The 498,015-nt window shown below is 44.9% G+C and overlaps 1 protein-coding gene and 1 pseudogene across 2 annotated transcripts; both read right to left on the bottom strand.

Annotated features, from left to right (window-relative positions):
• Nucleotides 1-43,922: 43,922 nt before the first annotated feature.
• fhod1 (formin homology 2 domain containing 1) lies at nucleotides 43,923-491,180 on the bottom strand. 2 transcript variants are annotated; one of them, XM_070897917.1, is made up of 25 exons: nucleotides 490,799-491,179; nucleotides 455,583-455,689; nucleotides 443,802-443,866; nucleotides 302,982-303,049; nucleotides 242,941-243,046; nucleotides 231,060-231,154; nucleotides 226,658-226,769; nucleotides 220,147-220,241; nucleotides 188,465-188,608; nucleotides 156,901-157,259; nucleotides 123,944-124,048; nucleotides 122,964-123,071; nucleotides 119,817-119,864; nucleotides 118,784-118,890; nucleotides 105,724-105,864; nucleotides 104,048-104,949; nucleotides 85,203-85,358; nucleotides 82,864-83,046; nucleotides 82,067-82,186; nucleotides 81,812-81,973; nucleotides 76,650-76,840; nucleotides 72,325-72,517; nucleotides 55,184-55,337; nucleotides 53,905-54,081; nucleotides 43,923-45,419 (listed from the first exon to the last, which is right to left on the bottom strand). In XM_070897917.1, exons 1-25 carry the CDS (start codon nucleotides 490,961-490,963, stop codon nucleotides 45,337-45,339), a joined length of 4,146 nt encoding a protein of 1,381 aa, XP_070754018.1. In that variant the 5' UTR covers nucleotides 490,964-491,179; the 3' UTR covers nucleotides 43,923-45,336. The 2 variants fall into 2 exon arrangements, with proteins under 2 accessions (XP_070754018.1, XP_070754019.1); XM_070897918.1 differs by lacking the exon at nucleotides 119,817-119,864 and having other exon boundaries at nucleotides 490,799-491,180.
• On the bottom strand, nucleotides 372,009-421,037 carry LOC139279042 (zinc-binding protein A33-like; annotated as a pseudogene).
• Nucleotides 491,181-498,015: the final 6,835 nt, after the last annotated feature.

Raw genomic sequence — 498,015 nt, 5'->3', positions numbered from 1 at the left:
CTGAGATGAAGTAAAAGAGAGGAAAACTTGGGCACGTACTGAAGAGGCAAGGAAATATGTCGTAAGTTTTTTTGAGGAGAATTCTCATTTCACTTCTCACGAGCTTCTGCAAACTCATATCATCCACAACACTTTAATAAAGAAGAAAATGAATTCACTTAAACAAGCAGATATAAGATCGCTTTTTAAAAAATGAAGCTTAGTTTTAACACTTTTAACTCTTTTAACATAAAATAATTTCAAGACAATATGAATCCATTGTTATGTATTTTATTAACTTCACACTATGATAACACGAACTAAGTCTTCGTGGTTGGTTCTATCAACGTCAAATTTCAGCTCTGATACGTGCACTCGCCCTAGCGGTAAAATCGTTTACCCGGAATAGCCCGATCCCCGAAGGACCCGGATAATCGAGAGTTGCCTGTACTGATGTTCCATGGCTTGTGGTGTTCTACTCTATGAGGCTTCTACCTTCACCTACGTTCCTCAACTTAAAAAAGGAGGAAAGCAATGTTGATGGTGGTAAGAGGTTCCAAATTTTGAGAATGACATTTTTCCCTTTTTCCCCATTACTAGTAGTATAGACCCCACAGAATACTTGATCTTATACCTAACTCCGTAATTCCAGTCCTGTTCCCAACCAGATATTTTCCAGTTCATTTTTGAAATAATTAATTGACATAAAATTAATTACTTTTGTGAGAGTTTGTTAAACATTTCCAGTATTTTGAGGGAGAGGAGGAGCAGGGAGAATTCTTATAATCTTTAATCTGTCTTGCTAATTTTAAGAGTAGAAACCACTTCGTTAATATAATTGAAATATGCATCAAAATTGCACAATTTCCAGTAACAGAAACATAGAAAATAGGTGCAGGAGAAGGCCATTCGGCCCTTCGAGCCTGCACCACCATTCAATAAGATCATGGCTGATCAATCACCTCAGTACCCCTTTCTTGCTTTCTCTGCATACCCCTTGATCCCTTTAGCCGTAAGTGCCATATCTAACTCCCTCTTGAATATATCCAAAGAACTGGCATCAACAACTCTCTGCGATAGGGAATTCCACAGGTTAACAACTCTCTGAGTGAAGAAGTTTCTCCTCATCTCAGTCCTAAATGGCTTATCCCTTATCCTTAGACTGTGTCCCCTGGTTCTGGACTTCCTCAACATCGGAAACATTCTTCCTGCATCAAACCTGTCCAGACCCGTAAGAATTTTACATGTTTCTATGATATCCCCTCTCACCCTTTTAAACTCCAGTGAATACAGGCCCAGTCGATCCAGTCTCTCCTCATATGTCAGTCCTGCCATCCCGGGAATCAGTCTGGTGAACCTTCGCTGCACTCCCTCAATAGCAAGAACGTCCTTCCTCAGATTAGGAGACCAAAACTGAACACAATATTCCATGTGAGGCCTCACTAAGGCCCTGTACAACTGCAGTAAGACCTCCCTGCTCCTATACTCAAACCCTCTAGCTATGAAGGCCAACATACCATTTGCCTTCTTCACCGCCTGCAGAGTGGACAAGGGAGAACCAGTGGATGTGGTGTATTTGGACTTTCAAAAGGCTTTTGACAAAGTCCCGCTCAAGAGATTGGTGTGCAAAATCAAAGCGGATGGTATTGGGGGTAATGTACTGAAGTGGATAGAGAACTGGTTGGCAGACAGGAAGCAGAGTCGGGATAAACGGGTCCTTTTCAGAATGGCAGGCAGTGACTAGTGGAGTGCCGCAGGGCTCAGTGCTGGGACCTCAGCTCTTTACAATATACATTAACGATTTAGATGAAGCAATTGAGCGTAATATCTCCAAGTTTGCAGATGACACCAAACTAGGTGGCGGTGTGAGCTGTGAGGAGGACGCTAAGAGGCTGCAGGATGACTTGGACAGGTTAGGTGAGTGGGCAAATGCATGGCAGATGCAGTATAATATGGATAAATGTGAGGTTATCCATTTTGGGGGAAAAAACACGAAGGCAGAATATTATCTGGATTAGGAAAAGGGGAGGTGCAACGAGACCTGGGTGTCATGGTTCATCAGTCACTGAAAGTGGGCATGCAGGTACTGCAGGCGGTGAAGAAGACAAATGGTAATTTGGCTTTCATAGCTAGGAGATTTGAGTATAGGAGCAGGGAGGTCTTACTGCAGTTGTACAGGCCTTAGTGAGGCCTCACATGGAATATTGTGTTCAGTTTTGGTCTCCTAATCTGAGGAAGGACGTTCTTGCTATTGAGGGAGTGCAGCGAAGGTTCACCAGACTGATTCCAGGGATGGCTGGGCTGTTATATGAGGAGAGACTGGATCAACTGGGTCTTTATTCACTGGAGTTTAGAAGGATGAGAGGGGATCTCATAGAAACGTATAAGATTCTGATGGGACTGGACAGGTTAGATGCGGGAAGAATGTCCCCAACGTTGGGGAAGTCCAGAACCAGGGAACATAGTCTTAGGATTAAGGGGTAGGCCATTTAGGACTGAGATGAGGAGAAACTTCTTCACCCAGAGAGTTGTTAACCTCTGGAATTCCCTCCCGCAGAGAGTTGTTGATGCCAGTTCATTGGATATATTCAAGAGGGAGTTATGGCTAAGGGGATCAAGGGGTATGGAGAGAAAGCAGGAAAGGGGTACTGAAGGAATGATCAGCCATGATCTTATTGAATGACGGTGCAGGCTATGTTTCTTTGTACCTGCATGCCAACTTTCAATGACTGAATTATCATGACACCCAGATCTCGTTGCACTTCCCCTTTTCCTAATCTGCCACCATTCAGATAAAATTCTGCCTTCGTGTTTTTGCCCCCAAAGTGGATAACCTCACATTTATCCACATTATACTGCATCTGCTATGCATTTGCCCACTCACCTAACCTGTCCAAGTCACCCTGCAGCCTCTTAGCATCCTCCTCACAGCTCACACCGCCACCCAGCTTAGTGTCATCTGCAAACTTGGAGATATTACACTCAATTCCTTCATCTAAATCATTGATATATATTGTAAATAGCTGGGGTCCCAGCACTGAGCCCTGTGGCATCACACTAGTCACTGCCTGCCATTCTGAAAAGGACCCGTTTATCCCGACTCTATGCTTCCTGTCTGCCAACTAGTTTTCTATCCACGTCAGTACATTATCCCCAATACCATGTGCTTTAATTTTGCACAACCAATCTCTTGTGTGGGACCTTGTCAAAAGCCTTTTGAAAGTCCAAATACACCACATCCACTGGTTCTCCCTTGTCCACTCTACTAGTTACATCCTCAAAAAATTCCAGAAGATTTGTCAAGCATGATTTCCCTTTCATAAATCCATGCTGACTTGGTCTGCTTTCCAAATGCGCTGCTATGTCAACTTTAATAATTGATTTCAACAATTTTCTCGCTTCTGATGTCAGACTAATTACTTGTTTTCTCTCTCTCTCCTTTTTAAAATAGTGGTGTTAAATTAGCTAACCTCCAATCCATAGGAACTGATCCAGAGTCGAAAGACTGTTGGAAAATGATCACCAATGCATCCACTATTTCTAGGGCCACTTCCTTAAGTACTCTGGGATGCAGACTATCAGGCCCCGGGGATTTACCGGCCTTCAATCCCATCAATTTCCCGAACACAATTTCCCGCCTAATAAGGATATCCTTCAGTTCCTCCTCCTCACTAGATCCTCGGTCCCCTAGTACTTCCGGAAGGTTATTTGTGTCTTCCTTCCTTCACTAATCTTTTTCTCTTCACATATCTATAGAAGCATTTGCAGTCAGTTTTTATGTTCCCGGAAAGCTTCCTCTCATACTCTATTTTCCCCCTCCTAATTAAACCCTTTGTCCTCCTCTGCTGAATTATAAATTTCTCCCAGTCCTCAGGTTTGCTGCTTTTTTTTGGCCAATTTATATGCCTCTTCCTTGGATTTAACACTATCCTTAACTTCCCTTGTTAGCCACGGTTGAGCCACCTTCCCCGTTTTATTTTTACTCCAAACAGGGATGCACAATTGTTGAAGCTCATCCATGTGATCTTTAGATGTTTGCCATTGCCTATCCACCGTCAACCCTTTAAGTATCATTTGCCAGTCTATTCTAGCCAATTCACGTCTCATACTATCGAAGTTACCTTTCCTTAAGTTCAGGACCCTAATCTCTGAATTAACTGTGTCACTCTCCATCTTAATAAAGAATTCTACCATATTATGCTCACTCTTCCCCAAGGGGCCTCGCACAACAAGATTGCTAATTAGTCTTTTCTCATTACACATCACCCAGTCTAGGATGGCCAGCCCTCTAGTTGGTTCCTCGACATATTGGTCTCGAAAACCATCCCTAATACACTCCAGGAAATCCTCCTCCACAGTATTGCTACCAGTTTGGTTAGCCCAATCAATATGTAGATTGAAGTCGCCCATGATAACTGCTGTACCTTTATTGCATGCCTCCCTAATTTCTTGTTTGATGCTGTACCCACCCTCACTACTACTGTTTGGTGGTCTGTACACAACTCCCACCAGCATTTTCTGCCCCTAGAAACTACATTGGCGTACAAGTGGAAAATTGATGCATGAGTGAAGCCTGTTGATGAGGACTTATACTTCAAGTTTTGTCCTTCAATTTTTTCCCAGTGGTTTTCATAATCAGTCTCCGCCCTTTATGATCCATAAGCAGTACCTTTCTAACTCTGGCCTAATGGAAGTTGTTGAGCCCAGGCTTGCAATTCCCTGGTTGTAGTAATTACCCCAATTGCACTAATCTACATACTGGAATTTACTCCAATGTTTGCAACATTTCAATTACCACAGATTATCGTTCAAATATTTACTATTTAATTATATATTAAGGAACTGATTCAATCATCACATGTAACTAATTCTAGAAAATGCAATAATAAATCATTAAAAGTTTGTCCAAAAGGGATTTTTAAATCTTGTGATTTAGAGCAGTGAGTTTTGCTGCTCAAAGCCATGTTTTCTCTGTCACTCCAGTGCGATCTTTAAAGAACTCTCTCTAGTTACTTTTATCCAATATTTTCCATTTGATGTTAGAATTCCAGCCAAGTAGTGACTAGCTGAGCCTTCACCAGCACAATTAACAATGAGGTTGCATCATCAGCCATAAAGCTACAAACTTGTATACAAGCAATAATTAATAACTCTCAATATGATATGATCTTTAAAATATACCAACAGTTTCCTATTAACAAAACTCAAATACAATCTCCTACAAAAACAAATACATACTCTTGCTTGTGGGTTTGACAGAATTCCCATAATACATACCAAACACCCATTGTCAGGCTGAGAAAATTACATATAGTGAGTTGCACTGAAACAGTCATTAACACTGAAATAATTATCATTGGGAGCAAGAGGAAGCAGTTGGTATATTTTAAGTATCATATCATATCATTGAGCGTTATTAATTATTGCCTGGATACAAGTCTGCCTGCATCCATGTTTCTTCATAAATTTAAACTGATAACACATTATTTTAACATTCACTCGGCATGAGACAAACGCAAAGACTGCTTATTGGGATTAGTACTCGGTGTCTCTCAATATTTATAATTATACTCGTATACAAAATCACTGTATTCGCTCAGTCATACTCTCTTTCACACTAATATATTTTCTTAATTTAATTAGTTCATATTCTCGTTTTCTTATTAATAAACATTTGTGATAACAAATGTAAACATATGGTCTAGTTTTAGTGCAGTAGCAGTTCCTTTGATTCATTCACAATATATAAGTGGGTGGAAATTCAGTCGCGCCTCTCTTGTGGCGTTATCCCGAGCAGAGCGGTTAATTTTGCGCCGGGAAATGGTTTGTGTCTTCGGCTGCAAAGTGCACCAGCTGGGCCCCGAGTGTGGAAAGGAGCGCTAAGTGAGGCATTCCACACCGCTTTTAGAGCATCAATCAAGGTGAGCAAATGGAAATCCAGAGACAAACAGCCAGCCTCGGAGCCCTCAAAGAGAGGCTTCCGTGAAAAACAAATCTGAAAACAAAACATTCCCAATACTTTCCTGATGCCACATCCAAATGAATTGCAGAAACAAAAAAATAAAAAACAATCACACTTACCTCAGGTAGACATTCCTTCCCTTGCAGCGGCTGCTACAGATGGAACCGTCAGCTTTCACAAGCGGTCCCAGCAGGGCGCGCTGCCGGGCGCTATGGTTTGGGTGAGTTTCAACTTTCAAGTCGGCGCAACTAGGGGCGTTGCACATCGGCTCATCTCTCTCGGCAGTACCGCCCGAGAGAGACGAGCCGATGTGCAACCTGGCACCGAATGTCCCGGTGGGGCGCTAGAAGCTGGTCGCCCTCTTGGCCGGAAATGCATCCCGCCACCATTACCGCCATTCCGGGGCAATAACAGAGGCGGCAACAGACCAAAAACCCAGCCCAAGGAGTTTAAAAACCAGATGGATTCAAAATGATGTTCCCAGCCTAACTCAATACAAATGTTGTGAGATTGTTGTGATCCCACTACCGAACATCAATCCATCATTTCCCAGACCGTCACTAACCTCATCTCTTCTGGAGAACTTCCCTCCACAGCCACCAACCTCATAGTTACCCAACCCTGCACAGCCCGCTTCTACCTCCTTCCCAAGATCCACAAACAGGATTGCCCCGGTAGACCCATCGTTTCAGCCTGCTCTTGCCCCATAGAACAGGTTTCTTCCTATCTCGACTCTACCTGCATCTGCGACTCCTCCGACGCCCTCCGTCACTTTAACAGTTTCCAGTTTCCCGGCCCCAACCTTCTCCTTTTCATCATGGATGTCGAATCCCTTTACACTTCCATCACCCACCAGGATGGCCTGGGGGCGCTCTGCTTCTTCCTCGAGCAGAGGCCCAACCAGTCCCCATCCACTACCACCCTCTTCCGCCTGGTTGAACTTGTTCTCACATTGAACAACTTCTCCTTTGACCCCACTCGCTTCCTCCAACTTAAAGGTGTTGCTATGGGAAGCTGCATGGGTCCTAGCTATGCCTGCCTTTTCGTGGGATATGTGGAACATTCTTTGTTCCAGTCTTACTCAGGTCCCCTCCCTCACCTCTTTTTCCGGTACATTGATAACTGTATCGGTGCCATTACCTGCTCTCGCCATGAACTAGAACATTTCATTCATTTTGCTTCCAATTTCCATCCTTCCCTCACGTTCATATGGTCCATCATCGACTCTTCCCTTCCCTTCCTCGATTTCTGCGTCTACAATTCTGGGGATAGCCTATTGACAAACATTCACTATAAGCTGACTGACTCTCACAGCTACCTGGACTACACTTTCTCCCACCGCGAATCCTGGAAGGACTCCATTCCATTCTCCTAGTTTCTCCATCTCTGTCGCATCTGTTCTGACAAAACCATCTTCCATACTAGTGCTTCCGATATGTCTTCCTTTTTCCTCAACCGAGAATTCCCCTCCACTGTGATTGACAGGGCCCTCGAACGTACCCATTCTATTTCTCTCACTTTTGCTCTCACCCCTTCCCCTCCCTCCCAGAACCACAATAGGGTTCCCCTTGTCCTCACCTTTCACCCCACCAGCCTCCACGTTCAACGGATCACCCTCCGCCATTTCCGCCACCTCCAGCATGATCCCACCACCAATCACATCTTCCCCTCCCCTCCTGTTTCAGCATTCCGATAGGACTGCTCGCTGCACGACACCCTGGTCCACTCCTCAATCAACCACTGCACCCCATCCCCTTCCACCGCACCTTCTTGTCAAGCGCAGGAAATGCAACACCTGCCTTTTTACCTCCTCCCTTCCCACTCTCCAGGGTCCCAAACACTCCTTCCAGGTGAAACAGCTATTTACTTGTACTTCTTTCGATTTCTGTAACCAGTATTCTGTTCTGAGTAATGGTGAGGGCGATGGTTCCTCTGGAGAGTACAACCAGTGCCTATGACACCACAGGTGTCTCAGCTGTACAGAGAGAGGAGGAAGGCAGGGAAAGCAATAGTGGTGGGGAATTTGATAGTTAGGGGAGCAGACAGGTGTTTCCGCGGCCGCAGACGTGACTCCAGGATGGTATGTTGCCTCCCTGGTGCCAGGTTAAGAATGTCACTGAGCGGCTGCAGAACATTCTGAGGGGGGAGGGTAAACAGCCAGAGGTCATCGTCCATATTGGTACCAACAACATAGGTAGAAAGAGGGCTGAGATCTTGCAGGCAGATATTAGGGAGCTAGGAAAGAGATGAAAAAACAGAACCTCAAAGGTAGTAATCTCCAGATTTCTCCCGGTGCCACGAGCAAGTGAGTATAGAAATAGGAGGATAGAGCAGATGAATACGTGGCTGGAGAGATGGTGCAGGCGGGAGGGCTTTAGCTTCCTGAGGCATTGGGACCGCTTCTGGGGGAGGTGGGACTTGTACAGGCCAGACAAGTTGCACCTCAAAAGGGCCGGTACCAATATCCTTGCGGGGAGGTTTGTTAGTGCTATTGGGGAGGGTTTAAACTAAGTTGGCAGTGGGATGGGCACCAGGCAATCTAGAGTAAAAATACATAATTGGAGGAAGGCAAATTTCAGTGGGATGAGAACGAATCTGGCCCAGGTAAATTGGAATCAAAGATTGGCAGACAAAAGTGTAGTCATAACAATGGGCTGCCTTTAAAGAGGTACATTCCCACAAGGAATGACGAAAGAGGTGGAGAGAAAGATGAAGCAGAAAAAGAATGCGTATGACAGATGTAAGGTCGAGAATACATCTGAGAATCAGGCTGAATATAGAAAGTTCAGAGGGGAAGTGAAAAAGAAATTAAGAGGGGTAAAGAGAGGGTGAGAATAGAATGGCAGCTGACATAGTGTAATCCAAAAGTTTTCTATAAGTATATAAATAGTAAACGGGTAGAAAGAGAAGGGGTGGGGCTGATTAGGGGCCCAACAGGAGAACTACACATGGAGGCAGAGGGTATGGCTGAGGTACTAAATGAGTACTTTGCATCTGTCTTCACCAAGGAAGAAGATGCTATCATAGACATAGTAAAGGAGGAGGTAGAGGAGGTAATGGATGGGATAAGAATTGATCAAGACGAAGTATTAGAAAGACTGGCTGTACTTACAATTGATAAGTCACCAGGACCAGATGGGATGCATCCTCGGAAGTGAAGGAAGAAATCGCGGAGGTACTGGCCATAATCTTCCAATCCTCCTTCGAAAATGGGGGTGGTGCCAGTAAACTGGAGAATTGCAAAAGTTACACCCTTGTTCAAAAAAGGGCGTAAAGATAAACCCAGCAACTATAGGCTGGTCACTTTAACATCGGTAGTGGGGAAGCTTTTTGGAACAATAATCAGCGACAAAATTAACAGTCACTTGGGCAAGTGTGGATTAAATAAGTAAAGCCAGCACAGATTTGTTAAAGGCAAATCGTGTTTAACCAACTTGATCGATCTTTTTAATGAGGTAACAGAAATGGTTTGTTATGTATGTAAACCTGTAAATACCATGTCTAACCACCAGAGGGCTTATCCCCTGGAGTCCCAAGGGATTCCACAATCCCTTGGGAGCACCTGTATATAAGGAGGCCTCACAGGCTGGAGCGGCACGCTGAGATCTGTAATAAAGGACTACGGTCACACCTTATTTTGAGCTCGCAGTATCTAGTCTGACTCTTTATTCAAGACATAACAACTGGCGACGAGATACAAATGACGAACCCCACCGCAACAATGCTGAGAACTGTGGGCATCCTGGAGAAATTTTCGGAGGGAGATGATTGGGAAACCTTCGTGGAGCAACTCGACCAATACTTTGTGGCCAACTAGCTGGAAGGAGAAGCGAACACTGCCAAATGAAGGGCGATCCTCCTCACCGTTTGCGGGGCACCAATGTATGGCCTCATGAAAAATCTGCTCACTCCAGCAAAACCCACAGACAAGTCGTACGATGAGTTGTGCACACTGCTCCGGGAGCATCTAAACCCGAAGGAAAGCGTTCTGATGGTGAGGTATCGTTCTACACGTACAAGAGGTCTGAAAGCCAGGAAGTGGTGAGCTATGTCGCCGAGCTAAGGCGCCTTGCAGGACATTGCGAATTTGAAGGACACTTGGAGCACATGCTCAGGGACTTCTTTATACTTGGCATTGGCCATGAAGTAATACTTCGCAAACTTTTGACTATAGAGACATCAACCTTGAGTAAAGCCATAGCGATAGCCCAGGCATTTATCGCCACCAGTGACAATACCAAACAAATTTCTCAGCACATGAGTGAACAAAGTAATGTTGTTTTCAAATTGAACTGTACAGGGCAGGGCAGGACTTACATGCCTGCAGCTGCACGTCCGCAGATGACTCAGAATCCACCAACAAGGATGGTGAATAAAAGGCCATTTACACCTTGTTGGCAATGTGGGGGTGATTATCGCTTCCATTCATGCCGCTTCAAGGGATACGTTTGCAAGGGCAGTGGAGCAATGGGACACCTCCAACGTATGTGCAGTCGAGCTGCAAACCCTGCTAATCCTACAAACCATCATGTTGCAGAGCAGGACAGATCCATGGTGGATCATGATGAACCAGAGCCTCAGACTGAGGAGGCAGAGGTATATGGGGTGCACACATTTACTACAAAGTGTCCCCCGATAATGCTGAAGGTTGAATTAAATGGACTCCCAGTATCCATGGAGCTGGACATGGGCGTAAGCCAGTCCATAATGAGCAAAAAGACTTTCGACAAGTTGTGGTGCAGCAAGGCCTCAAGGCCAGTCCTGACTCCGAGTCGTACTAAACTGAGAACGTATACAAAGGAACTGATTTCCATAATCGGCAGTGCTACTGTAAAGATCTCCTACAATGGAACGGTGCATGAGTTACCACTCTGAGTGGTGCCGGGTGATGGCCCTACGCTGTTCGGCAGGAGCTGGCTGGGAAAGATACGCTGGAACTGGGATGACGTCCGAGCGTTTTCGTCCGTTGACGGCACCTCATGTGCCCAGGTCCTAAACAAGTTCCCCTCGCTGTTCAAACCAGGCATCGGAAAATTCCAAGGAGCAAAAGTGCAGATCCATTTGATTCCGGGGGCTCGACCCATCGCTCACAAGATGAGAGCGGTACCTTACATGATGAGGTAGAGGGTGGAAATCGAGCTGGACAGACTGCAACGAGAGGGCATCATTTCGCCAACTGAATTCAATAAGCGGGCCAGTCCGATTGTTCCAGTCCTCAAGGGAGACGACATCGTTAATTACTTTGTAATCACCACAGATTCTATCAATCGTTTCTCACTGCAGGATCAATACCCGCTACCAAAGGCAGACGACCTATTTACGATGCTGGCGGGAGGGAAAACGTTCATGAAGCTGGACTTGACCTCGGCCTATATGATGCAGGAGCTGAAGGAATCATCGAAAGGCCTCACCTGCATCAACACACACAAAGGTCTCTTCATTTACAACAGATGCCCGTTTAGGATTCGATTGGCCACAGCGATATTCCAGAGGAACATGCAAAGCTTGCTGAAGTCGGTCCCGCGCACCGTGGTCTTCCAGGACGACATCTTGGTTACAGGTCGGGACACCGTCGAGCACCTGCAGAACCTGGAGGAGGTTCTTAGTCGGCTTAATCGTGTGGGGCTCAGGCTAAAATGCTCGAAGTGCATTTTCCTGGCGCCTGAAGTGGAGTTCCTGAGGAGAAGAATCACGGCGGACGGCATCAGGCCCACCGATTCGAAGACGGAGGCAATCAAGAACGCACCGAGACCACAGAACGTGATGGAGCTGCAGTCGTTTCTAGGACTCCTGAACTATTTTGGTAACTTCTTATCGGGTCTTAGCACATTGTTAGAACCCCTGCACTCGTTACTGCGTAAAAGAGATGAATGGGTATGGGGTAAAAGCGAAGAAAATGCCTTTGAGAAAACTAGGAAACTGTTATGCTCAAACAAATTGCTTGTGTTGTACGATCCATGTAAACGTTTGGTACTAGCATGTGATGCATCGTCGTACAGGGTAGGGTGTGTAGTGCAACAAGCTAATGAATTTGGGAAATTGCAACCGGCTGCTTATGCATCCAGAAGTCTGTCTAAGGCCGAGAGAGCCTACCGTATGATCGAAAAAGAAGCATTAGCGTGTGTTTACAAGGTAAAGAAAATGTATCAATATCTATTTGGGCTCAAATTTGAATTGGAAACTGACCATAAGCCGCTTATATCCCTTATATGGAGATGGCACAGCCTGCAGATTTAGTTATGGTAATGGAAGCATTCGAGAGTGAGCAATCACCTGTTACGCCCGACAGATTAGAACCTGGGACGAGCCAGGACCCCTTACTGTCCTTAGTAAAAAACTGTGCTCCATGGGAGTTGGTCTAGTGTCCAGTTAGAGATGCAGGAAGAAATAAAGCCGTACCAGAGGTGCAAAGATGAAATGTCGATATAGGCAGACTGCCTCCTATGGGGTAAAAGGGCAGGGATACTTTCATTAGTGACCTCCACAGCATCCACCTAGACATCATAATGATGAAAGCGAAAGCCAGATCCCACATGCGGTGGCCCCGTATCGATGCAGACTTAGAGTCCTGCATGCACAAATGTAATACATGTTCACAGTTAAGCAATGCACCCAGGGAGGCGCCACTAAGTTTATGGTCCTGGCCCTCCAAACCGTGGTCCAGGGTCCATGTCGACTATGCAGGCCCATTCTTGGGAAAAATGTTCTCAGTGGTTGTAGATGCGTACTCCAAATGGATTGAATGTGTGATAATGTCGGCAAGCACGTCCGCTGCCACCATTGAAAGCCTACGGGCTATGTTTGCCACGCACGGCCTGCCTGATGTCCTTGAAAGTGACAATGGGCTGTGCTTTACCAGTGCCGAGTTCAAGCAATGGGATCAAACATGTCACATCTGCCCCGTTTAAATCAGTGCCCAACAGTCAGGCAGAACGAGCAGTTCAAACAATCAAGCAGAGCTTGAAAAGGGTAACTGAAGGATCATTGCAGACTCACTTATCCCGGGTCCTGCTCAATTACCGCACAAGACTCCACTTGCTCACTGGGGTCCCTCCCGCTGAACTGCTCAAGAAAAGGGCACTTAAGACAAGGCTCTCATTAGTCCACCCTGATCTACATGAACAGGTAGAGAGCAGGCGGCTTTAACAGAATACATATCATGATCGCGCAAATGTGTCACGCGAAATTGAGATAAGTTATCCTGTATTTGTGTTGAACTATGGACAAGGTCCCAAGTGGCTTCCTGGCACTGTTTTGACCAAAGAGGTGAGTAGGGTGTTTGTGGTCAAACTCTCAAATGGACTCACCTGCAGGAAACACTTGGACCAAACCAAACTCAGATTTACGGACTATCCAGAACAACCCACAATAGACGCCACCTTTTTCGACCCCCCAACACACACACAAGCGGCAACCGAACCAACGGTTGACCACGAAGTAGAACCCATCACCTGCAGCAGCCCAGCAGGACTCACCACACCCAGCAGCCCAGCAAGGCCAGCTGCGCAGCAGCCCAGCGAGGGCCCAACAAATGAATCACCAAAACCAGCATTTACACCGAGACGATCAACCAGGGAAAGGAAGGCCTCAGATCGACTCACATTGTAAATAGTTACACTATTGACTTTTGGGGGGGGGGGGGGCGGCGGGGAGTGTTGTTATATATGTAAACCTGTAAATACCATGTCTAACCACCAGAGGGCTTATCCCCTGGAGTCCCAAGGGATCCCACAATCCCTTGGGAGCACCTGTATATAAGGTAGCCTCACAGGCTGGAGAGGCACTCTGAGATCTGTAATAAAGGACTACGGTCACACCTTACTTTGAGCTCGCAGTATCTAGTCTGACTCTTTATTCAAGACATAACAGGGTTGATGAGGGCAATGCGATTAATGTGGTGTACATGGATTTCCAAAAGGTGTTTGACAAAGTGCCACATAATAGGCTTGCCAGCAGAGTTGAAACCCATGGAATAAAAAGGACAGTGGTACAATGGATACGAATGGAAAAGAGAAGTAGCGGCAGGGATTGTGGCTGCATTGGTTGTAATTTACCAACATTTCCTGGATTCTGGGCAGGTCCCAGTAGATTGGAAAACTGCAAATTTAAAAAAGAAGGCAGACAAAAAGCAGAAAACTATAGACCAGTTAGTCTAACATCTGTGGTTGGGAAAATGCTGCAGTCCATTATTTAAAAAGTAGTAGCAGGACATTTGGAAAAGCAAAATTTGGTCAGGCAGCGTCAGCATGGATTTATGAAGGAGAAGTCATGTTTGACAAATTTGCTGAAATTCTTTGAGGATGTAACAAACAGGGTGGATAAAGGGGAACCAGCGGATGTGGTGTATTTGGGCTTCCAGAAGGCATTTGTCAATGTGCCACATGAAAGGTTACTGCACAAAAGTTCACGGGGTTGGGGGTAATATATTAGCATGGATAGAGGATTGGCTAACTAACACAAAACAAAGTCAGGATAAATGGTTCATTCTCTGGTTGGCAACCAGTAACTAGTGGTGTGCCGCAGGGATCAGTGCTGGGACCCCAACTATTTACAATCTATGGAAGAAGGGACTGAGTATATTGTAGCCAAGTTTGCTGATGATACAAAGATGGGAGGAAAAGCAATATGTGAGGAGGACACAAAAAACCTGCAAAAGGACATAGACAGGCTAAGTGAATGGACAAAAATTTGGCAGATGGAGTACAATGTTGGAAAGTGCGAGGTCATGCACTTTGGCAGAAAAAAAATCAAAGAGCAAGTTATTATTTAAATGGAAAAAGATTGCAAAGTGCTGCAGTACAGCGGGACCTGGGGGTACTTGTGCATGAAACACAAAAGGATAGTATGCAGGTACAGCAAGTGATCAGGAAGGCCAATGGAATCTTGGCCTTGATTGCAAAGGGTATGGAGCATAAAAGCAGGGAAGTCTTGCTACAGCTATACAGGGTATTGTTGAGGCCACACCTGGAATACTGCGTGCAGTTTTGGTTTCCATAGTTATGAAAGGATATACTTGCTTTGGAGACAGATCAGAGAAGGTTCACTAGGTTGATTCCGGAGATGAGGGGGTTGACTTATGAGGAAAGGTTGAGTAGGTTGGGCCTCTACTCATTGGAATTCAGAACAATGAGAGGTGATCTTATTGAAACATATAAGATTATGAGGGGGCTTGATAAGGTGGATGCAAAGAGGATGTTTCCACTAATGGGGGAGACTAGAACTAGAGGGCATGATCTTAGAATAAGGGGCCGCCCATTTAAAACTGAGATGAGAAGAAATTTCTTCTCTGAGTGGGCTGTAAATCTGTGGAATTCGCTGCCTCAGAGAGCTGTGAAAGCTGGGATATTGAATAAATTTAAGACAGAAATAGACAGTTTCTTAAACGATAAAGGGATAAGGGGTTATGGGGAACGGGCAGGGAGGTGGAGCTGAGTCCATGATCAGATCAGCCATGATCTTATTAAATGGTGGAGCAGGCTTGAGGGGCCGTATGGCCTACTCCTGTTCCTATTTCTTATGTTCTTATGTTCTTATGAAATTGGCTAAGTGACAGGAAACAAAGAGTCGTGGTGAAGTTGTTTTTCGGACTGGAGGAAGGTATACAGTGGTGTTTCCCAGGGGTCGGTACTAGGACCATTGCTTTTCTTGAACTATATTAATGACTTGGATATGGGTGTACAGGGCACCATTTCAAGATTTACAGATGACACAAAACTTGGAAGTATAGTGAACAGTGAGGAGGATAGTGAAAGACTTCAAGAGGACAGGCTGGTGGAATGGGTGGACACATGAAGTTTAATGCAGAAAAGTGGGAATTGATACATTTTGGTAGAAAGAGTGAGGAGAGGAAATATAAATTGAACGGTACGAACAGAGAGGCCTGGGGTGTATGTGCACAAATCGTTGAAGGTGCCAGGACAGTTTGAGAAAGCTACATGAATAGAGGTATAGATTACAAAAGCATGGAAATTATGATGATCCTGTATAAAACACTGGTTCGGCCTCAACTGGAGCATTGTGTCCAATTCTGGGCACTTTGTGAAGGCCTTGGAGAGGATGCAGAAAAGATTTACAAGAATGATTCCAGGGATGAGGGACTTCAATTATGTGGATAGACTGGAGAAGCTGGAGTTGTTCTCCTTAGAGTGGAGAAGGTTGAGAGGAGATTTGATCGAGGTATTCATAATTATGAGGGGTCTGGACAGAGTAGATAGAGAGAAACTGTTCCCTTTGGCGGAAGTGTCGAGAACCAGAGGACACAGATTTAAGGTGATTTTGCAAAAGAATCAAAGGCGACATAAGAAAAAACGTTTTTACGCAGCGAGTGGTTAGGATCTGGAATGCACTGCCTAAAAGGATGGTGGAGGCAGACTCAATCACTGCTTTCAAAAGGGAGTTGGTTAAAAGAATGAAAGAAAATAATTTGCAGGGCTACAGGGAAATGGCAGGGGAGTGGGACTAGCTGAAGTGCTCTTGCAGAGAGCCGGCACGGGCTCGACGGGCTGAATGGCCTCCTTCCATGCTGTAACCGTTCTATGATTCTAAACTGTATTTGCTGCTCACGATGGTGAGAGCAAATGCAGATTGGGTGACTGCTTTGCAGAACACCTCCGTTCAGTCCGTAAGCGTGACCCCAAGCCTCTGGTCGCCTGTCACTTTAATTCTCCACTTCACTCCCACTTTGCTCTCTCCTTCCTCAGCCTCTTACATTATTTCCAATGAAGCTCAACATAAGCCCGATGACCAGCACCTTATCTTTCGTTTCGGCACTTTACAGCCTTCTGGACTCAACATTGAGTTCAATAATTTCAGATCGTAACCCCTGCCCTTATTTTTTTTTCTTTTTTCTTTTTCTTTTTTTCTGTTTTTTTCTTTTTCCCATGGGAGCTGTTGATGATTCTGCCATCTCCATTTACATCCTATCTAGAGTCATATTTTATTTCTTAACTTGTTCCATTACCATCTTCTTTTGCCTTGCACCATCATCCCTTTTGTCTCTAATCTCTCCTGTCTTCCACCCTATCACCGACCTTCTCTTTTGTTCTTTCCTCCCTCCCCCCTTTCCTTGCCCCTACACTTACTTAAAAATCCGTTAAATCTCTAACTTTTTCCAGTCCTGACGAAGGATCATTGACCTGAAACATTAACCCTGTTTCTCTCTCCACAAATGCTGCCTGGCCCGCTGAGTATTTCCAGCATTTTCTGTTTTTATTTCAGATATCCAGCATCTGCAGTATTTTGCTTTTGTGTTGTGAAGATTTGTTTGATTATCTCTGAGGCTACAATGAGGCCTGCCATATTGAAACAAACATATATTCTGTGATTTGCACAGTTAGGTGTATGATTGGCAGTAACTTTTGAATTCAGCTGACAGTTATTCAAATCCGTAACTGTTGTGGGAGTATTTGAGTGTGGATTGTTCAAAAAACTGAGTTGGTTTGGAACTTTCAAAGAGTGAGTTAGCTTCCACAATTGGTAAGACTATGCTATTAAAAATCTTACATCAGGCAAGCGCTGTCCATAAACCTGACTTTCTGTTTTCATTATTTTTGGTCATGCTGTCAACATTTACCAAAGCTGCTATCAGCTGTCATGATGTAGTTCCAGGTTCTGGCCACAAGGTGGCTGTGCAGAGAGCTTTTGAAATGTCTCCCAATTCTGTCACCATAGAATCTTACAGTACAGAATGGAGGCCATTCGGCCCGCATGCCTGTGTTGGCTCTTTGAAAAAGTTTTCCAATTAGTCCCATTCCCCTGCTCTTTCCCCATAGCCCTATATATAAATATATATATATTCATCAGCTAACCATGGGCAACCCCAGAGACAATTTAATAGTATGAAGAAAATATTAACTATATACAGGCAACTCTCGATTATCCGGGTCCCTCGGGGATTGGGCTATTCCAGGTAAAGGATTTTGACGCTAGGGCGAGTACACGTCTCAGAGCTGAAATTTGACGGTGATAGAACCAAATGCTTAGTTCGTGTTATCATAGCGTAACGTAATAAAATACATGACAATGGATTCACCTGCTTCAATTTATGTGTGCTTGCTAGTTGAAGTGATCGAGATTTTCACGTGTGTGACAGTTTTTAAAAACGCCATTACGCCGTTAGATCCGTGTACGGATAATCGAGAGTTGCCTGTATACAAAAGTCAACTCTAAAATTTGCATGCTCCACAATTTAGCCAGCATTGGTGAACAGGATTTGCCACTGGGGATTGCAGGATCACCTCAGGAGAGAGGGGAGGAGGAGGAGGAGGAGGAGGAGGAGATTGGCGAGGAATCCATGCACCACCACCACAGGGGAGGCCTCGTGACCTTACGTCAGCAGCTTATAATTCAACGCTTTGCTTGAAGAGTGAACGACACGTTTGACTGTTGCCTAGCCACTCTATCCCACCATGTTGACTATTCCCCCTCTTATTCTGCAAATGAGACACTACACAGGAATGGTTATGGTGAACAAAAGAATGTATTAAACATTGTAACTTGAATAACATTTATTAAACATTGTAAACATAATTTGGAAACTAGAATAACACGTATTAAACCTTATTGTGAACTTTTATAACTTAACAGAATTGGGAAACTTTAAAAACTTTTATAAAATAGCAACAACAACAAAACAGCAACAAAACAACAACCCCTGCACTGAACGTCTTTTACTTCCAGCCCCTCCTCTTCCCCTCACCCTAACCACCCTCCCTCGCATCATGACCCGATCCAAGGTGGCATCAAGATGTCGTGCAGCAAGGCAGCCAGAGTCCTGCTGTATTGGGGGAAGAGACAATGGAAACGCCATGTGTGGATCCCCTGGAGAAGCTCGGGGTATCGAAGGCTCGGCTTCTGAGTGGCAAGGCTCTTGCTTGGCCTCACCATTCAGAGGTGATGTGGGCCTGGGTGTGACACTGGGGACTGTAGGGTCAAAGATCGAGACCATTAATTTCGCATAGGCATTGACAGCCTCGGTGGTTTCGTGGCTTGCATCGACAATCTGTGACCTGATCTCCGACACGTTCGTGGATAGTGCCACAATGCTTGCGGGAATTCCACCCAATACCTCTAGGAGCTGTCGGCTGAGCTGGACGCTCTCCCTGGACAGTCCCACCATGTCCAGGTGTACGTCTGCCTGTCTGTCAGCAGACTGGCTTTGCCGACTCACCCTCCGAAGAGACGGCATACGGGATTCAACCCCAGTGGTGCTTTGTTACACGCCACTTGTACCTGGGGCCTCGGATGGCTCAAAGCCGAGAATGTTTGTGCCTTGGACGAGGTGCTGTCTGTAGAAAAAAGAGGTGTCGAGTGCACCAGCCTCCACAACTTCCACCCGGAATAGGCTGCTCGGTCTGCTCCTCTCCTTTAAGTTCCTCGCCCTCGTTCACCTCCTACTGACGGACTGAGGTGGAGGCTTCCATTGGAGGATGTGGCGCATGCGACTCCTCATCTGGAAATAGAAAACAACCGATGAGTGGTTAGCAGCAGGGGAGGGGGCAGGGTGACATGAGTAAGGTCACAGGCTCATTTGAGGGAACGTCGCTACTCCATTATATGTAATCCAGAGGCACTGCATCACATTGCCCCAATCCTAGTCCACAGACACTGCATCACATTTTCCCAACCCTAGTCCACAGACACTACATCACATTTCCCCAATCCTAGTCCACAGACACTGCATCACATTTCCCCAACCCTAGTCCACAGACACTACATCACATTTCCCCAACCCTAGTCCACAGACACTGCATCACATTGCCCCAATCCTAGTCCACAGACACTGCATCACATTTCCCCAACCCTAGTCCACAGACACTGCATCACATTTCCCCAACCCTAGTCCACAGACATTGCATCACATTTCCCCAACCCTAGTCCACAGACACTACATCACATTTCCCCAACCCTAGTCCACAGACACTACATCACATTTCCCCAACCCTAGTCCACAGACACTGCATCACATTTCCCCAACCCTAGTCCACAGACACTGCATCACATTTCCCCAACCCTAGTCCACAGACACTGCATCACATTGTCCCAACACAGCCCGGGGATTTTTCAGCCCATAATGTTTCATCATTACAAAGGAACTAGCCATTTGCCTCATTGCTGACTGGGGGATGTTTTTGGAGAAGAATAGTTGCCTCGTTGGCCTGCATTCCAGGGCTGGTTCATTGTGTGCAGCATTTTGATATATTTTTGGCATGGAAGTAATACTTCTTTATTTTATTTAAATTATTTTTCTTCATTTCTGCTCAGTAGTATTCCTTCAGATGAATGTATTTTCTATTTCTTTCTCTAGCCAGTAAATACTATCAGAACCAGAGGTCACAGTCTAAGGATAAGGGGTAAGCCATTTAGGACCGAGATGAGGAGAAACTTCTTCACCCAGAGAGTGGTGAACCTGTGGAATTCTCTACCACAGAAAGTTGTTGAGGCCAATTCACTAAATATATTCAAAAAGGAGTTAGATGTAGTCCTTACTACTAGGTGGATCAAGGGGTATGGCGAGAAAGCAGGAATGGGGTACTGAAGTTGCATGTTCAGCTATGAACTCATTGAATGGTGGTGCAGGCTCGAAGGGCCGAATGGCCTACTCCTGCACCTATTTTCTATGTTTCTATGTTTCTACTCCATCTCTTATTAATGGTTACAGAAAGTCTCACACTATTAAATATTCCATCTCAAAAGTAAATGATCTTTACTTCATGACTTGGTGTTCTCTCTGACCGATGAGTGTTCCTGTTCTCACTAATCATTTGCCTTTTACATATTAATACAATGCTCTCAATCTTTTTCAGCAACAGCAACTTGCATTTATACTGCACTTTTAAAGTGGAAAAATCATCTCAAAGCACTTCATCGAGCTGTGTTTCAGTAATAAACATGTTTTCATTAAAAAAGTTCTTCCTCACGCCGACTTTGGTTCTGTTGCCAATCACCTTAAATCTGTGTCCTCTGGTTCTCGACCCTTCTGCCAATGGGAACAGTTTCTCCCTATCTATTCTGACTAGACCCCTCATGATTTTGAATACATCTATCAAATCTCCTCTCAAACTTCTCTGCTCCAAGGAGAACAACTCCGGCTTCTCCAGTCTATCCACGTAACTGAAGTCCCTCATCCCTGGAACCATTCTCGTAAATCTTTTCTGCAACCTCTCTAAGGCCTTCACATCCTTCCTAAAGTGCGGTGCCCAGAATTAGACACAATATTCCAGTTGAGGCCGAACCAGTGTTTTAGAAAGGTTCATCATAACTTCCTTGCTTTTGTACTCTATGCCTCTATATATGAAGGCCAGAATCTCGTATGCTTTCTTAACCACTTTCTCAACCTGTCCACCATCTTCAACAATTTGTGCACATATACCCCCAGGTCTCTCTGTTCATGCACCACCTTTATGATTGTACCCTTTAGTTTATATTGTCTCTCCTCGTTCTTCCTACCAAAATGTATCACTTCGCACTTTTCTGCGTTAAATTTCATCTGCCACGTGTCCGCCCATTCCACCAGCATTTGTGGGAAAATAAAAACAAAATATACATGGTACTTCCATGATTCACCCACAGAATACTTGGCATTTAGAGTCTGTTTGATACTTCCTGCCCTATTAATTCCCTAATAATGCATAATATAAGTGCCTTCAAACCAAGGTGATCCAATGTATATTACAGGATGAATGTGCTTCACTACACAACACATAATGTAAGCTAGGCAGCATAGATTTCAATGCTTCAAGTACATAGATTTAAAATGGGTGCATCATTAAGAATGATTCTTTTTGGTAGGCACAAATTTATAATCACATCACATGTACATTAGCACAGCAACAAACAAGAGAGTTCTGCATGTTCAACATAAAAACAATGAATGAACCCATCACAATAGCAGCACACAACTAACCAAGACAAAACAGAGTAACAACATGAAATAATAGCTGCTTCCTCTGCACAGAGCTCTTAGAAGAACCATAAAACGCAGAGCACTCGGAGTAAGACCACTACACTTTATGGTGGCTATCCTTCCCCATCTGCTAAAAAAACAGTACAATTACCTGGCTTTCAAATTCATTGTGCTTAGGTTTCGTACACCCGGAAGATAGAGAAAGCTCGATCCTAGCAACCTGTGTGCATTCAAATCCAGGTGTCAGAATTGAAAAGACAGCACTCTATTCTACTCCATTACATCCGTCTGGCCTCCTGATAATGACATATCCAATGTACAGTGACAGTGCCTCAATAACTTTAATAGGCATCAAACAGATTCCCAGAGCTGGAGAGCTTTAGAGGACCTGATCTGTGGCAGGAACTGAGAATAAGCAAACACTGTGAGCAGCCTGAAATCCTGGAGGTAATGGAAGGAAGCAGCACTGCTGGGGACTTGGGAACTGCCTGAAGGTGTGAAGGATAAATGGTCATTCGGGGGATCTAAACCAATCTATTGGAAAGTGTTTTGATAAAGGTTGAACACTGTTGATTTTTATGTCTTTTATTGTTACTTGTAGTAATTCTCCCCTGTTTTGGTCGTATCGTTGGTTGATCCGTACCTGGTTTGGGTCTGACGGGGAACGAGATGTCTGGGCTGAAAGAATGGAGATGGCGTGTGATTGGTGGAGAGATGATTGTCGGGTGGCACATGGCACAGTCAGCAAATAGTCTTGGTTGTATTGTCATTGCATTATTCTTCGAAGCAAAGCTGTGGCAGGACAGGAATTCTTATTTAAATACAAACTGTGGTTTTATATTAATGAAGTCATTTGTCTTTTCTATATAGGACTGTCACAACTGAAAGTGATTTGTAAATGCAAGCTGACCAGTAATAACTGCTGAAACATCTGTGCAGTTCTACTGCTGTAATTCTGGGACATCTCGGGGATAAAGTCCTTGAAACCAGCACTGCTCCCGTGTGAACCAGCTTGGCCAAAGTAATCAGAAACCGTACGAGCAGAAAGTAAAAGCTTGAAACCTCATACATCTTTGATGTCTGATATGTATCTGTATTTTTACCTATTGTAATTAACTACATTTATTGATAAACATATAATCCTTCCTTAATTATTTATGTACCAAAGACACAAAAAGGTCCATCAGGTCCATACTTGTTCACTCACCTCACTTTTCGCTGGGCTCAGCTGCATGGATCTTTCCATCCTATGATCATTTGGAAGAGGCAAAAACACAGAGACTGGTAGTCAGTTCAGGAATCCTCATCAAAAATTCCTCTCTGACCCCGCAAAGATGATCAGGCAATCCCAGTAAGGCCCCAAACCTGTTGTTATTTCCAAGAATAATTTACCTTGCTGTTCTTCTGCCATGATCAATTCTCTTTTCAAAAATGCACCTGACACCTTCTTGAAGGATTGCATGCAGTCAGCCCTCACTGCCACTCTAGAATCCTGCCCCATAGGTTGACCACTCTCTGAGAAAGGAAAACTTCTGAGCTCACTTTCAGCTTTCTGAATTGAAATGGTTGCCCGCTACTTTAATTTGGCCCCATCACCTCAAACACTCTATTTACTCATGTGCCCTGAATAATTTTAAAGACCTGAAGCTAACGTCAGACTGTAGTGGGGAACGGGAGGATAGCAATGTTAAGTGGTCGGTGTGATCCTGGAAAGGACTCTGTTTTCTAATCTATATGAAAATCTTGGATACCTAACCCAACTGTAGGATGGACATGAGAAGAGTGGGAGTTGCAGATGGAGCAACAGATTTGCAAAGGGGTGTAGATTGCCCAATTAGGAAGACACAAGGCAAATAAATTAACATTGATCAATGAAAAGTATTACATTTAGACTGAAATAATGTGGGACAGTTGTATACAATGAATTGGATTAACAAAGGGACACTTAGTAAGGGGACAAGCAGTAATAGCAGACGTACTACTTTCAGTACCCAGACAATGTGCCAAAGCAAGCTGTAAAGTGAAACAGAATTCCAGACTATATATATATATAGAAAAATATAAGTAAAACATGGAGGTTATGCAAAGATGTTCTAGTGCACTGGACCACACAGATATTCAATTTTGGTCACCATGGCAGAACAAGCGGTTGCAAGGACACAGAAAAGAACAAGATCTCATGTAAAGCGGGTGAAAGATTAGGGGCTACAACCGCCACTTTTTTTATTTTTTTGCATGCTTAATGCCCACTTAATGGCCATTTTGCCACTGAAATGACATATAACGCCCATATATCGGCCATTTTGGCACAAAATGGAAACTGACAGGCATTTTTAGGAAACTTATCGCCGAGCGTTACTTTCCCCATGTGCTAACGGCAGGAAAACATTTTACTGCCCGCCCACTTTCTTGGGGCGGAATCATCAGAATGGGCAAAATCAACGGCCATATCGCCCAGCGTTACTTTCCGCACAGATTTAACACCGAGATTCAATATTAACGCCTGCCCACTTTTTTTTGTCGTAAAGAGCATATTTACCAAAACTAGCTGCCATGAGATCGGCCAGCATCAATTTCACCACCTCACACACATATCACCCACAATATCGCTCACCCAAAATACGCCCAGAAAAAGTGGAACTAACCAGAACTAATCACAGCGTAATGGACGCCATGTTTTAGATCACATGTCGCATCCTTCAAAAGGCTGCTGTGCTTCAACCTCGGTGGAGTTTGGATGTACTCTGCAGGTCATTGGAGTTGATGTGAACATCTCTAAAAACATCTTGACCATACAGTGACCGATTGGAATTAAATAGGTTTCTTCGTCGGGACATTCCTTGTTTGTGACCAATCGGTGGAAAACAGAGAGCTACTGCAATGGGGCCTGTCCTTTCTCACCCTCTCTTGCTGACCAATTATATGCAGCAGACTCGACATCGCCGAAGGAACACTCCACTGCATTATGTGCCCAATGTAAGACATGACAGACTGATGAGGAGGACCAGACGTTACACCCCCCACAAGTGCAAGGAGAAGCATTCTAACCTCGACTTGCCCGACACTACCTGCCTTCGGAGACTGCGCTTCCCCAAAGAGGTTATCACTGAGGTATGCCAGCTGATAAAGGCAGATCTGCAGCCTGCCAGCACCCTCAGTACTGCACTGTCTGTCGAGGTCAAAGTTACCGCGGCACTATTGTTCTACACCTCAGATTCTTTTCAGGCCACAGCTGGAGACATTTGTAGACTTTCTCAGCATGCCACACATTACTGCATTAGACAGGTCACTGAAGCCCTGTATGCACACAGGAGGGTCTTGATCAGCTTCACTATGACCAGGGAGGCACAGACGAAGAGGGCTCTAGGATTCTCCAGAATTGCAAACTTTCCCAAGGTGCAGGGAGCAATAGACTGTACGCACATCGCGATGTGGGCACCTTTTCAGGATACAGAGCTTTTCAGATTCCACTCCCTGAATGTCCAACTGGTAGTCGACCACCAGCAAATTATACTGGCAGTGAATGCTCAATTTCCGGTCAACATCCATGATGCTCACATCCTACGTGAGAGCACTGTATCTGACCTGTTTAACAATCAGCCACAAGGTCAATGCTGGATGCTTGGTGACTAAGGATATGGCCTCGCCACCAGACTGATGACCCCCCTGCGTGACACCCAAACCGAAGCCGAGAGGCGATACAATGAGAGCCACAGAGCAACTCGTAATATCATGGAGAAAACCATTGCAGTGCTGAAGCAGCGCTTTAGATGCCTGGACCATTCAGGAGGCGAGCTCCAATACCACCCTGAGCAGGTAGCTCAATTCATGGTGGTGTGCTCCATGCTGCACAACTTGGCTATCAGGAGGGGACAAGAATTGCCTGATGAATCTGACAGTCCACCTTACTAGAGAGAGGAAGAGGAGGATGAGGAGGCGGATGCTGACATCGGCCCAGACAATCAGACAATCAAGCCTGTAAACCAGCCTTTGAAAATTTAAAAGTTGTCTTCCATGTTATTTTTGAGTAGCAGTTCCCATTTGATTCCCCCATAACTCTTTGAATATCTTGCCCATCTGTATTGTACTTTCATGAGCAACTCTTAACACTTTCCAAATTAATTTATATATAATGGCCCTGAATTCGCCATTGGTATGACAGTGTACTCACACCGCCATTGAAATTGACCGCAAGTTCGAATGCGTTAAATCCCGAACTTGCGATCTGTCGAGTTCTGATTGCACAGAGGCTTTGCTGTGTCTTTCACCTCCTGATCAACGTGCTGCCGAAAAGTTGGGCTAATTGCCCACCGACTACGAGGTAATTATGCTGAAAATGTTTAAGTCTGGTGCAAACAGGCGCAGGAAATCTATTGCACAGCATAAAGGGATCGGATGAGAAAATTGAATTACAAAAAGATTTGTAATAAGGCAATGCTACAATGGGAGATTTGTTTCAAGAGGTTATTATAGTGATGCGTTTGTAAGCACACTGAATAAAGCATTAATGAGTGGTTTGTAACTTTTTTTAAATGAGAAATTAATAATCGGAGTATAAAGTAATGAGAGACTTATATTGCCAGGATGTGTTAGAAGAGGTTTGTAACAACTGATGTTTGTGAATTTTGAATAAACATACTTTGTTCTAATGAGAGATTTACAATGACAGATTGTTACCATGAGAAGATTGCAGTTACAGAATTTATTATAATGGCAGCCTTTTAGTGCTGGATCCACTTTGGAGTCACGTATATCTGTATAAAGGAGAGATAAAGAAAGGTCCCCAATATTCCCGTTTAGTTTACCCAGAATTTCACAAGGAATATTAAGTAAATCAGCTGTCTGTCCCACTCCCAGCACAAAGATAAATGCTTTGATTTACATGACTTTAAAGATTATCAGAATGTTAAAATAAATATTGCCCCATTATTTGTTGTTTTGAAGATTTCAGTTGCTGCCAAGCTTATGTAGTTCACTACAGCTGATACTGTAAATGTAAATGTGATGTTCAGCTCATAGTTTGTACCTCCACAAGCTTAAGTCTGTGCTTTTTAATGAATGTTTGATACTGCCTTTGTAAATCATACAAATCAGCAATCTCCGACAATAAGTGTGAGGAGCTCATGGACTTTTTAAGATTGAGACCATCCATTTTGCCACCTCTGCCTCTTCCCTTCCTTCCCCTAGCCCACTGGGCCAATCTTCCTCTAAGGATCCCCCCTGCCCTAGCCCTGACCTCACATCTTTCTCCAGCTTCTTTCCGATCTCCCCTTATGATCTTTCCAAGCTCATCCTGTCCATGAGACCCACTTCCTGCTCCCTTGACCCTATTCCCACCAAACTGCTGATGGCCCAATTTCCTTTTCTGGCTCCGATGTTAGCTGACATTGTGAATGGTTCTCTTCTCAGTTATTGTCCCCCTCGCCCTCAAATCTGACATCATCACCCCTCTCCTCAAAAAAAACAACCCTCGACCCCTCCGACCTTGCAAACTACCACCCCATCTCCAACCTCCCTTTCCTCTCCAAAGTCCTTGTACGTGCTGTCACCTCCCAAATCCATGCCCATCTTTCCCGCAATTCCCTGTCTGAATCCCTCCAATCCGGTTTCAGTGCCTGCCACAGTACCAAAACGGCTCTCATCAAAGCACAAAAGTAAACTATCCCTCCTCGTCCTTCTTGACTTGTCTGCAGCCTTTGACATGGTTGACCACGGCATCCTTCTGTTAGTTCTCTCCACTGTCATCCAGCTGGGTGGGACTGCACTCGCCTGGTTCTATTCTTATCTATCTAATCGTAGCCAGAGAATCACCTGCAATGGCTTCTCTTCCTGTCCCCGCATCATTACCTCTGATGTCCCCCAAGGATCTATCCTTGGCCCCCTATTTCTCATATACATGTCGCCCCTTGATGAAATCATCCAAAAACACAGCGTCAGTTTTCACATGTACGCTAATGATACCCAACTCTAGCTCACTACCACTTCTCTCGACCCCTCCACTGTCATGTATTCAACCAGCATTGTAACCCATGTATAATCTGACCTAAGTTGTACACTGTGAGAACAATGACCACTAGGTGGGAGACACTGCTAATCTGGACCTTCAGGTACAAAAGGGGAAGCTCCACCCACCTTCATCACTTGAGTGCTAAGGAATAAAGGACAGGTCACAGACTGACCTTCTCTCAAGCCTGGGCCTCGTGTGCATTTATACTGTATAATAAGGACCTATCAATGGCGACGAGAAACTGGGATTTAAACCACGCGAGCATGGCCACTAGCAGAACAGACGAGAGGTACTGTGTTAAGGAATGGTTGGGACAGAGATTCAACATTGTTAAAGCAGCACACAGTTCTCCAGGCAGACAAGGGCAATCGGGCATGCCCCAACATGTAGTCGAACCCAGAGGGGGAGTTCGACAGAGACAATGGCAAGTTGAATGGCGATTCACGCCATTGCAAGGGACAATGCAGCCAGTAATGGGGCCATCAACACCTGTTAATGGCACATTCAAGGACAGTCACAGGGGCAGTCAGGGACGATCGACTGGCAAGGGAACTTTTGTTTCCAACAACAGCTCATGTTGGAGGCGTGGAGGCACAAACTCAGCCGGAGTTTGCAGAGATGAGCAAAATATCTGCAGAAATTGCGGAAATGGACACTGGGGGAAATCGCTGGAAGCTGAAGTTCAGTGAGTTCATGTGGAGCACGTATACAGTTCATACACCAGGACGCCACCGATAATGATGAAAGTGCTCCTCAATGGCATCCCAGTATCAATGGAGCTAGACACGGGGGCCAGCCAGTCCCTGATGGGTATCAAACAGTTCGAAAAGTTGTGGGCGTCCAAGGCCAGGAGGCCAAAATTATCGCCGATTGACGCACAGCTACGGACTTACACAAAGCAGATAATTCCGGTGCTAGGCAACGCCACGGTAGTCGTGACCCACAATGATTCGGAGAACAGACTGCCACTCTGGATTGTCCCAGGGGACGGTCCCGCACTACTGGGGAGGAGTTGGTTTGCTGTCATGAACTGGAAATGGGGCGATGTCAATGTAATTTCCTCTGTGGAGCGAGTATCATGCTCACAGATCCTGGACAAATTTGACTCATTATTTCAACCCGGCATCGGCACTTTCATGGGGGCCAAGGTAGTGATTCACATAAACCCAGACGCCAGGCCAGTACACCACAAGGCCAGAGTGGTGCCGTACGTGATGCGGGAAAAGATAGAAGGCGAATTGGACCGCCTGCTGAGGGAAGGTATCATCTCGCCAGTCGAATTCAGTGACTGGGCGAGCCCGATTGTGCCGGTGCTCAAGGCGGATGGGTCGGTCAGGATATGTGGTGATTACAAGGCCACCATCAATCAGGTGTCACTTCAAGACCAGTACCCGCTACCGAGAGCAGAGGACCTCTTTGCGACGCTATCCGGTGGCAAACTTTTTTCAAAAATTGGACCTGACCTCAGCTTACATGACCCAGGAGCTGCCGAGTGAGTCGAAGAAGCTGACCACCATCACGACACACAAGAGGTTGTTTGAGTACAACAGATGTCTGTTCGGAATTCGCTTGGTCGCCACGATCTTCCAACGAAATATGGAAAGCCTCCTCAAGTCGATTCCAGGGATGGTAGTTTTTCAGGACGACATCCTCATCACAGGTTACGATACTGAAGAACACCTCCACAACTTGGAGGAGGTACTACGCAGACTGGACCGGGTAGGGCTGCAATTGAAAAAGGCGAATTGTGTCTTCCTAGCTCCAGAGGTAGAATTCCTGGGGATGAGGGTAGCAGCAGACGGGATCAGCCCTACTGCGTCCAAGACGGAAGCGATCCAGAGAGCACCCAGACCCCGTAACACGACGGAGCTGCGTTCGTTCCTGGAGCTCCTGAACTATTTTGGTAACTTTCTTCCCAAATTGAGCACGCTGCTAGAGCCGCTACACGTGCTCCTACGCAAAGGTCGCGAATGGGTCTGGGGGGACAGCCAGGAAAGGGCTTTTAATAGAGCACGCAATTTCCAACACTCTGTTAACACTATACGACCCATGTAAGAAACTTGTGTTAATGTGCGATGCGTCATCCTATGGTGTCGGGTGTGTGTTGCAACATGTCAATGTCAAGGGTCAGTTACAGCCGGTAGCTTATGCCTCCAGAAGTCTGTCCCAGGCAGAAAGGGGTTACAGGATGGTAGAAAAGGAGACGCTCGCATGTGTATATGCGGTAAAGAAAATGCACCAGTACCTGTTTGGCAGGAGATGTGAGCTGGAGACAGATCTCAAACCCCTAACGTTCCTTTTGGCCGACAATAAGGCCATAAATGCAAACGCATCGGCCCGCATACAGAGGTGGGCACTCACGTTAGCCGCCTATGACTATACAATTCGGCACAGACTGGGCACCGAAAACTGCGCCGATGCACTCAACAGGCTCCCACTAGCCACCACTGAAGGGGCTACCGAGCATGCTGCTGAGATGGTCATGGCTGTTGAAGCTTTCGGAAGCGAAGGCTCACCCGTCACAGCCCGTCAGATTAAAGTCTGGACAAATAGAGACCCGCTATTGTCTCTTGTCAAGAAATGTGGCTATCAAGGGAAATCAGGGATAGTATTAAAGCCAAGGAAGTGGCATACAAATTGGCCAGAAATAGTAGCGAACCCGGGGATTGGGAGAAATTTAGAACTCAGCAGAGGAGGACAAAGGGTTTGATTAGGGCAGGGAAAATGGAGTACGAGAAGAAGCTTGCAGGGAACATTAAGACGGATTGCAAAAGTTTCTATAGATATGTAAAGAGAAAAAGGTTAGTAAAGACAAACGTAGGTCCCCTGCAGTCAGAATTAGGGGAAGTCATAACGGGGAACAAAGAAATGGCGGACCAACTGAACAAGTACTTTGGTTCGGTATTCACTGAGGAGGACACAAACAACCTTCCGGATATAAAAGGGGTCGGAGGGTCTAGTAAGGAGGAGGAACTGAGGGAAATCCTTATTAGTCAGGAAATTGTGTTGGGGAAATTGATGGGATTGAAGGCCGATAAATCCCCAGGGCCTGATGGACTGCATCCCAGAGTACTTAAGGAGGTGGCCTTGGAAATAGTGGATGCATTGACAGTCATTTTCCAACATTCCATTGACTCTGGATCAGTTCCTATGGAGTGGAGGGTAACTAATGTAACCCCACTTTTAAAAAAAGGAGGGAGAGAGAAAACAGGGAATTATAGACTGGTCAGCCTGACATCGGCAGTGGGTAAAATGATGGAATCAATTATTAAGGATGTCATAGCAGTGCATTTGGAAAGAGGTGATATGATGGGTCCAAGTCAGCATGGATTTGTGAAAGGGAAATCATGCTTGACAAATCTTCTGGAATTTTTTGAGGATGTTTCCAGTAGAGTGGACAAGGGAGAACCAGTTGATATGGTATATTTGGACTTTCAGAAGGCTTTCGACAAGGTCCCACACAAGAGATTAATGTGCAAAGTTAAAGCACATGGGATTGGGGGTAGTGTGCTGACATGGATTGAGAACTGGTTGTCAGACAGGAAGCAAAGAGTAGGAGTAAATGGGAACTTTTCAGAATGGCAGGCAGTGACTAGTGGGGTACCGCAAGGTTCTGTGCTGGGGCCCCAGCTGTTTACACTGTACATTAATGATTTAGACGAGGGGATTAAATGTAGTATCTCCAAATTTGCGGATGACACTAAGTTGGGTGGCAGTGTGAGCTGCGAGGAGGATGCTATGAGGCTGCAGAGCGACTTGGATAGGTTAGGTGAGTGGGCAAATGCATGGCAGATGAAGTATAATGTGGATAAATGTGAGGTTATCCACTTTGGTGGTAAAAACAGAGAGACAGACTATTATCTGAATGGTGACAGATTAGGAAAAGGGGAGGTGCAAAGAGACCTGGGTGTCATGATACATCAGTCATTGAAGGTTGGCATGCAGGTACAGCAGGGGGTTAAGAAAGCAAATGGCATGTTGGCCTTCATAGCGAGGGGATTTGAGTACAGGGGCAGGGAGGTGTTGCTACAGTTGTACAGGGCCTTGGTGAGGCCACACCTGGAGTACTGTGTACAGTTTTAGTCTCCTAACCTGAGGAAGGACATTCTTGCTATTGAGGGCGTGCAGCGAAGGTTCACCAGACTGATTCCCGGGATGGCGGGACTGACCTATCAAGAAAGACTGGATCAACTGGGCTTGTATTCACTGGAGTTCAGAAGAATGAGAGGGGACCTCATAGAAACGTTTAAAATTCTGACGGGGTTAGACAGGTTAGATGCAGGAAGAATGTTCCCAATGTGGGGGAAGTCCAGAACCAGGGGTCACAGTCTAAGGATAAGGGGGAAGCCATTTAGGACCGAGATGAGGAGGAATTTCTTCACCCAGAGAGTGGTGAACCTGTGGAATTCTCTACCACAGAAAGTTGTTGAGGCCAATTCACTAAATATATTCAAAAAGGAGTTAGATGAAGTCCTTACTACTAGGGGAATCAAGGGGTATGGCGAGAAAGCAGGAATGGGGTACTGAAGTTGCATGTTCAGCCATGAACTCATTGAATGGCGGTGCAGGCTAGAAGGGCTGAATGGCCTACTCCTGCACCTATTTTCTATGTTTCTATGTTTCTATGAATGGGGACTGGGCAGCCACGTACAGGGCATGCCCTGAGGAATTTAAACCATTTCACAGGCGCAGGGATGAACTCTCGATTCAGGCCGATTGCCTATTGTGGGGAAACAGTGTAGTCACGCCCCAGATGGGCAGAGTGGTGTTCATCAGAAAACTCCACAATGAGCACCCGGGCATTGTCATGATGAAGGCAATTGCCAGGTCACACGTTTGGTGGCCAGGGATAGACGCAGATCTGGAACTTTGTGTTCGCAGGTGCAACACATGTGCCCAGCTGGGCAATGCGCCCAGGGAAGCCCCCCTTAGCCCCTGGCCATGGCCCGCCAAGCCTTGGTCACGCATCCATGTGGACTACGCAGGTCCTTTCATGGAAAAATGTTTTTGGTTGTAGTAGACGCCTATTCCAAATGGATCGAGTGTGACATTTTAAATTCAAGCACATCCTCTGCCACGGTAGAAAGTCTACGGGCAATGTTCGCCGACCGGACGTCTTGGTCAGTGACAATGGCCCGTGCTTCACAAGCACTGAATTCCAGGACTTCATGGCAGGTAATGGAATTAACCATGTCAGAATGGCACCTTTCAAGCTGGCCTCAAACGGCCAGGCAGAACGAGCAGTGCAGATAATCAAACAGGGATGCTCAGAATCCAAGGGGGTTCCCTACAAAGGCGCTTATCACGCCTCCTGTTGGCCTATAGATCCCAACCACACTCGCTCACAGGGGTTCCACCCACAGAGCTGCTAATGAAAAGGACGCTCAAAACCCGGCTATCCCTTATACACCCCACCATGAAAGAAACTGTCGAGAGCAGGCACCAGTCACAATATGACTACCATGACAGGAATGTGAGGGCGCGATGTATTGATGTAAATGATCCTGTTTTTGTCCTCAACTACGCTGCAGGGCCCAAATGGCTCGCAGGCAAAGTGATTGAAATAGGATTCTGGTAGTTAAACTTACCAATGGACAAATCTGCCGCAAACACGTGGATCAAACAAAAAGGAGGTTCAGCAACCCCATAGAAGAAGCAGAGGAAGAACACGATGTAGAGTTCAATCCACCACAGGTGACCGAACACCGGAACCAAAGGGAGGAGAGCCCAATCACTGTGGGCAGTCTGGATAGGCCTGAGGCACCGCAAACAGCAGACACTCAGGCCAGCGCCCAACAACCGGAGCCCCAACTCAGACGCTCTGCAAGAGAGCGTAAACCACCAGAGAGACTCAACCTGTGATCCCAATAAGACTTTGGGGGAGGGAGGTGATGTCATGTATTCAACCAGCATTGTAACCCATGTATAATCTGACCTAAGTTGTACACTGAGAACAATGACCACTAGGTGGGAGACACTCCTAACCTGGACCTTCAAGTACAAAAGGGGAAGCTCCACCCACCTTCATCACTTGAGTGCTAAGGAATAAAGGACAGACTGACCTTCTCTCAAGCATGGGCCTCATGTGCATTTATACTGTATAGTAAGGACCTATCATCCACGGTCTCTAAATTGTCAGACTGCTTGTCCGACATCTAGTTCTGGATGAGCAGAAATTTTCTCCAATTGAATATTGTGAAGACTGAAGCCATTGTTTTCAGTCCCCTCCACAAACTCTGTTCCCTAGCCACTGACTCCATCCCTCCTCCCAACTTCTGTCTGAGGATGAACCAGACTGTTCGCAACCATGGTGTTATATTTGACCCTGAAATTAACTTTCGACCACATATCCGCAACATAACTAAGACCGCCTATTTTCAACTCCGTAACATCGTCCGTCTCCACCCTTGCCTCAGCTCATCCACTGCTGAAGCCCTCATCCATGCCTTTGTTACCTCTAAACTTGATTATTCCAATGCGTTCCTGGCTGGCCTCCCACATTCTACCCTACGTAAACTCGAGGTGATCCAAAACTCGGCTGCCGTGTCCTAACTCGCACCAAGTCCCGCTCACCCATCACCCCTGTGCTCACTGACCTACATTGGCTTCCGGTTAAGCAATGCCTCGATTTCAAAATTCTCATCCTTATTTTCAAATCCCTCCATGGCCTCGCCCTTCCTTATCTCTGTAATCTCCTTCAGCCCACAACTCCCTGAGATGTCCGCGCTCTTCTAATACTGCCCTTTTGAGCATCCCTGATTATAATCGTTCAACCATTGGTGGCTGTGGTTTCTGTTGCCGAGGCCATAAGCTCTGGAACTCCCTGCCTAAACCTCTCCGCCTCTCTACCTCTCTTTCCTCCTTCAAGATGCTCCTTAAAACCTACCTCTTTGACTAAGCTTTTGGTCACCTGCGCTAACTTCTACTTATGCAGCTCAGTTTAAAATTTTTTATCTCATAATATTCCTGTGAAGTACCTTGGGATGTTTCACTATGTTAAAGACGCTATATAAATCCAAATTGTTGTTGTTCCCTGATTGGCTAAGAACAGGAAGTGAAAGCAACACCGCCCCACGTTCATACAACAGTGCGTTCCTGGGCTCCGAGGGGCACTACGCTGCGTTCAAGTCTGCAGCATTTGAAAGCAAGTTCTCGAAGGGGGTTTTGCATGAGGTAAGTGCAGATTTCATTTGGATGCTGGCGTCATACACCTTAACTACTCCACTGACCGACATTTCAGGGTCATTATTAAGAACACTTGGTTGTGGCTACTCCCATGGTCTCAATCTCAGACAAGGCCATCTCCAACCACTTCCGTGAATCCTGCTATGCCCTTCCAACCCCACTTCCTTCTGTTTCCACTCTTGGAAAAAAACTCTTTCCCCAAATCATTTACAATTGCATTTGGGCCTCACTCCCTTTTTCTGAAACCACTCACTGTCCAGGTTTTTCCTTTCAGAGTAAAGATAGCCCCAACATTATTTTCTCCACTGCTCACCATCTCCTTAAACCCCTCTCGCTTGTCACCTCCACTCTCACCTCCAAGTGTGAGGATCTCATGGACGACTTTATCACTTGATTGAGATCATCCCTTCAGCTGCTTCCCTCCTCCCCCAAACCCCTTGCTCACAAAGCCAAACCTCCCCAAAGGCTCCCCCCTGTTCCAACCCTGATCCTGCACCTTTCCCTAGTGTTTCTGCCATCTCCCCTGATGCTCTCTCCATGGGACACAACTCCTGCTCCTTGACCCCATTCCTATTAAACTGCTGAACACCTAACTTCCCATCCTGGCCCCTATGTTAGCTGACATTGTGAATGGTTCCCTCCACTCAGGTACTGTCCCCTATAGTTTCAAAACCTACCTTTCCTGTCTCAAATTCTTCAACGTGTTGTCACCTCCCAAATCTGTGCCCACCTTTCTCACAACTCCATGTTTGAATCTCTCCAATCAGGTCTCTGTCCAAACATACCACTGAAATGGGCCAAATCAAAATCACTCATGGCATCTTCTGTTACTGTGACCATGGTGCATTTTTCTTCCTCAACCTTTCTGCAGCCTCCTCAACCTCTCCCTCAAGAAAGGGAGAGAGAAAACAAGGAACTGCAGGCCAGTTAGCCTGACATCAATCGTCGGGAAAATGCTGGAATCCAATATTAAGAACATGATAACAGGCATTTGGAAAATCATAATATGGTTAGGTAGAGTTAACATGGTCTTATGAAAGGGAAATCATGTTTCACACATTTATTAGAGTTTTTTGAAGATGTAACTAACAGGGTAGATAAAGGGGAACCAGTGGATGCAGTATACTTATATTTCCAAGTGGTATTCGATAAGATGCCACATAAAAGGTTGTTATGCAAGATAAGGGTACATGGGGATGTGGGTAATGTGCATGGATAGAGGATTGGTTAACAGACAAAAACCAGAGAGTAGGGATAAACAGGTCATTTTCAGACTGGCAGTGCCATAAGGATCAGTCCTTGGGCCTCAACTTTTTACAATCTATATTCATGACTTAGATGCTTCCATGATTGGTGATGATACAAAGCTAAGTGGGAAAATAAGCTCAGTGGGACGCAAAGAGCCCGCAAAAGGATATAGACAGGTTAAGTGAATGGGCAATAAGGTGGCAGATGGGGTATAATGTGAGGACATATGAAGATATTCATGTTGGTAGGAGAAATAGAAAGAGAGTATTTTTTAAATGCTGAGAAACGATTAAATGTTGGTGTTCAGAGAGATTTATGTGTCTTAGTACATGAAACGGAGAGTTAGCATGCAGGTAAAGCAAGCAATTGGGAAGGCAAATGGCATGTTGGCCTTTAGTGCTGGAGGGTTGGAGTCACAAGAGGAAGAAAGTCTTGTTACAATACAGGGCTCTGGCGAGATCACACCTGGAGTACTGTGCACAGTTTTCGTCTCCTGATCGAAGGAAGGATATATTTGTCTTAGAGACGGTGCAACGAAGATTCACTAGATTGATTCCTGGGATGAGAGGTTTGTCCTATGAGGAGAGATTGAGTAGAATGGGCCTATATATGCTCTGGAGTTTAGAAGAATGCAAAGTGATCTCATTAAAACATATAAAATTCTGAGTGAGATTGACAGGTTAAACGCTGAGAGATTGTTTCCCCTGGTTGGAGAGTCGAAAACCAGAGGGCATAGTCTTAGGATAAGGGGTCAGCCATTTAAGACTGAGATGAGGAGAAATTTCTTCACTCAGAGGGTTGTGAATCTTTGGAATTCTCTGCCCCAATGGGCTGTGGAAGCTCAGTTATTGAGTATATTCGAGGACAGATAGATTTTAGGACTCGAGGGGAATCAAGGGATATTGTGATAGGGCAGAAAAGTGAAGTTGAGGTCGAAGATCAGCCATGATCTTATTGAATGGTGGAGCAGGCTCGAGGGCCCCTATGGCCTACTCCTGCTCCTAATTCTTATGTTCTTTGACATTTTTGACCAGACCATCCTGCTCCAACAACTTTCTTCCATTGTCCAGCTCAGTGGGACATGCCCTCAATTAGTTCCAGTCTTGCGTATCTAATCATAGCCTGAGCAATTTCAACAATGGCTTCTCTTCCTGCCCCCAAAACCGTTACCTCTGGAATCCCCCAAGGACTCATCCTTGACCCCCTCCTCTTCCTCAACTACATGATGCCACTTGGTGACATCAGCTGAAGACATGGTTAGCTTCCACATGTACACTGATGACATCCTCTCTACCCCCTTGCTTGATCCCTCCACTGCCTCTGTGCTGTCAGACGACATCTCTAACATCAAGTTTTAGAGGAGCCGCATATTCCTCCAGTTAAACATTGGGCAGGCCGGTGCCATTGGCTTCAGTTCCCACCACAAGCTTCATACCCTTGCCAACAATTCCCTCCTCCTCCCCAGCCAGGCTGGGTTGAAACAGACTATTTGCCCCCTCAGCAACCTGTTCAACACAAAGCTGAGTTTCTCACCCCGTATTTTTTCCATCACAAAGACCGCCTATTTCCCCTCCATAACATTGCCCACCTCTGCCCCTGCTTCAACCCATCTGCTGCTGAAACACATCCAAGCTTGGTCACTTCCAGACTCAAGTATTCTAATGCTCTCCCAGCTGGTCTCCCATGCTTCATGCTTTGTAAACTGCAGTCCATCCAAAATTCTGCTATTTGTATCCAGGCCTGCACAAATTGCCGACACCTGTCATGAGAACTTTTCTGGATTTGGGGATGCCGTAGTGAATTGGAAATAATCGAATGTGGTTCCTGTATTCAGAAAAAGTCCAGGATACTACAGAACCATTATTTTTATACCAGTGACATTAAAATAATTAACTCAATTATTCGGAGTAAACCTGATAAAATAGCAACTAAACTATGTCAAACTTTGTTGGTTATTTTTTGAGGAGCTAACAACCCAATTATTTGGACTTTCAGAAAACCTTTGATAAAGTTCCCTATGAAGGGCTGCTACACAAATTCAAACTTAAAAGTAAAACACTGAAATAAATAAGAAACTGACTGAAGAAATGAAAACAGAGGGTACTGGTGTGTTGTTTTGGGGGTGGCGGGGCGTGGGTCAGTGCTGAGTGCAGTACCTCAAGGTTTGGTGATGGGACCAATATGGATTCTAATTTACATCAATGACTTGAACTCAGGAAATGAAAGCAAGTTAGCAGGTTCGCTAAGCTGGGCGTGGGGGCAGTTAGAGTCAAAGGTTGCAGCCATGGATCAAGGAGGAGTTAAGTAAAATCTATAAATGGGAAAAATAGTGATGAATAAAATAAGAGGTACTGCACATCGTAAGAAAATATGGACAACATACATAATGAATGATGCAGAAATAGCTGCATATGAGAGAGAGTTGGGGATGTCAACAGACTTGGCATTGAACACCTGAACATAAGAACTCAAGAATTAGGAGCAGGAGTGGGCCATTCGGCCCCTCGAGCCAGCTCCGCCATTCAATAAGATCATGGCTGATCTTTTACCTCAACTCCACTTTCCTTCACTGTCCCCATATCCCGTGATTCCCTTAATATCCAAAAAATCTGTCTTGAATATACTCAAAGACTGAGCTTCCACAGCCCTCTGGGGTAGAAAATTCCAAAAATTCACCACCCTCTGAGTGAAGAAGTTTCTCCTCATCTCAGTCGTAAATGGCTGACCCCTTATTCTGAGACTGTGACCCCTGGTTCTAGACTCCTCAGCCAGAGGAAACATCCTCCCTGCATCTACCCTGTCTAGCCCTGGAAGAATTGTGTATGTTTCAATGAGATCACCTCTCATTCTTCTAAACTCTAGAGAATATAGGCCTAGTCTACTCAATCTCTCTTCATAGGACAATCCCCCTTACCAGGAATCAGTCAGGTGAACCTTCATTGCACTCCCTCTATGACAAGTATATCCTTCCTTAGGTAAGGAGATCAAAACTGTACACAATACTCCAGGTGCAGTCTCACCAGGGCCCTATATAATTGCAGTAAGTTGTATTTACCCTTACTCAAGTCCACTTGTAATAAAGGCAGATGTAATATCATATGCTTTCTTAATTGCTTGCTATACCTGCATGTTAACTTTCAGTGATTCGTGTACAAGGGCACCCAGGTCCCTCTGAACACCAACATTTTCCAATCTCTCACCATTTAAAAAATACTCTGCTTTTCTATTTTTCCGATCAAAGTGGATAACTTCAGATTTCTCCACATTATATTCCATTTGTCATGTTCTTGCCCATTCACTTAGCCTGTCTATATCCCCTTGAAGCCTCTTTGCATCCTCCTCACAACTACATTCCCACTGAGCGTTGTATCATCAGCAAACTTGGATATATGGGGGCCGAAATTCAGGCCCGCCAGAAAGCTGGCACACCTACCTTTTTCTAGACGTTTTTACCACCGGGTCCGATGAGCGTGGACTCTTGATTCATTTTTATTTCTTTGCCAATTTTTTTGGACAGGACCAGAAGTCGGTCGTAATGGGGGCGGAAGTGCGGCTGGTGAGGGATGGAAGTGGAGGTGGGATGGAATCTCTGTTACTCAGCGGCAGAGAGTAGCAGCGATTTTTTAGGTTCAGCCACTGGGCCACCAGGAAGGGTTTTGGACGGGGGTGCCAGGCTGCCTGTTGGCAGCCCGGCCGAACCTGGGGCCATAACTATCTGGCCGATCGGGAAGTCGGCCAGCAAAAAGAAAACATTGTGGTCACAGCAGTGCGCCCTCCCCTTGAAGGGCCGCCGCGATGCCGTGGCTCATACACAGAAAACAAGGTGCACCGACAGAAAAAGCTGGCGGGGGCACCTCGCGGCAGATCGTGGATTTCTTCAGGTAAATTCCACGCGGAGTGGGATGGAGGTGCGGGAGAGCGGCGGTGCATGCTTTGATGATGCATTTGGGGCGGTCGGCAGCAGTGGGGTGGAAGTGGGGACTGGCCGAAACATCCCCGAGGTGAATTTGGATCGTGGAGGCCAATCGACTGCAAAGCGGCGGCCCACGAAAGCGCCACATGGCCGCCGCAAAACGGCAGTAACGGGTCTTCCCCGACCCTGAATTTTGGCCCCATTACATTCCCCATCCCCTCATCCAAATCATTGATATAGATTGTGAATAGCTGGGGCCCAAGCACCGATCCTTGCGGCACCCCATTAGTTACAGCCTGACAACCTGAAAATAACCTGTTTATTCCTACTTTTTGCTTTCTGCCCGTTAACCAATCCTCAATCCATGCTAGTATATTACCCCCAACCCCATGAGCCCTAATTTTGTTTAATAACCTGTGTGGCATCTTTTCGAATATCTTCTGAAAAATCCAAATCCGCCACATCCACTGGTTCCCCATTATCTATTCTGCTCGTTACAACCTCAAAAAACTCTAATAGTCAAACATGATTTCCCTTTCATAAATTCATGTTGACTCTGCCCAATCCTATTATAAGTGCCCTGTTACCACGTCCTTAATAATAGATTCTAACATTTTCCCTGTTACTAATATCAGCCGAACTGATCTGTAATTCCCCGTTTTCTCTTTCCCTCCTTTCTTAAATAATGGAGTTACATTAGCTACCTTCCAATCTGTGGGAACCATTCTAGAATCTATGGAATTTTGGAAGATGACAACCAATGCATCCACTCTCTCCATAGCCACCTCTTTCAAAACCCAGCAGGTCCAGGGGATTTATCAGTTTTCAGTCCCATTAATTTCTCCAGTACTGTTTTTTTTACCAACATTAATTTCTTTCAATTCCTCATTCTCGCTAGACCCTTGGTTCTCCACTATTTCCGGGAGGTTTTTTGTAACTTCTTCCGTGAAGACAGACACAAAGTATTTGTTTAATTTCTCTACCATTTCCTTAATCCCCATTATAATTTCTCCTGTCGAAGCCTGTAAGGGACCTACATTTACTTTTGCTAATCTTTTCCTTTTTACATACCGTCTGTTTTTATGTCTCTCACTAGTTTACTCTCATTCTATTTTCCCTCTCTTTTTTCAATTTCTTGGTCCTCCTTTGCTGACTTCTAAATTCCTCCCAATCCTCAGACTTGCTGCTACTTTTTGGCAACATTATAAGCCTCTTCCTTTGATTTAATACTATCTTTAACTTTTCTTGTTAGCCACGGCTGGGTCACTTTTCCTTCGGGTTTTTGTGCCGTAAAAGAATATGTTTGTTGTAAATTATGTATTAATTCTTTAAATTGCTTATCTACCATCATACCTTTTAATGTAGTTTCCCAATCTACTTTAGGCAACTCACCCCTTATGCCTACATAATTTGCTTTGTTTAGATTTAAGACCCTAGTTTCAAGTCACTGTGCAGTTAAAAATCAACAAAGTTCAACATACTGAACTATACTGCCAAATAAATAAGAGTTGAGACAGAAAATGTTGTGTTCTGGTCAGACTGTACCTTAAGTATTGTTTCAGGTTTGGCCATTGGGACACAATTGAAACATTCCAGTCGTGGGGACAATGCAGAGAGCTACAAGACTGGCCCTGAATGACAGAGGACCAAACTCCGAGGGAAGACTTGAGCAACTGAGGCTCCTTAGGTTTGAAAGATGGTGACAAGGGGGAGCTTACAAAAGTATAAGCTATTAAATGGTACAGAAACAGTAAACCCAGAACACTACTTCAAGGTTAATCATAACAGTAGGTTAAGGGAGCACAGACTCAAAGCAGTGAAGGGTGAATTCAAGCAAAGAATATACTTGTGTTATTATAGGCCCAGAAATTACGGTCGGAGGCTTCCCGGAGGAGCATGGGATTCCGCTGGGGAGGCCTTCTCTTCCCGCGCTGCGAAGCGTGCTCCCATCCTCCAGATTCGGATGCAGAAGGTGCAGTCAGGTACAGTATTCCACAGCTTTCTCATTCATAGCAATGGGAACTCCATATCTTCGAGTTCTCATTGCTATTAATGAGGAAAAAACCCCACACTAAACAGTATAATAAAAAATAAAAAACACACCTCACATAATTAAACTGAATTGAAGTTAAAGTTAATAAATGCCTTAGGAAAAAATATATATTTTTCCAATTTTTAAAAAAAGTTTTATAATTAGGGTTAAAAATAAACTTACCTTAGTGGGTAGGTTTTAAAAATAAAATGTAATTTTTAAATTTTGTTTATGTTTTTGTATATTTTAAAACTCTTACACCCGTAAAAATAGGCAATGCCCTGCTTTTATCAGGTGTAAGAGTTTTGAGGACATTTGCTGGGTAAGATATGGGTAAATCCCATAATCTTGCCCTTGCAAATGTCCTCTCACCCGATATGCATGAGATCTGTCAAGCTCCAGATTGGAAAAGCCTGTTTTCAGTGCATGCGCATTGTGTGCTGAAAACCAGCTTTTGCGATGCCTTCCCGGGTCCGTACACACTCCGTACGGACTCCGTACAGACCCTGGGAGGCTACGATTTCCAGGCCCTTGTGTTTTTCACATCATCAGGATGTTGCAAGGTGCTTCACAGACTATTAATTACTTTTGAAATGCAATCACTGTTATTTTGTCGGCAGATGTATGGCTAATTTACACACAGCAAAGCACCATAAACACTAATAAGGTGAATACTCAGTTCATACAAACATACGGAAATAACGGGCAGGAAAAGACCAGCGGATCAAGCCTGTCCCACATTCATGATGACTGGAACATCACAACTAGACACTTCCTATTCAGCCACGTAATCTATTTTGGTCATTTGGTATTCCATGATGAATGCTGGGAAGGTCACTGGGGAAACTTTCTGATCTCCGAACAAGTGCCATGGCACCTTTTATGTCGTCCCATAAAGGCAGAGGAGTCCACAGTTTAATGACTCATCTGAAATGCAGCACTTTTGACAATGCAGCACCTCCAACAATTTAGGGCTGATGTTGGGCAGAGTGGTATGGACTTACAGAGGTGGGGCTGAAAACCTTTGAGTTATTTGAGAGCAAGTTGGATGATGTAATGGGAGGAGCCTTCAGTTTTTCTTTTTAATCAGATGTGTTAATGTGGGCTGAATGTCCTTCCTCATCTGAATTTATCTTGTGAATTCATTGTATAGCTTTTGAATGTTCATGCTAAAATGCCAGAGTTCCCTTTTGCAGAAATTGTGCTTTGTGTTTAATCAGCTGTACGGTAGAGTGATAGGTTTGTAGTTACGATTCTCCACACGATGGATCACAGCCTTAATCAAACTGTAAAAAAGCAGCTTGGAATGAATGTGTGGTACTCCCAGACCGGAAATGGAGGGAACTTTACTGGAAGAAGTAGCCAGGGTTGTTTTTGTGTATCTGCTAGTGTATGAGCAGATGGCCAGCAGCAAGCTACTTGCCTCATTCTCTGTGTGAGAATAGTGTGTGGAGCAGGGAGGACCTAATAGAGCAGAAAAAATGACAAAGAAATGAAATGTCTTTGTATTGGGCGATGGAAGAACTCTAATTCTCTCAGTCATTCCAAGCCCTCTGCTTCAAATACTTATATTCAAGGCAGATGGAGTTGGAAAAAATAAACCATCAGATCCACAAATTTTCATCTCTCCCAGAGCCTACAAAGAAAAAGCAAAGCAACACGAGAAAAATGTTAAACATTTAATTGTTGCAACAACCCTTATACAAACATTCAAAAAACAATATCTCATGGATAAAAATATAAAGTTTATGAAAATACAACACACAATCCTAAAGGACCTTTGATCTTATGTTTTTTTTAAGTAGAATGGTATGTATTTGTAACACTTTGTATAATCGTTTATTTCTGCATATCTGTTTAATTGAGCAACCTTGCAAACCATTTGAAGGAAGATGCTTTTGGAGCTTTATACATATTTGTTGGGACTGCCCTGCAACAAAGATATTGATTGAGCTGTCAATTAGTGGTTTTTAAAAAGTGTGATCTTAATACTGCCTCTACACGGTCATTTAAAAGATACATGTGACACCCAGTGCAAATTTGTATCCATAATATTGATCACACATAAGTATGCCGGTCTGTGCATATCTGCCAACAGGTTTTTAAAATGCTACATAAAGACAAATGAATATACTTCATCCTCTTTTACTGCAATGTAGTAATCATTATTATTCATATCAATTCTCCACCCTATCAGTTTAAGATATCTTTACAACATAGTCATGCTGGTTAAAAACCAGTCATTTTACAAAATTTAAACATTTATGGTTATAGACATGACCGTTCCAATAAGCCCATAGCTGGTTAATGTCCATAGTATTTAATGTAGTTTAGTGGCAACCCCTGCGGGCTCAGTGGGTAAATGCATCATGTGTGGGTGAGCCATATATACCAGGGAACGTCCATGTCCAATCCCTGGTGAGTTTGCTAACTACTGACAGAGCACCAGTGGGGTGGGGTCTTAGTGTCTCTGGGTTGGGGAAGGGAACAATTGGTCAGTATTTCCACACCTGATCACCATCCATTGAGTGCTCCTGGAAGTGCATATGAACACCTTGGATGGGGACAGGGTCGAGTTCAGCTGCGAAGCCCTTCATGCTCGAATAGCTTGATGCCACTCACTGCCCAGGTTCAGGAAAGGTACAGGAGGGTGAACAGCACCCGCAGAGGTGTACTTCAGCAAGAGGCGCTGCCTTCAAGAAAGGATTGAAGAACATTTGATGGGGAAGAAAATAGATATGAGTTTTCAGTTGAACACTAGTAGTTTTGCGAGAAAACACCATCATTTAGCCTAACTGGAGACGGGACATTTCTGATCATTTTGGCTGAACTCCTATTTGCCCTCTGAATCCATTATCTACAATGAATTGGGCTGTCAGATTTAGTGAGCCCTGCTCAAATGAATTATGTTCAATACATGATTCGTCCCAACAATATGCTAATACAAGACCCAGGGCCACTGTAACAATTAAAAGTACTTGTGAAGTTCTTGAACTTGTCATGAATCCAGAGGAATATAAAAATGCTTTCTTCATTTTCCTGTGCTGTTAGTGTAGATGTCTCAGATCGTTGATGGTGACTGAGCTTCACTTGTATTCAAGCCGTCTTATACTTCTACTTCTGGTGCTTTGGACAAACCCAAGGCTTGGACAACATCGGGGGTCAGGCCACTCTTCAGGGTTCTTCGCACTGCACAGAAAGAGCAATTGCCATTAGTACATGCAAACCAAACACTATCTGCTACATCGTCACCCTAGCAGAGGTGGAGCAGGATAACATCTCAACCCAGTTCCTAATGGGATGTAACCGCAGTGTGGAACTGTCCTTGTACAACACCATCTCATTCAGGGAGGCAGTAAATCTGGCTGTTGTAGGAGGTATTACAATTCACTCTCGTGCATTGGGAATGTTCTTCTCAGATGGAGCGAAAGGAGGAAACTAGAAAAAAATGTTCCAGTCCACAGTACTGACTGTTCACTTAGCGATGATAACAGATTTTGAAGAAATCATTTTTTAACTGGAACTGTTGACATAACTTTATAATGCCGTTTATCAACATGTTTAGCAACATGTACCACAATGACATGCATAGGACACACTAAAGGAAACAGAGGCAATACTCCTTTAATCCACTGCCTAAGGAAAAGCCAATTCACATACTGAAAGTTAAGAGAATGTGTAGAAATTGTAAGATCACAATCACAGAGAGGAAATGAAGAGCACTGCGAGAAGACTTGCATTTCCATTATTGCAGCAAGTCTGAAAACAATTTATCTGAAATTTCATTTGGACCCAACTAAATGAGTTCTGACAAAAGTCAAAGAAAAAGAAAACTAAAAATCACAAATGGCAGAGCTGTCCTGAACGATTATTTGGGAAATCAAATGACTATTGTATCATTATTGTACATTAGATTCATTAAACAATCATAAAATTGGTGCACCTCGCCACTGAACTGTAGGTGCTCAGTAATATATCAGTACAATACTAAACATATCCAACTTTGTTTTGCTTACACCAGCGGATCTCCTGTGGCAGTGCTCATGGGTAATCTGGTCATGATGTTTAGCTGATAATCTGCTCTGTCCTTTAAGGTTACTGTATTGGATCACAGAAATTCCTTCCAATTAAACATTGGGAAGATTGAAGCTATTGTCTTTGGTCCCCACCACAAACTCTGTTCCTAGTTACCGACTCTATCCCTCTCCCTGGCTACTGTCTGAGGCTGAACCAGACCTTTCACAACCTTGGCATCCTATTTGTTCTGAACCGAGCTTCTGACCCCATATCCTCTCCATCACCACGACTGCATACTTCCACCTCCGTAACATCGCCTGTCAACGACCCTGCCTCAGCTCATCTGCTACTGACACCCACATACATGCTGTCATTACCTCTAGACTCGACTATTCTGATGCTTTCCTGGTCAGCCTCCCACCTTGGACCCGCCGTAAACTTGAGCTCATCCAAAATTCTGCTGCCCGTGTCCTAACTCGTACCAAGTCCTGTTCACCCATCACCCCTAACTCTGATCTGGCAATCGGTTCAGCAATGCCTCAATATTAAAATTCTCATCCTTGTTTTCAAATCCCTCATGGTCTCGCCCGTCCCTATCTCTGTAATTTCCTCCAGCCTTACAATCCTCTGAGCTCTCTGCATTCCCCCAATTCTGGCCTCTTGTATATACATGAGTTTAATCACTCCACCACTGGTGGCCATGCTTTCAGCTGCCAAGGCCCCAACTTGTGTAATTTCCTCTGTCATGTATCTTACATTATTATATATAACTGTATCCCAACATGCTATACATGACTGTAATAAGATATGACGTAACCACCAGCATACCTTACTACCGGGGGTGCACTTGCAAGAGACAGGTATATAAGCACAGGTCCCAGGCAAGTGCAGCATTCCAGAGCTGTGAAATAAAAAGTGCAGGTCCAGAGTGACCTTGACTTCACTACATGCCTTGTGTGAATCTGTACTGAAGGGACAGGACTTTACATCCTCCATAAATCTCTGCCTCTCTACCCCTCTCCATAAAACCTACCTCTTTGATCACCTGTCCTAATATCTCCTTATGTGGCTCGGTGTCAAATTCTGTTTGATAATGCTCCTGTGAAGTGCAATGGTGCAGTTGCATTAAATACTTCAATTTCTGTTGGCAGTTTCAAACTGATAATTAATTGGCAAGGTCCAACAGTCAGTATTATGTCACTTATTTATAAAAAGGCTTCCTTCAAAGAAAATTGTATAAACTATTCCAATGCAAATGATTTTTTGCATGATTAAAAACCAGCATGTGTCACACTTGTAAAACTGAGGGGTGTTTGGCAAAAAGGTCCCTCGGATTAGTGAATGAATCACACTCTATCACACAAAGCTAGACAAAGGTGAGAGCTAGTCACTGTGTGCCATGATACTTTTCATAATCCTTTATGACAGTTTTATGTGCCCTGAGGAATGATAGTAATATGACTAATACAATGTGCACGTAGTTCAGGTACGTGGACAGTGTAACATCACAACCAGTGCGTCAGCAGTTCAAGTCCTAGAGCTGCCCATCGTGCCAATTTACCTGCCTCAGTGAAAGGAATTTTATCTGTTCATAATCAGAACAAGGAAAATAATGGATGTTGATGGGAGACATTCCACTTTATGGGAGGGAAGAGGAGAAAACATCCACCATATTCTGCTTGAAATGTGTTTCCTCCCAAATGATCACTATGTCAGTACACAGCAAGATATGCAACAGTGAAGAAGAAAGAAAGACTTACATTATATAATGCCTTTCACGACCACCGGATGCCAATGAAGTACTTTTGGAGTCTAGTCACTGTTGCAGTGTAGGGAACCTGGCAGCCAATTTGCGCACAAGCAAGCTCCCATAAACAGCAATGTGATAATAAACAGATAATCTGTTTTTTTGTTATGTTGATTGAGGGATAAATATTGGCCAGGACACAGGGATAAGTTCCCTGCTCTTCTTCAAAAAAATTGCCATGGGATCTTTTACGTCCACCTGAGAGAGCAGATGTCTCATCCAACAGCACCTCTGACAGTGCAGGCTCTGTCAGCACTGCACTCGAGTGTCAGCCTAGATTTTTTGTGCTCAAGTCCCTGGAAGGGGACTTGAACCCACAACCTTCTGACTCAGAGGCAAGTGTGCTACCTACTTAAAAAAATACTTATTGAACATTAACAACATTGTGATCATTCCATTGTATCATACAAATCCATCTCGCCCCTCTGCACAGCCATTCCTCCAACACATATTATCAAAACCTAGAAGTTTAATTTGCCTCCTGTAATATATAATAATCTATTGTACTTTACAAATTGATCATAAATCCTATCTTTAAATTATTTTCTGAATAAAACATCCACAGAGCCTTATAATGGTCTTTTAGTTTATATATAAAATACTCTTTTAGGTTTATTCTCCTCCCCTTAAAAAACTGAGCATTCCTTCTTTGCACAATCACAAACGGAACATTAAATTAATTGCCGTTCCGCTGGACTCGGGCAGACTCTCTTGCAATTTCCATCTCAAAATTGAGTCCCATGGGATTTCCACTCTTGCTCTTTGGTCCTCATCCAGCAAGAAAACCTCACACAACTGTCGAACATAGTAATTAAAATCCTTTAACTGCGGACATAACACCAGTAAATGGGACAGAGTCTCATCCCGCGTCCCACACACTGGGCACGTTGCCACCTCTACTCGCCCAACCTTACATAAGACTATCTGGTAAAAATCCAGTTATGAGCCAATTTGAAATCTAGTTCCATCCACTATGGACATTTAAAATTTGCCCACACTCCCTTCCAAATCCTGTTGAAGTCCAGCTGTGGGTATATATTCTGCCAAAACTCCTGACCAGCAGGTGTCTTAAATCTCCATTTTCTAAATACCCCATAGAAATCTCAAGTATTGCAGTTGTCAACTTGAACCAACTCCTCCCCTTACTCCAGCAGAAAGCTTAGAAAAGCGGGATGCATTATACTTGCTTTGGAGATTTGCATATTTATTTCTTCCATCAAATCCTGTGGCATTGCCCTCACAATCTTCTCATACATGATCTTAATTGCTTTTTCCTCTACCTCCTAATCCTCCTCCCAAACCATGTCCCTCACTACCGCTTCCAGCAACCAACCTGGAATTACTTCATATAAAACATCTTTCACATATATAATACCAGCTTTTATAAAAACTTGATTAAATAATACCTCTCCTTCAATGTTGATCCATCTGTTCAAAAATAAGGGCTGTTCTAAAAATTCCTCAGCACCTTTGGGCATAAACTGCACACTTTTAAAAAATTGGGCCCAAGTGTCTACAACTCCCCTTATAAAACCGAGGGAGAGGTTTAATTAATTTCAAAAACATATTGTTGTATTCCATATGAAATATTCCCTGTCTTCCTATCCAACTTAATTAAAATAAAATGCTGGAAACAACTCTTCCAAAAGGTTATTTTTTTCAAATCAGTATCTGGAAAATTGAATCCTCCCTGATTTCGCTGTCCAATGATAGTATTGTAAGCAACCAAGGCTGGTTTCCCTTCCCATAAAAACTTTACACAAGCCTCTCGGATAGACTTTTCCGCCCACCGATGAATATTCTCCACCATCAATAAGTACCATAGTTTAGATATTATCATCATAGACAGTCCCTCAAAACGAGGATGACTTGCTTCCACGCCGAAAACAGATGAGTTCACAGGTGTTTCAATTATATTCCAGATCCCGAACTACATCCTGAAGGGTGGAAGATGCCTGTGCGTGGATTTTTTAACGTGTGGTGGCCGTTGCACACCTGCCACCACACGGGCTTGATAGAGCTAGGTCTTGGTCCAGTGGCAAAGATTAACCAAGACGACTGGAGACCAGCTCTGCTGCACGGACCTAGTGTGCACACACATCGCAGTGTGGGCTGGCCTGTGCTGCCCCTGGGCACTCGCCTCTTCTGGGCCCCTTCTACTGCATTACACTTTTCTCAGCAGTGGGAGCTGACACCACCGTCGCTCTTCCTTGCATTTTCAACCACCTTCTTTCCCATCTTCCACAAATATTTTTAATTTTCATAACCTTTGGTTCCCAATTTAGTCGATCCACTTCATCCCTATCCTTCTTGCACCCCACATGCACCCCCGGAACTTCTAAAACCTCCACCACCTTAAAAGGGCTTTCCTCCAACCACTCCCCCCATCTCCTTCCCACAACCAGGCATTGGGACTTACTATCATTTACTCTGGCTCCTGAAGCTCGACAATACTCCGCCACTACTCCCACAGCTTTCTTCACTGACTCCCCATCTCTCAACGTTAAGGTCATGTCATCTGCATGTTGGTGTATCACCGACACCTGCCCGGAACTGGGAACTGAAATCCCGACTATGCCTTGTTCATTTCACATCATGTAACCTAATGGTTCTGCTACCAATGTGTGCAATAATGGGGACAGGGGACAACCCTGTCTCACTGATCTCTGTATTGGAAAAAAACGGCTTAAAAAGAAACATTACATTTAACACAGCTAAATGTGTTTGAATAAAAAATCCTTATCCACTCAACGAAATTTTTCCCAAAACCAAATGCTTCCAAAACCATCAATAAAAACTCATGATAGACTCTATCAAAGGCTTTCTCTTTATCCATCTTTAGCACATAAGCTTCCCTCCCACTCTCTTCCATGAGCTCTATCGCATCTCGGATTGAGACCACAGAGTCAGCCATGTCCCGGCCTATGACTCCATAGGACTGAGAGGGCGAAACTATCTGTGGCATCACCTCCTTCATATGATTTGCCATAACCCTCGCCAAGTTCTTACAATCCACATTTAATAATGTGATGGGCCTCCAATTCTTCAGATCCCTTTTATCCCCTTTATTTTTATAAGCTAAGCTTATGATACCTCTCCTCACAGATGGGGCCAGGCTTCCCTCAGTTTTAATCTCCTTAAAAACCACTAAGACCAATGGACTTAAAATCTCTAAAAATTCTTTATAAAATCCTCCGCCTGCTCTGCTCTTCTGGCCACTCCACTCATACCTCCTGCTCCTTCTCCCATCTCCTCATCGCTCAAGGAGCTTCCTTCTGCCTCACACTCACAGTGGGTGGGCATTTGCGACAAACCGCACAGCTCTCTGCCTTGCAGTTCCGAGCGATGTGTCCAGACTTGCCTCAGTTATAACAGTACAGGTCTGGACAGCTTCTTACTAAATGGTCGTGTCCAAGACAGTAACAGCAAACCTTCACTTGGTTATCATGCAGAACCCGGAAGTACTGCACTCTTCCATTGTCTTGAATTTCATGCTGTAGGGTAATGACTTCACCCTCTCTGGGAACTGCACTTTTACATAACGGGTTCCATCGACTACCTGCATTCCAGGATAGTATCTCCTTTTTATTACTGAGCAAAGTTTAATGTCCCATGACTCCAACTTTGTTATCAGCATATCGTCCTCAACATAAACCGACAGGTTTAAGAATGAAACTACCACCTTTTCAGAATACAGCAAAGATACATCCAAGTACTTCTCACCAACCTTCAGGCTCAGTAAAAGTCTTTCCATCTCCTCTCGGCCACTGGCTGTCACTTGAATCCAACATTTGGCTTTGGTCGGCAAGAATAGCAACTTCCCTCACCGCAATCTTCATATACTGCCTGGATGAAATCCCAAGCTCGCATCCCTTTGTCCTGGCAGTGAACCACCACTGTGTGTTCTTTTCCAAACTTCCTGGGGTCCCGGTCCAAATCTTTGGCCTTTTATTCTCCCTTCTCAAGACATTCTCTTCCCTGATTAAATTCACACTGGGAGCATTGTCCTCTGAGGGGCCCAGCACTCCAGCCCCCTCAGCAGCCATCTGGCTGATGTTTATGGGCCAAAAAGGCCCTAAAATTTGAAAATGAATAACCCAAAAACCCACCACCAACTTTTTACAAACTCACTCCAACTCCTGCAGTAATCAGCAGCACCTGCTCACTCCTAGCCCCTCCCACCGAGAGTGCTACCCACTGAGTCACAGCTGACACAGTGAGCTGCTTGCAAAGAGAAGAGAAAATAAACAACTTTGAAAGGGTAAAGATAAGGGGGGTATATTTAACAAACAGCAAAGTTCAGGTATGAACATTCAGCAGACTTATACCACATTCCTTTCAAGTTAACACTTGCTGAAAAATCACTCACTGAGGAGTTTAGTATGAGTGCACTGAGGATCTGCACCTGAACTTCACTGCTGAGAAAAGAAAGTGAGCGAGTGAGTAAGCGAGTGAGTGCAACAAAGAGGGCCAGAAACCCACAACAATCAAGAAGAGGTGCTGTCCTTTGCTGCGGATTGAGAAGCTTCTTTGTAATTAATAAAACTATAAACAAGTAACAAGAACACGGATGAATTTAATGCATGGTCAGCTTACAGTTATCAAACTACCAATTTTCCTGTGCCTTGAAACAGTTTAAATCAACGTTTTTTTTCACAAAATTCAGTCTGCGATAGCAGCCGAAAAACAGGCATTAAAAAGATTTCTGGGAACCACTTTGCACTGAGTGAAAGTAAATGAATGTATTTTTCCTTTGTTTTTTGAAGCTGGGTGGGGGAGATGCAGATAAGGTCCCACATTGTACCTTCACCCGCATTCTTCCTAGATTTTGGGCTGATGGTTGGAGCTGGGAGAGGCAGATACACATTTTTCTCCCAGTCACCAATGCCTCCTGCAGACCACTGTCAGAAGCACCAGAGGTGGTGGAGATATTGATCACCCTCCAATTTTCCAATTTCCCCATTTCTACAACATGCCAAAGCCTCCATAAAATCTTTATTTTTAATAATGTAAAGAAAGCCAAAGTCCTTTTTATTAAGAGTTTAAAAAGTACACAACTTTGTGTAGTGAGAAGAATACCTCACCCAAACTCTGATTTTACTTTTGAATAAAAACAGCAAAGCAAATGTTCTGAAAGGGATCCTTCACCTTCCTTCTGCTAAATCCATGACCAGGCTGAGCCAATGTCTATTTAGAGCTGCCAGAAACACGTTCAATTCATATCCATCACTCCTTGCTGCCTTTGTTGATCTGAGCTAGAATTCTGCTCACCATTTGACCAACACAAAGATTATCCCTAATGATTAGGACCAGACTTCATAGCAAGAGATGTGACATTTCACGATCCATCACTTTGATTTTAAGAAACAATATTTTGCCTCGAATGATTTCATTTTAACAACTTGCATTCATATAGCACCTTTAGTGTAGAAAAATGCCTCACCGAGGCATAATCAGACATAGATGGATACCAAGCCAAACAATATTAGCAGGGGCAGGAAGAGAAGCCATTGCTGGAGATGCTCTGGCCATGTTTGGTTAGGTCAGAGTGGAAAGAATTCTTATGGTTTAAAATAGCAGAAAAAACTCTGGCATGTAGAATTAAATGTTGCTATATGGGACATTTTAATAAAAACAATTGCATCATTTGTGAGTTCAAGAATTCTTAGGTGGAAGTATTACCATTATTACATGAAGCTGTTCTGCCAGATATAGTCAGAATTCTGATGAAAACAGTCTTATCCTGCTTGGAATCAATGGCACAAAAGTAGATTTGCTTCATTTTCACAGCCCTACAAAGTCCTGGGGAAACTCCTCTCTCCCCCGCCCCCAATCATTAGCGATACTTACATGATTTCCTGTTTGCTCTGGATCGCTTGCGTTCCTTGGGGGTAGACGGCCTCTGGTTGGGATTCTGTGTGACAGATTTTACCAGGCGATCCATGATTTCATCAGTAGCATCATCAGCTGGACTTGCCGCTTCATCTTTAGGGACAGAGGGATTTGGTGGGCTGATCCTTCCAATAGCTGCAAGAGTCAATAGGAAAAAAAGGACCATCAGTAACATGTAAAAACAACTACCCTACTGGACTTTTGTCCTGCATATTGTTTGTAGTAGTTGTGTGTTCTATTTGCAAGTACGTATAAACTGGTGCATCTGACGCATCCAATAAACACCCAAACTAGATTCTTATTCCTTTACAATCATCAGCAATAAAGATTACTGGTGTTAAGTCTTTGTGGATTTTTTTTTTAGCAATGCAGTATTCACCCAGAGCCTTTCTTTGCCTTGTACAATCAAAGAATGATTACCATTTATCCAGAACTTTTGTAGAATAATTGGCCTGATACCTTTCCTGAAAACCAATTGGCAAAGATCCTGCTCAAAAACTTCTACAGGGAGCTCCCACAATGGTTCAGTTGGGAAGTGCACTGCCCAATATTGAGCTGACTGAAAATAACTTGGTTTCATTTTTCAAGCTCGGTCTGCCTAGAATTCGCAAATCTGAGCCATGGTGGCAATAGGGAGCAAGTGTTGGCCTCAGGGACCCTGTGCTAGTGAAACTAAAAAAATAACCAGCCAAGGTTCCTGCCCTTGATCACTGTCCAGGGGTCCCTGTTAGGAAAGTACACATTTGTGAATGTCAGATGAGGGCAAGATCCGGTTTGGCTATGATGCCCACCACGGTCAAATTGCCTGCCAATACTCACCATCTTGACTCATAAATGAAAAAAATAGTAATTGGACACGATACTGGAAGGTGATATTTGGCTACGGATTAGGAATCTTTCTCTCCCAGATGAGGAAGGGAAAGATTCTATAATTACTTGTATAGTGTGTAACTAAATTCTACAGCTCTATGCCCTATAGGATTTTAAACTGTTTTATACAGAACCCAATAAGATCCAATAGGACAGTATTAAATCCTGGAATAAATTCTGATGAAGATGCTCGAAGGGCAGAAGGTTGGAGAGAACTTACATTCACATTGTAAGTTGGTAAGCCTACTTGTGTTGGATTTATACAGTCTAAGACATGCAGAATGCTGAAATGCTCTGGTTAGTCACACCAGAAAACAAACAGCATGGAGTGATTCACTCCAAATGAAAAGAAAGAAAAATAACTCACATCTGTTGCCTCTGCTCCTTCGAGTCTGTGGCTCTGGAATAGTCAAAATATTTTTCATGTTCTCGTGCTCCTCATCTGCTTGAAGCTGGTGATCTGGAGTTTCAGGAGCTCGGCTGCGCTCAGCACTTCCAGCTGCGGTGGAGAACTTTGCTGTCTGCAATTATTTGCAAAGAGAAACATGGTTCGGTGAGACTGTTAACTTGCTGACTTTCAACATAAAATGTGTGTGTTCGTGCTCATAGAGGCCAAAATGTTTTCGTCTCTTCCCGATACCCAAAATATAATCTGACCCAAAATTTTTTTACGAAACTACCTGCTGGTCCTGGAGGAATGAACACTTCCACTCCGAGGCCTAGATGTTGAGCCCAGCGCAGAGGCCCAAGCATCCCAGGAACGTATGCACATCCTGGGATCACGTGGGCCTGGACCACCAATGAACATGGAGTATTCTCATTGATAATAATGGTGAGTTCCGCTTGTATGAGCTCCCATTACTATGAGAATACCCCCCAAAACACAATAAATAAAAAAAAAAATCTCACATATTGAAAATTAATTGAAATTGAATTAAATTAAATATTTTAGGAAAAAATGTATTTTTTTGAAAATATTTTTAAAATGTTTTAATAGGGTTAAAAATAAACTTACCTTAATGGATGGGTTTATAATCTAAAAATTTGTGATAAAATTTAATTTTATTTATATTTTACAACTCTTATGCCGGTAAAGCAGGCGGTACGTCTGATTTTACCAGTTGTAAGAGTTTTAAGGACATTCGCTGGGCTGGAGTTGGGCAAATAGCCCAAATCTCTGCCTGCGAAGGCCCTTCACCCAGGGATGCGTTGGAACTGTCAAAAGACATTTGACACACCCAGAGAGGCCGCAATTTACGGCCCAATGAATTCATGGCAAAAAATTATAAATATTGTATATAAAAGTAGAAATATTTGAGGCTTTGAGACCCATGTTCTTATGTGGATATAATGTGAAAGGTTACTTGCTTCTTCATTGACTGGTGACACACAAAGCATTCGTTTTGAGTTTGGACAGCACATTATAAATATACCACCATACAACCAAACTTCTTTGTTGCTTGTTTTAGTAAGTTTTTACGTTGTTTTGTGAGGGAAACACTTGACACTCAATATGTTCAACCAATGCTAACCAGCAACTGACAGAACAAATAGAATGCTTAACTACACAGCTGAAACAGGAGAATACAAGTCGGAGGAGATCATGATCCAACCGCAATGCTTTGGCCAGCCTTCTGGTGTCCTGTTCTGGGAAACACTCGAGTCTGGGAGGCAGTGCAGAGAAGGCTGATCATGTGCCAGAGGTTTGAGGAAAGACCAAAAAAAACCTTGGGCTTTTCAGCCTTAAAAGGAGACATCTGAGCAGTGATCTTATTTGAGAGTTACTTTAAGATAGTTAATGGTATGGAAACGATAAACTGAAAAACTACTTTAAACTAAATTACAAGAGTTGGACAAGGGAACACAGGTTCAAACTAAGAAAAGGGAAATTTAAGATATCAGGATTTTCCTCATGCACAGACAGTAATTAATATATGGATGGAGTAGTGGAGGTAAAAACCTGAGAATTCTTCAAAAAATAATTGGATAATGAAAAGGGGATATGTTAGGGTCTTTCTGGGTGAATGGGCCAAATGGCCTCCCTCATCCAAAAGTACTTTGTGAACACTGAAAATTGAAATTTAATCTCCTTTGGGTTTTTCCCTCATCATACAGCCAACGTCCACACATCACTGTTTAATACGCTGGCCTGCTTTAATTCTTTAATAAAGCAACTTTTTTAAACAAAGATATCAGTGATGAGACTGCGTCACTCTGCACTTAACGTTGACAACTTCCAGTAAAATGACACCGTCACCGTTAGACTTGGACAAAGAAGCTCCTTTAATCTCACAGTCTGCACTTTTACTAATTGCACTGTGTTTATATTTGATGAAAGGAGAATGGAATAATCCATTAACTATAGGGGTGAATCGTGACCCCGGCAGAAATGGGCACCATTGGTCAGATAATCGGGGCGACAGTGTTATTGCCCTTTTTATGACTTGCGCTTCTTGAGGAGGCAGCTTCCACTGGAAGCGGGGATCTCATTTGGTCCCTTATATAGCCCCTCAGTTGGGAAGAATTGAACATATTTGCTGTAGTGAGACGGCTAATATTTTCCATGCATTTGCATTCCTGAGATGTGATTAATGAAAAACTGAGTGTGGCAAATGCATTTGAAATAACCAAAACAATTCAAAAGGTAAGAGTAATCCAAAAAATAACCTTGCATTGAATTGAACTCACCCATTTGTAAAACAAATAAACAAACATGCAAACAGAAACTTGCTTTAGGTCAGATTGACCTCACCAGAGTAACCCAGCCTAGAGCTAAATATTAAAACAGAGATAGACATTTCACTATTTAGTATCTAATTAAAAAAAAAAAATCAGACAAGGCATATTCTTCAGTTTTATAGCCAGAAATCTCTTTTATGCAGCAAGAAAAGTCAGATTGTGTGCCTGTCACCCTGACCCACACACTCACCAGAGACCCAGTCATTCTTGTTGAATTTTTCTGGTCCAAAATTAAAATTGTTTGAATGTCAAACTCAATACAAATTACACATTTGTGCTGAAAAATCATGATGATTTTTTTGTTTGAGTGCTGTTATGTAATAATGCAGAGAATGAGGTCCCTGCTGCTTTACTATACAACTGGGAGAGAAAGTAGATACCTGCTAATCAGTTGAGGGTTGAGTTTGGGGACAGTTGCTCAACCAGGCCATAAGATGAAAGCTCCAAGGAAGGTTTTAACTTTCTCTACATCAAGTGGGGAGGGAAAAACTCAAAGGGCCCAAAATTGGTGAAAGACCCCACCCACCCAAGTGCTGCCCAATGGACCACCGATTGCCGCCAAGGTACCTGATGGTACTTTGGGCGGGATATTCATCGTGAAGGTCCTTCAAAGGGCGGCGGGTGGCAAACGAGGGGCACACGCCGTCAATTTGGGCGGCAGCTGGTGAAAGCTCCCAATCTCAGCAGCAAAGGCACTTGCCGCCCAAGTGCCGCCGAGAATGGAGACGGGCCCACGGAGGGTCGAAGACCTACAAAGAAAAATCATCAGGAAAAAAAACATCGGAAGACCTTCAGGGGACCCCACTGAGGTAAGTCGCTGTGGGAAAAAAAATGTTTACTATCCTTTTTTTCACGATCTTCCTACTTACCATCGGGGACAGACCAGCCTCCAGCCAGGGGTCCACCCCCATTTTGGCGGCAACTCCCGCCTGCACCAATCTGGCATCTCAGCGGGCGGGAGGTCAGTTGCGTCACTCAGCCGTCCGCTGACCTCAGCGGGCGGTTCCCGGCGGTTCTCCCCTCCCGCCCGCTCAAGCCCACATCGAAAGTGACACTGGACGGATCTTCCAGAGTAATGTTGGCGGCAGTGGGCAGTGAGTTCATCAATTTCGGGCCCAAAGAATTACACAACCAAATTGCTGGTCTCTCTAACTGCTTGGCTCAGTTTGTAACCCACCCACCTCGGTATGTAGCCCATATTTTTTCTGGATTGTAATGTTGCTGCAAACAATGAATGAGACTTGTTAACAACCATGTACTTGTAATTAATGGGGTTTGCTAAACAGTGTTGTAACATTCCTCGAGATTTGTAAAGTGTTTGTGCACTTTTCTCCCACATAACAGCATTAGAATTAGACAGGGACCGATAGGCTAGAGAGAGAATTGGGTTTATGTCATCACACAAGTTACTTTAATAGCTTTATAATTTTTGTAAATGTAAACACATGGATAATGTTTACAAAAAAAGGAATGAGATACAAATGTTGCTTGAGGGAATATTGTTGAGTTAGTTTGATGCAGTACAGTATTGTGCACAAGCTTGTATGTGAGCAACTGCACCGTTCATCAAAAGATAAGTGAGTTTGAAGGAGAGAGGAAACAAGCAGGAAAAAAGGGTAAAAAAACAAATTTAAAGGCACTTTGTCTAAATTCACGAAGCATTTGTAACAAAATAGATGAGTTGATGGTTCAAATTGAGACAAATGGGTATGATCGGATAGCCATTACAGAGATGTGGTTGCAAGGTGACCAGGACTGGGAATGAAATATTATGGGGTATTTGACAATCCGGAAGGACAGATCGAAAGGAAAAGGAGGTGGGGTAGCTCTGTTGATAAAGGATGGAATCACTGCAATGGTGAGAAATTATATTTGCTCAAATGATCAGGATGTTGAAACAGTTTGGGTGGAATAAGGAATAATAAGGGGGAAAAGTCGCTGGTGGGCGTAGTCTATAGTCGTAGCAACTCTGTTGGTCAGAGCATAAACCAGGAAATATTGGGGGCTTGTAAAAAGGGAACAGCAATAATCAGTGGTGATTTTAACCTCCATATTGATTGGACAAATCAAATTGGTCAGGGTAACCTTGAGGAAGAGTTCATAGAGTGCATAAGGGACGGGTTCCTTGAGCAGTATGTAACGGAACCAACCAGGGGGCAGGCTATCTTAGATCTGGTGCTGTGTAATGAGACAGTGGACTGGGAAAATAGATTAAAGTGTAGGACGGTTGATGAACAGTGGCATACATATAAGGATATATTTCACAACTCTCAAGAAAAATATATCCCAGTGAGGAGGAAAGGGTGTAAGAGAAAAGATAGCCATCCGTGGCTAACTAAAGAAATAAAGGATGGTATCCAATTAAAACTAAGGGCATACAAAGTGGCCAAAACTAGTGGGAGGACAGACGATTGAGAAGCTTTTAAAAGCCAGCAAAGAATGACTAAAAAAAAATTAAGAAAAGGAATATAGACTATGAAAGTAAACTAGTGCAAAGTATAAAAACAGATAGCAAAAGTTTCTATAGGTATATAAAAAGGAAAAGAGTGGCTAAAGTAAATGTTGGTCCCTTAGAGGACGAGACCAGGGAATTAGTAATGAGGAACATGGAGATGGCAGAAACTCTGAACAAATATTTTGTATCAGTCTTTACGTTAGAGGACACTAACAAGATCCCAACAGTGGATAGTCAAGGGGCTATAGGGGGAGGGGGAGGAACTTAACACAATCACAATCACTAAGGAGGTGGTACTCAGTAAGATAATGGGATTAAAGACAGATAAATCCCCTGGACCTGATGGCTTACATCTTAGGGTCTTAACAGAAGTAGCAGCAGGGATAGTGGATGCATTGGTTGTAATTTACCAACATTCCCTGGATTCTGGGGAGGTCCCAGCAGATTGGAAAACTGCAAATATAATGCCCCTATTTAAAAAAGGAGGCAGACAAAAAGCAGGAAACTATAGACCAGTTAGCCTAACATCTGTGGTTGCGAAAATGTTAGAGTCTATTATTAAAGAAGCAGTAGCAGGACATTTAGAAAAGCATAATTCGGTCAGGCAGAGTCAGCATGGATTTATGAAGGGGAAGTCATGTTTGACAAATTTGCTGGAATTATTTGAGGATGTAACAAAGAGGGTGGATAAAGCGGATGTGGTGTATTTGGACTTCCAGAAGACATTTGACAAGGTGCCACATAAAAGGTTACTGCACAAGATAAAAGTTCACCAGATTGGGGGTAATATATTAGCATGGAAGAAGATTGGCTAACGAACAGAAAACAGAGAGTGGGGATAAATGGTTCATTCTCGGGTTGGCAATCAGTAACTAGTGGGGTGCCACAGGGATCAGTGCTGGGACCCCAACTATTTACAATCTATATTAACGACTTGGAAGAAGGGACCGAGCGTAACGTAGCCAAGTATGCTGACGATACAAAGATGGGAGGACACAAAAAACCTGCAAAAGGACACAGACAGGCTGAGTGAGTGGGCAAAAATTTGGCAGATGGAGTATAATGTTGGAAAGTGTGAGGTCATGCGCTTTGGCAGAAAAAAATCAATGAGGCAAGTTATTATTTAAATGGAGAAAGATTGCAAAGTGCTGCAGTATAGCAGGACCTGGAGGTACTTGTGCATGAAACACAAAAGGTTAGTATGCAGGTACAGCAAATGATCAGGAAAGCCAATGGAATCTTGGCCTTTATTGCAAAGGAGATGGAGTATAAAAGCAGGGAAGTCTTGCTACAGTTATACAGGGTATTGGTGAGGCCACACCTGGAATACTGTGTGCAGTTTTGGTTTCCATATTTACAAAAGGATATACTTGCTTTGGAAGCAGTTCAAAGAAGGTTCACTAGGTTGATTCCGAAGATGAGGAGGTTGACTTGAGGAAAGGTTGAGTAGGTTGGGCCTCTACTCATTGGAATTCAGAAGAATGAGAGGTGATCTTATCAAAATGTATAAGATTATGAGGGGGCTTGACATGGTGGATGCAGAGAGGATGTTTCCACTGATGGGGGAGACTAGAACTAGGGGGCATAATCTTAGAATAAGGGGCCGCCCATTTAAAACTGAGATGAGCAGAATTTCTTCTCTCAGAGGGTTATGGATCTGTGGAATTCACTGCCTCAGAGAGCTGTGGAAGCTGGGTCATTAAGAAACTGTCTATTTCTGTATTAAATTTATTCAAATGATAAGGGAATAAGGGGTTATGTGGAGCAGGCAGGGAAGTGGACCTGAGTCCATGATCGGATCAGCCAAGATCGTATTAAATGGCGGAGCAGGCTCGAGGGGCCGTATGGCCTACTCCTACTCCTATTTCTTATGTTCTTATTATAAAAGACACACCCAATCCTGGGATAAAACAAACGTTTGAAAGTCCTTTTGGTGCATGCTTTAGCAAAGTAGAAACCACACCTTCACCTTCAGTCTTTTTTCTCATAAATATAATAGGCTTTCTAACCTGAGAAGTTACTTATATAATCATAGAATTGTATTGGCAGATGGAAAGATCTTGCAAACTGAGAAACCTAAATGACCAACCAAAGCCCACGCTAATCGATTGTTAATATCACTGGTAACCCATTTAAAATGGTCGGTGTTTGGTGTGGATAACCCAGATAGTATCGGGCACCACCGAGATAGAAAAGAGTAGGAAAGAAAATGAGTTAAATCACAATGTAGACAAGCTTGGTTTCTTAAAGCCTGTCAATTATACAAGGAAGGGTAGGTTGAGGGAGGTGAGGAGATGAATAGTTACAGGTTCTGGGAAAGAATAACTTAATGTTCTTGACCAACAGTGAGGATGTAGGACAGCATGTGTGACTTGGATAGGTTAGGTGAGTGGGCAAATGCATGGCAGATGAAGTATAATGTGGATAAATGTGAGGTTATCCACTTTGGTGGTAAAAACAGAGAGACAGACTATTATCTGAATGGTGACAGATTAGGAAAAGGGGAGGTGCAACGAGACCTGGGTGTCATGGTACATCAGTCATTGAAGGTTGGCATGCAGGTACAGCAGGCGGTTAAGAAAGCAAATGGCATGTTGGCCTTCATATAGAGGGGATTTGAGTACAGGGGCAGGGAGGTGTTGCTACAGTTGTACAGGGCCTTGTGAGGCCACACCTGGAGTATTGTGTACAGTTTTGGTCTCCTAACTTGAGGAAGGACATTCTTGCTATTGAGGGAGTGCAGCGAAGGTTCACCAGACTGATTCCCGGGATAGTGGGACTGACCTATCAAGAAAGACTGGATCAACTGGGCTTGTATTCACTGGAGTTCAGAAGAATGAGAGGGGACCTCATAGAAACATTTAAAATTCTGACGGGTTAAGACAGGTTAGTTGCAGGAAGAATGTTCCCAATGTTGGGGAAGTCCAGAACCAGGGGTCACAGTCTAAGGATAAGGGGTAAGCCATTTAGGACCGAGATGAGGAGAAACTTCTTCACCCAGAGAGTGGTGAACCTGTGGAATTCTCTACCACAGAAAGTAGTTGAGGCCAATTCACTAAATATATTCAAAAGGGAGTTAGATGAAGTCCTTACTACTCGGGGGATGAAGGGGTATGGCGAGAAAGCAGGAATGGGGTACTGAAGTTGCATGTTCAGCCATGAACTCATTGAATGGCGGTGCAGGCTAGAAGGGCTGAATGGCCTATTCCTGCACCTATTTTCTATGTTTCTATGTTTCTATGAAGCTTGGGTGGAACAAGTGATGAAGGCTCAGAGAAGCAATGACCACGGTACTGCAATAGAGGGAGGGATAGATTATGAGCTGTTTAATGACCAGCTTTTTCTTGTACCCTATCTCGAAGTGTGAGAGAGGTGTGGGAAGAGCCTCCCTGGAAATGGGAAGAATAATCAACTGTTAGGTAAATGTGGAATTTACAAAAAATTCGGAGTTGTTACATGGGAAAAGAGGTTTTTGGTCTGAAAAAGAAAACTCCAGTATATTGGGCCTTCAGTAATGGAGATATGTGATGGTTCCATCTGAGGACAAAAGACTACCTTACGGCTACTCTCATGACTCAGGAATAACGATCATTTTCCAGCTTACATCATCATAGATAGTCCCTCGGAATCGAGGAGGACTTGCTTCCACTCCCAAAGTGAGTTCTTTGATGGCTGAACAATCCAATACGAGAGCCACAAACCCCGTTACAGATGGGACAGACATTCGTCGGGGGAAGGGGTCGGCAGGGCTGGTTTGCCGCGTGTTCCTTCTGCTGCCTGCGCCTGGCCTCTTCATGCTCCTTGCGTCGAGCCTCAAAGAGCTCAACGCCCTCCCAGATGGACTTTCTTCACCTCGGGCGGTCTGCGGCCAGGGTCTCCCAGGTGTCAGTGGTGATGTCGCACTTTACCAGAGAGGCTTTGAGGGTGTCCTTATAACATTTCCGTTGTCCTCCTTTGGCTCGTTTACCATGAAGGAGTTCTGCATAAAGCATTTGCTAAGGGAGTCTCGTATCTGGCATGCGTACTACGTGGCCTGCCCAGCGAAGCTGATCGAGTGTGGTCAGTGCTTCAATACTGGGGATGTTAGCCTGGTCGAGGGCACTGATGTTGGTGCGCCTGTCCTCCCAGGAGATTTGCAGGATCTTGTGGAGACATCATTGGTGATATATCTCCAGCGACTTGAGGTGCCTTCTGTACATCGTCCATGCCTCAGACCCATACAGGAGGGCGGGTATTACTACAGCCCTGTAGACCATGAGTTTGATGGTAAATTTGAGGGCCTGGTCTTCAAACACTCTTTTCCACAGGCAGCCGAAGGCTGTGCTGGTGCACTGGAGGCGATGTTGAATCTCCGCGTCAATGTTTGCCTTTGTTGATAAGAGGCTCCCGTGATATGGGAAATGGTCCATGTTGTCCAGGGCCGTGCCGTGGATCTTGATGATTGGAGGGCAGTGCTGTGCGGCGATGACAGGCTGGTGAAGGACCTTTGTCTTACGGATGTTAAGCGTAAGGCCTATGCTTTCATATGCCTCAGTGAATACATTGACTATATCCTGGAGTTCAACCTCTGAATGTGCACAGGCGCAGGCATCGTCCGCATACTGCAGCTCAATGACAGAGCTTGGGGTGATCTTGGACCTGGCCTGGAGGCAGCATAGGTTAACCAGCTTCCCACTGGTTCTGTAGTTTAATTCCACTCCAGCGGGGAGCTTGTTGATTGTGAGGTGGAGCATAGTGGAGAGGAAGATTGAGAAGAGGGTTGGAGCGGTAACGCAGCCCTGTTTGACCCCGGTCTGGACGTGGATTGGGTCTGTAATGGATCCGTTGGTAAGGATCACGGTCTGCATGTCATCGTGAAGGAGGCGAAGGATGTTGACAAACTTTTGAGGGCATCCGAAACGGAAGAGGACGCTCCATAGACTCTCACGGTTGACAGTCAAAGGCCTTTGTAAGATCGGAAAAGGCCATGTATAAGGGCTGGCGCTGCTCCCTGCGTTTTTCCTGCAACTGGCGCGCTGCAAAGATCATGTCTGTTGTGCCCCGTAGGGGACGAAATCCGCATTGTGATTCCAGGAGGAGCTCTTCGGCCACAGGGAGAAGACGACTGAGGAGGACTCAAGCGTCAACTTTCCCAGTGGCTGAAAGCAGGGAGATTCCCCTGTAGTTGCCGCAGTCGCCACTTTTAATTCCCATTTTTAAAAGTGGTCACAATCACTGCATCTCTGATCTCCCGGCATGCTCTCCTCCCTCCAGATGAGAGCGATGAGGTCATGTATCCGCGCCAACAGCACCTCTCCGACATATTTTAGCGCCTCAGCAGGGATTCCATCTGCACCCGTAGCCTTGTTATTCTTAAGCTGTTTTATGGCTGCCTACCTCGTGCAACGTTGGAGTTTCACTGAGTTGGTCGCGGGTGGCATGCTGTGGGATGGAATCGAGAACACTCGAGTCAAAGGCAGAGTCTTGATTGAGGAGATCTTCAAAGTGCTCCTTCCATCGGGCCCTGACAGCCTCAGTGTCCTTGGAGTGTTTCCCCGTTCTTGGCCAGGAGTGGGGTGGGGCCTTGGGAGTTTGGACCGTAGGCGGCCTTGACTGCAGTGAAGAATCCTCACATATCATGGCTGTCGGCCAGTTGTTGTATCTCCTGTGCTTTCTCCATCCACCACCTGTTCTTTAGGTCCAGAGTTTTTTGTTGGACTTGAGCCTTGAGCCATCTGTAATGTTGTTTTGCAGCTCCCGAGTTAGGCTGTTGCTTGAGGCTCAAAATTGCTTTGCGCTTGCGATCTATTAGTTCTTCGACCTCCTGATCATTTTCATCAAACCAGTCCTGATGTTTTCTGGTTGAGTGACCAAGTATCTCTTCACAGGCACTGGTTATAGAGGCCTGGAGGGCAGACTAAGCGCTATGGGGATTCAGCATCTCTGGGTCAGCAAGGCACGCCAGATTGGTTGTGAGGCGCTGGCTGTATAGGGCTCTCTTAGCTGGATCTCTAAGTGCCCCGGCATTAACCTTTTTGCGGAACTTCTTCTACTGTCCCCTCTGCTTTGGGGCAATGTTAATGTTGATGATGGATTGGATTAGACGGTGGTCCGTCCAGCAGTCATCAGCTCCTGTCATAGAGCGGGTGATGCGCACATCCTTGCGATCCCTGGCTCGGACGATGACATAGTCAAGCAGGTGCCAGTGTTTGGAGAGAGAGTGTTGCCACGATGCCTTGTATTTGTCCCTCTGGCGGAACAGAGTGTTGGTAATGAGGAGTTCATGTTCTTTTGTCAGGAGTAGCATACCGCTGGAACTGGCTTTCCCTACCCCCTCTCTGCCAATCACGTCTCCCCAGAGGGCTGTGTCTTTGCCAACTCTGGCATTAAAATCACCCAGGAGGATCAATTTGTCGCCCATGGGACACGGGACAAGGATGTCTCGAGGTTGGAATAAAAACCTCTTTAGCCTCATCCGTTGCATCCAGTGTGGGGACGTATGCACTGATGACTGTGGCACATTGGTTCCGAGATTGGGTGATACGGAGAGTCATGAGGCGTTTGTTGACCCCACAGGGGCGTCTTTGAGGCGGTTGACCAGCTCATTCTTGACGGCAAAGCCGACTCCATGAAGGCGGCGTTCTGCCTCTGGTTTCTCTTTCCAGAAGAAGGTGTAACCTCCACCATGTTCCTTCAACAGGCCTTCCCCTGCCCGCCGGGTCTCGCTTCGGGCGGCGATGTCAATGTCAAAATGTCTGAGTTCCCGGGCAACTATGGCGGTGCGGCTTTCCAGCCTGTTGCTGTTGGGATTGTCCATGAGGGTCCTGACATTCCAGGTCCCAAACGTCATACTGACGGAGTGGAAGATGCCTGTGCGTGAGTTCTTTAAACGTGGGCGCTGCACACCGGCAACCACACGGGCTTAGCTGAACAAGGTCTTGGTACAGTGGCAAGGGGGTCCTAGACAACTAGAGACCAGGCACAGCTCGATAAGTCTAATTGTCTACAGCGAAGTGTTGGCCGCAAGCTCTGCACTGGGTAGCGCCATTGATGGTAGATGACCCGAGGCTAGGTTGGGGGGCAGGCATCAGGAAGGTGACTTCCAAAGTTATTTTAAAAGATTAAAAGTTGATAAAGATTCCCAATTTATTTCAAAAGTTTCTAAGAGTTGTTAAAACATTTTAAGAAGTTTCTAAGAGCTGTTAAAAATCTAAGAATCTAAGACATAAATCAATAATAGATTATAAAAGTTTCCCCAGTTTAAAAAGTTTCTGAAAGTTGTTAAAAGTCAAAGATGTCGGTTAATAACAAATGTTTAAAAGTATTTCGGTTGAGATGGTTCCAGCTGAGGACAAAAGACTACCTTACGGCTACTCTCATGACTCAGGAATAACGATCATTTTCCAGCTTACAATACATGAAGTTGCTTGCACTACTCACCATAGCACACATGGACAGCTTTCAGCAGCAGCACTGCTTATATAACTTAACTTATAAATTATGTAGCAGTGGCTGCCGTGGTATTGCTATCATGTGCTGAAATTAAACATGATGAGAGCTTTTCAGTCCTTGATATTGGCAACTGTGTCAGCTCAATGTATTTTGGAAAGCGAAAAATAGTTTCACTGAAACATTGTTAGCTGAGGCAGGTTTTAAAAATATACATAATAATGACTATTTGCACGTCCAGTGTTTTACTTAGATGACCTTACAGATGCCCTCAATGCATTCAACTGGGATGTAATAGCAATGCAATTTACGTGACTTCCTTATCCTTAGTTTAAGCTACAAAATTAGTCTTAATTTCTGCAGAAGACTTGGCACTGAACACAGACACTTATCTGAAACTAATTTTCTCTGATCTTTTATATTTATGTTACATAATAATAGGTGGACCCAGGGCATGGTGCTTTGGTTTCCAGTTGTTTTGTCTCGGTTCCCATGGCTTCTCCTTGGTGCTTTTCCAAGGAGCTTCAGCAATGATACCATACCTAAACCAAAATTGGCACCTGGAGAGAGCAGAGGTTCAGTTTTTGACGCTGTACATATGTATTGGGTGGGGGGAGGGAGGGAAAAGAAAGCTTGAACTCCAGTCACGACGTTGCAGGCCATGTTCAAAATCACAGAATTTGTCATTATTGCGGGTTCCTATGGCATTAACTTGTCTTTCACTGAATTTTCAGTTACCAAAACATATTAACTGATAAGGTAGTCCTGGCCTTTTGAATATACATTCAAGCTCTCAAGAGAGGAAATACAAACCCATAATTCACCACTTAGAAGCTTGCTTTGATCTCCAGTGCCAAGCTACTAGGCAGACCTCCCCAGTGCACATCCAGAATGTCAATGGTACTTGGGGACTTTAAAAGATTACCTCATGCAGACCAGGACGCCAGAGCCCCTCGAAACGGAACATCTGCCTTGGTCAGCCTCCCGCATTGCACATTCACTCCCTTCAATTGCTGTTAGATTACAAAACTTCCACAAAACTTGTCAGCATTCCCACTATTGTGGTTCAATTAATTCCAGTCACTGGTAGCTAAATTAACTACTCCAAAATGGAAAAGATTCCTCAAGTGGTAATGTCAATGTTAAACCTTTCTATTTAAAGCACGGTAGATAGCAACAAATGCTGCAGTATCTCTTTAGTCTGAGTCTAGCTGGGCTACAATACAAACCAAATGATATCCATTTTAAAAAAACTTCAAATAAAAATATCATACACCTAGTTACAAAATAATTTCTACTAGTTTTACATTCTGAATCCCAGAGTGTGCGCATCTATATTATGTGCATTGGATCTCTTGGATTGCTGCCTTAATCCTGACTGCAATGCCTTGCAGAGATACTTCCAGTGGGTCTCAGTTCATTGCCTTAAGGTTTAGCCTTGAAACATCCAGGGCTAGCATCATTTCTACAAGGCTCTGAGACAGAAATACTGCAACAGAAACTTTCCAACTATAATACCCACACTCAGTCTTGATCATCACTCGTAAGAGGAAAGCAGATACCCGGGGTAGAGGCATTGTTGATGTTTACAGCCACTGAAAAAATATCCCATTCCTAGACAACCATAGGGCAAGAAACAAATCAAGTCAAGTAAAATAGATTTGTACCGGAAACTATTTTATTTATCCTGTTTAGTCTGAATAACTGTTAAATAAACTGATCTCTCACATGTATGGAATACAGAATTTATTCCAACCAGTTGAGGTTAGCAGGACATCAATTCTGCAAATGGTCCTCATGACTTGCATCTTTACACTCTGAAAGCCACTTTAAATGAATGACTTTAATGGTGCTTATATTTTAAATATAATGACCATAGATTCCTATTCCAATCCAATATATCTTTTTAAACTGACAGCAGTGATCATTTCATCAACCGCAGGTGATGAGTGCAGGAATCCTGTGGTAAACACCTCATATTTGGAAGCCCTGTAGCAAAAGTTACACTCATGGCCTGCCTCGGTGGACAAATTTCAATATTGTATATCATTTCTTTCTCTAGTCTCCTCATCACATCAAGTCAATGAATATAACCCTCGGTCCAGCTCCATCGCGCATGGCAACAAAGGATTCGAGTTCACATAAAAGCCCGACTTCGCACTTTTCAATGTCACCAACAGGATTTTCAAAATGGCTGACCCTTCTGGAAAAAAGTGATGTTCATCTCATGTGAACATGAAGAGTGTTACAGCTCCCTCTGAGCTTGTAGTGGTCCACGTAGAAGGCCAAATCCTCTCTCCACATAGAAACCCAAATCCTCTCTGTGCTACTCGTTATTTGCTGAAAGGGCATCTAGGTAACTGCCACTGTCGACACCAATCGGGAGACCCTACCTAGAAAGTGTAAAGGGAGTCTGGACTTAGCTGCCCCTTAATTTTCTCCTCTTGTTTATTTAGTGGAGCCAAGACGTAGCATGTAGCTGAGGAAGAGAAACACTCATAGCGAAATTGCACTTTACAAAGGGAACAATCAAACAAAACTGCTTATTTATCTTAAGTTCTGTTCTTCTTCCTCGTCTAGATGCTGCCCCTTGGTGGCATTATCTGTAGATATGGAGTTAGTTTCCACACATACCTTAGTAATATAGCTCTATCTCAACAGCCCCTCATTTAACCTTCTCACTAAATCTGTATTGTCAGACTGGTTCTCTGGCATCCAGACTTGGATGAGCCATAACTTCTCCAGCTAAACATTAGGGAGATCAAAGCCATGTTTTAGCTCTAATTCCACCCCCTCCCTGCATACTGTCTCAGGTTGAACCATACTGTTTTCAACCATACTCTCCTGTTCGACCCCCAAGCTGAGATTCCAACCTGTATCTTCTACTTCTGGAACATCACCCACCTCTATTCCTATCTCAGCCCATATGACGCAGAAACCCTCATTGATGCCTTTGTCATCTCCAGACTCAAGTACTGCAATGCTCTGTTGGCCGACTTCCCTTCCTCCATCTTCCATAATGATCAGCTCCTCCAAGACTCTGCTGTATGTATCCTATCACACACCAAATTTCACTCACCTATCACCACTCTTCTCACTGACCTAGTATGGATCCCAGTTCCCCAAAGGTTCAACATTTAAAATTCTTTTAAAAAAAAAATGTATTCTCAGGATATGGAAATCATTAATAAGGCCTGCATTTATAGAAACATAGAAACTAGGTGCAGGAGTAGGCCATTCGGCCCTTCGAGCCTGCACTGCCATTCAATGAGTTCATGGCTAAACATGCAACTTCAGTACCCCATTCCTGCTTTCTCGCTATACCCCTTGATCCCCCGAGTAGTAAGGACTACATCTAACTCCTTTTTGAATATATTTAGTGAATTGGCCTCAACAACTTTCTGTGGTAGAGAATTCCACAGGTTCACCACTCTCTGGGTGAAGAAGTTTCTCCTCATCTCGGTCCTAAATGGCTTACCCTTATCCTTAGACTGTGACCCCTGGTTCTGGACTTCCCCAACATTGGGAACATTCTTCCTGCATCTAACCTGTCTAAACCCATCAGAATTTTAAACATTTCTATGAGATCCCCTCTCATTCTTCTGAACTCCAGTGAATACAAGCCCAGTTGATCCAGTCTTTCTTGATATGTCAGTCCCGCCATCCCGGGAATCAGTCTGGTGAACCTTCGCTGCACTCCCTCAATAGCAAGAATGTCCTTCCTCAAGTTAGGAGACCAAAACTGTACACAATATTCCAGGTGTGGCCTCACCAAGGCCCTGTACAACTATAGTAACACCTCCCTGCCCCTGTACTCAAATCCCCTCGCTATGAAGGCCAACATGCCATTTGCTTTCTTAACCGCCTGCTGTACCTGCATGCCAACCTTCAATGACTGATGTACCATGACATCCCTAGTTGCCATTCAGAATGTGGTGGTGAGCCATCTCTTTGAACCGCTGCAGTCACTGTGGTGAAGGTGCTCCCACAATGCTGTTAGGTAGGGAGTTCCAGGATTTTGACACAGTGACGATGAAGGAACAGCAATATATTTCCAAGTCAGGATGGTATGTGACGTAGACTGGAACTTGGAGGTGATGGTGTTGCCATGCACCTGCTGCCCTTGTTCTTCTAGGTGGTGGAGGTCACAGGTTTTGGAGTTTTTTCAAAGAAACCTTGGCAAGTTGCTGCAATGCATCGTGTAGACAGTACACTCAAGCGATGTAGTGGTGGTGGTGGAGGAGTTGGATGTTTAAGCTGATGGATGAGATGCCAATAAAGTGGACTGCTTTGTCCTGTATGGTGTTGAGCTCCTTAAGTGTTGTTGGAGCTGCATTCATTCAGGCAAGTGGAGAGTATTCCATCACACTCGTGACTTGTGCCTTGTAGGTAGTGGAAAGGCTTTGGGGAGTTGGGAGGTGAGCCACTCACCACAGAATACCCAGCCTCTGATTTGCGCTCGTAGCCACAGCATTTATGTGGCTGGTCCAGTTGAGTTGCTGGTCAATGCTGAGCCCCCCAGGATGTTGATGGTGGGGGATTCATTGGTCTGATACAAATGAGGCCCGAAGCCCAATATCAGGTGGGCATTGGGCCTATCTGTTCCGGTGCAGAGAGTAGCTGCTTTTAGATTGAATTTGTTTTAATTCCGCATGCCAGCTTCTAGAATTTATACTACTAAATCCAGTTGTCTTAACCCAGTTGCAAACTGAGACCCATGAATAATTGGGAGAAGAAAAGCATGCCATAGGCTAGAATTTCTGTTCAATGGATGAAAACCCTAGCTCTACAAATATGCATTACGGGCAACACTGCTGAGTTTTATTAGTTTGCAGAAGCCATTGTAATACTGGAGATAGAAAATTAATCCTATTAAATAAACATACCTCTGTGATCATTTTGCCTCTGGTCTTGTTCCTCTCTCGGTAGGCAGCTCGCTTCTGTTTCTGCTGCAGTACCCGTTCCCTGGTGGTCCGATACTCTAGTGCAAACTCGCTAATTATTTTACAGAACCTGGTAATCTTCAGCTCCCGGGCAGAGTTAGAAGGATGACCGAGGTACAACAGAAAAGAATGGAACCTGTAAGAGAAGGTTACACTTATTATAAAGACATCACTGTCGCTTTCCGGCATAGTTATTGTAGCCATAGCATATGTGCTGTCAAATGGGGCCTTGGGGTCTCAGGCAGAGTGGTTTTGCTTTCAGTCATTAGAGATACAAGTAACAACGTTTACACACATCAGATTCCTCCACAAGAGTGCACCAAAGAACAAGAATGCATGCTGACATCCTGCGCTGTGCTTGTGTCCTCTTTCACTGGTTTGAGAGTACTGCTGACTAAGTAGGGGATGTGTGTCAGGGACAGGAGCTTCTTGTCAAATAAACTGCTGACTGATGCTGGCTCCGTAACACACGAGGGCCTAAGAGAGTTATATGTTGCTACTACACGAGCAGCTTTTTGGAAAGCACTGGCCCGTGTTCAGTTTGATTCTTAGACTGTTGACAGTTCCAAACAATTCTGTGGTCTCAGGGCTGTCCATATTTTTTGTTGTTGAATATTTTTAACTCATGCTGTGATTCTGCAAACTCCCCTAACTTTCTGGTCACTTTTTCTTTAGGTTGGGGTAAAGGGGAAACAGAGAGAATAACTATACTCACTAAGGTGAGGGATGTTAATGCTGGTAAATGGAACACTTTTGTTTGGCATTTCAGGCACTTTTCTTCAGCTTCAAACATCCTCCCGCTACAGACTAAAGTTATCAGTACACTGCCCCAACCTCAGAAAAATGTGATCTTTCCCATTACCCACACCAGCCATCTGTGGTGACTTTGGGTGAGATTGCGCATTTAGAAAAAGGAAAGACTTGCATTTATATAGTGCCTTTCATGACCACAGGACGTCCCAAAGTGCTTTATACTTTTGACGTGCTGTCCCTGTTGTAATGTAGAAAATGCTGCAGACATTTTGCCTCAGGAAGCTCCCACAAACAGCAATGTGATAATGACCAGATAATCTGTTTTAGTGATAACTCCCCTTGCTCTCCTTCAACATAGTGCCGTGGGATCTTTTCCGTCTCATCCGAGAGGACAGACGGGACCTCGGTTTAATGTCTCATCCGAAAGATAGCGCCTCCGATAGTGCAGCACTCCCTCAGCACTGCACTGGAGTGTCATCCCAGATTTATGTGCTGAAGTCTCTGACCTGGGACTTGAACCCACACACCTCTGACTCAGAAGGAAGAGTGCTACCCACTGAGCCATGGCTGACTCACATCCTGAATTTGGGACGGTTTGGGGCCGAGAAGCCTAGGAACTGGAGCAAGCCTATTCAGGCTTTTTTCACATAGGACCCTTATAAACTGCAGAGGGTGAAGTTTTTCATTTCATGAGACGGGGCTGGATTTTTGCCAGTGATATATGGAAACATGTAATACTAAAATACCCCAAAATTGTTTAAAACTTTTTTTATTTTGTGGAGGAATTTATTCCTCGGAAAATTCTCCCTCCTTTCTTGTAAATTCTGCTTCCTCTTCATCCACCCGGCCTGACAACTTCCAGCCGAGGGTGTGGGGACAGAACTATTGCAATTCGTCTCTGTAACTAGCCACTAGAGGGCACCAAGGAGCCTCTAGACATGACTGAGAGGTGCTGGAACCCCTTAGCCCTTCGATACTGCTCAGAGGAGAACGTGAGCAGACCAGGCTCATTTCTTCCTGTTCCCATTCCACGGCACTGATCGTTCATGCTGCAATGTTTAATGCAACTACATCATTCCCAAAAAGGTACTTTATTCCCCAAAATGCAACAAAGTCCATATCTGGCTCACTGCAGAAGATTCAATAATACCAAAGATCCTCTTTCAAAAAGAAATTGCAGGAGTCTTTAAAAGAAAGGTGATTTTAGACCAAGTTTTCTTTAGTGGCTGGAAAGTTCTGAATGGATTTGCTGCAAGCACACAGTCCTGAAAAGGGAGTTAGAAATGGCCCTTGCGGCTAAAGGGATCAAGTGGTATGGAGAGAAAGCGGGAAAGGGGTACTGAGGGAATGATCAGCCATGCTCTTATTGAATGGTGGTGCAGGCTCGAAGGGCCGGATAGCCTACTCCTGCACCTATTTTCTATGTTTCTATGAACACATCCTTCATTACTTGGAAAGTTGTTGTGCTCAGTATTTTCTTCTCCCCTCCCAGCCATATTCTCCCCTCTCTCCTGAAGACCTCGATTCTTTGCTGGGGCGCTGGTTGCCCTCCAGTGATTCACCCAAATGACGAGCGTCGACAGGGAGTATCAGCAAGCTGTTCAACCTTGGGAGCATCACAGCTGCAGTTCCAGTATGAATTGCTGGACAGTGATCGAGGGTGGGACCTCTGGCTAATATTCCTTTCCATAACCGAGGAATGCTTTCCTAATTGTAGTGTCTGTACCACCACTCCAACCAAGGTCAGCCAACTTTGCACATTACCAAAGACCTCGCTGGTCTGTATGGCTCAGCTGCTCATTGTGCCTTTGACATTTGTTGCTAAATGTTTGGTAGTGAACCTTTCATAGCCTGCAGCATGGTTTCTGTACCACATCCAAAACAATGCAAGACGGCAGCAAACTTTTCCTCTTGTTTTCTCTGACTGTGTTGTACAAAATCTGGTTCTCAGGAAACACCAGCAAGAAAGTCCCTTAATCATTGAATGCTCTCTCAGCAGGTCATAGGCATCAGAAACAAAACAATACTTGTGTTGGGGGAGTGGGGGTGGTGAGAAGATGGTTGGAATCAGCAGTACTCAAATATCACATTTTACGGAAATGCCACATGTACAGTTCCGTGCATTTCTAAATCTGAGAAACTTGTTCGCGACTCGAATGATCAATATTGACAGGGCCATAAAATAGCGAGTGGGTAGTGTGTTGAAGTTCCAATGTACTGTGGCACAGGATAATTTTGTGTTCAACTGAGCACCAAGGACAGCTGAGAGAGAGACACAGGGAGACTCTGGGTCCGAAATTGCCCGAAACGGGATGGAGCCTGTGTTTTTTTAAAGTCGATATTCAGCACTTGGAAGTTTTTTTTGGCTTGGTGCGGAAGTGGTGGTGGCTGAGGGGCGGAAGAGGCCTTGTAGTGGTTCCGCTGGCCCGACCAGTGGTCAGTCACAACGTCTCTCCCCTTCAGTTAAAGGGGAGGACCACTGCGAGCTCTGCATATTTTTAAGTTAGGTCTACTGGGCCACCAGGGAGGGTTTCAGCCGGGCCAGTGGCCTGGCATTCAAGAGTGGGTTCCAGGCTGCCTGTTGGCAGATCGGCCGAACCCGGGGCATAATTATTGAACTGACCCGGCAGTCGGCCGACAAAAATAAATAACATGGCGGCCGCGGCATTGTGCCCTTCCCTTTAAGGGTGGCCAGGCCGCCATGCTACAGAACGTGCACCTACACAAAAACATGTCGGGGGCACTGGCCGACGGTGGGCGGGGGCACTGGCCGACGGTGGGGCCGCTCCCGCTTGGCAATACCGGGAAAGGGGCCATTTCCCGAGGGATGAGTTCACGAGGGGTTTCCCACCGGTCGGTAAGAAGTTGGTGCGTGCACACCATGGTGGGAAAACAGGCGGAGCAGTCCCGGGCACCGCTCCAAAACTCCCGAAGGGCAATTTACAAAATGGCAACGCCTCCGCAGCGAGTCAGCGGCCATTCCACGCCGCCCTGTGGCCGCCAATTTTAAGGCGGCCAGAGGCCTTATTGGGAGGGGCAATTTTGGCCCCTCTGATCCCAGAATGAAATCAGGCCGCACTTTTTCGGACAAAGAGTAGTCGAAATCCGGAATGATCTGCCATCGAAGGCTGTGGATGCTGGGTCAATTAGGATTTTCAAGACTGAGATTGCTAGATTTTTTCCGGGAAGGATATCAATGGATGTGGAGCAATGGAGTTGAGGTGCAGATGAACCATGAACGAACTGAATTGCAGTGCAGTCCGAGGGGCTGAATGGCTGATGCCTGTTCCTAATGTTCCTTGGCTGCTCTGATACACATCACAGTCGGGGGAAAGAAAATGAACTGACCAAAACAGAAGCAGCATGCATATAAACCCGTAGGTGCTAGTTCACTGAGGGGTCACCAATTGTATTTCTCGAACATGTTTTCATTTTGAACAGGAGTCTCACCAATATACTTTTTTTTGATCTTATAAATCCCGGCCGAATGCAGAACCTTGAGAATGAAGTCTTACCTGTTTATAATTCTACGATGTACCACTTTGAGGATTATGATCCTTTCTGTGCTGTCCTTCAGAAATTCAGTCATTTTATTTTTCAAAAGGGGCTTTGTTTCGTGCTTAGCTATAACCTTCAGGTGATCCCACGAAGCTTTGCATTTTCTCTCCAGCTGAACGAGGCTTTCTGCCAGTTGATCAAAGTCAATCTGTGAACACAGACAAGAGGGCGTGTGAGGAGCAGCCCGAGAACAGCTTCCCGTCACAAATCAAACCCACATCGCTTAAAGCAGAATTGGAACATAAATCGGGAGTGCAAGTTACAAATTGCAGCAGCTACCATCAAATGTGGCCCATTAGTTAAAGGGCTTTCCATTAGATTTATTAAATGATATCAGTGTAAACGGAGCAAGATTTAATACTGTTCAAGCTATCCCTCTGCACTAAATGTAATGTCCTTACTCAATGGCACAAAACCCACACGAGGCACATTCTATGGACAAGGTCACTCTATGACCTGAACCTTTATTCACAGGACCAAGAAGTGATGACCCTGCGTGGGACCTCCCTTTATATACCTGGATGACCAGGTGAGGAGTGTCTCTCACAAGTTCACCCCCTGTGGTCAAGGTGTGTATTGCTTAAGTACATACAGTATTGCATATACTTAATTACATAGAGGTTACATACATGACATCACCTTCCCCCAAAGTCTTATTGGGATCATAGGTTAAGTCTTTCAGGTGGTCTATGCTCCCTCGTGGAGCGCCGCAGTTGGGGTTCTGGTTGTTGAGCCTTGGCGTGAGTGTCTGTCACCTGTGGTGATTCCGGCCTGTCCAGGCTGACCGCGGGGACTGTGCATGCTGCTGAATGTTCTTGTTGCTCGTTCACTGGCGGTGGTGTGAGCACCAGCTCATGATCTTCCTCGGGTTCCTCAGTGTGCATGCTGAACCTTTTTTTTACTTGGTCCAGATGCTTACAGCATATCTGCCCATTGTTAAGTTTAACCACGATGACCCTGTTCCCCTCTTTGTCTATTACAGTACCCGCAAGCCACTTGGGCCCCACGGCGTGATTAAGGACAAATACGGGGTCATTTATTTCTATACATCTCCCCCTTGAATTTTGGTCACGGTACTCGTTTTGGGACTGACGCTTGCCCTCAACTATGTCGGTCAGGACTGGGTGAATGAGGGACAACCGAGTTTTGAGTGTTCGTTTCATAAGTAGCTCAGCGGGCGGGACCCCCGTGAGCGAGTGCGGTCGGGACCTATAGGCCAGCAGCAGGCGCGATAGGCGGCATTGAAGGGAGGGTCCTTGAATCCTGAGCATGCCTTGTTTAATGATTTGGACCGCATGTTCTGCCTGGCCATTGGAGGCTGGCTTGAATGGTGCTGACATGAACTCCCGGAATTCGTAGCTCGTGAAACATGGGCCATTATCGCTAACAAGGATGTCCAGCAAGCCGTGGGTTGCAAAGACCGCACGTAGACTCTCCACGGTGGTGGATGTCATGCACAAATTCAAAATGGTGCACTCGATCCATTTTGAGTACACATCTACCACAATGAGAAACATTTTTCCCATGAACGGGCCCGCGTAGTCAACATGAATATGTCACCATGGCCTGGTGGGCCAGGGCCACAGGCTGAGCGGGGCCTCCCTGGGGGCATTACCCAGCTGGGCACACGTCATGCACCTGCGAACAGTGTTCCAGGTCTGAATCAATTCCCGGCCACCAAACATGTGACCTGGCAATGACCTTCATCAGCATGATGTCTGGATGCTCGCTGTGGCGTTCCTTGATGAATGCCTCCCTGCCCCTCTGGGGCATGACTACCCGGCTGCCCCATAGTAGGCAGTCAGCTTGGATGGAGAGCTCATCCATTCGTCTGTGAAACGGTCTGACCTCCTCAGGGCATGCTCCGTGTGCGGGCGCCCAATCCCCAGTCAGGACATTTCTTAATCAGAGATGGGAGGGGACCTCTGTTTATCCAGATTTTGATCTGGCGAACTGTGATGGGGGAGCCTGCGCTGTCAAAGGCATCAATGGCCATGACCATCTCAGCGCTTTGTTCCGCTGCCCCTCGGTGGTGGCCAGTGGAAGTCTGCTGAGCGCGCCAGCGCAATTTTCGGTGCCAGGCTGGTGCCGGATGGAGTAGTCATAAGCAGCCAGCGTGAGAGCCCATCGCTGTATGCAAGCTGACACATTGGCATTGACAGCCTTGCTGTCTGACATCAGGGATGTTAACGGCTTGTGGTCCATTTCTAATTCGAACCTCCTGCCAAAAAGGTCCTGATGCATTTTTTTTTTACACCATAGACACATGCTAGTGCCTTCTTCTCAACCATCCCATATCCCCGTTCTGCTTGAGAGCGCGACCTGGAAGCATAAGCCACAGGTTATAGTTGGCCCTCAGCATTACTCTGCTGCAACATGCACCCAATCCCATAGGACAATGCATCACATGTCAGAACCAATTTCTTACAGGGTCAATAACTTATTTGAATAAAGTAGGTTCCGTGCCCGATTGAAAGTCCGTTCTTGACAGTCCCCCCAAAACCAATCACAACCCTTACACAGGAGCACATGAAGCGGCTCCAACAATGTGCTTAGGTTTGGCAGAAAGTTCCCCAAATAGTTCAAGAGTCCCAGAAATGAACGCAACTCCGATGTGTTGCCGGGCCTGGGCGCTCGTCGAATCGCCTCTGTTTTGGATTCGGTGGGCCAAATCCCATCTGCAGCAAGCCTCCTGCCCAGGATCTCAACCTCAGGAGCCAAAAACACACATTTAGACTTCTTAAGTCGCAGGCCTACCCGGTCCAGTCGGCGTAGCACCTTCTCCAGGTTGTGGAGGTGTTCCTCGGTGTCACGACCCATGATGAGGATGTCGTCCTGAAATACGATTGTTCCAAGAATGGATTTGAGCAGGCTTTCCATCTTTCTTTGAAAAATCATGGCCGCTGATCGAATGCCAAACGAGCACCTGTTGTAAACGAACTGTCCCTTGTGCGTAGTGATGGTGGTCAGTAGTTTGGATTCGTTGGCCAGTTCTTGGGTCATGTAGGCTGAAGTGAGAATCAACTTGGTAAACAGCTTGCCACCTGCCAGCGTGGTGAAAAGATCCTCCACTCTCGGGAGCGGGTGTGGTCTTTTAGGGACACCCGATTGATAGTGGCCTTGTAGTCGGCACAGATCCTGACAGAACCATCCGCTTTTAGGATGGGAACGATGGGGCTCGCCCAGTCGCTGAATTCAGCGGGCGAGATGATGCCCTCTCTCAGCAAATGGTCCAATTCGCTCTCAATTTTCTCCCACATCACATACGGCACCGCTCTGGCTTTGTGGTGCACTGGTCTGGCGTCCGGGGTGATGTGTATCACTACTTTGGTACCTTTGAACATCCCGACGCCAGGTTGGAATAGTGACTCAAACTGTTGTAGGACTTGTGAGCACGAACTTCGCTCCACAGATGACATTGCCTGCACATCCCCCCATTTCCAGTTCATCTCAGCTAACCAGCTCCTCCCCAACAGTGCAGGACCATTGCCCAGAGCGGCAGCCGGTTCACTGATCCATTGTGTGTGACAGCCAACATTGCACTGCCTAGTACTGGAATGATTTCCTTGGTATACGTCCGTAGTTGTGACTCAATGCGTTCTAGTTTGGGTCTACTGGCTTTGAGTGGCCATAGCTTTTCGAATTATTGAACGCTCATGAGTGACTGGCTGGCCCCCGTGTCCAGCTCCATGCGTACAGGGATGTCGTTTAATAAAACCTTCATCATCATTGCTGGCGTTTTGGTATATGAGCTGTGAATATTTGCCACATGAACCCGCTGAACTTCAGCGTCCATTGATTTGCCTCTAGAGTCATCCTGCCTTACAGACCCCTCTTCTGGTCCATCTGCCGCGTAAATTAGCCTGGTTACAGGCTTCCTGCACATTCGAGCTAAATGGCCACTGAAGTTGCAATTTCTGCAGACAAATTGTTGAAACCTTGTCGCCAATGTAATGTCCTTACTCAATGGCACAAAACCCATACGAGGCACATTCTATGTCCTGAATCTTTATTCACAGGACCAAGAAGTGATGACCCTGCGTGAGACCTCCCTTTATATACCTAGATGACCAGGTAAGGAGTGTCTCCCACAAGTTCACCCCCTGTGGTCAAGGTGTGCATTGCTTAAGTATATACAATATTGCAGTGGGGTTACATAGAGGTTACATACATGGCACTAAAGACCTCAAATGTACAAGTTAGTCCAACTTATCGTCAATTCCAGTTTTTAAAAATCTGGAAAGATAAATTCTATTTTCTAATAGCATGTTATTCTTTGCTGTTTGTATCACTGCAACAACACAGACCTTTTTTACACTAGTTTTGCTGATCTGCTAAAATTCTAATATTTATTTACGAAATCTTTTACAACAAACATTTAGCTATTTTCAGAAAGCTGGAGTTTAGCCTCAGCTTGTCCATCTCAGGATCGTGGAGAGAATCCGCTGCATTCATGGTTTGAATTTGACCAGTTCTGCGTTAACGCTTCATTATTGTCTTGCCATGAGCGTAGGAATGGTAAGGGAGCATGGCTCTGTCACAAGACATACTGCAGTATGATCGAGCTGTGCTGAAAGTTGCAGCACTTGGACCTGCACCAGCTGCAGTGCAATGACAACAAGAAGCATTTATATATCGCCTTTAACGCAGTAAAACGTCCCAAGGCGCTTCACAGGAGCGTAATCAGACAAAAATTGACACCGAGCCAAAGGAGGAGACATTAGGACGGGTTACCATATGCTTGGTCAAAGAGGTAGGTTTTAAGCAGTTTCTTAAAGGAGAGAGATGCAGAGAGGCAAAAGGATTGGGAAGGGAATTCCAGCGCTGCTGGCTGAGATGGTTGACGGCACGGCCACCCATGGTACGACAAATAACATGGGGAATGCACAGGAGGCCATGACCACAAGGGTAGATGGGACTGTAAAGCAAAAACCATGCTGGTCCAGCAATGGATGGGCTTCTGAGGTGGATTAAACCATTGATGAAGCAGTGTAGCAGAAACCTAAACTATAGGAATCATATCCCTGGAATACTAATGCCACTGGGTGCATGAAGTAGAAAAAGGTGAATCTCTCAGCACTGTCATCCGACACCAAACCTCAACATGGTGTGTGCTTACCTTCGCAGATCTGGTGATTGCTGCAATTTCTGAATACACGTCTGTTGTGTCTGGGAAGTTCTCCACAACAAGGTTACATGTATGATACAGCAAAGATTGCCTCTGAATAGTATCTTTCACCTCAGACACTTTCTCCAGATAACTCAGTTCAAATCCTTTGGCCTAGGGGGAAACAAAACCCTTACATGTAAACTGCAATCATGTGAGGGTTTCAAACAGCAATCTCATCACGATGAAACGAGAATGGGTTCTTACACTAGAATTGTTCAGGAAATTTCCAATTGCAAGTAGAGTTGCCAAAAGCGATTTAAAGGTTTTATTCTTTGCAAGCTGCTCCATTCCAAGCTTCAAGTCAAACAGCGGTTCTGCTATTTCCTACAACAAAAAAGAGTTACAACTTAGATTTCAGAAGTTTATGTGCAAACCTTCTCTTTAGAGTCAATTTTGAAGAGAATCAGTCATTAAAGTATTAAGTATACAGTCTGAAACATTTGAAAGGATATACATTTAGCAAATGGATAGATTTACAATCTTTTTGAATTATACTTTCTTACTAAAAGCATAAGCCTGCCAGCCATGAACTTTAAAACTGCATATCCAATTAGCAGATCAAAGATCATTATGTTCGGTAATGTATTTTGTGGATCATTTGAGCATCACCAACGACCACATGCATGTCAATTCAAATATTTCAATGTTCCTCTTAAACTGCAAGTAAAGGTAAAAATATTCCCGTTTCAGCGTCTAGAATTACACAAATTGCCCACTATCTTCCTATCTTCCTAACATACCAACATTTGGATTTCCTTCACTGTTGCTAATTACGCAGTGGGGAGGTTGAATTGCATTTTATTTTACATGCTGTTAACTATGAATCTATATATATATTTATGTAGCGTCATCCCCAATGAAATGATTTCCAATTCTACACATTGTACAAAATCTGGTACATCTTGTAAAAAATCCAGTTGTTATATTTGAGATTATTTTTCTTTTTAAAAACTGTAACATTCCTTAGTGATGTATCACAAAGACTCTTTCACAATTCACACCTTTTCCATGAACTCGTAGTCTAGTTTAAAAGCCCAGAGCTGCAGCCTGGCTGTGATGCCATTGATGGAGGACAAGGTTAACAGGAACTGCTCAGCTGTCCCCAGGGGGACATCGGGAGTAGCGAGTTGAGCTTCTTGGATCTTCTGTTTCTCTTCTTCTGTGGGGACCATGGTCAGGATTTTCTGTTGGGAAACAGGAAGGACATGGGCGGTTATCCGTGGGAATTACAAACAGCACATTCGTTTGCTACATTGACTAAAAGTTAACTAATAAACTAGTTTGAAAGTGTCATCTATTGGATATAGTAGGCTTTGGTTTTTGAATATTGAAGTGTTGTATTGCAAACATGTGGTCATTTTTTAATCTCTGAAATTAACCCCTGCTAATTTGAAACAAAGTTTTTATTAAATAAACCTCAGAATAAAATACTTGTTGGATTTACAGTGGATCAAGTAGGACTTTCTCCCCAACTCAATACAATCTATGAATTGTATATTTATTATATAATATATAAATTATATAAACCAAGATCAATAGATTGTTAGATCAGGGTATATTGGGATATGGAACCAAGGCGGGTAAGTGGAGTTAAGATACAGATCAGCCATGATCTAACTGAATGGCGGAACATGTTTGAGGGGTTGAATAGCCTACTCCCATTCCTATGTTCCGAAATGATTGACAGAATCCTGGTTAAACACAATGATGCATTATGACCCTATTACATCACATTTGCAGCATACCTTGAGAATGAATTGATCATAGAAGTAACAGAAAGTGCCCAGTAGTAATCAGTTGGATCATCAGGGAAATTTAAAATCATTGCAAAAGTGAGCTGGTGTATCTGCATGTTGATAATGTAATCTTACAAGAGTCCTATTGATAGCTAACGTATCACACTTTTACTGTTGATGCCATACTCTATCGTAAATGACACAATCTATGGAGTCCCAGATTTTCATTGGCTGTGAGTGCTGCCATTGGGTTTCCGTTTAAAGCTAAACTCATGGAGCTGGATTCCCTTCCTTTTAGCCATGTATCTCGTGGATCTCCAGATTCCAACCAGCCTTCATTAGACGTAGTAGCACCAACTAAAATAAGCAGGGGAGAATGGCACCGAGAGGTGAGCACCATTCTCCTGGTGACGAGAATATAAAAATATCCATAGATTACCAAGGTACGAGACTCCTCACTGAATGCTTGGTCTCAGTCAGATTACAGTGGGCCAATAATGGAGGGACCTCCCTTCCCCTACAGGATAATGGAAATTGGCAGATAATTGAGTCTCCACATTTTGGCCGTACAAGTTTAATATCCTAAGCATAAGAATGAAGATAAACACAATGCATAATTGAATGCAATCTTTCTTGGGTGTAAGGTTGACTTATGCCCAACAGGAAGAGATTGGTGATGGCAGATTACATCTATGAGGCAAAGTCTAATGCAAGACAATTGGGCAGACAGATATATGGAACAAGGGTCATGGAGGCTCCACTGTAACTGGGTGTATTCCCAAAGGGCGGGGAGAGAGAAAGAAAAGGGAAACTACTGATAGATCCAATTAGTCCTTCCCACCTCTCAGTGAGGAATGGTAAGTAAAATGGGGGAAAGTTTGCAAGGGAGAATTTTTTTTTAGCATAAACCAAAGCAGCAGCACTAGGACTACATCCATTGTGTTTGCTCAGGGGAATATTACTTGGCTTGGCAGATTTTGATGTTTTTTTAAATATAAATCAGCAGTGAAATTAGTTTTAATTTTAAAAAATAAACCATTTCTGGCTGAATTTCTTGCCAGCACACCATGTTTAGTTACATTTCTCTGCATTAAAAAAATACGCATTTATTGTTTCCCACATGGTGCTGGCAGCTTGGTCACTGCTGCAGTCAATGTGCTGGAACTCCAAGGCAACAGTAGAGATTAGTTATAAAAACAAGTGAGCATCACACAGCAAAACTGGTGTAAATGTGCTTTTACTGGAGAACTCGAGTGGCGCTGTCGTATTTAAATTTTATTTAGTTTCTTTGCAGTTAACTTTGTTAGTTTGATATATGATTGAAACCTAGCATCATACATGGTGGGGGGTTAGAGTGGGGGGGGGGGGGGCTGATGCTCTGGCCATCATGGGTGTGGGGCAAGCTTGATGGACTAGATGATTTTTCCTGTTCATCAATTATGTCCATATAAAACGTGACTCGAAGTATTGACTGGTACATGACAACAGTGGGATGGGGGTTGGGGGGTGGACCATCACAATCTCATTATCTTGTTTGTGTCCTTTTTCTAAATCCACGCATGCACACCAACCTGAACCTGTAGTTTCAAGTTTGGATTCCTTACCTCAATGCCTTCTTTGTTGATTGCATATTCGTCGAAGTTGAGGATGGCATTCTTGATGATATGTACTGGTGGCAATACTGTAAGACCAATGTTAATCGCATTACTCCTCTTTGGGTCCAGCACGATTAATCCTTGCCTCTTGGTATCTCCTCCTTTCTAGAAGTTAAACAACAAGATCTTTTTGAAATTAAGTTGTACCATTTAAAAGTGTTGAATACATTTTGCATTTATCAGTTAACCATTGTGTATTCCATAAAAATCATAAAGGTAAAATAATGTTTTGAAGGTGAGCAGACATGCACTGAATTTATCTGATGTAGGAACAGTCTGAATGAAGGTCCAGAATGTCAGGGGTTCCAGATGGAAATTACTGCCTTTGATAACCTATGAGATGGATGGGTCACAGAACGGCGACTACTGAACTGAGATTGTCTTCCTTCCGGTGCCTGAACACTGCTGATCACAATACCAAACCTAGATCAGTAACAGACACTTGCTGTGCACAAACTGGCTGTTGTGTTCCCTACATTACAACAGTGACCACACTTCAAAGATACTTCATTGGCTTTAAAGCACTTTGGAACATCCTGAGGTGGTGAAAGGCGCTATATAAATGCAAGTCTTTCTTTCTCACAGTCAGGGGCTGCGACTCAGCCAACACTGATCTTTACATAAGCAATTCAGCACCAGTATTTGCATTCAGGAGAGGGAAGCTGCTGATCCCTGTGCAGGTTAATAACACTCAGCTAAATAGAGCCATCCAATCCACCTGCCAAGTAGGTGTTTTCGGGCCTGAAAACCTAACATTATGGGGATTTATTGGGAACTTCAAAGCCAAATGAATGGAGAATTTCTCCATTAACGGATAATATAAAATACTTTGATCTTCCTCTTTCACAAAGTAATGTTTTTCTTTTTTTATACAGAAAATTAAAGAATTCTGCATGAGATTATTTCAAATATAATTTGCACTCCACTGCTGGCTCGACAGGTTTATCCAGTGAGTAGTTGAATCATACCGATGAGGAAGATCCTCGGCTGAATCCCTGGTCTGTGCTGAAGTAACTAATCGCAGAGATTACAATTGGTCTCCCAGTCCATGGGCTAGGGAGAGGACAAGTAGTGGTGTCCTGCTGAAAGTGTGCCTGTGTAGATACTGGATGGGTACAGCATCAGGCTCTGCTGTGACACCTCTGTGCTCAAATAGCTTGCTGGCATGCACCTTCAAGACTCACATATGAAGAATGGCTACTGCCTAAGGGACCATATCCTGACAGTGGGGTCAGTGCCCTCAGGAGATGAAAAGAGAGGTGAGAATAAGAAAATAAATAGAAAGAAAAGAAAGAAAAGTAAATAAATATATAGCATTTATAAAGCGCCACTCACGACCTCCGGACGGCCAATGCGCTTTATAGCCAATGAAGTACTTTTTGAAGTGTAGACACTGTAGTAATGTAATTAGCGTAAATACCTAACCTGAACCAACGTGCACAGTAATCAAAAAATTCATACTCCCTTCGGTCTATGTTTTAGCTGATAATAGATCTCAACTAAAGCCAAACCACCAGTGACCAATCTTAAATAGGATGCTCAACCATCCTATATGACAAAAGGTCATCGACCTGAAACGGTAATTCTGTTTCTCGCTCCACAGATGCTGTTTGACCTGCTGAGTATTTCCACATTTTCTGTTTTTGTTATAGTCGATCCTAGAGCTTGCTGAACTGGTATTGAGCAGGAAGCCCAAATGAGTGCCATTATCTGATTCTCTTGCAATCTACAACCTGTGTAAGGACAGCAGTTCAGAGAGACTTCATTGCATTGACTTGAAGTTGAAGGTTAAGTACCTTCACTGATAGATACATACCCAGAGTCTACAATAACTTTGTAACAAATTACAGGCTGACATGGTATTCATTGTAACTTAAACAGATCACTCTTTCTTCTGTAAGATCCTCTCAACTGTTGTTGATAATTACTTAAATATATGTATTTATTATTTTGATACGGCTCTTTTAATTCTTTCAAGCTCTGTAAAAAATTCATCAGAGAAACATTTAAAACAATTACAAAATCTGGGAGTAATTATTATGACATTTTATTGCTTCCTTGAGCATACTTGGGGCCAGAAATCATAGAATTTTAATTTCCCCAAGGGCCTAAAACAACACAATCAGAAAGATCTCCATTGCAGGTTGTGGCTTTAAAACCTTTTCCTAATTTAAATATGAAATGATTCAAACAATGAGGAATGAATCGAAGTGCAGTAACTGAAGCGTGTGTATCAACCTGTAGCCCAGTTCTCTTTCATTTTATTGACAGGTTCATGAGGATATATTTAATATACCCCTGTATATATACCCCTGTACTTGCTAGTGATTCCAGTACAATCACACACCTCGGCAGAAAATGGACACTTATTTTAAAGTTACCCAACACTGCGCCTGGTTTTGTTTATTTATTTATAACCTCTCTTCCCTCCTCCCTGCTCAGGCACCAGGATTATGGGCAGCTAACCTGAGCCAAGGCCTCCGCAAAAGCCTCTCATTGTTGACCACTGCTACATGGTTCATCGGGAACTTCTAATCAGTGACTCTCTCTAATGAAGAAGTGCTTGACTCCCAGTTGGAAGCTTCCCACAGTGGGATGGCTGAAATCAGTAGCTCAGAGTGAGCAATTGCAGGCTCATTGAACCTACAACTCTGTGGCACAATACATTGGCATCTGGGCATGATTTGACACCATGCTACCACTGTACATTGTTTTGTGATTTAAGTATGATGACTCAAATGTTTACATACCATAAATACTGTCATTTCTTCGTAACCCGGTATATTAAGCACACAATCAGTAATGTTGTAATGAGGGAGAATTCAATGGAGCAATTACCATGTGTCAGCCTTGGCTCAGTGGTCACATTCGCCTGAGTCAGAAGGTCGTGGGTTCAAGTCCCTGTCTAGAGACTTAACCACATGATCCAGGCTCACACTTCAATGCAGTAATGAGGGAGAACTGCACTGTAGGAGGTTCCGTCTTTCAGATGAGACGTTAAATCGAGGCCTGTCTACCCTCTCAAGTCGACGTAAAAGATTCCATGACACTATTTGAAGAAGAGCAGTAGGGTTCTCCCTGATGTTCTGGCCAATACTTATCCCTCAACCTACGTCACTGAAACAGATTATCAGGTCATTATTTCATTGCTGTTGTGGGAGCTTGCTGTGTGCAAATTGGCTGCTGTGTTTCCTACATTACTACAGCAAATACACCTCAAAAGTACTTCATTGGTTGTAAAGCACTTGGGACATCGCCAGGTTGTGAAAGGTGCTATATAAATGCAAGTCTTTCTTTTTTTCAGTCCACTGAAGGTGGCATTAAAACAAGTGAGAACTGTGCAAATTAAAAGTACTTCATTCTTGTAATTTAAGACATTACATCATTGCATATGCGTAGCCCACAATGGTTAATCGCAACAGATCTGAAGTCCAATTTATTTTGGAGATGTAAGGGGCAAATCTATAGATTTGCTAATGGGATATCTCCTGATTCCAGAAACCTCTGGCAAAAAGCTGGGGGAGTGGGGGTGGGGGAACACTGGAATGGATATTTGGCACATTTGAATAGAAAGCAGTTCCTCTGTGGCTAGTCCCTAAGGATGCAATCATTGATAAAGAGCACATAAAGATACTCATGCTGCCGTTGATCTTGGAGGAAAGGAATGAGCCTACAGGGCAGGAAATCCCATAGCCCTTTAAGCAAATTAACTTAGTGTTAAACAGTACGAGGCTGAAACTCCCAGCATCCAATGGGCCAGATAGAAAACTACAACAGCAACAATTTTTATTTATATAGTGCCTTTAACGTAGTGAAATGTCCCAAGGCGCTTCACAGGAGTATTATGCGATAAAAATTTACAAATAAAAATACAGGTTTCAGGGAGGTGGGATGTCGGAGCATGGAAACTGATACACAAAGGAAGTCCAAACAATTGCTTGATTGAACAAGATGTTCCAGGTCAATGCAGAAGAATCCAATCATTAGTTGGGGCATAGGGAAAGGGAGGAACGGAGAAAAAAGATAGGAATGTACATAGGTAATGGAATTTTGCATGTATGATTATACATTTCGTATCCTGCTGTTAATAAAAATTAAGGGGTTACACTATTATGGAAATCACATTGGGCCATCATTTGCTGTGGCAGGACATCTACCGTTAGTTAGACTTGTCATAAACAGTAAGTGTTATACTCATAATAAATGGTCAGACCGAGTACCGTGTGTAATGAGCAAGTATGACCTTAGCTCCTTTATTGTAGTTCCAGAGTGCAGGTACCTCGTGGGTGGCTTGCTTATATACTGTGCTCCCAAGAGATCCTTTGAGACTCCAACAGATAGGCCCTCTGGTGGACAGGTGTGATGCAGGTTACAAAGGGTTAAAGACATAACAATAAGAACATAAGAAATAGAAGCAGGAGTAGGCCATTTGGTCCCTCGAGCCGGCTCCGCCATTCAATAAGATCATGGCTGATCTGATCATGGACTCAGCTCCATTTCCCTGCCCGCTCCCCACATCCTTTACGCCCTTATCGCTCAAAAATCTGTGCATCTCGGCCTTAAATATATTCAATGACCCAGCCTCCTCAGCTCTCTGGGGCTGAGAATTCCATAGATTTACAACCCTCTGAGAGAAGAAATTTCTCCTCATCTCAGTTTTAAATGGGCGGCTCCTTATTCTAAGACTATGTCCCCTAGTTTTAGTTTCCCCTATGAGTGGAAATATCCTCCCTGCATCCACCTTGTCGAGCCCCCTCATTATCTTATATTTCAATAAGATCACCTCTCATTCTTCTGAAGTCCAATGTGTATAGGCCCAACCTACTCAACCTATCCTCATAAGTCAACCCTCTCATCTCCGGAATCAACCTAGTGAACCTTCTCTGAACAGCCTGCAACGCAAGTATATCATTCCTTAAATACGGTGACCAAAACTGTACGCAGTACTCTCGGTGTGACCTCACCAATACCCTGTACAGTTGTAGAGTCAGACTGAACACTGTGAGCTCAAAGTAAAGTGTGACCATAGTCTTTTATTGCAGGTCTCCAGAGTGCCTCTCCAACCTGTGAAGCCTCCTTAAATACCTGTGCTTCCAAGGGATTATGGGATCCCTTGGGACTCCCAGGGATGAGCCCTCTGGTGGCTGTACAGAGTAAATACAAGTTTACATATATAACAGTTGTAGCAGGACTTCTCTGCTTTTATACTATATCTCCCTTGCAATAAAGGCCAACATTCCATTTGTTCTTGCACATTTAGGTTTAAAAAATGTTTACGTGACAAGTTGCTGAAAGTGCGAGCTGATAATGGGGCAACGAGTGAAACCGGGCATCTGGAACCTGAGTGAACACAGCAAGCAACTGTGTATCTCCTTTACCAATCAGATTAAAGAACTGTGAAATTAACAGTGCAAGGACTGAGATGCAAGTGTAAATTAGAGTGGGTGAATTTAATGACAAATCAGGTACAGAAGGCGAAATAAAGAGAGGAAATGAAATACTGGATCAAGAGACAGAAAGGTAAAGTAAAAGAAACATTTTTAATTTTATATTTTTTAAATCTCCAACAACAATTAATACCTGAAGGAATCAGGCTCTACACATGTAATAGTTACTTCTCAGTGCCAGAGAGGTTGACTGGCAGTAAGTAACACTTATGTCATTAAAAGAGTACGTAGATTGAAATAGACAAGACTTAAGTTTAGTTGTATCTACCGCACAAGTACAGCAACTTCATGCTGTTTGATGTATTTCAACGGTGAGGCAGTAAGCGAGATGCCGTTTCTGTGAAGCTAGCAGCGGAGCGGTGCATCTTGAACAGTGACCTTTGAACTTCTGCGTTTAATCACACATCTGCCCTTGCCTGAAGTTGATGATGCATTTGTGCATAAATAACAGCGAGCACCATTAGCTTCACTGTTAGTTTGACAGCAAATTATGGGCCTATTTATTTTTCTCATGTGGGATTTCATAAAAAGAAAGAACTTGCATTTATGTAGTTCCTGTCATGACCTCAAAACATCCCAAAGCGATTTACAGCCAATGAAGAACTTTTCAAAGTGCAGCCACAGTTGTAATGCGGCAGCCAATTTGCGTACAGCAAGGTCTCGCAGTGAGATAATGACCAGATAATCTGTTTTTTTTTAAAGTGTTGGTTGAGGTAGAAACATAGAAACATAGAAAATAGGTGCAGGAGTAGGCCATTCGGCCCTTCGAGCCTGCACCGCCATTCAATGAGTTCATGGCTGAACATGCAACTTCCGCACCCCATTCCTGCTTTCACGCCATACCCCTTGATCCCCCTAGTAGTAAGGTCTAAATATTGGCCAGAATGCCAGGAGATCTCCCCTGCTCTTCTTCAAATAATGCCATGGGATCTCTTACATACACCTGAGAGGACTGATGGGGCCATGGTTTAACGTCTCATCCAAAAGATGGCATCTCTGACAGTGGAGTACGCCCTCGGTACTGAAGTGTCAGCCGGATTATGTTCTCCAGTCTCCTGAGTGGAGATTGAATCCGCAACCTTCTGACACAAAGGCGAGAGTGCTACCACTGAGCCACATGAATACTCTTACTGCAATTCTCCACTATTATAGATTTTCTATTAAAAGAATGATACTTAAAAAAAAATTATGAAGGAAATAAAAGAATTGTTATTGTTTTGAAAAGGTGAGCTTTATAGTGCCTGTCCTGGTTACATGAAGGACAGACCTTTCTTACTCAAAATGCACTGATGAACTTTTAAACATTTGTGTTAAAGGACGATCACTGTCTTGTGATTCTAATTAACTACTGAAAAACTAATTACAGAATTCGACAGAATGTAATACATTTGTGACCTTGGTGTCAAGTTTCTAAATTTACATATAGGATATTAAAATAAGAATCAGAATGCCATTATACAGCAGAATGTACATGCATATTGCAAAAAGGAAAATTAAGCCATCAATCACGTGGATTTATACTGTGAATTTATTCAGATTTTGACTCCCAGTTCCTCTGGTGGTAAATCTAGGAGATAAACTACACTTCCCAATACCCTTGAGTCTGAAAAAAACCTGGAGAGATTTGTCGGTGGAACAGCAGACTGGGAAACGTGATCGAGATGAAGCAAGGAAAATTCAAACACAGCAATGACCTCAGAAAAGGTAGACAGCAAATTTAAGGGCAACATTCTGAATAGATACAACTCAAAAATTATGTACACCTTTTTGAATTGACCCATCAGCTGGGTTACTCAGAAATGTCAAATAACAGGTAGGAAATATTAAGTATACTTGCGAGAAAAATGCATTTTTTTTCCCAACCATCACAATAAATCTTTCTAGACACGTTATGAGAGAATGCAGCTTGAACATCACAAGTCAAGACTAAATAGTAATAAACCTGTCACTGGATTCGCCTCTAACGGAATAAGACTAGAAAAAGTCAGCAACTTTATCAGGATCAAGCACTTTACTGTCGTAGTCACCGTTGAATCTTCATCAGCTGGCACTGTGCTCCATTAGCGTGACCTTCTAAATATGATACATAGAAACATAGAAAATAGGTGCAGGAGTAAGCCATTTGGCCCTTCGAGCCTGCACCACCATTCAATAAGATCATGGCTGATCATTCCCTCAGTATCCCTTTCCTGCTTTCTCTCCATACCCCTTGATCCCCTTAGCCATAAGGGCCATCCATATCTAACTCCCTCTTGAATATATCCAATGAACTGGCATCAACAACTCTCTGCGGTAGCGAATTCCACAGCTTAACAACTCTCTGAGCGAAGAAGTTTCTCCTCATCTCAGTCCTAAATGGCCTACCCCTTATCCTAAAGCTGTGTCCCCTGGTTCTGGACTTCCCCAACATCGGGAACATTCTAACCGCATCTAACCTGTCCCGTCCCGTCAGAATCTTATATGTTTCTATGAGATCCCCTCTCATCCTTCTAAACTCCAATGTATAAAGGCCCAGTTGATCCAATCTCTCCTCATATGTCAGTCCTGCCATCTTGGGAATCAGTCTGGTGAAACTTCGCTGCACTCCCTCAATAGCAAGAACGGCCTTCCTCAGATTAGGAGACCAAAACTGAACACAATATTCCAGGTGAGGCTTCACCAAGGCCCTGTACAACTGCAGTAAGACCTCCCTGCTCCCATACTCAAATCCCCTAGCTATGAAGGCCAACATACCATTTGCCTTCTTCACCGCCTGCTGTACCTGTATGCCAACTTTCAGTGACTGATGAACCATGACACCCAGGTCTCGTTGCTCCTCCCCTTTTCCTAATCTGCCGCCATTCAGATAATATTCTGCCTTCGCGTTTTTGACCCCAAAGTGGATAACCTCACATTTATCCACATTATACTGCATCTGCCATTCATTTGCCCACTCACCTAACCTGTCCAAGTCACCCTGCAGCCTCCTAGCATCCCCTCACAGCTCACACCGCCACCCAGTTTAGTGTCATCTGCAAACTTGGAGATATTACACTCAATTCCTTCATCCAAATCATTGATGTATATTGTAAAGAGCTGGGGTCCCAGCACTGAACCCTGCGGCACTCCACTAGTCACTGCCTGCCATTCTGAAAAGGACCCGTTTATCCCGACTCTCTGCTTCCTGTCTGCCAACTAGTTCTCTATCCCCATCAGTATATTACCCCCAATACCATGTGCTTTGATTTTGCACACCAATCTCTTGGGTGGGACCTTGTCAAAAGCCTTTTGAAAGTTCAAATACACCACATCCACTGGTTCTCCCTTGTTACATCCTCAAAAAATTCCACAAGATTTGTCAAGCATGATTTCCCCTTCATAAATCCATGCTGACTTGGACCGATCCTGTCACTGCTTTCCAAATGCGCTGCTATTTCATCCTTAATAATTGATTCCAACATTTTCCCCACCATTGATGTCAGGCTAACCGGTCTATAATTACCCGCTTTCTCTCTCCCTCCCTTTTTAAAAAGTGGTGTTACATTAGCTACCCTCCAGTCCATAGGAACTGATCCAGAGTCGATAGACTGTTGGAAAATGATCACCAACGCATCCACTATTTCTAGGGCCACTTCCTTAAGTACTCTGGGATGCAGACCATCAGGCCCCGGGGATTTATCAGCCTTCAATCCCATCAATTTCCCTAACACAATTTCCTGCCTAATAAGGATATCCTTCAGTTCCTCCTTCTCACTAGACCCTCGGTCCCCTAGTACTTCCGGAAGGTTATTTGTGTCTTCCTTAGTGAAGACAGAACCAAAGTATTTGTTCAATTGGTCTGCCATTTCTTTGTTCCCCATTATAAATTCACCTGAATCCGACTGCAAGGGACCTACGTTTACCACCCAGTACCATCAATGAAAGTAACATGGTATTGCTTTGGGCAGAAGATAACCAGCTAGCCCACCTTTGCAAACTCTCTCTCATGTTCCTTAGCCGATTCTGGACGAATATTGCTGTATCCCCTTCACTGGCAGGAATGAATCCTATCCTTTCTTTAAACCCTGCCATGGTTTCTATTCCACCATCCCCACTGGTAATTTTTCCCACAATTCTAACAATATCCTACTAGAAAAACAAATTCCTTATTTTGCTTTGGCACCCGTAACTTTACACTGTGTGCCTCGACTTCGAATCTTGACTCTGAAAAATAGCTTTCCAAGATCTAATTTCTTCAGATCTATGAAAATCTTATATACGTGTATCAAGTGGCACCTAATCCTCCCTTTTTCGAGAGAGTAAAGAGCCAGGCTAGAAAATCTTTCCTCATAACTCATCCCTCTAAGTTCAGCCTCACGTCGCATTTTGGGATTTTCAGACAGTTAAAAAAAGATTTGGATATGATTTAAAATACAGGGCTCAATTTTCCCCAAAGCTGTTTTTTGGCGTACTTGAAGAGTTACGTCTGCTTTTTGGGGCCAAACTACGGCAAAAAAAATCATCCCAATTTCCCCGTTTGAATTGTTGATTTTAGCACCGCCTAGCCTGACTTTAGCTTTGGGGGTGGAGCCTAAGATCTGCGGCTAAAAGATTGGGTTGCCACGGTGACCAGGGACACACTGCGGGCTGAGACTGGAAAGTGACACATACAACAGCCAGTTCACAGCAGCCTGCACAAGCACCTTACACATTGCAGCAACTTACCACCATTAAATTATTAAAGTGTTTATGACAAATGTCTATCAATGCCGGTGTCAGTACCCGTTCCTAACCCTGGCCAAAAGGCTTCCCTCTCCTGCCGGTGCTAGTACCCACTCCTAACTCTGGCCGAAAGACCTCCCCCCCCCTCTCCGCCCCACCTCTCTCTCCCCCCCGCTCTCTCTCTCCACCCCCCGCTCTCTGCCCCCCCCCGACCCTATCTCCACCCCCACCCTCTCTCCACCCACCCTCTCTCTCCCGCACCCTCTCTCTCCCCCTGCTGTCCAGGCCATGGAACTGCAATCTGCTGTGCTGATTTCCTTACCTGCGCCGATTTTGTTAATTGCCCAGAAGGTTTTTCCACAGAGGTCACATACGCCGTCCTAAGAAAAACTGGAGTATATCGGAGCTGGCCAAACTTGCTTAAATGGCCAGAATTGGCGCGCGTGGCAGGTTACACTCTCAGTGAGGTAAAAAAAAATTAACCTAAAAAAATCATAACTAACTGAGTTACACTGGCGCACAATCTTTGGAGAAACTTATATTTTTAAATTTAGGCCAAAAAAACAGCACAAATAACTGGGGAAATTGAGCCCACAGTTTTTTTTTTAAATTAAAGAGTGTTTTACAAAAGTTTAGAATCCACCTCATGCTACCTGCTGGAACAGGTGGGACAATGAGAGAATTGGTATGTTAATTGGTGCAGGCGGGCGACGGCAGCGAAGAGGGACATCATCAAGGTCCAGGTCGGTGATTGGAGCTTGGGCAGATACAGCAGGAGCGGCGAGGCCAGGGTGAAAGAGCGGCGAGAGACTGTAGAGCGCTGTGATCTGGACCCGGGAGAGGCATGAGTTCAGGGCCAGAAGAGGCGAGGGCCCAGGAGCAGCACGGGTCAGCCCACACTGCGATATGTGAGTGCACTAGGCCCGTGCAGCAGAGTCCTGGGTAATCCTTGCCACTGGACCAAGACCTAGCTCTGTCAAGCCCAAGTGGTGGCTGGTGTGCAACGGCCATCACACGTTAAAAACATCCACACACAGGCATCTTCCACCCTTCAAGATGTAGTTCGGAATCTGGAATATTAGGTGTTTTAAACTCATCCCTTTTTGGCGTGGAAGCAAGTCATCCTTGTTTCGAGGGACTGCCTATGATGATGATGGTATGTTAATGAGCAGCCATTGAAACTTGCGCTCATGAGGACCGGACACAATGGGGAAGTTGTCATCTTGTATCGGATGCTCTCAGTAAACAATCACATCTTAGGTGGGCAGAATGTTCACCGCTATTGATCCTTGCCTGAAGATGGTTTCAAAGGATTGTGGCAAGTTAAATTGGCAGCTCTACTGCCCAATCCCTGGACAGGGGAATAAGGAAAAAGGGCACACATACTGAAGGTCAATTGGTGAGGTTCGCGGAGAGAGAGGCCCAAGCAGGTTACTTTAAGAATAGAACTGACCAGGATTAATGGACATCTTGGTCTGATTCAATGCTAAAACTGACCAAATCCAAGTGTATTTAATCCACTAGCTGGCAGAGAGCATCACATGGTTTGTTATTTATTCTATTTGCAAGGAGAGAGAGAGAGAGATTTCATTAAATCAAGTGAAATTTGCTGCAACTGTTGCTCTGTATATTCACATAGCAATTGTATAATAAAGCAACTTAACAATTCGTATCTGGCCTCATCTCACTTAAGTGTTAACTCGTCCACCTTGCAGAAGATTGGAGAAGTGCACAAGGCACATGTGAAGGATATGTTATCCAATTGGTATGACAGGGGAGATGCATTGTTCCCCCCTCCCCCGTCCCAGGATATGCTGTCATTGAAGAAGATATTGAGCAGTGCTGGTTAATTCTGTAGTGAGACAGGAGTGACCAGGGCCACTAAACCCGAGAGAATTTCTACAACGGACCTAAAACTTGTAATACCTCCCGCCAATAATCTTGCATCCTTTTTATAATAGTGACAAAATGACAAAAAATTATCAAAGTGCCCCAGATGTGGTCTCACCAAGGCTAGCTATAACTTGGACATCACACCCTAAGGCCCCAAGTTTCCACACGCGGCGAAAAGACGCACCTCAGAGCTGGGCGCCTGTTTTTCACGCCAAAAACAGCTTCCTGGAAAAAAAGTGCGGTATTCTCGAGCTCCTTGGAGCTCGATGTCTGCTTGGCGCAGCGCACAGGGGGCGGAGCCTACCACTCGCGCCGATTTTGTAAGTGGGAGGGGGCGTGTACAATTGAAATGATGCTTCTTGGTGCCGGCAACCCTGCGCGTGCACGTTGGAGCGTTCGCGCACGTGCAGTCTGAAGTAAACATTGGCACTCGGCCATTTTTAAAAGTGCTGCAGAAAAAGTGAAGATTTGTTTCTTGGACCCCTGCAAAGGCTTGTATTTTAATTTTCTTGATATTTCTGTGTGTGAGGGAGTGCTTTTAGCAGCACTGCTGAATAAATCACCTGCTGAAATCAGTGAGTTCAGCCTTTCACTGCTAAACTTGCAGAACCGGTGCCTGCAAATTAAGGACTGTGTGTTTTGAGAAATAAGAGTGCCAAATCAACTTTTCAATGGATCAACGTCCACCAAGAATAAAGAATTTCTTGCATGAGGAAGTGGAGATATTAGTCAACGTCATTGAGCAGAGATGGCAGGAGCTAGATACCAGCAACAGAGGTCGCATAAAAGTGCCACCAAAAGAAATGAAGAAACGCTGGAACCAAGTTGCAGAAGATTACTGCGCAGTGGTGCATACCAGGAGATCTGGAAGTCAGTGTAAAAAGAAATGGCACGACCTTGGTCAAGTAGTTAGTGTAAGTAATATTTCCCATTTTTAATTTAATCGTAATTGTAACCTGGCTATCTGTATGTCCCACCTTGCAGACTGACACACTCTGTAAAAAGTTATATTTTACTCTTTGCAGAAGAAATTGGCCCACAACAAAAGGGAGGCAACTCGGACAGGAGGAGGCGTGCCCAATCTGCATCCACTGACACCCTTGGAACAAAGGGTAGCTGCTATGATGAGTCAGACATGGAGAAAAGCAATCGGTACAGCACAAGCTGGGCCCGCACGCGAGGAAGAGGGTAAGTCCTGAAAATGCATCGTGGCCCTTTAAATCAACCTGCTGCCTGGCCTGCTATGTGTGAGAGTACTCATGCCACCTACCCGGCCCCCTCCCTTGCTGTTAAGCATTTGACTGTTCTGATGTATTTTGCAGAACATGATGATGATAATGATGATAATGATTATGATGACGATGCTGCTGCTGCCAACCCTGAGGAACCTGAGGATACAGAACAAGAACCAGTACAACCAGCTGCGGACAATCCAGACTGGATGATGGCAGCGATGACTGAAATGTCTGCAGGGGAGAGCTTCCAATTTAATGTTTATGAGCCCCCATCAAGGGGCATCAGAGTTTCAACCCCTAGCATAGGTCTTGGTTCCACCTTCCATGGTTTCGCTTCCGATGTTGTGGGTCCCAGTGGTGCTGCTGGTATAATGCAGCATTCTACAGTCAATGCACTACCGTCCGAGACTGCGCCTCCCTCTCGCATAGGTTCTGGTTCCACCTACTATGGTTTCGATTCCGACGCTTCGGGTCCCAGTGTTGCTGCTAATATCATCGAGCAGTTTACACCCATTCGTCCAACATCCCAGCCCACGGCTCGCACTCGAGTGCTGTCGTCTGCAACACAGAGCATCCCACCATTCCAGCCCGAGCCTCTCCCTCTAGTTCTGCCGTCTGCAACACAGAGCATCCCACCATTCCAGCCCGAGCCTCTCCCTCTAGTTCTGCCGTCTGCAACACAGAGCATCCCACCATTCCAGCCCGAGCCTCTCCCTCCAGTTCAGCCGTCTGGAACACAGAGCGTCCCACAGTCCCAGCCTGCGCCTCCCTGTGTAGTGGTGCCGCTTGCAACACCGAGCATCCCACCATCCGTGCCCGCGTCTCCCAGTGTAGTGGTGCCACGAGGCAGACCCAGGCAGAGGAGAAGGAGATTGGACACACGTTCTCCTGAGATGCAGCGTGCAACAGATGCGACTCAGGTTGTGGCATTGGGTATGGAGACCAATGAGCTTACCCGATCACTCATCGGTGGCGTCAATGCAGTAGGTGAAGAGTTGACGGTCTTGACGGGAGAAATAGCAGTAATGACACGGGAACTTAGGGAGGGAATGTCCGAGGGAGTGCAATCGACGGCACAGGCCGTCAGGGAGGGCATGCAAGTGTCGGCACAGGCCGTCAGGTAGCTGCTGCAATAAGGGCACACAGCCCAGCCAATCAAATGACACCCCCATGAGGAAGTGAACATTCACTGAGATATGGATGAGAGATGGTTGCAGCCTTTCTTTGCTGCTTTTGTTCTTGTTCTTGATGTAGCTGTAGTAGTGTTTTTCAAATTGAAATTGTTTTGTAAGTTTTGTAACTTTACAACTTATAAGGGATCTTACGGTTTTTAAGTGATCTTATAGTGTAAATGCTCTCACATTTTTTTGTATCTTATTTAATTTTGCACCTATAAAGTGATCCTGAAGTTTAAGTGTTCTTCAGAGTGTAAGATTTTTCACAATGAAACTGTTTTGTAAGTTTTGTAACTTTACAACATATAAGTGATCTCAGGTTTTCAAGTGATCTTATAGTGTAAATGCTCTCACATTCTGTAAATTATTTAATTTTGCATCTAAAAAGTGATCTTGAAGTGTAAGTGATCTTAGAGTGTAACATTTTTCACATAGAAAGTGTTTTGTAAATTTTGTAACTTTACAAGTTTATAAGTGATCTCAAAGTTTTTAAGTGATCTTCAAGAGTCATATTAAAAAGTATAGTTTGATACAACAAATATTTTATTAGAGTGACGTTAACTTTTCAATAAAATATTTTTTCATTAAAACTGTTTCATGTTCCATTAACACAACACAACGTAGGAACAACTGCAAAGAATAAACATGTCCATACGCAAAAGTGGTCACAGAGCCCTCAGGCATCAGTAGTTGAAGCGTTCACGGATGAGCTGCTGGCGCAAGTCTCGAGCAATCGTTAAAGGGGCAAGATGGACGGCCCTCCTCCGACCTCGTGCTTCGGCATCAGGCACTTGCATGCTTTCCTGATTGTCGTTATCATCCACATCCTGGTCTTCCGTAATACTATCATCATGCACTGGACCCTCACGTGGGTCTTCGGGTTCCACTACTAGCTCCTGCTGCCTCATGATGGCTAAGTTATGAAGCATGCAGCACAGAACAGTGAAGTGACCGACAATCTGAGGAGAGTATAGCAACTGTCCTCCGGAATGGTCCAGGCATCGGAAACGCTGTTTCAATATGCCAATGGTCCTCTCAATGATGCTGCGCGTCGCAATGTGCGTCATGTTGTATTGATGGTCACTTTCTGTCCGTGTCACACGTAGAGGTGTCATGAGCCAGGTGGTCAGGCCGTACCCTTTGTCTCCCAGTAGCCAGCTCTGCCCTTCTGGCTGCTGCTCAAACATGTCAGATAGAACGCTGTCATGTAGGATGAACGCATCGTGGGTGCTGCCAGGGTATCTCGCATCGACTGACATGATGCGTTGCTTGTCGTCACACACGAGCTGCACATTGATAGTGTGGAAACCTTTCCTATTTCGGTACTGCTCAGATTCCTCCACGGGTGCTGGCAAGGCTATGTGGGTACAATCAATGCAGCCCTGTACCTTTGGGAAGCCGGCAATCCTGAAGAAGCCCACAGCCCTCTCATGGATCGCTTGTGCGGTCATTGGGAAATTGATGAAGTCATTCCTTCGCGCATAAAGTGCAGCCGTGACCTGGTAAACGCAGGCATGTATTGCATGTTGAGAGATGGCACACACATCTCCAGTTGTAGCCTGAAACGATCCCGAGGCATAGAAAGAAAGTGCAGCTGTTACCTTCACTTCAACAGACAAGGCAGTTATCCTTCTGCTTCTGGGCTGCAAATCTGCTCTCACCATATCACAGATCTCAGTGACAACTTCTCTGCGAAAATGCAGCCTTTTCACACAATCAGCCTCGCTCATGTCCAGGTACGTGCGCCTGGTTCGATATTGTCGACGTGGGTAAGGTCTCCTGCCCATCAACCTACGGGCTACGACGTTCCTGGTGCGGTGAGCTCTAATCAATTCTCTCCTATGCAGTGAATTGATGGCGAACCATTGCATAATATGTGGTGTTGACAATGCAGCACCCATTCTGCAAATTTAAATCTAAAACTGTCTATGTGGCTGCCTCTCCCTGTCCAAATGGCCTCAGTCCCCCTCACAGCTCGAAGGCTGCTGCTGTATCTTTGGCTGCCGGCCAGCCACTGACGCCGCCCCTGAAGCGTGGCCGAATGGCCTCAAGAACCTTAATGAGCCTTAATGTGAGGTTATCCACTTTGGTGGTAAAAACAGAGAGACAGACTATTATCTGAATGGTGACAGATTAGGAAAAGGGCAGGTGCAAAGAGACCTGGGTGTCATGGTACATCAGTCATTGAAGGTTGGCATGCAGGTGCAGCAGGCGGTTAAGAAAGCAAATGGCATGTTGGCCTTCATAGCAAGGGGATTTGAGTACAGGGGCAGGGAGGTGTTGCTACAGTTGTACAGGGCATTGGTGAGGCCACACCTGGAGTATTGTGTACAGTTTTGGTCTCCTAACCTGAGGAAGGACATTCTTGCTATTGAGGGAGTGCAGCGAAGGTTCACCAGACTGATTCCCGGGATGGCGGGACTGACCTATCAAGAAAGACTGGATCAACTGGGCTTGTATTCACTGGAGTTCAGAAGAATGAGAGGGGATCTCATAGAAACATATAAAATTCTGACGGGGTTAGACAGGTTAGATGCAGGAAGAATGTTCCCAATGTTGGGGAAGTCCAGAACCAGGGGTCACAGTCTAAGGATAAGGGGTAAGCCATTTAGGACCGAGATGCGGAGGAACTTCTTCACCCAGAGAGTGGTGAACCTGTGGAATTCTCTACCACAGAAAGTTGTTGAGGCCAATTCACTAAATATATTCAAAAAGGAGTTAGATGAGGTCCTTACTGCTAGGGGGATCAAGGGGTATGGCGAGAAAGCAGGAATGGGGTACTGAAGTTGAATGTTCAGCCATGAACTCATTGAATGGCGGTGCAGGCTAGAAGGGCCGAATGGCCTACTCCTGCACCTATTTTCTATGTTTCTATGAGCTGCGTGTGTCCTGTGTTCATTCTTCGGCTCCCGGCCAGCCACTGATACCGCTGCAATCCCATGGCCAAATGGCCTCAAGTCCGTCCGGGTGCTGCATCTTCGCGGGGAATGAAGGCCTGCCTCAAGCACCGCAGCTCAGCTCGAAGGCTGCTTGCTGCCTGCCGCTGCCGTCGAGACGAGACACTGACGCCACACCCCTGCCTCAAGCACTGCAGCTCAGCTCGAAGGCTGCTTGCTGCCACTGCCGTCGAGACACTGACGCCACACCGCTGCCTGAAAGGCCTGCCTGAAGCACTTTCACACAGGTAGGAACATGGTTTATTTAATCTTTTCTTTGCTTATAAATTTTTATTCAGGTTGGATTTATTTGTATAATATTTGTATAAGTATAACTAAGGATTTATTATAGAATTTAATTACTTCCCTTCACCCCCCCCCCCGTTCCCTACGCCTAATTTGTAACCTGTGCCTGATTTTTTAAAGTGTAGACAAGGTTTTTTCAAGCGTACAAAAATCTTCACTTGCTCCATTCTAAGTTAGTTTGGAGTACGTTTTCACTGTGGAAACTTTCAAATCAGGCGTCAGTGGCCGGACACGCCCCCTTTTGAAAAAACAATTCTGTTCCAAAGTGAAACTATTCTACCTGACTAGAACTGCAGAAAACTAAATGTGGAGAATTCCGATTTCTAAGATACTCCGTTCTGCACCAGTTGCTCCTAAAAATCAGGAGCAAATCATGTGGAAACTTGGGGCCATAGACTTATACGTTACAACCTTAGATATTAATCTCAACACTTCATTTGTATTTTTGACCCCCATGTAAACCAAACGGTTTTAACAATTTCCAGGTCTCTTTCCTACTCTGTTACCTCAAGTATATTACCATATAACTTGTACTTCATATTCCCATCTAATCTCGCCACTTAACATTGATCAGTGTTGAATTCCAATTGCCTCCCCTCTGCCTAATGATGCAGGCTCTGGATTATTGCACATTGCTTATCATTGGGCACTGCATCCTACTTGCTGTCATCTGTAAATTTAAAACCGCTGGACAATATTCCACCCTCTAAATAATTTATTCGAACATTGATCCCCGTGGATTTCACTCTGCCATCTCCTCCTCACATCATCATCCATTGCTGTCTACCTTTCAGCCAAACACATGGTCATGGGACAGATGGCAATGCATCTTGTGAGTCAATCTATTGTGTGAGACAGTATCAAACGCCTTTCCGAAATCAAAACAGACACTTATTGCCTCCTCACCCATATCCACCAGATCTGTAATGTCCTCAAAGAAATCCAATAAATTGGTTAAACATAACCTGCCTCATCTGAAACCATATTTTTATTAAATTGGAACGGGTATTATAAATTAGTCATGCAATTTCCACAGAAAATAACTGATACTAAAATTAGAAATGTGAAAGGGGTTATTTCTTTTCTTAGTTTTTAATGATCAATAGGCAGACCAACCCTTACCTTCGTAGGTAGTTCCTTAGCTTTAGATTCAAACAGATGTTCCAATTTAGTGGTGTCCACAGTCACTTTATCGAGGGAAGCCCAGACAGTGCCCCGGCCAAATTTGCAGCTCCTGAAAGGGCCCTCTGGCTGCTTTAGTTCCTTCCAGAAGAGCTTGACAGTTTTTCTCTTCTTTGTTAATGCAGAGTTTGCTCCCTGGGAAGGTGATAAATTAGTAGGCGGAGGTGGAGGAGGTAGAGGAGGGCCAGAACGTTGTCCGAAAGGGGGTGGTGGTGGTGGTGGAGGGGGCGGAGGAGGACATCCAGGAGGTGGAGGGGGTTGTGGGATGGATGGAAGCATTGAACTTCCAGGTGACGAAGGAGGAGGAAGAGCATGTTTAACAGCCATGAAAGAGTCTCCACTTAATACATCTATGTCCTCCTCCTCACGGAGATCGGTGAAGTCTAAATCTTTGATCTTCAGCACTCTTGGACTTGCTTCTAGTTGATCCCACATGTGTTCAGAGTCTTTTTTCAATGGCGAAATAAGGGCAGTTTTCTCTACATTCTTCTCATTCAGTTCAGCCTCAATGCTAAACTGTTCCTTCAAAGTCTTGATCTGAGGTTCAGCAAATTTCTCCACAGTGGCTTTTACAGTCCCGGGGATGCTTTCAAGTTCAGGCTTCCTTTGGCTCTCTTCATTCTGATGGTTGGCCGGCCTGGAAAATCGTTTGATCAGACTCTCCGTAGATTCCACCAAAGCCTCTTCTGTGAGTTTCTTCTCACTCTCAGTCGGGCCCGCTTCCTTGGTTACCTGGAAGTTGCTGACCTTGGTCTTTGCATACAGCATGTCCAGCATGAACTTTTTGTCGCTGGAGATGGCACTGCACTGATCCAAACTGGACTGGCGGATAATGCACTGACCTGCAGTCAAACAAAACACTAGTGCTTGAGAAAACCTAATGATGCCTTGTAACGATTTAACGAACGAATTAAACAATTTTACAATTTCTCAGCAATTAAAAAAAAATTTACATTTCAAATTGAAAACTCAAAACCAAGGTAACAATACAATAATTACTTCTGCTTACTTTTGTGGTGTCCAACATTGGAACAAACCCCTGAGTTTCCGCATGCCACCATTTTGAATTCGAGAAAGCAAAATGATGCTATTCATCAAAACAGCGAGAGTAATCTCAAAGCTTTGCTGCAAGTTCCACTCTGTGCACTGTGGTGTGCAACAAAGTGAAGAGAAACTAAACAGGGTACAACATTTGTTTTGCACCAACTGAGGAACGTGACCATCTGATCTAAACAATTTACATACTTTTTTTTAACATAAATGTCAAATTACAAGTAATTTACTCTCCCCAGGCAAGGGAGTAGCAACTAAGTGTGCAGTCTGGCAAGTATCCCGGAGTCCTTTCGATCATATCAAAAAACCTCTGGATACTTTAAAAAGCAAACAAATGAATTGCAACACTCCCTCTCCTTATTGAACAAAGAAAGTAAAGCAATGGGGGGTGGGCAGAGGGGGAACAATCATCTAAAAGTCTATTAAAAGATTTATCTTTCAGAAATAACATTTCTCGCTGTTTATTGAGGAACGTATACCCTTTCTGAATACACTATTAGCTGATGTTCCTACAGTTTGCTCTTGCGGAAGGAACGGATACTAAAAGATGCAATCTTTCTTGCCTGTCTCATTATCGCCCGCCTGTCTGTCTCCTCTCTCTTCCCTCTCCAACGTACTGCTGGTTGAAGAACTGCTGGAAGCTGAACATGGTTCTCTCTCATTTAATGCTTCATTCTGTTGCTCCTTTTCACTTAGCACCTCAACTGCAAAGGAATAAGAATGATTCAATTTACAGAACATTTATTTGCCCATTTGTATCTGTGCATCGTGTTTTCATAAATAGTCATCCTCATACTAAAATTAACAGTTTGGAAAAAAATGCAATAATCATAAACATATGTTAGACAACATCCCGGTAAGAACTGACATTTCCCAATAGTTTCTTCATTCCAAGAAGTAATAACTCCAAAATTATTCATCATAGCTACTGAATAAGTCAAAGTAAACTTCCTCAACTGGCATTGCAATGCTCAGCATGGTACAGAGTCATATAAAGCAACAAGTTCTCAGGCATGATCACTGGTCTTGCTGAGTTAGTTAGTCTCGGTGTGACTATAGTTTGGGTGCAACAGTTGGCCTCAGTACTACTAGTGTGGGCTCGGGTAAAATACCAGGCAGGATTTCTCGAAGAGAGTGAGGAGAAAGGCAAGGAGAAATTTATTTATGCTGAGAAAGAATGGAATTCTTTGCCAGTGAGAAGTAGAGGCAGAGACTGTAGAATCTTTTAGTGGAAGAGCGGATAACCATTTGAAGCAGATGAAGATACAAGGCCAAAGAGCGGAACAGATACGATAGGCTGTCGTCTGTGCTGTAAAGTTACGTGGTTTTATGGTTCTTGCTCCCGATTATTCAATGTTTAAAAATCTATAATGATCTCATTTACTTTCATGATACAATTGCACAACTTCTGAAAGGAAGATTCCACTGATCGTATCGAGGAACGCAACATTTTCCTATATTTGCTACGTTCTACAATTTCAATGTAAATAGCAATCAGAAGGAATCTTATTGCTATGGTTATGATGTGCAAAATGTAAGAACGTAAAGCATAGATGGATTAAATGCCTCTCTGCACGTGAAACCCACTCGTTTCACGAAGCGTGTGTAATCTATCCTGTTATGTAATCTCCGGTGGTAAAATTATAGAAAATGTCTCCCTGAACCTTGTAAAGGTAATTAAGTATATTTAAAATAAAATGCTGGAAATAGACAATGAGTCTGTCAGGATTTGTAAAGGGCGACAAGTTAATGTAACATTTCAGAATATCTATTCTTACAATTAGCCTGCTTTACATGGATGACATTTCCATGGTTCCAAAAGCACAGGAACCATGAATAATTTAGCCATCCCTGTTTGTACTTATCCCTATAATTTGGCAAATAATGGCAATCCTTTTCCGAGCCAGGTATTTGACAACAGGAACTGACACAGAATTATCTGCTTTTGCTGCAAGTCTCTGTAAAGCCCCGACCCTGCAGTACAGACTTACACGAGGCACATGCTGAAGTCAAGGTCACTCTGGACCTGCACCTTTATTTCACAGCTCTCCAGTGCCCACTTGCCTGAGACCTGCCTTTATATACCTGTGTGGAACAGGTATGCAGTGTCTCCTGCAAGTGCACCCCTGGTGGTAAAGTATGCTTGTGGTTACAGGTCATGTATAGCATGGTAAGATACAGTTGTGTACAGTAGTGTGAGATACATGACATCACCCTCCCCCAAGGTCTTATTGTCTTTATAGATTCAGTCTCTCAGGTGATCTACGCTCTCGCATGGAGCGTCTTAGTTGTGGTTCAGTTGTTTGCCTTGGTGCCTGTTTTTCTTTCGGTGTGATTGCTGGTATCTTGCCTGGGCTGTCTGTTTCGTTCAGTATGATTGCTGGTATCTCACCTGGGCTGTCTGTTGAAACTGCCCTTTCCTCAGGTTGTTCCCTCTGTCTGTCCACCAGGTGTGGTGTGAGTTCCACATTGTAGTCGGCCTCTGGTTCTGCAGTGTTGTTGATGAATCTACTTTTGACTTGGTCTACATGCCTCCGGCAGGTTTGACCATTGTCCATTTGTACCACCAGTAGCCTGTTTCCTTCCTTGTCTGTTACTGTCCCTGCAAGCCATTTGGGACCCCTGCCATAGTTTAGCACAAACACTTTGTCCCCTATCTCATTCCACCTTCCCATCGCATTTCGGTCATGGTACTCAGTTAGCTTCTGGCGCTTTGCCTCAACAATTTCATGCATGTCTGGGAGGACTAATGAGAGCCTAGTCTTTAAGGTCCATTTCATCAATAGTTGCGCGGGGAGAACCCCAGTCAACGAATGCGGACGAGATCTGTATGCCAGCAGCAGTCGCGACAGGCGGCCCTGCAGCGTAGGACCTTGGATTTTTAGCATGTCTTGTTTAACGATTTGCACTGCTCGCTCTGCCTGGCCATTGGAGGCCGGCTTGAACGGTGCTGTCTTAACGTGATTTATGCCGTGGCCAACTATAAAATCTTGAAATTCTGCGCTGGTGAAGCACGGACCATTATCACTAACCAATATGTCAGGAATTCCGTGCGTTGCAAACATGGTTCTAAGGCTCTCCACAGTGGTGGAGGTGATGCTCGAGTTTAAAATGGTGCACTCGATCCACTTTGAAAATGCATCGACGACTACGAGGAACATCTTGCCCATGAATGGGCCCGCATAGTCTACATGCACCCGCGACCACGGTTTGGTGGGCCAGGGCTAGGGGCTTAGGGTGGCCTCCCTGGGGGCATTACTGAGTTGGGCACAAATGGTGCACCACCGGACGCAGAGCTCCAAGTCCGCGTCAATGCTAGGCCACCAGATGTGGGATCTGGCTATGGCCTTCATAAGGACGATCCCCGGGTGCTCGCGGTGGAGCTCCCAGACAAACGCCTCTCTGCCTCGCAAGGGCATAACTACTCGGCAGCCCCACATCAGGCAGTCTGCCTGTAGTGATAGTTCATGCCTATGGAAAGGTTTGATATCGTCGGAGCAGGCATCGCGAACCTCTGCTCAGTCACCAGTTAAAACACATCTTTTGACTAAGGATAACGTGGGGTCGCTGGTCGTCCAGGCTCTGATTTGGCGAGCCATCATGGACGAACCTGTGGATTCTAAGGCATTGATTGCCATAACCATCTCACAGTCCTGTTCGTTGGACCCTTCCGTAGTCACCAGGGGTAGCCTGCTAAGCGCGTCGGCACAGTTGTCTGTGTCTGGTCTGTGCCTTATTGTGTAGTCGTAAGACATCAGCATGAGTGCCCACCGCTGAATGCGCGCCGAGGCGTTGGCGTTTATTGCCTTGCACTCGGATAGCAGGGACGTGAGGGGTTTGTGGTCGGTTTCTAACGTGAACTTGGCCCCGAAAAGATATTGGTGCATCTTTTTGACACCGTACACGCACGCGAGCGCCTCCTTCTCAACCATACCGTACCCGTCAACATGAAACTGGACACGGGAGCTAGTCAATCTCTCATGAATGTCCAACAATTTGAACAGCTGCGGTCGCACAGACATTCTTGGCAGGAGAAGAAAACACGAGGTTGATCTATACTGCAAGTACGACAACTAACGAAACATCGGAACAAGGGGTTCACAGCATGGAACAAGCCGCTACCCCCACACACAAACACTTGCTGCTGCCTCTCGGGTCAAGTTCTTGGTCTCTATAAGCTTTCAGAATATGCCTGCATGGCCTATTCCTTCAATAAAAAAGTCTCTCAGAACTTCTTTCCTTAGTTCATCGGAGAATTCACATAAACTAGCCAGCCTCCGAAGTTCTGCCACAAAGTCGGGTATGCTCTGGCCCACACAGCGTCTGTAGTTGTGGAACCTGTGTCTGGCCATGTGTAGGCTGCTCGCTGGCTTCAGGTGGTCTCTCACCAGTGTGCTCAACTCCTCAACGACTTGCTTGCTGGTTTCTCGGGTGCCAGCAGGTCCTTCATTAAGACGTATGTTTTCGAGCCGCATGTGGTCAAGAGATGTGCTCTTCTCTTGTCTGCCTTATCATCGCCCAACCAGTCTTTGGTTACAAAGCTTTACTGGAGCCTTTCTGTAAAGTCCTCCCAATTGTCTCCAGCATTGTATTTCTCATCTGAGCCGGTGGTAGCCATTCTGTGGATTCTGTGATCCCATCCTCGTCGCCACTGTAAAGTCCTGACCCGACAGTACAGACTTACATGAGGCACATGCTGAAGTCAAGGTCACTCTGGACCTGCACTTTTATTTCACAGCTCTCCAGTGCCCACTTGCCTGAGACCTGCCTTTATATACCTGTGTGCAACAGGTATGCAGTGTCTCCTGCAAGTGCACCCCTGGTGGTAAAGTATGCTTGTGGTTACAGGTCATGTATAGCATGGTAAGATACAGTTATATACAGTAGTGTGAGATACATGACAGTCTCTTTACATATTGGGGGAAGGGGGAGGGGGTGAAATCCCCAAATGTGTAATCTCATTTGGGCCATGTTAATGTTGCACTTTGACCTTTAGTTCCCTTTTTAAATGGCAGGTTACTTAGCCTACTTACAGATACTTTACCTCAGCATTTATAACTTGGAACATGCCCCCTCTCAATCTTAGGCTAGATTTTAAGTTGGGACTTTCTCGGCATCTAACAGGCAGTGTACCTGAGGTGCGCTTGTGCCCGTCAGAGGAGAGGTGCCCTTGAGATTCCTGACCCTGGTCATTTGCATGGCCCAGGCACACTTCCGGCGGAGGCCGTACCCTAGCTGGGTCTTGTGCTGGCATTAAAGCCTTCCGAGTGCTGCTGGAGAGCACTTGAGCACCTGAAGGTCAGCCATTATTTTAGATACCCTTAATTTGTAAAGATAGCTCCTCATTTCTATTGGCTAATCTGAGTGACACTTGGTTATAAGAGTTTATATCCACTTCTGGTGTCAATCAGCTCGCACAGCTTCATTGGCCTCCAATGAGCACCAGAAACTAGACATCCAAGTCACTCGTTTACTCCTTAGATGCTCACAAATAGTGATGCATCAGTTTTGGTGACCTTATAATGGTTGTGAATTTGAAGAGTGCTTAACACTCTCTACATGATAACAAGTATGACAACAAACCAAACAAACTTTGTTCAAGGCAACTTTTTAAAGATTTTTTTTCTTTAAACTCAAATTATGATAAAGAACAAACTGCAAATTGAGCAGCTACAAAGAAAATTGAAAATTACTTTGAGTATCTCTCTTTCTCTCTCTAGATCTATATCTGTGACTTTAAGTCAGAATACAGAACACAGGTCCAGTTTGGGTAGGGCATCTTTATATCCCTTTTAACATGCTCTCTGTGGATCTGTGCCCTTGATGGTTCATTATCTGTCTCTGGTAAAGTATGTTTTATTTGTATTAGTTTGCGGTCTTAGTTTTCAAATTGCTATTTGTGGTTTAATAGTATTATCCCTTTCCTTTCCAAGTATTCAGTCTGACTCCTCACTCCATTTTGTGGACATGTTTAAGGAAATTGTTCAGACATTTTTCCGACAATAGATCTCAAACCTTTGTTTTCTTAATGGTATTCTGACTTAAAGTCACAGATATAGATCTAGAGAGAGAAAGAGAGATACTCAAAGTAATTTTCAATTTTCTTTGTAGCTGCTCAATTTGCAGTTTGTTCTTTATCATAATTTGAGTTTAAAGAAAAAAAATCTTTAAAAAGTTGCCTTGAACAAAGTTTGTTTGGTTTGTTGTCATACTTGTTATCATGTAGAGAGTGTTAAGCACTCTTCAAATTCACAACCATTATAAGGTCACCAAAACTGATGCGTCACTATTTTCTGTCCCTCTAAACTTTGCTCTACCAAGCAATGTTCCTATTGCCAACACTTTCAAATATACAACTGTAAAGCAGGTACATGGGTGTGGGAGGGGGCAGGGAGTAAAATATGGCTATCTTGTATTTTTATTTTCTGACCTAAAACCTATATCTGCCTCAGTAGCTGAATTTATTCAGTTGTAACCATTTAATTATTCTGTATTTCAGAATTCAGAAGTCAGTTATCTACATGGACATCAGTGATTAACAATTACAGTCACTGAGTTGAGTCAGGCTCACCAGATTATTCTCATAGTTCAGAACATAATATATCTTTTCCAAGGTTATAATTACACGCTAATGCATCATTGATTATGTGACATTTATAATGAGATTCCATTCAATCATTCTCCATTATATGGACAATTTCCAGCATAGATATTGCTCCAAGTAAAGAATGAAAGAACTTGTCGTTATATAACTCCTTTCATGATCTCAGGTCGTCCAAAGCGCTTTTTAGCCAATGAAGCACTTTTGAAGTGTAGTCACTGTTGTATAGTAGGAAACGCGGCAGCTAATTTGTGCACAGCAAACTCCCACAAACAGCAATGGGCCGAAAATTGTGCCCTCACCAGATCCGTACAAAGTGCGCACAGACTCGACAAGACCTCGCAAAAGCCGGTTTTCGGGGCATGCGCCAAGAACCGGCTTTTCCGATGTGTCAAGATTTCTCCGTACAGAATCGCCGTATCTCCAGGGGAAGGACATCCATGTGGGAGAGATTAGGCTATTTGCCCGACTCATGCCCAGCGAATGTCCTTCAAAGTTTTACGCCTGGTAAAAGCAGGCGCATAGCTTACTTTTACCAGCGTTACACTTTTAAAACATATAAAAATTAAATTTAAACACTCATTTTTAGATTAAAAACCCTGTCCATTAAGATAAGTTTATTTTTAACCCTATTAAAACACATTAAAAATATTCCAAAAAATATATATTTTTTTAAAAACATTTAATTACATTTAATTTCAATTCATTTTAAATATATTTATTATGCTGTGTTTCAGTGTTTTAGGATGTATTCTCATTGATAGTAATGGGAGCCCGTACAAACAGAGCTCCCATTTTTAATCAATGCGAATACTGCATAGTGATTGGTGATCCAGGCCCATGTGACTCCAGCTTGTACATACGTACCTGAAAGACATCTCCCCGTACGCTGCGCAGCGACTCTAGGCTTCCGACCGGAATCCTACATTCCTCCGGGACCACCAGGTACTTTCGTAGATTTTTAGGAAGCCTCCGACCGCAATTTCCCCCCCCAATATAATAATGACCAGATCATCTGTTTTAGGTGTTGGTTGAAGGATAAATATAGACCGGGACACTAGGGAGAATTTCCCTGCTCTTCTTCGAAATTGAGCACTGGGATCTTTTGTCCACCTGAGAGGGTGTGGTTTAACATCTCATCCGAAAGACGAAAGCATTGAATATTATTACTCAATAATGTAATGAGTGTAGAGATAATTGGGATATACAGCTGAACTCTCAGAACATCGGCCCCATAAGGCATCAAATACTCATTTAAATTGCTACCTATCATGTTTTCGGGGATGATATTCCATGTTTTTTTTAAATGAGAAACGGACTGTAGAACACCAAGGTTGAAAGGTGTAGGAAAGAGGTTTAATCGAGAAGTAGTGTTTAGGTAACAGCGACATTAACTTCTAAAGGTCTATAGGTGGCAAGTGGAGGGGAAGACTGAGGGATATAGGGAGCTCCACAGTTTAGTAAACAGTCAGAACTTCAACTAATTGAGGATTTAGAGAGGGGGAAGAGCATTTAGGATGATGTATTTGGTGCTTAGGAGGAACAAGGGATAGAAGTTCATAAAACAATTACTGTTTCAGTAAATATCAGTAGTTGACTCAAAAAAGCCTCCAACAAATGTTCTGAATCATGTGATGTGTCACAGAGAAATTCAACTTGAAACGTTATATATTCTCATTATCATTGCTTCCACTGCTTTTCACTATCCCTGACTTGGGTTCTGTTGATCTGGTAAATACTTTTCAGAGCATTTTGGCAATGAATTATGTTCTGCCTGAAGTTTGCTAATGGTTAGAATATTTTCTGGCTTGTTGTCCTGTGGATTTATTGTGTGTGTAACATTCTGCAGAATTTTGGCTCACAAGTATTTTTCTAAGTGAGACAAGGTTCTGTGGAAAGCAGCAGAATAACCCACAAAGCAGTGACGTAATTGAACCCAAATACACTCATCACTGCGGAGGAGTAAGGGCATCTGTGGAAGTGGAGAATGTATCGTCACACACTCTACCATACCACAGTTTCAAATCAACGTCATTTGGCAGAGGGTTTTGTTTATATGAAAATAAGACAATTCATTAAAAAAGGTAATGTTGTCCTTTATCAGCTAAGATTGATAAACAGTTGTTTAACCCTTTGATTGCTGATGAGACCTCACTCTGGTACTGCTCATGTAACTGCTGCTGCTGAATTATCCTGCCAGGCATTCTGAGCCTTTGAAGATCTCCTAATAGCCTAAAAACCTCACAATCAGGTCTGCCTGATAATCAGCCTTTAATAGATTTGGAAAACAATTTTGTCTTTGAACTTGTTTTTTTACCAATCAGAAGCTTGTATGCCCCAGTTTGCTCTGTAATGGGATGATGGAGCAAACAAACAAACAAAAGCTTCAAAAACTTAAAATAAGTCAAAGTTAAACTAGAATATTTAAGTAAAATAAGTTAAAATCATATACTTAATAGAGAAGAAGTAATGCTACAGGATGAAATCTGCTCTTGACTTCAGAGTGGCATTATAGAAACATAGAAAATAGGTGCAGGAGCAGGCCATTCAGCCCTTCTAGCCTGCACCGCCATTCAATGAGTTCATGGCTGAACATGAAACTTCAGTACTCCCTTCCTGCTTTCTCGCCATAACCCTTGATCCCCCGAGTAGTAAGAAACATAGAAACATAGAAAATAGGTGCAGGAGCAGGCCATTCAGCCCTTCTAGCCTGCACCGCCATTCAACGAGTTCATGGCTGAACATGAAACTTCAGTACCCACTTCCTGCTTTCACGCCATACCCCTTGATCCCCCGAGTAGTAAGGACTTCATCTAACTCCCTTTTGAATATATTTAGTGAATTGGCCTCAACTACTTTCTGTGGTAGAGAATTCCACAGGTTCACCACTCTCTGGGTGAAGAAGTTTCTCCTCATCTCGGTCCTAAATGGCTTACCCCTTATCCTCAGACTGTGACCCCTGGTTCTGGACTTCCCCAACATTGGGAACATTCTTCCTGCATCTAACCTGTCTAAACCCGTCAGAATTTTAAACGTTTCCATGAGGTCCCCTCTCATTCTTCTGAACTCCAGTGAATACAAGCCCAGTTGATCCAGTCTTTCTTGATAGGTCAGTCCCGCCATCCCGGGAATCAGTCAGGTGAATCTTCGCTGCACTCCCTCAATAGCAAGAATGTCCTTCCTCAAGTTAGGAGACCAAAATGTACACAATACTCCAGGTGTGGCCTCACCAAGGCCCTGTACAACTGTAGCAACACCTCCCTGCCCCTGTATTCAAATCCCCTCGCTATGAAGGCCAACATGCCATTTGCTTTCTTAACCGCCTGCTGTACCTGCATGCTAACCTTCAATGACTGATGTACCATGACACCCAGGTCTCGTTGCACCTTCCCTTTTCCTAATCTGTCACCATTCAGATAATAGTCTGTCTCTGTTTTTACCACCAAAGTGGATAACCTCACATTTATCCACATTATACTTCATCTGCCATGCATTTGCCCACTCACCTAACCTATCCAAGTCACTCTGCAGCCTAATAGCATCCTCCTCGCATCTCACACTGCCACCCAACTTAGTGTCATCCGCAAATTTGGAGATACTGCATTTAATTCCCTCGTCTAAATCATTAATGTACAATGTAAACAGCTGGGGCCCCAGCACAGAACCTTGCGGCACCCCACTAGTCACTGCTATTACTATTAGGAGGTTTTGTCCCGCTACATGGAGTGTGAGGTGTGATGAGTCACTTAACCTCCCTCTGCCACTGCCATGTCACAAATATCGAGTGCTAGCTTAATTTCTACCACATCACGGCATAGAACATTGGGTGAGTGCAGTACGTGTTGCAAACTGCATCACTTTCTCCAATGGAATTTTAATCAGCAACAAAGCTGTCCAGATTTTTGTCCAGATGGCTGTACACTGTCACCAAAATGTTCAAAATGGCACATGTCCACCCAACCCCACCCCAAATCTAAATGTTTTTATTTGAGGCATTGAATGGTACAGTGCATTTGCACATAGGCTCCACCCCAGTCCAATCTTAGTCACTTGTAAAGCTGTCAGTGTTGGGGTTTCTCCCAAAGCTTCTGTCCACTACTAACAACAGAAAAAAGAGGTTTCCTTGGCAGACTGGATCAAAACCCGCACCCTTGTGCCTGCCACAGTAACAATTACCCATTAGTTTGATATAAATGAGGTTGAAGTCCTAGGTAAAATGGAAGGGCTTAAAACAAATAAATCGCCAAGATCAGATGATAATTACTCCAGAGCTTTGTGAGAAACTAACCTGGAGATTTGCGAGGCGCTGACAATCATTATGAGGGAGTCAATGGACACTGGACAAGTACCAGTAGATTAGAAACAGGCTAACATGGTACTCATATTAAAACACATAACAAAACAGATACAGGCAATTACAGACCCATTGGCCTTCCTTCAATTATCAAGAGTTAACTTGAGGATTATCTGTGCATCAACCACCTAGGAAACAGCGGTCAACATGGTTTTAAATGGGGAAGTCTTCTGTATTTCTTTCAGGAAGTGACAACTCAAGTTGACTGTGGTAAACCCTATGACGTTGACTACTTAGACTTCTAAAAGGCATGTGATAAAGTTCCACACAAAAGATTACTAAATAAACTCAAAGCTGTGGAAATTCAGGGCAAAACTTGGGTATTGTCAAGAAACTGGCAGAATGATCTAAAACAACGGGTACTTTGTAGAGAGGTAATATCAGGGTGAGTGGAGGGAAGTACTGAGCGAAGTGCTCCAGAGCTCGGTGTTGGGACCACTACAGTCTCTAATTTACAGCAATTATTTGGATTCTGAAACACAATGCAAATGAGCTAATTTGCAGATTATGTCAAATTAGGAAGAACAATGGAATTGAAGGAGGCAGCCCAGGAACTACAGAATGTGATTAATAAAATATGTGTGTGGGATGAACAATGCAGATGAAATTTAATACCAGCACGTATAAAGCATTGCACATCGGAAAAAATGGGCAATGTGCACTCCTCATGAATGGTGTTGAAATAGCTAACTATGAAGTTAAAAGAGTCCCGGAGTAGATTCAACACTTAACATGTCGAACCAATGCAGAGCAATAATTAACAAAGCCAACTGAATGTTGAACTGCATAGTCAACTCAGTAGAATATAAGTCACTGGAAGTTGAGACGAAACTGTGCAGTGCTCCGGTCAGACCGTACCTTGAGCACTGTGTCCAGTCTGCTCGCTGAAACATAATGGAGACATTTAAGTACCAGAGGCAGTGCAGAGAAATGGCACGAGGCTGATCCCTGGTGTCAATAGTCCGAGTTATGAGGAAAGATTGGAGAGATTTTGGGGGTGATTTTTGCCGAATACTTTAGGCACAAAGAGGTAAAGAGATGGGGTCTTAAGACGAAACGACAGTTTAGCCCAAGACGTCATCTTGGGAAAGGAGTTGAAGCCGGTGCTAGGAACGCCCGTCCAGAGGTTTGTTAAACAGCTGATTACCACTTAAAATGCCTTCTAGCACTCATTAATGAGGTTTCATGGCATTTTGGTGGCTAGCGCTTCAAGTAACACCCTCTCCTAACAGCGACCAGCTGTTTGAGAGTAAGTACATGTTGATGTTGATTTCAAGCACTACTTAAAGGGATACTCACCATTTCATGGTCATTGCTGCTGGAGCTGTGAAGAGGAGCTCTGAAACACATCGGGAGACTTTCTGGGACACTTTGTCAAGACTTCACCAACACTGGAGCAACATTTATTATGGAAATTCTCTGAGAACTTCACCTAAAAACAGTGAGTGATGTGCTACTCCACCTGATAGGAGTCACCAGGACAAATGGAGTACTTGGTCATGAGCATCTTGCGAGGGGACCCGTTGGTCTGGCCGAGGAAGGGGAGGATGACATGAGGCCAGGCAGAGCAGCACCAGCTGCTGCAGGAGAGAGGGGCAGGAGGGCAAGGTGGCATCTTTCCCCGCTGTGGCTTCAGAACATCCCTCCTCTTCTGCACCTCCTCCCCGAGGACTTCCAGTGCCGCATCTGACAACCTGTCTTCCCTCTCCCTCGGTCCCTGAGCCATCCTGCAATGTGCTGCTGTGTGCCAGCCAGTGCACTTCACACCTTCAGTGGAAGAGGGTGTGAGGAGCCTACAAATACTGCCCTGCGAAAATTATGTCTAATCAGCACTTGAGTGTTAAACCTGCAGGTTCCTCATTACAACAACAATTTGTATTTATATATCGCCTTTAACATAATAAAATGTCCCAAGGAACTTCAAAGAATAAAACTTGACACCGAGCCACACAGAGATATTAGGGCAGATGACGAGGTAGGTGTTAAGGAATGTCTTAAAGGAGGAAAGAGATAAAGAGGGGGGAGGTTTAGGGAGGGAACTCCAGAGCTTAGGGCCTAGGCAGCTGAGGCGCTGCCCCCAATGGTAGAGCAATTAAAATTGGGAATGCTCAAGAGGCCAGAATTGGAGGATTGCAGATATCTCAAAGGGTTAGCACCTACAGGCATGTTCAAATCATCCTAATCATCAATTAGCTCAAAAATTGCGTGCTAAATCTAGACTTTCAAACAGGCAATTCTTATTAGCACAGCACCCATTTAGACCTGTTTTCACCCTTTGGCCAAAATAACCCCCTTGGGCTTTTCATCCTGAAAAAGCGGCAACTGAGAGGTGAGATTATAGAAGTATATCAGACAGCAAATGGCAAGGAAAAGGTTAACCTGGAATCCTACTTGAATTGAAACATTGGGAGTAGAACAAAGGGAAACAGATATTAAAAGGTAACTTGAGAACCAAAATCAGGAGGTTGTTCTTCATGAAGTGAGTGAATAACACTTGGAATGTTCTTCAAAGCAGCGTGGTGGAGATAAAACCCGGGACCATTTAAGAACCAAATTGATGCAGCCGTGGGACAATTGTAGGGTTGTTCTGGATGGATATATTAAAATGGGCTGAATGGCCCTTCTCATCCATAAGTATCTCATAAATGAGCAGAAAGGGACAACTTACCATCGGGTAGTCTGTCTATGGGTGTAGCGGTAATGTCTCTGGATAAATGTGACTTGCTCAAATCCCTCTGGCTTTGCGATGCGACGAGATTTTCTAAAAAGCGATTTCTGAAAGAGTTACAGCAGGAATTCAGCATTATACTTCAAGCAATCCCAAAGCCATTCTGACAATTTAGACTCAACTGAGGTTCCAACAAACTGATATTCCACATCACACCACACCACACCAACATGCAGTTAAACAAAGCAAACATTTCCCAAAGTAAAGCGTCATTGTTTTGGATATTTCAAAGCACTTTACATCAATACTTGATTCTTTTTAAAGCATTTTCCCCACGTTATTACCTCAGGTGAAAACAGCCCAGAAAAGCCATCATCAATCCGGATCAAACTGTGGTTCAGAATTTATCTCATGGGAAGGAAAACATCACCCAATTTCCAAAAATAAGATTATCACCGGCAATACTCTCTGCCTGCCCAGTACTGTGACCCAACCACCATTGCATCATTCCACTTAAGATATTGCATTTATTATAGGCCTGTCACTTTTTAAATAAACACACTTATACATTAGGGTAGCGGTCTGGCCTTTCAAAACCCTGCAGTTCCTTAATAAATGATGAATCAGGAATTGAAGTTCAGTTTGACAACATTTCACTCCAGATGGCCAATTGAAAATTAAGTTTTAAACATAATTTGGAACTTGGTTCAATTACAACAAAGCTTTTGTTTTAAAGAGCCCCAAAATGATGGTTTTGTTTTTACAATGTGGAGATTGTTACTGGCTTTAGATACAAACCACCAGTCAACTCCAGCGATGAGAAGGACACGACCAGCTACCAATGAAAAGAGTCTCTATTCCTCCAATGGAATAGGATCTGCTCAAATGCCCCAACATCCCCTAATCTTGTACAGGCCTTTAATAAAACTTGACTCCAAAATTTAGGACCTGTAGCAGAAGAGAAAAAAATCACAAAGGAAACCTAGTACAGATCACACACAGTCAAAATCTCCACTCCACACCCAATACTTACGCATACTTTCTCAGAACTGGTTTATCGCTAATAGATATCCTTTCAGCCCTGAGAAAAAGATCAGTTTCAGTACAGATATATTGTGATAAAGTATTTGATTTCCATGGGTAACAAGTTGTTGGGAAGATACAGATTTTACAACTTCAGATTGAAGCAGCGAATGAATCAATCGGTTTAACATTAAATTAAAGCTCCTTTTGTAGCCCTTAAAGCCTGTCACACAACTATTGTGTCAATTGTATCCCACTTGTTTATCCAGCAGTGTAACCGCTCATTGGCATCAGAATGTAAAATAATCTTTGTTTTATGTTAAAGGACCTCAATCTTCAACTTCGTCATAACAGGAAATAATGGCAGTTGTACCTCTGCCTACTCCACTCCCACATGCTCATTATATACAAGACATTATCTGTGAGCATGAGATCAGCTTCCAAATTGCCATCAACATCCAGCTTCACCTCTAATAAAAAAGCAAGATACTGCGACTGCTGGAATTCTGAAATAAAAACAGAAAACGCTGCAAATAATCAGCAGGGCAGGCAGCATCTGTGGAGAGAAACAGAGTTAGTGTTTCAGGTTGATGATCTTGCATCAGAACTGAAAAAGGTTAGAGATGTGACAGGTTTTAAGCAAGTACAGTGGCAGGGAAAGAGGGGAGAGGAGAAAGAACAAAAGGGTAAATCCTGTGACGGGGTAGAAGGCAGGAGAGATGAAATGATAAAGGAGGTTGTAATGGAACATGTAAAGAAACAAAAGATGGGTCATGAAGAGGTGTAAATAATACCAGAGTCATCAGCAACAGCTGCCATCCGAAAAAATGGGGTCGGAGGTTATGATCTGAAATGTGGAATTCTCTACCCCCAGAGAGCGGTGGAGGCTGGTTCATGGAATATATTTAAGGCGGAGATAGACAGATTTTTGAATGATAAGGGAGTCAAGGGTTATAGGGAGCGGGCGGGAAAGTGGATTTGAGGCCAGGATCAGATCAGCCATGATCTTATTGAATGGCGCAGCAGGCTCGAGGGGTCAAATGGCCTGCTCCTGCTCCTATTTCTTATGTTCTTGTGTTTCTTTACTTGTCCCATTACCATCTCCTTTCGCCTTGCACCATTATCACTTTCGTCATTTAATCTCTTCTGCCTTCCGTCCCGTCAGACTTACCATTTTGTTCTTTCCTCCCCTCACCCCTTTCCCTGCCTCTGTACCTGCTTGAAACTGGTTACATCGCTACCCTTTTTCAGTTCTGATGAAAGGTCATTGACCTGAAACATTAACTCTGTTTCTCTCTCCACAGATGCTGCCCGACCTGCTGAGTATTTCCAGCATTTTCTGTTTTTATTCCACCGTTACCTGCGTCCCACCACTCTTGACTAGATAACGATCATTGGGTTTATCTGAGTGTCTAACTGAGATCATGGATGAGGCAGATCTTTCTCTAGCTCAACACTGGAAAGACCAAAGACATCCTGTTTGCCTCTCAAAATAATCCTCAATTCAATTCCTCTTCCTGACTATTTGTTCCGGCTGAATGGTACATAAACTCAGTGTCCGTCTGATTCAAATCTGAGCTGAGTTTCCAGCTCCGCCTTTGGCCTGTCACCAGGACCACCAATTCTACCATTGTACATCGCCACCCTCCATCCCCACCCCACCCCACCACTGAAATTCTCATTTACATCTATTCACTCCATGCTTGATTTCTCCAACGATCCACCCACTGGTTTCTTGAGCTCCATCCCGTGCAAACTCCAACTCATCCATTACTCTGCTTCTTTAATCCTATCCTGTCCTCAGTCAAGCTCAACTATCATCCCCTGTACTCACCCCCTTCCCCGTTGGCCCTCTCCCTCAGATTTACCATTCCTGGTACAGCCTTCAGTCATCCTGCTCCTTCAGTCTTAAATTCCCTCACCCACCGATCCACCAAACTATAAAACAAGCCAACTGTGCTCGACTTTTAATTGTGGATAAGATTTTAAGCACTTACCGGTAGTTACTGGAAAGCATAAAGGTGGATATTATTTTTATTTTCTTTAGGTTTATATACTGACATACTTTGTGAAGCCATTCGGCTTTCTGACTGCATAATACTGAAAGGGGAAGGAACATTGCAGAGGAGATGGAAGTACATTTTGTTCAAAGTGTTCCCCTTTTTATAGAAGAAAATAATAGTCTCATCATAAATGGCTTTTACTATTTAAGTCAATTTTATTGACCAACATGGGAGCCTGTAAGAGTCGCTCACTCTACAAGGTGCCTGGTGTTGTCAATTGAACTCGAGAAAAAGATGGAAGAAAATGATGGTTTTTGTTCGCAAGGTTAATAGATTTAAAGCAATAAAAGGTTGGATTGAAACAGAATAAATTGAAGGCAAAAGTAAAGAAAAGAAACCAGTGATATGTGAGATTAATTTTAGTGTTTTTTTAAAGAACTGAATCCATTTTTAAAACTACACACAGAATAATGACGACAGCAGATTATAAAGTTAACATTTAAAGATACACTCAGAGTTTGAACTACATTTAGTGGGGAAAAGAATCACATGAATATACATTACTTGGACTGGCAGATAAATAGGTAAATTAGAATACAAAATCTACAATTGGTTGTGTGGAATCAGAGAGTTAATAATAACAACTTGCATTTATATAACACCTTTAACATAGTAAAATGGCCCAAGGCCCTTAACAAAAGCGCTATCAAACAACATTTTTAAGTGCAGAACTGATGTGCAGAGGAGCCTCAATTATCTTCCATAACGGGAGGATTCCCTCCGATGATTAATGGAATTTTGGCGGATAATCAATAAGCTTTGCGTTTTGATCTGAAATATACAGTGTAACAATCTCCGAGGTATCAGAATGAAGACCAGTATAACACAATTTACAAAAGAAACAATATTGTAGACCTATCTACCGAGAAAGAAAAGGTCAAAAAACAAACAGAAGCTTTGCAATGGGGTGATATCTCATGCAAGGTTTTGTCCAGTGGAAGTTAAGCCAGATAATCGGGATGGTGGATAACAGGATTGCAGATATTGAAAGTTCCACCCTGACTCCCAATTATTCCATTTCTATTCTTGTGTCAAAATGAACTTTTAAATACTATAAACAGATAACCAAATTCTCTTTCACCGGTTAGACTTACTTGAAAATACTTCTTTCTCCAGGGCCGGTTTTCATTACTTTCTCCTCTGAAGACGTGCTCAGCAGATCTGGTTTACTGAAGGATGAATATAATTTTTGGGGAGCTGGGCTGTGGGCAGATAGAAGATAGATTTTTAAACAGGTATGCTATAACAAGTGCTTTAAAAAAAAAATGAAAGGCACGAAAAAGTCTGAAAATTTCTCAACGTTTTCACAGGAAAAACCCTATAGTGATCTCTCCAGTTCTGCTGCATCCAGAAAATGACCCAGTGTCATCAGTGTCTGCAGACTAAACAATTCCCCGTCAGTCTCCAACAGTCGGTATCAGGCTGGTACTCTCTGAATCACTGGGATGTTACAACACTGAGCAATTGTTTTCCTTTCATGGAGGGAGGCAATTTCTATTTGTGCCAATGCACATTTATACACTGGCTTTAGAAAACCTGCCTCAAGTATAATCGTGCTATAATGTGTTGAGGAGAAAAACTCAGGGATGCACATTAACTGTTCAACACCAACTTTAGAATTTAGCAATACAATATATATTGCATTTATCTGTAACACATGACCTGACTAATATATTACAAACGCCAATTAAATGTTTTAACAATTTTTATTTTACTTTGGAGAAATACACATTTTAAGAAGGTATATTATTAACTAGCACCTCAGGAAATCAACTCAACAAAAAGATCTAAAATGATACACAAGCCACTAAAATTCAATTCATTGTCCACTGGCTACTGGTTTATGCTGCAAAAACCTCAAGCCTCTCCTCTTTTGGCAATACTTCGTACTTAACTAACCACATGAGGAGTGCTAGTCAGCAGTTAATATTTAACCTTTGGGCCTGTGACTGGCACATTCTGAATCTGGGATATAAAACTCATTTCTGGAGATAGTGGAACACCCTGAACACACGAATTTTGTCTGAAAGTGAGACATAAACATCCTAACCGGCAATACAAAAGTAACACAAACCTGGTGGGGCTGAGGGAGCTGTCATCTGATGCTTGACTAGCAAGCCTAGGTCTTGATGGAAAGTTGAAAGAGGTTGCGGCATAATGGCTGGTGTAGGTGCGATCCCTAATCAAAGGAGCAGAGCTGTAAGAGAAAGACCTGGGCAAGGAGCAGCTAAAGAAAGTCATCCACCAAATGAGTTGTGCAATGTTAATGTAAACTGCATGCTAAACAAGCCACCGAATTGTTAAATAGCTCAATGAAAAGCATGAGAGGCAGAGTAACTGATGTATTTTGGTAATGCAAAGATTCAAAATTTCATGCAGCCTGAAGACTTTAGATAAGCACCTTAATGCAAGTATTTATTCTTCTGGTAAATGAAAGGAGGAACAGAAATTACATAGAAGAGTCTTATTTCATATCAGCAATAGTAAAATAAATTTTACGGCACCAGAGAGGAAACTGCTGTAAAAATCATTAGTGTGGAGGGAGGTTAAGGAGTGCCTAGTCTTCGAAGGATTCCAGGGTGGATTCCAGGGTGAGATACAAGGGTGGATTCGGTGGTTGGGTGCTCCCAGCACTTACAGGGACACCTCGTCAGAAAATCACAGCTCAGAGATGCCTGATTTTCTGTCTTTTTAAAGTAATGGACAGAAACTCACCCACAATTTCACAACCAATGCTCTCTGTCAGCAGCATGTCCACCCACTGTGGAATAAGCCCTACAGACTCGCAAGGTAAAAACTGCCAACCTCACCAATAATGAAAGAAAGAAAAGAAAGATTTGCATTTATATAGTGCCTTTCACGATCACCGGACGTCCCAAAGCGCTTTATAGTCAATGAAGTATTTTTTGAAGTGTAGTCACTGTTATAATGTAGGAAATGCAGAGAGTACTGTCTCGAGCACTGTCTTAACATATTTTAATCTTATGACCAGCAGAGAGACAGTTTTAAAGAGCATTCCAATTTTTCTTTTGCGAAAACTCCCACTGAAGGAAACCAGTAGTATGTCACTGTCTGAGATCTTGCTCATCTTCTTATTTGCACAAATAATCTACTGAACTGAAAAAGGCAATTGGCCCATGAAGTTTATTCAATTTAATAGGCTTCAGCTTCCTTCAGTACAGCCACTCATCTTATAATCCATCCACCCACGCCTACCAGATACGAGCATCCCCGCTTGATGCGAAACTCTGGTCTCCCCTTGCCAAGACTGTCTGGAGCGGGTACGATCTTCTGACTCAGAGACGGGAATGCTACCACTAAGCCAAAGACTCATTGCAACATGTGTATACCAATTGTAATATATTTGCTTCATGGGTTCTTTGATTAAGAATTCATAGCAACACATTGCTATTAAGAACTAATTGGTTTATTAGCAAAGGTTTAACAATCACATTACACATTATCAGTTCATCCACCAGGCTCACAACCACCTGCCTCATCGTGGATCCCCTGAACCCAATTGGTCGGGGTTTTATTGAGTCTTGTAAACATCACGTGACTGGCTAAGCCACTTACAACTTAACAACTCTACAAACCTGTGAGCTTACTCACAGGTACATACATTACACCAATGTTACCTTTTATGTTGTATGTGTGTGTTTTGTAGCTGACAAATGACCTACAATTTCCTGTGATGAGCAGTAGATACAGTCTTGGCAGAGAATCGAGCAGACATCTGCACTTCCAACAGCACAGGCCCACTTCCTGGTACTGGCCCAATGTACATGGGAGAGCACCTTCATTTGTCTCTCAACAAAAGTGAAAATTTGCCTAACATGTTTGGTAAATTCTAATCTATGGATAGAAACATCTCCCCTGAACTCCTCCGATGGTCTAGTGAGTCAAGACACTACCTGATAGAACCCAAAGCCATACAGATCACAGGGTGCCAGGTGTGATTTTCAGTCTGTGCTGAGGTAACTACGAGAGAGTGGGAGATAATTGGAAAAAAAACCTGTCCTTAAAGTTCAGCACTGAATACACATCATAAATTAACAGAATCAGGCTGAACTCTTACTAGACAAGTCCTGACTTGTGCCAGCTGTGGCTCAGTGGTAGCACTCTAGTTTCTGAGTTAGAAGGTTGTGGGTCCCAAGTTCCACTGCAGAGATTTGAGCACAAATTGAAGGATGACACTTCAGTGCAGAATAAAGGGAGTGCTGCACTGTCGGAGGTGCCGTCTTTCAGATGAGACATTAAACCGAAGCCCTGTCTCCTCTTAAGTGGACTTAAAAGATTCCATGGAACTATTTAGAAAAAGAGCAAGGGAGTTCTCCCCTGCGTTCTGGCAAGTACTTATCTCTCAACCAACGTCACTATCTGGTCCTTATCACATTGTTGTTTGTGGGACCTTGCCGTGCACAAATCGGCTGCTGCGTTTCCTGCATTGCAACAACGACTACACTTCAAAAGCATGTAACTGGTTGTAAAGCACTTTGGGTCGTCCTGAGGTCATGAACGGTATATAAATGCAAGTCTGTCTTTCTTGTACTGCAACATGTACAACACTGCATGTCATCCCTGGATAGAATTAACAGAGAAAAAGTGACTTCTAGTATTAGCATTTGAATCAAGCTAAAGCCTGATTAAAGGCCTTCATTTTTAATTGGAGTTGAAGGAAAGAAAACATTAAACTCTGATCTTTCTGCCTTCAATTACGATCAATACTGTGTTGAAATGTTAACCAACCATAGACATTTTGCCCACAAAAGTATCTGCTTGTTGTGGGGGAGAGGGGAGGATTTGACCCGTCTGTACAAACTTGATGATTGCTCATCTGCTTCCGACAGTCCTATGCTACGGGAAATGAGCAAACCAAGTGATTGCAAACCAATTTGGTTGTAATTTACCAAAATTTCTTGGATTCTGGGGAGGTCCCAGCAGATTGGGAAACTGCAAATGTAACTCCCCTATTTAAAAAAGGAGGTAGACAAAAACAAGGAAACTATAGACCAGTTAGCCGAACATCTATGGTTGCGAAAATGTTGGAGTCCATTATTAAAGAAGCAGTAGCAGGACATTTGGATAAGCAAAATTCGGTCAGGCAGAGTCAGCATGGATTTATGAAGGGGAAGTCATATTTGACAAATTTGCTGGAGTTCTCTGAGGATGTAATGAACAGGGTGGATAAAGGGGAACCAGTGGATGTGGTGTATTTGGACTTCCAGAAGGCATTTGACAAGGTGCCACATAAAAGGTTACTGCACAAGATAAAAGTTCACGGGGTTGGGGTAATATATTAACATGGATAGAGAATTGGTTAACTAACAGAACAGAGAGTCAGGATAAATGGTTCATTCTCTGGTTGACAACCAGTAACTAGTGGGGTGCCGCAGGGATCAGTGCTGGGACCCCAACTATTTACAATCTATGTTGACGACTTGGAAGAAGGGATTGAGTGTTACGTAGCCAAGTTTGCTGATGATACAAAGATAGGAGGAAAAGCAATGTGTGAGGAGGACACAACAAATCTGCGAAAGGACATAGACTGGCTAAGTAGGTGGGCAAAAATTTGGCAGATGGAGTATAATGTTGGAAAGTGTGAGGTCATGCACTTTGGCAGAAAAAAATCAAACAGCAAGTTATTATTTAAATGGAGAACGATTGCAAAGTGTCGCAGTACAGCGGGACCTGGGGGTACTTGTGCAGGAAACACAAAAGGATAGTATGCAGGTACAGCAAGTGATCAGGAAGGCCAATGTATCTTGGCCTTTATTGCAAAGGGGATGGAGTATAAAAGCAGGGAAGTCTTGCTATGGCTATACAGGGTATTGGTGAGGCCAGACCTGGAATACTGCGTGCAGTTTTGGTTTCCATATTTACGAAAGGATATACTTGCTTTGGAGGCAGTTCAGAGAAGGTTCACTAGGTTGATTCCGGGGATGAGGGAGTTGACTTATGAGGAAAGGTTAAGTAGGTTGGGCCTCTACTCATTGGAATTCAGAAGAATGAGAGGTAATCTTATCGAGCCAGTGAAATAAAATTATGAGGGGACTTGAGAAGGTGGATGCAGAGAGGATGTTTCCACTCATGGAGGAAACTAGAACTAGAGGGCATGATCTTAGAATAAGGGGCCGCCCATTTAAAACAGAGATGAGGAGAAATTTCTTCTCAGAGGGTTGTAAATCAGTGGAATTCGCTGCCTCAGAGAGCTGTGGAAGCTGGGGCATTGAATAAATTTAAGACAGAAATAGACAGTTTCTTAAATGATAAGGGGATAAGGGATTATGGCTAGTGGGCGGGGAAGTGGAGCTGAGTCAATGATCAGATCAGCCATGATCTTATTGAATGGCGGAGCAGGCTCGAGGGGCCGTATGGCCTACTCCTGTTCCTATTTCTCATGTTCTTATGTAAGAGGTTAACATTTAATGCTTCCACAATGAATACAGTGGGAAAATACAGCTATTCATCATATTTACACTAAAATATGTATTTGATACGAACTTACTAGTGAACCCAATGTAAACGCACACCTTGATCATACCACAAGCTCACTGAATCAGATCTTTTGAAAGTAGCTGAACATCCTCTTTCACAAAAGACACAGTTTTCAATTCAATTAAAAACTAAAGGTTCAACATTAAAAACTAACCATAAAAATCACCCAAACAAGACTTCAGTCCTCTCATTTGGACATATATGGCACTACTTTGAAGAGGAGCAGGGGAGTTCTCCCTGATGTCCTGATCAATATTTATCAATTAACCAACATCACTAAAACAGATTATCTGGTCATTAACACATCGCTGTTTGTGCACATATTAGTTTCCTATATTACAACTGTTAAGTCCTGACTCTAATGTACTGACTTACACGAGACACATGCTGAAGGCAAGGTCACTCAGGACCTGCACCTTTAATTCCAGCTCTCCAGTGCTGTACTTGCCTGAGACCTCCCTTTATATACCTCAGTGGGACAGGTATGGAGTGTCTCCTGCAAGTGCATCCCTGGTGATAAGGTATGCTTATTGTTACAGGTCATATCCAGTTACAGTCATGTATAGCATGGTAAGATACAGTTATATATAGTAATGTGAGATACATGACAACAACAGTAACTACACTTCAAAAGTACTTGATTCACTATAAAGTGCTTTGGGATGTCTGAGGTCATGAAAGATACTATATAAATGCAAGTCTTTCTTTTGCTTTAACAAAACTCGCACTTCTTCTATGAACAAACCACTGCGCTAGCTAGTGAAAAGTATTTATTTTCTGATATGATGCTGGACAATACATTAAATCAACGTCAATGACAAAACTAACAGTTGAGAGAACACATTGAGGGACCAAGAATGCTTGCAATTGGTTCTACAGCTCAAGGTGACCTAGACAGTCTCTAAGTACATCTCATAGTAGTTTCAGGAAGATGGAGCATGGGTCACTCTGTTTTCATGTTCCATAAAATTATTTTATTTCACCTTATTGGTCGGAATGTTTTAGTGAGAGTATGAAATAGTTACGCTGAAAAACAATGAAGGAATCTCTGCATTTTACCAATTTAAGCACATATGGCAGTCTGTCAACGAGGACTCAAAAAGCCTAAATTTATCTTGTATATAAATAACTAATAAATTAACCTCAGAGGGTTCAGGCGTGCTGTTAATTTATTAATACAATCATTGATTCGTGCCAATTCTGGCTCAAGCTTATCTATTTAATTAGCTTTTGGAAGTCTTTCATTGACACCCTTTGACGGTTCATTATTCTAATTCTCCGAAACAAAGAATATCACAATTTAACTTTCAGCATTTTTAATATCAAAAGGAGAAGTGAATTATTTCCAATGGCAATCTGCGTAACAGTCAAATTATTAAATTTGCAAGTCCACTGAAGTTACAAGATCCCTGATACTCCATCCCCTTTCAACATATTTTGATGGAAGCCAGAGTGATTTTTTTTCCCCATTGACAATGAACAGACTTTAATAAAGTCTGCAGAAAATAGGGTTGAGGCAATTCTTGGAACTTGAAGGATGCTGGATGAAAGACTGCTCCTAACTGGCTGTTGTATGTGATAATGTACATAATCTGCCTGACATTTCAGTGCACTACTGAGGGAGTGCTGGACTGTTGTAGGTGCCGTCTTTTGGGTGAGATGTTAGATTGAGGCCCCGTCTGCCCAATTTGAAGAGCAGGGGAGTTCTCCTGGTGTCCTGGCCAACATACAACCAAGACCCAAAACAGATGATCTGGTCAGTTATTTCACTGCTGTTTGTGGAAGGTTGTGGCGGAGGTGCGGCGAATGTTTGTGACGGAGGAGCGGCGAGAGATCGTGGCGGAGGTGCGGCAGATGAGGGTACGGGGCCCAGAAGAGCCGAGGGCCCAGGGGCAGCATGGGCCTGCCCACACTGTGATATGTGTGCGCACTAGGTCTTGCAGCAGAGCAGGTCTCCAGTCGTCCTGGTTAACCCTTGCCACTGGATAAAGGCCTAGCTCTGTCAAGCAGCTGAATGAGCAACAGGGACAAATAACTGAGTAAAAAATAAATCATTCATCACTCATTAGTAAGAGCCCCGCCCCCCCTCCCCCCCCCGCAAACCTACAACCACTTCCACATCATTCATTTTTAAACTTATTAAATTTGTCAGACTTCTGTCCATTTGCGTAACTCTATTTTCTGAACTACAATACAAAAGGTCACTTTAGCTAATCTTCATTGATTTCTTACTATCCAGAAGCTTCTTTTCCCATTCCAGTTCATTGTCATTGTAAAGATTAATCGAAGTGCGTCCTGTTTAATCTCATGAGAAGTGCAGTTTTCCTCTTGCTCCCAATTTGGGAATAGAGATAAATTTTGTTCAACAAAACATTGCTTTGAGATAACCAATGATCATTGACATTGTGTGTTGATGTACCATCTTCCATTAAAGTCAGTGGGGCAGATCCTGACTTTGTGCAATAGTGTAAAATGGGTGATCGCAAATTGGCAGCCCGTTTTTCATCTCTCCCGATTATTACTTCCATTGACTTCAATGGACATAAAATTCGGGAGAGATGTGAAACAGGCTGCCGAGTTACTATCGCCCTTTATACACTATTGCACAAAGTCAAAATTACATCCAGTGAATGAAAACGTGAAGGGGAGGGCAGAAGAGGACATTTCTCTCTTTCAAACACACTTTAACAAAATATCCAGGTTACCATCATAGACTCAATAAACACTGCAGTGGAACAGTCTGCAACTAATTCTAGTTGGGGAGAAAGCAGCAAGTGACATGGTTCATATACCAGGAACAGAGAACTCCCAGCCCTTATGCATGGAGTTCAAGGGGCTGAAATCGGTAAAGGCCAAGGCCTGCCCAAGTGCTGCCCAAAGGACCGCCGATGGCCGTCGAGAGACCAGGCCGTACTTTGCCGGGAAGATTCCTCTAAAAGAGGTGGCAGTACAGCCCGGCAGCCAAACAACGGCTTACATTGTCAATCTGGGCGGCAGCGGGTGGGAGCTCTCAAACTCGGCAGCAAAGTCTCTTGCTGATCAATTGCCGCTGAGGATGGAGTTGGGCTCAGAGAGGATGAAAGACCTGCAAATAAAAATCATAGTAAAAAAAAAAAACACCGGAACACCTTCAGGGGACCCCATCCAGGTAAGTCACTGTAAAAAAAAATGTTCAATATTTTCACTAACCTTTTTTTCAGTTCTTTGTATCTACCGTCGGGGTTAGAACAGCCTTCACGCAACAGTCCTTCCCCCTGCTGGCGCTGACTCCCGCCCGCACCGATCTGGCATCTCGACGGGCGGGAAGCCACTTGCCGCCAGAGGATGTCAGTGGGCGGTTCCCGGTGGTACTCCGCTCCTGCCCGCTCCAGCCCAAGGAAACCGGAGGCAAAACTCGGCGGCAGTCGGCGGCAGCAGGCGGTAAGGCCACCAATATCGGGCCCCAAGTCTTTGAACATTGAATGTTCATTGTGATTTTCAAATTTAATGCCTTTTCCGATCCTATTACATTTGCAGATGTGATTTCATGTACAGTTCCTCTGCTGGCTATTACAAAGTAGAATGGGAGAAGTGTACACAACCAAAAGAAACAGCTTTAGGTCAGATACTTTTATACTTTGTGCTTCATTGTCATTCAATCCTCAGTTATTATCTTTCCATTAAATTGTGTTTTTTTTTAAAAAGAACATGACCAATTAAAAGTGTTTTCATGTAATTACACACAAAGTAATTTATTCCCTGATGTGACAGAATGTTTACTGCCTCAGGGCACAAGTTAAATTGCTCAAGAAGTATTTAAGGAAGCATTTAGTTGAGGAACATAGTCCCATCACTCCATTTTTTCCCATGAAAATACACGGCAGTTAAATATTTTGCTATCCTAAACTAGAAATGCACAATATACAGAGGGCGACCTATATTATGAGTATTCAGAAAAGGAGCCATTTGATGGTGGGATAAAAGGCAAATGCAGGGCCTCACTAAGCCACTTCCAAAGGTGCACACAGATCTGTCCAAGAATGCAAAATGTTGAAAATAAAGGATACAATGTTTGACATCACATTAACAGAAACTTTACATGAACTTTGATTAAACAGCGACAATGAACTGGCAAGGAAAAGGGGCATCATTTTTCGGGGGGACGCGTTTGGTGGCGGATCGGGTGGGATTTTTTTTTGACAGGGACCCCTGTGTCAACCCACTGCCACGTGCCTTTCCCAGATGTTGGGTCTGTCAGCTCTGAACAAACCCGACACACAGTGGCGGGGGAGGCAATTCAGGTCATTGTGACCTTGTTAAGAGCCACTTAAAAAGTATTTTGAGCTCACCGTAACATTTTACGAGGTTGCCCACAGGGTCCATGCACTCGGGGATCACGTCAGGTCAGCAGGTCGGGGGTTGAATCAGCATGGAACGATCTGATTAATTGACAGCTGCAAATATGGTATTATAGTTCCCATCTCACAGCTGTTCATTTTTGAAGCTCTGTTGCTTACTGTATTTGGAAGACAGATTGAGCTTTATGCAGGTTGCAAGTGTTTGGAGTAAACTTTCTATCCAGTCAGCTCATTGGAACAACCTCTCTCATCATTGACAGATCGCTTCTGTCAGCTCTAGTTCACCTGCCATCTATTACATCAGCATCAGTGCCTTTGAAACTGTCTCACCTTGATCCTCAGAATCCCACCACGATCAGCCCCAACACCAGTAGTACCAGGCACATCAGCAGCACCAACAACAATATCAACCTTCTCCACAATCAATTGATGCTGCATAGGACACATGCATCAGCACCTGATCGGGACACCAGGGGATGGTCTCACCATGGCCCGATTTACTTCACTTGATGCTGTACACCCTGGCTGCCAAATGCGCCAGGTTGGCACCACGCCACACCAACACCATAAAGCATTCTTACAATGCCCAAGCCATTCCTTTCACACTCATCACAATTGTGGGGGGTACCGTTATGTCTGACCATTCACTGTAACTCACTAAGCCACTTCCAAAGGTGCACGCAGATCTGTCCAAGAACGCAAAGTGTTGAAAATAAAGGTTTCAATGTTTGACATCACATTAACAGAAACTTTACATGAACATTGCATAAAACACCCATGCCTACCCTTGTGTGTTGTTAGTTGGCATGATTGGACTAGGATGAGGGTAAGTGTGAGGGGTGGCTAATGAGATGGGGATGTGATATGTAGATAGAGAGGGATGGATGGAGGTGCAAGATAAGTTGGTGTGAGTAAGGATGTGCAGGAGTAGGGTAGGGAAGGCAGAGTGATGGAGATGTGATGAGTTGTACAGCAGGATAAGGTTGAGTGAGGCTTTGCAGTAACGTTTCATGGTCGAATGAGATCATTGAAGGGTTTGTGCCACTGCAACCTGGTCCTCCTGACCACATCCCTGCGTGTGTCCTCCTGTGCAATGTGCAACCAAGCTGCGTTGGTCTCCCGGGGAGGACTCTTCTGCCCATTGGAGGTGTTTGCTGTGACTTCCTCCAGAAGCTTCTGGAGTGAGTCATGGGAGAGCCTGGGAGCAGCCATGCACCTTTGTGTAGTGTTTGTCAGTGTTTGCAGCACCTCAATGTTGTAGGACACGAACAGCATAACTGTCAAAATCAATTTGTGCATGGTCCCTTTAAGGAAACTGGCTGATGTTGCATTATCGAATGACGTCAACAGACCCACTTCCATCAATTGGCCGGCAAACACGCTGGGTGGGCTTAACAAGTTCAAAGAACATAGAATCATTTTGGATAGCAGGCTGGAGCTAGCAGCAAGGTCGGGGCCCACCACTGACTTCGCCTGCCACGGACCCGCTGAGGTGGGGGAAATCGCAGCCGAAGCTACTGTGTAGTATGAGATCAATAAAGTTAAACTAAAGCGATCTTTGTATTGGTGCTTTAGAAAATAAAGTTACACAAATAAACAAAAGTCTGATAAATGCCAGTGTGTTGTACAACATTCAGGAAGATAAGCCCTACATTACTGAGATTCAAGTACGCATGGGGACATTGTTATGTATTTAACCCTTGGCAACCTGTATCACACCACCACCAGAGGGACTACCCGTTGGAGTCCCACGGGATCCCAGCATCCCTTGGGAGCACTGTATATAAGCAGGCCACCCACGCGGTACCTGCACTCTGGAGTCTTATTAAAGGAGCTAAGGTCACGCTTGCTCATTGCTCACAGTACTCAGTTTCATCCTTTATTATGAGCTTATCAGACATGATGAGAACATATTGGCCCAGAATTTGGTGGAGCGAGACATCTCACAGTGCGCCCTGTTAGCGAGACATTTTCCTGCACCCTTCAGCTCAAAGAATATTCACCCACAGAGTTGCTGGAAGTGTGAGCTGATAACGATGCAGCAAGGGCAACAGGGCATCTGGGACCTTGGTGAACAACGGGACCAAAAGTTCATCTCCATAACCAATGAGATTAAAGGATTGAGAAATAAAGAACAACAACTTGTATTTATTTGCACCTTTAACGTAGTAATACGTCTCAAGGCGCTTCACAGGAGCATTGTAAGACAAAAATTTGACACCAAGCCACATAAGAAATTACGGCAGGAAAACTTGGTCAAAGAGGTAGGTTTTAAGGAGCATCTTAAAGGAGGAAAGAGAGGTAGAGAGGTTTAGGGAGGGAGTTCCAGAGCTTGGGCCCAGGCAGCTGAAGGCATGGCCACCAAAGGTTGAGCGATTATAATCAGGGATGCTCAAGAGGGCAGAATTTGAGGAGTGCAGATATCTTGGGGGGGGGAGGGGGGGCGGAGGTTGTATGGCTTGAGGAGATTACAGAGATAGGGAGAGGCAAGGCCATGGAGGGTTTTGAAAACAGGGATGATAATTCTGAAGTTGAAGCATTGCTTAACCGGGAGCCTATGTAGGTCAGCGAGTACAGGGGTGATGGGTGATGGGGACTTGGTGCAGGTTAGGACATGGGCAGCCGAGTTTTGGATGACTTCAAGTTTACAAAGGGTAGAATGTGGGAGGCCAGCCAGGAGTGTGTTGGAGTAGTCTAGAGGTAACAAAGGCATGGATGAGGGTTTCAGCAGAAGATGAGCTGAGGCAGGGATGGAGATGGGCAATGTTATGGAGTTGGAAATAGGTGTTTTTTGTTAATTCGTGGATATGTGGTCAGAATCTCATTGCAGGGTCATATGTGACACCAAGGTTGCTGGTTCAGCCTCAGACAGAATCTAGGGAGAGGGCTGGAGTCAGTGGCTAGGGAACAGAGTTTGTGGCGGGAATCAAAGACAATGGCTTCGGTCTTCCTAATACTTAATTGGAGAAAATTTCTGATCATCCAGTACTGGATGTCGGTCAAGCAGTCTGACAATTTAGAGACCATGTAGGTGTTGAGTGAAGTGGTGGTGAGGTAGAGCTGGGTGTCGTCAGTGTACAAGTGGAAACTGACACCGTGTTTTCGAATGATATCGCCAAGGGGCAGCATTTAGACGAGAAACAGAAGGGGGCGAAGGATTGATCGTTGGGGGATACTAGAGGTAACGATGTGGGAGTGGGAAGAGAAGCCATTGCAGATGATTTTCTGGCTACAATTAGATCGATAAGAATGGAACCAGACAAGTGCAGTCCCACCCAGCTGAACGGTGGTGGAGAGGCGTAGAGGAGGATTGAGTGGTGAACCGTGTCAAGGACTGCAGACATGTCGAGAAGGACGAGGATGGATAGTTTTCCTTTGTCAACGTCACAAAGAATGTCATTTGTGACTTTGATTGGAGCCGTTTCGGTACTATGGCAGGGGTGGAAAAGATTGAAGGGATTCTAATATGGAATTGCGGGGAAAATGGGTGCGGCTTTGGAAGGTGATAACACATTCAAGGACTTTGGAGAGGAAAGGGAGGTTGACGATGGGACGAGGAAGGAATGAGGGGAGTGAATTCGAGTGGGTGAATTCAATGTCAAGAAAAAGAAATAAAAAGAGGGAAAGAAATATTGGATTAAGAGAGAGATAAAAGAGAGAAAGGAAAAGTAAGATTTTTTAAAAGAAAATTGACATTTAAAAAACCTCCAACAACAATTCACTACCTGAAGGAATGAGACTCCACACTTTTAATTGTTCACTTTCTGGGCCAAAGCGGTTGATTGACAGTCATTAACAACTATCATGTCGCTAAAAAGGTTCTTACACTATTAATTACTAGACTTAACTTTCTGTGGTGAGTTTAATGAGCAATTACTTTGCAAGTGCAACATCTTCATGAAAATCACAAGGGGGTTAAGGGTGAGATACTATTTTTGCAAAGCTAACGACAGAGTGGAGCAAATCATCCAGCGACTTGTGGCAATTTACAATTCACGGGGTATCTCTTCCTCACTACAATTTTCTGACCATTTTTCACGTTAATACCATTGTGCATCGTTCACACACCATTATTTTTTCAGCAAATTCTGGACCGATGTAGTATAAATAGACCAAAACAACATTGCTTAAATGTAGGAAATAATGGGCAGAAAAGTGCGGCCTCGCCGAGTCCGTATGAAGGCCTGGCAAAAGCCAGTTTTCGGGACGCGATGCGCATACACTGAGAATCAGCTTGTCTGATCCTACGCATCCCTGGGAAAAGACATTTGCGCGGGAGAGATTGGACTATTTGCCCAACTCATGCCCAGCGAATGTACTTCACTCTTTTACGCCTGGTAAAAGCAGGCGTATTGTCTACTTTTACCAGCGTTACACTTTTAAAACATCTAAAAATTAAATTTAAACACTCATTTTTATATTAAAAACCCTGTCCATTAAGGTAAGTTTATTTTTAACCTATTACAACACATTTTTAAAAAATTCCAAAAAATATATATTTTTTCTAAAACATTTAATTTCAATTAATTTTAAATATGTGAGGTGGTTTTTAAAATTATTTTGCTGTGTTTCTTATTTTTGGAGGGTATTCTCTTTGATGGTAATGGGAGGTCCGTACAAACAGAGCTCCCATTTTTATCAATGAGAATACTGCAGAGTGATTGGTGGTCCAGGCCCATTTGACTCCAGTATGTGAAAGACATGTTCCCATGCGCTGCGCAGCGAATGAAGGCCTCTGACCAGAATCCTACATTCCTCCAGGCCACCAGGTACTTCCATATATTTTTTGAGTCAGAGGCGTTCATACGAAGGAAGCCTCCGACCGCAATTTCTGGGCCATTAATAAAAATTTCCCCCCAAATGTTTTTTTTTCTAAAACATTTAATTACATTTAATTTCAATTAATTTTAAATATGTGAGTTGTTTTTTTAAAAAATTATTTTGCTGTGTTTCTTGTTTTAGGAGGTTATTCTCTTTGATGGTAATGGGAGGTCTGTACATACGGAGTTCCCATTTTTATCAATAAGAATACTAGTTAGTGATTGGTGGTCCAGGCCCACGTGATTCCAGCAGATGCATTCATGCATGAAAGACATCTTCCCATACACTGCACAGTGAGTGAAGGCCTCAGACCGGAATCCTACGTTCCTCCGGGACCAACAGGTAGTTTTGTAGATTTTTTTCAGGTCAGAGATGTTCGTACGAAGGAAGCCTCTGACCGCAATTTTCGGCCCTATATCTAGAAGCTACTTATTTAAAGGATTAAGCAAAACATTAGCTATGTTACCTATTGAAGATATCAAAATGTTTCCATATATATTAGGGCACCCCTGAAGTACGTTTTGAACTAAATTATTTTAAGAGAAGTTATTTTAAATACTTCTTTACAGTTGTAATTGAAGGAATATTTCACAGCTCAATCATTCGGCTAATGATTTATTGAGGTCAGTTTCCAACTTGTCTATGGATCGGCCGTCCATTATAGAATGCGCCCAATTTTCACTTGCATTGAAATCAAGTGATTTCGAACTGTCGCCTGCACTCCTCAAATGAGATTACGGCTTTAAGATCATCCCACATATCTGCGGACAACAGACTGTGGCATTCAGAGTGTTAAATGATTTTAAATTGTGTCCGTTTCATTACCAGAAGGTGCACCATGTGTTGCTGATGCAAGATGAGAATGGAGTAATGTGATCACCAAGCACAAGTGATAATTCACAGTTGATCACTGGGAAATAAAATAATAGTCTGCAATTTGCAGTCAGCAGTGAAGGTGTTCACCGCTGGCCCTGAAATACACTCAGCACAAGGATCTCGTGATCCCTGTGTGGAGAACTTCGGGTTTTCTAACCTTCAACTCAAATGAACAAAGTATAGTGGAGATCCCCTTGTGCAAACTGCTGCGATGTCAACAGGCTGGCTAAGCAGCTAATCAAAACGCAGAATTCTCACAGAAAATGATCAAGCAAGTAAGTAAGCTCTTAAAATTCTAACTTTTAAAAAAATATTCGCGAAAACAAAACAAAGAAAGGGGCTCGCACGTGGGGAAAAGGCAAACCTGAAATAAAGATGAATAAACTTTAAAAAAAATTAACAAAAATTGTTCTTGAAAAGTTTCTAAAAATATACAATTTTTATGAAAATGGACAAATTTCACATGGCACAAAATTAAAATTAGTTTTACAGGCTCTTAACATTTGTTTAGCAGTAATAACACTGTCCAAACCCAGTTACATCTAATCCCTTTGGGTCAAACTTTTAGTGGGGGATTTAACAGCGTACTACTGCGGAAGAGACGAAGTTTTCGTCAGTTTCACTGATTTGCGAGATTTTACTGATTGCTGCTCTGAGGCGGGGGGTTGGGGGGGGGGTGGAGGGGGGGAGGGGGCACGGCGCAGCCTGTTTCGGAGCTGTCAATGACTGACCGCAACTTCACGATTTCCGAATGTGCCTGCACATGCACCAAATCCCAAAGTTGGGGTCAGTTTCAAGGGCAGAATGACAACAAATGCTGCCAGTTCGTCGTCATCCTGACCACAAATTCCAGACCATTAAGTGCGCATTTGCACCGTACATCTGGGCTTGCCAATGTGTTATTCAGCGGGCTTGTATTTGCAGAATTTATTCAGATACTGGCTCGGATTTCCTACTGCAGTCAGTTCCAGGACTGCAGCAGTCACTGCCAGTCTGAAAGCTATCTTTGGGACATATGGGCCACTGTAAAGTATTTTAATATCCATTATTGCAAAGCATTGAAAGTGGCTGTTGTAGTCAATGCTAAAGCCAACTAGTCTATTAACTGCTGCTAAAATCGACATTTTTATACTTTTGAATGCTAAAAAGAAAAAAGATTTAAACTAGATTCATGCCAAACTATTCAAACACAGCACTGGGATCATACCTGCCTATAATGTGGAATGTAATCCCAATTGGCAGGACTGACTACAATGGAAATAAAAATCTGGAGCAATGTAAAACGGGTTGCCAATTTGCTAGCTTCTGTTTTACACTATCGCAAAAAGCCAAAATCTACCCCAGTCATTCCAGCTCATGGTACCTGCATCACTCCAGAGTTATTCAGGCCTGCTCAGTCACAGGATGAGATCTATATTGAATGCCTTATTAAGCAGTCTTTAACATTATGTAGACTAATATGTATCATAGAGGACTTTTGGGGTCATCAAGGGTCGCCAGGTTAGCAGTGAGGCGCTGGCTGTATAGGGCTCTCTTAGCTGGGTCTTTGAGTGCCCCAGCTTTGATTTTTTTGCGGCACTGCTTCTGCTGCCATTGCCGCTTTGGGGCTATATTTGATGTTGATGACGGGCGGATTAGTCCCACCTGTGACAGAGACCGTAATTCACGAATTGGACTATTCAGTCACCTAAGAACTCACTTTGAGTGGAAGCAAGTCTTCCTCGATTTCGAGGGACTGCCTATTATGAAAGGACTTTAAAGGAACAGAACTCCGTCGAGATGATATTCATACTGCAAAGCTCTCCAAAAGGTACTAATTCTTCATAGCACACTTCTATCTATGAACCTTCCTACAAGTAACACCTTATGGCTACTAACTAATCCTAGAGGTAATAAATACCAGAGTTTTAAAATTATAATAACTTATACAAAGGAGAAAGGATGCTCATGAGGACCTGCCTCAAATGACCATAAAATAATAACTTGCATTTATGTACTGTTCATTATCTGAGTGCGGCAATAGCTTGGAATGACATAAAACCCAAATAAGATCTCTAGATATGAAGAAATGGTGCTACATTACTTTCATGTTTTCACATTTGTTCTGTCCACCTAATTACCATTCGGCTAACTTTCATCTTTCTCTAATCCGCTACATTAGCCGCCATGGGACTATTATTGTGCTGTGGAGTGCCCAGATACTGATTAGTAAACAGGAAAAAAACTTCAGCCCACACGTAGGTCAGAGTCAGTGTCAATGATAGGTCATACCCTAACCGAACAATTGACTGAGGCTATTCATATTTAATGTGGCTGATAATATAAACTGATTCATGATTCTCAAAGCATGATTGAGCATTTTGAATTTTAATCAATGGGCCTTTAGCTGACAGTCGCTGTGTACAATGTACTTTCTTAAAGGTTGTTTCAATTAGTTCCTTCAGTTAATATAAGCAAACTGGAGCCAAACTTAAGTGCAGAACTAGATGGGTAGATAGCTTTTGGGACAATAGGGGAATTTCAATCAAGTTACTGCATGAACTTATTACTGGGTATTATTTTAATGGTGAGCACGTAACAATGCTCTTTATTTTGAAGGTTCCAATTTGAGACTGGCCCTTGCAAGGGGCATCAGCAGCACCAAGTTACACTGCCATCTTCACATCATTCTCTGACCTAAGTGGAGCTCTGATAAACACACACACAGATCATCACACAGGGGAATTGTTTCAAGTTAGTAAGGAGCTGACAATCAGCTCTTTAATAACATTAAAAACAATAGAGGTGATCCAGTGAACGGTTTGGGAAGTTTTCAAACTTTTTAATTTCAAGTGTAAAAAGTTTTCTTCAGGTTGGATGTAGAATAAACAGCAGTCAGTGCAAAGTATGAAGTGGAGGGAGGGTCCCTCTCGAAGTGGTATTCACACTGCTTCTGATGGACTGGATTGCAGCGAGATTTTAGTGCAGTTAGGCTCCAGATTGCACATCAGCACAAAGAGAAATCGCAAATCCAGTGAGTGTAAAATTGAAACTATTCCAGGGTCACCTTTGGTTATCATTTCTCCCTCATATTAACAGTATAGAGTTGAAATCATCATTCAGTTGTGATAGAAGAGCATTAAGAGAGAACATGGGGAGAAGTAGGTATGTTACATGTGTCAACATTATTATAGAAAGGCAGTATATGCAAGAAACCATTCTCCATCCCTAATTCCTAGCAAACATGTTCATGATTGTAAATGATGTTACACTTGGCTCAGTTGGTAGCACTCTCAACTCTGAGTCAGGAGGCTGCGGATTCCAGCCTCACTTAAGAGACTTCAGCACATAAACTAGGATGACACTTCAGTTCAGTACTGAGAGAGTGCTGCAGTGCCGGAGGTGCCGTCTTTCAGGTAAAATGTTAAACCAACCGAGGCTCCATCTTCCCTCTCAGGTTGATGTAAAATGTCTCATGGCACTATTTGAAGAAGAGCAGGGGAATTCTCCGGTGACCTGCTCAATATTTATCCCTCAACCAATACTAATAACATATAATCAGGTCATTTATTTCATTGCTGTTTGTGGGAGCTTGCTATGTGCAAATTGGCAGCCGTGATTCCTACATTACAACAGTGACTACACTTCAAAAGTACTTGAGTGACTGTAAAGCACTTTGAGATGTCCTCGGGTCAAGAAAGGTGCTATATAAATGCAAATCTGTCTTTTCTTTATTAACCATAGGAGAAAGTTAATGTCGTAAGGAAGGGGCTGATGCTAAAATATTGCAGCACTATTTTGGTTATAATAGAAAATGCATTTTGTGAAAACTATAACTGACAGTCAGTACCAAATGGGTTAATACTTTGCGCTATTGAGTTCAGCCATCATTTTCTAACTAACAATCCTATAACGTGTGTGTTGGCCAGATTTAATAGGTTTAGACATTCACCATGGTTCCAGCTTAGCTTGGCACCACTGCAGTCTGCTCGTGTTTATTTATTCTTGGTGTTGAACCATTACTCACAACCTCACATACACTTACTCAGGACAAGTGTTGGAAACATTTGTTCCTTTAGAGCAACAGCAAAACTACTAACTAACTTGACCAGAAAAACAGCAACACTTTAAAATAGTCTCTGGTCTTATGAGACTGCCTCCTCATAAATATATTCCAAAAAAGGTTCACTCTCATTTAATTCTCACCATTATCACAAGTGTATATTGCATTCATTGTTGGGGGGAGTGGGGATGGGGGGTGTTGGAGGGAAATAATGAACCATGAACACTTGAAGAAAATGTTTTGGAGGAAGGAGAAAGAATTTTCCCACCATTAAAATAATGATAATCTGACTCCTTCCATCATATGCTCAATTAACTTCAAAAAAGCAGCTTTCTCCCGACTGAGCTGGTTGCATTTCTGTGAAGAGCGTGAGGATCCAGCATGACTTGTGCCATCTGTGCTGCCTTGATATATCACGATGCTGTGTTGATGGCAGTAGGTACTGAAATAGGAATAGAATAACATGGGAGACGAACTAATAGTCAAAGATAGCATGAAGCTGTGGAAAAAGGTATTGGATGGATTTAAAGAAAGAAAGACTTGCATTTATATAGCGCCTTTCACGACCACCGGACGTCTCAAAGCGCTTTACAGCCAATGAAGTACTTTTGGAGTGTAGTCACTGTTATAATGTAGGAAACGCGGCAGCCAACTTGCACAGAACAAACTCCCACAAACAGCAATGTGATAATGACCAGATAATCTGTTTTTTTGTCATATTGATTGAGGGAGTAATATTGGCCAGAACACCAGGGATAACTCCCCTGCTCTTCTTCGAAATAGTGGCATGGGATCTTTTACGTCCACCTAAGAGAGCAGAGGGGACCTCGGTTTAACGTCTCATCTGAAAGACGGTACCTCCAACAGTGCTGCGCTCCCTCAGTACTGCACTGGAGTGTCAGCCTAGATTTATGTGCTGAAGTTCCTGGAGTGGGACTTGAACCCACAACCTTCTGACTCAGAGACATAAAGGTAAACATCATACTCCAACAACAACTCGGTGCAGACCAGAAGAATCCCAGGTTTAATCCTCGGTCTTTGTGTTGAGTGACTTGATCTCAGTCACTGTTGTAGGTGCCAGAATTGTCCTGGTGTCCCCGGGTTAGAGATGGGGGAAACTGGCCAGGGTTCGTACTCCCAATTACTGCTTAAAGTGCACATGTGGAGGTCAGACGCTGGTACGGTGGTTGAATGGCACTCCAACACTCGTAGTCAAGGCTCCAGCATGATTAATGGGCACTTGGGCAACCCAGCAAGGGGTGAACACTTCGAAGAGGGAGGTGAGGGGGGGGGGGGGGGGGGAAAGGCAAAGATTTAAGACCTAATCTTCAGATGAAAATGCAGTATTTCAATTCAAAATACTGAAAGTCTGCTACAAATTCACTTATGACCAGAGCTCCTTTAAACAATACGGGGTAAAAATTTTGGGGTTTAGCATCGGGCGTTACCGCCCGATTCAGGGAAATAAATGGTGGCCGTCGCATTTTCGGCCGCTGCCGGTGAGTCCTGCGGCAGCAGGTCAGCAGCTCGCCGAAAGTATTGAAACGAGTCGGAGCGCGACGTCAATCACGTACAACCCTGAGTTGATGCCCGCTCATCCATTTTGGATCACGCCACTCCTGCTAAAGCACACCAGTGCCTGCAGCCGCTAAACCCGCTTCAGCAGCTAACGGCCATGAGGAGCCTGGCAGGACTTGGCAGATTGTAGACGAGGGTGGAGGCTGACAAGTGGAAAACACCTCAGATGGAGGCCGGAAATTCAAACGTCTCCTTTGCCAAGGTTCTTCTTTTACACTTTCATTTTTTGCCCATCCGTGGGCAGGTGGGGGAGCGGGGGGGGATAGCATTTTCTGGCAGCATTACGGGAGGCTGACAGTGTTTGTGGGTCAGTAAATCAATGGATGAAACCTTGGGAACTGAACACCTGCAAAGAACTGCAAATCCCTCAGCAGATTCCCAGCAAATATTTAAAAAAATTCCTAAAGAGCATCAGATTGCCTAGAACTCCACTGCAACGTTTGTAGTTCATCTCCGATAAGATCTCTTTTATCTTTATGACAGCGTCACCAGAACGTCAACCCCGAGCAAAGCTGGACACAACTGCTTAAGATATCAAGGAATTATAATTCATTTATTCAAAATTCCATAGCCAATTATTTATCAACTAATTGTGTGTCAAGTACGTAAGTCTCACTGAAAGCTGGCACGAATACTGCACATGTAAACACGAACCATTTGGGGAAAGATTAGTATTGCAGAGAACACAGATGCATTCATTTCATAATCTTTTAAAAAAAAATCAACAAATATCGGGTGGCAGGTAATATTTATGTAGCAAGCATGGCAACTGTTCCGTACATGGTCTACAGGCTCGCTCCTTTCTTCCCCGTTTCCCTTCACTGCCAGTGGGACACTGACGTGACCTTTGGCCTCCTGCTGAGCTTTACGCTGGAAAGCCCACATTACACCACAAATTCCCCACACCGCTGGTGTTAATCAGCAGGCGGCACCAAAATACCGGTGCTGCTCCATGGATGAAATACGTCCAGGTAAATAATGAGATCTAGGTTGCAGTTGGGAGAATGGTGCTACCTGTTGGAGCTCATAAATGGATATATCTACCAAAGAAAGAAGAAAGAAAGACTTGCATTTGTACAGCACCTTTCACATCCTCAGGAAGGTCCAAGTGCTTTACAGCCAATTACGTATTTTTCGCAGTGTAGTCACTGCTGTAATGCAGGAAATTTTCACACAACAAGCTCCCTCAAACAGCACAGGGATAATGACCAGATAATCTGTTTTTAGTGATGTTGATTGAGGGATCAATATTGGCCAGGACACCGTGGATAACTCCCCTCCTCTTCTTCGAAATAGTGCCATGGGATTTTTTACATCTACCTGAGAGAGCAGACCTCAGTTTAACATCTCATCTGAAAGATGACACCTCCATCAGTGCAGCACTCCCTCAGTACTATACTGGAGTGTCAGTCTAGATTTTTGTGCTCAAGTCTCTGAAGTGGGACTTGAACACACAATCTTCTGACTCAGAGGCGAGAGTGCTACCAACTGAGTCACTGGCTGACCAACATTAACTTGGTACAATTAATTTTACCTGCAGTAACTATCAGATGAACCTCTATTTAGATAATCCTTATAAACACAGGGTTGTTGCATTCCCATTTCCTTTTAGTAAACTCACTTTTAAAGATGCAACTGCCTTAATTCCTAGACACTCAATATTACACACTGATAAACTAGTAAACTAGCACAACCACAAGAATAAAGATGCAGGTCAACCAAATGTTTTGTGTAAAGAGCAGGAGAATTTGCACTGATGTGGTGCTTTATCACATCTCTCAGAACAACTCAAAACACTTCACACAAAATGAATTGTCCAAAAATCAATGGCGAGGTATTGTTTCGGTGCTGGTTCAACTACTGGGAAGTGAGCAACATTCTACCGGGTATGGTAGCATAGTGGTTATGTTACTGGATCAGTAATCCAGAGGCCTAGACTAATGATCTGGAGATGTGATTCCCCACAGCAGCTGGGGAATTTAAATTCAGTTAATTAAATAATTCTGGAATAAAAAGCTACCATCAGTAATGGTGACCATGAAACTGCCAGATTGTTGTACAAATCCATCTGGTTCACTAATGTCCTTTAGGGAAGGAAATCTGCTGTCCTTACCCGGTCTGGCCTATATGTGACTCCAGACCCACAGCAATACGGTTGACTCTTAACCGCCCTCCGAAATGCCCTAGCAAGCCACTCAGTTAGACCAATAAGGCGATTCACCTTCTCAAGGGCAATTAGGAATGGCCAATAAATGCTGGCCTTGCCAGCGACGCTCACATCCCGTGAATGAATTTTTAAAAAGCAAGTCAGCCCTGAAAGGACAGGGCATGTGGTTTGTTATTTTTTCCATCCAATCTTTTGAATTGAGTAAAGTAAGGGGAAGTTGCTTTAACTGTTACTCAATTTATTGGGCTGGATTTTCGGGTCGTTTGCGATTGGGTTTTTGCCGCGTTTTGACCCTACACGGCAAAAAATGGGGCGGTTAGCTGTTTTTCGTCCGGCCGCAATCCTTGGGTTGGTTTTTGCGGAGGCGGTTCGAAGCACCGCTGGGGAGAGCTGCGCTGGGTGTGCAACGACTCGCATTGCGACACAGGCAGAAGTTTTATCAACCGGCCAACCCGTATGCCGCGAAACATGCCCCGCGATGATCCGCCAGGGAAAACACAGCGGTGCAGTCCTGCCGGTAGCGGTGACTTGGATAAACTGGAAAAAACAGTAGGTTACAGTTTTTAATTTTTTTTATTTTTGCAACGATTTGTGTGGTAAGGGTGCTGTCAATGTTTTTGAACGTTTTTGTAAATTTTTTCCCCTCCAAAGGCCTCTCTTGGAGCACTCCCGGCCACACACTAAAGTTGGCAAGGATCTCGTTTTTGCGCTACGAAAATTGTACAATACCTCCCTTTTGCGCCCCGGCACAAGGCCCAAATGATGAAAGTTGCTCCACAAAGCGCAACGTTAATTGGGCAGTAAATTTCCCACCCTGCCTCCATTTTTGCCGCGAAAACGGCAAAGCCGAAAATTCACAGTATATGTAAAAGCAGGTTAATGATTCCTAAATCTTTATAAATCATTGATGAGGCTTCAGTTGGAGTATTGTGTCCAATTCTGGGCACGACACTTTAGGAGGACTATCAAAGCCTTAAGAGAGGGTGCAGAGAAGATTTACTAGAATGGCATCACGGATGTGGGACATCAGTTATGTGGAGAGACTAGAGAAGCTGGCTTGTTCTCCTTAGAGCAGAGAAGATTATGGGAAGATTTAATAGACGCATTCAAAATCATGAATGGTTTTGATAGTGTAAATAAGGAGAAACCCTTTCCAGTGGCAGAAGGATCGGTAACCAGAGGACACAGATTTGATGTATTTGGAAAAGAACCAAAGGGGCGATCATAACAACTTGCTGCTTTATTTTAATGCAGCGATTTATGATGATCTGGAATGCACTGCCTGAAAAGGGTGGTGGAAACAGATTCAATAATAACTTTCAAAAGAGAATTGGATAAATACTTGAATGGTCAAAATTTGCAGGGCTATGGGAAAAGGACTAATTGGATTGCTCCTTCAAAGAGCCAGCACAGGCACGATGGACCAAATGGCCTCCTTCAGTGCTGTATCATTCTATGACTCTATGGGGGAGAAATTCGCATAGTTTATTTCCCCCTTTAGCGTTAATGGGGGATGCAAACAATTTTTTGCCCGGGGTGGGAGCGGAGGGGGGGGGGGCGGGCGTTACCAGAGGCGCAAACCAGCAGTGCCCCAGACCGCTGTGCCGGCGATGATGATGTCAACGCTGTGTGCAGCAACCCGTTTTCGCCCCGGCACAGAAATTGGGTAGCGCCCCGTGAGGCTGCCCTGGCGAGGTCAACGCCAGCCTTGTGTGTCGCGAACCAGGCGGCACTCCACTCGCGGGCCAAAAATTAATGGGGAAATGCATGCTGCCATTTTCTTGAAATTGCCGACTTACTGGTCTGGCCTTTCGGTGACGGTTTTGCGGGGTCCGTGCCGCAATGGTACAGCCTGGCACTCCGCCTCTGTGCCGGGCTGCGGCCATGGCACCCCGATCCCTGATGGTGGCCCCTCGTCCCACTGCAGAGCTCGCGGCGTGCCCTGCCCTTTAATGGAAGGGGAGGGCTCTGTGTTCGCACCAGCGCTATGCAGCGTTCTGTGTAACGCTGGAAAATTTGCGCGCTTACTGCCCTGGTCCCACCCCCGAGAGGAAGTGGAATGCGCTCCACTTTCTCTCGGGGTGTGTAACCTCAATTTTGCGGCCGGGGTGGGACATGTGGGGAAGGCCCGCTTCGCCTCGGTTACCACCCCCAAACGGAACGTTAGCAAATTTCGGCCCCTATGATTCTAAGCGGCTTTATCTCATCAAGCGTTTCAGTCTCTCTTCAGAAAGATTTGAGAAGCATACATTCGGGTATGTGTGAAAGACACTATATTGACTGCTGATCATAAGGGGTTCCTATTGCTACAGCCCCAGCTTTTGCTGTGTTATGATTAGATATCGGGCAAATCGTGCAAGACGCTCAGACCACTTACAGGACTGACCAGCACTGCTATACTGCTTCATTGTAAACATAGTTAGTAGTTTCTCCTCCTGACCTCTATTTGCTTTATCCCCTCTTGGTTTTGATCAGTCATATCAAAAGAGATTCTTCTTCCTCACTGTGCCGGTGCTCATGCATGATCCCTCCTGATCCGCTAACGTATCCTTCTCTTCCGGTAGCTGCCTGACCTGCTGCGCATTCCCAGAATTTTCTGCTTTTATTGCAAATTTTAGTCTGCAGTGAAAGGAAAGGCAAGCTACGGATTGACAGATTCCTACAAATATTTGGTAATCATATTAAGTACGTTTCAAAAGGTACCAGATTTCCGTATTAGATCTAGCTGAGGCCACAGTGCCAACATATCAACTTTTAGGGATACAATTTACCGAATATAATTGGAATCACATTTCACTGCTTTCTGTCAACACACTGTATGTCATGTTATAATTCTGGGGGTCTTGTTCTGATCAGAAATACTACACAGCTCGCTTAAAAGGTGTTGAGAAAATGAATGACGAGTTAAATATTTCTGTGGCATAAAACACTGACAATGTTTACATGCAACACTATTAGCACAGCAGTTAAATTGTAATTGATTAAATATGTAAGACACACTTAGAATGTCATGTCTGGTGTAGCTGGAGGTCTCAGGGAGATGAGTCATTCACTCCCGGCCCCACAGCCCCTCTCTTATACGAGGTCATTTCCAATTATAACCAGTAGGAATTTGCACCATTCCCACTCAAAGAGCGAGGTGTCTGGCAATTCATTGGGCACTAGTACACCATTACCATCTACCGTCACTCATAGGGACCAATGTTACCATCTCTTTGAATTGGCATCAGACAAATATTCAGAAAAATCTCAACTTTGGCTCCATTTGGCTGAGGATGTTACGGATTCCAAAATCAGATCAACTGTGTTTCAGGAACATCAACATTCTTCCAACCCTGATTAAACCAGCTGTATCTGAGCAATTTCCTGACAGGAAATCGGAGTGTCCGGTTCAAAGTTGTCATTCTATCTGCAGTCCTAATCTGTTTCTTGTGATAATTGTTTAAAAGTGGGAGTACAAGTAGGTAAAGCTGTTACAAAAAAGTATAAGGGATGCTTGGTTTTATAAATATGGAGTGACTCCTGGGAGTGAATGTCTGATCAGAAACACTAAGGCAAATCACAATCCCGTTTCAAACAAGTGGCTCCTACCTGAATAAATTCTACAATTCACACAATTAATAAATTAAACTACGAATGAACAAGATTTTTAAAAAATCCGCTTCTTTATTCCTCACTTTGGGAAGTCCGGCGACAACAAACGAAGCAAAATACTGGAACTGCACAGGCGCAACTACTTCTGGTTCGTTGGCAGCAGTCACGTCCTTAAAGGTGACCCACCCGGCTTGGGGCAGGTGGCATTGCCACCTGCAATTTAATATTGCAGCAACCAGATCAGGGCGGGAAAGGAGGGGTAAGTCCCCCAATCCAATTTAACTATCCCCTCCCCCCACCTAAAATCAAGACGCTTTGCTTTTGTAATCTATCCCTTATTTATATTTTAACAGCACACACCTGCCAGGTGGGTCGTCTTTAAATAAGCAAATCCGGCTCCAGTTACATCATCGGGGCCTGATCTACTATTTTAACCAGAGGGCTGAAGTAACGGCTTTCCCACCTGGCCAAATATACCAGGAGCTGGATCAAGGACTAGAAGAGGCCCAAGTGAGATAAGATTTAATTCTTTTTTTAAGTTTCCTTGTGGGACAACAGGAAGAGGAGGCATACATTTAAGATAATCACCAAAGGAACAAAGGGACAATTTGGAGAAATTCTTTTTGATGTGCATAGGATTGATCAGACATGGAATTCCCCACCATAAACAATGGTGGATGCAGAATCCATAATAGCTTTTAAAGGGAAAGTGGAAAAATATTTGAAAGAAAGTATTGGGGAATCTGCAGACAAGTGGACCCAAATGGATGGTTCTTTCGGAGAGCCAGTGCAGGTGCAATAGGCTGAATGGCCTCCACCTGTGCTATAAAAATAATTATAATTCATTACAGATACACTTATTAAAATGTGTCAGAATCCAGTGAACTCGGCTAAGTTTATCAGAAGCTGGGACACTGATCATCGTGAACTTTCATGTTAAGCAAGGATTCTACACCTCTCCTGATCTACAAAAATATTTATCTTCTCCCCTCTAAATCCCTTCAGTTCTCTGCAGCTGAAGGCAGCTTTTAATGGTTTGGGTAGGCCTATAACCTACATTACTGAGATGCCAGTAATGTAGGTTATAGGCCTGTGTACATTTTGGTGTGGCCCTGTTCATTTTAAAGGGAGCTGGTGTTTGGACTGGCTCAAAGAATTTTCTCAACCCTGAAAAATACACTTCTGGCTACGTAGGGCCTAGTGATAGGAAGGGAGAACCAAACGAGTGGCTCTCAAAGGGAAAGAAGATAAGGAACATGATCAATGACATCACCTGAACAATAACAGGTAGCGAGGTGACTTCTTTCTTCAAAGCGACTGGTAACAGGATACTTCGAACTTGAAATACTCTGCCAGCCTTTCTTTCTCCTTTAAATAAGACCATTAATCAAATTTCACGACAGACACAGTGGGCCGGATTTTCGGCAGGTTTGTGACCGGGTTTTCGCCACGATTTGACCCTCCGCGGCGAAAACCCTGCCGCAAAGCCCGGGCGGGATCCTCGGGTACCTGTTTGCGGCTTTAAAGTACCGCCGGGGAGAGGTGCGCTGACGTGCAACGACTCGGATTGCGTTTGTGTCCGAGTTTCGGCACTCTCCCGATCCGTACGCCGCGCCCAGAATAGCGACAGGTCAAACATGTCGGTGCAGCCTGCCAGCAGCAGCAAGTATGAAAACCTGCAAAAAAGGTAAGTTAAAGTTTTTATATTTTAATTTTTTTGCAGTGATTAGATAGTTAACGGTCTTATAAATGTTTTTGGAATTTTGGGGGGAATTTTATTTTGTTTCTCCCCCCTCCCAAAGCCTCTATCGTTCCGCTCCCGAACTAAAGTTGCCGAAACTCGCGTTTTGCACTGCGAATGCTTGTGCAACGCCACCCTTATCGATGCGCTCCTGGTGCAGACATAAAGGCTGAATATTTGGGCTATAAATGGTAGCGCAGCGAAAATGGTAAATTTCAATTATTGCTACTGTTTTCGCTGAAAAACCCCAAAAGCCGAAAATCCGGCCTACAGCGTCCATCCTGAGTATTTAGTTTTAAGTTCGGATTACCATACTACAAATCAAACATTGGCCCATATTTGGCGCGTGGAGGCTTCCTGTGGACAGATGCCTCTGACCTGCAAAAAATCTACCAACTGACCCGATGGTCCGGGAGGTTTGGCGACTTGCGCTCCTGGGTCTCTACGTGTAGGCCTGTGCAGAGGCCCATGTGTCCCAGGAGCACAGATGCTTCGCACGCTCCCCTGGGATCACATGGGCCGGCCCAACCATTGAAAATAGGGAGATTCCCATTCATACTTATGGGGAATTCCATTTCTACAGAGCTCATCATCATCATAGGCAGTCCCTCGGAATCGAGGAAGACTTACTTCCACTCCTGAAGTGAGTTCTTTGGTGGCTGAACAGTCCAATACAAGAGCCACAGACTTTGTCACAGGTGGGACAGATAGTTGTTGAGGGAAGGGGTGGTTTGCCACAAGCTCTTTTCGCTGCCTGCGCTTGATTTCTGCATGCTCTCGGCGTTGAGACTCGTGGTGCTCAGCGCCCTCCCGGATATCCTTCCTCCACTTAGGGCGGTTTTTGGCCAGGGACTCCCAGATGTCAGTGGGGATGTTGCACTTTATCAGGGAGGCTTTGAGGGTGTCCTTGTAACATTTCCGCTGCCCACCCTTGGCTCGTTTACCATGAAGGAGCTCCGAGTAGAGCACTTGCTTTGTGAGTCTCGTGTCTGGCATGCGAACTATGTGGCCTGCCCAGGGGAACTGATCGCTGCACAGCACTGCCTCCCAGTCATCAAGATCCACGGCGCGACCCTGGACACCGTGGACCACTTCCCAAATCTCGGCAGCCTCCTATCAACAAGAGCAGGCATCGACGACGAGATCCAACACCGCCTCCAGTGCGCCAGTGCAGCCTTCGGCCGCCTGAGGAAAAGAGTGTTTGAAGACCAGGCCCTCAAAACTGCCACCAAGCTCATGGTCTACAGGGCTGTAGTGATACCCGCCCTCCTGTATGGCTCAGAGACATGGACCATGTACAGTAGACACCTCATGTTGCTGGAAAAATACCACCAATGAAGTCGCCGCTAGATCCTACAAATCCCCTGGGAGGACAGATGCACCAACATCAGCCTCCTCATCCAAACTAACATCCCCAGCATTGAAGCACTGACCACACTCAATCAGCTCCGCTGGGCAGGCCACATCGTTCTATAGAGCTGCCATAAGTATGAATGGGAATACCCCCCAAAACACACAAACACATTAAATTTAAAAAAACACATTACATATTTAAAATTAATTAAAATGCAATTTAATTAAATATTTTATATAAAAATTAATTCTTTTAACATTTTTTAAAATATGGTTTAATAGCGCTAAGAATAAACTTATCTTCATGGACAGTGTTTTTAATATATAAATGAATGATAACATTTGATTTTTCTATTTTTTTTAAAGACACTTGCGCTGGTAAAAGCAGTCCTTACAGATTGCAAGTTCTGGATTTTGGCGCATGCGCAGTGCATGCCTAAACCAGCAACTTGTGGGGCCCCTATGGGCAACTGGTGTTGACCAGATAGTGCAGTGAAAGCTATTGGCCCTGACTTCAAAGTCATTTTGCCAGACAATTGTCTTGTGGCTATTTAAACCAGCAATTTTCTATAGCGTTTCCTGGCCTTTCACCTGTTTGGACCTCTTCCCATTCTTTGCTCAATTTTTTATTCGTGTATTTTCTCCAAACACGGATTCAACACACACAGCACTTGCTTCAATAGGCATGTTGGCCAAAACCAAGCAATGTGACGTAATCATCTGCTGATATAAAAATCTCTGAGTTGAAAACATCCAGTATGAAGCTGGATTTTACTGTGTAGATGAAGTGATAAATTAGGTATTAGGCACTAGATAGTGGAGGAATGTGCTGTAAAGTTGTTTGAAGCCTAAAGTTTCCCTTTAATGGATATATAGATTTTATGTATATTGCTTAACAGATGTCTAGTTACTGTTAGAAGGAACAAGAATGCTTTAGTCTTGACAACTTATTTCCTGTAAACTAGCAATGTTATCTACAGTAAGTAGTGACTCATTTTCAATTCATCTATGTTAAATAATGAATTTTGAGATCATAATGCCCTTGTTCTTATGGCTGGATTTTCTAACACTTGCTGATGGATGCTTCATGTAGATAGGACTAACATGATAAGATGGCAGCAGATGCTTTCCAGAAGACAAAGCATATGCCACAATGCAGTGCACAACAGTTCAATAATGAAACGCCAGTCATTTAAAACACCCCCAGCACCAAGCAGCCTTGCAACAACAACTTGTATTTATATAGCGCCTTTAACGTAGTGAAATGTCTCAAGGCGCTTCACAGCAGTATTATGAGATTTTAAAAATTGGCACCAAGCTGCACAAGGAGAAATTAGGGCAGGTCACCAACAGCTTGGTCAAAGAGGTAGGTCTTAAGGAGCGTCTTGAAAGACAAAAGAGAGATAGAGAGGTGGAGAGGTCTAGGCAGATAATTCTTGAGCTTAGAGCTGAGGCAACAGAAGGCACGGCCACTGATGGTTGAGTGATTATAATCAGGGATGCTCAAGAGGGCGGAATTAGAGGAGCGCAAACATCTCGGAGAGTTGTGGGGCTCGAGTAGATTACAGAGATAGGAAGGGGTGAGGCCACGGAGGGATTTGAAAACAAGGATGAAAATTTTGCAATCGAGGTGTTGTTTAACCGGGATAGTACAAGTACAGATTGATGTAGACTGCGGAGCAAAAGGTCTACCTCAGTATGGTCATAGAATCAAACAGCACAGAAGGTCATTCGGCTCATCCTGCCTCTTCAAGCTATCCAATTAGTCCCACTCTCCTGCTCTTTCCCCATAGCCCTGCAAAATGTTCCTTTTCAAGTATATATCCAATTGTTTTTTTAAAGTTGTTGTTGAATCTGCTTCCACCACCCTTTCAGGCAATGCATTCCAGATCAGAACAACTTTATGTGCACTTCTGACTTGATATTTGTACGGGTTTCATCGAATGCAAAGCAGAAAACTTTTTTTTTAAATCATAAGAAAAAACATGAGTGATTTCTAATTACAACTGCCATCTTTGCTATGGTCTCATTTTTAACTTTCCTTTGCCAGGAGTCAAAGTTCATGGCAGACCAAATCATAACTAAAGTGCGGCAAGCCAACTTCCTACGTCAGCTCGAGATTGTTGCTGGTGCCGTTTATTTAGAGCTGCACATAGCACTTACAGATCAACAGTTATAAATTATCATGCAGTAAAGAGATGTGTATGGGTTCTATGATCTTAACACTCTGAACCACGTACTTTGCATGTTATGTAGCCCCAGTGAAATGGGGAGGGGGGGGGGTTATCTTCATTTTGCCCCCCTCCCATGTTGAAAACTACCTTCATTCTATGGTTTCAGCACACATGCAGACACTTCATTGTATACTGACCACCCATTAGGGCATTGTTTTTATTTTCTCAATAATTATATTTGATCTCCTCAAGCTATTGACTCTGAGAGATGTGAAAGTGGCCATCAATCTTGCACGAGTCTGAGCAGCAGGTGCTGTTCGACTCATGCAGGTCATCACTGCGGGACTTGATCCTGTCCTCATGTCATGTCCACACTCATGTTACTCCAGTAAGAGTTGCTAGATAACAATCATAACAAATTTCTTCCTCCATAACCCAGGGGCACCAAAGCAATTGTTACAACCACATTGCTGCCCCAACTATGACCAGTTAACTCAGAACAGATCAGAGATTGAATTTGGTGCCTTCCTAATGGATAAATTTGCTGGACCATTGGGGGAGTTAGGAATCCTCATGCATTATTACATCAATTTATAGGACTGGGTTTTTTTTTAGTGCTTGCTTCAGTGCACTGTATTTTGTTTCCTTAATAAGTTTGGACAGTTACTGCATCTGCTTTACAGATACATTTTTTTTTAATTAACATGTTTAAATATGGCCATGTCGAAGTAAGAGGCACCCTTCTAGCGCAATAACATTCAAATAATTGTGGTTCTCCATGACTTAATTCCTCACCATACTCTTTGAATCAGGAATGCCAAGCAGGCTGTGGACTTTTCTCTCCTTTTTTGAGATAGTGGATGAGCTGGGCAGTGTGAATATTTTTACATGACATGCCATAGGAAGGCGAGTTTAAACCTTCATATTTAGGTAGGAAGTGTGTCTCATATACACACACACATAGAGACACACACATGTCTCTTTTTGTTTCTGGGTTGGATTCAACCTTGAGCAACAGAGTAAGAAGCAAGTATATTCAGCTCTAAAATACCAAGTCCACTCCAATATAACTTGACAAGAGAGCACGCAATTCCTTAGCTTCCAACAGAGTAATGTTTCCTCCCGGGCCAGAATCTAATGTGTTGTTGGCTGTTGTACACAGTCTGTGTAGAAAAGGTTGAACAATGGTATGCTACAGTTAAAAGGCAAGGGGCCAAATATTCCAAAATCAGCACAATCACATTAGAGACTAATTGGGCTAAAAACATGTTTGGACTGTCTTAGTATCTTGGATTACATCTCTGTGATGCTCCACATAAAACACAACTGAAACATAAGCCAGTCAGCCAGTGTCATGCACCGTTCCAAGAATTAAAGATGTATTGAATTCTTCTTAGCTGGTAATATGAATGGCAATCAATAGACCCCACTCTTCTTTAAAATGGAACTGAATATGTATGAAAAATGTATAATCAGCGTGAATTTTAAAATGATTAAGAGCTCAATAGAAAAGGCCAGCTGCAGTCATTGAAAGAAAGAAAGAACTTGCATTTATATAGCATCTTTCATGACCTTGGAATGTTCCAAACCATTTTATCGTCAATTAAGTACTTAAAAAAAATTTAGTTACTTGTAATGTAGGGAATGGTTCCCTACACTTAGTCATCTCAACAAAAAAACATCTGTTCACATATTTGCTATTGTTGGACCTCATCACTGTCTTGTTAGAGTGAAAAATCACATTCATAACTGTACAGAAAAGCATAATGCAGCATACCAGCTGTGTCCTAGTGTCCAATATAAAACAATTCACTAATATCATACAGGTTACATGCAACATAGCAACTTACTCTGTTGAAGCTTTTACTTGGTTTACAGATGGTGAGTTTAAGTCACTTGCAGGTGTTACAGGTGTGGTTGAAGTTATCGCAGAATGGGTTTCGGAGTCAGGTTGTGCTGGGTGGATGGAAATCACCTTTGAACTCTTAGCATCAGGACTGATAGGGCTCAATCTTTCAGGGGTTGGGCTGTGCGGTCTAGTCTGTGCTGGGCTGTGCGGTCTAATCACTGTTGATATCTCAGCCATGTTTTGTCCTGAAGATCGCCTATTTTTCCGTCCATCATCCCCATTTGGGGTCAGCTTCCTCCTGTCTCTACGGGTGATGGACATCTGTCCATCATCTTCACCGTCTTCATGCTTCAGTGCATTCTGAGTATAGAAAAATCATAGTGAGATCTGGAACACATCTAGTATTTGCATTTCATTCAAGAGATCTCCTGGTAACAAAGCTTTATACACACGGGGACTGGAAACCTTGGAACAGCATTGCTACTGTCAACTCCTGTATCTGAGTGAAAACAATCAGAACCAATTATTATCACTTTGATATGAAGGGGAAAATCACAATCTAAACCAACACAGTATTGTGGTAGAGCCCAACCATTAATACACCGAGATGGAAGCTTTGAACATTCTACATTTTCTTGGGATAAACTAATGGATGCGATCTTGCGCTTCCCTGATTTTCATCGCTCTACCATTGGCAGCTGTGCCTTTAGCTACCTAGGTGGCAATTTCTGGAATTCCCTCCCTAAACCTCTCCGCCTCAATCTCCTCCTTTAAGGCGCACCTTAAAACCTACCTCTTTGACCTCATTGTCCCAATATCTCCTTATCTGGCTCGGTGTCAAATTTTGTTTGATAACACTTCTGTGAAGCCCCTTGGAATGGCTTACAGATACTGCATTAAAGACAACACAAGGCCGACATTGCCCTCTGCCCCAAACGGGCGCACATTTCAAAATAGATGATTACTCTCCGCCCCAATCCATGAGGCAAAGAATAGAGGGAAATTGGCTACTAAAAATGTTTTAATTTGTCTGGGCAATGTTTGGGGCAGCTGAGGGGCAGAAGTAGGTCAGGAGCGGGTCGGAAGGTGTCATCAGCACCGCGTTGCCGCGTAGCAAAGTCCCTCCCCTTCAGTTAAAGGGGAGGGCCACTGCGAGCTCTGCAGCCACTTTAGTGGCGTCCACTGCGAGGGTTTTGGCTGAGCCAGAGGGGGTGCTGGACTGTCTGTTGGTGGCCTGGCCGAACCCGTGGCTGCCATTGTCAAGCCGACTTTAGAGTCGGCCGACAATTAAAATAAAATGGCAGCCGCGGTGTTCCCCTTTAAGGGCAGATGTGCCGCCCAGCCACTGGCAGCTTCCCCCCGGGAAAAGCTGTCGGGAGCACCGACCAGCGGTCACTCCACTCCCATGGGACAATTTCCCTCGCGGGGCGGAAATGGGACGCCGCCATGCGGTAAGGGATCGGCGCGTGCCCAATGGGGCGGGGACACGGGCAGAGGGAGGAAGCCCATTTCTGCTGCTCCTGACCTGGGGGCAATTTCTGACGGGTCGACCCATCCAGAGCAACAGTCTATTGAACGCTATTCAAATGTCTGCAGCCCTTATAATGGTTGCACTGTGAACAGATGTGAAGGGGAATATGTGCAGACTTAAGCTCTGCCAATAAAATAAACAAGTCAATTATTACAATGCATTTTTGTGTTACTGAAATCAGAAACTTTAAAAAATTCAGCCAGGAGCTCTCTATTCTTTTTACTGGATACTTTGCCAGGTTTCCTCTACAGTAGGTTGTTTTGCCCTTTATGTGGTTTGAGTATACACAAGAGTGAAGAGGAACATTTCAGTAAGTCAGCTCTCACAGGCCTCACTATAAAGGAATGGACGAAAGGGGAAAGAGCTACGGGGAGGGCATGTGGAGAAAGAAAGACTTGCATTAATATAGCGCCTTTCACGACCACCGGACCTCCCAAAGCACTTTACAGCCAATCGTCACTGTTGTAATGTGAGAAACGCGGCAGTCAACGTGCGCACAGCAAGCTCCCACAAACAACAATGTGATAACGACCAGATAATTTGTTTTTGTTATGTTGATTGAGGGATAAATATTGGCCAGGCTACTGGAGATAACTCCCTTGCGCTTCTTCGAAATAGTGCCATGGGATCTTTTACGTCCACCTGAGAGAGCAGACAGGGCCTCAATTTAACGTCTCACCCGAAAGACAGCACCTCCGACAGTGTGGCACTCCCTCAGCACTGCACTGGAGTGTCAGCTTGGAGTTTTGTGCTCAAGTTCCTGGAATGGGACTTGAACCCACAACCTTCTGACTCCGAGGCGAGTGTGCTACCCACGGAGCCACAGCTGACACTGAACAAAACAAAAGCATCAGAGAAAAGCAGATCAAGAGAAAAGCAATAAATTTAAATATTTTATATACAATTTACTTGCCCTATAAACTATACATTTTTCCAGTATTTCCTTGTTGATTCTCCATTTCTGCACAGACCAGGATAGCTCAACTATTTGTTTTCAGATTTTTTGTTGCAATTGTGTTTGTATAAATATGAAGGGGAAAAATCAGTTTCAAAACATACTTCTTAAATAGTCGTTTATATGAAAATTCTGATCATGATCTGGAACAATGACAAAGCTGTGCGATTGTCGATGGACTTGCATTACCCAATACTTTCTAAATGCACTTTTAAGAAAAAAAAACTAGTGATCATTCCAGAGAACTCTAAAAATAACTTAGTTATGCCTTATAAGGAAACAAAATCCAAGTATTGCTACACAGTTAATCTATCCACAACCAAAACTTCAAAAACACAACACATTACACAAACTGTCAAGTTTCCTATTTTGAGAGTGACATTAGATCTAATGTGCACCATCTGATTTATCTGTGGGTTTTTACACCCGAGTTTCATTAGACACTGAGCAATGGAAACATAAAAACATATAGTACTTTAGAATGCAGTGGAGTGAGAAGAAATACAGAAAATCTGAGGACTGTTCGGCATGGAGCTAAAGCACACTGATATATCAAACTCTACGTGTAGGCAAATCAACATGGAGGAATGAAAGGAATGATGTGTGGTGTAAGCATTTCAAAGTAAAAGAACAGCCTCCCACAGCTAATGATGTCAAATTACTTTACCCTTTTAAATGCCATCCATTCCAAGTAAACTTGCATGAAATCATTTGTTCTTTGCCAAACTGAATACATTCCTTTGTTAAAACTAATACGTATGTGCATTTGCAGATTGAGTTTAGATTCACAATGGCCAGATTTATTACCTTGCTATAGCACCTGCTCAATTCTTGTGGCCAGCAACAGATCAAAGCAGTTTTATTCAGTGCTGGCACTACTGGTATTTTTGATTTAGCTCACTGTAATGTATTTTCTTCATGGGTTCTTTGCTTAAGAATTCATAGCAACACATTGCTATTAAGAACTAGTTGGTTGATTAACAAAGATTTAACAATCACACTGCACATTATCAGTTCATCCACTAGACTCACAACTGCATACCTCATCGTGGATGATCTAGACTCAACTGCCTGGGGTTTTATTGAGTCTTGTGAACATCACGTGACTGGCTAAGCCACTCAAAATACAACAGCTCTACAACTATTTTAAATAAAACTATAAAGCCGAGTGCCCCCTTATTAAAGGGGTGCTAGAACCAACAAATTAACAAATAAAACTTTGTGAATCTTAAATGGTCAAGTTAAAGTTTGGTTGCCGGGGGTGAAGATGCAATCCAGTCCCTCCAGGAAGGCCACGAGCGTACCAGTAGAAACCGTGTGCTCCATCACAACAGCTCTAAAACTATTTTAGTTGAAACTTTAAATCAAGTGCCCGCTTTTTACACTAGAACCCACAAATTAACAATTTAAAACTGTAACGAAAACCTTTAATCAAATTAGAATTTGGTTGCCGGGGGTGATGATGCACTCCAGTCCCTCTGGCGCCCACCTCTCGCGGAAGAAACATAGAAACATAGAAAATAGGTGCAGGAGTAGGCCATTCTGCCCTTCGAGCTTGCACCGTCATTCAATAAGATTATAGCTGATCATTCAACCTCAGTACCCCTTTCCTGCTTTCTGTCCATACCCCTTGATCCCATTGGCCGTAAGGGCCATATCTAACTCCCTTTTGAATATATCTAACGAACTGGCCTCAACAACTTTCTGCGGTAGAGAATTCCACAGGTTAACCACTCTCTGAGTGAAAAAGTTTCTCCTCATCTCGGTCCTAACTGGCTTACCCCTTATTCTTAGACTGTGACCCCTGGTCTGGAACTCCCTAGCAACGGGAACATTCTTCCTGCGTCTAACCTGTCCAATCCCGTCAGAATTTTATATGTTTCTATGAGATCCCCTCTCATTCTTCTCAACTCCAGTGGATACAAGCCCAGTTTGATCCAGTCTCTCCTCATATGTCAGTCCTGCCATCCCGGAAATCAGTCTGGTGAACTTTCGCTGAACTCCCTCAATAGCAAGAACGTCCTTCCTCAGATTAGGAGATCAAAACTGAACTCAATATTCTAGGTGTGGCCTCACCAAGGCCCTGTACAACTGCAGTAAGACCTCCTTGCTCCGATACTCAAATCCTCTAGCTATGAAGGCCGACATGCCATTTGCCTTCTTCACCGCCTGCTGTACCTGCATGCCAACCTTTAATGACTGTTATACCATGACACCCAGGTCTCGCTGCACCTCCCCTTTTCCTAATCTGTCACCATTCAGATAATATTCTGTCTTCCTGTTTTTGCCACCAAAGTGGATAACCTCACATTTATCCACATTATACTGCCATGCATTTGCCCACTCACCTAACCTGTCCAAGTCACCCTGCAGCCTCCTAGCATCCTCTCTCACAGTTCACACTGCCACCCAGCTTAGTGTCATCTGCAAACTTGGAGATATTACATTCAATTCCTTCATCTAAATCATTGATGTATATTGTAAATAGCTGGGATCCCAGCACTGAACCCATTCTGAAAAGGTCCCGTTTATTCCGACTCTCTGCTTCCTGTCTGCCAACCAGTTTTCTATCCACGTCAATACATTACCCCCAGTACCATGTGCTTTAATTTTGCACACTAATCTCTTGTGTGGGACCTTGTCAAAAGCCTTTTGAAAGTCCAAATACAGCACATCCACTCATTCTCCCTTGTCCACTCTACTAGTTACATCCTCAAAAAATTTTTAAAGATTTGTCAAGCACAATTTCCCTTTCATAAATCCATGCTGACTTGGACCGATCCTGTTACTGCTTTCCAAATGCACTGCTATTTCATCTTTAATAATTGATTCCAACATTTTCCCCACCACCGATATCAGGTTAACCGGTCTATAATTCCCTGTTTTCTCTCTCCCTCCTTTTTTAAAAAGTGGGGTTACATTAGCTACTCTCCAGTCCATAGGAACTGATCCAGAATCAATAGAATGTTGGAAAATGATCACCAAAACATTCCACTATTTCTAGGGCCACTTCTTTAAGTACTGAGATGCAGACTATCAGACCCTGGGGATTTATCAGCCTTCAATCCCATCAATTTCCTTAACACAATTTCCGAATAAGGATTTCCTTCAGTTCCTCCTTTTCGCTAGACCCTCGAACTCCTAGTATTTCCGGAAGATTATTTGTGTCTTCCTTAGTGAAGACAGATCCAAAGTATTTGTTCAATTGGTCTGCCATTTCTTTGTTCCCCATTATAAATTCACCTGATTCTGAATGCAAAGGACCTACATTGGTCTTCACTAATCTTTTTCTCTTCACTTATCTATAGAAGCTTTTGCAGTCAGTTTTTATGTTCCCTGCAAGCTTCCTCTCATACTTTATTTTTCCCCCTCCTAATTAGATCCTTTGTCCTCCTCTGTTGAATTCTAAATTTCTCCCAGTTCTAAGGTTTGCTGCTTTTTCTGGCCAATTTATATGCCTCTTCCTTGGATTTAACACTATACCTAATTTCCCTTGTTAGCCACGGTTGAGCTACCTTCCCGGTTTTATTTTTACTCCAGACAGGGATGAATAATTGTTGAAGTTCATCCATGTGATCTATAAATGTGTGCCATTGCCTATCCAGTGGCTGCGAGCGTACCGGTGGACACCACGTGCTCCATCTCCAGGGACACCCTGGCTCGAACGTAACCGCGGAAGGTGGCAGGCAGTCGGGCTGAACGACCCGCTCGACGGACCACCTTGGCCATGTCCAGGAGCAGTCCTACGAGGAGCCTTCTGACCTGCCCGCTCCCCTCCGCACAGGGTGCCCAAAGATCAAGAGCGTGAGACTGAAGTGCAACCAGAATTTGAGGACCAGCCCCTTCAAATATTGAAATAGAGGTTGCAACCTCACACATTCAACATAAATGTGGAACACGGACTCTTCCAGACCGCAGAAATTGCAGGCGGCCTGGGAGTCTGTGAACTTACTTAAAAACTTATTGCATGGGACTGCCCCGAGCAACACCCTCCAGGCCAAGTCCCCAATAAATAAAGGGAGGACTCCCGCATAGAGAGCACTCCATTGGGGACCCCCGCCTCCTCCGGACGGCAAGATGGGGGTGTGCCATGACGTGTCCGGACGGCAGACAAGGATGGAAACGTGGAGAGTGTGCAAGAGCAACCCGTACAGAAATCCCCTCCGCGCAGAACTGAAGGGCATGGAGGGGATTTCCTGGACGAGGCTGAAGTTGTGAGGCGCCAGCTCCGAGGGAGGTTTTGGGACTTAGCGCCGATGAGGAATTCCATCCGGACAGCGGTCAGTTCGGACGGGATCGCCCCACGTGCTTGAGCCTCCTCGACGCACCTAATAGAGTTAGGGCCCAGTGCCATTTTTAGCGATGATGCCGTGCCAGCTCCTCTGGCGCCATCCAGCCCGCTCCTCCACCATCGAGCAGGTCCCTGACCCTGGTCACTGTGCCAAACACAGCACTCTCCGTGCTCGTGGAGGTACGGATTCCTGAGCAGCAGCTCCCGAAGGACAGCCGCCACTCCAGACGGGGGAGAACTGCGTTTGGTGGCGACTTTGTTCCAGACCCTGATGAGTTCCTGGCAGCCCCCGCATGGCGGTACGGATGCATCCCAGGTTTACAAACAGGAGCTATGTGTCATAATTGAGGCGGTACTGCTGGTGGAAGAAATACGTCGCCAGCGCACAGCATCTAGGAGGGGGCTCGACGTACAGGTATCTCTGCAGGGTCGGAAGACGAAAAGTCGCAGCCTGGGTGCTCACGCACACCAACGTCTGACCGCCCTCCCTAAGCGGGAGACCCAGAGCCGCAGCAGAGACCCAATGCTTCCTGTTGTTCCAGAAAAAGTCCACCAGCTTCTTCTGTATCTTGGTGACAAACGCAGGGGGAGGGGTCAAAGTGACCAGCCGGTACCACAGCATAGTGGCCACCAGCTGATTTATGACTAGTGCCCTGTAGGACAGCATTCAGAGCAGTCCTGTCCAGTGCCCTAGGCGAGCGCCGACTTTAGCCTCCAGCTGTTGCCAGTTCGCTGGCCAAGCTTCCTCGGCAGGGCTAAGGTAGACTCCCAAATAGAGGAGATGGGTTGTGCTCCAGGCAAAAGGCCTGAACTCCTCCAGCAGGGAGTCCACCCGCCACTGACCCACCAGGAGTCCGGAACATTTCTCCCAGTTGATCCTGGCGGAGGATGCGGCCGAGTAAATCTTCTGGTACTCACGCATCCTCCGCAGGTCAAGAGGATCCAAGACCATGAGGAGCACGTCATCGGCGTAAGCTGAGAAGACGACCTCCACGCCTGGCCCTTGCAGAACCAGTTCCGTCAGCCTCTTCCGCAAGAGGCGCAGGAAAGGTTCACGCAGATAGCATATAACTGTCCGGACAAGGGGCATCCCTGGCGCACCCCTCTCCCAAAGCAAAGGGACGCTTTGACCCCTGCCCCTGCGTTTGTCACCAAGATACAGAAGAAGCTGGTCGACTTCTTCTGGAACAACAGGAAGCACTGGGTCTCTGCTGCGGCTCTGAGTCTCCCACTTAGACCTGTTAACCTTAATGAAACACTCTGCGGAGGCATACAAAAGTCTGATCCGGGCGACGAAATACGTCCTGAACCCGACAGCGCGCAGAGTCCCGAAAAGATACTCGCGATCCAGGGAAAGGAAGGCGACCGACAGACCAGCCTTCTGGGAATGGTGCACCAGGTCCCGGACTAGATGGATGCAAACGATTGTCCGGCCCGGGACCGTGTAGGACTGGTCGGGGTGGGTCATGTGGTCCAGCACAGCATCAAGGCAAGCAGACATGGCCCTGGCAAAAATATTGTAATCCGTGCTGAGGAGGGAGACCGGGTGCCAGTTCTTAAGTATGCAGAGATCGCCCTTTTTAGGCAACAGGACGATGACTGCCCTGTGCCAAGAGAGGGGCATCTCTCCGGTCGGCAGAATTTTCCCCAGGACCCATGCATAGTCGCCCCCAGGACAACAGCTCTATAAACCTGTGAGCATTTGGAACAAGGGCAGGTCCTGGAGTTATCCTTTCAACACAGAGGACCAAAGGCATATTAGGCTAACATCAATGGCAAGCTTCACATATTTTTCTATGAAGAATGCATTGACTCTTGCTTCTGATATGACGATAGTCCATGACTGTGTTTGTTATTTCTTCCTTTGCAACTTGAGAAAAGAAGGACTATTCAGAGGTTCAGGTATTAACCTTTGGTTTCGTACTCAACATTATACTGCCGCCAGGTGCCACATCCAATATGGCCAGGACACCAGAGCTCTGATTCCAAATGACAAATTGTTCAAATAGAAAGCAGTGGAGCGAGGAGAAATTCAGAAAGTCAGAGGACTGTTCAGCATGGAGCTAATTATGGAAAAGCACACCGATTTTTCAAATTCTACATGTAGGCAAAGCAACATGGAGGAATAAAAGGAATGATGTGTGGTGTAAGCATTTCAAAGTAAAAGAACAGCCTCCCACAGCTAATGATGGCAAATTACTTCATCCTTTTAAATGCCATCCATTTAGTTTTTTAGGGCTCAAGTTTGGGATGCCCGCTCGAACAGCACAAATCGGTGAGGCCCACCTAATTTGTAATTTGTAAAACCCCTAGAAATACTAGGGGTTCGAGGGTCTAGCGAAAAGGAGGAACTGAAGGAAATCCTTATTAGTCAAGAAATTGTGTTTGGGAAATTGATGGGATTGAAGGCCGATAAATCCCCAGGGCCTGATAATATGCATCCCAGAGTACTTAAGGAAGTGGCCAGAGAAATAGTGGATGCATTGGTGATCATTTTCCAACATTCTATTGACTCTGGATCAGATCCTATGGACTGGAGGGTAGCTAATGTAACACCATTTTTTTAAAAAAGGGAGAGAAAACAGGGAATTCTAGACCGGTTAGCCTGACATCAATGGTGGGGAAAATGTTGGAATCAATTATTAAAGATGTAATAGCAGCGACAGGATCGGTCCTAGTCAGCTTGGATTTATGAAAGGGAAATCATGCTTGACAAATCTCCTAGAATTATTTGAGGATGTAACTAGTAGAATGGACAAGGGAGAACCAGTGGATGTGGTGTATTTGAACTTTCAAAAGGCTTTTGACAAGGTTCCACACAAAGAAAATCTGTTCTCCAATGAAACTATTCTAACTCACTCGAACTGGAGCAAACTAAATGCCGAGAATTGCAATTTCTAAGATGCTCCATTCTAAGCTAGTTGCTCAAAAATAATAGGAGCAACTCAGGCCGAAACTTGACCCCATAGGTTATAGAAAATGAACCATACAGTTCAAGAAAAAGTAGTAAATGGCATTATAACATGGAAGAGGAGCCATTGGGTAATGGCTCAGACAAGAAAATAAGCTGCCATAAGGTTTTAAGAGAGTCATCACGGCAATTAATTGAGCTACTTTCCAGATCATATCCATACATGCAGCCCTATGTGCCATCACATGACCAGAATAGATTAATAGATATGTAGCAGATTAATCCACCACAAGATCTACAGGGAGACCTAAAAGGCAATGAGTGGCTTAAGATCAATTGCAGGCTTGGTGATGGTCTTGAACTCTTCTCATGATGGAAGCCAGAAGGGTTGAACTTTGGAGCAAGTTGGGAAAATGTGAAGGAGGTCATCAACTCCTCTTGAATGTCTCCAACATGAGTTGAGGACCAGGAGTTCTAATGGTGTGGAGGCACAGAGGTAAAATTAGTGTGCTGAACATTTCCATTTGAATTCATCATCATCATAAGCAGTCCCTCGGAATCAAGGAAGACTTGATTCCTTAGGTAGCTGAACAGTCCAATACGAGAGCCACAGTCCCTGCTACAAGTGGGACAGATAGTCATTAAGGGTAAGGGAGGGTGGGACTGGTTTGCCGCGCGTTCCTTCCACTGCCTGCGTTTGTTTTCTGCATGCACTCGGCGATGAGACTCGAGGTGCTCAGCGCCCTCCCAGATGCACTTCCTCCACTCAGGGCGGTCTTTGGCCAGGGACTCCCAGGTGTCAGTAGGGATGTTGCACTTTATCAGGGAGGCTTTGAGGGTGCCCTTGTAACTGTTATGCTCATAATAAAATAATGCAACTGAGTAATGTAGACGGTGAGTAAGTGTGACCTTAGCTCCTTTATTTGAACTCCAGAGTGCTGATACAGTGCTCCCAAGTGATGCTGGGATCCGTGAGGACTCCAACAGGTAGGCCCTCTGGTGGGGGTATGATACAGGTTGCCTAGGGTTATATACATAACATCACTCCCTCCCAAAGTCAATAGTACACTTATTTACAGGGTGAGACGATCTGGGGCTTTGCGCTCCCTTGTCGATCATCTCGGTGGAAATGCAGGTGTGGATGAGTTGGTTGGTTCTTCACTGGGCTGCTGGGGATGGTGAGTTCAGCTTCGGGTCAACCGTGATGTCGGTTGCCACTTGTGTGTTTTGGGTCGAAGTTGGTGGTGTCCCCTTCAGGTTGCTTGTGGCTGTTTGTGAATCGCAGTTTGGTTTGGTCCAAATGCTTTCTGCAAGTAAGTCCATTGGCAAGTTTGATCTGAAACACCCTATTCCCTTCTTTGGCTATGACAGTGCCAGCAAGCCATTTGGGACGGATCATGTCCATAGTTGAGGGTCATTGACTTCAATATCGCGTGACAAGTTTGCTCGATCATGGTACATGCTTTGTTGATGCCACCTGCCCTTGACGTGATCATGGAGATCTGGGTGGACAAGAAAGAGTCTTGTTTTGAGCACTCTTTTCATGAGCAGCTCGGCTGGGGGAACCCCGCTGAGCGAGTGGGTCTGGTGCGGTAGCGGAGCAGGACTCGGGGCAGACGGGTCTGCAGGGAGCCTTCCGACACATGTTGCTTGATGGCTTGGACTGCCCGTTCTGCTTGGCCGTTGGATGCGGGCTTGAAGGGGGCAGATGTGATGTGCTTGATCCCATTACGGGTCATGAATTCCTTAAATTCAGCACTGGTAAAGCACGGCCCACTGTCGCTGACAAGGACATCAGGCAGGCCGTATGCGACGAACATGGTTTGTAGTCTTTCGATGGTGATAGTGGACTGCTTACAGACATTATTACACATTCAATCCATTTTGAATAAGCATCCACAACAACCAAAAATATTTTTCCTAGAAATGGGCCCGCAAAGTCAACATCGATCTTAGACCACGGTTTGGAGGGCCATGACCACAAACTTAGCGGTGCCACTCTGGGTGCATTGCTCAGTTGAGATCAAGTGTTACATTGGCGCACGCATGACCCTAAGTCTGAGTCGACCACACATGAGATCTGGCTATAGCTTTCATCATTACTATGTCTAGGTTGAGTACTGTGTAGGTCGCGTATGAAGGTTCCCCTGCCTTTCTTAGGCAAAACCATGCAGTTACCCCACGAAAGACAGTCCAAAATGGGGAAGGTAGCTCAACCGTGGCTAACAAGGGAAATTAGGGATAGTATTAAATCCAAGGAAGAGGCATATAAATTGGCCAGGAAAAGCAGCAAACCTGAGGACTGGGAGAAATTTAGAATTCAGCAGAGGAGGACAAAGGGTTTAATTAGGAGGGGGAAAGTAGAGTAGGAGAGGAAGCTTGCTGGGAACATAAAAACTGACTGCAAAAGCTTCTATAGATGTGTGAAGAGAAAAAGGTTAGTGAAGACAAATGTAGGTCCCTTGCAGTCAGATCAGGTGAATTTATAATGGGAAACAAAGAAATGGTAGACCAATTGAACAAATACTTTGGATCTGTCTTCACAATGGAAGACACATATAACCTTCCGGAAATACTAGGGGACCGAGGGTCTAGTGAGAAGGAGGAACTGAAGGAAATCCTTATTAGTCAGGAAATTGAGTTAGGGAAATTGATGGGATTGAAGGCCGATAAATCCCCAGGGCCTGATAGTCTGCATCCCAGAGTACTTAAGGAAGTGGCCCTAGAAATAGTGAATGCATTGGTGATCATTTTCCAACAGTCTATCGACTCTGGATCAGTTCCTATGGACTGGAGGGTAGCTAATTTAACACCACTTTTAAAAAAGGAGGTAGAGAGAAAATGGGTAATTATAGACCGGTTAGCTTGACATCAGTAGTGGGGAAATTGTTGGAATCAATTATTAAAGATGTAATAGCAGCGCATTTGGAAATCAGTGACAGAATCGGTCCAAGTCAGCATGGATTTGTGAAAGGGACATCATGCTTGACAAATCTTCTAGAATTTTTTGAGGATGTAACTAGAAGAGTGGACAAGGGAGAACCAGTGGATGTGGTGTATTTGGACTTTCAAAAGGCTTTTGACAAGGTCCCACACAAAAGATTAGTGTGCAAAATTAAAGCACATGGTATTGTGGGTAATGTATTGACGTGGATAGAGAACTGGTTGGCAGACAGGAAGCAGAGAGTAGGGATAAATGGGTCCTTCTCAGAATGGCAGGCAGTGACTAGTGGGGTGATCAATGGTTTAGATGAAGGAATTGAGTGTAATATCTCATAATATTGAGTTTGCAGATGACACTAAGCTGGGTGGCAGTGCGAGCTCTGAGGAGGATGCAAAGAGGCTGCAGGGTGACTTGGACAGGTTAGGTGAGTGGGCAAATGCATGGCAGTATAATGTGGATAAATGTGAGGTTATCCACTTTGGTGGCAAAAACAGGAAGACAGAATATTATCTGAATGGTGACAGATTAGGAAAAGGGGAGGTGCAACGAGACCTGGGTGTCATGGTACATGTGTCATTGAAAGTTGGCATGCAGGTACAGCAGGCGGTGAAGATGGCAAATGGCATGTTGACCTTCATAGCTAGGGGATTTGAGTATAGGAGCAGGGAGGTCTTACTGCAGTTGTACAGGGCCTTGGTGAGGCCTCACCTGGAATATTATGTTGAGTTTTGGTCTCCTAATCTGAGGGAGGACATTCTTGCTATGGAGGGAATGCAGCGAAGGTTCACCAGACTGATTCCCGGGATGGCAGGACTGATATATTATGAGAGACTGGATTGAATGGGCCTCTATTCACTGGAGTTTAGAAGAATGAGAGCGGATCTCATAGAAACATCTAAAATTCTGACGGAACTGGACAGGTTAGATGCAGGAAGAATGTTCCTGCTGTTGGGGAAGTCGAGAACCATGGATCACTGTTATATATGTGGATTTGTATTTACTCTGTACAGCCACCAGAGGGCTCATCCCCTGGAGTCCCAAGTGATCCCATAATCCCTTGGGAACACAAATATTTAAGGAGGCTTCACAGGTTGGAGAGGCACTCTGGAGATCTGCAATAAAAGACTAAGGTCACGCATCACTTTGAGCTCACAGTGTTCAGTCTGACTCTTTCTCCACACACAACAACTGATGACGAGATAAAGATAGCGAACCCAAAGATGCAGAAAACAGTGGGCATCCTGGAGAAATTTTCGGAGGAAGATGATTGGGAATCTTTTGTGGAACGACTCGACCATTCTTCGTGGCCAACGAGCTAGATGGGGAAGAGAGTGCTGCCAAACAAAGGGCGATCTTCCTCACCGTCTGTGGGGCACCAACATATGGCCTCATGAAGAATCTGCTCACTCCAGCGAAACCCACGGAGAACTCGTACGATGATTTGTGCACACTGGTCCGAGAGCAGTTGAACCCGAAGGAAAGTGTTCTGATGGCAAGGTACTGGTCCTACACCGACAAACGGTCTGAAAGCCAGGAAGTGGCGAGTTATGTTGCTGAGCTAAGACGCCTTGCAGGACATTGCGAATTTGAAGGTCATTTGGAGCACATGCTCAGAGACTTTTTCGTACTTGGCATTGGCCACGAAACCATACTTCACAAACTTTTGGCTGTAGAGACCCCAACCTTGAGTAAGACCATAGCGATAGCCCAGGCGTTCATTGCCACCAGTGACAATATGAAGCAAATCTCTCAGCACACAAGTGCTGCTACAAGTACTGTGAACAAAGTGATGTTGTTTTCGAATCGTAACGTACAGGGCAGGTCACACATGCCTGCAGCTGCACATCCGAAGATGACTCAGAGTCCACCATCAAGGGTGATGAATGCAAGGCCATTAACACCTTGTTGGCACTGCGGGGGTGATCATCGTTTCCATTCTTGCTGATTCAAAGAATACGTTTGCAAGGGCATGGTCCATGCCTCTGAGCCATAAAGGAGAGCGGGTATTTCTACAGCCCTGTAGATCATGAGCTTGGTGGTAGATTTGAGGGCCTGGTCTTCGAACACTCTTTTCCTCAGGCAGCCAAAAGCTGCGCTGGCGCACTGGAGGAGGTGTTGAATTTCTTCATCAATGTCTGCTTTTGTTGATAAGAGGCTCCAGAGGGAATGGGAAATGGTCCACGTTGTTCCAGGGCTGCGCCGTGGATCTTGATGACTGGGGCGGGGGGGCGGGAGTGCTGTGTGGCGAGGACAGGCTAGTAGAGGACCTTTGTCCTACGGATGTTTAGTGTAAGGCCCATGCTTTCGTATGCCTCAGTAAATACGCCAACAATATCCTGAAATTCAGCCTCTGAATGTGCGCAGACGCAGGCGTCATCCACGTACTGTAGCTCGATGACAGAGGTTGGGGTGGTCTTGGACCCGGCCTGGAGGCGGCGAAGGTTAAACAGCTTCCAACTGGTTCTGTAGTTTAGTTCCACTCGAGCGGGGAGCTTGTTGACTGTGAGGTGGAGCGTGACAGCGAGGAAGACTGAGAAAAGCAACATTACAGACGGCTCAAGGCTGAGTTCCAACAAAAAAACCCAGGACCGAAAGAACAGGTGGTGGATGGAGAAAGCACAGGAGATACAACAACTGGCCGACAGCCATGATATGCGAGGATTCTTCATCGCAGTCAGGGCCACCTACGGTCCAAACTCCCAAGGCCCCACCCCACTGCTGGCCAAGAACGGGGAAAGACTCATCAACGACACCGAGGCAGTCAGGGCCCGCTGGAAGGAGCACTTCGAAGATCTCCTCAATCGAGACTCTGCCTTTGACTCGAGTGTTCTTGACTCCATCCCGCAGCATGCAACCCGCCGCCACCTCAGTGAAACCCCAACGTTGCACAAGGTAGGAAAAGCCATAAGACAGCTCAAGAACAACAAGGCTACGGGAGCGGAAGAAATCCCTGCTGAGGCGCTAAAGTATGATGGAGAGGCGCTGTTGGCGCAGATACATGACCTCATCTCTCTCATCTGGAGGGAGGAGAGCATGACGGGAGATCTGAGAGATGCAGTGATCATGACCATCTTTAAAAAAGGGGACAAGTCCGACTGCGGCAACTACAGAGGAATCTCCCGATCAGCCACTGGAAAGTTATAGCTAGAATCCTCCTCAACCGTCTTCTCCATGTGGCCGAGGAGCTCCTCCCGGAGTCACAGTGCGGATTTCGTCCCCTACGGGGCACAATGGACATGATCTTTGCAGCGTGACAGCTGCGCCATGGAGCAGGCGAAGGATGTTGACGAACTTTTGGGGGCATCTGAAACGGAGGAGGATACTCCATCCCCCAAATGCTCGTCAACATCCTTCGCCTGCTCCACGACGACATGCAGGCCGTGATCCTTACCAACGGATCCGTTACAGACACAATCCATGTCAGGACCGGGGTCAAACAGGCCTACGTCATCGCTCCAACCCTCTTCTCAATCTTCCTCCATTTGAATTAGGATGCAGCGGGTTGCTACTTGGCTCATTGTAATCTGCTGGGTAATTAGCTTCCTTCTGCTAATCTGAGATAGTTATATTCAATTCTCGTTATCCTTCCCCCACCCCTCCTGCATTCCTTTGATTGTCCCTCGTAGACTGGAGCACAATGGATTTTTAGAAACAATGACACAGGTATTTCTTCCAGTGGCAGAAAGGAAAAGTCATCTAATGGATTACACCAAATATATTAAAAAGGGATGTAACTGGAGATAGTGTCAGATTATATCAGCTGCAATGTGAAATTGGGCCGAGAGATTGACACAATATTGGATAGCATTCTCCCAATGGTGGGAAAGTCATCCCAAGTCTTTTTTCAGTTTTTACACGCTTCAGCAAATGGAGAGTGCTCATAAGGGGTCCAAGTTTCCACATGATTTGCGCCTGATTTTTAGGAGCAACTGGTGGAGAACGGACTATCTTAGAAATCGCAATTCTCCACATTTTTTTTCCTGCTGTTCTAGTCAGGTAGAACAGTTCTACTTTGGAACAGAATTTTTTCTTCAAAAGGGGGCGTGTCCGGCCACTGACGCCTGATTTCAAATTTTCCACAGTGAAAACGTACTCCAAACTAAGTTAGAATGGAGCAAGTGAAGATTTTTGTAGAACTGAAAAAATCTGTTCTACACATTAAAAAATCAGGCGCAGGTTACAAATTAGGCGTCCAGAATGAGGTGGGGGGGAGGGGGGGGGGAAGTGAAGTCATTAAATTCTACAATAAATCCTTATTTATACTTCTACAAATATTATACAAATATATCCAACCTGAATAAACATTTATAAGCAAAGAAAAGATTAAATAAACCATCTTCCTACCTGTGTGAAAGTGCTTCAGGCAGGGAGAATGCTGCAGTCAGCCTGAGGCGCCCGTTCTGCCCGCGGGGGGGGGGGCGAGGGGGGAGGAGGCGACCGTTCTTTCCCACGGGGGGGGGGGAGACGCCCGTTCTTCCCGCGGGGGGGGGGGGGGGAGGAGACAGTGAGAAGGCTGCAAGTGCTGATGTGCTGATGGCAATGTGCTTTTATTAACAAAATGTTCAAAAATTAAACAGCTACAAAGAACTACAAAAATGGCCGAGTGCCAATGTTTTTTTCACACTGAGCATGCGCGAACGCTCCAACGCGCAGCGTTGCCGGCAGAAAAAAAACTAATTTAAATAGTACCTGCCCCCTCCCACTTACAAAATCGGCGCGAGTGTAGGCTCCACCCCCCTGGGCGCCGCGCCAGGCAGACAAGGAGCTGCAGAACGCTCCAGAATCGTGAGGTTTTTTATCGTGTGGAAACTTGGGCCCAAGATGTTGCCCCTAAGCAGGGAGAAGTTATTGTCCTTAGTACACAATCATTTTACGTTGAATTTGTCAGCTGGCCGTTACTTAAGGATGGGGCTTCACCATCAGCACTCTTCAGGACCAAAGAGCCTAGTAGTTCAATTCCAGTCCAGAGTTGCTTACTTTTAAACACATGGATTGTTACTGCTGGCATAAAATGTGTCGAAGAATGAGGTCGTTCAAAAAATGAGGAAAACTTTCAACATACTCAGTTTATTTTTGTTAATTTCTGTGAAAGTCAATGACATCATCCAGGCGGTTTTTTGAAGAAGTTGTTGAGCTTCAATGTAAGAGGGAGCTGAATTGACACACAGTTAAAATGTCAAATTGCTTAAGCATCCTTAGGATCTGAACAAATTAATTCACCTCCTCCAGAAATTTCTCTTTTAGACAAAGCTCCTCCAATGAAGTTATGGAAATGTTTTTTTTTTAAACTTAACCTGAATAGACGAAAAAGGGCAAACAGATGGAAAATGCTGCAAATACATAATACACAAGACAGCATCTGAATAAAAATGGCAGGTTACTGTTTCAGGTGAGAGAATTATCAGCGATGAGAACTGATGCTGATTGACTTGTGGTGTGCATTTCTATCATTTTTTTCCTCTTTATCTCAGATTTTCCTATTTATCAAAAGCATGTTAAAGTTAATCCCAAATCTCTTCAAAGTTGATATAAACGATGAGAATCTCTCTTTGATAAGAAATTGTACCAATGAAATGTAAATGTATACTGGTGCTACATGCATAAATTCTTCCTAGCATAAAAGGGACCCCATCAAATAAGGACAGTTTAGCTGTAAACAATTTTGCAGTTGTTTTCCAAGGGTGAAAGCACATCAACACCTGATGTGAGATTCTATTTATATTCCGGAGCCTCCCGAGGGAGGTTCAGGAGGTAAATGGTCCTAGAATATACTATATTTTGTTACAGCTGTGTAACATCTGTGTAGCAGGTGTGTAAATCAAGCTCTGCCATATATTTTGTTCCTGGCGAGCATGGGTCAGTTCCTTGTACACTGATGCGATCTGTACTGCGGAATGATTGACTCCACTGCATGGGGACTGACAATGCTATTGATGAAATTGCAGGCCCTTTTATTCATCAGGGAGAGCAGCCCTCAAGAGCTTTGTTTGTACTACAAATTTACACTCCACTTGTGTCACCAGTCTTCCTCTGAGCCAGTGGCATGCATGGAGCAGCCATTATAAATCGGCCATCATTCCATCGTCAATGTGCTGATGCTAAAACATCTCGTGCAATAAAATGCTGTATCTTGACATCATAACAGCAGAAAACGACTAAAAAAATGATTATGAGAGGGAAGATAGATTGTGAAAGTAAACTAGCACGAAATATAAAAACAGATAGTAAGAGTTTCTACAGATACATAAAAAGGAAAAGAGTGGCTAAAGTAAATGTTGCTCCCCTGGAGGATGAGACTGAGGAATTAATAATGGACAACAGGGAAATGGCAGAGACGTTGAACAAATATTTTGTATTGGTCTTCATGGTAGAAGACACTAAAACATCCCAATAGTGGATAATCAAGGGCTATAGGGAGGAACTTAATACAATCACTATCACTAATGAAGTAGTACTAGATAAAACAATGGGACTAAAGGCGGACATGTCCCCTGGACCTGATGGCTTACATCCTAGGGTCAAGAGAAGTGGCTGCAGAGATAGTGGATGCATTGATTGTGATCTACTAAAATTCCCTGGATTCTGGGGAGGTCCCAGCGGATTGGAGAACTGCAAATGTAACACCCCTATTTAAAAAATGATGCAGACAAAAAGCAGGAAACTATCGACCAGTTAGCCTAACATCTGTCATTGGGAAAATGCGGGAGTCCATTATTAAGGAAGCAGTAGCGGGACATTTGGAAAAGCATGATTCAATCAAGCAAAGTCAGCATGGCTTTATGAAAGGGAAATCATGTTTGACAAATTTGCTGGAGTTCTTTGAAGATGTAACTTACAGGGTGGATAAGGGGGGGACCAGTGGATGTGGTATATTTGGATTTCCAGAAGGCATTCGATAAGGTGCCACATAAGAGGTTACTGCATAAAATAAAAGCTCATGGGGTTGGAGGTAATATATTAGCATGGTTAGAGGATTGGCTAACTAACAGAAAACTGAGAGTTGGGATAAATGGGTCATTTTCCGGTTGGCAAACAGTAACTAGTTGGATGCCACAGGGATCGGTGCTGGGGCCTCAACAATTTACAATCTATATTAATGACTTGGATGAAGGGACCGAGTATAATGTAGCCAAGTTTGCTGATGATACAAAGATGGGTGGGAAAGCAATGTGTGAGGAGGACACAAAAAATCTGCAAAGGAATATACACAGGCTAAGTGAGTGGGAAAAAATTTGGCAGATGGAGTATAATGTGGGAAAATGTGAAGTTATCCACTTTGGCAGAAATAATAGAAAAGCAAATTATAATTTAAATGGAGAAAAATTGCAAAGTGCTGCAATACAGAGGGACCTGGGGGTCCTTGTGCATGAAACACAAAAATTTAGTATGCAGGTACAGCAAGTAATCAGGAAGACAAATGGAATGTTGGCCTTTATTGCAAGGGGGATAGAGTATAAAAGCAGAGAAGTCCTGCTACAACTGTACAGGGTATTGGTGAGGCCACACCTGGAGTATTGCATATAGTTTTGGTCTCCGTATTTAAGGAAGGATATACTTGCATTGGAGGCAGTTCAGAGAAAGTTTACTAGGTTGATTCTGGCGATAAGGGGGTTGACTTATGAGGATAGGTTGAGTAGATTGGGCCTATACACATTGGAGTTCAGAAGAATGAGAGGTGATCTTATTGAAACTTATAAGATAATGAGGGGGCTCGACAGGGTGGATGCAGAGAGGATATTTCCACTCGTAGGGGAAACTAAAACTAGGGTACATAGTCTTAGAATAAGGAGCCACCCATTTAAAACGGAGATGAGGAGAAACCGCTTCTCTCAGAGAGTTGTAAATCTATGGAATTCTCTGCCCCAGAGAGCTGTGGAGACTGGGTCATTGAATATATTTAAGGCGGAGATAGACAGCTTTTTGTGTGATAAGGGGATAAGGGGTTATGGGGAGCAGGCAGGGAAGTGGAGCTGAGTCCATGATCAGATCAGCCATGATCTTATTGAATGGCGGATTAGGCTAGAGGGGCCGTATGGTCTACTCCTGCTCCTATTTCTTATGTTCTTATGTTCTTACAATGATGTTTTGTCAAAATCACGCTGTCACCAGTACAGCACATTCAGTGGCCAGACTTAGACTAGTTACATGTACTGAGACTCGCTGAAAAGCAGTTCTTGCTGGCCACTGGTCTTGTAGAATATGGACTGACCTATGAGGAGAGACTGAATCTACACTGACCTATGAGGAGAGACTGGATCAACTGGGCCTTTATTCACTGGAGTTTAGAAGGATGAGAGGGGATCTCATGGAAACATATAAGATTCTGACGGGACTGGACAGGTTAGATGCGGGTAGAATGTTCCTGATGTTGGGGAAGTCCAGAACCAGGGGACACAGTCTTAGGATAAGGGGTAGGCCATTTAGGACTGAAATGAGGAGAAACTTCTTCACTCAGAGAGTTGTTAACCTGTGGAATTCCCTAGCGCAGAGAGTTGTTGATGCCAGTTCATTGGATATATTCAAGAGGGAGTTAGATATGGCCCTTACGGCTAAAGGGATCAAGGGGTATGGAGAGAAAGCAGGAAAGGGGTACTGAGGGAATGATCAGCCATGATCTTATTGAATGGTGGTGCAGGCTCGAAGGGCCGAATGACCTACTCCTGCACCTATTTTCTATGTTTCTCTGTTTCTATGTTATTTTTAGCTGTAACTGGCTGCCAAATGCGAGAGACCTGGGCAGCGAGAGATGGCTACCAAAGGCCTATAGAAAAGCATTATCAGAAGATTATGTTGTGTGTTGCTGGAGCAGCTCTAGAATTGGTAATTCAGTCCCAGCAACGTTAACAGAAATAAAATCAATCAAAAAAGTGACTAAAAGTGACTGAAAGTAATGGTAATTCCACTTTAGAGCCCAGCAAATGATGACAAAATCTCACCTTAGAATCACTTCAGAAATCTTTCTAATAGATTAAGTGTGTGTGGAGGCAATTCATTTTCTACATTTCTAAAGTGTACAGCAGGAAGTCCGTTTGCTTTATCCATGCCTTTGTTATCTCCGCACCCAACTATTCTAATGCCGACCTCCCATCTTCCATAAACTTGAGCTCATCCAAAACTTTGCTGTTCGTATCCTAAAACATACCAAGTCCTGTTCACCCATTGCCCCTGTGCTCGCTGACCTACATTGGCTCCCGGTCCAGCAATGACACGATTTTAAAATTCTCATCACTGTTGTCAAATCCCTCCATGGCCTCGCACCTCCCTATCTCTGTAATCTCCTCTGGCCCTACAATCCTGGGGGACTCAGCAATGGTAGAATGTCAAGGGGCAGTGGTTAGAGTCTCTCTTGTTGGACACAGTCATTGCCTGACACTTGTGTGGCGCGAATGTTATTGTCCACTTAGCACCTCAGCCTGAATATTGTCCAGGTCTTGCTGCATGTGGGTTTGCTTTACAGTGTGTGACAGGATTCTGATTGGTTTACAGTGGGTGACTGGATTCTGATTGGTTTAAAGTGTGACAGGATTCTGATTGGTTTAAAGTGTCAGGATTCTGATTGGCTATAGGGTGTGACACGATTCTGATTGGTTTATAGGGTGTGACATGATTCTATTTGGTTTACAGTGTGTGGCAGAGATTCTGTTTATTGTCCCCATACAACCTGGTGACATCATGTAATAATGCCAGCTGCAGGAGTGGGAGGGTTAATCAAATTATCCGATAAATCATTCATATGTTATGTTCAGCTCCATGGATTGTGTAAGAGCTGTAGGATACAAGCCTAATAAGTAAATTTTTATACCACATTATCTAATTTCTTAAAATAAAATAGTGAAAGCTTGCTGTAAATGTTTATTTTGAATACAAATATAAATTGATGTGCAGATAGCAGACGAGTTCCAGTAATAACAGTGAAACACTCTCTCCCCCCTCACATCTGCTCTCACTTGTGATGCTAATTCCATGAAATACAAAAAGTATTTCATGAAGGCAATTTTACCATATGATATAAAAATTGTCTTTAGCCTTTATGTTTTCTGTGTATCCCAAACTCCTCTAATTCTTGGGCACGGTATTTGTACAATCTAATTGTAATAATGAGATGTGCTTCCTGTCAATCACGCGTCTATTAATTGCTCTGGTACAGTTGCAGGCCATCAATGTCCACAATATTTAACCAGGAAGATAAAACATTTCAGGTGTTCACAACACAGCTATTTGGAATCATCTTTACACTATAGCTTCCAGTTTCAGATTGATTCCTGCTTACAGAGACAAGGTCAGGAGAAACAAATTCGACTGCTCAATGTGTATCACTCTCTGCTCAGGAAAAATGGACTCATGTGCATGTTGCCGGTGTGAATCTGAAGCGATGTGAGGTTATCCAACACTTATTAGATTTGGATGATTTCATATCTGAATCACACTGCAAGGTTTGTGTTGGTGCAAATCTGAAACCGTTGTGCCTTGATGCAAACTGTATAGTGTAAGTGGTGTATAATATTAGCCAACGTTCCCTTAAAGCTGCATGTCCGCACAGCACTCTGGACCTTCCGAGCAGCTGGCTCACTGGCTTTCAATAGAGAAAAACGCGCATATGCGGTATTTTGAATGGGCCGTGCAGCCCCTGAAAGGGGCCACGCACCTCAAAAAAAATTAAAGGGAACATTGGTAATGGCATATTGAGCGAAAATGTCACCACTGCTTATAGCGGGCGCGCTGGTGTTTATGCGATTTGCCTGCTATACATGTTAGGCGGTAAAACTAAAAAGATCAGTAACTAACATATTTTTAAAGAACAGGAAATCCCACTTAACAACTGCCTCTCCTAATTGTTAGCAGTTACATCCAGAATCTCATCACTGAGGTAATTGTACTTTAATGAGGTGCAAAAATCTGATTGAAATTGCTTGAAGACACGACTGCCTCAAATCAGCAGCATCTTTTAAATTGCAAGTACTTATTGAACTGCCCAAAATAGTTAGCGCAATTGGGCTATCATTTGCTGTAGCAGGGCATCTAATGGCGTCTGCCAATAGGTAGACTTGCCCTTGCACATTTAGGTATTAAATGTTTTTGCGTGGTTTTGAAAGTGCGAGCTAATAATGTCGCAGCGAGGGAAACCGGGCATCTGGGACCTGAGCGAACAGGACAAGCAACTGTGTATCTCCTTCACCAATCAGATTGAAGAATTGTGAAATTAACAATACAAGGACTGTGTAAATTAGAATATGTGAATTTAATATCAAATCAGATACAGAAGAGAAATAAAGAGAGGGAAGGAAAGTTTGGATTTAAAGAGAGCGCGAAAAGAGTCAGAAAGGAAAAGTTTTAAAAAAATTAAATGTTACATTTTTTAAATCTCCAACATTTAAAACCTGAAGGAATACGACTCCGCACTTGCAATAGTTAATTTTCAGGGCCAGTGAGGTTGATTGGCAATTAATTAACACTTATCACATTGTACTTTGACTGAAATGGACAAGACTTAATATTCTGTGGCAAGTTTAGTTTGTATCTATTGTGTAAATGTGGCAATTTCACGTCATTCTATACATTTTAATGATGAGGCAGTGTGTGAGAAGCCATTTTCGTGAAGCTTACATGGGAGCGGCACAAATCGAACAGAAACTTTTGGATAGTCCGGTTTAACAGCTCACCTGCTTCTCGCCTGAAGTGGCTGTAACATTTATGCTTAAATAACGGTGAGTGCCATTAGCCTCACCGCTTTTTGACAGCAAATTCTGGCCCAATATATTATATATAAGCGACGTCTTTGTAATTGACTCCTTTGGTAGTGCCACATGCCTGATAAAATTCACCATGCAAGATCAAGAATCATTCATCCATCCAACTGATGACAAACAGATTGTGAAATGAATGACTAAGCTGAACTGAGCTGAACTGAACTATCAGACTGCAAAGCAAACCAGACATATACTACCTTTCAAAAGAACAATGACATCATAGGAAAAGCTAGTGGAAGGTGCCCCTTTAAGGAAATCAGCATGACTGCAACAATTAGGATCTAGTTATTAAATACATCAGGCAAATTGATTTCAGTACAACAAACTAAATTAAAACCTTCAGGTAAATAGTAGACAATTATTGGAGAAACCATTAATTGAAAAGGAATGCAAAGTAGAGCAGACAACATCAATCAGCAGTGTTTACGGAATGCTAAACCTTTTCCCTAAAGGTTAATTTAAGCTCTTTGGGATAGTAGATTACCATAGCATTAGACCATAATTGGCACTGCAGGAAAAAAGCAATGCATTAACAAGTCAGGATGAAAAGATGGTTGGATTGAAAGAAGCTGGCAATATCACAATTCAAAAATAGCCAAATCGAACACAAGCACAGCATTTACTGACTCTCAGCCAAGTCCACAACTGCAGAAAATTTAGACAATACAGTTACAGTATTGCCAAAATTTCTCTTTGTTGGCAATTTGATTCAATTATAGAAATTCATATTTGAGTCTCCATATTTCGCCACTCTGTCCCCTCACATGGTGACCTTGGAATAGATTCAGAGGAAAGCCACATGAATGATTTCCAGCTTAAACAACCTTGATTACTCAGATAGGCTTAAAGAGCTGAGCCTATTTACTTTAGAGCAGCGTAGACTTCGAAGTGACCTGATAGAGGTATATAAAATAATAAAAGGGCTAGATTACATACCTACTGATAGATTATTTCAGTTAGACAGATTGAGGTGAACCAGGGAGCATGCACTTAAACTATGCAAGATTAGGAATAGGCTTAATATTAGGCAGATCTTCTTTTCCCAGAGTGTAGTGAGCCTCTGGAATCTATTGCCAGCTTATGCGGTGTGTGCTGACTCTCTGCATGCCTTCAAAAGGGAGCTGGACCGGTTTGTGGCTGGGGCAGAGATCATATTAAAGTGAGTGGTTTAACAGTTAGCACACGTACAGTCGATGTGATCGCCTGGACTGGTTTTGATCACCTAAGAGGGTAGGAAAGGAACTTTGCGGATCTCCTTTGCATTTTTAGTCCTGTTTTTTTTTCTATTTCTTTGCCTCTCGGAGATTACATGGCCGCACCGCTTGGTGGGGGGAGTTGGAGAAAGTGTCTAGTCAGGATGCTCCAGGCATCATGAGTGTCGGGCAGACTTGATGGACCAGCTGGTCTTTTCCTGCTTATTATTTTCATATGTTCGTAGCTAACGTCTTTTAATTGTCTCAGATTCACAGCACTTTGTACATAATCTCCAGTTAAGAGACTGCCTTGTCAACCTAATCTGTTACACAGGAGAGGAGAGTGAGGATTTAAGTGTAAGTCTCAATAAGAACAATGAATAAAAACTGAAATGCATTTGAAGAAGAATATATCAATACATCTATTTGCCTGGTACATTTGGAAAGATTACCAGATCCAGAATTCTTTTTTTTTTTTAAAGTGAAAGTTTTAGCAAATCTGGTTTAAATGCTTTCAACATTCAAAGAACAGGATCAATTCCAAAAAATATTTTTTTAAATCTATTTCTCCAAAATGACTGGTGAAATAGGATAGCCTAGACATTCATGCTCCATAGCGATCTGCCGTGAGTAGCAGTAAGCAAATTTGTGCCTTTGATACCTGGCATGAGGAGATGCTGACTCTGCTGGATTGTGAGGGCGAGGCAGTGAGTTTGAGCTGAATAGACCTTTGGAAAGAGTCCATTTCAGTCCCATATTGAAACCAATAAAAAGAACAGGCACTATGAGCAGTCGGCACCAAGGTTGTACCTTATGACATGATGTCAGTGAGATTGTGTTTTCTATTTATTATCTGCATCACTAGACAATTTATCAACAGCTGAAATTGTATTAAGTACTGAAAATAAAAAATACAAAAGGACACCACAGAGTTAGATGCAATGGAGAGAACAATGAGGAGAATGGAAGAAGTTGATTGATCAGCGGGATTTTAAAACGAGCTTTGTTTTCCAGTTAACTCTCATCTTATCTAGATTTAATAGAGGTATTCAAATTTATGAAGGGTATTGATCGAGTAAATAAGGAGAAACTTTTCCCACCGGCACATCCTTTAGTGCTCGATGATTCCATTGCCATGCACCACATTAGAGCACCAAAGTGTAGTGACGGCAGTGGGGGACACCGGTGCAATGCCTTAGTTCATTGAGCCACCAATCTTTACCATGTTTATGGAGGCCCCAAACAGGGCAGTGTCCAATGATCAGCGGAATGCACCACTACTAGAGGCATAGGTGCAGGTCTTCCATTAATTTCTGGATCTGATGCAAGAAAAAATGTAATGTGATAAGCAATACTGTTCTCAACCACAGACTCCGTCCGATGTATGCCCCAAACTTTTGGGTCTCTCTCTCTATTTTACCCATTATATTATGCTTATTGTTTCTTTGAACTTCCCCATTCCTCCTAAACTGCGAAGTACACCCTCCTACACACTCTTGCCACACCGTGTTCTACTCCAACTCATTCTTACCCAGGACTTTCCAAACTGTGGAATTCCTCACTTCTTTCAGTCTTCTCATCCTCCTGAAATCTACATCAAGGGTGTCCAAATGTTTGGTTTTCATGGGCTGTAGTGCAAGTGCATGCCATGGAGCTTGAGGGGCCACAGGTGGTACTACAGGCCAGAGTTTGGACATCAGTGACATGCTTGCTTGCATCACTAGTTCTCCATTCAGCGTGCTACTTCCAACGTTTGTGGTGGCTATTGATTCCACACACCCTGGCCATTGTCACGAGTCTCTCATGTGGCACATTAGCAAAGGCTGTCTGAAAGTTCAACCTTAATAGGCCTTGAGCCTTCTCCTGGGTTTCTCAATTTAAAATAAGTCAACTGCCTTCCTGCATGTGCTGCACAGCTCAGTAAAAGCAGGGTTAATAAAGTATTTAATGGAAGGGATTCATACACTCATTTTAAAAAAAAAATTCAACTGTTAACATTGCAGGAACTTGTTGAAAATGACTAATTTTTATTAACTTAATTTAACGTGCATTCAAAAGGTTATATACCTAATTTACAGGAATCAGTGCAAAAGAGAAAGAAAAACAAATTATTAAATTGCCTGACTGGAAATGTAAACTATTCAAAAGAGAGAGAGGGTGAACCACATCACTGATTATTCTCTGATTTTTCCTAGTTCTCTGAAGTTTTTACCATGTGTTACTCATCAAAGCCAAACTATATTACAGACACTCTGCCAGACCATAGACCTAAATGTCTAGGCTTCTACTTGATTAATTCTGTTATCCATATGATCTGGCTTAAAATAAACACTAATAAAGAGCAGGTTTATGGTTGCATCATGTGGGGCAAAATTTACTTCTTTCTTGTGGGAAATGTGAAGACATGAAATTATATTACTTCAACATTTTACTCACTAGGGGCTAGTTACGGGCCCTGGACTCCTAGCATGCTGATACGTTACATTCTGACCATTAGATAGTGACCTGGGGTGTCAGTGCCTCCTCTCAACTTATTAAAATAAAATGTATACAGTACCTATAGGTTGGCTTTACCATATTGTACAGATGCCACTAGTAGTTATACATTTAGGACTAACAAACAAGATAAATGACCTATAATCTCACCAACTGATGGACAGAGAACACAAAAATATTCAACACCATACCTCCAATTTCTGAGTCAAAATCATTTATTTATGTGGCAAACAACAGTAGTCCCAGCACAGATTCTTGTGGAACACCACTTCCCACTTTCAGCCAGTCTGAGAAACTTCCTTTAACTCCTACCCTATGTTTTCTGTTTCATAGTCATCTTTCAATTCATTCTTCTACCTAGCAGTTGATTCCACACATCCTCACCTTTGTCATGAGTCTTTTATGTGGCACTAGCGAAAGGCCATGTATATTACATCTACTGCATTGTGTGAGTGCAATCCATCTGGACTTAGGGTTTTGTCCTCCTTAAGTTTGTCGAGTGTCTCCTTTCTTTCTACCTTTACTGTTATAATATCTCTCTTGAAGTCTACTGTAGTCACTGCCTCTTTGTTAGCCTCTTCAATGAAAACTGAGGCAATATATTTATTCCGTATCCCTGCTATTGCAATATCATCTCCTCCAAGTTTATCTTGCTTGTCCCTTCAGGGCTATTTCCAATCTTAATTCTTAATTCTCATCGTCACCACTTAATTTATCCATGCCATTTCATTCTTGGCTAGTTTGTTCTTATTTTTTTTAAATGGCACGGATTTTTCCTGAACTCTATTGATACTCCCGTTAAATATTTACCACTGTTGCTCTACTTCTTATCTTCCTTAGCTCCATCCTTATTTTCTCATAGTTGTTTTTTTCCCAATCTATTATTTTGGTCTTTGAACTTTCTATAGGACTAGACTTTCCACTATGGGCGCTTTGGGCCTTAGTGCTTTTATTATCTTTCAGGATCGCTGGAATATTCGCCCATTTTAAAAACTGCTAGTTTTCACTTTTTAATTTGGGCGATAGCCTCAGCGATGTATTCAGTCATGCAAGGCTGGCGTCCATAGCAACAGCCGTTCTGCGCATGTGCGTTATCTTTTTCAGGCAAAGAACCTTTGCCACGGGGGTTGACAGAGAAAACTGGGGACCTGGTCCCCATCAATAACATAATGAACCTTTCTTTTATTCTATCCCCTGTTGGTTTATAAAATAAAATCTATCAGCCAACTACGGTGAACTAGATTTCCTTCCTCATGGGATGATATACACCCGTTCTGCTTCTACTTGTCTGTGGACCAGAGGAGGGAAAAAATCCATGATTAATATTAACCCTGACATTACAGCAATGTACTTGTATATAACTTTTCTCATTTTATTCTCCTGTCTCTATTCTGCAGCATGTGATTAGTGATCAATATTGGTTGAGAAATTATAGGCCCCAATACTATAAATCATTATAAATGCCCTTAATTTGTCCTCAACAAATACAAATGTGATTAGATGATTGGCAAGAGTCAAAAAAGCCCTTAAAATCAATCACAAATTGATTCTCCTGACAGCCTTTTATGACAGATTCTCCCCATAGTGCTGAGTTGTTGCAGCTATTCTTCAGCGTCTTTTTGGGTCAGTGATCATTTGGGCGAATTGTGGGCAAAATGCCAAAAGTAGCGCTCGGCGATAATTTGGACCATAATCGGGAGCAGGTTTCCATTATAAACACTATTCTCGGCCTTGCACGAGGATGAAGTCACATATATATATATTTTTAAATAGGCCGGGCGATGCAGCTCATTCATGTATGCCGAAAGTTGGGCCGGCGATAAATGGGCGATAATCGGGCGCTAGTTTCCACTTTTCAGCAAATATGGGTGATAGCCTGAATTTCAGCGCTTATATGGGCGATAAATGGGTGCTAAATGGCGATGATGTGCCGAAAGTCTCGCCCTATATCTCTCGCAATCATTATCATAAACCTGATTATATTGTGATCACTATTCCCCAGTTAATTCCCATGTCTAATTCTCATGTCTGCTTCAGTTGGGTCAGAAAGGATTTTGTACACACTGCAAAAACTCCATCCCCGTCTCCCTTTTCACTTTCTCTCCCTCCCGGTATTTTGGGGCAGTTCAAATCCCCTATGATTATGATTCTATAATTTTGTGCTCATTTCATAAATTTTGCTTTCATAAGTTTCTCCATCCACATCCTTTCCACTATTTGGTTGTCTGTACTTTACCCTTCACAGTGTGACCAATCCCTTCCTATCCTTTATCCCAATCCATTTGGATTTCATGTCTATCTCTATGTTGGTTATGTCCTTTCTTGCTACTGCAATTATGTTATATCTCATTAACATAGCTACCCACCACTCCTTCTTCCTTCCTTATCAATTCTAAATCATTATAGCCTGCAATATTTACCTGCCCACTCTGTCTGCAGCCAGCAGTCATTTGATGACCACTTGCCCTTTCTGCACTTTGGGTGATGCTTCAGAGATCCTCCCGGCTGTCTGAAATGACTCAGTGCCATGAAGTGGCGTATAGTCATCACCATCATAGCCACCGACAGAGCAATGTGGGCTGATGAGTGAGGTTGCAGATAATCATGCAGTAGGTGGCAAAGCTTCCCTTGTGGGGAAGCATGCTTTTCGAATACACACCTCCTCATTAACATCCTCATTGGGCCTGTGTTACCTGTATATTCTTTGGAGGAGTGGGTAATATCTGGTAGGGTGCATTCTCCCTAAATGCGGCCTCCCTCTCGTTTTCTCCATCCTCTCCTGCTGCTGCTGCTCCCCCTCCTTTCCGAGAGTGACATACAAAGATATGCCCATAGGGAATGCCATAGTTACTCCTGAGAAGTCTTCACTTTGGGTGGGGAGAGAGGATCAAAATCTCCCAATGGTCCATACTACCGCAGGCAGTCAGGAGCAAGATTGGGTAAGGCTGAAACCCCCCCCCCCCCCACCAAAATATCACTCCAAAAAGTTATTCCTGGTTTCAGTAATTGCTACTAAAACTTTCAACAATCTTCAGGATTAAAAAGTCCTGACTTCCATCAGTCGCAGTTGATCCTGGCAAGAGCTGCACTTCATATTTCTCATTTAAACTTACCCCTAGTTCATTACAATTGTAAAACTAGTAAATTGAGGGATGCAATACAGTTGCCCCGTAGTTGAGTGGTATGAATACTCTCTGAGAAAAATCATATGCATGATAACACACTTTAATATTATGAGATACACTTGTAGTTCAATGGTTTAATTGATCATGTCGACACAATCAATACTTCACCCTAGTGTTAGTGAGCTCAATGTGCTCTCTCCAGTCTTTAAAGGGCAAAATCTGATAGTGAAAACACTGCTGCACTGTTACAAAATCTCACAAATCCATTATTTCTCATTACTAAATGTTAGCAACATTAATAATTGCAAACATTTATCCAAAGGCCTGAATTTTTTCTGTTGCATTTATATATTAAAAAGAAAATAATTTTACCTCATAAATGGTAAACTGCTGCTTTAAGTCTGGGTCAGTTCCTTTATTACTCATATGTCGTTGGATGATGTTTTCCATCCCCTGTTGCTCAAGACAGTCGGTAACATCATAGAATGAATCCTGGTCTGGAAGGGCTCCTAGGGTCTGTCAAAAAGAGGGAACACCTTTCAAATCAACTCTGAATTTTAAAAAAAGAAAAAGAAGAAAATAAAACATTTAACCCACCAAACCTCAACCCTCCAGTGCCCAGCTCTCCCTTTCAGTATCTGTTTAAAATCTCTAATGTTTCCATCTCTACTTCTCTGTCTGGTACCTTATTCCAAATATTATTGTAAATTTCACAATATTGATTATAAATTTATTTTTAACTAATTCAAATTTATGGCCACTGGTCCTATCATCTGGCTTATTTTGAAGTATTAACATTTATCATATCTATACCACTTAAGGATTTGTGTACCTCCATAGGATCCTTCCTTAACCATCTTCTGAATTTCTGTCTATCCTTTCCTGATATTTGATCTGCACAGTTAGGATCTTCTCTGTACCTGTAGCAATGCTTGCAATATGATTTTTGTAGCATGATGGTCAAGAGTTTTCCCCGCCACACACCCCGTTCCCTCACCACAAAGTGGAGCCCTCCCTGTACACCCCGTTTCAGACAGGAAAAGAACTGTTGCTGTCCTATTTGACCCAGAGATGAGCCCGTATAATCTCCCATCAAAAAGACCACCTACTTCCATCTCAGTAACATTGCCCGTCTCCACCCCTGCACTCGCCCATCTGCTGCTGAAATCCGAAGCCATGCTTTTGTTACCTCCAGACTAGATTATTCCAATGGTCTCCTGGCCAGCCTTCCATCTTCCCTCCTCTACAAACTTGAACTCATCCAAAACTCTGCTGCCTGTGTTTCAACGGCAACGAGCCCCACTCACCCATTACCAATCTTCCCTCGAAGCTGCGTTGCCGCGTAGATGCGAGGTCCCACACAGGCTGCTCACTGATTGGGCCATGCACCAATTTAAAGGGACCGCGCACAAAAAAAAAATGAGAGGAAACATTGCCCATCACCCCTGTACTCGCTGACCTACATTAGCTCCCTGTCCATCAACACCCCCATTTAAAAATTCTCATACTCATGTTCAAATCCTTCTATGGACTCACCCCTCCTCGGGGCCAAAATTCAGCTCTCCAATAAGGCCCGTTTGCAGCGGCCATGTGGCGGAGTTGAGTGGCCGCCGATTTCTGGTCAAATGGCCGCCACAAGCTAAATTCAGCTCGGGGGGGTGGCTTTCTGGCGGTCCCCGCTAACGCTCCACCGCTGCCGACCGGCTGTGCGTGTGTCACCAGTGCGCACACCGCCGGGACCCCCCACCTCCCACCATTTAGCAAGCAAAATCTTATTGCCACCGAGCAGTACCCTCGACAGTCGGTGCACCTTAAAAACCAGCAAAGAACGACTAAAAAAATGATTAAGAAAGGGAAGTTAGACTATGAAAGTAAACTATCACAAAATATAAAAACAGATAGCAAGAGTTTCTACAGGTATATAAAAAGGAAAAGAGTGACTCAAGTAAATGTTGGTCCCTTAGAAGACGAGACTGGGGAATTAGTAATGGGGAACATGGAGATGGCAGAAACTCTGAACAAATATTTTGTATCAGTCTTTACGGTAGAGGACACTAACAATATTCCAACAGTGGATAGTCAAGGGGCTATAGGAGGAGAGGAACTTAACACAATCACAATCACTAAGGAGGTAGTACTCAGTAAGATAATGGGACTAAAGGCAGATAAATCCCCTGGACCTGATGGCTTGCATCCTAGGGTCTTAAGAGTAGTAGTGGCCGGGATAGTGGATGCACTGGTTGTAATTTACCAAAATTCCCTGGATTCTGGGAGGTCCCAGCAGATTGCAAAACTGCAAATGTAATGCCTCTATTTAAAAAAGGAGGCAGACAAAAAGCAGGAAATTATAGACCAGTTAGCCTAACATCTGTGGTTGGGAAAATGTTGGAGTCCATTCCTAAAGAAGTAGTAGCAGGACATTTGGAAAAGCATAATTCGGTTAGGCAGTGTCAGCATGGATTTATGAAGGGGAAGTCATGTTTGACAAATTTGTTGGAATTCTTTGAGGATGTAACGAATTCTTTGTGGATAAAGGGGAACCAGTGAATGTGGTGTATTTGGATTTCCAGAAGGTATTTGACAAGGTGCCACATAAAAGGTTACTGCACAAGATAAAAGTTCACGGGGTTCGGGGTAATATATTAGCATGGATAGAGGATTGGCTAACAAACACAAAACAGAGAGTGGGGATAAATGGTTCATTTTCGGGTTGTCAATCAGTAACTAGTGGGGTGCTGCAGCGATCAGTGTTGGGACCTCAACTATTTACAATCTATATTAATGACTTGGAAGAAGGGACTGAGTGTGACTTAGTCAAGTTTTCTGATGATACAAAGATGGGAGGAAAAGCAATGTGTGAGGAGGACACAAAAAATCTGCAAAAGGACACAGACAGGCTAAGTGAGTGGGCAAAAATTTGGCAGATGGAGTATAATGTTGGAAAGTGTAAGGTCATGCACTTTGGCAGAAAAAAATCAAAGAGCAAGTTATTATTTAAATGGGGAAAGATTGCAAAGTGCTGCAGTACTGCGGGACCTGGGGGTACTTGTGTATGAAACACAAAAGGTTAGTATGCAGGTACAGCAAGTGATCAGGAAGGCCAATGGAATCTTGGCCTTTATTGTAAAGGGGATGGAGTATAAAAGCAGGGAAGTCTTGCTACAGTTATACCGGGTATTGGTGAGGCCACACCTAGAATACTGCGTGTAGTTTTGGTTTCCATATTTACGAAAGGCTATACTTGCTTTGGAGGCAGTTCAGAGAAGGTTCACAAGATTGATTCTGGAGATGAGGGGATTGACTTATGAGAAACGTTTGAGGAGGTTGGGCCTCTACTCATTGGAATTCAGAAGAATGAGAGGTGATCTTATCGAAACGTATAAGATTATGAGGGGGCTTGACAAGGTGGATGCAGAGAGGATGTTTCCACTGATAGGGGAGACTAGAACTAGAGGGTATGATCTTAGAATAAGGGGCCGCCCATTTAAAACTGAGATGAGAAATTTCTTTTCTCAGAGGGTTATAAATCTGTGGAATTCGTTGCCTTAGAGAGCTGTGGAAGCTGGGACATTGAATAAATTTAAGACCGAGATAGAGAGTTTCTTAACTGATAAGGGAATAAAGGGTTATGGGGAGAGGGCAGGAAAGTGAAGCTGAGTCCCTGATCAGATCAGCCATGATCAGTTCAAATCGTGGAGCAGGCTCGAGGGGCCATATGGCCTACTCCTGCTCCTATTTCTTATGTTCTTATGTATGCTCTCTAACAGTCCTGGCTGTGCGGCGGCCTTTAAAGGTAGCCTGACACCTCCTCTTGGTTGCAAGGCCGCTGGCCTGGCCAAAACCCTCCCTGGTGGTCCAGTGTCCGATCGCGACTGATGGCCGATTCTCTCCCCTTTAACGGAGGCGAGAACGCAGACGCGCAATGATGTCACCACCGCTTCGATGCTGAGTGACAGTGGTGGAGAATTTGTCCCGCCTCCACTTCCACCCCTCACCAGCACTTACCACCACACTTCTACCCACTTTATGACCAACTTCCTGGCCGATTGAAAAAAAGGCAAAGAGCTGAATTTCGCGAAAGAGGGGACCTCTTCCGAAACAACGGTAAAAAACTTTGAATTTTGACCCCCTTATCTCTACTACCTCTTCCAGCCCTATAACCTCCAAATTCTTCCAATGCTTGACTTTTGTGCATCCATCACTTCCTTATCACATCATTGGTTGCCTAGCCTTCAGCCTAAGCTCTACAATTCCTTCCCTAAACCTCTCTGCGTCTCTCTCTCTCTTCACCTTTAAGATGCTTCTTAAAACCTATGTTAACGGCTTGATATAAAAACAAGTTGTTGTTCCTCCCAAGGTCAGGTTGCTCTGGAGCAGCTCTCATGCTGGACAGACCTCAAGGCATAGCTGTTTGCAATGCAGCAGCCTAACAAAGAAGGCTAACCAGCTTAAGGGCCTCAATATTGGGCAGTCAAATTAAGATTTTATGATGAGATAATCGTTTTCTTCTATAAAACGAGGGAGCAATTTGAACAAGTATTCCACCAGACTTTCCTTCCCCTTTGAGTAGAAAGGCATTTGACAGATTAAATGTCAAAAAGTAAAAACTTGCTGTGTGGGGAATTTTATATCCAGAATGGCATTTTTTTATTTTTTAAATGACAAATCCCTGTGTTTTTCTCTCTTTGGGGGCGAAATTGTGCATCGCCCTGTTTGGGGACAGTAACCGTGGTGAGGCGGGACTTCCTGTGCCCGTCGCAGAAGTCCCGTCCCGGAAGCAAAATTAGGGTTACCAACCCCATTTCGGGCACTCCACTTCCTCTCGGGGGCCATACTGAGGCGGTAAGTGCATGAATGTTGCGGTGTACACGGCACTGACGTGAGCACAGGGCCCTCCTCTTCTGTTAAAGGGCAGGGCACGCTGTGAGCTCTGCAATGGGGTGAGGGGACTCCACTAGGCCACCGGGGATGCGGGATGCCATGTCCAAAGCCCGGCACAGAAGCGGAGTGCCTGGCTGCACCATCGCGGCACGGACCCCGCGAAAAAAAAAAAACGGAAGGCTGGACTGATAAGTCGGCCGAGAGAACAAAATAGCGCTGCGCACCTCCGCTTTAAATTTCGCCCCATGACCTGAGTGCGGGCTGTTTCGCGACCTGCGAGGCTGGCGCTGACATCACCCGCGGCGGCCTCACGGGACGCTGCCCAATTTACGCCGCGGGGTGAAAACGGGTCGCTGTGCACGGTGATGACATCATCGCCAGAAGCGCAGCAGCCTGGGGCGCTAAGGTGGGAGCGCGACGCTACCAGTTTTACGCCTCCACTAACTCCCTTGCAGTTTCGCGGGAGCAGGCAGTGACCCCCCCCCACCCAGTCAAAAAATCGTTTATTCCCCGTTAATGCAGTAATGCAGCTAATATTGGGAACTCAGTCGAGTGGGCCATCAGACCGATATCCCACTGCTCCCAGACACAGTGCGATCCAACGCAATCCACCACAGCACAGCCTACATTCCTGAATCCTAATGTGATCAGCAAGATGAAAAAGGACTGCACAGTACAAGTTCTGTTGGAGCCTATTTACTGCTTGAATAAAGACCTCATGAATAATGAGTGACAGAGCCATAAGTGTGTGAAGTTAAATTAAAATTGGGCACTGTACCAGTCTTGTTATATATTGTCTGTCCAGCACTCTGGGTCACTGCATTCATGTTAGAATTTGAGTGAACTACTTCAAACTAAAAAGAAAAAGAAAATAAATCTTGTATTTTTATAGCGTTTTATAACATCTCAGAAACATCTCAAAGCGCACACAATTAATTACTTTGCCTACATAACAACAGTCACTGCAATTGAACTGTTCCAGGGATTGTGCCTATAGCATATGGAATTGCTCAGTGAATTAAGGGCAAATTACTAACCTGGTTAGGAAATTGGCTGAGTGGCAGGAGTCAGAGTCAGGATAGTGGGCAGGTACTCTAATTGGCAGGTTGTGACTAGTCGTGCCTGTGTAGGGCCTCAACTATTCACCGTATTTATTAACAACTTTGATGATGGCATTGAAAGCAACATAGCCAAATTTGCCATTGACACAAAGATAGGCGGCATTTTATGCATTCGACATTCTAAGTGTAGACGGAAGCATAAAATTACAGAGATATTATCATAGGCAGTCCCTCGGGATCGAGGAAGACTTGCTTCCACTCTTAGCATGAGTTCTTAGGTGGCTGTACGGTCCGATACGAGATCCACAGTCTCTGCCACAGGTGGGACAGATAGTCGTTGAGGGAAAGGGTGGGCAGGGAGCCCGGTTTGCCGCACGCTCCTTCCGCTGCTTACACTTGATTTCTGTATGCTCTCGGCGACGATACTCGAGGAGCTCAGCGCCCTCCCGAATGCACTTCCTCCACTTAGGGCGGTCTATGGCCAAGGACTCCTAGATGTCAGTCGGGATGTCGCACTTTATCAGGGAGGCTTTGAGGGCGTCCTTGTAACGTTTCCTCTGCCTGCCTTTGGCTCGTTTGCCGTGGACGAGTTCTGAGTAGAGCACTTGCTTTGGGAGTCTCGTATCTGGCATGCAAACTATGTGGCCTGCCCAGCGGAGCTGATCAAGTGTGGTCAGTGCTGGGGATGTTGACCTGGATGAGGACGCTAATGTTTGTGCGTCTGTCCTCCCAGGGGATTTGCAGGATCTTGCGGAGACATCGTTGGTGGTATTTCTCCAGTGCCTTGAGGTGTCTACTGTACATGGTCCACATCTCTGAGTCATACAGGAGGTGGGTATTACTACGGCCCTGTAGACCATGAGCTTGGTGACAGTTTTGAGGGACTGATCTTCAAACACTCTTTTCCTCAGGCAGCCAAAGGCTGCACTGGCGCGCTGGAGGCGGTGTTGGATCTCATCATCAATGCCCGCTCTTGTTGATCGGATGCTCCCGAGATAGGGGAAGTGGTCCACGTTGTCCAGGATCACGCCGTGGATCTTGATGTCTGGGGGGCAGTGCTGTGCGGCGAGGACAGGCTTGTGTAGAACCTTTGTCTTACTAATGTTTAGTGTAAGGCCCATGGTTTCATACACCTCGGTAAATACGTCGACTATGTCTTGGAGTTCAGCCTCTGTGTGTGCACAGACGCAGGCATCGTCCATGTACTGTAGCTCGACGTTGGAGTGGTCTTGGACCTGGCCTGGAGACGGCGAAGGTTGAACAGTTTCCCACTGGTTCTGTAGTTTAGTTCCACTCCAGTGGGGAGCTTATCAACTGTGAGGTGGAGCATGGCAGCGAGGAAGATTGAGAAGAGGGTTGGGGCGATGACGCAGCCCTACTTGACCCCGGTCCGGACTTGAATTGGGTCTGTGATGGATCCGTTGGTAAGGATCACGGCTTGCATGTCGTCGTGGAGCAGGCGGAGTATGGTGACGTACTTTTGGGGACATCCATAGGCCCTCGCGGTTGACAGTGTCAAAGGCCTTTGTAAAGTCAAAGAAGGCCATGTATAATGGCTGGCGCTACTCCCTGCATTTTTCCTGCAGCTGCCGCGCTGCAAAAGATATTAATAGATTAAGCGAATGGGTAAAAGTGTGGCAAATGGATTTCAATGTGAGGTCATCCACTTTGGACCTAAAAAGGATAGAACAGTACAGATAGAATAGTACTTTCCAAATGGTGAAAAGCTAGAGACTTGTGGGTCCATGTACATTGATCCTTCATCATTTCTGTATCTTCTCGCTCTTCCCTTGGAGACCAGTGTGAAGCAGTGGAAGGATGTGCAGGCTGATTAACAGTCTGACTGGCCACGATGTTAACACTCCTTCCATGGCCGTAACTATCTTTGTACCAGCCAGTAAGGTGGTTAGTCCTATACGGCAGGAGGGTTTTATGAGCGCCCACAACCCATACCATGAGGGAGGAGAGCCCTGGTTAGGCCACACCTGGAGCACTGTGAGCAGTTCTGGGCACCACACCTTCGGAAGGATACACTAGCCTTGGAGGGACTATAGCATAGGTTTACCAGAATGATACCTTGACTCCAAGGGTTAAATTACAAGGAGAGATTACATAAACTAGGGTTGTATTCCCTGGAATCTAGAAGGTTAAAGGGGTGATTTAATCTAAGTTTTCAAGATATTAAGGGAAACTGATAGGGTAGAAAGAGAGAAATTATTCTCGCTGGTTAGGGAATCTGGGACTAGGAGATATAGAGCTCGGCCTTTCAGGAGTGAAGTTAGGAAACACTTCTACACACAAAGGCCCCAAGTTTCCACATGCAGCAAAACAGGCGCTCCTCCGAGCTGGGCGCCCGTTTTTCGCGCCGAAAACGGCGCCTGAAAAAAAACGCGCTATTCTCGAGCGCTTTGCAGCTCGATGTCTGCTTGGCGCGGCGCACAGGGGGCGGAGCCTACCACTCGCGCCGATTTTGTAAGTAGGAGGGGGCGGGTACAATTTAAATGAGTTTTTTTCGTGCCGGCAACCCTGCGCGTGCGCGTTGGAGCGTTCGCGCACGCGCAGTCTGAAGTAAACATTGGCACTCGGCCATTTTAAAAAGTGCTGCAGAAAAAGTGAAAATTTGTTTATTGAACCCTTGCAAAGGCTTGTATTTTAATTTTCTTGATATTTCTGTCTGTGAGGTTGAGGGAGTGCATTTTGTAATTAAAGATAGGCTGTGATAAATGGGACACATGCACTTGTTTGAGACTATTCAAATTCTTTGTAGCTGTTCAATTTTTAACATTTTTTAATAAAACCACATTGCCCTTCCATGATCAGCACTGAGGCTTCTTGCAGCTTTCTCCCTCCCCCTGCTGTCCGTCGGGCCCGACGGCAAACCGCTGCCTCAAGTAATGAGGCTTCTTGCAGCTTTCTCCCTCCCTTCTCCTGCCGTCGGTCGGTCCCGATGGCAAACGGCTGCCTGAAAGGCCTGCCTGAAGCACTTTCACACAGGTAGGAACATGGTTTATTTAATCTTTTCTTTGCTTATAAATTTTTATTCAGGTTGGATTTATTTGTATAATATTTGTATAAGTATAACTAAGGATTTATTGTAGAATTTAATGACTTCCCTTCCCCCCCCTCCCCCCACCACCTCGTTCCCGATGCCTAATTTGTAACCTGCGCCTGATTTTTTAATGTGTAGACAAGGTTTTTTCAAGCCTACAAAAATCTTCACTTGCTCCATTCTAAGTTAGTTTGGAGTACGTTTTCACTGTGGAAACTTTCAAATCAGGCGTCAGTGGCCGGACACGCCCCCTTTTGAAAAAAAAATTCTGTTCAAAAGTGAAACTGTTCTACCTGACTAGAATTGCAGAAAACTTAAATGTGGAGAATTCCGATTTCTAAGATACTACGTTCTCCACCAGTTGCTCCTAAAAATCAGGAGCAAATCATGTGGAAACTTGGGGCCAAAGGGTGGTAGAATTTTGGAACTCTTTTCCGCAGATGGCAATTGATGCTGGATCAATTGTTAATTTTAAATCAGAGATTGATAGCTTTTTGTTAACCAAAGGTGTTAAGGGATATGCAGCAAAGATGGGCAAATGGAGTTAGGTCACAGATCAGCCATGACCTCACTGTCCCACAGGCTTGAGGGACGAAATGGCCTGCTCCTGTTCCTATGTTCCGTAAACAGCAAAGAGATGAACAAACAGTTTTTCTAATTTTGGTGGTGTTGAATGAGGAAGCAATGTTGGTCAGGACACTGGGAGAACTCCCGGCTCCTGTTTGAATATTTCCATGGGATCAGCCACCTGCACCACCACAACAGGCAGACAGGGTTTCAAAGCCAAGAAACTGGATATGGACCGAAAACGGGCGATGTCATGGCCCAGCACTATTTGGCTGCGCCCGTTCAAAGTGGTGCAGGCAAAATTCGAGCTGCCTGCTGACTTACATGATTGGAGTGTTGATCTCAGATCTCAGCGCTCAACAGGTGGGCCAATATCGGTGCAGTCTAATGGCCTGTAATGTTTGGCCTGGTTGCTCTCCACTATTTAAAGTGGAGGTGCTTTGATGCAGCAGCACCTCATTGTGATTGGCGTTAGAGTTGGAAGACATTCCTCAGCACCAGCACAGAGAATGATGTGGCTCTCGAGGCACTGGCAGTGTCAGTGGACAGAAGGCGGGGTGTCCAGTCCCACAGGGTGGCAGGAACCAAAGTGCACTTCCAGAAGGCTGTGGCAAGAGACAGCTGGATACGTCGCGGCCAACAGTGTCAACCGCAGATCTGGATCCAGTGCCGAAAGAAGTTTAATGATATCACACTGAAAGTCAAGGTAAGTGAAGGCTTCATAATGCCATATCCCACCATCTGCACCACAAGCCTCACACACTGCTCAATGCACCACACCCCCTTCACTCACCTACCAACAATTTCTGTCTATCATCACTCACACCTCACAATCATAGCTTCACTTCACCCTCACAACCTTACCACTGCTGCAACACTCACACTCACATCTCACGCTTTGCACACACTGACAGCTATTCAACAATAACAGGCACATCACCCAAACACACTGCACCACTCACTCACACACTTCCCTTTCTCTTCAGGCCAAGGTGGGTCACAAGCACCACGAGCAGCGGCAGACGGGAGGCAGCCAAGCCACTTCACAGGCCTTGAGCCAACTGGAGGAGACAGTGCTCGACAGGCCTGGAGGGGACTTAGATGATGACCTCGATGCGGCGGTCTTCAGAAGAAGGGTGATGGGCATGCACACGGAAATATTAGTTGCAATGGCGAGCCAGCCAGAGAGCCTCTTGTCAGTGTCAAGGAGCGTGGAGGAGGCTGACTCCAACATTGGATGGAGCTTTGCGCATGCTCAGAGCCTATGATTTGCAGGCTGGAAATGATGGACAAATCCTGGAGGGACTGTGTGGACCCAGCCATGATGCTACGTGTGATGGGTGATGTTGCGGCTGATATTATAGCTTTGGTGGAAGCGACCCAATGTCTCAGTGATGCATTGGAAGCTCAGACAGCTGCCATCATGGCTGGGTTTACAAATCTCAAAAGGGGCTTGTAGGGTGTCGCAGCAGGCCAGCAATCTGTCCTCCAACAAATTGCGAGGGATGCTGGGACACCACCCCGGGGGAGTGGCAGTAGGACCCTGCTGTCCTCTCTCAGGATGACAGCATTCCTACTTCCAATAGTGCCACTCCGCCATTGCTCTTGCCGCTGCCCATCAGCCCAGCTTGCTGCCGCCCATACTGAGATGGTGCAGTCTACAGCCGGGCCTTCTAGGCCCACAGCTGCTTGAGATCGTCCTGCAAGGCCATCTGTCGTCTCCCCCCCATGGAAACTCAGCAGCCATGCTGCAGCCAATGGGGGAATCACTGTGTCGGAGCACCAGAGTAGGAAAGGGCACGCGAACAACAGGCACCAAAGGATTGTACAAGGGTGGTTAGTTCGATTGTACTTGTTAATTGAATACTTATAAATGTATTAATTTTGTTTGGAATGTTTATTTTGTGGTGGCTCTCGAGTCAGCTTTGTGCCCAGGATGACGCTGTGATTTTCCATAACAGAGAGATGGTATGATGGTGATGTGGTGAGCAATGGGGATCTGGGGTTGGAATTAGAGTCTGATGAGGTGTTCACAGACAGCTCGTCTGGAAGGGGGATTTGCTGCCTGCCTCCTCCTTTTCCTTTTACTCCTCCTCCTTGTCCTCTTCTTGAGGTGATCCCACAATCCCCGCTGACAAGGGCTGCAACCTCATGATGCCAAGTTGTAAAGCATGCAGCAGACCACCACGAAATGGGGCACCCGCCCCGCTGAGTACTGGAGGGCTCCTCCTGAGCGGTGAAGGCAGCCCGATGATCTGCTCGATCATGTTCCTCGTGGCAACATGGCTCTCAGTGTATGACTGCTGGGCACGGTTGGTGGGGTTGTGGAGGGGAGCCATCAGCCAGGTGCAGGGGTGCAGACCCTCAAATCTGCCACCAAACTCATGGTCTACAGGGCCGCAGTAATACCCGCCCTCCTGTATGGCTCAGAGACATTGACCATGTACAGTAGACACCTCAAATCGCTGGAGAAATACCACCAACAATGTCTCCACAAGATCCTACAAATCCCCTGGGAGGACAGATGCACCAACATCAGTGTTTTCGATTAGGCCAACAACCCCAGCATCAAAGCACTGACCACACTCGATCAGCTCCGCTGGGCAGGCCACACTGTTTGCATGCCGGACACAAGACTCCCAAAGCAAGCGCTCTACTCGGAACACCTACACGGCAAGCGAGCCCCAGGTGGGCAGAGGAAACGTTTCAAGGACACCCTCAAAGCCTCCTTGATAAAGTGCAACATCCCCACCGACACCTGGGAATCCTTGGCCAAAGACCGCTCTAAGTGGAGGAAGAGCATCCGGGAGGGTGCTGAGCACCTCGAGTCTCATCGTTGAGAGCATGCAGAAAACAAGCGCAGGCAGCGGAAGGAGCGTGTGGCAGACCAGTTCCACCCTCCCTTTCCTTCAACGACTGTCTGTCCCTCCTGTGACAAAGACTGTAATTCCCGTATTGGACTGTTCAGTCACCTAAGAACTCATTTTTTAGAGTGGAAGCAAGTCTTCCTCGATTTTGAGGATGATGATGATGCAGAGTAATAGCCCTTGTCTCCCGAGCAGCCAGCCTCATGTTTGACGTGGTGGCTGGAAGATTGCTGGTACACCCGATTGATGCAGGATAAAGGAATTGGCCAGGATAGCAGGCATTGGCCATCAGGATGCGCTGGTCGCTCAACAACTGCACATTAAGTGAGTGGCAGCCTTTGTGGTTACAGAAGATCTCAGGGTTGGTATATGGCGCCTGCAAAGCCACGTGTGTGTATTCGATGGCGCCCTGCACCATGGGGAGGCCCGCTATCCTGGCAAAGCCACATGCGTGCTCCTCCTGCTTCTCCCTGTTCAGAGAGAAGACAATGAAGTCCCTTCTCCTGGTGTAGAAAGCCTCGGATGCAGCAATGGATAGTGGCAAAGAAATTGAGGGCCACGCTGACCTTGACTGCCACTGGGAAAGCCAGAGATGGCAGAGTTCTGTGACCAGCTCCTTGGTGAAGCGGAGCTTCCTAATACACTGTTCCTTGCTTAAGTGGATATAAGAGAAGTTCTCTTGGAACACCCTAGGTGGGTAAGGGCTTCTGTTGAGAGCCCTTCTGGCCCTTCTCCTCCTCCCTCTGCGAGCATCTTCTCCTCTTCTTCGCTGCCTCCACTCCCCTCCCCCTCCCGGATACTCATGCGCGAGGGGGTCTGCAAGTAGAGCCCCCATGACTGTGAGCAAGCATTGTGATTTTAAATAAGAATGAAGGCGTCCTCCACTCCCTGTCATCTTTGGAACTTGAAACAAGTTTATAAAGCTCCAAGAGTTGCAGAAAGTTACACAGGGCCAGTTAAACCGAAAAAGCATGTCAGCTGCAAGTGGTTGCTGATGATCCCTTTAAATATCGCTGCTGGAGGCTCCTTCCTGTTTGTGAACGCTTGGTCAGCTAGTCGCAATTAACACAGGCCGGTAAATGGAGCGGCAAACTCAAATGGCAGATCCGGTGTTAGGTGAGCGTTGTACACTCACTGACGTCACCATCTACATAATCTACATGTCCCTAGTGAGCACGGACATCAGCAGCGTTACCGCCCAGCCGAAAATGGCAGTTGCTGTAGGACCCGCGGCAAAAGTGAGGTTGTCGCTATTTATTTTCTCCAAAAGGGCCTTAACGGCCAGCGCTAACACCTCCAATTTCTGGGCCAAAGTCCTTTCTAAAGAGCAGCACTCCCACAGTACTGTACTGAATTGTCCGTTTAGATTTACAGCGACAGCAATTTGCATTTATATAGCATCTTTAACGTGGAAAAAGATACCAAGACACTCCCATAAAGGTGTAAGAGAAAAATGGACACCAAGCCAAAGAAACAGCGATTAGGAGGAATGAACAAAGAGGTGGATTTTAAGGAGGCTCATAAAGGAAGAGAGTGAAGTGGGAGCAGGTGGATTTTGGGAGAGAATTCCAGAGCATGGGGCCTAGCTGGCTGAAGGCCCAGCTGCCAATGATGAGGCAAATGGAGGGTTGTTGTGCTCAAGAGACCAGAGTCAGAAGAAGAGAGTTCAGTGAGGCAGGGGTTGCCACACTGTAGGAGGTTACACATAGAAAAGGTGAGCTCATGCAGAGAGTTACACACCAGCATGAGAATTTTAAATTTGAAGTGTTGGGGCACTAGAAGCCAACGTAGGTCACTGAGGACAAGGGTGATGGATTAACAGGACTTGGTGTGGGATATGATATGGACAGCAGAGTTTTGGATAAGTTGAATTTTACAGAGGGTGGAGAATGGGAGCGCACCCAGGAGAGCTATGGGTGAGAAAGGCACAGACAAGGGTTTCAGCGAGAAATGACCTGGGATAGGAGCGGAGGTAGATAAAGTTAGAGAGATGAAAGTAGGCAGCCTTTGTGATGGTTCAGTCAGTGTCACATAGGACACCAAGGTTGCAGAGTTTAATTCAGCTGCAAACTGCGGCCTGGGGGGTGAGAATGGAATTGGTGGCAGTGGAGATTGTGGCACAGCCTTCCCAATTTTTAGCTGTAGAAAACTGTAGCTCGTCCAGCATTGAATATTGGACAAACACAAAGGCAATGGAGGGATTGAGAGCGGTGGTGGAGAGGTGATGCTGGGTGTCATCGGTGTGCACGTGGAACATGGCCCCATGTCTGTGGATGAGGTTACTAGGGGGCAACATATAGAGACGGAACAGGAGGGGGCAAAGGGTAGATCCTTGGGGGACACCCGAGGTGACGGTGCAACAGCGGGCAGTGAAGCCATTGCTTCAAAGAGGGAAGAGGGGATCAAGTGAGGGAACATAAGAACATTACAAATAGGAGCAGGAGTAGGCCCATTTGGCCCTTCGAACCTGCTCCGCCATTCAATAGGATCATGGCTCAACTCCAAACAGTAATAGGGATGTTGGGGAGGGCATCAAACAGGAAATTAGGGGTGCATGCAATAAAGGTGTAGCAGTTATAATGGGTGACTTTAATATGCACATAGATTGGGCTAGCCAAACTGGAAGCAATACGGTGGAGGAGGATTTCCTGGAGTGCATAAGGGATGGTTTTCTAGACCAATATGTTGAGGAACCAACTAGGGGGGAGGCCATCTTAGACTGGGTGTTGTGTAATGAGAGAGGATTAATTAGCAATCTCATTGTGCGAGGCCCCTTGGGGAAGAGTGACCATAATATGGTGGAATTCTGCATTAGGATGGAGAATGAAACAGTAATTTCAGAGACCATGGTCCAGAACTTAAAGAAGGGTAACTTTGAAGGTATGAGGCGTGAATTGGCTAGGATAGATTGGCGAATGATACTTAGGGGGTTGACTGTGGATGGGCAATGGCAGACATTTAGAGACCGCATGGATGAAGTACAACAATTGTACATTCCTGTCTGGCGTAAAAATAAAAAGGGGAAGGTGGCTCAACCGTGGCTATCTAGGGAAATCAGGGATAGTATTAAAGCCAAGGAAGTGGCATACAAATTGGCCAGAAATAGCAGCGAACCTGGGGACTGGGAGAAATTTAGAACTCAGCAGAGGAGGACAAAGGGTTTGATTAGGACAGGGAAAATGGAGTATGAGAAGAAGCTTGCAGGGAACATTAAGGCGGATTGCAAAAGTTTCTATAGGTATGTAAAGAGAAAAAGGTTGGTGAAGACAAACGTAGGTCCCCTGCAGTCAGAATCAGGGGAAGTCATAACGGGGAGCAAAGAAATGGCGGATCAATTGAACAAGTACTTTGGTTCGGTATTCACTAAGGAGGATACAAACAACCTTCCGGATATAAAAGGGGTCAGAGGGTCTAGTAAGGAAGAGGAACTGAGGGAAATCTTTATTAGTCGGGAAATTGTGTTGGGGAAATTGATGGGATTGAAGGCAGATAAATCCCCAGGGCCTGATGGCCTGCATCCTAGAGTACTTAAGGAGGTGGCCTTGGAAATAGCGGATGCATTGACAGTCATTTTCCAACATTCCATTGACTCTGGATCAGTTCCTATGGAGTGGAGGGTAGCCAATGTAACCCCACTTTTTAAAAAAGGAGGGAGAGAGAAAACAGGGAATTATAGACCGGTCAGCCTGACCTCAGTAGTGGGTAAAATGATGGAATCAATTATTAAGGATGTCATAGCAGTGCATCTGGAAAATGGTGACATGATAGGTCCAAGTCAGCATGGATTTGTGAAAGGGAAATCATGCTTGACAAATCTTCTGGAATTTTTTGAGGATGTTTCCAGTAAAGTGGACAAAGGAGAACCAGTTGATGTGGTATATTTGGACTTTCAGAAGGCTTTCGACAAGGTCCCACACAAGAGATTAATGTGCAAAGTTAAAGCACATGGGATTGGGGGTAGTGTGCTGACGTGGATTGAGAACTGGTTGTCAGACAGGAAGCAAAGAGTAGGAGTAAACGGGTACTTTTCAGAATGGCAGGCAGTGACTAGTGGAGTGCCGCAAGGTTCTGTGCTGGGGCCCCAGCTGTTTACATTGTACATTAATGATTTAGACGAGGGGATTAAATGCAGTATCTCCAAATTTGCGGATGATACTAAGTTGGGTGGCAGTGTGAGCTGCGAGGAGGATGCTATTAGGCTGCAGAGTGACTTGGATAGGTTAGGTGAGTGGGCAAATGCATGGCAGATGAAGTATAATGTGGATAAATGTGAGGTTATCCACTTTGGTGGTAAAAACAGAGAGACAGACTATTATCTGAATGGTGACAGATTAGGAAAAGGGAAGGTGCAACGAGACCTGGGTGTCATGGTACATCAGTCATTGAAGGTTGGCATGCAGGTACAGCAGGCGGTTAAGAAAGCAAATGGCATGTTGGCCTTCATAGCGAGGGGATTTGAATACAGGGGCAGGGAGGTGTTGCTACAGTTGTACAGGGCCTTGGTGAGGCCACACCTGGAGTATTGTGTACAGTTTTGGTCTCCTAACTTGAGGAAGGACATTCTTGCTATTGAGGGAGTGCAGCGAAGGTTCACCAGACTGATTCCCGGGATGGCGGGACTGACCTATCAAGAAAGATTGGATCAATTGGGCTTGTATTCACTGGAGTTCAGAAGAATGAGAGGGGACCTCATAGAAACGTTTAAAATTCTGACGGGTTTAGACAGGTTAGATGCAGAAAGAATGTTCCCAATGTTGGGGAAGTCCATAACCAGGGGTCACAGTCTGAGGATAAGGGGTAAGCCATTTAGGACCGAGATGAGGAGAAACTTCTTCACCCAGAGAGTGGTGAACCTGTGGAATTCTCTACCACAGAAAGTAGTTGAGGCCAATTCACTAAATATATTCAAAAGGGAGTTAGATGAAGTCCTTACTACTCGGGGGATCAAGGGTTATGGCGAGAAAGCAGGAAGGGGGTACTGAAGTTTCATGTTCAGCCATGAACTCATTGAATGGCGGTGCAGGCTAGAAGGGCTGAATGGCCTGCTCCTGCACCTATTTTCTATGTTTCTATGTTTCTATGTTTCCCACGCTATCCTCATATCCCTTCATTCCCTTCGTATCCAAAAATCTATCGATCTCCGTCTTGAATATACTCAACGGCTAAGCATCCACAGCCCCTTGGGGTAGAGAATTTCAAAGATTCACAACCCTTTGAGTGAAGAAATTTCTCCTCATCTCAGTCCTAAATGGCCGACCCCTTATTTTGAGACTGTGATCCCTAGTTCGAGACTCCCTAGCCAGGGGAAACATCCTCCCAGTATCTACCCTGTCAAGTTGGAAGTCCCACTGAGCTAAACAATGGCAAAGAGGCATTGGAGGAGGTAAGTGTGATCAAACTCTCCAAAGGCTGCAGAGGTCAAGAAGGGTGAGGAGCGATAATGCACCACGGTTATATTCACAGAGGATGTCATTTGTGACTTTTATTAAAGGTATTTCAGTGTTGTGGTAGGGGTAGAAACCTGATTGGAGAGATTCAAACAGGAAGTTGCAGCAGAAGTGGACATGAATCTGGGAGGTGACAACATTTTCAAGGACTTTGGAAAGGGAGGTTGGAGATGGGGATAGTTTGCAAGGATACGATATTTTGAGGAGCAGGTGATGATGATGGTTATGGAAGCGAGTGAGACTATTACCTAAGGAGTAGCAAGCACTTACAATATCAGTTAGCATGGAGGTGCCAGGAAGATCACGTGTTGAAATCTTGTATTGGGGCCTGGACTCACAACCTCTGAGTCAGAGGCAAGGTGTGTTACCAACTGAGCCGAGCTGACACCGAGACTGAACCAATGCCAAGAGAAAATTACAATTCACTCAATAGCAACTTAGGTTTTATGTAACGATGAAACATGAAAGGCAGCTATGGTTCTTTACGATAATATTGCAACAAATGGCGCAACATTCTAAGGCAAGTGGGTTCCAACTGCATTTGCAATTAATAAACATAAAATTTGTCATCACATGAATATAACTGTAATTAGATACTTGTAATAATGCAAAACAATTATACGTGAATTCCATACCTCTTGTTTTGCACCGTATTGACGCATGTATTTGGTTACATATCAGATTGAAAAAGTGGACTCCCCCTCAGACATTCTCTGTGGATTCAATGGTTTAGTCTCTAATTGAAAGGCCAGCAAGATTTATACAAAAAGTCAAACAGTGTTTAATTTATACTTCCCAGCAGACTGCTGAAAGTCTCTTACTGTAGCCTAGCTTAAATATTTACAGGAGTTATACGCTGTTTAAAATAATCTCCAGTTTAACAGGCCAATCTTTTATTCAATTATACTGTTGCCTAGTCTTCCTGATTTTCAGTGAGCACAAAGAAACGCTGGGTTTATTCCAGCACCAGTAATGCAGCGTTATACACCTTTAGGTCGCTATCACTCTCATCTGTAGTACCCTATCACCTGGATCATGTGCAGACTTCAGTCCCCAGTGGATAAAGAACACCACAACCAAAAACAACAACCAGCACTGGTAAGCCGCTGAAATAAATCAAAATGACTTGGTATACATTTAACGGTCTTAAAAGCAGTCAGCAGGTGTACAAGCTCTGGTGATATTGAAAGCTACTTAAGCACCTTATACGTTTGGATGTCACCAGCACTGTCTTGGAGTTCACCGCCTAGGTACAATCAGCCGAACTTCTTTGAAGTGTGAACTTCAATGGAAAGATTACAAAGCCACAATCATCACTTCATTTAAAGAGCACCGAATTAATAGAACTAATAATGGCTAAACTAAAATAAATCAGTCATCTAGAACACGCAATGATTTTGTAGTTTTATTCAACACTCGGATTCAACAACCCAGCTAGCAATGTTTAAACATGCACATAGACACTACCCAGGCCAGGGTAAAACAAAGAATAAATACAGAAAAATTTAAGTGGATTGCAATACTTCAACAAAGTGTCAGCTAAGCTCCTTCTGGTCGACTGAAAAGCCAACCCACCCACTTCCAGTGCATTCATCATCTCCAGCAGCAGTTTTGTTTGACTAAATTATGATCGTTGATGACCAAAACATATTAATTTGATATGTAAAAGATGTTGCATGCTGCTCTGCTCAACCTATAGATTTTATGCGGTCAATTTTCCCCAATGCTGTTTTTTTTGCGTATTACAAGAGTTACACAAAAAAACAGCATTGGGGAAAATTGACCCTATAAAATCTTTTTGGTCCAAAATATTGCCGCAGATAACTGGGGAAAATTGAGCCCTATGTCCTTAATATTATGATTTCATTAACCAGGGGCTAGAAATTGCGTAGTGCACCGTTTGGGGCGATAACCTTTGCGGGAGCGCAAAAGTATCAACGGCCGCTACACAAATGATTCTGACGGGAATTTCCAGTTTAGCGCTCCAAGAGGGAAGTGGAGCGCTAAATCAAGTGCTACCATTAGAGTGAGTGAGGGGGCGGTGTCGGCAGAGCGCTGCACAATGGTCCGTGCAGCACTGCCAGTTTTACAGGCTCCTTCCCTCCCTTAAAGGGAAGGGCCAATGTTGCGGTCAATGAAGGGTAAGGCTGGGAATGGTGAGCGACAGCATCCACGATACACGCAGAGCAGCCCCAAGCACTCTAAGATCAATCGCGGGCTGGAAAAAAATCAAAAAACACACTGGGGAGATAATAACATTTTGCCCTACCTGACCACCAATGCCTTTAATTATCGCTCCCCAAGCGGCCAGCCGAGGTGACCTTGCCTCCTACAGTTGCCGTTGTTGACGCCCGGCGATACTGCAGGGGGCGGAAGCGGATTTTACATCCGGGGCGATAACGGGGTGCTGCACATCGAATGACGTCATGATCTCGGGGTTGCAGGAGATCGAGGAGGTAAGTTTTAGCCCCCCACGGAAGTTCACGAGCTTCGGTAATTTTGCCATGCCCGCTCGGTAAGCCATTAACGCCCCGGAGCCACTAACGGGAGGTGCAAAGGAGGCCAATTTCTCCTCCACCCGCTGCCCCCACAAGTGTTTTGGGATTCATTTTCTGGTAAAAGTCTCCAATTTTGTAGTGTATTTGCCGTTAGCATGGTTTATTTCATCACCTCAAGGACACCAACATTCTCTACTCAAAACTATCAAGTATATAAAGGAGTCATAAAGATCTAAAGGAATACTTTTCAGCACATAAATATTAATTTACCGAATCAACAAAGGAAATCATTTTGATATGAACATACAAAATTGATGGGCAGGAAAAGACCAGCTGGTCCATCAAGTCTGCCCCACACTCTTGGCGGCTGGAGCATCTCGACTAGACACTTCCACCCATCACCCATCACCCCCCGCTCCGCACTGCACCCCGCCCCGCACTGCACCCCGCCCCGCATTGCACCCCGCCCCGCACAACAGCCATGCAATCTCCTGGAAGAGCCCAAAGAAAGAGAAAAAAAAACAGGACTAATAATGGAAATACTCTGGAAAGTTCCTCTCCGACTCCCTCAGGCAATCAAAACCAATCAAGATCACATGGACCAAGTGTTATTTATAAAGACACTTACCTACCTTCTATGTGATGCGATATTCTATACTATGTAAAGTTTTACCTTCTATTTAATACTCTGGGGTGGGTTTTGGCAGCCGATCGAAAGGATTTTACCTCTGCGAGCCATATTCATCTCGGGGGGGATTTGAACAGTGCTCACGTCCGCTTTTAGTGGAGTCCTGTGGGCTGCAGAGACCTGCTTGGCAGGGTTCACCCTGAGGATGGGAGGACAACACGCTGGTACACAAGGCTCAGAAGCAGGACAGCACGCTGGAGAAGGCGTCGCTGTCAGCACCATGCAGACAGGCAGCGGACAAGGGAGGCAGCAGCCATGATTTGTTCATTCTGCACCAGACCAGTGTGCCCGCCATCTTGACCGGCCCGAATCTGGATTGCGGTTGGCTGTTTGGGGACAAGGAATATTCCCTGTTTACTTGGCTGCTCACTCCACTGTGGAACCCCAGGACAGCACCAGAGCATGCATACAATGATGCTCATTGTGCCACCAGGTGCATCATCGAGCAGTGCATAGGCATTCTTTAGTAGAGGTTCCGTTGCCTGGACCGCTCTGGTGGCACCTTGCAGTACTCTCCTCAATGGGTCTCCATATCGTCATGGTCTGCTGCATGCTGCCCAACCTGACCATCATGAGGGGACAGCTGCTGGAGGTCGAGCCAGCAGTACCACCGGAAGAGGAGGAGGAAGCTGAGGCACAGGAGGAGGAGGAGAATCCCCGTCGCCCGAGCTAGGAGGCGTCAACCCATCGGCACCCTGGAAGGGCCGGGTGCAGACTGGCCAGCACCCTCCTGGGAGGGTGCGTCCTCACATATATGGAGGTGCTTGACACCTTCCCTGCAATCTCCCTCCATGCATTATGTACTGGCGGTCTGCCAGGTCTCCCCACGTCAGGAAACAGTATTCTTCTTCTGTCCTCCACACCGTCCATCAGTGTCTCCAGCTCCATATCAGTGAACCTGTTGGCTCTCCTTGCACCTCTTACACCAGCCGTCCTTCCAAACTCCTTCCCCACTCAGGGCCTTGCTCAAAACCCAGGTCTTTAAAAAGGCCAGGGAGCAGTTGGCTCATTGGAAACCCTTACCGACATGCTGAATTTCTCAGTGGTGATTACGCTCAAATTAAGACAGCCACACTGCTGAAAAATCCACTTTGGAAGGGTTCATTCGCGCTGGAACCCATTTGTTCACTTTTGGAGCTGACTATAGGGTGGCCCAGCCACGAAAAAATGTTGGTGCTAATGGCCACAAAAAGGTGGGGGGAGCACCAGCTTTCCAACGGAACTGAATTTTGGGCCCTGTGCCTTACTTTGGTAATGTTTTTAAATGTACTTTATAAACTAGACTCTTCCCTTCCCTTCCTCAACTTCTCTGTGTCTATTTGTGGGGATAGTCTATTGACAAACTTTCACTATAAACCCACTGACTCCCACAACTACCTGGACTACACTTCCTTCCATCCGGCATCCTACAAGCACTCCATTCCATTACTTCCTCTCCGTCACATCTGCTCTGATGACATCACCTTCCACACTAGTGCCTCTGATATGTCTTCCTTTTTCCTCAACTGAGGATTCCCCTCCGCCGTGGTTAACATGGCCCTCAACCTGTCTGTTCTATTTCCCGCACCTCTGCTCTTACCCCTTCCCCTCCCAGAACCACGACAGAGTTCCCCTTGTCCTCACCTTTTACCCCACAAGCCTCCACGTTCAATGGATCATCCTCCGCCATTTCCGCCATCTCCAGCGTGATCCTACCACCAATCACATCTTCCCCTCCACTCCTCTCTCAGCATTGAGGGGACTGTTCCCTCCGTGACACCCTGGTTCACGTCTCAATCACCCCCAACACTCCTTCCCCTTCCCATGGCACCTTCCCGTGTAAGCGCAGGAGATGCGACATCTGTCCTTTTACCTCCTCCCTTCCCACTGTCCAGGGCCCCAAATACCCTTTCCAGGTGAAACAGCGATTTACTTGTACTTCTTTCAATTTAGTATACTGTATTCGCTGCTGACGATGTGGTCTCTTCTACATTGGCAAGACCAAACGTAGATTGGGTGACTGCTTTGCAGAATACCTTCGTTCAGTCCGCAAGCGTGACCCTGAGCTTCCGGTCGCTTGTCACTTTAATTCTCCGTTCCACTCCCACTCTGACCTCCCCATCCTCGGCCTCCCATACTGTTCCAATGAAGCTCAATGCAAGCTCGAGGAACAGCATTTCATCTTTCATTTAGGCACTTTACAGCCTTCTAGACTCAACATCGAGGTTAACAATTTCAGAGCGAAAACTCTGCCCCTATTTTTTTTCTCTTTCCTCCCTTTTATTTTTTACAAACCCCCCCCTTATTTTTCGCTTTCCCACGGCAGCTGGTGATAATTCCGCCATTCACACCCCATCTAGTCTCATCTTTCGTTTCCTAACTTGTGCCATTAATATCTTATTTGTGCCCATCACCCCTTTTTTCTCTTAAATCATTGCTGCTTTCCACCCTTTTGTTCTTGCCTCCCCTCCCCCCTTTCACTATCCCTGCACTTCCTTAAGAACCTGTTTCATCTCAAACTTTTCCAGTTCTGACGAAAGGTCACAGACCCAAAACATTAACTCTGTTTCTCTCCACAGATGCTGCCTGACCTGCGGAGATTTCCAGCATTTTCTATTTTTCCGGGCAAAGACACCCTTGGCCAAGTCATGTTATAATAATGATGTAAGTGGAGCCGCTCCAGAAGCGGCAGGTGGAGAGTTGGATCAAAAGCTGCTAAAAATTTTCTTGATTACAAGTGCATGGATGAAATTAGTGGAGTTAAACTGGGGTTCCAGAGTATGCACACAGAAACATCAGCCTCGTGAGGCACACCATCAAAGTGCTGCTAAAATCATACGAGAAAGAATTTAAAAAGTAATTGGATTTGGAATGGAGTAGAAACAGGAAAGGAACATGTAAAGGAATATTTGGTTTGAGAACGATTTGCAAGCAGGCTAGGGAAATGGAGAAAGAAATCTATCTAAAGTTCATAGATTGTGAGAAAGCATTTGGTGGGGTGAAGTACAAACAAATAATAGATGTTCCCGTAAAGAATTGGAATTGATGGGAAAGATGTGAGACGTTACTGGGAAAAAGCGATAAGAATAAGTGTTGATAATGAGTTAACAAAGGTCAGGAGACAAATAAGCTAAGGAAGTGTTACACCAGCCAATCTTTTAACATATACTCTGATTTATTAGAAGAGACAGTCTTAGAAGCTGGGTTCAAAATTAATGTCAAATTTATGATTAACAAAAGGTATAGCAATGGCACCACATTGATTGAGATACAAACAGAAATCGCAAGAGTTTGATTAGGTGAATCAGAGAGGTTTCAAATATGGATGGAAAATAAATGCTAAGAGAACAAAATCAATGATAACCATAAAGAAATAAAGGGGCTGAAATGTCCTCTTTTTGTAGCCCCATTAGTGCCACCGGGGGCTGCTAACGGGGCATAATAAAGCTTTCACCCGGGCGAGGGGGCTGATAGTGTCTCCCGGGAAATTGCCCTGGAGGTTTTTGGGACACTGTCCCGGTAGCACCGCGCCCTGCGAACGCCGACCAGTGTGCGCCCCATAGGGGAAATTGCCCCATGGGCCACGAGGCTGTCGAACATCCATCACCGGGGTGTTCCTTAAAGGGTGGGCCTTTATCGCCCCGGGCCGCCATTTTAGTTTCTTGGACGACTCTTACATTGGCCCGATAATGGCTGCCCTCAGATCAACTGGGCCGGCATCATGCAGCCCGGCACTCAGTTATGGGTGCTGGGCCACTGGCCCGGTCGATCGATTCCCTGGTGACCCACTGGCTGACTACTAAAGAGCCTGGAGACTGCGTTGGGCCAGACTTCTGGGCCGGTTGATAAAAGTCCCGGCCCGGAAGATTACCATCCCCGATCAGGGCACTGGGCAATTTTGGCCCCAAAATCTCCCAAAATTGATGCAAGAATGAAGTCTAGAAATTGAATTATTTATTAGGTTAGCTAATAACACTGGATGGTCAAAGCAATGAAGAAGTTAAATAGAGGAGAGCATTGCCAAAAGAAAGTGTTTAGCAATGTAAAGGAATTTCTGTGCAGTGGTGAATTCAAGCAATTATAATAAGTAAAATGCTTAAGCGCTCTGACTGTAGCCAACAGCATTGTAGGGATGTAGAAACTCGATCTTTAATACTGAAATAAGATGATGATTGGAGGTATTTGAGTTCCAGTGCTCTGACACATGCTAATAATTAGTTGGACAAGAAGACTGGCTAATGAGAGTGTCCTCAATCTAGCATAAGGAAAGAGAAAAGTGATGAGGTGGACGATGATGAGAAAAGGTCGTTGTAAAAGTTGATGATAATATATCAAGAGGCAGGTAAAGAAGAATATGGCTGGATGATGTGATCGAATAGGCAGGACTAACACCAGCAGCTGCTACAATCTACCTGTGCAGAGACAGCAAAGTATGGGGTGCAGTGATCAACCTCTGCAGAGCAAGAGACACACTTCATCTTACTACATGTACATACACCCACTTACCTCCACAAATTTACCAACTAAACAGGGGGATTTGAATGTGCATTATAATGTGTTGGTATCTATTGGGTTCTGGTGTGCTGTACTGGTTCCAACTGTTATACTGGGCCTGGCAATGTGCTAATAGAGTTTCAGTAATTGCTAGGTTGGGGAAATCTGAAATTTAGCAGTTCAATTTGGCTTCTTCATACCTGCATTTTCTTGCTGAATTTGTGCTTTACCACAAACTTTACACTGTTACAGAGCAGCAGATTTTTATATCTGGAAATCTCAGCAGGTCAGGCAACATTTGTGGAGAGGAAGCAGAGTTAACGTTTCGGGTCGATGACCCTTCGTCAGAACTGGAGAGTGTTCTAAAAGAACAGATTCTTAACAAGCACTGATAGGGGGAGGGGAAGAAAAACAAAAGGGAAGGTCTGTGATAGGGTGGAAGACAGGAGAGATTAGAGAGGGAAAAGGGATGATGGCCCAAATTCAAATGGTAATGCCAGGAGTTAGAAAAACATTAGTCAAGATAGGGTGTGAATGGCGGGATAATGAGCAACTGCCATTGGAGACAAGGAGAAAAAAAGAAAGAAACAGGCTCTGGGGTGGGGGGGTGGGGGAGAAGGGGCGGTGGGGGGGAAGGGAGCCAAAGATTGGCAGCGGTTACGCTCTGAAAGTTTTAAATTCGATGCTGAGTTCAGAAGGCTGTAAAGTAACTAAACAAAAGATGAGGTGCTGTTCCTTAAGCTTACATTGAACTTCGTTGGAACAGTGTAGGAGACCGAGGACAGAGAGGTCAGAGTGGGATGCAGTGGAGAATTAAAGTGACAGGCGACTGGAAGCTCAGGGTCGCATTTGCGGACTGCCAGATTCTAGCATCCGCAGTATTTTGCTTTTGTATTAGCTTTTTATATCTATTATTTATGTAGCGCTTTGGGACATTTCATGGATAGTATTTATATTGATCTTGCGTAATGAGCCATCAGTCATTGAAAGTTGGCATGCAGGTACAGCAGGCAGTGAAGAAGCAAATAGCATGTTGGCCTTCATAGAGAGAGGATTTGAGTATAGGAGCAGGGAGGTCTTACTGTAGTTGTATAGGGCCTTGGTGAGGCTACACCTTGAATATTGTGCACCGTTTTGGTCTCCTAATCTGAGGAAGGACATTCTGGCTATTGAGGGAGTGCAGCGAAGGTTCACCAGACTGATTCCCGGGATGGCAGGACAGATATATGAAGAAAGACTGGATCGACTAGACTTATATGCACTGGAATTTAGAAGAATGAGAGGGGATCTCATAGAAACATATAAAATTCTGACGGGATTGGACAGGTTAGATGCAGGAAGAATGTTCCTGATGTTGGGGAAGTCCAGAACCAGGGGTCACTGTCTAAGGATAAGAGGTAAGCCATTTAGGACTGAGATGAGGAGAAACTTCTTCACTCAGAGAATTGTGAATCTGTGGAATTCTCTACCACAGAAAGTTGTTGAGGCCAGTTCGTTAGATATATTCAAAAGAGAGTTAGATGTGGTCCTTACGGCTGAAAGGATCAAGGGGTATGGAGAGAAAGCAGGAATGGGATACTGAAGTTGCATGATCAGCCATGATCATATTAAATGGTGGCGCAGGCTCGAAGGGCCGAATGGCCTGCTCCTGCACCTATTTTCTATGTTTCCATTATACCCAAACTGAAGGACAACTATTTATGGTCAACTAGAGGGGTGCCTGACAGGAGGTGGCCAGTACTGCTTGCTCCTACTATAGAATATGTTATCGTAAGTCATAGCTTTGTATCCCTACTCACTGTTTCAAACTAAGATTATAAAAACACATTGCATTTGGTAATTTGTGTTAAATGGCTTTCAAAATAGGCAGTAAATGTGCTTCTGTGCAATTAATACATTATAGGTTTTACACAGCTAATCCTCACTACTAAAAGGGCACCCATGTAAATAACAGGGACCAATGAAGAACGTCACTGAAATATAGTCGTTTACAGATGAAATGTAATGAGGTTCTCAACTATTTATTTTACTGCAAAACAACGAACAGCTGCTACCTTACCCGATAGCAAAGATGCCGGATAAAAGGATTCCAAGAGCGCACTCACAGAACTAACTCAAAAATGTAACATATTTTAATCTAAAAATCAATGCACTGAAACTGGAATCAATTACTTCTGAAATGTCCTGCAGGAACAGTCAATGCTATAAAACAGGCAACATTACAGAATAAAATGCATCTTGGGAATTAAGATGAAAGATTTGATTTACACTGACTTACATTCTTACGATGGGCTTGAAAGAATCAAGTAACAAGAATTCAAGATCAGAAGCTGGCCGGGGAGTAGGAAGCAGCAGGTACAGGTTATGGGGGGTGTGGGTGTGGGGGGACTAGATGGACTGCCCAGGTATCTGTGCTCAGACCCCTCCTGTTTCTAATCTACGTCAGTGACCTGGACTCAGAAACTCAGTGAAAACTAGTCAAATTTGCAAACACTGAGCCTGATGGGGAAGGGGAATAGAGAGAGCAATCAAGTTTGATAAGGCACCCAAGGATCCCCAAAAGGATCTGGATAAAATCCAGAAATCCATAAATTGGAGAAACAGTTGCAGATGAAATTCTACATAGCTCAGTGTAAGGTATGGCACACGGGAAGAAAAGTAGACAGCACACATGAATGGTGTCAAACTAGCTAGAGTGAAGTTGCAACAGATTTCGGGGACCTTTAAGGCTCAGCCTTTAACATGTCCAGTCGGTTTGGAACAGCAAACAAAGCGAATAGAATCATATTGCTAAATCAGCAGGGTATAAGCTGCAGAATATCATGTCAAGGGCTTTAGAGTCCTCTGCTCACACCTGACAACTGCATCCAGGTTTTGCCATAGAAACATAAGGAAACCATTCAAAACCTGAAGGCGCTATAGAGAAGAGCCCCAAGGCTGATCTCTGGTGTAAGAGAATTGAATTATGAGCAATGATGGCAAAACTTTGAAAGGAGGTGACCAAAAGGGGACTTTATAACTGTATACAAGACAATAAATGACATGGAAAAAGTAAAACCCCGGGCACTACCTCAAGCTGTACCATTAAAGTAGGGTATGGAGACCGAGATTCAAACTTGAGAAATTAGGACTGCTATCAAGAGGTTCCTATTCACCCAAAGAGTGATTAACACTTGGAATGGTCGTTCAGATGCTAAAGAAACTTTGGAGTCACGATATACGAAAGGACGGTGGCTTGGTTTTTCCAGAAGAATGAGCTAAGGTGGCGTATTAGCTTCTTGGTCCATTATTTATCATGTGAAAGCTGAAAACAATATTGCACTGTGACAGACACTGATTGGAACCAGCAGTAGAGTAAACTTTGTGTAGAACCTTGGCCATAAAAGTTGTATAACTAGCAACAGTCTACAAGTATTATGTTTCAGGGGAAAAAACATCAGCTTTTCTGTTGAACATTTGGATGTATTGAGTGTGAGAGAGATAGATTTTGCAGAATAAACAAGGATTCCATTGTATTAGCATGATATTGCTTGTAGGAAAAATAAATCAAACAGCTTGTGCTTTCTGCAGGGGGATAAGCCACCAAAATCTTAGCAAATTTGGCAAAATGCTGCAAAAAGAAACAAATTTTACATCCCGGGTTAAGAGTTGGCAAAAGTATATCCACGTGAACATTCCAGGGGGTCTATGTTGGGGCTGTTCTTACTTACGATGTACAAAAATGACCTGTACTTAGAGCTTGAGTGAACAATACTGAACGTTACACATTGCCCCAAATTAGGACTATTGTCAAATTGTAACAAGAACTATGAAAGACTGCAAGAGGACATAGGTGCGCAATCAGGACGGGTAGATAGGAGGTAGAAAAATATAGAATGATATATTTTGGAAGTAAAATAATGAAAGAAAATACATCTTCAATGGTAAGATTTTAAATGGAGTGGAGAGAACTTGATGTGCCAGATAGCCAGGTCATTAAAGGTAGCATCACAAGCAGATACGGCCATAAATAAATGCAAATGGAATGCTGGGTTTTATATCTTAAGGCACAGAATACAAAAGCAGGGAGATAATGTTGTATTTAGACAGACCTTAGTTAGGCTGCACATGGAGTATCATGTGCAATTTTACACAATCCATTATAGGAAAGATATAAGAGCAATGATAGTGTACATTAACTAGAGCAGGGAAGCTTATGGGATGACCCGATAGACTTCAACATTAGGAAAGATTATGATAAGGGAAGGCGTTATGGATTTTGTTCACTAGTCAGCAAGATGGCAATAAGAGGACACAAATTTAAGATGCTCACAAAAATAATTGAAAAAATCTTTTCACAGCAGCTGATTAGAATGTGGACATCTGTGCCATAAACCAGTATAGCTAGATAGTTGCTTGATAAAGAGAAATATTAACGGTTGCGGCGATGGAGCCGGAGAGTGGATTAGGCTAGGCGGCATAGACTTAATAAAAGAAATGGCCATGAATCTGTGCTGTAATACGCCTGGGGAGAGGGGCACTATCGGCACCTACGAAATTGCACAGGATTAGCGGAGGTGTGAACAGGGTAACACCTCGCCCCGCTAGTAGTACCCCGGGCCATTACATAATCGCCATGCGTAGCAACCCCTTTGCGTCCCATGGCAAGCCCTTTCTGTTAAAGGTGAGGTGCGCTGTGCGCTGCCATTATTTTCTTCGGCTGCTCATCAGTCGTCCTGTTCGTGTGGTCTGCGCCGCCATCGTGCAGCCAGGACTCCGTTTGGATGCTGGGCCACGGCCATGACACCACGCTGCCCTGGTGGCCCAGTGGAGGCCATCAAAGGCCTTGCAGAGTTTGCAGCGGCCCTCCCATTTAATGGAAGGAGAGGGGCATTGAAACGCATTAGCGCTACACGGCTTACCACCCACGTAGCACCCCGGACACCACCCCAACAGGAAGTGGGACGCGCGACATTGTGCTCCACTTCCTGTGAGAGGCGGTAACCCAAATTTCACGGCTGGGGTGGGACTTCTGTGCTAGGTGCAGGAAGTTGCACCCCGGCTCAGTTACCGCCCCCAAACAGAAAGTAACCCAATTTTGCCCCCTAAGGCTCCATGAAGAGAATTATTTAAATGAATGCAAGCAAGCATTGGACAAGTCACAGCCCAATCTAGTTGCTCTAATTACTGCATATTTTGAACATGTTCTTCAAGTTAGTCATTTTATTTTTGTTCATTAAAAATGATATAATCCCCGAGCCAGTTAAATTATACAACCTCTAAGTTTTTAAACATTATGTTGTTTGTTGCAAAAACAAAGTATAAATTATCAAAGCTGGGAATGGTCAGACTTGTACTGCAGCCAATATGAGTCATGTTTCCTACATGAACATTTTGTGCCGAGTTCTATTCAATGCTATAATTTCTAGAATATGCTTTAAAAAACGTCACAACCCAAAGCATATCTTATGTAATTAGAGATCCTGAGCCTTTGTAAAATCATTATTACTGATCTCTGACAATATTACTCATGAGCTGAGAGTCAATCTAATCATTGTCTAGTAATACTCTTGCACAACAGGACTTCAATTCACAAGGTTGATATTTCCCAGTGGTCTTTTAGTGAGGGGAAACTTACCCGTTTTGTGAGAAAACTGTTACAATTGTGCTTAAAAAGTAATTTGTTTTGCCAATGGCCCTGTGAGTTTGTCCAGTGAGTAGTTGAGGCTCACGGACTAGAAAGGCCTAAGCTTCAATCCTCGTCTGTGCCGAGTTAGCACTGCTACAACTGGCCTCAGTGCCCCCAGAGTTAGAGAGGGGGAATAAAGTCAGCCCACTTTATTGGAAGTGCATGTGTGTGGATGTGGGGTGAGGCCAGAATCAGACTCCAATTTTAGGCTCTCTGGAGTTGATTAGCTTCCCAACCCGCACAGTGAAGTCTTGCACATGAATAATAGCTACCCTGGCACAGTAACAGAGTGTCTGTGGGCATCAGCAAAAGCAACGAGTCAATTCCTTCAGGGAAAGGAATACAATTGGCAAGAAAAAAAAAATTGGTCATTACATCTATCAGTTGCTCACCTCCAGTTATATCACTTCGAAAACACAACTTTCTAAAGAATTTTCACAGAGTTTATTTGCTGTTTTATAGACAGATATGGAGAATTACAGCAGTGACACCTCAAAATGTATTTCATTGGTTGTAAAGTGCTTTGGGACGTCCTGAGATCCTGAAAGGTGCTATATAAAGGCAAGTTCTTTCTTTAAACATCAAATGTTCTCAGTAAACCTATTGCTGTGAAAGTATTGATTTGAACACTATAGTTGTTGCATTTTGATGGTTTCTGTGTAAAAGGATACTAATTAACACAGTTAGAAATAAACTGGATCTCCGAGCGCTTAAGGCTCACAACAGGAGGCTGGAGTAACCAGTGTTGGGCCACTGCAGCTACAACCTCCAATCTTCCCCAATGGAGTTTGGATTCATCCAACAGGATCTCACCGGATTAAATGAAGTTGCAGAAGGATCACGAGCAACGTTTACCTTGTTAATAAGTGTCATAGTGAAAACAAGCAGCTCGCAGTCCGCTCCATTCTTCTCCTCCAGAATTTCAACTAAACTCGTCCATGTCCTTGTGCCTGCGGAAAGAAAGGATTTTAAAATAGTTACATGTCAGAATAAAAAGTTTAAAGAGGGATGTGGTAAGCTTGCATTTTAATTTGATTATATCCAGCATCATAATAAGTAACAACTGCATAGTGAACCCATATACAAACCATCAACTTACATTAATACAGACCATCATAGAATCATACAGCATACAAGGTGGCCATTTGGCCCATCCTGCCTGTGCCGGCTCTTTGAAAGAGCTTTCCAATTAATCCCACACCCCCTGCTTTTACCCCATAGCCCTGCAAATGTTTGTGTTTTAAGTATTTATCCAATTCCCATTTGAGAGTTACTAGTGAATCTGCTTCCCCTTTCAGGCAGTCCATTCCAGAACATAACAACTCGCTACGTAAAACAAATTTTCCTCATCTCCCCTCCGATTCTTTTGCCATCAGTACACAATCACACTTTACCACAATATGAACCATCAATACACAAACACACTTTACCACAATATGAACCATCAATACACAAACACACTTTACCACAATATGAACCATCAGTACACAAACACACTTTAGCACACAAATACCAACTAATGAGAGTCAAAGGCCATTCTCAGGACCTGATGTTATCCAGCATTTGACTACTTGTCTTTTTGTAACATTTAGACTTCACATGTGATGCAGAACAAGTCCCCTGGACCTGATGGCTTACATCCTAGGGTCTTAAAAGAAATGGCCGCAGAGATAGTGTATGCACTGGTTGTAATCTACCAAAATTCCCTGGATTCTGGGGTAGTCCCAGCAGATTGGAAAACCGCAAATGTAACGCCCCTATTTAAAAAAGGAGGCAGACAAATAAGATCCGTCATTGGGAAAATGTTGAAGTCCATTATTAAGGAAGCAGTAGCGGGACATTTGGAAAAGCATAATTCAATCAAGCACAGTCAGTATGGTTTTATGAAAGGGAAATCATGTTTGACAAATTTGCTGGAGTGCTTTGAAGATGTAACGAGCAGGATGGATACGGGAGGAACCAGTGGATGTGGTGTATTTGGATTTCCAGAAGGCATTCGATAAGGTGCCACATAAAAGGTTACTGCTCAAGATAAAAGTTCACGGGGTTGGGGGTAATATATTTGCATGGATAACTAACAGGAAACAGAGAGTTGGGATCAATGGGTCATTTTCCAGTTGGCAAACAGTGGCTAGTGGAGTACTGCAGGGATCAGTGCTGGGACCTCAACTATTTACAATCTATATTAATGATTTGGATGAAGGGACCGAGTGTAATGTAGCCAAGTTTGCTGATGATACAAAGATGGGTGGGAAAGCAAGTTGTGAGGAGGACACAAAGAATCTGCAAAGGGATATAGACAGGCTAAGTGAGTGGGAAAAAATTTGGCAGATGGAGTATAATGTGGGAAAATGTGAGGTCATCCACTTTGGCAGAAAAAATAGAAAAGCAAATTATAATTTAAATGGAGAAAAATTGCAAAGTGCTGCAATACAGAGGGACCTGGGGGTCCTTGTGCATGAAACACAAAAAGTTAGTATGCAGGTCCAGCAAGTAATCAGGAAGGCAAATGGAATGTTGGCCTTTATTGCAAGGGGGAGAGAGTATAAAAGCAGAGAAGTCCTGCTACAACAATGCAGGATATTGGTGAGGCCACACCTAGAGTACTGCATACAGTTTTCGTCTCCGTATTTAAGGAAGGATATACTTGCATTGGAGGCTGCTCAGAGAAGGTTCACTAAGTTGATTCCGGAGATGAGGGGGTTGACTTATGAAGATAGGTTGAGTAGGTTTGGCCTATACACATTGGAGTTCAGAAGAATGAGAGGTGATCTTATTGAAGCATATAAGATATTGAGGGGGCTCGACAAGGTGGATGCAGAGAGGATATTTCCACACATCGGGGAAACTAAAACTAGGGGGCATAGTCTCAGAATAAGAGGCCGCCCATTTAAAACTGAGATGAGGAGAAATGTCTTCTCTCAGAGGGTTATAAATCTATGGAATTCTCTGCCCCAGAGAGTTGTGGAGGCTGGGTCATTAAATATATTTAAAGCGGAGATAGACAGATTTTTGAATGATAAAGGAATAAAGGGTTATGGGGACCGGGCAGGGAAATGGAACTGAGTCCATGATCAGATCAGCCATGACCTTATTGAATGGCCTACTCCTGCTCCTATTTCTCATGTTCTTATTTAATAGCAGCTGAAATCCAAGTACACACTGAGTACAATTACTGTTAGGGAGAGGGCAAGAATCTGATTGGACAAGCTAGGAAGTGTCCAGTCAAGATGCTCCAGGCACCATGGGTGTGGGGCAGGCTTGATGGACCAACTGGTCTTTTCCTGCCCATCTATTTTTGTATTTCATAAAAATAAACAAATCACCTGGACAGCCTGTGGTCTGTCCTCTGCTCCAGGTTTTATGCTTCACTCTATTGCGGTGCTTGCTGGACACCTGCCTGCCGTACCCCAGTAGTTATATTAAGTCCGTGTTGATGGTCTTTCATCACATGGTCTGCACCAGTTGAGGGAACAGAAACTTCCATGAAAGAAAGTTAATGGTGGGCTCGTGCAGAGGGACAGTTGTACCTGACCTTACCCTGGGTCACTGGAAAGCCAAAACCCCTCCAGAGAGAGACAAAAAGTGTAGCACAACTGCTGCCACACCAAGGTGATTGCGGAAATGGCCTCAAGTTGCAAGACCATCAGGAGGAGATGGGAGTAACTGTAACCAGTACAGAGCACATTTATTACATTTTGCAATTGACGTTTAAAACCTTCATTCGTGATCAGTTAATGTTGGTAATGGAGCAAACTAGCCCGTCAGTTCTTTGCTAACACTAAATATAGGGACAGGAGTAGACCATTCAGCCCATCGAGCCTGTTCCCCCATTCAGTTAGATCATGGCTGAGCTGCATCTTGACTCCATCTACCCGCCTTGGTTCTGTATTCTGTAATAACCTTGCCCAACAAAAATCTATCAATCTATCAATAAGTGTTTTCACTACATACATATACCAGTCAGCAGAGCACAGATCATCTATTTAAGTGAACCCACGCAGTGTTCAGTTCCCCACCGGCCCCTCCTGATGGTGGGCTGCATAAGTCAGCGCTGCTGGCTTATATCAAATGAAGTGTGGCCTGCATTATAAAACAGTTAAATATGGAACTTGTGCTGCCAACCCGCCCAGATTGTATCTTTTTCAAAAGCGGAATGGGTAAACAAATGTTGCAGTCGACAACAATTAAAGTGATTCAGAGAGAGATCTGAAGAAAGTGGAACTGAACACCTGTAGAATTAGGGGCCAAAATTGCCCCGTTTTTGCACCCCTGTTAGGATGGCCTTTTTCGCCTGGGGGCGGGTGGCCAAGATTGCCCGAGATTTTGGGACGATTTGCCGGTAGCGCCGCACCCCGTGGTTAGCGCCCTGGGCCGACGCAGAACAGGCGATGATGTCACATTGAAGTATAATGTGGATAAATGTGAGGTTATCCACTTTGGTGGTAAAAACAGAGAGACAGACTATTATCTGAATGGTGACAGATTAGGAAAAGGGGAGGTGCAACGAGACCTGGGTGTCATGGTACATCAGTCATTGAAGGTTGGCATGCAGCTACAGCAGGCGGTTAAGAAAGCAAATGGCATGTTGGCCTTCATAGCGAGGGGATTTGAGTACAGGGGCAGGGAGGTGTTGCTACAGTTGTACAGGGCCTTGGTGAGGCCACACCTGGAGTATTGTGTACAGTTTTGGTCTCCTAACTTGAGGAAGGACATTCTTGCTATTGAGGGAGTGCAGCGAAGGTTCACCAGACTGATTCCCGGGATGGCGGGACTGACCTATCAAGAAAGACTGGATCAACTGGGCTTGTATTCACTGGAGTTCAGAAGAATGAGAGGGGACCTCATAGAAACGTTTAAAATTCTGACGGGTTAAGACAGGTTAGATGCAGGAAGAATGTTCCCAATGTTGGGGAAGTCCAGAACCAGGGGTCACAGTCTAAGGATAAGGGGTAAGCCATTTAGGACCGAGATGAGGAGAAACTTCTTCACCCAGAGAGTGGTGAACCTGTGGAATTCTCTACCACAGAAAGTTGTTGAGGCCAATTCACTAAATATATTCAAAAAGGAGTTAGATGAAGTCCTTACTACTAGGGGGATCAAGGGGTATGGCGAGAAAGCAGGAATGGGGTACTGAAGTTGCATGTTCAGCCATGAACTCATTGAATGGCGGTGCAGGCTAGAAGGGCCGAATGGCCTACTCCTACACCTATTTTCTATGTTTCTATGTTTCTATCGCCGTGTGCACCGACCCCTTTGGAGCCCTCAGGAAAAATTGCCCTGCGGGCTGCGAGGTTGGCATGGGCCAATGTCGGTGCTAGCTTCACAGGGCGCGGACATCTGCCCAGGGCACCCCTTAAAGGGGAGGCCGTGCGCCCCCCAGGCCACCGTTTTATTTTGTCAGCTGACTCTTCGGTCGGTCCGACAATGGTGAACTTTGCCTCGAGTGGACCATCATGCCGCCTGGCACTCCCTTTTGGGTACTGGGCCACTGGCCCAGTCGAGCACATCCCTGGTGGTGCAGTGGCAGTTACCAAAGGACCTCCAGAGTGCACAGCGGCCCTCCCCTTAACTGAAGGGTGGGGCTTTGTAGCGCGTCAGCTAAACTCGCTGATGCCCTGGGAGCGCCCCTCCAACGAGGCGGAACGCCTGACAGTGCAGCAGGAACGGGGTGGTGATCTATTTCCGCAATATCAGTGATTTAACAGACAGCTTGAACTCGGTATGCTGCTGCATCATTTGGGTTACTGTCCCCAAACGGGGCGCGGGGCAATTTCGGGCCCTTAGCTTCTGCAGTTGTGGCTGGTTCTTACAACTTGTTAACTATCTAAGTTGGCTGTACACGTTCAACATGGACGATAGGTCACAGATTTCTGAGGCTTATCCAGCTTCATTAACCATAACCAAATTTTTTTTAAATTGGCATCATATTTGTAAACTCCAGCAATTGGAGCGGGATTATTAACTCATTTCCTGCATTTAGTTTAGGTTCAAATTGCTGGTTTGGTGGACGTGGGCCATGTTTTCAAATCTGCTCAGGAAACACGATGTTTATAACTAAGTGCGGGGATGGTATAGATGATGGGGCAGCATACCGAGTTCAAGAAGGAGCCTGTTAAATCACCGATACTGAGTTAGGTATTGCGAAAATTAGTCACCCCCTGTTCCTGCTGCATTGCCTTCAAAATGGTAATTCTCAAACTTTAAGCAGCGGGGTTTCCTTTGGTCCAACCAAACAGTCAGGGGAAACGGGCCTCCTCCCATCACACCTCATTCTCCGCACATTTTCAAAACTGCTGTAACTGCAGATTTAAGACAGTGGAACCCCAAGTACTTTCCGGTGTCATTTCTCTTATCACAAGCTGCCCCATCACTTCTTTCTTTTTTCATGTGAGTTTGAGGACTCTCTCATTAGTCACTCTGCTGGTCCAACTAGTTGTCAGCACACATCTGTAGCACCAGAATTCAAACACTTATGGTCTTTTTGTTACTTCAGCACTAAGGTTCAGTTCTCAGATCCGTACAATGCTGGTGACCACATCAAGACACTTCAGCATTCTAATTCATGTCACCAATCCGATATTACGGTTGCACATAAACTCATTCGTTATTAATCATCACTTTTCCAATCGGTACTGTAATAGAGCTCCTCCTCGTGGACTACTGCTCCACCCAGTGGACTACTGTGGTAATGCAGTTATAATGATCCTTCCTCTGCAAAAGGCATGATGATGGCAACTATTAATAAAGTTTGTTTTCACACACAGCCCCTTTGTGTCCACCGCTCGCTCCCCCTCAACCTCACCTGCCTCAATCACAGGCCCCAAATCCAGGCTTCTTACCATTGCGATGTTAGGTGGGCTTATACTGATTTCATTCTGTGCTTTATAAGCCGTAATCAATGTTCTGGTTTCTTTTGACCTTTTGCAACTTGTGTGTCAGTTTAAAAACTTTAACACGAAGGCACCAAATTCAATTAATTTTTTGCTGCAAGTGGGGACTCAATACAGGGGAATGCCCAGCTGCATATGTTGTTAGTCACAAAACCCCGGGACCAGGACTGAAGAGCAGAGATTAGTACCACAAATGAGCCACACACTTCCACATGTTAATCCCAATTTAAAAAAAAATTAAATTACTTAAAATGCATTCAATCTGAAACTTTCTTTTTAAACATACACCCAACTGCAAAAGAACGATCACAGCCACTGTTATTTATAAGTACAGTTGCACCTTTGGAAGCATATGTACCTACAAGTCAGCATTAGTTTTGATTTTGTCTAATGTACGTGCCTTTGATGTTGTGCCTTGAACATTTACACTGTTTGGTTGCAGCTCTCCCTGAACCCATTAGAATATCACTTGCCTCTTTTATCGTCCACAATGTTGACAGCCTGGATCAGAAGGGCCACGTTGTTCTCTGCATATTCCACAAACACTAAGAGCAGTTTCAGTGCAGTCTTCACCACCAAACGGTACTGGGATTGAGAAACACAAGAACAGACTGTGAGCAAATGTCAGATTTGCCAGCTAACAGTAAAGGGAGGGAGGGAAGTATTTCAGGCTGAAGGCTCTGACCTTTCCAGGAGGTGTCACTGTAGAGCAGCGAGATTTCAAGTTTGAATGAAGTTACTGCCCAGCGTCAGTCGTTTTTCTTCAATTAACATGTTCATTTTAAATTTACGTTACCCCCCTCTTATTTTAAAGTTTACACCCATTCTACCAAGTATTGCGAATCGTACAATCATGTCCGATTTCATACAGATTGTTGGCTTAAGCGGAATTTATTTTCTTGATTTTTCTATTGTTTTTCTTTCAGAAATAGCTATCTGATTAATAACTGGTTAGACCTTCCACAAACAGACATTCTTATACTTTACAAATTAAGAAAAGAGATCATCTAATTTCAAAGATTAACTAACTGAACAAGCTACATACAAAGATGTGGTGTCACGATAAATCATCATCATCATCATCATCATAGGCAGTCCCTTGAACGAGGATGACTTGCTTCCACGCCAAAGAAAAGGATGTTCACAGGTGTTTCGAGTGAAGAACCCGAACTACATCCTCAAGGGTGGAAGATGTCTGTGCGTGGATTTTTTTAACGTGTGGTGACCGTTGCACACTAGCCAGCACATAGGCTTGACAGAGCTAGGTCTTGGTCCAGTGGCAAGGGTTAACCAAGACAACTGGAGACCTGCTCTGCTGCACGGACCTAGTGCGCACACATATCGCAGTGTGGGCTGGCCCATGCTGTCCCTGGGCCCCGGGCCCTGAACTTACACCTCCCCTGGGCCCCGATAAATACGTCAAGGGTATATAGCGCAAGTGATGCTCATTTTCTCCCTGGAGGGGCCTAGTATCTGGTAGTTTGAGGCCCTTTCTTGTAGATTTTATGCTCCACAACCTCGCCCTCCCAAACCACCTCCCAGCTCTGGGCAGGATGCAGGGAAATGAAGGAGGAGGATATAGGTCAATAACAACTGACCACCTGCATTCTGAGGCGCAAGGACCGACACCCCAAACAACAAGGTTATAGTAGTCAGGACCCTTCATCTCCCACCTAACTGTACCCGACTGAATAAATGGTCTCCAATCGCTCTCAACATCCACCGAGCTATCCAGTACCGCCCTGGTACCCTTCTGCCCCCAAACCATCCAGTGCCACCCTTGTACCCTTCCGCTTACAGCGCCATCCAGTGCCACCCTGGTAACCCTCTGTCCCCAAACCATCCAGTGCCACCCTGGTAACCCTCTGCCCCCAAACCATCCAGTGCCACCCTGGTAACCCTCTGCCCCCAAACCATCCAGTACCACCCTGGTAACCCTCTGCCCCCAAACCATCCAGTGCCACCCTGGTAACCCTCTGCCCCCAAACTACCTAGTCAAAATGCACAGCATACACTTTGCATGTTAACTCTGCAGAAAACAATTTTTTTTTTTTTAGATTGGTGGAACAAACGTGTAGGTTAAAATAGAAATGGAATACGAGAAATTTTGTTTTAATAAAGCAACCAGATTATTTTTAATTTAGTGGTGCTTTAAAAAAAATTAATCTCTTTTGAAATTAATCCAAAACGAAAATAAACTAGAATACACTTTCCAACAATGGGAGAAACTTGAGGTAATCCATCAAATTTGTTGAGATTTCTGTTCGGTTCGGCACAGTCCAAGCTACGAATTTCTGCTGTTTCCAGCCCAGCTCTGGTGTACTCTAGGGTCCTCTGCTGGCAGACTGAATGGACAGCACCTTTCGAACATGGCATGGTTGTTGATCTGACTCTAAATATTGGGACCGTTTCTGGAGGAGGTTGGACCTTTACAAGCCGGACGGGTTGCACCTCAAACAGGGTCGGGACCAATATCCTTGCGGGGGGATTTGCTAGTGCTCTTAGGGAGAGTTTAAACTAGTTTGGCAGGGAGATGGGAACCTGAGAGTAGATTCAGAAGGGAGAGAAGAAAAGCTGGAAATGGAAAGCAGAAATGGAGTAAGGAAGTTTGGAAGGTTGAGGAAACAAAGGCTAGAAAATAGACAACAAGGGAGTTTGGCAGTGCTAAATGGTATATGCTTCAAATGCTCTTCTGAAGAGCCCAGGGCCCAGGGGCAGCACGGGCCTGCCCACACTGCGATATGTGTGCGCTCTAGATCCGTGCAGCAGAGCAGATCTCCAGTCGTCCTGGTTAACCGTTGCCACTGGATAAAGGCCTATGTCAAGCCCGTGTGGTGGCTGATGTGCAACGGTCACCACATGTTAAAAAAATCCACGCACAGGCATCTTCCACCCCTTCAACTGGAGTTCAGGACTGGAACATCGGTCCTTCATTGAAACATCTGTGAACTCATGTGGAAGCAAGTCATCCTCGTCCGAGGGACCGCCTGTGATGATGATGAAATATCAGCATTGACACATCATCAAAAATAGCATTCTTTGTTGATAGCTGCTGGAAAATCAATAAATCAGTAATTTGGAGAATTCTGCTTCATGGATCTTTCTTCGAAATGAATGGTATTGAAAATGAACAAACAAATATATCGGCCCGTTTGTAAATTTGTTAATATTCAATGCATTTTGTTAAATTTATATTTTCCATCTCGCCTACTGATTGTTTTTCATTCATATTAAACATAAAAAGAAATGCACAGTAATTACTTGTGGCTACTTTGCCACACCACACTTACATTAAGACTAAAGCAGGTGCTCAAAAGTCAGCACCTTGTAAACATCTCTATAAAAAGACACACACGCTCAAGTTAAGATGAAACGGCTGCTTCCTGCTCAGCTGCACGCAGCTACACAGTGTAAAAAACATATCTGCCAGTTCTACATTGTACTAGAAATTATTAGTGTGAGTCAATGCATTGTTGGGGTTCTGCTAAACTGAAAACAGCTAGCTTTTGATTCACTCCACTTGTGCTTTAACCAATGCAACATGTTAAATGTTGCCTGGGGAAGCGAAGGTTACAGTGGGTTCTGGTTTCCTGACACACTGTTCTTATTACTTACATCTTACCTTGACTACACTGGAAAAAAGATACATCACTTGCTTTCGCTATCATTCTTAATTTTTTTATATATATCAAGTTGAAACTAATCAGTGTACAAGTTGTCCCAAAAATAAATGAGACCATCATTTCAAGAATTAGAATAAACTGGTGGATCTCCAAGGCAGTGCTCAGAGAAGTCAGAGAATGTGCTGTTTTATAATGACAGGATCATCAGCCTTGCAGGGCACCCTCTCGCAATTCTACATCTTCCCTGTAGTACGGAGATCAAAGTTGAATACAGTATTTTAGAAGCGGCCTCACCAAAGCTAGATACAACTTTAAAATCACCTCCTTTGACTTGTGTCACACCTTTAACTTACAGGCTAAATTTGATTTGCTTTCTTCACTGCTCGACAGTGAAAACTCCCAGAACCCTTTCCTGCTCAGTTACCTCAAGTATGTTGCCATTTAATAATGTTATCCACATTTTCACTTCTTTGACATAATTTTATGACTACACTTATCCGTGGTGGCTTTTATTGCAAAATTCAAGAGTGATCTGCAAAGTAAAACCTCACATGCACTCTCTCCTAAATACCTGTTTGTTCCGGCATTGTGCTTCCTCATCACCTTTCTCTCTTCAAAACGTCAGTATGCTAAGAAGCCCATCAACCAGTAATACTTTCTGAAGTACCCAGCGGCTGAAGATCAAAAGGTAAGATCAAGGATATCTTGTAACCGGAATAAAACTACTAAAGCAAAGGCCTTATTCATTCAACAAGCTCCACATCCCAGAGCAGTGAAATCAGAGCGAGGAAAGAGAACCCGTATTACCCAATCCCAAATGTAGAGACAAGTACCGCAAATTTAAACTGCATAATGTTATTTATGAACAAATCCAAGAAATGGTGCTGGTGAAAACACGCAAGTACCAAGAAGATACCAATCATCCTCAAGGAATCATTCCACATGTCAGCCTGGATTGTCAGCAGGCAACTCGATCATGGAGGGCTTCACAGGCAAATCCCACACTCATTCTGCATCTAAACACATGCCCATTCCAGCAAAGTTTTTTAGAAAGTGATCAGAATTGGGAACCTGGACTAATTTTCCCCTCTGTAGCCTTGAGAACAGAGTCCAATTGCAACCCTCTCCTGCTGGCTGGAGAAGATTAAACCAGCTCGGACCGAGGATCAAAACTGGACTTTCCATTTTAGTTCATATGAAAATAAACATCCTCAACATATGTCAGTATTCATCTACAGGACAGCTGACTCACCATGCTGCCAGTCAGAGTGTACAGCCACTGGACAGTCTCATTATGATCAATGACTCCATTCATTCCATCCACAAACAGCATAATCTGGCTCAGAGCTGTAAATGCAATAAAAAGATCGTTATGTATGTCCTTTTATTAAAAAAAAGGAAATCGTTTTCCTTTTGAATTCAATTTTGATTGATTAATAGATCCTGACATGGTGCTTACTCAAGTTTGGAACTTGTAATAAACAGAACACAAAAAACTGCAGATGCTGGAAATCTGATACAAAGACAGAACGGGCTAGAAACACTCAGCAGGTCAGCCAGCATCTGTGGTGCGAACAGGGAAGCTCATGTTTCAAGTGTGTAATCCTTCTTCACAACAGAGCTAGTAATTTCTGGAGACTCCTCGAAGACAACTAAAAATGCAGATCATGCTGGTTAGCTGGGAAAATGTTGGGCCTATTAAGGACAAAGGAAAATCTTCATGGCTAAAGTATGAAATGAATACTATGCATCTATCTTCATAAAGGATTGGACGATGTGAAGGTTACACCAAACGAGGAGAGGGAAGTTATGGACAAGATAGAAATAGATAGAGAAAAAGTACTAAAAGGATTAATATTACTGAAAGTTGGTAAGTCACCAAATCCGGAAGGTATGCTGGGTTGCTGAAAGCAGCAAAAGGTAGAAATAGCAGAGCACTGATCACAATCTTCCAATCCTCATTGGATACAGGAGTAGTGCTGGAGGATCGGAGGGCTGCTAATGTTATACCACCATTTACGAAAGGGGCGAGGGATAAACCAGGAAACTACCGGTCTAACATCGGTGGTGGGGAAGTTATTGAAAACCATTATCAGGGACAAAATAAATTTTCATTTGGAAAGGCAAGTGTTAATCAAGGAGAGCCAGCATGGATTTGTTAAAGGCAGATCATGTCTAACGAACGATGGAATTATTTGATGTGGTAACAGAGGAGGTTGATCAAGGTAGCAGAGTCTTCTTCTTAGACAGTACCCCGGAGTTGAGCATGACTTGTTTCTACACTAATATGAGTCCTATGCGGGATCTACAGTCTCTGTCACAGGTGGGGAAGACGGTGGTTGAAGGGACGGGTGGGTGGGGTGCTTGGTTTGTCGTGCGCTCCTTCTGTTGTTTGTTCTTGGCTTCTGTGTGCTCCCAACGAAGAAACTCAAAGTGATCGCCGCCTTCCCGGACTCTTCTCCTCCACTTTGAGCAGCCTTGAGCCAGGGATTCCCAAGAGTCGGTGAGAATGTTACATTTTTTCAAGGAGGTTTTGAGGGTGTCCTTGAAGCGTTTTGTCTGCCCTCCTGGTGCTCGCTTGCCGTGACAGAGCTTGGAGTAGAGTGCTTGTATCAGGCATGCGGACAATGTGGCTCATCTCATCCATCGGAACTGATTGAGCGTGGTAAATGCTTCAATGTGGGGATGTTGGCCTGAGCTAAAACACTGATGTAGGTGCACCTCTCCTGCTAATGGATTTGCAGGATTTTGTGGAGGCAGGTGGTACTTCTCCAGTGCTTTGAGGTGTCTCCTGTGCGTTGTCCATGTCTCTGAAGTATATAGGAGGGCGGGTATCACTACTGCTCTGTAGACCATGAGCTTGGTGCTGGGTTTGAGATCTTGGTCTTCAAACATTCTTTTCCTCAGGTGACCGAAGGCTGCACTGGCACACTGAAGGTGGTGTTGGATTTCGTCATCGATGTCTGCGCTCGCTGACAGAAGGCTCCCAAGGTATGGAAAGTGGTCCACGCTGTCCAAAGTCTCGTCATGGATCTTGATCGGGGAGGGCAGTTCTGTGAGGCGGGGGCAGGTTGGTAGAGAACCTTTGTCTTCTGGATGTTTAATGTAAGGCCCAGTCTCTCGTACACTTCAGTGACAATGTCAACGATGGTTTGGAGTTCGTCCTCTGAGTGTGCACAAACGCAAGCGTCATCTGCATACTGTAATTTCATTGACAGAGGTTGGAGCAACGTTGGATCTGGACTGGAGGCGATGTAGATTGAACAATTTCCACTTGTCCTGTAGATTAGCTCCACTCCAGCGGAGAACTTGTTAAAGGTGAGATGAAGTATTGCAGTGAGAAAGATTGAGAAGAGTATTGGTGCAGTGACATAGCCTTGCTTGACCCCAGTCTGCACTTGTATTGGATCTGTGGTGGATCTATTGATAAGGATCACGGCTTGCATGTCATCGTGAAGCAGGCGGAGGATGGTGACAAATTTTTGAGGACAGCCGAATTTGAGAAGGATGCTCCATAATCCCTCTCGGTTGACAGAGTCGAAGGCCTTTGTGAGGTCAAAAAAGGCCATGTACAGAGGTTGATGCTGCTCCCTACATTTCTCTTGAATTTGTCTTACGAAGAAAATCAGATCTGTTGTGCCGCTTAGTGGGCAGAATCCGCATTGCGACTCTGGGAGGAGCTCTTCAACCACTGGGTGGAGATGACTGAGGAGGATTCTTGACCCCGGTCTGCACTTGTATTGGGTCTATGGTGGAACGGTTGGTAAGGATCATGGCTTGCATGTTATCGTGAAGCAGGTGGAGGTTGATCAAGCTGGTACAGTAGATGTTGTATACATTTAGAAGGTGTTTGACACAGGAGGCTTATTAAAAAAGTGGAAGCCCATGGAATTAAGGGGACAGTGGTGATACGGATACAAAATTGGCTCAGTGACAGGAAGCAGAGGGTGATGGTGGATGGATGTTATTCAGACTGGGAGGTGGTTTGCAGTAGTGTTCTCCAAGGGTCAGTTTTGGGTCCATTACTCTTTATAATTTTTATAAACAACCTACACTCGGGTGTCGGGAACATTATAAAATTTTCAAATCACATGAAACTTTGCAAAGGAGCAGATAGTGATGAGGATAGTTAAAGGCTTCAGGATGACAGACAGGATGATGAAATGGGCAGAAACATGGCAGATGGAGTTCAAAACAGAGAAGTGTGAAGTTTTGCACTTTGGGAGGACTGATATGGAAAGACAGAATACTATAAATGGCACAATTTTGAAAAGTGTAGATGAGCAGAGAGACCTTGGTGTCCATGTACACAAATCCTTAAAGGTGGCAGGGCAAGTTAATAAGGTGGTTAAAAAAAACACATGGGTTACTTGGATTTATAAATAGAGGAATAGAATATAAAAGCAAAGAGATCATGTTGGAACTTTATAAATCACTGATTAGGCCTCAGCTGGAGTATTGTGCCAATGCTGGGAACCTCACTGCAGGAAAGATGTAAAGGCCTTGGAAAGGGCAGAGGGGGTTTAAGGATGTTACCAGGGATGAGGGACTACAGTTATGAGGAGAGGTTGGAAAAGTTATGACTGTTCTCCTCGGAACAGAGAATGTTAAGAGGTGACCTTATAGAGTTTTCAAGATGATGAGAGATTTTGATAGAACAGATGGAGAAAAACTGTTCCTTTGATTGAGTGGTCAATAACCAGTAAGTCATAGATTTAAAATCATTGGCAAAAGATCTAAAGGGGACATGAGGAGAATTGTTTTCACTCAGAGCGTTGTCGGTATTTGGAACACTCTGCCTGAAAAGGTGGTGGAGGTAGATTCCATAAATCATTTAAAAGGAAGTTGAACAGGTACTAGGGGATGAGGAGTTTACAGGGTTATGGACAGAAAGCAGGGATGTGGGACCAAGCACAACTGCTCTTTCAAAGAGCCAGCACAGGCATGACGGGCCGATTGACCTCCTTCTGTGCTGCAAGTTTTGATGATTCTATAGGAGTTTGTTACAGACTGAACAGCAAAAAGGAAGTAGTGGAAGAAGTTAGTGAGGTATTGTCAACAGTGATAACTATAGGGGATTTTAATTATACAAAAGTAGACTTGGATAGAAAATTGCTTGTGGTGAAAACATTTTTTTTTGCAGTGTGTTCAGCAAGACAGTTTTATCGCTCAATATTGTTGTGTATCTGTAAAGCATACACTCCCATGTTCCGCCACCAGGAAGCGCATCCCCTGAAGTCACAAGGGATCCCACCATCCCTTGGGCGCACTGTATATAAGCCGGCCCCGAAGGCCTGTTCCTCACTCCGGAGTGTCTTGATAAAGACTGAGGTCACTGTTACTTTAACCTCCCTGTGTGCAGTCTCATCTGTGTTAAGAACACAGTATACGAATCCAATGCAAAGATGCAGCAAACTGTGGGCATCTTGGAGAAGTTCTCGGAGGGTGAGGACTGGGAAGCCTATGTCAAACGGCTAGACCAGTACTTTGTAGCCAATGAGCTGGACGGAGAAGGAAACGCTGCAAAAAGGAGCGTGGTCCTCTTCACGGTCTGCGGGGCACCGACCTACAGCCTCATGAAGAATCTTCTGGCTCCGGTGAAACCCACAGATAAGTCATATGAGGAGCTGTGTACACTGGTTCAGGAGCATCTTAACCCGAGGGAGAGCGTGCTGATGGCGAGGTATCGGTTCTACAAGTGCCAGCGATCTGAAGGTCAGGAAGTAGCGAGCTACGTCGCCGAGCTAAGGCTTGCAGGACAATGTGAGTTTGATGGCTACCTGGAGCAGATGCTCAGAAACTTTTTTGTCCTGGGCATTGGCCACGAGACCATCCTACAAAATCTTTTGACTGTAAAGACACCGACCCTCAGTAAGGCTATTGTGAATGTACAGGGCAGAAACCATGAGACTGCAACTGCCAGCAGGCCTCAGGTGACCCAGATGACTCAGAGTCCGCAACAAAGGATGAATGCAAGGCAATTCAGACCGTGTTGGCATTGTGGAGGCTTCCATTCAGCCTATTCATGCCGCTTCAAAGGGTATGGTTGCAAGAGCTGTGGAACAATGAGGCACTTCCAAAACCTGCTAACTACCACGTGGCAGAGGAAGATCGGTCCATGGTGGATCAAAGCAATTTCGAGCCTCAGAGAGAGGAGGCAGATGCTGAAGTACATGGGGTGCACACATTTTCGACGAAATGTCCACCTAAAATGCTAAATGTAAAATTGAATGGCTTACCCGTAGCCATGAAACTGGACACTGGAGCTAGCCAATCCATCATGAGTAAAAAGATGTTTGAGAGACTGTGGTGCAACAAGGCACTCAGACCAGCCCTGAGCCCCATCCACATGAAACTGAGAATGTACACCAAAGAACTCATCACTGTCCTGGGCAGCGCCATGGTCAAGGTCACCTACAAGGGCACAGTGCACGAAATGCCACTCTGGATTGTCCGTGTGATGGTCCCACACTGCTTGCAAGGAGCTGGCTGGGCAAAATCCGCTGGAACTGGGATGACATCCGAGCGCTATCACATGTCGATGAGGCCTCATGTACCCAGGTTCTTAACAAATTTCCTTCCCTTTTTGAGCCAGGCATTGGAAACTTTTCTGGGGCGAAGGTGCGGATCCACTTGGTCGCAGAGGCACGACCCATTCACCATAAGGCGCAAGCGGTACCTCACATGAGGGAGAGAGTGGAAATCGAGCTGGACAGGCTGCAACGCGAGAGCATCATCTCCCCAGTGGAATTCAGTGAGTGGGCCAGCCCGATTGTTCCAGTACTCAAAAGTGATGGCACAGTCAGGATTTGCGGCGATTATAAAGTAACTATTAATCGTTTCTCGCTACAGGACCAATACCTGCTACCTAAGGCAGACGACCTATTTGCGACACTGGCAGGAGGCAAGACGTTCACCAAACTTGACCTGACTTCGGCCGACATGACGCAGGAGCTGGAGGAGTCTTCGAAGGGCCTCACCTGCATCAACATGCACAAGGGACTGTTCATCTACAACAGATGCCCGTTTGGAATTCGGTCGGCTGCAGCGATCGTCCAGAGAAACATGGAGAGCCTACTCAAGTCAGTACCACGCACGGTGGTTTTTCAGGACGACATATTGGTCATGGGTCGGGACACAATCGAGCACCGACAAAACCTGGAGGAGGTCCTCAGCGATTGGATCGCGTAAGGCTGCGGCTGAAGAGGTCGAAATGTATCTTCATGGCAACAGAAGTGGAGGTTTTGGGGAGAAAGATCGCGGCGGACGGCATTCGGCCCACAGACGCCAAGACAGAGGCTATCAGGAACACGCCCAGGCCACAGAACGTCACGGAGCTGCGGTTGTTCCGAGGACTCCTCAACTATTTTGGTAACTGCCTAATGGGGTTAAGCACCCTCTTCGAGCCCCAACATGTGTTATTGCATAAAGGTGAGAACTAGTTTGGGGAAAAAAAACAAGTAATTGCTTTTGAGAATGCCAGAAACATTTTATACTCCAACAAGTTGCTTGTATTGTATAACCCGTGTAAAGACTTGTGCTAGCATGTGATGCGTCGTCGTACGGAGTCAGGTGTGTATTACAACAAGCCAACGTTGCGGGGAAGTTGCAACCTGTCGCCTATGCCTCCAGGAGCTTGTCTAAGGCCGAGAAGGCCTACAGCATGATTGAGAAAGAGCCATTAATGTGTATGTTTGGGGTAAAGAAAATGCATCAGTACCTGTTTGGCCTCAAATTTGAGCTGGAAACCGATCACAAGCGCCTCATATCCCTGTTCGCTGAAAACAAGGGGATAAATACTAATTCCTCAGCCGCATATAAAGAGGTGGGCACTCGTGCTATCAGCGTATAACTATACCATCTGCCACAGGACAGGCACCGAGAACTGTGCGGATGCTCTCAGTCGGCTACCATTGCCCACCACGGGGGTGGAAATGGCGCAGCCTGCAAACTTGTTGATGGTGGTGCAGCCTGCAGACTTGTTGATGGTCATGGAAGCATTTGAAAATGATAAATCACCTGTCACGGCCCGCCAGATTAGGACTTGGACCAGCCAAGATCCTCTGCTGTCCCTAGTAAAAAACTGTGTACTGCATGGGAGCTGGGCCAGCATCCCCGTTGAAATGCAAGAGCTAATCAAGCCGTTCCAGCGGCAAAAGGATGAGCTGTCCATTCAGGCAGACTGCCTGTTGTGGGGTAACCGCGTAATGCTACCCAAAAAGGGCAGGGAGACATTCATCTCGGATCTCCACAGCACACACCCGGATATAGTAATGATGAAAGCGATAGCCAGATCCCATGTGTGATGGCCCGGTATCGACTCTGACTTAGAGTCCTGTGTACGGCAATACAGCGTGTGTGCTCAGTTGAGCAACGCGCCCAGAGAGGCACCACTAAGTTTGTGGTCCTGGCCCTCCAGACCATGGTCGAGGATCCATGTCGACTATGTGGGCCCATTTGTCGGTAAAATGTTCCTGGTGATGGTGGATGTTTTTTCAAAATGGATTGAATGTGAAATAATGTCGGGAAGCACCGCCACCGCTACCATTGAAAGCCTGAGGGCCATGTTTGCCACCCATGGCCTGCCTGACATACTGGTCAGTGACAACGGGCCATGTTTCACCAGTGCCGAATTTAAAGAACTCATGACCCGCAATGGGATCAAATATGTCACTTTGGGCCCGTTTAAACCAGCCTCCAATGGGCAGGCAGAGCGGGCAGTACAGACAATCAAACAGAGCCTTAAACGAGTCACAGAAAGCTCACTCCAAACCCGCCTATCCAGAGTACTGCTCAGAGACCCCACTCGCTCACAGGGGTGCCCCGGCTGAGCTACTCATGAAAAGGACACTTAAAACCAGACTCTCGCTGGTTCACCCCAACCTGCATGATCAGGTAGAGAGCAGGCGGCAGCAACAAAATGTAAACGATGGTCGCACCACTATGTCACAGGAAATTGATCTGAATGACCCTGTGTATGTACTAAACTATGGACATGGTCCCAAGTGGATCGTGGGCACGGTGATAGCTAAAGAAGGGAGTAGGGTGTTTGTAGTCAAACTAGACAATGGACAAATTTGCAGAAAGCACCTGGACCAAACGAGGCTGTGGTTCACAGACTGCCCTGAACAACCCACAGCAGACACCACCTTTTTGAGCCCACACATACACCCAAAGGATCAACGACACCACCCCGGACCAGGAAAGTGAACCCATCACGCCCAACAAGGCTAGGCTCACCCAGCAGCCCTGCAGGGCCAACGACACGCCAGCCCAGCAAGGGCACAGCCAACACACCAGAACATTGTACCGAGGTGGTCCACCAGGGAAAGAAAGGCTCCCGACCACCTCACTTTGTAAATAGTTTTCACTGTGACTTTTGGGGGGGGGGGGGGGGCGGGTGGATGATGTTGTGTATCTGTAAAGTATGCACTCCCATGTTCTGCCACCAGGGAGCGCATCCCCTGAAGTCCCAAGGGATCCCAGCATCTCTTGGGAGCACTGTATATAAGCCGGCACCTAAGGCCTGTTCCTCACTCTGGAGTGTCTTGATAAAGACTGAGGTCACTGTTACTTTAACCTCCCTGTGTGCAGTCTCATCTGTGTTCGGAATACAACAAATAGGTTGCTGCTCCAACACAGAAGGAATCTTTACATAATCTGGTTCTAGGTAATGAGGTGGAGCATGCAAGTGATCGATAATAAGGGAATATTTGAGCATCAGAGTCTATTGTACCATTCGGTCCAGTGTGAAAAAATAAAACTGGAGGACACGGATGTGTGAATGGGAAGAAACATCTTATAAAAAGGGATCTTATCCAGAATAAATAGAGGGCAAAAATAGTAAATGGAATTGTAGATTAGAAATGGGAGACATTTAATCAGGAGCTCGGAAGGTACAAATCGGGTAAAGGAAAAGGGTGAGTGGAGAGGGCTGGAGCTTCATGGGCAAACAAGGAGATTAGATGGAGCTTGAAACTAAAAAAAAGCATTTTGTGCTTACTCAGTAGATCCTAAAAATGAAAGCCAGGATAAATATATATAGCAAAACTACAAAAAGGGAGTTTGGAAAGGGTAAGTATAATATAAAGTTAGTACAAAAAAAATAACACAAAGGGTAACATAAAGGGTTTGTATCGGCACATTAGTAGCTAAGGTCATCAAGATAGTGAGCTTGTAGTCAAGGCTGAGGGAGTGGCAGATACTAAATAAATACTTTTCACAGAGATGGATAATGAAATGGTCGAACACCAGAGGGAGCTGTAGAACGGTTCGAGGTGATTATTCAAAGAGAGGAGGTTATTCAAAGATAGTACTAAAGAAATACTGAAACGTAAGCACTGGGACCTATGGTTTACATCAGAGGATCCTGGGTGAAAAGCTAGGGAAGAAACAACAGAAGCTCTGACTGTAATCTTCCAAAATTATGTGGAAAAGAAAATTGTGTCAAGGAGGCTAGAGGGTGGCAACTATAACACACCTCTTCAAAAGGGAGACAGAGAGAAGGCATGAAATTATAGATACAAAGGAAAAACTGCAAATGCTAGAAATATGACAAAAAATAGAAATATACAGCAGGTCAGTCAGCATCTGTAGAAAGAAAAAAAGACAAGTTAAAGTTTTTTGCAGGACCCTTCTTCGGACCTGAAGATTGAGATAGAAAGACTTACATTTATATTGTGCCTTTCATGAACACCGGACATCCCAAAATGCTTTACAGCCAATGAAGTACGTTTTGCATGTAGTCACTGTTGTAATGTAGGGAACACGGCAGCCAATTTGCACACAGCAAGCTCCCACAAACAGCAATGCGATAATGACCAGATAATCTGTTTTTTTGTTGTGGTGATTGAGGGATAAATATTGGTCAGAACACCGGGGATAACTCCCCTGCGCTTCTTTGAAATAGCGCCATGGGATCTTTTACGTCCACCTGAGAGAGCAGACGGGCCTTGGTTTAACGTCACATCCAAAAGACGGCACCTCCGACAGTGCAGCACTCCCTCAGTACTGCACTGGAGTGTCAGCTGAAGTTTTTGTGCTCAAGTCTCTGGAGTGGAACTTGAACCCACAACTTTCTGACTCAGAGACGAGAGTGCTACCTACTGAGCCACAGCTGACACAGCCACAGGGAATCGATTTAATAAAGATCAATAGCTTGGCAATCAGTCCTATGAAGACTGATCGATAGGCAATTGGTTTAATATAATGAGACAAAAAGGGGAAAGGGAGGGGGAAACTACAAACACAAAGATGGAGTTAGTGGGTTAAATGACCTGCAACCCCATTAAAAGAAAAATGATATAAAAGATCATCTCAGTCAAGTAATGGGAGGAAATTACATGTATTAAACAAACAAAGGAACATGCAAATAGCCCACTCAAAGAAAAAGGCGAGAAAATGGGGAAATTAAAAAAAAATACAATGAAAGCCTGCAACATGCATGACTAAAATTAAACCGAAAAATGTTGGCAAAACTCAGTGGGCCAAGAGTCCTAAAAAATAAACACAATAGGCTGATGGCGAGGCTGCAGATCCCTTGACAACACTCTTCTGACAAAAGGTTGACTGACATTGAAGTGGACACTGTAAATGAGACAACACTAAATGATACATGTATCTGGAGAGGAAGAAAAATGATGAGAAGGATATGGGGTTTACTGATGAAAGGGCTTGGCTTTGTTGCACCCAATGCCTATTCCCAATCCTGAAAATTGTCATTGCGTCTCAGGAGAACCTAACTACACCCGAAATTCAGACTGACACAACCCTACTGTAAATGTTGGTGGATCCCGAATACAGCAGAGGTCCATAGCTTCTATCCCCCAATACCTGGGCATGAACAGCGAGCGTCAGAGATGTAAACAAGCGTACACTTTTGTCCACAGTTTCTCCACCTGGCCTCCAAATCCATTCTGCAAGGAAAACCCTAAATCTTGCCAGCCATGATGTGAGCAAAATCAGAAAACCAAAAAAGGAAAAGCAAATAGACAATTCAGCTCCTTTTTGAAAACTATAAAGCTTCAGAATAAACCCTACTCCTTGGATCAAATACAGAGCTCCTGCCAGCATAAACTCCAACTACAAAATCTGTAGTGATGGAAGAAAATGGCGGACACTAACTCCAGCTGTGTGATCCTAATCAGGCGGACCTTAAACAAGCCTGCTCCTCCACTTAGATTTAAATCAGGAGGGCACGGTGGCGATTTTGTTTTTAAAATCTGCTCATGCTTTCCATCACTCCTCAATTTGAGTACAGCCAAAAAATATGCCGAATAAAGATGAGATCCGGTATTCTCACTAATCAGGAATACTGCTGGTTTATGGACTGGACGGGAGGTGGGCTGTTAACATGGTCTGTTTTGCTGTAATTGCTATATTTACCCCTTCTGACACAGAACATGTCCCCACAGGGCAGTTACACCAACCCAAGTTGCCTCCAAATGCTCAGATCTACTTGCTGGCTGCAGCTGTGAGCTTAAACCAGGAGGCATGAGGAACTGAAATAAAAACAGAAAATACTGAAGGGTCGTCAACCTGAAACGTTAACTCTGTTTCACTCCACCGATGCTGCCTGACCTGCTGTGATTTCCAGCATTTTCAGTTTTTATTTCAGATTCCAGCATCCGCAGTATTTTGCATTTGCATAGCATGAGGGACTACTTTTTGCATTACATGTGGTGGATCTATTTTGAATTTATTCTTTAATAAATTTAAAGCAACGCTGAGTATCTTGTTGTTCTGGATCTGAAACATGAATATACATTATATTCAAATTTTGAATCTTCAATTTCCATTGTAACAAAAGCAAATGGGAGCGAGAGGCATTTAACAGGCCAGCAGCAGGGTCAAGCTCAGTTGGACAATCACTATCCGAGACGTTGGTCTGGGATCACAGATGGTGGAGTTTACAATTCAGTTTACAGTACAGGTTAAATGTTAATGGTTCACAGCCCTAAACAGACATGGATAGCAAATACTAGGGAGCTCCAAAAACTTCATTTGAATCCCAATTTGTACTCAATTTTAAACCCCTATTTTTTTTTTAAAGTGATATTGCAGCAAAATTATCCTGAAGCAAAAATGTAATGGAGCAGCCCTCTTAGCTGAATAGAGGCACAGCACGAACTAACCTCTGAGGATGTAGTTCTGGTAGTTCTGGTCAGCTTCTGCACCCACTTTGATTAGACAGGTCAATCCTTCAGCATTTACAAACTCAGGTACCAGATCTTTGTCATCCTACAGAAGAAGACACACATTACATCAGCAATAAGTGACTGATAATGAATTTGTCGTAGTCATAGACAATTAAAGAAAGAAAAGACTTGCATTTATATAGCGCCTTTCACGACCATCAGACGTCTCAAAGCGCTTTACCGCCAATTAAGTATTTTTGGAATGTAGTCACTCACAACGACGAGGCAACAGTCTTTAGGATCTGCTTATAGAAATTCTACTCAAACTCCCATCACAAAAGCAAACGTGCACAAAGAAAATGGACATATCACTGGGTACGAGGCAGCAGAGCGCAGAGCCGCAGTTAGAGCCCCATCGTTCTGTACCACAGCGAGGCTCGACGTGAGCTCACCACTCTTGTTTCACACACACAGAGCTCAACTTTGCTTTGCTCAATTGCTCAGCAAAGGCAGGACCTGGAAAGAAAGGAAAGGGACAGCATGGAACTAGATGGGATCGGACAGGTCAGAAAGAACTTGCATTTATATAGCGTCTTTCACGATCTCAGGACGTCCCAAAGCGTTTTACAACCAATAAAGAATTTCTGAAGTGTAGTCACTGTTGTTAGAAATAATGTAGGAAGATAAATTAATATGGTGAATGCTGCCAGGAGCTCCTGCAGATAGTCTGGCTGTGCAATAGGACCGGTAGAAGCCTGGGATAAGGGCTCCCACCTTGACTGCAATATTTGGGAGAGAAAATAGGAGCAAAAAATACATGAAGAAAAACACTAAGTTATTCAACTTTGCTGTGGGTAGAGATTTACTGAGAGCTAAGGAAGATAAGGTGGAAGATGATTATTAAATTGGCTTTAAAATTATTTGTCGGATAATTTTTCAGAGTTATAAACACAAGGAAGTTTTCCCGCTTTGATTTTGTAAAAATGAAATCAAAAGCAGATGCTATCCAGTATCTCCTTTTGGAAGGTGTGCGTGTGAGTACATCGAGTAAGAACATAAGAAATAGGAGCAGGAGTAGGCCACCTGGCCCCTCGAGCCTGCTCCACCATTTAATATCATGGCTGATCTGATCATGGACTCAGCTCCACTTCCCTGCCTGCTCCCCATAACCCTTATCGTTCAAACATCTATCTATCTCCGCCTTAAATAATTCAATGACCCAGCCTCCACAGCACTCTGGGGCAGAGAATTCCACAGATTTACAACCCCCAGAGAAGAAATTTCTCCTCGTCTCAGTTTTAAATGGGCGGCCCCTTATTCTGAGACTATACCCCCTAGTTTTGGTTTCCTCTATGAGTGGAAATATCCTCTCTGCATCCACCCTGTCGAGCCCCCTCATTATCTTATGTGTTGTGATAAGATCACCTCTCATTCCTCTGAACTCCAATGTGTATATGCCCAATCTATCTTCATAAGTCAACCCCCCTCATCTCCAGAATCAACTTAGTGAACCTTCTCTGAACAGATTCCAACGCAAGTATATCCTTCCTTAAATACAGAGACCAAAACTGTACAGGGTCAAGCCCAGTCGTCATATCCTGCATAGTTGAGTAGCCTGCCAACATTCACTATCAAACATGGAGAATTTTCTTCTTCTTAGGCAGTCCCCCGGAGTGGAGGATGACTTGCTTCCACACTAACATGAGTTCTCAGGTGACTGATGAGACCAATGTGGAATCTACAGTCTCTGTCACAGGTGGGGCAGGTGGTGATAGTAGGGACGGGTGGGTCGGGTGCTTGGGTTGTCGTGCGCTCCTTCCGCTGTTTGTGCTTGGCTTCAGTGTGCTCCCGGCGAAGAGACTCGAAGTATTCGCTGCTTTCCCGGATGCTCCTCCTCCACTTTGAGTGGTCTTGGGCCAGGGATTCCCAGGTGCCGGTGGGGATGTTGCACTTTTTCAAGGCGGACTTGAGGATGTCCTTGAAGCGTTTTCGCTGCCTTCCTGGGACTCGTTTGCCGTGTCGGAGCTCGGAGTCGACATGCGGACAATGTGTACCCAAGGGCTACTGGCACCCATGAATAACTCAGCATCAGTCAGCACCTCAAGGAGATAAAGGGTGGAAACGGGCAATGAAACAGAATGAAAGTACTTTAATGGGGAGGGAGCGAGGGGAAGGAAACAACATAGGCAGCTGACTGTCAGTACAAGTTATTTATAGGCACTGAATAGAGCTCCACTTCAAGGCTTCATTGCCATGGGAAATAGAAGCTATGAAGTTTCAGATACCATATTGATCGAAACAGCAGTCCGCGGAGGGATTGAGATTTCAGCTGTGTGGGCTGACATCATGGTTTCAAAAAAGATCAAAGTCACTGGAAGCATTCAATACAATAACAGAGCCCAGGGGGCAGGAAGAGAAGCAGGGCAGGACTTATAAATAAAGCTACAAACTTAACTATTTATGACCTCCATTGTCATTTGTAACAGTTACATATATACAATAAAACACATTTCTGATTTATGAACTTCGGCACATCTCACTTACTTAGGGAGATGGAATCAAAATGTATAAAATAAAAGAAAAAAGAACAATTTTCATTTATATAGCAGCCTACCCCATTGGAAGTGGCTCAAAGTGCTTCACACACAATGAATTACGTTGAAGTGAAGTGACTGATATATAGGCAAATGCAGCAACCATTTTGTACACTCCAAGATTTCCCATACAGCAATGAGATGAATGGGCAGATAATCAGTCTCTGATGGTATTTGTTGAGGGAGGGATGTTGTACAGGAGGAACTTCCTGCTCTTCGAATAGTGCCACAGAATATTTTGGGGCAGAAATTTGCATGGTTTGCGACTGCCGTTAGTACCTCTGGAGGACGCTCTGCCCCCTCGCCCGGGAAGGGGGCAGAACGCAACCAGCTCCCGCAAAATTGCGTTGGAGGCTCAAAACTGGTAGAGACCCGCTCCTGCGGGGAGCGCCACGAGCCGCTGTGCCTCCGGTGATGTCGTTAGCACCGTGCGCAGCGACCTGTTTCTGATTTTGTCCCGTGTGGACCATTTTCGCCCCACAGCGGAAATTGTCCAGCACCCCATGAGGACGCCATGGGCGGTGTCAGAGTGAAAGAGGTGCGCGCCACCATTTTGTGTTGTCCTCCAACTTACCGGTCCGGCCTCTGTGTGATTTTACGCGGGGTCCGTGCCGCGATGTTGCAGCCCGGCACTTAGCTTTGGTTCCGGGCTGTGGCCACGGCACCCCACATCCCCGCTGGCCTGGTGTTGGCCCCTGAAACGCATGCAGAGCTCACAGCGTGCCCTGCCCTTTAACAGAAGGTGAGGGCCCTATGATCGTGTCAGCGCAACGTGAAGAGGCTGCATAGTGCTATGACTTGCTCGCACTTGGCGCCCCAGAGCCAGCCCCAAGAGGAAGTGGAGCACCCAACATTGCTTCCTCACGGGGGCAGTGAACCCAATGTAGGTCACGGGGCGTGACTTCTGCGTGGGCGTGGGATGTCCCAAACGGGACGATAACCAATTTCTCCCCCTGCATTTCCACTTAAACAACTGTAACAGGCAGAACTGGCTTGAGTTCAATGTTCCAACTATGGCAAAGCACCTCAGACAATGCAGCACTCCCTTAGTACCATATCGGAGTGTCAGCCTAGATTGTGCACTCAAATCCTGCACTCGAATAGACTTCATTTATGTGCGTCTTGAACACCAATAGCACTACGATTTATGATACATGCTTAAAAGTACATTAACATATTATGGGTTTTACTTAATAAAGGATTCCGCAATTAGTGCAAATCAAGAAACTTTGGGCTCAATTTTCCCCAATGCCGTTTTTTGCCTATTTGAAGAGTTTTTGGGGCCCCGACTACGCCAAAAACAAGTTGCAAGTTTTCCGGTTTTAACTGGTGAATGTGGCCCGGCGTACATTGTCCGTAAGCTCTGTGGATGGAGCCTAAGATGTGCACCAAAAAAATTGGGTTGCCAGGGTAACGAGGGACACACTGAGGGCTGAGGCTGGAAAGTGAAACATACAAGACATTCTTGGCCAGCTCACAGCAACCTACACAAGCACCTTGCACATTCACCTTGCAGCTATTTAAGGCAGCAGCTTACCAACATGAAAATATTAAAAGAGTTTCTGTGCCAAAAGTCCATCCTGTAAACTGTGTGGATTGGAAAGGTCCCCCTACCCCCATCCCCTGCCGATGCCATATGCCGCTCCTCACCCAGGTCGAAAGGTCTCTCTTCCCCTCAGAGCAGTTTCTAGCCCAGGCCCATTGCCCCCCACCCGCTCTCTGCCGCTGCTGTCCTGGCCATGGAACTGGATCTTCTGCGCTGATTCCCTTACCTGCGCTGATTTTGTTAACAGCCCAGAAGGTTTTTCAGAGCGGTCACATACGCCATCTTAAAAAAAAAAATCGCAGTTGACCAAACTTGCTTAAATGGTCAGAATTAGCATGGGTTGCAGGTTACGTCCCCAATGAGGTAAAAAAATTGTAGCCTAAAAAATTCATACCCAAGTGAATTACGCTGGTGCAGAAACTTTGGGGAAACTTTAATTTAATTTACTCCAAAAAAAAAATGGTGCACGCCAAAAAACAGCGCAGATAATTGGGGAAAACTGAGCCTTTTAATTGGTATGCAAGTTTTGTTAGGTTCATGCATTGAAATTTGTACCACATTTACTTCGTTTACAGCAAATATTTCAGCAAAATTAATCTTGTGTAAAGTGGTAACAGTATATTTGAGATATATATACAGACTCAGGGTCTCAATTTTGTACAATCGGAATGCTATCCCTAGGTGGCACTCCAGATTCATCTTCGACAAGACCAGCAAAATTTAATTCCTTCCTGATATGTCCTTACTATACAGTATAAATGCACACGAGGCCCATACTTGAGAGAAGGTCACTCTGTGACCAGTTACCTTTATTACCAAGACCTCAAGTGATGAAGGTGGGTGGAGCTTCCCCTTTTATACCTGAAAGTCCAGGTTAGGAGTGTCTCCCACAAGTTCACCCCCAGTGGTCAATGTTCTTAAGGTGTACAACTTAGATCAGCTTGTACATGGGTTACAATGATAGTTGAATACATGACATCACCTCCCCCCCAAAGTCTCATTGGGATCACAGGTTGGTTTACGCTCCCTTGTAGAGCACCTGAGTTGGGGCTCCGGTTGTTGGGTGCTGGCCTGAGTGTCTGCAGTTTGCGGTGCCTCAGGCCTGTCCGGACTGGCCACAGTGACTGGGCTCTCTTCCACTTGGTTTCGTTGTTCGGTCACCTGTGGTGGAGTAAACTCTACGTCGTGTTCTTCCTCTATTTCTTCTATGAGGTTCCTGAACCTCCTTTTAGTTTGATCCACGTGTTTGCGGCAGATTTGTCCATTGGTAAATTTAACTACCAAAATCCTATTCCCCTCTTTGGCAATCACAATGCCTGCAAGCCATTTGGGCCCTGCAGCATAGTTAAGGACAAAAACAGGGTCATTGACATCAATACATCACGCCCTCACATTTCTGTCATGGTAGTCACATTGTGACTGATGCCTGCTCTCAACAATTTATTTCATAGTAGGGTGTATAAGGGATAACCTGGTTTTGAGCGTCCTTTTCATCAGCAGCTCTGCAGGTGGAAGCCCTGTGAGCTAGTGTGGTCGGGATCTATTGGCCAATAGCAGGTGTGATAAGTGGCTTTGTGGGGAACCCCCTTGGATTCTGAGCATCCCCTGTTTGATTATCTGCACTGCTCGTTCCACCTGGCCGTTTGAGGCCGGCTTGAACGGTGCCGTTCTGACATGGTTGATTCCATTGCCTGCCATGAAATCCTGGAATTCAGTGCTTGTGAAGCATGGACCATTGTCGCTGACCAAGACATCCGGTAGACCATGGGCGGTGAACATTGCCCGTAGACTTTCTACCATGGCAGAGGATGTGTTTGAATTTAAAATGGCACACTCAATCCATTTGGAGTAGGCGTCTACTACAACCAAAAACATTTTTCCCATGAAAGGACCTGCGTAGTCCACATGGATGCGTGACCATTGCTTGGCGGGCCAGGACCGGGGCTAAGGGGGGCTTCCCTGGGTGCGTTGCCCAGCTGAACACAAAGTTCCAGGTCTGCATCTATCCCTGGCCACCAAACGTGTGACCTGGCAATTGCCTTCATCATGACAATGTCCGGGTGCTCATTGTGAAGTTCTCTGATAAACACCTCTCTGCCCCTCTGGGGCATGACTACTTGGTTTCCTTACAGTAGGCAATCAGCCTGAATCGAGAGTTCATCCTTGCGCCTATGAAATGGTTTAAATTCCTCAGGGCATGCCCCATACGTGGCTGCCCAGTCCCCATTCAGGACATATTTCTTAACTAAAGACAGTAGCGGGTCTTTATTTGTCCAGACTTTAATCTGACGGACTGTCACAGGTGAGCCATCGCTTTCGAAAGCTTCAACAACCATGACCATCTCAGCATCATGCTCAGTTGCCCCTCAGTGGTGGCTAGTGGGAGCCTGCTGAGTGCATCGGCGCAGTTTTCAGTGCCCGGTCTGTGCCAAATTGTTTAGTCATAGGCGGCTAACGTAAGTGCCCACCTCTGTATGTGGGCCGATGCATTCGCATTTATGGCCTTTTTGTCGGCCAAAAGGGACGTTAGGGGTTTGTGATCTGTCTCCAGCTCAAATTTCCTGCCAAACAGTTACTGGTGCATTTTTTTTACTGCATATACACGTGCTAGCGCTTCCTTTTCTACCATCCCGTAGCCCCTTTCTGCCTGAGACAGACATCTGGAGGCATAAACTACCGCTGTAACTGACGATTGGCATTCACATGCTGCAACACACACCCGACCCCATAGGACGACGCATCGCACGTTAGAACAAGTTTCTTACACGGGTCATATAACGTTAACAGTTTGTTGGAGTATAACAAGTAGCGTGCTCTATTAAAAGCCCTTTCCTGGCTGTCCCCCCAGACCCAATTGCGACCTTTGCATAGGAGCACGTGTAGCGGCTCTAACAGCGTGCTCAATTTGGGAAGAAAGTTACCAAAATAGTTCAGGAGCCCCAGAAATGAACGCAGCTCCATCGTGTTACGGGGTCTGGGTGCTCTCTGGATCGCTTCCGTTTTGGACGCAGTGAGTCTGATCCCGTCTGCTGCTACCCTGCTCCCCAGGAATTCTACCTCTGGTGTTAAGAAGACGCACTTCGCCTTTTTCAGTCGCAGCCCTACCCGGTCCAGTCTGCATAGCATCTCCTCCAGGTGGTGGAGGTGTTCTTCAGTATCGCGATCTGTGATGAGGATGTCGTCTTAAAAACCATAGTCCTTGGAATCAACTTGAGGAGGCTTTCCATATTTTGCTGAACGATCGTGGCAGCCGAACGAATCCCGAACGGACATCTGTTATACTCAAACAACCCCTTGTGTGCCGTGATGGTGGTCAGCTTCATCAACTCACTCGCCAGCTCTTGGGTCATGTAAGCTGAGGTCAGGTCCAATTTTGAAAAAAGTTTGCCACCGGATAGTGTCGCAAAGAGGTCCTCCGCTCTCGATAGCGGGTACTGGTCTTGGAGTGACACCCGATTGATGGTTCCCTTGTAATCACCACATATCCTGACCGACCCATCCGCCTTGAGCACCAGCACGATCGGGCTCGCCCAGTCACTGAATTCGATTGGTGAGATGATGCCTTCCCTCAGCAGGCGGTCCAATTCGCATTCTATCTTTTCCCGCATCACGTACGGCACCGCTCTGGCCTTGTGGTGTACTGGCCTGGCGTCCGGGTTTATGTGAATCACTACCTTGGCCCCCATGAAAGTGCCGATGCCGGGTTGAAATAATGAGTCAAATTTGTCAAGGACCTGTGAGCATGATACTCGCTCCACAGAAGAAATTGCATTGACATCGCCCCATTTCCAGTTCATGACAGCAAGCCAATTCCTCCCCAGCCGTGCGGGACCGTCCCTGGGACAATCCAGAGTGGCAACCTGTTCTCCGAATCTTTGTGGGTCACGACTACCGTGGTGCTGCCTAGCACCGGAATGATCTCCTTTGTATATGTCCATAGCTGTGTGTCAATCGGCAATAATTTTGGCCTCCTGGCCTTAGACAACCACAACCTTTCGAACTGTTTGATACTCATTAGGGACTGGCTGGCCCCTGTGTCTAGCTCCATTAATACTGGAATGCCATTGAGGAGCACGTTCATCATTATCGGTGGCGTCCTGGTAGATGAACTGTATATGTGCTTCACATGAACTCGCTGAACTTCAGCTTCCAGTGATTTTCCCCAGTATTCATTTGGCCTCGTTGGGCTTACATTGGGCCCGTCCTCCTCGTACATCAACCTGGCTGCAGGCTTCCTGCACATACGCGCCAAGTGACCGCTGACGTTGCAGTTTCTGCAGGTATATTGCTGATACCTGCAAGCTCTGGCTGGGTGTTTGCCTCCACACCTCCAGCATGAGCTGGAGACTCCATTGTTGGAAACAAAAGGTCCATTACCAATCGATCGTCTCTGACTGTCTCTGTAACTGTCCTTAAGTGCACCATTAACAGGTGCTGATGGCCCCATTACTGGCTGCATTGTCCATTGCGATGGCATGAATCACCGTTCAGCTAGCCATTGTCTCTGTTGAATTCCCCCTTTGGGTTCGACTACATGCTGGGGCATGTCCAATTGCCCTTGTCTGCCTAGAGAACTGTGTGCCGCGTTAACAATGTTGACTCCCTGGTCGTTTGCCGCATTTGAGTCAAGATTTTTGTCATACATCATTCTGGTCTCTTCCTCCCCCGAGATAAATGTCTGGGCTATCAGAGCTGCCGCTTCCAAGGTCAAGTCTTTGGTCTCAGTCAGTTTCCTGAAAACCCCAGCATGCCCGATGCCCTCAATAAAAAAGTCTCACAGCATCTCTGCTCTGCATGCATCTGTGAACTTACATAGGCTCGCCAGTCGCCGGATATCTGCCACGAGGTCAGGAACGCTTTGCCCTTCTTGCCACCAGTGCATGTAAAACCGGTGTCTCGCCATGTGCATGCTGTTCGCCAGTTTAAGGTGTTCCCCGATCAACTTACTGAGCTCTTCGAACGTCTTGTCCGCCGGCTTCTCTGGCACTAGAAGGTCCTTCATCAGGGAGTACGTTCTGTATCCACAAACCGTCAGGAGATGAGCCCTGTGTTTGTCGGCCGAATCCTGTCCCAACCATTCCTTAGTGACAAAACTTTGCTGTAGTCTCTCAATAAAGTCGCCCAATCACTACAAACACAGTACCACTCTTCTGTGCTGCTAGTGGCCATGCTCGTGTGGTTTAAATCCCAGTTTCTCGTTGCCAATAATATGTCCTTACTATACAGTATAAATGCACACGAGGCCCATACTTGAGAGAAGGTCACTCTGTGACCAGTTACCTTTATTACCAAGACCTCAAGTGATGAAAGTGGGTGGAGCTTCCCCTTCTATACCTGAAAGTCCAGGTTAGGAGTGTCTCCCACAAGTTCACCCCCTTGTGGTCAATGTTCTCAAGGTGTACAACTTAGGTCAGCTTATACATGGGTTGCAATGATCGTTGAATACATGACACTTCCAAACATCATTTTGCTGCGTGGGGGACATAACTGGGAATGCAAAAATGAGTTTGATTCTTTTAAATGCATTGTGAATTACTGCTCATACTTTTAAATCTGTATTTTTTTATTTTAAAAAAGGAGCTTCTGAGCATAGAAACTATGGGCTCAAGTTTCGGCCTGAGTTGCTCCTATTTTTTTGGAGCAACTAGTTTAGAATGGAGCATCTTAGAAATTGCAATTCTCGGCATTTAGTTTGCTCCAGTTCTAGTGAGTTAGAATAGTTTCATTGTTGGACAGATTTTTTTTCAAAAGGGGGCGTGTCCAGCCACTTACGCCTGTTTTGCAAGTTTAGGCAGCGAAAACTTACTCCAAACTAACTTAGAATGGAGTAAGTGTAGATTTTTGTGCACTCAGAAAAACCTTGCCGACACTTATAAATCAGGCGTAGAGAACGAGAGATGGGGGGGGGGAGGGGAGGAAGGGGCGTTTACAAACATTAAACACTTCACTTTTACAAATAAAAAGCCATCATCAATAATAAATGATAAATAAATCAGTAAATCAAAAAAAAATTAAAAATTAAAAAAAAATTGAAAATCAATCAATAAATAAAAAATTAAGTTTCTACTCACCTACTGCAGCACCGGTAGCCCTCCAACAGCGTGCTGGGACGGGCCCACCCCACAGTGTCTCTCTCTCTGTTTCTCTCTCTGTCAGTGTCTCTCTCTGTCAGTGTCTCTCTGTGTTTCTGACAGCAAGGGGGGGAGAGGAGAGAGAGGAGGAGGGGGAGAGGAGGAGGGGGGAGGGGGAGAGAAGGGAGGAAGAGGAGGGGGTGGGAGAGGGAGGAAGAGGAAGGGGGAGGGAGAGGAGGAGAGGGAGGGAGAGAGGAGAAGAGGGGGAGAGGAGGGGGGAGGGGGGAGGGGGAGAGGAGGGAGGGAGAGGAGAGAGGGAGGGAGAGGAGTGTGGAGGGAGAGGAGGGAGGGGGAGAGGGAGGAAGAGGAGGGGGGAGAGAGGGAGAGAGGGAGAGGGAGGGAGGGAGAGAAGGAGAGAGGGAGAGAGGGGGAGGAAGGGAGAGAGGGGGGAGGAAGGGAGAGAGGGGGAGGAATGGAGAGCGGGGGGAGGGAGCAAGGGAAAGAGGGAGAGAGGGAGGGAGAGAGGGGGGAGAGAGGAAGGAGGGAGAGAGGTGAGGAGGGGAGGGAGAGGGAGAGAGAGAGAGGGGGGAAGAGAGGGAGGAGGGAGAGAGGGGGAGGAGGGAGAGAGGGGGAGGAGGGAGAGAGGGGGAGGAGGGAGAGAGGGGGAAGAGGGAGAGAGGGGAAGAGGGAGAGAGGTGGAGGAGGGGAGGGAGAGGAGAGAGGGAGGGAGGGAGGGGAGGAGTGGGAGGGAGGGAGGGGGAGAGAGGAGGGAGGGAGGGAGAGAGGGGGGTTGGGGAAGGAGAGAGGAGGGGAGGGGGAGAGAGGGGGGAGAGGAGGGGGGAGGGAGAGGAGGAGTGGGAGAGGAGGAGGAGGGGGAGAGGAGGAGGGGGAGAGGAGGAGGGGAGAGGAGGAGGGAGGGAGAAGAGGGAGGGAGAAGAGGGAGGGAGAGGGAGAGAGGGAGAGAGAGGGGGGCAGGGAGGGAGAGGGGAAGGGAGGGGGAGAGGGAAAGAGAGGTGGAGGGAGAGGTGGAGGGAGAGGGGGAGGGAGAGGGGGAGGGAGAGGGGGAGGGAGAGAGGGGGAGAGGAGGGGGGAGGGAGAGGAGGAGTGGGAGAGGAGGGGGGGAGAGGAGGAGGAGGGGGAGAGGAGGGGAGAGGAGGAGGAGAGAGGGGGGGAGGGAGTAGAGTAGGGGGGAGGGAGGGGGGAGAGGAGGGGAGGGAGGGAGAGAGGGGGGAGAGGAGGGAGATGGAGGAGAGGAGGGAGGGGGAGAGGAGGGGGAGGGAGGGGGAGAGGAGGAGGAGGGAGAGAAGGGGAGAGGACGGGGGAAGGAGGGAGAGGGGGAGAGGAGGGGGAGGGAGGGGTGGAAGAGGAGAGGAGAGGAGAGGGAGGCTCAACGGGCCGCGCTGAAGACTTCGGGCAGGGCCGCCCCAGCGAGATGCCGAGCGGGCGGGTGGGCTCCGCCGCCGCCGACGTGGGGAGGCGGCAGGGGGGGGGGGGTGAGCGGGAGCTAAACGGGAGGGAGGGAAGGAGGCCCAAGTCTGATCTTTGCCCTGGCAGCTTATTCAGCCACGGATCCCTCCCACGCAGCCTCGGGGCGTGGAGCTACTGCACATGCACGCACACTCTAGCGCGCATGTGCAGAGGTCCCGGCACTGTTTTCAGCGCCGGGACCTGGCTCCACCCTCCACGCGTTCTGTTGCTCTGCGCCAAGGGCTTGGATCGACCGGAGTGCGGGGGGAATACGAAAGTAAATAATAGGCGCTGTTTCTGTTCTAAAAAGTCGGCGCGCCACATGGAGATGCGCCGTTCTAACCCTGGGGGCAAACTTGGGCCCATAGAAAATAGGTGCAGGAGAAGGCCATTCGGTGCTCGAGAGCCTGCACCACCATTCAATAAGATCATGGCTGATCATGCATTTCAGTACCCCATTCCTGCTTTCTCTCCATACCCCTTGATCCCTTTAGCCGTGAGAGCCACATCAAACTCCCTTTTGAATATATCTAACGAACTGGCCCCAACAACTTTCTGTGGTAGAGAATTCCACATGCCCACAACTCTGAGTGAAGAAGTTTCTCTTCATCTCAGTCCTAAATGGCTTACCCCTTATCCTTAGACTGTGTCCCCTGGTTTTGGACTTCCCCAACATCAGGAACATTCTTCCTGCACTTAACCTGTCAGAATTTTATATGTTTCTGTGAGATCCCCTCTCATTCTTCTAAATTCCATTGAATACCAGCCTAGTTGATCCTGTCTTTCTTCATAGGTCAGTCCTGTCATCCCAGTTATCAGTCTGGTGAACCTTCACTGCACTCCCTCAATAGCAAGAACGTCCTTCCTCAGATTAGGAGACCAAAACTGTACACAATATTCAAGGTGTGGCCTTACCAAGGCCCTGTACAACTGTAGTAAGACCTCCCTGCTCCTATACTCGAATCCTCTCACTACGAAGCTCAATATACCATTTGCCTTCTTCACCGCCTGCTGCACCTGTATGCCAACCTTCAATGACTGATGTACCATGACACACAGCTCTCGTTGCACCTCCCCCTTTACCAATCTGTCACCACTCAGATAATAATCAGCTCTCCTGTTTTTACCACCATAGTGGATCACCTCACATTTATCCACATTATACTGCATCTGCCATGTGTTTGCCCACTCACCTAACCTGTCCAAGTCACCCTGCAGCCTCTGAGCATCCTCCTCACAGCTCACACTGCCACCCAGCTTAGTGTCATCTGCAAACTTGGATATATTACATTCAATTCCTTCATCTAAATCATTGATGTATATTGTAAATAGCTGGGGTCCCATCACTGAACCTTGCGGTACCCCACTAGTCACTGCCTGCCATTCTGAAAAGGATCCGTTTATTCCTACTCGCTGCTTTCTGTCTGCCAACCAGTTCTCTATCCACGTCAGTACATTACCCCCAATACCACGTGCTTTAATTTTGGACACTAATCTCTTATGTGGGACCTTGTTAAAAGCCTTTTGAAAGTTTAAATACACCACATCCACTGGCTCCCCCTTGTCCACTCTACTAGCTACATCCTCAGTTTGCTCAGTTTGAGCTGCAGTGGGTGTTACATACGCTGAATCCAAACTCATTCAATGCAAGAATGACACCCGCCCTCTAATATATTTAATCCAAACTATGACAAAGATAACGGGAGGAATTATAACATGGGTGAGCGGGTAGCAGTGGGTGTGGGTTGGGGGGGGGGTGGTTGTTAAATGGGCAAAAATCCCAAGCGCATCAGAAAGCCGGTTCCAACCCGTTGACTTCTGGGTATTTTGAGGTGGGACGAGGGGTGGGCAGCCAACCTGTTCCCAGGAGGCGGGTTGGTATTTTAAAGGACATGCTTTTTGTACTTCAAAAATGGCCAATAGGCTCCACACCTTATTTCTGATTGGTCCCCTTGGAGGATAAGCCACACCCTGAAGTTTCACAGGAATGTGACACTGGAACCGGCCATCCCAAGGGCTCACCGACTTTGCAAATTGTAACTCGATCCACTTTGACTTCCTGAAGTGACAGAGGGCAGAGCTCCTCAGGAGACAGCAAGGGTCAGCCAAAGTGCCGTACCCCAGTCCAAGTGCAGCTCCCCCAGCCGAAGTGCCTTACCCAAGTGCAAGTGCATCAATCACCACCCCCCCCCGACCCCTGATAGATGGGGCATTGTGTATGGATTGTTAACAGATTTATTGGGTATGAAATAATTAGTGACAGCGTCATGACTTCTGAAAAGCATCCACTCCAATGATGTCCCTTGTAGGGGATTGGAAGAATATGAGTCCCCTCTCTCCCCTCCGATTCCCCCCCTCCACCCCCGTGTCTCTCTCTCCCCCCCAGCCTCTCTCACTCTCCCCTCCCACACCCACCCCCCCCAAGCTTCTCGCTCTCCACCCAGCCTCTCTCTCTCTCTCCACCCAGCTTCTCACTCTCTCTCCACCCAGCCTCTCTCACTCTCTTTCTCTCTCTCTCTCGCCCCCCCAACCGCACCCCCTCAGCCTCTCTCAAGCTCCCCCAGCCTCTCTCTCTCGACCCCACTCCCCCAGCCTCTCGATCCTCTCCCCCCCAGCCTCTCTGACTCACGGCTCCAAGGCCCTCTGACTCACCCCACCGCCCGCCCGCCGTTCTCCCCCCACCGCCGCCACCATCATCACCTTCCCCAGTCTCCCGTGGGCCAGTACAAATAGTTAGTCCCTATTTTAAATATGTTATTGAGGCTCGAAGCCTGAGATTTAACCTGCATTGCGGGCCGGGCTTTCTGGGCAGCAGCTCCAGCGAGGCGAGGATCGCCTTGGGGAACACTTCTTGTGGGCCAGGCAGAGTCGGAGTGCTTTCTCCCAGCCGCTAAAGCTCTCTCACCATCAAACAACGCCAGGGATCTGTAATGTCTGTAAGCATGTAATGTTCGTAACGCCACACTGTGGATGTGGACATATTGTGTACTGCAAGTGCAGGGTTAATAATAAACAGAACCAGGCAGATTTCCGGAGGCTTCCGAGAGAGAGCTGCCTGCCATGTTGGACGCTGTGTGTGCTTGTGCTCTGTGAATATATCACATTTGGCAATTGAGATGGGATTTTTCGATGCTTTAAAGCTTAAATTTTGTTGGTGAAGGTTGCAGCCAGCCGACAGAGAGACTTTGGAAGTTTCTGTCTTTGGAAAAAGCTACAAAATCCGAGGTAAAATACAGCACACATTGTGAACAGCTAGAGATTAAAGTGGCAGGTGTAATCGGACATTTGGGGGAAATATCGACACGACCGAGAACGTTTTAAAGCGTATGTGGATCGGCTCGAAATGGATTTCACTGTAAATAACATAAGCGAAGTTCCAGACAATGCACTCCAGAACGGGGCTGTGTTGGAACGTAAGAAAGCGATCTTCTTATCGGAGGCGTGTCCGGCATTGTACGAAACCCTTGTAAATCTGCTTGTGCCTGACGAGCCAAAGGACACAACGCTTAAAGAGATTTTAACGAAGCTGGAGCAGCACTATAACCCCAAACCGTTAGTAATTGCTGAAAGCTATTGTTTCGAGATTCGGAATCAAAAGACTGATGAAAGTATTAGTGATTACATCGTAGCATTAAAAAGCTATTGATGCACTGCAATTTTGGAAACTTTCAAAACCGCGCATTACGGGATCGTTTTGTTTGTGGGGTGAAAAATGATGTGATCAGAAGGAAGGTATTGACGATGGATGACTTGACTTTTGAGATTGCTTGTCAGATAGCGAGGTCGATGGGCATGGCCGAACAATATTCCCGAGAATTAAATAATAATTACGCTCGTCAGTCAACCGAGGTAAATCATCTGCAGGTTCAAAGTAAAAGATTGTGGGGGCCCAAAGTCTCAGAAACTTGAAATTCTAACAGAGCATCGAAGTCATGCTATAGGTGCCTAGGACAACACATTGCTCAAGGTTGTCCATACGTGAAGGCAGAGTGTTTCTTCTGCAGAAAGACTGGGCATCTTGCGAAGGCTAAACCAGCTTTCAAAGCTATGAGTCCAGCATTCAAAGCTATGAGTAGAAATCCCAAGAGATTACATAGCATGGAAGAACAACAAGAGGACGAGAAGATGTTCGAGTTACATGTCATCAGGAGCACGAGGTTAACGGACAGCGATTCGGAAAGCATCAAAATCCACGTAGATGTTGCGGGATTCAATATACCAAAGGAAATTGACATGGGTGAATCCGTGAGTGTAGTACCGGAGTCGCTGTACCTCGACAAATTGCGTGATTTCCAACTAAAGAAATCCAAGATAGAGCTGCGAGGCTACTCGGGAGAGAAAATTCCTGTGGTAGGTCATATCACCGTACCGGTGAAATATAAAGTTCAATTTCAGAACTTGCCTCTAATAGTAGTGAAAGGAGACAAGTCTGCCTTAGTAGGAAGAAATTGGTTGAGCTCACTGAAGCTGGATTGGAGTAAGATTTTCTGTGTAGAAGTGAGATTTTCATCAACGGATGAGGTTATCAAGAAGTATCCGAAGGTGTTCTGCGAAACGGGCAGTCCGATCCAAGGCTTCAAGGCGAGTGTCAGGGTACAGAAGGACGCTAGATCGGTTTACTACAAGCCACTCAAGAAGAAAGTTGAGCAAGAACTCAAAAGACGAGACTGAGAACATTATTTGTAAGATAGATCGATGTAATTGGGCAACACCCATTGTTGTTGTACCCAAGTCTGCTGGTTAGGTAAGATTGTGTGATGATTATAAAGTAACCGTAAACCAGGTTCTAGAGGGTAATGTCCCCAATACATTGCTGAAAATAGAAGATTTGTTCACAACACTGACAGGTGGTCAGATCTTCTCAAAACTGGATCTTATGAATGCCTACTTACAGCTTGAACTCGATGAGGAGTCCAAGTCATGTTTGACTATAAATACTCATCTAGGCCTATATCAATTTAATAGACCACCGTTTAGAGTGTCTTCCGCCCCCGCCATATTCCAAGGCGTAATGAACCAGATTTTGCAAGGTACTGAAGGGGTAGCATGTTATTTGGATGACATACTAATTTCAGCACCAAATAGACAAATTCATAATTACATATTGAATGACTTGGACTCCTCATCGAGTTTAGATTCGACACCATGTTTGGAAGGTTCTGTTTGAGAGCGAAGGTATCCTCTTTGAAACAGAAAACAAGTGGTAAAGTTACATTTGCAAATATGGAAAAAAATTAAGTTTATATACTGTGTTATGTATAAACATGAAAGTTATGTATGATGGTTGTTATGATGGCTTCTTCATTAAGGAGGGAGACGTGTAATGTCTGTAAGCTTGTAATGTTTGTAGCTCCACACCGTGGATGTGGAAGTATTGTGTACAAGTGCAGGGTTAATAATAAACAGAACCAGGCAGATTTCCGGAGGCTTCCGAGAGAGAACTGCCTGCCATGTTGGAAGCTGTGTGTGCTTGTGCTCTGTGAATATATCACAGGGTCAGATCCTCATTGGGATCTGACCACCCCTGGGGTCGGGAATTGGACCCCCCTTTGGAATCGGACTTCCCCCGGGGTCCAGGATCAGGCCAACCTGGTCTTGCTGCCTCCCCACCTGACTGGAAGCCAAGACTGTCAATCAGTCTGACTTCCGGGCGGGGAACCTGTCAAGACCAGGTTAAATCTCCAGAGCATGCGGAGAAACTCAGACTTCCAGGTTTCCCGTCCGAAACTCTGCCCCCCACTCCCGCATACACAATCCACCCCAGTAAATATCCAGCCCAATGTGCCTGTGCCTGGGACAGTGTTTGGGCCTATTCTTGTACTTATTCTCTCTCTTCAAGTCAGCTCGGATCTGGCTCCCTGTCCCTAGTGATACTAATCGGCTCAGATTATTGGGCTGGATCTTGCTGGAGCAGGACATCACACGGTGCACGCCGTTAGTTAAACTTCTTCTTACATTCTTCAGCACTTCAGGACGGGCAAGCTGACGCTTGTCACGTAAAAAAAAATTGACTAATTTTATAATTAGTTAATAATAATGCAAAACTTTAAGTGAGATTTCTTTGCACAAGAATAAATTAGTGGATTTTCTTTTAGAAAATGGAGATCCAACTGATAAGTTAGTCAGCAGGCCGACCACAGAACAGAGGGATGTGGTTCTGTGCTCGATCCCTAACTTCGAATTTCCCTTGGGGTACTGGGGACGAACTGACTGGAATTCACTTCCCTGCAGTGAAGCAGGAATGGAGTCATCGGGTTAGTCACAGCTCAGAATGGCCTGCTAAAACATGGCTCTGTTCAAGTCAGGGAAGGGAAAGGGCTGCATCCCACCTTCGGGATTAGGAAACAGTACTCGAGGGTAAAGGACACGGAGGGAGAAGAGCAAATCCAGTAAAACTACGGCTGCTATTACAAACGAGGCCGTTAATAACAAACACCACAAAAAGGGCCCATTCTCTTCTCATCTCCATTTTAACCCACAAAGATACATAAAGTCATTCTGTGCCGTTAAGATTCAGAAAGCATCTGACTTGCCAAAATTCATGTTTGAAAAACAATCCATTTTCAAGTTTGAATATTTATGCATCTAAAAATATCCTGAATCATGTTTTCACTTACATGTGATCAGTACCAATAATCCCATCCATCAAAGGCCAGCAGCTTTAACAAAAGGGCCTGGCACTGGCTTAAAAAACACTAGAATCACATGATATTACATATAAATAAACTATCTGTGAACAGACCTTTCAAACAAGATTTCTAAAAGACATACCTAATTAATTATAAAAACTATTAAACTAATTTGCAACTTTAATTGAACAGAAGTAGAAGTAGAATTAAAAGTGTGCTGACTGCACAGAGTGTGAGTACACAGTCAGTCTACACGTGGTATGGATTGAACAAAATAAAGGTTTGTTTCAAACCAAATAACATTTTGGAATATTAACTGATTCTTTTACTTCAGTAAATGCAAAAGAATAAAATATGAAACAGTAATTGCAAAGAGAGCAATAAATAGCAGACAAATGTTACACAGGATCCATGTGGAGACTGAGTGCGCACTAACACACTGCAATCAGCAGACCGACGGTGCACTGTGTCATAGGTAGATTATGGCGCATTAACATACTGTATCACATAGACAGATGGTGCACGAACACATTATACTGTAGGTACACTGATGGTGTGTTAACACACTGTACTGTAGGTACACTGATGGTGTGTTAACACACTGTACTGTAGGTACACTGATGGTGTGTTAACACACTGTACTGTAGGTACACTGATAGTGTGTTAACACACTGTACTGTAGGTACACTGATGGTGTATTAACACACTATTTCGGATGTCCCCAAAAGTACGTCACCATCCTCCGCCTGCTCCACGACGACATGCAAGCTATGATCCTTACCAACGGATCCATCACAGACCCAATTCATGTCCGGACCGGTGTCAAGCAGGGCTGCGTCATTGCCCCAACCCTCTTCTCAATCTTCCTCGCTGCCATGCTCCACCTCACAGTTGATAAGCTCCTTGCTGGAGTGGAACTAAACTACAGAACCAGTGGGAAGGTGTTCAACCTTTGCCGTCTCCAGGCCAGGTCCAAGACCACTCCAACCTCTGTCATTGAGCTACAGTACAAGGACGACGCCTGCGTCTGTGCACACACAGAGGCTGAATTCCAGGACATAGTCGACGTATTTACTGAGGCGTATGAAAGCATGGGCCTTACGCTAAACATTAATAAGACAAAGATCCTCCACCAGCCTGTCCTCGCCGCACAGCACTGCCCCCCAGACATCAAGATCCACGCCATAGTCCTGGACACTTCCCCTATCTCGGGAGCCTCCTATCAACAAGAGCAGGCATTGATGACAAGATCCAACACCGCTTAAGTGCGCTAGTGCAGCCTTCGGCTGCCTGAGGAAAAGAGTGTTTGAAAACCAGTCCCTCAAGACTGTCACCAAGCTCATGGTCTACAGGGCCATAGTAATATCCGCCCTCCTGTATGGCTCAGAGATGTGGACCATGTACAGTAGACACCTCAAGTCGCTGGAGAAATACCACCAGCGATGTCTCTGCAAGATCCAGCAAATCCCCTGGGAGGACAGACGCACAAACGTTAGCGTCCCCGTCCAGGCCAACATCCTGAGCATTGAAACACTGACCACACTTGATCAGCTCCGCTGGGCAGGCCACATAGTTCGCATGCCAGAGACGAGACTCTCAAAGCAAGCGCTCTACTCGGAACTCGTCCACGGCAAATGAACCAAAGGCGGGCAGAGGAAATGTTACAAGGACACCTTCAAAGCCTCCCTGATAAAGTGCGACATCCCTACTGACACCTGGGAGTCCTTGGCCATAGTCGTCCTAAGTGGAGGAAGTGCATTCGGGCGGACGCTGAGCTCCTTGAGTAACGTCGCTGAAAGCATGCAGGAGTCAAGCGCAGGCGGCGGAAGGAGTGTGCGGCAAATCTGTCCCACCTACCCACCCCTTCCCTCAACGACTATCTGTCCCACCTGTGACAGAGACTGTGGTTCTCGTATTGGACTGTACAGCCACCTAAGAACTCATGCTAAGAGTGGAAGCAAGTCTTCCCCGATTCCGAGGGACTGCCTATGATAATGATTAACACACTGTACTGTCGGTACACTGATGGTGCACTAACACACTGCACTGTAGGTACACTGATGGTGTATTGACACACTGTACTGTAGGTACACTGATGGTGCATTAACACATTGTACTGTAGGTATACTGATGGTGCACTAATGCACTGTACTGTAGGTATACTGATGGTGCACGAACACACTGTACTGTAGGTACACTGATGGTGTATTAACACACTATACTGTAGATACACTGATGTTGCATTAACACACTACCGTAGGTACATTGATGGTGTAGTAACACACTGTTCTGTAGGTACACTGATGTTGCATTAACACACTACTGTTGCATTAACACACTACTGTAGGTACACTGATGATGCACAAACACACTGTACTGTAGATACACTGATGTTGCATTAACGCACTGCACTGTAGATACACTGATGGTGCATTAACACACCATACTATAGGTACACTGATGTTGCATTAACAAACTGCTGTAGGTACACTGATGGTGCACGAACACACTGTACTGTAGATACACTGATGTTGCATTAACGCACTGCACTGTAGATACACTGATGGTGCATTAACACACCATACTATAGGTACACTGATGTTGCATTAACACACTGCTGTAGGTACACTGATGGTGCACGAACACACTGCACTGTAGGTACACTGATGGTGCATTAACGCACTGCACTGTAGGTACACTGATGGTGCATTAACGCACTGCACTGTAGGTACACTGATGGTGCATTAACACACTGCACTGTAGATACACTGATGTTGCATTAACGCACTGCACTGTAGGTACACTGATGTTGCATTAATGCACTGCACTGTAGGTACACTGATGGTGCATTAACACACTGCACTATAGATACACTGATGGTGCATTAACACACTGTACTGTAGGTACACTGATGTTGCATTAATGCACTGCACTGTAGTTACACTGATGGTGCATTAACACACTGTACTGTAGGTACACTGATGGTGCATTAACACACTGTACTGTAGGTACACTGATGTTGCATTAATGCACTGCACTGTAGTTACACTGATGGTGCATTAATACACTGTACTGTAGGTACACTGATGGTGCATTAACACACTGCACTGTAGATACACTGATGGTGCATTAACACACCATACTGTAGGTACACTGATGTTGCATTAATGCACTGCACTGTAGTTACACTGATGTTGCATTAATGCACTGCACTGTAGTTACACTGATGGTGCATTAACACACTGTACTGTAGGTACACTGATGGTGCATTAACACACTGTACTGTAGGTACACTGATGGTGCATTAACACACCATACTGTAGGTACACTGATGTTGCATTAATGCACTGCACTGTAGTTACACTGATGTTGCATTAATGCACTGCACTGTAGTTACACTGATGGTGCACTAACGCATTGCACTGTAGAAGACTGATGATGCATGAACACATTGTACTGTAGATAGACGGATGGTGCATTAATACAATGTGCGATCGATTGACTGATGGTGCAAAATGTAATATGCTGCGAGGTCTTCAATGGTGCACTAACACATTCATGCATGATGGGGAAGCCAAGCATTCTGCTATGAGATACCAACACAAGTCTCCTATTGTCAGCTAGAACATCTGGGCTGAGTGGAGCGGAGGTCCAGTTCTGAGGGATGGAAGGCAAACTCAAAATAAAATGGAAAACAGAGCTCTGGTGAAGGGTCTGAACTTCAAATCTTATCCTATCTGATCTTTTTCTAGATGCTGAGAGATCTGCGGTGTATTTCCAGCATTTTCTATTTTTATTTTGTCAGCCTCGGCTCTGCAACACCTGGCAGGAGTTAGCAACTTGAGAATAAGTTACCTGCCTCTCCTTTTGGGTAGGAAACTGGAATGGATAACAGTGATCATGGTGGGGGGGGCGTTCTAAAGGAGGAGAACAAGATAAAATAAAATTGATAGAGAAATGGAAGTAAATTGCTTCAGGACATATGATATAATGTTCCCCATTTAATATAAGTAACAAGCTTCATTACATGATCAAATTAATGCGCTCCATATGTTCCAGCCAGCGATTGCAAAATACAAGGTCAGAGCACTTTCTAAACATGTTATTCAACCTCCATAAAACCCAACAAACAGGAAGAGGTGGTCGTGGGCCCAAATGAGTACCAGATGACTACTGAACCTGTTGCTCTTGTGCGAATACTTATAATTCCTGAAGGTCACAAAGAAAGGACGGACTTATTAAGAACATAAGAATTAATAGTAGGAGTCGGCCATTCGGCCCCTCGAGCCTCCTCCGCCATTCAATAAGATCATGGCTGATCTTCGACCTCAACTCCACTTTCCTGCCCTATCCCCATATCCCTTGATATGGGGATAGGGAGTTGGAGCTGAGGGTGGATTTACTCTGGAGCATCCACGATGCTGAGAATGATGTGAGTATCACGTGTAGTGAGTTGGTCTTACCGCAGGGAAAGGGTCCACAGCCAGATAGGGAATGGAAGACCAGCAGGAAGAGTAGTGCAAGGAAGGTAGTGCAGGGGTCCCCTGTGGTCATCCCCCTGCAAAACAGATACACCGCTTTGGGTACTGTTGAGGGGGATGACTCATCAGGGGAGGGCAGCAGCAGCCAAGTTCATGGCACCGTGGCTGGCTCTGCTGCACAGGAGGGCAAGAAAAAGAGTGGGAGAGCGATAGTGATAGGGGATTCAATTGTGAGGGGAATAGATAGGCGTTTCTGCGGCTGCAACCGAGACTCCAGGATGGTATGTTGCCTCCCTGGTGCAAGGGTCAAGGATGTCTCGGAGCGGGTGCAGGACATTCTGAAATGGGAGGGAGAACAGCCAGTTGTCGTGGTGCACATTGGTACCAACGACATAGGTAAAAAAAGGGATGAGGTCCTACGAAACGAATTTAAGGAGCTAGGAGCTAAATTAAAAAGTAGGACCTCAAAAGTAGTAATCTCGGGATTGCTACCAGTGCCACGTGATAGTCAGAGTAGGAATCGCAGGATAGCGCAGATGAATACGTGGCTTGAGCAGTGGTGCAGCAGGGAGGGATTCAAATTCCTGGGGCATTGGGACCGGTTCTGGGGGAGGTGGGACCAGTACAAACCGGACGGTCTGCACCTGGGCAGGACCAGAACCAATGTCCTAGGGGGAGTGTTTGCTAGTGCTGTTGGGGAGGATTTAAACTAATATGGCAGGGGGATGGGAACCAATGCAGGGAGACAGAAGGAAACAAAAAGGAGACAAAAGCAAAAGACAGAAAGGAGATGAGGAAAAGTGGAGGGCAGAGAAACCCAAGGCAAAGAACAAAAAGGGCCACTGTACAGCAAAATTCTAAAAGGACAAAGGGTGTTAATAAAACAAGCCTGAAGGCTTTGTGTCTTAATGCAAGGAGTATCCGCAATAAGGTGGATGAATTAATTGTGCAAATAGATGTTAACAAATATGATGTGATTGGGATTACGGAGACGTGGCTCCAGGATGATCAGGGCTGGGAACTCAACATTCAGGGGTATTCAACATTCAGGAAGGATAGAATAAAAGGAAAAGGAGGTGGGGTAGCATTGCTGGTTAAAGAGGAGATTAATGCAATAGTTAGGAAAGACATTAGCTTGGATGATGTGGAATCTATATGGGTAGAGCTGCAGAACACCAAAGGGCAAAAAACGTTAGTAGGAGTTGTGTACAGACCTCCAAACAGTAATAGGGATGTTGGGGAGGGCATCAAACAGGAAATTAGGGGTGCATGCAATAAAGGTGTAGCAGTTATAATGGGTGACTTTAATATGCACATAGATTGGGCTAGCCAAACTGGAAGCAATACGGTGGAGGAGGATTTCCTGGAGTGCATAAGGGATGGTTTTCTAGACCAATATGTTGAGGAACCAACTAGGGGGGAGGCCATCTTAGACTGGGTGTTGTGTAATGAGAGAGGATTAATTAGCAATCTCATTGTGCGAGGCCCCTTGGGGAAGAGTGACCATAATATGGTGGAATTCTGCATTAGGATGGAGAATGAAACAGTAAATTCAGAGACCATGGTCCAGAACTTAAAGAAGGGTAACTTTGAAGGTATGAGGCGTGAATTGGCTAGGATAGATTGGCGAATGATACTTAGGGGGTTGACTGTGGATGGGCAATGGCAGACATTTAGAGACCGCATGGATGAATTACAACAATTGTACATTCCTGTCTGGCGTAAAAATAGAAAAGGGAAGGTGGCTCAACCGTGGCTATCTAGGGAAATCAGGGATAGTAGTAAAGCCAAGGAAGTGGCATACAAATTGGCCAGAAATAGCAGCGAACCTGGGGACTGGGAGAAATTTAGAACTCAGCAGAGGAGGACAAAGGGTTTGATTAGGGCAGGGAAAATGGAGTACGAGAAGAAGCTTGCAGGGAACATTAAGGCGGATTGCAAAAGTTTCTATAGGTATGTAAAGAGAAAAAGGTTGGTGAAGACAAACGTAGGTCCCCTGCAGTCAGAATCAGGGGAAGTCATAACGGGGAACAAAGAAATGGCAGACCAATTGAACAAGTACTTTGGTTCGGTATTCACTAAGGAGGATACAAACAACCTTCCGGATATAAAAGGGGTCAGAGGGTCTAGTAAGGAGGGGGAACTGAGGGAAATCTTTATTAGTCGGGAAATTGTGTTGGGGAAATTGATGGGATTGAAGGCCGATAAATCCCCAGGGCCTGATGGACTGCATCCTAGAGTACTTAAGGAGGTGGCCTTGGAAATAGCGATGCATTGACAGTCATTTTCCAACATTCCATTGACTCTGGATCAGTTCCTATGGAGTGGAGGGTAGCCAATGTAACCCCACTTTTTAAAAAAGGAGGGAGAGAGAAAACAGGGAATTATAGACCGGTCAGCCTGACCTCAGTAGTGGGTAAAATGATGGAATCAATTATTAAGGATGTCATAGCAGTGCATCTGGAAAATGGTGACATGATAGGTCCAAGTCAGCATGGATTTGTGAAAGGGAAATCATGCTTGACAAATCTTCTGGAATTTTTTGAGGATGTTTCCAGTAAAGTGGACAAAGGAGAACCAGTTGATGTGGTATATTTGGACTTTCAGAAGGCTTTCGACAAGGTCCCACACAAGAGATTAATGTGCAAAGTTAAAGCACATGGGATTGGGGGTAGTGTGCTGACGTGGATTGAGAACTGGTTGTCAGACAGGAAGCAAAGAGTAGGAGTAAACGGGTACTTTTCAGAATGGCAGGCAGTGACTAGTGGAGTGCCGCAAGGTTCTGTGCTGGGGCCCCAGCTGTTTACATTGTACATTAATGATTTAGACGAGGGGATTAAATGCAGTATCTCCAAATTTGCGGATGATACTAAGTTGGGTGGCAGTGTGAGTTGCGAGGAGGATGCTATTAGGCTGCAGAGTGACTTGGATAGGTTAGGCGAGTGGGCAAATGCATGGCAGATGAAGTATAATATGGATAAATGTGAGGTTATCCACTTTGGTGGTAAAAACAGAGAGACAGACTATTATCTGAATGGTGACAGATTAGGAAAAGGGAAGGTGCAACGAGACCTGGGTGTCATGGTACATCAGTCATTGAAGGTTAGCATGCAGGTACAGCAGGCGGTTAAGAAAGCAAATGGCATGTTGGCCTTCATAGCGAGGGGATTTGAATACAGGGGCAGGGAGGTGTTGCTACAGTTGTACAGGGCCTTGGTGAGGCCACACCTGGAGTATTGTGTACAGTTTTGGTCTCCGAACTTGAGGAAGGACATTCTTGCTATTGAGGGAGTGCAGCGAAGGTTCACCAGACTGATTCCCGGGATGGCGGGACTGACCTATCAAGAAAGATTGGATCAACTGGGCTTGTATTCATTGGAGTTCAGAAGAATGAGAGGGGACCTCATAGAAACGTTTAAAATTCTGACGGGTTTAGATAGGTTAGATGCAGAAAGAATGTTCCCAATGTTGGGGAAGTCCAGAACCAGGGGTCACAGTCTGAGGATAAGGGGTAAGCCATTTAGGACCGAGATGAGGAGAAACTTCTTCACCCAGAGAGTGGTGAACCTGTGGAATTCTCTACCACAGAAAGTAGTTGAGGCCAATTCACTAAATATATTCAAAAGGGAGTTAGATGAAGTCCTTACTACTCGGGGGATCAAGGGTTATGGCGAGAAAGCAGGAAGGGGGTACTGAAGTTTCATGTTCAGCCATGAACTCATTGAATGGCGGTGCAGGCTAGAAGGGCTGAATGGCCTGCTCCTGCACCTATTTTCTATGTTTCTATGTTTCTATTCCCCTACAGTCCAAAAATCTATCCATCTCCACCTTGAATATACTCAATGACTGAGCATCCACAGCCCTCTGGGGCAGAGAATTCCAAAGATTCACAACCCTCTGAGTGAAGAAATTCCTCCTCGTCTGTCTTAAAAGGCCGCCTCCTTATCCTGTGTCCCCTAGTTCTAGACTCTCCAGCCAATGGAAACAACCTCTCAGCATTTACCCTGTCAATCCCCCTCAGAATCTTGTATGTTTCAATGAGATCACCTCTAATTCTTCTAAACTCCAGAGAGTAAAGGCCCAATCTACTCAATCTCTCCTCATAGGACAACCCTCTCATCCCAGGGATCAATCTAGTGAACCTTTGTTGCATCGCCTCTAAGGCAAGTATATCCTTCCTTAAATAAGGAGACCAAAACTGTGCACAATACTCCAGGTGTGGTCTCACCAAGGCCCTGTATAATTGTAGCAAGACTTCCTTACTCTTGTACTCCAACCCTCTAGCAATAAAGGGCAACATGCCATTTGCCTTCCTAATTGCTTGCTGTACCTGCATGCTAACTCTCTGTGTTTCTTATACTAGGGCAGCTTAATCCCTCTGAACACCAACATTTAAACGTTTCTCACCATTTAAAAAAAATTCTGTTTTTCTATTCTTCCTACCAAAGTGAATAGCATCACATTTCCCCACATTATACGCATCTATAAAGGATTTTTCCCAACCCCATGATGTCCCAAAGCAAATCAGTCTATTAAGTACGTTTGAAGTATAGTGACTGTTGTAATGTCGGGAAAACGTAACAGCTAATTTGTGCTCAGCAAGGTCCCACCAACAGCGTTGAGATAAATGACCTGATAATCTATGTTTGCTGGTGTTGGTTGAGGGATAAAGGTTGAACAAGATATTGAGAGAACTTCCCAGCTCTTTCTCAAAAAGTGACATGCAAATTTTTAGGTCCCCATGAAGGGACAAGACAGGGCCCCAGTTTAACGGCTCATCTATATGCTGCCCCTTGTCGATATCATCAGATTTCACATGTACGCTGATGACACCCAACTCTACCTCTCCACCACTTCTCTCGACCCTTGATTGGTATCTAAATTGTCAGATTGTGTCTGACATCCAGTACTGGATGAGCAAAAATTTTCTCCAATTAAATATTGGGAAGACCAAAGCCATTATCTTTGGTCCCCGCCACAAACTGCGTTCCCTAACCACTGACTCCATCCCTCTCCCTAGCATCAATCTGAGGGTGAACAAGACTGTTTGCAACCTAGGTGTCATATTTGACCCTGTAATGAATTTCCAGCCACATATCTGCGGCATAATTAAAACCGCCTTTTTCCATCTCCGTAACATTTCCCGCCTACGCCCCTGCCTCAACTCTTCTGTTGCTGAAACCCTCATCCATGCCTTTGTTATCTCTAGACTTGACTACTCCAACTCACTGCTGGCTGGCCTCCTACATTCCACACTGTAACGCGATAATGTATAGCGCCCTCTAGCTAGGAGGTATAGGGAGCTGTATTGAGAGAGAGGGTCCGTGAAGGAACACCATTTTAAAGCTCCACATCGCGTCTGAGTTCTCCCAAATAAATAGAGTTAAGTTGAACTAAGAGTGTTCAAGAGACTATAAAATACATGGTGTCAGAAGCATCGAATGCATCTACAACTGAAATATTGGAACTGTAAGACTTTTTTGAGCCGATCGAAATCGACGTTAAGCAGTGCAGGGCAGAGCGTGCTTCTTACGCATCGCGCATGGATCTGTGAAGGGCAATAAATAGTCATAAGCTTGTAAAATAATCTAGAGGCATTAGTAAAGTAAACTTAAAGTGGCATAAGTTATTGTAGAGCCTCGATTGAAAAAGTATTTCTACAATTACATGGCCACGATATTTTACTATTGGACTTGTTCTAGTCCTCTGGGTATTTGAACTGTATACATGTATGTGACAAACTCAAAGTCCTAAACTGTAATAATAATAACTTTTATTTATATAGTGCCTTTGACATAGTAAAACGTTCCAAAGCACTTCACAACAGTGTTACAGACAAACAGATAAATTTGACACCGAGCCACAGAAGAAATTATGGCAGATAATAAAAAGCTTGTTTAAAGAGGTAGGTTTTAAAGGAGGAAAGAGAGGAAGAGAGGTGTAGAGGTTTAGGGAGAGGGTTCCAGAGCTTAGGGCCCAGGCAGCTGAAGGCACGTCCACCGATGGTTGAGCAGTTATAATGTGGGATGTTCAAGAGGCCAGAATTTGAGGAGCGCTGACATCTTGTGGGGTTGTGAGGCTGAAAAAGATTATTGAGATAGGGGAGGGGCAAGTCCATGGAGCGATTTGTAAACAAGGATGAGAATTTTGAAATCAAGGCATTGTTTAATTGGGAGCCAATGTAGGTCAGAAAGCACAGGGGTGATAGGTGATCTTGACTTGGTGCGGGTTAGTACATGGGCTGCTGAGTTTTGGATGACTTCAAGTTTACGTAGTGTGGAATGTGGAAGGCTGGCCAGGAGTGAGTTGGAGTAAAGTCTAGAGGTAACAAAGACATAGATGAGGGTTTCAGCAGCAGAAGAGCTGAGGCAGGGGCGGAGGTGGGTAACGTTACGGAGGTGGAAAAAGGCGGTTTTAGTTATGCCGCGGATATGTGGCTGGAAACTCATTTAAGGATCAAATATGACACTTAGGTTGCGAACAGTCTTGTTCACCCTTAGATTGATGCTAGGGAGAGGGATGGAGTTAGTGGTTAGGGAATGCAGTTTGTGGCGGGGACCAAAGATAATGGCTTCGGTCTTCCCAATATTTAATTGGAGAAAATTTCATGTAGCGAGCTATCATGACCACCACGGTGCCAACTCCCACACATATTCCTCTCCCACCTCCATTGAAGCTGATTGGCGATCGAAAGCAACTGGAAAAAATAAAACAGCTGTGGGACAGCTATGAAATTATCATGAATATTGTGGGAAAACCAGATAGAGTTAGGGTTGCAATGTATATCACTGCAATTGGCAGCAATGCCCTAGATATCCATAATAATCTTCCCTACAAATCAGAGGAAGACAAGCAGGAAATTTAGATTATTTTGAAGCTATGGGAAGAGTAATGTAAAGGTAAAACCAACATCATCTCTGAATGATACCAGTTTAACAACTGTGTACAAGGGATGACGGTTTGACAGATATCTCGTGAAAGTGAGAGAGTTAGCATCGTGATGTGATTTCGGTAATTTGAGGGATGATTTCATCAGAGACCACATAGTCTGCGGAATATCTGATAACGTTCTGCTAAGAGGTTGTTGCAAGAATCAAGCCCAACACTCGATAAATGTGTGATGCTCTGTAAAGCCACAGAGGTCACAATTGCGCAAATGAAATCCATGAGGCTCACTAAAACTGACTCTGAAGATGTCAAAGCTCTCAGACAGACACCCCAACCTACAAAGAAAGAATTCACAGACAAAGAGCTCACGAACAATTGCAGATATTTTGGCAAAAGACGAGCTGTCAAAAACTAAATGCCCAGCATATGGGAAGACCTACACAAGTTGCAGCAAACTAAATCACTTTTCTCAAAATTGTACACAGAATGGATAGAGGCAGAAGTCTACACATAACCCTAAATATAAGGGCAAGCCAAAAGTTAATGCACGATATGAAGAGAGTTATGATTCTGATTTTGAAATCATGACTGTAAAGATGCTTGGTAAAGTTGATCACACAATCAAGGACAAAGCTGACAGAAAGTATCCTCATCATCATCATAGGCAGTCCCTTGAAATCGAGGAAGACTTGCTTCCACTCTAAAAGTGAGTTCTTAGGAGACTGAAGAGTCCAATATGGGAATTACAGTCTCTGCCACAGGTGGGACAGACAGTCGTTGAAGGAAAGGGTGGGTGGGGAGTCTGGTTTGTCGCACGTTCCTTCCGCTGCCTGCGCTTGCTTTCTGCATGCTCTCGGCGATGAGACTAGAGGTGCTCAGCACTCCACTTAGGGTGGTCTTTGGCCAGGGACTCCCAGGTGTCGGAAAGTACGTTGTGCCCTTTGTGATCACTAAGGGCCAAAGTGCACCACTGATTGGTTCACGCACTGCACAACAGCTACAACTGATACAAGTGCAGCATCAGAATATTGCGGTGGTAAATGAACCACGCGAATCGCAAACAGCGAACAAGGCAAACATCCCGCTAGCATCAAAAACTGATGTCAACAATGCGTATCGGGATGTGTTTAAAAGACTTGGATGCATGCCAGGGACAGTTCACCTTGAACTTAATGAATCAGCGGCACCAGCTGTAATGCCACCCAGACGGGTGCCAATAGCGATCAAACAAACGCTAAAAGAGGAACTCGATCATTTGGAAAATCGACAAATCATCACGAAAGTTGTTGAACCGAAGGACTGGGTATCCAGTCTAGTGACTACACAAACCAAATGGAAAGATATGAGTATGTATCGACCCTCAACATCTGAACAATGTCCTGAAACGTGGACACTACCCACTTCCTGTGATCGATGACATCTTGCCACAGATGTCAAATGTAAAGGTTTCCACTGAAGCTAACTGCAAGGAGGGTTTCTCGCAATGTGAACTAGACACAGAGTCCACCAACCTCATGACCTTCCAGACTCCATGGGGACGATATTGATATTATAGAATGCCATTTGGCATCAGTCCTGCCCCAGAAATCTTCCAGGAGAAGCTAGACCAGAACCTTGAGGGTCTAGTTGGAGTCTACAAGATTGCAGAAGATATCTTGATCACTGGACACGGTGAGACACTTAAAGAGGCCAATCATGATCATGATGCAAATTTACACAAATTCATGCAGAGATGCAGAGAGCAAAACATCAAACTAAACTTCGATAAATTCAAATACAAGAGCTTCCAAGTGAAATACATGGGACACATACTGTCTAATGATGGACTCAAAGCTGACCCAAGCAAAGTGGTTGTAATCAATGAAATGGAGAAACCGCAGGATGTCGCAAGTGTACAACAATTTGTCGGCATGACAAAGTACCTCGCCAAATTCTTGCCAGATCTTTCAGACCTCAGCGAGCTTCTGTGACGGCTTACTCATAAAGATACGGTCTGGAAATGGACTGATGAACAAGACAAAGCGTTTGAAGCTATCAAACAACGTGTGACAAATTCTCCAGTGCTCAGGTACTTTGACCACAAACTTGCAAATAAAGGTCAAGGAGATGCTTCAAGCAAGGGTCTTGGGTTTGTCCTTCTGCAACAGGGACAACCAACTGTATACGTGAGCCGAGCGCTCACTCCAGCAAAAATGCGATATTCTCAAATCGTAAAGGAGCTGCTTGCTCAAGTCTTCGGAATGGAACGAAACCATCAATATGTATACGGTCGCAAGATCACGCTATGGACAGACCATAAGCCTTTGGTTGCTATACGACGCAAGCCGTTATCTGCAGCATCCAAGCGACTAAAACGTCTGCTCATTCGCCTCAACCAATATGACGTTGAAATAAAGTATCAACCAGAAAAAGAAATATACCTAGCAGACACTCTCTCGCACGCATACCTTGAAAATGTGGAGAGATCACCGACAGAAATTGCAGTGGAATGCATCCATATGATGGACTTTCTCCCACTCTCCAAGCAAGTACAAGCGACTCCACACTGCAACTGGTCATACAACAAATCACAACGGGATGGCCAAAAACGACACATGAATGCCTGCCTGAAACGCATGAATACTTCAAAGTTCGTAACAAACTCAACACAGGATGGCATAGTCTTCAAAGGCTGTTGCTGTATCATACCAAAATCCCTGAGATCCGACAGTCATCAGCGACTTCATGCTGCTCACACTGGCATCCAGAGCACTCTTCAATGTGCCAGAGAATCCGTTTACTGGCCAGTACTGAACAGTGACATAAAAGACTATGTTTCAAAGTGTGAAACATGTAACACCTATCCATCAGGCCAACTAAGAGAACCATCGATAAGTCATGACATATTCACACTCGATGGCAAAGACTACTTATGCACAGTGGACTCGGACTATTTTGAGATAGACAATCTGCATGGAAAGAAAGATGCCACTGTCATCATCAAACACCTCAAGAAACACTTCTCTAACCACGGTATTCTAGACAAGGTTCAATCCAACAATGGACCTCCCTTCAACTCACAACAGTTCACAAACTTTGCCACAGAATATGGATTCGATCATGCAACAAGCTCACCAGAATATCCACAAAGCAACGGAAGGGTTGAGAATGTGATTAAGCTGGCAAAGCGGTTAATCAAGAAGACAAAGAAAGACTGTGGTGACTTCTACATGAACCTTCTCATCTGGCGAAACATACCAGCTGAAGGCCTTGATACTTCGCCAGCACAACGCTTACTTGGTCGCCGCACAAAGTCAAACATTCCAATCGCAAATGAACTACTCAAACCAAGAATCATATACGTCACCATCGTCAAGAAAGGAACCATGCCAAACAAGCACACTACTACAACAGAGGTGCTACAGCACTTCCTACACTGCAGGAAGGAGAAACTGTGAGACTGAAACAAACGCGAGAAAGCAAAGAGTGGCAAAAAGCTCAGGTTCAAAAACAAGTCGGCATTCATTCATATGAGGTCTTTACAGAAGATGGCCGTGAGTATCGCAGAAATAGGAAACATCTGAGAAAGAGTGCTGAGACATTCACTGAAGCTCCAGAGATCTCAGTGACACCCACAGACGATCCACTGCCAACACAGTCAACTAACACGCGAAACAGCACTTCAATGGCAACGCGTGAAAACAGGGATATGTTGCCTGATATTTCCCCTCAGAGCACTGATAAAGGAACTAAAGCGATCAGTGCACAGAACACCACTGAAACAATCAGTTTGAGGCGAAGCAACAGAATCCGCACAACACCAAAATACCTGGAACACTATGTACAGAAATAACAAATCATGGATACTGGACACTTGGATAAAGAATTAATAAGACAAGAGTTTTGTTGTTGTTTGTTAAACTTGTAGTTGTTTAATACATGTAATCATAAGAAGTTAACTACCCGTTTATATTGAAACTAACTTTAATTCATTTTTGTTTCTTATGAAAGGAAAGGTGTAACAAGATAATGTATAGCACCCTCTAGCTAGAAGGTATCGATTTACTGTACAACGCCCTCTAGCTAAGAAGTATAGGGAGCTGTATTGAGAGAGAGGGTCCGTGAAGGAACACCATTTTAAAGCTCCACATGGTTGTCTGCGAGTGTTCAAGAGACTATAAAATACACACACTATGTAAACTTGAGGTCATCCAAAACTCTGCAGCCCGTGTCCTAACTTGCACCAAGTCACGATCACCCATCACCCCTGTGCTTTCTGACCTACATTGGCTCCCAGTTAAACACCACCTCAATTTCAAAATTCTCATCCTTGTTTAAAAATCACTCCATGGCCTTGCCCCTCTCTATCTCTGTAATCTTTTTCAGCCTCACAACCCCACAAGATTTCTGCGCTCCTCAAATTCTGCCCTCTTGAACATCCCTCATTATAACTGCTCAACTATCGGTGGCCATGCCTTCAGCTGTTTGGGCCCTAAACTCTGGAATTCCCTCTCTAAACCTCTCTGCCTCTCTACCTCCCATTCCTCCTTTAAGACGCTCCTTAAAACCTACCTCTTTAACCAAGCTTTTGGTCATCTACCTTCATTTCTTCTTTTGTGGCTCGATGTCAAATTTATCTGTTTTATCTTGTTACACTGCTGTGAAGTGCCTTGGGATGTTTTACTACGTTAAAGGCGCTATATAAATAAAAGATATTATTATTTAGCTGAATGACAGAAGCACTTTACATTGTGCCAAATGTACAGTCAACTTAAACACACAGCTCACTGACATTTCTATTCAGTGCATGCTGATCAAGGCAAAGCCAAAAGTTAGTTATGGAATTTAGAACAAACCCCCATCCACATATTTGTAACATTCAATGGAGTCAAGCCAACTATCAATAGTCCAAATCTTGCCATAATGCCACTAGTTCAACATGAACAATAAGATCACAGGAGCCTACTGTCTGCAACAATACTCACTGCTGACAAAAAAACACATGCTCAGAATGAAATGTAATCACAGATAGATCCTCCTCTTCCTGTTTAGCAACTCCACCAGAACATGTTAGGACACAAGCCTCTCCTTTGAGATCATCTTAGTCCCTTCATGTGCTGGCTTATTGCACACTCCAGCTTATACTTCATCTGACATGCACTGGAGTAGTGGTTGTCAAACTGGATGAGAAGGTGAATGTCTCAAAACGATCATTCCTCCAATCCACTGCATGAAGCATCATCACCCATTGATAGAGTAATGACAAAATGTGAGGTCACTGCATTCCTATTTATGACGATGAGAAGGTCTCCGCACCTGCAACATCTGTCCAATTGACTATCATCACTCCGAATAGAAATTACGCCACAAAATTTAGTTTGGAACAAATTCAATTGGCAAATTGAATGCTGTACTGTACAAAAACAGTAGAATTGTTTCATGTACAGAGTAAATGGAAACCTACTGCAGTATTACAGCTGTATGATGTGTCCTGGGGAGGAGGCACCCATTACATTCCTCCTTCTTTGTTTTCCAAGCATGGCAGCAAGCTGAGCTAATGAGGTAACCAGGGACAGGAACTGGGACTGGGACTGGGACTGGGACTGGGACCAGGCACAGGGGACAAGCTGAAAGCACAGGACATGGGAACAGCTGAGGAGAGAAAGATGTGGAGGAATGAGAGAAAGAATGAGTGCGAGGGGGAGAAGGGAGAAAGTGAGATGGGAGAAGGGAAGAGACGTAGAGTGGAGGAAGAAAGAGGCAAGAGGGTGAAAGTGAGGAGAGGGGAGAGAGTCGGGGAAAAACCATTGAAAAATTAGACTTGGTGTAGATGGCAAAATTGAAGAGAGTCATAGGGCTAGAAATTGCCCCTCGCCCTGATTAACCTTCCAGGGCCGGGACTTCCTGCGTTTGGCTCTGAAATCCCGCCCCCGACGTGGAATTCAGCCGTACGCCCATCAAAGGCTGTTTCCGGTACTCCGCTTCCTTTGAGAGGTGCTCCCGGGGCGGTAGCGCGGAGCAAGCCAACGGTACGCGGATGCGGCCCACGAAGCTGACATTGACATTCGCCTCGCGATCCGCATCCAGTTTGAACCAAAGTCTGTGCTGGGATGGGGGAGGCAGCTGGGCTGCTACAAATGACTTTGGCACCCCTGGGCTGGAGCAGGGATTGAATGAGCCAGAAGTTTCATTTCTGACCATTGTCACATGACTGGATGCCAGAACATGAAGGCGTGTGGATGTGTACGGAGCACAGGATTGGCTCAGGTGGGATACCTCTCATGGTTGAACAGCGTGTGGGCAATCACTGCTGTCTAAACTGTATGAAGAATGACCATTCTCATAAGGTACCCGAGTGGAATTGTACCCCAGTCTGAGTCAGTACTCAGCATCAGGCTGGAAGGTAGACAGTGTTGGTAGAAACACAAATGCTGGAAGAATCTATGATGTTTTTTTCCTTGCTGTGACTTCAGGCATTGGAATTCAAATGTTTTTGTCTGTGTCACAGCAACAAGAAGTGAAACAATGGTAAGGATGCAGTGTATTCTTCCAGGCACCAAACTCCTTCATGGTTAACTGCTGCCTTAGCACTGTTAGCACCTCCCATTGTCAGACTGCAGCTGGTCACTGTTAATCGAACCGAGAATTTCCAGCATCTTCTGTTGGAAATTCTCCCATTTGCTCCAAAGAAAGCAGCAAGCCAGTGCTTCCGTGCATGGCATTCTGAGAATTGAAGCTGCTTCATACAATAGGGGTAAATAAATGAAGGCAGGCAATAAAATAAAATGCTGAATACACACAACAGCTGCCGGGGAATTCCTATTCACAACACACTCACTTTGTAAATTGCTGTTAAACAAATAAAACAACCCAATTTCAGAAATGGGCCAAATCAAAGAACACTATCATTTTACAGAGTGTAATCTCTTGAAGATGATGAATGCTCTGCACAAACAACTCTTTTGCTTTATTTCTCCACCTTACATCTCTTTCTCCGTCACTGTTGAGCCTGGTTCTAGGCCACCGCCACTGTCACACAGTGACCATCTCAACAGTGATAACAATATTTTGTGGATTGTAACGGGCACTTCAAGGAGGGAGCTGGGTGGATATTTGACAAGGGAAGTGATTGAGGGATGTAACAGATAGAGTGATGGAGGATCTTTTCTGCTTTTTGTGACCAGCTTGCTGGTCATGTGCATTCTATGCACTGCAGTCAACACGGTATTCATAATTTCACACAATTAGGGGAAAATTTTCCGGTCCTTTGCATTCCGATTTTCATCCCGGAACAGCGACAATGGCGGCGGTGAGGACTTCTGGGTGGGCGGTCAGCCTCCAGCACCCCGCGGGGGTTTTCGGGGCCGGTTTTGCGGCAGTGTGGAGCAGCACCGCCCGAAAGAACTGCATCGGTCTGCGACGTCCCCGGTTGTGACACCAGCGCATTTTTTGACTCCCGCCCAACCCGTACGCCCCGTCGCCATTACCACCTCAAAATCATCAAAGACGAAAATTCAGCCCTTAGACTTTACAGAAATCTCGATGACAATGCTGTACATTGATTTATGTGTGTACACAATGAAGGTCAAGTCTAGAGAATGGGCTGGGATCTAGGGTTAGGTCTCAATTGTTCTAAACTGTTGCTTCACAGTCAATTCCTATGGAACTTCGTCAGTGCTCAGGGAAATGTTTTGTGTCTAGCTGTGCAACCTTTGTACACATGAAAAGTAACCAGTCACAGCTGGCTCCCTCAGGGAGTCTGGCTTCAATCCGAATGCAACATGGTGAAAAAAAATACCTTTTGAAATATTTTATTTTTAAATTGAATCAGTTCCACAGATCAAAAGTATTGTACTACTTCTCTGCAATTTCCTAATTTAAAGTAGATAAAAGCAGAAATTGGATGCAGGAGAAATAAATAACACACATGAAACTGAAGAAAGAAATGGTGAATCATCTCGTTTACAGGAATGTCCCAGGTTCAATTCCCCGTCTGAGCCGAGCTAGCTGATCACAACCGGGGTGGCTGCAGGAGAGGATAATCAGCCACGATTCCCATTCCTGATGAATAGCCAGTGAGCCCTGCTGGAAACAACACCTGTGTGGAAAAGTGATAGAAACATAGAAATTTATAGCGCAGAAGGAGGCCATTCCGGCCGATCGTGTCCGCGCCGGCCGACAAAGAGCCGCACGGCCCTGGTCAGCAGCTCTAAAGGTTACATATAAACCTATGAACAATGATGGAAAGGCAAAGAGCTCCCAGCCCAACCAGTCCGCCTCACACAACTGCAACACCCCTTATACTGAAACATGTAGTAATTACCATTATATCTGCGCCGTCCAACAAAAGGTCATCCAGTCTAATCCCAATTACCAGCTCTAGGTCCATAACCCTGCAGGTTACTGCACTTTAAGTGCCCACCTAACCATCTCTTAAAAGTGGTGAGGGTTTCTGCATCCACGACTCTTCCAGGCAGCGAGTTCCAGATCCCCACAACGCTCTGCGTAAATAAGCCCCCCCTCAAATCCCCTCTAAACTTTCCACCAACCACCTTAAAACTATGTCCTCTCGTAATAGACCCCTCCACCAATGGAAATAGACCCTTACTATCCACTATGTCCAGGCCTCTCAATATTTGGTACACCTCAATGAGATCTCCTCTCAACCTCCTCTGTTCCAATGAGAACAAACCCAGCCTATCCAATCTGTCCTCATAACTAAGATTCTCCATTCCAGGCAGCATCCTAGTAAATCTCCTCTGCACCCTCTCTAGTGCAATCACATCCTTCCTATAATACAGCAACCAGAACTGCACGCAATGCTCCAGCTGTGGCCAAACCAAAGTATTATACAATTTAAGCATAACCTCCCTGCTCTTATATTCTATGCCTCGGCCAATAAAGGCAAGCATTCCGTATGCCTTCTTAACCATCTTATTCACCTGGCCTGTTACTTTCAGGGATCTGTGGACAAGCACTCCAAGGTCCCTTTGTTCATCTACACTATTAAGTGGCCGACCGCTTAATGTTTATACCCTTTCCTTATTAGCCCTCACACTTCTCTGAATTAAATTCCATTTGCCACTGCTCTTCCCACCTGACCAGTAGATTGATATCCTCCTGCAACCCATGACTTTCCTCTTCATTATCAACCACACAGCCAATTTTAGTGTCGTCTGCCTATACTCCCTATATTCAAATTTAAATTGTTGATATATACCACAAAAAGCAAGGGACCCAGTACTGAGCCTTGCGGAACCCCACTGGAAACATCCTTCCAGTCATAAAAACATCCATCAATCATTACACTTTGCTTCCTACCTCCAAGCCAATTTTGGATCCAACTTGCCACTTTGCCCTGTATCCTATGGGCTTTAATCTTCATGACCAGTCTACCATGTGGTACCTTATCAAAATCCTTGCTAAAGTCCATATATACTACATCGTACGCACTACCCTCATCGACCCTCTTGGTTACCTCTTCAAAACATTCGTCATCATCATCATAGGCTTTCCACGGAATCGAGGAAGACTTACTTCCATTCCTGAAGTGAGTTCTTTGGTGGCTGAATAGTCCAATACGAGAGCCACAGACTCTGTCACAGGTGGGACAGATAGTCATTGAGGGAAGGAATGGGCGGGACTGGTTTGCCACAAGCTCTTTCCGCTGCCTGCGTTTGATTTCTGTATGCTCTCGGCGTTGAGACTCAAGGTGCTCAGCGCCCTCCCGGATGCACTTTCTCCACTTAGGGCGGTCTTTGGCCAGGGACTCCCAGGTGTCAGTGGGGATGTCGCACTTTATCAGGGAGGCTTTGAGGGTGTCCTTGTAACGTTTCCGCTGCCCATCTTTGGCTCGTTGGCCATGAAGGAGCTCCGCATAAAGTACTTGCTTTGGGAGTTTCGTGTCTGGCATGCGAACTATGTGACCTGCCCAGCGGAGCTGATCGAGTGTGGTCAGTGCTTCAATGCTGGGGATGTTAGCCTGGATGAGGACGCTGATGTTGGTGCGCCTGTCCTCCCAGGGGATTTGTAGGATCTTGCGGAGACATCGTTGGTGATATATCTCCAGTGACTTGAGGTGTCTACTATACATGGTCCATGCCTCTGAGCCATACAGGAGGGCAGGTACCCACTACCCTCATCGACCCTCTTGGTTACCTCTTCAAAAAATTCAATCAGGTTAGTCAAACAACTTATCTGAACAAATCCGTGCTGACTGTCCCTAATTAATCCTTGCCTTTCCAAATGCAGATTTATCCTGTCTTTCAGGACTTTTTCCAATAATTTTCCCATCACTGAGATTAGGCTGACAGACCTGTAATTACTCGGCCTATCCCTTTCTCCCTTCTTAAACAAGGGTACTACATTAGCAGTCCTCCAATTCTCCGGCACCATGCCCAGATCCAAAGAGGACTGGAAAATGATGGTCAAGGCCTCTGCTATTTCCTCTTTTACTTCGCTCAACAGCCTGGGATGCATTTCATCTGGGCTTGGGGACTTATCTACTTTCAAAATTGCTAAACCCCTTAATACTTCCTCTCTCACTATATTTATTTCATCCAGAATATCACACTCCTCCTCGATAGCAGTATCTGCATTGCCCTTTCCTTTGTGAAAACAGATGCAAAGTATTCGTTAAGAACCCTATCAACATCTTCCGCCTCCACACAAAGAGTACCTTCATGGTCTCTAATTGGCCCTACCCTTTTTTTAGTTATCCTCTTACCCTTAATATATTTATAGAACATCTTAGAGTTTTCCTTAATTTTATTGGCCAAGAATTTCTCGTGCTCTCTCTTAGCATTCCTAATATCCTTTTTAATTTTGCCTCTTAACTTTCTATATTCCTCTAAAAATTCGATAGTATTTAGCCGTTGGTATATGACCAGGAGGCTCGAGAATTATTTTTCCCAGCCTTTTCTTCAAGGGCACATGTTTAGCCTGAGCCTTCCGGATCTCCTCCTTGAATGCCTCCCATTGTTCCGACACTGTTTCCAGTCCACTATGGCCAAATCACTTCTTAACTTAGCAAAATTAGCTTTTCCCCAATTCGGAACTTTTATTCCAGGCCTATTCTTGTCCTTATCCATAACCAACTTGAATCTGACTGAATTATGGTCACTGACACCCAAGTGCTCTCCCACTAATAGCCCTTCAACCTGCCCAGCTTCATTCCCCAAAACTAAATCCAAGACCGACCCCTCTCGTGTTGGGCTTACTACATACTGCCTAAAAAAGTTCTCTTGAATGCATTTCAAGAATTCCGCACCCTCTATACCCTTCACACTAAATTTGTCCCAATCAATATTTGTATAGTTAAAATCCCCTACTATTACTACCCTATGGTTTTTGGACTTCACAGCGATTTGCCTACATGTTTGCTTCTCTATCGCCCTCCCACTGTTTGGGGGTCTATAATACACGCCCAGCAGTGTGATCGCCCCTTTTTTATTTTTCAATTCGACCCATATGGCCTCATTTGTTGATCCCTCTAACATATCATCCCTCCTCACTGCTGTAACAGTTTATTTAATCAGTACTGCACCCCCCCCCCCACCCCCCACCACCTTTTTACCCCCCTCTCTTGTCTAAAAATCTTGTAGCCAGGTATATTGATCTGCCAAACCTGCCCCTTTTTCAGCCATGTTTCTGTAATGGCTATAATGTCACACTCCCAAGTGTCTACCTGTGCTCTTAGCTCATCCGCCTTATTTGCTATACTCCTTGCATTAAAGTATATACCATTCATCACAGGAAGACCTCCTTGATTACTACATACTAAGCCCTGTTTCCTCTGTCTTACAGATTCACTTTCTAGATTTTTGCTGTCCAATTTCTGCTTTACTTCCTTCCCTTTTGAATTCCTTCTCTGGTTCCCATCCCCCTGCCAAGCTAATTTAAACTCTCCCCAACAGCACTAGCAAAACTCCCCATGAGTGGTTGAATAGCTTGTCAACACTCACTGCCGAGGCTCATGAATAAAGAATGGTCACTTGTGTGAGGCAGCAGAAGGCGGCAGCCATGACACTGTGCCCCAGCACAAGTTAATGTTGTGAGGAATCAGGGCCATCAACACACAACAAATCCCAGGTGTGAGATTTTCAGTATGCCTGAGGGGCTGTTTTGCACCAAAAACACAAACGTGGTTAAAAGTGGCAAGCTGTGTCTGTTGCAGAAAGCCAAACCAGTTGGTCACTAATTCTCCACTTTTTTTACAATAAAAAGTACAATGCAAGAATTAAGTCAGATAATTTAAATATTCTCATCATTAATCTGGCTAACAAGCATGTGACTGATGGCTTAGAACACTTAGACAGCCAATTATTTTTCTTTCATTCTGATGGGTCTTCCAATGGCGTGGGAGGGGGGAGTGGAATGAGTGCTTGCTCTTGAGTAATGCTTGGGTGCGTAGCTCGCTTGCTTATAGTTGGCGTGCCACCAACCTTGCCTATACAGTATCACCACTTCTTCACCCCGACCTCGCCACTACTGCTGTACCTGCCCACGCTCCAATCACCCACCTGGATTCTGGTAACGTCCAATCCAGTCGCCCTCTTCACTGCCCTCGCCCTCCTGCACCAGCTTGCGCTGCTCCCTGGAGTGGTATGCTCCTTTTAAGGCGAAGCGGTGGTGAGAGATCGTGGAGCAATGTGATCGGGGCCAGGAGAGGCGTGAGTTTAGGGCCCAGAAGAGGCGAGGGCCCAGGGGCAGCACGGGCCAGCCCACACTGCGATATGTGTGCGCACTAGGTCCTTTATCCTTGCCACTGGATCAAGACCTAGCTCTGTCAAGCCCATGTGGTGGCTGGTGTGCAATGGCCACCACACGTTAAAACAAATCCACGCACAGGCATCTTCCATCCTTTCAGGATGTAGTTCGGGACCTGGAATATTAGGTCCTTCATTGAAACACCTGTGAACTTATACCTTTTTGGCGTGGAAGCAAGTCATCGTCAATACGAGGGACTGCCTAAGAGAAGAACACTTAGACTAACACAATTGACTTGACAGTCTGTGTAAATGCAATTGCAATAACTAAAATTCTGATCTCTTCTATAACCCCTCGTAAAAAGCAGTGCAACAATAGCTGCAAGCTACAAGAGAATCCCTTCCCCAGGCCAATCATTTACTGAAAAAAAATAACAGTCTGAACGACGCATGCCGTTATTAATGTGCAAATCGGCCGGCAACTTGTGGTGACGAAGAGATACCCCGTGGATTGCAAATCGCCACAAGTTGCTGGACGATTTGCGCTGCTTCGCCATGAGCTTCATGAAACAAGCTTCTTGCCCTTAACCTCCCTGTGAGTCGCATGAAGTTGCTGTATGTGCATATTAAACTCGCCACAGAAAGTTAACTCTAGTAATTAAGAGTTAAATACTCTTAACGTGATAAATGTTAATGACTGCCAATCAACCTTTCCGGCCCAGAAAGTGAACAATTAAACGTGTGGAGCATCAATCCTTCAGGTAGTTAATTGTTGTTGGAGATTTAAAAAATGTCAAATTAAAAACAAAATCTTACTTTTTCTTTCTGTCTCTTAATCCAATCTTTCTTTCCCTCTCTATGGTTGGAATTTTCTGTACCTGGGCAGGTCGGGTGTAGGCGGTCGGCGTGGCAGGTCGCGACCCCGTTCCTCATTTAATTTTGCTCCAGAGATCGACTTTCCCTTAATGGCGTCTATTAAGGCAGCCTTGCACGTTACCTGGCCTGATTAAATGGTGCGGGCCTGAATACGTCATCGATGACGCGTTCTCAGCCGGGATATTTAAAGGAGTCATGGCCACATTGCATTTGAAGGTTCATCTACAATTGTGCAGGCACTGTACTGCAATACTGGAGTGTTCCAAACACTTGGGAAGATGACTGTACAGAGGCAGAGGGCTGCACCCAGGTTCTCAGATGACTCCCTCTCTTTGCTTGTGGAGAGAGTGAGAGCACGCAGGGAGGCCCTCTTCCATTTTGATGTGTGGAAGAGACCTCCCCAGCAGACCAAATCAGCTGGCCTGAGACAGCAGAGGGGGCGAAGAGTCGGGATGTTGTCAGGAGGACCTGGGTGCAGCGCCGGAAACGCTTCAATGATCTGATGAGGTCAGGAAAGGTTAGTGCAAAGCCAACTTCATCCTGCTGTGCCTCTCATCACATCCATTTCACTCTGCCTTTCCAATCCTGCTCCTGCACAATTACTCACACCAACATACCTTGCACATCCACCTATCCCTTTATCTTGATCTACAGTATCACATCCCCATCTCACTAGTCACCCCTCACATTCACCTTCATCCTATAGCAATCGTACCAAGTAACAACACACAAGGAGGCCATTTGGCATTGGCAGCCCACTCCAACATTTACCCTCTAAAGATGTAACCCATCCATTCCTTACACTCATTCCATCACTCTCACTCAAACTTCTTTTCTTTCCCTCCTTGCAGGAGAAGTGAGCCCACAACAAAAGGGAGATGGTGAGAACCAGAGGTGGCCCTCCATCATTGGTCACCTTAACTGCAGCAGAAGAGATCACCCTGGAAGCATCAGGAGTTGCAGAGCAGCTGGAGGTGGGAGACGGCGAGAGGGGGACATCTCAGCAACCTGGTGACAGAATTATATTTCATACAGACACATGGCATACAGCAGTCACTCATATGGAGACTGACGTCAGCAGCCAGTGAATGTTCATCATGTGCATAATGGGATCTTTACCCATTCTTGATTGGACACTTCTAAATCACCTCTTTACTCTCTCACAGATTCATCAAGAACTGTCACTGTCCGGGAGGAGGAGAAATACGACTCCGCAGAGGACCATCCAACCTCTGAGGGAGCTCCGTCACCAGCAAGTGCGGGTGGCCCCTGAGAGATATGATAGTGAGAGGGGATATGGAAGTGGAGGCTCCTCTTAAAGCACTCGCACTTCTTCCCCGTTGCCCCTCTTCAGTCAGAGTCCCACGTGCCTCCTGGGATCGTGATGGCCGAGTCTGCCCCTGCACAGTCACAGTTGGCGGGGCCCTCACAGACAGGCTTCAAGACCCAGAGGACATCGCCAAGAGTGTCTATGCAGTCGCAGCGGGGAAGTGAGGAGGCTGCCTCTAGCTCTGCTGAAGCCACAGGGGTAGCACCTCGTAGAAGCACGTGTAAAAGAAATATAAAACACAAGTAGATACACAAGGGTAAGCACTTGGGTGTTTTAATAACGGTTTGTGGAAAGTTTCCGTTACTGTGATGTCACAGATGAATATATTTATTTTCACCACTTTTTGGTTATGGCCAATTTTGTCTGCAACTTCGGAAGTGGCTTAGAGAGTTAGAGTGAAAGGTGAGACATAACGGAACTATCAGCAGTAGTGGTCAGTGTGAAAGGAATGGCTTGGTCATTGTAGGGATCCTTTATGGTATTGCTGTGGGGTGGTGCAACCTGGCGTGGCAGCTATATGAGTGTGCAGCGTGAAGTTAAGTAAATCTGGCCATCCCTGGCCTGCTCGGCAGCAACGTGCTCAGGTGCTGTTGGGATCTGGACCACAGGTTCCTCCAACGCCTCCTCCTCGTCTTCCAGATGATGCTCCTTCTCCTCCTCTGAAAAGGCTGTGCGCTCAATGCCTTGTTCCTAATGCAGCTCCAATCCTTGCTGCTGTTGTGCAGGACGCATCAGACCATGACGATTCTGGAGATCCTGGCTGGTGCGCACTGAAGGGCTCCTCCAGATCTGTCAATGCATCTGAAGCACATTTTCAGTATGCCTATTGTTTACTCCATGCCACATCTGGTGGAAATATGGCTTTCATTATATCTCTCCTTGGCCTCAGTACTTGGCCTCCTCACGGATGCCATGAGCCACATTTTCAGTGAATAGCTCTTGTCTCCAAGCAGTCAGCCGGAAAGTCTGTTTGGAGGAGCGAAGGGCTGAGGGAGGGTGGACTGTCGAAGGACGAAAGAGTCATGGCAGCTGCCAGGGAATTTGGCACACACATGCATGATGATCATCTTATGGTTGCAGACCAGCTGCACATTGAGGGAGTGGAAGCCCTTGCGGTTGACAAAGACTCCTGGGTGATGATGGGGTCCCTGATGGCCACATGTGTGCAGTCGATGATTCGCTGCACCCGTGGGAAGCAAGCCAGAGTGACAAAGCCAAGCGTGCACTCAGTAACACTGGTTCATCAGTGGCAAAGTTGATATAATTGGCTTACTTGTCAAAGAGGGCAATCGGTAACCTGTGTGATGCATCTGTGAGCGGTCGACTGCGAGATGCCGCAAATGCCTGCTGCAGATCCCTGGAATGAGCCTGAGGCGAAGACGTTGAGGACGCTGGTGACTTTGACAGCCACTGGTAAGGCAGGTCCATCCAGTCCCCTGGGCTGCAGGTCTTGCTCCAGAAAGCTGCAACTATCTGCGGTGACCTGGCGCGATCACCTGAGACTCCTTTGCCACTGCTGCTCAGTCATGTTGAGGAAGCTCATCCTCTGTCTGTACACCATGTCTTAGGGGTATTGCCTCTGGCATGGTGCAGCCCTGTTTTGATGCCCTCTGTCCTGTGGAGCATCAGGTCATTGAGGATGGTTGCTGTATACCTTGTGTTGGGGTTGAAGCTCATCGTGGTGTGATTGTGAGGACCAAGGTGAGACAGTATAAATGGCAGCCATGCTGATGTTATAGATGGCAGGTCAAGTAGAGATGTCAGAAACAATCTATCAATGGGATGATAGGTTGTACCAATGAGGTGACAGTTGATCCCAACTTTGCTGCGAATACTTGCAATCTCTAGAAATCTAAATCTGTACTGACAATGGACTCAGTACTGGCATCTGCCTTAGGAAAGTAACCAGGTGTCAGTGGGGAGTATTTAATGTGCTTTCCATGCTAGGCAGTAATGAGTTCCATCAATGGCCACTGAACTCTGCCTCGGGTTCACAGACGTGGTTCCCGAGCTGTGTGATTCCCGTAGTCATCCAGGGAAATTTGGATGTTGGGTTAAAAAGACCCTTAAGGATCTGACAAGTATTCAATAATGATGTAAATTAGCTCGGCCGCCTCTGCTGTTTGGGTCGCTGCCACGCTGGCAAATGTGCCCGAGGGAAAGGCACGAGGAGCCAGGATGACGGTGGGTTCCCAACCCACTCAGTTATTTCAACTTTCACTCCCGACCCGTCCCCAATCCCGCCTGCACAGGCACCAGAAACTGCCGGACTATATTTCTCTTTCTACATTCAATTTGACATTGAATTCAACCTCTCTAATTCACCCTCCTCTGTTTATTTCTCAATGTTTTAATTGCATTGGTTAAGGAGATAAACTGTTCACCAAGGTCCCAGATGCCCTGTTGTCCTTGTTATCAGCTCACACTTCCAGCAACTCTGTAGGTGAAAATCTTTTGAGCTGAAGGGCACAGGAACAAGTCTAACTAACAGCCCACTCCAGCAAATTCTGAGCCAACATGTTCTCATCATGCATACTTTAATCTCAGTGTAGTAGGGCTTATATTCCTGAATGTTGTACAATACATGACATTTATCAGATTATTGTCCACCAATACAAAGATCTCGTTAGTTTAACTTCATTGATCTCTCACTACACAGGAGTTTTATTCCATGCCAGTTCATTGTCACTGGGAAGTTTAATCGAAATGCACTGCGCTTGCCTTCAATCAAACCATCAACCGGCCCCATTACAGCTCTGAATACTCACAGCACAGGCCGCAATCTGTACACTACATAAGAACATAAGAACATAAGAATTAGGAACAGGAGTAGGCCATCTAGCCCCTCGAGCCTGCTCCGCCATTCAACAAGATCATGGCTGATCTGGCCGTGGACTCAGCTCCACTTACCCGCCCGCTCCCCAGAACCCTTAATTCCCTTATTGATTAAAAATCTATCTATCTGTGACTTGAATACATTCAATGAGCTAGCCTCAACTGCTTCCTTGGGCAGAGAATTCCACAGATTCACAACCCTCTGGGAGAAGAAATTCCTTCTCAACTCAGTTTTAAATTGGTTCCCCGTATTTTGAGGCTGTGCCCCCTAGTTCTAGTCTCCCCGACCAGTGGAAACAACCTCTCTGCCTCTATCTTGTCTATCCCTTTCATTATTTTAAATGTTTCTATAAGATCACCCCTCATCCTTCTGAACTCCAACGAGTAAAGACCCAGTCTACTCAATCTATCATCATAAGGTAACCCCCTCATCTCTGGAATCAGCCTAGTGAATCGTCTCTGTACCCCCTCCAAAGCGAGTATATCCTTCCTTAAGTAAGGTGACCAAAACTGCACGCAGTACTCCAGGTGCGGCCTCACCAATACCCTATACAGTTGCAGCAGGACCTCCCTGCTTTTGTACTCCATCCCTCTTGCAATGAAGACCAACATTCCATTCGCCTTCCTGATTACCTGCTGCACCTGCAAACCAACTCTTTGGGATTCATGCACAAGGACCCCCAGGTCCCTCTGCACCGCACCATGTTGTAATTTCTCCCCATTCAAATAATATTCCCTTTTATTGTTTTTTTTTCACTTTAACTGAGAATGATGTTGGGGGGGGGTGGGGGAGGTGAATGCAGAGGAATGCTAAGTCTCAGGAGGACATTACTTATACTCATGAATCTTGACACAAAGGCAAACACACAATTAAACCATACTCCTGCCTTCAATCTTTATGTTGATTAATAGTAGTCTCTGCATTTCATATTGTCTATTTCATTTGTTGAAAGTACTAAGTGCTGTTGGTGCATGAGGATAGTTGTACAAGTAAGTATATATGTATAATAATGAACGCCATTTCTAGTTTAGGATAGCAAGATATTTGACAGCCTCATCATCATTTTCTGCGGAAGCCAAGGCGAGAGATATGTAAACGAGACAGTCCTGCCGATGTGGCGAAACAAAAGATAGGAATGGATTTGCCGAAATGAGAAAATAGGGAGAAAAAAAATCTCTTGGTGGATATCAGCCATCATGAAGCAAATCGTTTTAGTGGTGAAGATTTGTAATGGTGACCCTTGTCCATTGAGAGTCCTGCGATTTTTGGGTGGAATATGCGAGCACATGGGGCAGTGAGATGCGTGTAATTTATTGGCATCATAGGGAAGAGGGAGCTTTCCTGGCACTTCATACAAATTTTGAAAAATCTGAGCAACAGTTGCAATGACATTATTAGTTATGTTGAAAAGTAGGAGCTGGTACTGAACCACCAATATTATTTCAAAATTCGTCTTCGTAATGTTCAAAGCTCTTCAGACTTTTGAGGCCAAGCATTATGGCAATTCAGACTCTTGATTCCCAATGGAGCCCATATGTCTTGAAACCATTATCCAGTGTTTACTGTAGCTTCTAAAATATCCACCAATACAGTTCTTTCATAATATTGAACATGACAAAACATAGATTATACTCTAGATTACAAGCAACGATGTTGGATTGTGGGATAGAATCGCAGCAAACAGACCTAAGTTTCTTAAGTGTGAGTTAAACATTCATTCACAATGCAGAGAAAGATCCGAATGTAGGTAGTGATCAACTGATTAGGCATTATACAAAAACAACTTGCATTTATATAGTGCCTTTAACGTAATGAAATGTCCCAAGACGCTTAACAGGAGTGTTAACAAGAAATAATTTTGGCGTTCATTGTTACACATATATACTTACTTGTACAACTATCCTCATGGACCAACAGCATTTAGTACTTTCAACAAAAGGAATAGACAATATGAAATGCAGAGACTACTATTAATTAACATAAAGACTGAAGGCAGGAGTATGGTTTAATTGTGTGTTTGCCTTTGTGTCAAGATTCATGAGTATAAGTAATGTCCCCCTGAGACTCAGCATTCCTCTGCATTCACCCCCTCCCCACCTCTGCCCCCCCCGCCCCCAACATCATTCTCAGTTAAAGTGATATCTTAGGGGTTGAGCTTTACGTGGATATGAAGAGGTAATGGGGGAGAAATTGCCCTCCGGCTGAAATGGGGTGCACCTACCGACTTTTAAGTGTTCCGTCCGACAATCCAGGGAAATTCAGCTTTGTTTTTTTTGGAATGGGTCAGGTGTGCGGGCGGGTCGGAACAGCCGTCGCTCCGAATCATCAAGACCACGCTGACACGTCACAACGTCCCACTCCTTCAGTTAAAGGGGAGGGCTGCTGCAAACTCTGCAGCCACTTTAGTGGCAAACACTGGGCCACCACGGAGGGATTTGGCCGGGCTGTGGTTCGGTAGCCAAGAGTGGCAGCTCGGCTGAACCTATGGCCACCAATGTCAGGCCGACCTGGCAGTCGGCCGACAATTAAAATAAAATGGTGGCAGCGGCAGTGCGTCCTCCCCTTTAAGGGTGGACGCGCCGCCCAACCACAAGAAGATTCCCGCTGGGGAAAGCAGTCGGGGGTACCGATCGGTGGCCAATCCGCTTCTGCGGGGCAATTTCCCACACGGGGCGGAAAGGGGGATGCCGCCGGTCGGTAAGGGGTCGATGGGGCAGCAACACGGGCAGAGCAGAGATGTTCTCCGCCAGGAAAATCCATGAGGGCAATTTTCAAAATGGCGGGCTCGCCGCGCCGACTGAGCAGTGCGTGCTTACCGACTTTTTGAGATGGTCACAGCTCTTATATAAAGGGGCAATTTCGGTCCCAATGTTTCTTTTCTTTCTGACTACAATTGTGCTCCAGCTATAATGTGTTATTAAATACTACAGTCACGATGCACAGTATACATCTTGCATGACATTTACTGTCAGTTTAAGAATATTTTAGCGATGACCCTGGCGGCTTGCTCTAGCTAGTGGCAACTGCACCTGGCTGCTTCGGCACAGGCCCATCGGCTGGTATTATGTTGGCCTCACTGCACACCTGTTTTCCTCATTTATGCTGCTCGACATATATCCCTCTACTATCGGGCCGTGTAACATGTGTTATCGATGTCTTGGTCTGTCACCTGTTGCAGGAATGACTGGGAGACAGATTTTGGAGAATGGCTCTTAGTTCAGTCTCAGTGAATACACTAGTTCTAAGACTAATCCCAAAGTCAGCCCACCTATATTGACTGGGTGGTGAAACAAATCCTCCCATCACCTCAGTGGGATACTAGTGGGAGTTGTGTCCAGACCACCAAACAGTAGTAGTGAGGTTGGGGACAGCATCAAAGAAGAAATTAGGGATGCGTGCAATAAAGATACAGCAGTCATCATGGGCGACTTTAATCTACATATAGATTGGGCTAACCAAACAGGTAGCAATACGGTGGAGGAGGATTTCCTGGAGTGTATCAGGGATGGTTTTCTAGACCAATATGTCGAGGAACCATATAGAGGGCTGGCCATCCTAGACTGAGTGATGTGTAATGAGAAAGGACTAATTAGCAATCTTGTTGTGCGAGGCCCCTATGGGAAGAGTGACCATAATATGGTATAATTCTTTATTAAGATGGAGAGTGACACAGTTAATTCAGAGACTAGGGTCCTGAATTTAAGGAAAGGTAATTTCGATAGTATGAGACGTGAATTGGTTAGAATAGACTGGCAAATGATACTTAAAGGGTTGACGGTGGATAGACAATGGCAAATATTTAAAGATCACATGGATGAACTTCAACAATTGTAAATCCCTGTCTGGAGTAAAAATAAAACGGGGAAGGAAGGTGGCTCAACCGTGGCTAACAAGGGAAATTAAGGATAGTGTTAAATCCAAGGCAGAGGCAAATAAATTGGCCAGAAAAAGTAACAAATCTGAGGACTGGGAGAAATTTAGAATTCAGCAGAGGAGGACAAAGGGTTTAATTAGGACGGGGAAAATAGAGTATGAGAAGAAGTTTATCGGGAACATAAAAGCTGACTGGAAAAGCTTCTATAGCTATGTGAAGAGGAAAAGATTAGTGAAGACTGATTAGTGAAGTAGGTCCCTTGCAGTCAGATTCATGTGAATTTATAATGGGGAACAAAGAAATGGCAGACCAGTTGAACAAATACTTTGGTTCTGTCTTCACGAAGGAAGACACAAATAACCTTCCAGAAGTACGAGGGAACCGAGGGTCTCGTGAGAAGGAGGCACTGAAGGATATCCTTATTAGGCGGGAAATTGTGTTTGAGAAATTGATGGGATTGAAGGCCGATAAATTCCCGAGACCTGATAGTCTGCATCCCAGAGTACTTAAGGAAGTGGCCCTAGAAATAGTGGATGCATTGGTGATCATTTTCCAACAGTCTATCGACTCTGGATCAGTTCCTATGGACTGGAGGGTAGCTAATGTAACACCATGTTTTAAAAAAGGAGGGAGAGAGAAAACGGGTAATTGTACACTGGTTAGCCTGATATCAGTAGTGGGGAAAATGTTGGAATCAATTACTCAAAATGAAATAACAGCGCATTTGGAAAGCAGTGACAGGATCGGTCCAAGTCAACATAGATTTATGAAAGGGAAATCATGCTTGACAAATCTTCTGGAATTCTTTGAGGATGTAACTAGTAGAGTGGACAAGGGAGAACCAGTGGATGTGGTGTATTTGGACTTTCAAAAGGTTTTTGACAAGGTCCCACACAAGAGATTGGTGCAAAATTAAAGCACATGGTATTGGGGGTAATGTACTGACGTGGATAGAGAACTGGTTGGCAGACAGGAAGCAGAGAGTGAGGATAAACGGATCCTTTTCAGCATGGCAGGCAGTGACTAATGGAGTGCCACAGGGCTCAATGCTGGGACCCCAGCTATTTACAATATACATTAATGATTTGGATGAAGGAATTGAGTGTAATGTCTCCAAGTTTGCAGGTGACACTAAACTGGGTGACAGTGTGAGCTGTGAGGAGGACGCTAAGAGGCTGCAGAATGATTTGGACAGGTTAGGTCAGTGGGCAAATGCAAGGCAGATGCAGTATAATGTGGATAAATGTGAGGTTATCCACTTTGGAGGCAAAAACACGAAGGTAGAATATTATCTGAATGGTGGCAGATTAGGAAAAGGGGAGGTGCAACGAGACCTGAGTGTCATGGTACATCAGTCATTGAAAGTTGGCATACAGGTACAGCAGGCGGTGAAGAAGGCAAATGGTATGTTGGCCTTCATAGCTAGGGGTTTTGAGTATAGGAGCAGGGAGGTCTTACTGCAGTTGCACAGGGCCTTGGTGAGGTCTCACCTGGAATATTGTGTTCAGTTTTGGTCTCCTAATCTAATGAAGGATGTTCTTGCTATTGAGGGAATGCAGCAAAGGTTCACCAGACTGATTCCTGGGATGGCTGGACTGACATATGAGGAGAGACTGGATCGACTGGGCCTTTATTCACTGGAGTTTAGAAGGATGAGAGGGGATCTCATAGAAACATATAAAATTGACAGGACTGACAGGTTAGATGCAGGAAGAATGTTCCCGATGTTGGGAAAGTCCAGAACCAGGGGACACAGTCTAAGAATAAGGAGTAAGCCATTTAGGACTGAGATGAGGAGAAACGACTTCACTCAGAGAGTTGTTAACCTGTGGAATTCCCTACCGCAGAGAGTCGTTGATGCCAGTTCATTGGATATATTCAAGAGGGAGCTAGATATGGCCCTTACGGTTAAAGGGATCAAGGAGTATAGAGATAAAGCAGGAAAGGGGTACTGAGGTGAATGATCAGCCATGATCTTATTGAATGGCGGTGCAGGCTTGAAGGGCCGAATGGCCTACTCCTGCACCTATTTTCTATGTTTCTACAATTATAGGAGGAAGCTTCAGAATGTATGTTCATGTTAGTGGGAAGAACACGAGGCAGTGTACTGAATCGGGTTTGATCATGAAGCGTTTGAACAGTTGGTTACATTCAGGAAGTTGTGTAACTGCAAGCTGTTGTTGTGTGTTAGTTAATTAGTTTTAAATTGTGCACCCCACACTCTGCCAAACGGGCTGGATCTTTACACAGGTCCATATGCTCAAGATTACATCTTCTGTGCCGCACCACATTGCTGGGCTTGTAGGAGCCAGCTGGCAGAAGCGGGGGAGGAGATGTCAATGTTAATTCACTCTTCTTATCATTTAATGCAGGCCAAGCCTGCACAAAGGCTCACTGAGGAATTCCCTGGGGAGTTCTCTCGAGACCTTGTCCGTCTCTTTTGTTGCACTTTTACTTTCTCAGCACACGGAAATAAAGAATTCATACCCCCCAGTGATTCTACAATCAATTAAACGCTGGCATGGACTGGTTGGCCTGTTTCTGTGCTGTATATTCTATGTAATTCTATCTAATAGCACAGAAGGGGAATAAGAAAGAGCCGAGAAATATTTACAATAATTAAACAGAGAAGTTTGGGATGTACAAGTCACTTTTTCCTTCCCCCCATCCCCCTCCAATAAATTGGGATATGGATATGATGGGCATTTATGTCAACCTTAAATTCTCCCTTGTTTTAATTCAGTGCAATTTGAGTTTCCCAGTTCATGAATCCCTTTCATGTTCCATGACAACAGCTTAGCTCCCAGCTACCATCAAAGCCGCAACAGCAGTTGAAAACATTTGTACGTGAGCATGGGACTAAAGGTCAATCGTACGTTTCTCGTGTTGGCTTTACTTCATAAAAACGAGAAGATCTTCTGTGGTGCTGCTCACAGTGAGTTGGAGGACATGGTAGAAGTTTGTGAGAGATCGGGCGAGACACAGTGAATTAAGTGGATAGTGAGGCTTAATTGGATCCAGGGAAATTTAAGCTAATCAGAAAACTGTGACAGATGCTACGGACATATATAGAGTGTGATGCATGCTTCCATCATCATCATCATGACTTGTTTTCACTCTAAAAGTGAGTTCTCAGGTGACTGAGGAGTCCAGTGCAGGACCTACTGTCTCTTTCACAGGTGGGGCAGACAGTGGTTGAAGGAAAGGGTGGTCGGGGAGCCTGGGTTGACGCATGTTCCTTCCATTGTCTATGCTTGGTTTCTGCTTGGTCTCGGCGATGGGACTCGATGTGCTCAGTGCCCTCCCGGATGCTCTTCCTCCACTTTGGGCGGTGCTGGAATTCCCAGAAGACAGTGGGGATGTTGCACTATATCAAGGAGGCTTTGAGGGTGTCCTTGAAGTGTTTCCTCTGCTCACCTGGGGCTCACTTGTCGTGTCGAAGTTCCGCATAGAGCGCTTGCTTTGGGAATCTCGTGTCAAGCATGCGGACGGTGTGGCCTGCCCAACGGAGCTGATTGAGCGTGGTCAGTCCTTCGATGCTGGGGATGTTGGCCTGAGTGAGAACACTGGCGCTGGTGCATCTGTCCTCCCAGGGGATTTGCCTCCACAAGATCCTGCAAATCCACTGGCAGGACAGACGCACCAACGTCAGTGTTCTCGATCAGGCCAACATTCCCATGCTTACACAAGACTTTTAACATACTGGGTTCTGTGGACGAGCAAAGTCATATGGGGGTACAGACTCGTTGGGCTATGAAGACAGCACTTCAGGTTGATAAGGCTGTTAAAAAAATCGAATGGAAACTGTTATGATTGCAAATCTCAACAACACCTATGGGAGATCTAAGGGTCACGTGTGCACCCTGGGCAAGCAGGTATAAAAGGCAATCCATTATGCTGCTTCCTCACTTTGGAGTTACATTAAAGAAACCAAGGCCACAATGGTTTGAGCTTACAACACAGTCTTGTGGAGTTATTCTGAACATAATAATTGGCGACGAGTTACAGATCATGAACTTTCATGCAATAATGGCTGCTGTTGGTGTTCTTGAGAGACTAGTTGAGGGTGATGATTGGGAAGCCTTCGTTGAGCATCTCAACCAGTACTTTTTGGCCAACGAGCTAGACATGGCTGAGATGGCGGTCAAGTGCAGGGCGATTCTCCTCACCGTATGTGGGTCTTCGATATATGGCCACGTCAAAAATCTGCTGGCACCGGACAAACCAACGGACAAGACTTACACAGAGCTGTGCACGCTGGTTTGGGAACACCTCAAGCCAAAGGAGAGCATCCTAATGGCCAGGTATCACTTTTACACACACCATCGCTCCGAGGGCCAGAACATGGTGAGCTTTGTCGCCGACCTAAGACGCCTTGTGGGACAGTGCGAATTTGCTGGATCTTTGGGGGAAATGTTGCGGGACTTTTTCATGCTTGGAATCGGCCACGAGGTCATTCTTCGCAAACTGCTGTCTGCCGAATCCCTAGATCTGATCAAGGCCATCACGATAGCCCAGGCTTTCATATCCACGAGCGACAATACGAAACAGATATCTTCACAGCATCGAAGCTCACCGGCAAGAACTGTGCATAAAATAATGCCTTCAGCAGGCAGAACTGTACATGGCAGGGCCTACACGACCGCAGAGGCCAGGCCTAGGGTGACTCAGGGTGGGGTGTGAATGCGTATCTATTAACACCATGTTGGCGCTGCGGGGGCAGTCATAGAGCCCAAAAATGTCGATTCAAGCACTATGTGTGCAAGGGCTGTGGAACAATCGGGCACCTCCAGCGAATTGGACAGGGGGTCAAGTCAATCAATCATGAGCCAGAAGGCTTTTGAGAAACTGTGGGGCAACAAGGCACAGAGGTCAAAACTGAGCCCGATTCACACAACGCTGCGCATTTACACCAAAGAACTCATTCCTGTTATCGGCAGGAAAGTATCATACGACGGAATGGTGCATTATTTACCACTATGGATTGTACCAGGCGATGGCCCAACACTGTTCAATAGAAGCTGGCTAGGAAAGATCCGATGGAACTGGGAAGACATCAAAGCACTGTCTTCGGTGGATGATGCCTCGTGCGCCCAAGTGCTAAACAAATTCCCGGCGTTATTTGAACCAGGCATCGGCAACTTCATAGGTGCCAAGGTGCAGATCCATCTTGTTCCTGGGGCACGGCCCGTTCATCACAAGGCCTGAGCAGTCCCATATATGATGCGAGAGAAAGTCGAGGTCGAGCTGGACAGACTTCAACGAGAGGGAATCATATCGCCAGTCGAGTTCAACGAATGAGCCAGTCCAATTATGCCAGTGCTAAAGAGCGATGGGACGGTCAGAATCTGTGGGGACTAGAAGGTAACGATCAACCGAGTCTCGTTACAGGACCAGTACCACTACCTAAAGTGAAGGACCTATTCGCAATGCTAGCAGGGGGCAAGTCGTTCACCAAGCTAGATCGAACCTCTGCTTACATGACACAGGAGCTGGCTGAACTGTCAATGAAATTGACATGCATCAACACGCACAAAGGACTGTTCGTGTACCACAGATGTCCCTTTGGGATTCGCTCGGCTGCGGCCAACTTCCAGAGGAACATGGAGAGTCTGAAATCGGTTCCATGCACCGTGGTGTTCCAAGACGACATCTTGATCACTGGTCACAACACCACCGAATACTTGCACAACCTGGAAGAGGTTCTAAAGCGACTGGATAGAGTGGGACTCAGGCTGAAACACTCCAAGCGTGTTTTCCTGGCACCAGAAGTCGAATTTCTGGGGAGAAATATTGCGGCAGACGGCATCAGACCCACGGACTCTAAGATGGAGACCACAGAATGTGACAGAGCTGCTTTCGTTCCTGGGACTCCTCAACTATTTTGGTAACTTTCTACTGGGGTTGAGCACTTTGCTGGAACCCCTGCATTTATTGCTACGCAAGGGTGACGACTGGGTTTGGGATAAATCTCAAGAGGCAGCCTTTAATAAGGCCAGAAACCTGTTATGCTCTTACTTGTATTGTATGACCCAAGTAAATGTTTAGTACTAGCTTGTGATGCATCATCGTACGGGGTCGGTTGTGTGTTACAGCAAGCAAATGTATCAGGCAAACTGCAACTGGTTGCATATGTGTCCAGAAGTTTATCCAAGGCTGAAAAAGCCTCTAGTATGGTTGAGAAAGAAGCGTTGGCATGTGTATACGGGGTTAAGAAAATGCACCAATATCTATTTGGTCTCCGGTTCGAACTCGAAACCGACCACAAACCGCTTACTTCACTGCTTTCAGAAAGCAAAGGTATCAACATCAATGCTTCGTCCCGCATCTAGAGATGGGCACTAACATTGTCTGCATATGACTATGTAATCCGCCGCAGACCAGGCACTGAGAACTGCGCTGACGCCATCAGTCGGTAGCCATTGTCCACCAAGAACGTCGGACAAACCATGGGTGGCGAACATTGCCTTGAGGCTTTCAATTTTGGCAGTGGACGTACATGATGAGCGAGGGGTCACCAGTCACAGCTCGCCAGATCAGGACCTGGACTAGACAAGACCCTCTGCTATCACGAGTAAAAAGCTGCATCCTTAATGGGAGCTGGTCGGCGGTTCCCAGGGAATTGCAAGATGAAATTAATTCGTTCTACCGACGTAAGGATAAATTGTCCATCCAATCGGATTGTCTCCTATGGGGGAATCGCGTGGTTTTGCCAAAAAAAGGCAGGGAAACGTTTATACACGACCTACACAGTACCCACCCAGGCATAGTCATGATGAAGGCTATCGCCAGGTCGCATGTTTGGTGGCCCGGCATTGACTTCAAATTGGAGTCATGCGTACACCAATGCAACACTAGCTCACAGTTGAGCAAAGCACCCAGGGAAGCCCCACTGAGCCTGTGGTCATGGCTCTCCAAACCATGGTCCAGGGTCCACATAGATTTTGCTGGCCCTTTTCTAGGAAAGATGTTTCTAGTAGCAGTGGACGCTTACTCTAATTGGACTGAATGTATAATAATGTCATCATGTACGTCCACTGCCAAAATTGAAAGCCTCAAGGCCATGTTCGCCACCCATGGTTTGTCCGACGTTCTTGTTAGTGACAATGGACCATGTTTCACCAGCTCGGAATTCAACGAGTTCATGACCCGCAATGGCATTAAGCATGTCAGGTCTGCCCCATTTAAGCCCGCATCCAATGGTCAAGCGGAACGGGCAGTCCAAACCATCAAGCAGAGCTTGAAATGCGTAACGGGCAGCTCCTTGCAGACCCGGTTATCTCGGGTCCTGCTCAGCAACCGTACGTGCCCCCACTCGCTCACTGGGCTTTCCGCTGCAGAATTGTTAATGAAGAGAGCACTCAAAACCAGGCTCTCCTTAGTCCACCCGGATCTCAATGATCATGTAGAAACCCGGCGGCACTGGCATAACGTGTACCGCGATTGCATGGCTGTATCATGTGACATTGAGGTTAATGATCCTGTGTTTGTTCTAAATTAAAGTCATGGTCCCAAATGGATTGCTGGCACTGTTTTAGCCAAGGAGGGGAATAGAGTGTTTGTTGTTAAACTGTTGAATGGGCAAACGTGCAGACAGCACTTGGATCAGACCAAACTGCGATTCACTGACAACCAAGAAAAGTTTGAAGAAGACTTTACCATCAGTGATCCACCAACACACACCCAACCAGCAATCGACCTCGCTGTCAACCACGAGGATGAACCCACCATGCCCGACAGTCCGATCAGACCAGCCGCGCTGCCGTGCAGCAATGATCCGACCAACTCCCCCATGCCAGGACTTCAACTCAGGCGATCAACCCGGGAACGCAGAGCGCCAGATCGCCTCAACTTGTAAATAACTTGTATCTAAGACTTTTGGTGGGGGGGGGCGGTGAGTAATGTTATGTATGCAATCCTCACCAAGGTATAAGACTTGCCACCAGGGGGCACACTTGTGGGAGACCTAAGGGTCACCTGTGCACCCTGGGCAAGCAGGTATAAAAGGCAATCCACCATGCTACTTCCTCACTTTGGAGTTACATTAAAGAGACCAAGGTCACAATGGTTTGAGCTTACAACACAGTCTTGTGGAGTTATTCTGAATATAATAGAAACCTAAGATTATCTCAAGAAGAATGGAATATAAAAGCCAAGAGGTAACGATGAGCATATAGAAAACCTTAATAAGACCTCAGTTAGAGAACTGCAGGAAGCATATTGAGGCTTTAGAGAGTGTGCCATGCGAATTTACTAGGATACTACCAGGTATGCAGAAATACAAATGTGAAGATTTGAACGATTAGAACATATCCTTTTAGAACACAGATTATGATAGAAGTATTTAACATTATAAAAGGATGGGAGAAGGTACATAGAAGCAGATTCTTTCCAGTAGTTGAAGAGTCTAGAACGAGGAGCCACAGATACAAGATTAAATGCAAGAGATTTGGAATAGAGAGCAGGAGAAACTCCTTCACACAATGAGTTGTGAGGCTGTGGGATTCATTCCAAAGTTAGTGATTGAGGAAGAAACCATTTCAACATTCCAGATTCAATTGGATAGACGGAGGAAGGAAAAGTGGATAAAGAGATGGGGAAACAGTGTGGGCAAATAGGATTGTTTGCTCACATGGAGGGTAAATGCTGACATAGGTTGGATGGGCCAAATGGCCCGTTTCATTGTTGTAACTTCGATGTATTTCTATGTAAATACTAAGAGATATGAAGATTTCTTCAAATATTGGACTGTTACTGTACCTGGAATAGTTGTTTCAAAGAGAAAAGTGATCTTCTTAAGTCAGGGCCTCTCGAATTGTACAGCTTTTCTGTAAATGGAATGAGTACATGTTAACTTATGGTAATTAATGGCTCTATAATTCTGAACCATAAATAAATCATAAAATCAAAAGGATGTTGCAAATGTAAACAAAAACACTACAAAGACATTCATCTAAGTGCTGTGGTTTTTACAAGCCTACATCAAAAACTATAACCAGAGCTGGTGGCAGGTCATGGCTGCGTTTTTATCACAGAATCCATGGAAAACACAATCCCATTCCTGTGAGAATCATCCTGCTCTGCTCCTCAAATTGCCCCCACAGCCACACCTGGTTCCGTGGGATTGAACTCTGCTGCATGCTGCAGGTGGGTGGGAATTCCTGACCTCATGAGCAGTGGACCAGCTGTTACATTGGGTATGAAATGGCAGAGCCAGCAAAAGGCAAGACTGGCCCCATGAATTGCTGTTGGGGGAGCGGGGCATGAGAGGGGTGGGGGTGGGGGAGAAGAGTGCCAGCATGGTGAGCAATGGAATTACTGTACAACTTCAAACAATATTTATAGAAATCAAACAGGAACGACATATTTGTAAAAGTAAAATGGGGCTAATCTTCAAAACCTGCATTATGAAGATACGTACAAAATTAATTAAGGGCTCCAGACCAAAAGGTTGTTTAGATCGCTACTGTACAGTGACACAGTCCAACAGCCACTGCATCATTAATTTTTGTTGGATGCAGTTCAGTCATCTGGCTTTTTATGTGCACTCCCCTCAATACAGAGCAACGGCCAGCAGGAATGCACAATTCCACATGTGCTGAATTTATATTTAAAACAACGATACCACTGAGGATTTGGGTCACAGTAATTACAAGCCAAGATTTCCATCACATCCAGAATATTTAAACAAGGGGCATCCAAATTATAGCCACAGGCTCTTTGTGATCCAAGAAGCAGCAACATGAGCCAAGCAACATGGTTCTGTTTCCACTGTTATTGTGATGAAAGGTCATCGACCTGAAACATTAAACTCTGTTTTTCTCCACACATGCTGCCTGACCTGCTGAGTGTTTGTCCTGTTTGAATTTCAAGGGCTGTTTCAGAAGGTTTGGAAAGGGCTGTCCTCATTGGTGGAAAAAACCTAAATCAGCAGGTTAGAATCAATGCACATTAATGGGAACCTGGAATTAAACTTCATACGTTACCCGCAAAGCTCCACGATTTGCACCCTTGTGACACACAAAGCCGAAAAGATTGCGCACTCTTTGTGAAAAAATGAGCAGCCACTTCACATTATTAAGTTATACGAAGTTGCTGTGAATTACAGAAGCTTCAGCATGAGAGGAAGCCATTTGGCAGATCAGTCCTGTGCCAGTGCTGGTTCTACATTGGAGCTATTTAATCTGATTTTACTGCTGTTTCTCCATGATTGATTTAACAGGATCAATTATAAATATTTAGACTAGCAACATTGGCAACCTTTTTGACCTTGAGATGAGTTTGTGTCTCAATACCAGGCCTTTGCCAAGAATGCTTTCTATCTACTCTGGAAATATCCCTCCTTCAATGCTACTGAAACCTAAACCCATAATGTCATCACCTCAAAGACTGATGTCTCCAATGCTCTCATAAGCCTCCAAATATACTCACAACTCATTCAAAACTTCACTTCTCGGGTCCTTCCCCAGCTCTACTGGCTCCATATACCTCCCGGAATCAACTTCAAAATCCTCACCTTCAACTTCAAATCCCCCCACAGCCTCTCGTCACACTGTCCAAGTCATCCTCTCCACCCATTACATTTCTACTTCTCTGATACTGAATTATTGCTAGCTATTCTTCCATTGCTGTTCCTTCCCTCTGTAATTCTCTCCCAAAGCAGTTGCCTTTACCACCTCTCTGCCCATCTTTAAAATTCTCCTTAAAACCCATGTATTCAACTTGCCCTCAAAATATTTCCTCGTTTCTTTCCAGCCCAGAGGTCAGCTTGTCACTGTATATTCCAGTCAAATGTTCTTTACTTTATGGTTGGATCTAATACAAGTCATTAGATTTGGAAGAACACTGGGAACAAAAGTGTGCGTGTGGGTCCATGTGATTTACAATCTGTGCGGTGTGTCAGAACACACACATAGTTCAGAGTACTCTGACTGCAAGTTCTGTAGCAGACATACCTGGACCTTTGTGCGAGCAAACATTTAGAAGGATTCAATTGCGGCAATAGCTGCCACAGGTGACCTGCTGGAAGGTCACTGGGAACAGTGATAGGCTCAAAAACAATGGACTTATTTAAATGACTTTCAATGGTAAAAATCTAGCATGAATTCCATCACTCCATATTGTGTAAGGTTCTCTGACTAATGGCTTATAAATAGCAGAGTTAGACAATGCAGTGAAGTAAAAGTCAACCTCGCAGAGCCAATGGTACTGGATTGACTTGAACTGTTGTACTGAACGAAGCTGAAACTCTGATGCATCATTGTATAGTCTTCACTGGATGAAGGGATTGAGTGTAATATCTCCAAGTTTGCAGATGATACTAAACTGGGTGATGGTGTGAGCTGTGAGGAGGACACTAAGAGGCTACAGGGTGACTTGGGCAGGTTAGGTGAGTGGGCAAATGCATGGCAGATGCAGTATAATATGGATAAATGTGAGGTTATCCACTTTGGGGACAGAAACACGAAGGCAGAATATTATCTGAATGGCGGCAGATTAGGAAAAGGGGAGGTGCAACGAGACCTGGGTGTCATGGTACATCAGTCATTGAAAGTTGGCATGCAGGTACAGCAGGTGGTGAAAGCGGCAAATGGTATTTTGGCCTTCATAGCTAGGGGATTTGAGTATAGGAGCAGGGAGGCCTTACTGCAGTTATACAGGGCCTTGGTGAGGCCTCACCTGGAATATTGTGTTAGTTTTGGTTTTCGTAATCTGAGGAAGGATGCTCTTGCTATTGAGGGAGTGCAGCGAAGGTTCATCAGACTGATTCCCAGGATGGCAGGACTGACATACGAGGAGAGACTGGATCGACTGGGCATTTATTCACTGGAGTTAAGAAGGATGAGAGGGGATCTCATAGAAACATATAAAATTCTGACGGGACTGGACAGGTTAGATGTGGGAAGAATGTTCCCGATGTTGGGGAAGTCCAGAACCAGGGGACACAGTCTAAGAATAAGGAGTAAGCCATTTAGGACTGAGATGAGGAGAAACTTCTTCACTCAGAGAGTTGTTAACCTGTGGAATTCCCTACCGCAGAGAGTTATTGATGCCAGTTCATTGGATATATTCAAGAGGGAGTTAGATATGGCCCTTACGGCTAAAGGGATCAAGGGGTATGGAGAGAAAGCAGGAAAGGGGTACTGAGGTGAATGATCAGCCATGATCTTATTGAATGGTGGTGCAGGCTCGAAGGGTCGAATGGCCTACTCCTGCACCTTTTTTCTATGTTTCTATTGCCCAGAGACGTAGGGCCCAAGTTTGCCCCCGGGGTTAGAATGGAGCACCTCCATGAGGTGCGCCGACTTTTTAAGAACAGAAACGGCGCCTGTTATTTACCTTCGTATTCTCCCCGCAGTCCGGTCGATCCAGGTCCTTGGCGCAGTGCAGCAGAGCGCTTGGAGGGCGGAGCCAGGTCTCGGTGCTGAAAACAGTGCCAGGATCTCTGCATATGCGCGCTAGAGTGTGCGAGCATGTGCAGTAGCTCCTCGCAGCCCGAATCTCTGCAGGCTGTGTGGGAGGGGCCCGAAGCACGCCGCCCCTAGCCTTGGCCGAATGGGCACCCCCGATGCCGTGTTCATGTGAGCAGGCCCCCAATGGCCCGAGCAGCATTATTTCAGTGACTGTGCCTATGTGTGGGCGCACGCTTTGATTTAAAGCATCTTGAATATTTTATGACAAGATTGGGGCCTTTACAGCATAATTTGCCGAAGGCATTATTGTCAACCAGCAAGTCAAAGGCAGGAGATGCTCAGCAACAGGGTTAATGTGCGTGTGGCGCACATGAATCATTCAGAGAGCGAGGATGGCTTCATGCAGCGTGTGAAAGCGAAGGAACAGGCCAAGAGGGGGCGAGGCAAATGGGGACCTGTCTCGAGCTGAATTACCAAGCTGGCTGAGGCCAGAAAAGCAAACTTTGAATGAACCAAGGCAATCAACCAAAAGCTGCTGGCACCAATCCAATATCGGTTCGTGGCGTTATTTTGTTGACCAAATCGAATACATTTTGTGCCGCGTTCACCACCCACCATCCCCAGCACCCACCCTTCCAGTCTGCCACATTGAGCCTTCTCCCTCCCTCCCTCCCTCCCCCTGCCCGTTCAGATGCTGCGTTCTCCCTCCCCTATCCCAGGCCGAAGGGACTCCCGCACGGCCAGCTGCTGCAGAGTTTAGTTGAAGGTAGGATTTACTTCAGTTCTTTATTTGTTCATTTAATTATTTACTTCAGTTCTTTATTTTTTTATTGAATGCGTATTCATTTTTGTGCTTTGTTTGGTGCTTGGTTGTGCTTTAAATGTAGTTACTTGCGTCGATTCCTTAACTCTAGGTAAGGTTTTTCTGTGCGGACAGAAGTGGCAACATATGCTGGCTTAAGTTAGTTTGGAGCAACTATTTGTTGACCAAACTCACTTAAATGGCCAAAACAGCCGTAAGTGACTGGGACCGCCCCCTTTTGAAAAAACAAACTAAACTAAAAAAAAACCTAACTAACCCACTTACACTGGCGCAAATTAAATGGCCATAATTGCAACTAAAAAGATACTCCAGAAAAATCAAGTTGCTCCAAAAAAAACGGAGCAACTCCTGGGGAAATTTGGGCCCAAAATAACTGAATCTAAAGGTCAGCACTGGTAAATACTAAACAAAAATGAAGCTTAAGAAGTGCTTGCAAATTGAAGATTCCCCCGCCCCCACCTGAAGTTTCCAGTTACATTATTCCAATGCCATAGATTCCTATTAAACAATAAACTAATGTGCCATCTCATACAGCGGGACTTGAGAGATCTACAATCAAGTTACATCACATCAGAGTCTCGAATAGCTGACTGAGTGAGTAGGTCCATGTATTCTCGCACAGTAGAAGAACACCTGCCAGTTTGGATATAGATTCTACTTTTTACGAACTAATAAAATGCATGTAGAGGGACACACTAGGTATGGACTAAACATGCACTCGCATAGGACCATATAAGTTTACAGCACAGAAGTATTTCTCTCAGCCCATTGTGTGTGTGCTGGCTCTTTGCTGGAGCAATCTAAAGCTAATCCCACTGCCCCAGCTCTCTCCCTGGAGCCCTGCATCTTCCTCTGCTTTAAATATTTATCAGTTTTCTTTCCTTAAAAGATGCAATAGCGTTTCCCTCAAACCTGCACTGTGGCAGTGCATTCCATGCCCCAACAACTCTGAATAAAGACATCTCTCCAAAGAGTGACCATAATATGGTATAATTCTTTATTACGATGGAGAGTGACATAGTTAATTCAGAGACTAGGGTCCTGAACTTAAGGAAAGGTAACTTCGATGGTATGAGACATGAATTGGCTAGAATAGACTGGCGAATGATACTTAAAGGGATGACGGTGGTTAGGCAATGGCAAACATTTAAAGATCACATGGATGAACTTCAACAATTGTACATCTCTGTCTGGAGTAAAAATAAAACGGGGAAGGTGGCTCAACCGTGGCTAACAAGGGAAATTAAGGATAGTGTTAAATCCAAGGAAGAGGCATATAGATTGGCCAGAAAAAGCAGCGACCTGAGGACTGGGAGAAATTTAGAATTTAGTAGAGGAGGACAAAGGGTTTAATTAAGAGGGGGGAAAGAGAGTATGAGAGGAAGCTTGCTGGGAACATAAAAACTTGACTGCAAAAGCTTCTATAGATATGTGAAGAGAAAAAGATTAGTGAAAACAAACGTAGGTCCCTCGCAGTCAGATTCAGGTGAATTTATAATGGGGAACAAAGAAATGGTGGACCAGTTGAACAAATATTTTGGTTCTGTCTTCACGAAGGAAGACACAAATAACCTTCCGGAAATACTAAGGGACCGAGGGTCTAGTGAGAAGGAGGAACTGAAGGAAAACCTTTAGGCGGGAAATTGATGGGATTGAAGGCCGATAAATCCCCGGGGCCTGATAGTCTGCATCCCAGAGTACTTAAGGAAGTGGCCCTAGAAATAGTGGATGCATTGGTGATCATTTTCCAACAGACTATCGACTCTGGATCAGTTCCTATAGACTGGAGGGTAGTTAATGTAACACCACTTTTTAAGAAAGGAGGGAGAGAGAAAACAGGTAATTATGAAAGGGAAATCATGCTTGACAAATCTAGAATTTTTTGAGGATGTAACTGGTCGAGTGGACAAGGGATCATCAGTGGATGTGGTGTATTTGGACTTTCAAAAGGCTTTTGACAAGGTCCCACACAAGAGATTATTGTACAAAATTAAAGCACATGGTATTGGGGTAATGTACTGACTTGGATAGAGAACTGGTTGGCAGACAGGAAGCAGAGATTCGGGATAAACGGGTCCTTTTCAGAATGGCAGGCAGTGACTAGTGGGGTGCCGCAGGGCTCAGTGCTGGGACCCCAGCTATTTACAAAATACATTAATGATTTAGATGAAGGAATTGAGTGTAATATCTCCAAGTTTGCAGATGACACTAAGCTGGATGGTGGTGTGAGCTGTGAGGACGCTAAGAGGCTGCAGGGTGAGAGGGCAAACGCATGGCAATTGCAGTATAATGTGATAAAATGTGAGGTTATCCACTTTGGTGGCAAAAACATGAAGGCAGAATATTATCTGAATGGCGGCAGATTAGAAAAAGGGGAGGTGCAACGAAACCTGGGTGTCAAGGTACATCAGTCATTGAAAGCTGGCATGCAGGTACAGCAGGCGATGAAGGCGGCAAATGGTATGTTGGCCTTCATTGCTAGGGGATTTGAGTAGAGGAGCAGGGAGGTCTTACTGCAGTTGTACAGGGCCTTAGTGAGGCCTCACCTGGAATATTGTGTTCAGTTTTGGACTTCTAATCTGAGGAAGTTCTTGCTATTGAGGGAGTGCAGCGAAGGTTCACAAGACTGGTTCCCGGGATGGCAGTGACATATGAGGAGAGACTGGATCGACTGGGCCTGTATTCACTGGAGTTTAGAAGGATGAGAGGGGATCTCATAGAAACATATAAAATTCTGACAGGACTGGACAGTTTAAATGCAGGAAGAATGTTCCCGATGTTGGGGAAGTCCAGAACCAGGGGACATAGTCTAAGGATAAGGGGTAAGCCACTTAGGACCGAGATGAGGAAAAACTTCTTCACTCAGAGAGTTGTTAACATGTGGAATTCCCTGCCGCAGAGAGTTGTTGATGCCAGTTCATTGGATATATTCAAGAGGGAGTTAGATATGGCCCTTACGGCTAAAGGGATCAAGGGGTATGGAGAGAAAGCAGGAAAGGGGTACTGAGGTGAATGATCAGCCATGATCTTATTGAATGGTGGTGCAGGCCTGAAGGGCCGAATGGCCTACTCCTGCACCTATTTTCTATGTTTCTATGTAACTCGCTCCTCATTCTTAGCGGCAATCTTAAACTGAGGATCCCTCATCAATGTCTCCAAAATCAGAGGAATTAGTATTTCTCTTTGCAGTCGAATAACAAGTTTAGAGATAAGAAAAACTTTTGTTCCTCCTTCCCTCCCCCCATTAGATGGTGAACATGTGGAACCGATTTGCCGTAAAAGGCCATGATTTTGGGTCAATTGATACTTTATAAGGGAGCTTAATCATTTTGAATTGAGAAGGGCCATTGAAGGCTTCAGTAGTGTTGTTCAATTTTTTTCAGTGGAGATAGGAGCAGGAACTCTGCGTTCCCTTGGCGGGTGAAAGAAGTCCATGATACTATATCCATATGTGGACTCTGGACAAAGTGAGTTTGGTGGGCCATCTGTTTCTTTTTTCCAGATCTGAGTTTTTTGATGTTTTAAACATTGTAACATAACGTTTTAGTACTAACTGCGCCTCACAGACAATTCAGTCGCTATTTTTAATGAGCCCTTAATGCAAACTTATTTGCATTGGTTGTTGTGTTCGGACACATAACAGGGTGCAGTCTGTAAAAACTGCAGCAATAGCAGATGTCTCTCAATATTGTCTTTGGTGTTTGATGAGAGCCCAGATCGTCTTGTAGAAATTATACTGGGGAACCAAGTGGAAGACAGTGTGCCTTCCCACAGAACCTTAGAAAGTTAAAATGAGAGGCACGTATTCCCGTCATGTGGTCACACTAAGTTCTTGACCACGGACTATGTCAGAGAACGAGAGATCTAAAGGCAGGAATAACCTGTAGAAAGCAGTTAATCTCACCAGTGCAGCCCTGGGGAAAGCATAAAGATGAGGGGCAAATTAAATAGGGAGACACCAAATAGGCTGAAAAGGAAGGAAATAACAGGAGATAATAGTAACAAATGAACCAACCCCATCAAGTAAAACGTAGGGCAGATAACTACGAATACAAACACAAAACACACTCAAACTGAGAGAGTTACAACAGAACCGATTCACATCTGATAACACACAAAGCAATAGATTTACATGTGAACTAGGGAAAAACACTGCATAGCACTGCCATATAGTCCTGCCCTGTACCAGTCAATTACTCAAATTGGTGAATGTAATCATACTAGAGTGTGACAGTACACTGTGGAATGGTAGCCTTAAATGCATCCCCATCTCACCATTTGCGGCCGTGCCTTCAGCTGTCGTGGCCCTATGCTCCAAAATACCCTTCCTAAACATTTCTGCCTCTCCACCTCCGTCTCAGCCTTCAAGACCTTCCTTAAAACCCACCTCTTTGACCAAGATTTTAGTGATCTCACCACCCGTCAAATTCAAGAGAAATGCAGGGAACAGCACCAAACCCTGTACATGGCCTTCTTTGACCTCACAAAGGGCTTCGACACTGTGAGGGATTATGGATCGCCCTCCTCAATTTCGGCTGCCCTCAAAAGTTCGTCACCATCCTCCGCCTGCTTCACATAGAAACATAGAAACATAGAAACATAGAAAATAGGTGCAGGAGCAGGCCATTCAGCCCTTCTAGCCTGCACCGCCATTCAATGAGTTCATGGCTGAACATGAAACTTCAGTACCCCCTTCCTGCTTTCTCGCCATAACCCTTGATCCCCCGAGTAGTAAGGACTTCATCTAACTCCCTTTTGAATATATTTAGTGAATTGGCCTCAACTACTTTCTGTGGTAGAGAATTCCACAGGTTCACCACTCTCTGGGTGAAGAAGTTTCTCCTCATCTCGGTCCTAAATGGCTTACCCCTTATCCTCAGACTGTGACCCCTGGTTCTGGACTTCCCCAACATTGGGAACATTCTTTCTGCATCTAACCTGTCTAAACCCGTCAGAATTTTAAACGTTTCTATGAGGTCCCCTCTCATTCTTCTGAACTCCAGTGAATACAATCCCAATTGATCCAATCTTTCTTGATAGGTCAGTCCCGCCATCCCGGGAATCAGTCTGGTGAACCTTCGCTGCACTCCCTCAATAGCAAGAATGTCCTTCCTCAAGTTAGGAGACCAAAACTGTACACAATACTCCAGGTGTGGCCTCACCAAGGCCCTGTACAACTGTAGCAACACCTCCCTGCCCCTGTATTCAAATCCCCTCGCTATGAAGGCCAACATGCCATTTGCTTTCTTAACCGCCTGCTGTACCTGCATGCCAACCTTCAATGACTGATGTACCATGACACCCAGGTCTCGTTGCACCTTCCCTTTTCCTAATCTGTCACCATTCAGATAATAGTCTGTCTCTCTGTTTTTACCACCAAAGTGGATAACCTCACATTTATCCACATTATACTTCATCTGCCATGCATTTGCCCACTCACCTAACCTATCCAAGTCACTCTGCAGCCTAATAGCATCCTCCTCGCAGCTCACACTGCCACCCAACTTAGTATCATCCGCAAATTTGGAGATACTGCATTTAATCCCCTCGTCTAAATCATTAATGTACAATGTAAACAGCTGGGGCCCCAGCACAGAACCTTGCGGCACTCCACTAGTCACTGCCTGCCATTCTGAAAAGTACCCGTTTACTCCTACTCTTTGCTTCCTGTCTGACAACCAGTTCTCAATCCACGTCAGCACACTACCCCCAATCCCATGTGCTTTAACTTTGCACATTAATCTCTTGTGTGGGACCTTGTCGAAAGCCTTCTGAAAGTCCAAATATACCACATCAACTGGTTCTCCCTTGTCCACTTTACTGGAAACATCCTCAAAAAAATTCCAGAAGATTTGTCAAGCATGATTTCCCTTTCACAAATCCATGCTGACTTGGACCTATCATGTCACCATTTTCCAGATGCACTGCTATGACATCCTTAATAATTGATTCCATCACTTTACCCACTACTGAGGTCAGGCTGACCGGTCTATAATTCCCTGTTTTCTCTCTCCCTCCTTCACGATGACATGCAAGCCGTGATCCTTATCAATAGATCCACCACAGACCCAATACACGTGTGGACCGAGTTCAAACAAGGCTGTGTCATCGCACTAACGCTCTTCTCGATCTTCCTTGCTGCAATGCTCCATCTCACCCTCAATAAGCTCCCCGCTGAAATGGAGCTATTCTACAGAACAAATGGGAAATTGTTCAACCTCTGTCGCCCCCAGTCCACATCCAAAGTCGTCCCATCCTGTGTCATTGAATTACAGAATGCAGACGACGCTTGCGTTTGCACACACTCGGAGGTCGAACTCCAAACCATCGTCAACACCTTCACCGAAGTGTACGAGTGTATGGTCCTTACACTAGACATCTGTAAGACAAAGGTTCTCTACCAACCTGCCCCCGCCTCACAGTACTGCCCCCGATTATCAAGATCCATGACGAGGCCTTGGACAACGTGGACCATTTTCCATACCTCGGAGTCTACTGTCAACAAGGGCAGATGTCACTGAAGAAGTCCAACACCACCTTCAGTGTGCCAGTGCAACCTTCAGTCGCCTGAGGAAGAGGGTGGTTGAAGACCAGGATCTCAAATCCAGCACTAAGCTCATGGTCTGCAGAGCAGTAGTGATACCCAGCCTCCTATATGCTTCAGAGACATGGACTATGTACGGCAGGCACCTCAAAGCACTGGAGAAGTACCACCAACGCTGCCTCCGCAAGATTCTGCAAATCCATTGGCAGGATAGGCGCACCAATGTCAGTGTTCTCACTCAGGCCAACATCCCCAGTATTGAAGCACTGACCATACTTGATCAGCTCCACTGGACAGGCCACATCATCTGCATGCCCGATACTAAACTCCCAAAACAAGCGCTCTACTCGGAGCTCCGACACGGCAAGCGAGCCCCAGGTGGACAGAAGAAATGCTTCAAGGACACCCTCAAAGCCTCCTTGAAAAAGTGCAACATCCCCACCGGCACCTGGGGATCCCAGGCCTAAGACCACTCAAAGTGGAGGAGAAGCATCTGGGAAGGCGCCAAACACCTCAAGTCTCTCCGTTGGGAGCACGTGGAAGCCAAGCGCAAACAGCGGAAGGAGCGCACGACAATCCAAGCACCCCACCCACCCGTCCCTCCGACCACCGTCTGCCCCACCTGTGACAGAGACTGTAGGTCCCGCATTGGACTCTTCAGTCACCTGAAAACTCATATTAGTGTGGAAGCAAGTTAACCTCGACTCCGAGGTAGTGCCAAATATCTCACTTTTTGGCTTGGTGTAATGTTTCTCTGTGTAGTGCTTCTGTGAAGCACCTTGGGATTTTTTTTTACAGTAAAAGGTGCTATATAAATGAAAGTTGTTGTTCTTGATGTTGACGAATATATAATAGTGTACACGGTTCAAAATATAGGTTTTGGCCAATGAAGTCACAGGAAGGGGCTAAGGCTGAGGGGCGGCCAGGTGGGAAGTCTTCACAGCCGCTTTTGTGTAAATCCCTGTACCCAGTACATCAAGAATGACTGTGGTTGGGGCGTGGGACCAGTTACCTACCATGTTCTCTCTATGTCCAGGTATATGGAACCAATGGGGAGTAAACAGGATGAGAGGGGCAATGAAGAAGATAACATATCCTTTCAAAACATGCTCCAAGTAGGTGAAAGGAATCTGCAAATTCTCATGACAAATTAAGTGGTTTTCTGCTGTACTGCTTTTTACAAAACTATCCTTTTATCGCGGAGGTTGTCCGTCGCAGGAATATTTCATTACACCAGCCGCATAAACAAGTGAAAACTTGGCCATGACTGCACATAAATAACTCAATTGAACACGACCCGAAGCCGTTTGGCATATAGCTGTAACTGATTCTGTGTCCGAACTCCATGGAGAGAATTTCCACATCATCTGTAAACTAATTAGTCTCAAGTAATAATGACTTAATGCTGTGATGCTCCATAGCCTCTGGTTTCATGGTTAAATTATACTGTAGTATTTCTATTACATTAAAGTGAGAATTGCAGCTTACCTGTGGGGTGAATAACACACCTATGGTAACAAATGCTGCGAGACCATCCTAGGGAGATCGTCTCACACTGTTTCTCCCTCACACAGGCTATGAAATGGACTTTTAGAACTTTATGGGGCTGAAACTGCCCCTTTCTATCAGGCCAGTGGCCACCTGAAAGTGGCAGCCATGGGTCGGTGCAGACTGACCGCTAAGTCTCCGTCGGTGCCACTGACAGCTTTTGCTGTCGCTACACTTTCTGTGGCTTGGCAGCATGGCCGCCCTTAAAGGGGAGGTGGTGCTGTTGGTGACACCATGTTAGTTTTTTGTCGGCCGACTTCCAGGTCGACAATTATGGCCACAGGTTCAGTCGGGCCGCCAACAGGCAGCATGGCACCCCTGCTTGAGTGCCAGGCCGCTGGCCTGGCCAAAATCCTTACTGGTGGCCCAATGTTTGCCACTGAAGTGGCTGCAGAGTTCACAGTGGCCCTCCCCTTTTAACTGAAGGGGAGGGACGTTGTGACGCGCCAACATGATGTCGGCTACTCCGCCTCGCCCCCACTTCCGCCCCGCTATTGACAGCCACTCCGCCCGGTCCCCATTCCACCCCACTAGTGACGGTCACTCCGTTCCACCCCTACTTCCGCCCCGTTCCAAAAAAAAGCACAAAGTGCTCAATTTTACAGGATTAGCCGCCCCATACATTGTGGGCTATGTATGGGGCGGCCATACATAGTGCTATCCTAAAGCTGACCATAGAATTGAAGGAGTCATCCAGCTTCTTAGCTTTCAGTGGGAAGGGAAAGGACACAATATTTTGTGTAAAGTACTCTACACGGAGAGTGATTTTTCGTGGCTCCCTTCTCAACTTTTTAATTTCACACCGCTGTCAGTACAGACTTGGCAAGTCAGCCCTGAAGGCTGGAAGAGAACGGCTCAAGTCAGCAGTGGGTCAGCAATGAGTGTCTCCAATGCTGAAGCACAAACCAGCGCCTTTCTCAGTTCCAATCCAGAGGAAGCAGCAATTTAAGAATTCAGTACCAATACAATACATAGCAGTACTCAACAGTGTATTCCAGTACACAGCAGAGGACACAGATATTCAGTCAGTACTTAGCCAAGTACACTGCAGTACACAGCAGTACTCAATGAACACATAAGGGATACATGAACAATTCAGATTCTTATGACAACATCATTATGTCAGTAATAGTCAAAACTGGATGAGGTCCCATCAGTCAATATAATTATTTTCAAATAGCGATTGCTCCTCGGTGGCAGCCACAGATATGCTGGCAACATACACGAAAGACATGGTTTTGCTGTACATGCTGCAAAGGGATCAATCTGAAACCTTTCCTTTAGCCTCCAACATCCTGAATGCAGCAGGTTAAAGATAGCAATGTCACCTTTTCAGGATGTCAGCTATGGAAATATTAACTGAAATTAAGGTTGCGAGTGGTGAATTATTGACCTGAGTGTTCGAGAAGTGACGAAAGCTCAGATTTGGATAGCGACTTGGATAGGTTAGGTGAGTGGGCAAATGCATGGCAGATGAAGTATAATGTGGATAAATGTGAGGTTATCCACTTTGGTGGTAAAAACAGAGAGACAGACTATTATCTGAATGGTGACAGATTAGGAAAAGGGAAGGTGCAACGAGACCTGGGTGTCATGGTACATCAGTCATTGAAGGTTGGCATGCAGGTGCAGCAGGCGGTTAAGAAAGCAAATGGCATGTTGGCCTTCATAGCGATTTGAGTACAGGGGCAGGGAGGTGTTGCTACAGTTGTACAGGGCATTGGTGAGGCCACACCTGGAGTATTGTGTACAGTTTTGGTCTCCTAACCTGAGGAAGGACATTCTTGCTATTGAGGGAGTGCAGCGAAGGTTCACCAGACTGATTCCCGGGATGGCGGGACTGACCTATCAAGAAAGACTGGATCAACTGGGCTTGTATTCACTGGAGTTCAGAAGAATGAGAGGGGACCTCATAGAAACATTTAAAATTCTGACGGGGTTAGACAGGTTAGATGCAGGAAGAATGTTCCCAATGTTGGGGAAGTCCAGAACCAGAGGTCACAGTCTAAGGATAAGGGGTAAGCCATTTAGGACCGAGATGCGGAGGAACTTCTTCACCCAGAGAGTGGTGAATCTGTGGAATTTTCTACCACAGAAAGTTGTTGAGGCCAATTCACTAAATATATTCAAAAAGGAGTTAGATGAGGTCCTTACTATTAGGGGGATCAAGGGGTATGGCGAGAAAGCAGGAATGGGGTACTGAAGTTGAATGTTCAGCCATGAACTCATTGAATGGCGGTGCAGGCTAGAAGGGCCGAATGGCCTACTCCTGCACCTATTTTCTATGTTTCTATGCTCAAAGCCAAAGGCTGGCTGCATTATTATAAACTCAAGGTGACTGCTGGAATCAGGGCGAGGTTAGGGAGAGAAAGAAAGGGAACAGCAATATGAGACTGAAAAAGTGTTCTTTCTAAGCAGCGTCTTTATCTCTCCCCCTTTTGTTCTGTGCTCTAATTATTTTTAATCTGCAGGCAGCAGGCACAGTAAAATTCTAAGTATTTATTCCGACTCCTCAGTGGCTAATCAGCAGTGGGCCACACTGCAATATTAAAGCACAAACACTGTCATAGCACTGTTGCTTGTGCTCCGTGTACAACACGAAATATATTACTGGAAAACTGGCAACAGATTTACACAATAGCAGTGTTACATAGGAGCTTCCTCTCATTAGTGAGAAACAGTGAACACCAACATCAATTCATGAAAAAACATTTTCGCACATCATGGTTCTTCTGAAAATCACAATTACCAGATCTGTCTCGGGTATAATCAATGGAGAAAATTACTGACAATGATTATGAGGCTCTAATCCAATTACAAAACGGAACAACCACTAAAATAGCAGAAGCAAAGGCTGAGGTCATCTGTTGCCATCACCTGAGCTGTGAGTTCACACTGAGCCTTATAATCACTTTGGGGACCCAACAGTGCAGGGGACAATGTCTAGTCGGCACAGAGTGTGCCATTAATGTGTCGCGATGTCTCCATTGAAGGATCAACGATTCTGACACAATCACTGCAGGTTTATTGAACAGCAACTTTAAGAGGTTTAACACTGTAGTGTTCCCTGCACCTTACTACAAACTCACACAAGGCATGGATATATCAGACACAGTCACTCTGTGACCTTCACCTTTATTGCCAGGATCAAGGAGTGTCGACCCTGGGTGGTTCCTCCCCTTTTATACCTGGAAGCCCAGGCGAGGAGTGTCTCCCGCAAGTTCACTCCGTGTGGTCAGGGTGTGCATTTCTAGGTTACAGGTACAGTGTACATGAGTTACAGTTACATGACTATGTCGTTGCAAGATGGTTAAATACATGACATCACCTCCCTCCTTAAGTCTTTTTGCTTCAGAGATTAAGTCTGTCAGGTGGTTGACGCTCTCTCGTGGAGCGCCGCAGTTGTGGCTCTGGTGGCTGAGCCTCGGCACGCGACTCTGTCATTTGAGGTGATTCCGGCCTGTCCGGGCTGGCCGCAGGGACTGTGCATGCTGAGGACTGTCTTTGTTGCTCGTCCGCTGGCAGTGTTGTGGGTGCCATCTCATCATGCTCTTCTTCAGGTTCCTCCGTGTCTATGCTGAACCTTTTCTTTACTTGGTCCAAGTGTTTGCGGCATATCTGCCCATTGCTTAGTCGGATCACCATGACTCTATTTCCTTCTTTACCAATTACTGTGCCCTCAAGCCACTTGGGTCCCAAAGCATGGTTAAGAACAAATACCGGGTCATCTATTTCTATACACCTCCCCCTTGAGTTTCGATCATGGAGCTCAGTTTGGGACCGGCGCTTGCCCTCAACAATTTCTGCCAGGGCTGGGTGAATGAGGGACAGCCGCGTCTTGAGCGTGCATTTCATGAGGAGTTCCGCTGGCGGGACTCCCGTGAGCGAGTGCTGGCGGGACCTGTAGGCCAGCAGGAGGCACGATAGGCGGTACTGAAGGAAGGGCCCTTGGGTGCGTAGCATGCCCTGTTTTATGACTTGGACTGCCCACTCCGCCTGGCCATTGGAAGCTGGCTTGAACGGCGCTGTCCGGACGTGCTTGATACCATTGCCCGACATAAACTCCTGGAATTCATGGCTGGTGAAACACGGGCCATTGTCGCTGACCAGGATGTCCGGCAAGCCGTGGGTCGCGAAAACCGTACACAGACTCTCCACGGTGATGGATGTTGTGCACGAGTTCAATATGATGCACTCGATCCACTTCGAGTATGCATCGACAACGATCAGAAACATTTTCCCCATGAATGGCCCCACATAGTCTACGTGAATACGTGACCATGGTCTGGTGGGCCAGGGCTACAGGCTGAGTGGGGCCTCCCTGGGGGCATTGCCCAGCTGGGCACACGTTGTGCCAGTGTTCCAGGTCTGAGTCAATCCCCGGCTACCATACATGTGACCGGGCAATGGCCTTCATTAACACGATGCCAGGGTGCTCGCTGTGGAGTTCCCTGATGAACGCTTCCCTTCCTTTCTGGGGAATGACTACCCGGCTGCCCCATAACAGGCAGTCGGCTTGGATGGAGAGCTCATCCATCCGTCTCTGAAACGATCTGACTTCCTCGGGGTACGCCCTGTGTACGGGCGCCCTATCCCCAGTCAGGACACATTTCTTTATCATGGATAAGAGGGGGTCCCTGTTGGTCCAGAGTTTGATCTGGCGGGCTGTGATGGGGGAACCTGCAGTGTCAAAAGCCTCAACGGCCATGACCATCTCGGCGCTCTGCTTCGACGCCCCCTCGGTGGTGGCCAGTGGGAGCCTGCTGAGCGCATTAGCGCAATTTTCGGTGCCTGGCCGGTGCCGTATGGTGTAGTCATACGCAGCCAGCGTGAGGGCCCAGCGCTGTATGCGAGCTGACGTATTGGCGTCGACAGCCTTGCTGTCGGACAACAAGGATGTTAACGGCTTGTGGTCCGTCTCTATCTCGAACCGTCTACCGAAAAGGTACTGGTGCATCTTTTTTACACCGTAAACACACGCGAGTGCTTCCTTCTCGACCATGCCGTATCCACACTCTGCCTGGGAGGGCGACCTGGAGGCGTAAGCCACCGGTTGGAGTGGCCGCCATCATTACCCTGCTGCAACACACACCCAACCCCGTAGGATGACGCATCGCATGTTAAGACCAGTTTTTTTACAGGGATCATACAAAGTCAACAGTTTGTTGGAACACAGCAGGTTCCTCGCCTTATTGAAAGCCCGTTCTTGACAGTACCCCCAAAACCATTCACAACCTTTACGCAGGAGCATGTGTAATGGTTCCAACAATGTGCTTAAGTTCGGCAGAAAGTTCCCAAAATAGTTCAAAAGTCCCAGGAATGATTGCAACTCCGACATGCTGCCGGGCCTGGGCGCCCGGCGGACCGCCTCCATTTTTGATTCAGTGGGCCGGATCCCGTCTGCGGCAACCCTCCCACCAAAAAACTCGACCTCTGGGGCCAAAAACACACACTTGGCCTTTTTCAGCCGCAAGCCTACCCGATCCAATCGGCGTAGCACCTCCTCCAGGTTGTGGAGGTGTTCTTCGGTGTCTCGACCCATTATGAGAATGTTGTCTTGGAATACGATCGTTCCAGGAATGGATTTGAGCAAGCTTTCCATGTTTCTCTGAAAGATGGCTGCTGCCGAACGAATGCCAAACGAACACCTGTTGTAGATAAATAATCCCTTGTGCATCGTGATGGTGGTCAGAAGCTTGGATTCTTCAGCCAGTTCCTGAGTCATGTAGGCCGAAGTGAGGTCCAACTTCGTGAACAGCTTGCCACCTGCCAGCGTGGCAAAAAGGTCCTCCGCTCTTGGAAGCGGGTATTGGTCTTGCAGCGACACTAGGTTGATGGTGACTTTGTAGTCGCCACAAATCCTAACCGAGCCATCTACTTTGAGGATGGGAACGATGGGACTTGCCCAGTCGCTGAATTCAATGGCCGAAATTATGCCCTCTCTGAGCAGCCTGTCCAGTTCACATTCAATTTTTTCACGCATCACATACGGCACCGCTCTGGCTTTGTGGTGCACTGGTCTGGCGTCCGGAGTGATGCATATCACCACTTTCGTGCCTTTGAACGTTCCGACACCAGGTTGAAACAGTGACCTGAATTTTTGCAAGACCTGTGAGCATGAACTTCGCTCCACGGATGAAATGGCGTGCACATCCCCCCCATTTCCAATTCATCTCAGCTAGCCAACTCCCCCCCAAAAGCGCGGGGTCATTTCCCGAAACGATCCAGAGTGGCAGCCGGTTCTGTAATCCATTATGTGTTACCACCAAGTTTGCACTGCCCAGAACTGGGATGATCTCTTAGGTGTACATCCGTAGCTGCGTCTCAATGCATTCCAGTTTGGGCCTAGCTCTGTGTCCATAGTCTCTCAAATTGTTGGGCGCTCATGAGTGACTGGCTAACTCCCGTATCCAGCTCCATGTGCACCGGGATGCCATTCACTAAGACTTTCATCATCATGGGTGGCGTTTTAGTGTATGAGCTGTGGACATCAGCCACATGAACCCGCTGAACTTCAGCATCTATGGCTTTATGCCAGGCCTCATCCTGCATTGCAGACCCCTCGTCTGGTTCCTCTGTCTCGCAGATTAGCCTCGCTACTGCCTTTTTGCACATCCTGGCCAAGTGTCCACTGACATTACAAATCCTTCAGGTATATTGCTGGAACCTGCAGCTTCTCGCAGTGTGTCTACCCCCGCACCTCCAGCATGAGCTGAGATTGAGATTGCTGTTAACAAAAGGACTATTACCAGGCATTCCTCTCTGATTGCTCATTTGGCTGTTTCTAAGCACTCTGATGGTGGTTGTTAATGGTCCCATCGCGGGATGCTTTGTTCCTCGAGATGGCGTGAATTGCCGATCCCCTTTCCATTGTCCTTGTTGTGGGCCCACCCTCGAGCCTGTTGCTGCCTGGGCGGTTTCGAAATGCCCTTGCCTGCGGGGTCCAGAGCTGCATTCACCATGTTAACTCCCTGGTCCATCGTCACATTTGGACCAGGGCTGCGCGCGTAAATTAGCTTGGTCTCCTCTTCCCCTGCCATAAAGGTCTGAGCTATCAACGCCGCCCCTTCTAAAGTCAAGACCTTAGTCTTTATGAGCTTCCTGAAGATGCCAGCATGATTAATGCCCTCGATGAAAAAGTCCTTTAACATCTCCCCCCTGCAGGCATCGGAGAACTTACAGAGACTGGCCAAGCGCCGCAGTTCCACCACGAAGTCCGAGACGTTTTGTCCCTCCCGACGCCGGTGAGAGTAGAACCGGTGCCGGGCCATGTATATGCTACTTGCTGACTTGAGATGCTCACTGATCAGCTGGCTGAGCTCTTCAAAAGACTTGTCCGCCGGCTTTTGGGGTGCGAGCAGGTCTTTCATCAGCGCATACGTCTGTGGACCACAGCTGGTCAGTAGATGCGCCCTCCGCTTGTCAGCCGCTGTCTCTTCCAGCCAGTCCTTTGTGACAAAGCTCTGATGGATTCTTTCCACAAATTCGTCCCAGTCCTCACCCACACAGTAACGTTCCTCTGTGCCACCGGCAGCCATCCTCGTGGTTCGGTGATTCCCGTTTCTCGTCGCCAAATGTAGTGTCCCTGCACCTTATTACAAACTCACACGAGGCATGGATATATCAGACACGGTCACTCTGTGACCTTCACCTTTATTGCCAGGACCAAGGAGTGTCGACCCTGGGTGGGACCTCCCCTTTTATACCTGGAAGCCCAGGTGAGGAGTGTCTCCCGCAAGTTCACTCCCTGTGGTCAGGGTGTGCATTTCTAGGGTACAGGTACAGTGTACATGAGTTACAGTTACATGACTATGTCATTGCAAGATGGTTAAATGCATGACAAACATCAAGTAAGATGGTCAGTGCACATCCTATTTTTGATGCAGAGTATTTATTTGGGGGAGAAATGCTTGGGTTATGAGGAGTTTGCCCGTGGTATGAAGGCTGCTGCATGTTGGCCGAGCTTGAGGTTATAGATCATCTGACATCCCTGGCCTGGAGGTGAGTCACCCAGTGCAGCACATTGAGAACTTTTCGTGCTAGCTTTAGATATATAGCTGTGAGAGTCCTTATAAGGCAAATTCACTAAACTAGATCATTGCAACATTAGCATGGATTGCACTTCAAAAAAGCAAACAATACATTCCTGCACATGCTGCCAGGCATAATCTTGCTATCAGGATAATTTACAGTATAAACAGCCCGTTGATTATAATGCCACAGTGCCCAGTTGGCACAAGCTGGCATTTTATTTTAGCATGGCAGTGCCATTAAATCTGACATGTCCCCTTTCCATTTCTTCTCCATGGTAACCATACATCATTTGGTTTACACATTTCAGCCTTTAAAGCACAGTCTTGGGGTGACCCAACTCTCCCTCAGGAAACCTGTTGCTCCATATGTGTCTAGGCCTCAACTCACAGGTAACAACAACAACTTGCATTTATAGGGTGCCTTTAACATTGTAAAACATCCTAAGTCACTAGAGAGGAGCGTTATCGAACAAAATTTGATACCGAACCACATAAGGAGAGGTTTGGTCAAAGAGGTAGGCTTTAAGGAGTGTCTTAAAGGAGGAAAGAGAGGTCGAGAGGTGAAGAGGTTTAGGGAAAGAATTCCAGAGCTTAGGGCCTAGGCAGCTGAAGGCACAGCCACCAATGGTGGAGCGACTAAAATCGGGGATGCACAAGAGACCAGAATTGGAGAAGCACAGATATCTCAGAGAGGTTGTAGGGTTGGAGGCGTTAGGGAGGGGGGGCGAGGCCATGGAGGGATTTGAAAACAAGGGAGAAAATTTTAAAATCAAGATGTTTAAGATCAAAGCAACTAATTCTGGATGTTATTTGAACAAGGATTCGGGGGATGGGCAACAGAGGGAGAAAAACTGCTCAACTTAATGGAATAGTTGGGGGGGAGGGGCAGCAGATGGAGCTGCTTTACCATCAGTTTGTCAGAATGGTTCTTGAGCAAGTCAGTGCACAGCATTCTGTCCCTCGACAAAAAGATAATGAATGCCCTGTCTTTTTTTAAAAAAAACACACAACCTCATCTTATCATTGATAGTGGCAAATCATCACCATTACTAGTGGCAAATCATTACATAAGAACATAAGAAATAGGAGCAGGAGTGGGCCATTTGGCACTTCGAGCCTGCTCCGCCATTCAATAAGATCATGGCTGATCTGATCATGGACTCAGCTCCACTTCCCTGCCTGCTCCCCATAACCCTTTACTTCCTTTATCGCTCAAAAATCTGTCTATCTCCGCCTTAAATATATTCAATTACTATTGATAGTGGCAAATCGTTACCACTCTCAATATACCAATTCCACCATACAAAATGTTAAAGTCCCATCATAGAAATGTTTTTAATTAAACTACCATTTGAGATATTTGTTGCGTAAAATATTTTGTGACAATTGAAACATTGCTCGAATATGTTTTATGATGATCATGTGACAAAGTTCAGTTCCTGAAGGAAGAGAAGGCCTGGCCTGGTGACCCCTCTAGTAACCAATGGTTGTTGCAGGATTCACACATGGCTGCTTCCTTTCACGAACTTAGCTTTCCCCAGCACAAATAACAGTTTATAGAAACAGTCACTTATTTCATTATTTCTGCTCTGTCTGTGTAAATACAAAGCCAAATATTTACTAAAAAGATATTTATATTATTCCTTAAAATAGACTTTTTTGGGGGGAAAAAAAAGAGTCCACCAAAATGATGGAAAAGTGACACTTTCTGGGAGTGGGAGGTGAAATGCCTCCCAATCTCTCCTAGAAACAAAATCTCACACGTTCAGCTACTTACATTCCCCATCAGAAGTTTCTCAATCCGCAGCTGGACAAGGTGAAGATTAATGAAGTTAATCGGGTTCCTAATTATTTGTCCTTTTTTAAAAGAGCAACAAGGATCAACTTTATAAACAGAAGCTGAAGCCAACTCCTTTAAAGATGAACAAAACGTATTTCCCTAAACCCCATTTTATTTACTAACTAGTGATTTTTTTTAAATATCAGATTGTAAACAAATGTAGTTTTTAAAACACAAAACAGTTTATTCCTTAAATGATCAGAAATAATTACCTGCCCCCAACCACCTGGCTTGGTTGGTGAAAACATAAAAACATAAGAAAAAAGAGAAGGAGGCCATATGGCCCCTCGAGCCTGCTCCGCCATTTAATACAATCATGGCTGATCCGATCATGGACTCAGCTCCACTTCCCTGCCTGTGACTAAAACAGTGCCTAATTAGATCTTACAGACAGAAGATCCCCAGTTCAATTCCTAGGCTGTGCTCTCAGCTGATCTCAGTCAGAGTGATGCTACAGTCAATGGTGCCGGGCACAATGAATTCGCACTTTCCTCATTTTGCCTACCCCATTTTGACTTAATAAAACAATGCCCTCAGAGTATACAGTATGGACTGATCACTACATATTATATGTTGACTTATCGTATTGTCCTAATTTATAGAATTCTCCCACAGTGTATCCTACTCCCAAAACAATCTCAAATATATCGGTAATATTTTAGCAGTGATTAAATAATAGAAATATTAATTTTTCCTTCTAAATTGATCAATTCTAAGTGACAATAGTAAATAATTATTTTCTGAATTGGGTTGACCAGATGGGAAAGAGTTACCAGAAATGAAGAATCCTGTTTGTGAAATGCAAGCTACAATAAAAGTTATAAATTGTCTTCACAAAAATCTCCCACAGGAAAAGTTGGGACCTTGGCATTTATACAGCACTTTCCACACAGTCCCGTACCTTCAGACACCAGAACTGGGCCAATTAAAACAGCTCTCCAATATATTTAGACTGGTCTTTTGTGTTAAAACAATTTAACCCATATTCTCTACAACTTGAAAAAAAGAGTAATTTTTTTCCAAATCAAACCAACTTTTTATGTACAGCCTTGACAATGAATTGTTCCTGTACTGTGGAAGATCATGTGATCTCCAAATAAATAATCCTCCTTCCTCTGTTGAATGGTTCATTTTTGTTTTAAACTGCAGTCAACTTCAAGTGACCCAAAGAAGTCCGTGGAGGCTTGGTAGTTCTTCCCAGAGACATGAGTTTTTTCAAATCCCATATATATCCCATATATTCCCTGTATTAAAATCTCGATCATTTTTTGTAAATATTTTTTAGATGCTATCTTTAAATAAAAAGCTACAAAATCCCCTGACAACAGGACTAATAATTGAGTCAATGTATCAGGCAATTTAAGAGATCGAACATATATTCCAAAAGCATGGTGCATTCATTTTTAAGGTAACAAACCCATGTGAGCTACTGAATTGGATAATCCTGACACTAAAACACACAAAGAAAGTAAACAGCCTTACAACAAGGTGAACATTAACACTAAATTGCTGTTGACTCTGTGCCTAAATACACCATGCGATGTGATATTGAACCATACAGATCAGGAAAAACCAAAGTTCAATTCCTGGGCCTGATGGGTCAAATGACCTTTTCTCATTCCATGCGTTCTTATGTTTCTTATGTCACGAGCAATAAATTTGTACTCTATCCTTACAAACTGACCAACTAGCAATTACTCAGAGGTCTCAGTATTTAATGTCCCACCTCCCAACATCGATTTCACCGCCCTCATTATATAAAATGCACCTCCGAACAGCAATTTAATTATAAACAGGGTATTTTCATTAAGTCACCCTTAAGCTGAGGACTGCTCCTGCTCAGGGTGATTTACTGGGGTTAGTTTCAAAGTTGACTCACTGAAATTCAATGCCCAGTTATTCTGGAGCCCAAAATAAAAATCTGGCAGCACATCATCGTTCCAGATATAAAACTAAAACACACAGCACATGTCCATTCCCAGTGGGATAATATGTGAAATCAATGCAGTTTAGGAAACTAAGCCCCAACAAGGAAAATACAGCTTCTTACTGAAGGCATAAATAAATATAAACATCAGGAATATATTTACAGAGGCCGACATTGGAACAGTATTCCCATAACCCTAAGGACACTACTGCCTGAAAGTTCAGTTGTCACAGCTTGTATGACCTATGGTAAACTAAGAAGAAAAGGGAGCAATTAATTATCTTGTTAACCAACTTACAACAGCTGGCAAAGCAAAACAATCACAGACACACACGCAAACACACTCAGGACATCTTCATACCCCGATTGCCTGTGAAATATGGGCACGAGCAAAAATAATTATCTAGGCAAGAGGGTACTGTTTAATGGTTATGCTACTGGACTCGTAATCCCGAGGCCTGGACTAATAATCCAGAGAATGCAAGTTCCAATCCCACCATGGCACTTTGAGAATTTGAATTCAGTTTTTTTTTAATCTGGGAATTTCAAAGAAGCTAGCATTAGTAAAAGTTACCATCAAACTGTTGGATTGTTGTAAAAACTCAACTGGTTCACTAATGTCCTTTAATGGAAGGAAACCTGCTGTGTGGTTGAATCTTAACTGCCCTCTGAAGGGCTGCTCAATAAATGCCGGCCTTGTCAGCAGTGGCCATGTCTGTAGATTTTTTATTAAACTCAGTTCTACGGAAATCGTATTAATGCCACTTTGATCATGGGAGTTTTGCTGATAAAGCTGATGCAGTAATTGAGGTTATTCTATTTTACCAGCCGAGGCTTTTGGAGGAAATGCAGGTGCCCCGAGCACTTTCAATGCAATGACTTCTGCTCCAATGCTGGACCACAATAACTGTCACAAAGTTTTAGGTTAGTGCTGCAGGAAGTTGCACAAGGCCCAGAGGATTCCAATGCTTCCTCTGCAGTCAATCCTAAATGTGACTTTTGCTGAGGGATAAACTTCAGGTCTGCCTCTTTGAGCTGTACTCTGTTCTCCGTCTTACCCAGAGTTTGAGCCCCTGTATTTCATAGTAGAGCTGGACTTTGAGGACTTGATCATTGAGTACGAAGCAAAGCTCAAAAATCGCTTTCCAGGGAGTCAAATAAACAAGTTGTGCAGTGTTGTTTAATCTGGAGCGAAGTGTGCGTGTGTCTGGAAGATGTGTAAAATTGCCAAAACAAAGCATCAGCCACGAGCGTCTGTCCAAAGGGCCTATGGGAGGGTGTACAAGTCATGAACTTGGACCCCAACATCAATTGAAACTGACAGATTTGGTCGACTGAACACTGCCAGCTGACGCTTGTGTTCACTAAAGCACTGAACAAAAGAAACACATAAATCCTGCAGCAAAACCTGAAAGTGACACTACTGCTGATGACTATACAGAACGGTATAAAAATCTTATGTTTCCCCTTTACAAAAATGAGAACTTTGGCAAAAAAATAATCAGCTATTTAAACACAAATTATTATTGAAAGGAGTGAAGGAGTCAAATAACATTTCCCTGCAGTATTACAACTGATCTACTGGTGATGACAGGAGATAAATATTACATAGAAGGGCAGGTATGGCAGCTCAACATTCCTGGTTACAGGGTTTTCAGACAGGATAGAGAGGGGGGTAAAAAAGGAGGTGGGGGGGAAATCGCAGTATTGATTAAAGAAACAATTACAGCTGTGAGAAGCGATAATACATTAGAGGGGTCATCAAATGAGGCCGTACGGGTTGAATTGAAGAACAAAAAAGGGGCGATCACACTATTGGGAGTGCACTTTGACCCCCAAACAGTCAGAAGGAGATAGAAGAACAAATATGTGGACGAATTGCTGCAAAGTGCAAAAACTGTAGAGCTGTAATAGTGGGGGATTTCAACTATCCTAATAGTAACTCGGAAAAAAGCGGTGTGAATGGTACAGAGGATGTGGAATTCCTAAAATGCATTCAGGAGAACCTCTTTAGCTAGTATGTAACAAGCCCAACAAGGAGAGGGGGCGGTTCTGGAATTGGTTTTGGGGAATGAAGAGGGGCAGGTGGAAGGGGTATCAGTGGGAGAGCATTTTAGTGCTAGTGATCAAAATTCAGTAAGATTTAGTGTAGTTATGGAAAAGGATAAAGGTGGATCAGGAAAAAAAGTTCTCAATTGGGGTAAAGTCAATTTTGCTGAGCTGAGATGGGATTTGGCCAAAGTGGACTGGAAACGGTTACTTGATGGTAAATCAGTATCAGAGCAGTGGGAGGCATTCAAGGAGGAGATTCTGAGGGTACAGAGCAAGTATGTTCCCGAAAAGAAAAAGGTTGGGGATAACAAATCTAGAGCCCCCTGGATGTCAAGGGAAATACAGGGTAAGATAAAGATATGACAGATACCGAGAACTCAATACTGCAGAAACTCTAGAGGAGTATAAAAAGTGCAGGGGTGCAATTAAAAAAGATATCAGGAAAGCAAAGAGAGAGCATGAAAGAATGTTGGCAAGTAAAAATCAGGGAAAATCCAAAGATGTTTTATAAATATATTAAGAGCAAGAGGATAACTAGAAAAAAAGTGGGAGCTATTAGAGACCATGAGGGCAATGTATGTGTGGAGGCAGAGACGTGGGTATGATTCTTAATGAATACTTTGCATTTGTTTTCACAAAAGAGATGTAGACTTTGCAATAAGGGAGGAGGAGAGTGAAATACTAGATGAGATAAACATGGCGAGAGAGGAAGTATTAAGGGGTTCAGCAGCTTTGAAAGTGGATAAATTCCCAGGCCTGGATGAAATGTATCCCAGGCTGTTAAGAGAAGCAAAAGAGGAAATAGCAGATGTTCTAACCATCATTTTCCAATCCTCTCTGGCTACAGGTGTGGTGCCAGAAGACTGGAGGACTGCTAATGTTGTACCTTTGTTTAAAAAGGGTGCAAGGGATAGACCGCGTAATTGCAGGCCAGTCAGCCTATCCTCAGTGGTGGGAAAATTATTGGAATAAAATCCTGAGGGACAGGATAAATCTTCATTTGAAAAGACATGGATTAATCAAGGACAGTTAGCATGGATTTGTTAAGGGAAAGTCATGTCTGACTAACTCGATTGCATTTTTTGAGGAGGTAACCAGGAGGGTTGATGAGGACAGTGCATATGATGTCGTGTATCTGGATTTTAGCAAAGTTTTTAATAAGGTCCCATGGCAGAATGGCACACATGGGATTCAGGGCAAAGAGGGCAGGAAGCAAAGGCTAATGGTTGATGGGTATTTTTGTGACTGGAACGCTGTATCCAGTGGGGTTCCGCCTGGCTCAGTGCTGGGTCCCTTGCTTTTTGTGGTATATGACTTGGATTTGAATGTTGGGGGTATAATTAAGAAGTTTGCAGATGAAACTAAAATAGACTCGGTGGTTGATAATGAGGAAGAAAGCTGCGGACTGCAAGAATATATCAATGTGATTGCACTGGAAAGGGTACAGAGGAGATTTCCAAGAATGTTGCCTGGATTGGAGAATTTTGGCAATGAGGAAAGATTGGAGATGCTGGGTTTGTTTTTCTTGGAACAGAGGAGGCTGAGGAGAGACCTGATTGAGGTGTAGAAAATTATGAAGGGCATGGATAGAGTAGATAGGAAGGACCTGTTTCCCTTGGCAGAGGGTTCAGCAACCAGGGGACATAGATTTAAAGTAATTGGGGGGAGGTATAGAGGAGATATGAGGGGAAATTTCTTCACCCAGAGGGTGGTGGGGGTCTGGAACTTACTGCCTGAAAGGGTGGTAGAGGCAGAAACCCTCAACACAAGTTGATGTATACTTAAAGTGCCGTAATCTACAGGGCCAAGGACCAAGAGCTGGAAAGTGGGATTAGGCTGGATAGCTCTTGGTCGGCTGGCGTGGACATGATGGACCGAGATGGCCTGCTTTCATGCTGTTAATTTCTATGATTCCATAAACTGAGGTCAACACCAGGGTGAGCCTTTGTGTGCAGCTGGGACTCGGGAGGCCATGCGCCTACATGCCTATTGGAGGCACTGAAGCCAAGGATCATTTCCAAGTGGCTTTGACTCCTTTATCAATCATTTGTCTATGGAGATTGAAAACAAACTCACTGTTGTTTGATCCTTATAATTCAAGTAATACTAGCAAGGTAACAAAGAGAATTATAATTAGCATCTTTTTCTGGACTTTCAAGAAACAAAGTCCAGATAACAGCAGAGGAATCATTAATCCAGACATTGCAAGTATGCGACACATATACATGTTGAAATTACAATTGCCAACAATTTCTATATTAATGACATGGCTCAATTTGTGTCTCTGTTGTCTCCATCTCATTCGGTTGTGAGTTCAAGCCTCACACCAGCGGTTTGAGCACATAATCGAGGCTGATGCTTCAGTCCTGTACTGAGGGAGGTGCCACGATAAACCAAGTCTGCTCGCCAACATTTATCCCCCAGTCAACACCACCAAATCAGGCAAGTGATTATTCATCTCATTAGCCATTTGTGGTGTTTCCCAGCAGCATGAACTCTACCATTAGAAAGGTCAAGAGCAGCCAGATCTCAGAAACATCATGGCCCAGAAATCCTGGCCGGCTCCTTCCCATGGGCGATCGGGTAAAAACGTTTAAAAAAAATGCTGCACCCACGCGAGTTCCCGGTCCTGAGGCCTCCACTGACTGTGCGTCACAGCGTGTGCACATCAGGACATACGCAGGCCTGGAGCTGGAGTCATATGGCTCTGGGCAGCCAATCAGGTATAGTATGTTCTCATTCATAATAATGGGAACTCCGTAAGTTGGAGTTCCCATTATTATGAATGAGAAACAGCCCCCAAAACACACAAAATCAATAATAAAAAAATAGAAAAAATACACAACATATTTTTATTAATTTAAATTAAAGTATTTAAAAAATATACATTTTTCCGATTTTTAAAAAACTTTTTTTAATTATGGTATAAAATAAATTTACTGTAGTGGGGAGGGTTTTTAAACAATAAAATGTGTTTTTTAATTTTATTTTAAAAAGTTTTTGTGTATTTTAAAACTCTTCCGCCTGTAAAAGTAGGTTCTGCGCCTGCTTTTATCAGGCGCAAGAGTTTTGAGGACATTTGCTGGGCAAGATATGGGCAAATCCCACAGCGAAAACTTACTCCAAACTAACTTAGAATGGAGTAAGTGTAGATTTTTGTACGTTCATAAAAACCTTGCCTACACTTTATAAATTAGGCGGAGGGAACGAGAGATGTGGGGGGGAAGGAAAGTTTATAAGTATTAAACATTTCACTTTTACAAATAAAGTGGCATCATCAATAATAAAATGATAAATAAATCAAATAATCAACCAATAACTCAATCAATAAAAACTTTAAAATAAAAGAAATAATTAAAAAATCAAACAAAAAACATTTTAAAATGAAAAATAAAAAAAATAATAAAAAAATCAAGTTTCTACTCACCTACTGCAGCACCGGGAGCCCTCCAACAGCATGCCGGGACGGGCCCCCCCCCCAGGAGATGCCAGTCAGGCACGCCCTCCTGCCACCGCCAATGCCGCTTCAGGCGGGGCCTGTACCCAGCGCTAATCGCTGTCGCCGAAGCCCGCCGCCGCCAATTACGCCATTTTGGGCAGGGCCCACACCCAGTGAGATGCCAGGCGGGCAGGCCCCGCCGCCACCGCCGAAGCCAGGCAGCCGCGGAGAACTTCGGGCAGGGCCCGCACGCAGCGAGATGCCGGGTGGGTGGGCCCCGCCGCCGCTGGCAACACCGACGCCCGCACCGAAAAGCCGTGCCACCGCCGAGGACTTTGGGCGGGGCCCGCCCCCGGCGAGATGCCGGGTGGGCGGGCCCCGCCGCCAACGACGAACGTAGGCCGCTGTGGAGGACTTCGGGCGGGGCCTGCACCCAGGAGATGCCGGGCCGCCACCGAGGACTTTGAGCGGGGTCCGTCGGTGACGAGATAAGAGGTGTCAGACCACTCGGCCCGGGATAGGGGCGACATCCCTTCAGCCAGGGATAGGGTCGTCGCCCGGAGACAAGACACGCTGGGAGGGTCAGGAGCTACTGCGCATGCGCACAGCTGCCGGCACTGTTTTTGGCGCAGGACTGTAGCACCACGCCGAGCTGGAAACGGCCCTACAGATATCGGAGAATCGTGAGGTAAGTATTTGCCGTTTTTCTGTTCTACAAATTAGGCGGGCCTCTCCGATGTGCGTCGTTCTAGCGGAGGTCCGAAACTTGAGCCCTCAGTACGGACCCGGGAGGCCGGAATTTCTGCCCCCATCACTTCCAAGTTTTCCTCCAAATCACACACCATCCTGACTTGGTCATATGTCACCGTTCCTTCATCGTCGCTGGGTCAATATCCTGCAATTCCCTAAATAACACTATTGTGGGAGCACCATCATCGCAAGGACTGCAGCGGTTCAAGGAGAAGGCCCACCACCTCCTTCTCAGGGCAACTAATGATGAACAATAAATGCCAGTTACCCACAGCCTGATAACAAAAAACCTCAGCTGCTTCACTGTACAAACACTAATATTCCAAACACAAACACACAGAAGCAAAACAGAATCTAAACTTAAAGTGTCTTTTTAAAAAAATCAACTCTTTGAAAGTGTTTTATTTTAAAGGGATACCAATGGTGGAGACGGCCCTATTGGTAGTGTACCAGATGGCTATGACATGGTGTGACAGACCACGAGTTCAACCCCACAACTCCTTCGTGGCCAGCTCTTAAGCTCAGCTCCATCACAAGAGATGATCTTGCACCACATATGTTGCACATCACACAGTATAACTGCAGCTGCTGGAAAACCAACTTTTAACCTTAAAGCTTAAAAAATGCCCCAGTATCCTGCAGCAGTACCGTTAACTTTCTAATGGTAGAAGTCTGTGGACTGGTCTGCAGGCTTTTTCAACCATTGGAAATTTCACTGGCAAACAGACCTACATGCATCTAGGGTAGATGACAACTGTAGTGCAGTTGCAAAGCAGGTATAATGTGGAGGGATGTGATCGGGGCCCAGGAGAGGCGTGAGTTCGGGGCCAGGGGCCCAGTGGCAGCACGGGCCTGCCTGCATTGTGATACGTGTGCGCACTAGGTTTGTGCAACAGAGCTGGTCTCCAGTCGTCTTGGATAACCTTTGCCACTGGACCAAGACCTAGCTCTGTCAAGCCCGTGTGGTGGCTGGTGTGCAACGGCCACCACACGTTAAAAAAATCCACGCACAGGCATGTAGTTCAGGACCTGGAATATTAGGTCCTGAACTACATTGAAACATCTGTGAACTCATCCTTTTTTGGCGTGGAAGCAAGTCATCCTCGTTTCGAGGGACTGCCTATGATGATGATGATGATGTCATTACAGTATAAATGCAGCCTGAATCTAGAGTCAGAGTTCTGGAAGAAGTAGTCTTAATCTGCTTCACTTCAAAGTCAGTTCTTGCCTAAAACATCGGATTTAAACTATACACATTTAGCATCCATGCAAAGCCAAAATCACTTCACACCTTTGCTAAACTGGTAGTTTAAATGCAACCCAAATACAAGCTGTTTTCCCTGAATAAACAGCATCATGAATGGGCAGCATAACTGTCACCACTCATAAAAATGCACTCAATACTGCACTATAGCCCTGTACCCATAAACGCCATTTTGTTGGTCCGTGTACAAGCCAGATACTTGAATCGACTGCACTGGTACTCTGGTATTAGCCACAACCTGTTGCTCATTTTTTGTAATATATTGTCAGAAGAACTTACTAATAATCTAAATTGTGTTTTATGTCTTCCAATTTAATCAAAAACACAAAATGGATACGTCAAAATATGATTAATGGAACACAGAACATGGAGTACATAAAACAAATGATTTATTATATCAATGATGACAGCACTTTAGTAGAAACAGAGTTCTTGGATCTCTTCACTATCACGAAAATGTAAATTTCATGAAACATTATAATAACACTTATGTAAGATTATACACACACACAGATAAAATTTCACGGGGTTGGGGGTAATATATTAGTATGGATAGAGGATTGACTAGCTAACAGAAAACAGAGTTGGGATAAATGGGTTATTTTCCGGTTGGCAAACAGTGACTAGTGGGATGCCGCAGGGATCGGTGCTGGGTCCTCAACTATTTACAACCTATGTTAATGACTTGGATCAAAGGACCAAGTGTAATGTAGCCAAGTTTGCTGATGATACAAAGATGGGTGGAAAAGCAAATTGTGAGGAGGACACAACAAATCTGCAAAGGGATATAGACAGGCTAAGTGAGTGGGCAAAAATTTGGCAGATGAAATATAATGTTGGAAAATGTGAGGTTATCCACTTTGGCAGAAAAAATAGAAAAGAAAATTATAATTTAAATGGAGAAAAATTGCAAAGTGCTGCAGTACAGAGGGACCTGGGGGACCGTGTATGTGAAACACAAAAAGTTAGTATGCAGGTACAGCAAGTAATCAGGAAGGCATCAGAATGGAATGTTGGCCTTTATTGCAAGGGGAATAGAGTATAAAAGCAGAGAAGTCCTGCTACAACTGTACAGGGTATTGGTGAGGCCACACCCGGAGTACTATGTACAGTTTTTGTCTCCGTATTTAAGGAAGGATATACTTGTATTGGAGGCTGTTCAGGGAAGGTTCACTCGGTTGATTCCGGTGATGAGGGGGTTGACATGAAGATAGGTTGTGTAGGTTGGGCCTATACTCATTGGAGTTCAGAAGAATGAGGTGATCTTATTGAAACATAAGATAATGAGGGGGCTCGACAAGGTGGATGCAGAGAGGCTATTTCCACTCATAGGGGAAACTAAAATTAGGGGGCATAGTCTCAGAATAAGGGGCCGCCCATTTAAAACTGAGATGAGGAGGAATTTATTTTCTTAAAGGGTTGCAAATCTATGGAATTCTCTGTCCTAGAGAGCTGTGGAGGCTGGGCATTGAATATATTTAAGGCGGAGAAAGACAGATTTTTGAGCGATAAGGGAATAAAGGGTTATGGGGAGTGGGCGGGGAAGTGGAGCTGAGTCCATGATCAGATCAGCCATGATCTTATTAAATGGCGGAGCAACCTCAAGGGGTCAGGTGGCCTACTCCTGCTCCTATTTCTTCTGTTCTTATGTTCTCACACACACACACATACAAAGAATATGAAGCAAACGAGGCAGGTATGAGTACTGTGATTTTACACATACCGTGCACACTATTGTACATTGAAAATCCGTCTAGATGCAGATGCATTTAATATTCCTTTTACAAATATATAGTGTGGAGGTTGAGATATTCAGTTGTTAAGAATAGGAAAATTCAACTCCTTGCATTCGCTATTAATCAAACTCATTAATCAATGTGCATTAATCAATGAGTCTGGTTCACAGGTCTCGGTGCTTTCCACTGAGAAAAGTTACGCTACTCTTTCCGTCGTTCCCCGTGACACTTGACAGTTGTTCTAATGAAGAGAGTATACAGATTATGATGGGCCAAATCATAGAAGTTTAAGGCACAAAAGGCGGCCATTCGGCCCATCGTGTCTGTGCTGACCGACAAAGAGCTATCCAGCCTAATCCCACTTTCCAGCTCTTGGTCCATAGCCTTATAGGTTACGGCACTTCAAGTGTCTATCCAAGTACTTTTTAAATGTGATGAGGGTGTCTGCCTCAATCATTCTTTCAGGCAGTGAATTCAAGACGCCCACCATCCTTTGGATGAAAAAACATTGCTCCCCAATTCCCCTAATCCAATTACTTTAAATCTATGCCCCCTAGCTATCGACCTCTCTTGCAAAGGGAAATGGGTCCTTCCTATCCACTCTATCGGCCTCTCATAATTTTATACATCTCAAATCAAGTCTCCCCTCAGCTTCCTCTGTTGTAAAGAAAACAACCTCAACCTATCCGATCTTTCCTCATAGCTAAATCTCTCCTTGTAAATCTCCTCTGTATCCTCTCTACTGCAATCATGTCTTTCCCGTAATGTGGTGACCAGAACTGCACGCAGTACTCTAGCTGGGCCTAATTAGTGTTTTATACAGTTCAAGCATAACCTCCCTACTTCCCCCCAAAAAATAACCTCTCTGCTCTTATATTCTATGCCTCGGCTAATAAAGGAAAGTATCCCACTTTATCTATCTGTCCTGCTATCTTCAGGGAACTGTGGACATGCACTCGAAGGTCCCTCTGTTTCTCTACACTTTTCGGTACCCTACCTTTTATTGTGTATTCCCTTGTCTTCTTAGCCCTCCCCAAATGCATTACCTCACACTTCTCCGGATTGAATGCCATTTGCCACTTTTCTACCCACCTGACCAGTCCATTGATATCTTCCTGCAGTCTGCAGCTTTCTTCCTCATTATCAACCATACGGCCAATTTTTGTATCATCTGCAAACTTCTTAATCATGCCCCCTACATTGAAGTAAAAATAGCTCTGCCTGTGCTGTGAACTAAAATTCTATGGTTTTAATTCACAGCGCAGCACAAGTATAGGGAGTTGTGGAGAAATTCTTAATCAAAAATAGGGAATCACTCACTGTGGATGTGACAGGTGATGGCAATAGCTGTACTAAACTTGAAGCATGCAGAGATAATTGCAATGAATGATTTTACTTTAATGAAACAGCTCGAAACGCTATCTGATTTTCCAAAGTAGTACTGTGTAACCTTTCACCGACACAGGCTGAGACAGGAGAAATTATAATGGGGAATAAGGAAATTGCAGAGAAATTAAACAAAGCCTTTGGGCTAGAAATTCACTTTTCGGCGAAAACAGTATTTTTTCGCTTCGCTACCCCTACGAGGCCTAAAATTCAAGTTTCAATTTGTGCAGTGGTAAAAGTCAGTGTTGCATGATGCTTCGTGCTGCAAACCATTTATTTTCTGCTACTTTACTCCAAGGCCGAGACCACTGAGAGAGAGGCTTGGCAGGGGGGCAAATACCCAAGAAAATTGCAAAAAACAAATTAAAAGATCACAAAACATTCACAAAACACTGAACTATCGAATCGCTGTTAAAAAAATTAAAATATAAAAACTTGAACTTATTTTTTTTTGCAGGTTTTCATACTTATCGCTGTTCCAAGGGCTGCAACGCAGCTTTGTACCTGCCGGTATTTTTCGCGCTAAATACGGGTGCGCGCTGAGCCAAATTTTTGGTGAAAGCGATATTTCGAGTCTTGCACAGCGACGGTCCGCTCCCCAGCGGTACTTAAACACCGCCGCTGCAAGATGTCTCTGAATTTCCCGCTGACTGGTTTAAAATGGCGAAATATCGCCGAGAGGCCGGTCACAAGGTCGGCGAATTTTTAGCCCTTTGTGTCTGTCTTCACGGAAGAAGATATGAAAAACCTCCCGGAAATAGTGGAGTACCAAGGGTCTAGCGAGAATGAGGTATTGAAAGAAATTATAAGTAAAAAAAAATAGTACTGGAGAAATTAATGGGACTGAAAGCCAATAAATCCCCTGGATGTGATGGTCTACATCCTAGAGTTTTGAAAGGTGGCTATAGAGATAGTGGATGCATTGGCTGTCATCTTCCAAAGTTCCATAGATTCTAGAATGGTTCCCGCAGATTGGAAGGTAGCTAATGAAACCCCACTATTTAAGAAAGGAGGAAGAGAGAGAGAAAATGGGGAACTACAGACCAGTTAGCCTGACATCAGTCGTAGGCAAAATGCTAGAAGGCCGTGGTAACAGGGCACTTCAAAAATAATAATAGGATTGGGCAGAGTCAACAAGGATTTATGAAAGAGAAATCATGTTTGACAAATCTGTTAGAGTTTTTTGAGGTTGTAACTAGCAGAATAGATAAGGGGGGACCAGTGTAATTGGATTTTCACAAGGCATTCGATAAGGTCCCACACAAGAGGTTATTGCACAAAATTAGGGCTCATGGGATTGGGGGTAATATACTAGCATGGATTGAGGATTGGTTAACAGACAGAAAACAGAGAGTAGGAATAAATGGGTCATTTTCAGGTTGGCAGGCCGTAACTAGTGGGGTGCCACTTGGGCTCCAGCTATTGACAATCATCATCATCATCATAGGCAGTCCCTCGGAATCGAGGAAGACTTACTTTCACTCTTAACATGAGTTTTAGGTAGCTGTACAGTCCAATATGAGAACCACAGTCCCTGTCACAGGGTGGGACAGATAGTCATTGAGGGAAAGGTGGGTGGGACTAGTTTGCTGCATGCTCTTTCCGCTGCCTGCGCTTGATTTCTGCATGCTCTCGATGAGGAGACTCGAGGTGCTCAGCGCCCTCCCAGATGCACTTCCTCCACTTAGGGCGGTCTTTGGCCAGGGACTTCCAGGTGTCAGTGGAGATGTTGCACTTTATCAGGGAGGCTTTGAGGGTATCCTTGTAACATTTCCACTGCCCACCTTCGGCTCGTTGTGTGAAGGGGTTCCGAGTAGAGCGCTTGCTTTGGGAGTCTCGTGTCTGGTATGCAAACTATGTGGCCTGCCCAGCGGAGCTGATCAAGTGCGGTCAATGCTTCAATGCTGGGGATATTGGCCTGGTCGAGGACGCTAATGTTGGTGCGTCTGTCCTCCCAGGGGATTTGTAGGATCTTGTGGAGACATCATTGGTGGTATTTCTCCAGCGACTTGAGGTGTCTACTGTACATGGTCCATGTCTCTGAGCCATACAGGAGCGCAGGTATTACTACAGCCCTGATCAATTATTTAGATGAGTGGCCCAAATGTAATATATCCGTTTGCTGATGATACAAAGCTTGGTGGGAATGTAAGTTGTGAGGAGAATGCAAAGAGACTTCAAGGGGATATAGACAGGCTTAGAGAGTGGGCAAGAACATGGCAAATGGAATATAATGTGGAGAAATGTGAAGTTATCCACTTTGGTAGGAAAAATAGAAAAGCAGAGCATTTTTTAAATGGTGAGAGATTGGGAAATGTTGGTGTTCAGAGGTACCTGGATGTCCTTGTACACGAATCACTGAAAGTTAACATGCAGGTAGAGCAAGCAATTAAGAAAGCAAATGGTATGTTGGCCTTTATTACAAGAGGATTTGAGTATGAGTAAAAATTATATAGGGCCCTGGTGAGACCGCACGGAGTATTGTGTAGTTATGGTCTCCTTGCCTAAGGAAGGATATACTTGCCATTGAGGGAGTGCAACGAAGGTTCATCAGATTGATTCCTGGGATGGGGGGATTGTCCTATGAGGAGAGATTGCGTAGACTAGGCCTATATTCTCTAGAGTTTAGAAGAATGAGAGGTAATCTCATTGAAACATACAAAATTCTTACAGGGCTTGACATGGTAGATGCAGGGAGGATGTTTCCTCTAGTTGAAGAGTCTAGAACCAGGTGGTCACAGTCACAGAAGAAGGGGTCGGCCATTTAGGACTGAGATGAGGAGAAACCTCTTCACTCGGAGGATTGTGAATCTTTGGAATTTTCTACCCCAGAGGGCTGTGGAGGCTCAGTCTTTGCGTATGTTCAAGACAGAGATCAATAGATTTTTGGATATTAAGGGAATCAAGAGATATGGGGATAGTGCAGGAAAGTGGAGTTGAGGTAGAAGATCAGCCATGATCTCATTGAATGGTGGAGCAGGCTCGAGTGGCCAAATGGTCTACTCCTGCTCCTATTTCTTATTTCTTATTTTTTGGAATGGCCGCCGCAAACGGGCACTAACGGGTCTCTTTGAGACCCTAAATTTTGGCCCCGTCTTCAAGAGGGAAGGCATCAATGCAGGGAGACAGAGGGAAACAAAAAGGAGGCAAAAGCAAAAGACAGAAAGGAGATGAGGAAAAGTGGAGGGCAGAGAAACCCAAGGCAAAGAACAAAAAGGGCCATTATACAGCAAAATTCTAAAAGGACAAAGGGTGTTAAAAAAACAAGCCTGAAGGCTTTGTGTCTTAATGCAAGGAGTATCCGCAATAAGGTGGATGAATTAACTGTGCAAATAGATGTTAACAAATATGATGTGATTGGGATTACGGAGACGTGGCTCCAGGATGATCAGGGCTAGGAACACAACATCCAGGGGTATTCAACATTCAGGAAAGATAGAATAAAAGGAAAAGGAGGTGGGGTAGCATTGCTGGTTAAAGAGGAGATTAATGCAATAGTTAGAAAAGACATTAGCTTGGATGATGTGGAATCTATATGGGTAGAGCTGCAGAATACCAAAGGGAAAAAAACGTTAGTGGGAGTTGTGTACAGACCTCCAAACGGTAGTAGTGATGTTGGGGAGGGCATCAAACATGAAATTAGGGGTGCGTGCAATAAAGGTGCAGCAGTTATAATGGGTGACTTTAATATGCACATAGATTGGGTTAACCAAACTGGAAGCAATACGGTGGAGGAGGATTTCCTGGAGTGCATAAGGGATGGTTTTTTAGACCAATATGTCGAGGAACCAACTAGGGGGGAGGCCATCTTAGACTGGGTGTTGTGTAATGAGAGAGGATTAATTAGCAATCTCGTTGTGCGAGGCCCCTTGGGGAAGAGTGACCATAATATGGTGGAATTCTGCATTAGGATGGAGAATGAAACAGTTAATTCAGAGACCATGGTCCAGAACTTAAAGAAGGGTAACTATGAAGGTATGAGGCGTGAATTGGCTAGGATAGATTGGCTAATGATACTGAAGGGGTTGACTGTGGATGGGCAATGGCAGACATTTAGAGACCGCATGGATGAACTACAACAATTGTACATTCCTGTCTGGCGTAAAAATAAAAAAGGGAAGGTGGCTCAACCGTGGCTATCAAGGGAAATCAGGGATAGCATTAAAGCCAAGGAAGTGGCATACAAATTGGCCAGAAATAGCAGCGAACCCGGGGACTGGGAGTAATTTAGAACTCAGCAGAGGAGGACAAAGGGTTTGATTAGGGCAGGGAAAATGGAGTACGAGAAGAAGCTTGCAGGGAACATTAAGACGGATTGCAAAAGTTTCTATAGATATGTAAAGAGAAAAAGGTTAGTAAAGACAAACGTAGGTCCCCTGCAGTCAGAATCAGGGGAAGTCATAACGGGGAACAAAGAAATGGCGGACCAATTGAACAAGTACTTTGGTTCGGTATTCACTGAGGAGGACACAAACAACCTTCCGGATATAAAAGGGGTCGGAGGGTCTAGTAAAGAGGAGGAACTGAGGGAAATCCTTATTAGTCGGGAAATTGTGTTGGGGAAATTGATGGGATTGAAGGCCGATAAATCCCCAGGGCCTGATGGACTGCATCCCAGAGTACTTAAGGAGGTGGCCTTGGAAATAGTGGATGCATTGACAGTCATTTTCCAACATTCCATTGACTCTGGATCAGTTCCTATGGAGTGGAGGGTAGCCAATGTAACCCCACTTTTTAAAAAAGGAGGGAGAGAGAAAACAGGGAATTATAGACCGGTCAGCCTGACATCGGTAGTGGGTAAAATGATGGAATCAATTATTAAGGATGTCATAGCAGTGCATTTGGAAAGAGGTAATATGATAGGTCCAAGTCAGCATGGATTTGTGAAAGGGAAATCATGCTTGACAAATCTTCTGGAATTTTTTGAGGATGTTTCCAGTAGAGTGGACAAGGGAGAACCAGTTGATGTGGTATATTTGGACTTTCAGAAGGCTTTCGACAAGGTCCCACACAAGAGATTAATGTGCAAAGTTAAAGCACATGGGATTGGGGGTAGTGTGCTGACATGGATTGAGAACTGGTTGTCAGACAGGAAGCAAAGAGTAGGAGTAAATGGGGACTTTTCAGAATGGCAGGCAGTGACTAGTGGGGTACCGCAAGGTTCTGTGCTGGGGCCCCAGCTGTTTACACTGTACATTAATGATTTAGACGAGGGGATTAAATGTAGTATCTCCAAATTTGCGGATGACACTAAGTTGGGTGGCAGTGTGAGCTGCGAGGAGGATGTTGTGAGGCTGCAGAGCGACTTGGATAGGTTAGGTGAGTGGGCAAATGCATGGCAGATGAAGTATAATGTGGATAAATGTGAGGTTATCCACTTTGGTGGTAAAAACAGAGAGACAGACTATTATCTGAATGGTGACAGATTAGGAAAAGGGGAGGTGCAAAGAGACCTGGGTGTCATGGTACATCAGTCATTGAAGGTTGGCATGCAGGTACAGCAGGCGGTTAAGAAAGCAAATGGCATGTTGGCCTTCATAGCGAGGGGATTTGAGTACAGGGGCAGGGAGGTGTTGCTACAATTGTACAGGGCCTTGGTGAGGCCACACCTGGAGTATTTGGACTCCTAACCTGAGGAAGGACATTCTTGCTATTGAGGGAGTGCAGCGAAGGTTCACCAGACTGATTCCCGGGATGGCGGGACTGACCTATCAAGAAAGACTGGATCAACTGGGCTTGTATTCACTGGAGTTCAGAAGAATGAGAGGGGACCTCATAGAAACGTTTAAAATTCTGACGGGGTTAGACAGGTTAGATGCAGGAAGAATGTTCCCAATGTTGGGGAAGTCCAGAACCAGGGGACACAGTCTAAGGATAAGGAGGAAGCCATTTAGGACTGAGATGAGGAGGAATTTCTTCACCCAGAGAGTGATGAACCTGTGGAATTCTCTACCACAGAAAGTTGTTGAGGCCAATTCACTAAATATATTCAAAAAGGAGTTTGATGAAGTCCTTACTACTAGGGGAATCAAGGGGTATGGTGAGAAAGCAGGAATGGGGTACTGAAGTTGCATGTTCAGCCATGAACTCATTGAATGGCGGTGCAGGCTAGAAGGGACGAATGGCCTACTCCTGCACCTATTTTCTATGTTTCTATGTTTCTATCACTCCAAGTTTAAAGCTCAAGAAACTTGCAAGCAATTTTGGAAATACATTCTCTTGTTTCCAGTATCTTGGAGGAAGGGATCCAGGGAGGATGATGAAAAGAAACAAAATGGATCTTCAATAAAAGGCAAAAGTAGCCACATTAAGGGTACATTCGCCTGTTGGTTGGCTGCAGCCCACAACAGAGTTGGCCAACTGGTGATGTAGCTATGGAAAAGGCAAAGACACTCATCAATGGAATGGGGATTAAAGTTTCAGCCAACCAATGGCAGATGTGCAGATTAAAAGCAGCACCATAGCAACACCTAAAAAAGTTATGGATCATTTGACTATTTTGCCTACAAGAAAGATTTAAGCAGAGAATATTTTCAATTCAATTTGGGCTCCAAGGCTAATCTGAAATGGAAAACAGACTTTTTTTCTCCACTCCTCCTATTAGCTCTACTCCCCTTCTTCTGTCCTGAATTCAGCAATGGCCATTGTGTACCTCACATTTAGCTTGTCTTCATGTGTGAACGTACATGGTGAGCAAGGTATTCTGCCATAGGTTCATCACAGCTCAGCCCAATTCAGTCCTTAGTCAATGTCTACACATGTGCACATTTAACAATAGTCCCCTTCCTAACCTGGAACAATAAGGCCTCCCCAGCTAAGTCTAATTAACTCCTGCCCTGAGCGAATGGATCGCAAGTGGAGAGAGAGAGAATAGATGGCAAGGAGAGAGAGAGAGAGAGAGAGAGAGAGAGAGAGAGAGAGAGCGAGCGGGGGAAAGAGAACATATGGCAAGGGGGGAGAGAGGGAAAGAGAATGGACGGTGAGGCAGGGCAAGAGGGAAATGAATGGCAAGGAGGAAATGAATGGCAATGGGAGGGGAGGTTGAGAAGAGTACCAATTTAATTAGACTAGAGGGAAACGAGTGTGCCAGGTTGGATTAATGAGGGAAATGGAGAAGTGTGCCATTTTGATCTGGAAGAGTTGGACAAGAGAGTGTTGCTGTGAAAGGGTGGGGAGCTGGATGGGTTGCAGTGTCCCGGAGGTGAGGGATGTGGAATGCCTGTGTGAAGTATGATGCAGAGGGGGTTGCATGCGGAACAGTGACTGTTGTGGTAAATTTTGGTTAAGTGACGGTCTGGTTGGTCGGCTGAAAATCTAAATGTCACTTAGAATCTTAAGAAAAGGAAAAACTAAGGGCAGAATTTTCACTTCTGCTCATTTCGGGGTAGTAATGGCGACGGGGCGGTAAGGTTTGTGCCCGGGAACAGATTGCGCCTGTCAGCAAAATTCAACAGCTGGGCCCTGAGTGTGGGGCGGAGCGGTAAGGAAGGTATTACACATCTCTCTTAAGGCGCTAGGCCGGCTGAGCAAGCGCAAATCCCAAGATAAACAGCCAGCCTTGGAGCGCACCGAGAGAGGCCGGGGGGAGGGGGAACTGAAAAAAAATCACCAAAAATATTCCCAATAAATAACTCATGCCACCACAACATAAATCACCAAAAAAAACACTCACAGTTACCTGAGGTTGACATTACTTATCTCACAGTGGCCGCTACAGCTTGGATCGCCCACTTTCACAGACGGTCCCAAGCAAGGCGCTCTACGGAGCGCTACGGATCTGGGGGAGACAAAATTCGAGCCAGTGTTGCAACCAAGGGCGTTGCATACTGGCTCACCTCTTCCGGGCGGTAATGCTCCGCGCCCGTCGAAACTGCCACTGAAAGTCTCGGCAGAGCCCTGGAAGCTGGTCGCCCGCCCGGAAGAGCTTACCGCCGGCATTGCCACACCTCCGGGCACTAACAGGGGCAGCAGAAGACCGAAAATCCAGCCCTCAATCTATTAACTGTAAAACACAAGAGTGCTTAAAATAAACCGGAAAGCATCATTTTTAATGTAAAACATCAACATTTCTCCAGGGGTGCCTGCCTCACACCTTCCTAAAAATGCACCGTCAGTTTTGTGTCTTCAGCAGTTGGATTTTCATTTCAAGCTCTCGTGTACTTACAATTTTCCCCCCTCCAATACAAATAAAGGAATATTCGGTATAGCTATTGCTTAAGGCATAGCCAATGTAACAACTCACTTTCATGTCAGGGCCAGTCTAGAATTGTCAGCTTTTTAGAAACTGGTGCTCAGTTTTTTTTCTAGTTTCGGAGATTAGTATGGCATTTCTTTCGAAAGCAGAGGATCGTTGTTTCTAAAAAATCTAGCATTTCAATTGTTTCAAAGAGTATCTGAAATGATTGCAGCTCTTGTAACATCAATCAGTCCCTTCCGAGAGACACCACTGGAAAATAATAGTAATGCGATCTGTCCTCCGTCCCCACACAACCCAACACTCACTCTGCCCCAGCGATCCAAGCAGTTGCAAAATGACAACGAGGGGAACAATGGTAAGATTACGTACAGAAATGATTAACCACCAGTTCCTCTCAAATACCTTACTAGCTGGCCCACAGGAAAAGGAGTGACTCTGTGAACAGGCCGGGGAAAGGTCAAAAAAAACATCCGTAACAAAGCATTCTATTGGGGTCTGATGCATCCCTCTTTTCCCCTACTCCCAAACACAGCAAGGAGAATCTCTCGCAAATGCTAATAAATTATAAGTGCTGTGGTTTTTTGAAGCTAGATTTGGTATATCTTAACCACCCGTGCTCTCTCTTCATCAACCCCCCCACACCCTCTTTCCCCCAAATACACACAACAGCAGTGGAGAGAATCTCGGAATACAAGACACGCTCATTCGTCACCCCAACCTTTTTTCTCATGGTTCAGCTTTTGCGCCAAGATGTCAAGAGATGATCAGTTGCTGCCCAGGGGCAACCACAGCACTAAATGGGGGTGTTTTGGATGAGGATGTAGTATTAGGATTGTGGGGATGGTTGCTGTGTAATTCAGAAGCTATACATCACTTTGTTACTAATCCATAGCAAGTCTGTAGCGCAACAAAAAATATTAAAGCTGGCCTTAAATCAGAAGCTTGTATCAAGCATTTATATGTAATGCAGACAGGACTTGCTGTATTAGGTTTGTATGGGGTTGGGACTGCAGCTCAGCATTGTTTTTGACAAGTGCTGTAGACTAATCAGAGGAGGCTGATCCCTTATACTGTAAGTGTCTGCCTTGGCTCAGTGCTAGCATTGTCACCTCTGAATCAGAAGGTCGTGGGTTCAAGTCCCACTCCAGAGACTTGAGCACATAATCTAGGTTAACACGTCAGTGCAGTTCTGAGAGGTTCTGCACTCAGATGTACTGCCTTTCAGATGAGATGTTAAACCGAGGCCCTCTTAGGTGGGGACATAAAAAGATCCCATGGCACTATTCAAAGAAGAGCAGGGGGCTTTCCTGGTCTCCTGGCCAACATTTATCCCTCTACTACTACCAAAAACAGATTTGCTGGTTGTTTATCTCACTGCCACATGTGGGATCTTGCTGTGCACAAATTGGCTACAGCGCTTCCCATATCTACATTTCAAAAGTATTTCATTTGCTGTGGAGTGCTTTGGGATGTCCCAAAATCATGAAATGCAACAAATAAATGCAAGTTCGTTTATTCTTTCTTTAATAAACAAATTGCTTATGTTTAACATTACTAATTTAATCCATCACTGTTCTTTTACTTATATTACATGTTTTCTTTTTCGGACTGTTGTAAGAAACTTGTTTACAATTGGATTATTTGCAATAGATGCACAATTCACTCCTTAAATAAAGCATTGGAACAGGGCCTAATAGTAAATCTGATTTGTAAAAAAATCTTGTTCCATAATAGCTTTGCTACCAAGCAATTGCTACACAAAAGTTGACTTGACTTTACTTTGAAGCTAGCTTCAGTTCAGCCATGATGTGGGGTGCTGTTGTAGTTTATATTATTGTCTCATCAGCTGGAGTCTAAAACCTTCCTCCTGTTCCCGGTGATTCCTCAACTTCCAGTAAGATAAGCTCAGTAACAATGAGTTATTTTAAACATTGGTCTTCAAATAGGATATTTAGCCTTCAAAGAGGTGAACAGGTTATACTTCAGATTCTTTGTAATGTATCCTGTACCTACAATGCTATTCAAATACATTTTCTGATTGTCAAGAGACCAAATACTAATTTAGCTCAGTTTAATGAGAGGAAATTGGAGCTGAGGCAATGCCATGTGACTAATGCAGCAGCTAATGTTGGGCACCATCATACTGTTTACTGTTTCTGACCAATCGGGAAAAGCACTCAAAGACACACTGGTATCGGACTGGTACTATCCTCAGGGTTTGCAAACCAAGATAGTGAATTATTTCATTAATCGTGTACAACAAGTTCCATGTAAATGCATTTTGCTATATGAATATGGGCATATTAATATCCCAGTGTCGCTGCACTGCGGAATCTAACACATGGTACATGCTTCTTTGGTTAAAAAAGCCCTAAACTTGCAAGTGGGGTCTTCTTTGCTAATTGCATACAATCTTTCTACAACAACTGTTCCTCCAACCTCCCAAGTCAGTACTGTATGTGTAATACCCAACAGATTGTTAAGACAAACATTACCCGTTTCACAGGAATCCTTCCTTCAGGAAATAGCTGCCCTCCAGCTAAAATCATTTTTAATGAATTATAGACTCAAACCATTTATTTTTACATGCTAGCAAATGGTCTGCGACACTTCCTTTTCATGAACGTCCAGCGCCCACACTAATTTCACATGAGCAATTTACCTCCGGATCATCCTATAATATCACTAAGACGGGTGTCGGCTCTCTTTCAGACAGTTCGGTTTCAGAAGCAGCTTGTTGCTGAAGCTCAGGTCACCAACTGCTGAATGGGCTTCTGGAAGCATTCCATTCTGCAGGGAATGCCACACCTCTCACAGTGTGCACTTCTGTGATGCTCTTTTTATCATCAGGCATCAATGGCATCATGACCCAATGACCATTGAGTGATGGAACCATCATTGGGAAACTTCTCCAAGTGCCTTCACTACAAAGCCTTTGAAAAACGGCATCACAATGACAATAATGTCATCTGATCATCAGTCGGGTTTACTGCATTTTTAAAGTGGCAGAACATCCAAAATGAAGACTATATTATAATAGAAAACCAGACTGCAGATTTCCACTGGAGGTTCTCCTCCACAGCAGTCTTCCTGCAACCAGCTTCACAGCATTACGCGTTTCCAGAACAAATCAACCAAAGTAATTCATTTCCACTGATTGAACATCCAGTTTGTTTCTTGTGACCTGTACAATTACAGCTAAATCTTGCACTTTATCGGACCACTGCCGCCATGTGGGGCAAGGAAAGAGCCTCGAAAAGCTGTGCTGTTTCATGTCACAGAAAAAAAACACACATCTATTTCGGGAACAGAGCTTCTGTACAAACAAAGAAAGCTTTTCCCTCTCGACCACATTGTGGGACACACACACACAGGCTCATCCATTGAGCAGTATATTTACAAAAATAAGGGGTTTACTTTGCACAAATGGCCCATGTTATCTGTCACAAGCCCTTTGTATCAACTTCAGAGGGGAAGATCAAAGGTTTCAAAATAAAGAAAGAGGCTTATGCAGCCTCTCTTCCGGATAGCTGCTGTATCGACTCAGCAAAATGCAAACACTCGCTCCTCAACACTTGCTGCAAGTGAAACACAACTGGTGCCAACAATGACAGGGGAAAACCTTTTACCGACTCTAGCCTCAATGACCCCTGCCAGCTAGGACAAACATTGACACTCACGCAGTCAGCATTTCGACTGCTTAGGACAAATGATCATCTCGAGATGATAAACAAAGTTATCCAGGTGAGCCAGAAAAGATGTTGTAATCTGTGGTTACCCTGGCTCAGCTTTCCAGCCCGCCCAGAAAGACTGGAGCTCGTTAACAAATACTGGATGTTAAAGAAAAGATGATAGGATCTGTTTTAATTTTAGTTATATTGTGCAGCGAGTATCTCAACTCCTGACTCCCCAAAGCCTCTCCACCGCCTGCAAGGCACAAGTCAGGAGTGTGATGGAAGCCGCTTCACTTGCCTGGATGGATGTAGCTGCAACAACACTCGAACACTCGAAGCTCAACACCATCCAGGACAAAGCAGCCCACTTAATCGGCAATCCATCCACCACCTTAACCATCCACTTTCTCAATCACCGGCACACGGTGTCTGCAGTGTGTACCATCTACAGGATGCACTGCAGCAACTCGCCAAGGCTACTTCGACAGCATCTCCCAAACCAGTAATCTCTACTACCTAGAAGGATAAGGGCAGCAGGCGCATGGGAGCACCATCACCTCCAAGTTCCACTCCAAGTCGCACACCATGCTGACCTGGGCATATATTGTAGTCACTGGGTCAATAATCTGAAACTCCCTATCTAACAGCACTATGAAAGCACCTTCACCACACGGACTGCAGCAGTTCAAGAAGGCAGCCCACCACCACCGTTCCCTCTAAGCTGCGCGGCCACGTGGCAATGGGAAAGGTCCTGCGCAGGCCGCTCGCCATCTCCTCTATTGTAAATACCGCGCATGCACGGAACTTTAAAGGGGCCATGCACTTAAAGAAAAAGGCTGCGCAGAACAAAGTGCAGCTTACAGGAAACATTGCTCATCACCACCTTCTCAAGGGTAATTAGAGGTGGGCAATAAATGCCGGCCTTACAAGCGATGCCCTTTCCCGAGAATGAACTTTACAAAATGGTTCTAAAAATATACCACATTGCACCAAAACATATTTCCAATATTTGTCACGGACAGATAAAGTAAAAGTGACAACAGAGAAATGATATGGTTTATATTTTGCATATAGAGCTAAATACACAAGGTAATGGGCCCAAGTTTCCACATGATAAAAAACGGGCGCCCCTCTGAGCTGGGCGCCCGTTTTTTGCGCCGAATACGGCGCCGGAAAAAAAACGCGCAATTCTGGAGCATCCTGCACCTCCATGTCTGCTTGGCGCGGCGCCCAGGGGGCGGAGCCTACCACTCGCGCCGATTTTGTAAGTGGGAGGGAGCGGGTACCATTTAAATTAGTTTTTTTTCTGTCGGCAACCCTGCGCATGCACGTTGGAGCGTTCGCGCACGCGCAGTGTGAAGGAAACATTGGCACTCGGCCATTTTTGTAGTTCTTTGTAACTGTTTAATTTTTGAACATTTTTTAATAAAAGCACATTGCCATCAGCACATCAGCACTGAGGCTTCCTGCAGCAGTGAGAAGGCTGCAGGAAGCCTCAGAAAGTTGAGGCAGCCGTTTCCCCCACCTTCCCCCCCCCCCCGGCGGGAACGAACGGCTGCCTCCTTCCCCCCCCCGCGGGAACAAACAGCTTCCTCCTTCCCCCCCCGCGGGAACGAACGGCTGCCTCAACTTGTGAGGCTTCCTGCAGAATTCTTCCTGGCTGAAGCACTTTCACACAGGTAGGAAGATGGTTTATTTAATCTTTTCTTTGCTTATAAATTTTTATTCAGGTTGGATTTATTTGTATAATATTTGTATAAGTATAAATTAGGATTTTTTATAGAATTTAATGACTTCCCTCCCCCCCCCCCCCCCACCTCGTTCTGGACGCCTAATTTGTAACCTGCGCCTGATTTTTTAATGTGTAGACAAGGTTTTTTCAGTTCTACAAAAATCTTCACTTGCTCCATTCTAAGTTAGTTTGGAGTACATTTTCACTGTGGAAACTTTGAAATCAGGCATCAGTGGCCGGACACGCTCCCTTTTGAAGAAAAAATTCTGTTCCAAAGTGAAACTGTTCTAACTGGCTAGAACTGCAGAAAATAAAATGTGGAGAATTGCGATTTCTAAGATAGTCCGTTCTCCACCAGTTGCTCCTAAAAATCAGGCGCAAATCATGTGGAAACTTGGGCCCAATATGTTGCACTGTTACAATGCATGGTAATTACTGCCGCTAGAGGTGCTGTGTCTGTAATATTGACCCTACGTGACAATATAAGTAGGGCGGATACATAGTTCAAATTCTTCAAATTACTCCAACTCAGTTGGCCTGCCAGTGTTCATCTCTAAAATGATGAGCTTTCCCAGACACACAGAAAAAAGTCTTAGCCTGCAGCTAAGTCTTCGCTAAATGTTGCAAGAAAAAAAAATAGGAATTCTTTGGTTTCCTCATGGTGGAAATAGTTCAATCAAACCGGGGAGGAAAATAATGAGTTCAGTAGTCCTCACTGTATTATTCTGTTGCCTATTTAATAGCAAAAATCAGTAACTCCACCCCCTGCACATACAAACTGTATAATCCTGAATCAGTAACCCACTGCAGGTAAAGTGGCCTTCAAACAAAAGTCGGTGATAGGAGGAGTTGGAGGTGGGAAGAAAATAGGTCGGAAAAGAGACTTGGAGATTCAAGACATTGGAATACTGTGCTTTCACCCCCAGAGTCAGGCCCTGAAACCAGCAGAGACTGATGGGTTGAGAGATTCCATCTTCTGAAAAGCACCAAATGTGACACGGATTTGGTCTCACCCAGTTCCTAATGGCCAACATAACACGTTTCATGAATAGCAATGTCGTGTCACAGTTTTCTCCGCAAGGCCACAGGACTAACTACTGTAGAAAATAGAAAAGTCACATTGGTGCAGTAAGGGGATGTGCTTCTGAGATAAGGATTAGCAGAGCTGTGCTGGGGTAGATGGAGGGAGATTTACTCTATATTAAACCATGCTATGCCTGAACCAGGCATGGTAAATGCTGGGTGTCAAAAGTAGAAACGTGTTTAATTTCCCAATACGGAGATCCCTTTAACTAACAAGCACAAGGGTTTACCAAACACAAAGATATTCTATTGGGTATAATAAGGTAAATATATGCCATTCTGAACATCCCAGAGTAAAGTCCATGGTTGCGTCACAAAGGATTCAGGGCGGTGTAAATTCATTCACATTCTTTGGCCCAGTACCAACATTGCACGCATACTTTATGTGGCAGTGAATAACACCAATGATGTCATTCTCTGATGATGAGGCACATTAAATGCAATTCCTTTCTTTTAAAAATAGGCCCAAGCTCCAAACAACAATGCTTTCCAGTTCAGAGCTTGGGCCTAGTGCGAGTGCCATGTTCTGCATTTAATCAAAAACAATTCAACAAGTACTACCATGAGTCGGGATAAATGGTTCATTCTCAGGTTGGCAATCAGTAACTAATGGGGTGCCGCAGGGATCAGTGCTGGGACCCCAACTATTTACAATCAAAATTAACGAATTGGAAGAAGGGACCAAGTATAATGTAGCCAAGTTTGCTGACGATACAAAGATGGGAGGAAAAGCAATGTGTGAGGAGGACACAAAAAATCTGCAAAAGGACATAGACAGGCTAAGTGAGTGGGCAAAAATTTGGCAGATGGAGTATAATGTTGGATAGTGTGAGGTCATGCACTTTGGTAGAAAAAAAAATCAAAGAGCAAGTTATTATTTAAATGGAGAAAGATTGCAAAGTGCTGCAGTACAGCGGGACCCGAGGGTACTTGTGCATGAAACACAAAAGGTTGGTATGCAGGTACAGCAAGTGATCAAGAAGGCCAATGGAATCTTGGCCTTTATTGCAAAAGGGGATGGAGTATAAAAGCAGGGAAGTCTTGCTACAGTTATACAGTGAGGCCCCACCTGGAATACTGCATTCAGTTTTGGTTTCCATATTTACGAAAGGATATACTTGTTTTAGAGGCAGTTCAGAGAAGATTCACTGGGTTGATTCCGGAGATGAGGGGGTTGACTTATGAGGAAAGGTTGAGTAGGTTGGGCCTCTACTCATTGGAATTCAGAAGAATGAGAGGTGATCTTATCGAAATTTATAAGATTATGAGGGGGCTTGACAAGGTGGATGTAGAGAGGATGTTTCCACTGATAGAGGAGACGAGAACTAGAGGGCATGATCTTAGAATAAGGGGTCGCCCATTTAAAACTGAGATGAGGAGAAATTTCTTAGAAACATAGAAAATAGGTGCAGGAGTAGGCCATTCGGCCCTTCGAGCCTGCACCGCCATTCAATAAGATCATGACTGATCATTCCTTCAGTACCCCTTTCCTGCTTTCTCTCCATACCCCTTGATCCCCTTAGCCCTAAGGGCCATATCTAACTACCTCTTGAAAATGTCCAATGAACTGGCATCAACAACTCTCTGCGGCAGGGAATTTCACAGATTAACAACTCTCTGAATGAAGAAGTTTCTCCTCATCGCAGTCCTAAATGGCCTACCTCATATCCTAAGACTATGTCCCCTGGTTTTGGACCTCCCCAACATCGGGAATATTCTTCCCGCATCTAACCTGTCCAGTCCTGTCAGAATCTTATACGTTTCTATGAGATCCTCTCTCATCCTTCTCAACTCCAGCGAATAAAGGCTCAGTTGATCCAGTCTCTCCTCATATGACAGTCCAGTCATCCCTGAAATTAGTCTGGTGAACTTTTGTTGCACTCTCTCAATAGCAAGAACGTCCTTCCTCAGATTAGGAGACCAAAACTGAACACAATATTCCAGGTGAGGCCTCACTAAGGCCCTGTATAACTGCAGTAAGACCTCCCTGCTCCTATACTCAAATCCCCTAGCTATGAAGGCCAACATACCATTTGCCTTCTTCTCTGAGGGTTGTAAATCTATGGAATTCGCTGCCTCAGAGAGCTGTGGAAGCTGGGACATTGAATAAATCTAAGACAGAAATAGACAGTTTCTTAAATGATAAGGGAATAAGGGGTTTTGGGGAGCGGGCAGGGAAGTGGACCTGAGTCCATGATCGGATCAGCCATGATCGTATTAAATGGCTGAGCAGACTTGAGGACCATATGGCCTACTCCTCCTCCTATTTCTTAGGTTCTTATGAAGGCAGTGCCCCTTTAAGTTTTCCCCGTTAATAGGCTGGACAAAAACAGACCATGTTTGGGGACAGGGAGAGGAAAAGCATCTCAACCATGAAGCCATTCACTTTTAAACAGAGAAGAATCAACAAGCCTGTGTTTGGCTGTTGACATCCACTTTCTGGCCCAAATTCAGAGTCAGGATTGTGGGCGAAATAGGAGCAAGAGTAGGCCATACGGTCCTTCGAGCCTGCTCTGCCATTTAATACGATCATGGCTGATCTGATCATGGACTCAGGTCCACTTCCCTGCCCAATCCCCATAACCCCTTATCCCCTTATCGTTTAAGAAGCTCGTCCCCCAGCTAAACCGGACCAGGCCGCGTACACAGATCACTTTGTCTCGCGAACCATAAATTCAATTGCTGAGAATAAACATGAGAGGTATAAGAAATATCTCCAGACACAAGACTGGCAAGTTAATTCACAATTAGCTTAGAAAGTGGAAAGACGAATCCTATCTCACTGCCACTCCGGACTTATTTAACATACATTAACAATACAAAACAAGCTTTTAGAAAAACATAGTTGCAATGATATCTCAGGTGTTGATCAATCTGCTATTTCCGGACTACTTTTGTGGAAAATGCAAACCCTTGGCCCAATAAGCTTCACTGATAGCCAGTCCATCAACTACTTTACAATAACGAAACCAAGCAGACACACACAAAGCCACAGAATCTTAATATTTAGTTATTTGCCAAAAAGGCAGAATATAAAGCCCTTGGACTGGCATAATATTTTTTCTACCTATACATAAAGGGGGTCGAAATTGCACTCTGCCCCAAATGGGGTGCATTTACTGTTTTTGTTTTTAGTAGAGCGATATTCAGCTCTTTAATTTTTGTTTTTGTGCGGTGCAGTGTTTCGGACTGCGGGGCGGAAGTGCTGTTGGGTCGGGTCGGCCGCCGCTCCGAGTCACCAGCGCCGTGCTGATGACATCAGCATCACAACGTCCCTCCCCTTCAGTTAAAGGGGAGGGCCGCTGCGAACTCTGCAGCTAATTTAGTGGCACCCAGTAGGCCACCAGGGAGGGTTTCGGCTGGGCCAGCGGTCCGGTACCCAAGAGGGGGTGGCGGGCCGCTGGCGGCCCAGCCGAACCTGTGGCTGCCTTTGTCGGGTCGACTTCGGAGTCGGCCGAGAATTAATATAAAATGTCGGCCACAGCAGTATGCCCTCCCCTTTAAGGGCGGGCGCGCCACCCAGCCACGAGGCTTCCCACCGAGGAAAGCTGTCGGGGGCAGTGAGTGGCTGCCAATTCGCTCCCGCGGGACAATTTCCCACATGGGGTGGAAAGGGGGTCGCCGCCGGTCGGTGCATGCCCGACGGGGCGGGAAGACAGCTGGGGCGGTCCTGCATACTGCTCCAAAAATAATGGAGGGCAATTTAGAAAATGTCGGCCCCTCCGCACCGACCGAGCGGCGAGTGCTTTCCGCACCGTTGCTGCCTCTTTGAGGCGGTAACGGCTCTTTAAAAAAGGGACAATTTCGGCCCCTAGAAGTCTATTAATGTTCCGCACTCACACAAGTCAGTAGTTAGCTGCTATTTAAACAGGGCTTGAACAACTCTCTGCAGCTAGCATTGTTACTTGTGTAAAGTGCTAGGACATTTTAGAAGTACCGTATAAAATGTGTCCCTTAGTCAGCAAACACTGTCCAATTGCAAAACATATAATTAAAATATTTATAGTGGAGCCTCAATTATTCATTACACCCTCAGGAGTTAATGGAAATTAGTGGATAGTTGAGATTCTCCCATATTTCGTCTGACACTGTGCGTTTGCTTTGATTGATCTATTTAGATTATCTAATCAGTTTGTGTACAAGTGCAGATAAGACCCAGATTCTCCATTTTAAAATGGAGATATTTTTGAAATAACACTGACAACCCAACTCCTGCTGTTCCATTGGACCCCAAGCTCTCGACATCCATTGGTCTGCTGGCCTGAAGCTAAATGCAAGAGCTGCACATATGGTTCTCCTGGTGGATTAGGAACTGTTTGTGAAATGTCAATTTAAAACACTCAATTTTATTCTACCGGGTCCATGTAAAACGTAAGCCCCAATATCCGTCAACATTCTGGTGGATAATTGAGGACATAGTTAATAGGAGTGCAGATTATTATGTAAAAGTTATTTTAACATCCAACCAGTTATCACGGTATTCCACTTCCTGTGCAGTACACTTGACGACCATTCTCTTTTGGGGAAGATCTCTCTTAAGAATTATACTGCCCACTTTTCAAAGCTATCCAACTTACTACACCTGAACATAAGCCATTGTCTGCATTCAACCTTTGCCTCCTTTTCCAAGACCCATTAGTCACCCACAGGCCTAGAAGACCATGAATAAAATGACAAGGAACCGATGGTGTCAAAAAGTCATATAACTATATACTTTATCTGGAGTTCTGCACACTTCCGTCAAGCAACTCCAGCTCGCAAATACACACGAGATCGGGCCATTTGATCTATAATTATTATAAAAGCCTATTATGAGTTTAAAACTCTAAATTTAAGAACTTTTAATCCAAACATCCTGGGGTCATCATTTTTTTTTTTAGAAAATGAACACAATGTTTTCTGAGTGTTGTGCTAAATGCAAAAACTTTTGACTTCACCTCTTTTAAGTTCACCTCCCAAAACCATGGACCGGCCTATAAACAGGAACTTTTTGAAAGTATTGCAAAAATATAATGGATGCAAAAATCTGACTAAAATATATGGGACAGAGCTAAAATTAAATATATTCTTCACAGTACCTGCCCCCAGAATTACTTTCCATGTTAGGTAGTGACTGGATGATTATGTTATGGTTTAGTATCTTACTTCGGGTATTTGTTTTCCTGCACATTATCGTAACGAGTCTATTCTTGTGATTACTGAAGTAACTGTGGTCACGCCATTCAATGTCATCAAGTTCCTGATCTCAGCCACACTGGGGTGTTTTTGAAGGAAAGAATGAATGCCTGGCCTTAGGGACGAGGAAAAATGAGAGAGTCATCAGCAAACTGCAGTTGTGTGTCTTCTAAAGACTGGCTTGAAGACTCATTGGTCTAGCCTTGGAAGCAAGGTTACCTGCCCTTGGATGTAGACAGTGTGTGACTCTAAAAGACCAAATATTGTGGCCTCCTCCTCCGCCACCCAATTATGGCCTGGATTACGGGGTTTATGATGGCGGACACAGAGCACGCAATCGCAAGCGCCCTGCACGTTCTGGGTTACCGCGTGCACAAAAACCCGGAACTTGCGATCGGTCAAGTTTCTCCTTGACAGATTGTATGCATTCGCTGTAAACTCACTTTCGCTGGCAGAGGTTGAGCTATTTGCCCAACGAAAAAGACCACCTTTATTTAAATTGTTCAACTCAAATTTCCTGAGTAATTCAATTGTTTCCAGCAATAAATGACTTCAAATTAACAGGAGTAGACTGTAGACAACTCGTGTTCTGAGAACTAGATTGAGATGTGACTATAAAGTATAGCCAGGTTGCATCAGCCTTAAGCTGCTTTCATCTCCCATCTGGCCATATGAAGATTTTGCTGTAATTCCCTGAGACCTTGAATACGATTCAGTTGAAGGTAATGTGAAGCTCCACCTTCATTTTAAAAAAAACTCTCAATAATCAGAGCTTGACGTATAGCAAGGGATAGCATGTTTGCATGATGACATTTAATTTGAGTGAAAACATATATAGAATGATTGACTATATAATCTAGCAGAATGTTCATTTTAGATGCAGTTACCATTGCATTGGGAATCCTAACTTTTGATGAATGAAATGCTATTGGAAAAAGTGATGATCTCATGGGAGTAAAAGGTGAAAGTTTGCCTTTCACCTATATAGATGTTGGATACATTTTTGGCCTATATTGTTGAGTTCTATACCACTGTAGGAAAAAGCAAAGTAGCATTTCCAACACAAATCAAGAGGGAAAATGAATCGTCTTCAGGCTGCTTGCAGTCCTAGCCGCAGGTTCAGACGTGTTTTTTGGTAGCGTCTGGGAGCAAATCACCTGGCTCCAGTTGGCTAGTATTGGGAGATGTGACAAGCTGCTCCATGTCCTTTTCAAAAATTGATAGCTTTGTTTGAGGAAACTGCTGCTGCTGTTAATATCTTTGACCCTTACACTGTTGGAGGAGTCAGGGAAAACTCTCTTTGGTTATTTGCCATGTTGCAATCCTAAATTGACTAATAATACTGAAAATTATTTTGCAAGTAAAAATTAAAGGCCCCGAAATTGATCATGTCCCACTGCCGCCTGTTTCTCGGCGGTATTCGGGCGGCCCTTCATTTTCTACAGCCCGCTGATGCTGAGGTCCTCCAGTGGGAATTTAACAAGAATGTAGCAGGTGGCAGCGGGCATAGCAGGCCTTTCGACTCAGCAAAGATTGGAGGCCGAGTTCTGCGCATATGCCTGTCAAGCTGCCGACCTGTCTCTCTGTCTCTCCCCCCCCACCCACTCCGGCCCAAGCTTGTCGACCTGTCTCCCCCGCTCCGGCCCAAGCTCAGTGACCTGTCTCCCCCACTCCGGCCCAAGCTCAGTGACCTGTCTCCCCCGCTCCGGCCCAAGCTCAGTGACCTGTCTCCCCCGCTCCGGCCCAAGCTCAGTGACCTGTCTCCCCCGCTCCGGCCCAAGCTCAGTGACCTGTCTCCCCCGCTCCGGCCCAAGCTCAGTGACCTTTCACCCCCGCTCCGGCCCAAGCTCAGTGACCTTTCTCCCCCGCTCCGGCCCAAGCTCAGTAACCTTTCTCCCCCACTCCAGCCCAAGCTCAGTGACCTTTCTCCCCCACTCCGGCCCAAGCTCAGTGACCTGTCTCCCCCGCTCCGGCCCAAGCTCAGTGACCTGTCTCCCCCGCTCCGGCTCAAGCTCAGTGACCTTTCTCCCCCGCTCCGCCCAAGCTCAGTGACCTGTCCCCTCCGCCACCCCCCCCCACCCTGGCCCAAGCTCGATGATCTGTCTCCCTGCCCCTACTCCCCGCTCCGGCCCAAGCTCGGCAAGGGGGCCGAGAAAATCATACAGAGGCCGTTGGGATTTCTAAGGAAGGATGAGTTTGAAGAATAGAATTCGAACTCTCACTTTTGCTTATGTCTGAACTTTTTCCCACTGACATCAGCCTTGTCATTGCTAACCCCGGTGACAGAAACACTGGCACAGTCACTGGTTCATGCTTAGTATTGTTAATCTCCTCAGTTTCATGTTCATATTGGCACTAACACTAAATTTACTCGCATTTGCCACCACAATTAGGGCCACCCTTGCAGCGCTCACCCCGAACCACATCAGTCCAAGGCAATAGTGATACAGAATGTTCCTATCTTCTCCAGGATACGCTGACTCTGATTGGACTGAGGTTCCATGAACGCTCCCAGTCCTTGGATATCTAATCCAACTAATCATCTCTCATGTATGACCCAAGCCGCGAACCGGCATTTGGTCCCACGACTAAAGATAAACACCTTTATTTCAGCAATAACGATTCAGTGACCAAGGTTCACTGATCACGTTTGATTTCTGAACTTTGCTGTGTGAATATAAATCAAGGAATACGGGTCTAAGTTAACGGCGACCTCTTCTCTTAACCCAAATGTTGGGACTTGAACAATATATAGACATGTTTCTTATACAACAGTGACTACACAAAGTGCTTCAGCGGCTGGGAATCACTTTGGGTCATCATGAGGTGTTGAAAGGCACTATAGAAATGCAAGTTCTATTACGTATAATCAAGTTTATTTCTCCATTCGCTCGTGTGCTAATATAGTCGTCCCAAAACATTTTTTTAAATGTTAATCACTTCAAGAGTAGTCGCTATTGTTATGTTGGCAAATATGGCAGGCAATTTGAGCACAGCAAGGTCCCTCAAACAAGAAGAAGAATGGCCAGTTCATGTGTCTTTTTGTGGCATGGATTGAGGGGTAAAGGTTAGGTCAGGATGCTGGGAGCACTTCCCTGCTCTTCGAGTAGTGCCATAGGATTTTTTACATCCCGAGAGGGCAGACTGGATCTCAATTTAACATCTCATCTGAAGGACAGCACCTCAGACATTAGAACACTCCCTCGGTACTGTAGTGCCGGCCTCGGTTATGTGAAAGGGTCGTGGAAGCAGATTTAACAGTAACATTCAAAAGGGAATCGGATAAATACTTGGAAGAGAAAATATGAGGAAAGAGCAGGCAAGTGGGACTAATAGGAGAGTTCTTTCATAGAGCTGACACAGGCAGGTTGGGCCGAATGGTCTCCTTCTCTGCTGCATCATTCAATGATTCTATGTTCTGAACCTTCCGCTCATTCAGAGAGCCTGGGAGGGGAGAGAGCGAGAGAGACTGGGATGGGAAAGACACGGGTGGAAATCGGAGGGGAGAGAGACAACTCAAGGAAGACGGATCACATTCTTATATTGCAGTGGATGAAATCCAGAAGTCACAACTCACTTCATACCCAATAAACCTGTTAACAATTCGGACACAATGCCCCATCTGTGGCGGGGGGGTTGGAGTAAGGTCATGCACTTGCATTGGTGTAAGGAGGGACTTTGATTGGGAGAGAGATGCACTTGCACTGGGGTAAGGATGTACTTGGACTGGGGTAAGGCACTTTGGCTGGGGGAGGGGTGTACTTGGACGGGCTGAAATTGGTGATGAAATTGTAAAAGTCGCTTCCAATTCCCTATAAATCCTACTGTAAACTAAGTGTTAAGCTCTCAGCAGCCTTTCATCAAATACTCCCGTTTTCAAAATGGCATCTGTACCGTACACTTAAGATCGGCTAAGATCAGGTAAGACCTTCCTTTTCAGGACAGTATTTAGGTCAGGCAGTAAATGGATCTTTGTGATCAAATTTGTGTTTTTGGGGCCGTGGGCAGTAATTGATTTTTTTTGATCAAATTCGCATTTCTGGGCGGTAATATTATGAATTTCCAGCCCAAAATATTTCACCTATGCATGCCCCATCATCCTTTTTCCTATTGTATTTTCTTTAACTGAAATTCTACACTTCCACTTTTGCTACCCCAGTGCTATCCTTTTTTGCTGCTTTCATTTTTCATCGTGTTACTTTCTGCTTCCCGATACCCATTTTCAGTTGATCTTTGGCCTCTGCAACCTGGCAGTACATGGAAGCTTTTGTCGATGCTTGAGGCCGGAAATGAATATATATTGTCATGTTTCAGCTTTATAAATACTGATAGAGCATTTTATTGCTCCTTTGTATTTGAAAGAATTAGATGTAAACGCAAGAAACAAATAGTTTGGCAAAAAATAGCTTCTCGGCTTGTTTTAGGCATGCTCAAAGCACAAACCCCTTTTTCATCAGGTTTTTATGAATTTTAGCTATGAAGGACTAATACAATGATGTTTTTCCATGGTGAGATTAACTACACTCATATGCTGAACTTTGGTACACATTGGCTATGGGAAATCTGACTCGCTCTTTGAAACCCCCATGTATCCACCAAACCAAACCTCGGGGCTAGTTTCAGGCGGCTATCCTTGAGACCGTTACTTTGAGCCATATCCATTCCTGCTCCTACTTTACAAGAAACACTGCAGTTGAGCAGAAATGTACACTTCACTACAGTAAGGGATTATTTTGAGGTAATATTTTCTGTATGATAACCATGGTGTTTAGGGACCAGATTTTTTATTTTATTTATTCGTTCGCAGGATATGGGTGTCGCTGGCAAAGCCGGCATTTATTGCCCATCCCTAATTGCCCTTGAGAAGGTGGTGGTGAGCTGCCTTCTTGACAACTGAGTGGCTTGCTAGGCCATTTCAGAGGGCATATATTGTCGGCAGATTAGGAAAAGGGGAGGTGCAACGAGACCTAGGTGTCATGATACATCAGTCATTGAAAGTTGGCATGCAGGTACAGCAGGTAGTGAAGAAGGCAAATGGTATGTTGGCCTTCATAGCTAGGGGATTTGAGTATATGAACAGAGAGGTCTTACTGCAGTTGTACAGGGCCTTGGTGAGGCCTCACCTGGAATATTGTGTTCAGTTTTGGTCTGCTAATCTGAGGAAGGATGTTCTTGCTATTGAAGGAGTGCAACGAAGGTTTACCAGACTGATTCTCGGGATGGCTGGACTGACATATGAGGAGAGACTGGATCGACTGGGCGTGTATTCACTGAAGTTTAGAAGGATGAGAGGGATCTCATAGAAACATATAAAATTCTGATGGGACTGGACAGGTTAGATGCAGGAAGAATGTTTCCGATGTTGGGGAAGTCCAGAACCAGGGGACACAGTCTAAAGATAAGGGGTAAGCCATTTAGGACTGAGATGAGGAGAAACTTCTTCACTCAGAGAGTTGTTAACCTGTGGAATTCCCTGCTGCAGAGAGTTGTTGATGCCAGTTCATTGGATATATTCAAGAGGGAGTTAGATATGGCCCTTACGGCTAAAGGGATCAAGGGGTATGGAGAGAAAGCAGGAAAGGGGTATTGAGGTGATGATCAGCCATGATCTTATTGAATGGCGGTGCAGGCTCGAAGAGCCGAATGGCCTACCCCTGCACCTATTTTCTATGTTTCTATGTTTCAGCTTTATAAATACTGATGCGTCTGGAGTCACATTTAGGCCAGACCAGGTAAGGACAGCAGATTTCCTTCCCTTAAGGACATTAGTGAACCAGATGGGTTTTTAATGACAATCCATGGTTACCGTCACTGATGCTAACTTTTTATTCCAGATTTATTTAATTAACTGAATTTAAATTCCCCAGCTGCCGTGGTGGACACAGATTTAAGGTGATTGGCAGAAGAACCAAAGACGACATGAGGAAAAAACTTTTTACACAGCAAGTGGTTAGGATCTGGAATTCACTGCCTAAAAGGCTGGTGGAGGCAAATTCAAATGTGGCGTTCAAAAAGGAATTGGATAAGTACCTGAAGGAAAAAGAAATTGCAGGGCTACGGGGAAAGGGCAGGGGAGTGGGACTAGCTGAAGTGATTTTGCAGAGAGCCAGCATAGGCTTGATGGACCTAATGGCCTCCTTCAGTGCTGTAGCCATTCTATGATTCTATGAAGGACCACGAAGCATTTACACCTGGTATAAGCAGGCGTTTGGCCTTTTTTTTGCCAGCATAACAGTTACAATAAATTTTAAAACATTTTTTTAATGATTTAAACTTTCACTTACATTTAAAATTAGTTTGATATTTTTGTTCTGTTTAAAAATATTTAAATTTATGTTTCAAAAAACAAAAATATTCTAAATGTTTAATTAAAGGGTATTTTAATTAAATTTGAAGCTGCGATTATTTATTTTTATTTCAGTGTTGTGAAATTTTATTTATTAGATAATTTCTATTATGCTAATGGAGATTCTGTACGTAAATGGAATCCCCATAAGCATAATAGGAATCCTCCTTTGTCATTGAATGACCTGGCCCATGTGATTCCAGGGACGCGAACTGCCTGCACCCCTGGGATCGGTGGGCCTTTACGCAGGCGACGTCTGCAGGCCCAGGATCTGAACAGTCCGAAGCTCAGGAGACACCAGGTAAGGCCGGAGTTATCTAGGCAAGCCTCCAACCGCAATTTCCAGGCATATAGCTTTTTTATAAAAAAGTTAGTTTGAGTGATTTCAGTGGTGGAACTGAATCTTGTATCCTCATTTATTCACATTTCATCATCTTGTTCTCACATTTTAACTGCAGCAATGGACAGTACAGCAAGGAATGTAGTGCAAGCCCCATGGTTATTTGTGGCAAAGTGATACTTCATTCGCAATAATGGAGACTTCCCAATTATCAATGAGTTAACAAGTGAAAATTAAGTTGCCTCGCCATTACCTGGGGCCTAGTCGTAACCAAGTAATTACTGAGCATATTGTTATTCCTCGATTAATGCACTCAATGGGCTAGAGTTTCTCTAACCTGTTTTTCTGGCGCCCTCACCCGAGGTGCAGTGCTTTTGTCTGCCTCCAAGCGTGCCGAAAAACAACATCGGTATTTTGGCCGCTCCCCAGCCTCTCTTCGGTGGTGGCGCAGCGTGGCCCAATGGATTGGGGGTGGAGCCAGGTCCCGGCGCTGAAAACAGTGCCGGGACATAGAAACATAGAAACATAGAAAATAGGTGCAGGAGCAGGCCATTCAGCCCTTCTAGCCTGCACCGCCATTCAATGAGTTCATGGCTGAACATGAAACTTCAGTACCCCCTTCCTGCTTTCTCGCCATAACCCTTGATCCCCCGAGTAGTAAGGACTTCATCTAACTCCCTTTTGAATATATTTAGTGAATTGGCCTCAACTACTTTCTGTGGTAGAGAATTCCACAGGTTCACCACTCTCTGGGTGAAGAAGTTTCTCCTCATCGCGGTCCTAAATGGCTTACCCCTTATCCTCAAACTGTGACCCCTGGTTCTGGACTTCCCCAACATTGGGAACATTCTTCCTGCATCTAACCTGTCTAACCCCGTCAGAATTTTAAACGTTTCCATGAGGTCCCTTCTCATTCTTCTGAACTCCAGTGAATACAAGCCCAGTTGATCCAGTCTTTCTTGATAGGTCAGTCCCGCCATCCCGGGAATCAGTCTGGTGAATCTTCGCTGCACTCCCTCAATAGCAAGAATGTCCTTCCTCAAGTTAGGAGACCAAAACTGTACACAATACTCCAGGTGTGGCCTCACCAAGGCCCTGTACAACTGTAGCAACACCTCCCTGCCCCTGTATTCAAATCCCCTCGCTATGAAGGCCAACATGCCATTTGCTTTCTTAACCGCCTGCTGTACCTGCATGCTAACCTTCAATGACTGATGTACCATGACACCCAGGTCTCGTTGCACCTCCCCTTTTCCTAATCTGTCACCATTCAGATAATAGTCTGTCTCTCTGTTTTTACCACCAAAGTGGATAACCTCACATTTATCCACATTATACTTCATCTGCCATGCATTTGCCCACTCACCTAACCTATCCAAGTCACTCTGCAGCCTAATAGCATCCTCCTCGCAGCTCACACTGCCACCCAACTTAGTGTCATCCGCAAATTTGGAGATACTGCATTTAATCCCCTCGTCTAAATCATTAATGTACAATGTAAACAGCTGGGGCCCCAGCACAGAACCTTGCGGCACCCCACTAGTCACTGCCTGCCATTCTGAAAAGTACCCGTTTACTCCTACTCTTTGCTTCCTGTCTGACAACCAGTTCTCAATCCACGTCAGCACACTACCCCCAATCCCATGTGCTTTAACTTTGCACATTAATCTCTTGTGTGGGACCTTGTCGAAAGCCTTCTGAAAGTCCAAATATACCACATCAACTGGTTCTCCTTTGTCCACTTTACTGGAAACATCTTCAAAAAATTCCAGAAGATTTGTCAAGCATGATTTCCCTTTCACAAATCCATGCTGACTTGGACCTATCATGTCACCATTTTCCAGATGCACTGCTATGACATCCTTAATAATTGATTCCATCACTTTACCCACTACTGAGGTCAGGCTGATCGGTCTATAATTCCCTGTTTTCTCTCTCCCTCCTTTTTTAAAAAGTGGGGTTACATTGGCTACCCTCCACTCCATAGGAACTTATCCAGAGTCAATGGAATGTTGGAAAATGACTGTCAATGCATCCGCTATTTCCAAGGCCACCTCCTTAAGTACTCTGGGATGCAGTCCATCAGGCCCTGGGGATTTATCGGCCTTCAATCCCATCAATTTCCCCAACACAATTTCCCGACTAATAAAGATTTCCCTCAGTTCCCCCTCCTTACTAGACCCTCTGACCCCTTTTATATCCGGAAGGTTGTTTGTATCCTCCTTAGTGAATACCGAACCAAAGTACTTGTTCAATTGGTCTGCCATTTCTTTGTTCCCCGTTATGACTTCCCCTGATTCTGACTGCAGGGGACCTATGTTTGTCTTTACTAACCTTTTTCTCTTTACATACCTATAGAAACTTTTGCAATCCGCCTTAATGTTCCCTGCAAGCTTCTTCTCGTACTCAATTTTCCCTGCCCTAATCAAACCCTTTGTCCTCCTCTGCTGAGTTCTAAATTTCTCCCAGTCCCCAGGTTCGCTGCTATTTCTGGCCAATTTGTATGCCACTTCCTTGGCTTTAATACTATCCCTGATTTCCCTTGATAGCCACGGTTGAGCCACCTTCCCTTTTTTATTTTTATGCCAGACAGGAATGTACAATTGTTGTAATTCATCCATGCGGTCTCTAAATGTCTGCCATTGCCCATCCACAGTCAACCCCCTAAGTATCATTCGCCAATCTATCCTAGCCAATTCACGCCTCATACCTTCAAAGTTACCCTTCTTTAAGTTCTGGACCATGGTCTCTGAATTTACTGTTTCATTCTCCATCCTAATGCAGAATTCCATCATATTATGGTCACTCTTCCCCAAGGGGCCTCGCACAATGAGATTGCTAATTAATCCTCTCTCATTACACAACACCCAGTCTAAGATGGCCTCCCCCCTAGTTGGTTCCTCGACATATTGGTCTAGAAAACCATCCCTTTTGCACTCCAGGAAATCCTCCTCCACCGTATTGCTTCCAGTTTGGCTAGCCCAATCTATGTGCATATTAAAGTCACCCATTATAACTGCTACACCTTTATTGCATGCACCCCTAATTTCCTGTTTGATGCCCTCCCCAACATCCCTATTACTGTTTGAAGGTCTGTACACAACTCCTACTAACGTTTTTTGCCCTTTGGTGTTCTGCAGCTCTACCCATATAGATTCCACATCATCCAAGCTAATGTCTTTCCTAACTATTGCATTAATCTCCTCTTTAACCAGCAATGCTACCCCACCTCCTTTTCCTTTTATTCTATCCTTCCTGAATGTTGAATACCCCTGAGCGCTAGAGTCTGCACGCATGCGCAGTAGCTCCTGGCAGGCCGTTTCTGCAAACGCTCTGCAGGCTGTGTGGGAGGGGGCCAAATGGGCTCCCTCATCGGCGGCCCACTGCATTCCCTAAGGTAGGACTTGTATTTTTTATTTGTTATTTACTGATTGATTTTGGTGCTTTAGGTGCAGGGTTTGTTCTTTTTTTTTATATTATTATTTATTGATTGGTTATTACTTTGGTCTTGGTGCTTTAGGTGCAGCGTTCCTTCTAGTTTATTTATTAATTAATGGCTTATTACTTTTTGTGCTTTGTTTGGTGCTTGATGGTGCTTTAAATGTAGTTACTTGCACCGATTCCTTAACTCTAGGTAGGGTTTTTCTGTGTGGACAGAAGTGGCAACATACGCTTGCCTAAATTAGTTTGGAGCAACTATTTGCTGGCCAAACGCCTAAAACAGGGGTAAGTGGCTGGGAACGCCCCCTTTTGTAAAAAAAAAACTGAACTTAAAAAAAAAACTACCTAACTCACTTACACTGGCACAAATTAAATGGCCGGAATTGCAACTAAAAAGATAGTCGAGAAAAATCAAGTTGCTCCAAAAAAATGGAGCAACTCCTGGGGAAACTTGGGCCCTTAGTAACTGAGAGACAGAGGACTCATTTGCAAGTCGAAACTATTGTGGCTTGATTTAGATTTGTTATGGTGGGTGGGAGACTATCAAAGTGTGTAAATTACTCTATAATTATAAAAATGTTAATAATCGCTTTGGGCGTTACTATGTAATCAATCCTTTTATGACACAGGTAGAAGACAACCTATTAACACAAGGAGAGTTCATATTTTCCAGTTTTATTATAAGGTTCACAGAAAGAAGAACACAGACTACAATCTAACTTCTAAAACTGTAATCACTTCACTCACATTCAATGTTACTCATTTTAAAATTTACCGTAAAATAAATAAACATGGGCAAACTTTTGAAAGTAACACTATTTGCATCAGCATCTACATTGAGCATGAGCTAATATTTAAAAATATATTTAATTCAGGCAAGATTGATATATATATTTTTAAATCGGTACACGATCGCCACCATGCATATTCCTCCTGATCCAGTCAGTTTGGTTCACAGCTATGGTCAAAGCTGCATCGTAGTCCGGCGGCAAAATGACAGTCTATTTGCACATGGACCTCTCAACCATTGGCTTCTGAGATGAAAAGCAGCCCAATGTGAAGAGCTGGATTTGTAAACTGCTCAACTCAACTTACAGTCAAGACCTAAACCACTTGAGCAACTAGGCTAACCCCAGGCCCAGTGTTTGCCATCTGATTAAAAAAAGCTGCAAGTACATATGTTTACAAGGTACTTACGGTGGTAGCATTTCTGGCAAAATGCCTAGACAATGCAATATGCTCATAAGGAATCCAAAATCTTCCAACCTGTATTAGAACTGAACTATTGTTTGGGTGAGATCCTACTTCCAGATAAAACTGGAATCAGATTGCAGGCTGCACCACTGGTGCCTCCCGTGAGGTAAGCTGGTATTCTATTAGTATAGTACTTAACCTTACACTCATTCACAACTGTCTTTTTTCTTTTTTTCAGTCTCTTGCACCAACCTGTTCTCAGGCCTTTGCACACACATCGCTCCGAACCAATCACATGGAGTGCTAACAAGTGGCCCTGATGATTGGTTATGTACACATTAGCAAGACTACTGCGACCTGCAAACACACACACACTCGGCAAGCAAGGTGAGCAGCAAAAACTGGCCAACAGCTTCAAAATAGCTGACACAATACCCACAAAATGGAGAACTCAGGGACAGTCCTGATTAGAAGCATGTGAAAACAAGTAGCTCCATAGGCCTTGTAATTTAAGTTAATTTAAGGAAACCCAACATCCTATCACTTATGTTGGGGGGAGGAGGCAGGCGGAATCATAAGTACATGAAACAAAGCATGAAGGGTGCAAAATTGGTCAATGCATTTTAAATGGGGGGGGGGGGGGGGGAGGTTCTGATAGTAGGCAAATAAATTGGAGTTTGTAAACATTAAAAATTAGCCATTCTGATTAACTTTAAGCACTTCCATACTCCATAAATGGTAGAGCTTTAAACTTTAAAAAGGAAAAGCAAAATGACATTTAGATTTTCAACAAACCAACTAGACCATCACTTCCCCAAAAGTTACCTGAACTGTTGCTCTCCCACTGGCTCATAAAGTTTTGGATTCTATTGTGTTACATATAATTACACCCAACATCCAACCTGCTCCCAGTCCCAGTTCACCATTGTTTCACCTTCGCACTCTTCTCCCTTCCCGCCCCCTCCCCTTATCCATTAACGCTGACACGCTCCTTCCTCCCCCGCTCTATAGCCCAGCTCCCAGCTTCTAACCTCTTCCCTCCATTGCCATCCATTTCCTCCCTTCCCTGCACTCCATTTCCCTCAGTTTCCCTCCCCCCCCCCCTTAGTACCTCTCCTATCCAAGTCCTGCTGCAAATACACTAGCACAACCAAGATAAGAAACGCACCATGCCCTACAGATATATAGCATAATGCCAAGCAGCAGCACACAGTCTGTTCCACTTATCCAACAGATTAGATTATGTCATTGTTCAACTAATGTCAAGAACAGAATAAAAAATGATCAAAGAATGATGAAACACCTTTCACTATTTACAAAAATGGAATTCCAGAGAGAAGATCGGTTACATCAACTCAAATATTCAGGCAAATGTCCAACTTAACTGCTTCTTCTGACTAGTATTCAAAAGGCAATCTATAAATATTTAACACAGTTTTGTTTCTACCCATTTTAAGCTGCACAAAAAGCACATATTTTTAACAATATGTGCGCATTTGATACAAATTAGATCATGCACGCCCATAAGAATTATTTTGCATAGTATGGTAATACTATATTCTAGACTAGAGCAGTCTAACTGGCAGTAAGGGTGTGAAATTCTAGTCCCACTTTAGGTTCTCCCCATGCCACACTCATTGGGCAGGCCAACAACTGGCCACAAGGAGATGCACAGCACTGGTACAAGTTGCTTTGCCCTCCTGTACATGGAGGAATCTACCACTCAAAGTAATATCCCGTACAATTTTCTCTGTCTTCTATAACCAAGTACCTCAATGTACAATTCTTACCACAGCTGCCTTTGTATATTTGCAGTGTGGAAAATCAACTCACTCCAAGAGTTGAGTGGAGTCATTGAAGTGGTTGTAAAGGTCACACAGAAAGCCACCCCCAAGGCTGTATACGACGTCCGTTTCTGAGAGGAATGAACAGTTTCGATCTCAGTCTTTACAATGAAGCCCTTCACATCTTGCATGAATTTCCACAGTACTTTAAAAAAAATGTAATGCATCAATCAACAGTTGATTTCCTCATATTACACATGACCATGTGAAGAACCAGTGTGATTCAGTATCAGTAACCACCTTTCCCCGTGGATGTAATACTGGTCATGAGAGAACATCACTCTGTGGGAAAAGGACAATCAATTCACTGACACAACAGAGCTTAGTTAACAAAACTACCTGATTTTTGCACCATAATAGTCATGGTACGTTTGAACACTACCTGCGATCACCTACCTGCCAATACATAGGGGGGAAAACTTTAAAACTTATCTGTTCAAAAACATTTACAGTACTGGTCTGCTTAATAAAGTCAGCAAGGAAACACCTTGACTGGAACTGGTGAGACATTCTGGAGGAAACTGTGGATGTTAAACATGGGTCAGCACGTTTCTCAACATGGATCACTATAGCTAGGGGTTCCGCAGCTCTGAGCCACCAATACACATTTTAATGTTTATATTTCAACAGTTTTCAAGTTGGTAAAAGAAAGAAAGACTGGCATTTATGTAGTGCCTTTCATGACCTCAGGGTGTCTCAAAGCGCTTTACACCCAATGAAATATTTTTTGAAGTGTTGTCACTGTTATAATGTAGGAAATGCAGTAGCAAGCTCCCACAAACTGTTAATGACCAAATAATCTGATGTTGGTTGAGGGATAAATATTGTCCAAGGCACCTGGTAAGTTTTCTTTTCAACATATAGTTGAAGTATTGTATAACCGATGCCTGCTGAAATGGATTGTGCCATGTAGAGAGAAGCAAGCCATCAGCAGAGTAATCGCTCAACAGTTAAGTTCATAGTAAATTAAAAAGAAATCCTACGTAACATTTATAGCAGGCTGTAATTATGCGTTATGTCTTTGAATGTTATGTCCATAGTACCCAAGGTGAGCTGTGTACGATACACGTGTGTCCACAACAGCTGTTGAAAATAACTCATTGTCTGCAGATATGCTCTCATCCTGCAAGCTTCCTCTGAATGTCATCACTTCATTTACAAGAACAGTCGCTTTCTTGTTTACACAGAGGGAAAGAAAAACAGCCGAAACCAGTTGAAAAATGCCTGGCCCAGCGTGTCCAGTAATGTCACCACTTCACTACCCGTAAAGGGTTATCATCTCAAATCTACATTAAATTTAAGAGAAGTACAGTTCCAGAGCCAGCATTCCACATCAATGGGATTAGACAAAGATCAAGAAACAGGCCAGACTAAATGTCAACTGTGCTATTCGTAGAGATTCTGCCTGGTTGTTTTTCAAACTCACTTTCAAAACAGCCATCAAGAGCTTTGATGACCAAGGTTATTCCTTTCATCATGAGACACATAAATATCGGGTTTAGATAGAGAAAAGGGGTTAAAAAAAAGTTAACCGATGGGTAGAGACGAGCAAAGCAAGTGATAAAAAAAATGTACACAAGACTGCCATGCAGCGAGAGGAGGGAGGAGAGATGGAAAGGTCTAGTGTGCAGCCACTGATTCCAATGGATGAAAAATCACAAGCAGTACATCCACCATGTAGTAATTCACACGGGCTATGTAGTTCAACCAGTACGACGGGACCTCGCAAAGTTTACCAAATAGAACTTCTACAGTTTTCCATGTGTGTGTATTTTTTTTTAAGATTCTGAGTGACCCAACAGAAATGCCGATGAGATGACCTTGTCCACTTTTATGCGGACATTATACCTTCCCTATACTCTGTTCTGCAGGGCTTAAAATGACCCTACTTGCGGTACTCATTTATTTATTGAGTCATGGGATGTGGGTGTCGCTGGCCATCCCTAGTTGCCCCTGAGAAGGTGTATTCGATGTAGTTGCACACTATGCAAACACACATCTCAAAATGACAATAGGATCAACAGACCAGAGAATTACATACTGAAACAATGAGAATCTTTCATGACAGTTAAACATTAATATGGTACAGAACATTTCAGTGAATAATTGAAATATGAGATATACTGCATGTAATATAAGCCTCATGGAAAGTAAGAGATTAGAAAAAACTCCCCCGCCCCCACATCACTGAATAGGATATTGGACAAGTGGAACAAACCTCCCGTAAAGTAGCTGTTTTAAGCTCAATTGGCACTTTTAAACATACCTGTATTTCTGAAGGGGAATTGTGAGTTAGAGAGATATTACTGGCAGCCAGATAGATCACTGATGAACTCTGCATAAACAAAAGGTATAACTGGAATGTCAGCTGGGTCTCAGTCTTTGGGTTGAGGATAACACACTTTGCAATAAGCTGCTGGAACAACAATTGAAATGCATAATGTGATAATTAAACATCTTGTTGCTTCGAGTGTCTCCTTTTGATGCCAAGGTGCCAGACTCATGGTCCCTAGAGCAGCTCGGTGCTGCAATTTGCAGAGCATGTTTTCCGAAGGATCGAGTTGTAATAATAATGTGGGTAAATCCTCCACAATCAGAATATTTTTCTGAATAAGGAGAAGATGCTGAGAGTAAAAATGCCAGTTCTAGAATACAAAGTGTACAACAGCACAACGGATTGCCTCCACTGGAAACTGGAAATCCCATCTACATTGCCACAGGCAAATCTGCACCAAAAAGTCAGCAGTGCCTTTAAACAAAAGGTACAACTGGAATATCAACTGAAAGATCTTTAGTCAAGGCATAGACAGATAGCTGTTTTCCCCCCACAGGTGAACAGGCCCTGGTTGCTTAGGAGGCAGATCTTTACTGCCTTTTCTCATTATTTGAGAGCTAATTAAATGGTAAAATCAGAAACCGATGAGGGCTCGGAGGATGATTTTCTAGAATTTATGACAGTTATCAGCTGTTTTGTTTATTTTTAAAAATCAGCTGGATAACTGTGTAAAGCAGTTACGTGGGTGAGAACTGTCAGTATAATTTTAAAAAGCATATCGCGATCCAGTCTTTTACACAGCAGCAACAGCACTCAAGGTTGTTGTATGCCTCCCTGAAATATGCAGGAGTGCAAGGAACAATGGTCATTCATCTACTTAACTCGTGAATTCTCCACACAAAGATAAGGTTGCAACCCCATAAGCAGAGTCAGATTTTGTAATAATCAGTGAAGGATAAAATCCATAGCAAAGTATAGCGTAGTGACTGATCTCTCTCCAAATAGCCTGGAGAGATTAGTATTAAGATTCCTAGATGTCTAACTAGATTAATCATTTTGTTTAGCAGTGCCAGTACCAGCCTGGTTAAGGCCTTGCAACATATTTCTCAGATTGAACATTAATCCAAGGTGTGTGGAAAGAAAAACCTTTATCTGCAGATCTGAAGTGCTGTATAAACATGTATATTAATGCAGTATTATTGTATCAAAATAACCATGATTTGACGGCTGTCTTTCATTGAAGTCTGCTAATTGAAAACATCTTCACATATTGATAATATTGCACTCAATAGTTTCCCAATCCCTGCAGAGACTGTTCCCCAAGTGGGGAGCTCCGGTGCTGTGGGTGCTCCACCTAGCAGGAGGTGGTGAACGTCACTCAATTAAATCAGAGGAGTTTAATCACAAGTTTTGCCTGGGATTCAAACTGCACTCCTGTGGTTTGCATAGCAGTGCTCCAGGAATATGGCTACTGGGTGGTCTTCCATAATCTGTGATTAAACCCAAACCAGCAAATTAGCTAGAAACTGTAAAAAGAAAACAAGTGGATAATCCCAGCTAAAATTTCAGAATTCAAATAAGGACAAGTGCAGCTTCATAGAAAGCTGAATATTAGTTCAGCTGTCATCATAGGCAGTCCCTCGAAATCGAGGTAGACTTGCTTCCACTCTAAAAGTGAGTTCTCAGGTGACTGAACAGTCCAATATGGGAATTACAGTCTCTGTCAGAGTTGGGACAGACAGTCGTAGAAGGAAAGGGTGGGTGGGACTGGTTTGCCGCACGCGCCTTCCGCTGCCTGTGTTTTGGTTTCTGCATGTTCTTGGCAACGAGACTCGAGGTACTCAGTGCCCTCCCAGATGCTCTTCCTCCACTTAGGGCGGTCTTTGGCCAGGGACTCCCAGGTGTCGGTGGGGATGTTGCATTAGTTCAACTGTACCGTTAAAATATCTCAATATTCCAGTTAAGTTGCTATTTAGCATCCTCTTTGTGTATTTTGTTTCTCACAAAAGATACACTGAAATGGTTCAAATCTCATTTCCAGCTAATTAATCTGCCAACTCAACAAATTGGATAATCTTTCTTGCACTCAGGCTTGGTCATTTCATCTCAGTTTTTTTTTAAAAAGCAGCAACACGTCAATCTAATGGGTTCCTGAAGTGGAGCTTTCCACGAACAGAAGAAGGAGGACTTGCATTTATATAGCGCCTTTCACATCTGTGCGACCCCCGGCCTACGAGAGACCATCGGAGCAGGCCGGGGAGCGGAAGGAGCAGTGTAGTGGCCTTGCCCAGCAATCTGAGCGGCCCTCGGCCTGCGAGCGCCATCGGAGCAGGCCGGGGAGCGGAAGGAGCAGCGTGGCAGCATACCACTCCAGGGAGCAGCACGTGCTGGAGCAGGAGAGCAATGGCAGTGAAGAGGGACGTCACCAAGGTCCAGGTCGGTGATTGGAACGTGGGCAGGAGCGGCGAGGTCTGGGCGAAGGAGAGGCGAGAGATTATAGAGGGACGTGACCGGGGCCCAGGAGAGGCGCGAGTTTGGGGCCCAGAAGAGGAGAGGGCCCAGGGGCAGCACGGGCCAGCCCACACTGCGTTACGTGTGCGCACTAGGTCCGTGCAGCAGAGCAGGTCTCCAGTCGTCTTGGTTAATCCTTGCTACTGGACCAAGACCTAGCTCTGTCAAGCCCGTGAGGTGGCTGGTGTGCAACGGCCACCACACTTTAAAAATAAATCCAAGCACAGGCATCTTCCACCTTTCAAGATTTAGTTCGGACCTGGAGTTTTAGGTCCATCATTGAAACACCTGTGAACTTTTTGACGTGGAAGCAAGTCATCCTCGGTTCGAGGGACTGCCTATGATGATGATGATTCACAACCATTGGATGTCCCAAAGCACCTTACAGCCAATAAAGTATTTTTTGAAGTATAATCACTGTTGTAATGTAGGGAACGTGTCAGCCAATTTGTACATAGCAGGCTCCCACAAACAGAAATGTGATAATGGCCAGATAATCTGTTTTTAGTGATACTGATTGAGGGATAAATATTGGCCAGGACACCGGGGATATCTTCGCTGCTCTTCTTTGAAATATTGCCATAGGATCTTTTATGCCCACCTGAGAGGGCAGACAAGGCCTCGGTTTAACGGGTCCGAATTCCGCTCCCCACAGGCACATGAGGCTGCACACGCGCCCATGAGGTTCCCGCAAATTCCGGTTTAGGTAAGCGAAGCGCATGCGCCAAACCCGGAACTTGCCCAACGCAAGTCTTTCATATTCTTATACTGATAAAATTAGGCATAAGTCCTGCTTTTATCAGCGTAAGACTTTTAAAGTACAGAAAAATGCATATAAAATAATAATTTAAACATTTTAAATCCTGTTAAATAAGGTAAATTTATTTTTAGACTCTTTAAAATATGTACATTTATTTTTCTAAAAATTTTTTTTTTTTAAATAATTAATTACATTCCATTTTTATTAATTTGAAATATGTGATTTTTTTTTTTAGTTACTTTCAGTGTTTCTGGGGGTATTCCCATTCATACTTATATACAGAACTCAAATAAGTACGAATGGGGATTCCCTTACTCTGATAGGTTGGGCCGGTCCACGTGATCCCAGTGATGCATACGAAATCCTTACGCTCCTGGGATACATGGGCTCTTGCGCAGGCCTTCGCGTAAAGGCCCAGGACTGCAAGCCTCCGAACCTCCAGGACCACCAGGTACTTTCATAGAAATTTTTGTGGTCAGGGGCATCCATCCACGGGAAACCAAGAAGAAATTTAATCGAAGTTTTTAAAATTACAAAGGGTTGTGAATGAATAAATAGCAAAAGATAATTTCCCTGGTTGGGGAGTCAGTAAGAAGAGGCAATTAACTTAAAATAGTCACTAAGAGAGTGAGGAGAAAGGCTTGGGGAAATGTAGTTATCAGAACATACGATCATAAGAAATAGGAGCAGGAGTGGGCCACCTGGCCCCTTGAGCCTGCTCTGCCATTTAATACGGTCAGGGCTGATCTGATCATGAACTCAGCTCCACTTCCCTGCCCGCTCACATAACCCTTTATGTAGAGAATTTCAAGGGCTTCAATAGTAGATAAACATTTGAAGCAGAGGAAGATACAGAGGTATGGCCAGAGAGGAGGGCAGTGGGATTAGTTTTAGATTGCAATTTAGATTGGCAAAGAGCTGGCATAAACATTATAACTTCCGGGCGAAAAACAGGGGCAACACAGCATGGGAGGCCCAGTCAATTTTAATGACAGGGCCTCATTAACACTCTACCAGTCAGCTTTCTACTTGAAACAGGCAAAAAGAGACAGCTGGCCAGCTGCCAGATCTCGAAGATTGGTCGGCCCAGCAGAGTCTCGTTGGTACTGGGGTAAGTCCCTGGGGAGAGAGGGGTAGTTCTGTGAGTGGGGAGGGGGGTTAACCCTAATATGTCCTTACTATACAGTATAAATGCACACGAGGCCCATACTTGAGAGAAGGTCACTCTGTGACCAGTAACCTTTATTAGCCAGCACTGAAGTGATGAAGGTGGGTGGAGCTTCCCCTTTTATACCTGAAAGTATCCCACAAGTTCACCACCTAGTGGTCAATGTTCTCACGGTGTACAACTTAGGTCAGTTTACACATGGGTTACAATGGCAGTTGAATACATGACATCACCTCCCCCCAAAAAGTCTTATTGGGATCACAGGTTAAGTCTCTCTGGTGATTTATGCTCCCTTGTAGAGTGGCTGAGTTGGGGCTCCGGTTGTTGGGCATTGGCCCGAGTGTCTGCTGTTTGCAGTGCCTCAGGCCTGTCCGGACTGCCCAGTGACTGGGCTCTCCTCCACTTGGTTCTGGTGTTCGGTCACCTGTGGTGGAGTAAACTTACATTGTGTTCTTCCTCTGCTTCTTCTATGGGGTTGCTGAACCTCCTTTTTGTTTGATCCACGTGTTTGCGGCAGATTTGTCCATTGGTAAGTTTACCTACCAGAGTCCTATTCCCCTCATTGGCAATCACAGTGCCTGTGAGCCATTTGGGCCCTGCAGCGTAGTTGAGGACAAAGACAAGGTCATTGACATCAATACATCGCGCCCTCGCATTCCTGTCATGGTGGTCACATTGTGACTGGCGCCTGCTCTCAACAATTTCTTTCATGGTGGGGTGTATAAGGGATAACCTGGTTTTGAGCGTCCTTTTCATCAGCAGCTAAGCAAGTGGAACCCCTGTTGGCCGGGATCTATTGGCCAACAGGAGGCGTGATAAGCGGCTTTGTAGGGAACCCCCTTGGATTCTGAGCATCCCGTTTGATTATCTGCACCGCTTGTTCCACCTGGCCGTTTGAGGCCGGCTTGAACGGTGCCGTTCTGATATGGTTGATACCATTTCCTGCCATGAAGTCCTGGAATTCAACGCTTGTAAAGTACGGGCCATTGTCGCTGACCAAGATGCCCGGTAGACCATGGGTGGCGAACATTGCCCGTAGACTTTCTACCGTGGCAGAGGATGTGCTTGAATTAAGAATGTCACATTCGATCCATTTGGAGTAGGCGTCTACTACAACCAAAAATATTTTTCCCATGAAAGGACCTGCGTAGTCCACATGGATGCGTGACCATGGCTTGGCGGGCCAGGACCAGGGGCTAAGGGGGGTTTCCCTGGGTGCATTGCCCAGCTGGGCACACGTGTTGCACCTGTGAACACAAAGTTCCAGGTCTGCATCTATCCCTGGCCACCAAACGTGTGACCTGGCAATTGCCTTCATCATGACAATGCCTGGGTGCTCATTGGAGAGTTCTCTGATGAACACCTCTCTGCCCATCTGGGGCATGACTACGCGGTTTCACCACAGTAGGCAATCGGCCTAAATCGAGAGTTCATCCTTGCGTCTGTGAAATGGTTTAAATTCCTCAGGGCATACCCCGTACGTGGCTACCCAGTCCCCATTAAGGACACATTTCTTGACTAAAGACAGTAGCGGGTCTCTATTTGTCCAGACTTTGATCTGACGGGCTGTCACGGGTGAGCCTTCGCTTTCGAAAGCTTCAACAGCCATGACCATCTCAGCAGCATGCTCGGTTGCCCCATCGGTGGTGGCTAGTCGGAGTCTGCTGAGTGCATCGGCGCAGTTTTCAGTGCCCGGTCTGTGCCAAATTGTGTAGTCATAGGCGGCTAACGTGAGTGCCCAATTCTGTATGCGGGCCGATGCATTTGCATTTATGGCCTTGTTGTCGGCCAAAAGGGAAGTTAGGGGTTTGTGATCTGTCTCCAGCTCAAATTTCCTGCCAAACAGGTACTGGTGCATTTTTTTTTACTGCAAATACACATGCAAGCGCTGCCTTTTCTACCATCCCGTAGCCCCTTTCTGCCTGGGACAGACTTCTGGAGGCATAGGCTACCGGCTGTAACTGACCCTTGGCATTAACATGCTGCAACACACACCTGACCCCATAGGACAACGCATCGCACGTTAAAACTAGTTTCTTACATAGGTCATAAAGCGTTAACAGATTGTTGGAGCATAACAAATTGCGTGCTCTATCAAAAGCCCTTTCCTGGCTGTCCCCCCAGACCCAATCGTGACCTTGCGTAGGAGCACGTATAGCAGCTCTAACAGCGTGCTTAATTTGGGAAGAAAGTTACCAAAATAGTTCAGGAACCCCAGGAACGAACGCAGCTCCGTCGTGTTACGGGGTCTGGGTGCTCTCTGGATCACTTCCGTTTTGGATGCAGTAGGTTTGATCCCGTCTGCTACTACCCTCATCCCCAGGAATTCTACCTCTGGAGTTAGGAAGATGCACTTCGCCTTTTTCAGTCACAGCCCTACCCGGTCCAGTCTGCGTAGCACCTCCTCCAGGTTGTGGAGGCGTTCTTCAGTATCGCAACCCGTGATGAGGATGTCATCTTGAAAAACCACCGTCCTTGGAATCGATTTGAGGAGGCTTTCCATATTTCGTTGAAAGATCGCGGCGGCCGAGCGAATCCCGAACAGACATCTGTTGTGCTCAAGCAACCCCTTGTGTGTCGTGATGGTGGTCAGCTTCTTCAATTCACTCGCCAGCTCCTGGGTCATGTAAGCTGAGGTCAGGTCCAATTTTGGAAAAAGCTTTCCACCGGATAGCGTCGCAAAGAGGTCCTCCGCTCTCGGTAGCGGGTACTGGTCTTGGATTGACACACGGTAACTGGTATCCTTGTAATCACCACATATCCTGACCGACCCATCCGCCTTGAGCACCGGCACAATCGGGCTCACCCAGTCACTGAATTCGACTGGCGAGATGATGCCTTCACTCAGCAGGCGGTCCAATTCGCATTCTATCTTTTCCCGTATCATGTACGGCACCGCTCTGGCCTTGTGGTGTACTGGCCTAGCGTCCGGTTTTATGTGAATCACTACCTTGGTCCCCATGAAAGTGCCAATGCTGAGTTGAAATAATGAGTCAAATTTGTCCAGGACCTGTGAACATGATACTCGCTCCACAGAAGAAATTGCATTGACATCGCCCCATTTCCAGTTCATGACAGCAAGCCAACTCCTCCCCAGTAGTGCGGGACCGTTCCCTGGGACAATCCAGAGCGGCAACCTGTTCTCCGAATCTTTGTGGGTCACGACTAACGTGGCGCTGCCTAGCACCAGAATGATCTCCTTTGTGTATGTCCGTAGCTGTGCGTCAATCGGCAATAATTTTGGCTTCCTGGCCTTGGACGGCCACAACTTGTTGAACTATTTGATACTCATCAGAGACTGGCTGGCCCCTGTGTCTAGCTCCATTGATACTGGGATGCCATTTTGGAGCACTTTCATCATTATCGGTGGCGTCCTGGTGTATGAACTGCATATGTGCTCCACATGAACTCGCTGAACTTCAGCTTCCAGCGATTTCCCCCAGTGTTCATTTGGCCTCGTAGGGCTTACATCGGGCCCGTCCTCCTCGTACATCAACCTGGCTGCAGGCTTCCTGCACATACGCGCCAAGTGACCACTGACGTTGTAGATTCTGCAGGTATATTGCTGATACCTGCAAGCTCTGGCTGGGTGTTTGCCTCCACACCTCCAACCTGAGCTGTTGTTGGAAACAAAAGGTCCAGTCGATCGTCTCTGACTTTCTCTGTAACTGTCGTTAAGCGCACCAGTGACAGGTGTTGATGGCCCCATTACTGGCCGCATTGTCCCTTGCGATGGCATGAATCGCCGTTCAGCTAGCCATTGTCTCTGTTGAATTCCCCCTTTGGGTTCGACTACATGCTTGGGCATGTCCAATTGCCCCTGTCTGTCTGGAGAACTGTGTCCCGCGTTAACAATGTTGACTCCCTGTCCATTTGCTGCTTTTAAGCCAAGATTTTTGTCATTCATCATTCTGGTCTCTTCCTCGCCTGAGATAAATGTCTGGGCCATCAAAGCCGCCGTTTCCAGGGTCAAGTCTTTGGTCTCAATCAGTTTCCTGAAAACCCCAGCATGCTCGATGCCCTCAATAAAAAAGTCTCGCAGCATCTCCGCTCTGCATGCACCTGGGAACTTACATAGGCTCGCCAGTCACCGGAGGTCTGCCACGAAGTCTGGAACGCTTTGCCCTTCTCGTCGCCGGTGCATGTAAAACCGGTGCCTTGCCATGTACATGCTGCTTGCCAGTTTAAAGTGTTCCTCAATCAACTTACTGAGCTCTTCAAAAGTCTTGTCCGCCGGCTTCTCTGGCGCTAGAAGATCCTTCATCAGGGAGTACGTCTGGATCCACAAACCGTCAGGAGATGAGCCCTGCGTTTGCTGGCCGAATCCTGTCCCTGCCATTCCTTGGTGACGAAACTTTGCTGTAGTCTCAATAAAATTGTCCCAATCATCACCAATACAGTACCTCTCGTCTGTGCTGCTAGTGGCCATGCTGGCGTGGTTTAAATCCCATCCTCGTCGCCAATAATATGTCCTTACTATATAGTACAAATGCACACAAGGCCCATACGTGAGAGAAGGTCACTCTGTGACCAGTAACCTTTATTAGCCAGCACTAAAGTGATGAAGATGGGTGGAGCTTCCCCTTTTATACCTGAAAGTCTAGGTTAGGAGTGTCATCCACAAGTTCACCACCTAGTGGTCAATGTTCTCATGGTGTACAACTTAGGTCAGTTTATATATGTGTTACAATGACAGTTGAAAACATGACAAACCCAATGTGACAGATTCCTAAACTTTCTTCGTCGAGCCTGGAGAAGTTTTGCTCCTTTTTGTATCATCATCATAGGCAGTCCCTCAGAATCGAGGACGACTTGCTTTCACTCTTAAAATGAGTCCTTAGGTGGCTGAACAGTCCAATATGAGAGCCACAGTCCCTGTCAGAGGTGGGACATATCGTCGTTGAGGGAAGGGGTGGGTGGAACAGATTTACCGCACGCTCCTTCCGCTGCCTGCGCTTGATTTCTGCATGCTCTTGGCGATGAGACGCTAGATGCTCAGCGTCCTCCCGGATGCACTTCCTCCTCTTAGGGCGGTCTTTGGCCAGGGACTCCCAGGTTTTGGTGGGAATGTTGCACTTTATCAGGGAGGCTTTGAGGGTGACCTTGTAACGTTTCCTCTGCCCATCTTTGGCTCATTTGCCATGAAGGAGTTCAGAGTAGAGTGCTTGGTATCCTTGACCAGGCCAACATCCTCAGCATTGAAGCACTGACCACACTTGATCAGCTCTGCTGGGTAGGCCACATTGTCCGCATGCCAGACACGAGACTCCCAAAGCTTTTGTATACTTAGCTTTGGGAGGCTTCACTTCTACTCCGGCAAATTTTACTGGTTGGAATGGCCATGGCAGCAGACACTCTGGCCAATCGGCTGCTTAAATTGCCTCAGGGTATTTGCATATGGTAATGAAGCATCCACCCGAGTCAAATGAATGCCCCAACCGCCCGGTGTTCAATCCGCTCTAAGTAATGCACGGTGCGAACTACCATCTCGCACACTTTCTGCCAGACAGAAGGAGCTAAATAGCTCCCTAATAGGCAATTGGCCTTCTCTGTGCTGTAAGCGTTTTTCGGATCTGCTTCATTGATATGCCAACAATGGGAAGGAAGGAAGGCGGGAGCTGTATTTGCTGAAACCCGAAGACAGAATTGCAATCGAGAGAAAGAGGTGAACTAAGTTGGAAATGAGGAAACCTGACAGCACTTTGCTGAAGTACATTACATAGCTCTGCAACAAAAAAACAGCTAACAGCGACTACGTGGCAAGGTATCATTGAGCTCATTTAGTTTCACAAATGTGGAACTTGCTTTTCATTTCATTCGTTCTCCAACCTGATGGTATATTGTGATGAAGCCAGAACTCAATTCAAAAGAATGGGAAGTAAAAATTCCACACATTAGAATTAATGGAATAATAGCAATTAAAAAAAATAATAATTGTATACATTAAACTCATCATTTGGAATTCTTTGTTTGAGTCATTAACCTCATTTAAGTATCTTTTAACTAAACCAAGCTGAACCTCACAGGCAGCAGCTGGAATATACTGGTTAAAGTCGAGTCTTGGGATGTAGAATTGGATTTTATATTGAAAACAATTTGCTAGTGTATAAACATTTTGATGTAGTTTTAATTTGTAATTCAATGTCACATACTGGAAGACATTCTGAACTGCTTACACGTTTTAAAGTTGAAACACATCATGTAAATAAATGTATCACAAATACTTATGGATGGAATATTACAGTAATAGAAACATAGAAATCTAGTGCGCAGAAGGAGGCCATTTCAGCCCATTGTGTCCGCGCCGGTTGCCAAATAGCCGCACGGCCCTCGGTCAGCAGCCCTGAAGGTTACAAATAAATCTATGAACAATGAACAATGGAGGAAAGGTAAAGAGCATCCAGCCCAACCAGTCCACCCCTCACAACTGCAACACCCCTTGCACCGCAACATCTATACTCCACCCCAACCGGAGCCATGTGATTCCCTGGGAGAGGCAAAAAAATAGATTAAAAAACCCAGGCAAATTGGGGGAAAAAATCTGGGAAAATTCCTCTCCGACCCATCCAGGTGATCAAAACTAGTCCAGGAGATCACCCTAGCCGTATTCGATTCCCTGCAGTACTGCGCCATCCAACAAGAGGTTATCTAGTCTAATCCCACTTACCAGCTCTAGGTCCGCAACCCTGCAGGTTACGGCACTACAAGTGTCCATCCAAGCAACCTTTTAAATGTGGTGAGGGTCTCCGCATCCATCACCCTTCCAGGCAGCAAGTTCCAGGCCCCCACAACCCTCTGCGTAAAGAAGCCTCCCCTCAAATCCCCTCTGAACTTTCCACCAACCACCTTAAAACAATGCCCCCTTGTAATTGACTCCTCCACGAAGGGAAAAAGGCCCTTATTAGCCACTATATCGAGGCTCCTCAAAATTTTATACACCTTAATGAGGTCTCCTCTCAGCCTCCTCTGTTCCAATGAGAACAAACCCAGTCTATCCAATCTGTCCTCATAGCTAAGATTCTCCATTCCAGGCAGCATCCTAGTAAATCTCCTCTGCACCCTCTCTAGTGCAATCCCGTCCTTCCTATAATACAGCGACCAGAACTGCACGCAGTACTCCAGCTGCGGCCTAACCAGTGTATTATACAATTTAAGCATAACCTCTATGCTCTTGTATTCTATGCCTCAACCAATAAAGGCAAGCATTCCGTATGCCTTCTTAACCACCTTATCCACCTGTCCCACTACTTTCAGGGATCTGTGGACAAGCACTCCAAGGTCCCTTTGTTCATCTACACTTTTAAGTGGCCTATCATTTAATGTGCATATCCTTTCCTTATTAGCCCTCCCCAAGTGCATTATCTCACACTTCTCCGAATTAAATTCCATTTGCCACTGTTCTGCCCACCTGACCAGTAGATTGATATCCTCCTGTAGTCCATGACTTTCCTCTTCATTATCAACCACACAGTCAATTTTAGTGTCATCTGCAAACTTCTTAATCATACTCCCTATATTCAAATCTCATCATCATCCTCATAGACAGTCCCTCGGAATCGAGGAAGACTTGCTTCCACTCGTGAAGTGAGTTATTGGTGGCTGAACAGTGCAATATGAGAGCCACAAACTCTGTCACAGGTGGGACAGATATTCGTTGAGAGAAGGAGTGGGTGGGACTGGTTTGCCGAATGCTCTTTCTGCTGTCTTCGCTTGATTTCTGCATGCTTTCGGCGACGAGACTCAAGGTGCTCAGCGCAGTCCCGGATGCACTTCCTCCACTTAGGACGGTCTTGGGCCAGGGACTCCCAGGTGTCAGTGGGGATGTTTCACTTTATCAGGGAGGCTTTGAGGGTGCCCTTGTAGCGTTTCCGCTGCCCACCTTTGGCTCGTTTGCCGTGAAGGAGCTCCGAGTAGAGCACTTATTTTGGGAGTCTCGTGTCTGGCATGCGGACTATGTGGCCTGCCCAGCGGAGCTGATCGAATGTGGTCAGTGCTTCAATGCTGGGGATGTTAGCCTGAATGAGGACGCTGATGTTGGTGCGCCTGTCCTCCCAGGGGATTTGTAGGATCTTGCGGAGACATCGTTGGTGATATTTCTCCAGCAACTTGAGGTGTCTACTGTACATGTCTATGTCTCTGAGCCATACAGGAGGGGCAGGTATTACTACAGCGCTGTAGACCATGAGCTTGGTGGCAGTTTTGGGAGCCTGCTCTTCAAACACACATTTCCTCAGGCGGCCAAAGGCTGCACTGGCGCACTGGAGGCGGTGTTGGATCTTGTCGTTGATGCTTGCTCTTGTTGATAGGAGGCTCCCAAGATACGGGAAGTTGTCCACGGTGTCCAGGGCCATGCCGTGGATCTTGATGATTGTATACCACAAAAAGCAAGGGACCCAGTATTGAGCCCTGCGGAACCCCACTAGAAACATCCTTCCAGTCACAAAAACATCCATCAACCATTACCTTTTGCTTCCTACCTCTAAGGCAATTTTGGATCCAACTTTCCACTTTGTCCTGTATCCCATGGGCTTTAACCTTCAAGACCAATCTACCATGTGGGATCCTATCAAAAGCTTTGCTAAAGTCCATATACAACTACATCGTATGCTCTACCCTTATTGACCCTCCTGGTTACCGCCTCGAAAAATTCAATCAGGTTAGTCAAACATGATCTTCCCTTAACAAATCCGTGCTGACTGTCCCTAATTAATCCTTGCCTTTCTAAATGTAGATTTATCCTGTCTTTCAGGACTTTTTCCAATAATTTTCCCATCACTGAGATTAGGCTGACAGACCTGTAATTACTCGGCCTATCCCTTTCTCCCTTCTTAAACAAGGGTACCACACTAGCAGTCCTCCAGTCCTCCGGCACCATGCCCAAATCGAAAGAGGACTGGAAAATGATGGTCAAGGCCTCTGCTATTTCCTCTTTTACTTTGTTCAACAGCCTGGGATGCATTTCATCTGGGCCTGGGGACTTATCTACTTTCAAAGCTGCTAAACCCCTTAATATCTCCTCTCTCACTATGTTTATTTCATCCAGAATATCACAGTCCTCCTTGATAGCAGTATCTGCATTGCCCCTTTCCTTTGTGAAAACAGATGCAAAGTATTCATTAAGAAGCAAACCAACATCTTCCGCTTCCTCACAAAGATTATCCTCATGGTCTCCAATAGGTGCTACCCTTTCTTTAGTTATCCTCTTGCTCTTAATATATTGATGGAACATCTTTGGGTTTCCTTAATTTTACTTGCCAAGAATTTTTCATGCTCTCTCTTAGCATTCCTAATATCCTTTTTAATTTTACCTCTGAACTTTCTATATTCCTCCAAAGATTCCACAGTATTTAGCCATTGGTATATGACATAAGCTTCCCTTTTTTTTTATCCTCCCCTGCAAGTCCCTAGACATCCAGGGGGCTCTAGAATTGTTATTCCCAGCCTTTTTCTTTAAGGGCACATGTTTGGCCTGAGTCCTCCGGATCTCCTCCTTGAATGCCTCCCACTGTTCCGACACTGATTTACCCACAAGTAGCTGTTTCCAGTCTGCTGTGGCTAAATCACTCCACAACTTAGCAAAGTTAGCTTCTCCCTAATTTGGGACTTTTATTCCTGATCTATCCTTGTCCTTGTCCTTGTCCATAACTAACTTGAATCTTACTGAATTATGGTCATTGGCACCCAAGTGCTCTCCCACTGATACCCCTTCCACCTGCCCAGCTTCATTCACCAAAACTAAATCCAAAACTGACACCTCTCATGTTGGGCTTGTTACATACTGACTAAAAAAGTTCTCTTGAATGCATTTTAAGAATTCCTCACCCTCTATACCCGTCACACTATATATGTCCCAATCGATATTAGGATAGTTAAAATCCCCTATTACTGCCCTATGATTTTTGGACTTCACAACAATTTGCATGCATATTTGCTCCTTTATCCCCCCTCCCACTGTTTGGGGGTCTACATTACATGCCCAGCAGTGTGATCGCCCCTTTTTTATTTTTCAATTCGACCATATGGCCTCATTTGATGATCCCTCTAACATATCATCCCTCCTCACCACTTCTTTAATCAATACTGCGACCTCCCCTTTTTTTTTTACCCTCCTCTCTGTACTGTCTAAAAATCCTGCAACCAGGAATATTGAGCTGCCAAACCTGCCCCTCTTTCAGCCATATCTCTGTAATGTCTACCTGTAGTCTTAGCTCACCCGCCTTATTCGCTATACTCCTTGCATTAAAGTATCATACGCGGTTCCTTGAAAGAGGATGACTTGCTTCCACAGGAGTTCACAGATGTTTCATTGAAAGACCCGATGTTCGAGTCCTGAACTCCAATTGAGGGGGTGGAAGATGCCTGTGCGTGGATTTTTTTAACCTGTGGTGACCGTTGCACGACACGGGCTCAACAGAGCTAGGCCTTTATCCAGTGGCAAGGGTTGGACCAGGACGTCTGGAGACCTGCTCTGCTGCACAGATCTAGTGTGCACATATATCGCAGTGTGCGCAGGCCCATGCTGCCCCGGGCCTTCGGCTCTTCTGGGCCACGTACCCACATTCGCTGCGCCTTCGCCCACGATGTTCCAGGGCCCGGCACTCCAGCTCTATTGAAAGCCCCAACTTGCGGTGGGGTTCTCATACAGATCGGTATCCACGATGTTATATTAAAGTATATACCATTTAGCACAGGAAGACCTCCTTGATTACTACTTACATATTCTTGTTTCCTCGCTCTTACAGATTCACTTTCTAAATTCTTGCTATCCAATTTCAGCTTTATTTCCTTCCCTATTGAATTTGTTCTCAGGTTCCCATCCCCCTGACAAGCTCGTTTAAACTCTCCCCAACAGCACTAGCAAAACTCCCCGCGAGGATATTGGTCCTGGCGCTGTTGAGGTGCAACTTATTGTGTATCTGTAAAGCATGCACTCCCATGTTCCGCCACCAGGGAGCTCATCCCCTTAAGTCCCAAGGGATCCCAGCATCCCTTGGGAGCACTGTATATAAGCCGGCACCTAAGGCCTGTTCCTCACTCTGGAGTGTCTTGATAAAGACTGAGGTCACTGTTACTTTAACCTCCCTGTATGCAGTCTCACCTGTGTTAGGAACACAATAACTGACGACGAGTGTACAAATCCAACGCAAAGATGCAGCAAACTGTGGGCATCTTGGAGAAGTTCTCGGAGGGTGAGGACTGGGAAGCCTATGTCAAATGGCTAGAACAGTACTTTGTAGCCAACGAGCTGGACAGAGAAGGAAGCGCTGCAAAAAGGAGAGCGGTCCTCTTCACGGTCTGCGGAGCACCGACCTACAGCCGCATGAAGAATCTTCTGGCTCCGGTGAAACCCACAGATAAGTCATATGAGGAGCTGGGTACACTGGTTCGGGAGCATCTTAACCCGAGGGAGAGCGTGCTGATGGCGAGGTATCGGTTCTACACTGCCAGCGATCTGAAGGTCAGGAAGTGGCGAGCTACATCGCTGAGCTATGGCAACTTACAGGACAATGTGAGTTTAATGGTGACCTGGAGCAAATGCTCAGAGACTTTTTTGTCCTGGGCATTGGCCACGAGACCATCCTACAAATACTTTTGACTGTAGAGACACCGATCCTCAGTAAGGCCATTGCAACAGCACAGGCGTTTATGTCCACCAGTGATAACACCAAACATATCTCTCAGCACACAAGTACTAACAATGTTCATAAATTAACTGGAACTGTGTTTGCAAGCAGAAATGTACAGGGCAGAACCCACGAGTCTGCAACTGCTAGCAGGCCTCAGGTGACCCAGATGACTCAGAGTCCGCAACAAAGGATGAATGCAAGGCAATTCACACCTTGTTGGCGTTGTGGAGGCTTCCATTCAGTCTATTCTTGCCGCTTCAAAGGGTATATTTGCAAGAGCTGTGGAACAATGGGGCACCTCCAACGAGCTTGCAGACGAGCTGCAAGCTATGCAAAACCTGCTAACCACCACGTGGCAGAGGAAGATCGGTCCATGGTGGATCAAAGCAATTTCGAGCCTCAGAGAGAGGAGGCAGATGCTGAAGTACACGGGGTGCACACATTTGAGACGAAATGTCCATCTATAACCCTAAATGTAAAATTGAATGACTTACCCATAGCCATGGAACTGGACACTGGCACTAGCCAATCCATCATGAGTAACAAGATGTTTGAGAGACTGTGGTGCAACAAGGCATTCAGACCAGCCCTGAGCCCCATCCACACGAAACTGAGAACGTACACCAAAGAGCTTATTACTGTCCTGGTCAGCGCCATGGTCAAGGTCACCTACGAGGGCACAGTGCACGAACTGCCACTCTGGATTGTCCGTGTGATGGCCCCACATGCTTGGAAGGAGCTGGCTGGGCAAAATCCGCTGGAACTGGGATGACATCCAAGCGCTATCACATGTCGATGAGGTCTCATGTACACAGGTTCTTAACAAATTTCCTTCCCTTTTTGAGCAAGGCATTGGAAACTTTTCCGGGGCGAAGGTGCGGATCCACTTGGTCCCAGAGGCATGACCCTTTCACCACAAGACGCAATCGGTACCCCACATGATGAGGGAGAGAGTGGAAATCGAGCTGGACAGGCTGCAACACGAGGGCATCATCTCCCCAATGGAATTCAGCAAATGGGCCAGCCCGATTGTTCCAGTACTCAAAAGTGATGGCACGGTCAGGATTTGCGGCGATTATAACGTAACTATTAATCGTTTCTCGCTACAGGACCAATACCCGCTACCTAAGGCAGACCTATTTGCGACACTGGCAGGAAGCAAGATGTTCACCAAGCTCGACCTGACTTCGGCCTTCATGACGCAGGAGCTGGAGAAGTCTTCGAAGGGCCTCACTGCATCAACACGCACAAGGGACTGTTCATCTACAACAGATGCCAGTTTGGAATTGGGTCGGCTGCAGCGATCTTCCAGAGAAACATGGAGAGCCTACTCAAGTCGGTACCACACACGGTGGTCTTTCAGGACGACATATTGGTCACGGGTTGGGACACCGCCGAGCACCTACAAAACCTGGAGGAGGTCCTCCAGCGACTGGATCGCTTAGGGCTGCGGCTGAAGAGGTCGAAATGCGTCTTAATGGCAACAGAAGTGGAGTTTTTGGAGAGAAAGATCGCGGTGGATGGCATTCGGCCCACAGACGCCAAGACCGAGGCTATCAGGAATGCGCCCAGGCCACAGAATGTCACGGAGCTGCGGTTGTTTCTGGGACTCCTCGACTATTTTGGTAACTTCCTACCGGGGTTAAGCACCCTTTTAGAGCCCCTACATGTATTATTGCGCAAAGGTGAGAACTGGGTATGGGAAAAAAACCAAGTAATTGCTTTTGAGAAAGCCAGAAACATTTTATCCTCTAACAAGCTGCTTGTATTGTATAACCCGTGTAAAAGGCTTGTGATAGCATGTGACGCATCATTGTACGGAGTCGGGTGTGTATTACAACAAGCTAACGTTGCGGGGAAGTTGCAACCTGTCGCCTATGCCTCCAGGAGCTTGTCTAAGGCCGAGAGGGCCTACAGCATGATTGAGAAAGAGGCATTAGCCTGTGTGTTTGGGGTAAAGAAAATGCATCAGTACCTGTTTGGCCTCAAATTTGAGCTAGAAACCGATCACAAGCCCCTCACATCCCTGTTTGCTAAAAACAAGGAGATAAATATTCATGCCTCAGCCCGCATACAAAGTTGGGCACTCACGCTATCAGCGTATAACTATACCATCCGCCACAGACCAGGTACCGAGAACTGTGCGGATGCTCTCAGTTGGCTACCATTGCCCACCAGGGGGGTGGAAATGGCGCAGCCTGCAAACTTGTTGACGGTGGCGCATCCCGCAGACTTGTTGATGGTCATGGAAGCGTTTGAAAATGATAAATCACTTGTCACGGCCCGCCAGATTAGGACTTGGACCAGCCAAGATTCTCTGCTGTCCCTAGTAAAAAATTGTGCACTGCATGGGAGCTGGGCCAGCATCCCCTTTGAAATGCAAGAGCCAATCAAGCCGTTCCAGCGGCAAAAGGACGAGCTGTCCATTCAGGCAGACTGCCTGTTGTGGGGTAACCTCGTAGTGCTACCCAAAAAGGGCAGGGAGACCTTCATCTCGGATCGCCACAGCACACACCTGGGTATAGTAATGATGAAAGCGATAGCCAGATCCCACATGTGGTGGCCCGGTATCGACTCTGACTTAGAGTCCTGTGTACGGCAATGCCACGTGTGTGCTCAGTTGAGCAACGCGCCCAGAGAGGCACCACTAAGTTTGTGGTCCTGGCCCTCCAGACCATGGTTGAGGATCCATATTGACTATATGGGCCCGTTTCTCGGTAAAATGTTCCTGGTGGTGATGGGTGCTTTTTCAAAATGGATTGAATGTGAAATAATGTTGGGAAGCACCACCACCATTGAAAGCCTGAGGGCCATGTTTGCAACCCACAGCCTGCCTGACATACTGGTCAGTGACAACGGGCCATGTTTCACCAGTGCCGAATTTAAAGAATTCATGACCCGTAATGGGATCAAACATGTCATCTCGGCCCCGTTTAAATCAGCTTCCAATGGGCAGGCAGAGCGGGCAGTACAAACAATCAAACAGAGCCTTAAACGAGTCACAGAAGGCTCACTCCAAACCCGTCTGTCCCGAGTACTGCTGAGCTACTGCACGAGACCCCACTCGCTCACAGGGGTGCCCCCGGCTGAGCTAATCATGAAAAGGGCACTTAAAACCAGACTCTCGCTGGTTCACCCCAACCTGCATGATCAGGTAGAGAGCAGGCGGCAGCAACAAAATGTAAACGATGGTCGCGCCACTGTGTCACAGGAAATTGATCTGAATGACCCTGTGTATGTGCTAAACTATGGACATGGTCCCAAGTGGATCACGGGCACGGTGATAGCTAAAGAAGGGAATAGGGTATTTGTAGTCAAACTAGACAATGGACAAATTTGCAGAAAGCACCTGGACCAAACGAGGCTGCGGTTCACAGACTGCCCTGAACAACCCACAGCAGACACCACCTTTTTCGAGCCCACAACACACACCCAAAGGATCAACGACACCACGCCGGACCAGGAAATCAAACCCAGCAACCCCAGGCTCACCCAGCAGCCCTGCAGGGCCAACAACACGCCAGCCCAGCGAGGGCACAGCCAACACACCAGAACAGACATTTGTACCGAGGCGGTCCACCAGGGAAAGAAAGGCTCCCGACCGCCTCACCTTGTAAATAGTTTTCACTTTGACTTTGGCGGGGGAGTGATGTTGTGTATCTGTAAATCATGCACCACCAGGGAGCGCATCCCCTGAAGCCCCAAGGGATCCCAGCATCCCTTGGGAGCACTGTATATAAGCCGGCCCCTAAGGCCTGTTCCTCACTCTGGAGTGTCTTATTAAAGACTGAGGTCACTGTTGCTTAAACCTACCTGTGCAGTCTCATCTGTGTTCGGAACACAATACAACCCGTCCGGTTTGTACAGGTCCCATCTCCCCCAGAAGCAGTCTCAATGCCTCAGGACTTTTTAGCCCTCCCTCCTACACCAACTCTTCAGCCACGCGTTCATCCTCTCTATCCTTCTATTCTTATACTCATTAGCATGTGGCATGGGTAGCAACCTGGAGATTACTACCCTTTGAGGTCCTACCCTTTAATTTTTCTCCTAGCTTCCTAAAATCTGCCTGCAGGACCTCATCCCTCTTTCTACCTATGTCGTTGGTCCCAATATGGACCACGACCTCTAGCTGTTTACCTTTTCCCCCCAGAATGACCCTGGCACCAGGGAGGCACCATACCATCCTGGAGTCATGTCTACGGCTGCAGAAACGTCTCTCTATTCCCCTAACTATTGAACCCCTATCACTAGAGCTCTTTTATTCTTCGTCCCTCCCCACTGTACAGTTGAGCCACACGTGGTGCCTTGGACTTGGCTCTGGCTGCACTCCCCAGAGGCACCATCGCCCTCACCGGTGCTCAGAAGAGAATATCAGTTGGAAAGTGAGATGGACTCACGGCGGCGGGGGACTCCTGCACTACCTGCCAAGCGTTCTTACTCCATCTGGTTAGCAATAAACTCTATCGAAAATTCCACATTACTTACAGCCATTACTTTTTGCCAGCTAAGGTACAATGAAGGGGAATCATGTGACAGAACTGCTGCCTGGTAAAGGCTGAGATACAGCAGGTAACGAATCTTATGGAAAATATTAAAGACCTGACTCTTTACTTCCAGGGGGCTGAGCACTGCGGGTAAATCAGCGTGTTCTCAATTTTTGTTCTGCCGTTAGAGAATTTGGTGCACTGCACAGCAAAAGTAACACTCCATATTTAAACCAATAAAGTGGCAACTTAACTGGTTGAAAAATGTGTTAGTAGCTTTATTACAGGTGAATCATGATTGACTGGTTTAACTCTGCTTTTTTTTTTTATTCGTAGCCAATCTTTCCAATTCTTTGTCAAATCACAAACGCCAGAGGTCACCTTGCAGACATCAAGGATCACTCTGCGCCAATGCTCTTAGCCAAAAGGCCGAGAGCCACTGCACCGTTCCTGGAAGTACTGCAATACCAGGTTCGTGCCATGGAGGTGGATGGGTCAATCCACCCCACCCACCTCCTCTGCTAACTGAATCAAGTTGCAGCACCTGCCATGTTGATTTAGTCTTGTTATTTTCAAAAGCAAGCAGCACTGTTGAGGAAAAATATGTCCCTTACATCTTTACAGGAGTGAACCTCAAACGTATTTTTCATCACGTCTGTCTGAAAAACAGAGAGATTTTAAATATATGTTCATCGCTCTGTTAATAAATGATTAACTTATGAAACTGCCGATGGCAGTGAACCAAGCCTGTAAGTACGTAACTAAGATAAAAGCAGAAAATGCTGGAAAGGTGAGGTTCATGTTTCAGGTTCATGAACCTGCTGCAGATAAACAGCATATATGAAAGAAAGCAAGGGAAAAGGGATCAAGGGGAAAAAATGACTAGCTACAAAAGAAAAGAAAAAGGATGATCTGTAAAGTGAGTGGGAGGCAAACAGGAGATGATTAAATAACAGATGTAATAATAGCATCAGACAAACGGAGGCATGATGTCAGAAATGAGAGAAATAAAAGATACGTACAAGACCCAGAGGATGTGCGAATGGTTAAAGCAGAATAGCAGGAGGAGGGAAGCATGGGAAATCTGGTGGAGCAGGCTCCAGTGGCCTGGGAGTGTGGTGGAAGTAAAAGGCAGGTAGACACCAGGAAGGCAGACAGACCCTACCATCAGACGTATACCGATAGCAGAGCCCCAATCCAACCACCAACCCCCAACCTCCCTCATCCCCAGAAGTGCTGGTACACCCATCCTATCTGACACCCATTCTGTCAGGGAAAAAACGGGAGCAGTGGTCTAAAGTTGTTGAAGTCAGTGTTAAGGCCAGGGCTGCCAAGTGCCTAGTAGAAAGATGAGGGAGAGACTTTCGCCTTCATTTTCGGCGCTTTTCTCAGCGGTACAGTTGTTTTTGCGAGAGAAACCGCCCGGCCAAAGTTGCCCCCTTACTTTTTGAATGGAACCGCCCATATCTCGGAACTCCCGCCGGGACGTGCACTGCCGAGAGAATCGCCAGGGCGTAAGTTTGACCTCAACGGAAGCCCATCCAGATTGCCGAGGGAACCGCCCTGTGAAAGCTGCTTAAACAGGGCGGTAGGTGAGTACTTTGCAAAGAAAGGTAAGTTAAAGGTTCTTTATTTTTTTTTAAATTGTAAAATGGCAATTAACTGTAAAACGATCTTGGGAATGTTTTTTTAACTTTTAATTTTTTTTTTGTGAACATTTTTTTCAGTTTTCCCCCCTCCCCAGGCCCAACCGCAGCCTTGGAGTAAAGTTTTAAAAAAAATTTAAGAACTACCCGTTCCACCTAGTTTCGCCTATAACCACCGAGAATACTGGTGCAAAATCCATTTTCTTGCCAGGCGATTATTTTTACCTTAATTATGGAAATTCTTGCCAGCGTTAGTTGCAAAACGTTAGCGGTTTTTCTGGGTGGCAATCGGGCATTGAGGGGCTCTCAGGAAAGTGTAGCTCGAGGTATTTTTCTTCGAGCTTGCGTTGAGTACATTTTAACAGGACTGTTTTAGGTGGGTTTATACTGCACAAGACCTGTGTTCGTGCCACTGGGGAGGACTTGCTGCATGCCAAATGCAAACCTACCAGGGCCACCTGAGACAAGCTATCAGAGAGACCAATTTTTAGCGGGTCCCTAGGCTGCTGATATTAGCGAGTCCAGACAGTTTTATTCCTACTTTTGTCACAACATGCTGATGGGTGGACTAGAGAAAAATGAAAGATACAATCGAAAAGGATACTCAAATCACAGTTTCTTTAAACTGATTAATTTCCGTACTTAACTCACAAACACAAGGCTTCATTGAGTGTTCTGAGGAATCCAAATTGCAACTACAGGTACATTGTTTGACCATACATCTCCTACATTCAAGGCTATTTGAGGCAAACGGATGGCACTGCAAGTTGTATTCCAAGGATGCTCTCGTAACCTTTCACATAACTTTGACCCATAACAGAACAAGAAATATCGTTTCATTTCGGATTCTGCAACACAACAAAGCCTTCAAGGCAATGAAGTCTATCCACCTGTACCAGTGACTTCTCCCCAATCATAATTAATGCACAGACACTTAGCAAGGTCATTCCATCTGCAGTGCACTGCATGAAGGACATACAGTGGAATTCCAATTCCCCCAATCCATGGTGGGTATGTGTGGTAGAAATGCTGTAATTTGGCTGTGTTTGCAAGTGAAATTATTGGAATAGGCTTAATTTTCCAATCATGGAACGAAGGTGAAAGAGGTGAAGTGACATTTAGTTTAAAGTGATAAACCACACAAGGCCACCATTTAGTTTAATTAAAGCACTCTACACTTCAAAAAGTACTTTGTTGGCAGTGAAGCACTTTGGGGCATGCCAAGGTCATGAAAGGAGCCATGAAAATGCAAGTTCTTTCTTTCACTATCAAAATAAATAAAACTGGCACCAGTCTTTTTTAAATAATGCCATTTACTGATCAAACCAAACTAAAACACCCCATCTATTGATACCAATAACATTATTTGAATGACTATGATTTCCAAATACAACAAGGCATCACAGTTCTTGCTTATACATATGTTTAAATCAAAAACCTAACACATCAAGTATGCTGGAGTAAAATATGTTGAAATCTTTTGGCCCCGTCACATTCCGGTACATCAAGAAAACATTACACTTGCAGTAATAAGAACAGAAAGTGGTGGAATTTAGGGAGAATGCTTGATGTTTAGAATGTGACATCAGAGCTAGCAGCCAAAATGTTTCTCTCTCTCTCCTGTATATTTGTGGCGTTTTCTGTTTTTATATTTCCATAATTTTAGTTACAAAAATCAATAAATTTATGTGACTTCGGTACAAAAAATGTATTTCAAAAGCATTTTATTTTGTTGTAAAACATGGTCTAACAACTGTGCCAGTGATCTGAAAATTGAAAATAAATATACTTGTATATTAAAAATGTGGCACAAACATTGAATGTTAGCCAGTAATTGTTCATATTTCAGTCAAAAAGTATGGAGTGCATCTTGCAGTTTTTAATATAAAAGTTCAGTTGATTATTTCAGGCAGCCTGGGCTGATTGCCAGTCATGTAACAATTGATCAAAACACCTTTGAGTTGCTTTGCTTTAGCATGTCTGCAACATAACACGGATCCATGCTGAAATGATAAAAACTGACTCCAGTATATTCATGAACAGCTTTGCTTAAAGTGTGTTTACAATTAAAAAAATAGCATGATGCACGAAGCATTGGAAACAAGCTGGTGTTTATCTTCGGAGAACGTTCTGTCTAATTAGTTAATGCAACTCCACAGTTCGGATCTGAAAAAGTCTACCTCCTAATTTCTTTGGGACACATATGCTATTTCTATCACCAGCTGGATACTTCCTTCCTCTGAGAGTACAAGCAAGCGGGATTGGTAATCTTCATCGCCTTTTTGTTATAAGCTTCCTGTAATACATACCACAGGCTTCCTCTACACAGCATAGCACAATATTAGAATAACTTCAATCCAGCTATAGCCATGATTACAATTGCTTCTATATTGTGTAGCATAGGCTCATCTAATGTTTGGAAACTTAACATTCCTGAACAATACAGATCTCGGGATTGTAACTAGTTGTTAAAGCTACAGAATAGGGCATCAGGTTGCATTTTCCAGTTGGTGGAAAGTCATAAATTTCATCCCAGTGCTCAATGCAGGAAATTCTGCTTCAGCCCAATTCATGAAGATTACCTCGTGATAATATACGATAAACAATTACGTAGACTTAAAAAGAAACTTCTGGCAATTCAATCTTCTTCTTTCGTATGGTAGTAGCAAAGCAAATCAAACGTTAATATCAAAGTTGGATATCTAGGCCAAAGCTTCTGGTGTAACAGCGTGGATATCTTTAGGCTGCCTAAGAGTTTCCTCTGAGGTTGGTGCTCAAAATTGTGCTCCAGGGTCAGATTAGGAGCTACACAATCGCACGATGGGAATGCTTTAATCTTCCATCTATGGAGAAGGTGGCAGCATCGACCATGACAGGTTCTGAGGTGGTTGACAATTCAATGTATTTATGTTTTAAACAATAGCATCTGTTTACAATGGTGCTCCAATCTGACAAGCAAAGAATGGTAGGGCATAGGAAAAGCCTCCATGGTTCCCCACAAATGGAATTCACAATCTCAGTCAAGGTGCTGCGATGATTTTAATATTATGTATTGATCACAATCACTTTACCTTCCACAAGGTTCATATTCAACCACAAATGTAAATCGGAAAGAACAAACACTTGTATTTATATAGCGTCTTTTGTCATGTATTCAACCAGCATTGTAACCCATGTATAATCTGACCGAAGTTGTACACTGTGAGAACAATGACCACTAGGTGGTGAACTTGTGGGAGACACTCCTAACCTGGACCTTCAGATATAAAAGGGGAAGCTCCACCCACTTCCATCACTTGAGTGCTAAGGAATAAAGGACAGGTCACAGACTGACCTTCTCTCAAGCATGGGCCTCTTGTGCATTTATACTGTATAGTAAGGACATATCATCTTTAACATCGTAAAACATCCCAAGGCGCATCACAGGAGTGTTATAAGATTAAAAAAAACAAATTTGACACAGAGCCAGATAAGAAGAAATTACGGCAGATGACCAAAAGCTTGGTCAAAGAGGTTTTAAGGAGTATCTTGAAGGAAGAAAGAGAGGTAAAGAAACGGAGAGGTTTAGGGAGGGAGTTCCAGAGCTTTGGGCCCAAGCAGCTGAAGGCACAGCCACCGATGGTTGAGCAGTTATAATCAGGGATTCTCAAAAGGGCAGAATTTGAGGAGAGCAGACATCTCGGCGGGTTGTGAGATTGAAGAAGATTACGGAGATAGGGAGGGGTGAGGCCATGGAGGGATTTGTAAACAAGGATGAGAATTTTAAAATCGAGACGTTGCTTAACCGGGAGCCAATGTAGGTCAGCAAACACAAGGGTGATGGGCGAGTGGGACTTAGTGCGAGTTAAGACACGGGCTGCCGAGTTTTGGATGACCTCAAGTTTACGTAGAATGTGGGAGGCCAGCCAGGAGTGCATTGGAGTAGTCAAGACTAGAGGTAACAAAGTCATGGATGAGGGTTTCAGCAGCAGATGAGCTGAGGTAAGGGTGGAGACGGACAATGTTATGGAGGTGGAAATAGGTGGTCTTAGTTATGCCGCGGATATGTCATCGGAAACTCATTTCAGGGTCAAATATGACACCAAGTTTGCGAACAGTTTGGTTCAGCCTCAGACAGATGCTAGGGAGTGAGATGGACTCAGTGGCTAGGGAACGGAGTTTGTGGCGGGGATCAATGGTTTCGATCTTCCCAATAATTATTTGGAGAAAATTTCTGCTCATCCAGTATTGAATGTCAGACAAGTAGTCTGACAATTTAGAGACCGTGGAAGGGTCATGGGAAGTGGTGCTGAGGTAGAGCTGGGGGTCATCAGCGTACATGTGGAAACTGATGCCGTGTTTTCGGATGATATCGTCAAGGGGCAGCACATAGATGAGAAATAGGAGGAGGCCAAGGATAGATTCTTGGGGGCACCAAAGGTAACAATGCGGGACTGGGAAGAGAAGCCATTTCAGGTTATTTTCTGGCTACGATTAGCTAGATAAGATTGGAACCAGGCGAGAGCAGTCCCACCCAACTGGTCGGTGCTGGAGGGGTGTTGGAGGAGGATGGAGTGGTCAACCGTTTCAAGGCTGCAGACAGGTCGAGAAGGACAAGGAGAGATAGTTTACTTTTGTTACAGTCACAAAGGATGTCATATGTGACTTTGACAAGAGCCATTTTGGTACTGTGGCAGCGGTGGAAACCGGATTGAAGGGATTCAAAAGTGAGTTCCGGGAAAGATGGGCATGGATTTGGGAGGCGACAACATGTTCAAGGACTTTGGAGAGGAAAGGAAGGTTGGAGATGGGGCGGTAGTTTGCAAGCACAGTGGGGTCAAGGGTTATTTTTTTGAGGAGAGGAGTGATGAAGGCAGATTTGAAGGAGAGGGGACAGTACCTGAGGAGAGAGAACCGCTAACAATGTCAGCTAACATGGAAGCCAGAAAAGGAAGTTGGGTGATCAGCAGTTTAGTGGGAATAGGGTCCAGGGAGCAGGAAGTGGGTCTCATGGACAAGATGAGCATGCAGAGGTCATGAGGGGAGATGAGAGAGAAACTTGAGAAAGATGCGAGGTCAGGGCTCGGGGCAGAGGGGAACCTTAGGGGAAGTTTGGCCTGGTGGGCTCGGGGAAGGAAGGGAACTGGCAGAGGCAGCTGATCAGATAGTCTCAATCTTTGAGACATAGAAGTCCATGAGCTCCTCGCAGTTGTTGTTGGAGGTGAATGTGGTGGAGACGGGGGAGAGGGTGGAGATGGGGGAGAGGGGTTTACATAGCAAGCTATGTAGTCCTTTGAAAGTAATTTAGGTACAAACACACTACTTCCCTGTTCCTACTCAAGACGTGGCTTTGTACACAGCAGAATACAAATTAGTTCAATTAGAGCTGGTTGATTTCAGTGCAACAGTTAAACATACTGAAAAAGCCATCTAGTAAACCCTACATTAATTTTTGTGGTTTAAAGTGTTTAAAATATCTTCCAATGTCAAACTTTTCTGATCCCATTTATATTGTGCATTGGAAAATATGGAGAACAAAAGTTCTAATCTTGGCTAATTTTAGTGGAAAGTCGCAAAGAAAAAAAAGTGACATTCTGCATGAAGGAGTCATCGAAAAATGTTCGTGGGAAAAGTGTTTTTTTTATCCCCCCCCCTTTAATTCTTTTTTCAATACAAGCAACATAGAATTCACACTCTCCAAGGTAGTTAGTGAAGTTGTTGAAGTGGATCAGTGAGTTAGAGTTATGTTTACTGTATCCATAGCAACTTGGCTAAATCCATAATCTTGGATAAACTGTGAAAATCACTGGTCTTAATAAGTACATGTGCCAAAAATGACATGCTCTGTGAGAAAATCAGAAATGAGAAGATGTGTATGACATACCACTCACAGCGCTCCAATGTAGCAAGGCTTCGAGCGTTGGGGTGTGGGGCTCAGGCCCATGGGACCCCACACACCAAATTCAGTGTCTCAGGTCATGCAATGGGATAATAGAGAACTTCGTCCCCCAGCACAGCTCCTCTTTTATACTTCATAGCAACCAGTCGCTAGGCCTCAACGTCAGAGGCCTTATGAGTAACAGCACGCATGAAGAGGGAGTAAAACAATGTTTATAAAAAGCACAGCAAGGGAAATACATTCATCTTATTTGGTTTCAGGATATAAAAATAACTAGTGTGAAGTGCACCACCTGCATATTCATTTGGAAATCGTTTCTGCCATATGCAACTATCGTATCAAAATGCTACTGTATTATCAAAATAATGCTCAAGTTACACTCTATAATTACAGTCCAGATGAAGCCATACATATTCATAATAAAAGCTAGAAAACTGAAATAAAAACAGAAAATGCTGGAAACACTCAGCAGGTCAGGCAGCATCTGTGGAGAGAGAATCATGGTTAATGTTTCAGGTTTGCTGGCCTTGCATCACAACATTTCTGATGAAAGGTCAACAAACCAGTAATACATATTGAGCAAGTCTGAAGTAACAGAAGACAGCCAGCTGGCTTACGGGCACATTTCCCACTCACTCTGTATGGAGTCAGGGTCCAGTTTGCTCCAACAGTCTGTGTATTTTCTCACACATGTGAACACGCTGTTGCCCTCCCTGCGCAGTGCTCGGAGTGGCCAGAAACCCAGCGCTCTCAGCTTCCACCGTTCTGTAAACGGAGCTGGTACTATATTGGAAAATTACAGCTCAACGGGGTGGGGCATTTGATGTGTCCATTAGGTGAAAACCAGGCCTCACGTCCACAGACACAGATATACAGAGAGCACAGCTTCACCTCGCCATATTAAATTATTCACAGCTCAACATTCAGCTTAATCATTTTACATTCCTTGGCCCACAAAATCTACAGTTAACACATTTATATTGCTGTATCTAATTCCAAACAGACATCAGCAAAAGATTGATTCAAACATTTTGCACTGGTCTTATTTCCAAGAACAAATAACTTGGAAACTACTCACATTTGGCAAACTAAGCACAGTATACGTTATAAGTGGAATCGTTAAAGGGGAAGGACTGTGAAAACAACAATGGATTCTTTCCATTAAAAACAATAAATTTTACAACTCATGGGGGCATTCTTGGGATCTTAGAAAGTCCTCCCGGCAGTTCACTGGGTATATGCGCTATCATGGCTGAGGTATTGGGGGATACCTGCTTTCCAGTGCTCTACTCGTCTCTCGCTGCCCACTTCTTCATATCCTGCCTGCCTCTCTGGCTCAATTTTTGACACTCCACCTAACTGTAACACACAATTCCCGACGTTCCGCCTGGTGCTTTGTCTACCCTCACTGCCCAGTTCCCACTGCTCAACCTCCCTTTCTTTGGCCATCTTTGTTTGAATGATGCAACTCCCCACATTCACGGTTGTTGAAATCTCCTCTGCAACAATTGGGGTGGCTCAGTGTTCGAGTCTGCCCTTTCACAGCATGTTAATTCAACTGATTAAAATTTCTAGCCCATCAGGCACATCAGCATCCTGGAGTGGGAAGTTTGACCTGTATCCAGCTGCAAAAGACAGGCAGGCAGACAGACAGACAGACACAGACAGACAATCAGACCACCAGCCAGCAAATAGAGTCTGCTAAGCAAAGAGAGTCATCTCAGTCTTGAATCCCAGGTCCAGGCCAGAGGCCGAAGCAATACAACCCAAGACCATTGTTGTGTACGTGTAAATAACAGACAAACTGAGCCAGGAAAAATGTAACTTAAATTAACTGTGCTTTTATCTAACCCAAAATGGAGTCCCCAAACCGGCATGAACCAGCATGAATACAGCAACTGTGAATAGCTCTCGCAGGGTCCTAAAGTCCATCCAGTCAGCTGTAACAAATAAATAGAGTATGAACACAACAGCCATCAATGAGATTGTGAAGTCAAATTGAGTCTCATTCCTTGGAAGCAAAGGCCTGAAGAGCATGTCCAGCTTTAAGGCCACAAGTGCAGGGCACTGCAGGAGTGTGGAGACGTCCCTGATGATTTATCTGTGTGGTTACAATTACTTGATCAATTAAAAACTGGTTTACCAAACTCAATCTCATTGTGTCATGCAATTTCTAAAAATCTTCTGAAACAAATTCACAACAGTGATAATGGACATCACGTGATACAAGTTGAATTACACAATATGAGCTTGCTATCCCTGAACAGGTAATATCAGCTCTCTAAGCTACAGAGCCACTAAAGTCATTTCCGCCCCCCACCCCTCAAACAAGTATTGAAAAATGAAGGGATAATATGGGGCAGAAAATTCTATTTCCAGTTATCAAAAGCTCCAACCACCTGCATCCTGGACTAGGGTGCCAACCTTCCAGGATTGTCCTGGAGTTTCCAGGAATTAAAGATTCGTCTCTAGGCCACTGCTACAATTAGCCCAGGAGAAATATCATAGGGACATTTTTTTTAAATTGTGTTAATTTTCATTTGATTTAAACATTTTCATTTATTAGTTATAAAAATATTGGAACCGACATAAAAATGTTGTTTGACTGACAGGCAAACAGCATCCAATCGGGTAATTAAGAGCTTTCCAACTGGCGTTGGAAGCTGTTGCGCTGCGAGGATGAACGTGTCGGGCAAACAATGACGCGAGCATGGAGACAGGGCGGCTGTAGTCTGGAGTAATGTTCCCTGGAAGCTACGCTTTGTTCAGCAGCGTAACACTGACCACACTCGACCAGCGCCGTTGGGCGGACCACATCGTCCGCATGCCCGACATGAGACTCCCAAAGCAAGCACTCTACTCGAAACTCCTACACGGCAAGCGAGCCCCAGGTGGGCAGAGGAAATGTTCCAAGGACACCCTCAAAGCCTCCTTGATAAAGTGCAACATCCCCATCGGCACCTAGGAATCCTTGGTCCAAGACCGCCCTAAGTGGAGGAAGAGCATCCGGGATGGCACTGGGCACCTCGAGTCTCATCGCTGAGAGCATGCAGAAACCAAGCGCAAACAGCGGAAGGAGCATGCGGCAAACCCAAGCTCCCCACCCACCCTTTCTTTCAACCACTGACTGCCCCACCTGTGACAGATACTGTAATTCCCACATTGGACTGTACAGCCACCTGAGAACTCATTAATAAAGTGGAAGCAAGTCTTCCTCGATTTCGAGGGACTACCTATGATGATGCGCGGTCTGTTTCTTTCAATGCGCAGTCCCTTTAAATTTCTGCACATGCGCGCTATTTCCAATGTAAAAGCTTGTGAGTGGCCTGCGCGGAACCTTAGCAGTGCAGCTTAGAGGGAACATTGGTCAGGAGATTGTGTGACGAAACCGCCAGGAATACGTCCAACCAGAATTGGCAACCCTCTCCTGGACCGGCCAAGTTTTATGCTGAACTGAAACCAAATTCAAAACAAAAATACATCATCACAACATGAGAAAATGTATCATTACCATGAGCACGATTTTTGCCCCAGTTTCCAGCTGAGTTTGAATGTGGGCATGTCTGGATTATTTCAGATAGTAGAGGCAACTTTGGCTCCCTGAAATGGGTTTTGCAGCATTGGAATTTCTGTACTTAGAAAGCGGTATTACAAAGATCTAGAAAGTCAAACGGTACCGTGTTAGCGGACAGAATGGATGGAGTCTAATTAAAGCTCAGAGATGATACGGAAGCAGGAAATTAAACATAAAAAGAATGCAACAATGCAAGCACAAAGCAGCAAACCCAACTCTAATTAGCCACAAATAAATGTAAAGTTCAACATTAAATTTAGATGTGACAGTTTAATTTTTAATTGAAGTCTCAATTCCTTGAAGAAATAAAGTAGTTACAAAGAGACTCTCGGAGTAACCAAATGGTGTTAGGTTGTTCGGATCAGTTCATCCATAAAACTCCTTGAAAGAAAGCGCTGCCTATTTGTTGCTACTTTTAATTTTAATTTACCAGCAAGTCTGCTAAAACTCATGTAAATTGCTGACTGCGCCATACATAACACTTCTATTTTTTTTGCTTTTGTGAGTCAGTTTATGGTCAGTACAAAATGGTCCAACGGTGTGATATTTTCCAATGCTGGAATTGGCAGGAGACATACTGGGCACCCTATGTATTCTTAGTAAGCAATTTATGGTAATTAAGGTCAATTGCTATGGTAACACAATAAAGCAAAGAATAAAGATGCAAGTTTCTGTTCAAAGCAAACTCAGCTTATGGAAATTACTGCACTTTACAAGAGAAAATTGCTGTTGGGTAAAAGCCGAAATTCTCAGAGCTGCAAGTTACTGCCTCGTTTCGACTACATTTGATATGTCCTTACTATACAGTATAAATGCACACGAGGCCCATACTTGAGAGAAGGTCACTCTATGACCAGTTACCTTTATTACCAAGACCTCAAGAAATGAAGGTGGGTGGAGCTTCCCCTTTTATACCTGAAAGTCCAGGTCAGGAGTGTCTCCCACAAGTTCACCCCCTTGTGGTCAATGTTCTCAAGGTGTACAACTTAGGTCAGCTTATACATGGGTTACAATGATAGTTGAATACATGACATCACCTCCCCTCCCAAAGTCTGATTGGGATCACAGGTTAAGTTTCTCTGATGGTTTACGCTCCCTTGTAGACCACCTGAGTTGGGGCTCCGGTTGTTGGGCGCTGGCCTGAGTGTCTGCTGTTTGCGGTGCCTCAGGCCTGTCCGGACTGCCCACAGTGACTGGGCTCTCCTCCACTTGGTTCCGGTGTTCGGTCACCTGTGGTGGAGTAAACTCTACGTCGTGTTCTTCCTCTGCTTCTTCTTTGGGGTTGCTGAACCTCCTTTTAGTTTGATCCATGTGTTTGCAGCAGATTTGTCCATTGGTAAGTTTAACTACCAAAACCCTATTGCCCTCTTTGGCAATCACAGTGCCTGCAAGCCATTTGGGCCCTGCAGCGTAATTAAGGACAAAAACAGGGTCATTGACATCAATACATTGCGCCCTCCGCATTCCTGTCATGGTAGTCACATTGTGACTGCCGCCTGCTCTCGACAATTTCTTTCATAGTAGGTGTATAAGGGATAACCTGGTTTTGAGCGTTCTTTTCATTAGCAGCTCTGCGGGTGGAACCCCTGTGAGCGAATGTAGTCTGGATCTATTAGCCAACAGGAGGCGTGATAAGCGGCTTTGTGGGGAACCCCCTTGGATTCTGAGCATCCCCTGTTTGATTATCTGCACTGCTCGTTCCGCCTGGCTGTTTGAGGCCGGCTTGAACGGTGCCGTTCTGACATGGTTGATTCCATTGCCTGCCATGAAGTCCTGGAATTCAGTGCTTGTGAAGCACGGGCCATTGTAGCTGACCAAGACATCCGGTAGGCCATGGGCGGCGAACATTGCCCGTAGACTTTCTACCGTGGCAGAGAATGTGCTTGAATTTAAAATGGCACACTCAATCCATTTGAGGTAGGCGTCTACTACAACCAAAAACATTTTTCCATGAAAGGACCTGCGTAGTCCACATGGATACGTGACCATGGCTTGGCGGGCCAGGACCAGGGGCTAAGGGGGGCTTCCCTGGGTGCGTTGCCCAACTGAGCACGCGTGTTGCACCTGCGAACACAAAGTTCCAAGTCTGCATCTATCCCTGGCCACCAAATGTGTGACCTGGCAATTGCCTTCATCATGACAATGCCCGGGTGCTCATTGTGAAGTTCTCTGATAAATACCTCTCTGCCTCTCTGGGGCATGACTACTCGGTTTCCCCACAGCAGGCAATAGGCCTGAATCGAGAGTTCATCCTTGCGCCTATGCAACGGTTTAAATTCCTCAGGGCATGCCCCGTACGTGGCTGCCCAGTCCCCATTCAGGACACATTTCTTAACTAAAGACAGTAGCGGGTCTTTATTTGTCCAGAATCTGACGGGCTGTCACAGGTGAGTCTTCGCTTTCGAAAGCTTCAACAGCCATGACCATCTCAACATTATGCTCAGTTGCCTCCTCAGTGGTGGCTAGTGGGAGCCTGCTGAGTGCATCGGCGTAGTTTTCAGTGCCCGGTCTGTGCCGAATTGTGTAGTCATAGGCGGCTAACATGAGTGCCCACCTCTGTATGCAGGCCGATGCATTCGCATTTATGGCCTTGTTGTCGGCCAAAAGGGACGTTAGGGGTTTGTGATCTGTCTCCAGCTCAAATTTCCTGCCAAACAGGTACTGGTGCATTTTTTTTTACTGCATATACACATGCTAGCGCTTCCTTTTCTGACCCTTTCTACCTGGGACAGACTTCTAGAGGCATAAGCTGTCTGCTGTAACTTGCCATTGGCATTCACATGCTGCAACACACACCCGACCCCATTGGACGACGCATCGCACGTTAAAACAAGTTTCTTACATGGGTCATACAATGTTAACAGTTTGTTGGGCATAACAAATTTTGTGCTCTATCAAAAGCCCTTTCCTGGCTATCCCCCCCAGACCCAATCGCGACCTTTGCATAGGAACACGTGTAGCGGCTCTAACAGTGTGCTGAATTTGGGAAGAAAGTTACCAAAATAGTTCAGGAGCCCCAGGAACGAACGCTGTCCCGTCGTGTTACGGGATCTGGGTGCTCTCTGGATCGCTTCCGTTTTGGACGCAGTAGGTCAGATCCCTTCTGCTGCTATCCTCCTCCCCAGGAATTCTACCTCTGGAGCTAAGAAGATGCACTTCGTCTTTTTCAGTCGCAGCCCTACTCGGTCCAGTCTGCGTAGCACCTCCTCCAGGTTGTGGAGGTGTTCTTCAGTATCGCGACCAGTGATGCGGATGTCGTCTTGAAAAACCACCGTCCTTGGAATCGACTTGAGGAGGCTTTCTATATTTCGCTGAAAGATCGCGGCGGCCGAGCGAATCCCGAACGGACATCTGTTGTACTCAAACAACCCCTTGTGTGTCGTGATGGTGGTCAGCTTCTTCGACTCACTCGCCAGCTCCTGGGTCATGTAAGCTGAGGTCAGGTCCAATTTTGAAAAAAGTTTGCCACCGGATAGCGTCGCAAAGAGGTCCTCTGCTCTCGGTAGCGGGTACTAGTCTTGGAATGACACCCGATTGATGGTGGCCTTGTAATCGCCACATATCCTGACCGACCCATCCGCCTTGAGCACCGGCACGATCGGGCTCACCCAGTCACTGAATTCGACTGGCAAGATGATGCCTTCCCTCAGCAGGCGGTCCAATTCGCATTCTATCTTTTCCCGCATCACGTACGGCACCGCTCTGGCCTTGTGGTGTAATGACCTGGCATCCGGGTTTGTGTGAATCACTGCCTTGGCCCCCATGAAAGTGCCGATGCTGGGTTGAAATAATGAGTCAAATTTGTCCAGGATCTGTGAACATGATACTCGCTCCACAGAAGAAATTGTATTGACATCGCCCCATTTACAGTTCATGACAGCAAGCCAACTCCTCCCAAGTAGTGCGGGACCGTCCCCCGGGACAATCCAGAGTGGCAACCTGTTCTCCGAATCTTTGTGGGTCACGACTACCGTGGCGCTGCCTAGCAGCGGAATGATCTCCTTTGTATATGTCCGTAGCTGTGCGTCAATCGGCAATAATTTTGGCCTCCTGGCCTTGGACACCCACAACCTTTCAAACTGTTTGATACTCATCAGGGACTGGCTCGCCTCCATTAATACTGGGATGCCATTGAGGAGCACTTTCATCATTATCGGTGGCGTCCTGGTACATGAATTATATGTGTGCTCCACATGAACTCGCTGAACTTCAGCTTCCAGCGATTTCCCCCAGAACTCATTTGGCCTCGTAGGGCTTACATCGGGCCCATCCTCCTTGTACATCAACCTGGCTGCAGGCTTCCTGCACATACGCGCCAAGTGACCGCTGACGTTGCAGTTTCTGCAGGTATATTGCTGATCCCTGCAAGCTCTGGCTGGGTGTTTGCCTCCACACCTCCAGCATGAGCCGGAGGCCCCGTTGTTGGAAATAAAAGGTCCATTACCAGTCGATCGTCTCTGACTGTCTCTGTAAATGTCCTTAAGCGCACAATTAACAGGTGTTGATATCCCCATTACTGGCCGCATTGTCCATTGCGATGGAATGAATCTCCGTTCAGCTAGCCATTGTCTCCGTTGAATTCCCAGTTTGGGTTCGACTACATGCTGGGGCATGTCCGATTGCCCTTGTCTGCTTAGAGAACTGTGTGCCGCGTTAACAATGTTGACTCCCTGGTCGTTTGCCGCATTTGAGCCAAGATTTTTGGCATACATCATTCTGGTCTCTTCTTCCCCTGAGATAAATGTCTGGGCTATCAGAGCCGCTGCTTCCAAGGTTAAGTCATTGATCTCAATCAGTTTCCTGAAAACCCCAGCGTGCCTGATGCCCTCAATAAAAATGTCTCGCAGCATCTCCTCTCTGCATGCATCTGTGAACTTACATAGGCTCACCATTCGCCGGAGATCTGCCACGAAGTCTGGAACGCTTTGCCCTTCTCGCCGCCAGTGCGTGTAAAACCGGTGTCTCGCCATGTGCATGCTGCTTGCCGGTTTAAGGTGTTCCCCGATCAACTTACTGAGCTCTTTGAATGTCTTGTCCGCCGGCTTCTCTGGCGCTCGAAAGTCCTTCATCAGGGAGTACGTTCTGGATCCACAAACCGTCGGCCGAATCCTGTCCCAACCATTCCTTAGTGACAAAACTGCTGTCGTCTCTCAATAAAGTCGTCCCAATCATCACCAACACAGTACCTCTCTTCTGTGCTGCTAGTGGCCATGCTCGCATGGTTTAAATCCCAGTTTCTCATCGCCAATGATATGTCCTTACTATACAGTATAAATGCACACGAGACCCATACTTGAGAGAAGGTCACTCTGTGACCAGTTACCTTTATTACCAAGACCTCAAGTGATGAAGGTGGGTGGAGCTTCCCCTTTTATACCTGAAAGTCCAGGTCAGGAGTGTCTCCCACAAGTTCACCCCCTTGTGGGCAATGTTCTCAAGGTGTACAACTTAGGTCAGCTTATACATGGGTTACAATGATAGTTGAATACATGACAGCCTTGACCAAATTTTATCTCCCTCTGTCATCAGTCAATGCCATAGTCAGATGGACTGCTAACTCAGTGTGGCTGAAATCAGGATTAACCCTGCATCTTCCCACTGCACAGCACTGAGCACTGTGTCTTGAGCAGCACCAGACCATATTTTCCATTTCCTATTGCCATAATTTCCAAGTTACTAAATGGGATTACATGTAAATATCCTTTAGGGAAGGAAATTAGCTGTTCATACCCGGTCTGGCCTATATGTGACTCCAGACCCACTGCAATGCGGTTGACTCTTAACTGCCTTCTGAAACCCCCCCTAGTGAGCCTCCTAGGGATAGGCAGTAAATGCTGCCTTGATAGTGACACCCACACCCTGTGAATGAATTAAGAAAATGCGTGTGGAAAACAGCATGAAAAGTGCACATTTGCAAGCCTTTTCAAAAGCGAACCATCTTGATGTTCTGCTGTGAATGTACTACACCTCACTTAGTTCTGCTCCTCTGCCCCAATTTATGAAGACTCTCGAGCACAAAGCTTTTTACTTACGTTTACATCTTTTGGTGCAGATATGTGCTGAAAGTAAGAGGATACGTTGCTGGATGGGGCGGGGTGGGGCCGGGGGGGAATCTTTTTCATATGATCATCCAGGGTTAGCCCAATCCTAGGTTAGGTCCAGAGTGAAGCTCGCTGTGCTCTCCCTCACAATGTGCATTAGCTCCAACCTCAGGACAGCACCCTTATTGCCCCCACTTCCAATTTTTTTCACTTCCCACGCCAGTGACTCTTGTGGCCAATTTGCTCCAGTTTATTTGTTTATCCTGAATTATGAACCTGCATCCAGTAGCAACATCAGAGAGGGGAAATATAACCTGCTGGAGTCAAACCCAGGACCCAGAAGTGGAAACAGCAGGGTGATGTGGCTAAGTGGGCTAATCAGGCCCAATTAGTGATGCCTTTTAGTTTCCGCCACTTATGAGGAACAGAATATATGGAATGCTCAATGCCCTCTTTGTCTGGTGGAGCCAGAGCATGCCTTTTATGTGCAGGTGCAAAAATGAATCCAGCCTCCCTATTAATACCAATGCCAAAATATATTATGATAACATGACCCTTTTCCATCCAGACATGACTTCATGTCCTGCTCGAGAAAGTTCCAAGAATGGCCAAGCTATTGGTTATAAAAATCACATTTACAGTTAATTTTAATCAAAAGTATATTCAAGAGAATAGTATAATATATACATGAACTATGCAGTTAGACCATCATTAGTTAAGGTAACAAACTTTCAGTACATATTCTGGGGTTAAAATACATTTATGCCGGAACGATACACTTGAATCTGCATACAATCTGATAAAAGCAAACTTCTAGCAATTTCTTGTTGCATGTTAATTGTTACCAAGTTTCAATGTTGCTCTTTGCATAACAAACAGCAATACAACATAATTACAGCGATACATAAATGCAGAACTTTACCTGTCTTGGCCACTTAACCTTACATATAGATTCAGTATCTAAGAAAATTAGGACAGAGATTAGGGCCATCCAGCCCATTCCTTCATGACCTAGACTCATGAAGACTAGATCTAACTTTGAAGACACCTGTTGGATTCAGACCATCCTATTGTGTTATTCTGGACTACTCATACTCAACAGTTTTACAAGGCTGGTTCTGCCACAGATATCGACGGGTTCAGTGGTATCAGCCACTCCCTTCAGCGGTCTGCTTATGGGAATTGGCTCTCACTGCCCTATATCTACAGCATAGAACCAGGAGTGTAACAATGAAACTCCCTTGGGCTCTAGGACAGATGTACGTGGCTTATGGGAATATAGGGCCCAAATGTCCCCATGAGCGGCACCGATTTTTTTGGTGTAACTTGATTTTTCTGGTGTATCTTTTTAGTTGCGAAATATGGCCATTTAATTTGCACCAGCGTAAGTCAGTTTGTTAGGTTTTTTGTAAGGTCAGTTTTTTTTTCCAAAAGGGGGCGTCCCCAGCCACTTGCACCATTTATGCCAATTTGGCCAGAAAAAAATTGTACTAAACTAACTTAAGGCAGCGTAGGTGTCCACTTTTGTCCGCACAGAAAGACCTTACGTACAGGTAAGGAATCGGTGCAAGTAACTACATTTAAAGCACCAAACAAAACACCAAACAAAGCACAAAAAGTAATAAGCAATTAATTAACAAATAAAATAGAAGGAACCCAGCCGCTAAAGCACCAAGACCAAAGTAATAAGCAATCAATAAATAACAAATGAAAAAATAGAAGGAACCCTGCACCTAAAGCACCAAAATCAATCAGTAAATAACAAATAAAAAATAGAAGTCCTACCTTAGGGAACGCAGAGGGGCGCCGATGAGGGAGCCCATTCAGCCAGGGCTAGTGATGGCGTGCTTCAGCCCCTCCCACGTTTGCGCACGTTTGCAGAAACGGCCTGCCAGGAGCTATTGCACATGTGCGCAGACTCTAGCGCGCATGTGCAGAGGTCCCGGCACTGTTTTCAGCGCGGGGACCTGGCTCCGCCACCAATCCATTGGGCCACGTTGCGCCATGATGGAGGAGAGGCTGGAGAGGAACCAAAATATGGAGGTTTTTTTTCGGCATGCTTGGAGGCGGGCAAAAGCGGCGCAGCTCAAGTGAGTGCGCCAGAAAAAGAGGTTAGGGAAATTTGGGCCCATATTCCTTCAATCTTGCCAAAGGCAGACTGAGTCAACACTAGGTGCGACGATGTTCGTAAGTTGCTTTATTCCATAGTAGGCAGAACATCGAGTATGATGAGAGACAGTTGATACAATCAGGATAACTTCAGGTTGCATATTATTCGAATATAAATAAAGAACACATGGATGCTAACCTGCTTCAGTGGTTCATCTAACTCAAAAGCACAATCACTCTGTACCCTCACACTTGTGCCTCTAGCATGTCTTCCTTTTTCCTCAACTGAGGATTCCCTTCTGCCATGGTTAACATGGCCCTTGACCGTGTCTGTTCTATTTCTCACACCTCTACTCTCACCCCTTCCCCTCCCTCTCAGAACCACGACAGGGTTCCCCTTGTCCTCACCTTTCACCCCATCAGCTTCCACATTCAACAGATCATCCTTTGTCATTTCCGCCACCTCCGGTGTGATCCCACCACCAATCACATCTTCCCCTCCCCTCCCCTCCCTGTGTTCCAAAGGGACTGCTCCATCCGCAACACCTTGGTTCATTCCGCAGTCACCCCCGGCATCCCCTCCCCTTCCCAGGACACCTTTCCGTACAAGCGCAAGAGATGCAACACCTGCCCTTTTACCTCCTCCCTTCCCACTATTCAGGGCCCCAAATACTCTTTCTAGGTGAAACAGCGATTTACTTGTACTTCTTTCAATTTAGTATACTGTTTTCATTGCTCACGATGTGGTCTCCTCTATATTGGGGAGACCAAGCGTAGATTGGGTGACCGCTTTGCTTAACACCTCTGTTCAGTCTGTAAGTGTGACCTGAGCTTCCGGTGGCCTGTCACTTTAATTCTTCACTCCACTCCCACTCTGTACTCTCTGTCCTCGGTCTCCTACACTGTTCCAAGGAAGCTCAACGCAAGATCGAGGAAAAGCACCTCATCTTTCGTTTAGGCACTTTACAGCCTTCTGGACTCTCAACATCGAATTCAACAATTTCAGAGCATAACCTCTGGCCATCTTTGTCTCCACTTTCCTGCCCATGCCCCATAACCCTTGACCCCCTTATCATTCAAAAATCTGAGAACATAAGATATATTTTTTTTTGTCGGCTTTAATGCTGACCCCGTTCTGCTGTGTCTCGAAGTTAATGTGTGAGATGTGCAATATTCGCCCTGCACTGGACACAATCTCTCCATACTCTGACACATCAGTTTAGGAACCTACGGTTGGAAATACTGCAGTTAAAGAGGAGCAGAATTTTTACCCTCATCGCACAATCCAGGAGAGAAATAAGGAAAGAGTTTCTCAGTGAATGTGTCAGTGAAAGTGTAGAGATTGGACATATCATCAGCATTGTAAAAGGTCACATGTCCTCCCTCATAGTCCAGGTAAACTTCGATGGTCCTGGGGTTCACACTCGGGGTCAGTGGAACATGTGCGGTTTCAACAGCTCCATATTCATTCCCATTTCACAGCCACATAGCCCAGTATCCAAATTGAGGCCCCAGTGTTAGTCCCCTTCCTATTGATTGACTCTCTGGCCACCCCACATCCCACTTAGTCTTGTCTCCAACCTCCACCTCCCAGTAGTGTTTCCCTGATGTGAATCCCTATGACCCCAAGATGCAGACAACATTATCGAATCTCTCCGGGTTATCAGGAAGCTGCAAACCTCTCTGTTGCCAAGTGTCACACTGGTCCGGTCCTCAGACAGGATGAGCTTACGATGCACTATGTTTGGGTCCAGGGTCAGTGAGGTTGAGATTGGAGAGATGGTCTGTTTCATTTCCTTCCACACTGCATAGAGTAACGGGCCTCGAAATACTGTGTGTTTCAGACTTGCAGACACCAATATCTCTTCATCTTCACCTTCAGCTGAGCATTCACTTTCTTCTTCTTGATCTTCCTCTGAATCTCGGATTTCATAGCTATCTTCTTCATTTTCACCTCTCTCTGCCCCTTCACCTTCGTCCAGGTACCTTTCTCGCAATCCTTTCAGTTCCTTGCGAAAAGAGATACTGTCTTGTTGCTCGATGTTTACACAAACATTCAGTATGTTCTCCTCAAGTGACGTCAGTTCCTCTTCAATTCTTTTCAAGTTCTTCTCCACTGGTCGCAGATCTTCCTCCTTTTGTCTCCCCAGCACTTTGATTAAATGTTTCTCTTTGTCTTCAAGTTATCAATGGATTTTGGCAAATTGTGCAGAGATGTCTTGCTCCAGGGATCCAGTGAGTTCATCCAGCTCTGAAATTTTCCCCTCCTGCTGCCGTTTTAATTCATTTTTACTTTTCTTTTCATCCTCCATGGAATCCGAGGCCGATTTCAGCTGGACATTGTACTTTAGAACTGCCTTCTGTACCGGCAGGAACCTGTGGTCTAAATGTGCGGGAGATTCCGCACAACTGCTGCATATCAGAATCTCATTCTCCTCACAGAACATTATCTCCTTCTCCGTGTCCCTCACAGTCAGACCGTTCCTGCTCCGTGTCCCTCACAGTCAGACTGCTCCTGCTCCGTGTCCCTCACAGTCAGACCGCTCCTGCTCCGTGTCCCTCACAGTCAGACTGCTCCTGCTCCGTGTCCCTCACAGTCAGACTGCTCCTGCTCCGTGTCCCTCACAGTCAGACCGCTCCTTCCCCGTGTCCCTCACAGTCAGACTGCTCCTTCTCCGTGTCCCTCACAGTCAGACCGCTCCTGCTCCGTGTCCCTCACAGTCAGACTGCTCCTGCTCCGTGTCCCTCACAGTCAGACTGCTCCTGCTCCGTGTCCCTCACAGTCAGACTGCTCCTGCTCCGTGTCTCTCACAGTCAGACCGCTCCTGCTCCGTGTCCCTCACAGTCAGACTGCTCCTGCTCCGTGTCCCTCACAGTCAGACTGCTCCTGCTCCGTGTCCCGGTCCAACTTCTCCCCGTGTCCCTCACAGTTAGAATGCTCCTTCTCCAGCTTCAGGTCCAGCTCCAGCTGCCGAGCTTTCTCGGAGAGATTGGCCAACACCCTGTTACTGGTGTAGCTTCTCCAGGGGAGAACCAGTCGACATTCTGGGCAGGACGCGACCCAACATTTCTAGGTACAGGATTTGTCATGTATCTCACACTACTGTACATAACTGTATCTTACCATGCTATACATGACTGTAACTAGATATGACCTGTAACCACAAGCATACCTTACCACCAGGGGTGCACTTGCAGGGGACACTGCATACCTGTTCCACACAGGTATATAAAGGCAGATCTCCGGCAAGTGTGGCATTCGAGAGCTGTGAAATAAAGGTGCAGGTCCTGAGTGACCTTGACTTCAGCATGTGCCTCGTGTAAGTCTGTACTGCAGGGTCAGGACTTTACAATGGCGACGAGTTACGGGATCACAGAATCCAGAGAATGGCTATCAACGGCTCAGATGAGAAACACAATGCTGGAGATAATTGGGAGGACTTTATAGAAGGGCTCCAGCAAAGCTTTGTAACCAAAGACTGGTTGGGTGACGATAAGGCAGACAAGAGAAGAGCTCATCTCTTGACCAGCTGTGGCTCGAAAACATATGCCTTAATGAAGGACCTGCTGGCACCCGAGAAACCAGCAAGCAAGTCGTTTGAAGAGTTGAGCACACTGGTGAGAGACCACTTGAAGCCAGCGAGCAGCCTACACATGGCCAGACACAGATTCTACAACTATAGACGCTGTGTGGGCCAGAGCATACCCGACTTTGTGGCGGAACTTCGGAGGCTGGCTAGTTTATGTGAGTTCTCCGATGAACTAAGGAGAGAAGTACTGAGAGACTTTTTTTATTGAAGGAATAAGCCACGCAGACATATTCCGAAAGCTCATAGAGACCAAGAACTTGACCCTAGAGGCAGCAGCACTGGTTGCACAGACAGTCTTGGCAGGAGAAGAAGAAACGAGGTTGATCGATAATGCGGGTACGACAACTAACGAAACATCTCAACAAGGGGTTCACAGCGTGAAACAAGCCGCTACCCCCACACACAGACAAAGGCAGGAGAGCAGGCCTTCAACAGCAGACAGTGGCACCAGAAGCCATCAAGGGCCACAGGAACGGCCGTTCACACCTCATCAACCCACAATGCGAGTAATCAATTACAAACTGAGAGAAGCTCAAGAGAGATCAGCCAGACGCAGCTCATCCTTCGGAAACAATGGAAGCGGTCTGTGCTGGAGATGTGGGGGAAGGCACTCATCTCAAGGGGGTGTCGATCTCAGCATGCCGTTTGCAGAAACTGCAACTACACAGGGTATCTGGCCCGCATGTGCAGAAAAACAGCAGCTCGGCTGGTATATGAATCGGAAGGGTCGGAAAGCGGACCAGAAGATGGTGGGGACAGTGCCCGGGACACCAAGGTACAGCGGGTCAACACGATCAATGTCCACTGTTCTTACAACAAGACGCCTCCAATAATGATGAGAGTTCTACTCAACGGGATACCCGTCAACATGGAACTGGACACGGGAGCGAGTCAATCTCTCATGAGCGTCCAACAATTTGAACAGCTGTGGCTGCACAAAAGCAACAGACCAACACTCACAAGGGTCGACACCAAACTAAGGACCGATACCAAAGAAATCATCCCAGTCCTTGGCAGCGCCATGCTCTCAGTCACACACAAAGGGACAGTGAACCGACTTCCCCTGTGGATTGTCCCCGGAGATCTCCCAGCCTCCCAGCACTGCTGGGGAGAAGCTGGCTGGCAAAACTAAATTGGAAATGGGATGATGTTCATGCCATGTCATCAGAGGAATGGACCTCCTGCTCAACAGTTCTAAGTCGATTTGAACATCTCTTTCAGCCAGGTGTGGGCACCTTCAAAGGGGCTAAAGTTAAAATCTACATCACACAGGATGCTAGACCAGTCCATCACAAGGCTAGAGCTGTGCCCTATGTGATGAGGGAAAAGATTGAACATGAACTGGACCAGCTTCTGCGGGAAGGCATAATCTCACCCGTGGAATTTAGCAACTGGGCAAGTCCCATCGTCCCAGTCATGAAGCCTGATGGATCCATACGAATCTGTGCGGATTACAAATCTACCATAAACAGAGTCTCCCTACAGGACCAATACCCGCTTCCCAGAGCGGAGGACCTATTTGCCACATTGGCTGGAGGAAAACTTTTCTCAAAACTAGATCTCACATCTGCGTATATGACGCAAGAACTGACCGAAGAGTCTAAGCTACTCACCACCATCAACACACATCGATGTACAATCGATGCCCATTCGGCATCAGGTCGGCAGCTGCTATATTCCAGCGCAACATGGAGAGTCTGCTCAAGTCCGGGGACGGTTGGGTTTCAAGACGACATACTCATCACGGGCAGGGACACCGACTCCCATCTCCGCAATTTGGAGGAAGTACTAAAGCGATTGGATCGGGTAGGCCTAAGAGTTAAGAAATCCAAGTGTCTGTTTCTCGCGCCCGAGGTTGAATTTTTGGGCAGAAGGACTGCCGCTGATGGAATCCGCCCAACAAAATCCAAAACCGAAGCAATTCGCCTGGCACCCAGGCCCCGGAATGTCTCAGAACTGCGTGCCTTTATCGGGCAACTCAATTACTTTGGGAACTTTATGCAGAACTTGAGCATGCTGCTGGAGCCTCTCCACGTGCTACTCAGAAAGGTGTGCGATTGGTTTTGGGGGGACGTCCAAGAACGCGCCTTCAATAAAGCACGCAACCTTCTATGTTCCAACAGTGTTTTGGCTTTTTTTGACCCAGGTAAAAAGCTAGTTCTTACGTGTGATGCTTCAGCGTACGGGGTCGAGTGCGTTTTACAGCACGTCAATGGTGCGGGTAAATTGCAACCCATTGCTTATGCCTCCAGGTCACTTTCGCGGGCGGAGCGCGGGTACGATATGGTGGAGAAGGAGGTGCTCGCGTGCGTGTAAGGTGTCAAAAAGATGCACCAATACCTTTTTGGGGCCAAGTTCGCGTTAGAAACCGACCACAAACCCCTCACGTCCCTGCTATCCGAGAGCAAGGCAATAAACACCAACGCCTTGGCGCGCATTCAAAGGTGGGCACTCATGCTGGCGTCTTATGACTACACAATAAGGCACAGACAACTGTGCCGACGCGCTGAGCAGGCTACCCCTGGCGACCACAGAAGGGTCCAACGAACAGGACTGTGAGATGGTCATGGCAATCAATGCCTTTGAGTCCACAGGTTCACCCATGATGGCTCGCCAAATCAGAGCCTGGACGACCAGCGACCCCACGTTATCCCTAGTCAAAAGATGTGTTTTAACTGGTGACTGGGCAGAGGCTCGCGATGCCTGCCCCGAGGAGATCAAACTTTTCCAAAGGTGCATGCATGAACTATCACTACAGGCAGACTGCCTGATGTGGGGCAGCCGAGTAGTTATGCCTTTGCGAGGCAGAGGGGCATTTGTCCGGGAGCTCCACCACGAGCATGAAGGCCATAGCCAGATCCCACGTCTGGTGGCCTGGCATTGACGCGGACTTGGAGCTCTGCATCCGACGATGCACCATTTGTGCCCAACTCGGCAATGCCCCCAGGGAGGCCCCCCTGAGCCCCTGGCCCAGCAAACCGTGGTCGCGGGTGCACGTAGACTATGCGGGCCCATTCATGGGCAAAATGTTTCTCCTAGTCATCGATGCATTTTCAAAGTGGATCAAATGCACCATTTTAAACTCGAGCACCACCTCCACCACTGTAGAGAGCCTTAGAACCATGTTTGCAACGCACGGAATTCCTGACATATTGGTCAATGATAATGGTCCGTGCTTCATCAGCGCAGAATTCCAAGACTTTATAGTTGACCACGGCATAAATCACGTTAAGACAGCACCGTTCAAGCCGGCCTCCAATGGCCAGGTGGAGTGAGCAGTGCAAATCATTAAACTAGGCATGCTTAAAATCCAAGGTCCCATGCTGCAGGGTCGCCTGTCGCGACTGCTGCTGACTGGGGTTCCTCCCGTGCAACTATTGATGAAACGGACTTTAAAGACTAGGCTCTCGTTAATCCTCCCAGACATGCATGAAATTGTTGAGGCAAAGCGCCGGAAGCTAATTGAGTACCATGACCGAAATTCGAGGGGGAGGTGGAATGAGATGGGGGACAAAGTGTTTGTGCTAAACTATGGCAGGGGTTCCCAAATGGCTTGCAGGGACAGAAGGAAGGAAACAGGCTGCTGGTTGTACAAATGGACAATGGCCAAACCTGCCGGAGGCATGTAGATCAAATAAAAAGTAGATTCACCAACAACACTGCAGAACCAGAGGCAGACTACAATGTGGAACTCGCACCACACCTGGTGGACAGACAGAGGGAACAACCTGAGGAAAGGGCAGTCTCAACAGGCGAGATACCAACAATCATACTGAACAAAACAGACAGCCCAGGTGAGATACCAGCAATCACACCGAAAGAAAAACAGGCACCAAGGCAAACAACTGAACCATAAGAACATAAGAATTAGGAACAGGAGTAGGCCATCTAGCCCCTCGAGCCTGCTCCGCCATTCAACAAGACCACAACTAAGACGCTCCACACGAGAGTGTAGACCACCTGAGAGACTGAATCTATAAAGGCAATAGACCTTGGGGGAGGGTGATGTCATGTATCTCACATTACTGTATATAACTGTATTTTACCATGCTATACATGACTGTAATTGGATATGACCTGTAACAATAAGCATACCTTACCACCAGGGGTGCACTTGCAGGAGACATTGCATACCTGTTCTACACAGGTATATAAAGGCAGGTCTCAGGCAAGTGTGGCACTCGAGAGCTGTGAAATAAAGGTGCAGGTCCTGAGTGACCTTGACTTCAGCATGTGCCTCGTGTAAGTCTGTACTGCAGGATTTCCAGAAGTTATGCTCACAGTCCAGTTGCACAGGCTCCACAAACAGAGACTGGCAGATGGAGCAGGTTAAATCCTCAGTCAGGGTGAAGACCTGTTTACTGACAGCCATCTCAGTCGCTGATCATTATTCTGTCGCTCACTTTACTTTCAGTTTAATTTCTCCCAGTTTATTGGGCTCAAGTTTCGGCCTGAGTTGCTCCTATTTTTTTGGAGCAACTGGTTTAGAATGGAGCATCTTAGAAATTGCAATTCTCGGCATTAGGTTTGCTCCAGTTCTAGTGAGTTAGAACAGTTTCATTTTAGAACAGATTTTTTTTCCAAAAGGGGGCGTGTCCGGCCACTAACGCCTGTTTTGCAAGTTTAGGCAGCGAAAACTTACTCCAAACTAACTTAGAATGGAGTAAGTGTAGATTTTTGTACGCTCAGAAAAACCTTGCCTAAACTTAGAAAATCAGACGTAAGGAAGAGAAATGGGGCAGCGGGGCGGGGTGGGGAGGGAAGTTTACAAACATGAAACACATCACTTTTACAAATAAAGAGCCATCATCAAAAATAAATGATAAATAAATCAATAAATCAACCAATAAATCAATCAAAAAAAATTAAAAAATTAAAAATAAAAAAATAATTTAAAAAATCAATAAATAAAAAATTAAGTTTCTACTCACCGACTGCAGCACCGGGAGCCCTCCAACAGCGTGCTGGGACGGGGCCCCCCCCAGTGTGTCTCTCTCTGTCTCTGTCATTGTCTCTCTCTCTCTCTCCCTGAATGTGTCAGTGTCTCTCTCTCTCTCTGAATGTCAGTCTCTCTCTCTCTGTCTGTCAGTGTCTCTGTGTTTCTGACAGCGAGGGGTGGGGGAGGGAGGAGGGGGGGAGAGGAGAGGGAGGAGCGGGGAAGAGGAGAGGGAGGAGCGGGGGAGAGGAGAGGGAGGAACGGGGGAGAGGAGAGGGAGGCGGGGGAGAGGGGGAAGAGGGGGGAGGCTGAACGGGGCCGGCTGATGAGAAGAAGCTGGGACGAAGACTTTGGGTGGGGCCCGCCCCCAGCAAGATGCCGGGCGGGCGGGCCCCGCCGAAGACGTGGAGAGGGAGAGGAGCGGACCTGAAAGGGGGGGTGGCAGGGGGGGAGCCGGAGCGGAGCGGGAGCTGGGGGGGGGAGGTGGGGGGAGCGGGAGAGAGCCAGAGGGAGCGGGAGCTGGGGGTGGGGGGGGGGGGCCGTGGGGGGAGGCGGGAGCCAGAGCCAGAGCAGGAGCTCGAGGAAGAGGTCCTATCTTCACTGCCTCATTCGGCCAGTGCTTGGGACGGCGTGCTTCGGGCCCCTCCCACACAGCCTCGGACGCCTGGAGCTACTGCACATGCTCGCACACTGTTGCGCGCATGTGCAGAGGTCCCGGCACTGTTTTCAGCGCAGGGACCTGGCTCCGCCCCCCACAGCTTGTGCTGCGCTGCACCGAGGGCCTGGATCCACCTTAGGGAGTGGAGAATACCGAGGTAAGTTTTCGGCACGGTTTTGAGTGCGGAAATCAGGCGTGGCTTGCGGGGCTGCACCATTCTAGGTGCGGCCCGAAACTTGACCCCATTGTCTCTAGAAGCTTCTGAAAAGTAAGGATTTTAAAAAATTCTACAAATTTTCTAAAATGTAATACAAAATGAAAGTAATACAACTGAAGAAAGACTAGATTAAAATTTAGGAGTTTGTACGAAACACAAAACAATCTGTGAACATAAAACAGAAGCAAAATAAAATGTAACAGACACTGATGTCCAGCTTTCACAATGATATGCTGGTACTGCCTTAGAGATTTTCCAAAAAGCCCATAATTGACACTACTCATGAAACATCAGTGCCCAATACATGGTTCTTCTTAATTTGCTCAATGTTACATTTCCAAGTGAATCACTTTACCAGATTATTAAGGGAATCAGGGATATGGGGATCGGGCGTGAAAGTGGAGATGATGTGAAAGCTCAGCCATGATCTTATTGAATGGCAGAGCAGGCTCGAGGGGCCATATGGCCTACTCCTGCTCTTATTTCATGTTCTAATGTTGGTATTTATCGACACTGGGCCTGTGATGAGAACTTTAGTGAATGTAATGAGGCGCTCTTATATCATGATCAGATTTTTCTTATGCACCATAACCCCCCACCCCCCCGCCCTCCGCTCCCCGACCTCAATCCCTGCACGCACCTAACTATTCACATATATTTTTCTTAACTTTCCAGTATTCAGAGAAGGTCTGGACATGGACCTGCCAAACCAACTAGCATTGGTCATACTGGGGCTCCCCAGGTTTTTTGAGGGGAGGGGTGGGAATTGCAATACATCTTGGAAGGGCAAGACTTAATAGATGGTGATGCAGAACTTGAAACCTAAAACTCCATCCTACAAGAGTAGCCGGGAAGTTATGAAAATATCTTTTCTATGAAGTCTTCAAGAAAGGAGATGGAAAAGGTACCGTGCCCTCTCTTGACCAGAAGCATAATTGAAATGAACCAAATCAACACCGTATAATGAGTGACTCACCTTCTGACACCTCGATGACTTGAACCATCTGCAAGGTTCAAGTCAGGAACTTGGTGGAAAATTGCCACTCACCTGGATGAGTGCACTCAGGAAACTCAATACCATCCAGGATAGAATAAACCCTTTCATTGACATCCTTGCCACTGGGCTCGATATTCAACCCAGCCACCACCAGCACACTTTGCTTGCAGTATGTACTGCAGCAAATTACCAAGCTTTCTTTGACAGAACCACCCAGCCCTGTGACATCTACCACAGAGAAGGACAAGAGCAGCAAAACTATGGGAACACTATCACCTCCAAGTTCCTTTCCAAGTCATATAGCATTCTGACTGGGACATATATTGCCTTCCTTCATTGTCATTAGATCATTATCCTGTAATTCCCCACCAAACGGTGTCATGGAAGCACCATTAGCACAGGGACTGCAGCGGTTCAAGAAGGCAACCCACCATCACCACTATCATAGAGACAGGCACCAAAGGTGGCTTTGCCAGCACCACGCACCACCAAAAGCAATTAAAAAAAAATCTTAACACACAACCCTCTGTATTTCTTAGTTAGTAGTGGTCTAGAAACCATGGGTCCAAGTTTGGCCGGCTTACCGTCGGCTGCCGCCGAGTTTTCTTGGCGGTCTCGATGTTTTGTGGGCGCTCTCCCCTCCGAGCGAATTTGGTCAGGTCCTCACGCCGGCGGGGGGAGAAGACCGCTGGGAGTGCCTGCTGGTGTGCGCCGGCGTGCAACGCCCACAATAGTCCTCCCACCCGCTGAGTCCCTAGATTGGTCCGGGCGGTCCTCCGCTCCAGCAGGGGAAAAGACCGCCACGTGGAGGCAGGTCTGACCTGAACACTAAGTATGAAGACCTACAAAAAAAGGTTAGTGCACTTCTTTTCTTTATTTCTTTTGCAGGAATTTAGGTGGATGGGGTCTCCTGAAGGATTTCTGGTATTTTTTTTATTAGTTTGAAAACTTTTGATTTTATCAGTTCCTCCCCTCCCTGGGCCCGTCTCTATCCTCGGTGGAATTTTGCCAAGGATCACATTTGCTGCCCAGAAAGGGAGCTGCCACCCGTTGCTGCCCACAATCGGCGTGCAAGTCCCATTTTTGCCACCGGGCGGTCTTTCCCATATTTTTTCATGAAACTTCCGCCCAAAGTACCGCCAGGATTTTAGCGATCCTTTGGGCGGCACTTAGGCGGGACTTAGGTTTCACCAAACTCTGGCCCAATGAATAGAGGTATTTCCATTCCCACCATCCCCCCCCCCCACCCCACCGCCCACATACGTCCCCATTTCTGCCACTAGATTACCATAGAGTACAAGAATTTCCACTGATATGGGTGATAGCATCATACACTTGCAGCAATACATCTAAAAAAACTTTTAATGAAGTTCAAACAAAAAAATCTTTAGAAAAGTTTGTTTTTTAATGCAAAGTTTCCCAACTTACCGACAATAGACCTAAGTTTACTGGGAAACTAGGCTCAACTAGATGCCAACATGCACCTGGGCAGGACCGGAACCGATGTCCTAGGGGGAGTGTTTGCTAGTGCTGTTGGGGAAGGTTTAAACTAAAAAGGCAAGGGGATGGGAATCTATGCAGGGAGGCAGAGGGAAGTAAAAATGGAGCAGAAGCAAAAGGTAGTAAGGAGAAAAACAAGAATGGAGGGCAGAGAAATCAAGGGTAAAAATCAAAAGGGCCACATTCTAAATGGATAAAAAGTGTTAAAAAAACAAGCCTGAAGGCTCTGAGTCTCAATGCGAGGAGCATTTGTAATAAGATGGATGAATTAACCGCACACATAGGTGTAAACGGATATGGTGTAATTGGGATTACGGAGACATGGCTCCAGGGTGACCAAGGCTGGGAACTCAATATCCAGGGATATTCAATATTCAGGAAGGATAAACAGGAAGGAAAAGGAGGTGGGGTAGCATTACTGGTTAAAGAGGAGATTAATGCAATAGTAAGGAAGGACATTAGCGTGGATGATGTGGCATCTATATGGGTAGAGCTGCGAAACACCAAAGGGCAGAAAATGTTAGATGGGAGCTGTGTACAGACCACCAAACAGTAGTAGGGAGGTTGGGGATGGCATCAAACAGGAAATTAGGGACGCGTGCAATAAGGGTACAGCAGTTATCATGGGTGACTTTAATCTACATATTGATTGGGCAAACCAAACTGGTAGCAATACTGTGGAGGAGGATTTCCTGGAGTGTATAAGGGATGGTTTTCTAGACCAATATCTCGAGGAACCATCCTAGACTGGGTCTTGTATAACGAGAGAGGATTAATTAGCAATCTGGTCGTGCGAGGCCCTTTGGGGAAGAGTGACCATAATACGGTAGAATTCTTCATTAAGATGGAGAGTGACACAGTTAATTTAGAGACTAGGGTCGTGAACTTAAAGAAAGGTAACTTCAATGGTATGAGACGTGAATTGGCTAGGATAGACTGGCAAATGATACTTAAAGGGTTGATAATGAATAGGCAATGGCAGACATTGAAAGATCACATGGATGAACTACAACAATTGTACATCCCTGTGTGATGTAAAAATAAAAAAGGGAAGGTGGCTCCGACGTAGCTAACAAGGGAAATTAGGGATAGTGTTAAATCGAAGGAAGAGGCATATAAGTTGACCAGAAAAAGCAGCAAACCTGAGGACTAGGAAAAATGTAGAATTCAGCAGAGGAGGACTAAGGGTTTAATTAGGAGAGGGAAAATAGAGTATGAGAGTAAGCTTGCAGGGAACATAAAAACTGACTGCAAAAGCTTCTATAGATATGTGAAGAGAAAAAGATTAGAAAAGACTAACGTAGGTCCCTTGCAGTCAGAATCAGGTAAATTCAAAATGGGCCACAAGGAAATGGCAAACCAATTGAACAAATACTTTGGTTCTGTCTTCACTCAAGAAGACACAAATAACCTCCCAAAAATACAAGAGGACCGAGGGTCTAGCGAGAAGGGGGAACAGAGGGAAATCCTTATTAGTCAGGAAATGGTGTTAGGGAAATTGAAGGGACTGAAGGCCGATAAATCCCCAGGGCCTGATAATCTGCATCCCAGAGTAATTAAGGAAGTGGCCATAGAAATAGTAGATGCATTGGTGGTCATTTTCCAACATTCCATGGACTCAGGATCAGTTCCTATGGATTGGAGGGTAGCTAATGTAACAGCACTTTTTTAAAAAGGAGGGAGAGAGAAAACAGGGAATTATAGACCGGTTAGCCTGACATCGGTGGTGGGGAAAATGCTGAAATCAATTATTAAAGATGTAATAACAGCGCATTTGGAGCACAGTGACAGGATCGGTCCAAGTCAACATGGATTTAAGAAAGAGAAATCATGCTTGACAAATCTTCTAGAGTTTTTTGAGGATGTAACTTGTAGAGTGGACAAGGGAGAACCAGTGGATGTGGTGGATTTGGACTTTCAAAAGGCTTTTGACAAGGTCCCACACAAGAGATTAGTGTGCAAAATTAAGGCACATGGTATTGGGGGTAATGTATTGATGTGGATAGAGAAATGGTTGACAGACAGGAAGCAAAGAGTTGGAATAAACGGGTCCTTTTCAGAATGGCAGGCAGTGACTAGTGGGGTGCCGCAGGGTTCAGTGCTGGGACACCAGCTATTTACAATATGCATTAATGATTTAGACGAAGGAATTGAATGTAATATCTCCAAGTTTGCAGATGACACTAAGCTGGGTGGCAGGGCAGGCTGCGAGGAGAATGCTAAGAGGCTGCAGGGGGATTTGGACAGGTTGGTGAATGGGCAAATGCATGGCAGATGCAGAATAATATGGATAAATGTGAGGTTATCCACTTTGGTGGAAAAAATAGGAAGGCAGAATATTATCTGAATGTTGACAGATTAGGAAAAGGGGAGGTGCAACGAGACCTGGGTGTCATGGTACATCAGTCATTGAAAGTTGGCATGCAGGTACAGCAGACAGTAAAGAAAGCAAACGGCATGTTGGCCTTCATAGCGAGGGAATTTGAGTATAGGAGCAGGGAGGTCTTACTGCAGTTATACAGGGCCTTGGTGAGGCCACACCTTGAGTATTGTGTGCAGTTTTGGTCTCCTAATCTGAGAAAGAACATGCTTGCTGTTGAGGGAGTGCAGCGAAGGTTCGCCAGACTGATTCCCGGGATGGCAGGACTGACACATGAGGAAAGACTGGATCGGCTAGGCTTATACTTACTGGAATTTAGAAGAATGAGAGGGGATCTCATAGAAACGTATAAAATTCTGATGGGACTGAACAGGTTAGATGCAGGAAGAATGTTCCCGATGTTGGGGAAGTCCAGAACCAGGGGACACAGTCTAAGGATAAGGGGTAAGACATATAGGACCGAGATGAGGAGAATCTTTTTCACCCAAAGAATTGTGAACCTGTAGAATTCTCTGCCACAGAAACTTGGAGTCCAGTTCGTTGGACATATTCAAAAGCGAGTTAGATGTGGCCCTTACGGCTAAAGGAATCAGCAGGTATGGAGAGAAGGCAGGAATGGGGTACTGAGATTGCACGATCAGTCATGATCATATTGAATGGCGATGCAAGCTCGAAGGTCCGAATGGCCTGCTCCTGCACCTATTTTCTATGTTTCTATAAATAGCAAACTACAGTGAAGCCTGTATAGTTACTGAGACAGTTTATTTTTAATTACTAAGTCCATTGCTGGTCAATGTACCCAACTTATTTTCAGGGGTCAGCACAAGTGAATGGCAATGAACACCGATGAGGGTAAAATGCACATTTATCACAAAATTCCAATCATGCCTCCAGGCCCTGCTGGCACTGCACTCGGCAAGACAACGGTATATTTTAGAAAATTTGCTGTGAATAGCTTGAGAAGTTAGATGTGTCTCCCAAGCCAAAGGTTGAATTATGCCTCTGTTTGCTGTGATTGTAGGTTGATTACTATCAAGTTTTATCCCTGTATACAAACTACGCAGTTATCAAATTAAAATGAATGCACGCTCGCAGATACACGTAGACAGGCAATTTCGCAGCATCACAGGAAGTTATCTATTTGGTTTAATCACTTTCATAAATCTGTTTTTACATTCATTGAATTACTTTAATAACCTTTAAGTCAATAGGCTGAGCAAATGATTTCCCTCAAAGAATAACATGGTCACATTTCCAAAGCGAATAGAGTACATAACTACTTTGTATTCCTCAAAACAGGGCATGCTATGATTGCAGTGGGAAAAAAACTAACAAATGTAATGGGTGGGGAACAGCCAGCAGATGAATACAAAACTCTGTCCTGTTCTACTATCAGGCGACGTCAAGATATGCAGCAACACAGCAATATTACTCTCAACATTTCTGCATGCTATAATAAATCCTTTGACTAATTATATTACAACATCAAAACAAGGACAGAGGTAGGTGGTAGTTCCTAATGTTACACCTTCCTCCTTTTATCTAATATAGCATCTGCAATAATATTTTCACATTTTCTATGTTTTTTTTAGTGCTGACATTGTAATTAAAGAACCAGAGTGCCCGGCCATCTCTCCATCTGGGTAAATCTTAAGGTCCAAAGCCACTGTTGCCCCATATGCTCTGTGACATGATGTTTAGTGTTTCATTCGCAGTTGTCTCACTGAATACACAGGCCTCAAAATACTCCAGGATCTGCTCTGTGGTTTTGAGAAAATTGTGCAGCATTTTTTAAACTATTAGTAGAATCTTTGGAATGTTTGCTGCTGCCTTATTTCAAATCTCCAGCAAATTAGCTTTTGACCTTAACGCTCTGACAGCTACTTGGCAATGCACAGATTAGCTTCTCTGATGCCTAAGTAGGTAAGTGTGGTACTGAGGCAAGCAGAGCAGGAAGGCACGAGCTTTGATGCCTGGGGGCTGAAATTCAAGGTCCCGATAAGGCCCGTCACCGCCGGAATGTGGCGGCCAGGGGGCGGAATCCAATGGCCGTCGATTTCTGGTCGAATGGCCGCCTCCAGCCAAATTCAGCGGGGGGGGGGGGGGGGGGGAGGGGGCGGTTTCTGCCGGTCCCCACTTCCGCCCCACTGCTGCTGAGCTACCGTAAGTGTGTCATCGGTGCGCGCACGCCGGGTTCCCCACCTCCGGCGATATTCAGGCCGAAAAATCTAATACAGCTTTTTCTGTTGGTGCACCTTTCATTCCCTCTGTCTGCTCTGACTGTGCGGTGGCAATTAAAGGCAAAGGCCCAATGCCACCGCCGCTATTTTATTTTTTTTGCCGGCCGACTATTGTGCCCCCTGGTTCGGCCGAGCCACCAACAGGCAGCCTGCCAACCCCTCGGAAAGGAGGGGAGAGACGCGGTGATGCAGTCCCGCAATGTTGTCACCACTGCTCCGCTGCTGAATGACAGCGGTGGAGAATCCGTCCCGCCTCCGCTTCCGCCCCTCACCCCCACTTACCGCCACACTTCCGCCCCCATTATGACCGACTTCGCTTAAAAAAAAGACAAAGACCTGAATATCGATCAAGAGTCGACCTCTTCCGAGACGGCAGTAAATCCACTTACAAAACGGTAAATGCGTCGGCTTTTTGGCGGGCCTGAATTTCGGCCCCTGGTCCCTGTTAAGCTATTTTATCTCAGCTAGGGTAGCAGTAAGGATGTGGCCTTTAGCATTTGCTCTAATGAGCCAGGGATGGCTAAAAAAAATACAACCCAACCACCCAGGGTTCCTCCTCCCAATCCAGTGGCCTCTCCTGGGAAGTGTGTGCACATGAGCAGTGGTGGAGAGCAGGATTGGGCTTGGCTGTAATGTTGTTGCAGACAATTAGTCAGCCTACATTCATGCCTGAAGAATGGGCTTGGGCAGGTTGTGGAGGCCTGTCAGCATTGTACTTCAACAAGAGTCAGTCGCTTCAGGGGAGCAAAGAAAGAGAATGGAGACAAAGCGCTTAAGATAATGATAGTCAAGAACTGGAATAGTGAAAGCAGGATTGGTTGATAACACAGGGGCACTTGATTCAAAATGTGGCGTTAAATATTTGTGGGTCAACTTGCTGGTTCTTTTGTTTCAACACAGAAAGATTGTTGTGCAACCCAGGTTAGAATGAACTTCAGCACCTGTGTATTATTGAGGATTAAGAAGAACTGCCTTGGATGGAAAATTCAAAACTAATATTGGTGCCTCACATATCAAATAGAAAAAATGCTAAGTAGAGTGTGTATAATATGTTGCTCACTCTGGCAGCAACTGTATTCCTACAACTCCCAGTTTATGTATACGTTTAGTCCCTCAGCTAAATCCACTTACACTAATTTTGTATTAAGCACTATTCACCGAAATATGGGGTACACACATTGTTCAACTATGGCATTTTTATTATATTGATTCAATTTCACTGAGCAATGGATCTTTATTCAAAAACACATTCAGTATGCCCAACTACCCTTCCTTTTCCTAACAAGGCAGCAGAGAGTGCGAAAGGCAATCAAGAGAGAGGGATCCAAACCTTTGTTTCTCACAGTCTCTCATTCCAGCCTTGGCGCCACAGCCTATCCATTAAAGCAAAGCTTACGGTTGGCATACAACAAATGCCTATCAAAGCGACATACCAGAAATGTTCAATACCAATCATTAAAAAAAAAGTGCCCCTGAACTGGCAGGCTCCCAATAGAGTCAGCCGTGTAGCCACTCATAGCCAGAGGTGGCATTTCACTACAAAGCGTTCGATGCACTGGGAAATGAGAAGTGTTGCCATGGAGACACTGGCATACAGCACATCATTTTTATAGTTAACAAGTGAAGAGTTTTCACCGACTGAGTGCTGACTGTTGATATGTTGTTGATATATTGTTTTCTCATGTAATCGTTTGTAATTCAAGCTACAAAGTCTGAGAGATAATGATCCAAAGCGCTATCTCTGTACGATTCTTGCTACATTTCAGACCGAGCAATTTTTTTTGGAAGCAACAGTAAAAAGGGAAGTAGAAAACTTTGCGTGCAGTCTACAAGTGAGTCAAAAGTTTATTTTCACTGTAAACTACAGTGCCGTGTTATGTGTCAGAGACAGTCTCAAGGCCACGAGGGGAAAAAGCAAAACAATTTTTAAAAATACAAAAGGAAACAAACAGGAAGTATTGACGAAAATGCATGAAGGGACAGGCCAGTGGTGCTGATTGGAAAAAAGTCTGTCTTCTTCTTAATGGTTTCTCAGAGATACTACTTCTCCTGTCAATTCTCAATCATTCATTAAACGGAATAGCATATTGCACTTATTAATGACTGTGGGGCCGAAATTCAGTGCAGCCAGAATGCGTTAAGGCCTTTTTTCCCCCGATTAGTGCCGCAAAGTTTGTGGCAGCCATTGGATCCAAATTCAGCTTTTTAAACCACAAAAAAGTGTTCCTGTCTTATCAGCCCTTCAAACCTGAAAGTTTGCAGTCTTAATTGGGGAGTTATTCCCATGGGAAATTCACGCTTAAGGTGATGTGGCAGCTGCCATTGCAGCACAAGCACAAGGGATGTACCCTGAGACCTCAGTGTTGCTTTCGCGGCTGGGTCCACCATGGGCCATGGGAGACCTTCTGATGGCGCCACTGCACCGACCTGAGCTCCCTCAGTTTGGTGGTGGTGTTATTGTGCCACCCCTGGTGAGTTATTCAGGCTCCTCGGGCCAGGACATGAACGATGTGCTCCCTCCGCTCGCAGCACTCCTGGCACCAGACTCTGCCAGTGCCTCCATGCATGGCCTCGTCCAAGCCAAGTCAGACTGAACCCTCCCGGGGAGGGTGTTGACCAGTCTCCAGCCGGCCCTTCCAGGCCCAAAGCTGCTCGAGGGCGTCCTAGAAGGACATCTGCAGCTTTTACACAGGGAATACAACAGCCTTCCCAGACCCGTGAGGCAGCCACAGGGGAGACACTAGGCGCTAGGTGAAGTCGCAGGTTAGGTACGCGTAGACAGGCCCTCGAAGTCGAGGATGACTTGCTTCCACTCTAAAAGTGAGTTCTCAGGTGACTGTACAGTCCAATGCAGGACCGAGTCTTTGTCACAGGTGGGGCAGAAATGGTTGAAGGAAAGGGTGGGTGGGAAGCCTGGTTTGCCGCACGCTCCTTCTGCTGCCTGTGCTTGGTTTCTGCATGCTCTTGGCGACGAGACTCAAGGTAGTCAGCGCCCTCCCGGATGCTCTTCCTCCACTTTGGGCAATCTTGGGCCAGGGATTCCCAGGTGTCAGTGGGGATGTTGCACTTTATCAAGAAGGGTTTGGGGGTGTCCTTGAAGTGTTTCCTCTGCCCACCTGGAGCTCTCTTGCCATGTCGAGGATCAGAGAAGAGCGCTTGCTTTGGGAGTCTTGTGTCAGGCATGTGGGTGCTATGGCCCAACGGAGCTGATCGAGCGTGGTCAGTGTTTCGATGCTGGCCTGAGCGAGAACAGTGACGTTGGTGCGTCGATCCTCCCAATGGATTTGTAGGATCTTGCGGAGGCAGCGCTGGTGGTACTTCTCCAGCGCTTTGAGGTGTCTACTGGAAATAGTCCACATCTCTGAGCCATATAGGAGGGCGGGTATCACTACTGCTCTGTAGACCATAAGCTGAGTACCAGATTTGAAGTCCTGGTCTTCAAACACTCTCTTCCTCAGACGACCGAAGGCTGCGGTAGCACACTGAAGGCGGTGTTGGACGTCGTCATCGATGTCTGCCCTTGCTGACAGTAGGCTCCCGAGGTATGGAAAATGGTCCACGTTGTCCAAGGCCTCACTGTGGATTTTGATAACCGGGGGTCAGTGCTGTGTGGCAGGGTCAGGTTGGTGGAGGACCTTTGTCTTACAGATGTTGAGTGTAAGGCCTATGCTTTCATACGCCTCGGTGAGGGTGTTGACGATGGCCTCCGAGTGTGCGCAGAAGTGTGTCTGCGTACTGTAGTTCGACGACAGAGGATGGGACGACCTTGGATCTAGCCTGGAGGCGGTGGAGGTGGCACAGATTCCCATTTGTTACCGCTCGGAATGCTGAGCTGGGGCGACGTTTCCAGTCTAAGCCCCTGGATTGAGATTTCAGTTTTCTCTCTCTGAATCTCGGGATCTCTATTTCACTCTCTGTTTTTTTTTTCCTTTTCCTCTTTCTCTATTTCTCTTTCCCAATTACATTTTCTCATTCTGTTTCTCACTTCTATCTCTTTCTTTCTCTTTTGCTCCCTTCCCTTTCTCTCTCACCCTCTCCCTCTTTCCCTCCTCTCTCACCCCCTCTCTCAGCCCCCCTGAGTGCGGATTCTGTGTTGAACATCCTCAGGTTCAGATCTTACCTTCTTGCCTTTCTCCATTCCCACGGCTCTGAGATCTCTGCCACTCCACACCAGCCCTAAAAGCTGGCAGGGGCACCATCAGTTGTAGGGCCGGTTCTTCACGCTGAAAATGGGTCCGGGGGCGGAGCAGCAGCGGCGCTCACTTTTAGCGCATCACTACCGCCACAAGCCCCACACCACGACAGTCGGTGAGACAAGATGTACCCTGTTGCTTTGGAAGCTCTGGCTGTAACCTTCTAAAAGAGCATCCCTGAGTTAGAAGCCTTTTTAATAAATATATGTATGCACAAACTTGCCTTTAAAAATTAAAACTTCACAATGGCATAGAAGGAGGCCATTAAGCCCAACCGCCTGGATAGCTCTTTGAAAGAACTATCCAATTAGTTCCACTTACCTGCTCTTTCCCCATAGCCCTGCAATGTTCTCCCCTTCAAGTATTTATTCAATTCCCTTTAGAAAATTACTATTACATCTGCTTCCATTGTCCTTTCAGGCAGTGTATTCCAGATCATAATAGTTCGCTGTGTAAAAAAGATTCTCCTCATCTCACCACTGGCTCTTTTGCCAATTACCTTAAATTGTGTCCCCTGGTTACCAACCCTCCTGCCAGTGAAAAGCGTATCTCCTTATTTACTCTATCAAAACCTTCATGATTGTGATCGCCTCTGTTAAATCTCCCCTTAACCTTCTCTGCTCCAAGGAGAACAATCCCAGTTGAGCTGACATTGCCACTACAATTTGAAAACCCACAAAGCAAGCTGCAGAAATGGTTTTAACCTTTTGGTTGTGAATGGAACTAATGGGGGGGGTGACACCTGAAATGTAACCTAACCGATATCTTTCTCTCTCAGATATTGGCCAACCCACTGTGGATCTCCAGCACATTATTTCAGATTTGCAGTATGAACTTTTTAAACTTCTGCTGAATTGATTTTACATTAGTTGTCCAAAGAAGTAAGAGTTAACTAAAAAAATGACACTTTCCAAAAAGTTGCAGAATTCTAATTAGAAGCATTTACTCAACAATTAATTCAAACTGAAACGGGGACGTGGGGAGGCTACTTGCAGAACAGAACACTTTTAGATATATATTTTCCATTGCCTTAAGCTTGGAACTACATAAGAACCTAAGAAATAGGAGCAGGAGTAGGCCATTTGGCCCCTCGAGCCTGCTACGCCATCCAATAAGATCATGGCTGATCTTCTACCTCAACACTTTCCTGCACTATCCCCATATTCCTTGATTCGCTTAATATCCAAAAATCTATCGATCTCTGTCTTGAATATACAAGTACAGCGTCAAGAATCTGGAAACCTCGGGACAGAGGCCGCTCCAGATTCTGTGTATTTCCAAACTTCGGAACATCTTTATGGCGTCCCGAATGTGGAAACGTCCGAGCCCAGGTTCGTGTATTTCCGGACTTCGGAACGTCTTTCCAACATCCCGAGTCTGGAAATGCATGGGCCAAGTTGGTAGGTAGGGGAGAGGAGGGGAGGGGAGGGGGGGGGGGGGCCGAGCGGTGGCTGGGTTGGGGGGGGGGGGGAAATCGAGTGGTGGCGCATGGGGGGGGGGGGGGGGGCGGGATCGAGCGGCAGCTGCGAGGTCGGCGGCGGCCCGGATTCTGGAACATTTTCTGGATTCCGGATGACCCCGCCACGCATGGTTAGAGGATTGGCTAACTAACCGAAAACAGAGAGTCGGGATAAATGGTTCATTCTCTGGTTGGCAACCAGTAACTAATGGGGTGCCGCAGGGATCAGTGCTGGGACCCCAACTATTTACAATCTACATTAATGACTTGGAAGAAGGGACTGAGTGTAATGTAGCCAAGTTTGCTGACGATACAAAGATGGGAGGAAAAGCAATGTGTGAGGAGGACACAAAAAATCTGCAAAAGGACATAGACAGACTACGTGAGTGGGCAAACATTTGGCAGATGCAGTATAATGTTGGAAAGTGTGAGGTCATGCACTTTGGCAGAAAAAAAATCAAACAGCAAGATATTATTTAAATGGAGAAAGATTACAAAGTGCTGCAGTACAGTGGGACCTGGGGGTACTTGTGCATGAAACACAAAAGGATAGTATGCAGGTACAGCAAGTGATCAGGAAGGCCAATGGAATCTTGGCCTTTATTGCAAAGGGGATCAAGTATAAAAGCAGGGAAATCTTGCTACAGTTATACAGGGTATTGGTGAGGCCACACCTGGAATACTGCGTGCAGTTTTGGTTTCCATATTTACGAAAGGATATACTTGCTCAGAGAAGGTTCACTAGGTTGATTCCGGAGATGAGGGGTTGACTTATGAGGAAAGATTGAGTAGGTTCGGCCTCTACTCATTGGAATTCAGAAGAATGAGAGATGACCTTATCGAAATGTATAAGATTATGAGGGGGCTTGACAAGGTGTATGCAGAGAGGATGTTTCCATTGATTGGGGAGACTAGAACTAGAGGGTATGATCTTAGAATAAGTGGCCGCCCATTTAAAACTGAGATGAGGAGAAATTTCTTATCTCAGAGAGTTGTAAATCTGTGGAATTCGCTGCCTCAGAGAGCTGTGGAGGCTGGGACATTGAATAAATTTAAGATCGAAATAGACAGTTTCTTAAACGATAAGGGGATAAGAGTTTATAGGGAGCGGGCAGGGAAGTGGAGCTGAGTCCATGATCAGATCAGCCATGATCTTATTAAATGGCGGAGCAGGCTCGAGGGGCCATAAGGTCTACTCCTGTTCCTATTTCTTATGTTCTTATGGATCGACTCAGTGTCCGGATTCCGGAACAGTACAGATTCTCTGGAGTAGAGAATTCCTAAGATTCACCACCTTCTGAGTGAAGAAGTTTCTCCTCATCTTGGTCCTAAATGGCCGACCCCTTATTCTGCGACTATAACCCCTGGTTCTCGACTCCCCAGCCAGAGGAAACATCCTCCCTGCATCGACCCTGTCAAATCCTGTAAGAATTTTGTTTCAATGAGATCACCTCTCATTCTTCTAAACTTTGGAGAATATAGGCCTAGTCTATTCAATCCCCCCATCCCAGGAATCAGTCTGGTGAATCTATGTTGCACTGCCTCTATGGCAAGAATATCCTTCATTAGGTAAGGAGACCAAAACTGTAAACAATACTCCAGGTGTGGTCTCACCAGGACCCTATATAATTGTAGTAAGATGTCTTTACTCTTATACTTAAATCCTCTTGTAATAAAGGTCAACATACCATTTGCTTTCTTAATTGTTGCACCTGCATGTTAACTTTCAGTGATTCGTGTACAAGGACACCCAGGTCCCTCTGAACACCAACATTTTCCAATCTCTCACAATTTAAAAAATACTCTGCTTTTCTATTTTTCCTACCAAAGTGGATAACTTCACATTTCTCCACATTATATTCCATTTGCCATGTTCTTGCCCACTCACTTAGCCTGTCTATATCCCCTTGAAGTCTCTTTGCAACCTCCTCACAACTTACATTCTCAGCTAGCTTTGTATCATCAGCAAACTTGGATTTACAGGTTGAGTGTCCGAAATCCGGAGTTCCGAAATTCAGCATGTTCTGGAATCCGGATACCGGGCCGATCCGTGGCGGGGTCGTCCAGAAACCGAAAAATGTTTCGAAACCCAGACTTCTCCCGCCTCGGTAACCTGACCTCGCCCGGCCCTACCTCGCCCTGGCCCTCGGCAGCCCTACCTCACCCGCCCTACCTCGCCCCGGCCCTACCTCACCCGCCCTACCTCGCCTCGGCCCTATGTCACCCGCCCAACCTCGCCCCTCCCTACGTCACCCGCCCTACCTCGCCCCGGCCCTCGGCGGCCCTACCTCACCCGCCCTACCTCGCCCCAGCCCTACCTCGCCCCAGCCCTACCTCTCCCGCCCTACCTCGCCCCGGCCCTTGGCGGCCCTACCTCACCCGCCCTACCTCACCCCGGCCCTATCTCTCCCGCCCTACCTCGCCCAGACCCGACGCGGCCCTACCTCACCCGCCCTACCTCGCCCCAGCCCTACCTCACCCGCCCTGCCTCACCCGCCCTACCTCGCCCCAGCCCTACCTCACCCGCCCTACCTCGCCCCGGCCCTACCTCACCCGCCCTACCTCGCCCCGGCCCTACCTCACCCGCCCTACCTCGCCCCGGCCCTACCTCACCCGCCCTACCTCGCCCCGGCCCTACCTCACCCCGGTCCTACCTCGCCCCGGCCCTACCTCACCCGCCCTACCTCGCCCCGGCCTTACCTCACCCGCCCTACCTCGCCCCGGCCCTACCTCACCCACCCTACCTCGCCCCTGCCCTACCTCTCCCCGGTCCTACCTCGCCCCGGCCCTACCTCACCCCGGCCCTACCTCACCCGCCCTACCTCGCCCGCCCTACCTCTCCCCGGCCCTACCTCACCCGCCTGACCTCGCCCCGGCCCTACCTCACCCGCCCGGGCCCTACCTCTCATCGGTCCTACCTCGCCCCGGTCCTACCTCGCCCCGGCCCTACCTCACCCGCCTGACCTCGCCCCGGCCCGGCCCTACCTCACCCGCCTGACCTCGCCCCGGCCCTACCTCGCCCCGGCCCTACCTCTCCCCGGCCCTACCTCTCCCGCCCCGGCCCCACCTGGCCCCGGCCCCACCTCACCCCGGCCCAATCTCGCCCCGGCGCTCGGCGGCCAGACCCCTGGCCTGACTTCGCCGCTAATTCCTCCGCCCCAGCCCTCGGTGGCCCGACTTCACCCCTTGCCCCGGCTCCCCCCCTTCTCCCCCCTCACCTCGGCATGCCAACCTCGCCGCCTTACCTCGCTGCCTGACCCCACCTACCTTGGCCCAGGCAAAGACGTTCCAAAATCCAGAAATACCCGGAATCCAGAATGGCCTCGGTCCTGAGGTTTCCGCATTTCGGATGCTCAACCTGTAATACATTTGGTCCCCTTATCGAAATCATTGATACAAATTGTGAATAGCTGAGGTCCAAGCACCGATCCTTGGGGCAACCCACTTGTTACATCCTGCCAACCCAAAAATGACCCATTTAGTCCTACTCTCTGTTTTCTGTCCATTATCCAATCCTCAGTCCATGCTGGTACATTACTCCCAATCCCATGGGCCCTCATTTTGTTCAATAACCTCTTGTGTGGTACCGTATCGAATGCCTTCTGAAAATTAAAATACACCACATCCACTGGTCCCCCCTTAACTGCTAGTTACAACCTTAAAAAACTAACAGATTTGGCAAACATGATTTCCCTTTCATAAATCTATGTTGACTCTGCCCAAACCTACTATTATTTACTAAGTGCTTTTTACCACTTAATAATAGATTCTAGCATTTTCCCTACTACTGATATCAGGCTAACTGGTCTGTAGTTCCCCATTTTCTCTTTCCCTTCTTTCCTAAATAGCAGGGTTACATTAGCTACCTTCCAATCTGCAGGAGCTGTTCTAGAATCTGTGGAATTTTGGATGATGACAACCAATGGTGGAGCTGGAAGTCACGCGCTGCGTATAACGGGTACCGATACCGCCCGTTCTGCGGCATCAATTTCTAGCCCCATGTCTCCATTTTGCATATATAAAACAATCATAATTTGAGGAATTTAACATTTGCAGCTCAGAGAATAACAATTTAATATAGTTTAGTAAAAAAGAAATGGCCTCAGTAAAAGATTAGTTGGTTTTTAGTGAGACTTGAGCACATAAATCCAGGCTGACACTCCAGTGCAGTGATGAGGGAGTGCTGCACTGTCGGAGATGCCGTCTTTCAGATGAGATGTTAAACCGAGGCCCCGTCTGCTCTCTCAGGTGGACATAAAAGATCCCATGGCACTATTTTGAAGAGGAGCAGGGGAGTTATCCCCGGTGTCTTGGCCAATATTTATCCATCAACATCACTAAAAAAAACAGATTATCTGGTCAATATCACATTGCTATTTGTGGGAGCTTGCTTTGCGCAAACTGGCCCTCGCATTTCCTACACTACAGCAGTGACTACATCTCAAAAGTACATTATTGGCTGTAAAGCACTTTGGGACGTCCTGAGGTTGTGAAAGGAGCTATATAAATGCAAGACTTTCTTTTTTTTTCTTTGTTCTTTGGAGTATTATCTGAGATCGTGCACACTTTAACCGCAAATGTTGATGCACAAGGTTGGGACGAATGCACTTTATTTCTTTACATGACTTATTCAGCCTCTGGAAACTGGGACCGGCAGGCCTTCGTCCAGAAAATGTGCCACTCACAGCTTCAGCTCCAGGATTGTTTAAAATATCCAACTCTGACTCATCCGGATTATCAACATTGCTAAACAAAGCTTAATACCAGCAATGAAGAAATATCTCCAGCTTATGTCTCTCATTGGGAGGGGTGACGGTGTCTGCTGAATGTGAAAGTAGGAAATAAAATCCTGCCTTCAGATAACCCTGTGCATTCTTGGGCTGCTGTGTCAATTCTACCTTCTCAACTCTGACAAGCTTTTAGTTTCACGTTTAGAGAAAGTTATTTTAGATTTGGTCTAGTGACGTAATGTTAGCTTATACTAAATCAATATGGTACACCCAAGTAGGATGGATCTCGTCTGTTCTCTCACCACAGATGCTGCCTGGCCTGCTGAGTGTTTCCGCCACTTTGCTGTTTTTGTTTCGATTTTCCTGTATCTGCAGCATTGCGGTTTTGGAATCTTGCTGCGGTCTGCATGTCAGTTGTGGCGCAGTGGGTAGCACCCTCGCCTCTGAGTAAAAAGGTTGTGGGTTCAAGTTCCACTCCAGAGCACAAAATCTAGGTTGACACTCCTGTGCAGTTCTGAGGGAGTACTGTATGGTCGGAGGTGCCGTCTTTCAGATGAGCCATAAAACTAAAGCCGCGCCTGCTCTCTAGGGTGGATGTAAAAGATCCCATGGCATTACTTAGAAAAAGCACAGGGGAGTTATCCCCGGTGTCCTGGCCAATATTTATCCCTCAATCAGTATCACTAAAACTGATTATCTGGTCATTATCACATTGCTGTTTGTGGGAGCTTACTGTGTGCAAATTGGCTGCCACGTTTCCTACATTACCACAGTGACTACACTTCAAAAAAGTACTTAATTGGCTGTAAAGCACTTTGGGATGCCTGGTGGTCGTGAAAGGCGCTATATAAATGCGCCTTGCAACGTGTTTCTAGATAAGAATTTTAAAATCTCCATTAACCTTGTCTGCAATCTGCAGGGAGACACTGCTCACAAAGGATAGTCAAGTTGCCAGTCTTAAAAGCTACCAATGTAGCTAGCACACTCTGTCTATAGTGTAGATTTAGGGAGCTACACAAAACAGCAGGTCAAAGTGATCGACAAGCTAAGGAAAGAGCATTTTTTTTGTTTACTCAAGCAATGATGGAGCTGTAAATAATGCACATTAAATAAGTCCTCATAGCATATCAGACATTCTGACCATGCTGGTATGAGTTTGACTCTAGCAAACTGGTAGCATAAATGTGGCCATATTAGGTACCAAGTACTCGAGAGGTAGGTTTCAGGCTATAAGTGCCTAGAGCTCGTGTCAATTTCATAAATAACCATGTAATGCAAGACCTTTGGATAAATTAAGCTCCTCCCAATTAAGGCGCAAAGCACACAAGGTCACACTGATTAATTCTGCCTTCGAGATCTGCAATAGACCAAAGCAGTTTCACTCTGGAGAGAGGCAGGAAGAGTTGAGTGTTATACTGAAGAGTAATATTAGACTGTCCAACAATGTCCGGAAAGGTACCTAAAGATGAGTTATGTTAGCAAATTATTTAATGCTTCTTATAGCTAATACGATGCCACACCAATTATCAGACTGAATTAATAGCAACATCCGGACATTACTGCGCCTACTGCTATCACAGAGTTAAAGCATACTGTTACTATATTTTTAATTTTCACATCAAATCAGAAATAGTACATTTTAGATCAAACATACAGTTGACTGCACTGGAAGTCTGCTGCCAAAAACAACCACATGGCCTGCTCTTACTTGTAGTATGCAATGTTCAAATCAAGGATCATGCTGCAATAAGTATTGGATGTCACCACAAAAAGATTTATTTCAGGATGCAAATTATGGGATTCTATACTCGAGTGAAACCCAATAATCCACCCGAGCCAATACAATATTATATTAATCTGTATATATCTACCTCCCCAGTAATTTTCTGCTTTTCCTTCTCTCCCAGGTTGGAAGTCAAGCAAATGACTTGCCCCAAGTTGTTTGTCGATGCCACTCCAGTTGCTCACTCGAAGGCATCCAGCACTGAATTGTTCCTTGTTGTACTAATATATTGATCCAGAAAGCACATCGCAGAAACCCATCGCCTTTTTCCCCACTAACATTACTGTTTCTCTTATTGAATTATCATCTATCTCTTGTAAAAGAAAAAGTGGAACTTTACGATGAAATTTGGAATCAGCTTGATATTTTCCCCATTATAGCAAAACCATGCCTTAGATAATCACCACAATGTACAGATTTAATTTAACATACATTACTCTCAATTTTAAAGTAAAATATAAATGAACATATGCTTTTATATTTCAACAAACAGCTTTTTTCAGACAATTCTTTGAAGACAGTTTGCCAATTACATTGTTTAATAAATACAAGCTATGTACTTCCATGTGTAAATGGAGAATTGTTTCTGTTTTTATACAGGTTCTTTGGCAAGTCATGCTAACCAGTAGGAAAGAAATGCAATTCTTAGAAATTTACTAAACTTATCGTAGCCATGGCAATAGTAGGAACTCTACATTTAGCCTCAATATTCCTGGTCTAGGCAAGAGGGAAAAAGAAAATAGTTGGGATTTCCAGTCCTGATTGCCATGCTGAAAAGTGTATGTGGGTGGATATTGGGCGGCAATGCAATCAATCTTGGCTCCAATGGGTAAATCCCATGGTAATGCTGACTGTCTGGGCTCATGCCTAAATAATTACAACTGGGCTGTCAGCCGTGGCTCAGTGGGTGGCACTCTTGTCTTAGAGCCAGAAGACTGTGGGCTCAAGTCCCACTCCAGAGGCTTCAGCACAAAATCTAGGCCGACGTTCCAGTGCAGTACTGAGGGAGTGCTGAACTGTTGGATGTACCGTCTTTCAGATGGGATGTTAAACTGAGGTCCTGTCTGACTTCTCAAAAAAATCCCATGGCATTATTTCAAAGAAGAGCCAGGGAGTTCTCCCCGGTGTCCTGGCCAATATTTAACCCTCAACCAAAATTGTTTAAAAAAATTATCTGGCCTCTATCTCATCGCTGTTTGTGGGACCTTGGGGTGCGCATATTGGCTGCCGTGTTTCCTACATTACAACAGTGACTACACTTCAAAAGTACCTCATTTTCTGTAAAGTGCTTTGGGATGTCATGAGGTTGGGAAAGGCACTATATAAATGCAAGGCTCTTTTTCTTCTTTTACTGGTGAGTTGTTGTTGAACTGTGCCCCAGCACCGACCAACATCATTAGAAGTGGAGGGGAGAAAATTGGAGAAACTTGCAAAGAAAAAAAGCCATGCAAGTTTAATTTAATTCTCTTATTGGCATACCAAGTTGACATAAATTCAGGGAAATGAGCTTCCTCTATGGCAACTGATAAATGGGACTAGGAAGCAAGACCCCAGCTGAGTTTTCTCGGCAGCAGAAGCAAGCAAGACAAAAAAACGAATCTACCACTCTGCATAAACAGTAATATATTACATGCTAAGATAATATAGTAATGCGTAATCTTAGTGCTCAAAAGTAACATTGTCCCTGTCCTTGGCATCACAACAAGATCTCTGAAACATAATGATCCCAGTACATTATAACATGCAACCATATTAGAAGCAGCTGCTGGATAAGTCATAGGTTTCAAAATAACTCACTTGAACAGTTACTCTGCAAAGATACATCATTATATATAGGGTTAGGGTCAAAAATGTCCTTACAGCTACACACTATTCAACAGTTTTCACCTTTTCTCCGGGGGTGGGTGGGGGCAGGGGAGGGGGGAAATTTTAATTTGGAATATTACAATGTCTCTTTTAACTCAAATATAAAGAAGAAATCCATCACTGAAAGATTTTCTTTCATAAGCTCCAACACCTGCAAAAGTAGAATAATCCACTCACCTATAATGGAATGAACTCTTACAGACAGCTGTGTCCGAAGGATTAGGGTAGGTCGTCTCCCTTTGCTGAGTAAAAAAGAAATGATTAGTTAGTCAACTAGAACCCCAATGCTTTCCAACACTTCCTTTTAGTGTACAGTACCAGCATAAACTCCTCTGTAGTGAAAACATGCACCAGTTTAGCAGCAAATGCATATTAATATTACTGCAGGCTATTTTGAGACAAGAAATCGTTACAAATATTTCTGGTGAGTATAGCTTTCATATAGAAGTGATATTTATGTGGCCTGGAGGATCCACAAAACATCAGAGTAGCGCTTCATATCATTAGTCCAAGTACCGATAGATTACACAGGAAAATAATGGTTTCTGAAATTTCAAAAGGGTTTCTGCAATGAGGTTACATGTTTTTGGACTTCGAACTCTTTGGACCTCCCTGCCACTGAAGCTGATCTAGCTGCCGTTAAAATGATGTCAGCATAGAAAAGGCATAACATTTCACATTGAGATTTTTCATCGTTATTTTTTCTTCACAAAGCATTGTGGAATTGAACTACGTTTATCTGTTGTGTTTTAAAACAAAGTGATGTCGCACAGCCTTAAAAAGACCACAGGCTGCAGAAATCTGGAGGTGATTTTCAGGAAGAAAATCAATTTGTTGCCTCATCTCAGATACTCCCAGCAAACATGCTTAACTCACATGATGTCCCTTCTTGTTGAACACTGCATTTAATTTGGGGGGGGGGGTGGGTGGTGGGGGCACAGTGACAGTCTTGATTTGCTGCTCTTCTGGACAACCCCCCAACTTATAGAGGAACAGGACACAAAAGAGCTAAATATTGACAGCTAGGCCCTGCAAAGGCTGCAAAACCATCCAGGTTTTAAATAGAGCTGCAAGGGCAAGCTTTGACCTGGCTCAGGAGTAGAATGCAGGAGAGTATGAGTTTTTATAGAAGTCAAACAAGACTACCCAGTGATGTGGGGAAGATAGCATGTTCATTATTTTGGATTATTGGAGAAAACAAGTTGTACTGATTGAATTAAGTGAGCCTGATCATAATGTTGCTCTTTATGTTCATTTGATATGATATAAAGCAGCTTAACAATTTGCATCTGGCCTTATCTTGCCAATTCTATTCTCGGTCCACCTTCTAAGTCTTTGGAGTTGCACCTGGAGCCACGTGAAAGAGATGACTATCTGCCTCAGATCACAGGGTGGTACTATCATTACACCCTGGGTTCGCTATCATATAATTAGATATTGGGCAGTCATCATCATCATAGGCAGTCCCTCGACTTGCTTCCACTCTAAAAGTGAGTTATGTTACAGATGTTTAGTGTAAGGTCCATGCTTTCGTACACCTCGGTGAAGATGTTGACGATGGCTTGGAGTTCGGCCTATGAATGTGCGCAGACGCAAGCGTTGTCCATGTACTGTAGTTCGATGACAGATGATGGGACGACCTTGGATCTAGCCTGGAGGCGACGAAGGTTGAACAGGTTCCCATTGGTTCTATAATTTAGTTCTACTCCAGCGGGGAGCTTGTTGAGAGTGAGATGGAGCATTGCAGCAAGGAAGATCGAGAAGAGCGTTGGTGTGATGACGCGGTCCTGCTTGACCGCGGTCTGGATGTGGATTGGGTCTGTAGTGGATCCGTTGGTCAGAATCACGCTCGGTCATTCAACCAGGAAACACGAAGACTGGTTTGATGAGAATGACCAGGAGATCCAGGAGTTAATAAGCTGCAAGCGCAAGGCATTTCTGAACTTAAAGCAGCAATCCAATTCAGCAGCAGCAAAGCAGCTCTACAGGCACTGAAGGCTGAGGTCCAACAAAAAACCCGCGACCTAAAGAATAAATGGTGGGTGGAGAAAGCATAGGAGATCCAGCAGCTGGCCGACAGCCATGAGATGCACAGTTAAGTGCACCTATGGCCCAAGCACCAAAGGTCCCACCCCACTGCTGGCCAAGAACGGAGTGGCACTCATTAAGGACACCGAGGCAGTCATGGCCCACTGGAAGGAGCACTTCGAAGATCTCCTTAACCGAGACTCTGCCTTCGACTTGAGTATCCTCGACTCCATCCCGCAGAATGCTACCCGCCACAATTTCTGCAAAACCCCCAGCTCTGCACGAGATAGAAAAGGCCATCCGTCAGCTCAAGAACAACAAGGCATCAGGAGCAGATGGAATCCCCACTGAAGCACTAAAGTATGGCGGAGAAGCACTATTGGCACGAAAGCATGACCTCATCTCTCTTATCTGGAAGGAGAAGAGCTTGCCGGGAGATCTCAGAGATGCCATAATCGTGACCATCTTCAAAAAAGGCGACAAGTCTGACTGCGGTAACCACAGAGGAATCTCCCTGCTGATGGCCACTGGGAAAATCATCGCAAGAATCCTCCTCAACTGTCTTCTCCCTGTGACTGAAGAGTTCCTCCCTGTGTCACATTGCGGATTCCATCCACGAAGGGGTACAAGAGAAATGTAAGGGACAGCACCAACCCTTGTACATGTCCTTGTTTGACCTCACAAAGGCCTTTGACACTGTCAACCATGAGAGACTACGAAGCTTCCTCCTCCGTTTCGGCTGCCCCCAAAAGTTTGTCAGCATCCTCCGCCTGCTCCACGCCGCCGTGCAATTGGGCAGTACAGATAACCCCTAAATGCAAAATGCTCAGACCACATATAGGAACGACTAGCATCATTGTACTTGAGGGAGGAGCTAAATACCCTAAACTTGTCCCATTACATTTAGAAACTGTGCATAGAATAATCAGTTGTACTAAAATATAAATCAGCAGGCAGCTTCTTAAATACAGTAAATCCTCTCATATCTGAAGATGTACTGCTTTTAAAAATCATCAGCAAAAGACCTGGGTTAAATTCTACATTTTCCTGGGATGAGATGTGGGGAGGAGCAGCGGAGGAAGAAGGGGATCAACAATCTACGACATGCTCTTCCTCATGGCTCCTCAGTCCCCATCCAAACACAGATTAGATTCCTTCTAATTGTGTGGGAAGGATATCCAAACCCACAGGAGATCCAGCCTGCGGATAACTGAGTAAACTTTCCACTTTGGCTGCAATCGACGGGCAAATTGTGCCTCGAATTACTTTAGTTTTGAGAAGTGTTTTTTTTCTCTCATTTCCGCTTAAACTCATTTGCATATTGCTGAATGCACAACCTGCCACAAAGTAGCGCATTTGGGCAGCGGTTTAGAACATTTTGTTAAACATATTTTGCTTTAAAAATATTCCTGGATATATTTAAGAGTGCTAACTTGGTGCAGTTTGATTAATACAGCTGGAAATTGGTTTATTACAAAAAAAATAAGCATGATAAACACAATGTCAATCCACGACCTGTGAGTAACCCAATTTTAATTCATTGAAAATGACTTAAAAAAATATACAGAACCATTTGCTAGTTATATTGGGGTACAGTCATCCGTTTTAGTAAATTTAAAAAATATATATTCCAAAACTTTTAAAACGTGCCTATTAGTGTCCTTCCGCCCAAAACAACCAGCTTAATTTTTAGATCCTTCTCAAAGTTCTGCAAACGAGCACAATTAGCAGAAAGTCCCAATGGTGATTAATTCACCCTGGGGGCATGGCCAGTTTTGTGGGCGGAACCGTATTCCGAGCAAGGTTTTTAAAACTGCCGCAAAAGACTGCGGAAATTCGAGTTGCGCTGAACTGATCGACAGTTCAGCATAGAAGCTTCATTAAGATAGTAGTTTTATAACAGTCTGCATATCGAGAATGAAAAATGCACTATTGGAATAATAATAAATAACTTTTATTTATATAGCACCTTTAATATAGTAAAATGTCCCAAGGCACTTCACAGCAGTGTTAACAAGACAAAATGTAAATTTGACACCGAGCCACAAAAGAAGAAATTACAGCAGATGACCAAAAGCTTGGTTAAAGAGGTAGCTTTTAAGGAGTGTCTTAAAAGGAGGAAAGAGAAGTAGAGAGGCAGAGAGGTTTAGGGAGGGAGTTCCAGAGCTTAGGGCCCAAATAGCTGATGGCACGGCCACCAATGGTTGAGCAGTTATAATGAGGGATGCTCAAGAGGGCAGAATTTGAGGAATGCAGACATCTTGTGGGGTTGTGAGGCTGAAAGAGAGTGCAGAGAAAGGGAGAGGTGAGGCCATGAAGTGATTTGTAAACAAGGATGAGAATTTTGAAATCGAGACATTGTTTAACCGGGAGTCAATGTAGGTCAGAAAGCACAGGGGTGATGGAATGAAGGAAAGAGGATGCTTCTCCTCAAAGTGATTGGTGTTGGCACTGTTCAATAATATGCTTAATATTCTGTGATAAGCTGTTCACTGAATTGAAAATTGCTTCCACTATAGTACAGCAAGAAATTTCCAATAGGAACACTTTTTAAAATGATAAATGGAAAACTGAAGTAATGTTCTCCCAAGTCAATACCTGCTACACAATCTGTCTGGGACTTTGCTCTTAAACCAACATATGAAAAAGATGTTGCAAGCAATTACAGGCTGGAAAAAGACAGTCAGCTCTCTCCCAATCAAGTAGCCCTCAGTGATACTGTGAAAGATGCAGCACTCGCAGTATAAAAGAGCACTTTTGTCATTTAACTGTGGGTTTTTACATCAGAATGTTCTGCATACTCCACAATATAACTGCAATGCTCCTTTACACTGTACCGTAATATTCCGATGCAAAGGTGTTTTTTGGTGGGGGGAGGGGGGGAATGAGGAGAAGAGATCCAATGCTCATTAATGATCATAGAATCATACAGCACAGAAGCTGGCCATTCGGCCCATCGTGCCTGTGCCAACTCTTTGAAAGAACGATCCAATTAGTCCCACTCCCCTTGCTCATTCCCCATAGCCATATAATGTTAGGAAGGATCTGGATTTCCCTCTGTGAGTGCCCAGTGAATCATGCCCAGATAAGTTGAGGGAAGAGTCACACCCCCCGTCCCAGTTGCATAGTTCAGCACCAGTGCCACAAGTGCATCTCCTGCAGCATCAATGTGAACTTTTAATTGCACAGGGCTGTCGAGGGAGGTGGAGATATTCAATCAGTCAGCATTCTTGTTCCTGATCACCAACCAGCAGCTCCTTCTGGGAAAAATATGTGGCCACTGAAGTAAGAAGATTGAACTCTGCAAGGTTTGGGAGAATGTGCAGCATCAGAGCTGACATTCACCAGCTAAGCTCAGACGTAAAGAACAGCCAGTTGGACACAGTACCGGAGGGCTGCTAGAACCCATGGAAATGTAACCCAACATGACTCAGCACCTTGCGCAGGAAAAAAAAATCAAAATAATTGCTTTGTAAAATTGCACACACACAAATCAACCTCTTAAGGATAAAGCCAGCACTGGGCCTTATTCTGGAGCATACCGTTCCTGCTGTATAATTCAGAATTATGATCAAAGCTGGGTTTATTTGGTACAGACTGTGTGACAGATCACATGCAGAAATGAACAATCCCCATTTGACTGGCTGATGTAACTCAGAGTGCCACACAACAGTTTTCAGACTTCCTAGTCAAACCCTGAAAAATGTGCTTGTACAGCATCACTTCTGGCAACATGTGGTATTTTAAGTCTCCAGTTTCTTCGTTGTGGTGGCATTTCATACCATTTTCCATGCTTGTTATTATCAACAATCTTCTCACAATTACACGGACACACGTAACCAAACTATTTCAGTTTAAATATATTTTGCTGCCCCGTTGCAAATTTGCACACAAACCTAAATAAATACCGTTGAGAATTCAGGTCAAGAATTATTTATTTGATTTTCCATTGCTATCTAGCAATTACTGTTTAATTTTGCTCGAAATAGAGTTTCAAAAAAAGTCTCTTTGATCTGTTTGAAGCAAGAATGAAAATTAGGGCATAAAGTCATTTTTTCCTTCATGGATCGCCAACATTGTCCAATCATGCTGCACTTTGAACCCCCGCACTCCTGTAAAGAGAGGCCTTTTGACTACACGTTTCCACAATCATTTTAACTTAGCAAATCGGTCAATCCTTAAAGCTTACTCCCCAGTCCCCTTAAACCAGGCAAGAAGAATTAATCAGGAGTTGCAAGCTATTACATTGGGGAGTCACTGAAGGTCCAACTCTACCTACCTCAGGAAGCAGGCAGAAACAATACTAGTATAATCTTGGCACCAATTTATTATATGTTGACAAATGCAAAATTGTCATATCTAGATAATTACAATACTTTTATACTGCAGCTATTTAGATAATACCTACCTAGATAATACCTACACAAAAGCCAGCAGAGCTGAGCTATACTGCCAGTTAGGCATTGCTCCTTTGCCAGGCAAAGCTCAACTCACTGCCACACAAATGGCAGTTGCCTGTTCAATGTTACTGAAGAGGCAATGGGAAGGTTGGTTCTTTATCAACATTAGAAAGGCTAAAGATAAAGTTTAGAAGTTCCAGGAGGCCCAATTTTTCAATTCACTTTGCACCAGCTGTGGTTATTCTCCAAGTGCTGTGAAGTGAAAGTGGTGCGAGACAAACTCCTCAATGGGCTCTTGCACTACATCAGAATCCCATTATGGGCAAAGAGTGAAGGTAAATATTATCTGCAAAGTCAAGAAAGAGCGGGAAAGTATTTTACAAAAGAAGTGAACAGATAGAATACCTGTAGAGTGCGACGTCTTTTAAACATTGGGACCAACCAGATGTACCAGACTGGTCTTTTCTGGTCTGGCTTGTTTTTATGCAATCCTGGTGACTTTGCTCCCGGGTTAGAATTGTTATGTGTCAATGCAAAATGGCCACTTGCCAAATAATTGACCTATATGACAAGTAGGGAATGTTATGTGACACTGTTATATTGAGTCAATAATTATGTCGAGCTCCACTGCTTGTTGAAAAGTAATTATTTTTAATTAACTATAGCCATTCGCATTTGATCAGCTGCAGTGTGCACTTCCGGCAATAACCAAAATGGTTGACTGTGACACAACTGCTTAAAGAATTTCACCTGCCTGAAAATCTAATAGAATAACAACTGCGTTTCAGAAGCTGCGCTCATTATTGCCAAAGCAGACCAACCGTGGTTGAATCATTAATCTCTATGACACTAACACGTTTTTTTTCGGGGGGGGGGGGGGAGGTGGGGGCGCGGTGAGGGAGGGGGGGGTGAGTATAAAGACATTTTTAACAAAAATAAAATCACCAATATCAAAAAAGTATGAAGTGCTCACAGAAAGCCATCTGCAAAGCCCTGTTCTGAGAAAACGCCATCATTTGAAAAGCAATCCAACACACTGAAGCATGGTTGCTAAGGGCAGTTCAAAATTCTTTAATTCTTTTTCTCAATGTTTGCAACTCTCAGAATGCAGACTGAAATATTAAAATGATCATGAAATGTAACTGAATGTTCACCCACTTAACGATAGAATAGTTGATAATATACAGCAGGCAAGTCATATTGATAGAGAGGAACATTAGGTAACCGTTGATTAAATCAAGAGTTTTGTAAATGGAACCGTTCCTTTTGATATCATTTATAGGGTTCCACTGTGCAGCCTATTTCAATTTGTTTCATTCCCCAGCATCCAGTTGGAATGTACTGATGTGGTGCAATACCAGTGCAGTTGCTGGAATCAGTCTGCTTGGACATGAACTGCAGGCTTTTTTAATGATCTTTTCCCGGTTCCTAACAAATATTTGCTAGTTTGCAGTTTTGCGGCCAAACACTACCACAGTTGTCAAAGAGTTTGGTACATGCTCAAGAGACACATTGGCTCGTGTACAGGACAAACTTTAACATGGACTTGTTGGGCCAAATGGCCTGTTTCTGTGTTGTCAATACTATCTAAGGTAGCTCCAGGAGGCCCATGGGGAATGTCACTGCTGTGATTCAGAAATTCTCCAGACAATTTTGAGGTAGCAGATGTCAAGCCGGACCCTTAGGACCAAGCTGCAATGTGAGTCAGTGGGCTAGATTTTCAACTTGCCGCTCGAGTGTGAAACTGCCGTTGCAGATCAATTGCCCGTTATAGACAGCGCCCAATCTTTCACTCCCATTAACTTCAATGGAAGTTCATAATCCAGCCTTCAAAAGAGAAGGGAAGCGAAGAAAATGGTCTGGGAAAATAAACTGAAGGTATTGAGCTATGTGATTAATGGTACCCAATTAATTATTTTGCATATTCCACCAATCTACATCCTCTTTTACTATTCATAGTGACAGAAGTACAAAGAGTTTCGGAGTGTCCTTAGTGTTTAATTTGGACGTGGGGGAAACATCAAGGAAGAAGAAAAGAAACAACCAAGGCTGAAAATAAATGCTGATGTGCAAAACTGCATCAGGTTTAAATAAACACATATTTTAAGTTACTTAGCAACCACTTTTTAAATACAACCAGCCCTAAAGTCTCTTCATCTGGCTCAGTTGTGGCCAGGGATTCAATATATGGCTGGAAGTAGTCCTGACATGCCCATCGCGAATGCTGAAAGTAGTCACAGTTTCATTACTTTTAAATTAGTAACACAATCTTTGGCACTTAAAGCCATAGTTTTAGATATAAAAAGTATTCCCACTGTCTTTTGAAAGAGGTTTTACAAAACAAGTAAAGTCCCCTTCTGTTTTCCGATCAGTGTCACAGTTTACCAAAGTTACTGGGAAACCTAACTTGGCAATACATTTATTTACGAGCTCGTATTTAGGGGTCTTATTTTTGCAATTGCTCAATTAAATCCGTGTGTAAACAGAAATCACTGCATAAGTACACTGAACTTGGCTATTTAAAATGCAGGGCAAGGATTTTTCCTTTGTATTCCTAATTTTGTATCAATAGAACGAGTACTCATACAGAGCTTCTGTAGATGTCCCACTGTTTCCTGCAAGCCATCGTCTGTATAATGGGCAGGGCAAGTGATTCGACATAGCACAACATGCTATTATCTACACTTATTGTGCATCACCAGAGTATCAAGTTTACGAGTAGTAGTTGTAAAAATGTTGAGGCAGTGAAAATGGTGGTGCTGCAGCAAGTTCAAGGTACGACAAATCACTTCCCTAGAAATGGATATTATGGAATTGTAACACATTAATGGCAAGGATGACTTGGCAATATTGGGGCAGAAATTCCAGCCTCCCAGGTCCGTACTGAGTGTGTACGGACGTGGGAAGGCATCGCAAAAGCCGGTTTTCAGTGCACAATGCTCCAGCTTGACAGATCTTCTGTATCTCCACAGCCAGGACATTTGCAAGGGCAATATTGCAGTATTTACCCATTTCTTGCCCAGCAAATGTCCTGAAAACTCTTGTGCCTGATAAAAGCAGGTGCATAGCCTACTTTTATAGGCATATGAGTTTTATAATACACAAAAACATTTTAAAATAAAATTATAAAAATGCACTTTATTGTTAAAAACCCTCCCCACTACGGTAAGTTTATTTTAAACCATAATTTTAAAAGTTTTTAAAAATTGGAAATATATATATTTTTTATAATACATAAATAACTTTAATTTAAATTAATGTTAAATATGTAGTGTAGCTTTTCTACTTTTTTATTAATGTTCTGTGTACTTTGGGGGAGTTTCTCATTCATAATAATGAGAACTCCAACTTACGGAGTTCCCATTATTATGAATGAGAACATACTTTACCTTGATTGGCTGCCCAGAGCCATGTGACTCCAGCTCTAGCTCTGCGCACGTCCTGACGTGCACGCGCTGCGACATGCAGTCAGTGGAGGCCTCAGGACCGGGAACTCGCGTGGGTGCGGCAGGAACAGGTAAGTGCACTTCTTTTTTTAACGTTTTCCCTCGATCGCCCATGGGAAGCAGCCGACCGGGATTTCTGGGCCATTGGTTTCAGATCTCCAATGTGCTGCAACGCAGGCTAGGAAACATGTTTCCACCTATGTGGTCACTTCCAGATCCCAACTGTGCTGTCGTGAGCCACTGCTGTTGAGAAGCTGGGGAAGGAGGGGGCGGGGAGAGAGGAAACAAAGAAAATCAAAAGGTTTATCTCTTTAAGCTTCTTTGCCACAACTTCCAGCAACCAACTACAAGTGTGACTGACAGCAAAAATGAACAGGTTTCTCTCTCAGTCAGGGTAGGCCTGTGCTGTAGGGAGACTATGGGAAAGGAAGTTAGGACGGTAAAAATAAAATAACCATAAACTTACTCAAATTTGCCTAAAACTTATGTGCAAACAGAAGCAAACCGAAAATACCACAAGGTAACACAAGATTAGAAAATAAATATTGTAGTGAATCCCTGTTACGGGCAATAGAAGAAGATCGATTGAAAAGCTGCATATAGTCTGGTTTGCATACAACAGGTTGTATACCATCATTAATCCGAAAGGGGAAACTCAGACCATGAAATCTACATGCTAGACAAAACAGTAATAGTGATGTAAGCAAATCCTTGATGCAGCCTAATGCTTACATCATTATTACTATTTTGTCTAGCATGTAGATTTGATGCCTACCCACATTTAAGTTTCATCAGTGGACTGCTGAGAAAAGCCACATGCAAGTCGTTCCCATATGTTGGAATATTTCGTTAATGCAGCAACTGTAACATAGAATAACCCAGCACGATTTAGAAACTAAATTCCATTTGAATGAAAAGCAGAAGCCAGAGACCACGACAGAAAGTTTGCCAATGGGTGCATTCTCGAGCTCAATTGATTGCCTACCGAACATTCACATTCCACTTGACTTGCTCTTTTGCAAATGCTCGCAATCCCAATTGAACCACAGCCCCATTAGCTTCACTTTGCTAGCTTTTATATTGAACAGTGCAATTTATTAAAGCTGTATCATCATCCCTTCGCTGTTGCTAGGTCAATATCCTGGCATTCCTTACCAATCACCATTTTGGGAGAACCATCAGTACAAGGATGGCAGCAGGTCAAGGAGAAGGCCCACTGCCACTTTCTTATAGCACATAGGGTTAAGCATAAAGTACAGAGTTTCCAGCATTGCCCTCATCTCAAGAACCAATAAATAAAATTAAAAACTGCTGACTTCCATAGCTTTCTACTGTCTAGTTTCAACTCCATAATTTGGACAAACTGATCACAGGCATCATTCCAATCTATTCCACTGATGGTGTATGAAGAGATTTAACTACTTGCACATGTGCAGATCAAACCAATTCAAACCATTATTTTACAGCACATAAACTACCACGTAAAAGTAGCTCTGACTCTGTAAAGGACAAGCAAAATTGTTGAGTTAGTTGCGTCTCTAAAACAATGTGGGGTTGTCATTGACTAATATTGTTTCATATTAAAAAAATACACAACTTATTTTCTGCAGTCACACATGAGAACTTCTCTGCCTTGCTGCTGTTGCAAGACTTTCAGTGTGCCAGGTTCCACAATATTATAAACAAGGCAATAGTGCCATTCGTGCAGTATTAGCAGGGAATAGTTAGTCATTACAGGGAAATTCCTCATAAACTACACGGAGCTCAATCTCAACAGAGGTCAAATCTGTCACAGGAATATCTTTACCAGTTTATCAGAGGAATTCAAAAGGAGAATATTAATAGATCTGTCAGCGACAATGCTAACCAACATAAATACTCCAAATAATTATATTGTTAAAAAAGTAAACATATGGTACTAGAAAAATGGAAAAAATGTTGAACTCTCACTTGATATCAGATTGCCCTGGAGTGATGAAATATCAAGCAGAGTTGCAGAAGGGCTGAGCACTCAGTAGTTAAATGTTAGATCCGATTAGTCTGGCCATTTATTTTCACATATGACACTGATAATGTTTCCTTACCCAACTTCATCATAGAATCCTTCAAGGTCATCCCTCTGTTCATCCAGTGACAGCTCCAGATCCAAATAATTCCCATTCGGAGCTATCTGTAGTGCACAGTCTTCCAACTTGACAGAAATGAGAAATAGAAAAATTAAAACACTTTAATTATATGGTCAGAAAATCTAATATTAAAGAGAAGGCTTGTGCAGGGTAACAGTCATATTAGATTTGGTGAGAGGCATGCTATGACATACAGAGGGGGATTAAGAGGTCCGAACTTCAGTAATTCAGAAGGGATCACTTCACTTCATTTCAACCAGATTGTGACTGTCAGTAGTGTTTGATCCCCTGCACATTTATTAGGCACAGCTCAGAATTGAATATTTTCCTAAAAATATACTGTCTTAGTATCAAAAAGTTCAGGTCCCAAGAATTTCCTGATCAATTTGTTGTTACATTGTCGCAGTGTACAATTTGACGCATGAGATTCGCAATAGCATGGCAGTTTATGGGAGTGTGAACCCAGTTTTATACGTAGAACAGACTCGTTTCCCATACCGAAGGGACATCAGAAGACCCATTTCAAAAATAGTTCCTCGGTGGGCAGCTCTTAAATGCAGCAATATAATGACTGCTACATTTTCTTTCACTCGATAATAAACTTCATAAGTTAACTTAAAATTAATAAAGGTCCAGTGAGACCAAGTTAGACAGTGGAATTATAATGGGAAGAGAAGATAGAGGGGCCAAAATTGATGGCCTTATGGCCCACTGCCACCGATATTCCTCTGGTCGAACAGCCCAGTGACACTTTCTTCGTGGCCTGGAGCGGGCGGGAGGGGAGAGCCACCGGGAAGTGCCCGCCAATGTCAGCGGACGGCCGATGCGCGCAAGTACACTCCCGAGATGCCATATTTATGCGGGCGGGAGTCGGCTGCAGGACGGCAGTGGTCCGCTGAGTGTAGGCAGTTCTGTCCTCAACGGTAAGTGTGAAGATGCTGTAAAAAAGGTTAGTGAAGTTTATTTAAATTATTTCTTTACAGGTACTTACCTGGATGGGGTCCCCTGAGGTTCTTCGACCCTCCGTGGGCCCGACTCCATCCTCGGTGGCACTTGGACACCAAGTGCCTTTGCCGCTGAGAATGAGAGCTCCCGCCGGCTGCTGCCCAGATTGGCAGCATACGTTGCAGATTTGCCGCTTGCCAACCTTCGAGGGACGTGGGTGAGGAAAACTCTTCCCAAAGAACCGTCAGGGACCTCGGTGGCACTTGGGCGGGCGGAAGCCTTCAATAAATTCGGGCCCAGAGAATTACAATATGAGAATAACCTTTATTCCAACTTCCGTTTTGTCCCATTAAGATAAAGATGACTCTGACCAGTTGTGGAGTTCTACCTTTGACCCATCCCAAATAAAATGATTCTCCACATCAGCAGAGCCAGCTCACTTAGAGAAGAAATGGGAATATCGCTTAGGCCAACATCTTTGACAAGTTACGGCCTGTGTGCAAGCTAAGGCTCAACACTTACAACTAGGCCTCGCTATAATTAGGAATGGATACCTACTCAAGCCCCTCACTGCCCCTGCAGGAAGTAGCAGTTAGGTAATGCCTGGCTTGGGTTTTTTAAATTTGTAAATCACAGGAGGCAGGGAAGACTAAAGGAGGGCCTGGAGCATTGAGAGAGAAGGAAATAGCGAGAAGTCTGTATTTTAACACAGTTCGGATGACGAGTGGGGGATGAGAGGAACAAAACAAGTTTAGAAAAGCACTGACAGTAGTAGAGATAAAATGGAGATGACAGGAAAACAGCAGCAAGAGAAAACTTGAATAGTAAGAAAAAGCAGATTGTAACCTTGCATCTTGCTTTACCCTCCCATACATGCCAACTACTGATAGTTAGTGTCTGCTAATCCGTGTCTCCTCAGTGCTGCTCTTAGCTCTGTCCCTGGTCCCCAACAAGACTGCTGTTGCTGTGGGATATGGAACTCTGCCCTCTGCTATGGGTGGGACGCTCCGGAACTTCCCCTGTCCAGCACAAATCCACCACCGGAGTAGCAGCACCTGGGAAGAGCCAGGATTGGCGCTGATGGGAGGGAGGGAAACAGAGAGGAATGAGGATACTAGTGTAATTTGATGGGTAAAGCAGCCTAAATTAATGGGGGAGGGAAAGAGAGAAGAATGTGTTGTAATCTGAAAGGGGAAGAGTGCCAGTGAGACGTACAAGATCCTGAAAGCTTGTTGAGAAATGTGTAGCTTAATAGTCTTCTGAATAAGACATTATCCCTTTTACTGTAACAAAGTGGTAGTATTATCAGCCTATTCTATCTCACCTTTTTAAAAAGAAAAAAAATAGATGGTCACTCCTTTTAGTTTGGTGCAGCTCTAGTACAAGTGCATTTAGTTCTGTTTATGTTTGTTTGCTCTACCACATGACAGTAATAGCAACCATTCAGTACAGCCGTTATGGAAACAAAGGTCACTAAAGGGCAGGCAAGTTGTTTTAATCATGTCACGCAGGTATGTTAAGATTCTGAAATCATCGGGATCAGGGGCCCCAGTATTGATTCTGGCAACTGAACAGCTGTACAGAGTCAAATGTCACAATTTGTTAAATTACTCAAACTGTGATTAACTGCATTCTGCATCACTTCAGTAATCACTATTCAGTTGCAAGGCGCAATCCCCTTCCTGGTGTGGCGATGAATCATTGGATCTGCATCCACCATATTGATCAGTGCTTGAACTGCACTGTGAGCCATCTACAGCAACAGGAGTCGGCCATTCAGCCCATCGAGCCTGTTCCATCATTCAATTAGATCATAGCTAATCTGTACCTCAAATCCATTTAGCCGCCTTTGATCCAAAACACTTGATACCCTTACCGAACACAAAGTCTTTAAAATTTTAATTGACCCAGCATCCACAGCCTTTTTGGGAGAAAGAATTCCAGATTTCCACTACCCTTTGTGTGAAAAGGTGCTCCCTGACTTCACTCCTGTATGGTGCAGCTCTAATTTTAATCTCTTGCCGTCAAATTCCCACCCGTGTAAGGTGGGACTCGGGGAACTTTTATTTAAATGAGGCCCTGCCATTAAGATCAGCTGGATCTCAACATCCCCGAACTCTCTGGTATGTCGCCCACTACCAGGATCACACACACCCTCCCCCCCACCTGAAACATCCAGGCCAGTGTGTCTAACTTCCCCCCACCAGAAACATCCAGGCCAATGTGTCTAACTTCCCCCCACCAGAAATATCCAGGCCAGCGTGTCTAACTGCTCCTGCGAATGGAATGTTTTGTCATGTTCTCTCCTTTCCTCCCTCATGCTGATTTTGTCCTGTCTCGGTTCCCTTTGTTATATATGTAAACCTGTATATACTTTGTATAGCCACCAGAGGGCTCGTCCCCAGAAGTCCCTAGGGATCCCACAATCCCTTGGGAGCACAGGTATTTAAGCAGGCCTCACAGACTGGAGACCTGCAATAAAAGACTATGGTCACACTTAACTTTGAGCTCACAGTATCCAGTCAGACTCTTCATTCATACTTAACACCCTTTATCTATATTTCATATGATGCAGCTTCTCATGCTTGCTCCCTACTGCTCCATGTTGAGACGTCATATTTTACACTAAAAATAAGCCTACAATTGATGTGCCTTTCCTTGTGTTTGTGTTTGTTTAAATCTTTCAGTCCATTAGCTATGCCGTCCTTCCTCACTCCCCCCGACCCCACCCCCTCCCACCCACCCCCTGCCCATTCAGATGCACGACGACCCCCAAATTCATCTCTTCAAAGAAGTGGCCTAAAGGTCTTGTTTCAATGTGAAGCTGGTGAGCCCCCCGTGCAGGACAATAAAATATTAATGGGACTATTATAAATATAAACAGAAAATGCTGGAACTACGCAGCAGGTCAGGCAGCATCTGGAGAAAGAGAAACAAGAGTTAACGTGATCTTTGGTCAGAACTGGATAATGTTACAGATGGAACTGATTTTAAGCAGGTGCAGGGAAAGGGGAAGGGGAAGGAGAGGAAAGAACAAAAGGGAAGGTATGTGATAGGGTGGCAGACAGGAGAGATTAAATCACAAAAGGTATGATAGTACAAAGTAAAAGGAGATGGTAATCGGACAAGTAAAGAAAAGAACAATTTTTTGTTTCAGATTTCCAGCCTCTGTAGTATTTTGCTTTTGTATTAATGGGACTATTTTTGGGCTAATCTGAACTTAATTATAGTTTAGCCGATCAAAGGCTGCAATTAATATTCTCTACGGAGCAGAATCCACAATCGAGGAGGAAATTGCAGAAGAAAAATGAGAAGCTGGAAGAAATTTGCTGCTCTCACTGTCTGATCGTAAATTGACTGAAATGTTCAATCTGAAAGTCAGCAAACTGCAAAGTAACCATAAAATAAAACTTCTCTCAGAAAAATTACTATCGTCCCTGGAGACATTCACAATTCTATTTTGAATTACTAATCGCAAACTTTAAAATAAAATCACTGATTGCAGCGGACACAAAGGTTGGAACCGCACAAACCACACAACTGGAGAGGTTACAAAAGCCAACAAATGTTAAGGTTTTGTTAACAAAACACTTTTAATTGCAAAACCTACAGAATGCCTGAAACAGTGTCAAAAGTGGTTTGGGATTATCATATATTCCAACAGACGTGCAAAAATGACGATCAGTCTTGGGGTTTTGTCGAATTTGGCTAATTCCACGAGACTTTGCTGCTACCAAGTCAACAGCGTGAACTTCAAAAATGCCACTGCAGCATTATTAAAATACTCCACTAACTTGTGGCTTGTTCATTATCTTTACAAGCTAATCGCTTTCCTGCTAATTGCTCTCAGCCTCCCGTAAAAAATCCAATCTACCCATCTTTGGACATTTACTGCTCTGGGCACACAGCAGCTCCAGTTAGATGTTACAATACAAGCCATTGGTTTGGAGAAACAATGGGTTTCCTGGTTATTCCAGCATATGGTATTCTCCCTGTGACCAAGGAGCTCCTGCTGGAGTCACAGTGCGGATTTCATCCCCTACGGGGCACAACGGACATGATCTTTGCAGCGCAACAGTTGCAGGAAAAATGCAGTGAACAGCGTCAGCCCTTATACATGGCCTTTTTCGATTTTACAAAGGCCTTTGACACTGTCAACCGCAAGGGTCTATGGAGCGTCCTCCTCCGTTTTGGATGCCCCCAAACGTTTGTCAACATCCTTCACCCACTCCACGATGACATGCAGGCCGTGATCCTTACCAACGGATCCATTACAGACCCAATCCATGTCCGGACTGGGGTCAAACAGGACAGCGTTATTGCTCCAACCCTCTTCTCAATCTTTCTCGCTGCCATGCTCTACCTCACAGTCAACAAGCTCCCCGCTGGAGTGGAACTAAACTACAGAACCAGTGGGAACCTGTTCAACCTGCGCCATCTCCAGGCCAGATCCAAGGTCAACCCAACCTCTGCTGTTGAGCTACAGTATGCATACGACATCTGCGTCTGCGCACATTCTGCGGCTAAACTCCAGGATATAGTTAACGTATTTACTAAGGAATACGAAAGCATGGGCCTTACGCTAAACATCCATAAGACAAAGGTCCTCCACTAGCCTGTCCTCCTCACACAGCACTGCCCCCCCAGTCATCAAGATCCACGGCGCGGCCCTCGACAACGTGGAACATTTCCCATACCTCGGGAGCCTCTTATCAACAAAAGCAGACATTGATGAGGAGATTCAACACCGCCTCCAGTGCGCCAGTGCAGCCTTCAGCCGCCTGAGGAAAAGAGTGTTTGAAGACCAGGCCCTCAAATCTACCACCAAACTCATGGTCTACAGGGCTGAAGTAATACCCACCCTCCTGTATGACTCAGAGACATGGACCATGTACAGTAGACACCTCAAGTCGCTGGAGATATATCACCAATGATGTCTCCGCAAGATCCTACAAATCCCTGGGAGGACAGTCGCACCAACATCTGCGTCCTCGTCCAGGCTAACAGCCTCAGCATTGGAGCACTGACCACACTCGATCAGCTCCACTGGGCAGGCCACATAGTTCGCATGCCAGACACGAGACTCCCAAAGCAAGTAGTTTATGCGGAGCTCCTTCACGGCAAATGAGCCAAAGGTGGGCAGCGGAAATGTTACAAGGACACTCTTAAAGCCTCCCTGATAAAGTGCAACACCCCCACTGACACCTGGGAGTCCCTGGCCAAAGACTGCCCTAAGTGGAGAAAGTGCATCTGGGAGGGCGCTGAGCACTTCGAGTCTCAACGCCGAGAGCGTGCAGAAATCAAGCGCAGGCAGCAGAAAGAGCGTGCAGCAAACCAGTCCCACCCACCCCTTCCCTCAATGACTATCTGTCCCACCTGTGACAGAGTCTGTGGCACTTGTATTGGACTGTTCAGCCACCAAAGAACTCACTTCAGGAGTGGAAGCAAGTCTTCCTCGATTCTGAGGGACTGCCTATGATGATGATTTTAGTGAATACTTGTAAAAAAAAATTATCTTTTTCTTTTTAAGCTTCCTTCCAGTATTATCCATTTTACAGTCAAAGGGAAGGGTGCGTGGTCTATCAGGTCTTTGGTGAAGTAGGTAAGGGATGTGTTGTTACAGAACAGGAAGGTCCTAAATTCTGTTTCCCGGTCTATGCTAAGTTGATCAATCTCATTTGGGTGACAGTTAAAGTGATACAATTGTCATCAACTCCCTTGGGTTGGGGAAGTGAAGAGTCAGGCCAGGATTCTCATTCGTAATTGCTACCCTGCAACCTCAACTGGAGATATGCCTATGTGGAGGTCCGGTAAAGACAGCAATGGCCCTGCTGTGATGCAATCACCTATTGAAAAGTCTGCCAACCCTCACTGTCGAACCTCACACATGTAAAACATGAACAATAGGGAATCCACAGCTTCAGGAGATATAGGGAGGGAAGAAAATAGTCAAGAAATAAAGCTGAGTGGCAGGATGTGGCTAATGCAATCTCCTAGGAGAGATGAGACAAGGTGAATTTTGCCTCTGGGCATGTGACATTTTGGAATATCATATAATGGTTGTGTTTTTGTTATACTGTGCGTGTCTAAATGGAAAGAATACATAGAAATCAAGTCCAACATTCTGCACATTTAAGATGTTCACAGATTCCAACCCAATATGTTTTCACCCTGCGAAAGTCAAAAAAGTTATACAAAACAGAAGTGACCCCATTTCTACCTAATACATCACACAAGTTAGACCTTGTAAAAATTAGTTCACGTTAGATTTTGCATGTGAAATGACTGCAATTTGTATCCAGAATAACACACTTATGACATTACCTTGCATGAGCAAACCTGAGGACGGGAAAAATTTAGAATTCAGCAGAGGAGGACAAAGGAGGGAGAAAATAGAGTGCGAGAGGAAGCTTGCCGGGAACATAAAAATTGACTGCAAAAGCTTCTATGTGAAGAGAAAAAGATTAGTCAAGACAAACGTAGGTCCCTTGCAGTCAGACTCAGGTGAATTAATAATGGGGAACAAAGAAACGGCAGACCAACTGAACAAATACTTTGGTTCTGTCTTCACGAAGGAAGACACAAATGACCTTTCGGATATACTAGGGGACCGAGGGTCTAGTGAGAAGGAGGAACTGAAGGAAATCCTTATTAGGCGGGAAATGGTGTTAGGGAAATTGATGGGACTGAAGGCCGATAAAACCCCGGGGCCTGATAGTCTGCATCCCAGAGTACTTAAGGAAGTAGCCCGAGAAATAGTGGATGCATTGGTGATCATTTTCCAACAGTCTATCGACTCTGGATCACTTCCCATGGACTGGAGAGTAGCTAATGTCACACCACTTTTTAAGAAAGGAGGGAGAGAGACAACGGGAAATTATAGACCGGTTAGCCTGACATCAGTAGTGGGGAAAATGTTGGAATCAATTATTAAGGATGAAATAGCAGCTCATTTGGAAAGCAGTGACAGGATTGGTCCAAGTCAGCATGGATTTATGAAGGGGAAATCATGCTTGACAAATCTTCTGGAATATTTTGAGGATGTAACTCATAGAGTGGACAAGGGAGAACCAGTGGATGTGGTGTATTTGGACTTTCAAAAGGCCTTTGACAAGGTCCCACATAAGAGATTGGTGTGCAAAATCAAAACACATGGTATTGGGGGTAATGTACTGGTGTGGATAGAGAATTGGTTGGCAGACAGGTAGCAGAGAGTCAGGATAAACGGGTCCGTTTCGGAATGGGAGGCAGTGACTAGTGGAGTGCCGCAGGGCTCAGTGCTGGGACCCCAGCTCTTTACAATATACATTAATGATTTGGATGCAGGAATTGAGTGTAATATCTCCAAGTTTGCAGATGACACTAAACTGGGAGGCGGTGTGAGCTGTGAGGAGGATGCTAAGAGGCTGCAGAGTGAATTGGACAGGTTAGGTGAGTGGGCAAATGCATGGCAGATGCAGTATAATGTGGATAAATGTGAGGTTATCCACTTTGGTGGCAAAAATACGAAGGCAGAATATTATCTGAATGGTGGCAGATTAGGAAAAGGGGAGTTGCAACGAGACCTGGGTGTCATGGTTCATCAGTCATTGAGAGTTGGCATGCAGTACAGAAGGCGGTGAAGGCTGCAAATTGGCCTTCATAGCTAGGGGATTTAAGTACAGGAGCAGGGAGGTCTTACTGCAATTGTACAGGGCCTTGTTGAGGCCTCACCTGGAATATTGTGTTCCGTTTTGGTCTCCTAATCTGAGGAAGGACGTTCTTGCCATTGAGGGAGTGCAGCGAAGGTTCACCAGACTGATTCCAGGGATGGCTGGACTGACATATGAGGAGAGACTGGATCAACTGGGCCTTTATACACTGGAGTTTAGAAGGATGAGAGGGGATCTCATAAAAACGTACAAGATTCTGACGGGACGGGACAGGTTAGATGCGGGAAGAATGTTCCAGATGTTGGGGAAGTCCAGAACCAGGGAACACAGTCTTAGGATAAGGGGCAGGCCATTTAGGACTGAGATGAGGAGAAACTTCTTCACTCAGAGAGTTGTTAACCTGTGGAATTCCCTGCCGCCGAGAATCGTTGATGCCAGTTCATTGGAGATATTCAAGAGGGAGTTAGATATGGCCCTTACGGCTAAAGGGATCAAGGGGTATGGAGAGAAAGCGGGAAAGGGGTACTGAGGTGAATGATCAGCCATGATCTTATTGAATAGTGGTGCCAGCTCGAAGGGCCGAATGGCCTACTCCTGCACCTATTTTCTATGTTTCTATGTTGGCCTGAAGTCAACTTTCACCTTTGACGACAATTTGATTGAGTTTAATAATTCAATGTTACTGCATGTAACTAGAATAATGTGCAATGGATAAATGTTCTACAAGATAGGGGTTTACTATGTAATAGTTAAAAGACTTTTCCTAGCCTTGTAAACAACAAAATGTCATGACTCAAAGAGTGCAGCTTTTCTATAACCATTAACATTTTATTGTCCATTCAGGCAATACTGCTTTGAACATATACTCTTTAACAATTTAATGGCAACTAATAGTAGTTAGGTTGCTTTTACACCAAGGTACACCCGTTCTGGAATCACTGGTTTGCAACACATGGGTTTCATGCAACTGGATGATAAACCCATAGGGATTTGCTAAGGCTCTGTCTCTTAAAACTTCCTTGAAAGCAATACATTTCAGGTCAACATCGAACACAACAATTGACCTACCATAGCTAATGCAGAGCTATCATGACTGAATGAGGTCAGATCCCTTGTGAAGTGAGAGGGGGGAATGTGTGTGTGTGTATGTGTGTGGGTTGCAGGGGGTGGGGGTGGGGGGGAAATGTGTGGAAAGAAGTCTTTGTTAACCCATCCATCTGATGAACACAGGCTACCCATATTAAATAATTACCCTGTAGGTTGAATCCTGCACTGTTAAAAGTTATTTCTAGATATTCAAATAGTTTACTGCTCACGGCAATGTTTAATGAGTTGATATTGCAATGGCATTCTATAAAGTTCAGAGGTCACGATAGAGACAGAAAGACTGACTGAGACAGGATATTCTTCATTTTTTGTAATTTTCTGTCACATACACATACTGCTCCTGCCAAGAGTGTGGAGTCATTGGGCTAGAATTTCCCTAACCTGTTTTTCTGGTGCTCTCACTTGAACTGCGCCGCTTTTGCCTGCCTCCAAACGCGCCGAAAAAAGACATCAATATTCTGGCTGCTCCCCAGCCTCTCCTCTGTTATGGCGCAGTGTGGCCCAATGGATTGGGGGCGGAGCCAGGTCCTGGCGCTGAAAACAGTGCCGGGACTTCTGCACATGCACGCTAGAGTCTGCGCGCATGTGCAATAGCTCCTGGCAGGCCGTTTCTGCAAACGCGCGCTGCAGGCTGTGTGGGAGGGGCCCGAAGCACACCATCCCTAGCCCTGGCCGAATGGGCTCCCTCATCGGTGGCCAGAGTGTGCTCTGCAGGCTGTGTCATCTGATTGTTTTCTTCCCTTCATGTCAAAAGATGATTTGATTCCTTTCAGCCTTGGATTAGGGGATTTACAGATTAGAAACACTTTAAGAAAATTAAGATGGAACTTTGGCCTGGGAGGGGCCCGGAGTGATGGCTCTGGAATCCACCAGTGGCGACGCCTCTGACCTGATTGTAAAACTCCGGGGGGTCTGGGTTTGTAACTCTCGACCAGATGAACCAGGGATTCATGCAGATGTTTGATGCTATGCCGGACATCAGTCCAGACGTGCTTCGCAAGAGAGTACTTCCATCTTCCCCCCCCTCTCCTCTCCCTCCCGTCCTCTCCCCCCCTCCCACACCCTCTTCCCTCCCCTCCCCTCCCCCCCCACCCCTCTCCCTGCGCCCCCCCCCCCCAGCCCTGGCCGAATGGGCTCCCTCATCGGCGGCCCGCTATGTTCCCTAAGGTAGGACTTCTATTTTTTATTTGTTATTTACTGATTGATTTTGGTGCTTTAGGTGCAGGGTTCCTTCTATTTTTTTATTTTTTATTAATTAATTGCTTATTACTTTTTGTGCTGTGTTTGGTGTTTGCTGGTGCTTTAAATGTAGTTACTTGCGCCGATTCTTTAACTGTAAGTAAGGTCTTTCTGTGTGGACAAAAGTGGACACATACGCTGCCCTAAGTTTAGTACAACTTTTTTCTGGCCAAATTGGCATAAATGGTGCAAGTGGCTGGGAATGCCCCCTTTTGAAAAAAAAACTGACCGAACAAAAAAGCTAACTAACTCACTTACACTGGTACAAAGTAAATGGCCATATTTGCAACTAAAAAGATACACCAGAAAAATAAAGTTACACTAAAAAAAATGGTGCAACTCATGGGGAAATTTGGGCCCAATAAATTACCTCTGCTACTCTATTGATCAGGTCAGTCGACAGTGGAATTCAATCTCCAGGCTCAGACCCCAGTTACTGTAATAATCAATCGGGCTGGATATTGGCTTTATTGGAATTTCAACAAATAGCACAGATAATGAAAATTAGAAAGAGGAACTAAACTGGTACACATGTACGTGACAGAGAAATGATCTATGGAGCTTAAACCCCAAATTGTAGTGAAGCAGTGTTAACTACAAAACCTAGAAGCTTAACTAGTAAATGTTTGCTGCACTACATAAGATTCCAGTTTTTGTGAGCGTTACTGTGCAATTTTCATTTCTAAACTCACACTTCAGGCACAGTTTAAAATCAACACAGAAGGTGTGAACACAAGCTGGTCCCATCAAATTATTGCACCAGCATTGCTGTACAGGTGCAGGAGCACAAAGCTGTGCTACACATCAGTTTTACAAAAGTGACACAAACAGCATGTACATGGTTAAGCAAGACTACAAGCGAAGTGATCTACTTTGATCCTTTTCCCTGCCTTAAGCAAATTAATTAAGCTGCATCAAATGGAGATTCAACCACAGTTCTGAAAAACTGTACATGCTCAACTCCATATTTAGTTATTTATGTAAGTAAACACTAAATTCAATTCTTTGGGATTGTAAAATAAAACAGTATTTGTGGGGATTCCGACACAATTTCAAAGTTCCTCTCAGGTTTTAAGCCCCCATCAGGACTGAGAAATAACAGAGCTAAAGAAAATCACAGCCAGTGCTCCCTCACATTCTAACAGTGCAGAAATGTGTCATTGGTTGTTGATTCTGAAGCGGAGAAAACTTTGAGACATGGGGGAGGGGAGAAAAAAAAATGTCTTAAATTACCCAGCACCTATTTCTGTGAAAGATTGTTTTCTCGTGATTCTATACAGAATCATTTCAGGAAACTAATTCAACATAGGGATTGAACCACAAGCTGCCCTTCCCACACAGTTACTTATTAATGTGTAAAATCTGTGCATCGAATGAGGAGAGTCCATTAACACAATAAACAGTTATCCTAAGTTAGCTAAAATAAGCTTGTTATTTTCAAGCATTTCAAAAACAAATGCTGGGAACACAGACAGCTAAAGTGATCAATCTACTTTTCTGCACTATCATGAACATGTAATATTGTAGCCGTGATCAGTTTTGGAAAGATGTGGCCTTTGCACTGAACTGTGTTGTTTCGATCTGGGTTCTAGCTTTATGATAGCAGAAATGCAGAGGTACATAGAATCATAGAATGGTTACCGCACAGGAGGCCATTCGGCCCGTCGAGCCCGTGCCAGCTCTCTGCAAGATCTCATCAGCTAGTCCTATTCCCCGCCCTTTCCCGTAGCCCTGCAAATCTTTTTCCTTCAGGTACTTATCCAATTTCCTTTTGTAAGCCACAATTGAATCTGCCTCCACCACCCTTTCAGGCAGTGCATTCCAGACCATAACCACTTGCTGCACAAAATTTTTTTTCCCTCATGACGCCTTTGGTTCTTCCGCCAATCACCTTAAATCTGTGTCCTCTGGTTCTCGACCCTTTGGTCAATGGGAACCGTTTCTCTCCAACTACTCTGCCTGGACCAGTCATGATTTTGAACATCTCTGTCAAATCTCCTCTCAATCTTCTCTACTCTAAGGAGAACAACTCCAGCTTCTTCAGTCTATCAACGTAGCTGAAGTCCCTCATCCCTGAAACCATTCTTGTAAATCTTTTCTGCACCCTCTCTAAGGCCTTCCTAAAGTGCGGTGCCCAAAATTGGCTACAATACTCCAGCTGAGGCCCAACCAGTGTTTTATAAAGGTTCATCAAAACGTCCTTATTTTTGTACTCTATGCCTCTATTTATAAAGCCCAGAATCCCTTTTTTTTTTAACCACACTCTCAAACTGCGCTGCCACCTTCAACGATTTGTGCATAACCCAGGTCTCTATTCATGCACTCCCTTTAGAATTGTACCCTCTAGTTTATATTGCCTCTCCTCGTTCTTCCTACCAAAATGTATCACCGCACTTTTATGCGCTAAATTGCATCTGCCATGTGTCCACCTATTCCACCAGCCTGTCTATGTCTTCTTGAAGTCCATTGCTATTCTCCTCACTGCTATACATCCAAGTTTTGTGTCATCTGCAAATTTTGAAGTTGTGCCCTGTACACCCAAGTCAAAGTCATTAATATATATCAAGAAAAGCAGTGGTCCTAGTACCGAGCTTTGGGGAACACCACTGTATACCTTCCTCCAGTCCGAAAAACAACCTCTCACCACTACTCTCGGTTTCCTGTCACTTAGCCAATTTCTGATTCATGCTGCCACTGTCTCTTTAATTCCATGGGCTTCAACTTTGCTGGCAAGCCTATTATGTGGCACTTTATCAAATGCCTTTTGGAATTCCATGTACACCACATCAACCGCATTGTCCTCATCAACCCTCTTGGTTACCTCATCAAATATCAAAAGCATAAATGTTATTAAAATTATTGTCTCGGGGAACTGGTAGCTCAGAAAGGCCTTTTGTTCAAGACACAGCCTGTACTGCAATAGCCAAAACCAGCAAGGGCATTACAATTGGTGCCACTGCCTGTATGTTGGAGAGGAGAGGGAGAGTCAGCAAAGGATCCAGATACAGATAGTTATCCAGTAAACCTTCATGGAACAAATGCCTGTCAGAAGCAGAGTACCTTTGAAAGACTAGTTACTAAATGTAGTTAGGGAAAAGCTTGCACAGCTAATAGTAATCTGCAGAGATGCAAGCGCTAGTTTAGTTCTGAAGAATATGCAAGAGAAAAATGATTCAATGTTTGTGGGATAGAGATTATGTGAGTTAACAATTCAACTGGCTTCCCCTCACCTCCTGTCTAAACAATACATTGTAGCAGAGAAAGACCTGCTTTCAAAATCATGACTCTTGGAAACGATAATACCTCCATGGTACAAGATGAGTAGATGCCCAACCAAGAGTCCATTCACATATTTTTGAAGGATAGAAGGATGAAAGTGCTTGTTAATCTGAACTTTACCAAAGTCAAAATAAAGGCAGAAATTTGATTGCGTCAGTTTTCTACAAAGGATTCACAATAGTTCTATTATTCGACCACCTTCTTTCTTGATTAACAATATTTAAAATCTCAAACAAAGAAATACAGGGTCATGAGGAGAGGATTGGGCTACAATGAGGTTCTGTCCTCTGCTCCCACCCGTCTCTGTCTAAGTTTACATAGTTGAATGACCACCTAAGCAAGGCACTGAGGGAAAAAAGTTTTCACCTTCTGCAAGTCCGCCCACACACCAAGCAACAACCCCACCAAGACAACAGTCTGGAATATTAGTCCTTGGGCTCCTCCGGTGCAACTTTATAAAACAGCCAACACCACACAGATTCACTGATTATTCTTGCACTGCTGTTTGTGCAATCTTCGCGTGGAAAATACCTGCTGCACTTAACTACATAACAGCCACTGCACTTCAAAGTACCTGGATGTACATGAACCTCAGACGTTTGAGAGCTGTGATAAGTGCAACGTAACTGTAGGCCTCTTTGTCCAGAGGAGAATACATGACAGCCCGCCTTTCTCTTACTGAGGTCAACTGGCAGCAGTCACAAATCTTAGTCAGCAGGTTATAGATTCAGGCCCCACTCCTCCAGAAATTGCGCATATAATCTACATTAACACTTCAATCAATCAGGAAGTAGTATATTGTCAGAAGAGACGTTAAATCGAAGCCCAGTCTGCCTGTCCAGAAGGACGCAAGATATCCCATGGTACTGTTCAAAGAGTATAGAAATCTGCCCGTGTCCTGGCCAACATCCGCTCCCCTTAATCAATACCTCCAAAAAACAGTGCAACTGCTCATTCAGTTTATTTGCAATTCATAGGAACTTGCCGTACACAAAGTAACTGCTGCGCTGCCAACATTACAACAGTGACTACACTTCATAAGGTAACTTAATGAATGCGTGGTGCTTTGTGACATCCTGAGCATGTGATAAAGCACGATGCAAGTGTGGGTTCTTACAATTCTTTAGTCTGAATCGGAGTTTCTCCACTGCAGGCAAGTGCAATTAATGTTCTCATAATTTGATTAGTTGGTTTAGATTTGTATTTCTAATCAAAATGACCAGAGATTACAGATTATAAAATAACCTTTGTAATAAAGATATCATTCCCCATTATAATGCAAGATTACAACAAAGGCATCATTCTGCTTTTTCCCCACACTGTTATCTAAAGAGAGCCCGTGTGTCCGAGAATGTGTTTTGGAAGATCGGGTCAAAATCTACAGCTCTGCAAACCTGTGCCACTCAAAGCCCCTTTTAGTTAGGACTTTGAACTTCCTGCCTCCTTTCCATCCAGCTGGGTGGGTCTGTACTTGCCTGGCTCCATTCTTATCTATCCAGTCGTAGCCAGAGAATCACCTGCAATGGTTTCCTGCTCCGACACCATTACCTCGAGAGTCCCCCAAGGATCTACACTTGGCCCGCACCTATTTCTCATCTACACGCTGCCTCTCAGCGACATCATCCAAAAACACAACATCAGGTTCCACATGTACACTGATGACAACCAGTTCTACCTCACCACCACTTCTCTCAATGCCTCCGATGTCTCTGATTTTATTGTATATCGAAGAACTACACGAGGCTGAGTACCGTGAGCTAAACTTAGTGCGACCTTAGTCTTTATTACAAATCCAGAGTGCCTAAACAACATGGCAGCCAACCTTTTATACTGGCCCTGCACATGTGTGCAGGTGACCATTAGGACTCCAACAGTCGCACCCTCTGGTGGCAAGTATTACATAGTTACATACATAACAGATTTGTACACTGCTTGTCCGACATCCAGTACTGGACAAACAGAAATTTCCTCCAACTAAATATTGGGTAGACCGAAGCCATTGTCTTCAGTCCCTGTCATAAACTCTGTTCCCGAGTCACCGACTCCATCCCTCTCCCTGGCAATTGTCTGAGGCTGAACCAGACCATTCGTATCCTTGATGTCGTATCTGACCCCAAGATGAACTTCCGACCACAGATCCGCTCCATCACCAAGACCACCTACTTCCATAACTTCCATAACATCACCGACTCCACCCCAGTTTCAGCTTATACATAAGAACATAAGAATTAGGAACAGGAGTAGGCCATCTAGCCCCTCGAGCCTGCTCCGCCATTCAACAAGATCATGGCTGATCTGGCCATGGACTCAGCTCCACTTACCCGCCGCTCCCCGTAACCCTTAATTCCCGTATTGGTTAAAAATCTATCTATTTGTGATTTGAATTCATTCAATGAGCTAGCCTCAACTGCTTCCTTGGGCAGAGAATTCCACAGATTCACAACCCTCTGGGAGAAGAAATTCCTTCTCAACTCGGTTTTAAATTGGCTCCCCCGTATTTTGAGGCTGTGCTCCCTAGTTCTAGTCTCCCCGACTAGTGGAAACAACCTCACTGCCTCTATCTTGTCTATCCCTTTCATTATTTTGAATGTTTCTATAAGATCACCCCTCATCCTTCTGAACTCCAACAAATAAAGACCCAGTCTACTCAATCTATCATCATAAGGTAACCCTCTCATCTCCGGAATCAGCCTCGTGAATCGTCTCTGTACCCCCTCCAAAGCTAGTATATCCTTTCTTAAGTAAGGTGACCAAAACTGCACGCAGTACTCCAGGTGCGGCCTCACCAATACCCTGTACAGTTGCAGCAGGACCTCCCTGCTTTTGTACTCCATTCCTCTCGCAATGAAGGCCAACATTCCATTCGCCTTCCTGATTACCTGCTGCACCTGCAAACTAACTTTTTGGGATTCATGCACAAGGACCCCGAGGTCTCTCTGCACCGCAGCATGTTGCAATTTCTCCTCATTCAAATAATATTCCCTTTTACTGTTTTTTTTTTCCAAGGTGGATGACCTCACATTTTCCGACATTGTATTCCATCTGCCAAACCTTAGCCCATTCACTTAACCTATCTAAATCTCTTTGCAGCCTCTCTGTGTCCTCTACACAACCCGCTTTCCCACTAATCTTTGTGTCATCTGCAAATTTTGTTACACTACACTCTGTCCCCTCTTCCAGGTCATCTATGTATATTGTAAACAGTTGTGGTCCCAGCACCGATCCCTGTGGCACACCACTAACCACCGATTTCCAACCCGAAAAGGACCAGAGAAAGCGACTCTCTGCTTTCTGTTAGCCAGTCAATTCTCGATCCATGCTAATACATTTCCTCTGACTCTGTGTACCTTTATCTTCTGCAGTAACCTTTTGTGTGGCACCTTATCGAATGCCTTTTGGAAATCTAAATACACCACATCCATCGGTACACCTCTATCCACCATGCTCGTTATATCCTCAAAGAATTCCAGTAAATTAGTTAAACATGATTTCCCCTTCATGAATCCATGTTGCGTCTGCTTGATTGCACTATTCCTATCTAGATGTCCCGCTAGTTCTTCCTTAAATGATAGCTTCAAGCATTTTTCCCACTACAGATGTTAAACTAACCGGCCTATAGTTACCTGCCTTTTGTCTGCCCCTTTTTTTTAAACAGAGGCATTACATTAGCTGCTTTCCAATCCGCTGGTACCTCCCCAGAGAATTTTGGTAGATTATAACGAATGCATCTGCTATAACTTCCACCATCTCTTTTAATACACTGGGATGCATTTCATCCGGACCAGGGGACTAGTCTACCTTCCCATTAGCCTGTCCAGCACTACCCCCCTAGTGATAGTGATTATCTCAAGGTCCTCCCTTTCCACATTCCCGTGACTAGCAATTTTTGGCATGGTTTTTGTGTCTTCCACTGTGAAGACGGAAGCAAAATAATTGTTTAAGGTCTCAGCCATTTCCACATTTCCCATTATTAAATCCCCCTTCTCATCTTCTAAGGGACCAGCATTTATTTTAGTCACTCTTTTCCATTTTATATATTGGTAAAAGCTTTTACTATCTGTTTTTATGTTTTGCGCAAGTTTACTTTCATAATCTATCTTTCCTTTCTTTATTGCTTTCTTAGTCATTCTTTGCTGTCGTTTAAAACTTTCCCAATCTTCTAGTTTCCCACTAACCTTGGCCATCTTATAAGCATTGGTTTTTAATTTGATACTCTCCTTTATTTCCTTGGTTATCCACTGCTGGTTATCCCTTCTCTTACCGCCCTTCTTTTTCACTGGAATATATTTTTGTTGAACACTATGAAGGAGCTCCTTAAAAGTCCTCCACTGTTCCTCAATTGTGCCACTGTTTAGTCTATGTTTCCAGTCTACTTTAGCCAACTCTGCCCTCATCCCACTGTAGTCCCCTTTGTTTAAGCATAGTACGCTCGTTTGAGACACTACTTCCTCACCCTCAATCTGTATTACAAATTCAACCATACTGTGATCACTCATTCCGAGAGGATCTTTTACTAGGAGATCGTTTATTATTCCTGTCTCATTACACAGGACCAGATCTAAGATAGCTTGATTCCTTGTAGGTTCTGTAACATACTGTTCTAAGAAACAATCCCGTATGCATTCTATGAATTCCTCCTCAAGGCTACCCCGTGCGATTTGATTTGACCAATCGATATGAAGGTTAAAATCCCCCATGATTACACCCGTTCCTTTTTCATATGCCTCCATTATTCCCTTGATTATTGCCCGCCCCACCGTGAAGTTATTATTTGGGGGCCTATAAACTACGCCCACCAGTGACCTTTTCCCCTTACTATCTCTAATCTCCACCCACAATGATTCAACATTTTGTTCATTAGAGCCAATATCGTCTCTCACAACTGCCCTGATATCATCCTTTATTAACAAAGCTACCCCACCTCCTTTCCCATCTTGTCTTTCTTTCCGAATTGTCAGATACCCCTGTATGTTTAATTCCCAGTCTTGGCCCCCCTGCAACCACGTTTCTGCAATGGCCACCAAATCATACCCATTTGTAATGATTTGTGCTGTCAACTCATTTACTTTATTTCGAATGCTGCGTGTGTTAAGGTAGAGTGTTTTAATACTAGTTTTTAAACCATGATTTTTAGTTTTGACCCCTCCTGCAGCCCCTTTATATTTATACATATTGTCCCTTCCTATCACCTTGTGGTTTACACGTATCCCAGTGCTACTCTGCTCTGTTGCCTCCTGACTTTTGCATTCTTTCTTGGGGTCCTGTTCATCTGAGCTCTCAACCACTCTAACTAGCTCAGAGCTCTCTCCTGGGTTCCAAATACTCCTTGCATTGAGGCACCGAGCTTTCATGCTTGCCTTTTTATTGCACTTTGATGCTTTAGAATTTTGCTGTACAGTGGCCCTTTTTGTTTTTTGCCTTGGGTTTCTCTGTCCTCCACTTTTACTCATCTCCTTTCTGTCTTTTGCTTTTGTCTCCTTTTTGTTTCCCTCTGTCTCCCTGCATTGGTTCCCATCCTCCTGCCATATTAGTTTAACTCCTCCCCAACAGCACTAGCAAACACTCCCCCTAGGACATTGGTCATGGTCCTGCCCAGGTGCAGACCGTTCGGTTTGAACTGGTCCCACCTCCCCCAGAACCGGTTCCAATGCCCCAGGAATTTGAATCCCTCCCTGCTGCACCACTGCTCAAGCCACGTATTCATTTGAGCTATCCTGCGATTCCTACTCTGACTAGCTTGTGGCACTGGTAGCAATCCCGAGATTACTACTTTTGAGGTCCTACGTTTTAATTTAGCTCCTAGCTCCTTAAATTCATTTCATAGGACCTCGTCCCTTTTTTTTACCTATATCGTTGATACCAATTTGCACCACGACAACTGGCTGTTCACCCTCCCTTTTCAGAATGTCCTGCACTCGCTCTGAGACATCCTTGACCCTTGCACCAGGGAGACAACATACCATCCTGGAGTCTCGGTTACGGCCGCAGAAACGCCAATCTATTCCCCTTACCATTGAATCCCCTATCACTATCTGCTGCAGAATCCCTCATCCATGCCTTTGTTACCTTTAGGATTGACTATTACAATGCTCTCCTGCCTGGCCTCCCATCTTCCAGCCTCCATAAACTTGAGCTGATCCAAAACTCTGCTGCCTATATCCAACCTCGCACCAAGTCCCTTTCACCCATCATCCCTCTGCTTGCTGGCTCCCGGTCCGGCAATGCTCCAATTTTAAAATTCTCATCCTCATTTTCAAAATCACTCCATGACCTCACTCTTCCCTATCTCTATAACCTACTCCAATCCTTAAACCCGCCAAGATCTTTGAGCATTCCAATTCTGGACTCTTGCGCATCCTCAAATTTAATCACTCTACCATTGGCGGCCGTGCCTTCAGCTGCCTAGGCAGTAAGCTCTGGAATTCCTTCCCTAAATCTCTCTACCTCTCTCTCCTTGAAACCTACCTCTTTGACCAAGCTTTTGTTTCTGTCCTAATATCTCCTTATGTGGCTCGGTGTCAAATTTTGTTTGACAACGCTCCTGTGAAGCGCCTTGGGACATTTTACAACATTAAAGGCGCGATATAAATGTAAGTTGTTGTTGTTTGTTTCCTTAAAATACACAGTTGCAAATTTCACCACCATTTTTGTTTGAAGTTGTTGACGACATCTGAAGTACAAAGGTTCTGCATCCCTTCAGTTTGAGTGACAGCAACATTGGATCACTGCTGGATGGTAGATCTTTATTTTGCCCATGTTCTGTTTGAATAACTCACTTTGGCAAAAAAGAGACTGAACAACACAACAGTTAATATTCTGAAACCTAAGGGGATTAATTTTGTAGTGCTTTCGTTAATACATTGACATGCAATTCCTTGGTGTGATATTTTATTACAGTTGTTAAATAATTTTATTACAAGTTATCAGTTGTTAATTAGTTTATTTTAAACGGTCTGATTCACACACACACACGCACAACAGTGACTACACCTCGAACATAATTCACTTCCTGTGGTGCACTGAGGGAAATCGCAATGATGCGAGTGATGTTATACAAATGAAAATTCTTTCTTTGATGACCTTTGAAAGGCAGGGAGGAATTTCCCAAGAGCTTCACCTTTGGTTAGGCACCTCCTTTGGGAGGCTGAGTGGATTGGGTCCAATTACACTTGACCCTTATTTGGAACAAATTTAATCGGCCAATAGTCTCGTAACATTCCATACTTTCTTCTGCTCCGAAATATTCCCTGAGGATTGGCTCCTCAGAGAAATTAGAGTTTTAGTGGCAGCTCGCTTCCAGGAAAATTCCCCTCAAAAACATTGACTGCTGTACGAGACCCCAAGGAATGTTCACATAACAGCTGCTGCACCTGCTGCAGCAAGAGCTTTTGACAAAGGAGCTGTCGCACTTTTAGCAGTGAGATGATGTTACTTCACTGATCTTCACCGTTACACCCTTCACTGTGTAAAACACTTTCTTCAATTCAATTCAACCCGGAATGTGAGACAAAACAAAATTAGAAGTGGCTTCGTGGGGAAAATTTACTCTAGCACAAAGCCAATTTTTACATGTGCCTTACAGAAATTTAGCAGGAAACTTTCACAAAGCCTAAACCAGGTATTAGTTCAAAATGGGTACTGAAAGTGCAGACCTAAACATACAACAATTTCACTGCGGCCTCACTTAAAAACACTTTCAATATTTTGATAATATCCCAACTAATTTTGAGCAAACAGCTTATCATGTCAGAGACTAATGTTTAGAGAGCGGATTCGATATTCTCTAGAGAGACAGCATTAATTCATGTACTAAAAACACCAGGATGGGGAAAAATATTCTGAACAATAGTGGCCAGATTTGATACAGAGGATTCCTTACAAAAAACAAATACCTAAATACTTTATACCTCCTAATTTGAATTATCTGATTACTTTTTTAAAGCACTGAATTTCACTTTGATGTGCCATTTACATTGCTATGCCCCTAGTTAAAGCCCATCCCTCAGAGTCCTTTGTTTTGCCCCTATCTCAGTCTTTAACTCTGATCCTATTCCTAATGTTCTTCATTCTGCCCCTGCCTGCCCCAACATTTCCAACTGGTCACTGCTCCCTCCTCACAGAGGCAGTAACTGAATAAATGCAATCATAGTATCTCCAGGGTGTGATGTCACACTTACAGTGGCAAATCACATCACCCAGCTCTTGTTTGCCCCTGGGACAGTCACAAATTCCAAGAAGCTGAGACACAAGAAAATCCAAACTTTATAGCTGCGTTTTTAAAAAGGCAGATTAGTCAGGCATGCCTTCTAACCCTTCGATTCCTGGCACTATCCATGATAGCCGCAGAAATGTAATGTTTCCTTGTAATTCCAAGGTTTTCAACAGGTACAGTCTTGATGTACAAGAAAGCATGATTGACCCAATAATTACCAAACAACATTACAGTGCGAGTCAAAACTTGAAAACAGAAAAATCCTTTCAAAATAAAGCAACACGGAACCAACTGTGTGAAACTTGTACAGGAGCTGTGGAATACAAAGTTAAACAACTGGACGTCCAATTCTTTGTAACAGGGATGCACGAGGGTCACCGCAGTTTTAACACTCAAAAAAAACATAATTAATAATTTACCAAATGACACACACTTCTAACTGCATTGCACAACCACAAGTGAGTTAGACACCGAGATCTGCAGCAGCAGTTCTGTATCAGAGCCAAAAATCTAGCTATTGCGTAGTGAGTTATTATCTACTCTTTATGTTTGTAGTCATTATATTCTGTGAAAATGTGGTACAGCAGGTCGCCCAGATTATAGTGGATGACAATATATTATTCAAGTCATAATTCCCTTTTTTAAAGAGACAAAGACAAAGCTTTCAGCATTTAAAAGTTCATTGGAGCAAGTGTGTGACGAAAACAATGCAGTGTAGGAACAGGTGCGTCAGTGAGAATTTCTAAACTCCTTATTTGATCAGTTAGTGGGTGTCTTATGTGCAGCGATTTCCGGGCTCGCAGCATGGAAATTGTTGCGGTCCCGGCCTGCAAGACCATCAGCAGCCGGGGCCATTAGAGGGAGCAGCGTGTGGCGGTATACCACTGCAGGGAGCAGCGCATGCTGCTGCAGGAGGGCGACGGCTGATTGCAGTGTGGGCAGGTACAGCAGGAGCGGCGAGGTCGGGGTAAAGGAGCGGCAAGAGTTCGTAGAGGGATGTGATCGGGGCCCAGGAGAGGCAAAAGTTTGGGGCCCAGAAGAGGCGAGAGCCCAGGGGCAGCATGGGCCAGCCCACACTGCGATATGTGTGCGCACTAGGTCCGTGCAGCAGAGCTGGTCTCCAGTCGTCTTGGTTAATCCTTGCCACTGGACCAAGACCTAGCTCTGTCAAGCCCGTGTGGTCGCTGGGGTGCAATGGCCACCACATGTTAAAAAAGTCCACGCACAGGCATCTTCCACCCTTCAAGATGTAGTTCGGGATCCAGAATATTAGGTCCTTCATTGAAAAACCTGTGAACTCATCCCTTTTCGGCGTGGAAGCAAGTCATCCTCGTTTCGATGATGATGATGATATATGCATGCACTCTCGTCCTGGCCTCACCCAACAAAACATTCTATTTGCTTGCTTGATTGCTGTTCCACAGTGATTGAACACGTTGAGCATCAAATCTACCACTCCCTTAGGTGCTTCATCGAAAATCGCTACCATGCTCCACCTTACCGTTGACAAGCTCCCCGCTGGAGTAGAACTAAACTACAGAACCAGTGGGAAGCTGTTCAACCTTCGCCATCTCCAGGCCAGGTCCAAGACCACTCCAACCTCTGTCATCGAGCTACAGTACGCGGATGACGCCTGCATCTGTGCACACACAGAGACTGAACTCCAGGACATCGTCAACGTATTTACCGAGGCGTATGAAAGCATGGGCCTTACGCTAAACATCAGCAAGACAAAGGTCCTCCACCAGCCTGTCCTCGCCGCACAGCACTGCCCCCCAGTCATCAAGATCCACGGCGTGGACCACTTCCCTTATCTCGAGAGCCTCTTATCAACAAGAGCAGGCATTGACGACGAGATCCAACACCGCTTCCAGTGCGTCAGTGCAGCCTTCGGCCGCCTGAGGAAAAGACTGTTTGAAGACCAGGCCTTCAAAGCTGTCACCAAGCTCATGGTCTACAGGGCCGTAGTAATACCCGTCCTCCTGTATGGCTCAGAGACGTGGACCATGTACAGTAGACACCTCAAGTCGCTGGAGAAATACCACCGATGTCTCCGCAAGATCCTACAAATCCCCTGGGAGGACATTAATGTCCTCGTCCAGGCCATCATCCCCAGCATTGAAGCACTGACCAGCTCCGCTGGGCAGGCCACATAGTTCGCATGCCAGACACAAGATTGCCAAAGCAAGCGCTCTATTCGGAACTCGTCCACAGCAAACGAGCCAAAGATGGGCAGAGGAAACGTTACAAGGACACCCTCAAAGCCTCCCTGATAAAGTGCAACATCCCCACTGACACCTGCGAATCCCTGGCCAAAGATCGCCCTTAGTGGAGGAAGTGCATCCGGGAGGACGCTGAGCTCCTCGAGTATCGTCGCCGACAGCATGCAGAAATCAAGCGCAGACAGCGGAAGGAGCGTGCGGCAAACCAGGCTCCCCGCCTACCCGTCCCTTCAACCACTGTCTGTCCCATCTGTGACAGAGACTGTGGTTCACGTATTGGACGATACAGCCACCCGGAAGCAAGCCTTCCTCGATTCCGAGGGACTGCCTATGATGATGATCATCATCATTGAAAATATGCATTGTCCGGTTTTTCTTCCTATCTGCAGTACTTTACACTTGTCTCCCTTAAATTGCATTTGCAATGGTTCTACTCACATATATTTTGGCCAATGTTTTTTTGGACTTCTCAAGCTGTTTCTTACAAATCAATTGTCCCTCATAGTTTGGTATCATTACTGTACCTGAAATGGAACCAGCGTATGATGGTATATAAAGAAAAAGACTCGCATTTATATAGCACCTTTCACAACCTCAGGATATCCCAAAATGCTTTACAGCCACAATCACGTACTTTTTGGAAGTGTTGTCACTATTGCAATGTAGGGAAAAGCAGCAGCCAATTTGCGCACAGCAAGCTCCTACAAACAGCAGTGTGATAATGGCCAGATAATAGGTATTAGTGATGTTGGTTGAGGGATAAATCTTGAACAGGACATCAGGGAAAACTCCCCAGCTCTTCTTCGAATAATGCCATGGGGTCTTTTACATCCACCTGAGAGAGAAGATGGGGCCTCGATTTTAACATCTAATCGGAAAGTGGGGCGGGGGGGGGCCGGTGGTGTCTCCGACAGTGCAGCATTCCTACAGTCTACATTTTGCACTCAAGTGTCTGGAATTGGGCTTGAACCTACAACTTTCTGAGACAAGAGTGCTACCATTGAGCCACGGCTGACACCTAAATAGAACCAATAACTCTTGCCACATTGCTCAGCATTGGTAGACAACACAGCACACAACCTGAAAAGATCCTAGGCAGGATTGCAATTGCTACCATCTATCCTGCCATTTTTGTTCTACTAGCTAGAAGGAGGGAAACAAATGGTCTTGCTCTTCTGTATTTCAGTCATTGATAAAAGATTCTCTTCCTGTTGTGAAACTTGGGCATAATCATCATACTAACTTGGCAAAGCATTACCAAGAATACCAAAGTGCAGTAGTGCTGTACATTAGCGTTTCAATCACTATGACAGTTATTTTTAGAGATTAGGCAGCAATGCTCTTTTAAAAAAAGATTACAAGGATGTTACAGTGCCTTGAACTGCCCAAACCACAGCGGATTATTCCGCTTTTTTTTTCTTTATTTTTATTTGACCACATCCAGCAACGAGAGAAAAGAATCTCAAAAGGCAAAGGCTGTAAAATATACTTGGTGAGAATCTTTGATGCTTGCTTGGATTGTTTCATTTCCATCATTTTAAGATAGGGAGGTGTTTTAATATTCGTGCCCGAACTAGAGGTCACAGTCTCAGGATAAAGGGGTCATCCTTTTAATACTGAAATGAGAAGGAATTTCTTCACTCAGAGGGTTGTAAACCTTTGGAATTCTCTGCCCCAGAAGGCTGTGGATGCTGAGTCATTGAGTATATCCAAGGCTGAGAGCGATAGATTTTTGGACCCTAGGGTTTTGGGGAATGGGCAGGGAAAGTGGAGCTGGGGTTGAATGTCATTGAATGGAGGAGCAGGCTTGAGGGGCCTTATGGTCTACTCATGCTCCTAATTCTAATGTTCTTATGTTCTTAAAATTACTTTTAAAATAAATGGATTTGTTTTTGTTGCTTTTCTTCTTTTCCTCTCAAAGTCAATCACCTACGACCCAATTCAGTTGCAAGAGTTGAACAGTCTAACCCAGCTCTTAACAGAGAACACACGTGCAATATGGGAATGGGCCTCCCTCACAAGCTACAGGCAGCCTCCTTTCAATCCAAGATGGTAGATTAAAATTGGTGATGTCACTTTTATGTCTGTAAAGTACAACAGTGGATGCACAAAATGTTTACACTGTGTCCACTTAACCTAAAAAATGCTCAGCTGTTCAACTATACAACATGGGTTGCATTTTGGAGAGAGCATTCTGATTTACAGAAGGTCAGTGTCTTTATGGAGAACATTTGGTCCCTGTGATCTCTTGGACTGGTTTCCATTGCCCGAAGGGGTCGGAGAGGAATTTGCGAGAGTATTTTTTCCCTTATTGGCTCTGGTTTTTTTTGCCTCTCCCAAGAGATTACATGGCTGATATATAGGACACTGGTGAGACCACACCTGGAGTATTGTGTACAATTTTGGTCTCCTTACCCAAGGGAGGATATACTTGCCATAGAGGGAGTGCAACGAAGGTTCAACAGACTGATTCCTGGGATGGGGGGATTGAGTAGACTAGGCCTATATTCTCTAAAGTTTAGAAGAATGAGAGGTGATCTCACTGAAACATACAGAGTTTGACAGGGTAGATGCAGGGAGGATGTTTCCCCTGGGTGGGGAGTCTAGAACCAGGGTCACAGTCTCAGAATAAGGGGTCAGCCATTTAGATTGAGATGAGGAGAAATGTCCACTCAGAGGGTGGTGAATCTTTGGAATTCTCTACCCTAGAGGGCTGTGGAAGCTCAGTCTTTGAGTATATTCAAGACAGAGATCAATACCTTTTTGGAATTTAAGGAAATCAAAGGATATGGGAATAGTGCAAGCAAGTGGAGTTGACGTCGATCAACCATGATCTCAGTGAATGGCAGAGCAGGTTCGAGAGGCCAATTGGCCTACTCCTGCAGCTATTTCTTATGTTTCTTATGTTCTTATGTTTGGGGGTGGTGGGGGGGGGGGGGGAGGGGGGCGAGGAGGAGATGGCAGGAAATGTTTAGCCATGATGTTCTAGCTATGAGTGTGGGGCAGGCTTGATGAGCCAGCTGGTCTTTACCGGCCCATCAATTCTATATGTTTTGTTTATATAAATCACCAGGGTGGAGCAGTTAGTTACACGTGGCAATAATAGTACTGCGCGGAATTTAAGGTGATATACGTCACAGAAACATATTGCCATAATAGAACATATTGAACTATCAAACATACTGGGATAGGTGTAAATTTGTATAGCTGATTTGTCACTGGTTCACTTAGCATATCAATATCAACAGTAACAATACAAAGTGCATTGGATCTACAGTTAATCTCATCTTTATTATTGAAAAGGAAAACATCCAGTTAACTGAAATGATGCTGTAAACAAGAGGAGTAACACAATGCCTAACTCAGCTGAATATTTATTAAATGAATAATGTTAAAATAAACTTCAGAATTTAACTGTAAACTTCGATTCAAGTTTATGAACTGATTGACTTAGTGGAGTGTATATTTTAGAAAGACTGAGTTTAGATCTGTTCCATCACCTGACTGGCTTGATTCCAGTTCTCAGTAACCATCACTTGCATCACTTCAGAGATCCTTCCACAAATGACAGCACCAACAGTTATATTTTTCACCCCATTAATCTAAACACGCACAGATCCAGGAAAATCACTGGATCGAGACCAAGGGCAGGAAGACGGCTAGGTTTTCCCCTCCTTAGCCCAATCATATTGCTCCCACTGGCATTGACTAATTCAGCACAGACCAGGGAATGAAGCCGAGACCTTTCTGGCCTGGGTAATTCAATAGCACACGAGCCGTCAAGAGAACTGCAAAGAATTTCCAAAGACCTAGTCAAGTCATTGCTATCGGATCCTCAGTTAATAGTACACCTATTAGAGACTAATGAGGAGGGTGGGAAAAAATAATAAACTTGGTGAAATTATAGCATGGTACAATTAAATTTAACAAGGGGGGTCATCTTGTGGATAGATTTGTAGACATTTGCTTTCCAGAAAAGTTTGGTTGAAGCACTTAATTGCAAATGCAAGTTTGGTACAGTACTGGGGGCAGACAGCGTGGAGTTCTGCTATCACTCTGCACACGTCGCTGGTTATGGGACAACAGAGGTGAGCGTGCACATTTAAACACATGCTCCTTGGCCTCCAACTGCCAGTGAACAGTCGGCTCTTTTCTAACGTCAGAAATTTAAAGGCAGTGCAGTGGCTTTGAAGTGGTTACAATGTTATCAAAACTGAGGCCATCTCCTCTGGGTATGTTCACAACTATAGCAGTCTCTGACTCCAGTTATACTGATCATCTTACATCAGTGTAACATAGAAACCACTTCAGTGCAACATTCAAGATGTGTACTGTCCGAAGGTTATAAGTTAGTCTTGAGGACACAGTGTTTATGGATCCACAAACAGACTGATGTTACACGGGAGCTAATTATAGAACGATTGACAGAAAGTCACCAGTCAGAGACCATGGGGGGGCGGTGGGCAAGGAGGCAAGAGGTATATCAGGAGTCAAAGCACTGCATTCTCTGGGGGTGGGTGAGGAGAGTCACCTTGGCTACTCTCAATCACTTCCTTGTTACTGAACAAAATTGGAAAAAGCCTGGAAGCAGGTAATACTCGCTCCTGCAATATCGTGCATAGAGACCTAGAGACAGGAAACAAAGAAACAAAAAAGAAAAACGCTTGCATTTGTATAGCGCCTTTCATGACTGCAGGGCTTTACACCCAATTAACTACTTTCTAAGCAGCGCCTTTCATGACTTTACAGCCAAGTAAGTACTTTCTAAGCATAGTCACTGTTATAATGTAGGAAATGCAGCAGACAATTTGCACTCAGCTGGTCCCACAAAGGGCAATGACCAGATAATCTGTTCTAGGTGTTGGTTGAGCAATTAATATTGGCTCTGACACTGCGGAGAACTCCCCTGGATCTTCTACGTTCATCCAAGAGTATAGACGGAGCCTCAGTTTAATGTCTCATCCGAAAAATGACACTTCCAACAGTACAGCACTTCCTCAGTACTGCACTGGAGTGTCAGCCTAAACTATGCGCTCGAGTCTCTAGAGTGAGACTTGAACAGACAACCTTCTGACTCAGAGGCGAGAATGCTACTAATCAGCTACAAAACCTAACAAAGTGCTTTAAAATCAGAGATAATGCTTTAGAGCAAGAGCTAGCAAGGGCCAGGAGCATGGGAGTGAGTGCACAGGATTGCAATGGTCTTTGCACCAATGTCATTCACTTCGCAACATTGCCCACGAGGTAGTGTGGTTACAGTAGGTTACAATGTGTGCCAAGCTGCCCATATGTTCAACATATGATTATTATACATATTGCTCTGCATATCAGCACTGGGCCACGAGGTGATAAGCAATCTAGCCCTGGCACTCTAACTTAAAAAAAAACATTCTCAGGATGTGAACATTGCTGGCAAGGCTGCCATTTATTGCCCATCCCTGGTTTCCCCAAGAAGGTGGCGGTGGGCCTTCTCCTTGAAACATTGCATGTAACAATTTGTTACAATTGAGTAAGCTTGCTAGGCCACTTCTAAGAGCAGTTAAGAGTCAATGATGTTGGTGTGGGACTGGAGCCTCTATAGGCCAGACCAGGTAAGGATGGCAAGTTTCTTTCCTGAAAGAACATTAGTGGAACAGTTGGGAGTTTATGACAATCCGACAGCTTCGTGGTCACATTTACTGATATCAAAGTAAATTTTAATTCTCAAACTGCATGGTTTCGGACATGAGGTAGGTACAATCCAAAATCCTACCATCACATGCACTATCTTAGTCCCTAGTTTCGGCAGGACAAATACAGGATCTTAAACAAAAGCAAAATACTGCAGATGCTGGAATCTAGAATAAAAGCAGAAAATGCTGGAAATATCAGCAGGTCAGGCAGCATCTGTGGAGAGGAAGCAGAGTTAACGTTTCGGGTCGATGACCCTTCGTCAGAACTGGAGAGTGTTCGAAAAGAACAGATTCTTAAGGAGCACTGAAAGGGGGAGGGGAAGAAAGAACAAATGGGAAGGTCTGTGATAGGGTGGAAGACGGGAGAGATTAGAGAGACAAAAGGGATGATGGCCTAAATTCAAATGGTAATGCTAGGAGTTAGAAAAACATTAGTCAAGAAAGGATGTGAATTGTGGGATTATGACCAACTGCTATTAGAAACAAGGAGAGAAAAAGAAGGAAAAAATCAGGCTCTGAGGGCGGTGGCGGGGGGGGGGGGGGGGGGCGGAGGGGGCGGAGCCAAAGATTGGCAGCAGTTACAGTCTGAAATTTTTGAACTTGATGTTGAGTCCAGAAGGCTGTAAAGTGTCTAAACAAAAGATGAGGTGCTGTTCCTCGAGCTTGTGTTGAGCTTTGCTGGAACAGTGTAGGAGACCGAGGACAGAAAGGTCAGAGTGGGAATGGAGTGGAGAATTAAAGTGACAGGCAACTGGAAGCTCAGGGTCAGACTTGCGGACTGAACAGAGGTGTTCCGCAAAGTGATCACCCAATCTACGCTTGGTCTCCCCAATGTAGAGGAGACCACATCGTGAGCAGCGAATGCAGTATACTAAATTGAAAGTACAAATAAATTGCTGTTTCATCTGGAAGGAGTATTTGGGGCCCTGGATAGTGGGAAGGGAGGAGGTAAAAGGGAAGGTATTGCATCTCCTGCGTTTGCACGGAAAGATGCCGTGGGAAGGGGAGAGGTGCTGGGGGTGACTGTGGAATGGACCAGGGTGTCGCAGAGGGAATGGTCCCCTCGGAATGCTGAGAGGGGAGTGGAGGGGAAGATGTGATTGGTGGTGGGATCACGCTGGAGGTGGTGGAAATGGTGGAGGATGATCTGCTGAACATGGAGCTGGTGGGGTGAAAGGTGAGGACAAGGGAAACCCTGTCATGATTCTGAGAGGGAGGGGAAGGGGTGAGAGTAGAGCTGCGGGAAATAGAACAGACACGGTCAAGGGCAATGTTAACCATGGCGGAGGGGAATCCTCTATTGAAAAAGGAAGACATGTCAGAGGCACTCGTGTGAAAGGTGGCGTCGTCAGAGCAGATGCGACGAAGACGGAGAAACTGGGAGAATGGAATGGAGTCCTTACAGGATGTGGGGTGGGAGGAAGTGTTGTCCAGGTAGCTGTGGGAGTCAGTGGGCTTATAGTGGATACTGGTCAAAAGCCTATTCCCAGAGATGGAGACAGAGAAGTCGAAGAAGGGAAGGGAAGAGTTCGGAGATAGACCATGTGAAGGTGAGGGAAGGGTGGAAATTGGATGCAAAATGAATGACATTTTCAAGTTCAGGGCGAGAGCAGGAAACGGCACCGATGCAGTCATCAATGTACCAGAAAAAGAGGTGAGGGAGGAGACCGGAGTAGGACTGGAACAAAGAATCTTCCACATATCACACGAAAAGACAGGCATAGCTAGGACCCATGTGGGTTCCCATAACAACATCTTTAATTTGGAAGGAGTGGAATTAAACGAGAAGTTATTCAATGTGAGAACAAGTTCAGCCAGGTGGAGGAGAGTGGTGGTGGATGGGGATTGGTTGGGCCTCTGCTCGAGGAAGAAATGGAGCGCCCTCAGGTCATCCTGGTAGGGAATGGAAGTGTAGAGGGATTGGACATCCATGGTGAAAAGGAGACGGTTGGGGCCAGAAAACTGTTGAAGTGATGGAGGGCATCGGAGGAGTCGTGGATGTAGGTGGGAAGAGCGTGTCAAGGGGAGAAAAAATAGAGTTGAGATAGGAAGAAATAAGTTCTGTGGGGCAAGAACAGACTGAAATGATGGGTCTACCGGGGCAGTCCTGTTTGTGGATCTTGGGAAGGAGGTAGAAGCGGGCTGTGCGGGGTTGGGGAACTATGAGGTTGGTGGCTGTGGAGGGAAGATCTCCAGCGATGAGGTCAGTGACGGTCTGGTAAATTATGGCTTGATGTTCAGTAATGGGGTCATGCTCCAGAGGGAGGTAGGAGGAGGTGACAGAGAATTGGCGATCAGCCTCTGCAAGGTAGAGGTCTGTTTGCCAAACAACAACAGCACCTCCCTTATTGATGACAAGGTTAGGGTTGGATCTGAGCGAGCAGAGTGCTGCAAGTTCAGAGGGAGGTAGGTTGGAGTGAGTGAGGGGAGAAATTGAGATGGCCAATGTCCTGTCGGCAATTTGCAATGAAGAGATCTAGAGAGGGTAAGAGGCCAGAGGGAGAGGTCCAGATAGAGCGAGAATTCTGAAAATGGAAGAAAGGGTTAGCTGTGCAGGGGTGGGAGGGGGAGGGGGGTGAGGGGAGAAGACTCCTGGCCGAATAAGTGGGCATGGAGGCGAAGGCGGTGGAAAGAGAGCTCAGCATCGTGCCGAGCTCGAAATTCATTGAGGTGGGGGCAAAAGGGGATGAAGCTCAGGCCTTTACTGAGGACAGATCATTCGGGGTCAGAGGGGATAGTGAAAACACGGCAGGGGGTGAGGTTGGAAGAAGGGATGGGATCAGAGGGAAGTGTGGGGAAGAAGGTTCCAGAGGGGCGTTGGTGTTCAAGAGTTGTTGAAGTTTACGATCCTTGACACTTGAAAGGAAGGAGAAAAGTTTTTGGTTAAAGCGCTGGATGAGGCGAAGGATGAAATGGAATCAGGACAGCTTAGAGATAGTGAGTCGGTGCTGCTGGAGAGAGGTCGAGAGTGTGCATGTGGAGGCGCATAGCATTGAGTGTGGATCCCAGGATGCGGTGAGAGCAGTGGTTGGAGGAACGTTGAATATCTCGGAGATAACTAATCCTAGTTGGATCCAAAACATGAAGGGTGGAATTTCAATTAGAATCCACGTGGATTATGTCTGAGGCAGAGACAGTTACTGAGGAAAGAGATGTGGCTGTGAAAGCGAGTCTTGGCAGATACTTGATCAAACACGAGAAAGGAAACAGAAAGCAAAGGAGATGAACAAGATAAAAGACACAAACGGAAATCCCTTCTGAGGGAGGAGCAGAACTTCTTCAAGGTGGGCATTCCGAGAAGAGAAGTGGCAGTGAATTAAACACTAATACAAAAGTAAAATACTGCGGATGCTGGAATCTGGAATAAAAGCAGAAAATGCTGGAAATCTCAGCAGGTCAGGCAGCATCTGTGGAGAGGAAGCAGAGTTAACGTTTCGGGTCGACAACCCTTCGTTAGAACTGGAGAGTGTTTGAAAAGAACAGATTCTTAACAAGCACTGAAAGGGGGAGGGGAAGAAAGAACAAAAGGGAAGGTCTGTGATAGGTTGGCTCTGGGTTGAGTCCAAAAGGCTGTAAAGTTTCTAAACGAAAGATGAAAGATGAGGTGCTGTTCCTTGTGCTTGCGTTGAGCTTCGTTGGAACAGTATAGGAGACCGAGGGCAGAGAGGTCAGAGTGGGAATGCAGTGGAGAATTAAAAGTGACAGGCGACTGGAAGCTCAGGGTCAGATTTGCGGACTGAACGGAGGTGTTCCGCAAAGTGGTCACCCAGTCTACGCTTGGTCTCCCCAATGTAGAGGAGACCACATCGTGAGCAGTGAATACAATATACTAAATTGAAAGAAGTAAATCACTGCACAGGATCTTAAGTACTAATTGTCATGTATCTCACATTACTGTATATAACTGTATCTTACTATGCTATACATGACTGTAACTGGATATGACCTGTAACAATAAGCATACCTTACCACCAGGGGTGCACTTGCAGAAGACACTCCACACCTGTCCCACTGAGGTATATAAAGGGAGGTCTCAGGCAAGTGCAGCACTGGAGAGCTGGAATTAAAGGTGCAGGTCCTGAGTGACCTTGATTTCAGCATGTGTCTCGTGTAAGTACGTACATTAGAGTCAGGACTTAACACTAATTATTACCAGAAAGTTCACGTGATGTCACAGGGAGACAATTCCAACTATCACTACAGGGGGACCATTTGATTCCAACGTACCGAAGTTAATACGTTTTAAAAGGTTCTGCATTCATCTTGGAGGAAAAAAAATCCTCCAAAGACTCAACAAAGACATACATTCCAACAAGGCCCATGGGAGAGAATGTATTAGATTTAAGGTTCACCACTGTAGCCAGAATACCCTTTGAATAGTTTCAAAGATGCTGTCTGCTGGCACCTTTGAAATGATAATTGCACATTCCTGTGTGTGGGAACCATTTAAAATGCCTGAGCAGGAGGACAAGGTCCCCTTAATGCTGCAAGTGTTTCTGGACACTGGGGCCACTCCTGTGTCTAATGAGAGCAAGTCACTTATGAAATTCAAGTCGGATGACGCATTCTTCGGATTGTTTGAGGATATAAGGCTTTGTTGTTTGTTCTCTGATTGACAGTGAAAGTTGTCCCCCTGAGGCTGGAATTACACCCCCCCCTCCCCCAGACCAGCACACCTGTGAGAAAGGAGAGTAGCTTCGCTGTACAACCTTAGCTGGGGAGGGGCTGTAATTTAAAAAAAATACATTTCCGAAGTGTTTAAATTAAATGTTTAAAAAAAACAGTAGCATCAATCAGGAGATGGTCTCTCGCCACGGGCAATGGTGAAGTCGCTGCGAAGACTTACCTTCAGCGGGGAGTCCAGCAGCTTGTGAACTCCCGCCACTTGGGCTATTAAAGGGATCGTTTCGTAAAAGTTATAAGTCGGCGGTCTCCTGGGCTCGGGGAAGTTGGTGCAAATGAACGGGTCCACGTCGTCCAGATACTGCACCCTGCACGTTATAGTCGCCATGGTCCCGAGTGCCCTCACACCGCAGAGGGAGCCGGCTGTAGGAGGAGAGTCCCTCGGAGAGAAGCTGTCAGCGAGTGGCAGTGCTGAGGGGACGAGAAGTTGCCACGATTCCACTCTGTATCTCTGATGTTACATTAAGACTCAAACTTCGACGCAACCAGGAAGTAGAAGTGAGTCAGACAGCATCTTAAAGGGGGCATGGCATCAGCACATGTGTGTCACCGCCTGCATTCAGAAGCTCTCGTCCTCGGATCTCCGCAACCTGCCAGGCGTTATTTTTAATTTATTTTTTTGTTGCATGACTGACAGCTTGTTGCTATTATGACCGTTCGTCTGAAAATAAACAAGGCACAGAGTCCAAGCCGGATGTGTTCCCGCCACTGGAGTAGGTAATAAGTCACGGACAGCAGAGAGACTTAAAGATTATTCCCACAGGGAGATTACAGGGGCCTTATTTACTTGCATGTAAACCCTATTTCGAAGCTGAAACTTCACTTAGTGAAATCCTTGGTGCTGTCCTGTAAATGGCACAATTCAATTGCCTGTTGGAGTGAGTGGAGTGAATGTATAATATGAAGAGATGTTGGGAATTCTCCTGGTGTCCTGCCCAACATTCCTCCCTCAACCAATACCCCCAAAACAGATTGACTGGTCATTCACCCCATTGATCTCTGTGGGATCTCACTGTGCACAAAATGATTTTCCCACATAACTGCTTTTAAAAGTAATTTGTTGTATGTGAAGTACTGCGGTTTCAGGGACATGGTAAGGAGCTATAGAAATGCTACTTTTTCAGTCAATTATTATTTTTATGTTAATATAATATTTTTATTAATTGTTTTTAAAAAATCATAATATGGAGACTATTACAAGATTGACAGTGCTTTGGCTATTTGTTATGTCAGATATCTTGTCTCTCAGCTCCCTCCAAAATGAAAGGTCATCTTGATAAGTCGATTATGAAAATAAATTTAATAGTTGAGCGCAATGGCCCTCCCCACCCACCATGAATATTTAATGCTGCTTACTGGTATTTATCACAGAGCCTTAAGTGAAATTTGTTTTTAAAAAGTTAACCATGATGTGTTTGGAATTTGGAGCCTTACAGGCAAAATGTCCCATTCCTGTTCATGACACACATGGCAGCCTTGGTTGTCTTGCTAAAGACGAGTCTGAGAAGGTCTCATATTTACAAATGTGCGAGGACATTCACCATAGAATCTTACTCACCCTAATGTCCTTCTGAGAAGGGCACCACCCTCTTCTACCCAGTCTGATTTACATATGACTCTAATTCACATCATGTTGTAAAAACAATCATTATGTAAGAAGACCCACTACCACCTTTTCAAGGCAGCAAGTGATGGCTAATAAGTGAAGCCTTGCTAGTGTCGCCCATATCCAGAGAACATTTTTATGGGAAATTGTTATAAATTGGGAGAGTTCAGGGCTTCTCCAGTGGCTTAGTGAGTTTATCCAGTGAGTTAGAGACCAGGAAGGTCCCAATTACGATCCCTGGTCTGTGCTGACCACAGCCACAGCGTCAGCACCACTGCGCACCACCAAATTGCCTGGAATTTCTGCGGTATCTAGTGACCCCTGCTGGGAAGGTGTTTGTGTGGACATCAAGCAAGGAAAGGATTACAATTGGCTATAATGCCCCTTCTGCTCAAATAGCTTGCCAAAACTAGAAAGGAGAACATCTCAATAATAGCCACTTATACAAGGTACCAGAAGGTTACTGGCACACAAGTAGCTGTAAAGAAAGAAATTGCATTTATATAGAACCTTTCATAACCTCAGGACAATCCAAAGCACAGCCACATGAAGTACTTTTTGAAGTGTAGTCAGATATAATGCAGAGAAACACAGCAGCCAATTTGCACACAGCAAGGATTCTACAAACACCAACAGAATCATTAAGCAGATAAGCTGTTTTTGTGGTGTTGGTTGAGGGATAAAGGCTGGCGAGGACACTGGAAGACCCCTATTCTGCTTCAAATAGTGCTGTGCAATCTTTCGGATCTACCTGAGAGGACAAATATACTACACTGAAGTGTCAGCCTAGATTTTGTGCTCACTTGTCTGGAGTGCGTCTTGAACCCAAAACCTACTGATTTTGTGCCAAGACTTTTATCACTGAGCCAAGGTTGCTAACTATCATCTGGACCCCATTTTGTGCGCATTGGATTGGTGACTTTACCCTCATTTTTGATATTTCCTTCCTTACTGTACTCTTGCATGGGGTCCGAACCTTTAGGAGAGGAGGAAGGGAAGAGAGGAAAATGTCAAAAACAAATAAACGAATTCTCAACGATAAAGTGGGTAAAATGCACCGCTCGGTGTGATTCTGAGCAACATGTATGAGAAGGTTTCAGGCTCAATCCATGGTGTGTGCTGATCACAGAGAGGGCAGCTGTAGGGGCACCCCAGTTAGTTTCAATGAGCCTAGGCTATGTCAGCTGTGGCTCTGTGGTAGCACTCTCGTCTGAGTCAGACAGTTGTGAGTTTAAGACCCACTCCAGAGACTTGAGCAGATAATCTAGGCTGACACTTCAGTGCAGTACTGAGGGAGTGCAGCTCTGACAGAGGTGCCGTCTTTTGGATGAAACGTTAAATCAATGGTAGCCATAAAAGAGCCAATGGCACTATTCGAAGAGAAGCAGTGAGCTCTCCCCAGTGTCCCGGCCAACATTTATCCCTCAACCACGCCACAAAAACAGATTATCTGGTCACTATCATATTGCTGTTTGTGGGAGCTTGCTGTGTTTCCTATATTACAACAGTGACTACACTTCTAAAGTACTTCATTGCCTGTAAAGCGCTTTCCCTGAGGTTGTGAAAGGCACTTTATAAATGCAAGCCTTTTGTTTTTCTTTAGGCTAGGCCAGGGAAAAGTGAGCCAGAGTTTGTATCCCTGTTTGTATCCAGTGATGCCTCCTGGTAAGTGCACATGGTGACTTCAGGTGAGGACGGTATCTGATTCGGCTGTAATGCTCTGTACATTTGAATAGGCAACCAACATTAATTGTCTAGGTTCACACAGGATGCCCACTTGAATAATACTGCAGTGTGCTGGAAATCCACTGATGTATGAGTCAGCGCTGCCAGGAAATGGGAGAAAAATAACAAAAAATTTAATTAAAAAAAAACAGGCAGGAAATATAAAACAATAAGGCAATGTCACTGATCCTACTCTCACAATAGCGAGATCAGTGAATTGACACACTGTTCTACAAGCCACACTCAAAAGGAGCACGGTCATAGAATTGACACTAGTGTGGTAGTCCTATCTTCACCCCTCTGCTTCCTGCTGGGACTATGGGATTCATGAATTTACTTTATTACCTCATGGTAATGTAATGTACGTTATTAATTCACTCAGTTCCATGATTATGGAGTTAATCATAAATATGCAGTTACTGGGAGGGATTGGAGTGTGTGCAGTTCCTGGAAGTGATGAAAGTGTGTGCAGTTACTCCGAGAGATGAGAGCATGTGTGCAATTACTGGGAGTGATGAGAGTGTGTGCAGTGACTGGGAGTGATGAGAGTGTGTGCAGTGACTGGGAGTGATGAAAGTGTGTGCAGTTACTGGGAGTGATGAGTGTGTGCAGTTACTGGGAGTGATGAGTATGTGCAGTTACTGGGAGTGATGAGAGTGTGTGCAGTGACTGGGAGAGATGAGAGTGTGTGCAGTTACTGGGAGTGATGAGAGTGTGCAGTTACTGGGAGTGATGAGTGTGTGTGCAGTTACTGGGAGTGATGAGTATGTGCAGTTACTGGGAGTGATGAAAGTATGTGTGCAGTTACTGGGAGTGATGAAAGTATGTGTGCAGTTACTGGGAGGGGCTAGAGACACTGAGCACTACTAATGCAAAGAAAGGTGAAATAGCACTTGTTTCGTGGCCCTTAGAAACTGGGGTAAAAAGAGATTTGATATATATATATTTTCTTTTTAAAGAGTGAGTTTGGGATAATTACCTATTTCCTGATCCTGAATCAGCAGCAATTCTTCAAAATCTGGTCCCCATTTTTTCCATCTGCCAGAGGTTGGTTGTTCGGCACATCAACACCAGCCCCCACTCTGGTTGCATGGCAAGCATCTGTGTCATGTTCCGCCCCACCCAATCGGCACAACAATGCTGGTAGCACAGCCAAAACCCACCAACCACTGCCACAGTGGTTCACCATAAAGCCAATCCCACCACCTGGAATCGGTCCCCAGGTTATCCACAGTCTCAGACAAGCCACAAAATTCACTGTACCATGTATACTGATATTACATATACAAGTTATGCCAACGTGTTGTTAATTAGAATTAGATTTTAAAAGGGCTCATTATTACAAAAATATACCATTTAATAAAATGATATATGGAAGTACACAGTCTCCCACCCCATCTGAACATTTGCCTGGTTACAGCATTCAATATCTCATAAAAGAGCAGATTGTATTTATGGAAATAGGTCTGTGGTTTAAAATATTGCTCTCTAACCCTCAATGTCATTTTCAGGATCCTGTTATTGTTCTTTATCCTGGGAAATCCCTTTGGATTAGCAGCAGTATAGGCCCAGTGTCTGGAATGTGTCCAAATCCATTTCAGAGTTACTCTGAAAGTTTTCTTTTTAAATCTGTTGCCTGCCCTCTTCCCCTCAATACTTGTACTCATACTGGAGCAGAGTTCTATAGGTGCTGGCTGACCGATGATATCTTCCTGGACAGTAAGTGTTGACAGGCTATTTGACCATGGGGTACATCAGCACTGTGCTAAAGCAGATATTTACATGTGCGCTTCCAGCAAGAGATCAGAATGGAGAAATCTGTCTTTTTTTGCTCTCCTTAGCCCAGGGCCACTGAGACACTCGCAGTACCCCCACCGAACCACTTGTGGTAGACTCACTACAGACTAGGAATCAAGCTTGTGGCCTTCCTCATCATGTTTACTGATTCACAAATTGAGCGATCAGTGGTAACACCCGAGTGATATTTGATGTTAAGACTTTAAAGAATGCAGACTGACAACATACAGGTATTACCATATCAGAGGAATACAGCATCAAGCTTGTTGTGACATTTAACTTAATATCTAATTTTGGAGGGAATTGGCCAGTCACCAACCAGTGGGTTTGACGCACTGTTTTTTTTTTTAAAAAGGGGTTTGCTAAGTATAAAAGGCTAGAAGCCATTCTGGTCAATAATTTAAAAAGTATTTAAAAATAATTCAAACTATGAAGGCATTCAGAATTTTGGTGCCTTTCACGTCCTCAGGATAACCCAAAGTCCCTCATGGCCAGATAATTACTTTGGAAGTGTAGTCACTTCTGTTATGCAGACAACAAGGGCCACCAGCTCTTACAAACCGCTATGAGATGAATGACTGGTGGATCTGCTTTGCTGGTGACAGTTGAAGGATGAATGTTGACCAGGATACTGAGAGAACTCCTCTGTTCCTCTTAAAAATAATGCATGGGATCCTTTACAACTACCTGAACAATGTAGATGGGGCTTCAGTTTAACATCCACATGACGGCACCTCTGACAATGCACAACGCCCAGTCGAGATTATGGGCTTAAATCCTGCAGTGGTACCTGAGCCCACACCTTGGAGGTGAGAATGTTGCCACTGAGCCAATGTGCAACAGTTTGATATTTAAAAGCAGTTAGAATTTCTCACAAAATCACCAGAATTCAGAGGACGCAATCATCAGGAAATATTGAGCAGACTGGGAATCTTTTCTCTGTAAAGGTGAAGACTAAGAGAAGACCTGATCGAGGTCTTTGAAATTATGAAGGGGTTCGATAGGTTGAATGTGGAGAAACTTTTTTCATTCGTGGATGAGACCAGGACAAGTGGCTATAAATATAAGATAAGACACAAACAGATCAAATAAAGAATATAGGAGTCATTTCTTTACACAGAGTGGTACAAATGTGGAACTCGCTGTCACACAGAGTGGTTGAAGTAGATTGCATTGATTCATTTAAGAGGCAGTTTGATGCATACACGAAGGAGAAGGGAAAAGAGGGGACGGGGAGGGTGGGTAGGGTTGGAAGAGGTAATCAGATTGGAAGGAGGTTCGTGTGGAGTATAAACACCGGCATATAGACCAGTTGGGTTGAAAGACCTGATTCTATGCTTGAGGAAAACCAGTCAGCCTATTTGAATTCATCCATCCAGAACAACCCTACACTCCCCATTGCTGTATCTAATTGTTTCTTAACTGATTCCAGGGCTTTGATTTCCATCACACTGCCCTGTCGTTGCAGGTGTTACTATAATCAGTGTCGTTAAAATAGAATTTCCTTTTCTCTTTTCACCCAGAAATATTTCCACAACAGATTATCCCACCCCCTCAAACAGGCTGCAGTACTTCATTGGGAGAGGGAGGAGGGAAAATATTAGCTGTGTATGTTGCTCCTGATAGCTATTCCTATTGACCCCAATAGCTGTACCTAGTGGCTCATGTACACGTGTGGATGTCAGGTGAGGTTAGGATTTGAATTGCTTACCGATAGTCATAAGGGCAGTTTATACACTGAGCACTAAGGGAAAGTATCTGATAGAGTCCATGGATTTGTTGTATGAATTCCCCTGGTCTTCTTCGAAATAGGGACCTTTTCGTCCATCTGAGAGGGTTGACGGGGCCTCAGATTAACATCTCATCCGAAAGACGACATATCCAACAGTGTAGCATTCTCAGTACTGCGCATAAATGTTCGCCTGGATTATATGCTCAAGTCTCTGGGATAGGACTTGAACCCAGGACTTGCTGGCTAAGAGGCAATAGTGTTACCGCTGAGCCAAAGCTAACAACTAATAAGGAGTGTTATTACTGTGCGGCTGATTGCTCTGAAATGGGAATATCAGGAAACTCACTGTCTAACGAGCATTTATTTAAAATATGAGATGCAACAATTCAAATCACTGAAAAGGAATTAATATAATAAATTGCAGTGAAGCTTTATTCAATGAGATATTATTTAAGGTTTGTTTACGATTGTATTTCATAAATCCATAGAATTCAGATCAGAGATTTGCTGCCACCTGTTG

The sequence above is a fragment of the Pristiophorus japonicus genome, chromosome 13 (genome assembly GCF_044704955.1).
Source record: "Pristiophorus japonicus isolate sPriJap1 chromosome 13, sPriJap1.hap1, whole genome shotgun sequence".
Lineage (NCBI taxonomy): Eukaryota > Metazoa > Chordata > Chondrichthyes > Pristiophoridae > Pristiophorus > Pristiophorus japonicus.
Note: the sequence above shows the minus strand (reverse complement) of the source record. Positions and strands in the feature narration are given on the sequence as shown.

Bases quoted from the DNA above. Each gene is read 5' to 3' on its own strand.
- fhod1 (XM_070897917.1), bottom strand. From the start codon at position 490,963: ATGGCGACTATAACGTGCAGGGTGCAGTATCTGGACGACGTGGACCCG. The intron at 157,260-188,464 runs GTAAAATTATTT...TTCTATACTCAG, and splicing joins AGCAGTTTACCATTTATGAG to AATGCACTGAAGCATGAAGA. The intron at 118,891-119,816 runs GTAAGTATTGGG...TAACTCTTTCAG, and splicing joins CCAGTTCTGAGAAAGTATGC to AAATCGCTTTTTAGAAAATC.